This window comes from Homo sapiens, chromosome 9, assembly GCF_000001405.40.
Source record: "Homo sapiens chromosome 9, GRCh38.p14 Primary Assembly".
NCBI lineage: Eukaryota > Metazoa > Chordata > Mammalia > Primates > Hominidae > Homo > Homo sapiens.
This window is the reverse complement of record NC_000009.12, coordinates 36,176,250-36,737,941: the sequence shown is the minus strand read 5'-3', so window position 1 is coordinate 36,737,941 and position 561,692 is coordinate 36,176,250. Positions and strand designations below refer to the sequence as shown.

General features: G+C 43.2%; 4 protein-coding genes, 4 long non-coding RNA genes and 3 pseudogenes across 106 annotated transcripts, besides 24 other annotated features; 5 read left to right on the top strand and 6 right to left on the bottom strand.

Annotated features, from left to right (window-relative positions):
* Positions 11,507-12,008: an enhancer, noted in NCBI's record as "H3K4me1 hESC enhancer chr9:36725931-36726432 (GRCh37/hg19 assembly coordinates)". NCBI's record gives its function as "activates a minimal SCP1, AML or CMV promoter by ChIP-STARR-seq in naive H9 embryonic stem cells {active_cell/tissue: H9 hESC(naive)}" and the evidence as "EXISTENCE:reporter gene assay evidence [ECO:0000049][PMID:30033119]".
* Positions 60,260-165,047, bottom strand: MELK (maternal embryonic leucine zipper kinase). 53 transcript variants are annotated; one of them, XM_047424166.1, is made up of 19 exons: positions 164,935-165,047; positions 157,071-157,869; positions 156,203-156,298; positions 154,230-154,315; positions 148,290-148,406; positions 143,171-143,314; positions 140,652-140,720; positions 138,456-138,548; positions 130,269-130,367; positions 107,575-107,643; positions 104,742-104,840; positions 94,859-94,945; positions 86,065-86,196; positions 80,579-80,701; positions 72,361-72,592; positions 68,536-68,632; positions 66,776-66,944; positions 63,005-63,108; positions 60,260-60,782 (listed from the first exon to the last, which is right to left on the bottom strand). In XM_047424166.1, the coding sequence occupies exons 3-19, from the start codon at positions 156,258-156,260 to the stop codon at positions 60,605-60,607; spliced, it is 1,956 nt and encodes a 651-aa protein (XP_047280122.1). In that variant the 5' UTR covers positions 156,261-156,298; positions 157,071-157,869; positions 164,935-165,047; the 3' UTR covers positions 60,260-60,604. The 53 variants fall into 53 exon arrangements, 52 of the variants coding, with proteins under 52 accessions (XP_047280122.1, XP_011516379.1, XP_011516378.1 ...); XM_011518077.2 differs by having other exon boundaries at positions 157,787-157,869; NR_046337.2 differs by lacking the exons at positions 154,230-154,315; positions 157,071-157,869 and adding an exon at positions 133,830-133,952.
* Positions 71,779-71,878: an enhancer, noted in NCBI's record as "active region_28355". NCBI's record gives its function as "activates an Ori minimal core promoter by ATAC-STARR-seq in GM12878 lymphoblastoid cells {active_cell/tissue: GM12878}" and the evidence as "EXISTENCE:reporter gene assay evidence [ECO:0000049][PMID:35858748]".
* Positions 141,350-141,517: a silencer, noted in NCBI's record as "fragment chr9:36596422-36596589 (GRCh37/hg19 assembly coordinates)". NCBI's record gives its function as "represses an EF-1alpha promoter that drives an FKBP-Casp9 reporter gene in an ReSE screen in K562 erythroleukemia cells {active_cell/tissue: K562}" and the evidence as "EXISTENCE:reporter gene assay evidence [ECO:0000049][PMID:32094911]".
* Positions 152,142-153,118: an enhancer, noted in NCBI's record as "H3K4me1 hESC enhancer chr9:36584821-36585797 (GRCh37/hg19 assembly coordinates)". NCBI's record gives its function as "activates a minimal SCP1, AML or CMV promoter by ChIP-STARR-seq in naive H9 embryonic stem cells {active_cell/tissue: H9 hESC(naive)}" and the evidence as "EXISTENCE:reporter gene assay evidence [ECO:0000049][PMID:30033119]".
* Positions 164,966-165,245: a silencer, noted in NCBI's record as "silent region_19896". NCBI's record gives its function as "represses an Ori minimal core promoter by ATAC-STARR-seq in GM12878 lymphoblastoid cells {active_cell/tissue: GM12878}" and the evidence as "EXISTENCE:reporter gene assay evidence [ECO:0000049][PMID:35858748]".
* Positions 165,829-166,328: an enhancer, noted in NCBI's record as "H3K4me1 hESC enhancer chr9:36571611-36572110 (GRCh37/hg19 assembly coordinates)". NCBI's record gives its function as "activates a minimal SCP1, AML or CMV promoter by ChIP-STARR-seq in naive H9 embryonic stem cells {active_cell/tissue: H9 hESC(naive)}" and the evidence as "EXISTENCE:reporter gene assay evidence [ECO:0000049][PMID:30033119]".
* Positions 179,067-179,677: an enhancer, noted in NCBI's record as "H3K27ac hESC enhancer chr9:36558262-36558872 (GRCh37/hg19 assembly coordinates)". NCBI's record gives its function as "activates a minimal SCP1, AML or CMV promoter by ChIP-STARR-seq in naive H9 embryonic stem cells {active_cell/tissue: H9 hESC(naive)}" and the evidence as "EXISTENCE:reporter gene assay evidence [ECO:0000049][PMID:30033119]".
* Positions 185,798-185,937: an enhancer, noted in NCBI's record as "active region_28354". NCBI's record gives its function as "activates an Ori minimal core promoter by ATAC-STARR-seq in GM12878 lymphoblastoid cells {active_cell/tissue: GM12878}" and the evidence as "EXISTENCE:reporter gene assay evidence [ECO:0000049][PMID:35858748]".
* Positions 187,041-187,320: an enhancer, noted in NCBI's record as "active region_28353". NCBI's record gives its function as "activates an Ori minimal core promoter by ATAC-STARR-seq in GM12878 lymphoblastoid cells {active_cell/tissue: GM12878}" and the evidence as "EXISTENCE:reporter gene assay evidence [ECO:0000049][PMID:35858748]".
* Positions 249,857-250,436: a silencer, noted in NCBI's record as "silent region_19895". NCBI's record gives its function as "represses an Ori minimal core promoter by ATAC-STARR-seq in GM12878 lymphoblastoid cells {active_cell/tissue: GM12878}" and the evidence as "EXISTENCE:reporter gene assay evidence [ECO:0000049][PMID:35858748]".
* Positions 250,273-401,542, top strand: RNF38 (ring finger protein 38). 26 transcript variants are annotated; one of them, XM_047422795.1, is made up of 13 exons: positions 250,273-250,634; positions 313,259-313,329; positions 347,326-347,373; positions 361,815-362,008; positions 368,010-368,223; positions 380,000-380,167; positions 381,469-381,639; positions 384,611-384,772; positions 385,094-385,200; positions 386,743-386,827; positions 392,989-393,110; positions 395,518-395,617; positions 398,128-401,542. In XM_047422795.1, the coding sequence occupies exons 1-13, from the start codon at positions 250,382-250,384 to the stop codon at positions 398,188-398,190; spliced, it is 1,758 nt and encodes a 585-aa protein (XP_047278751.1). In that variant the 5' UTR covers positions 250,273-250,381; the 3' UTR covers positions 398,191-401,542. The 26 variants fall into 26 exon arrangements, with proteins under 26 accessions (XP_047278751.1, XP_047278750.1, XP_047278752.1 ...); XM_047422794.1 differs by having other exon boundaries at positions 347,326-347,475; XM_011517712.3 differs by lacking the exon at positions 250,273-250,634 and adding an exon at positions 250,721-250,831 and having other exon boundaries at positions 347,326-347,475.
* Positions 250,547-251,176: a silencer, noted in NCBI's record as "silent region_19894". NCBI's record gives its function as "represses an Ori minimal core promoter by ATAC-STARR-seq in GM12878 lymphoblastoid cells {active_cell/tissue: GM12878}" and the evidence as "EXISTENCE:reporter gene assay evidence [ECO:0000049][PMID:35858748]".
* Positions 255,195-255,374: a silencer, noted in NCBI's record as "fragment chr9:36482565-36482744 (GRCh37/hg19 assembly coordinates)". NCBI's record gives its function as "represses an EF-1alpha promoter that drives an FKBP-Casp9 reporter gene in an ReSE screen in K562 erythroleukemia cells {active_cell/tissue: K562}" and the evidence as "EXISTENCE:reporter gene assay evidence [ECO:0000049][PMID:32094911]".
* Positions 279,050-279,139: an enhancer, noted in NCBI's record as "active region_28352". NCBI's record gives its function as "activates an Ori minimal core promoter by ATAC-STARR-seq in GM12878 lymphoblastoid cells {active_cell/tissue: GM12878}" and the evidence as "EXISTENCE:reporter gene assay evidence [ECO:0000049][PMID:35858748]".
* Positions 279,270-279,339: an enhancer, noted in NCBI's record as "active region_28351". NCBI's record gives its function as "activates an Ori minimal core promoter by ATAC-STARR-seq in GM12878 lymphoblastoid cells {active_cell/tissue: GM12878}" and the evidence as "EXISTENCE:reporter gene assay evidence [ECO:0000049][PMID:35858748]".
* Positions 321,632-322,254: an enhancer, noted in NCBI's record as "NANOG-H3K27ac hESC enhancer chr9:36415685-36416307 (GRCh37/hg19 assembly coordinates)". NCBI's record gives its function as "activates a minimal SCP1, AML or CMV promoter by ChIP-STARR-seq in primed H9 embryonic stem cells {active_cell/tissue: H9 hESC(primed)}" and the evidence as "EXISTENCE:reporter gene assay evidence [ECO:0000049][PMID:30033119]".
* Positions 323,552-336,477, top strand: LOC124902152 (uncharacterized). Its single transcript, XR_007061475.1, has 2 exons — positions 323,552-336,048; positions 336,357-336,477. It is a non-coding gene; the product is annotated as an uncharacterized LOC124902152 (long non-coding RNA).
* MRPS21P4 (mitochondrial ribosomal protein S21 pseudogene 4) lies at positions 327,308-327,452 on the bottom strand (annotated as a pseudogene).
* Positions 336,614-337,073: a silencer, noted in NCBI's record as "silent region_19893". NCBI's record gives its function as "represses an Ori minimal core promoter by ATAC-STARR-seq in GM12878 lymphoblastoid cells {active_cell/tissue: GM12878}" and the evidence as "EXISTENCE:reporter gene assay evidence [ECO:0000049][PMID:35858748]".
* Positions 337,104-337,433: a silencer, noted in NCBI's record as "silent region_19892". NCBI's record gives its function as "represses an Ori minimal core promoter by ATAC-STARR-seq in GM12878 lymphoblastoid cells {active_cell/tissue: GM12878}" and the evidence as "EXISTENCE:reporter gene assay evidence [ECO:0000049][PMID:35858748]".
* Positions 337,644-337,713: an enhancer, noted in NCBI's record as "active region_28350". NCBI's record gives its function as "activates an Ori minimal core promoter by ATAC-STARR-seq in GM12878 lymphoblastoid cells {active_cell/tissue: GM12878}" and the evidence as "EXISTENCE:reporter gene assay evidence [ECO:0000049][PMID:35858748]".
* Positions 345,678-346,178: an enhancer, noted in NCBI's record as "H3K4me1 hESC enhancer chr9:36391761-36392261 (GRCh37/hg19 assembly coordinates)". NCBI's record gives its function as "activates a minimal SCP1, AML or CMV promoter by ChIP-STARR-seq in naive H9 embryonic stem cells {active_cell/tissue: H9 hESC(naive)}" and the evidence as "EXISTENCE:reporter gene assay evidence [ECO:0000049][PMID:30033119]".
* Positions 401,543-419,476: 17,934 nt separating the features above from the next.
* On the bottom strand, positions 419,477-449,928 carry LOC102724322 (uncharacterized). Of its 2 annotated transcripts, XR_001746660.2 has the most exons (5): positions 449,649-449,928; positions 443,383-445,514; positions 439,039-439,203; positions 421,150-421,225; positions 419,477-420,145 (listed from the first exon to the last, which is right to left on the bottom strand). It is a non-coding gene; the product is annotated as an uncharacterized LOC102724322 (long non-coding RNA). The 2 variants fall into 2 exon arrangements; XR_001746655.2 differs by lacking the exons at positions 419,477-420,145; positions 421,150-421,225 and having other exon boundaries at positions 438,404-439,203.
* HMGB3P24 (high mobility group box 3 pseudogene 24) lies at positions 432,972-435,260 on the top strand (annotated as a pseudogene).
* Positions 449,929-452,802: 2,874 nt separating the features above from the next.
* Positions 452,803-479,332, bottom strand: LOC124902150 (uncharacterized). Its single transcript, XR_007061473.1, has 3 exons — positions 479,191-479,332; positions 472,368-472,521; positions 452,803-453,234 (listed from the first exon to the last, which is right to left on the bottom strand). It is a non-coding gene; the product is annotated as an uncharacterized LOC124902150 (long non-coding RNA).
* On the top strand, positions 460,964-523,501 carry GNE (glucosamine (UDP-N-acetyl)-2-epimerase/N-acetylmannosamine kinase). Of its 9 annotated transcripts, none has more exons than NM_001128227.3 (12): positions 460,964-461,048; positions 488,545-488,750; positions 491,460-491,911; positions 500,958-501,110; positions 503,810-504,022; positions 508,834-508,921; positions 510,484-510,694; positions 514,440-514,569; positions 514,944-515,165; positions 517,922-518,104; positions 519,643-519,759; positions 520,342-523,501. In NM_001128227.3, the coding sequence occupies exons 1-12, from the start codon at positions 460,998-461,000 to the stop codon at positions 520,575-520,577; spliced, it is 2,262 nt and encodes a 753-aa protein (NP_001121699.1). In that variant the 5' UTR covers positions 460,964-460,997; the 3' UTR covers positions 520,578-523,501. The 9 variants fall into 9 exon arrangements, with proteins under 9 accessions (NP_001121699.1, NP_001177317.2, XP_005251391.1 ...); NM_005476.7 differs by lacking the exon at positions 460,964-461,048 and adding an exon at positions 479,494-479,621; XM_017014167.1 differs by lacking the exon at positions 460,964-461,048 and adding an exon at positions 481,023-481,046.
* On the bottom strand, positions 470,020-470,159 carry RNU4-53P (RNA, U4 small nuclear 53, pseudogene; annotated as a pseudogene).
* Positions 479,064-479,293: an enhancer, noted in NCBI's record as "active region_28349". NCBI's record gives its function as "activates an Ori minimal core promoter by ATAC-STARR-seq in GM12878 lymphoblastoid cells {active_cell/tissue: GM12878}" and the evidence as "EXISTENCE:reporter gene assay evidence [ECO:0000049][PMID:35858748]".
* Positions 479,594-479,753: a silencer, noted in NCBI's record as "silent region_19891". NCBI's record gives its function as "represses an Ori minimal core promoter by ATAC-STARR-seq in GM12878 lymphoblastoid cells {active_cell/tissue: GM12878}" and the evidence as "EXISTENCE:reporter gene assay evidence [ECO:0000049][PMID:35858748]".
* Positions 492,636-492,806: a silencer, noted in NCBI's record as "fragment chr9:36245133-36245303 (GRCh37/hg19 assembly coordinates)". NCBI's record gives its function as "represses an EF-1alpha promoter that drives an FKBP-Casp9 reporter gene in an ReSE screen in K562 erythroleukemia cells {active_cell/tissue: K562}" and the evidence as "EXISTENCE:reporter gene assay evidence [ECO:0000049][PMID:32094911]".
* On the top strand, positions 523,931-533,221 carry LOC124902151 (uncharacterized). The gene is made up of 2 exons (XR_007061474.1): positions 523,931-524,656; positions 529,388-533,221. It is a non-coding gene; the product is annotated as an uncharacterized LOC124902151 (long non-coding RNA).
* Positions 525,883-547,068, bottom strand: CLTA (clathrin light chain A). Of its 13 annotated transcripts, none has more exons than XM_017014257.2 (7): positions 547,031-547,068; positions 540,354-540,391; positions 538,846-538,963; positions 533,763-533,874; positions 528,622-528,675; positions 527,282-527,317; positions 525,883-526,339 (listed from the first exon to the last, which is right to left on the bottom strand). In XM_017014257.2, the coding sequence occupies exons 2-7, from the start codon at positions 540,372-540,374 to the stop codon at positions 526,168-526,170; spliced, it is 513 nt and encodes a 170-aa protein (XP_016869746.1). In that variant the 5' UTR covers positions 540,375-540,391; positions 547,031-547,068; the 3' UTR covers positions 525,883-526,167. The 13 variants fall into 13 exon arrangements, 12 of the variants coding, with proteins under 12 accessions (XP_016869746.1, NP_009027.1, XP_016869747.1 ...); NM_007096.4 differs by lacking the exon at positions 547,031-547,068 and adding an exon at positions 546,669-547,021; XM_017014258.2 differs by lacking the exon at positions 528,622-528,675.
* Positions 546,761-547,386: an enhancer, noted in NCBI's record as "H3K27ac hESC enhancer chr9:36190553-36191178 (GRCh37/hg19 assembly coordinates)". NCBI's record gives its function as "activates a minimal SCP1, AML or CMV promoter by ChIP-STARR-seq in primed H9 embryonic stem cells {active_cell/tissue: H9 hESC(primed)}" and the evidence as "EXISTENCE:reporter gene assay evidence [ECO:0000049][PMID:30033119]".
* Positions 546,826-547,045: an enhancer, noted in NCBI's record as "active region_28348". NCBI's record gives its function as "activates an Ori minimal core promoter by ATAC-STARR-seq in GM12878 lymphoblastoid cells {active_cell/tissue: GM12878}" and the evidence as "EXISTENCE:reporter gene assay evidence [ECO:0000049][PMID:35858748]".

Below are 561,692 nucleotides of genomic sequence, written 5' to 3'. Positions count from 1 at the left end.
GGAGGATTGCCTGAGCTGTGTTTGCACCACCGCACTCCAGCCTGGGCAACAGAGTGAGACTCTGTCTCAAGAAAAAAAAAGAAGAAGAAAGAAGGCTGGGTGCGGTGGCTCACACCTATAATCCCAGCACTTTGGGAGGCCAAGGTGGGCAGATCACTTGGGCTCAGGACTTCAAGACCAACTTGGGCAACATGACGAAACTCCACCTCTAAAATTATATATATGTATATATAAAAAAGAAAGAAATACCTAAATTTCCAATAATAGGGGGTGGTTGCTCCATTTCAGCACCTACTAGAATACCATATGGCTGTTGGAAATAATGTTGCAGAAGTATATTTAGTAGAAAAATAGTTTAGAATTATATTAAATGAAAAATAATGTGTACAGTCTGATCCCTTTTCTTTAAAAATGAAAAAGACATATACAGAGATAATGATGGACCCCAAGATGTTGAAAAGGGTTTTCCCTTGATATTAGGATTGCACATGAGTTTTATTTTCTTCTTTTTGTTTATCTTCATTTTCTGGCTCTTATAACAAATATACACTACTTGTATAATAATAAATATAAGCAATAAAAGTTTTTTTTAAATAATAAAGTGTGGGGCTCCAAGTTGACTGTGCGATGCTGACCAAAGCTGACGAGAGGAGACTGCAGCCCCCACCTGGCCTCCACGGCTCTGTGGCTGGCTGCAGTCATGCCATATGTCTTACCCATGTCCCAGGATGCCGGGACAGGGGTAACAGAGAGGGGTGGCACCGAGTAGTCCTCTTGGGCCAGGTCATCTGGGCAACTGCCAACCCCTCCTGAGCTCCCTGGCTGCCCAGGGTCTGGCCTCAGAGTAGAAGCAAGAGGGGTAGAAAGCACATGGACAAGGATGGTTTTCACTTGAAGAAAAGCAGGATTTCTCGCATCTGAACGTGGCTCCAGAGAAAGGCAGAGTGTAACCCAAGGGTTAGTCATAGATCCACCATGGATTCACCAAGCCTCCAGTCCTCCGTCTTAATGGGGCCAGGTAATATCTGGGCCATACACTGAGGTGTTTTCCTCCATATTTCCTTATAACTTTTGCTCTTGCCTCACTCAAATTGCACAATAGGCAATCAAGTTGTTTCAGCAGAATCAGAGAGAGATTTAAAAGAACAACAAAAAAAGGTATCAGACGAAAGGACTGGGAACAATGCATCATTTGTCAGAGTCAGGTTTTTTTGCTTGTTTGTTTGTTTGTTTTTTCAGCTAAAAGAAATTTAAAACCTGCTGGGCTGGGAGAGAGAACCATGTCAGAGGCGGGATGCTGGAGACGCCCTGAACCCTGCCCTTCCCTAGGCCGAGGCCAGGGTTACAGAGATTACAAAAATCTCAGGTGGATTTGGAGAATCTTAAAGTAGAAGGGTCCTGGGCCTTTTCCCCAGGGGAGCCCACAGAGGATCAAGCCTGGCAGAGTTCCCAAGTGCCAAGTGTAGTGTGGGAGGGACAGAGTAGAAACGGCTGTGTGTGGTGTACCTGAGCAAAGAGGGCCTTGGGAGCCCTGTGGCTTCCTGTCGTGGAAGAGAGAAGCTGGATTCTCCCATGCCCCTTAGCAGCCTCTAAAGTGGGTGAGATTGCTCTCACCTCTGGAGAGGTATGCTTTGAGAATGAGGGATGGTGGAGCAGCAGTCTGGGTCTCAAGGGCTGACAGCAGAGATGAGTGTCTTCCAAAACACAGGCAGCCCCCAGCTCTCTTTTGCCAAGGCACCAAGTGAACCCCCACCCAAAATTTAGACACAATCTGGCAGATGAAGAGGGGGATGAAGAGAGAACCCAAAGTAACCGAGACCACTTGGAATTCTCTGAGATGGCCTTCCTGCCGTGCAGCTGAATGACTCAGAAGAAAAAAATAAGTCCAGGGCTGGACGCAGTGGCTCACGCCTGTAATCCCAACACTTTGGGAAGCTGAGGTGGGCAGATCACTTAAAGTCAGGAGCTCGAGACGAGCATGGCCAACATGGTGAAACCCTGTTTCTACTAAAAACACAAAAATTAGCTGTGCATGGTGGCACATGTCTATAATCCCAGCTACTTTGGAGACTGAGGCACGAAAATTGCTTGAATCGGGAGGCGGAGGTTGCAATGAGCTGAGATCGCGCCACTACACTCCAGCCTGGGTGACAGAGCGAGATTCTGTCTCAAAAAAAAAATATTAAAAATAAGGCCAGGTGTGGTGGCTCACGCCTGTAATCCCAGCACTTTGGGAGGCCAAGGCAGGCGGATCACGAGGTCAGGGTATCAAGACCATCCTGGCTAACATGGTGAAACCCCATCTCTACAAAGAATACAAACAATTAGTCAGGCATGCTGGCACATGCTTGTAATCCCAGCTAATCAGGAGGCTGAGGCAGGAGAATTGCTTGAACCCAGGAGGCAGAAGTTGCAGTGAGCTGAGATTGCGCCACTGCACTCCAGCCTAGGCGACAGAGCAAGACTCCATCTCAAAAAATAAATAAATAAATAAAATTAAATATAAGTCCAGATAGAGAAAGACAAAATCGTCTTCCTTGCAAACCTTGCAAAAGTTTGTGGCCTGAGAATGGGTGAAAAGATGGTAAGGTCCCACCAAACAGCACATTCTGTGGGTGTCTGCTCAGGTGTTCAGGCAGCCAAGAGGCAAGAACGGCCAGGGTGGACAGATGGGGAAGGCAGGCAGACTTGGACTCGGAAGAACCCTTAGAGACTATTGTGTCCAACCTTTTGGCTAAACAGGTGGGGAAACTGAGGCAGAGGGGAACAGGGAGGTGCTTATGGACAAATGTAAACTCATGTAGCACCAGATGCAGGATCCAGCTCTTTCTACCCTCCCAGCACTGCAAGTGGCCATGAGACCAACAGAGTCGGGTGGATGGATGGGCACTGCAGAGCCATCCCTGGGGTTGGGCTGGGCTGGCGAACAGTCCTCCAGTCCAGGCTGCTCTCAGAGTCCGGCCCCTGGGTTGGGGGTCCAGGTGCTCACGTGCACACAGAGCCAGCTCATCCCCTGCCACAGTGTCCTGTTAATAATCGCACTAACTGTCTCCACACCCGTCAGCAGTAATCTTCCACGCAGCCTGCCAGGGCCTGATTTATCAGCATGGAGGGCACGCTCTTAAAGGGTCACAGCCCACCGCGGATCTCCAGCTCCTTTAGCAATAAGTGGCAGAACATATTTTCTCTGCTAACACTACTGTATGTTACAGGATAGATTATTTTAAGAATCCAGACTAAATTGAAACAAGGCAGGCTTGATTTTTTTCCCCCAGAACCATAGGAGAGGGTCATCTATCAGTGTGACGCAGTGGACAAAGTACTAGAGAGTGACTCCAAAGCCCAGGGCTGAGATCTCCATCTAGTACTTATTGGCCCAAGCGACCTTGGGCAAGTCATTTACCCTCATCAAACCTCAGCCTCCTCAGCAATAAAGTGGGAGGGGGGCATCGTCCTCCATCCTAGTGCATCAGAGTCCTACAAATCTATCAGGGAAACACAAACCCACCGATGGGAGAATGGAGAAATATACACATACGTATGGCCTTAAACATAGAAAAAACTGTTCAAAATCCCCAATAATCTTAGAAATACAGATTAAACCTGTTAGAAACCATTTTTTGATAATCAAATTGACAAAGATTAAAAGGTAATAATAAGCCAGCATTGGTGAATGTGGGGAGATATTGGCACTCTCAAACCCTGAAAATATAAATCAGGACAACTTTTGTGCAGGGCAGATTTGGCCTTTAAAACGAGCTTGGCCTTTGACACTGCAACTCCAAACATAGGTACTTGTTTAGAGGATTTCCTGTAATGCCAGCACTTTGGTAGGCTGAGGCAGGAGGATTGCTTGAACCCAGGAGTTCAAGATCAACCTGGGCAACAAAGCGGGACCTCATCTTTGTCTCTACTAAAAATCCAAAAAAATCAATCGGGTGTGGTAGTGCACTCCTGTGATTCCAGCTACTCGGGAGCTGAGACGGGGGGATCATTTGCCCCCAGGAGGTGAGGCTGCAGTGGGCCATGATCATGTCACTGCACTCCAGCCTGGGTGACAAAGACCTTGTCTCAAATATATATATTTGAGACAGGGTCTCACTCTGTCACCCAGGCTGGAGTACAGTGGCTCGATCTCGGCTCACTGCAACCTCCACCTCCTGGGTTCAAGTGATTCTCATGCCTCAGCTTTCCGAGTAGCTGGGACTACAGGCGAGTGCCATGGCACCAAGCTAATTTTTTATTTTTTGCATTTTTAGTAGAGATGGGGTTTCATCATGTTGGCCAGGTTGGTCTTGAACTCCTAGCCTCAGCCTCCCAAAGAGCTATGATTACAGGCATCAGCCACCTTGCCCCGACAAAACCCTGTCTCAAATTTTATATATATATATATGGAATTTGTCTGGAGGAAATAATTAAAGATGTAAAAATTTCAGGAATTTTATTCCAGATTCTGCTTACAATAGTGAAAAAAAAAGGAAACAAACCAAATATCTGATCATTAGGGGCTGGTTAAAGTATGATACAACCATTTGATGGAATATTGTATATCCAGTTAAACACATAGGTTCACAAAACCATTAGTAACACAAAATTATTTGTTGTTAGGTTTTCTAAAAAGAAGGCTACAAAATAGTGTGCAGAGTAAAATCTGTGGAAAAAAATTAGTTGAAAGAAATACTCCAAAGTATTGACAATGGAGTAATGAGATTGATAACTGAGCAATGGGATTGTAAATGCCTTTTATCTTCTTTTTGCTTATATGCATCTTCTACATGCTCTGTGGTAGCCATTACATTTTTAATTTTAAAGCAATAAGTTATTTATGGCAATAATAACTATTCTTTCTCTGTCCCCAGGATGAGAGTGATGAACAAATCAGAGGAGCTGAAGAAACCGGACCACATAGTGGATCATAATGTCACTGCCCACCCACGGGCCCTGCCTCTGTTCTGTGTCCCATGTACTTATTTATGACTCCGCCGGGCCTGATCCTGCACTGTTTTCTCTTACAACTATGTACATGCCCATCTCTCTTGAAGAGGTCACTGAAAGTGGAGACCACCACGTCTTGTCATCATCACCCAGTCAGAGCTTGTCCCAGAATGGCTACCCAGTGAATGAATGTCTGTTGAATTACCCTGAATGGCCGTCCCCTAGAGCTAGACTGCTTTGGAGGCACCTCCCTGCCTGCCAGGTACCTTTGGAGGGGTCTGTTAACCTTGTCGGGGCCAGACCCACAACCCCTGTTCTCAGCACCGTTCCTCCTGGAAGACCACCCACAGCTTGCTGGTCCAGGAAAACCTGAACTACAATCAACCCCTCCTCTGTGGGCAGTGGGTGTACAAAGGCTTTCCTGAATATGTGTTCCCTGGAACTTCTTAACCCAGGGCTTAGGTCAAGGATTCTCAGCCCGCTCTACAGACAAGGAAACAGAGGCTCTGAGAACTGGAATAACCTGCCCACAGTAGAACCACTGAGAAGGGAAGGATCTACTCCTAGACCCGAGTCCAGTGCTCTGACCCCATGCTCACAGCATGCTGCTTAGCTCAGAGCAGCAGAAACCCAGATCCAAACAGATTCTGAAACCTGCAGGCAGTGCTGGCTTTGGTCTCCAGCACCACCATTCACTAGCTATTGTTAAAGCAAACTAAATATGGCCTGAGAAGAATTCCGTCCTTCTTTTTTTTTTTTTTTTTTTTTTTTTGACATGGAGTCTCACTCTATCACCCAGGCTGGAGGGCAGTGGCACAATCTCAGCTCACTGCAACCTCCGCCTCCCGGGTTCAAGCGATTCTCCTGCCTCAGCCTCCTGAGTAGCTGGGATTACAGGCACGCACCATCACGCCTGGCTAATTTTTTACATTTTTGGAAGCAACAGGATTTCACCATATTAGCCAGGCTGGTCTCGAACTCCTGACCTCAAGTGGTCTACCCACCTCAGCCTCCCAAAGTGCTGGGATTGCAGATGTGAGCCACCGCACCCAGCCAGAACTCCATACTTCTATATCTGAGTCCTTGTGGACAAACTGTAACCTAGCTTAACAGGCTGACAAGATTGAAAACCTAACTTAGGAGTATGTGCCTGTAACAACAGCTGAGTTTTGTCCAATCCCAGCGGCATACTTCAACCACTCATAGACCACTAAGTGTTTAAACTGTGTTCAAATAAGGCAAACGCCAAACTGTGAGCAATCAACTGTTTCTGTACCTCACTTTCGATTTCTGTACGTCACTTCCCTTTTGTTGTCTATAAATTTGTTCTGACCAGGAGGCATCCCTGGAGTCTCTCCAAATCTGCTGTGATTCTGGGAGCTGCACGATTCTCGAATCGTTCATTGCTCAATTAAATTCCTTTACATTTAATTCAGCTGAAGTTTTTCTTTTAACACTATGTAGCTTGGAAAGTCACTTTCCTTCCCAGAGCCTGTTTTCTCATCTGTAAAGTGGTCCTAATAACCTCTGTCTCAGAGGGTTCTTGAGAGGATTACATGGCATGGGGAAGCTCCTTGCACAAGATCTAACTCTGAGTATGCAATTTCTCTCCCTGGTCAGATGAACTTTTGACAAAGGGCTGCCTCCAGACATGGCTGCCAGGTTGGGCCTTGTTCTATTTCTCCATGGGAATGGCTCTGCCTTCCTGTGTCCTCAGCTCAGCAGGAGCTGCCCAGGAGGTTGGCCGGCAAACAATGCCACAGCCTCCTCCCTCCCCGCCTCCGCCCCTTACCCAAAAAAGGGTTCCAAATGCCTTCTATAGCTTCTTTCCTGGGCAGAGAGGGAGGGTGGGAGTAATGAGAATAAGAGAGGAGACTGACAGAGTTGGTCTCTGCCATGGGCTTCATCATGGATATATCACCTTCTACAGTGCACTGAATGATGGCCCCAGTATCAGGGTCTAATTCCCAGATTAGACTGTGCACTTACCTTATACAGCAAAATAGACTCTGCAGATGTGGATAAATTGAAAATGAGATAGATGATCCTCGATTATCTGGGGGCAGGGGATAAATACAGTCACAAGTGTCCTCATAAGACAGAGGTAGGGGGAGATGTAACACAGGCAGAGGAAATGGTAGTGTGGCCACAGAAGCAGAGATTGGAGAGATGTGGCCCCAAGCCAGGAACACAGGCAGTCGCCAGGTTCTGGAAGCCACGAGGAAAGGAATCTCCCTTAGAGCCTGTGGAGAGAGCATGGCTCCACCAGCACCTCCGTTTCCACCCGGTGAGACTGATTTGAGGCTTCTGGCCTCCAGAACTACAAGAGAATAAATTTCGGTTGTTTGAAGCCACCAGCTCTGTGGCCATTTGTTACAGCAGCCACAGGAAACTGATACACTCACCCTTCCTGAGTCCACATAAAAGCTCTGTGATCCCAAACTCATAAACCCCAAGGACTAAATAAACCTTCCTGTTAAATCATGAAGAAAGGGACTCACTCTGGGATTACCCACAGTTATTTGACATCATATGTCACCTTCTGAATGCCAGAGGGGCCAGTACAGGATCCAGCACAACCTTGGTGTTCTTGGAGAAGGGTCAGGAAATCCCAAAAGTACTTCACCAGCCCCAGAACCCTGTGCCTGGCACAGCTTAGCTGTGCTCATTTATATGCGGGGCAATATGTTTACTTTTGTTTGAGAAAAAAAAAGGGTCCAGATTCTTTAAAAAAGGACAAAAAAAGGTTTTGTCATGGTCCCAAAGAATGCAGTTTTCGGAAATGAAACAGCAGCAGAATGAATTGCAAAGGCTACTGGGCTAGTCTAATGTCTTCCTATATAGGCCAAGAAACCAATGCCCAGAGAGGGGAAGGAAGGGACTTACCCAAGGACACACAGCCAGTCAGCCAAGATGAAGCTGTAACTTGAAACTTCCAGCTCCTCCCACCCTGACACACACACACACACACACACACACTCACTCACTTGGATTCCGAGTACTCCTCAGTTTGCTAACTTTCATCCTCAAGAAGTTTGTTGCATTAGTTTCCAAGGGCTGCTGCAACAAATTACCACAAACTGGGTGGCTTAGAACAACATCAATGTATTGTCCCGTATCTCTGGAGGCCCAAAGTCCAAAATTAAGGTGTCAGCTAGCCATGGTCTCTCCAGGGGAGAAATCCTTCCTTGCCTCTTCTAATTGCTGGTGGTTCCTGGCAATCCCCGCCATTCTGGGACTTATGAGTGCCTTCACATGGCCTTCCCCTCTGCATGTCTCTCTGGGTCTCTGTCTCCTCGTCTTATAAGGACACCCATCATTGGATTAGGGCCCACTAGCATGACCTCATCTTTACTTGATTACATCTGCAAAGACCCTGTATTGCATTCACAGGTTCTGGGTGGACAAGTGTTAGGGAGGGATGCTATTCAACCCAGTATACATCTATTTATGCTCTTTATCTAGACAGATGAGGATCAGGGGTTTGAAAGCCCAGCAATAGCCTAATAATTAAACATCTGAAGGCTTTTCTCTGTGCCCCTCTCTGTCCTCTGTATGGTAGTAACCTATGGCCAGTTCTTTGGCCCTATCTAGCCTGTGCATTTTTTGCAGGCAAACACTGTGTCTCCAGCCCCCTAACATAGCCCAGACACAAAGGAGGAACTTGGAAGCATTTGCTGAACAAATGAATGAAATGAGACATTTGGAAGCACAGCCCAAAGAATGTAATTTCCAGAAGTGAAACAGCAGCTAAATGAATTGTAGCAATGTTGGCGCTCACTTCTCATACTCTTGTAGCCTCCTGCTTTCACAGTGGGCAACTGACTTGCTGGGAGTCCAGCAAATTTCCGGGGAATCTCCCTGTGGGAGTCAGGAACAAAGCTGGCATTTGGCAACTGGCCAGCAGGGGGCAGGATGGTCTCAGGGACAGAGCCCCAGAGGCTGGAGCTTGGCTCCACTTACCCAGCAAGCAAACCCTCCCAGAATCAGAGCGTTTCTGATTGCAAGGACTCTGCAACCTACTCTGACTCCTCTTTGTTCTTCTTTTATTTTCCCTTTTTTTTCTCATTAGGTCAGTACCAATGAGTCTTCTTTGAACAGATAAAGAAAGTGAGGCCCAGACAGGGGAAGGGACTCTCCCAAGCTCAGAGAGAGTTGGGATCCATAACTCCAGACCCCATTCCCTGGGCCAATTCTAGTACTGCCTGCAGGCTTCGGTCTCCCTGGGACCAACTCTAAACAAACAAAAAATAAAAGAGCTTATCAATGAAACTTGGGTCTTTTTAAAGGGGCTGCCCCCTGACTCAACTAAATATACACAATGTATATGCTCCGACCTGAGGATGCCACTTCCAGAAATGTAGCTTACATGCACACAAGGATGTTCATTGTGGCGGTGTTGATAGTAGAGAAAAACTGGAAGCAACATAAAAATTGGAAACAACCACTACAGGACTGCTTTAATAAATGATGACACAGCCAGGCCCAGTGGCTCATGCCTGCAATCTCAACACTTTGGGAGGCCAAGGCAGGTGGATCACTTGAGGTTAGGAGTTCAAGACTAGCCTGGCCAACCTGGTGAAACCTCATCTCTACTAAAAATACAAAAATTAGCCGGGCGTGGTGGCGGCGACCTGTAATCCCAGCTACTCAGGAGTCTAAGGCTGGAGAATCGCTTGAACCCAGGAGGCAGAGGTTGCAGTGAGCCAAGGTCACACCATTGCACTTCAGCCAGGGCAACAGAGTGAGACTCTGTCTCAATAAATAAATAAATAATGACATATCTGTTTTGTGGAATACTGTATAATCATTAAAAATAAATTTTTAGAAGAATATGTATAAAGAAAAAAATTATGCTAGAAAACTGAGGAAATAATACATATTGTACATTCCTAATATTTTAAAATTCCTTGTGCATATAAAATATAATTTGTGGTTCCAGAGGTACTCACTATTTAGTACTAATTTTCTATATATGTATTTTTTAAAATTAGACCTTACAATATTAAAATAAATATATTAATTTTAAATTAAATATATACATAGTTTTATATACACACACACGCACACACATGCACATGCACGCACACACGCACACACACACGCTTAGACCTTAGACCTGGGTAAGTGTGGTCCATGCCTTAGATCCCACAATTCAAAGTGTTCGGCATTTCATAAACACACATAGGCAAATAGTTATTATGAAGACAGTCACTTCTGTTACTTGCGACCTGGTGTTCAGTGCTGCATAGCGTAACCCTAAACATTAACTTGGGACTAACATCATCAAGACCCAGGAGATGTGTCTCCAGGTCTTGTCCTCTGTCTTTGAGACAAAAGGGACTGAATCCCAATGCCACAACACCACGTGGGCTGTGCTGTGGCTGACATCAGAGATGGACGACGCTTCAGAGTACAGGGAAAATTTGAGCAGTGGACGTGCTTAAGCATGTAAGAGAATAGACAAATTAATTTGTCAAACACTTCCTCTCAGGTAGCGTGGAATGCAACATTTTCTTACATAACAAAGTATAGTCTCCCAGCAGTGCCAAGTGTCCATTTCCTTGCTTTTCTTCATGTTCTAATTCATGGTTCCAGAGGAACCTAACAGCTGAAGACTATTCTGCAATAGCAAACGATTCATTGCACTCTTAAATTTCCCTGCGTGTAGGTCCAGACATAATATGTATGAAGTATATCAGTTCTTTACATTGACAACTATAGACCCTGGATCCTGGCCATTCAAATAGCATAGAGTTTTGCTATTTTTAATACCTAATGGAATGTAATCAAACGTTTTTAAAAAATTTTAATGTCTGCTTTACAGAAATAATTTTCATCTAAATTTTTAAGATTTACTCATTGTAATTTGAGTTTTGCCTTTTGGTCTTGACAGATAATTTTGAATGTTTCAGAAGAAAATCTTTCTTAGAAAAAATGATTTAAATATTAAATATTTAAACATATGGTATGTGGAACTCCAATTGTACCCTTGCCCTGGGCCCTTCAAATGTAAGATCTAGGCCTGTGTTTAGAACACAGATTCTAATAGAAAATACACCAGAATGTCAAAGGAAGTTGACTCTAGATTATTGGATTGCTGTGATTTTTATTTTATTCTTTTGGATTTTTGTCTATGTTTCTAGATTTTCTAGTATTTATCTAGTCATAAAAAAATGATAAATATATATTTTCAAGTGTCGCATCAGCCCCCAGCCTCCTCCCGACGTGAAATGACTTTCTACCCTCAACCAGGGTCCTGGGACAGGTATCTAATTCTGCCCTCATCCCCATGACCACTCCAGACTTTCAGCAGGAGGGACCCCAGGGGTAGCTCCTCCCTTGGCCCACACTGAGCACTTCCCCCCTTAGCTGGCACCACAAGGCTTCAAGGCTTCACATAATGAGGTACAGAAAGCGGGCCCTCGATGCTCTGTGGATCACGCTCTAAACAAACAGTATTCTCAGCCTTGGGTTTCCCACCCTCCTGCCCCACCCCCGCGAGCATTTAACTTAGTGCTGCTTTCAGGACTAGGTAGAAACTGGCCGCCCTCCCTGGAGTCTGTGCTGACCTCACATCGTCCACAACAGGGTAGAAATGCCCCACCAGCTGACCTTTCAGAAGCCTCCTCTGGAGGCTAATCGGGCACACTGGGTGGGGGAAGGTGCCGTCATGGTTCCACGGACTGGTTCTGAGGCCTAGCAAATGGAATTTTCCCACATAGGGAACCCACAATGAAGGGGAAAACTGCATGTGTCCCTTTGTGAAAAACTAGTAGGAACAAAGATGGAGAAGGCAGGACGTTCTCCCTGGCTCCCATTCAGGCCCAGCAGTGCTCTGCAAGGAGTGTAACCTGACACCTGGAGCTTCCCCTGCCTATCCCACCCCAAGCACCACTCCCACCCATCCCAGTCTGGCAGTGAGTGGCACTCACCAAGGGAGAGTTGCATTCCCTTGGCAGACCATATATCCAGAAGGAAGCCCTTCCTGCAATTGGGAGAGGGGGACTTGGCCACCATGGGGGACCCAACAGAGTCCCTGAAGGTTGAAGCCAGGAAGGCCTCAGAGCTAGAATCAATCCCCCTGTTCACACCAGAGACACAGAAAGCACAACTGACTGGCCCCAGGTCCCAGAGCAATCATGTGACCATGTAAACCAAGAATTTTCTCTTCTGGCACCCCATACAGCCTGGAACTCTCCCTCACATCTGACATTTTAAATTGAACATAGGATACCTGCCACAGTCTTCAAGGAGACATACTTAGACCTCAGGAGTTTTTGGAAAAGTGTCTCCACCCAGAAGCCTGCACTGAGCTGCAAATTGAGCAGTGGCAGAGGCTTTAATGGCCTTATTCACCACCATAGCCCAGAGGTTCCCAACGTGGTACCTGGTTCATCGATTCTAAGGTGGGTATTTTTTTTCACATGTTAGTATCTCTGAAATTGAGATATAACTTGCAATCCATCATAAGTCAAAGTGTAATGGGCAGCATTCTTTCCTTCATAGTAGGCCAATCATTGTTCAGTATACAATTAATTGATGGCATCTTACATTCAATGAAATATGAGAAAATAGGGTCATAGTGGCCAAAACATATTTGTCAAATAAATAAACATACCAAGCCCTATGCTAAGGTTCTACATGCATTATCCTTTTTACCCCTCCCCCAAATCCTCCTATGAAGGAAATATTATTCCCATTTTATATATCAGAAACTAAAACCAAGAGCAATTAAAACCCTTGCCCCAGATCACACAGTAACGGTAGAGCCAGAATCAACATCCAGCTCTAGGGGTCATAGTTTCTGCTGTAACCACTGAGAAATCGAGCCTTCCAATAGAATGCAATTCCCTTGTTGCCAAGTAAAGTATGGTGACCAACCATCTCGGTTTGCCCTGGTCTGAGGGGTTCCTGGGATATGGGACTTTCAGTGCTAAAACTAGGATAAACCAGGGTAATTGATCACCTGATCACCAAGATCAAGAGTCCCTCACTCCTCCTGCCCATCTCTGCCTGCTCCCTCCGCATGGCCTCCACCTCTTCCAGGACCTGCACCTGTGAACAGGCCTCCACCCCAGCTCTTGGGCCCCTAGGCCTGGCAGGAATTCCCAGGGCTTGGGTCCCTCTCTGAATGAACGGCCCCTCCACTCTTCTGTGCCAAGGAAGCTGCCAATGTCCCTCTTTCTCCAAATGTCTCTCACCAGTGGGTGCCAGATCTAGATGTTCATTGGACCTGCTAGGCTCTTCCCACAGCTGATGGAACATCTGGCCAGGTTTTCCCACATCTTCATTGAAATGATGGACCAAGCTATGGCTCCTTAATTCCCATTTCACACTGCTACATGGATTTCAAAGTTGCTCAATGTTCTCAGGTTCAGGAAGGCTGCTAATATTAGCACTTTTGGACCCAGATAGCAAGAATCCTTTCCTGAAAGAAACTTCTCAGCTCCTCCATCTGAGACTGCAGGAATCCAGACAAGGCCCAGGTTTGTTCAGAAGGCCAAGTTGCTGTTGGGCAGTGCTTCTCAGTGGAGTCCCCAACCCAGGGCTCTTATTACAATGCAGATTCCTGGGCCCTGGCCCAACTTGATAAACCAATCTCCAGGGATGGAGCTCAGATGTCTGCAGCTGCAGGTGGTTCTGATACATGCCGAAAGTTATGAACCACAACTGAGGATAGTTTCAGACCATCGCATGGCCCCTGTCTCATGCTTCACCTCACTCCAGACCCTCCTGCAGCTGGACCCATTCAGGGACATCCAGAATCCTAGTGCCCCCACCACTGGGACCCTCGACCTCAGCCCCTTCCTCTAGAGCCTGTCACTGCTGACCCACAGTTGGTCAGGAGGTATCCAATAGCTCCATTCCTATTCAGGGGGATGGCTATGGCCCCTAGGAAGAGCCTGCAGTCCTGCTAAAGTACTCACAGGGGCAATTCCTGGAGCAGAGCCATACTTAACTCCATGCAGGCAGCTTACACACCCCTCCCGAATTCCCCACCTCTCTACCACGCCTCACCTGCCTTGCCTACTGTACTCTCCCCTCTCCTCACCTGAAACACTCCCAGGGCTCCCTGAATTCAGGTCTTTGGGGACTCCCTAGCAGTACCTGTCCATTTTACATGAGCAGTTAATAGATGGATATATGCCACTCCACCCTGACCACAACTCCGGAAATACAGAGGTGGGGGCTGGATTTTGCCCTCGGCTATATCCCCAGTGCTTAGTACAGAGCTTGGCACATCGTAGGAAGCTGAAAAATAATTGTGTAAATGCACATATAAATAAATCCCCACATGATCCTACAAAGCAAGAACTATTGTTATCCCAATTTTTACAGCTGAGGAACCGAGGCATAGGTTAAGGAGTTTACTCACACTGCGTAGCTGCTAATCGGTGGGACACAACTGGAACCCACCTGGGGTCCCAGACCTGCAAACTCTTATCCACCACACCAGTGCACCCCTGGGAGAGTCCAGGAGCAGGCAGACCTGGGTCTAGTTTGGTAGCTTGTTTGCCTTCTGTCCTGAGTCTGGGCAACATCACCACTTATAAAATCTCACTTCTGTTCTTGCTTCCATTTCCAGGCTTCCATTTCCGCTTCTCTTTCTTTCTTCTCTCCCCTCTCTCCTTTCTCAGATGTCCCCTGCCCACTGGGTCCACAACCTGATAGAGTCACAAAGGCCCAGTGAGCCCTTCATAGGGAACTTTTCAGAATCAAGATAGAGTCATGCTGGAAACAGAAAAATCCCAGCATCCCACCCAGCTGAGTCAGAGAAACAGAGGCCAATAAATATCTAAAAGAATGGGTGCTTTTAAAGAAAAGTCTGCCTTCACTATGAAAGAAAAATAAACAGAGGAAAAAGCAGCTCCTGAGGATGAAGAAAATGAATATTTGAAAAACTTGGAGAAATAGATATAATAATGATCATTGGAAGCTGGCTTCCACCCTTTACAGCAAATCCTGATGAGATGCATCCTGAAGTGTAAACAGATTTGAACAATAAACTTATTGAACCATATACAATTATTTCTGGAGAGAAATGGATGAGCGGTTGGTTAGACAAATGGAAGAGGTGTGAATGATTCTTAACACTCTGATCTGGCAAAATGGTCCTTGGAAATTAATGGAACAAAAAATTATACCGGGGAAGAGAAGCATCATCAGGAGAAAGCACTAAACATAGGAAGCATGAAATGAAAATGCATTCTTATGAATAAGAGAATTAATGAAATGAATTTAAGAAAAGGTCAAGTTGGGGAGAATATCAGATGGGCTGCAGCTCCACAAATCTTCTAAATTTACTGTGGCATTTGAAGCACAGGACTTTGGAAGTATAAAGTCCCTGAGAAATCATCCCTTCCATGCCCTTTTTCTATAGATGAGAAACCTCAGGTCCAGGGAGGGTGAGTGACTTGCCCAAGACCACACAGCTAAGTGGGTACGGGTCCTTATGCTGCATGAATGCCACATGTGGATCAAGGGAAGTTGTGTTTCCATTTTCTCTGGGCTGTTTTTAGCGACAGTTGCCATACTTTAGACTCTAAAGTATAGTTTATTGCCCAATAAACTATTAAGCTTCAAGCTCTGAATAGACATGACCTAGGACTTGCCCAATCAGCAGAGGTCTAGACAGGCTCAGGCAGTGCATGCCCCTGCTAAGAACACATGGTCACAGTTCTTTAGATCCTTCAGATTAAACTGCCTGTTTTGACTAAATCAACTAAACAGCGACCTCCTAGTTCAGATTCTGGCATGCTCATGGCTCCTTCTCCATTCTCTCATCAGGATCCATACCTCCTTCCTCTAACGTCCATGGCTCCATGTTGACCAGTGTCTTTCTGGAATATTACATGTGCCTGTATGTCAAGTGGCAGCAACTGAGGTCAGGGGCCGCCTTTTCTTCATCCCCAATGCCTTTCGCAGCACCTAGCTGAGTACCTGGCAGATGGCCAGGGCCCAGAGCATTCTTGAAATGAAATAGTTGTGTGAAATATGGCGCCGGGCCAAATGGACTGAAAGGCCAAATTTTCCAGCAGTAGCTTTATTGCCTTTATATGCCTATTCTTCCTAAGGAAACCCAGGATAGCATCTACCAAAGGACTTGTAGTAAAGGGTACTGGACTGTGCTCAGTCATGGGCTTGGAGTTCCTGGAGGGCTGGAGGGGAGAGAGGCTTCTCTTTGGTGATGGATGGACCCAGGGTCAAACTCCAGTTCTACTCCTTACCACCCTGGGCTTCATTTTCCTCATCTGTAACAAGAAGATCATAGGATTTACCTTCCAGAATTGTAGTGGGATTTATTTATTTATTTATTTACTTATTTATTGAGATGGAGCCTTGCTCTATTGCCCAGGCTGGAATGCAGCAGTGCCATCTCAGCTCACTGCAACCTCCCCCTCCCAGGTTCAAGTGATTCTCCTGCCGCGGCCTCCCAAGTAGCTAGGATTACAGGCACACGCCACCACGCCTGGCTAATTTTTTTTTTTTTTTTTTTTTTGAGACAGAGTCTTGCTTTGCCACCCAGGTTGGAGTGCAGTGGGATGATCTCGGCTCACTGCAGCCTCCACCTCCCGGGTTCAAGCAATTCTCCTGCCTCAGCCTCCCGAGTAGCTGGGACTACAGGCATGCGCCACCATGCCCAGCTAATTTTTGTACTTTTAGTAGAGACAAGGTTTCACCATGTTGGCCAGGCTGGTTTCAAACTCCTGACCTCAGGTAATCCACCTGCCTCGGCCTCCCAAAGTGCTGCGATTACAGGCATAAGCCACCACGCCAGGCCTAATTTTGTATTTTTTTGTAGAGACGATTTTTCGCCATGTTGGCCAGGCTGGTCTTGAACTCCCGACCTCAGGGGATCTGCCTGCCTTAGCCTCCCAAAGTGCTGGGATTACAGGCATAAGCCACCATGCCCAGCCTTGAGTGGGATTTAAATTTGACGATGTGCAAAGTACCTGGCTCGTAGTAGGCCCATAAATACAGTAGCTTCATTCTCAATCCTGTTTTGTTTGTTTCATTTTGTTTTGTTTCGAGACAGAGTCTCACTATGTCACCAGGCTGGAGTGCAGTGGTGTGATCTAGATTCACTGCAACCTCCGCCTCCCAGGTTCAAGCGATTCTCCTGCCTCAGCCTCCTGAGTAGTTACGACTATAGGCATGCACCACCACGCCCAGCTAATTTTTGTATTTTTAGTAGAGATGAGGTTTCACCATGTTGGCCAGGATGGTCTCGATCTCTTGACCTCGTGATCTGCCAGCCTTGGCCTCCCAAAGTGCTGGGATTACAGGCGTGAGCCACCGCGCCCCGCCTCTCCATCCTGTTTTAAAGGGACGTGGTGAGATAGAAAGTGGCTCAAGCTTCAGAGCTAAGCTGACCCAGGCTTGGTTTGGAAGCCTCCTTCTCCACATACACTTGTTTGACTTTGGGCAAGTTATTTAATATCTGCTGGCCTCTGTTTCGTCATCTGCAGAATGGTTATAATAGTACCTATCTTATGTTTTTCAGGGAGGATTAAATGAGTTTAGTAAAATGCTGAGACTATTGCTTGGCAATTACTTCTAAACAAGAGGGCACTAGTATTATGCTCTTCCTTAGTCTGGGGTGTGGTATCTACCAGGCCCTCAATTAGGGTCGGGCTTTGTGGTGGGCTCTGTGGATTTGGGGTCTCGGCTGAGAGAGCCCGCCAAGACCAAGGGGCAGAGGCTCTGGCTAATTAATGGTGGGAAGCCTTCGGTCCAGTCAGCACCGCGGAAAGCTCAACCATCGCTGTCACCTGGATGTGGAGTGGTTCCAGAGGTTCACGGTCCTATACTTTCCAAGGGATTCCTAGCACAGATAACTTTAAAGGAATTAATTTCCTAGTTCTCAACCTCCATATCAACTCTTTCCTAAAACTGATCTGCCTGTGGTAGAAACATCATGCCAGTTTTCTACTCCCACCTCCCCATCCGTAATCACCTTCTTTTATGGTACAAAGAGACTCCTCTTTGTACTTTATGTCTTTTTCACACTGAATCTTATTACTGTGCATTGTCCTGTTGAGTCAAAACTTTTGGGGTCAAATAAAGGGACGATTCCACAAATGTTGTTCTCAATGTCACCTTTAATCATTATAACCACGACTCCCCAAATCCAGGGCCTCCACAAACAGCAGTGCAGGTTGTCCACTGCAATACTCCAGGGGTTGCTATTTACATCATAGCCGATGTGAATGACTTTCTGGAGTTTTGTAGTGCACAGCCTTCCTGGCTGTATGACAAGATTCTGATCCCATCCATATTATTAAGAGAAACATTCTCAACAAAATTTAACTGTTTAATAATTATTCATTAAAATTTGCAGTACATCCATCTTATTTTAATCAAGTTTGTATTACTAATAGTTGAAATGATAACTCAATCCAAAAGAATTTTTAATACTTAGAGGCTTGCATTCATAGGAAATAAAAAGTTCAATTTATATACATCTTTTTGTTGTGGAGAAGTATGATAGGAAAATCAATAAAAGACTTTCAAGCATAAAAATACATTACATTAGGATAAAATTCTGTGGGGGAAGTGGATTGGAAATACAATTTCCTACTGTTAAATAAGATCTCATTCGTGTATTTTTTAAAAGGATGACTGTGGGTATCAAATTGTTATGATCTCTGTATTTTATTGGACACATTTAAAACAGAAATGCAAGAGTTTTATCTCACAATGTCTATATTTATTATATGCCAGACATTACTTCCTTTATAATTATTTTAAATTGTTATAAAATATTCTAAACATCAATTTAAATGTTCAAGAAGGGACATAGATTTTCAAAATTGTTTTAGGCTGCATTGAGCAAAAATGGTTAGCCCCACTTGATGTTGTCAACTCCATTTTCAACACTAGCCTACCCCAGCAACTGGAGGCATCCTCTGCACAGAAAAAAAAAACATATTCTCTTTTGGATGTGTTTGTTCTTTGCTTCTCTTTAGACCCTGCTCAGGCTCAGAGGTAGAGACATTGCTATCTGAGAAAGATGGTCTTTGGCTACCAGACCAGATATGCCTGGAAGTTTGCTGTCATTCTTTTCCTTGCTGAAGAACTTGGGTTTTCTTCTGTGTAACCTTGGGCAAGTGCTTACCTCCCTTTAGGCCCCAGCAATCTCCCTGTCAGGCAAACGAAGGGGTTCAATCAGGCCTCTTCCCACACAAGCCCCAGGAGACCCAGGTGGTGGTTTGAGCTGGTTTCCCCTTCACCCAGGCTCCCTCACTGTGCAGCTAGTACCACACCTGGTACATAGTAGGCCTACAGTAAACATGCCTAACCATGTGACAACCCCAAGCATAGAGAGATCTGCCTTTTCCCAATGGAAAGGTCCAGAACAAAGCTTTTGATCAACTTGCATGTATAAACTTTTAAAAATATAGATGAGATAATCAAAGTTCTACTTAAAATATTTAATTAATTTAAAATTTCAGTTATACATACATTTAAATTCACTCACATGAAATACGTTAACACACCAATGTAGTCATAAATTAATGTGTTAAACAGAAGTTAAAATACGAATATAAACTCTTTGGCTAATCACAAGTATATTTAGAAACATTGCTTTTTTTCCATGTTCACATTTAATTCATGAACCAATTGTATTCACTCCTCATGTACATCTTTGACATTAGTATCCTTGTCATCACTAAAAGCCACTTCTCGAATCATCTAGCACAGCTTTCCGGAGCACATCATCTTCACTTCCATCTAAGTCATTTAAGATACAGGACGTTTTGCATCGTGGATGATGCTGTCACTGGAAATGATACTCCTAGCCCCAAGTACCCATTCGCTATTCACGAGCTCTGCAAACGAACCACTTAGTGTATTGTTTTTTAAAGGGATCGTTAAAAGGCTTGTTTACAACATCCAACACTTGCAATCATAAGGAAAAATGACTAAATCTATGCTTCGTGTTTTCATCTCCATTTTTGCTCCGGTAAGTGACCTTTATAAGCATTTGAAACATAGGATCGATTGAAGTTACTTTGGACTAATACACTGTTCCCAAATAGTGCTTTGTGGGTCAAAATTAAGTGATTGAGAGTAAGGTCTGTAACAGGAGGGATTTGGTAAGGACGTGAATGGAAGGTAAATCCCTCTTTTTTGGGACATAATGGGTGAGTGGATGAAGTTGAAAGTTGAAGTCTTTGGCTAAATTCAAGAGCCCCTCTCCCAGGTTGAGGTTTATGGAGGGCTGCCCTTGAGGGTCCTCAGTGTCCTTCATTGGAATCTCTCCTGACTGACCTATCCATGTACTGGATTCCAGTTTGGGCAGAGAGAGAGCCCAGTGGTAAGGGCTGTAATCCCTACCCAGTCCCCAGCCAGGGAAAGGAAGCCACGTTGACCTGGTGCAACGTCTGTACAAACAGTGCACCAAGGCTTCTCTGCTGCCACCCTGCTAAGTCTCCCAGCCAGGCCGTGAGGTGGGTGTTTATGTGCATTTAGCCATGAGGAGATTAAAGCTCTAGATATTTTTCAACAGCATTTATAGAGACATGAAAACCCAGCCAATAATTAGTCTCCCTGGTGGTTACAAACTTTTGCCCAGTGACTCAGAGCTAGCTTTGGAGTTAGACATCCCAGTTTAAATCTTTGTTCTTCTACTTAGAAGACACATGATCAGTAGCAAGTCATTTAATCCTTCTGGGCTTCACTTTTGTGCCTATAAAATTGGGATGATAATGCCTGCCTCATAGGGTGTCATGTGGATTAAAATAATAGTTCTTAGCCCAGAAACCAGTATATCTTACACACTGCCAGTAAGAACCTGGAGCCAGGTGACCCATATGCTGAGGGTAGAGAACTGATATGGTTTGGCTCTGTGTCCCCACCCAAATCTCATCTTGAATTGTAATCTGAATTGTAATCCCGAGGAGTTGAGGGAGGGACCTGAGAGGAGGTGAAGGGATCATGGGGGCAGTTTCCCCCACGCTGTTCTCATAATAGTGAGTGAGTTCTCATGCGATCTGATGGTTTTATAAGTGTTTAACAGTTCTTCCTTCACATTCTCTCTCTCTCTCTCACCTGCCACCATGTAAGATATGCCTTCTTCCCCTTCCGTCATGATTGCAAGTTTCCTGAGGCCTCCCCAGCCATACAGAACTGTGAGTCAGTTAAACCTCTTTTGTTTATAAATTACCCAGTCTCAGGTATTTCTTTATAGCAGTGTGAAAACAGACTAATACAAGAATGTAATATACAAAGAGAACCAATCTCTCCTTGGGAGGACACAGCTTTCCCTGGACAGCAAGTGACCACACTGTTTATCTTTGCACATGCAAAATTGCAAGAAAGAAGATAAGCTTTAGTTCTAAACTAGCCACCCACCGAGACACAGCGCCAGTGACTATAGCAAGGGTGTCAGCATGGGACAAGCATCTTAAAAATTATGTCCATGGCTTGTTTCTCTTATTATAAACAAGATACAGTTCATTTTACAGAGGAGCAAAAACCACTACAATCAACTCTAATTCCCAGAGATGACTTCAGTTATTTTTTTGGTATAAATTCTTCTAATTCTTTCTGTGTTGTTGGCTGGTGTTTCATTTGTTCACTCTTTTGGTTACAATCATACGTTCATATTTTCCATATTATTTTGCAACTTGCTTTTCTGACCTAACACTCCATGAACATCTTTCTATGGCATTAACTATTATTTCACATCATTTTAATGATTACATAATGTTCAGTAGAATTGGTTGTGCCATGCTTTTTAAAAACCACTCCCTTTGTTGGAGGCTTTTGAGTTTTCATTTTTCCCATTACAAATACAAAGTCCACTTTGAATTTTATGGTGATTAAAGCACTTGTTCCCATCGCTTTGGATTTCTTATTAACTTAAAGGGAAAACAATGTAATAATCACTCTCCTCATTTGACAGATGAGAAAACTGAGGCTCACAAAGAAAAAGTGGGTTGCCCAAGGTCACCTGGTAGCTGGTAGAGCAGCATCCAATCCAAGTCTTCTGGGCTTCCAAACCAACCAGATTCCTGACTTTCCTTTTTTTTATCATGGAGAAATGAATACTCCAAAGGATGCTTATGTCTTTTCCTCCCCAGGAGCATCTGGGTTTAAATGGACCACGTAACACAATTCAGAAACTTTGACTTCTCAATGCACTGTAGCCCCTTGTCTTCTCTCAATCCTGTCAGCCAGTTTTGTTTTGATCATTGTAGTCACTGTGTCATTATTTTCTTGTTTGTTCAGTTGTATTTTGGCTGTTACAGTGATTGGGAGGGAGAGGGCGACTGGGATACTAGACATCCTGCAAGGCATGGATTGTGTTCAATTTACACTGACTTTTCCAGGAATGTAACCAACATTTAGTTTTTTAGTTTCGTTCTGTTTTGTTTTCTAGAGACGGGTCTTGCTATGCTGTCCATGCTGATCTTAAACTCCTAGCCTCTAGTGATCCTCCTGTTTCAACCTCCTGAGTAGTGGATCTACAGGTGCATGCCACCCTGCCTGGCTCAGTTTTTCTTTTTCTTTTTTTTTTTTTTTTAAGATTATTTTACTTCCTTCAACTCAGAGTTTTGTCATTTCAGAAAATGAAGAAATACCATGGTATTTGAGTCACTGATTCTCTCCCTCTATCGGTCTGCATCTGTGTCTGTCACATTGAAGGCAATTCTAAGTATATTTACCAATGTACTTTTTTTAGCCCTTATTTCAAAATGTCAAAGATAAAGAGAAAATGTCATCAACATTCCGTAGGATATTATCTTTCTTCTTACATTCAAACACTCAATATAAATAAGTGTAAATGCCTGAGTTCTTCACCGTGCTTTCTCATGTAGTTACGACCAAACATTTGCATATTGAAATCCATATTTTTAAAAATTTCTTTCCTTTTATTTCTCCACAGGGTCCAACTGTGTTGAGAACCACTGGCTTGGTCTGCCTCCCCCACTAGAACACCAGGTCCATGAAGGCAGGGCCTTGTCTGCCCAATTCACTGCCCCAGCCCTTAGCATTCAGAAGAGCATGTGATGAAAATCAGTTGAACAAAGGAATGATGGAGGCATTAAAAGATTTTGAGTGAGGAAGATATTTCCAGGCAGAGTTCAGCCTTAGACGAGTTGATTAGGTGAAGTTTCTGAAATTCCTTTTCTCCAAGTACAAATTGGGGTGGAAACCCCAATCTGCCTGGATATTGAGAGGATTCCAGGAGATCCCGGGTCTGGAGGTGGCTGGCCCGGTGCCTGGTGGAGGGGAGGGCTGAGTAAATAAGGGTTGTTGTTGTCATGATTAGATTTCTCAAGCAGTAAACCTTAACTCTCTATTTTCAGCTACCCCTCCTTCTCTGCTCAGAATCTGGGAGTTGTTACTAATACATTTTCCTAAGTACCTCCTATTCCCATTTATTTCCTGCCACTTCCCCCACCCTGAGCCTGGGCCACCTTCAATAATCTCACTCTAATTGGAAATTGGGGCTGTCAGGATGACCTTCCTCTCCCCTCCCCGGTTCTCACCTTCGTCCCCTTCTCTGACAGATGCGCACGTCCCCACAGCTCTAAGCAGAAGCCACCAACCAGGGGGGTGCCGTGAGGGAAGACTCCCATGGGCGCCGTGGCGGGCAGACCTGGTGCCCCAGACTTCAGCTGCCACGCAGGGAGTGAACCTGGCCCCTCTGCCAATTCTCCGTTATGAAATGCCGCCGCCCCCGGGGAGCCGTCTCCGGCCTTCCGCAGTGGCTCGGCAGCAGGTTTATCACACTCGCTGAGAGAAGACATAATCAATTCCCCAGCTGGCACTTTGCGCTGAATACCCACTTTTTCAGCTTGATAGCAGGACTAAATTAGTTATTTAGCAACTAGGCCCTAATTTAGAGCGAGCGAGAGCCTTGACAAGGATCATTGTTCAAGGCCATCCCCCCTTTGCCTTCAGATGGGAGGCCCACAAATCCCCAGAAGGTGATAAATAGACAATTAGAAAATAGATATATTTGGTTAGATCTACAAGGCTTCCCGGCGCTGTCAGGCTCACAATGAAGGGGGCCGGGGTAAATTGGTGGCCAATGAACACCAGCTGCACGGCCATCCGTCCTGCAGACACGCAGCCATATGTGGCCATTTACAGGCCATCCTGAAGAATAGATCGGACCAATAAGACCAGAGGGAACTAAAAATACTTGACAAAGTTGGCTGCTCTTCATTTAACAAGAATAAAATATCTAATGGGGTGTAATGGAAGCCATCAATCACCTGCTGCCAGAGCCAGCTATAACACCACACTTTAAACTATTAATGCAACTTCTTTTCTCTAATAAGTGGGACAGGCGCATCCGCTTTGTACACAGGGTGGCTGTTTGGGGAGTGTAGATGAATGGGAGATTCTGGAGAGCTGTGGCAGAGGATGAATTCTGGCCTAAAAATAGGAAAGGGATGGTGGGAATGTGAAATGGTGTCGCTGCTATGGAAAACAGTATGGCACTTCCCTAAGAAGTTCAGAAGACTTACCGTATGATCCAGCAATTCCACTCCTAGGTGTTTACCCAAAAGAATTGAAAGCAGGACTCAAACAGATACTTGTATGCCAGTGTTTATAGCAGCATTCTTCACAATATCCAAAAGGCGGACACAACCCAAGTGTGTACAAATGGACAAATGGATGAACAAAATGTAGTATATACGTACACTGGAATACTATACAGCCTTAAAAAGGAAGGAAATTCTGATATATGCTACCACATGGGTGAACCTTGAAAACATTATTCTAAGTAAAATAAGTCAGACACAAAAGAACAAATACTGCATGATTCCACTTACATGAGGCATCTAGAGTTGTCAAAGTCATAGAGACAGAAGGTGGGGTGGTGGTTACCAGGAGCTGGGAGGAGGGGAGAATGGGAAGTCATCATTTGATGAATATAGAGTTTCTGTAGGAAAAGATTTTAAAGTTCTGGAAACAGACAAAGATAATGGTTGTACAACTTTGTGAATGTACTTAATGCCATTAAATTGTATATTTAAAAATGGTTAAAACCACAAATTCTATGTTATATACTTTTTACCACAGTAAAAAAAAATTAATAGGAAAAGGAGAGCAGGCAAGACATTTGGAATCATCTGCTCAAATGGCAAACATTGCATTCAGCAGCTCAGGCTATTTGGTTATTTTCTACAGGATGAGGTATGTCAGTCCACCTGCTTCTTTCAATTCCAAGAAGCAGTCACTGAGCCCTCCTCTGCAAAGAACAAGGTCCTAGGCTGTAGGATGTGTGGGGAATCTGGCCATGCCTGCCCTCAAGGAGTTTTCATTCTACTACAGGAAACAGACACATGCAGAAAGAGCACAAAGAACCACAAGAGCCTGCAGAACTGCCCAAGTGGCGTAGGAGAGGGAAGAGGCAGAGATGGGGAAGGAGAGATGGAGCGTGGTAGGAAGGCTCTGGCACTGTTCATGAAAAGCAGGCCCCTTCGCTGGGGTGAGAACAGGCAAGATTGGGCCAGAAAGAGACAGAGGAAAGGCTCTCCAAGCAGAGGAAAGAATGTAGACAAAGATAAAGACCCTAGTGAGCAGGACACACATAACCCATTTGGCAGGAGTGGAGGACATGTGAAGGGGAGGAATAGAAGAGGAGGTGGGCTGGGTACAGTGCCTCACGCCTGTAATCCCAGCACTTTGGGAGGCTGAGGCGGGCAGATCACTTGAGGCCAGGAGTTCAAGACAGCCTGGCCAACATGGTGAAACCCCATCTCTACTAAAAACACAAAAAATTAGCTAGGCGTGGTGGTGGCACATGCCTGTAATCCCAGCTACTCCAGTGGCTGAGGCAGGAGAATCGCTCGAATCCAGGAGGTGGAGGTTGCAGTGAGCTGAGATCACACCATTGCACTCCAGCCTGGGGCGGCAGAGCGAGACCTTGTCTCAAAAAATAAAATAATAAAATAAAAAATGAAAAAATAAAGATGAGGTGGAAGATGGGGTTGAAAGCAGTCAAGGAAAGCCTTCATTTATTCATTTGTTCATTCATTTTACAAATATTTGTTAACTATGACATGCCAGATATTGGGATTTGTAGAAGAGAGATATACAGGTATAGAAGATAAGGTTTTAAATTGGTCAATTAAGTTCTATGTGTTTGGCCTTATAATATCAGATTTAAGAATCATCTTACAGGACACCACTCTCTGTCCCACGACTTCATCAGGAGAGAAGGGCCCAGATCCTCTTTACCTAGAATGACAACGTCTGCTTTTCACTCCGAGCGAAAGCCCTGCCCCTAACTCATCTCCTAGTCCTGCAATGTTGCCATGAAAGCAATTCTGGCCAGCGGGGAGGAGGAGGAAAGAGAAAGCTGGCACCTGCATCAGTTAAGATGTGTTCAGCTGTAATGAACGGGAACAGCAGCCCAAGCTGGCCTCTGCAATGAGGACATTGATTGGATCCCATAACTGGAAGTCAGAAGTACAGCAGACTCCTGGGTAGATGGATTTGGAGGGTCAGCCTTGCCATCAAATATTCAAGAGCTTTCTCTGTCTGTTGGAAATAGGATACTCACTAACCGATTTCCTCTTTTTCCAGAGCACACACCTTCCAGAGCACCAGCCTCCCTTGCAGGTAGATGTGGCCATGTGACTCAGTTCTAACTAATAGAATGTTGGTACAAGGGCATCACCTCCAAGCCTGGTGTGCAGAGACCACCCACACGCACGTCTCCATTGTGCCTTCCCTCATCTGCCAACCAGATCCAGAGGACCCCAAGGTCCAAGGGGATTGCAGAACCACCCATCTGGAGGAAGGTAATGCCCTAAATTACCACGTGTTCGGTTGCCAGGGCTGCCATAACAAAATACCACAGACTGTGTGGTTTAAATAACACATTTCTTCCCTAGTGGCCTGGAGGGTAGAAGCCCAAAGATCAAAACGTCTGCAGTTTGGTTTTGCCTTGTCTTGCACATGGCTACCTTCTCGCTTTGTCCTCAGAGTCTTTTCCTCTGTGTGTGTATGTCCCTGGTGTCTCTTTGTGTGTCATAATTTCCTCTTCTTAGAAGGACACCAGTCAGACTGGATCAGGGCCTACCCTAATGGCCTCATACTAACTTAATCACCCCTTTAAAGACCGTATCTCCAATACCTCACTTTCTGAAGCTCTGGGGATTAGAACTTGAGCATATTAGTCTTGGGGGAACACCATTCACTAGAACCTCGTGCAAGTTTTTTTCCAGACTCCTAGTTGGGGTTTACAAGATCAAGTAATAAACCCTGTTGTAAGGCATTGAGATTTGGGGTTTGTTTGTTAAGCAGCCAATGGGAATCATCCTGACTGATGGGCTATCATTCTGCACTGCAGTCAACAGTGAGCTGCATCAGAAAGCTGGTTGCAAGATGGCTGCCAAGAGAATCAGGGCTGTCGGCTTCCCTGTTTACATCCATTGATAGAGAGAGTGTCACTTCCAGAAGCTCTCCAGAACAGCGAGGACCCTCCTTTCCCAGAAGCCCCTAACAAACCTTCCCTCAATTTTCTTTGGCCAGAAATGTGTCACATGCCCATGATCAAGCACCACGACTGGGAAAATGGAATTATTCTGATTGGCTTATATAATAAAGGCACGTCCATTTCCTCCCAAGCACATGACTGCATGGGAGAGGAAGGGATATCAGCACAAAACTGGAATTTTATTAGGTGGGGGGAAGAGAGAACAGATGTTGAGAATACAACCAACAACATCAGCTCCGACACTTTTATCAAGGTTCTCTTTGTTCTAGAGCCTTTAGGGACCAGAGCTCTGCAAAGCCCAGCCCTGTATGGGCAACTTTTAAAAGATCATATAGAATGTAAGGATTTGCAGAGATTTTTTTGAGATCATCTATTCTAAACCAGTCTCTTTATTGTATGAATGGAGAAAGTGAGGCCCCAGGAGTTGGTGGTGATGCCAAGACCGGATGCAGGCAGCCTGACCCCCACACCAGGCCTTCCTTCAATCCAACAGTGGTTTCCACATCTTACAACTCCTCAGGAACCCCTGGGGAAATTTCTAGGAATACAGATTCCCAGACCTTGCCCCGGGTTAAATCAGAATCTATAGAAATGGATTCCAGCATTTTGTCTTTTTTAAAATCTTTCTAGTTTATTTTGGTTCAGACAGGTTTGGAAATTAGAATATCACACTTTCTCTCTCTTTTTTTTTTTTTTTAGACAGAGTCTTGCTCTGTCACCCAGGCTGGAGTGCAGTGACATGATCTTGGCTCACTGCAACCTCCACCTCCCGGGTTCAAGTGATTCTCTAACCTCAGTCTCCCAAGTAGCTGGAATTACAAGCGCCTGCCACCATGCCTGGCTAATTTTTGTATTTTTAGTAGAGATGGGGTTTCGCCATGTTGGCCAAGCTGGTCTCGAACTCTTGACCTCAGGTGATCCACCCGCCTCGGCCTCCCAAAGTACTGGGATTACAGGTGTGAGCCACTGCGCCTGGCCAAGAATACCAAACTTTTTCTAGAGAAATAATTCTTAAATTCCAACTTGCCTTAAGAACAGAACATCTTGTGAATTCAGTTAATCTAGGAGTATTATTTTTAAGTCAACCCAGAAGATTAATCTTCTCATGGGCAAGTCATATGTTCTTAGGGTCTCAGTTTCCCTGTCAACAGATGATAGATAACAACCATGATCCCTGTATCACCAGAGCTATAGTGAGGCCCCTATGAGATTAACGGGACATGAGCATCCTGTGAAACTGTTAAGCACGATTGTCTAATTTGTCAATCCAAACTGCCTTCCAGCCCAGCTAAGAAACATTTAAGAAAACATACTAAAGGTACTTCTTCCATATGGACTGAGCCATCAATCTGAAAGATCCCACGGCTGGAAAGCCAGGTCCCCACAGATGGAGGCCAGACCCTGTCCTCAACCCACCACCCACTTGGGGAGGCTCCCACCCGGCCACTGCTGAGTTCATGCATTATTCAATCATAAGAGTCACCCTACAGTGGCCTGCTGGTGTCCTTCACACAGCCTGAGTGTCTTCAGGTAGGGCAAACAAGAAACAAGAAGCTGAATGACTTTGAACACACCTGCAGAATGCAGATGGGCCAGGTGCTTTGGCAGCGTGGGGCTGAGTGCTCTTCGTGGGGAAGGCAGAAGAGGTCTGGGCATTCGAGGGGACGATGACAGCTACAGAATGTTGGCCATCAGGTTCTTGGTAATGCCTGTGGTTTGGGATTTTAGTAGTCTTTTTTCCTCCAAGAATGTCTATTTGGGTTTATTGTAAAAATTTTTTGTATTTCAGTTTTTAAGCACATGCATGCTTCTTAACCCATTTGACCCCCAAAACCACCGTGTACATAAATAGATTGAATGTTTCCTCTTCTTGAATTTGGCTTGCTCTGCTTGAGTCCTGGTTCACCAAGTTTGAATTCAACGCAGTCCCTCTGCTCACTGCTTTATACACAATGGTGAATGCAAGGACCCTACGTTCTCTTTCTTTTCCCATCTGACTTATGCCAAATAATTAATTCATTTAGCAAATTGTGTTACTTAGGATTCACAGGTAGCAGGAAACCAACTCGAATGAGCTTGAATGAGATAGATGGAGTTTTGTTTTGTTTTGTTTTGTTTTGAGACGGAGTTTCACTCTTGCTGTCCTGGCTGGAGTGCAATGGTGCAATCTCGGCTCACTGCAACCTCCGCCTCCCGGGTTCAAGCAATTATCCTTTCTCAGCCTCCTGAGTAGCTGGGATTACAGGCATGCACCACCATGCCCAGCTAATTTTGTATTTTTAGTAGAGATGGGGGTTCCATCATGTTGGTCAGGCTAGTCTCAAACTCCTGACCTCAAGTGATCTACCCCGCCTCAGCCTCCCAAAGTGCTGTGATTACAGGTGTGAGCTACCGTACCTGGCGGAAGACAGAGTTATTATAAGGATAAAAGAGAAGCTCGTGGAACCCATGAACAGGAATATGGCAGGGTCCCAGTGCAAAACCCAGGGGTACAGACTTTGCCAGGACACTCTCTTCATTTCCCTTTTCTGGCTGGATATTTATATCCTCTCTCTCTCTCACTCTCTCTCTCTGCCTTCTCTAGTTCTCTGGTTCAAAGATAAAGAAATATGGTGACCAATGGTGCCTGAGCTTTGCCTCTTAATGTTTCTATTCACTGAGAAGAAAGAAATCTAAGCTTCCTTCTATCCCAAATTTTAAAAGCCCTAGGAGACAGCTTACTGTCCCAAATAACCACTCCTGGACCAATTACTAGTGGGAAACACCCCACCATATAGATAAAATAGGGGATTAGCGGGTAATCCTAGAAGAAGATGGTTTGGTGCTAGGGAACAAAACAAAATGTGTCCATTACACAAATATTTCTATAGTCCATCACGTGTGAGACATTCATTCAAAAATATGTATTGAGCACCTACTATATGCTAGCCACTGTGGTAGACACTGGAGACAAAGCAGTGAACCAGACATTACCCTTGCCGTCAGGGAGTTTACAGTCTATCTGGCAAGATAGATGACATATAGTTATAGTTATACTCAATAATTTATTGCAGTTATGGTGTTATGAAAAAAGAGGACAGGATAGAAAGGATACACGTGGACAGGATACAGACCAAACCAAGGTCAGGACAGGATATTGACCCTGTTTGGATGGAGGAGAGGTCTTCCCAGAGGAAGAGAGATTGAACCTATGATTGAAGGAGTAGCAGTTAGTTGGAAACTCTACTGAGACTCCTGAAAACTTAAAGATGGAGCTGCCATCTTCAAGAAATTTCAATCTAACACAGCTGTGTTTCTGGAAGAACTCCATAGAACATTGGGTCCACAGCATATTAACAAGTTTCCAATTTTTTAAAAAAAAAAGGTTGTGTAGTCAAATACATTTTGGAAACACTGCACTTAACACAGTTAAACTGTTCTTTTTACTGCAAAACTTGTTAGAGATTTTTATATGCCATGGTGCCCTGAGAATCTCCAAAGATATTCTCTTTCTCAATCAAGTCAAGCATTTAAAAGTGATATCTTCAAATGCAGGCAAAAGTGCTCTGTTGGAAAACCCTATCAACTTATGGAAGGTAAGATACCTAGCCAAGAACACATAGCTCATAAATGATAGAGCATGGACTCTGTAGACCTTTCCACTGGCCTATCTTCTCCTCCATCTTCCTTGCATGATGATAGAGGTTATAGATGCACAGTAACTACTTTCCAGCCTTCTTTATAGCTGTGGATGGCCATGAAACCCATTTCTGCTAGGGACATGTCAGAATTTTGCTTGAAGGCTTGTGAGAAAGACAAACCTTGCTCCCGATATAAGGAGAGGCTTATAGGATGAGTTCTGATACTGTTTGGCTGTGTCCCCACCCAAATCTCATCTTGAATTGTAGCTCCCATAATTCCCCCATGTTGTGGGAGGGACTCGGTGAGAGATAATTGAAGCATGGGGGCAGTTTCTCCCATACTGTTCTCATTGTAGTGAATAAGTCTCATGAGACCTGATGGGTTTGTTTTTGTTTTTGAGACGGAGTTTCACTTGGCTGGAGTGCAATGGTACGATGTAGGCTCAGTGCAACCTCCACCTCCCAGGTTCAGGTAATTCTCCTGCCTCAGCCTCCCGAGTAGCTGGGATTACAGGTGCCCGCCACCATGCCCGGCTATTTTTTTGTATTTTTAGTAGAGACAGGGTTTCGCCATGTTGGCTAGGCTGGTCTTGAACTCCTAACCTCATGTGATCCACCCACCTCGGCTTCCCAAAGTGCTGGGATTACAGGTGTGAGCCACTGCACCCAGCCAATCTGATGGTTTTATAAGGGGAAACCCCTTTCATTTGGCTCTCATTCTCTCTTGTCTGCCACTATGTAAGACATGCCTTTTGCCTTCTGCCATAATTGTGAGGCCTTCCCAGCCATGTGGAACTGTGAGTCCATGAAATCTCTTTATCTCTATGAATTACCCAGTCTCAAGTAAGTCTTTATCAGCAGCATGAAAACAGAAAAATACAAACTCCCTCCCTTTCTGCTTTTGGACTCTGTTGACAGCAGATGTGGTGCTCTGAGCTACTGCAGCCATCCTGTGACCATGAGCGGAGACATCACCAACGCCACGAATGTGGTAAAACATAAAGCAGGTGGGAATGGCATTAGCCTTTGGTTGTATTGTTAGGCTGCTGGACTTAACAGCAGCTCTGGATTGATTTCTGGCTATGAATACCCACTTTAACGAGAATGTTCTATTACTGCAGCCCGAAGAACATCCTTACTAATTCAACTCTCAACCATGGTCATGCATCTTGAAGTTTTAAAATACAGAATGTCTTTCTGTGTAACATTTTCTTGGTAGAATGCATCTTAGTTTAAATTTCATAGAATGTATGTACCTTTCAATATATTATTTCAGCAAATATTCAAAAAGGGGAAATTTATATTTATGACTTCAAAAACTCACTGTAGATTTCTCAAAGAGCTAAAAATAGAGTTACCGTTTGACGCAGCAGTCCCATTTACTGGGTTCATGCCCAAAGGAAAATAAATGCTTCTACCAAAAAGACACTTGCACTCATATGTTTATTGTAGCATTATCCACACAATAGCAGAGACATGGAATCAATCCAGGTGCCTATCAGCAGTGGATTGGATAAAGAAACTGTGGTGCATATACACTATGGAACACTATGCAGCCATAGAAAGAACAAAATCATGTCCTTTGCAGTAACATGGATGCAGCTGGAGGCCATTATCCTAAGCAAATTAATGCAGAAACAGAAAACCAAATATCACATGTTCTCACTTATGGGTGGGAGCTAAACATTGGATGCACATGGACATAAAGATGGGAACAATAAATACAAGGGATTTCAAAAGCAGGGAGGTAAGGAGGAAGGCAAAGTTTGAAAAACTACCTATCAGGTACTACGTTCACTACTTAGGTGACAAGATCATTAGAAGCCCAAACCTCAGTGTTATACAATACCTCCATGTAACTAACCTGCATGTGTACACCCTGAATCTACAAAAAAACCACATATCGGCCGGGTGTGGTGGCTCACGCCTGTAATCCCAGCAGTTTGGGAGGCTGAGGCAGGTGGATCATGAGGTCAGGAGTTCAAGACCAGCCTGGCCAAGATGGTGAAACCCTGTCTCTACTAAAAATACAAAAATTAGCCGGGCACGGTGGCAGGCGCCTGTAATCCAAGCTACTCGGGAGGCTGAGGCAGGAGAATCGCTTGAACCTGGTAGGTGGAAGTTGCAGTCAGCCAAGATCGTGCCATTGCACTCCAGCCTGTGCGACAAAGTGAGAATCCATCTTAAAAAAAAAAACCACCACACCTCACTGTGACATTATGAACAAAACAATGACTGAAAAAATTCTCCTTATATTCCAACTCCGATTAGTAGACTGTCAGAATCGACATGCACAATTTTGAACGTCACATCTCAGATGGGGCTGGCACTAAAAGAGACATTGTCACTGCACACAAAAATCTGTTGACAACCCAACTGATCATTTAATGCTAGAAGGGATGTTGTAATTTTTCCATTGTAATGTGATAGTTTATAACATATATAAAGGCATTTGATTATGCTGTAATTATATTTTTAGGAAAATTTGGTTAAAGGTTTTGGGTTGACATATGACATTGTATTTTATTCCCATCTGAAATAATGGAAAATAGGCTCCAGTCAGCATTTTTATAGAAAATGTCTGATTTTCAGGAATGGATTGCTGAAAGTACAGATGCCTGTAATTTCCTGTGGCAGGAAACCTGAATTTGAATTGTTTTAGAAATACCTCCACTGAAATACAAATCAATACTCTTCTTGTATTAAGAATCAATATGATAATTGGCTATATTAAGAGTTTCTGCATCTTCTGCAGAACAGCAATTACTAATTCGTTGTCCATAAAACCACTGAGCCACAGGCCTGGCTGTGCCTCACACCCACCTGAGGAGTCTTTCAAATACATAAATGTACATGCCCCACCCTAGACAAATTAAACAATTTCTGGGGATGGGGCTCATGCATCCGAATTTTTTAAACTTCCCAGATCATTCTAAAGTTTGAGAACCATTGCTCTAAACAACAAATTTCTCCAAGAGCTTAGAAGTAGGCAAATATTGACATGACAACAAGAATTATGAAACCCACTTATTTCCTTTTTTATTTTGGCTCCCAGGAAACTCTGTCAAGCTTAGTTATAATAACTCTCTTGTTCCTGGTTCTTCAATTAACTCTTTCCTTTCTCCAGATGTCCAGATGCTTTTACCTGGATGTCTCGATGCTTTCATCTTAATTCACTTGTATTACAATAAAATTCCAAATTTTCTGTGTCCCATCATCAGAACTTCCACCTACCCTTACCAACCATTCTAGCATACATGACCACACACACACACACACACACACACACACGCACACACCCCTACACACACACCAGTGTTTATCCTACTATTCTATTCCTGGAAGTCACACCTCCTGCTTTTGACTTTTTTTTTTTTCTCCTCCTGAAGTGTGATTGCCTTAAACGTGTTCTACAGTGGTTAAAACCTTGACTAATCCAATTTTCTATGAATCAAGGATATCAAATATTAACATCAACCTACTCTCTGTAGCTAAAAAATATTTTACTTTGGGAACAAAATATATGGCCTCATTTATGCCTGAATTCGTCAACCAGCTAAACTTTTTTGTGTTGCTCTTTTCATAACCTCCGACAAAGTGATATGGAATTAGACACCCTGTGAACTGTTTTTTGGCTCTAATGTGTGGGCTGCGCTTCACTAGAGGGAATAAAATAATCCACTGTCATTTCTGTTTTTATCATATTCACTTTTGGCAGAGAATTTATCCACTCTTCAATATAGAGTTATTTATGTGCTACAGTCTTGCATTTTTGCATTCCCCAGAGAACGCACCATTAAAACTCTTAATGTGACACCTCATATTTTTAGTAGACTAGAAAATAGTTACAATTTTAATTTAAATTGAAATGACTGTGTAATAGCTGGACAAATCAGTTTGAGATCCCCAGAGCTCTTAATTGTAATTCTCCATTGTTTTCTATGCATAAATTTCTTTTCCAAAGTGCTCATTTTGAAATATTCACTCATTTTTTCAGCTGTTCCACGCTCATTCCAAACTCACTTATTTAATAATTTTCTATGGTTAACAACTTCATGATTAAACTTTAATGTTAAATATAAATGGTTGAAATAATAAGCTTATTAGAGTGTTTAGAAAAGAAAGAGGATTAGACATTTAAGAAATGATGAATTTAAGTATCAAGAGTAAGGAAAGGAGAGATATTCGTTCTGGCCAAGAACAAAGCAGAAGCACAGATGTAATAGTATATATATATATGTGGAGAGAGAGAGATTAGAGATATATATGGTACAGGTTTAGTATCCCTTACTCAAACTGCTTGGGACAAGAAGTGTTTCAAATTTTTTCAGATTTGGAAATATTTGCATCATACCGGTTGAGCATCCCTAATCCAAAAATCTGAAATCTGAAATGTTCCGATGAGGACTTCCCTTGAGCATTATTTTGGAGCTCAAAAAGTTTCAGATTTGGGAGCATTTGGGGTTTGGGGATTAGGGGTTCTCAACCTGTGGATATGATGTCTAAGTCTTCTCCAAGCAATGGGGAGAGGAACTTAATATGACAGAATTGTGGGCTGGAAGCAGCTGGGAAGTGTATGGTCTAACCTACTCATTTTATGAACTCAGAATACAAGGTTCAGAAAAGGGAAAGATATTTTTCAAAATCAAATTATTTATTAGCCAAGACCAGCCTAAGAGAAGAATCGGAAACGAACTAAAAGAAGGCAGGGAGAATTCTACTAAAGCAGTCAAATAGCCTCCTTGTGTCCACCAACACAAATGTCAGGACTGAACAATAAATTATATCATAGCCTCCCACTTACCTGCCACGCTGAGGATGTTTCATGGCGTCTGACTTTTAGTTTAAAAACAACAGCAACATCAGAAAAAAACAATACCTGAGAAACTGTGAGATCAGATTTTGTTTTAATCCTTCTGGCAATGCTAAGAAGATAAAAATATCTCCAAGAGAAAACTGATGGAGGCCAGGCATGGTGGCTAACACCTGTAATCCCAGCATTTTGTGAGGCCAACATGGGCAGATCTCTTGAGCTCAGGAGTTTGAGACCAGTCTGGGCAACATAGCAAGACCTCGTCTCTAAAAATAATAATAATAATAATACAAAAATTAGTGGGGTGTGGTGGCACGTGCCTGTAGTCCCAGCTACTTGGGAGGCTAAGGTGGGAGGATCACTTGAGCTCAGGAAGTCAAGGCTGCAGTGAGCTGTGTTCGCGCCACTGCACTCTAGCCTGGGTGATAAAGTGAGACCTTGATTCAGAAAAAAAAAAAAAAAAAAGAAAATGGTGGAATGTCTCTTATATAAGCCTTGAAAGGTTTGCTCAGCTCCTTTGAACATTGTTGGAAGAAAGGACATCTATTCTTCCCCTCTGTGGCACACACAAAACCCCCAGGAGACACACACACACACACACACACACATGCACGCACACACGCACATACACACAAGGGCCTAATAAGAACTGACTGCTGAGCTGTCCCTGTACTTAATGAAGAAGACTTAAACCACCTACACAAGAGCCATGGAGAGGTTACTGGAGACCTGGGGTCTAATACTGACTCTGGCATTGACCTGGGTCAAGTTCATTTTCCACCCTAGGCCTCAATTTCCTCATCTGCAGGATGAGAAGTTAGGCCACAGGACCACCCTTCCCTCTAATTTTCCATGGCTTCTCATTCCATCAGTTAACTCCATCTTCTTGCCCTTTATTCAGCATCTACTGAGCATCTTCTTAGGCAAGACTATGCTTGGCACGGGGAACATCAGAGTGAACAAGACACTGCCCCTCCCCTCCAGGGGCTCAGAGCCTACAGGAATGAGACAAACAGTATAGAATGTGGGAGGGAAGCAAGAGGGCGTTTAGGATAAACATGAAGTTTCCGGCATGAGCTTTGAATGGGTGGTCATGCCATTGTCCAAAATGGATGGAGTGACCGTACAATGTATCATACAAACCAGGACACTTTTGGAGTAAAAGAGAGAATTATTAATAATTATGCTGGGAACAACAGGCTTCAACTGAGACCATCCCAGGAAACCTGGGATGTATATCACCCTGAAAATGGAGACTATGCAGAAAGTAGATTTGGGGGGATAGTAGTTTGACTCTAGAAATGTTGCCTTTTAGGTGACTATGGAACATCCAAATGGAATTGTGCACACAGGGACTTGGGACTCAGGAGAGAGGTCTGGGCCAGAGATACAGATTTGGGACCCAACAGAAGCCATTGAGATGCCGGGATCATCCAGAGAAATGTGAAGAGTATGAAGAGAAGGGGGTCAAAGTAAGAGCCTGGAATCAAGGGGAAGGCAGAGGAAAAAGCTGAAGAGCAGACTGAGAGATGTGGTAGGAATGGTGGGAAAATCTGAAGAGGGTAAAATCAAAGGCAGGCAGCCATGCAGATGGAAGAGGCGGTCAGCAGAGTCAGGCTGTGAAGAGAAACAGTGATCACGGAGTCAGCAAGTAAGTCAAAGGTGCCCTTGGAGATTCCACCTCTGAGCATTTCCTGCACAGCCACACTCTAAGATCACCCTAAAACCTAGAGATTTCTCACCTTACCTTTAAAACAAGTCCCATCTGAAACAGATGCCTGTCTGTGCATCTGATACCCAAAGGCTGCAGGGTACTATCTGATATGGTTTCACTCTGTGTCCCCACCCAAATCTCATCCCAAATTTTAATCCCCATGTGTCAAGGGAGGGATCTGGTGGGAAGTGATTGAATCATGGGGGGCAAATTTCCCCTATGCTGTTCTCATGATAGTAAGGGAGTTCTCACAAGATCTGATACTTTAAAAGTGTGGCACTTGCCCCCACCTTCCTCCTGCCACCACATAAGACGTTCCTTGCTTCCCTTCACGTTCTGCCATGATTGTAAGTTTCCTGAGGTCTCACCAGCCATGCAGAACTGTGAGTCAATTGAACCTCTTTTCTTTATAAATTACTCAGTCTCAGGTAGTTCTTTATAGCAGTGTGAAAACGGACTCATACAGAAAATTGGTACCAGAAGTAGGGCACTGCTATAACAATACTTGAAAATATGGAATTGACTTTGGAACTGGGTACCAGGCAGAGGTTGGAAGAGTTTGGAAGGCTCAGAAGAAGACAGGAAGATGGGGGAAAGTTTGGAACTTCCTAGAGACTTGTTGAATGGTTTTGGCCAACATGCTGATAGTGATATGGACAATAAAGTCCAGGCTGAGGCGGTCTCAGATGGAGATGAGTAACTTATTGGGAACTGGAGCAAAAGTCACACCTATGCTTTAGCAAAGACAGTAATGGCATTTTGCCCCTGCCCTAGAGACCTGTGGAACTTTGAACTTGAGAGAGATGATTTAGGGTATCTGGCAGAAGAAACTTCTAAGCAGCAAAGCATTCAAGATGTGACCTGGCTTTTTCTGAAAATGTACAGTCGTATGCATTCACAAAGAGATGGTCTGAAGTTGGAACTTATGTTTAAAAGGGAAGTAGAGGGTAAAAGTTTTGAAAATTTGCAGCCTAACCATGTGGTAGAAAAGAAAAACCCATTTTCTAGGGAAGAAAGTCAAGCCTGCTGCAGAAATTTGCATGAGTAACAAGGAGCCAAATGTTAATAACCAAGACAATGGGGAAAACATCTCCAGGGCATTTTCTCCAGGGAAACTTCTCCTGTGATGGGAGGGGCTGCTCAGATCTTCATGGCAGCCCCTTTTATCACAGGCCTGGAGGCCTAGGAGGGAAAAATGGTTTCCTGTGCTGGGCCAGGGCCCCGCTGCTCTGTGCAGCCTCAGAACATGGTGCCCTGTGTTCGAGCCACTCCAGTTCCAGCCATGGCTAAAAGGGGCCAAAGTACAGCTTAGGCAGCTGCTTCACAGGGTCCAAGCCCCAAGCCTTGGCAGCTTCCACGTGGTGTTAGGCCTGTGGGTGTGCAGAAGATAATAGTTAAGGTTTGGGAACCTCTGCCTAGATTTCAGAGGATGTATGGAAATGCCTGGATGTCTAGGCAGAAGTCTGCTGCAGCAGTGGAGCCCTCATGGGGAACCTCTACTAGGGCAATGCAGAGGGGAAATATGGGTTGGAGCCCCCACACAGAGTCCCCACGGGGGTACTACCTAGTGGAGCTGTGAGAAGAGGACCACCATCCTCCAGACCCTAGAATGGTAGATCCACTGAAAGCTTGCACCATGCAACTGGAAAAGCCTCAGGCACTCAATGCCAGCATGTGAAATCAGCCGCAGGGGCTGTACCCTGCAGAGCCACAGGGGTGGATCTGCCCAAGGCCTTGGGAGCCCACCTCTTGCATCAGTGTGTCCTGGATGTGAGACATGGAGTCAAAGGAGAGAATTTTGGATATTTAAGATTTAATGACTGCCCTGTTGGGTTTTGGACTTGCATGGGGCCTGTAGCCCCTTTGTTTTGGCCAATTTCTCCCATTTGGAATGCGAGCATTTACCCAATGTTTGCACTCCCATTGTATCTCAGAAGCAACTAACTTGCTTTTGATTTTACAGGCTTATAGGCAGAAGAGACTTCCCTTGTCTCAGATGAGACTTTGGACTTGAACTTTTGGGTTAATGCTGAAATTAGTTAAGAGTTTGGGGGACTGTTGGGAAGGTATCATTGTGTTTTGAAATGTAAGAAAGACGTGAGATTTTGGAGGGGCAAAGGGCAGAATGATATGGTTTGGCTCTGTGTCCTCACCCAAATCTCATCTCAAATTGTAATTCCCACATGTTGAGGGAGGGACCTGGTGGGAGGTAATTGGATCATGGGGGCGATTTCCCCCATGCTGTTCTCATGATAGTGAGTGAGTTCTCATGAGATCTGATGTTTTAAAAGTGTGGCACTCCCACTCTCTTTCTCTCCTGCCACCATGGAAGATGTGCTTTGCTTCCCCTTCATCTTCTGCCATGATTGTAACTTTCCTGAGGCCTCCCCAGCCATGCAGATCTGTGAGTCAATTAAGCCCCCTCTTTATAAATTACCCAGTCTCAGGTAGTTCTGTATAGCAGTGTGAAAATGGACTAATGCACTATCTAAAAGAACAAACTGCATCATGGACCTGGAAAGAACTTTACAACTGTAAATACTGTACTGAAGTCCTCTCTCCTCTACCTAACATACTTTCTGTCTACAATGTGAAGCAATTTCTCCTCACCTTCATCCTCATTCCCTTCTGCCTTTGATATTCATAGGTCTTACTGGTCTAGCCTCTACCCTATTATTCTTGCAGCCAAATTCATGAGCATGTGGTCTGAGCTTCTTGTCTCCACATCCCCACCATTCTCTTGTCTTCCTGAGGCCAAGCTTCTGCCCCTACCACATTCTAGAAACTGCCCCTGGCTCCTCCTTGACATATCCAAGGCCCTCTTCTCATTCCCTAGACTCTTTGTCCTCTGCAGCATCCAGTACTTCCAATTATCCCTCCTTCAAAGGTCTCCACTCTTGGCTTTGATGACTTACTGTTTCTTTTCTCATTTCTCTTCAACTTCTTCACCTACTTTTTAGGGCCATGGTTTACAAAGGCTGGGTCTAGCTGCAGTTTGCCTAAGGCTTAGACCTAGTCATATATTGGAATAGGGCCACGGGAGATGCTGAGCCATTGGTCAGGGCTTAATTTCTCCTTCCTAAAGCCTGATCCTACGCTTGAACTTTCTATCAAGAAACTCCTTCCACTCTACAACCTAAAATCCAGGTCCTAGATTCTCAAGTCAAGGACCTCATAGAATTATTGCCTCTCAGGGTTTGAAGGTGACCCCAAGTAATTTAGTTCCAACACCACCTAATCCTTATAACCCCTCCTCAGCAGTCCCAGTGGAGGGACTCTGATGCTTCTGCGTGAGCACTCCAGGGACGGAGAACTTGCCACTTCCAGGGCAAGCATCTTTCCTTCCCAGACAGCTAAAAAGAAAGTCTGCCTTCTATCGAGCCAAACTAGACTTATTATACCCATGCATTTGGTCTTTTTAATACTATATGGGTCTACCCAGAAGAGGCCAAATTCCTCTTGCACACATCTTCCTATTTTTGAAGACGCCTGTCCCATCTCCTCCTCAGTCTCTCCCTGCAAAGCCTGGCCACCTCCACTATTTTCACCACTCCTCACAACACAGCTTCAAATCCCCTCACAACCCTGACCCACTTATCTGACTGTAACCATTTCCAATAGTGGTGTGTGTGTGTGTGTGTGTGTGTGTGTGTGTGTACAAAGGGAATTTCTGTAAGTAGTTCATTTTCGCAAACATCAGGGAACAATTTCCAAGAGGCAGCATGACATATGATGACATAGGAACAAGGTTATACAGAGCCCAGCACATCAGACAGTCTGGAAAACCCTTAAGTGAAGAATGCTTGTCTTCATGAAACCTTGATAATTTAGAAGGGACAATGACTATCAGAAGCAGTCAAGGTCTCCGTTAAATCCGGCAAAGCAAGGCGACTAGAAGGGGGGGCTTCTCATGCAAGGGGACCCTTTGGTCTTTAGCGACATCATTATCTGTGGGTTATTATCATTACTACAAATACTAATACACTTTTATTAAGCACTGGCAATGACCCAGGGCAAGTGAGTTTAAGTTCATATTATATCCATTTTCATTATCAAGAGAAAAGAGGAGAATGAACAAAGGACTATAATGTGAAATTCTAAAGTAGGAAAAATGAAAAAAGGTTAATTAAAAAAAACTCACAGAGTAAAGAGAAAGGCTCCAACTGTTTGTAGTTAGGAGCTGTGATGGATGGTGGATCTTGTCACCCTGGACTTGTCCCCTGTGATTTCTTTTCATCTCTCTCTCTCTAAAAAAAGATCCTCCTCTTAGTTAAGGACATGGCAGGGACAGGAGAAGGGGTGAGGAGAAGGGAAGTAGACTTTGATCTAAAGGGCCCCTTGGGCTCTGAAATTCTGCAAATCAATGCTTTCTAATTCTATTATCTAGCCCAAAACAAAATCAAATTTAACATTAAGCATACATTAAAATGCAAAAATTAAATAAAAATATTAAATGCTGAGAGATGGCCCCTTCCCCAAAGCTCTTTTTAGCACCTCTAACACTGAAATACTGAAGTACACCACTCTCACCTTTGGCCTCTGGTTTATGTCATTCAGGACAAATGTGAGAAGTTTCCTGTTAGCCATCAAACTTTTTCTTTTCTTTTTTGAGACAGGATCTCCTCTGTCACCCAGGCTGGAGTGCAGTGGCACAATCACGGCTCACTGCAGCCTTGACCTCATCAGGCTGAGGTGATCCTCCCACCTCAGGCTCCTGAGTAGCAGGGATTACAGGGACACGCCACCATGTCCGGCTAATTCTTGTATTTTTTTATAGAGATGGGATTTCGCCACGTTGGTCACTGTGGTCTCGAACTCCTGGGCTCAAGTGATCTGCCTGCCTTGGCCTCCCAAAGGGCTGGGATTACAGGTGTGAGCTAGCATGCCTGGCCCACCAAACTTCTTTGAAAGTCTCCTATGAAATTACATCTTTCTTTTTTTTTTTTTTTTTTGAGATGGAGTTTCACTCTTGTCACCCAGGCTGGAGTGCAATGGCGCCATCTTGGCTCACTGCAACCTCTGCCCCCTGGGTTCAAGCTATTCTCCTGCCTCAGCCTCCCGAGTGGATGGGATTATAAGCACCTGCCATCACGCCTGGCTAATTTTTGTGTTTTTAGTAGGTTTCGCCATTTTGGTCAGGCTGGTCTCGAACTCCTGACCTCAGGTGATCCACCGGCCTCAGCCTCCCAAAGTGCTGGCATTATAGGCGTAAGCCACCACACCCAGCCTAAAATTACATCTTTTGCTATACACTGTATGTTTGACCATTTGGATTATGCTTCTATGAAGTTCTTCTTCTCCATCAAGGGAATGACTGAAGTTTTCCAGAGAGATTGTCCAAATGAGGGTGAGAATTTAGGACACCAAGCAGGTGAGCAGAATGGACACCTCAATGTAGAAGAGATGTGCTGTTCAGGCCAGAGCATCTTGGGAAGGAATGTGTATTTTGAGTATTTTTACATCACACAGGGAACTATTTGTAGCTACCCCGCTGGAGCTATTTACCTTGCTGAAACTTTTTTTTAACTTTTATTTTAGGGTCAGGGGTACCTGTGCAGGTTTGTTACATAGGTAAACTCTCCACCTTTCCAAATTACACATCAAGCCCTGATGTCATTTGTGATGTCAGCTATCAGGAACCCTAAATTAGGTGTGTGTGTGTTTGCACGTGTACAGAAACAAACCTGCAAATAAGCAGTGCCTTACCCAAGGTGTTCCAGGTCTGGAGTCCAAGTGCCTGAGTTCCAAAATCTAGTGCTTTTCCCACTAATGTGCACAGCCTCATAGGCAGTGATTCAACACCACAGCTGGTCTTCGAGAATTCTACTGTGCCTCACAGTAGGAATAAGAGGTCATATGCCAGACCTTTCTCTCATATGCTATGAGAAACAGGTGGCTTACAGAGAAAATTGTGTAGAAAGGACCCACCAAAAAATCTTATGTGTAAACTTGTATGCATCTTGGTGGCACCCGGTGTGCTTTTCACTAAGGCCCTAAGCAACTTGATGGCAGGATAATACATATTTACTTTTCCATATACCACCTAGCAACAAGTATGAAGTTCAAATTTAATGAATGTTGACTGGATAAATGAGCTAAATGAAGTTAGAAGTGAGCCAAGAATGAATAAGCTGGGTGCCGTGACATGCACCTGTAGTCCCAGCTATTTGAAAGGCTGAGGCAAGAGGATCACTTGAGCCCAGGAGTGCAAGATCTGCCTTGGCAATATAGCAAGACCCTATCTCAGAGGAGGAGGAGGAGGAGGAGGAGGAAGAAATTAAATTAATATTCAATAAATGGTATTGGGTCAAATAGCTAATCATGGGGCAACATAGCAAGACCCCATCTCAAAGGAGGAGGAGGAGGAGAAGGAGGAGAAAGGAGGAGGAGGAGGAGAAGGAGAAGGATAAGAAAAGGAGGAGGAGGAGGAAGGAGAGGGGTAGGAGAAGGACGGAGAGCGGGAGGAGGAGGAGGAGGAGAAGAAGGAAAAGGAGAAGGAGGCCAGGTGGAGTGGCTCATGCCCATAATCCCAGCAGTTTGGGAGGCAAAGGCAGGTGAATCACCTGAGGTCAGGAGTTCCAGACCAGCTTTGCCAACACGGTGAAAGAATTCACCTTGCAAGTATTCACCATCCAATTGTGAACAATTGTCATGCATCCACCATTATAGTATCATAGGAAATAGTTTTACCATCTAAAAATCCTCTATGCTTCACCTATCACCTATTCAACACCCTCCCCCTGCCCCCCTACTACCATTGGCAACAACAAATCTTTTTTTTTTTTTTTTTTTTTTTTTTTTTGAGACAGAGTCTCAGTCTGTTACTCAGGCTGGAGTGCAATGGTACAATCTAGGCTCACTGTAACCTCCGCTTCATGGGTTCAAGCAATTCTCCTGCCTCAGCCTCCTGAGTAGCTGCAATTACAGGTGTCTGCCACCAAGCCCAGCTAAGTTTTGTATTTTTAGTAGAGACGGAGTTTCACCATGTTGGCCAGGCTGGTCTCAAACTCCTGACCTCAAATGATCCACCTGCCTCAGCCTCCCTAAATGCTGGGATTACAGGCATGAGCCACTGCACTGGGCCAACCACGAATCTTTTTAATGTCTTTATATAGTTTTGCCTTTTTCATAATGTCAAATAATTGGAATCATTCAGTAGGTAGTATTTTCAGACTGATTTCTTTCACTTAGAAATATACATTTAAGTTTACTCTGTGTCTTTTTATGGCTTGATAGCCCATTTCTTTTTACTGCTGAATAATTTTCCTTTGTATAAATGTACAATTTGTTTATCCATTCACCTATTGAAGGACATTTGGTTGCTTCCAATTTTTAGCAATTATAAATTGCCACTCTAAGCATTCATATGCAGGTTTTTGAGTGGACTTAAATTTTCAAACCAATTGAGTAAAGACCTAGGAGCTTAATTACTGGGTTATATGGTAAGATTATGTTTAATTTTGTAAGAAACTGTCAAACTGTCTTCCAAAGTGGATATAACAGTTGGTGTTTCTGCTAGCAGTGAAAGAGAGTTCCTGCTTCTCCACATTCTTGTCAGCATTTGGTATTTGTTTGGTGTGTGTGTGTGTGTGTGTGTATGTATTTTAGCCATTCTAATCGGTGTGTAGTGGTATCTCTTCATTTAAAATTCTCTAATGACAAATGATGTTTCATCTTGTCATATGTTTATTTGCCATCTGTATATCTTCTTTGGTGAGGCATCTGTTCAGACCTTTTGCCCATTTTTAAATTGGGTTTTCTTATTGTTGAGTTTTAAGAATTCTTTTATATTTTGGATACAAGTCTTTTTGCAAATGGATACGAGTTCTCGCAAATATTTTCTCCCATTCTGTAGGTTGTCTTTTCACTTTCTTGATGGTGTCCTTTGAAGCAAAAAGTCTTTTTAATTTTGGTGAAGTCCAATATGTAACTTTTTTCTTTTGTTGCTTGTGCTTTTGGTAGCATATCTAAGGAACTATTGCCTAACCCAAGGTCACATTTACTCCTACATTTTCTTCTAAGAATTTTTATCATTTTAGTTCTTACATTTAGGTCCCTGATCCATTTTGAGTTTTTATATGTGGTATGAGGTAGGGAATCCAACTTCATTTTTTTTACATGTGTATATCTAGTCGTTCTAGCACCATTTATTGAAAAGACTATTCTTTCCCTATTGACTTGTCGTGGCATCTTTGTCAAAACGCAACTGGCCATTGTAATAATCAGAACAATGTGACCCCCTACACACACACAACATCCTAATTCGTGGAATCTACAGATGTAATATGTTACATGTCAAAGGAGAATTAAAGTTGCAGATGGAATCAAGGTTGCCATTTAGCCCACCTTAATATAGGAAAATAATCCTGCAGTATCTGGATGAGCCCAATGTAATCATAAGCATCACTAAAAGTGAAACAGAGAGACAGAAGAATTCAGAGTCAGAGGGAATGTGACTACAGAAAAAGTCAGAGTGATGTGATGTGAGAACAACTTGACTTGCCTCTCTTAACTTTGAAAATAGAGGAAGGGAACAATGAGTCAAAGAATGTAGGCTGCTTCTAGAAGTTGAAAAAGGCAAGAAAATGTATTCTACCCAGAGTCTACAGAAAGGAATGCAGCCCTGTCAGTGCCTTAATTTTGGCCTGGTGGGACTTGTGATAGACCTCTGACCTACAGAACTGTAAGATAATAAATCTGTGTCTCCAGCCACTAAATTTCTGGTTATTATGAGAGAACTAGAAAAATAATACAATTATAATGTGTTTATTTTTGGACTCTCAATTTTATTCTCTTGATCTTATATGTATATCCTCATGCCAGTACCACACCATCTTGATTATTGTAGCTTTGTAGTAAATTTTGAAATTGAGAAGTGTAAGGCCTCCAACTTTGTTCCTTTTCAAGATTGTTTTGGTTATTGTGGGTCTTTGCATTTTCATATTAATTTTAGAATCAGCTTGTCAATTTCTGTAAAAACAACTACAACACACAGCTGAAATTGTGATAGGGATTGCATTGAATCTGTTGGATCAGGTTGGATAGCACTGCCATCTTAACAACATTATGTTTTCCAATCCATGAACATGGGATGTCTTTCCATTTAGGTCTTATTTCTTTCAATGATGTTTTGTAGTTTTCACTGTACGTGTGTTACACTTTTTTCCTAAGTATTTTTCTTTCTTAATTGTTGTTTTTTAAATTTCATTTTCAGATTCTTCAGTGTTAGTGTATAGAAACAAAATTCATTTTTATATATTGACCTTATATCCCACAGCTTTGTTGAACTTATTAGTTCTAATAGTTTGTTTTTGTATGTGTGTATTCCTTAGTGTTTTATATATACAAGATCATGTCATCTGCAAATAGAGATAGTTTCACTTCTTCTTTCCAATATGGATGACTTTCATTTCTTTTTCTAGCTTAATTGCCCTGGCTAGATCTTCTAGTACAATGTTGAAGAGAAGTGGCAGGAGCAGACATCCTTGCATTGTACTTGATCATAGAGTGAAAGCATCCAATCTTTCACCGTGAAGTATGGTCCTAACTTTGGGTTTTCAGGCTGAGGAAGTTCCCTCCTATTCTTAGTTTGTTAATTATTTTTATTACAGAAGGGTGTTGGACTCTGTCAATTCTTTTCCACATCTATTGAAATGATCATGTAGGGTTTTTTGTCTCTTATTCTCTTAAAGTGGTGCATTACATTAACTTATTTTTAGATGTTAAGCCAACTCCCAGGGCATTTTTAAAAACATCCATTTTGTGCAAAGTTCTATGACTCATATACATTAATTCAGGTCATTTACAGGACATTTCTAGACATTCTAATTTCTTCTTTACAAAACTACTGTCTCACAGGCATTAGTTTCATATAGATGAAACTAAAGCAATTAGAGGGATAAAGCAACTTCCTCTGGGTCATGTGTCTGATAAGTGAGAAACCAGCATTACACCCAATTTTGACATTTTGTTCTCCTCACCCTGCCACTCTGTGTCTCCATACTCCTCAAACATCAGTCCCGGGGCAGACAGCTCCCAAGGCACAAAAAGTACAGGACTAAGGGAAAGATTCACCGACAGTCAAGTGATCCTCCTGTTACTTTAACGCTTTCAGGTAATAGCTGATCATCCAAGGGTTGAGGACGGCATCCAAGTAACTGTTGAATTCTTTCACCCCTCAACATGCTCCTCTCCTCCCTCCAGACCCTTATAATCAAACTCATTTCTAGAGATGACAGTTTTGAGGTATGGACCCCACCTTTAGCAAGCACCAGGTTAAAGCCCAGACCAGACCTTCCAGATACCTCAAACCATTCACCCGTCAGGGGCATGAACTCTTCCCCTAGGCCCTCCTGCATAGGGGTAAGGCTTCTCGCTGTAGTTTATCTGAAGATCCAAGACTGATAAAGAAGCACTCTGAACAGTTGATGGTGCTGGATCCTCTGTTTGAATACGAGATACTCTGCCTTTTGACTTCTGGTTGAACCAGATGTCTGTGTAGCCACCACCTGGCCACAAGGTTTTCCTAGAGCAGGCTTGTGCTCTTTCTTCCAGGTCCTTATTCTGAGGCCCTTCCAATCTCCACTATCCTAGATTCTCTGTGTTCCAGTCTCATTTTCCTGTCTAATCCATTTTATTCGCAGTTTCCTTAGCTTCTTACCATTTTTCCAACAACATCATCAAGTCGCCTGGGTTCTGAGGATCTGTATCTCCACTGATGCCAGAATAGACAGACCTTCTCAGGGTTCAGCAGTTCACACTTGCATGTTAACCGTCGCCATCACCTCACCCTCCTGCTTATAGTATGTGCTCCAGATGCCGCATTACAAAGTCAAACATCAAAGGCACTGAATCACATCATTTTAATACATTAACCTTCAGGCTCTTGCTTACTCTTTGATTACTCCAAATACTGTTAGACGTGGCAGTGGGGGCAGGAGATTTTGCCATGGTAATGAACAGGAATTCTGTGAAAGATAGTTCTTACAATAAACTTACTGTCCAAAGAAAGGTGCCTCACAACACCTTACAGTTCAAAACAATACCCAACACTCTGGGAATACCAATGAACATAGGACTTAATATCATAGTACCTTCATTTTTTCAATCCCTTTTCCAGAGTCTCCCATACCTTTCCCACAGCTTCTTTCAGTTCCTTTAACTCAGAAACAAGCTAAATCTCTGCCAAGGTTCACCCCAAATCCTGATGTAGAGCCTGCTGGATGAGTATTGGGCTAGCCAGAAAAAGCCCCAGCTAGAGTCCATCTACCTAGGAAAAGAGCAGTGAAGTCGCATCTGTATCTGTACCACAGTCTAGAGAGGCACACTCCACATTTATTGCAGTTGGCTCTGCCCCCACACTTGGCAACAGGCACCCCAGATCTGTTGTGTAACACAAATAAACTCACAACAACAAAACTATTAATACCACCACCTGATATCCAGATGTCTTGATCATTTTTATCTTCGTGGTTTCTAAAAGATCATTGTACCTACTATCTTATTTGACAGGATAAATATTATTATTATTTCATTATGAAGATGAGAAAATAGATGGTTAAGAAAGAGGTAAGCTCTACTAAAGAGATTGTAGATATCTGAGATTTTATAGATAGTAAGTGGGAGTCAGAACTAGAAGCTAAGTCTTCAGACTCCTTGTGCGGTGCTTTCTGCTATTCTCTGCTAAATCTGCTCTTCAGTGCGGCTTCACTATTTGTTTGAAGAAGGGTCCCAGGATATATCTTTATTCAAATGTATGTATACATATCTCAAAGTCAATGATAATTATTAATAAATCATCAGGGATGGACTCAGTAGCTCACACCTGTAATCCTCTTTGGAGAAGATGGAAAGAATTGGAAAAATATTTTTTTTTTCAGGAAGCTTATGGGACAACCTAAATAAATTAATTCAGATAAACAAATTACATCATTTTTTAAGACTATCACAAAATCTCACTAGTTTGTAAAGAGATTAGTCTCACAATTATTAATAAATATTTGCATTATAAATCATTGCAAAGAATAGGATTTTTTAAAATTATATAATGCTGTAGGCCCTATATTACAAAACAACAGAAAGTTCTTCAAAATGCATGAAATTACAGAGGAACCTAGAAGCTGAAAGTCTTTTGATTATTTTCTTAGTAGACTCTATTCTTATTCAGAGGAAAACACTCTGAACTTGTTACTTTAACAAATAAGAATCACATAACTCTCAACTGTAGTAAATACACAGTAATCTGGTCTGAACTGGTGAAGTTTTCCTATACTTCAACAGTTTGTGTAAGATTGCTGCTATAAAAAGGCAATGTCTTAATAAATATCATATATAATCATGCTTTCATATATGGTACAATTTCAGGAGAGAGGTAGACCTTCTATTTCTAGTATAAGAAAGAACATGGACTTTGGAGCCTGCCACACCTGGTTCCAATCCAAACCACTTATAAGTTATTTGACCTTGAGAGTTATTACTTTGCCTCCCTGAGCTTGAGCTTCCTCTTCTGTAAAAAGGGACACCATCTACCTTACAGAGTTAACGTAAAGATTAATGAGTTAATATGTATAATATGCAGAGTTGTTATATTTACCTAAATCAGGGGTCAGCAAACTTTTTCTGTAAAGGTTCAAATAGTAAAATACTTTATACTGATGACAGAGTCATCAGTCTCTGTCAAAACTACTCAATTCTGCCACTGTAGCACCAAAGCAGCCACAGACAATGTGAGTAAGACTATGTTCCAATAAAACATCACAAAAAGAAGCCACAGGCTGGCCCACAGGCCAAGTTTGCCAATCCTTGATATAAATTTTTCAGCATAGTGTCTGGCACATAGTGGGTGCTCAATATATGATCGCTGCTGTGATCATTATTTTATTGCTCCCTATTACGGCCAACAAACACCCAAATAATTGATCCATTATCTTCCATATTGTTACTGGATCACAGATGCTAAGGTTAAAGGAAGCTTTTAAGACAATGGGATTTAGTTCAATACTTAAATCCCTTCTATGACAACATCCCATGAATGGTTGTCCAATGTCTGAACAACTCCAACAACAAGGAAACCACTGTATAAGCAGCCCTGTCTCTTGTCAGGTAGTTTTGAGTGTCTCTGAAAGCTTTTTAGTGTTAGCTCAAGTTCAATGTGATTCAACTTTATGAGCATCTGCTGAGCCTCTGATGTGTTCCAGACTCTACTACATGCTGGAAACACAAAGATGAGTAAGATGCAACCTCTACCTCCAACTTCTCACTGGACTTACTTAGCCTGTGTGATGGTTAATACTGACTGTCAGCTTGATTGGATTGACAGACACAAAGTATTGATCCTGGGTGTGTCTGTGAGGGTGTTGCCAAAGGATATTAACATTTGAGACAGTGGGTTAGGAAAGGCAGACCCACACTTAATCTGGGTGGGCACCATCTAATCAGCTGCCAGGGTGGCTGGAATATAAAGCAGGCAGAAAAACATGAAAAGACTACACTGGCCTAGCCTCCCAGCGTACCTCTTTCTCCCGTGCTGGATGCTTCCTGCCCTTGAACATCAGACTCCCAAGTTCTTCAGTTTGGGGACTCAGACTGACTGTCCTTGCTCCTCAGCCTGCAGACAGCCTATTGTAGGACCTTGTGATTGTGTGAGTTAATGCTTAATAAACTCAATACTTAATTGAGTTAATTAAGTTAATAATTAAAAGTTAATACTTAATAAACTTAAATACTTAATAAATAATAAACTTAATACTTAATAAATAGGAGATATATATATCTCTCTCGTACTAGTTCTGTCCCTCTAGAGAACCCCAATACAGCCTGCTAAAACAAGTCTCATAATCTCCCACACGTGACAGTCATTTAGATGTTTGAGGGTAATGCCCTGAGTTTTCTCAGGTTCCAAACACTTAATTTCTTCAACCATAAGTTCCCTTATCATCTCTTCATACTGCCTTCCTCTGGATGTAAGATTCCTAAATGCCCTACAAAGAAGCCTAGGTGTGGCTGGCCAGTGGATGATGAGGCCGACTTACCACTCTGCAGATTTAGTTTAGTGCCAGCAACCTGATCATATTTGCCTCTCGGGAACTAGTCCGGCCTCATTTGCCTAACTCATGTCTACATTCCTTTAATTTTCCTAGTGGTTCTATAGAATTAGAACTAAATGGTAGCTTTTAGATGATATGGCAACCACTGATGTTTTATTTTCCTTAAAGAAAAGATTTAGGCCGGGTGTGGTGGCTCACACCTATAATCCCAGCACTTTGGGAGGCCGAGGCAGGGGGATCACCTGAGGTCAGTTCGAGACCAGCCTGGCCAACATGGTGAAACCCCATCTCTACTAAAAAAAAAAAAATACAAAAATTAGCCAGACATGGTGGTGTGCACCTGTAATCCCAGCTACTCTGGAGGCTGAGGCATGAGAATTGCTTGAATCCGGGAGGTGGAGGTTGCAGTGAGCCGAGATCGCACCACTGCACTCCAGCCTGGGTGACAGAGACTCTGTCTAAGAAAAAGAAAAAAAAAAAAAAAAAGAAAGAAAGAAAGAAAATGTTTAGCCTAACTAGCAGAGTACCTGTTTTTACTTGATCCAGCCTGATGGGTAGTAAAATAGCATTTGTCAGCTGAATTGATGTGATTAACTAAAAAATGTACAAAATTGGTGTGAAAACTTCTACCTATCTACTAATGAGCAACAAAGTCACAGCTCCAGCTCCCATCTCTCTCTTGGGTTCCAAATAAGTGATTCTTTCTGCATATCAGAAATTTCCACTTGGATGTCATATAGGTATCTCAAACTCAATGTGTACAAAAGTAAACTTAATCTCAATTCTCTAAAATAGATCTTTCTCCTGTTTTATCACTCCATCTTGGTAAATGGCTTGCCTATCCACCTGGATGTCTGAGTCAGAAAAATCAGCGCATTCTTCATTCCACCATCTCCTTCCCCTTTGACAACTAAACACTTCCTAAAATCTGATAATTCTACCCATCTCCTGGATTTGTCTCACACATTTATCCTTTATGCATTTCATAAACTGCAGGTTGCAACTAGTCAATGTGTCATGAAATAAACTGAGTAAGCTTTAATCTGCATATTTAAGAATAAAATAGACTTCTCCCTCAAAGTAGAATAGAATAGTTTGTGGCAGATTAACACTCCTGCAAAGACCTAGAAAAAAAAGGATTAAAATATGTTTGTTCAAACTACTATGGAAAACAGTATGGACATTCATTGAAGAACTAAAAGTGGAACTACCATTTGATTCGGCAATCCCACCGGGCATCTACCTAAAGGAAAAGAAGTCATATGAAAAAGACACATGCACACACGTTTATAGTAGCACAATTTGCAATTGCAAAGATACGGAACCAACATAAGTGCCCATCAACCAACCAGTGGATAAAGAAAATGTGGTATATATACACCACGGAATACTACTCAGCCACAAAAAGGAATGAAATGTCTTTTGCAGCAACCTGGATGGAGCTGGAGACCATTATTCTAAATAAAGTAACTCAGGAATGGAAAACCAAATACATGTTCTCACTTGTAAGTGGGAGCTAAGATATGAAGATGCAAAAGCACCAGAATGATATAATGAACTTTGGGGACTCAGGGGGCAGGGTGGGAGGTAGGTGAGGGATAAGAGACTACACATTTGGTGCAGTATACACTGTTTGGGTAACAGGTGCACCAAAATCTCAGAAATCACCACTAGAGAACATATCCATGTAACCAAAAACCACCTGTACCCCAAAAACTACTGAAATAAAAATTATTAAAGAAATAAAAAATTAAAAAGTGTTCAAAAGCATCAGGGAGCTGCTGAAGCAATGAGGATGAATAACCAAAATCTGGAGAGGAGAGACCTGCAGAGAGGTGACCCCAGGCTTTATCCAGACAGAGGGGCACTGCCAAGGATCAGAGAAACAGCAGAGCTTTGTATGTTTGTACAGGGCTACAGTAACAAAACTGGAGACTTGGGGAGCCTCAAACACATAGTCAGTCTCCCCAAGACATTCTGAAGCTGTGCAAAGCTGGAAGTAAAAGATTAAACCAAAAACTAACCAAAGCAGTTTTCCACAATCTTGTAGTGTTGAGGACGCAAAACTTAGATATCTTTCAGGACCTGTTGGGAGCATGGATCTTGGTAAATACAGCAGGCTCTCAGTTGAAAGCCCTGGTTCAACTGAAAACATCAGTTCAGTACTGATGGAATTAATTTGATCACCCTTGACCCTCTCTGCATGACAGAGAAACACTGAATTCTCCTTGAGGAAGATATCATCTGAAGCTTTAACAGTTTTTAATACACAGTATCTAGCATTCAATAAAAATTACTAGACATTCTAAGAAACGTGTTGAAAAACAAAGGGAAAAAATATACAATAAAAATTTACCCACAGGTGATTCTGAAACTAGAGTTTTATTAGACAAGGACATTTTAAAAATTGCTGAGATTTATGTCCAAGAAAACAAGACAAAATGAAGAGACGAAAAGAAGAAAAATTGCACTGGAGAATTATGTTTTAATCAAATAAAAATTTTAAAGTTAAAAACACAATAGCTACACTGACGAATCAATATAAGCCAGGTGCAGTGGTGCACACCTGCAATCCCAGCTACTTAAGAGGCTGAAGCAGGAGGATCACTTGAGCCCTGCAGCCAAAAATGGTTAGCTGGATTTAACTCATTGAGCCCAGGATTAAAGACCAGCCTGGGCAACATAGTGAAAATCCATCTCTTAAAAACATTTCAAAAATCAAAATGTTTACAATTTTAAAAAAGAAATAATCTTTTTCAGTGTCTAGAAAGACTCCATTAAAAAAATAAAAACAATCAATACATAAGTATGACTGCAGATTACACACAACAAGAAGACAAAGTTAATGAGCTAGAAGACATGTTAGTAAGTAAACTGAAGCACACAAAGAGTGGAAAACATACAAAAGGGAATAAAAGTATGTGAGACACAAGGAAAAGGTTTAACTTACATGTAAGTGGAGCCTCAGAAGGAAAGACTAGAGCAGAAGCAGTATTTGAAGAGATAACAGTAGAGAATTTTTCAAAACTGGTAAGACATCTACATAAAGATTCAAGTCTCTCAACTAACTCCAACCGGCATAAATTCCAGAAAACAAAACAAACAAAAAAATGTACATCAAAGTCAAAGTCAAAATCAAAAACAAATAAAAATAATTTTTTAAGCAGCCAGAGGAAAAGAAACATTACCTTCAAAGAAGCAACAATGAAACTGACAGCTGATTTCTCAAAAGAAATGATTGAAACCAGAAGACAATGCAATGACATCTTTAAAATGCTGAAAGAACAGGCAGGAAAGCAAACTTGCCCATCTGGAATTCTATTCCTAGGGGGAAAATCTTTTTAACATGAAAGTAAAATAAAAATGTCTTCAAACAAAATGAGAATTTACCACCAGCAGACCTGCACTAAAACGCATATAAAAGGGGGTTCTTTATGCCAAGTTTAGCAAAAAAAAGACCCAAGATAAAAACATAGAAATGCAGGAAGAAATCAAGGGCAATGAAGTGGGTAAATCTAAATGAATACTAATTGTAAAACACAGTAACTGCAATGTCTTTTGAAATTTAAAATGCAGACAACAATAATGCAAATTGCAGAAAGGAGTAATGTATTTAAACTATTGGAAAATGTTTGCTTTGTTTGGAAAATGCTATGGTAGACTATAATAAACTAACATGCATATTAAAATCTAGTATGGCCACTAACAAGGGAGCAAACAAATGTATAACATGTTAATAGATGGTGAATAATAAAATAATATAAAGTATTTGAACTAAAGGAAGGCAAGGAGAGAAAGATGAGTATAAAATGGGTGGATTAAAAGAAAAACAAATAGTAAAATGGTAGCTGTAAATTCAACTATATAATTATATTAAAAATAAATTGGTTGTAATTCACTATATAAACAAATTTAAGAGAAAACCCATGTAATCGTCTTGATACAGAAAAAGGATATGACAAAATTCAGCATTCATTCATGAACAAAAATCTAAACAAACTAGGAAAAGAAGGGCTCTTCATTGAACTGATGGCAAACATCTATGAAAAACCCAGTTAACATCATACCTAATGGTAAAAGAATTATTCTTTCCCCATAAAATCATGAACAAGGCAGGAATGTTTTCTCTCACCACTTTTATTCAATATCATACTGGAGGTCTTTGCCAATGTGATATGGTAAGAATAAGAAATAAAAGGCACAAAATTTGAAAAGGAAAAAAAAATGGCTTTATTCACAAATGACATGACTATTTACACAGAAAATCCTTAAGAATCTACCAAAAAAAGCTACTAGAATTACTAGTGAGTTTAGGAAAGTTGCAAAATACAATGCCAATATATAAAACCCAATTGTGTTTCTATAATGAACAATTAGAAATTGAAATTTTAAAAATACCAGTTCAAAGGCATCAAAAACACATGGAGGCACTGATGAGACAAATTAAAGACGACCAAAAACCATGTTCACGAATCAAAAGAATCAATATCTTTCCTGACATGACCTAAAAAAAGAAATCAGGCTGGGCGCGGTGGCTCCATTCCTGTAATGCCAGCACTTTGGGAGGCCAAAGTGGGCAGATTACTTGAGATCAGGAGTTTGAGACCAGCCTGGCCAACATGATGAAACCCTGCCTCTACTAAAAATGCAAAAATTAGCTGGGTGTGGTGGCACGTGCCTGTAGTCCCAGCTACTTGGGATGCTGAGGGAGGAGAATCACTTGAACCCAGGAGGCGAAGGTTGCAGTGAGCCCAGATCGCGCCACTGAACTGCAGCCTGGGCAACAGAGGGAGAATCCGTCTCAAAAAGAAAACAAAACAAACAAAAAAACCTCTCATATGTGCTAATAACTGTTGGTAGTTCCTTCTACAAACACACTGACCACAGGATCCATTAATTCCATTCCTGGATAGTTACCTAAGTGAAATGAAAACACATGGCCGGGCGCAGTGGCTCACGCCTGTAATCCCAGCACTTTGGGAGGCCGAGGCGGGTGGATCACGAGGTCAGGAGATCGAGACCATCCTGGCTAACACAGTGAAACCCCGTCTCTACTAAAAATAAAAAAAAATTAGCTGGGCGTGGTGGCAGGCGCCTGTAGTCCCAGCTACTCGGGAGGCTGAGGCAGGAGAATGGCGTGAACCCAGGAGGCGGAGCTTGCAGTGAGCCGAGATTGCGCCACTGCACTCCAGTATGGGTGACAGAGCAAGACTCCGTCTCAAAAAAAAAAAAAAAAAAAGAAAACACATGCATACATCAAAACCTGCACACGGATGATTACAGCAGCATAAAAGCCCAAAAGTAAAAACTCAAAAGTCCTTCAACTGGTGAATAAACACATTTTGGTATATCCAATTGACTACTGTCAACAATATTATTCAAACTATTATTCAACAATAAAAAATGAGCTACTAATATAGACAACCACATGGATAAGTCTCAAAATCATCATGCTAAATGAAAAGAAGTTATACCCAACTCCCATGTAGTAAACGATTCCACCTATATAATACTCTGGAAAAAAAACAAAACTATAGAGATGGAAGTCCTATCAGTGATTGCAAGGGCCTGGGAGAAGAAAGGATTGCCTATAATATAAAAGAGCAAGATGAAACTTTTTAGGGTGATGGAAACATTCTAATCTCAACTATGGTGGTAGTTACACAACTACATATATTCATCAAAACTCATCAAAGTGTACATCTAAAAAGGGTAAATTCCACCATATGTAAATTATATCTCAATAAACCTGATCCCCCAAAAGGATTTTAAAGTAAATGTGCTAAAGAACTCTAATTTAAAGATTACAATTGTCAGACTAGATGTTTATAAGAGAAAATAGAATATGTTGTCACTTACAGTAAGGCTAAGCAGTGCTTCATATATGTTTATATGTGATGGATCCCAAAGTCATTAGGGAAACGTAAATTAAAAGCAAATGAGATAGATACTACTAACACACTACAAGTGCTTCCATCATGTGTACTTGTTTCTTGCTGTGGCTAGGGTCAAAAACTTTTGAGAATCATTGTTTCAAACCACGCCACTTCCCATAGGGATAGAAGATTAATCATACCTCTATATTTTATAAAAATAGGTAAATTGGACTTCAGAAAATTGAAAACTTTTGTTCTTCAAAATACACTATCAAGAAAGTTAAAAAGCCCACATAATGGAAAAAACATTTGCATATCATATATTATATATATTATCATATAGCTGGTAACAGACATACCTAGAATATATAAAGAACTCTTACAATTCAACAATAAAAACATAACCCAATTTAAAATGTGCAAAGGATCTGAACAGACATTTCTCCAAGAAAGATATACAAATGGCCAAAAGCATATTAAAAACTGCTCTACATCATTAATCATCACGGAAAAGACAATCAAAACCACAATGCCATACCACTTTACACCCACTAGGATGACTAAAATTAAAAAAACAGATAACAAGTGTTTGACAGAATGTGGAAAAGTTAGAACCCTCGTACATCACTGGCAGGATCATAAAATGGTGCAGTGGCTTTGGAAAAACAGTTTGATAGTTCCTCAAAATGTTAAATGACCCAGCAATTCTGCTCCTAGGTATATATACAAGAGAAATGAAAACATGTCCACACAAAACTTGTATATAAGCATTCACAGCAGCATTCATAATAGCCAAGTGGAAACAATCCAAACGTCTATCAAGTGATAAATAAAATGTCACATATCCATACAGTGGAATATTATTCAGTTATCAAATGAAGTACTGATATATGCTACATTATAAATCTTGAAAATGTTATGCTACGTAAAAATAACTAAACCCCAAAGGTCTTACATTGCATGATTCCATTTATATGACATACACCAGTCAAATTCATAGAAACAGAAAGTAGGTAAGTGGTGGCCAGGGGCTGGGGGGTGGGGTATGGGGAGTGACCGGTAACAGGTATGGGGCTTCTTTTTGACATGATAAAAATGTTCTAAAATTACATTGTGGTGATGGTTGCACAACTATGAATATACTTTTATTTTATTTATTTTTTTGAGATGGAGTTTCACTCTGTCACCCAGGCTGGAGTGCAGTGGCACAATCTCGGCTCACTGCAACTTCCACCTCTCAGATTCAAGTGATTCTCCTGTCTCTGCCTCCCAAGTAGGTGGGATTACAGCCACATGCCACCATACCTAGCTACTTTTTTGTGTTCTTAGTAGAGACGGGGTTTCACCATGTTGGCCAGGCTGGTCTCAAACTCCTGACCTCAGGTGATCCACCCACCTCGGCCTCTCAAAGTGCTGAGATTACAGGGATAAGCCATGGCGCCCGACCTGAATACACTCTTAAACCCCCACTGAATTGTACACACTTTAAAGGGGTAAATCTTATGATATATGAATTACATCGTAACAAAGCTGTTGTTAAAATATTAAAAACCCTTTGACAGCTCTCCTTTGCCAAAACACTTATTTTAATGGGGCATTCAAGTACTTTCATGACTTATTTCCATCTAAACTTTCAATCCTCATCTACTGTCATTTCCCGCTTCCACTACCTTCTGCTTCTACCCCAAACACATAATGACATTTTATAATTCCCTGTCTTTGCACATATTGTTCTCTCAAAAATGTCATGTCCCAAGCTGGGGTGGTGGCTCATGCCTGTAATCCCAGCACTCTGGAGGGCTGAAGTGGGAGGACTGCTTGAGATCAAGAGTTTTGAGATCAGCCTGGGCAGCATAGTGAGACCCTGTCTGTACAAAAAGTAAAAAAATTTGCTGGGTGTGGTGGCGCACGCTTGTAGTACCAGCTACTTGGGAGGCTGAACCGGGAAGACTGCTTGAGCCCAGGAGGTCGAGGCTGCAGTGAGCTGAGATCACGCTACTGCACTCCAGCCTGGGTGACAGAGTGAGACTGCGTCTCAAAAAAAAAAGAAAGAAAGAAAGAAAAAAAGTCATACTCCTCACTCTTCTCTTTCTGCTGAACTCCTATATATCCTTCAATGACAAATGCTGTTTCTTCCAAGAATTCATTTCTAATTCCATGCAAAGTGGGTGGGTCCCGCTATGCTACAAATACAGTTAGTAAATCCTTGGGTTTACTAGACAGTAGCAGCTTCAGCCTGAGGACCTAATGCTTGTAAGCACTTAGTAAACATTTATTGAATAAATGAATGACAAAACATTCCCTTCACTACTGACCAGAAGGAGTGCTATTTTTTCTCCAACTAGTTTAATTGGTGAAATCCATACCAATATAACTTGAGTTCTAGCCTTTGGAGACCAATAAAATGAAATAAAAATACAAATTTGGGGCCAACATTGAGACTTAGGGAAATTACCATAAAGTAACATTTCAGGGGGGGTTCATAGTTCGGATACTTATCATTTGTTGACCAAACATACTTAAAGTCAATACTCTTTTATTCAACATATTAAATGTGTTGTTTAACTCTGGTAACCACAGCTGTGACAGTTAACGATCTCAATAAATCCTACTTAAATCAGACAGGAAAAAATTATGCAAATGAATTCTTATCTGTTTTTCTGCCCAAGGCATATTTGATAACAGATAAAACATACTCCAAATAGTCTCTACTTAATAGTCAGGAAGCCATTTGAGGTTTTATTTGGATCAAAATCAAATACAAAAAAGAGAAGCCTGCTATATTCACAAATGGTTTTATTTCAGAAAGAAATTACACATTACAAAGAGACATAGTTAAGAGCTTACATTCACATATGGAAGTGAATCTAAGAAAGTCAACAATTATTAATATACAAAACCACATGATTAAAAAAGACAGTAACATAATGACAGATGGGCTTGATTTAGATTCATACACAAAATAATATCTTTTGTTTAAAAACAAAGAGATATTGGTCTTAAGATAGCTCTTTAGAAACAAGTTGGTAGTTCCAATGAACTTTAAAATCAAAGCGATCATAACAGTCTTTATGTAGGCTGTATCACACCCACACTCATCCGGCAGGATGGAAGAATCCATCAATTATACCTTGCAGCTAGATAGGATGTCTTCCACTAATCTTTTGTAAACCCAGGCATCGCCCTTAAGCCGCTGCCTCCTGATACCCACCACATCGGGTTTTTGAAGCTGGCACACTTCTAATTCAAATTGCATTGTCACTTTCCCAAAATCTGACTGTGTTTGACACTTCAGTGTATAACTGTGAAAAACAAGATAAGAAGCTAGTTAGTAGGAGAACCATATTCTGTATAAGAGTTTTCTAAGCCTCTAGGAGGCCAGTGGAGGAAATGAACCATTATTTCATATTAAGCAATGTATTACTGTTTACAGTTTCCAAATGACCTAGCTATGCTTTAGTAATAGAGTATGACTGGTGTTTTCCCAGAAACTGAACTAGGATCCTAAGAATAAGCATGAAAAGGCTTTATTACAAGTCTCCCTTGCTCCAAAGAAAAGCCCCTGTTTCATAGCTATACATGCCATTCATGCTCAAGAAATCTGGCATTCTTTATGCAATCCTTTCAACGTGTAATCCGCAAACATTGGGCATTTCCACAACATTCACAACAAAGGAAAGCGCAAGAAAGATAATATTTCATGTGTGTGAGCCTTGTCAGAAACTTGTCTTTCATATAAATAAAGCTGAAGCCAGTAACCTGTCAGAAAGGCACGTGTGTTTTTGAGGTTTTTCTAATTAGTAATGAGAGATAACCTCTTATGACGATCATCACATCACTTTATGGCAGAAAGAAAAGCAGAAGAAAAAGCCCAAGGAAATGGTATATTCCCATAACTGAAACGTACGGCATTTATAGATAGAACTGCCGCATTATCTACTCTGAGAATGGAAAGGCCCAGTCAAAATGAAGCCTGAAACACATCTTAAGACATACGTATGATCCTGCAAAGCTGTATAAATTTAATTCATGTAATAATATTTAATTAGTTTACATTCTATTTTAGAGTTTTGTTTGTCTTACCAATCTTCAATAAATAGGACTGATTTTAAGTTTCAATTCCCTAAATACTTAAGGGTTCCTGATTAAGTGCTGTTCCACAGATGTGTGGAGAAGTTACATTGTTTCAGTTATGTACTTTTTTCTGTTTCATACTGTTATGTACCAAAATATTCTTTTTCTTACTAACTTAGTCATGTGTTTTGGGAAAGAGGCTTGATCTCTCAAAAATAAGCAGTCAACATCAAAAATGCCAAAAGGAGCACCCTGAAGTTAAGATTCTTGACAAGAAGATGAGGCATAGAACAATTTAGTCACATGTTAGATAATAGATCATTGAGAGACCTGTGACAGAGGTATGCCCAGAGGCTCATAGCCCCAAGCATGAAGAAGAGATCAGAGTGGGAGAGATGTGTTCTAATGAAGCCTGAGAGGAATGCCAGGGTTCACAGAAGGAATGCTTGCCAACATTTACAGATAACTAAAAACTAAAAATTATATCTGCACAAGATTGTTTCTTCAAATCTTACTCTATATTGACTATTCTATTTACATGTTTAAATCCATGCATGTCTCTTCTGGTTGCTTTAATAAAGAAATTTTAAAGGGAAATAATTGAATGGAAATGCTTAGAAATACGGCCATCTTGGGTGACCAGAAGAGGCCTGGCTATTGAGACCAGGAGATCATAACCAAGGAGGCTTTGATGGCAGTTCCTTCAACAGCGGGAGAGAGGTAAGGTGAAAAAACTTCCTAAAGCACTGAAAACCCAGCCCTGTAAAACAGCCAGTCATGAAGAGAAGGATTCTGTATAAATCCCTGATTCATTTGAAATGTCTCACAAATTTAGATTATAATTTATAAATATTATTGTAAAGCAGACAATCAAAGGAAAATAGAGGATCTACAAGAAAGCCAGAAGAATTTTGAATTTTCCTATTTTGAAATAAAGTGGGACAATATCTGTGCTTCTAAAACTTTTATAGCTTGAACCAAACAAAAGAGAATAAATTATAAGCAATAACACTACCTCAAAAGCTTTTGGGAATGAGGTGGGAGAAATACATTTTTTCTAAAGCACAGGGGTGAGGAGATCAACTTCTATTTTCTCTTTTTTTTGAGACAGAGTCTCGCTCTGTTACCTATGCTGGAGTGCAGTGGTGTGATCTCAGCTCATTGCAGCCTCCACCCAGGTTCAAGTGATTCTCATGCCTCAGCCTCCCACGTAGCTGGAACTACAGGCATGTGCCACCATGCCCAGCTAATTGTTTGTATTTTCAGTAGAGACAGGGCTTCTCCATGTTGGCCAGGCTGAACTTGAACTCTTGGCCTCAAGTGATCTGCCCACCTCAGCCTCCCAAAGTGCTGGGATTACAGGCGTGAGCCACCGCGCCCAACCAACTCCTATTTTCTCAAAGTCCAAAAGATACTAATAAATGCAACAGCTTGTAAATGTGCTTCTTACCCCTTTTGTACAAAGTCAACATGCTTCTTTGGAAGAATAGACATTATTTCATTCAACAGTTGATCTGGATTCACTAATCTAGTTGTAGTCACGTTATAGTGAAGCTAAGAAAAGAAAAAGAAGAGATGAGAAGTAAATTTTTACATCAACACAAAGACCATCACACCAGATCAAGAGTTCCAAAACTCCTCAATATAGTACTGTTTCAAATGGAACTATTTCCTAAAAAATATCAAAGGAATTTACAGTCAACTCTTAGTGAGTTAATGGCCCACTGGGAGAGCTTGGAGAAGTTATGGTTATTAGTAAACACACCCATAGCTTCCTTTTCATACTTTCATCTTCCTCTCCTACCAATCCTTTTAAAGAAATAAATATTAAAGAGCACCCATCTAACTGTTTGAGCTTTGCCTATTTTCCCCTTCCCACACTATTTTAAGAGACATTAACAGTCCTGAAATGTATACCACGGAAAGATAAACAAACACCATACAAAGTTTGCTTTGTACCTAGTTGGATATGTTTCCTTAACTCTTTCTGGATTATTTAAAGAATATTATAGAGTTCCAGGAGCTGATTTTATGACAGTTCTATGAGGAAATAAATGTAACAGGTATTCCTTTAAAAAAGTGATGTCATATTATTTTTTCTCATTGACTGAGAGCCTAATTCTCAGAGATAATTTCATTCCTAATTGATATTTATCCTTCATTCATTCAACAACTACTTTTGAATGTTTACTATGTGGTAGGCACTGTTTTAGTGGGTCCTGGACACACAAAAATCCCTCCCTTCCTGGTAAGTACCTTCACTGTCAAACAAAACCATAGTTTCTATATCTTTCAGGTTTGAGTTCATTGTATAAATAACAAAATGCCTAGGAAGAAAAGTATCCAACTATCTTACTTTTCAAAATAAGAACCTATGGCCCAAAGAAGAGATACAAATTTCTTAAGGTAGTGCTTCTCATAGTGTGATACAAGATAGACAAGGTAATTCTGGGTGGCACATGGATAAATATTTTTAAATATGTATTTGTTCCCAACTGATTTCGAAAACATAATTAACAACAACAACAAAAAAACCCTAATGATATAAAGGTTTCCTTTTAAATAAATTTGAGTTTTAAAAAATTATCTTGATTGTGGCAATGGTTTCACAGATGTTATATATAATGCCAAAGCATATTAATTGTACTTTAAAATATGCACAGTTGGCCGGGTGTAGTGGCTCATGACTGTAATCCCAGCACTTTGGGAAGCCAAGGCAGGAGGATTACTTGGGCTCAGGAGTTCAAGACCAGCCTGGGTAACATAGTGAGACCCTGTCTCTGCAAAAAAAATTAAGAATTAGCCAAGTGTGGTAGCACGCATCCCAGCTACTCAGGAAGCTGAGGCAGGAGGATGACTTGAGCCCAGAAGGTTGAGGCTGCAGTGAGCTATGATCATGCCATTGCACCACAGCCTGGGCAGCAGAGCAAGACTCTGCCTCAAAAAATTAACAACAAATAAAATAAAATAAAATATGTGCAAGTTTATTATATGTCAGTTATATCTCTATAAATCCATTTGTTAAAGGAGAGTCAACATAATGAAAATACCAGATAAATAATAGTGCACCCAATACACCCATAGAGCAAATGTCGTGAAACTGAGTGTTAACGAAGGGACCCTCTCTTTCTTGGTTCCTGATCCAGCACTCTTTTCACCAAACTAAATTGGCTCTGTTAAGATGATATTAATAATAAACTGAACACCTTCAAATCACAATATATTACTGCTTTGGTAAAATAAAGAATGAATCCTAATTTATCTACTTAAATTTTGGATTTTTTATAGACTGCTTCCTAAAAGAGGACATAACTACATATGATTTGCTATCTTAAAAAACTAAGGTATTATTTCTACTATCCTTGCAACTCTTCCGGTAAGTGTATAGTTTTTAGTACAGTATTTGAAGTAGGTGAAAAAAAATAAGGTTAATTTCCCAAAGAAAGTCCTTCAGTTTTGCAAAAACTTAAAAGCATTAAAAAGTGTTAATGATCTAAAGTTAAAGTTTTCAATCTTAGGACTGTGCTAATTAGGACCATGGGTCTATACATGGGTGGTAAAATGCTCAACACTGATAGTAATCCTTGACATTGGAAACATGTCACCTTATACTCATAAAGCATTTAATATGCCATGTAGCATCCCATATGTAGAGTCTTGTTTCTACATCTCAGCCGTGTGAGGTTGCCAGGGTAGGCATTATTTCCAGATTTTACAAATGAAGACACTGAGGAGATCAGGAATAAAATGATTTATCAAAGCTATACAGCACAAAGCTGGAGCCAGAACCCAGGTCTTCTCATTCCCAATCCTGTGGTTTTTCTCCTACATTCTGGAAGTACTGGAGAACTACCTAGAAAGCCAACTAACACCACAGTAGTTTCTATTGAAAAATGCATTCAGGTTCCAAAATATTTACATAACTGACCATTTTTAGAACATTATCCGTTAGTATTTGGTAACTGCTTAGCTTCTCAATAATGTGTATATATGTGGTTGAACTAGTTTCCTTAATTTTATTTAACATTTTTCAGTGCAATGGTACTATGGTTTTTTTAAATCTCAGTGTCGGTGCTTGAAATACTTAACTATCTCCAACCAGAGAAATTTCAGAACAAAAGGATAAAATATGCCTAATACACAGCCATATGTAACGTCTCAGCACACTACAAAAGTTCAAGGTAATGACTGCTAGTGGATAACTCCTATCTTCTTCCACTTTAAGACAGAACAGAAATGAGATCACAGAACATTCTCCTCTAAAACACCCTTCTGCCCAAAAGCTCAGCATTTTCCTTCCCTCAAACCGCCCAGATTTGCTCATTACGAGAGTCTCAGTGCAAAAACTAAACATAGACCCAGTCCCCAAATGATGGGCACACTACCATCTTCTCCCCTGCTTGGGCCCACACCTCTTGGAATGTGTTTTTACTATAGCACTGAGCCCAGTGTTTCAGAACAACATCCCAGCCTGTTTTCACAGCCAGCCTAAGAGTTCCTCAAGGAATGGGCTGTCTCATTCGTCCCTTTACCTCTTAATTACTCCCCTTCCACCAAACAAACATGTATTCATCAGATGTTTGAATGAATGCTCAGAGAGAATCCAAGAGAATAAAAAGTACTTTATATCAACTAACAGCTTATTTTTCCTTTCCTTCCTTGACTAAATATATTGTCCACACCAGTGACACATTAACCCTTTTAAAGCATACTGGGTCTATTAAATAAGATCCACACCTTCTTAGCCAGGCCTTGAGGCCCTTCCGGCCTACCTTCCCCGCTTGTCACTCACTATTTTCCTGACACACACCACACTCAAAGTTCCAATTATCTTCCCATGCATTCAAATATTTCATGAGGGCCTACAAAGTATCCATGAATCAGGGACACAACTGAGCTCAAGTCCCCCTCCTTAAGGCAGCTCTCAGCTCTCCATCTGTGCCCCCTGCTTCCTCACCTCCATGTTGCCCCTGTGACTAATCCCTCCACCTGTTCTTGAATATTTGAATGATAGCTGTTTGCTCCTTGAAGGGAGTGACTGTATCTATTTACTGACTGCACAGTAACATGCAGATTTTAGTTGCTCAAAAAACATATATTAACTAAGTGAATAAATACTCAAATAAAAAACACTAATCAATTCATTCAGCACCTTAAAAAAAAAAGGCAGTCCATTAGCAGTCAGCTTCTGCTCCATATGAAAGAATTCCAGCCTGCTTACCTTTAGTCTTCTGGGCCCGTCTCTGGCAGAACCCTTCCTTTTGCTCCTGGTGAGCACAGTGATAACCTTATCCAACCCCCTTTCAAGGCTCCCAAACACTTTGGCTCCCTTTCTTTTTGGAGTCTCCTCCATATGTGCTTGGTTGAGATCCAATTCCACTGAGCGGCACCTGAAACAAAACATAAAACAAGGCACAAGTAGAGCTGGGCCTCCGGCCTGTGGGGTCCACAAGGGTGAACTTTTGTCCCTTCATACACATTAGGATGCCTCACTCAGGTATGCCAGGGCCAGATCACCTCTCTCTTCCTCAGGAAGCACCAAAGCCATCTCCCCCTGGACAGGAGCTGTCACACTTCTACCAGGCAACTGCCACTCAGCAAAACTATTTATCCCCTTCCTTTTTAAAAAAGGATATATATATCCTTTTTTCATATATATAGAAAAGTTCAAAGAAGAGTACAATGAACACCGGTATATCCTCCTAGATTCAACAATTGTTCATATTTTGCCACATTTGCTTTCTATTTGGATATAGATAATATATTAATGTACATATGTATATAGATATACACTGATATATATACATCAATGTATATATCTATATATACACATAAATTTAATGTATGTAGATAATACATTAAATTTACTTATTTGCTAAGCCATCTGAAAGTAACTCATCTGAACATATCATGACACTTTACTCTGAAACACTTCAGTATACATCTCCAATGAATAAGGATGTTGTCTTCCATAAAGACAACACCATAAAGTGTGCTGAGAAGTTTACGTTACATATGGCTGTTTATTAGGCATATTTTATCCTTTTGTTCTGAAATTTTTCTGGTTGGAGATAGTTAAGTATTTCAAGCACTGACACTGAGATTTAAAAAAACCATAGTACCATTGCACTGAAAAATGTTAAATAAAATTAAGGAAACTAGTTCAACCACATATATACACATTATTGAGAAGCTAAGCAGTTACCAAATACTAACGGATAATGTTCTAAAAATGGTCAGTTATGTAAATATTTTGGAACCTGAATGCATTTTTCAATAGAAACTACTGTGGTGTTAGTTGGCTTTCTAGGTAGTTCTCCAGCACTTCCAGACTGTGGGAGAAAAACCATAAGATTAGGAATGAGAAGACCTGGGTTCTGGCTCCAGCTTTGTACTATATAGCTTTGATAAATCATTTTATTCCTGATCTCCTCAGTTTCTTCATCAATAAATTAATAATAATTCCATAATATCATCTAATACCCTGTCCACATTCTAATTCTCCAATTGTCTTGAAAATAGACAATGCCTTTAAGAAATTGCTATAAAAGAATAGCAACTTGAAGAGTTACCTATGCTGCAGAACTTTTCATACAGAGGATTTTCTTTGAAACAACAGTATCTTTACGATTTGGGAGGACTACAATCTGTTAGAGGATATCTGTATTTTACTGGCAGAAGAGAAGGGTAAGATGGGCCTCAGAGAGGTAACTAGTTGGCTGGGGTGAGGACCACTGTCTTCCCAGCCTGTTGTACTTAAGGTGCCGTCCTACTGCTGATCAGTTTCATGATTCTACCCCATGAGGAAGGCAGTGGCTACAGGTCCAGGAATGGCCACAGGTCATCCACACATAAACAGATATTCCTACTCTCCAACAGAATCTATGTGATGATTTACCTTAATCAGGTCTATTAATACATGAAAAAGGAAATCTGGTTACATATACTAAAGATTAGAGTCTAAAAAAACCAAACACTTACCGCCTCTCAGGGCTAATGACACCTGTCATTAACTTGTCTGTTCCTGTTGAATTTACTGGTATTTTAATTGGAGTTTCTTTCAGGCACTGGTTTCTAGCTATTAGAAACAGAACAAACACAATCCATATGCAGCACATACTATGGTTCTGAAATTTCTATTATTAATAATAATGCAGGTATCACATTATTCATTGACTCAGAAACAGTATAATCACTTGACCTGTGATGTCGAAGGCTCTAATTCTTTCAAGAAATGTTTCCATGTGATTTATAATAAAAACAAAATCATTTTGCTTTGTATGTGTGGCTCTTCTTTTTTTTCTTCACTGCAAATTTAGGCCATGCTTTTAATTTTATTATAAACATCATATGATAAATCTAAACAGATCATATAAATACAAATCTCATAATTACTGATTCTTTTTCTAAAAATAAAAGTCAATCTGTATTTATACAAGGGCCCAATTTATGCTTTTAATTGATCTAGTATTAAAAGGTGTTAATTGAATTCATAGCCCGATTCAACTCATGTTAGGCAAAAAGAACAGACCCCTGTGAAAGCTTGACATAAGTTATTAAAGAGATGTAAGCTTTGGCCAGGCACAGTGGCTCATGCCTGTAATCCCAGCACCTTGGGAGGCCGAGGAGGGCGGATCATGAGGTCAGGAGTTCGAGACCAGCCTGGCCAACATGGTCAAATGCCATCTCTACTAAAGATACAAAAAAATTAGCTGGGCGTGGTGGCGCACGCCTGTAATCCCAGCCACTTGGGAGGCTGAGGCAGAAGAATCCCTTGAACCCAGTAGGCAGATGTTGCAGTGAGCCGAGATCGCGCCATTGCACTCCAGCCTGGGAGACAGAGCAAGACTTCATCTCGGAAAAAAAAAGAGATGTAAGCTTTGATTATTTTTTATATTCCCTGTTCCAGAATTTTGTGTTTTATTCTAAGTAGGGTATTTGCATTCCAGATAGTTTATGACAAATTTGTACTAACGAATCTGGTTATACTGATTAGCTCATGATCTAAAAGTTTTATACCCTTTAGAGATAATATTCACACTATAAAAACAAAGATATAATATCAAAATTTTAAAAGAGATTAGGGGCTTGGTTTTGTTTATGACTATTTGGCTACATTCTCACTTTCCACAAGAACAAGAAAATAAGAGCAATCAGAAATATTTATAAAAACAGTTTTCATCTTTGTATACAGACAGTATCTATCACCATACAGAACTGCCCTTCAACAAACTGCCAATGCCTGCATTGTGTAGGAGTGACGAAAATGAAATTTATGTTTATGTCAAAAATAACTCACAATGAAAGTAAAATGCAGGTCTGGGCATGGTGGGCTCACCCCCGTAATCCCAGCACTTTGGGAGGCCGAGGCAGGTGGATCACCTGAGGTCAAGAGTTTCGAGAGCAGCCTGCCCAACATGTTGAAACCCCATCTCTACTAAAAATACAAAAAATTAACCGGGCATGGTGGTGCGCACCTGTAATCCCAGCTACTCAGGAGGCTGAGGCAGGAGAATCTCTTGAACCTGGGAGGCGAAGGTTGCAGTGAGGCAAGATCATGCCACTGCACTCCAGCCTGGGCAACAAGAGTGAAACTCTGTCTCAAAAAAAAGAAGAAAAGAGAAGAGAAGAGGAGAGAAGAGAAAAAAGAAAAGAAAGAAAAATGCAAAGTGCCAGTGGAAGCTAACAATCATGGCTTCAGCCACTTGCTTCCTTAAGTGGCTCGTGTTTAAAAAGAAACAACCAATAATAGCTTTGACCAACACAATCTTTCTCGTCATGACAACATATGTCAACTGATAATATTTCAAGATTATAAAATAAATTCCAAACTACCCATATTGCAAAACCTTCAGAGTTACACAAAAAGTAAAAAATGTCAATAATGGAAGGGATTATGGCATTAAAATTTTTTTTAAATAAAAAAGCCCTGGGCCGGGCACAATGGCCCACGCCTATAATCCCAGAAATTTGGGAGGCTGAAGAGGGCAGATCACCTGAGGTCAGGAGTTTGAGACCAGCCTGACCAATATGGTGAAGCCCTGTCTTCACTAAAAATACGAAAATTAGCTGAGCGTGGTAGCAGGCGCCTGTAATCCCAGCTACTAGGGAGGCTGAGGCAGGAGAATCGCTTGAACCCAGGAGGCAGAGGTTGCAGTGAGCCGAGATCGCACCACTGCACTCCAGCCTGGGCAACAGAGCAAGACTCCAACTCAAAGAAATTAAAAAAAAAAGAAAAAAAGGGGAAAAAAAAGATCGTTGAATGAGCTAAGGTGAGCTGAGGTCCGTTTTATCTCCCTGCCCAATCTCATGAGTCACAAAGGGTACTGTATTTACAGTAAGAGAAACAACAGAACAGAAAGAGACCCTTTCATTGGGAAAGAATGCAATAGCAGCTACCATTGCAGGGTAGAGGCTATCTCACTGAATTCTCATAACAACCACAGGCAGCGCCACCGCACCCCCCCACACACACACCATCACACACACACACACACACACACACACACACACACACACACACACACACACACAAACACAGACATCATCAGGACACCAAACTGGCCTCACATTTTGGCGGAAAGTGTTATTTGAGTTGATGAAATGGAAAATGACGTTAACATAAAAATGGGACTTCTAGCAAATATTCTGGCAAAGTCTTCCGTAATATCTTTATAGACAAGAAGTTAACCCCTCAAACTGGCTATGAGCTCCATTAGTACACTAGAAGCACAATGGCAGGATGTGGTTTCCCAGCAGTTCACATGGCAATGCTCCAGAGTTTAGGTTTGTTAGAATCTTGAAACTTGAGAAGGTCACAATTGGTGGGGGGAAAAAGGCTAATAAAGTTTAGGTAACATTTTTTAAAGTGACATAAACAGGATCACTGTAAATAAAATTCCTTTGGGCTCTAATTTATTAATTCATTACATAAATATGGCCCCTATTATGTACTAGGCATCAGGTCTAGTACTGTGTACTATGTACCAGACAGGTATGGCCCCTACTACAGACCATGCCATGCTGCAATAAACAAGGCAGAGAGTCTCTACTGTCATGACACTTACCACTCTACCCTAGTGAGACCTAGTCTAGAAAACTCAGTTTAGTTCTAGGCACTGTATTCTAAGAGGCAGTCTGATCAAATAGAATGTGTCCAGATGAGGCCAGCAACCAAAACAGTGAAGTATCATAAAGGAAATGGTTTAAATAACTGCTCATGACTAAATTGAAGAGGAAACCAAGGGAAATGAGGAAGTTGTGATAACTGGACAAAGACAGATATCTGGAAGGGCATCATGGATTCACCCTGCCTGCTGAGGACAGGCAGTAATACCATAGGGCAGAACAGGACCAGACACCACAACTGGAGATCCAGATAAGTAAAGGCTCAGCGGAGGCGTCAGCTTGAGTCATAAGTCGGGGTAAATGGGCATGAAAGGTCTAAACCTGGGTATATGACCTTGGGCAAATCACTTCACTCCTTCTGAGTCTCAGGTTTCTTAGCTGTGAAAAAGGGAGTTGGATTAAATGAGCTCTAACTTGCCTTTCAGCTTTGATATCCTAGGATGCTATGATTCAATTTTATAAACGTGAAAAAGAGGAAAAACTTGGTATCATTTGAGAATAAATTGAAATTGACAAATATGCTTTCATTTTAACTAATGCAAATGACATGATAAAAAACAGCTTCACTTCTCCTAGAAATTCCTGAAAGCAATGCTAGTCATTTCTGACCTGCTATATGTTTACTTAACATGGTAAGAAAAATGAAACTTCTTACTGCTTAATTCACTTAGCAAATACCTTTTGAGGGTGTAGTGTAACGATTTGGCGTAGTGAGTATTTCTCTCTTATGCTGGTTCTTATTAACTGGAGTCTTTGGCTCAGGAAACATAAAGTACTCTTCATTCTTTACAGCAGACTTAGGAGTATATACATTTTCTTTGTTCTTTAATTTATTTGCAGGTGTTCTGCATAAGGCTGGAGTTAATGATTTAGATTCCACCCCATTTGATTCTGTCCAGTACTTGGTAAACTGGAAAAAAAAAGTTACTAGATAAAGCACACTGAAGAAGAAAAGTCAATTTCTTTACAACATTCCTTGATCATTTGCAAACTACCTTGTACTATTTTTATTAAAATGAATTATCAAAAGGATATTATTGACATTAGGAAATTTGAAAATATATAGTTTTCTTTAATACATGTAGATCACTTTAGTCTGTTCTATTGACAGTAATTTTCAACATGATACAGGCTGAGTGTATACACATACTCAGATCCTAGGCAATATTGTGAATGGCCACAAATCAATCACTAAGAAATGCTTTCCATACCTAGATAGTCACGGCTTGCCTCTGACATGTACCAAAAAAAAAGTTTAGTCAGCAATTAGGGCAGAAAAAACATGTTAAACTACTCTAACAGAAATATTGGATAAAAAATACTTTTTAATCCTTTTAAATTTATGGTTGAGCTTGCAAGAGAGTAAGTAAAATCCTGAGAGGCCAAACTAAAAACATGAGAATGAATCCAAAGGAGTAACCAAGGCTGAAACTCTCTGCTGCCCTAAGGGCAGCTATCTTCTGCCTCTGATAACCTATAGCATGTGTTTCTACAGCCACAGAAGCCTTGGGCCTCTGCAAGGTGGTGAGTTAGAACCAAAGCTCCCATGTAAAGCCAGGAAGGGCTATAGCTAAAATTAAAGGCTGAGTTAAATATAAATCTGCTCTTCAAAGGGAATAGGCAAGAAAAAGGGTGTCTTGGTCTTGGTTCTGAGGGAGGAGAAAAATGAAGTTTCTTTTAATAATTTGTAAGTAAACACAGGCCAGTCTTCAGATAAATAAAGGTCCAAATTAATACAACCTGCATGGTCCCAGAAACCTCAAGCCTAAATTTAACTTAAAGTAGTCCTATGCTAAGTTGTGCCCCAGGAACCTGGTAGAAGCACGCACAACTCCTACCTGAAAGAAAAGCTTCACTCCAACCCAACTCAAGCCCTTAACCCAAGCCTCAGATAATTCCCATAGAGTTCAAAGAAAAATAAACCTACATAAAAAATTCCAAAAGACACAAGCACTATGAGCATAAAGATTTCAGATATTAAAATTATCAAATACAGAACATAAATAAGTATGTTTGCATGTTTAAAATAGTGAAACAAAAACATGAGTAAAGAACAAAAGACTACCAAAACTGTTCAAATAGATTTGAAAAAGAATAAAAACTTCTAGAAATAAAAACATGATAAAAATGAAAAGTGCAATGCACATGTCAAATAACAGAATAAAAGAAATAGAGATATTTTAATAGAAATATAAATCCGAAATAACTCTGAATGTAGCCAAGACAGAAAAAGACATACGATACGTGAAAGATGGTTGAAGGAAACAGAAAATGAAATAAAATGTCTAACATAAGGCTATTCTAAGTTCCAGATATACATAGTATGGACAATGCAAAAGCAGCAATTCCCTCTACTTCTTTTCCCAAAGGAAAAGAAATCAATACATCAAAAACATACCTGCACTTGTATATTTATCTCAGTACTTATTCACAATAGCAAAGATACAAAATCAACCCAAGTGTCCATCAACAGATGACTGCATAAAGGAAATGTGAGATAGATAGACAGACAGACACACAGATAGAATACTATTCAACCATAAAAAAGAATGAAATCCTATCTTTTGCAACAAGGTGGATGGAAGTGGAGGTTACCTTAAGTGAAACAAGCCAGACACAGAATGACAAATATTGCATGTTCTCACTCATAAGTGGGTGCTAAAAAAGGGTGTACACGTGGATGTAGAGAGTGGAATGATAGAAAATGTAGACTTGGAAGGGTGAGGAGATGGAAGGGGGTTGGTGATGAGAAATTACTTAAGGGGTGCGATGTACATTATTCAGCTGACACCTTAAAACCTCTCACTTGACCACTATGCATCTAAGAAAATTGTACTTGTACTCTATAAATTTATATAAATATTGTTTTAAAGAAAAGCAGGCTGGGTGCGCTGGCTCACACCTGTAATCCCAGCACTTTGGGAGGCCAAGTCATGTGATCACCTGAGGTCAGGAGTACAAGACCAGCCTGGCCAACATGGTGAAACTCTGTCTCTACTAATAATACAAAAATTAGCTGGGCATGGGGACAGGCACCTGTAATCCCAGCTACTCGGGAGGCTGAGGTAGGAAAATCGCTTGAACCTGGGAAGCAGAGGTTGCAGTAAGCTGAGATCGTGCCATTGCACTCCAGCCTGGGCAAGAAGAGAGAAACTCTGTCTCAAAAAGAAAAAAAAAAAGAAACAAGGAAAAGGAGAAAAAGAAAAAGCAGTATATTATTCAAGAAATTTTCAAAAATTGATTAAAAATACAAATCCCCATACATAGAAAGCATGATGAATCATGAACTGGATACATAAAAGAAATCCACATCTCTATTTACCAGATTATACAACTCCAGAGGACACTATCCACAGAGACACCACACAGATGGTGTGTTCCCTGGAGGTGTGCAACGCAGTAGCCCTAACAGTGAAACTGCAGAACACCAAAAGCAAAGAGAAGGTCCTAAAAGGAGCCAGAGAGAAAAGACAGACTAAAAAGGCACTAGACTGAGGTTGGTTTTTCAATAGCAACAATAGAAGCAAGAAGAAAGTGGAATAATATCTTCAATAACATCCTGTGAATCCATAAATATTTCAAAATAAAAAGTTAAAAACATTCAAGAGCTAATACACTGGACACATCAATAGCATGGAATCCAGGAGGGGTAATCAGAGATTAAGTGTTCTAAGGCCTTCATATTGTTTAGAAGGAAATTAAACATACAGATTCACAGCAGGGTGCAGGGGCTCACGCCTGTAATTCTAGCACTTTGGGAGGCCGAGGCAGGTGGATCACCTGAGGTCAGGAGTTCGAGACCAGCCTGGCCAACATGGTGAAACCCTGTCTCTACTAAAAATACAAAAATTAGCCAGACATGGTGGCGGGTGCCTGTAAACCCGGCTACTTGGGAGGCTGAGGCAGGAGAATCACTTGAACCCAGGAGGAAGAGGTTGCAGTGAGCCTGAGATCACGCCATTGCACTCAAGCCTGGGCAACAGAGCAAGATTCCATCTTAAAAAAAAAAAAAAAAAGATACAGATTCACTTTATATTTCGTTAAATTAAATGTTAAAAATTTAGAGTAAATATTAAAAGAATAGAAATCAAATAGAAACCAATAAAATGTGGGGGGAAATTAACATAAAAAATCAAGAAATAAGGGGGAAATACAGAAAAAGACACATAGGAAACATAAAAAAAGAAAGATATATAATAACTAAATCCATAATAAAAATAAGTTGGGTAAGCGCTCAATTCAAAAGACAAGATTTTCAGTTTGCATACCAAATCTAGCTATGTTTTTTTCTTTGTTTGTTTTGTTTTTTTTTTTTTTTTTTTTGAGACGGAGTCTCGCTCTGTCACCTAGGCTGGAGTGCAGTGGTGCAATCTCGGCTCACTGCAAGCTCCGCCTCCCGGGTTCATGCCATTCTCCTGCCTCAGCCTCCCAAGTAACTGGGACTAGAGGTGCCCGCCACCATGCCCAGCTAATTTTTTGTATTTTTTAGTAGAGATGGAGTTTCATTGTGTTAGCCAGGATGGTCTCAATCTCCTGACCTCATGATCCACCCACCTTGGCCTCCCAAAGTGCTGGGATTACAGGCGTGAGCCACCGCGCCCGGCCTAGCTATGTTATTTTTAAAGAGACATACCTAAATATAAGGTATGAAAGGTTTCATTGTTTTATTTGTTTCATTGTTTTATTTATTAAGGAAATCTTACTTTCTTTAATTTTATAATAGTTCTTTTATCAGGTTGACCAGTTTCCTCCCATCTTCTTATTCTTTAGGAATGATTTAGTTATTCTTGCCCCTTTGTATTTCCACATACATTTTAGAATCATTTTGACTTATTTTACATCCACTGAAAAGTTGAGATTACATTAAATTTAAAATTCATTTTGGGAAAAACTGAAATCTATACCTTCAAATCTCCCTATCCATAAACAAAGTATACCTCTTTTGTTTCAGAACTCTGTGTATTAGCCAAAGATCGCAGCATTTATTCATAGAAAACAGCTAAGTAGAAACAGTGAGTTTGAGGTGTTTGAATTTGCCCTACCTATCCCCATTCTTCTCTCTCCAGCTCTATGATAGTCTTAGAAACCCACAGCCCACAATCACGATGAAGACCAGCAACCTAGGAGCCGCTGGAGGGGGCAGAACAGGTTGGAGCTCCTTCAAAGCTTCATGCTCAGAAAACTGTCATTATTTAGCCTGGCCAGTAGTTCCCTAGAAGACCCTACTATGAAAGCTGTCTTTTTTTATTCTTTGTTTGTTTTTTATTTGAGACGGAGTTTTGCTCTTGTTGCCCAGGCTGGAGTGTAATGGCGTGAACTCAGCTCACTGCAAACTCCACCTCCCGGGTTCAAGCAATTCTCCTGCCTCAGCCTTCCGAGTAGCTGGGATTACAGGCATGTGCCACCACAGGCAGCTAATTTTGTATTTTTAGTAGAGACGGGGTTTCTCCATGTTGGTCAGGTAGGTCTTGAACTCCCGACCTCAGGTGATCCACCCGCCTCAGCCCCCCAAAGTGCTGGGATTACAGGCGTGAGCCACTGCACCCAGCCTGAAAGCTGTCTTTATTTGACCTTACTCAGAGCCTGCCCAGTATGAACAGCCTTTTCCCCAGCAGCATCTGTTAAAAAGATTTAGAGGTGCCAGGCGCAGTGGCTCACGCCTGTAATCCCAGCACTTTGGGAGGCCAACGCGGGTGGATCTCTTGAGTCCAGGAGTTTGAGACCAGCCTGGGCAAAATATTGAGACCCTGTCTCTACAAAATAATTTTGTAAAAATTAGCTGGGCATGGTGGTGCATGCCTATAGTCCCCGATACTCGGGAGGCTGAGGCAAGAAAATTGCTTAAGCCCAGGAGGTCGAGGCTGCAGTGAGCCATGATCACACCACTGGACTCCAGCCTGGTTGACGGAATGAGATCCTATCTCAAAAACAAAAAAAAATTTACAGGCAATTGTTGCACATTGTGGCTGCCGAAGCAGTAAGTAATAGCTGGTGACCACAATAAACTAACAAAAATGCTGAAAAAAAAGTTAGAGAATAAGATGTCCACAGTGAATTGGAAAAGCTCCAAAATATACCAGGGTATCTACAAGCCCAATGTACATGTATAGGATGTGCTCATACCCAGGGCTGTGCATTTGCTCAGGAAAGACTTTAGAAGGGGCTGGGCATGGTGGCTCACGCCTGTAATCCCAGCACTTTGGGAGGCTGAGGCAGGTGGATCACTTGAGGTCAGCAGTTCGAGACCAGCCTGACCAACATGGTGAAACCTCGTCTCTACTAAAAATACAAAATTAGCCAGGTGTGGTGGCGCATGCCTGTAATCCCAGCTCCATGGGAGGCTGAGGCAGGAGAATTGCTTGAACCCAGGAGGCGAAAATCGCAGTGAACTGAGATCGTGCCATTGCACTCCAGCCTGGGCAACAAGAGCAAAACTCCATCTCAAAAAAATAAAAATAAAAAACAAAAAACACTTTAGAAGGATCTAAGATCTCACCTCAAGCTGACCTTGAGGTTTTATACAAATAGGAAATGAAATCTAATGCAGAGTTGTCAGCTGCCTGGCTGAAAGTTGCAGGCATACCCCAGATGTACACAGAGCCGGCACAAAGACTGAGAGACGAATTGATTCCAGGCATCTAAGGAAACCTCGCCAAGCATTAGCTGATCACTATGCTAATTGAGCAGAGAAAAGGTATAGTAAAAATATGATATTATAATCTCATGGACCACCATCATAAATGCAGCCCAACACTGACCTAAATGACTTAACGACTTTACAGAATTAGTTCAGAAAAGTCACTAACCAACAACAACAAACAGCAATAATATCAAATCCTGAGGAGGGGATAAATCTGATTACCAGAGCTGCCACATTATATTATTTAAAATGTCTAGTTTTCAACAATTACAAGACATATACATGCAAAGAAATAAAAAAGTATGGCCGGGCACGGTGGCTCATGCCTGTAATCCCAGCACTTTGGGAGGCTAAGGCAGGCAGATCACCTGAGGTCAGGAGTTTAACACCAGCCTGGCCAATATGGTGAAACCCCATCTTTACAAAAACACAAAAAAAAGGCCAGGTGCAGTGGCTCAAGCCTGTAATCCCAGCACTTTGGGAGGCCGAGGCGGGCGGATCACAAGGTCAGGAGATCGAGACCATCCTAGCTAACATGGTGAAACCCCATCTCTACTAAAAATACAAAAAATTAGCCAGGCGTGGTGGCGGGCACCTGTAGTCCCAGCTATTCGGGAAGCTGAGGCAGGAGAATGGCATGAACCCAGGAGGCGGAGCTTGCAGTGAGCCAAGATAGCGCCACTGCAGTCCAGCCTGGGTGACAGAGCGAGACTCTGTCTCAAAAAAAAAAAAAAAATAGAAAAAAAAAAAATTAGCCAGGCATGATGGCGGGTGCCTGTAATCCCAGCTACTCAGGAGGCTGAGGCAGGAGAATTGCTTGAACCCGGGAGGCAGAGGTTGCAGTGAGCAGAGATCCCAACAATGCGCTCCAGCCTGGGCGATACAGCGGAGCCTCTGTCTCAAACAAAAAACAAACAAACAAACAAAAAGGATGGCCCATATACACGAGAAAAACAAAAACAGTCAATGGAAATTGTCCTTGAAGAAGTCCAGACGTAGGCCTTACCAAGCAAAGACTGAAAATCAGTTTTTAAATATGTTCAAAGAACAAAAGGAAACATCTGAAGAACCAAGGGAAAGTGTAAGAGCAATGTCACAATAAATAGAGAGTATAAATAAAGATAAAATTATTTAAAAGAACAAAACAAATTCTGGAGTTCAAGAGTACAATAACCATAACAAAAAATTCACTAGAGGGATTAAACAGAACTTTCAGTAAGCAGAAGAAAGAATCTGAAACTTTGAAACAGGTTAACTGAAATTAGTCTGAGAAACAGAATGAAAATAGATAAAGAAAAATGAACAGGGCCTCAGTGTACTGTAGGGCACCATCAAGTGTGCCAATATACATGGAAGGGGAGTACCAGAAGATAAAATAAAGAGAGTGGGGCAAATAAAATATTGAAAACTTCCCAAATTTGATAAAAAACATTAATCTATACTTAATCTTCATTAATCTAAAAAGCTCAACAAACTTAAAGTCACAATAAAAAGATTATCAAAAGGAAAGAAAAACAGATCAATTGCCACCGAGAGTTGGGAGGGGAAGTTAGCCACAAGGGGAATGAGGGAATTTTGAGGAGTAACGGAACTGTTTTATATCTTAATTTTGGTGGTGGTTATACAACTGTATGCATTTGTCAAAACACATAGAATTGCACACTAAAAAAGGTGACTTTACCTATTTAACTACATGTAAAGTATACCTCATTATACCTCATTTTAAACAAAAAAGAAGGCCGGGCACAGTGGCTCACGCCTGTAATCCCAGCACTTTGGAAGGCTGAGGTGGGTGGATCACCTGAGGTCAGGAGTTCGAGACCAGCTGCCAACATGGTGAAACCCTGTCTCTACTAAAAATACAAAAATTAGCCAGGAGAGGCAGCAGGCACCTGTAATCCCAGCTACTCAGGAGGCATGAGAATCACTTGAACCTGGGAGGCAGAGGTTGCAGTGAGCCGAGATCGTGCCACTGCACTCCAGCCTGGCCAACAGAGCAAGACTCAGTCTCAAAAAATAATAATAATAAACAGGAAATAAAGGAGCAGTAAAGAGCTCTAAAATAGAATCTTGGCTTTCTTCAACTTGGATATAATTGACTTCCCTTTCATTCGTATTCCAGTTATCGCTCATAAACATTTTCAGTGGCTTAAGCATTCATTAAATTTGCAAGCACACCTTGGTTTCACATTAGTCTGGTTGTTTTTATAATTGAAACAATAGATTCTGCCTTAAATAGTAATAAGAATGACGAACCTGTGATGTTCGGGGAGTAGCAGCACCTGTTGATAAATCATCTTCACACCAATCATAGTCTATTAATCCCGCCACATAATTTTTATCACTTGCGGTCACATCTTCCAGACTCCAATTATTTGACTACTCAATGAAAGACAGAAGAACTTAAAGATGACAGTACTATGATTCAATATTTAAAATACAGTCACGCGTCACTTAACGACAGAGACACATTCTGAGAAATGTATTAGGCAATTTTATCACTGTGTGAACATCATAAAATGTACTTACACAAACTGAGACGTCAGAGCCTACTACACACCTAGGCCACACCTAGGCTGTACGTTATAGCCTGTTGCTCCTACACTACAAACCTGTGTAGCACGTTACTGTACTGAATACAGTAGGTGGCTCTAACACAACAATAAGTATTTATGTATCTAAACAAATCTAAACAGAAAAAGGCCGTCCCCATGGTGGCTCATGCCTGTAATCCCAGCACTTTGGAAGGCTGACACAGGTGGATCACTTAAGCTCAGGCGTTGGAGCCAGTCTGGGCAACACGGTGAAACCCCATCTCTACAAAAAATAGAAATTAGCCAGGCATGTGCCTGTAGGCCCAGGTACTTGGGAGGCTTAGGTGGGAGGATCACTTGAGTCCACCAGGTGGAGGTTACAACAAGCAGAAATTGTGCCACTGCACTCCAGCCTGGGTAATACAGCGAGACTCTGTCTAAAAAAAAAAGAAAGAAAAAAAAAGAAAAGGTAGAGTAAAAACATGGTATTATAATTTTATGGGACCACCATCATAAATGCAGTCCAACGTTGTCTTTATGCAGCACAAAACTGTATTCCAGGCATAGGGCAAGGCCCTGGAAACAAAAATGAATAGGAGACACTATATTGAAGGAGCTGACCATCCAGTACAGAAAAAGGAAGTCAGAAAATTTCAGTTCAAATTATCAGAAAGGAAAACCTCCGACTCTCAAATAATATGTCTTGCAACATTCTTATGTTATATAGCATACTACTTTTCATTATCACATAATCACTATAATACCAGACAACTCTACTGCAAATTTACAAATAAAAAGATCTGACAAAGTAGAAGATGGAGGGGAAACAACTTCGAAATATAGGTTTCTTCTTTGTAAGAATATACAGGGTAGTGAATAATTTCTACCAGGAAGAAAATTAGCCTTATGAAGGATCTCCTAGGGATAGGACATTTGGGGTCTTGCGCTAACAACGCCACCAAAATAACTTCTGTTCTTTCATTCTTCCTCCTCTATAAACTAAGGGTATACTAATTATACCCTGAATTCAAGACTGTGGGTGTACTTGGAGTTTTTATTTCTCCTTCCTTCCTTTTCCCTCGATATATTGTTAATCTAGCCAAGCAATTTTACTTGAATTTCTTATATCTCATCCTTTTTTTCCCAAAGTCTCACTGCCACTATCCTAGATCAAGGACAAATCTTCTCATACCTAGACTATTCAAACAGACAATATTGTCTCTACCACTAATCTTTCCACTGTCTCAACCAAGGATGACAGAGTTCTCCAGGATTACCAATTACTGTCATTTGGAACTGGATGCATGGAGAGCTAGGCTGAGAAAAATCCTAAAGCTAAGTCTAGGCTTGGTGGGGAGAAGTACAGTGCTGTACGAATGACGGCTGTCATGGGTACTCCAGTAGGGACTAATAGCACACATATCACCCCTGACTAAACAATCGTATACACCACTGGATTAATTTTTCAAAATCATGTTCATTTCTCTCTCTCTTGCTCACAAATCAATGGCTCCTCATTAACTATTGAACAAAGTCTAAAATTCTGATGTGCATTTTCAGGTTCTCTACTATCTGGCTCTTGTCCACCCTTCCAGCTCACTTGCGTTCTCTCTCTCTCTCTCTCTCTCTCTCCCCCTACTTGAACTCTTCTTTTTTAACACAAGTCCAGCCACTGTCAACAGAATACATCAAGCAAAATTAGGTGCCCCTGCTTTTGCTGATTCCATTTATCTTGCCCTGAATGTTGTGCCACTTCTTTTCCATCTTTCTAACCTTGACTGTTGGTCCAGTTTGGATCCCATGGTGATCATTCCTGTCCTCTAAAGCTCCCCAGGACACCTCTGGCCACTTCTCTGGCCCCCATCATCTACTATGATGCAGTATTATCTATGTATATATATGTCTTGACTCTTAGAGAACAAGTATTATACTTTACACAGATATGTTTCCCAGCAGCCCAGCATGGGGCCTGAAAATGCTAATGACACTGATGATGATGACGTGGTTATTTGTGATTCTTGGATCAGTCTGTACTGCTGTTTCACTGAAAGGGCCACCTATTGATTGATTGATCGATCATGATTACTTACTTTCTTATAAACAACACCCCAGAGAAAAGGGATAATTCTATCAAGGGGAAGAACAGTACAACCAGACTATGTGACTTGCTTCGTGTCTCAATAATTTGCATAAAGATTAGAAGCGAACCCAAAATTTGATTTCTATTTCACTTCTTGTTACTAAAATGTCTCTTGATCTGCCATAAAATTGATTCAATAATATGACTTTGCAAATAATTAAATTATTAGTTAAATGTTCATTAGGGAGTAGATGGAAGATAAGAGTAAATATATTTCCAGGTCTTTTCCACTTACAACTCATATAAGCAGATCAATTGAGACCAGGCCAATTCAGATATAAGAAAATCCAGGCCGGGTGTGGTGGTTCACGCTTGTGTTCCCAGCACTTTGGGAGGCTGAGGCAGGTGGATCATCTGAGGTCTGGAGTTCGAGACCAGCCTGACCAACATGGTGAAATCCCATCTCTACTAAAAATACAAAAATTAGATAGGTGTGGTGGCACACACCTGTAATCCCAGCTACTCGGGACAATGAGGCAGGAGAATCACTTGAACCCAGGAGGCGGAGGTTGCAGCGAGCCAAGACCACACTACTGCACTCCAGCCTGGGCAACAAAGCAAGACTCTGTCTCAAAAAAAAAAAAAAAAAAAAAAAAGACAATCCAATGTCTCAGGAAAATGTCTCAGGCCCCTTAACTGAGGTGTCGTAAATTTTAAAATTTAGTGAAAGTGATTTTTCTAAGCATAGAGGTATACGTATCTAATAGCTTTCTCCAATTACCTTGAGCAGATGCAAAATTCAGGGTTTTGCATTTTCCTGGACCCAGATGTGTTACTTGCACCTGAAAGTTTAAAGGGTTTGGCAGTGTGGGTGGGATGAGGGATTGGCTGATTCAAGGAGCCCATGTGCAAAAGAGCTGCCTAGGCACAGAATATTTACCAGCCATTAAAACTCTCCAACAACAGACTAGAAAACCATGCAGGATATCTCCCTTCAGAGATTTCTTTACACAACAGCCAGTGCACTGACCAACTAGGGAGGGAAAAAGAGGGGCAGGTTAGTTCTGGCAGTGACATAAGACCCACTATACCTGTAGCACATGACTGATGAGTACCAAAAGGAGATCTAAATGAGATAGATATTAAAGGAATTTGAGGGAGGGGGAATTCAACAAAAGATCATAAAAGAGGTGGCATTTTAACATTTTTTGTTTTTTTTTTACAGTTTTGAGGCCTATAAAGGGGAAAAAAACCAAACTTTCATCCACACAGTCAATTGTGTTATCTTGGATTTCATAAACAGGGCCAACCAACTACCTTTCTCTGAGGATGAGGTACAATTTCCTAGTGCTAAGATTATTTACATTGCAACCTGAATTAATCTGAGGGAAGATGACATTACAAAGTTCCATACCCATCTGGCAAAGTATTTGGATAGCTGAATTTTAAGCCATGGGAAATACAAAGAATCACACAAAACAAGGACTAACACAAGCATTTAGGAATGACATGGTGCCTCTATGTATGTAAGCTTCTTCACCATTTTAAATGTCCATGACAGGCCAGGTGCAGTCACTCATGCCAATAATCCCAGCACTTTGGGAGGCAAAGGAGGGAGGACTGCTTGAGCCCAGGTGTTCAAGACCAGCCTGGGCAACATAGCTGGACTCCATTTCTATAGAAAATTAAAAATTAGCCAGGTGTGGTGGCACACACCTGTAATCCCAGCTACTAGGGAGGCTGAGGCAGGAGGATTGCTTGAGCCTGGAAGGTTAAGGCTGCAGTGAGCCATGATCACACCACTGTACTCCAGCCAGGACAACAAAGCAAGACTTTGTTTCAAAAAATAAAACAAAAAAATTTTTTAAAGTCCATGACAAAACTGAGACAAAGACAGTGAAGTAGAGAAAAATAATTTGGTTATAACAAACACTAATCAACATGCTCCATTTCAGTATGAAAATTTTAAAAGAAACAAAAACCTAAACCCTTAACATAAATATGAAAATATTTATCAAAATGTTTCATGTCATATAAAGTATTATATATTCCATATCACAGATCTTACTCCCAACAATTTTTTTGTTCTCTGCAATTCAATAATGTGTCCTTTAAAAGTACTTGAATGCGTGTAAAAGTATGCTTTAAAAAAAAGACTGGAAAGACACAATAAATATTAACTACATCCTCCACAGGTAGTTGGTTTATAGGTAAATTCTATTTTCCTTTTAGCTCATCTGTGGCTTAAGCATTTTCTTTTTTTTTTTTTTTTTTTTGAGACAGAGTCTTGCTCTGTCGCCCAGGCTGGAGTGCAATGGCGCAATCTCAGCTCACTGTAACCTCCGCCTCTCGGGTTCAAGCGATTCTCCTGCCTCATCCTCCCAAGTAGCTGGGACTACAGGCACTCATCACCACGCCTGGCTAATTTTTGTATTTTTAGTACAGACGGGGTTTCACCATATTGGCCAGGCTGGTGTCAAACTCCTGACCTTGTGATCCACCTGCCTTGGCCTCCCAAAGTGCTGGGATTACAGGTGTGAGCCACCACACCCGGCCTGGCTTAAACATTTTCTATAGCCATCAGGAATTGCTATTATGAAAAAAAAGGAGTCAGGGGAGGAGGTTTGTAAAATGCCATGTTAACATTCAGAATTTTAGAGGCCGGGCACGGTGGCTCATGCCTATAATCCCAGCACTTTGGGAGGCCGAGGCAGGCTGATCACTTGAGGTCAGGAGTTTGAGACCAGCCTGGCCAACATGGCAAAACCCCGTCTCTACTAAAGATACAAAAATTGGCCAGGCGTGGTGATGCACACCTGCAATTCCAGCTACTCGGGAGGCTGAGGCACAAGAATCGCTTGAATCCCGGAGGCAGAGGTTGCAGTGAGCTGAGGTCATGCCACTGCACTCCAGCCTAGATGACAGAGTGAGACTCTATCTCAAAAAAAAAAAAAAAAAAAAAATTAGAGTTCAACTTCAGAACTTCCCATTTTTCTCATCAAAAATATTGAAATCATAAAACATCTTGCCTCTGACTCCTTGACACCGGAAAGTTTACCTTCCCAGTGGTATACACACTCAGGAACAGGGAGGGCACGTGGCAAGACACAACAGGCAGTAACACTTACCTTGATGTCTGTGAATGGGGTAGCACTGGCTTGTCCACAGGAGAAAGAAGAAAGCCTTAAACGAACTGGTTTTCCCCGAGCCTTCTTGGCTAGAAGCAGAAGATAGGTAGCCGTGAGGTGATCATACTGCCACTAAAGGAAAAGAAAATCAAGTTGGTTAGAAGATTACTTGTTTGTGGAAATGATGTTCTATCTTTAATTAATTTTTTTCTTCAGTGTAACATTCAGAACTTTAAAAGCCAATAGGTTTACACAGCATATGATGAAAAACAGCAACCAGTGCACCACACCTCCACACACATACAATTTCCACTCCCCCTAAGGAACAACTTTCAAACACTTTTAGCTATTTCTTCTGCTATTAATTCTGTATTTCCAAACTAAATGCTTACATAGCTTAAAATTTTTTTCAGCTTCAGATAATATGTATAAATTTCCTAGTATGAGAAATATGAATTTAACTCTACTGCAACTCCCTCCCTTTCCCACACATCTCCTCCCTGTATCCTCCTACTATAATTTTATCACAATGTTTAGCTAAGTTAATATTTGCATTATTATGATTATGTAAATAGCATTCACAACTAAGTAGGGATAATGTTCAAAATAGTTAATTGTTACCCTGACATCAACCATCAAAATAGAGGCCAAGAGGTCAGTAGGGTCCTGGGAGACGCCTGCCTTTCCAATTATTAATCTTTTAATTGTGAGAAGAGGGGAGGGAGTAGTGTCCAGGGAAGTAACAGGGCAACATGGAGGGCACTGAAGATAGTGGTTATTTACCAGTCAGTATATAAATACACTAATATTTTAACAACCAATGTGGTCATGCTGGCCGAATATCAGCTCTGCAGCTAAACCACACAGGGTGCTATTCTTGCATTTCCATTTTTTTATACCTTTGTTTTTCCTGAAGATAAAAATAAAAGTCAGTTATTCCTTACAAATTGAACTCCACCCTTTCCAACACTTTACCTCCTCTCAACATGTTCACACACATCTGCTAACTGCTTCCCCACTTAGAGAGATTCCACCTGATGTCTGCATCCTCTGCTCCACTCTGGACCGGCTTCTCAGCCAGCTACTCAATTGTCAGTCTAGGGATTCCTTTCACCTCTATCTTACAATGTAGCCCCAGTTTCCTAGATCCTAAGTATTCTTCTTTCTTGGTTTAATCTCTCATTTTTGTGGAACACATCCTCCAGTGACTTCCTGAGGGCGCATGCATGGGAAGTAAATTTTTTGAGATCTTGCATGTCTGATAAGTGACTACATTCTATCTTCACAATTGATTCTGATTTGGTTAAGCAGAGAATTCTGGGTTGATAATAATCTTCGCAGTTTTGATGGTAGTATACTCTTCTTGATTCTAGTACAGCTACTGAAAAACCTATAGTCATTTAGGTTTTGATTCTCCAGCCTTTTTGTATGAACTTTCATTTTTATCTTTGAAAACTTCCTGAATCTTATTATGAAATTCCACTAGAACAGGCCTTGGTGTGAATCTGTTTTCATCTACTGTTTCATCCCAGGTTAGGCCTCTTCATTCTTGAAAACTCATATTCTTCAGTTCTGGAATATTTCTCTTTTTTGTTTTTAATCTTAAATTTTTTTTTTAATTTTTAATAAAATAGAGGCCGGGTGCGGTGGCTCACCCCTGTAATCCCAGCACTTTGGGAGGCCGAGGCGGGTGGATCACGAGGTCAGGAGATCGAGACCATCCTGGCTAACATGGTGAAAACCCATCTCTACTAAAAATACAAAAAATTAGCCGGGCGTGGTAGTGGGCGCCTGTAGTCCCAGCTACTCAGGAAGCTGAGGCAGGAGAATGACGTGAATCTGGGAGACAGAGCTTGCAGTGAGCAGAGATCGTGCCACTGCACTCCAGCCTGGGCGACAGAGCGAGATTCTGTCTCAAAAATAAATAAATTAATTAATTTAATTAAATTAAATTAAATAGAGATAGGATCTCACTATGTTGCCCAGGCTGATCTTGAACTCCTGGCCTCAACCAATCCTCCCATCTTGGCCTCTCAGTTTTAGAATTACAGGCGTGAGCCATAGTGCCCGGCCTGGAATATTTCTTCTTGCATTATTTTCCCTTTTTTTGAGATAGAGTCTCGCTCTATCGCCCAGGCTGGAGTGCAATGGTGCAATCACGGCTCACTACAACCTCTGCCTCCTGGGTTCAAGCAATCCTCTCGCCTCAGGGTCCCGAGTACCCGGGATTACAGGCACATGCCACCACGCCTGGCTAATTTTTGTATTTTTAGTAGAGATGAGGTTTCACCATGTTGTCCAGGCTGGTCTCGAACTCCTGGTCTCAAATGATCCACCTGCCGCCTCAGCCTCCCAAAGTGCTGGGTTTACAGGCGTAAGCCACCGTGCCTAGCTGTTCTACTTTGCTCTGTCGCCCAGGCTGGAGTGCAGTGGCGCGATCTTGGGTCACTGCAAGCTCTGCCTCCCAGGTTCACGCCCTTCTCCTGCCTCAGACTCCCGAGTAGCTGGGACTACAGGCGCCCGCCACCACACCCGGCTATTTTTTTTGTATTTTTAGTAGAGACAGGGTTTCACCGTGCTAGCCAGGATGGTCTCGATCTCCTGACCTCATGATCTGCCCGCGCTGGCCTCCCAAAGTGCTGGGATTACAGGTGTGAGCCGCCGCACCTAGCCCACCAGGTTCTACTTTTAAAAGATTTCAAATGAATTTCATTTTCAAACACTTTTACTGAGCTTTTAATTTCTGTGGTCACATTTTAGATTTTCAAGAGCTATCTCTTGGAATGTTCATTTTTATTCATCTTATTCCTATGTCAAGAATGAAAATCACTTCTCTTATCTGAGAATATTAATTAGCAGTTTTTAGCCATTTTCTCCCGCTCCCTGCATATCTGGGGTTTTTTTTTCTCAGTATCTACTTTTTCTTCTTTCCTCTCCCCACCTTACTCCATTTGTTTTGATCTCCGACTTTCATGTTAGAAGTTTTCCTCAAATTTCTAGTGATTTTTGGTTGTCTGTTTCTACTTAAAAGTGAAGAATTACGTTACACAGCTGATGAGAGGTTCTATGTGTATGATGGGGCTGCTCAATACCTTGAAGGCTCCTCTCTAAGATGAACGGACAGGAACTTGAACTCCCAACCACTAATATAGTAGGATATTTATCTTAGCTTTTCCCTGGAGATAAATCTTCCAATATTTTCCCCACCATCACTGCAAATAGGATACAAATCCTGGTTTCAGCGTTCTCAAAGTTGAATAGGGAAGGGAATTTGAGATGGTGGTGCACTGTTCAATATGAAGACTTTGCGCATCCATTTCAGAATTGTTCATCATCCGCATCTGAGCTGTATTTGGTACAAGAATGCCTTGTGACCTCCAGTCTTCTGCCAGGATGCGGAAGAGGAGGCTGTTATGCAGCACAGGTAGAGAAAGGAATCTAGGGTTCTAACCCATCTTCCTGTTTTTCCTCTTCACTTCCCTGACTTCAGAGGCTCCTGGTACCTCTGATTCCTGAGCCTTTCTGGAGCTCTCATCAGTTTGCTTGATGCCTTTCTCACTGCAAGCACTTAGCTTTCAGCTTTCTCCAAAATGCTCTGACAACTACCACTTATACCACTAACCTATATCTTCCAAACTTCTAATGACATCCCTTTGTCTCCCCTTTTATTCTGCTTGTAAATATTTTGCCTTTTTATCCCTTTTTGTTAAGGTTTTAGGAAGTGTTCGACGTAAACTTAGCTGTTCAATCCACTATGTTTAATGAAAGTTTCTAAATAATGTACTGAGAAAACTATGGGGCTATCTGCCCTACAAAAGTGTTAACTTTTAACAGTACGGAATAGTCTTTCATGCTATGTAGCCCCCTCACAAAGTACATGACTCAAAAGTCAACTACCAACTCTGTTTTTAGTAATGAATTTTATTAGTTAATAACTTAGATGGCCACGATCATAGTATATGCTTTGAAATTTGCATAAATGGCCCAATCAATCTAGTAGGGGAAGCATAAAATAGTGTCATAAATTATGAAATGTTGCCTTTAATCCAAACAGGGTGAGGCAAAGAAAGGACAGTAAGGCTTCATGGCCGGGCACAGTGGCTCATACATGTTTTAATCCTAGCACTTTGGGAGGCTGAGGCGGGTGGGTCACTTGAAGTTAGGAGATCGAGACCAGCCCAGCCAACATGGTAAAACCCTGTCTCTACAAAAAATACAAAAATTAGCTGGGTGTGGTGGCAGGCGCCTGTAATCCCAGCTATATGGGAGGCTGAGGCAGGAGAATTGCTTGAACTCGGGAGGCGGAGGTTGCAGGGAGCAGAGATTCTGCCGCTGCACTGCAGCCTGGCGACAGAGGGAGACTCCATCTCAAAAAAAAAAAAAGAAAGAAAGAAAGAAAAGAAAAGAAGAGGCTTCATGGAGAAGGTGGCTGGGAAACTATGGTGGGGTGGAAAATATATACTTATAATCACTCTCCACTTTCCAAAAACTACATTAAAGACTTTTTCCCACCCCACATCTATGATAGCCCCATGTACGATAGCCACCTTTTTGAAAGAGATGTCATAAACTGACTAGAGACAATGGCTAAGAAACAAGTTGCCACTTTCTTATCAATGATGGCATGGCATAACCCAGGCATTGTAAACAATTCCTGGATAGTGCTAAGAGTTTTAGATGGAGTTTCCTAAACATGCCTAGGATTTCTACAACCATCCTCTAAACCCTCCTTTTCCCTAGGCAAAAAAAGCATCTTTTTCATAACTTTCTGGCCAGTGTCACTGTATACTTCTCATTATAAGATGCACAGGAGAGTTCTGTGTTCAATAACAGATAAATCAACACATTAGTTATGCTTTCAGGTGATGTCAATCCACAAGTCTAAGACAAAGGTTTCCCTTATCTTTTAGGCAATTCCCTCTTTTGAAAGTCAAATGTCTGAAAGTAAAGTGATAGGGTTACCTGTGAGAAAGTTCCATTTCTAGAAAACTAAAAACATTCTTAAATCCCCAGTTAAATGTTAAAGAGGTGTCCTGGCACCTGGGTTGAGGAGAGGCAGCTACTAGTGCAGAGGGGCACAGACACGGAGGAGTGGCCCCTACCCTTCCTCTGACCCTCCTCCTGAGGCCTTCAGTCTTTACACACATGGGTGTTTACATCACAGGGGTGGGGAAAATGGATCTGTCCTGGACTGAATAGGTTCTCGAACACACATGTGACCCTTAGTGAAGGTCCCCTAGCAGAGGACTGGCTGCTGCCACAATCCAGAGCCACTCAGGGCTGGAGGAACAGGAAGACAGTAAGGAAAGCACTGTTGGGAATCTCAAAAGGAATACAATGAGATCACTCAAAATCATGAGACATAGGAGGCTCACCGCTGCATAGAGAAAGCAGTTTCAGAGTGCTCCTGTATATAATATAAAAGTGGGAGTTCTTATAAGTTGAATGTTTGAGAGTAATATTGTTTCTCTCTCTCTCTGCACAAAGATCAGCAGCACCATACCAGCATATGGATCACACAGAACTAATCTCTCTCTGTCCTGTCTAATCAGCCCCAAAAGTGAAGGCAGAGCTCTCAGGATGTCACAGAAAAACATAACAGACCCTGGCTAGTCTCAAACCTGGTTTTCCTGAGGCTCTTCAAATTGGAAAGTATGTAGAGCCAGTATGAATTCTCTGAGCTACCCAGACAAGGGTTTCTCAACCTTGGCACTATTGACATCTGACCTGGATAACTGTTTGTTGTGAGGGGCTCTTCTGTGCATTGAAGGATGTTTGGCAGCATCCCTGGCCTCCACCCGCTAGATGGCATTAGTACACATACACAAACCCCAGTTACGACAACCAAAAATGTCTCTAGTCACTGCCAAATGCCCCCTGAGTGCCAAAATCACTCCTGGTTGAGAACTGAGCTAGACCAATGCTTCTGAAGCTTTACTAACCATATGAACCACTTGGAGATTTGACACAGATTCTGATTCAGTAGGTCTGAGGTGAGGCCTGAGAGTCTTCGCGGCTAAAAAGCACCTGGATGCTGCTGCTGCTGGTCCTAGGCCACACTTTGAACAGCAAGGATCTAGAGCACTGCTTCTCGACTCTGGCTGCGTACCACAGTCAGCTGGGAAGATTTCTAAAAATTCTCATGCCTCGGCTATACCCTAGACCAACTGAATCATCATCTGTGGGGTTGAGACCTAAACATCAGAATTAAAGTTCCCAAGAAATGCCACTATACAGCCAAGGTGAGAATCTCTGATCTAGAGTGAGTAGCCTATAACCTACTCATCCCTGGGACTCAACGAAGTATGAACAGGGATTTAAGAATGAGAAAAGAGTACAAAGGAAGAAAAACTATTACTTTCCTCACTACATTCTTGATGTTGGTCATGCTTAACTTTCAGAATAACTGAGAAGATCTTTAGAGAACTGTAACACCAGGAAACAACTTCTACTATGCTTTGTTATGTTTTATGCACCAGAAGGAAAGCAAATAATTTGTATTTCCATTTCACTTTTAAGTCTGAAAATTATAGGTAGAGACGTCATAAAAGATACCATTTTAAAGACTTTTTCAATGATTATTGAAACTCTAAATATGTTACTTTTTTTTTTTTTTTTTTTGAGACGGAGTCTCACTCTGTCACCAGGCTGGAGTGCAGTGGCGTGATCTTGGCTCACTGCAACCTCTGCCTCCCAGGTTCAAGCCATTCTCCTGCCTCAGCTTCCCGAGTAGCTGGGATTACAGGCACGTGCCACCACGCCCGGCTAATTTTTGTATTTTTAGTAGAAACGCGGTTTCACCATGTTGGCCTCAATCTCCTGACCTCATGATCCGCCCGCCTCGGACTCCCAAAGTGCTGACATTACAGGCATGAGCCACCGCGCCCGGCTTAAGTATGTTACTTTTAAGATTCAGATTTTTAAAGTTTGTAGATCTCATACCAATTTGTCCTGGATAAACTGACATGCTATCTGGGATTTACGTGGAAATATCCCAGCTGGAAAGGGAAGAAGGGAGAAAGTGGTAGGATATAGATTAAATTGGCAAAATGTTATTAACTATTGGAACTGAATGATGAGAACATGGAAACTCAGTGTTGTTATACTATTCTCTCTACTTTGGTGGGTAAATTTTTCTATAATAACATTTTTTAAAATTTCAGTATCTAAAGTATAGTCTTCCATTAAAGATTATCCCAAAGAAAATGTCCTACAATTTATTTTTTCAGGTTGCTTAAATGGAAACTTCAAATTTTCACTAATGAAAGACTGAGGACCACACAAATCTTACAGCAATTCCCAAGTCTTACTATTTCCCTAAAGGCATTATCCATGAAAAAGTAAATTATACTACCATTTCCAGATACATTCTGTGTGTCTTTACTTATTATGTCATTCAGAAGAATTCCTTTATATTTTCTCCTTACTGAAAAGAATTGTGCCTTAGCAAAGCTTTGTTTAATTTTTTAAAAAAATTGCTTAAGGACTCCACCTTGCAAGTTAAAGAACAGATAAAGCAAACATAAATCACAGGTGATAGAAGACATAGTACTGGGCCAGGAACAAAGTGAGGTACAAGTCACCCTTCACATTAGAGACAGCTGTGACTGCCTTGATCTCTTAAAACACACACACACACACACACACACACACACACACACACACACAAAACACAGGTATGATCTAGAGACTGAGCATCTGAAAGAGCCAAAATAATCCAACACCAGAAATCATGATAATGCTTTCATGGTATTTGGTTTGTCCACTTAGGGGTGACGTGACGCTGCTGTTGCTTTCAGGTGAAAAGAAAATTGCTTTGTGTTTACCTCATTTCCACAGCAGAAACCCAGTTGCATGTTAGAGAACTTTAAAGTAGTCAAAATTAGAACTCTGTCCATTCTTTGTGCACTAGTTTGTTGTTTCTTTTCTTTTTTTTTTTTTTTTGAGATGGAGTCTCACTCTGTCGCCCAGGCTGGAGTGCAGTGGCGTGATCTTGGCTCACTGCAAACTCCGCCTCCCAGGTTCACACCATTCTCCTGCCTCAGCCTCCCAAGTAGCTGAGACTACAGGCATCTGCTACAACGCCCGGCTAATTTTTTGTATTTTTAGTAGAGACGGGGTTTCACTGTGTTAGCCAGGATGGTCTCGATCTCCTGACCTCGTGATCCGCCCACCTCAGCCTCCGAAAGTGCTGGGATTACAGGCGTGAGCCACCGTGCCCGGCCAGTTGTTTCTTAATTATTTTTTCACTGTAATTCTTCTTCATCAATGTTTTAAGTATGGAGTGTTCATTTTTAAAGAAGATATCTAGCACACATCAGGACTGTGTGGAAATCATATGTAAATATTTTTTAAATGCAATATTTGTACCCATAATAAAATCACAGGTCTGAAAATGCTATACTATTTTTCATGTACTGATAAAATAAAGAACAATGAAACAAAAGATACTACTCTCAAATTGGTGCTGTATTTTTTTTCTTTTTCTTTTTTTGAGATGGAGTTTAGCTCTTGTTGCCCAGGCTGGAGTGCAGTGGTGTGATCTCAGCTCACTGCAACCTCTGCCTCCCGGGTTCAAGTGATTCTCGTGCCTCAGCCTCCCAAGTAGCTGGGATTACAGGCACGTGCCACCACACCTGGCTAATTTTTGTATTTTCAGTAGAGATGGGGTTTCACCACATTGGCCAGGCTGGTCTCGAACTCCTGACCTCAAGTGATCCTCCCACCTCGGCCTCCCAAAGTGTTTGGATTACAGGCGTGAGCCACTGCGCCCAGCCCATGCTGTATTTCTTACCAGTGAAATTAAATCCTCCATTGTTTGCCTGTTGTTTCTGTGATGTACAGAAAGTTCTGTTACGCAATCATCATCGAGGTGAATAAACTACAAAAAAAAATTATGCACTTTATTAACAAAAAATTACAAATATATTCAATGTTTTCACATTTTAAAATCAGCATAATTACTTTATACAATCAAATATCATTATGTAAAACATGAATCTGTCAATTTCTTGGGGAAGAATCAATATTCTCTATAATCTTTTAAGAAGTAAGCATATTCCAGCAAGCATTTCAAGAAGATGTGCTCTTTCCCAACTCTTTATCCCCATCATCATCTGAGCAACTGTTGTTAAAGTTCGGTTGTACAATGCCGGGCACAATAGTTCACACCTGTAATTCTAGCATTTTGGGAGGCTGGGGCGGGCAGATCACCTGAGGTCAGGAGTTTGAGACTGGCCTGGCCAGCATGGTGAAACCCCATCTCTACTAAAAATACAAAAATTAGCCAGGCATGGTGGCGAGCATCTGTAATCCCAGCCACTTGGGAGGCTGTGGCACAAGAATCACTTGAACCCAGGAGGCGGAGGCTGCAGTGAGCTGACACTGTGCCACTGCACTCCAGCCTGGGCAACAGAGCGAGACTCTGTCTCAAAAAAAAAAAAAAAAAAAAAAAAAAAAGTTCTGTTGTACAGCCCAGGGACTGTATACTCCCCTTCCCTACCACAAGACCTGCATTGGTATTTTCATCAAAGAGCAGCCACCTAGGCATCTAAAATCAGTGGCTATACAACAGACTGGTAAAAGAGTGATTCAAACTTGTAGAGCACAGGGTACCTCAGGTTATGTTTATGTTTAGCACAATTCAAGGAGCCTTTACGATGGTGCCATAGATGCCACACGATCGTTATTTTGCTGGACCACAACTTTAAAAAAGAATATAAGTAAGAGCCTCTATACAAAATTCATTTTGCTTAAGGACAGAAATTATCCAAATAATCCCTACATGATGGTACCTCACTAAAGGTAGGGCTGGAAATGGGTTCTCAGAACCAAGCAAGGATCACTGAGAACAAAAAGGCAGGAATCAGGAATAGCCTGGCCTGGACCTGGAAGGGAGCTCAGAAGATTACACAGGAAGAGAAGCAGAGGAATACAACTTTAAAGTTCATCTTTCCAACATAACTCTCTTAGGCCAGGTGCGGTGGCTCACGCCTGTAATCCCAGCACTTTGGGAGGCCGAGGTGGGTGGATCATCTTAGGTTGGGAGTTGGAGACCAGCCTGACCAACATGGAGAAACCCCGTCTCTACTAAAAATACAAAATTAGCCAGGCGTGGTGGTGCATGCCTGTAATCCCAGCTACTCAGGAGGCTGAGGCAGGAGAATCGCTTGAACACAGGAGGCGGAGGTTGTGGGGAGCTGAGATCAAGCCATTGCACTCCAGGCTGGGCAACAACAGTGAAACTCCATCTCCAAAAAAAAAAAAAAAAAAAAATCTCTCTTTATGGCAGCCCGAGTGAGGGATGCTTTATGTTCTGCTTAAAGGCCTCCTCTCCAGGGTACACAGAACAGCTGGAATGGTTAGCATCTCCCTCCTGCTGCCTGAGGTCTGTCTCCCTGTGATCTCTGTCCACTGGGAATTGGTACAAACTGATGGCTAACAGGCTTGGGAATTAGACAGACCTTAGTTTTAATTGCAACAGGACTTAATAACCATGCGGCCTTGAACATGACCACACCTCTGAGTCTCAGTTTCATCATCTGCTAGAGAGAGATGGTATGTGCCCTGCAATATATGCAACATAGAGCAAGCGCCTAGTACAACATCTCAACAGAGTAGGCCCTCAAAAACTGGTTATTTTCACCAACAGTCATAATTCTATTTCCTCTGTGCTAAAAGAGCCTTTCAGAAATTTGCGTATTCCTATTATAAGCAACCTTTCCTCTGCAAGTCTTCCGTTTTCTAGTTCCGCCAACCTCCACTTTAATGATTAACTCCCCTTACTATTCTGGCCCTTTCTTTAGATCACACTCCAGGTTGATACTACACATCAAAGTGAAGTATTCAGAACCAAACATAACAAGAAAGAGAGGTCTGCCCAGCACAAGGCAGGGCAATATCATGAGCTTCCCTTGTTTTGAACATCACACTTGTAACAACAAGCTCAAGAGAAAGGCTGCCATCATGAAAAGAAACAGTAAAGACAAATTTTTCCCCTCAATTCATACGCTGAAACCTAATCACTAGTGTAATAGTATTAGGAGGTTGGGTCTTTGGGAGGTGAGTAGGTCACAAGTGGGCTCTGCCCTCATAAATGGGGTTATTACACTTATAAAAGAGGCCCCAGGCCAAAGTACAATGGCTCATGCCTGTAATCCCAGGGCTTTGGGAAGCTAAGGTGGGAGGATCACTTGAAGCCAGGAGTTGGAGACTGGCCTGGGCAATACAGCAAGACTCCATTACTACAAAAAAATATTCAAAAATTAGCCAGGTGCGATGGCTCACATGCGTAGTCCTAGCTACTCAGGAGGCTGAGGTGGGAGGATCACTTGAGCCCAAGAGTTCAAGGTTACAGTGAGGTATGATCAAGCCACTGCACTCCAGCCCAGGTAAAAGAATGAGACCCTATCTCTTTAAAAAAGAAAAAGAAACAGAAAAGAAAAGAAAGAAAAGAGGCTCCAGAGGCCTTTCCCCTTTCTCCCGTTCCACCACGTGAGGACACAGCAAGAAAGAGCCATTCTATGAACCAGAAAGTGGGCCCTCATCAAACACCAAATCTGCTGGTGCCTTGATCTTTTTTTTCTTTATTTTTACTCTCCAGAACTCTAGCTCTATGATGCCTTGATCTTGAACTTCCCAACCTCCAGAACTGCAAGAAATAAATTTCTGTTCTCTCTAAGCCACTCAATTTATGGTATTTTGTCACAGCAGCTCAAACAGACTGAGAGAGCCTTGCATTATTGACTGGTATAAGCACAACCTCATGGGTTACAAAGTAGAGACCACAAAGGTTTATACTAGTGGTACTGTTAAAGTCCAAAGTGCTAAGAATAAGTTTTCATTGTGCTGCTTTGACTATGACCGCTCCTAGAACTGTAGATTTCCCCTCAAGATGGTCTCAACCTCAGAAGCCTAGACACCTTAATACCTGGTATCCTCTTGTTGATGTCAACACTGCTCAAGCAAGAAAATAAATTTTTGAGGTTCCCTCCATCATCTTAAGTGTAAAAAAAAAATATTTTTTTAACTGTAAAAGAACCCCTCTCTCCCGCAGCCTCCTGCCTGTACCTTTACCACAAGGCATATGTGTGAGAAAGGCAGGAGATGGAAGAAGGAGGTTCTACTATCTCTGCTGGGCTCCTGAACTGGAAACAATGAAATGAGTGTGGTAGAAAAGATACCAAGGGTCTAAAAAACATGATTAATCTCAAGCTGTGTCTTCCAAAGAGGATCAATACTTAAAGCGCTCTGAATCCTCAGCCACACATACTCAAATTAAGTACAAAACTGCATACCAAAAGCTAGCCAATTATTTTGGATTATCTGTGCCTACTACATTTCCTGTTCGCCAGGGCAGAAAATGAAACTGACTATAATTTCTATTTGATGCAATACTTGGGTACCAGAACTATGTATGAAAATGGTAGGAGGCGATCATGCGTAGAGTTACAGAACAGACAGCATCTATACCTTAAATATTCAAGGAAATCTGAATTTTTTTTAATAGTTCACTCTTGATGAAACACAACACTGAAAGAGAAAAGCAAATCCTTTAAAAAGCAACAACAATTCATTATGCCTCTCCTGTATATAATTCATTTGATCCTGTAACAGCTCTGCAAGGCAGGCAAAAGAGATTAATGATACAACATGTAAAGTTACTCTATAAATGGCAAAACATGACCCAAACATACACAGATTGACATTAGAATACCCATATTAGAGGTGATAAAATGAAGACTCAGAAAAGTTACTGTGATCTGCCTAAGACTGGCATTTTTCATTCCTAGCCCCAGGTTTTCCTACCATAACACAATGCCACCTCTCCATCACTCTGCTCCAGTAGCTACTTCAACAGACACCAGATAAGCAATGCTCGCCACAAAGGCTGCAAATACACAGGACGTGGGCCCTGAGCTTGAATCAGCTAGCCTATCAGATCCATTCCATTCCAGAACCCTTCGGTGTGCGTTTAAATCCTGGTTCTACACTTACTCGTTGTTTGACCATGGGCAAGTTACTTAATGATTCTGTGTCTCAGTTGCCTCATCTGCAAAAAGGGGCAATAATAGTACCTTCTTCGGAGGATTGGCGTACAGATTAAATGGATTAAAGGAGTTAACACAACATAAAGCCCATAGGATAGTGCCTGACTCTTAAAGGTACTATCCTAACAGTTCTACCTATATTTTACCACAGTATAATATACAGAGAGCCCTTACTAAAATAGTACACTATTCTACTCTACGTGCTCAGTAAATAGTAGCAATTATTAAATTAAGATGTAAGGGAGGCTGGGCATGGTGGCTCACATCTGTAACACCAGAACTTTGGGAGGCTGAGGTCGGCCGATCACCTGAGGTCGGGAGTTAAAGACCAGCCTGACCAACATGGATAAACCCCGTCTCTACTAAAAATACAAAATTAGCTGGGCGTGGTGGCGCATGCCTGTAATCCCAGCTACTCGGAAGGCTAAGGCAGGAAAATCGCTTGAACCCAGGAGGAAGAGGCTGCGGTGAGCCGAGATCACACCACTGCACTCCAGCCTGGGCAACAAGAACGAAACTCCATTTCAAAAAAACAAACAAAAAAAAGATGTAAGGGAAACTGTATACTCTTTTGGAACACTCATAACTTTATATATTTTACTTTATACTGTGTCCCAAATAAAAAAAAACTCTTGGGGTTGTAGAAAGCAGAGACTTTCTTCATTTTGGCATCTAACACAAACAGTAATGTATTCTATCCTATTAGGATCATGGCTGAGAAGATGTGCAAAGCCCTCCGCACATGGAGAAATGATGACCCCCAATGGCTGAACACAGGCATTTGCACCACCCACTCTCTCCACCTCACAAGGGGCACATCACAGCTTCCCTGGTTCTGCTGCTACACTGCTCAGACACTTGCACATTCTGCTTTTCTTAGGATCTTGGTGTGGTTGCTGTTAGAATTATGTTATATTTGCTCAATAGATATTAAAGATGTCATGTAGGGCTGGGGGAATTTAGATAACAGAAGTTTTAGGAGTTGACAGTCATAGGAGAATCAGGAGTGATTTCAGCTCAGGCCACATGGCCCATTAATAGTGGGCAGAACAGTGAGAAAGGGCTTGGAGCAAGTATAGTCTATCTTTCCAAGACGAGCTGGCTACTGGGAAGGATATTTACATTGGTGTGATTATTCCAGAAAGCAAATACCCCACAGCTCTACCAATTCTATGCTGTGGCATATCTGAGACACACCTCTAAGCTGTTGTGTTGATTCATGCACATGTCCTAGTCCACTGCAAAAGTTTTGGTGACATATCAGAGAATATCCCCAATTATCTGGAAACACTATTAAAATACTTCTATTTTTTCTAATTACATATCTGTGTGAGGCTGTATTTTCTTCATTTGTTTCAATCAAAACGATGTTATCAAAACAGGCTGAATGCAGAAGCACATGAGTTGTCTTCTAATAAGACAGACTTCAAAGAAATTGGCAAAGATGTAAAGCAATGCCACTCTTCTCACTACATTTATATCTTAAATAGTTGCTTTTCATTTTTCCGTTCCCTTATCTATAAATAGGGAATAAGAATTGTACAACCTTGAAAGATACACCTTCCATAGTGGCTCTGGGCTTTGTCACATGGCTTGCTTTGGCCAGTGGAACATTAGTAAGTACAATGCAAGCAGAAGCTTGAAAAATGCTAGAGCACTAGGGCTTATCCTCTTTCTTCTTTTGAAATCTAGTTGCTGGCCGGGTGCAGTGGCTCATGCCTGTAATCCCAGCACTTTGGGAGGCCGAGGCAGGCGGATAACAAGGTCAGGAGATCGAGACCATCCTGGCTACCATGGTGAAACCCCGTCTCTACCAAAAACACAAAAAATTAGCCGGGTGGTGGCAGGCACCTGTAGTCCCAGCTACTCGGGAGGCCGAGGGAGGGGAATGGCATGAACCCGGGAGGCAGAGCTTGCAGTGAGCAGAGATCGTGCCACTGCTCCAGCCTGGGTGACAGAGTGAGACTCGGTAAGAAAGACAAGAAAGACAAGAAAGACAAGAAAGACAGAAAGAAAGAAAGACAGAAAGAAAGAAAGACAGACAGAAAGAAAGAAAGAAAGAAAGAAAGAAAGAAAGAAAGAAAGAAAGAAAGAAAGAAATCCAGTTGCTACATAAAAAAGTCCAGGTTAGCCTGATGGACACATGTGGCCCAGGAAACAGCCAGTCTTTCTAGTGAGGCTTGGACCATTCAGCCCAGTTACAAGATGACTGTAGCCACGACCCCAGGTAAGGCCTACATAAGAACAGCCCAGCTGAACCCAGCCCAAATATCTGGTCCACAGAACTGTAAATTATTACTGTTTTTTTTTAATTAATTTATTTTTTGAGGCGGAGTTTCGCTCATGTTGCCCAGGCTGGAGTGCAATGGCGCAATCTTGGCTCACTGCAACCTCCGCCTCCCAGGTTCAAGTGATTCTCCTGCCTCAGCCTCCCGAGTAGTTGGGATTACAGGCATGCACCACCACGCCCAGCTGATTTTGTATTTTTACTAGAAACGGGTTTCTCCATGTTGGTCAGGCTGGTCTCAAACTCCCAACCTCAGGTGATCCACCTGCCTCGGCCTCCCAAAGTGCTAGGATTACAGGCGTGAGCCACCGTGCCCAGCCAAATTATTGTTTTAAGCCACTAAATTTCAGGGTAGTTTTTAATGCAGCAATAACTAATACACAAAATATCCAAGTCCTATAGTAATATCCACATTTTTACCAAGTGGCCATTTGTTTGAAAAAAAGCATTTTTAAGGCCAGGCACAGTGGCTCACGCCTGTAATCCCAGCACTTTGAGAGGCCAGGGCAGGCAGGTCAGGAGTTCAAGACCAGCCTGGCCAACACAGTGAAACCCCGTCTCTACTAAAAATATAAAAATTAGCCAGGCATGGTGGCACATGCCTGTAGTCCCAGCTACTCGGGAGTCTGAGGCAAGAGAATCACTTGAACCCAGGAGGCGGAGGTTGTGGTGAGCTGAGACTGCGCCATTGCACTCCAGCCTGGGCATCAGAGCGAGACTCCATCTCAAAAAAAAAAAAAAAAGCATTTTTTAAAAACAATGTAGAAATAGTATTTTTTAAATTGTTTAAACTTAAATAACACTTGGTGTTGTTTATGTTTTTTTACATATACGCATATTAGACCAGTTCTCAAAGCACGGTCTGCAGATGCCTGAGAGTCTCCAAGGTCAAACTATTTTTATAATAATATTATTTTTCATTTTTCAAAGTGTTGACATTTGTATGGATGGTACAAATGCAGTGATAAAATTGCTGGCAGCTAGGTGCAGTGGCTCATGCCTGTAATCTCAGCATTTTGGGAGGCCAAGGCAGGCGGACCACCTGAGGTCAGGAGTTCAAGACCAGCCTGGCCAACATGGTGAAATCCCATCTCTACTAAAAATACAAAAATTAGCCAAACGTTGTAGCAGGCGGCTGTAATCCCAACTAATCGGGTGGCTGAGGCAGGAGAATTGCTTGAAACTGGGAGGCGGAGGTTGTAGTCAGCCAAGATCGTGCCATTGCACTCCCGTCTGGGCGATAATAGCGAGATTCCCACTCAAAAAAAAAAAAATTAAAATTAAATAAATAAATTGCTGGCACCTTAGTATGAATCAATGCAGTGGCACCAAACTGTACTAAAATATTGTATTCTTTGTCATATACCCATAGTTCGAAAAGAAGCCAGTTTCAATTAAGAATTTCCTTGATAAACCAGTAAAATATATTAATTTTATTACATTTCTGAGTACGTTTTTAATACTCTGTGTGACTAAATAGGAAGTAGCATAATGTACTTCTACAATACCAAAGTTTGATAGCTGTCTCGAGGAAAAGCACCTGTATGACTGAATTATGAGCTCAATTAGCCATTTTTTTCTTTTTCTTTTTCTTTTGAGATGGAGTCTCACTCTCCTCCCGGGTTCAAGCTATTCTCCTGCCTCAGCCTCCTGAGTAGCTGGGATTACAGGTGTGTGCCACCACGCCCAGCTAATTTTTGTATTTTTAGTAGAGACAGAGTTTCACCATATTGGTCAGGCTGGTCTCGAACTCCTGACCTCATAATCTACCCGCCTGGGATCCCAAAGTGCTGGGATTACAGATGTGAGCCACTGCACCCAGCCTCTTTTCTTTTTGAAACAGAGTCTCGCTCTGTCACCCAAGGCTGGAGTGCGGTGGCGCTCTTAGCTCACTGCAACCTCTGCCTCCCGAGTTCAAGCAATTCTTCTGCCTCAGCCTCCTGAGAACCTGGGATTATAGGCACTACCATGCCAGCTAATTTTTTGCATTTTTAGTAAAGATGGGGTTTTACCATGTTGGCCAGGCTGGTCTGGAACTCCTGACCTCAAGTAATACGCCTGCCTCAGCCTCCCAAAGTGCTGGGATTACAGGTGTGAGCCACCGTGCCTGGCCTAATTAGCCATTTTTTTCAAAGAACACCATTTTGATGAGAAAGAACACGGACTAACTATAGTTATTTAGACTTAAATGTTCAGCAGACATTTTCTCAAAAATGAACCAAGGGAATTTGTCAGTTCAAGGAGAATGACATATTTGTTGTCAATGATAGAATTTTAGCTTTTAAGCAAAAATTAGAATTTAGAAAACTTTTATTTGCCACCATGATCTTGAGTGCTTTCCAATAGTTAAAGACTTTTCTACTGAGATCAGTAGTGATTTTAAGGAATGTGATTTAATGTTGTATAACGAAATGTGTTAACGTTTGGAAGATTTGCATAACTCAGCAAACCAGTGTTTTCCAAATAACCAATGCATCATGTTATGTGAGGAAAAGATCCAATGGACAGAACAATGGATTTTATGGAATACAGTACAAAATTTCATTGATATGGCTTCAGATTCCACATGCAATTACCCTTTAAGAAACTACCATTTGTCAAGTTTTAATGGGCTATCAGAAACTGTCTGAATGGCTATTAGAATTTTTCTTCCTTTTCCTATTGCATATCTGTGTGAGGCTGCATTTTATTCCTTGGCTTCAATCAAAACAACCTATCAAAACAGACTGAACACAGAAGCAGGTGGCTATACAGGTGTCTTCTATTAAGCCAGACTTTAAAGAAATTTGCAAAGTTGTAAAACAATGTCATTCTTTTTGCTAAATTTATTTTGTAAATGGTTATTCTTCATAAAAATATTTGTGTTAATATGCAATAGTTTTATCATATTAGTTTTTAATGAATAAATAAATATTAAGAGTATAAAGGGATCCTCAAACTAAAAAGTTTGAGAACTACTGTACCCTCATAACTTCTCTGGGAAGTAGAACTGGTTTAACCTACTTTTTACAGATGAATAAATAGGTTCTGCAAAGTTAAGTAACTTGTCCAAGATTCCCAGAGCACTGTGACTGACTGCACATGAGAAACACCTGGGAGCTTTTAAAAACTCCCATTAAGTGTTCTGGGATGGGGAGCAGGCATTTCTTTTTAAGGTCCCAGGTAATTCTCATTTGCAGATGGGGTTAAGGAACCACTGTCCATTAGGTTACAAGTCTCCCAAACACCAATCTGATTAATATATTTTCTTGTATATTTAGACCACATCATTGTAGGTTCTGAATTCACCCAAAGACCACACAAAGTCAAAAAAAAATTCTACTGGATTTCATTTTACTTACAGGATTCTTGCTTTGCCACTCAACAGGATAGTTGTAATCTTGCATGATCCAGGGATGGTTCAATAGATTTTTCATAGAAATCCGTTTCTTTGGGTCCACCTAGTGGCCATTAAAAAGTAGCTAGAGATTAACATTTCAAATAGAGAACATAGAACACCTTTCCTCCTGAAAACTAAAAATGCATCAGAACAGATGTAAACTTTATCATCACAAAAATGCTGTCAAAGACTTTAAAATGGCCTTGGAAGAAATTCTTTTAAAAAGGCAACAGAGGCAAGAAAACTATAGCAACCAACACAGGCTTAGAAGATAAATGTTTAACAAACATGAACTTCATTGGTATGGACATTATTCGTGAAGTTCAATCTATTGTATGATGTAATAGTCTTTTGCTGGAAAACCTATTCACGGGAAATATTCACCAATTAAACATTCAAGCAGCCACAATGCAGGGCATTCATACTGAATATGCAATCTCTACCTCCAATGAGCTTACAATCACACAGAACAAGTTGAAAAGCACACCTTTCCATTTGTAATTTTCAAATGTAAGGAGAGAAAAATTAATCAACAAAGATTAACGTTATTTTGGAGTCTAGAAGAAAGAGTAAGGCATTTTCAATCTCATTACGGAGATTTGGTGGTCTGGCCCTACTTAATCAAGGTGAGTGAGCCTGAGGTAAATTTTGAATAAAAGATGGAGATGACTTAATAGATGAAAAAACCAGAAGATATTCTGAATACATAATGAAAAAAAAATTGCACTAAGAAGATACTCATATTTTCAAAGTGTTTCCTATCAATCTCATTTTGTCCTTATAACACTACATAGCAGTGAGGCCAGGCTCAGAACCCCCATTTTATAGATCAGATTAGGTGATACATTGATTAATTGGTAGAGTGCTTACCTAGGCTTCAGCACTCCTATCTTTCACCCTCAGAGGCTCATTCCAATAAATCTGTGGTTCTCAAAGTGTGGCCCCAAGACCTGCAGCATCAGCATCTTCTGGGAGCTTGTTAGAAATGCAAAATTTCAGTCCTGCCTCAGATCTATTGAATTACACACTCTGGGGCTGGAGGCCAGCAATCTGTATTTTAACAAGCCCGGGGTAATTTTGATATCTGCTGAAGTTTGAGAACCACTGCACTAGGTAACAGGGCCCATTCAATAGTACATCAACTCATTCAAGTATTTATTCAGTATCTACTAACATACTTAATGAGCAAGAGTTGGGAAAAGGCGGGATGCCGTGGCTCATACCTGTAATCCCAGCACTTTGGGAGATCAAGACAGGCAGAACGCTTGAGCTCAGGAGTTCGAAACCAGCCTGGGCAACGTAGCGAAACCCCATCTCTACAAAAAATACAGTTTGCTGAAAGTAATTATAAGGAATGAAGTGATAAATAAAATTTAAAAACAACCAAAAAAAAAAGAAAACTAAAGAAAGAACACAAAAAATTAGTCAGGTGTGGTGGTGTATACCAGTGGTCCCAGTTACTTGGGAGGCTGAAGTAGAACTAACACTTGAGCCTGGGGGTCAAGGCTGTAGTGGGCCAAGATCATATGACTGCACTCCAGCCTGGGCGACAGAGTAAAACCCTGTCTATAAAATTTTTTTTTAAAAAAAGAGGCCAGGCTGGGTGCGGTGGCTCACACCTGTAATCCCAGTACTTTGGGAGGCCAAGGCGGGTGGATCACCTGAGGTCAGAAGTTCAAGACCAGCCTGGACAACATGGTGAAACCCCATCTCTACTAAAAGTACAAAAATTGGCCAGGAATGGTGGCACATGCCTGTAATCCCAGCTACTTGGGAGGCTGAGGCACGAGAACCACTTGAACCTGGGAACCCAGGAAGCGGAGGTTGTGGTGAGCCAAGATCGCACCGTTGCACTCCAGCCTGAGCAACAAAGCAAAACTCTGTCTCAAAAAAACAAAAGCCAGTGGCTCACACCTGTAATCCCAGCACTTTGGATTTTGAGAGGTCGAGGCAGGCAGAAAACGTGAGGTCAGGAGTTCGAGACCAGCCTGGCTAACATAGTGAAACCTCGTCTCTACTAAAAATACAAAAACTAGCCAGGCATAGTGGCACACGCCTGTAGTACTAGCTACTCAGGAGGCTGAGGCAGGAGAATTACTTGAACCTGGGAGGCAAAGGTTGCAGTGAGCCAAGATCACGCCACTGCACTCCAGCCTGGGCAACAGAGGGAGACTCCATCTAAATAAAAAAAAAAAAAAAAAAGAGCTGGGGCCAGGTGTAGAGGCTCACGCCTATAATCCCAGCACTTTGGAAGGCTGAGGCAGGCAGATACCTTGAGGTCAGGAGTTCGAGACCAGCCTGGCCAACATGGGAAAACTCTGTCTCTACTAAAAATACAAAAATTAGCCAGGCATGGTGGTTCACACCTGTAATCCCACCTACTCGGAAGGCAGAAGCAGAAAAAGCACTTGAACCCAGAAGGCGAAGGTTGCAGTGAGCCAAGATCACGCCACTGCACTCCAACCTGAGGGTCTTCTAAGGAGTGAGACTCTATCTCCATCAATCAATCAATCAATCAATAATTTTGGAATAAAAGAGAGTGGAACAAGAACTAGTTAGAGAAAACAGAAAATTCGCAAAGTAAGAAAAACCATACCAGCTATAACATATGGTAGGTGTCTAAAATAAACTAGGTTTACAACATAATTAAGAAAGGATCTAATAGAGGATATTTTCAAGGTAGATATGAGTGGGATTTTTTTCAAGCTAATAGGAAATGATGTAGCACCACAGATATCTTAAAAGTTGAACCAAACAATTACAATAGACTTCTATTATTTAAAAATAAAGTTTACCTGCAGCATTTGTTGAAGAAGCAGAATGCTACTGGGAGAGAGCCACTTGGGAACATCATATTTTCCTCTCTACAAAAACAAAGCATTTAAGAGATTCAGGTTCAATCAGCCTTGACACAAATTCCTTAGGTAATAACATGCTGGAGGTTTACTTTTAAGCTTGAAGACTTCACCCAACTACAATACTTGGTAAACATTATTAACTAAAAAAAATCAATTTCTTGGCTGGGCGTGGTGGCTCACACCTGAAGTCCCAGCACTTTGGGAGGTCAAAGCGGGCAGATCACCTGAGATCAGGAGTTCAAGACCAGCCTGGCCAACGTGGTGAAACACTGTCTCTACTAAAAATACAAAAATTAGTCAGTCGTGGTGGCAGGCACCTGTAATCCCAGCTACTCAGGAGGCTGAGGCAGGAGAATCACTTGAACCCAGGAGACGGAGGTTGCAGTGAGCCGAGATCGTGCCACTGCACTCCAACCTGGGTGACAGAGCGAGACTCCATCACAAAAAAAAAAAAAAAAAAACAATTTCTTGCCTTAAAGAAAAAATCGGGCATATTAAATACTATCATTGCCTCTAAATTATCCACATATCAGAGAAGGGCTAGAGCACAAAGAACATAACAGTAGAAAACAAAAATGTCATACAGCTTTGGAATCTGTAGTATTAAATGGACAGTAAGTATACACTGTAGTCTATTTTTATACTGCTGAAACAATTATTAGTTTATAATTTCAGAGCAATTATCAGTTGACAAAATGAAGCAGCAGAAAAGCATATTTGGTGACAGTACATAGGCTATGGTTAAAAACAGGTCATCCACAAAACAGAATTCACAATCTTTGAGGAAAACTAGTGAAAGCCACTTTCTAAGGTAAATACCTCTTTTAGGACTAAAAGAGACTAAGAAGGCAAATGTATACAACCTAGTATACTCAGAAATTATGGCCACCAAGTCATCAAAGAAAAGATCAGGGACTTGGCTAAATGCTAATACATGATAGAATATCTCTTTACACACTTACCACACACATCCTCTTTCCCAATTCAGAGGAAGCAATACAACAGTTTCTCACAGCAGAAATCACATTGTTTAATGATGCTAAGATAACAGGTTAATTATTTGAGAGAAATTGATTGAACTGTAATTCATAGAACATACCAAAATTAATTCCACCCAGATTAAATGAAAATACAAAACCAGGCTGGGCGTGGTGGCTCACACCTGTAATCCCAGCACTTTGGGAGGCCAAGGCAGGTGGATCACGAGGTCAGGAGTTCAAGACCATCCTGGCTGACACAGGGAAACCTTGTTTCTACTAAAAATACAAAAATTAGCTGGGCATGGTGGCGGGCACCTGTAGTCCCACCTACTAGGGAGGCTGAGGCAGGAGAACTGCTTGAACTCAGGAGGCGGAGGTTGCGGTGAGCCCAGATCGTGTCACTGCAGCACTCTAGCCTGGGCGACAGAACGAGACTCCGTCTCAAAAAAAAAAAAAAAAAAGAAAATACAAAACCATAAGAGTACTTAAAGAAAGTATGAGTGATTATTTTTAGAATCTTTCTAGACATGACAGCAAAGCCAACAACTATAAAGAGTAATATATGACAAAATTAACGTTTGATATTTCTGTATAACAAAACATCATTGGCCGGATGTGGTGGCTCACGCCTGTAATCCCAGCACTTTGGGAGGCTGAGGCAGGTGGATCACGAGGTCAAGAGATCAAGACCATCCTGGCCAACATGGTGAAACCCCGTCTCTACTAAAAATACAAAAATTAGCCGGGCGTGGTGGCACGCACCTGTAGTCCCAGCTACTCGGGAGGCTGAGGCAGGAGAATTGCTTGAATCCGGGAGGTGGAGGTCGCAGTGAGCTGAGATTACGCCACTGCACTCCAGCCTGCCAATACAGCAAGATTCCGTCTCAAAAAAAAAAAATTCATTAACAAAGTTAACAACAAATTGAGAAAAAGCCTTTTCCAAAGGTCACAGGCAACTGTCACTGACTACTGCTGACTCCCAGAGAGCTGGCTAGAGTATCTAAAACCCCTCCTTCCCAGGGATAGGCATGGAGCCCAGGCAGCAGTGAGCCTTCAGGTTGGGGTCCAGTTGGCCATACATGAGGCTTGGTAGGGAGAAATAAATTCAAGGCTTCATTGCTACAATTCAAAAACAAACTCTGAGCCAGGCACAGTGGCTCATGCCTGTAATCCCAGCACTTTGGAAGGCCGAGGTCAGGAGTTTGAGACCAGCCTGACCAACATGGTGAAACCCCGTCTCTACTAAATACAAAATATTAGCCAGGCGTGGTGGCGCATGTCTGTAATCCCACCTACTCAGGAGGCTGAGGCAGAAAAATCACTTGAACCCGGGAGGTGGAGGTTGCAGTGAGCCAAGATTGTGCCATAGTACTCCAGCCTGGGCAACAAGAGTGAAACTCCGTCTCAAAAACAAAACAAACAAAAAAGACTTTGTCAGTTTCTGTCTCTGGCAAGTGTTAAGGTGCCCTGGCAAGGGATAAATAAGAATGGGCTCTCAGGCTGGGCACAGTGGCTCACGCCTGTAATCCCAGCACTTTGGGAGGCTGAGATGGGCGGATCACCTGAGGTCGGAAGTTTGAGACCAGCCTGACCAATGTGGAGAAACCCCGTCTCTACTAAAAATACAAAATTAGCCAGGTGTGGTGGCGGGCACTTATAATTCCCAGCTACTCAGGAGGCTGAGGCAGGAGAATCACTGGAACCAGAGAGGCAGAGGTTGCAGTGAGCCGAGATCGCGCCATTGCACTCCAGCCTGGGCAACAAGAGCAAAACTCTTGTCTCCAAAAAAAAAAAAAAAAAGAGAGAGAGAGAGAATGGGTTCTCTGGGTAATACTGAGTGCTTTCGATAAAGGGAATAAAAATGTAATAATATTAAAAGTCATTTGTAAAATGAAAGCTACTGTTCTTCCTAGGAAACACTTGTAGGTCAGTCCATCTACTCTCATCAGAGAGGCTGATTTTTGACCCTTTCTTTTTAGATTCATTGTTTGACAATGCTTCTCTGGGACTTTCATTACTTCTTTAACATAATTGAAAGCCAGCCTGCCATAACATCTTAGGACTCTGAGTGATCCATACCTGTCTGTTTTCCACTTCACCTTTAAGGTGGACTGATTCTGTAAGAATTATATCCTAGACAGTTCATAAGAACAGAGAACCCCAATGCTGGTACAAGTCAATGGCTTCCTCACCTATCTGCCTCCATCCTTCTAGCCGCATTCATTTACAGTTGGCGTGTGTGTGTGTGTGTGTGTGTGTGTGTGTGTGTGTTTGCGCTTGTGCTTGTCCTTGTCTTCTTTGTGTTCCCAGACTAAACTGAGGGTCAGGCTGCTACTTCTTTTCTTTTTTTTTTTTTTTTTCTTCTTGAGATGGAGTTTCACTCTTGTTGCCCAGGCTGGAATGCAATGAGTGATCTTGGCTCACTGCAGCCTCTGCCTCCCGGGTTCAAGCAATTCTCCTGCCTCAGCCTGCAGAGTAGCTGGGATTACGGGTGCCTGCCACCACCCCCAGCTAATTTTTTGTATTTTTAGTAGAGATAGGGTTTCACCATGTTGGTCAGGCTGATCTCGAACTACTGACCTCAGGTGATCCGCCCGCCTCAGCCTCCCAAAGTGCTGGGATTACAGCCGTGAGCCACCATGCCCGGCCTCTTGGGCTGCTATTTCTTGAGGCCCAATAACAAGATATAGATGAACTGGGGAGGAAGAGTTTTTATTTCTGTAACCAGCCACAGGGAAAAGGCCTGGAAATTATCACCAGACCAACTCAAAATTACAAAGTTCTCCAGAGCCTATACACCTTCTAAGCTATATGTCTACGTGTAAGTGTGCATTTATCTAAAAACGTAAGTGACTAACTTCTTTTAAGCTATAACTAAGGTCTGAGTCCCGAAGACCTTCTGGAGCCTCAGTAAGTTTACTTAATCTAAATGGGTCTAGGTGCTAGGGTGATTACCCTTATCTTGTATCCTGCTAAATCATAAAGGTTTGGGGAGTTCCTTTAGACTCCAAAGAAATTGTTTGTGCTTTCTTCAGACCCCCAAAAAATTTGTTTCATCCTAAAAGGGTCCTGAGAAGAATTCCTTCGTTATCTTGTCATGCTTCAAGGCCCTGGAAAAGCCTAGGCAAAACTCTTGGTGGGCTCTTTGTTACATTCCAGCCTTGGTATAAGGGCACTGGCTCAATCAGCTTTTAGTGTATAACCTAGCCACTCAGTCAGTGCTGGGACAGTTGTAATGGAGGCCTGCATTAGTGAGACCTGGCCTGCCACACTTGCACTTATATTTCTAACCTAGAACCCTTATTCAGTGCATTTTGTCTTTCATTCATTTTGGAGGCCCTCTGGAGTTTGTCATAGACCAATTCCTAATTATATCATAAACAATTCTGCGATGAATGTAACCCTTCATAATTTTTTCTTTTTTTTTTTGAGATGAAGTCTCACGGCACAATCTTCGCTCACTGCAACCTCTGCCTCCAGGGTTCAAGCCATTCTTCTGCCTCAGCCTACTGAGTAGCTGGGATTACAGACATGCACCACCATGACTGGCTAATTTTTGCATTTTTAGTAGAGACAGGGTCTCATCATGTTGGCCAGGCTGGTCTTGAACTCCTGGCCTCAGGTGATCCACCCGCCTCAGCCTCCCAAAGTGCTGGAATTACAGGCATGAGCCACCTAGCTGGCTCAAAGTTTGTTTTTGAACTACAGCAATGAAGCCTTGAATTTATTTCTCCCCTACCACGCTTCATCTACAGCCAACTGGACCCCAATCTGAAGGCTCACTGCTGCCTGGGCTCCATGCCTATCCCTGGGAAGGAGGGGTTTTAGATGCTCTAGCCAACTCTCTGGGACTCAGCAGTAGTGAGTCACAGTTGCTGCATGACTGGCCCTGACCTACTTGGCCCCACTCTCGTATCTGAGCTTTACTTTATTCCTGAGACCCAGGCTTTTCGTGATCCCAGTCCTGAGGACTTGCCTTGTTCTCTTTCTTGGCAAACTGCTTATTTGCCCGGTCTCAAATATTTCAGCTTGCTCTTGCCAGGGTCCCATAGAGAGTGGAGATCAGCTTGGAACAAAGAGCTTCCTATGTGCTGATCAAAAGGCCGTGAGCTGCCTGAGTCTCTGATCACAGCCTGCTCCTAGAGTGTCCTCTATCAGCTTCATTCCCTGTACTCTGGGTGGTCTTCCCTCTGCTGTTTGCAAAGCCGTTTGCTGCTTACTCTCTGGACACTATCTGTACTGGGTTGAACAGTATCCCTCCAACTGCACAAGAATGGATTTCTGTTGTTTTAACCCATCACTCTCCAGTATTTTGTTACAACAACCCTAGGAAACTCATACACTATCTATGAGGGTTTAGCTGCTTCACATCACCTCCCCCATACCAGCATCTGTCCACCTCAAGGACAAGTCTGATTCCAGGTTTCAGCCCTTTCTGGTCTGCTCCAACACACAAATAACAGGCCCATAACCAGATCTATCATAATAAAAAAGACATTATGCCTTTAAATTCTGAAACTATCATAATAGGAGACATTATGCCTTTCAATTCTGAAAAGTACTCTTAACTAAAAGTAGGAGTACTCCACAGAAACCAAATGTAAAAATAAATACTCAGACCAAAGTACTAAATAAAGAGAGCTCTACCATACTGATTCCAAATTCCTCTTTGCCTTTTTATCACCCCTTTTTATCAACCTATTTTGAATTCTTAAAGTATCTTTTAATAGATTCCCCTGTGCTTTGCTATAAGCTGGCACCATGGAAGCAATCCTATCCAGAAAGAAGCAGAGAAAACAAGTGAATGAGAAGTGTGGTGTTTGGCACATTGGAACAGGAATGGATTGGAGTCATATATTATATTTGAATCCCAGTTCCGCCTCTTACTGGCTCCATGGGCTTGTAAGAGTTATTCAATCTCTCTGGCCCTGTTTCCTAAGAAAGGCTCTGAAAACAAATTGGCTAGGTTCAAATCCAGGATCTACCTCTTACTAGCTGTATGACCTTATACAAGCTATTTAGCCTTGCTGTGCTTTACTTTCTTCATCTAAAAAAAGAAGTATAACAACAAAAATTAGCTGGGTGTGGTGGCACGTGCCTGTAGTCTCAGCTACTTGGGAGGCTAAGGCAGAAGAATCACTTGAACCCGGAAGGTGGAGGTTACAGTGAGCCGAGATCACGCCACTGCACTCCAGCCTGGGCGACAGAGCGAGACTCCATCTCAAAAAAAAAAAAAAAAAAGAAGTATAATAACGATACCTACTGCATAGAAATTTTGCTAGGGTTCAATGATTTAGTATACATAAAGCATTTAGCACAGTACCATGGACACAGTAAGAGCTTGATAAATGTTAGCTTCGACTGCTGCTGCTGATACTATTACTACCATTATTATTATCTGCGATACAACTAATGCCACTTACAGGATTATAAACCAACAGAATATATGTGAAAGCACTCGGCATACTGCCTTGCATGTAAGAGACAATAAATATGTATTGAATCTGAAATAAACAGGAGATAGGAATATTCAAAAAGTAGTATTCCTTTTTTGAGGGCCAGAGATGGACACATTGGCCAAAAGCCTTGTATCCAAAAGTGCTAAATACTCAGTGCAGCAAGAAAGGCTAAAGGCATTCTGAGGAATGTCATAGGCCTTCCCAATGGAGCACTGCCCCACTGCAGCTATCTCAGAATCTCAGGATTGTCTGGTAAGGTACACATCGTCTAGGCAAGCCCTGTTCACATCACCTCCTGCAATGTCCCCATCCAATTCCCCTATTTGGGCAGAACACCTCTGTAGAGTATCATCCACAAGTGGGTCATAAGGCCTGTGACTCATTACCATGTCCTGACATTCTCAACTTCATTCTCTGTGCTGAAATACTGGCCAAAATAGAGTCCAAAAATGAGCTCTGCTGCCAGGCTTAACCAAATCTCTTATTTGTACACCGTGCTTTAAAATGCGCAAAACACTTGTACATATATTTTACCCTCTGTAGTAGGCAGGGACTATTAACCACATTATACAAATGGAGAAACCAACTGTCAGCCAGGGAGATTAAGTACTTGTTCAATATTGTAGGGCACTGGTGCTCAACTGGGGATGATTTGTCCTACAAGGGGACATCTGGTAGTGTATGGAAACATTCTGAATTGTCACTACTTGGAGATTACCCCTAGCAATTAGTGGGTAAAGGTAATGGATGCTGCTAAACATCCTACAATGCATGACAGTCCCCTACAACAAAGAATTATGTGGTCCAAATGCCAATAGTGTTAATGTTGAGAAACACTGTTACAGAGCAAAAAATGGTCAGAGATAGGACCCTTGTTTCTGCTATTCTTTAAAGAATTTGTGTTTGTTTATTTAAGGGACAATTAACTTGCAAAGGAGAGCAAGAAACAGATAACAGTGGGAGAATCCAAGTGAAGAGAGGGAGAAAAGATCTATGGACTAAGCAAAATAATCCTGGGAATTCCAGTGGCTTGAAATTGTTTTTCACACTGTTCTAAGAGAGGCAGGCCATCTCACCAATACATAATCATAATGCTGTAGTAAACTCCGTAATTGTAAAAATATAATTTCATAAAGAGACAACTTGCTCATTTTCCTTAAAATTATAAATTGTAATTGTTAGGCAGCAATTTTATTTTCAAACTACTCAATTTTCAATTGCTAAATTATTTATACTTCCCTAATATTTGTATACCACAGCTGGAGTACACTCGTGCTTGTCTTTGAATGCAGTGATGACAAATGAATATAGGTAACATTAATAAGATTAATACTCAAGCCATTAGTAATCATGCTAGAAAGTGCAGTTGAGCATTTTGGTTAAAATAGTCAACAAATGCAAAAGATAAACGAAGTCTGCCTTTTAAACAAGAGTTACATACGGTGCGTCAAATATTGCTGGGTTTTTCAATCAAACCAAGAACTGAGGAAAGTGTTATTCCCAAGTGAGGAATTTTAGAACATTCTAGGCAAAGATACATACTGCATGCAAGTGATACGACACCTTAATTAGATTCAACCAGCAGACTGTATTACACTGCGACTCGGAACAATAGTTCTGAGCCAAGATTACAATAAATTTCAAAATCTATAATGTGTGAAATTAAATTCCACAATAATGCATAAAAGTCCTAATTTGAATCAATTTTCAACTTGCAAATACATGAAAAACTAAAAAATGAAATTCAGAGTAGGAGAAACAAAGAATATACAAGTATTAGTAAATACTATTAATTAGGAAGGCCAAATCTCCACTGAACAAGAATTAGACATTTTCTACCATATTCATTCCACTGCAAAGATATTTGATTTTTCAAAAATATCAGAACTTGAATCTCACATATACTATTAGGATATACTTTTTTATTATTTTAAGGTAAGCTCTCTCCCTCAAAGGATTAATCTAGGATCTACTAGTGCATTCAAATAAATAAAAGTAGAAAACACTGAAGTTTGTATGTTGGTACATTCACCTTTTATTGATGAAACAATATACTGATAATAGTATGAATTCCATGGCTGCCATATGAATGTGAACTTGCAGTAACAACAAATGAAGACAAATAAACAGCATAGAGGATTAAGGTCCAGACAGGTAAAAATATAGCAAAGGTTAGAGTTAAGTCAATAAATTAGGATCACCATGAATAGTTCCATTTCAGTAAGGTATTAACAGGGTAAGGTATTCAGTCTCTCTGGCCCTGTTTCCTAAGAAAGGCTCTGAAAACAAATTGGCTAGGTTCAAATCCAGGATCTACCTCTTACTAGCTGTGTGACCTTATACAAGCTATTTAACCTTGCTGTGCTTTAGTTTCTTGGTCTAAAAGAAGTATAATAACGAAAATTAGCTGGGTGTGGTAGGTAAGTAAAATAACAGTTACTTATCTTTGTGGGTAAGTCTACAAAATCTTAGTTAAGCATAGCTGAAACAGAATAAAACTAAAAACCAATACTCGGAACACTTAGGGAGTGGTTCTGTTCTACTCAAGTTTTTTTTTTTTTTTTTTTTTTTTTTTTTTTTTTTTTTTTTTCCCTGAGACAGAGTCTCACTCTGTCATTCAGACTGGAGGGCAGAGGCGTGATCTCACCTCATGGCAACCTCCGCCTCCCAGGTTCAAGCAATTCTCCTGCTTCAGCCTCCTGAGTACCTAGGATTACAGGCATGCACCACTATGCCCGGCTAAATTTTTTTGTATTTTTAGTAGAGATGGGGTTTCACCGTGTTGGCCAGGCTGATTTCGAGCTCCTGACCTCGTGATTCGCCCACCTCAGTCTCCCAAAGTGCTGGGATTGCAGGCGTGAGCCACTGCGCCCAGCCTCTATTCAGTTTTTTAATGAACAACTTAGTTTAGGGATATTTAAGAAATGTGCAAATGTTGGCAGGTGCAATGCTGGCAGGGACAGCTGTTACTACATGAGTGCAGAATCAAGATTCAAAATCTCAAAAGAAGGGAATGCAGCTGGGTGCGGTGGCTCATGGCTGTAATCCCAGCACTTTAGGAGGCCAAGGCAGGCGGATCACAAGGTCAGGAGTTCGAGACCAGCCTGGCCAATATGGTGAAACCCCGTCTCTACTAAAAATACAAAAATTAGCTGGGTGTGGTGGTGAGCACCTGTAGTCCCAGCTACTCTGGAGGCTGAGGCAGGAGAATCGCTTGAACCCAGGAGGCAGAGGTTGCAGTGAGCCAATAATCACGCCACTGCACTCCAGCCTGGGAGACAGAGCGAGACTCCATCTCAAAAAAAAAAAAAAAAAAAGGAAGAGAATGCTAGGCTGAAACAAGAAAAATTGAATGTGAAGAAACAGAAGTCAAAGAACTTATAGCTACTCAGAGCTGGAATGGATCTTGAAAATAACTGATTACTGCAATGCTCTAATGCTGCTGATGAAGGAAACAAGGACCAGTAAGTATCCTTGCGGGGTGACACCTAAAATGCGTGGGAAAGCCTATGCACAGTAATACCTAAATGAATTGGGAGAACTAACTTGTAGCCTTAGTAAATCAGAAAAGATGGGATGTCTGGGAAATTTCCCAAATTAATAAGCATAAAAAGATGCTTGGGAGGGGATCCTTCTTCCTCTAGGCATCTGTGATTCTTAGGTGACTAGCAACTACAGAGCTGAGAAACAATATTTCATTGTGGTTATAAGAATGGGCTGCCAGCTTGACTGCTAGGGTTCAAATCCCAGCTCTGCTACTCACTAGCTATAAGACCCTGAATAAGTTATTTAAGGTCTCTGTCCCTTCATTTCTTCATCTGTAAGAGGAAGACAATAATAGCAACCACCTCATTTAGAGCACAGCCTGGTAAGTAACAAAACTCATGCATGTTAAGTATTACTTTTGTGACAAAAGGATGAGAATATGCACGCCAGCAAACATTTTATTTTTTCTGATCAACCATGTGCAATAGCCACAAAGATATGCAACACACACACTTCAGAAAGCTCTATCCATTTGGAGGGGGGAAACAAGGAAGTAGAGAAAAAAGCAGAAAGAATTAAACCACCAAAAGACTGCTGCAGATGCTCTAGACAGAAGAGATTTCATTCAGCACAACTCAAACACAGAACTCCATTTCTGGACACCTACAGACACTTAGACCTGGCCTGCAGAAGGCATCTCCCCCACTCTCTACATATTTTTGGGGGGTTCAAAACTCACTGAAAACTTTATCATTCCATTTTTTTTTAAATCTACATAATACCTCATTTTGTTTTACACATCATACATCTTTATTGAGACTTTTTATGGTCAAGGTGAATATGCAAAATTTTAGCTGGATAAAATGACTCTAGTTATCCTTTATGGCATAGTATCTCATAACCAAGAAGTAAGTATGGTTAGAAGGCTCAATGTTTACAGAAGAATGCCAATCCTAGCCCCAGTTATACTCATGGCCCCTCTTGTTCTTATTCAGCATCACAGAATACCCATAACTTCAAGTAATTTCCAGGTAGAATAATCCCTAATTGACTGACACTCAATAACCTGGCTGAGAGGTATTATACTTATCAAGGGACTGCCTAAAGAATACGTAGAGTTAGGCCAGCACAGTGGCTCATGCCTGTAATCTCAGCACTTTTGAGAGGCTGAGGCAGGTGAATCATTTGAGGTCAGGAGTTCAAGACCAGCCTGACCAACATGGTGAAACACTGTCTCTACTAAAAATACAAAAATTAGCCAGGTGTAGTGGTACACGCCTGTAATCCCAGCTACTTGGGAGGCTGAGGCAGGAGAATTGCTTGAACCTGGGAGGCGGAGGTTGCAGTGAGCTGAGATCGTGCCACTGCACTCCAGCCTGGACAACAGAGCAAGACTCCGTCTCAAAAAAAAAAAAAAAAATACTTAGAGTTGACCATTCACTCATTCTTGACTGGCGGTCTTCAAAGATTTATATTAATTTTCTATCTATCTAATAAATAAGAAATTGAGCTTTGTTAATATTTAGTACATGGATCGGCACTAGTACGCTCACTAGTCCCTATATAACCTACACTATGAGACACTCTTAAGAAAGAATGGTATTGCAAAGCAGTGCTTTACAGGAGCACAGTTACATGGATTTACAGATTATAGTATACGGTTTAATGAAGCTAAATCCTCATTGAATAGACAAGTGGCTCAAAACTCTTGCAAAGAAACCACAGATTGAAGACTATGAATACAAGCAAACAGTAATGGAGCTGACACTTCTACTTTTAGGATATCAACCAAAACACAAAGTTAAAAAAATACCTAATTAGATTTAACAAGTTGTCTGCAAAACTTGAAATTAGCAAGACTATTTTAAATAAGGACTTATATACACTATTGTTAAAAATGAACCTCAAATCTTAAGTATATATGGCTACGTTGACATCATGATTCAATTTTCTTTTTCTTTTTTTTTTTTTTTTGAGGAGCCTCTGTCTGTCACCCAGGCTGGAGTGCAGTGGCGCAATCTCAGCTCACTGCAACCTCTGCCTCCCAGGTTCAAATGATTCTCATGCCTCAGCCTCCAAAGTAGCTGGGATTACAGGCATGCACCACCACGACCAGAAAATTCTTGTATTTTTAGTAGAGATGGGGTTTCACCATGTTGGCCAGGCTACTCCTGGCCTCAAGTGATCTGCCCACCTCAGCTTCCCAAAGTGCTGGGATTACAGAAGTGAGCCACTGGGCCCTTTTTTTTTTTTTAAAGACATGGAGTCTATGGCCTGGGCTGGAATGCAATGGTGCAATCATAGCTCACTGCAGCGTTGAACTCCTAGGCTCAAGCAATCCTCCCACCTCAGTCTCCTGAGTAGCTAGGACTAAAGACAAATGCCACCATGCCCAGCTAATTTTTTTTTTATTTTTTGTAGAGACGGAGTCTCACGATGTTGCCCAGGCTGGTCTCAAACTTCTGGCCTCAAGCCATGTCCCTAACTCAGCCCCCCAAAGTGCTGGGACTACAGGCACGAGCCACCACACCTGGTCTACAATTAGATCTTTAAAATCCAGAATCCAGAATGTGAAAGCAAATCTCTACAGTTTTTTTTATGATGTTTAAAGTCAAGAAAACATACTAAAGCAAATTCTAGATGAATCAAACATTTAAACATTTTTAAAAAGTGAAACCATAAAAACACTAGAAGAAAACACAGATATTTTAAAAAATAAAGTCAAAAAGCCCTTCCAAATATGACAATAAAAAATTGACAGGCTGGGCACAGTGGCTCATGCCTATAATCCCAACATTTTGAGAGGCCAAGGTGGGAGGATCACTTGAGGCCAGAGACAAGCCTCAGCAATATAGCAAGACCTTATCTCTACAAAAAATATTAGCCAAGTGTGGTAGCGCACGCCTGTAGTTCCAGCTACTCAGGAGGCTGAGGCTGGAGGATCACTTGAGCCCAGGAAATTGAGGTTGCAATGAACTATGACTGCACCACTGCACTCCAGCCTGGGTGACAGAGCAAGACCCTGTCTCTAAAAAAAAAAAGAAAGAAAAAAAGAAAAAGATTGATGAATTTCACTAAATAAAAACTAAAAATTCCTGCACAGCAAAAATAAGTCTTAAACATAACAATCAAAAACAGTGATACACTGTATTGGTGGGGGGGTATGGAGAAACTGGCATTATTATGCTACTGTTGGTAGTTGCATAAACCAATAGGACTTTACTGGGAAGCAATTTGGCAATATCTATCAAAATTACTAATTCACATATCTTTGACCCACCAACTGTTCTAGAAATTTTCTTACAGATTTATTATATTCACAATGTACAAATGACTACTTGGAAATTACTTAAATGTCCATTAACCTAGGACTGGTTAAATAAATTATGGTACATGCATACAATGCAATTCTATGCAGTCATAAAAAGAATGAAGAGGCTCTGAGGTGGGTATGAAGTGCTATGATTTCCAAGACACACTGCTAAGGGAGGAAAACAAAGTGCAGAACAGTGTTTATGGTATGCTACCATCTGTGTAAAAAAAAAAAAAAAAAAAACTGGGAAGGGGGTAGCAGAAAGAGAAAATATATAAATATAAAATTCCTTACATATGCAGGCTAATGTCTGAAAAAAATACGTAAAAATCTGATAAACGTGATAGCAATGATTGCCTCTAAGAAAACAGGTTTTATGGCCAGGCGCGGTGGCTCACGCCTGTAATCCCAACACTTGGGAGGCTGAGGCAGGCTGATCACCTAAGGTCAGGAGTTCGAGACAAGCCTGTCCAACATGGTGAAACCCCATCTCTGCTAAAACTACAAAAATTAGCTAGGCGCGGTGGTGGGAGCCTGTAATCCCAGCTATTCAGGAGGCTGAGGCAGAAGAATCGCTTGAACCTGGGAGGTAGAGGTTGCAGTGAGCCGAGATCACACTACTGCACTCCAGCCTGGGTGACAAAGTAAGGCTCTGCCTTAAAAAAAAAAAAAAAAAAAAGAGTTTGACATGCTAGATACCTTTAATAATTTTCCAACTTTCTAGCTACTCGGGTTACTCCCCTCATCCAATCCATGCACAAATCATGTTAGCTATGCCTTCAAAAGACATCCAGACTGTTCTACATTCTGACTGTGGCAATGGTTATATGAATCTATATATGTGTTAGAATTCATAGACCTGTATATACAAAGGGTCAATTTTACTGTATATACAAAGGGTCAATTTTACTTTACCCTTTGTATATACAGGTCTACTTTTACTTTTAATTTTGTTAATACAAAAATAATTTTTTTCTTTGCCACCGCGCCGGCGAGCGCCGCCCGGGAAGCAGCGGCTGGAGGAGCGGACGGGCCCCGCGGGGCCCGAGGGCAAGGAGCAGCCGCCTGCCTTGGCCTCCCAAAGTGCCGAGATTGCAGCCTCTGCCTGGCCGCCACCCCGTCTGGGAAGTGAGGAGTGTCTCTGCCTGGCTGCCCATCGTCTGGGATGTGAGGAGCCCCTCTGCCTGGCTGCCCAGTCTGGAAAGTGAGGAGCGTCTCCGCCCGGCCGCCATCCCATCTAGGAAGTGAGGAGCGCCTCTTCCCAGCCGCCATCACATCTAGGAAGTGAGGAGCGTCTCTGCCCAGCCGCCCATCGTCTGAGATGTGGGGAGCGCCTCTGCCCCGCCGCCCCATCTGGGATGTGAGGAGCGCCTCTGCCCGGCCGAGACCCCGTCTGGGAGGTGAGGAGCGTCTCTGCCCGGCCGCCCCGTCTGAGAAGTGAGGAGACCCTCTGCCTGGCAACCACCCCGTCTGAGAAGTGAGGAGCCTCTCCGCCCAGCAGCCACCCCATCTGGGAAGTGAGGAGCGTCTCCGCCCGGCAGCCACCCCGTCCGGGAGGGAGGTGGGGGGGGGTCAGCCCCCGCCAGGCCAGCCGCCCCATCCGGGAGGGAGGTGGGGGGGTCAGCCCCCCGCCTGGCCAGCCGTGCCGTCCGGGAGGGAGGTGGGGGGGTCAGCCCCCCGCCCGGCCAGCCGTGCCGACCGGGAGGGAGGTGGGGGGGTCAGCCCCCCGCCCGGCCAGCCGCCCCATCCGGGAGGGAGGTGGGGGGATCAGCCCCCCGCCTGGCCAGCCGTGCCGTCTGGGAGGGAGGTGGGGGGGTCAGCCCCCCGCCTGGCCAGCCGTGCCGTCTGGGAGGGAGGTGGGGGGGTCAGCCCCCCGCCCGGCCAGCCGCCCCGTCCGGGAGGTGAGGGGCGCCTCTGCCCGGCCGCCCCTACTGGGAAGTGAGGAGCCCCTCTGCCCGGCCAGCCGCCCCGTCCGGGAGGGAGGTGGGGGGGGGGTCAGCCCCCCCGCCCGGCCAGCTGCCCCGTCCGGGAGGTGAGGGGCGCCTCTGCCCGGCCGCCCCTACTGGGAAGTGAGGAGCCCCTCTGCCCGGCCACCACCCCGTCTGGGAGGTGTGCCCAACAGCTCATTGAGAACGGGCCAGGATGACAATGGGGGCTTTGTGGAATAGAAAGGCGGGAAAGGTGGGGAAAAGATTGAGAAATCGGATGGTTGCTGTGTCTGTGTAGAAAGTAGAAGACATGGGAGACTTTTCATTTTGTTCTGCACTAAGAAAAATTCCTCTGCCTTGGGATCCTGTTGATCTGTGACCTTACCCCCAACCCTGTGCTCTCTGAAACATGTGCTGTGTCCACTCAGGGTTAAATGGATTAAGGGCGGTGCAAGATGTGCTTTGTTAAACAGATGCTTGAAGGCAGCATGCTCGTTAAGAGTCATCACCAATCCCTAATCTCAAGTAATCAGGGACACAAACACTGCGGAAGGCCGCAGGGTCCTCTGCCTAGGAAAACCAGAGACCTTTGTTCACTTGTTTATCTGCTGACCTTCCCTCCACTATTGTCCCATGACCCTGCCAAATCCCCCTCTGTGAGAAACACCCAAGAATTATCAATAAAAAAATAAATTAAAAAAAAAAAAAAAAAACCCAAAAATAATTTTTTAAAAAAGACATCCAGGCCAGAAGCAGTGGCTCACACCTGTAATCCCAGCACCTTGGGAGGCCGAGGCAGGTGAATCACCTGAGTCAGGAGTTCAAGACCAACATGGCCAACATGGCGAAACCCCATCTCTACTAAAACTACAAAACTTAGCCACGCATGGTGGCAAGGACCTATAATCCTAGCTACTCAGGAGGGTGAGGCAGGAGAATCACTTGAACCCAGGAGGCGGAGGTTGCAGTGAGCCAAGACGCACCACTGCACTCCAGCCTGGACGACAGGGCGAGACTCTGTCTCAAAAAAAAAAAAAAAGACATCTAGTATCTACCCACTTTTTACCACCTCCACTGCCACCATCTCTTATCTGAATCATTACAATATCCTCCTGACCAGATGCCCTGGTTCTCTTCACTTCCTACAGTCATCTCCACATAGCAGCCAGTGTGATCCTGTTAAAAACTAAACCAAATCATGTCCTCAAAAGCCTCCAATGGCTCCCCATTTCACGTAGAAAAAATGCCAAAGTCCTTATGAGAGCCTACCCAGCCCAAAGCAGCTTGACTCCTGTTCCCAAGGTTTCCTTTCCTACTGCCCTCCTCACTTGCTAAACTCAGGCTGCACTGGCCCTCTCACCCTCCCTTGACAACACCAGGCATGTTCCTACCTCCCAGTCTTTGCTCTAGCTGTTCCCTCTGCCGGAAATATTTTTCTCCTAGATATCCACTTGACACTCTCACATCCCTCAAGTCTCCTTACATCTCGCCTCCATGAAGTTTATCCTGACCACCTTATTTAATCATGCAACCTACTGGCCCTTTCCTCCACAACTCCCCCATCTGTACTCCTGATTCCTCTTCATCCTACTCAATTTTTTTCTCTTTTCCAAAGTACATATCATCTTTTAGTAAAATTTACTTGTTATGCTTATTGTCTTTCTCTACATCCCCACTACTAGAAGATAAACTCCACGAGGACAGGGATCTTTCATCTGTTTTATTCACAGATATACCCCACACATCTAGAAAAGTGCCTGGCACATATTAGGTGTTTGGTAACTATTTTACTCCTCCCTAAGGTGAAATGACATCGAATAAATGAGTAAATGAACAAACAAATGAACACATAAACAAGTGGTTGTCTTTCTGATTAGAGAACATTTGAACAGAGACCTGAAAGAAGGGAGGGAACAAAGCATCTCTCCGGGAGAAAACCATTTCAGGTGAAAGGGTAAGTACAAATGCCCTGAGGCAGGCACACCTTAGCGTGTTCCAGGAAAAGGGGAAAAAAGAAACAACAAGGAGGACAATGTGGGTGGCACAAGTGAGGCAGGGAGTAGACCATGAGGGCAGTGAGGTGATGGGAGGCCACATTACACGGGGGAAAACCCACAGCACACAGGGCAAACACTGGCTTGTACTCGAGATGAGAAAGAGGCCACTAGAGAGCTTCAAATGAAATGTTATGATCTATGTTAGTTAAATGTTATATGTTAGTTAAAAATCTTTCCATAAAGAAGGCACAGGTGGAGTTGAACTTCCAAGCACATTCTACAAAACATCCACAAAAAAATTGTCAAGCTCTCCCCAAGAAAAGTAAAAGAAAGAATACTCCCCAATGTAACTTTATGGGGCTAATACAAATCATGAAACCAAAACCAAACATACAAAGATAGTTCCCAAAAAAGTACACATTAATTTTTGAGCCAATTTTAAGTCCTGGACAAAATACTGGCAAATCTCATTTAGAAATGCATGTAATCCCAGCCTCTTTGGGAGGCCAAGGCAGGAGGATCACTTGAGGTCAGTTCGAGACCAGCCTGGCCAACATGGTGAAACCTCATCTCTACTAAACATACAAAATTAGCTGAGCTTGGTGGCACTCGCCTGTAATCCCAGCTACTTGGGAGGCTGAGGCAGGAGAATTGCTTGAACCCAGGAGGCAGAGCTTGCAGTGAGCCAAGATGGCGCCACTGCACTCCAGCCTGGGCAACAGAGCAAGGCTTTGTCTCAAAAATAATTGCCAGATGTGGTGGCTCATGCCTGTAATCCCAGCATTTTGGAAGGCCAAGGTGGTGGATCACTTGAGGTCAGGAGTTCGAGACCAGCTTGGCCAACATGGCAAAACCCCTTCCCTACTAAAACTACAAAAATTAGCCAGGCACGGTGGCGCATGATTGTAATCCCAGCTACTCAGGAGGCTGAGGCAAGAGAATCGCTTGAACTGAGGAGGCGGAGGTTGCAATGAGCTAAGATCGCGCCATTGCACTCCAGCCTGGGTGACAGAGCGAGACTCTGTCACAGAAAAAAACAAAACAAACAAACAAAAATAAAACAATAATAGCAGCCAGGCACAGTGGCTCACACCTATAATCCCAGCACTTTGGGAGGCAGAGGAGCGCAGATCACGAGGTGAGGAGTTCAAGACCAGCCTGACCAATATGGTGAAACCCCGTCTCTACTAAAAGTACAAAAATTAGCCAGGCATAGTGGTGCCCACCTGTAGTCCCAGCTACTTGGAAGGCTGAGGCAGAAGAATTGCTTGAACCTGGGAGGTGGAGGGTGCAGTGAGCCGAATCTAACCACTGCACTCTAGCCTGGGCAACAGCACGAGACGCCATCTCAAAATAATAATAATAATAATAATAATAATAATAATAATAGCTACATTTATTGAGCACCACTCTAAATGCTTTTCATGGATTAACTCATTTAATCTTCACAACAACCCTATGCCGTGTTATTTCATCCATTTTTACAGACAAAGAAACTAAGACACAGAGAGGCTAAATAATTTACCAAAGTCCACAGATAGAAAGTAGAGATTCTGAAGCTTCTGAATTTCAAAAACCTCAATGATATTCTGATTTAATTGCTCTGGGGGTGGAACCAATACTCTTTAAAGCACCCCAAGCAATTCTAATGTGCAACTATGGTTAGGAAGAATTAAATCCATTAGCTAACTTTCCCCACCCTGAGAGAGAGTACATGGACATAGCCAAGGCAGGAGACATTTTAGTGAGGATTAAATATAAAACAAGCAACAAGGGTCAGAAAACATGATTTCCCAGGTGCTTTCCAACAGTGAAATTCTACCATTATCTGTTTCCACAGTCTTTCTAGAAGTCTAGGAGGTGTAATATTCCGTGTTACACCAGCTAGCAGATTCAATTCTAGTTCACTTTGGAGAAATCTGTCAGCTTATTTCTTTGGGATGGAGTTCCCAAAACAAGAATAGGGTAAAATATCCTAGCAGCTTATAATACAAGCCGAGTATCCCTTACCCAAATGCTTGGGAACAGAAGTGTTTCAGATTTCAGGCTTTGGAATATGTGCATTATACGCTTACTGACTGAATATGCCAAATCCGAAAATCCAAAACCTGAAATGCTCCAGTAAGCATTTCCTTTGAGCATCAACTCAGCACTCAAAAAGTGTCAAATTTTGGAGCATTTCAAATTTTGGATTTTCAGATTAGGGATACTCAACCTATACTAGAATACAATTATTTCAGAATAAAAAACACAGCCCTACTTTACAGAAAAAAGTAGCAAAAAGAGGGAAGAATTCAAGAGGCCAACCTAATATTTTGTAAAAGTATAACTGGATAAATGTTACTGAGCTGCCCAAAGACCACTTCTGTTGACTGGAGCTAAAGCCACAAAAAGATCCTAACCCTACTCTCCCCTGTATCCTGATGTGGATGCAGTCAGGTATGGCTCTATGGAGTCAGGAACTGCTGCCACAGTCAGCATGCAGAAGCCAAAGCAACGAGTGCTACCCAGCAAAGTTCAAGAAAGCTCAAGAAGTGACAGGAGGAAAACAAGCTGTCTTGGCTACAGCAGCAGGCTCTAGGAGGCCGGCCTCCAGCCCACTGCCTCATTTATCTCCCCTTCACAAGGAGAAGCCTGGACACACATGGGTCCCCAAAGCGGTGTTAATAGCTACCGCTCACACTGCTTCTTTTTGATCCTGCAGAATCAGAGCTCCTCAGTCTTCAAGGAGTTGGAACTATTGCAATTCCATCTCTTTCCAAAGCTATTCTCTGAAGCTTGGGAATCAACTTTAAAGAATCTTCCAAGGTGGGATATAGGAAAAACTATAAGTCAAATAAAAGTTGAAGATTGAACTCAGTGTCCTTAGACTTGGTGTTCTATGGAGTGGGCAACAAGCCAACTGGGTCTACCACTTTCAACACTGTATGCTACTTCCTAGAAGTGAGAGTTGCTTTAGGTAGTCTCCTCATCTAATTGTTAGAGATCCAATGGTCCAGCTACAAAAAACTGCCCATTCCTCCCCACGTCTCTCCCACTTCTATGCCTTTGCTCATGCTACCTGTACTATCAGGAATGCTCTTGCCCACATCCCTTTCTGAAACACTTCCACCCTTCTTTTAAAGACCTGCTCAAACCTCACTTCCTCTAAGATGCCCTCCCAGAGCCACCCCAACTCCTGTATTAATTTCATTTACACTCTGTTATAATATGGCATTCCTCACCCTTTGCCGTTTTTAGATAGCTTATACCTGTCTCCAACAAGAGATCAGGCCCTGGTGGACAATAATAAAGTTTCATAGATCTTTTCTATGCCTTTCAGCATCTTATATAAAGCAGAAATTCAGGAAATATTTGTTAAACAGAATTGGATTCAAGAAGCATTCAGAAGGCCAGGCACAGTAGCTCACACCTGTAATCTCAGCACTTTGCAAGGCTGAGGTGGGAGGATCACTTGAGCACAGGAGTTTGAGACCAGCCTGGGTAACATAGGGAAGATCCTATCTCTACAAAAAAATTTTTTTAATTAGCCGGATGTAGTGGTGCAGTGCCTGTGGTCCCAGCTAGTGGGGAGGTTGAGGTGGGAGGACCACTTGAGCCCAGAGGGTCAAGGCTACAGTGAGCCATGATCGCACTCCTGCACTTCAGCCTGGGTGACACAGCAAGACCTTATCTCAAAAAAAAAAAAAAAAAAGAAGAAGAAAGAGAGTGAAGCATTCAGAGATGCTGCTCTGCTAGTCTGACCTCAGTTTGCTATGGAACACAAGATGTTCTTTCTTCCTCTTTACATGTCTTCTTTTGTTAGTTTGCTTTGAAATAATTTTCCTATTTTCCTTCCTGTGATTTTTTTGATTTTTTAACTGAACATAATTCACATACCATAATATTTACCCTTTTAAAGTGTAGATTTTAGTATATTCACAAAGTTGTGTAATCATCACCTCTTTCTAATTCCAGAATGTTTTCATCATCCCAAAAAGAAAACCCATACTCACAGGCAGTCACTCTCCACCCCTAACCCCAAGCAACAACTTATCTACTCTCTGTCTCTGATATATAGGATTTTAACAAAGCTTACAGTAGGTGATCTCAATTGTGGTTTTATTATAACCTGAAGCCAAAATTTTATCTTCCAAAAAAAGAAAAGAGGAGGTTCTTATTTTATAAGTCAAAAGGAAAATGTGATTTGACACAGCATTCTGTTTTTATTTTGTTAAGCTTTTCATTGAAGAAGTATATGTATAGAAGTTTATATATTGGGCCGGGTGCGGTGGCTCATGCCTGTAATCCCAGCACTTTGGGAGGCCGAGGCAGGCAAATCACCTGAGGTCGGGAGTTCGAGACCAGCCTGACCAACATGGAGAAACCCCGACTCTACTAAAAATACAAAAAATTAGCCGGGCGTGGTGGCACATGCCTGTAATCCCAGCTACTAGGGAGGCTGAGACAGGAGAATCGCTTGAACCTGGGAAGCAGAGGTTGCGGTGAGCCAAGATCGCACCATTGCACTCTAGCCTGGGCAACAAGAGCAAAACTCCATCTCCAAAAAAAAAAAAGAAGTTTGTATAACGTAAGAGTACACCTCAATGAGTTTTCAAAAACTGAATGCTGTAGTCCCCCTTATCAGCAGGTAATACTTTCCAAGACACCCATGGATGCCGGAAACCACGGATAGCAATGAACCCTATATGTGCTATGTTTCTTTCCATATATATATATATATACACAAGTTTGATAAAGTTTAATTTATACATTAGGCAGAATAAGAGATTAACAATAACATAATAAAATAGAATAATTATAACAATATACTGTTAAAAATGTTATGTGAATGTGCCTTTTTTTTTTTTTTTTTTTTTTTTTTGAGACAGAGTCTTGCTCTGTCGCCCAGGCTGGAGTGCAGTGGCGTAATCTCGGCTCTGCAAGCTCCACCTCCTGGGTTCACCCCATTCTCCTGCCTCAGCCTCCCGAGTAGCTGGGACTACAGGCACCCGCCACCATGCCCGGCTAATTTTTTGTATTTTTAGTAGAGACGGGGTTTCACCACGTTAGCCAGGATGGTCTCGATCTCCTGACCTCGTGATCTGCCAGTCTCAGCCTCCCAAAGTGCTGGGATTACAGGCGTGAGCCACCGCGCCCGGCCTGAATGTGCCTCTTTCTCTCAAAATATCTTACTGTATTACACAAACTCACCAATTTTCAGACCGCAGTTGACCATGGGCAACTAAGACCGCAGAAAGCAAAACTGCTGACAAGGGGAAACTACTGTATACAAGTGTAGCCAACTCCCAGATTAAGAAACAGAACAGAAGCCCACTCCTTAACCACTCCCAAAGAATAACTAAGATTTTGACTTCTAACAGCAGAGAATAACTTTTATGCCTGTTTTTGTACATTTATGAATGAAAGCATATACTATTCGGTATAGAAAAGTTCTACATTGAAATTCTATGCCTTGTAATACTCACCATAATCTTCTTGTATAAAGCCATTACATTATCATCATCAAATGGTAGAAATCCACACATAAGAACATATAACAGTATGCCCATGCTCCAAACATCTGCCTGAGAGAAAGAGGGAAAAAGAAAAATTACTGAAACAAAAATTCAAACATATTTCAGAATGGTAGGACTCTTGATCCAATCACAGAATTGTCGCAAAGCTAAAAAAGAACTCAGATATCAACCATTTCAACCTGCTTATTCTATAGTCAGAGAACCTGAAGCTAAGGAGGCTTGCCTAAAGTCACCCAGTCAATTGGAGGCCACCCAGGAAGACCTCCTGACTTCCAATTTAATGCACTCTCCTCCAGCTGGACTCTAACACTTAACAGAAAATAATTTCCAGTAGGCTGGGCTGGATTGGACATGATAAGAAGATGAGACAATTCTACAGTGCTACTGAAGGTTTAGGTTACATATGAAGATTATGTAAACAGGCATGAGGATGTCTTAAAATTTATTGATAATCAGCAAGTATGACTAAGTTGTACTATAAAATTCTATGTAGAGAACTTTAATAAAGTTCAATGATTGACTTTTCAAATGTAGAGGTGGCCGGGCCTGGTGGCTCATGCCTGTAATCCCAGCACTTTGGGAGGCCAAGACGGGTGGATCACCTGAGGTCAGGAGTTTGAGACTAGCCTGGCCAACATGGTGAAACCCCGTCTCTCCTAAAACTACAAAAATTAGCCGGGCATGGTGGCGCATGCCCACAGTCCCAGCTACTCGGAAGGCTGAGGCAGGAGAATCGCTTGAATCCAAGAGTCGGAGGTTGCAGTGAGCCGAGATCACGCCACTGTACTCCAGCCTGGGCGACACAGTGAAACTCCATCTAAAAATATATATCATTTATTTATATATATTATATAGATTATTTATTATATATATTATATATGTATATATGTACATATATATGCATGCATGTCCATATATACATATATGCATACATGTATACATATATATGTCCATATATACATATACATATGTGTCCATATATACATATATGTCCATATATACACCTATACATATGTATATATTATATACACACCTATACATATGTATATATTATATATTATATACACACCTATACATATGTATATATTATATATTATATACACACCTATACATATGTATTTATTATATACACACCTATACATATGTATATATATACACACCTATACATATGTATATATTATATACACACCTATACATATGTATATATATACACACACCTATACATATGTATATATTATATACACACCTATACATATGTATATATTATATACACACCTATACATATGTATATATTATATACACACCTATACATATGTATATATTATATACACACCTATACATATGTATATATTATATATACATATAGACTAGAAATTAGCCTACCAGCACAAATAGTCCTACAAACCTCAAATATATATGTATATATACATAGAGAGAGAGAGAGACACTAGAAATTAGCCTACCAGCACAAATAGTCCTACAAATCTCAAAATCCCAGAAAAGAGCTTAACCTTTATATGTGATATCCATGTGTCCCATGAGTCCTAAGCAGTAACTATTTGTTCAAGCAGTATTTGGCCTTAGTCAGTAATGATGCCACCATTAGCTGAGGAGAAGTCACAGCTCTTACTCTCATTTGAGCCTTAGGAAATTTTTTTTTTTTTTTTTTAGAGACAGGGTCTCACTCTGTTGCCTAGGCTGGGGTGCAGTGGCACAATCTCAGCTCACTGCAACATTTGCCTCCCAGGCTTAGGCAAGTTTTAAGAGCAAAAAAAGAAAAAGAGGAAAGAAGGAAAGGAAGGAAGAAAACAAAGAAAGAAAAGAAAGAGAAAACAGTTAAAATAACTTGAGCAGCATCACATATCTGGGTAGTACTTATACTAGATAAGCCAAATCTAACCCCTAGTCCTGTCTACCAAATCATATCAAATTATTAGGACTCTACTATGACGTCTCAAGTGAACAATTTGCTTTGAAGCAAACACTTGATTACTCTTCCAAGTTGCAGGAGGTCAGAAATTGACCATTTACGCCTCCGAGATGTCAAATATTTAATCTATAAATTGAGACATGATGGTATGACACTCATTCATGGTATTAAATTCAAAGCAGATCAGGTGCAGTGGCTCACACCTATAATCCCAGCACTTTGGGAGGCCAAAACCAGCCACCTCCCACCTGAGGTCAGGAGTTCAAGACCAGCCTGGTCAACATGGTAAAACTCCATCTCTACTAAAAATACAAAATTTGGCCGGGTGTGGTAGTGGACACCTGTGATACCAGCTACATGGGAGGCTGAGGCAGGAGAATTGCTTGAACCCGGGAGGTAGAGGTTGAAGTGAGCTGAGATCACACCATGGCACTCCAGCCTGGGCAACAGAGCGAGACTCCATCTCAAAAAAAATTCAAAGCAAAGAGGTTGCACAGGAAAGAGTGAACTACATGGTGGTTCATGCCTGTAATCCACACTTTGGGAAGCAAGGTAGGCAGATCACCTGAAGTAGGGAGTTCAAGACCAGCAGGGCCAACATGGTGAAACCCTGTCTCTACTAAAAAGATAAAAAAATTAGCCAGGTGTGGTGGTGCATGTCTGTAATTCCAGCTACTCAGGAGGCCATTGCACTCCAGCCTGGGGGACAAGAGCAAGACTTCGTCTCAAAAAAATAAATAAATAAATAATGGCTGGGCGCAGTGGCTCACACCCATAATCCTAACACTTTAGGAAGCCAAGGCGGGCAGATCACCTGAGGTTGGGAGTTCAAGACCAGCCTGACCAACATGGAGAAACCCCGTCTCTACTAAAAATACAAAATTTGCCAGGCGGCGTGGTACATGCCTATAATTCCAGCAATTCGGGAGGCTGAGGCAGGAGAATCGCTTGAACTCGGGAGGTGGAGGTTGCAGTGAGCCAAGATCACGCCATTGCACTCCAGCCTGAGTGACAGAGTGAGACCCTGTCTCAAAAAAAAGGGTCAGGCATGGTGGCTCACGCCTGTAATCCCAGCACTTTGGGAGGCCAAGGTGGGCGGATCAGCTGAGGTCAGGAGTTCGAGACCAGCCTGGCCAATATGGTCCTGTTGGACTCAAGCAGTCCTTCCACTCCCACTCAATCCCACCAGGGTTGAGTCAAACCCTGTCTCTACTAAAAATATAAAAATTAGCAGGGCATGGTGGCATGTGCCTGTAATCCAAGCTACTTGGAAGGCTGAGGAATGAGAATCGCCTGAACCCAATGAGAATCGCCTGAACCCGGGAGGCAGAGGTTGCAGTGAGCCGAGATTGCACCATCGCACTCCAGCCTGGGGGACAAGAGCGAGACTTTGTCTCAAAAAAAAAAAAAAAAAAAAAAAAAAAGCCCGGGCGCGGTGGCTTACACCCATAATCCTAACACTTTGGGAAGCCGAGGTGGGCAGATCACCTGAGGTTGGGAGTTCAAGACCAGCCTGACCAACATGGAGAAACCCCGTCTCTACTAAAAATACAAAATTTGCCAGGCAGGGTGGTACATGCCTGTAATTCCAGCAATTCGGGAGGCTGAGGCAGGAGAATCGCTTGAACTCGGGAGGCAGAGGTTGCAGTGAGCCAAGATCACACCATTGCACTCCAGCCTGGGCAACAAGAGCGAAACTCCGTCTCAAAAAACAAACAAACAAACAAAAAAACACACAAGAAGTCAACAGAAAGATTATGTCTAGGGTTAAACTTAAAGAGGAATAAAATGATAATAACATCCCCATAGTGCTACCAACACTTATTAGAAAAAAGAAAGCAGAAAAAGCATTTTTCAGTTAACTGAAAGTACCTTTACTTCGCTGTTTTGAATTGAATATGAGAATAAATTAACTAAAATCATAAAAAAACCAAAGCAAATGCAAGTAAATCCATAAACTACCAGTTGACATGAAAAAATAACTGGCTCCCAGCACTTTGGGAGGCCAAGGCGGGAGGATCACTTAGGCCCAGGAGTTCAAGACCAGCCCCAGAAACATAGCAAGACCCTATCTCTACAAAGAAATTTTAAAAATTAGCCAGGTGTGGTAGTGCACACCTGTAGTCCCAGCTACTTGGGAGGCTGAGGTGGGAGGACTGCTTGAGTCTAGGAGGTAAAGGCTACCGTGAGCCATAGTCATGCCACTGCACTTCAGCCTGGGAGACAGAGTGACACCCTGTCTCAAAAAAAAAAAAGATAAAATAATTGGGAGGAAGAGAGAACTGAAACCATTTCCCATGAAAAATTACTGAAGAAATTAGAGATATTTACAATGGAACATGTCCTTAAAGCATGATCAGGACTGTGAACATCAGAATCAACTATTTTATTAGTATTTTAAATGAAGATTCTTAAAGCCCCATCTCAGAAAACGAAACCAAAATCTCTGAGGGAGTTACCACCCTGAGCTCTGCATCATTTAGTAAGTATCTCAAATGACTCCTCAGTCCACTATCCTTTAGACACTCTGAGAAGGACAGGAAGTTGAACTAACACGGACAAGAAAACAATTTAAAATTACATAGGAAAAACCCAGATACACTCAAATCAGCAGATTCTCATCACCTCTAGGAATCTTGTGAGATCAGGCATACGATTATCACTCCTTCTGGGAAACTAAATGGAATAGTGGAAACAGTACCTCACTCCACTCAAATCTCACTCAGTCACCAGCTGTGTGACCCTGCAAAGGCACCAAATTTCTGAGCCTCAGTTTCTTCATCTTCTTTATCTTATGGGATAGGGTAACAGTATTCACTAAAAAGGATGTCTGTGGCCAGGCGTGGTGGCTCATGCCTGTAATCCCAACACTTTGGTAGGCCAAGGCAGACGGATCACCTGGGGTCGGGAGTTAGAGACCAGCCTGACCAACATGGAGAAATCCTGTCTCTACTAAAAATACAAAATTAGCCAAGCATGGTGGCACATGCCTGTAATCCCAGCTACTCTGGAGGCTGAGGCAGGAGAATCGCTTGAACCCAGGAGGCTGAGGTTGCGGTGAGCCAAGATCATGCCATTGCACTCCAGCCTGGTCAACAAGAGCAAAACTCCATCTCAAAAAAAAAAAAAAAAAGTCTGTAGAGCTTAATTGAAAATTATTAAAGGTATCCAGCATGTGAAACTCTTTTTTTTTTTTTTTTTTTTTGAGACAGTCTTGCTCTGTCACCCAGGCTGGAGTGCAATGATACAATCTCGGCTCACTACAACCTCTGCCTCCCAGGTTCAAGCGATTCTCCTGCCTCAACCCCCAAGTAGCTGGGATTACAGGTGCGCATCACCATGCCTAGCTAATTTTTATATTTTTAATAGAGACAGGGATTCATCATGTTGGCCAGGCTGGTCTCAAACTCCTAACCTCATGATCCGCCCACCTCAGTCTCCCAAAGTGCTGGGATTACAGGCATGAGCCACCGCGCCCAGCCCATGTGAAACTCCTGTACACTGTTGGTGAAAATGTAAGATGGTGCACTCACTATGGAAAACAGTATGGAGATTCCACAAAATATTAAAAATAGAATTACAATATGATCCAGCAACTCCGCTTCTGAATATATACCCAAAAGAATTGAAAGCAGGATCTGAAAGAGATACTTGTACACTCATATTCCTATCAACATTATTCACAGGTGCCAAAAGGTGGAAGCAATTTAAGTATCTACCAATGGATGAATGAATAAACAAAATGTGGTATATACATACAATGGAATATTATTCAGCCTTATAAAGAAAGGAAATTCTGATACATGCTACAACATGCATGAACCTTGAGGACATTATGCTAAGTGAAATAACCAGTCACAAAAAGACAAATATTGTATGATTCCATTTACATGAAGTTCCTAGATTAGTCAAATTCATAGAGACAGAAGGCAGAAGGGTAGTTGCCAGGGGAATAGGGTAGGCAGAAATGAAGAATTGTTTAACAGGTATAAAGTTTCAGTTTTGCAAAATTAAAAGAGCCCTGGAGGTCGGTTGCACAACAATGTGATTGTATTTCAGTACTACTAAACTATACATTTTAAAACAGTTAAGATGGTAAATTTTATGTTATGTGTATTTTACCACAATTAAAAATAAAAAGTATCCAGCATGATTCCAGGACTATGATAAACGTTCAGAAAACATTTGGTCCCTTTCCTATAATGCACTAAGAAGGCTACAACATCATTTTTGTGGTATTTCTGCCAAAAATACATAACCTGAATCTAATCATAAAGAAACATTAAATAAATTCAAATTGATGTACATTCTACTAAATAACTGGCTTCTTCAAAAATGCTGAGATCAAAAAAAATAAAGAAAGCCTAAGGAAGTCTTCCAGATTAAAAGGGACTAAAGAGACACAATAACTAAATGCAATAACTAAATGCATCCTGCACCATATCCTAGACTGGGGGGAAAATAAAACTATAAAGGACATTATTGGTACAATTAATACCATTTGAATATGAATTATGAATTAAATAAATTGTATCAATGTTAAATTTTGATACTAAAGTGTGGTTATAAAAGAAAAGGTCTTTGCTTTTAGGAAAAATATATATAGAAATATTGAGTAATAAAAGGATATGATATTTCTAGCTAACTCTCAAATGATTCAAAAAAAAACATGCATATATATAAACATAGAGAATGATAAAGCAAATAAGGAAAAATGTAAATAACTGTGAATTTGAGTAAAAGATATACCAAAGTTCCTCATTCTATTCTTGCACTATCTTGTAAGTTAGAGATTATATCAAAATAAAAAGTCACCGGAAACAGTTCCCATCTTCTCATTTTATGAAGTAACCTGGTATTCCCAAAGTTCCTTATGCTAGTTCCAAAAGATGCTCTCCATCAAAAGTGGATCCCATAGGCAAATAAAATCAGAACCAGCTGTTATCTGTGATGTTCCTTTCCTGAAGGATCACACTGTACAAGAGCACATTAAAGATTTGGAGGCCAGAGCCGGGCACGGTGGCTCACTCCTGTAATCCCAGCACTTTGGGAGGCCGAGGCAGGCGGATCACGAGGTCAGCAGATCGAGACCATCCTGGCTAACATGGTGAAACCCCATCTCTACTAAAAATACAAAAAAAAGTAGCCAGGCGTGGTGGCGGACGCGTGTAGTCCCAGCTACTCGGGAGGCTGAGGCAGGAGAATGGCGTGAACCCAGGAGGCAGAGCTTGTAGTGAGCGGAGATTGTGCCACTGCACTCCAGCCTGGGCAACAGAGTGAGACTCCATCTCCAAAAGAAAAGAAAGATTTGGAGGCTGGGCGCAGTGGCTCATGCCTATAATTGGGAGGCTGAGGTGGGTGAATCATTTGAGGTCAGGAGTTTGAAACCAGCCTGGCCAACATGGTGAAACCCGTCTCTACTAAAAACACAAAAATTAGCCAAACGTGATGGCAGTTGCCTGTAATCCCAGCTACTTGGGAGGCTGAAGGAGAATCGCTTGAACCCAGGAGGTGGAGGTTGCAGTGAGCCAAGATCGCGCCACTGCACTCCAGCCTGGGTGACAGAGTGAGACTCCGTCTCAAAAAAAAAAAACAAAACAAAACAAAAAAAGATTTGGACATGTCCTGAAATAGGAAACCTGTTTGAGCACTTCCTGAGCTTTTCACAACTAAAGTGTTTTTTTAATCTTATGACACTCACATCAGCAAAACTAGTACTCCAGAGAATGAGAGGAGCTAATTTGATAATTTGAGATACAGCAAATATAAATCAGGCAAATCCCACTCCTTCTCAGCCTGGACTCCTACACAGGGCTGCTGGCCTTGGAGAGTCAGCTCTGGATGGACGAAGCACAGGTTTTCTCTGTGCTAACCAGCATCTCTGAAACTGAGCCTGGAACCTTCGTCTTTTGTTCTATCCAGCTAGACTAACCAGTCCAAACTATGGCACTATTTAATACAAAAGCAGCCACAACAAGGACACCAGAAATATCCCTGCTTCATAAGTATATGTTACTATATTTATTGCAAGTTATTAATTTCATTTATAAGTAATCATGTCTCACTCTCCAAATAGACTGAACTCTGATTAACAAGATTATTTCTTACTTCATCATTATACCCCCAACGCACAGTGCCTGACTCACTACAGGTGACCAATATAAATGTCTGCTGATTATATAATGAATTAATCAATGAATAATTACCTCTGATCCAAGATATGATTTGCCTTGTATTAACTCAGGTGCTGCATAAGCCAGACTCCCACAGCATGTCTGTAGATGGTAATCCTTGTTACCCTGCCAATAAGATAAAAATGAAACTTATTAATTACAACGCTTAAGAGAATTAAACCTTGATAAACATTCTTTTTTTTTTTTTTTTTTTTTTTTGAGACGGAGTCTCACTCTGTCACCCAGGCTGGAGTGCAATGGCGCAATCTCGGCTCACTGCAACCTCTGCCTCCTGGGTTCAAGTGATTCTCCTGCCTCAGCCTCCAGAGTAGCTGGGATTACAGGCACGCAGCGTGCCACCATGCCCAACTAATTTTTGTATTTTTGGTATAGACGGGGTTTTGCCATGTTGGCTGGGCTAGTCTTGAACTCCAGACTTCAGGTGATCCACCCGCCTCGGCCTCCCAAAGTGCCGGGATTACAGGCAATGAGCCACCACGCCTGGCCGATAAAAATTATTTGAGCACAAGCAAAGAGAAGCTAGATGAAAAACCACCCCACATAATAAAGGATTTCTGCAGCCAACACAATACTCTGTATACATGTGTGCATGCACGTGTGGTCTCTGCTTCTCTGGATTCCCAACACCACTACAACCTGGCATGAACAAATCCTTTCCCCTTAGCTCAGTCAAATCAGGTTCATACTTCCCTAAATACCCACATACATAAATAAGCCCAGCATATATCCAAGCATCCACGTCTTTCCATCCCCAAGTATCCCGGGGGGAAAAATTTATTTACTGGACCTTATCTCCAGTATGAAATCTTCACAAATACAGAAGAGCTCTATTTTCTTAGAGGGAAAAAAGCAATATGTTACATAGAACAGTGCCTTGAAAGTCTGTTTTCTAGATGCAGTTATAAATCACTCCCTTAGCTTCCAGTTCTGTTAAAATGAGTAATCTGCTCATCCTCCTCTGCCCTCCCACAGAAATACCAAGACATAATGAAAATAAAGCTACAGTCCAACAGCTGTATAGAGTTCTTACAGCTGGCAAAGGATTTGTGAATTGTGAGATGTCATTTACAACTGAAACAACATGCCCAGGAGTGTGCTCCTTGGAAGAAGGCTGAGGCAATCCTCTCCCAGGCAACCCCACTTTCCTTAGATGGTGTCTATGTGTGTAATCCGTGGCAGCCATAAATGAAGGCTCACAGGGTCTGTCACAAACCTTCTCCACTGCCTCCCATGGAGAACAACTTAAACCAGTTTATCTGTTCAAAGTATGTTTTTTCTTTATATGTTTGTCAATCAAAAAAAAAAAAAAAAACCTGCCTTCTAGCATTTGGTTCCCAGAAAAAAGGTTCCACTTATAGTTTCTAAAGAGCCAAGGGAAGGAGAGAAGAATCAGAAAGAATCAGACTTTCTGCCAAAGGGGCAAAATCTGCTTCCCTTTGCACCTAGCTAATTCTGATCAGGGCAGGAAACAGTTATGGGATTACCAAAGCCCGAGACAAGTCTGCAATTTCAACATTCTTAATGAGTGTAGACAGCTCATTTTAGAGATTGTGAGTACCATGATTAGAGAACTCCAGAGGAAGCTTCCAACAGGCAGCCACACAGGAGATCTGCTGCAGACAGCAGAGCCAGAAAGTTCAAAGTCACCTCAAAGAGAAGTTATGCTGGAGAACACCAATACATAACCATGGAATGCAAATTAAGGAAATATATAACAGTTATAAATTTAGAAGTGCATATGGGCTTTTTCCTTCTTTTAAAAGGAAAGCGGATTGTTTCTCAAAATGTAACTAATTGTTAGTTATAGAACCATTTGGATAACAGATTTGCACTAAATTCTCAACTTTTATCTAAACAAACAAAGGCATCATCTAGTGGCAATATACTCAAACTGCAAGCACTGGTCAAGTCAGCATTCTTGCTGTAATAGCCTCAAGTCACCTCTGCACTGCAAATTCTCACAGCATACCCATGGAGTCTTCAGCAGGACCAATCCTAGAACTAGGGCAGTGACTCTCAATCTTGATTGCATGTTATGATCATCTAGAGAACTTACAAAAACTACCCATACCTGGGATGAAATTTAACATTCTTCTCAATGGATGCAACCAAGCTCAATAAAGAATAAGTGGAAGTCAGGACAAAATCACACACTAAGAAATAAATGCATTTACAAAGAACATAGATGCATCTTATTTCTGCACTTACCTTGGGTTTTGCACAGAGACCAAAGTCAATCAGCTTTAATTTATGATATTCATCAAACAGCAAATTTTCCTGGGAAAACAAAGATATTTTGATAACTGTATACTGACTTCCTTATATCACATCCCACCTCTAGCCATTTCTAAAAATGACTTAAGGCCAGGTGTGGCAGCTCATGCCTGTAATCCCAGCACTCTGAAGGCAGATGAGAGAGGATTATTTGAGCCCAGGTGTTCAAGACCAGCCTGGGCAACACAGAAAGACCTGGTCTCACTTTTTAAAAATAAATAAATTAATTAAAATGAGTAAAAATGATTTAAGGTTGTTTCTGTTAAAAAGTCCGGGTACAACAAACTGAAAATGACTAGAAACTAACGAAATGACAAGAAGTATATAAGGGAAAAGAAGGGCTGGGCACAATGGCTCACGCCTGTAATCCCAGCACTTTGGGAGGCTGAGGCAGGCACATCACCTGAGGTCAGGAGTTCGAGACCAGCCTGACCAACATGGAGAAACCCCGTCTCTACTAAAAATACAAAATTAGCTGAGCATGGTGGCGCATACCTGTAATCCCAGCTACTTGGGAGGTTGAGGCAAAAGAACTGCTTGAGCCCGGGAGGCGGGGGTTGGGGTGAGCCGAGACAGTGCCATTGCACTCCAGCCTGGGCAACAAGAGCGAAACTCCATCTCAAAAAAAAAAAAACAAAAAAAACAAAAAAAACAAAAAAAACAAAAAGGGCCGGGCGCAGTGGCTCACGCCTGTAATCCCAGCACTTTGGGAGGCCTAGGCGGGTGGATCACGAGGTCAGGAGATCAAGACCATCCTGGCTAACACGGTGAAACCCCGTCTCTACTAAAAATACAAAAAAAATTAGCCGGGCGTGGTGGCAGGCGCCTGTAGTCCCAGCTACTCAGGAGGCTGAGGCAGGAGAATGGCGTGAACACGGGAGGCAGAACTTGCAGTGAGCGGAGATCGCACCACTGCACTCCAGCCTGGGCGATCACTCTATCACTTCCCCATAAGACTCACTAGCATAAACCATTTTCTCCTATTTTCTCCTTGGTGTTCTGAGAGTCAACTACAAGCAAACACAATTTGTGCCAAAAGCAAATTTAAACCAAAAGAGTGAGTTGAAATCGACGAGTTCAGTATAAACAGATGGAAAAAGATAGTTTCCGGCCAGGTACCCTGGCTCACGCCTGTAATCCCAGCACTTTGGAAGGCCAAGGCAGGCGCATCACTTGAAGTCAGGAGTTTGAAACCAGCCTGGCCAACATGGCAAAACCCCAGGCCTACTAAAAATACAAAAATTAGCCGAGAGTGGTGGCAGGCACCTGTAATTCCAGCTACTCAGGAGGCTAAGGCAAGAGGATCACCTTAACCTGAGAGGCAGAGGTTGCAGTGAGCCAAGATTGCGCCACTGCACTTCAGCCTGGATAACAGAGCAAGGCTCAGTCTCAAAAATAAAAATAAAAATAAATAAATACATACATACATATATAAAATAAAAATACAGAAAATTAGCCAGGCATGGTGGCATACGCCTGTAGTCCCAGCTACTTGGGAGGCTGAGGTGGGAAAATCACTTGAGCCTAGGAGGTTGAGGCTACAGTGAGCCCTGATCATGCCACTGCACTCCAGCCTGGGTGACAGAGTGAGATCTTGCTTAAAAAAAAAAAAAAAAAAACAAGACATTTATAAAGTCACACACAATTGACAGATACACAGAATGCTCATAAATGCATCCAAAAAGCCTACCAAGGCCAGGAGCGGTGGCTCATACCTGTAATCCCAGCACTTTGGGAGGCCAGGGCGAAAGAATAGCTTGAGGTCAGGAGTTCAAGACCAGACTGGCCTGGCCGGGCGCGGTGGATCACACCTGTAATCCCAGCAATTTGGGAGGCCGAGGTGGGCAGATCACAAGGTCAGGAGATTGAGACCATCCTGGCTAACACAGTGAAACCCTGTTTCTACTAAAAAATACAAAAAATTAGCCGGGTGTTGTGGCAGGCGCCTGTAGTCCCAGCCACTCGGGAGGCTGAGGCAGGAGAATGGCGTGAACCCAGGAGGCGGAGCTTGCAGTGAGCCGAGATCGCGCCACTGCACTCCAGCCTGGGCGACGGAGTGAGACTCCGTCTCCAAAAAAATGACCAGACTGACCAACATGGTGAAACCCCATCTCTACTAAAAATAAAAAAATTAGCCGGACATGGTGCCCTGTGCCTGTAATCTCAGCTACTCAGAAGGCTGAGGCAGGGGAACTGCTTGAATCCGGGAGGCGGAGGTCGCAGTGAGCCGAGATCACACCACTGCACTATAGCCTGGGTGACAGAGTGAGACACCACCTCCAAAAAAAAAAAAAAAAAAAGTAAGAGGAAAAAAGAAATCTGATAGGTATGACTGGAGCAACAACAACAAAAAGCAAACCAAAGATAGATTCCTAATCAGATCATTTGTAAACCTAAAAATAACAGGTAAATGACGCTGAAGGTGAGCATCTAACTGTGATGCAGTCACTTACTGGCTTGAGGTCCCTGTGAGCATAGCCCTGGCTGTGCACATAAGCAACAGCAGATACTATCTGACGGAAGACAACCCGGGTCTCCTCTTCTGACAGGCGATCCTGGGAAATTATATAGTCAAACAGCTCTCCTCCAGGGCAGTACTTCAACAGCAATGGAATCACAGATATTGTTACAACTTAAAAAATCACTTCACAGAAATTTAAAATAAAAAAGTACACTTAACTCAGAGATATTATTAATTCGACTTTATAGGGAATGGAACCGAGTAAGGTATATTCAAAAGTACACTCTCAGGATCAAACAAGTCAATAATGACTCCAGGAATGAGAACAATAACTCTTTCTTCGAACAGTTTTATTACCAGTAAGTAGAAGTAAAACCAACTACCACTGTGATTTTAAAAAGCTCACCCAGGGTTTTATATTTTTATAGCAAAGTATTAAAAGCCATTCTCATCTTAATGTACTCTCATTCAGTGTAATTACCTGAAATTTAAAAAGCCAGCAGTAATTATTGTTTCTCTATCCCAAAGACCAGTGGTTTTCAATCTGTACCAGAAGGAGCCCAGGTCTACAGAGGTATCTCAGAGGCTGCAGAACAGGTACCAGAGCACAAAGCTCAAGGCTTTCCATCCCTTTCCCAGGGCACAGAAAACTTTCTCCACTTTTCTGTGAGCTGGGTTTCCATTTTAGCAATATCAATTAAAATTACAAATGCATATAGACTTGACCTCACAGTTCCACATTTAGTTACTGCTCTTATAGATGTACTCACTCATATCAAAAAACAGTACTTTGGCCAGGCGCCGTGGCTCAGGCCTGTAATCCCAGCACTTTGGGAGGCCGAGGTGGGTGGATCAGGAGTTCGAGACCAGCCTGGCCAACCCGTCTCTACTAAAAATACAAAAAATTAGCCAGGCGTGGTGGCGGGCGCCTGTAATCCCAGCTACTCAGGAGACTGAGGCAGGAGAATCGCTTGAACCCGGGAGGCAGAGGTTGCAGTGAGCCAAGATTGCACCACTGCACTCCAGCCTGGGTGACAAAGTGAGACTTCGTCTCAAAAAACAAACAACAACAGCAACAACAACAACAACAACAAAAAACGTACCTTAAAGATCATTTACTGCAGCAGCAGTGTTTGTAAAAGCAAAAGACTAGAAACAACTGTCTTAGTCCATTTGGGCTGCTATAACAAAATACCTTACGCTGGGTAATTTATAAACAACAGAAATGTATTGCTCACATTTCTGGAGGCCGGGAAGTCTAACATCAAGGTGCCACTAGATTCAGTGTCTAGTGAGGTTCTGTTGCTCACAGTTGGCATGTGCTATGTATTCTCATATGGTGGAAGGGAGCAAACAGGCTCCCTAAAGCCTCCTGTATAAAGGCACTAATCCCATTCATAAGGGCTCTGCCCTCATAACCTAATCACCTCCTTAAAGGGCCCCACCTCTTAATACTATCACACTGGGGATTAAGTTTCAACATACGAATTTGTGGGGAATAACAGCATTCAGACCTAAATGCTGATACTATATAAACTATGACACGGAATGGAATTCTAGGCAATAATTAAAAAAAAAAAAAAAAAAGAGGAAGCTCTTTACAAACTGATATGAAACAATGTCCAGTACTAAGTTATTAAGACTATAGATTGATATAGTGGCTTACAAAAGTATTATGCTGAGCAAAAGAAGCCTAACAAAAGAATAAGCAAAAGAATACTGTATGAGTCATTTACATCATAGTCTAGAATAGATTAAACTGATCTGCTGTGATAGAAATCAGATGAGCAGTTGCTGGTAAGGGCAGGGTGGCTATGGTTACAGGGAAAACTTCAAAAGGGCTGGAGAAAACTTTCTGAGGTGATAGAGATGTTTTATACTTTGGGGTGGGAGGTACATGGGTATATACATTTGTCAAACTGCATACCTAATGTGTACATTTTATTATATGTAAATTTATACCTCAATAGGAAATGTTTTAATGTTATACAGTAAGTTTTACAAAAAGAAAACAGCCTACTTCATATTTTCAAATAAAGAAATACAAAATAAAGAGAAATAAAAATGTCTAAAATATCTGAATGTGCTCAGATGGTCTCTAAGATCAATTGTTACCTGGGAAAAAAACAAGGTGCAAAGTAATAATTTGTGACCATTTGTGTCACACCATGTGTGTGTAAGCTACACACACACACATATAAAATACACATACGTATAAAATATATGTAGGTATCTACAAGAGACACAAGAAAAGTACATGAATGGCTCAGAGAAAAGAAAATTTGAGGGCCGGGCGCGGTGGCTCACTCCTGTAATCCCGAGCACTTTGGGAGGCTGAAGTGGGCAAATTGCCTGAGGTCAGAAGTTTGAGACCAGCCTGGCCAACATGGTAAAACTCCGTCTCTACTAAAAAATACAAAAATTAACCGGGGGTGATGGCACGTGCCTACAATCCCAGCTACTCAGGAGGCTGGGGCAGGAAAATCACTTGAACCCGGGAGGCGGAGGTTGTAGTGAGCCAAGGTTACGCCATTGCACTCCAGCACTCAAGACAGTGTGAGACTCCGTCTCAAAAAAAAAAAAAAAAAAAAGAAAAGAAATGTGATGACTAGGGTGGGGCATAGTTGCTCACGCCTGTAATCCCAACATTTTGGGAGGCCAAGGAGGGAAGATCGCTTAAGGCCAGGAGTCCAAGACCAGCTTGGGCAACAGGCCAAGACCCCCATTTCTATTAACAATATAATAAAATTTAAAAATTAAAGAATATTGGATGACTGGGATGTAGGGGAAAGAGAGGATTTTGTTTTTTAATATATACTCCCTGTACCTTTTTTTTTTGAGACAGGGTCTCACTCTGTTGCCAAGGCTGGAGTGCAGTGGTGCAATCATAGCTCACTGTAGCCTATATCTCCCAGGCTCCTCACCTGAGCCTCCCAAGTAGCTGGGACTACAGGTGTGCACCACCATACCCAGCCTTTTTTTCTTTTTTTATTTAAGTAAAAACAAGGTCTCACTATGTTGCTCAAGCTAGTCCCGAACTCCTTAGCTCAAGTGATCTTCCCACCTTGGCCTCCCAAAGTGCTGGGATTACAGGCACGAGACACTGCACCCGGCCACTCTCTTGTACCTTTTAAATTTTCTCCTAGGTTCATGGATGCTTGGGAGATTTTAACAATTCTTTTTCTTTTTTGAGACAGAGTCTCGCTCTGTCACCCAGGCTGGAGTGCAGTGGCATGATCTCAGCTCACTGCAAGCTCTGCCTCCCAGGCTCAAGTGATCCTCCTACCTCAGCCTCCCAGGTAGCTGGGACTATAGGCATGCACCACCACAACTGGCTAAGTTTTTGTATTTTTTGTAGAAATGCGGTTTTCCCATGTTGCCCAGGCTAGTCTTGAACTCCTGGCCTCAAATAATCCACCAGCCTTGGCCTCCCAAAGTGCTGCAGTTACAAGCGTGACCCCCTGCGCCTGGCCCTAAGAATTTTATTTGAACAAAGGGATCACCTAAAAATATAAAGAGGTTTTAAAATTACCAAAGAGGTTTTAAAATCAAAGAGGTTTTAAAATGTGGACCATGTAGGTAGATCTACAGTGTAGTAATACAATGTACTACTATACAATAGCTCTAGATCCAAAACATTCAACGTTATAATTTTTTTGTTTTTATTTTTTAGAGACAGGGGTTTGTTCTGTCACCCAGGCTGGAGTACAGTGCCATTAACGTGGCTCACTGCAGCTTCAAACTCCTGGACTCAAGCAATTCTCCCGCCTCAGCCTCCTGAGGAGCTGGAATGACAGGTGCGCACCACGCGCCATCACACCCGGCTTTTTTTTTTCTTTTTTCTTTTGTATGTAGAGACAGGGTCTTGCTATGTTACTGAGGCTGGTTTTAAACCACTGGTTTCAAATGATCCTCCCGCCTCAGCCTCCCAAAGTGCTGGGATTATAGGCATGAGAGGACCCGGCCAAAATTATGATTTTTAAAATATGCTTTTAAAACAGTGCTATCCTGTGAAAATCATGTGCAAATTACATATTATTTGGCTGAGACTAACGAAAACTAAAGAAGTTGAATAATACAAGTTCTAAAGACATCTTTCAAGACAAAAATGGCAAGTTAAAACTTGAAATTGCTTGGTTTACATAAAAGACACTGGAAGCTACCCAGTGCTGGGGGTTGAACTGTCACTGGATCAGGGTAAGCCTAAACCTTGGGTCCTTTTAAGAAGAGAGACATTTGGACAGAGACACAGCTACACAGAGAGGAAAACACCATTTGAAGACGGAGGCCAAGATGGGAGTGGTGCATCTATAAACCAAGGAGTGCCAAGGACTGCCAGCAACTACCAACAACTAGCAAAGAGGCAGGAAACAGATTCCCTCTCAGAACCTCCAGAAGGAACCAGCCTTGCCAACATTTTGATTTCAGACTTCAAACCTCCAGAACTGTCAGACAATGAGTTTCTGTTGCTTTAAGCCACCAAGTCTGTAGTAATTTGTTCCAACAGCCCTAGGAAATTAATATACCATATAAAACTAGAATGAGGCTGGGCACGGTGGCTCACGTCTGTAATCCCAGCACTCTGGGAGGCCGAGGAGGGCAGATCACAAGGTCAGGAGATTGAGACCATCCTGGCTAACACGTGAAACCCCGTCTCTACTAAAAATATAAAAAATTAGCCGGGCATGGTGGTGGGCGCCTGTAGTCCCAGCTACTCAGGAGGCTGAGGCAGGAGAATGGCGTGAACTCGGGAGGTGGAGGGTGCAGTGAGCAGAGATGGCATCACTGCACTTCAGCCTGAGCGACAGAGCGAAATTCCGTCTCAAAAAAAAAAAAAAAAAAACTAGAATGAGTCCTTCCCTCTAGGAGAAAATTCTAACATATTCTATCTAGTAAACCATACTACCCCATTAGGGGTGTATTAGAAAAATGACATTTACATTGAATCTCCAACTTATTATATACATCTATTTAATCTAAATTGTTACAAATGGAACAAAACAGGTAAGTCGCTTAACATCTCTTCTAATCTTTCAGGTGAAATGTACTTTTCTCTTTTACTATTGATAAAGTGATCAAATGTTTTCAGGTATCTGGAACATACTACTAACCTCAAGAACCATGAATATTTTGTTGGCTGTCTCTAGCACATGGTAGAGTTGACATATATGCTGATGTCTCAGGTTCTTCAAGGCCTCAATCTCCGTTTTGATCCGGGGCAAATCACTCTGTGACAAAACATCATATGGAATGAGCAATAAACTTATTCAGGTGGTGTTCCAAGCTCCAATACTAACAGCTTTAATACTAAGTAGCTGGCCGGGCACGGTGGCTCACACCTGTAATCCCGCACTTTGGGAGGCCGAGGCGGGCGGATCATGAGGTCAGGAAATCGAGACCATCCTGGCTAACACGATGAAACCCTGTCTCACTAAAACTACAAAAAAATTAGCCGGGCGTGGTGGCAGGAGCCTGTAGTCCCAGCTACTCAGCAGGCTGAGGCAGGAGAATGGCGTGAATCCGGGAGGCGGAGCTTGGAGTGAGCCGAGATTGCGCCACTGCACTCCCGCCTGGGCAACAGAGCAAGACTCTGTTTCAAAAAAAAAAAATACTAAGTAGCAAAAGCTATCAAAAAGCCCCCCAAAAACTGTTCAACACTACAGAAAAATATAGCAAAATTTATTTGCATGTGCATAAAAAGGGCATTGGAGATTTTATGAAAGACAGGTTCAATGTGGGTCAACAGTACAACATCCAGAAAACAATCTCAGACTCCTTAGAAGGTTAGCATTCCAAACAAGGAAAATGACAGAAACACTACTCAGTCATCATGCCTGAGCTACCACTTTCAGCCTCAGCAACACCGTTTAAGAAGCATGCTGAGCAAAAAACCAGTGAACTTAGGTGAAAGGTATATGGGTATTCACTGTCTCAGTCTCCAATCTTTTCTGAGGTCTTGAAACTTTCAAAATAAAAAGTTGGGTGGGGAGAGGAAGATAAGCCAAGCTGAAAAAACTTTAAAGGACAGAAGCCTAGAGATATCATCAAGTAACAAGTAAAACTTCATTATAAAAAGGGACCCTGAGGCAGGGCGCAGTGGATCACGCGTATAATCCCAGCACTTTGGGAGGCTAAGGTGGGCGGACTACCTGAGGTTGGGACTTTGAGACCAGCCTGACCAACATGGAGAAACCCCATCTCTACTAAAAATATAAAATTAGCCAGGCATGGTGCCGCATGGCTGTAATCCCAGCTACTCGGGAGGCTGAGGCAGGAGAATTGCTTGAACCCAGGAGGTGGAGGTTGCGGTGAGCCGAGATCATGCCACTGCACTCCAGCCTGGGCAACAAGAGCGAAACTCCGTCTCAAAAAAAAAAAAAAGGGAGGGACTCTGGGCCAGGCGCGGTGGCTCATGCCTGTAATCCCAGCACTTTGGGAGGCCAAGGTGGGCAGATCAACTGAGGTCAGGAGTTCAGGACCATCCTGGCCAACATGGAGAAAGCCCGTCTCTACTAAAAACACAAAATTAAAAATACAAAATTAGCCGGGCATGGTGGCGCATGTCTGTAATCCCAGCTACTCTGGAGGCTGAGGCAGGAGAATTGCTTGAACCCTGGAGGTGGAAGTTGCGGTGAGCCGAGATCGATCCAGCCTGGGAAACAAGAGCAAAACTCCATCTCAAAAAAAAAAGGACTCTGATTGGGTGTGGTGGCTCACACCTGTAATTGCAGCACTTTTGAGAGGCTGAGGCGGGCAGATCGCGAGGTCAGGAGTTCAAGATCAGCCTGGCCAACATGGTGAAAACCCATCTCTAATAAAAACACACACGAAAAAATTAGCCAGGCATGGTGGCGGGTGCCTGTAATCCCAGCTACTTGAAAGGCTGAAGCAAGGAGAATCACTTGAACCTGGGAGTGGCCGAGATCGTGCCACTGCACTCCAGCCTGGGGACACAGCGAGACTCTGTATCGAAAAAATTAAAAAAAAAAAAAATACAAAATTAGCTGGGCGTGGTGGCACATGCCTGTAATCCCAGCTACTCAGGAGGCTGAGGCAGGAGAATCGCTTGAACCCAGGAGGCGGAGGTTGCCATTGCACTCCAGCCTGGGCAACAAGAGCGAAACTCCGTATCAGAAAAAAAAAGGCGGGGGGGCTCTACAGTGGCTCATGCCTGTAATCCCAGCACTTTGGGAGGCCGAGGCAGGCGGATCACGAGGTCAGGAGTTCAAGACAAGCCTGGCCAAAATGGTAAAATCCCGTCTCTACTAAAAATACAAAAATTAGCCAGGCATGGTGGCAGGCACCTGTAATCCCAACTACATGGGAGGCTGAGGCAGGAGAATTGCTCGAACCCAGGAGGCAGAGGTTGCAGTGAGCTGAGATCACACCCCTGCACTCCAGCCTGGGTGACAAAGCAAGACTCCATCTTGAAAAACAAATAAAATAAAAAGGGACTCCGTCTTAATGGCCAGTGTCTCAGGACCCAGTTATCCAGGACTATGCAACTAGATATCATGTCTTGACAAAGAATCAACTGTAACTTTCACTATCTTGGTATGATAATCTTCTTTCTTTGTGGGGAGGAAGCCTGATGACTAAAACCATGGAAGTAATCGGCCAGGCGTGGTGGCTCACACCTGTAATCCCAGCACTTTGAGAGGCTGAGGCAGACGGACCAAGAGGTCAGGAGATCGAGACCATCCTGGCTAACACGGTGAAAACCCGTCTCTACTAAAAATACAAAAAAATTAGCTGGGCGTGGTGGTCCCAGCTACTCTGGAGGCTGAGGCAGGAGAATGGCGTGAACCTGGGAGGCAGAGCTTGCAGTGAGCCGAGATCGTGCCACTGCACTCCAGCCTGGGTGACAGAGCAAGACTCCATCTCAAAAATAAATAAATAAATAAATAAAACCATGGAAGTAATCAAAATATTATTAAAATCCTAGAAAATAACTAAAATGAGCATAATAACAACAGAAAATATAAAAACAAGTTTAGAAATCATGAATTAATGTCATATTACGCTTTAGAATAAGTTTTGAGCATCAGTGTGATAACACATTTTGTAATAACATTTTGTTTGCTATTTAAGTATTTGAAGTGTTAAAGTAAGTCATACTAAAGTTATAACTGAAATTTAAACTGCTTAAGGGAATTAATCTAATTGATACTCATGTTTAAATGCTCAAGAAAAATGGTTTTAATGCTTTTTTCTTAGATTAATAAATAGAAAACAAAAAATTGAATAAAACAAAAAAACTGGAGGAAAGCCTGAATTGTCCACTGACAGATAATTAAAAATAATTTCTTATACTGGTCATTGTATGATTTTAGCATATATTTAGGAAGAAATTCAAATGATTTAATGACATTGCTGTAACAAAACTACTTACATACTCTTTGACTTTTTTTTTTTTTTTCTGGAGACAGGGTCTTGTTCTGTCATCCAGTCTGGAGTGCAGCGGCACCATCTCGGCTCACTGCAGCCCAACCTCCCAGACTCAAGTGATCTTCCCACCTCAGCCCCGCAAGTAGCTGGGACTACAGGTGTGTACCACCATGTCCAGCGAAATTTTTTGTATTTTTCGTAGAGAAGGGCTTTCACCTTGTTGCCCAGGCTGGTCTCAAACTCCTGAGCTCAGGCAATCCACCCACCTTGTTCTCCCAAAGTTCTGGGATTACAGGTGTGAGCCACAGTGCCTGGCTCCCTTTGACTTATTTATGTGTTAATCAGAACTTATATCTTTAACAATTAAAAAAGTAGGTAACAATTAATATTAAGCCCTATCTCATTCCAACAATAAAAACATCAAAAAAAAACTTTTTTTAGACAAGATCTTGCTCTGTTGCCCAGGCTAGAGTGCAGTGGTGCAATCACAGCTCACTGTAGCCTCAACCTCCTAGGCTCAAGGGACCCTCCCACCACCACCTCCCAAGTAGCTGGGACTACAGGCATGCACAACCACACCTGGCTAAATTTTTTTTATTTTTTGTAGGGACAAGACTTGCCATATTGCCCAGGCTAGTCTCGAACTCCTGGCCTCAAGCAATCCTCTGGCCTCAGCTTCCCAAAGTGCTGGAATTACAGGGATGAGCCACCACACCCAACCAAAAATTATTTTTTATGTTTGATAATTAAGGACAATTACAAAATGTTAGGCTGGGAGTGGTAGCTCACACCTGTAATCCCAGCACTTTAGGAGGCCGAGGTGGGTGCATCACTTGAGGTCAGGAGTTCGAGACCAGCCTGACCAACATGATGAAATCCTGTCTCTACTGAAAATACAAAAATTAGCTGGACATGGTGGCACACGCCTGTAGTACCAGCTACTCAGGTGGCTGAGGCAGGAGAATCATTTGAACCCAGGAGGCAGAGGTCGCAGTGAGCCGAGATCGCACCACTGCATTCCAGCCTGGTGACAGAGCAAGACTCCATCTCAAAAAAAAAAAAAAAAAAAAAAACAAAGAATGGTAGAAGGAATTAGAAAAAAAAGATGACTCAAGGTGACTTCAAACACTGGAATGGGTACAGAAGCCCCAGAAAAACCACCAAAAGAGACAGGCTTTATCTCAACATAAAAATAACTTTTTATACATTGTAGCCAAGACCACAAACTGAATGGGCTGCTTTAGGAGATAACAAGCTGTTCCCCCTGGAAGAATTCACATAGAGGAAAAAGAGGCTGATTTGGAAAAGGATTTAATTAGATAACTTCTAAAGCCATTTTGAATAAAATGCTGGGACAGGCCAAGTACAGTGGCTCACCCCTACATACCCTGTACTTTGGGAAGCTGAGATGGGAAGACTGCTTGAGGCCAGGAGTTTGAGACCACCCTGGGCAACAGAGTAAGACCTTGTTTCTAGAAAAATGTTTAAAAATTAGGCAAGCATAGTGGCATGTGCCTCTGGTCACACCCACTCAGGAGGCTGAGGTGGGAGGATCACTTAAGCCCAGCAGGTACAGGCTGCAGTGAGCTGTGATTGTGCAACTGCACTCCAGCCTGGGCAACAAAGTGAGACTGTCTCAAAAAAAAAAAAAAAAAAGCTAGGACATAATATTTATCTATTTGCCTATCTATAGTACCAAAATGATTTATATTTAGTAAGAGTATCATAAGAAAATAAAGATGGGGCCGGGCGCGGTGCCTCACGCCTGTAATCCCAGCACTTTGGGAGGTCGAGGCACGCGGTTCACGAGGTCTGGAGATCGAGACCATCCTGGCTAACATAGTGAAATCCCATCCCTACTAAAAAAAAAAAAAAAAAAAATACAAAAAAATTAGCCAGGCATGGTGGCGGGCACCTGTAGTCCCAGCTACTCAGGAGGCTGAGGCAGGAGAATGGCGTGAACCTGGGAGGCGGAGGTCGCCGTGAGCCAAGATCGCGCCACTGCACTCCAGCCTGTGCGACAGAGCAAAACTCCGTCTCAAAAAAAAAAAAAAGTAAAGAAAAGAAAAGAGGCCGGGCGCGGTGGCTCACGACTGTAATCCCAGCACTTTGGGAGGCCGAGGCGGGCAGATCACGGGGTCAGGAGATTGAGACCATCCTGGCTAACACGATGAAACCCCGTCTCTACTAAAAATACAAAAAATTAGCCGGGCGTAGTGGCGGGCGCCTGTAGTCCCAGCAACTCGGGAGGCTGAGGCAGGAGAATGGCGTGAACCCGGGAGGCGGAGCTTGCAGTGAGCCGAGATCGCGCCACTGTACTCCAGCCTGGGCGACAGAGCGAGACTCCGTCTCAAAAAAAAATAAAAAATAATAAAGAAAAGAAAAGAAAGATGGGACACATTAATATCCAGAAACACCTACAGACTACAGACTGCAGATGGATGCTACAGACTTCAAATATGTCCCACTGCACTGCGTTAAAATCTGAAGAACAAAGTAATCCCTTCCCCCAGATTACTTTTTAAAACCACAGATCTATACGTTTTTTAAAAGGTATAAAAATATTATTCTAAGAGCAGTAACTAGAACATTAGAACAATTCAGGTTTTAATTCACGAAACTGATCTATAAGTGGACTATTTTTTAAATAAATCTAAACTTACCCCTAGTGTGTTTTTATCCATGATTTTTATAGCTACCATCTCTCCAGTAAGGATATGGCAGGCAAGTTTGACCTTTGCAAAGCCACCTAAGTAGGAAAATGTATTATGAAAGCATAAGCAAGGACTCAGGCACAAACACCTTTTTATATATAATAATTTTAAAAGACTCTATCAAGCCAAATTTTCCTAGAAGTTTGTGGCTTTTTTTTCCTGTTGCTGCTTGTTATCCAATGTCTAGCTGAAGGTTTTTTTTTTTTTAACCATGATAGTGTATCTCAAACTTTGTAATAAAAAAAAAACAGAACTCACTTTAGAAATCTGCTTTATGAATAATCCTGCAATTAAATTTCCTTTATAATTAACACTGCTAGAACACAATATAAAGTTGCTGAGGCCAAAGACAAATTATATGAAACTTCCACTCAGTTTTAAATATTTGAGGCCGGGCGCGGTGGCTCACGCCTGTAATCCCAGCACTTTGGGAGACCGAGGCGGGCGGATCACAAGGTCAGGAGATCGAGACCATCCTGGCTAACACAGTGAAACTCCGTCTCTACTAAAAATGCAAAAAATTAGCCTGGCATGGTGGCGGGCACCTGTAGTCCCAGCTACTCGGGAGGCTGAGGCAGGAGAATGGCATGAACCCAGGAGGTGGAGCTTGCAGTGACCCGAGATCGCACCACTGCACTCCAGCCTGGGCGACAGAGCAAGACTCCATCTCCAAAAAAAAAAAAAAACTTTGAAGATAAGCAATTATTTTTCAAAACTGAACCAAAAGCTGGACAAATGTCTCCACTCAGGCAGCTAAAAGAAATCCCCAAATTAACATTTCCAAAAAGAACTTCCTAGTAGTCTCTCCCATGGTCTTCTTCCTTTCAACAAAGGGCAACTCCATTTTCCCTGGTGCTCAGGCCAAAAACCCTGGAACCATCCTTAGCCCTTCTCTTTCTCTAGCACTCCAACCCATCAATAAATCCCATTAGCTCTGTCCTCAAAATATATCAATGGCTACCTTGGGGGAAAGCAGGCAGATACTCCCTGGAAACGGTCTATGTCTTGATCCGCACAGGGAATATATGGGTATGTGTATACATATATATGTGTAAAACTCCACTGAGATTATTGCACTTTGCATATTTTACTATATGTTATACCTTAATAAAAACATACACACATAGGTGTGTACATATGTGTGTGTAAAATGTCCCACCCCTTTCACTGCTTTTACATCACCCTCATCCACACCACCATCATCTCTAGCATCAACACCTGAATTATCGCAATAGTCTGCTAACATCTCCCTGCCTCTGCTCTTGCCCTCCTTCATCCAACCTTTTATCTACCAAGCAGCCACAGCAACTCTGTAAAAACAAAGGTCAAATTACCCCTTAACTCAAAACTCTCCAATGACTTTAATTTAGAATAAAAGTCAAGAAATAAAAGAAGCCTGGGCGCGGTGGCTCATGCCTGTAATCCCAGCACTTTGGGAGGCCGAGGCGGGTGGATCACGAGGTCAGGAGATCGAGACCATCCTGATTAACACGGTGAAACCCCGTCTCTACTAAAAATACAAAAAATTAGCCAGGCATGGCGAGCGCCTGTAGTCCCAGCTACTTGGGAGGCTGAGGCAGGAGAATGGCGTGAACCCGGGAGGCAGAGCTTGCAGTGAGCCAAGATCGCGCCACTGCACTCCATCCAGCCTGGGCGACAGAGTGAGACTCCGTCTCAAAAAAAAAAAGAAATAAAAGAAATATTTAGAATAAATTATTTAGAATAAAAGTCAAAGTCCTTGCAATAACCTACAGGGCTTCTCCTACTATTCTCCTCTCTGCTTGCTCCACTTTTTCTTACTGAAGTAGGTAGAAGAATTTTAAAACTGTGTGGGTTAGACGAAAAAGCTCACACCTACCCAAATAATCTATACTCTCAAATAGTTGATCTATCCACTGCCTCCAAAAAAAAATAACAATTACCTGTCCCAATAGTTTCATGTAATTCATAATATTTGAGAAGTTCATCATAATCTTTCATAGTCCTCTTGCAAGTTTATTTGGAATTAGAAAAAGAACCTAGAAGACAGAGAGTACATAATCAATAAAGGAAATAATACCGGATCATCTCCTCCATTCTTGTAACTGCAAATCTAAATAAGTCTTATGCATTTACATGATACTGAAAAAACTGATTATTGGCCATATGAAAAAAAGGATTCTTATCTCACACCATACATAAAAATGAATTCCAGATAGACTTAAAAAGTATGAAACATAAACCTTTAAAACTTTTTAAAGAATATTGTCATTATTTCAGGATAGGAGAGGATCACTTAAATAAAGTACTAATAATAATAATGAAAAAAATTAATATATTAAACAACATTAAAATTAAGAACTTCAGCTGGGCACAGTGGTGCGTGTGTTGTCAGCCACTTGGGAGGACAGCTTGAGCCCAGGAGTTCGAGGCCAGCCTGGGCAACATAGCAAGACCACATCTATAAAAAAAATAAAAATAAAACTAAGCACTTCTATACAACCAAAGACACCATCAAAAAAAGAAAACCATAAATGTGAGAAGATACTTGCAACAAATATAATAGTGGATGTACACAGGAAACACATAAACTCTGACAAAACAATAAGAAAAACTCAACAGCAAAATAAGCAAATGATACAAAAAACTTTTCTCAGCCGGGCATGGTGGCTTACGCCTGTAATCCCAGCACTTTGGGAGGCCAAGGCAGGCAGATCACGAGATCATGAGTTCGAGACCAGCCTGGCCAACATGGTGAAACCCCATCTCTACTAAAGATACAAAACATTAGCCAAGCGGGGTGGCATTCACCTGTAATCCCAGCTACTTGGGAGGCTGATGCAGGAGAATCGCTTGAACCCGGGAGGTGGAGGTTGCAGTGAGCCGACATCGTGCCATTGCACTCTAGCCTGGGCGAAACAGCCAGACTTTGTCTCAAAAAAAAAAAAAAAAATTTCTCAAAGAAACACAAATGGCCAACAAAAACATGGAAAAGGGTGTCTCTGAGCCTACTCTGGCTCGGGAGGCTACCTGAAGAAAAAATAATTTAAAAAAAAAAGACACGAAGCTGGGCAAGGTGGCTCACACCTGTAATCCCAGCACTTTGGGAGGCTGAGGAGGGTAGATCACCTGAGGTCAGGGTTCGAGACCAGCCTGACCAACATGACGAAACCCGTCTCTACTAAAAATACACAAATTAGCCAGGCATGGTGGCAGGAGCCTGTAATCCCAGCTACTTGGGAGGGTGAGACAGGAGAATCACTTGAACCTGGGAGGCGGAGGTTGCAGTAAGCTGAGATTGTGCCATTGCACTCCAGCCCGGGCAACAAGAGTGAAACTCCGTCTCAAAAAAAAAGGCCGGGTGCGGTGGCTCACGCCTGTAACCCCCACACTTTGGGAGGCCGAGGCGGGTGGATCACAAGGTCAGGAAATGGAGACCATTGTGGCTAACATCATAAAACCCTGTCTCTGCTAAAGCTATAAAAAATTAGCCAGGGGTGGTGGCACGCGCCTGTAGTTCCACCTACTTGGGAGGCTGAGGCAGGAGGCAGAGGTTGCAGTGAGCCGAGATCACGCCACTGCACTCCAGCCTGGGCAACGGAGCGAGATTCTGTCTCAAAATAAAAAAAAAAAAAAAAAAAAAAGAAGACATGAAAAAATTATCAGTAGTCATCAGGAAAACCCAAACTAAGACCCCAGTCATACACAATTTTATTATGTATATGATATGTATTTTATTATTATGCTTCACAACTTATGTGGGTTACATATACTGTTAATTATACATCAAATAATAAATAAAAATTAGTTGTAAAAAAAATTAGGTAGATCTTATTGATTTTGTCTCCCTGAGTTTTAAAATTAAGTAGTTTATTTTTTAAAAACCATAGAGCTAAGTAGGGCCCTGTTATGCACATTAATATACAAAGTCACACTCATACCATCTCCATCTTACTTGTGGAAAATAACCTCGTGGTTGACTTTTAGAGATCAGCAGTGTGTCTGGAAAAACTGCTAATGCAGTTCTAGAAAACTCTTGAATTTGCTCTTATTCATTTATTCATACAGATATTTACTGAGCACCTATGATATGCCAAACCTGCCCTTGGCACTAGGGCTATAATGGAGAAGAAATATGATTCTGCCCTCATGGAGTGTATATTCTAGTGGAGAAGACAAAAGGCAAATAAGTAGACAACAAATTAATACTTATAATTTATAGGCCGGGTGCAGAGGCTCACGCCTATAATCCCAGCACTTTGGGAGGCCAGGGTGGGCGGATCACGAGGTCAGGAGTTCGGGACCAGCCTGGCCAACATAGTAAAACCCGGTCTCTACTAAAAAATATAAAAATTAGGCTGGGCGCGGTGGCTCATGCCTGTAATCCCAGCACTTTGGGAGGCCAAGACGGGCAGATCACCTGAGGTCGGGAGTTCGAGACCAGCCTGACCAACATGGTGAAACCCCGTCTCTACTAAAAATACAAAATTAGCCAGGTGTGGTGCCACATGCCTCTAATCCCAGCTACTCGGGAGGCTGAGGCAGGAGAACTGCTTGAACCCAGGAGACGGAGGTTGCAGTGAGCCGAGATCGTGCCACTGCACTCCAGCCTGGGCAACAAGAGCGAAATTCCATCTCACAAAAATAAATAAATAAATAAATATATAAATAAATTAGCCAGGCCTTGTGGTGTGCGCCTGCAATCCCAGCTACTCGGGAGGCTGAGGCAGGAGAATTGCTTGAACCCAGGAGGCAGAGGTTGCAGTGAGCCAAGATCGTGCCACTGCACTCCAGCCTGGGAGACAAAGCAAGATTCTGTCTCAAAAAATAATAATTACTATTATTATTATCTATACTAAATACTGAAATAAAAATAAGCAACAGTGGTTTCTGAGAAGGTAACATTTAAGCCAAGCTCTAATTCAAAGGATGAGAATTGAGAAAATCAGCCCTGCCAGTAATCAGACTGTGATATTCCTATCAAAACTTGAACAATGGTTTCAATAGAATCTGAACATAACCATATAAACAATGTTTCCATACAAGGCTGTTAAAATAAAGATCCTTTATTTGACTGACTTCATTGTCTTCAATGACATCCTCAGGCCCACCTCATTCTTCCCTCATTCTGCCCCTTTCAACTCACTCTGAGACTACCCAAAATTCTCAAGAGTATGGTTTCTCTTGCGCAGCAAACTAAATACATCTAATGATTTTTACTACAGATGTGGTCTTTGGTCTGTAGGCCTTAACAGTCATAGCCCACAAAGAAATAGACGGAGAATATTCCAGAAAGAGGGAATTTAGGTGCAAAGATCCTAGAGGAAGTAAAAGTTGACAGGTACTGAACTGAGGCTGCTTTTAGAGGTAACAGGTGATGGAAATGCAGCTCTGGAGCTGGGACAATTGATTAGCCATGAGGTGAAGGAAAAAAAAAAACACATTGGATCTCTATCTCACACCATACAAAATCAGTAACAGTTGTAAAGACTTAAAAGCAAAAGACAAATATTTGAAATGTTGAAAACATAGATAGCTAAGGTCTTCCCCATACCAAACCTACAGCTAGGAGTGGCAAAAGGAAGAAGCGTAAAGATAGCTGGGCATGGTGGCTCATGTCTGTAATCCCAGCAATTTGGGAGGTCAAGGCAGGAGGATTGCTTGAGGCCTGGAGTTCAAGACAAGCCAGGACAATATAGCAAGACCTTGTCTCTACTAAAAATAAAAAACAGCCAGGCGCAGTGGCTCACACTTGTAATCCCGGCACTTTGGGAGGCTGAGGCAGGCGGATCACCTGAGGTCGGGAGTTCAAGACCAGCCTGACCAACATGGAGAAACCCCGTCTCTACTAAAAATATAAAAAATTAGCCAGGCGTGGTGGCCCATGCCTGTAATCCCAGCTACTAGGGAGGCTGAGGCAGGAGAATCACTTGAACCCGGGAAGCAGAGGTTGCGGTGAGCCGAGATCATGCCACTGCACTCCAGCCTGGGTAACAAGCGAAGCTGTGTCTCAAAAAAATAAATAAAAATTAAAAATTAAAATCTAGTCGAGGCCAGGTGCAGTGGCTCACGCCTGTAATCCCAGCACTTTGGCAGGCTGAGGTGGGTGGATCACTTGAGGCCAGGAGTCACATGCCACCACTCCTGGCTAGTTTGTTTGTTTGTTTGAGATGGAGTCTTGCTCTGGTGCCCAGGCTGCAGTGCAGTAGTGCGATCTCAGCTCACTGCAACCTGCGCCTCCCAGGTTCAAGCTATTTTCCTGCCTCAGCCTCCCAAGTAGCTGGGACTACAGGCGAACAACAACACCATACCCGGCTAATTTTTGTATTTTTAGTAGGGATGGGGTTTCGCCATGTTGGCCAGGCTGGTCTCAGACTCCTGACCTCAGGTGATCCACCCTCCTTGGCCTCCCAAAGTGCTGGGATTACAGGCGTGAGCCATCGCCCTGGCCAAGCAAGCCTGTTTAAGCCTCAAACTGATGAGTGGCAGGTGCCACGTAAACTACCTTCAAATTCTCTGTTCTTCACCCTGCCCTTATCCAGAACTGAGTGACTAGCATGTTACTAAGCCTTAATAATGGCCATGAATTTGGAAGACCTAGAGTGTGAGTTCAACCTCAGAAGTGTGGTGAGCTTATAAAGGAAGACAGAGCTTAATAAGAGAAGGCCCTTCATACAATGATGAGTAGTCTTCTTAAAATTGAGGTGGAAAAAATTCTGAATGAACTTATCAAAACCCCAAAAGCCACAAAGGACATTTTAAAAATATCATTTTTCTATGCCTGAAACACTGATTCCATGAATCATTTTACTTGGAGAGAAAAAGAAAATTATTATCAGCAAGTAAAAAACGGCTGGGCACAATGGCTCCCGCCTGTAATCCTAGCACTTTGGTAGGCCAAGGCAGGTGGATCACCTGAGGTCAGGAGTTCGAGACCAGCCTGACCAACATGCAGAAACCCCGTCTCTACTAAAAATACAAAAATTAGCCGGGCGTGGTGATGCACACCTGTAATCCCAGCTGCTAGGGAGGCTGAGGAAGGAGAATCGCTTGAACCCAGGAGGTGGAGGTTGCAGTGACCCGCGATCACGCCACTGCACTCTGGCCTGCACGACAGGAGTGAGACTCCAGCTCAAAAACAAACAAAAAAAATTTGGTCAATGAATAGAAAACTAGAGCAGAAGCTTTAGAAGGAAAAATATCGACACTCAAGAAAAAAATTAAATCAGCTTTAAAAAACAAGGTTCAGTCTTCAACATCAAAGCAGAAATAGCACACAAAAAGATAACATGCAAAACGACATTCTGATAAAATAAACAATATTAAGCCATTTCCTAGGAAGAGATCACACTGGACCCAACTTAATAAGTAGGTTGAACATTTAACCTAACGAAATCTGCATGAACACAGTAGGCAAACATTAGAAGAAGCAAGGTCAGGTCCCAGTACTGAGGGAAAACTGTTGATAGAAAATGAAACATTCTGCTTCCACTGGAGTAGAAAAAGTTACTCAAGGCAAGGAGATATCACAGAGGACAAATTTATTCTCACTGGGCACCTGAAGGCACAGGATTAAATACTTTAAACAGCAACACTAATTCAGAAATATTTTAAAGGGCATTTGTCAGTGGGGCAAATGTGGGGATAAACTGGAACCTCATCCTAAAAACAAACAGGAACCATAGGACTAAGAAATTCCAAAAGGCAATAAAAACAGTAAAAGTATAGAGGTCAACCTAAGGCTCAGAAATCTTTGGAATCCTGATACAGAAGAAAAAAGAGAGCAGGAGAATGGAAATGGAGGAACACTGGACTATAAATCTGAATGCACATGTTTACATTCCATGCAAAGGACTGGGCTATTTCAAATTGTCACTCAGAAAGAGAAAGCAATTTGTAAGATGCTGGAATTCACTTCCCAGATTAGGGATTTAAGAGTGTCATAATTAACTTAATAGACTTCTCCCAAAAGAGTTATAAACATCCCAGTCATGGCCTCTGGAAAACTAGCAGAGATGGGCAAGTTGTTTATTTAACAACTAAGGTAAGACTGAAGCCATGCACTTTTTTTTTTCTTTCTTTCTTCCATTTTCTCTATCTACCCGCTTCTCTCAAATTACATCATGTCTTTGGATGAGTAATACCAATGTGGGCCTAGATTATAGCTACTGAATCAAGGGAATATCGTTGTTGCTGCAATGTGAGAAAACTGGTGCTTACATTACAAACTCCTACACTAATAGCAGATTATACTTGATTTGTAAATCTTTGTGAATGTGGAGCTGGTTCTAAATATTCTCATGTGCCCTGTTTATCCTCTAGAGTTTGTTAATATAGAATACAGAAAAGCCTTGAGAACAGAGTAACCCAACTTTGTAGCTGCTGAAGGAGGTATATTATCAGTCAACGCGGAAGACAGCCTCTCAACTGTGAATAATGAAGAAGGAAATTAGACCCCAATCAGACACCTGAGTGCCCTTCTGGGCTTGACTAAATAAATAGAAGAATTGGGGGTATATATAATTGGGTTTTGTTTTTGTTTTTGTTTTTGAGACGGAGTCTTGCTCTCTTGCCCAGGCTGGAGTGCAGTGGCGTAATCTCGGCTCACTGCAACCTCCGCCCTCTGAGTTCAAGCAATTCTGCCTCAGCCTCCCAAGTAGCTGGGATTACAGGTGTGCGCCACCACGCCCGGCTAATTTTTTGTATTTTTAGTAAAGATGGGGTTTCACCATCTTGGCCAGGCTGGTCTTGAACTCCTGACCTCACAATCCATCTGCCTCGGCCTCCCAAAGTGCTGGGATTACAGGCGTGAGCCACCGCGCCCGGCCTATAATTGGGGTCTTTAACTTCTCAGAAGAGCAAGGAATTGGGATAATGAGAAGACGTTTATGGTTAAATTTTAAAGGATAGCAACAAATTGGGGGCATTTTTTAACAATATTATTTGGGCTATTCTATTACTTGCCGCATAAATACATTTACCTTATCTACAGAGCTTGGAAAGACACTGATGCTGAGGATAATTTCAAACAGGAAGTAGAATACAGAATGGTTTTTTGGGTTTTGTCTGTTTATTTGCTTGAGACAGGGTCTCGTTCTGTCACCTAGGCTGGAGTGCAGTAGCTAGATCTCGGCTCACCGCAACCTCCGCCTCCTGGGTTCCAGAGATGCTCGTGCCTCAGCCTCCCCAGTTGCTGGGATTACAGGCATGCGCCACCATGCCCGGTTAATTTTTTTTTTTTTTTTTTTTTTTGTATTTTTAGTAGAGACGGGGTTTCGCCATGTTGGCCAGGCTGGTCTAGAACTCCTGGCCTCAAGTGATCCGCCCACCTCGGCCTCCCCAAGTGCTGGGATTACAAGCGTGAGCCACCACGCCGGGCTCAGAATGGTTTATAATGTGGCCTGTAACACATTTAATTAGCATCCTGCCCTGCTCCCTTGCAAAGGCTTCTGGGAGCACCAACAATGAGGCACTCATTGGGATTGATCTGCCCATCTAGTTGGTCCACAGTAGTTACACAGAAAGGACAGACCCTTGGGAGAAACAAGCCCACGAAGGCCCAGTAAGGGCTTTTCTGATTTTTCTGATTTTCTAGCCAGACTCCATGGGAAACAGAAACCAAAATTTAAACCAAAGTTAGGAACACTGGCCTCTAAACAACAATCCAGGCTCCTGATACTCACCTCATTCCACTAACAAAGGAGAAATACCAAAGGTAATTACCCGTCCTAAGTGCTAGGGACCTGATTCCTCTCTTGGGCAGCCTTCCCTGAGTCTACCCTTTCCAGCTCCCACAACCCTACACCAGGTTTCTTGGTGGGAGCAATCCTGCTGCTCCTATTACTGATACAGCATTCGGTGAAAATTCCCCTTTTAGGCCGGGCGTGGTGGCTCACGCCTGTAATCCCAGCACTCTGGGAGGCCAAGGCGGGCGGATCACCTGAGGACACGAGCTGGAGACCAGCCTGGCCAACGTGGTGAAACCCCGTCTCTACTAAAAATACAAAAAATGAGCCGGGCGTGGTGGCGGATGTCTGTAAGCTCAGCTACTCGGGAGGCTGAGGCAGAAGAATCGCTTGAACTTGGGAGGCGGAGGTTGCGGTGAGCCGAGATCGCGCCATTGCACTCCAGCCTGGGCAACAAGAGCGAAACTCCGTCTTGAAGAAAAAGAAAAAAAATTCCCCTTTTAGTGTGAGCCTCTGAAGCCACTACTCTGGGGAGATGATAGGAGAGGATGGATTTGGACTCTGAAAAGGTAGTGATAACACATCTCCTTTTTTATTGCACTGCCCCAGTAAACTGAGTTGTACAAACAGAAAAAACTCGAAACCCTTCTGTCAACTTTTTTCGCGGGGAAGAGTCACGGAAACTGGAAACGGGAAATGGGAATTCACGTCTATCGCAGCCTCCTAGGTGGCAAACGCTTAGCCTGAACACCTCTTCAATAACCCTGTTAAGTAGACACGGTCATTATCCCCACTTACGGAGAAGAAAACCGCGGGTCGGAAAGGTCAAATATCTTATCCAGGGAACAGGGCTGGTAAAGCGCGGGGCTCCGATGAAATCCTCCAGTCTCCCGAGAGCCAGGAGCAAACTGGGTTTGGGCCGCTGCGCCCCGCACAGCCCAGACCCCAGCCATCAACTGCGACTGCGGCGGGCAGGCGGGAGAACTGACCTGAGGGGCGGAGGGCACGGCTGAGCGGCGCCCGACAGAAGGACAGGGGCCTGCTGTCCTGAGAGACGCGGCTGGTACGGCGTTCCTAAGAATCTTTTCGATCGCCGGGTTGTGGCCGCTTCCGCCCGCCAAGGGAATCAAATCTCCCGGGCCGGAAGGGGCGGGGACGCGGCGGGGGCGCGCGCGGCGCCGGATCCCAGGGAAGCGGACGCGCACGGCAGGCGGGGGCGCGCACAGTGCCGGGGGGTTCTCACCGGGGCAACGGCTCGCGGTCGCTGTGGAGCCGTGAAAGGGATGGCCGGGAGGTCCACTGGGCTGCGAGGGGTGACTTGAGGCCTTGGTCTTGCCCCGGAGGGCACGTGATGATTTTCCAGGTGGCGTGGATATGCCAAGTCTCCACAGAACCCAACTTTCTTACGTTCTCTTCCTAAAATTGACGTGCCCTCTGGCAGTCACAGTTCTCATTTTCGTCCTCCCTTGCCCACTGGCCGTTCTCCCACCCAGCAAAGACAGGAATACCTCCCCCTCTCCAAAATGTGTTGCCACGAGGAATAAGAACCCCAGTAGCTGAGACTACAGGCACGCGCCACCACGCCTGGCTAAATTATTTGTGGGTAGAGACGGGATCTCGCTATGTTGGCCAGGCTGGTCTCGAACTCCTGGGCTCAAGCGATCCTCCCGCCTCAGCCTCCCAAAGTGCTGGGATTACAGGCGTGAGCCACTGTATCCGGCCCAGAAAATCTTTAGACAAATTAAACTTTACAGAGTTGAATTGACCAAAGAATGAGTCCAAAATCCAGTAATCCCTGGAACCAAAATAGGTTCAGAGTGATTCGGGCTGCCATATGTTCAAATAACATTTATGGACAGAAAAAGGAAAATGACTTACAGAAATTGCAGTCAAGTATGGAAACAGCTGGATTGGTTGCAACTCAACCTCTGACTATTTTGAGCACTGTTTAAACAGTTGGCCACCTGTGATTGGCCAAAACTCCGCTGCTGTGATTGACTGAGACTCGCTACTTGTTACAAGGTTACAGTCTCTTTACACATTTACAATTGTAGTTGTCTACAATTCACTATGTATGGAGAAACTGTTAGGCCAGGTGCAAAGGCTCACATCTATAATCCCAGCACTTTGGTGGGGGGGCGGGGGCAGATCATTTGGGGTCAGGAGTTCGAGACCAGCCTGACCAACATGATGAAACCCTGTCTCTACTAAAAATACAAAAAATTAGCCGGGCTTGGTGGCGCGAGCCTATAATCCCAGCTACTCAGGAGGTAGAGGCAGGAGAATCTCTTGATTCTCTCTGCTGGGAGGCAGAGGTTGCAGTGAGTAGAGATCGTGCCACTGCACTCCAGGCTGGGCAACAGAGCAAGACTCCGTCTCAAAAAAAGAGAAAGAGAGAAAGAGAGAGAGAAAAGAAAGAAAGGAAGAGAAGGGGAAGGGAAGGGGAAGGGAGGGGAAGGGAGGGGAAGGGAAGGGAAGGGAAAGGAAAGGAAGGGAGAGAAAGGGAGAGAGAGAAAGAAATAAATTGTTAGTCTGAACTTAAAATGCATAAGGAGGCAGCTTTATGCTAAACTTAATTTAACATGGTCATCTGAATCTTCAGCAAATCATAATCTTTTTGCTGGTGGAGGGTCTTGCCTCCATGCTGCTGATTGATCAGGGTGGTGGTTGCTAAACGTTGGGATGGCTGTGGCAATTTCCTAAAATAAAACAACAATGCTGCATCGATGGACACTTCCTTTCATGAAAGATTTCTCTGTAGCATGTGATGCTGTGTGATACCATTTCATCCACAGCAGGACTTCCTTCAAAGTTAGTTCTCTGAAATCTTGCCACTGCCTTATCAACAAAGTTTATGGAATATTCTAAATCTTTTGTTGTTATTTCAGCAATGATCACAGCATCTTCACCAAGAGGAGCTTCCATCTCAAGAAAGCACTCTCTCTTTGCTCATCCGTAAGAAGAAACTCCCCATCTATTCAAGTTGGATCATGAGATTGCAGCAGTTCAGTCACATATTCAGGCTTCACTTCCAATTCTAGTTCTCTTGCTGTTTCCACCAAATCTGCAGTTACTTCCACGAGTGAAGTCTTGAACCCCTCAAAGTCATCCATGAGGGTTGGAATTAATTTCTTCCCAACTCCTGTTAATGTTGATATGGTGACCTCTTCCCATTAATCATAAATGTTCTTTTTTTTTTTTTTGGAGATGGAGTCTCACTCTGTCACCCAGGCTGGAGTGCAGTGGCGTGGTCTCGGCTCACTGCAAGCTCCGCCTCCTGGGTTCACGCCATTCTCCTGCCTCAGCCTCCTGAGTAGCTGGGACTACAGGCGCCCACCACCATGCCCGGCTAATTTTTTTGTATTTTTAGTAGAGATGGGGTTTCACCATGTTAGCCAGGATGGTCTTGATCTCCTGACCTCATGATCCGCCTGCCTTGGCCTCCCAAAGTGCTGGGATTACAGGCGTGAGCCACCGTGCCCGGCCATAAATGTTCTTAATGACATCTAGAAGAGTTAATTCTTTCCAGAAGGCTTCCATTTTACTTTGCCCAGATCCAGCATAAAATCACTATCTATGGCATCTGTAACCTCACAAAATGTATTTTGTAAATAAAATGACTTGACAGTCAAAATCATTCCTTGATCTATGGCCTACAGAATGGATGTTATGTTAGCAGACATCCAAACAACATTCATTTCCTTGTACATCTCCATCAGAGCTCGTGGGTGACTAGGGGCATTATCAATGAGCATTAATATTTTGAAAGGAATCTTTTTTTCTTAGAAGTAGGTCTCAAAAGTGGGCTTAAGGTATGCAGTAAACCTTAGCCAGCTGTGGCGGCATATGCTGGTAATACCAGCTCTTCAGGAGACTGAGGCAGGAGGATCACTGGAGCCCAAGAGTTCGAGGTTACTGTAAGCTATAATTACGTCACCGCATTCCAGCATGGGTGGCAGAGTGAGACCCTGCCTCAAAAAAACAAACAAACAAACAAAAAAGATATTCAGTAAACCCTAGTATAAACAGTTATACTGTCATCTAGGCTTTGTTGTTCCATTTATAGAGCATAGGCAGAGTAGATTCAGCATAATTCATAAGGGCTCCGGGATTTTCAGACTGGCAAATGCACACTGGCTTCAACTCCAAGTCACCAGCTGCGTTAGCTCCTAACAAGAGAGTCAACCTGTCCTTTGAAGATTTGAAGCTAGGCATTGACTTCTTCTCTTTAGCTAAGAAAGTTCTAGATGGCTCCTCTTCCAACCTAGAACTATTTCCTCTACATTGAAAATTTGTTATTCAGTGGAGCCACCTGCATCAATGATCTTAGCCAAATCTTCTGTATAACTTGCTGCAGCTTCTACATCCGCACTTGCTGCTTCACTGCGCACGTTTATATTACAGAGACAACTTTTTTTCTTTTTTTGAGACGGAGTTTCGCTCTTGTTGCCCAGGCTGGAGTGCAATGGCGCCATCTCGGCTCGCCGCAAACTCGCCGCAAACTCGCCCTCCCAGGTTCAAGTGATTCTCCTGCCTCAGCCTCCCAAGTAGCTGGGATTACAGGCATGCACCACCACGCCCAGCTAATTTTGTATTTTTAGTAGAGACGATGTTTCTCCATGTTGGTTGGGCTGGTCTCAAACTCCTGACCTCAGTTGATCTGCCCGCCTCGGCCTCCCAAAGTGCTGGGAGTACAGGCGTGAGCCACTGCACCCAGCCTACAGCTTCTTACCTTAAATCTCATGAACCGACCTCTGCTAGCTTCCAAATTTTCTTCTGCAGTTTCCTCACCTCTCCTAGCCTTCACAGAATTGAGGAGAATTGTGGCCTTGCTTTGGATTAGGCTTTGGCTCAAGGAATTTTGTGTCTGGTTTGATCTTCTATCCAGACTACTATCTATCAGCAGTAAGGCTGTTTCGCATTCTTATCACTCATGTGTTCAGTGGAGTAGCACTTTTAATTTTCTTCAAGAACTTTTCCTTTGCATTCACAATTTGGCTAATTATTTGGCACAAGAGGCCTCCCTTTCAGCCTATCAGCTTTGGACATGCCTTCCTCACTAAGCTTAATCATTTCTAGATTTTTATTTCAAGTGACAGATGTGTGACTCTTCCTTTCACTTGAACACTTAGAGGCCATTGTAGGGTTATTAATTGGCTTAATTTCAACATTGTTGTGTCTCAGGGAATAGGAACGCCTGAGGAGAGGGAAAGAGACGGGGAACAATCAGCCAGTGAAGCAGTCAGAACACACACAATATTTATCAATTAAGTTTGCAGTCTAATTACGGGTATAGTTCATGGTACCCTAAAACAGTTACAAGAAGAGCATCAAGATCTCTGGTCCGCTGTGCAGGCTCACGCCTGTAATCCCAGCACTTTGGGAGACAGAGGTGGGCGGATCACGAGGTTAGGCGTCAAGACCAGCCTGACCAACACGGTGAAACCCCATCTCTACTAAAAATACAAAATTAGCCAGGCATGGTGGCGCATGCCTGTAATCCTAGCTACTTGGGAAGCTGAGGCAGGAGAATCACTTGAACCCAGGAGGCAGAAGTTGCGGTGACCCAAGATCGCGCCATTGCACTCCAGCCTGGACAAAAAGAGCAAAACTCCATCTCAAAAGAAAAAAAAAAATGGCCTGACTGGGTAGGTCAGGCCATTTGGGATGTAACATCCTTTTTTTTTTTTTTTTCCTTTTTTCGAGATGGAGTCTTGCTCTGTCACCCAGGCTGGAGTGCTGTGGGCTCACTGCAACGTCCGCCTCCCCAGTTCAAGTGATTCTTCTGCCTCAGCCTCCCAAGTAGGTGGGACTAAAGGCGTGCGCCACCATGCGGCTAATTTTTGTATTTTTAGTAGGGATAGGGTTTCACCATATTGGCCAGGCTGGTCTAGAACTTCTGACCTCGTGATCTGCCCATCTCAGCCTCCCAAAGTGCTGGGATTACAGGCATGAGCCACCATGCCTGGCCGGGATGTAACTTCTTAACATCTCTTTGTTTTTTTTGTTTTGTTTTGTTTTGTTTTTGAGATGGAGTCTCACTGTGTCACCCAGGCTGGAGTGCAGTGGCACAATGTTGGCTCACTGCAACCTCCACCACCTGGGTTTAAGCGATTTACCTGCCTCAGCCTCCCAAGTAGCTGGGACTACAGGCACGCACCACCACGCCCGGCTAATTTTTTGTATTCTTAGTAGAGATGAGGTTTCACCATGTTAGCGAGGCTTGTTTTGAACTCCTGACCTCAGGTGATCCACCCACCTCGGCCTCCCAAAGTGCTGGGATTACAGTGTGCCACAGCACCTGGCCGAATGTAACATCTCTACCAAGAATAACACCATTAGCAGCAATAATAAAACCCACAACAGTCTTTTAAATGATTTATGTGCTACATCCATGCATCATCTCTATACTCAAAAGCCTGCCCCTCTCTCACAGGGTAATTTGTGCTATTCATTCTTTCATCAGTCACCCATGTCTACCCTGTGCCAGGCCCTGTTCAGGGCAATACCAGAGAAATGAAGAAATGAGACATGGTTTCTGCCCAAGGGAGCTCACAGACAGAGGAACCAGACCCATAGACAGGCCCATACTACAGTTGGCTAACACTAATGAAGGACCCCATAGAAGTGCTAAATACAAGTGCAGGTAGCTATCTTGTTTCCAGCTCAGAGGGAAGTGATTGAAATATTTTCTACTGGAGCCAGGCCTTGAAAATAATAGAAAAATCCAACGGGGGAAGAAGAGCATTCCCCAGGCAGGGGAAAATATGTGTGCAGAAGCAGGGGGCGAGAAAACACAAGTCACCGTGGAGAAAGGCCAGTTGGGTGGAGCACAGGATGGAAAAAGGCAGGAGAGGAAGAGCTGGTAAGCAGGGGACCCAGTGAGAGAGCCTTGTGTGCCAGGCTAGAGCTGGGAGGTGTGCTGACCAGGAAAAGAATGGATTTACATTTCAGAGAAAGCCAGAGCAGACGCTGGGCCACCATAGGAGTGTGCCAGGCCTGCCAAAGCAGGGTGAGAGCTGTGCTTCTCTGTTGGCAGAGTGAATGCCACGAGTCTCAGTGCCATGTGTGGCTGAGTCATCAGTGGAACGGGAGAAAAAGGCTGGCGTCCAGTCTCTGAAGGCGCCTCTCAGTGCAAAGCCCTTTGCCTTCTGTGGGCCTGCAGGTTAGCCAGCCTCGGGCAACAAGCCATGCACAGATTTTACATCCAATCCAAGGGCAAGTGGGAAGCCATAGAAAATTAGGGTTTTGGTCACAGTCCTGCTAGAAAAGGAAATAGTTTTAAAAAGCTATTACAAATACTTTAGGGATTTGAATTCAGAAACTACTTCAGGAATTTGTTAAATTTTGTAATTATGATAACTGAACTGTTGTTAGGTGGTTATATAAGAGAAAGTCCGGGCTGGGAGTGGTGGCTCACGCCTGTTAATCTCAACACTTTGGGAGGCCGAGGTGGGTGGATCACCAGAGGTCAGGAGTTCATGACCACCTTGACCAACATAGTGAAACCCCATCTCTACTAAAAATACAAAAATTAGCTGGATGTGGCGGCACACGCCTGTAGTCCCAGCTACTCGGGAGGCTGAGACACGAGAATTGCTTGAACCCAGGAGGCGGAGGTTTCAGTGAGCCGAGATCGTGTCACTGCACTCTAGCCTGGTGACAGAGCAAAACTCTGTCTCAAAAAAAGAAAAAAAAAAAATCAAGACTGGGCGAGATGGTTCACGCCTGTAATCCCCTGTAATCCCAGCACTTTGGGAGGCCGAGATGGGCTGATCACGAGGTCAGGAGATCAAGACCATCCTGGCTAACACGGTGAAACCCCGTCTCTACTAAAAATACAAAAAATTAGCCGGGCGTGGTAGTGGGTGCCTGTAGTCCTAGCTACTCAGGAAGCTGAGGCAGGAGAATGTCATGAACCTGGGAGGCAGAGCTTGCAGTGAGCTGAGACCGCGCCACTGTACTCCAGCCTGGGCAACAGAGCGAGACTCCATCTCAAAAAAAAAAAAAAACTTAGCCGGGCGTGGTGGCATGTGTGACTGTAATCCCAACTACTGGGGAGGCAGAGGCGGGAGAATTGCTTGAACTGGGGAGGCGGAGAGCCACTGCATTCCAGCCTGGGCAACAGAGCAAGACTCCACCTCAAAAAAAAAAAATTATATGAAAATAAAAAGTAAGCAAGGTATAGTGTAGTCCCAGCTACTTGGGAGGCTGAGGTAGGGGAATCGCTTGAGCCTGGGAGGCAGAGGTTACAGTAAGCTGAAATGGCACCAGTGCACTCCAGCCTGAGCAACAGAGCAAGATACTGTCTCAGAAAAAAAAAAAAAAAGTAACAAAACATTTCAGGAATCTTAACTCTGTTTATCCCTTAGTACCCACCACAGAATCTTAACATTACTATAATAAACAATGATTTATTTCTTAAGTTTCCTTCTCTGCTAGACACTAGATTACAGGGTTGTAAATACATTATTTCTAATCCTGTAAAATAATTATTTCTATTCCCATTTTACAGATGAGGAAACTAAGGCCGAAGGACATGAGGTATTAGCCAGATATGGTGGTGTACACCTGTGGTCCCAGCTATTCAGGAGACTGAGGTGGAAGCATTACTTGAGCCCAGGAGTTCAAGGCTGCAGTGAGCTAAGATCATGCCACTGCACCATAGCCCAGGTGACAGACAGAGCAAGACCCCACCTCTAATTTTTTTTTTTTTCTTTTTTGAGATGGAGTTTCACTCTTGTTGCCCAGGCTGGAGTGCAATGGCATGATCTCAGCTCACTGTAACCTCTGCCTACCAGGTTCAAGAGATTCTCCTGCCTCAGCCTCCCTAGTAGCTGGGATTACAGGCATGTGCCACCACGCCTGGCTAATTTTGTATTTTTAGTAGAGACGGGGTTTCTCCATGTTGGTCAGGCTGGTCTCGAACTCCCATCCTCAGGTGATCCTCCCACCTCGGCCTCCCAAAGTGCTGGGATCGCAGGCATGAGCCACTGTGCCCAGCCCCCCATCTCTAAATTAAAGTAAAAAATAAATAAAAATAAAAGATGGTTAGGTATCTAGTAAGAAGCAGAGCCAGGGATCCAAAGCCAAGGCTTTTTCCACTGCAGTTCTTAGTGTTCGCTGAATTAAATATAGGAGTTAGAATAATTAAAGTTTAAGGTACCGGCCAGGTGTGGTGGCTCACGCCTGTAATCCTAGCACTTTGGGAGGCGAAGGCGGGTGGACTGCCTGAGCTCAGGAGTTCAAGACCAGCCTGGGCAATATGGTGAAACACTTTCTCTACTAAAATACAAAAAATTAGCCAGGCATGGTGGCACACGCTTGTCATCCCAGCTACTCAGGAGGCTGAGGCATGAGAATTGCTTGAACCCAGGAGGTTGGAGGTTGCAGTGAGCCGAGATGGCACCTCCACACTCTAGCCTGGGCAACAGAGGAAGACCACAAAAAAAAAAAAGTTTTAGGACAGGCTTGGTGGCTCATGTCTATAATCCCAGCACTTTGGGAGGCTGAGGTGGGTGGATCACCTGAGGTCAGGAGTTCGAGACCAGCCTGGCCAACATGGTAAAACCCCCAATCTCTACTAAAAAAAAAAAACAAAACTAGCCAGGCCTCGTGGTGGGCACCAGTAATCCCAGCTACTCGGGAGGCTGAGGCAGGAGAGTTGCTTGAACTCGGGAGGCAGAGGTTGCAATGAGCCGAGATTGTGCCACTGCACTCCAGCCCAGTGACAGAGCAAGACTCCGTCTCGCCCAGTGGCTCATGCCTGTAGTCCCAGCACTTTGGGAGGCTGAGGTGGGCAGATCATGAGGTCAGGAGTTAAAGACCAGCCTGGCCAACATGGTGAAACCCTGTCTCTACTAAAAATATAAAAATTAGCCAGGCATGGTGGTGCACGCCTGTAATCCTAGCTACTCAGGAGGCCGAGGGAGAACTGCTTGAACCCGGGAGGCAGAGGTTGCCATGAGCTGTGATCGCACCACTGCACTCCAGCTGGGGTGACAGAGTGAGACTCCATCTCAAAAAAGAAAAAAAAGAAATATAAGAGACTCTCTGTATTAATGAGAATGACGATGAACACTGTGATGTAAAGAGCACCCTCATTATTAGGCAAAGGCAAAATGTTATACAGAGGAATATTATGCAATTATTTATCAAAAGAATTAAGTAAGCCTACTCCCATTAGTATTACTAAATAAAATAGCAACATATTAGGGACATACCTATGCTAAAAGATCAGCCATTTCAAATTTAAATAGGCATGCTGTATTTTTATTTGCTGTATCTGGCAACCCTAAATGCTATGGAAAGATGTCTGGTTTTTTTTTATGTGAATGAAATAAGCTACTGAGATACATAAATAGCACAGCCCCACTTTTGTTTAGAAAAATGTGGAAGTATAGAAAGAAGTCTGGAAAAATATATATTATAGTGTTAACATTCTCTCTAGGGAATGAAATTCTCTAGAGTAGGCACAGAGAGAGAAGACTGTTAGTATTTACTTTCTAAACTACTGTATTGCCTGCATTTTTAATTGAAAATTTTATTGAGATAATTGCAGATTCATATGCAGTAGTAAAAAATAACACAGGCTGGGTGTGGTGGCTCACGCCTGTAATCCCAGCACTTTGAGGGGCCGAAGCAGGCAGATTGCTTGAGCCCAGGAGTTTGAGACCAGCCTGGGCAGCATGGTGAAATCCCATCTCTACAAAAAATATAAAAATCAGTCCAGTGTGGTGGCTCACACCTGTAGTCCCAACTACTCAAGAGGCTGAGGTGGGAGAATCACCCAAGCCCAGGAGGTTAAGGCCGCAGTGAGCTGTGATGGCACCATTGCACTCCAGCCTGGGTGACAGAGCAAGTCTCTGCCTCAAAATAATAACAATAATAATAATAATAATAATAATAATACAAAGAAATTCCTTGTATGCTTTACTCAGTTTCAACCAAGGTAACATTTTGCAAAACTATAGAACAATATCGGCCGGGCGCGGTGGCTCGTGCCTGTAATCTCACCACTTTGGGAGGCCGAGGCAGGCGGATCACGAGGTCAGGAAAATAGCTTGAACCCGGGAGGCGGAAGATGCAGTGAGCCAAGATCCTGTCACTGCACTCCAGCCTGGGTGACAGGGTGAGACTCCATCTCAAAAAAAAAAAAAAATACCAAAGAGATATAAATATAAGAGTGAGGATTAATAAGGAGAATTGGCTCTGGTAATTATGGGAGACACAAGAGGGCATCTGCAATCTGGAGATCTTAGTATGCCAGTATTGTGGTTCAGTCCAAGTTCAAAAGCCTCAGAACCAGTGGAGCTGATGGTACAGTTCTCACTCTGAGGCTGCAGGCTTGATAACCCTGCAGGAGGGTGATTGTAAGCCCTGGAGTCCCAAGTCTGGAAAGCCTGGAATTCTGATGTCCAAGAGCAAGAGGAGGAGAATATCCCAGCTCTGGGGATGAGGGGAGTGAGGAAGGAGGAAGAGGAAATCCTTTCCTCTCTTTTTTTGTTCTACTGGGCCCCTAGACAATTGGATGGTGCCCATTCACACTGAGAGTGAATCTTCCCTTCTCAGTCCACTGACTGTGAGGAAACATCCTCACAGACACATCCAGAAACAATGCTTTACTAGTTCTCTAGGTATTCCTCAATCCAGTAGAGGCAACACCTAAAATTAACCATCACAATTATATAAAAATATTAAAACATCAACATGATCAAAACACAAATAAATTCAAAAGCAAATAAAAAATGTGGGAAATATTTATCACTTATGTACGGACAAGGGGCCAGCTTATTTAATACATAATTTCTCCAAATCAATAAGGAAAACTAAATCAATAAAAAAACTAAGGCGGGCATGGTGGCTCACGCCTATAACCCCAGCACTTTGGGAGGCCGAGGCGGGTGGATCACGAGGTCAGGAGATCGAGACCATCCTAGCTAACACAGTGAAACCCTGTCTCTACTAAAAATAAAAAAAATTAGCCGGGCATGGTGGCGGGCACCTGTAGTCCCAGCTACTCGGGAGACTGAGGCAGGAGAATGGTGTGAACCCGGGAGGCAGAGGTTGCAGTGAGCAGAGATCTCGCCACTGCACTCCAGCCTGGGCGACAGAGTGAGACTCTGCCTCAAAAAAAACAAACAAAAAGGCCTGGCGTGGTGGCTCACGCCTGTAATCCCAGCACTTTGAGAGGCTGAGGTGGGCGGATCACAAGGTCAGGAGATCAAGACCATCCTGGCTAACACGGTGAAACCCCGTCTCTACTAAAAATACAAAAAATTAGCCAGGCATGGTGGCGGGCGCCTGTAGTCCCAGCTACTTGGGAGGCTGAGGCAGGAGAATGGTGTGAACCCGGGAGGCGGAGCTTGCAGTGAGCCGAGATGGCTGGTGCCACTGCACTCCAGCCTGGGTGAGAGTGCGAGACTCCATCTCAAAACAAAACAAAACAAAACAAAATGCTAACAACCAGAACAACCAGAATAACAATAGGGAAAAGATATGAACAGACAGTAAAAACAAATGACTCTTAAACATATGAAAAGATGTTCATGGCCAGGCACGGTGGCTCACCCCTGTAATCCCAGCAATTTGGGAGGCCAAGGCAGGTGGATCACAAGGTCAGGTGTTCGAGACCAGCCTGACCAACATGGTGAAACCTCATCTCTACTAAAAATACAAAAATTAGCCGGGTATGGTGGTGCACACCTGTAATCCCAGCTACTCAGGAGGCTGAGGCAGGAGAATCGCTTGAACCTGCGAGGCAGAGGTTGCAGTGAGCCAAGATCACACCATGGCACTCCATCCTGGGCAAGAGGAGCGAAACTCCGTCTCAAAAAAAAAAAAAAAAAGGAAAAAAATTTTAAGAATGTTGATGATGAAATGAAGGCACTTCCTTTGAGACAGGAGTTTGGCAGGACTGGTTTCACAAGACACAGCTCACAAAGACCCAGTTGATAAAACATACAGTAAAAGAAGCCGGTCAAAACCCACCCAAACCAAGATGGCCATGAAAGCGACCCCTGGTCATCCTAACTGCTTATCATATGCTAATTATAATACATTAGCATGCTAAAGGAAGCTCCCACAAGTGCAATGACAGTTTACAAACACCCTGGCAATGTCTGGAAGTTACCCTATATGCTCTGAAAGAAAGAGGAACCCTAGGTTCCAGGAATTCCCTGCCACTTTCCTGGAAAACTCATGAAGAATCCACTCCTTGTTTAGCATATAATAAAGAAATAACCATAATAACCATAAAAAGAGCCACCCACCAGCCCTCAGGGCTGCTCTGCCTATGGAGGCTACTTTTTATTTATTTATTTATTATTTTTTTGAGACGGAGTTTCGCCCTTGTTGCCCAAGCTAGAGTGCAATGGCGCGATCTCAGCTCACTGCAACCTTTGCCTCCTGGGTTCAAGCAATTCTCCTGCCTCAACCTCCCAAGTAGCTGGAATTACAGGCACGCACCACCCCGCCCGGCTAATTTTTTGTATTTTCAGTAAAAACCAGGTTTCACCATGCTGGTCAGGCTGGTCTCGAACTCCTGATCTCGTGATCCACCCCCCCTCAGCCTCCCAAAGTGTTGGGATTACAGGAGTGAGCCACCACTCCCAGCTACTTATTTATTTTTTTAAGACAGTCTCACTCTGTCGCCCAGGCTGGAGTGTAGTGGTGCGATCTCAGCTCATTGTAACCCCTGCCTCCGGGGTTCAAGTGATTCTTGTGCCTCAGCCTCCTGAGTAGCTGGGATTACAGGCATGTGCCACCACACCCACCTAATATATGTATTTGTGTAGAGATGGCATTTCACCATGTTAACCAGGCTGTGAATTCCTTCCTGTGAAGCCAGGAACCCAAGGGGTCTCCCAGGCTGAACCCCAATTCTGGAGTTCACCCTGTGACACCTTCAAACCTTAACCAAAGCTGGGCACAGTGGCTCATGCCTGTAATCCCAGCACTTTGAGAGGCTGAGACGGCCAGATCACATGAGGCCAGGAGTTCGAGACCAGCCTGGCAAACATGGTGAAACCCTGTCTCTACTAAAAATGCAAAAATTAGCCAGGCTTGGTGGTGGGTGCCTGTAATCCCAGCTTATCGGGAGGCTGAGGCAGGAGAATAGCTTGAACCCCAGAGGTGGAGTTTGCAGTGACCCAACATCACGCCACTGCACTTCAGCCTGGGCAAGAGAGAGAGAACCTGTCTCAAAAACAAGCGAACAAACCTTAACCAAGAGAACAGAAAGCACATAACTAAGAGGGTATAATTGTCAGAGGCATTTGAACTACAGCAACTCCGTCTTGAATAAAGCTGGGTAAAATGAGGCTGAAACCTACTAGGCTGCATTCCCAGAAGGTTAAGGCATTCTAAGTCACAGGATGAGATAGGAGGTCAGCACAAGATACAGGTCATACAGACCTTGCTGATAAAACATGTTGCAGTAAAGGAGCCAGTTAAAACCCACGAAAACCAAGATGGCGACGAGAGTGACCTCTGGGTGTCCTGACTGCTACGTTCCCACCAGCACCATGACAGTTTACAAATGCCATGGCAACGTCAGGAAGTCACCCAATATGGTCTAAAAAGGGGAGGCATGAATAATTTACCCCTTGTTTAGCATATCATCAAGAAATAACCATAAAAATGGGCAACCAGCATCCCTCAGGGCTGCTCTGTCTGTAAAGTAGGCATTCCTTTCTTCCTTTACTTTCCTAATAAACTTGCTTTCACTTACTCTAGTGACTCACCCTGAATTCTTTCTTGTGTGAGATCCAAGAACCCTCTCTTAGGATGTGCATCAGGAGCCCTTTCTGGTAACATAGTTATCAGAGAAATGATAATCAAGGAAACCGTAAATTGCTGGGAACAAAAGTGGAGAAGGAAAGGGACCTGCATGGAGCCCAGAGGGAAAAAGGATAAACTTTTTTTTTTTTTTTGAGACGGAGTTTCACTCTTGTCTCCCAGGCCAGAGGGCAATGGCGCAATCTCGGCTCACTGCAACCTCTACCTCCTGGGTTCAAGTGATTCTCCTGCCTCAGCCTCCCAAGTAGCTGGAATTACAAGCATGTAACACCACGCCTGGCTAATTTTTTGTATTTTTAGTAGAGACGGGGTTTCTCCATGTTGGTCCTGCTGGTCTCGAACTTCCGACTTCAGGTCGTCCGAGTTTGGGAGTAGCCTGGTCAACATGGTGAAACCCCGTCTCTACTAAAAATACAAAAAAAAAAATTAGCTGGGCATGGTGGTGGGCACCTGTAATCCCAGCTACTTGGGAGGCTGAGGCAGGAGAATCCATTGAATCCAGGAGGCAGAGGTTGCAGTGAGCCGAGATCGTGCCATTGCACTCCAACCTGGGCAACAAGAGCATGACTCTGTTTCAAAAACAAGACAAAACAAAACAAAACAAAACAGAAACAAAAAATTAGCTGGCCATGGTGGCGTGTGCCCGTAGTCCCAGCTACTAGGGAGGCTGAGACAGGAGAATTGACTGAACCGGAAGGCAGAGGCAGTGAGCCGAGATTGCGCCACTGCACTCCAGCCTGGGCGACGAAGGGAGACTCTGTCACAAAAAAAAATAAATAAACAAAAAAATACAAAAACTAGCCAGGCGTGGTGTTGGACGCCTGTAATCCCAGCTACTCGGGAGGCTGAGGTGAGAGAATCGCTTGAACCTAATAGGCGGTGGTTGCAGTAACCTGAGATCGTGCCATTGCACTCCAGCCTGGGCAACAGAGCACAAACTCCATCTCAAAAAAAAAAAAAAGAAAGAAAGAAAGGAAAAGTAAGACCAGGTGTGGTGGCTCATGCCTGTAATCCTAGCACTTTGGGAGGCCAAGGCAGGTGGATCACTTGAGGTCAGGAGTTTGAGACCAGCCTGGCCAACATGGTGAAACCCCGTCTCTACTAAAAATACAAAAATTTGCCAGGTGTGGTGGGGTGCTCTTTTAATCCCAGCTACTCGGGAGGCTGAGGCAGGACAATTGCTTGAACCTGGGAGGTGGCGGTCGCAGTGAGCTGAGATTGTGCCACTGCACTCCAGCCTGGGCGACAGAGCGAGACTCTGTCTTTAAAAAAAAAAAAAAAAAACTAAAGAGAAAGTTCAGTCTCCCAGGGGGAATGGATGGCAATGGAGGACAGTGGGACAAACAGAAAAAATAACAGCACCACTGTAAGGGGATGTCGGGTGGAGACAGGAAGGACAAGTGACTCCAATATAGACCAAAACAGAAGATTGGCACAGAAATGGTTGAGAACAAGTCTTGACAGCAAACTCCAGCATCACCACTGTTTTACAAAACATGAACACCATGGTTTAATATTCCTGGGTGTTGTGAGAATTAAATGAGATATGGATATAAGGTTCTTGGGCTTAATAAATTGTAACTATTATTTCATGCTATTAGACAGCATTAGACTATTTTATTTTTTTAGAGACAGGGTTTTGCTGTGTTACCCAGGCTGGAGTACAGTGGCTGATCATAGTTCACTGCAGCCTTGAAATCCTAGGCTCAGGCAATCCTCATGCCTCCACCTCTCAAAGTGCTGGGATTATAGGCGTCAGCCCACTGCACCCAGCAGCATTGTTTAATTTAATTTAACTAATTTATTTATGTATTTATTTTGAGACAGTCTTGCTCTGTTGTCGAGGCTGGAGTGCAGTGGCCTGATCTCGGCTCACTGCAACCTCCACCTCCCAGGTTCAAGTGATTCTCCTGCCTCAGTCTCCAGAGTAGCTGGGACTACAAGCATGCACCACCATGCCTGGCTAATTTTCTTTTTTTTTTTTTTTTTGAGACAGAGCTCCGCTCTTGTTGCCCAGGCCGGGGTGCAATGGCACAGTCTCGGCTCACTGCAACTTCCTTCTCCCAGGTTTAAGTGATTCTCCTGCCTCAGCCTCAGAGACAGGGTTTCTCCCTGTTTGTCAGGCTGGTCTCGAATTCCCAACCTCAGGTGTTCCGCCAACCTCGGCCTGAACAGCTGGGATTACAGGCACACGCCACCACGACGGCTAATTTTGTCTTTTTAGTAGAGACAGGGTTTCTCTCTCTTGGTCAGGCTGGTCCCGACCTCAGGTGTTCCGCCCACCTCGGCCTCCCAAAGTGCTGGGATTACAGGAGTGAGCCACTGCACCTGGACACCTGGCTAACTTTTGTATTTTTAGTAGAGATGAGGTTTCACCATGTAGGCCAGGCTGGCCTTGAACTCCTGACCTCAAGCAATCCTCCTGCCTCAGTTCAGGATTACAGGCATGAGCCACAGTGCCCAGCCTCATTTTAAAAGTAGCTTTGCTCCTGGGCAACTTAGTGAGACCACATCTCTACCAAAAGAAAAAAGCAAAAAAAAAAAGACTAGCCAGGCGTGGTGGTGTGTGCCTGTGGTCCCCGCTACTCAAGAGGCTGAGATGGGAGAATAGCTTGAGCCCGAGAGATTGAGGCTGCAGTGAGCAATGATTGTGCCACTGCACTCCAGCCTGGGTGACTGTCTCTAAAAAATAATAATAATAGGCCAGGTGTGGTGACTCACGCCTGTAATCACAGCACTTTGGGAGGCCAAGGCGAGTGGATCTCCTGAGCTTAGGAGTTCGAGACCACCCAGGGCAACATGGTGAAACCTGGTCTCTACTAAAAATACAAAAAAAAAAAATTAACTGGGCATGGTGGTGGGTGCCTCTAGTCCCATCTCCTCGAGAGGCTGAGGCAGGAGAATCGCTTGAGTCCCAGAGGCGAAGGTTGCAGTGAGCCGAGATCACGCCACTGCACTCCAGCTTGGGCTACAGAGTGAGACTCCGTCTCAAAAACAATAATAACAAAAATAATAATAATAATAAAATAAAAGTAGCTTTGAAGTATCGTGTTTGAGAATCATGATGATTTATTGTAGGTTCAATGAAGAGGACAAGTCCTGCCGTCTGGGATCTCACAGCAGTGTTTTTTCCCTTTTACTACTCCTTGAACCTGCGGCTATGGCATGCTGCTACCACCCGGTGGCAGCAGACCCCAATCACGGGTTCCATTGTTAGGCGAGATGACTCCTTTACAAAGATTATGGACAGAAAGACAAGAAGACATGAGGCACCTCCTGATGGAATGCACAGCACTGTGTATTAGGTAGCCTTGTCAAAAAAATCAAACCTGAATCCAATTAAGGCTCTGGATCCATACCAATTTATAGGAAATACAAGAGAGAAAGGAACATGCTCAACAACATCAGGAGGATGTTGGCAGCAAAATCCACACTGGAAAACTCTACAGAACAAATACCTAGTTTCTTAAAAATAAATAAATAAATAAAAGTAAGGAAAAGAAAAAGCTGAAAGGAGAATCTTCAGGTTAAAAATGACTGAAGAGGCCGGGCATGGTGGCTCACGCCTGTAATCCCAGCACTTTGGGAGGCTGAGGCGAGCAGATCACGAGGTCAGGAGTTCGAGACCAGCCTAACCAACAAGGTGAAACCCTGTCTCTACTAAAAATAGCTGGGCATGGTGGTGCGAGCCTGTAATCCCAGCTACTCAGGAGGCTGAGGCAGGAGAATCACTTGAACCTGGGAGGCAAAGGTTTCAGTGAGCTGAGATGACACCACTGCACTGTAGCCTGGGTGACAGAGCAAGACTCCATCTCAAAAATATATAAATAAATAAAATAAAAAATGACTGAAGAGACATATTAACAAATCACAATAAAAAAGCATTCATGGGACAATCAGGGAAATGTGAATTGACTGGATACTGGATGATACTCAGAAATCACTGTTAGGGCAGGCGCGGTGGCTCCTGCCTGTAGTCCTAGCACTTTGGGAGACCAAGGCGGGCAGATCACAAGGTCAGGAGATCGAGACCATCCTGGCTAACACGGTAAAACCCCGTCTCTACTTAAAATACAAAAAATTAGCCAGGCGTGATGGCTGGCGCCTATAGTCCCAGCTACTCGGGAGGCTGAGGCAGGAGAACGGCGTGAACCCGTGAGGTGGAGGTTGCAGTGAGCCGAGATTGTGCCACTGCACTCCAGCCTGGGCGACAGAGCGAGACTCTGTCTCAAAAAATAAAAAAATAAATAAAAAATAAAAATAATAAAAAAAGAAGTCATTGTTAAACTTTTGAGGCGCTCCTGATGCTATTATGATTATATTTTTCAAAGGAAGCATTCTGAAGTTTTCAATGAGATATGTAATTAAATACACGTAAATCATAGAATGTCCAAGATTTACTTCAAAATCATCTGGGGCAGAGAATGGATAAGAAGATGGAAACAAAGCTGACCAGTAGTTAACAGTTATTAAAGCTGAGTTATGGTATTTGAAAATTATATCTTTGCTACTCAAAATGTCAGCAGACAACCAGCACGGATGTCACCTAAGAGCTTGTTAGAAATGCAGGGCCTGGCAGGGCACAGTGGCTCACGCCTATAATCCCAACACTTTCAGAGGCTGAGGCAGGAGGGTCACTTGAGCCCAGAAGTTCGAGACCAGCCTGGGCAACACGGCGAAACCCTGTCTCTACAAAAAATACAAAAATTAGGCCGGGTGCGGTGGCTCACACCTGTAATCCCAGCACTTTGGGAGGCTGAGGTGGGCGGATCATGAGGTGAGCAGTTTGAGACAAGCCTGGCCAACATAGTGAAACCCCGTCTCTATTTAAAAAAATACAACAATTAGCTGGGTGTGGTGGGCGCCTGTAGTCCCAGCTACTTGGGAGGCTGAGGAAGAGAATCGCTCGAACCCGGGAGGCAGGGGTTGCAGTGAGCTGAGACCACATCATTGCACTCCAGCCTGGGCGACAGAGCAAGACTCCATCTCAAAAAAAAAAAAAAAAAATTAGCCGGGTGTGGTGGCATGCAGTCCCAGCTACTTGGGAGGCTGAGATGGGAGGACTGCTTGAGCCCAGGAAGGCAAGACTGCAGTGAGCAGTGATCGCACCACTGCACTCCACCCTGGGTGACATAGCTAGACTCTGTCTCGAAATAACAACAAAAGAAATGCAGAGCCTCAGGCCCTGCCAAAGACCTGCTGAATCATATCTGAAATTTAAAGAGATCCCTTGGTGATTCGCAGGCACACTAAACTTAAGAAGCCCCAAATTATATTATTCTGGGCCAGGCATGGTGGCTCATGCTTGTAATCCCAGCATATCGGGACGCGGAGGCGGGAGGATCACTTGAGCTCAGGAGTTCAAGACCAGCCTGGGCAATATAATGAGACCTCGTTTCTGTAAATAAATAAATAAATAAATAAAATTGTATTGTTCTGTGGGTTTTTTTTTTTTTGGTGTGTGTGTGTGTGTGTGTTTGTTTTTGTTTGTTTGTTTTTTGAGACGGAGTCTTGCTCTGTCACCCAGGCTAGAGTGCTGGAGTGCAGTGGCGCGATCTCGGCTCACTGCAAGCTCCGCCTCCCGGGTTCACGCCATTCTCCTGCCTCAGCCTCCTGAGTAGCTGGGACTACAGGCACGGCGCCCACCACTATGCCCGGCTAACTTTTTGTATTTTTTAGTAGAGATGGGGTTTCACTGTGTTAGCCAAGATGGTCTCGATCTCCTGACCTTGTGATCCGCCCGTCTCGGCCTCCCAGAGTGCTGGGATTACAGGCGTGAGCCACCGCGCCCGGCTGTGTATGTGTTTTTGAGACAGAGTTATGCTCTTGCCGTCCAGGCTGAAGTACAATGGCACGATCTCAGCAACCTCTGCCTGCCGTGTTCAAGCAATTCTCCTGCCGCAACCACTCGAGTAGCTGGGGATTACAGGCACCCACCACCACGTCCAGCCAATGTTTGTATTTTAGTAGAGACGGGGTTTCACCATGTTGGCCAGGCTAGTCTCAAACTCCTGACCTCAGGTGGTCTGCCCACCTCGGCCTCTGAAAGTGCTGGGATTACAGGTGTGAGCCACCACACCAGGCCTTTTTTTTTTGTGGGGGAGGGGGACGGAGTCTTGTTCTGTTGCCCAGGCTGGAGTGCAATGGTGTGATCTCAGCTCACTGCAACCTCTGTCTCCTGGGTTCAAGCAATTCTCCTGCCTCGGCCTCCTGAGTAGCTGGGATTACAGGCACCGCCCCCATACCCGGCTAATTTTTGGAATTTTAGTAGAGACGGAGTTTCACCATGTTGGCCAGGATGGTCTCAAATTCCTGACCTCAAGTGATCCACCTGCCACGCCTCCCACAGTGCTGGGATTACAGGCATGAGCCACTGTGCCTGGCCATGACAATACATATTAAATATTACATAAAATGTGGTCATCAGATATTGGTTGGAGTGAGTTGGATGAGGTCTGGATAACAAATATTTCTAATTTTCCTATCCGTAATAATTGTATCATAATTGCAGCATGTTTTTGTTAAAAATACAGCACATATTGGCACTTTAAGCTTTGCCAAAAACCTCTGAGGTTTTCATCATTGCAGATCTCAGGGATAGAAAACTGAAGTTTAGAGGGGTCAAATGACTCATCCAAGATCCCACAGCTCTTACATGGAAAAACCAGAACTCAAAACCAGGACTTCTAAGTCTTTGTTTTGGTTTTTTTTGAGATGGAGTCTTGCTGTGTCGCCTAGGCCGAAGTGCAACGGCATAATCTCGGCTCACTGCAAACTCCTTCTCCTTGGTTCAAGCCATTCTCCTGCCTCAGCCTCCCGAGTAGCTGGGATTACAGGCGTGCACCACTACGCCCAGCTACTTTTTGTATTTTTAGTAAAGACAGAGTTTTGCCATGTTGGCTAGGTTGGTCTCGAACTCCTGACCTCAAGTGATCCACCCTCCTCAGCCTCTCAAAGTGCTGGGATTACAGGTGTGAGCCACCGTGCCCAGTGATTGGCCAGAACTTCTAATTCGAAAGCCCGTCTTTTGGTACCACTACATCATATGTCTAGGAATTGAAATGAGTCCTAGGCATTTGTGGTTTGTTTTTATGTAATTTGGACTTAGTTTTAGTCTTATATATCTATTTTAAGAAGTTTCTTCTTCTAACCCAGCATGTTAGGCCACAGTTACTTTTGCTTCCCCTTTGAGCTCTACTGACATTCTGCTGGGAAAATAATGCTGCACTAGCTGTAAATCTTATTCTGGAGAAATGATCTCGACCCTTGATTCCCCTCCCCGCCCCCCAGACATTGTCTTGCTCTGTCGCCCAGGCTGGAGTGCAGTGGCATGATCTTGGCTCATGGCAACCTCCGCCTCCTGGGTTCAAGCAATTCTCCTCCCTCAGCCTCCTGAGTAGCTGGGATTATAGGCACATGCCACCACATCCAGCTAATTTTTGTATTTTTAGTAGAGACGGGGTTTCATTACATTGCCAGGCTGGTCTCAAACTCCTGACCTCATGATCCGCCCATCTCGGCCTCTCAAAGTGTTGGGATTACAGACACGAGCCACTGCGCCTGGCCTCAACCCTTGATTTATCTCATCCATAGGATTTTGAAACTTTAGGACTAAAATGACTGAGACGTGGGAATAGTATCAGTGATTCATGAATTTGTTTGTACATTGAAATACCTGGGGAACTTTTACAATTCTTGATGGCCAGGTCACATCCCAGACCAATTAAACTAGAATCTGTGAAGCAGGGACCCAGCCACAGGTATGTTTATAAAGTGCTCTAGACAATCTGAATGCACAGCCTAGTTTGAGAGCCAGTCATCTAATGATTCTCAGTAGACACAATGCTACCATCTGGGTAATATTTTAGAAATTTGTGGGCAAATTTTGATTGTCAAAGTACTAAGAATGGCTGAAATAAAAAATAGTGATGATGCCAAGAGCTGGTGAGGATGCAGAGACTCTGAGTCACTCATACTTTGCTGGATGGGACGTAAAATGGTACAGCCGCTCTGAAAAATACTTGGGCTGTTTCTTCTTCCTTTTCTTTTTTCTTTTTTTTGAGACGGAGTGTCACTCTGTTGCCCAGGCTGGAGTGCAGTGGTGCGATCTCAGCTCACTGCAACCTCCGCCTCCCGGGTTCAAGCAATTCTCCTGCCTCAGCCTCCTGAGTAGCTGGGATTACAGGCGCGCGGCACCATGCCTGGCTAATTTTTGTATTTTTAGTAGAGATGGAGTTTCACCATGTTGGTCAGGCTGGCCTCGAACTCCTGACCTCGTGACCTGCCTGCCTCAGCCTCCCAAAGTGCTGAAATTACAGGCATGAGCCACCCTGCCCGGCCAGGGCTGCTTTTTTTTTACCACCCAAAATGGACTTAACATATGACTCAGCAATTTCACTCTTGGTCATTTTTCTCACATAAAATTTTTTTTCACACACAAGCTCGTAATAGTGTTCACAGCAGCTTTATTCATAATAGCCAAACACTGTAAATTATCTAAAGGTGTTTTTTTTTTTTGAGACAGAGTGTCACTCTCACTCAAGCTGGAGTGCACTGGCATGATTTCAGCTCACTGCAACCTCCGCACCCCCAAGCTCAGGTGATCCTCTCACCTTAATCTTCTGAGTAGGTGAGACTACAGGTGTGAACCACCAAGCCTGGCTAATTTTCATTTTTCTGTAGAGACGGGGGTTTGCCATGTTGCCCAGGCTTGTCTTAAACTTCTGGGCTCAAGTGATCCTGCCTGCCTTGGCCTCCCGAAGTGTTGGGATTACAGGCATGAGCAACCACGCCCAGCCTCTAAATGTCTTTCAGTAAATAAATGGCTGAACTGCGGAACATTCAAACCATGGACTACTACGCAGCAATCAAAGTGAATGAGCTATTAACACATACAACTTGGATGAACCTCAAGTGAATCATACTAAGTAAAAATAGCCAATTGGAGGTTGCGATGAGCCCAGATCGCACCATTGCACTCCAGCCTGGGCAACAAGAGCGAAACTCCATCTCAAAAAACAAACAAACAAACAATAATAATAATAATAAAAATGCCAATCTAGGTAGGGCTGGGCGAGGTGGCTCATGCCTGTAATCCCAGCACTTTGGGAGGCCGTGGCGGGCGGATCACCTGAGGTCGGGAGTTCAAGACCAGCCTGACCAATGTGGAGAAACCCTGTCTCCTCCATAAATACAAAATTAGCTGGGCATGGTGGCACATGCCTGTAATTCCAGCTACTCAGGAGGCTGAGGCAGAAGAATCGCTTGAACCTGGGAGGCAGAGGTTGTGGTGAGCCGAGATTGCGCCATTGCACTCCAGCCTGGGCAACAAGAGCGAAACTCCATCTCAAAAAAAAAACATTCTTTCCTTCATGTTAACTTTAGATAACCTGACAACAATGTGCCTTGGAGATGATCCTTTTTTTTTTTTTTTTTTTTAAAGACAGAGTCTTACTCTGTTACCCAGGCTAGAGTGCAGTGGCACGATCTCAGCTCATTGCAACCTCCACCTCCTAGGTTCAAGCGATTTTCCTGCCTCAGCCTCCTGAGTAGCTGGGACTACAGTCATGCACCACGACACTGGCTAATTTTTGTATTTTTAGTAGAGATGGGGTTTCTCCATATTGGTCAGGCTGGTCTCGAACTCCCAACCTCAGGTGATCTGCCTGCCTCAGCCTCCCAAAGTGCTGGGATTACAGGCATGAGCCACCGCGCCTGGCCATTTTTTTTTTTTTTTTTTTTTTTTTGGTGATGATCTTTTTGCGATGAATTTCCCAGGTGTTCTTTGAGCTTCTTGTATTTGGATGTCTAGGTTTCTAGCAAGGCTGGGGAAGTTTTCCTTGATTATTCCCCCAAATATGTTTTCCAAATTTTTAGATTTCTCTTCTTCCTCAGGAACGCCGATTATTCTTAGGTTTGGTCGTTTAACATAATCCTAGACATCTTGGAGGCTTTGTTCATATTTTCTTATTCTTTTTTCTTTGTCTTTGTTGAATTGGGTTAATTTGAAAACCTTGTCTTCGAGCCCTGAATTCTTTCTTCTGCTTGTTCGATTCTATTGCTGAGACTTTCCAGAGCATTTGCATTTCTATAAGTGCATCCATTGTTTCCTGAAGTTTTGATTGTTTTTTATTTATGCTATCTTTTTCACTGAAGATTTCTTCCTTCATTTCTTATATCTTTTTTTGATTTCCTTAAATTGAGCTTTGCCTTTTTCTGGTGCCTCCTTGATTAGCTTAGTAACTGACCTTCTGAATTCTTTTTCAGGTAAATCAAGGATTTCTTCTTGGTTGGATCCATCGCTTCTGAGCTGGTGTGATTTTTGCAGAGTGTTGAAGAACTTGTTTTGTCATATTACCAGAGTTGGTTTTCTGGTTCCTTCTCATTGGTGTAGGCTTTGTCAGAGGGAAGGTCTAGGGATCAAGGCTGTTGTTCGGGTTCTTTTGTCCCATGGGGTGTTCCCTTGATGTGGTACTCTCCCCATTTTCCTAGGGATGTGGTTTCCTGATAGTAGAACTGTAGTGATTGTTATCTCTCTTCTGGATCTAGCCACCCAACAGGTCTACCAGGCTCCTGGCTAATACTGGGGGTTGTCTGCACAGAGTCATGTGATGTGACCATCTGTAGGTCTCTCAGCCATGGATACCAACACAGTATTTAGGGTGTCTCCCAGGTCCTGCAGGAGCAATCTGCTTCCTTCCTAGGGTCTGTGGGTTCTCTCAGCTTTCCTGATCTATTCCTGCAGTACTTCTGGAGCAAAAGTTCACGATGCGAGAGGCTGCACACTGCTCTGTCCGTCCAAGTGGGAGCTGCAATCTAGTCCTGCCTCCCCACTGCCATGATCCCTCCCTACTCGACAGTTGTGTATCTTGATTATAATGGTAATTATACAAAGCTAGGCATGTGGTAATGTTATATAAAGCAAGACACATACACACACACTAATGACTGCAAGTATAATGGGTGAAGTCTGAACAAGTGATGAGGATTATACCAATGTTGGTTTCCTATCTGAATAGGCTCTGTGCATTGTACCAATGTTGATTTCCTGGTTTTGATATTGCACTGTAGCCATGGAAGATATTAACATTGAGGGAGAATGGAGTGAAGGGTGCAGTGGAACTTCCTGGACATTTCTTTGGAAGTTCCTGTGAATCTATAATTATTCCCCCCAAAAAATGTTTACAAAATATTGAGACGCTATAAGCACGTAATGGGGGAGGGCAGGGATGCCACACTCTCTTCATAGCAAATAATTGCTTTGTGTCTTTTAGGATTTTCCACTGTATCACCAGAGATTCCTGTAAGATAAAAATCTGTTTATAATGATCTGAGCTGATTCTGTTTTACATACACGCCCCCACTCCACATACACACAAAGAGAAGTATTTTTGCATGGTTTTAACATTCACCGAATTTTCCAGGAACCAAACTGCTGTGTAAATGTAAGAAAAATGTACTTTGTTTGGTTGGGAACCTTACCAAGTGTTGTTGACCATTTTGGGAAATCAAATTGTTTTTGGCCATGCATCTACTAGAATGTGAGTGTCAGTACAACCTTCCTGGGTCACTACATTTGTAATTGCAAATGCACATGCAGGCCAGCGTGGTGGCTCACGCCTGTCATCCCAGCACTTTGGGAGGCTGAGGCAGGCAGATCACTTGAAGTCAGGAACTCAAGACCAGCCTGGCCAACATGGTGAAACCCCGTCTCTAGTAAAAATACAAAAATGAGCCGGACATGGTGGCACATGCCTATAATCCCAGGTACTCAGGAGGCTGAGGCAGAATTGCTTGAACCTGGGAGGTGGAGGTTGCAGTAAGCCAAGATCGTGCCACTGCACTCCAGCCTGGGAGCAGAGTGAGACTCCATCTCAAACAAACAACAAAAAACAAATGCACATGCAAGTAGGTAACAGAGAAGATTCAAAACTCCTTTTAACAGACTTAGAACCAAATACCAATTATTAAATTGGCAGAGTAATGACATGGAAATACCATTAAATTTCGTTAGTAAGGGTTATTTTATGAAAAGCTAATGTTTTTGCCACGTTATAATTTTGACACAATGCTAAAAAATATTATTGAAATGTACTTATTAAACCATTTAGTTAAGTTTTCCATGTATTTCAACTTTGATACATTTCCCATGGGTCTTCATCACAATTTCTCTCTAGCAGTGCTATCCCATAGGAATATAATGCAAGCCATATTATAATTTTAAATTTTCTTTCTTTCTTTTTTTTTTTTTTGAGATGGAGTCTCCCTCTGTCGCCCAAGCTGGCATGCAGTGGCACGATCTTGGCTCACTGCAACCTCCGCCTCCTGGGTTCAAACTTTAAATTTTCTAGTAGCCATATTAAAAAGTTTTCTTTAAAAGGTGAATTAATTTTGATATTTTATTTAACCCAATAGATACATAATATGATTTCAACACGTAATCACTTAGAAAAAAAAAATTGTTTTTGAGATAAAATCTCACTTTGTCGTCCAGGTTGGCGTACAGTGGTACAAATACAGCTCACTGCAGTCTCAAACTCCTGGGCTCAGGTGATCCTCCCCACTCAGCATACTGATTAGCTGGGACCAGAGGTATGTGCCACCATGCCCAGCTGATTTAAAAAAATATATTTGTAGATATGAGCCCAGGTTGGTCTCAAACTTCTGAGCTCAAGCAATCCTCCTGCCTCAGGTTCCCAAAGTGCGGGGATTACAGGTGTGAGCCACCGTGTCTGGCAGAAAAAATTATTAATGAAGTATTCTATATTTTTTTATTTTTATTTTATTAATTTTTTTTTGGAAAGGGAGTTTTGCTCTTGTTGCCCAGGCTGGAGTACAATGGCGGGATCTCAGCTCACCACAACCTCAGCCTCCCTGGTTCAAGTGATTCTCCTGCCTCAGCCTCCTGAGTAGCTGGGATTACAAGCATATGCCACCATGCCTGGCTAATTTTGTATTTTTAGTAGAGACGGGATTGCTCCATGTTGGTCAGGCTGGTCTCAAACTCCCGACCTCAAGTGATCTGCCCTCCTCAGCCTCCCAAAGTGCTGGGATTACAGGCGTGAGCCACCATGCCTGGCCTATACTTTTCTTTTCTTCCTTCCTTTCTTTTTTTTTTTTGAGATGGAGTCTCGCTCTGTCGCCCAGGCTGGAGTGCTGTGGCGCAATCTCGGCTCACTGCAGCAAGCTCCACCTCCCGGGTTCACGCCATTCTGCCTCAGCCTCCCTAGTAGCTGGGACTACAGGCGCCCGCCACCACACCCGGCTAATTTTTTGTATTTTTAGTAGACATGGGGTTTCACCATGTTAGCCAGGATGTTCTTGATCTCCTGACTGGTGATCCACCAGCCTCGGCCTCCCAAAGTGCTGAGATTACAGGCGTGAGCCACCGCACCCGGCCGCCTATTCTTTTTTATATTAAGTGTTTGAAATTGGAGCCGGGTGCGGTGGCTCACGCCTGTAATCCCAGCACTTTGGGAGGCTGAGGCGAGCGGGTCACCTGAGGTCAGGAGTTCGAGACCAGCCTGACCAACATGGAGAAACCTCATCTCTACTAAAAATACAAAATTACCCGGGCGTGGTGGAACTTGCCTGTAATCCCAGTTACTAGGGAGGCTGAGGCAGGACAATCGCTTGAACCTGGGAGGTGGAAGTTGTGGTGAGGTGAGATCATGCCATTGCAGTCCAGCCTGGGCAACAAGAGCAAAACTCCGCCTCAAAAAAAAAAAAAAGGAAAAAAAAAAAAGAAATTGGATATGTGCTTTACACTTATAACACAACTCAATTTAGACTAGCTTTGCTCAATAGCCATATATGGCCAGTAGTTACTATATTAGACAGCATAGTTCCATAGCTTTATATATTTATCCATCTTCTCCTTTGACCTATCAAGAGATACAGTCTCTTAAATCTATTTTTTTTTTTTTTGAGATGGTCTCTCACTCTGTCACCAGGTTGGAGTGCAGTGGTGCTATCTCGGCTCACTGCAACCTCTGCCTCCCGGGTTCAAGCGATTCTCCTGCCTCAGCCTCCCGAGTAGCTGGGACCACAGGCATGCACCACCATGCCTGGCTAATTTTTGTATTTTTAGTAGAGATGAGGTTTTACTGTGTTGGTCAGGCTGGTCTCAATCTCTTGACCTCGTGATCCACCCACCTCGGCCTCCCAAATTGCTGGGATTACAGGCGTGAGCCACCGCGCCCAGCTTAAAACTTTTTAATTAATAGATACTCAATATATGCCTCTACATAAGGTAGAATTTTAAAATAGGAGACTTGGGTGTTATATTATCCTTATGTTTGTGAAAACAAATGGAAATATCATACTTTCTCATTTTTTTCAATTTGACATCTAAAATTTGCTTTGGTACGTGCTACCCCTCCTTCAATTAAATGTTTTTTTCCTTAGCTGGGTGCCTGTAGTCCCAGCTACATGGGAGGCTGAGGCAAGAGGATCGCTTGAGCCCAGGAGTTGCAGGCTGCAGTGAGCTATGACTGCACCACTGCACCCCAGCCTGAGCAACAGAGCGAGATCCTGTCTCTAAAAATAATAAAATAGGCCGGGCGTGGTGGCTCACACCTGTAATCCCAGCACTTTGGGAGGCCGAGGTGAGTGGATCACGAGGTCAGGAGTTCAAGACCATCCTGAGCAACATGGTGAAACCCCGTCTCTACTAAAAATACAAAAATTAGCCACGCATGGTGGTGCACACCTGTAATCCCAGCTACTCAGGAGGCTGCGGCAGAAGAATCTCTTGAGCCTGGGCGGCAGAGGCTGCAGTGAGCCAAGATCATGCCACTGCACTCCAGCCTGGACTACAGAGCAAGATTCCGTCTCAAAAAATAAATAAATAAAAATAAAAATAATAAAATGTAGATTTAAAAAAATACCCCGGATGCGTTTGTGCCACTGCATGCCAGCATGGTGACAGAGCGAGACTCAGTCTCAAAAAAAAAAAAGAACCGCAGGCCTCAGCAGGCCTCGAGGCTAAGACTGGACTCCATGCCAACACATCCATTGCAGCTGGGAAACTGGCCTACAAAAGGAATTCTGGAGAAAGACCTGCCAAGCCCATTTGTTCAGCCTTATGAAATTCTTCTGACCACTCCCATGGTTGTACTTTGTGCAGACCACCCACATGGATACACATATCTCATTGCAGGCCTGCCTGGAGACAAGCCACAGCCACATGAAAACCACCAAAACAAGGCACTCGTGAATCCTTGGCAAGTCGCAGGTACCAGTTAGGAACACAATAGCCTGGAAGGGAACTCCTAAGTTTTCACTGTTCTGTGGTGACATTAGCTTGGAAAAAGAAGTAACATTCATAACTAAGAGATGCCACAGTAAAGTATTCTTGGAGAACTGTGTGATAGAGGATGAATAACCCTAGGACTAACCCCCTGAATTGGGAAAATGCTGAGCAAACCTTGACTGTAGGATTCCCTGTAACAGTGGCTTGCTGCTGCCTACCAGCAAGGTCTTGCTTGCCCCCACTCACCTTCTCCATCATATAGTGATGATGAACAGCAATAATCCATAGCAAGGCATATTCATGCCATATGAATGCATAAGTACCAACAGGTGGATTTGTTCACCCATAGAGGAAGAATACAGTGAGGAAAGCAGCCCATCTGGAATAAATCAGTGCTGCATAGCTGCCCGCCTTGGCCTCCCAAAGTGCTGGGATTACAGGCGTGAGCCAACGTGCCCGGCCTATTTTATTATTATTATTATTATTATTATTGAGACAAAATCTCGATTCATCGCCCAGGCTAGAATGCAGTGGCGTGATCTTGGCTAACTGCAACCTCTGCCTCCCGGGTTCAAGTGATTCTTGTGTCTCACCCTCCCAAGTAGCTGGGATTACAGGCACTCGCCACCACATCAGCCAATTTTCTTTTTTTTTTTTTGAGACGGAGTCTTGCCCTGTCGTGCAGGCTGGAGTGCAATGGCATGATCTTGGCTCACTGCAACCTCTGCCTTACAGGTTCAAGTGATTCTCCTGTTCCAGCTTCCTGAGGAGCTAGGATTACAGGCACCCGTCATCATGCCGGCTAATTTTTGTTTTTGTTTTTGTTTTTTTGAGACGGAGTCTCGTTCTGTCGCCCAGGCTGGAGTGCAGTGGCGCGATCTCGGCTCACTGCAAGCTCCGCCTCCCGGGTTCACGCCATTCTCCTGCCTCAGCCTCCGAGTAGCTGGGTTTACAGGCGCCCGCCACCACGCCCTGCTAATTTTTTTTGTATTTTTTTAGTAGAGACGGGGTTTCACCGTGTTAGCCAGGATGGTCTCGATCTCCTGAACACGTGATCCACCCGCCTTGGCCTCCCAAAGTGCTGGGATTACAGGCTTGAGCCACTGCGCCCGGCTAATTTTTGTGTTTTTGTAGAGACAGGGTTTCACCATGTTGGCCAGGCTGGTCTCGGACTCCTGACCTCAGGTGATCTGCCTGCCTCGGCCTCCCAATGTGCTGGCATTACAGGCGTGAGCCACCACGCCTGGCCACAAATTTCTTCTTCAAGAAATGAGACTTTATTTCAGGCTGGGCGCTATGCACAGTCACAGGAAATTCAGGCTGCTATCGAAGGTTCTACCTGCTGAGCTTCTCAAGCTCCTCTGTGCATTAGCACCACTAGGAGGGCCTGTTGCAATGCTGACTGTTGGGCTCCACTCCCAAAGTTCCTGATTCCGTGAGTCTGGGACAAAGCTAGAGAATTTACACTTCAAACAAGCTTCCAGGTGATGGTGATGCTGCAAGTCTGGGAACAAGACTTTGGGAACCAGGAGCCTAGATTTATCTATCACACAGCCATTTATTACTTGCGGCTTTAACCAGGAAGGGGGTCAGCCCTCTACATTCAGATTACCCAAACAAATTAAAAGTTCTGTTATTTACTACTATTTAGTCTTTATCTCCCAGGGAAAGTGGGTAGACAGGGTTCATTCTTAGTGAAAGACTCATAATATCTATGCATCCCTCAATTCCCCAATTCTTCTCCTTCCCCATTCAGAGAATTTTTTTTTATATATATACTTTAAGTTCTAGGGTACAAGTGCACAATGTGCAGGTTTGTTACATATGTATACATGTGCCCTGTTGGTGTGCTGCACCCGTTAACTCGTCATTTACATTAGGTATATCTCCTAATGCTATCCCTCCCTGCTCCCCCCACCCCATGACAGGCCCCGGTGTGTGATGTTCCCCACCCTGTGTCCAAGTGTTCTCATTGTTCAATTCCCACCTATGAGTGAGAGCATGCAGTGTTTGGTTTTCTGTCCTTGCGATAGTTTGCTCAGAATGATGGTTTCCAGCTTCATCCAAGTCCCTACAAAGGACATGAACTCATCCTTTTCTATGGCTGCATAGTATTTCATGGTGTATATGTGCCACATTTTCTTAATCCAGTCTATCACTGATGGACATTTGGGTTGGTTTCAAGTCTTTGCTATTGTGAATAGTGCCGCAATAAACATATGTGTGCATGTGTCTTTATAGCAGCATGATTCATAATCCTTTGGGTATATACCCAGTAATGGGTTGGCTGGGTCAAATGGTATTTCTAGTTCTAGATCCTTTTTTTGTTTTGTTTTGAGACGGAGTCTCGCTCTGTCCCCCAGGCTGGAGTGCAGTGGCATGATCTCAGCTCACTGCAAGCTCCATCTCCCGGGTTCACGCCATTCTCCTGCCTCAGCCTCCCAAGTAGCTGGGACTACAGGCACCTGCCACCACGTCTGGCTAATTTTTTGTATTTTCAGTAGAGACGGGGGTTTCACCATGTTAGCCAGGATGGTCTCGATCTCCTGACCTCGTGATCCACCCGCCTCGGCCTCCAAAAGTGCTGGGATTATAGGTGTGAGCCACCGCGCCCGGCCTCTAGTTCTAGATCCTTAAGGAATCGCCACACTATCTTTCACAATCATTGAACTAGTTTACAGTCCCACCAACAGTGTAAAAGTGTTCCTATTTCTCCACATCCTCTCCAGCACCTGTTGTTTCCTGACTCAGAGAATCTTTATCTAAACCACAGGGCAGCAAATCTATTCCATAAAGATCCAAATAGGGTTGGGTGCGGTGGCTCATGCTTGTAATCCCAGCAGTTTGAGAGGCTGAGGTGAGCAGATCACCTGAGGTCGGGAGTTTGAGACCAGCCTGACCAACATGGAGGAACCCCGTCTCTTCTAAAAATACAAAATTAGCCGGGCGTGGTGGTACGTATGCCTGTAATCACAGCTACTCGGGAGGCTGAGGCAGGAGAATCGCTTGAACCAGGAGGCAGAGGTTGTGGTGAGCCGAGATCAAGGCATTGTGCTCCAGTCTGGGCAACAAAAGCAAAACTCTGACTCAAAAAAAAAAAAAAATACTTGGGGCTCTAACCAGGAAGCGGGTCAGCCCTCTGCATTCAGATTACCCAAACAAATTAGAAGTTCTGTTATTTACTACTATTTAGTCTTTATCTCCCAGGGCTTGGCTTAGTGGGAAAGTGGGTAGACGGGGCTCATTCTTAGTGAAAGACTCGATCTATGCATTCCTCAATTCCCCAATTCTTCTCTTCTCCCATTCAGAGAATCTTTATCTAAATCACAGGGCAGCAAATCTATTCCATAAAGATCCAAATAGGGTTGGGTGAGGTGGCTCATGCCTGTAATCTCAGCATTTGGGAGGTCAAAGTGGGAGGATCTCTGGAGCCCAGGAGTTGAGACCAGCCTGGGCAATATAGTGAAACCCCAAAAAAATCTGAATAGTGGATATTTCAGGTTTTGTGGGCCATGAAGTTTCTGTTATAATTACTCAATTCTGCATTTGTATGCAAAAGCAATGATAAAGAATAAGTAAATGAACAAGCATGGCTGTCTTCAAATAAAAAATGTATTTATGGACACTGAAATTTGATTTTCATGTAATTATTATTACTCTCATTTTGATTTTCTTCATTAATTTAAATATATTAGAACCATTCTTAGCTCTCAGGCTTTACAAAAAACAGGCAATAGACTGGATCTGGCCCACAGGAAGGATGTGGCCTACTAGTCATAGTTTGCTGACCCCTGGCCCTACATCATAATCTCTGTACAACCTTTTTCAAATTTGAAATCTGGCTTTTTGGGGATAGAACTTGGAAGCAAATTACAAGTACATGAGATGTCTCCATATCAGCTTAAGACAATAAATAAAGAGGACTCTTACATCTCATTTTAACTGCTGGGTAAATGTGTCTAGAACTATGATAGCTAAATTCTTATTTCAAACATGATTATTATAGATGAGATGGGGCCTTGAGAAAATTATAGAGACTGGATAGTGATCATCAGGGTCTACATTCTAAAGTTTTTGTTGTTGTTGTTGTTTGTTTTTTGAGATGGAGTCTTGCTCTTGTCACCCAGGCTGGAGTGCAATGGCATGATCTCGGCTCACTGCAACCTCTGCCTCCCAGGTTCAAGCAATTTTCCTGCCTCAGCCCCTCCCGAGTATCTGGGATTACAGGCACCTGCCACCATGCCTGGCTAATTTTTGTATTTTTAGTAGAGATGGGGTTTCGGCATGTTGGCCAGGCTGGTCTCAAACTCCTGAACTTGTGATCCGCCCACCTTGGCCTCTCAGAGTGCTGGGATTACAGGCGTGAGCCACTGCGCCTGGCCACATTCTATAGTTTGATACTTGATGTTGATAAAGAGCTAAAAATCTTCAGCTCCCCCAGTTTATCTATGTGGGAAAAAAAACACCTAATTTAAAGTTTGGTTTAAATTAACTTGATAGTTTCACAAAATAGCATAGCATATGCTTAATAATCAGTGAATGTCCTTCCAGAACAGTGATTTTCAACTTTCACTGCATATTACAATCACCTGGAAAGCTTTTACAATTCCAAATGCCCAGACTGAACGTCCACCAATTAAACCAGAATTTGGGACCAAGAATTCCCCAGGTGGTTCTTATTAGCATCCAGGGTTATAAATCACTACTGTAGTGTAAGATTCAGGAGTTCTGCTCTTTGCCCAGGTGCGCTGTGTTGTGCCCAACACCAAAAGACCCGATTTGCAACACTTGTATAGTCCTGTGTAGCCTAACTCCTAAGTAGGTGCAGATCCTTCGAATTATAGACACCTGGCCTTTCTTCCTGCCTTGAACCTGTATGCCAGGGCATGTGAATTCAAGATGGGCTTCTGGGTTCTGTATACGTCACCTTGGCAACAAAGTAGGCTCCAAGTACAAATCAATGAGAAAGACAGTAAAGGACGTGAACAGACACTTCACAAAAGAAGATATATAAATAAGCACATAGAGGCCGGGCGCAGTGGCTCACGCCTGTAATCCCAGCACTTTGGGAGGCCGAGGCAGGCGGATCATGAGGTCAGGAGATCGAGACCATCCTGGCTAACACGGTGAAACCCCGTCTCTATTAAAAATACAAAAAATTAGCCAGGCGTGGCGGCAGGCGCCTGTAGTCCCAGCTACTTGGGAGGCTGAGGCAGGAGAATGGCATGAACCCGGGAGGTGGAGCTTGCAGTGAGCCAAGATCACGCCACTGCCCGCTAGCCTGGGCGACAGAACGAGACTCCACTCTGTCTAAAAAAAAAGAAAAGAAAGGAGCAGGGGAATGACAGAATTTTTGGAGTGACAGAAATGTATCAGGTCCTGGAAGACCATAATTTTGTACAATGTGGCTCACTTATAAATTTTTTTTTTTTTTGAGACAAGGTCTCTCTTTGTCACCCAGGCTGGGGTGCAGTGGCCTGATCACAGCTCACTGCAGCCTCGACAATCAAGGCCTCAAGTGATCCTCCCACCTCAGCCTCCCGAGTAGCTGGGACTATAGGCACAGGCCACCACACCCGGGTAATTTTTGTATATTTTGTACAGACAGGATCTCACTATGTTGCCCAGGCTGATCTTGAACTCCTGAAATCAAGCGATCCTCCCACCTTAGCCTCCCAAAGTGCTGGAAATATAGAGGCATGAGCCACTGAGCCTGGCCTGGTTTCCTTATAACTTAGATGAGGGAAAAAAAAAGAAAAGCTTCCCGGCAGGGGCCCTGCCTGTGTGGAATTTGCACACTCTCCCATGTCTGTGTGGGTTTCCTTCAGGTACTGTGGTTTCCTCCCACATCCCAAAGCAAATGCTGTTGATTAATCAGCGTGGGTTCATTGCATGTCTAAATTGTCTTGGTCTGAGTGAGTGTGGGTGTGTGTGCAGGTGTGTGTGAGAGTGTGCTCTACAACAGGATAGTGTCCAGTCCAGGGCAGGTTCCAGCCCTGTGCTATGACCTGCCGAGCTAGGCTCTGGCTACCCGCAACCTTGAACTGGAATAAGTGGGTTAGAAAATGAATAAATGGGCCAGGAGCAGTGGCTCACACCTGTAATCCCAGCACTTTGGGAGGCCAAGGCAGGCGGATCACGAGGTCAGGAGATCGAGACCACAGTGAAACCCCATCTCTACTAAAAATACAATAAATTAGCAGGGCAGGGTGGCAGGTGCCTGTAGTACCAGCTACTCGGGAGGCTGAGGCAAGAGAATGGCGTGAACCCAGGAGGTGGAGCTTGCAGTGAGCCAAGATCGCGCCACTGCACTCCAGCCTGGGTGACAGAGCGAGACTTCGTCTCAAAAAAAAAAAAAAAAGAAAAGAAAATGAATAAATGAATGCAAATTTTTGTACAATAAAAAATTCATAAAGTATACAACAATCACACAGATGTGTGACAATAAATGATATAGTATGAAAGTATTCAGCGAGGCCGGGCGTGGTGGCTTACGCCTATAATCCCAGCACTTTTGGAGGCCGAGGCGGGTGAATCACGAGGTCAGGAGTTTGAGACCAGCCTGGCCAATATGGTGAAACCCCGTCTCTACTAAAAATACAGAAAATTAGCTGAGTGTAGTGGCAGGCACCTGTAATCCAGTGACTCAAGTGGCTGAGGCAGGAGAATCACTTGAAACCGGGATGCAAAGTTTGCAGTGAGCTGAGATCGCGACTGTACACCAGGCGACAGAGTGAGACTCCGTCTCCAAAAAAAAAAAAAAAAGAAGAAACTACTTAGCAAGCCGACCATATTTGTGATTGTTTTTGAACTGCATGATTGTAGGAAGCACTCCTTACAATTTTCCCTTTCTAAGCATTTATTCCATGACTTAACCCACCACCACTACAACTGCCATCACTCAGATATACCAAAACTTGGGTAAATAATTATCTTTCTTGTTTATATTGATCTTTTCCGAGCTCACATTTATTTCCATTTCTACTATTGGAAGTGATTTGGGATTTGGGGCTGGGCACAGTGGCTCACGCCTGTAATCTCAGCATTTTGGAAGGCCAAGGCAGGTGGATCACATGAGGTCAGGAGTTCGAGACCAGCCTGGCCAACGTGGTGAAACCCTGTCTCTACTAAAAATACAAAAATTAGCCAGGCATGGTGGCACACACCTGAAATCCCAGCTACTCAGGAGGCTGAGGTGGGAGAATCACTTGAACCCCAGAGGTGGAGGTTGCTGTGAACTGAGATTGTGCCATTGCACTCCAGCCTGGGTGACAGAGACTCCCTCTCAGAAAAAAAAAAAAAAAAAAAGAAGTGATTTGGGTCTTTCAAGGTAGCTCACACCATGGGTGGCTCACCCAAAGTACTCCCAGCACTTTGGGAGGCCGAGGCAGGTGGATCACCTGAGGTCAGAAGTTTGAGACCAGCCTGACCAACATGGCGAAACCCTGTCTCTACTAAAAATACAAAAATTAGCTGGGTGTGGTGGTGTGCACCTGTAGTCCCAGCTACTCAGGAGGCTGAGGCAGGAGAATTGCTTGAATTGGGGATGCAGAGGTTGCAGTGAGCTGAGATTGTGCCACTGCACTCCCGCCTGGACGACAAAGTGAGACCCCATCTCAAAAAAAAAAAAAAAAAAAAAAACCAGCGTGGGAAAGACTTGCCCCCATGACTCAATTACTTCCCACTGGGTCCTTCCCACAACACATGGGAATCCAAGAAGAGATTTGGGTGGGGACACAGCCAAACATATCATTCCACACCTGGCCCCTCCCAAATCTCATGTCTTCACATTTCAAAACCCATCATGCCTTCTCAACAGTCCGCCAAAGTCTTAACTCATTTCAGCATTAACTTAAAAGTTCATGGTCCAAAGTCTCGTCTGAGGTGGACCTTCCTGCCTCGTCTGAGGCAAGTCCCTTCCACCTATGAGCCTGTAAAATTAAAAAGCAGGTTAGTTACTTCCTAGATACAATGGGGGTACAGGCATTGGGTAAATACAGCCATTCCAAATGGGAGAAATTGGCCAAAACAAAGGGGCTACAGGCCCCATGCAAGTCAGAAATCCAGCAGGGCAGTCAAATCTTAAAGCTCCAAATTGATCTCCTTTGACTCCATGTCTTACATCCAGGTCATGTTGATGCAAGAGGTGGGTTCCTATGGTCTTGGGAAGCTCTGCTTCTGTGGCTTTGCAGGGTATAGCTTCCCTTCCGGCTGCTTTCACCAACTGGCTTTGAGTGTCTGTGGCTTTTCCAGGTGCACAGTGCAAGCTGTTTGTGGATCTACCATTCTGGGGTCTAGAGGATGGTGGCCCTCTTCTCAAAGCTCCACTAGGCAATGCTCCAGTAGGGACTCTGTGTGGGGGCTCTGACCCCACATTTCCCTTCCTCGCTGCCCTAGCAGAGGTTCTCCATGAGGGCCCGTCCGTGCAGCAAATTTCTGCCTAGACATCCAGGTGTTTCCATACATCTTCTGAAATCTAGGTGGAGGTTCCCAAACCTCAATTCTTGACTTCTGTGTACCCGCAGACTTGACACCACATGGAAGCTGCCAAGCCTTGGGGTGTCCACCCTCTGAAGCCTTTTTCCTCCTAGGCTCTTGGGCCTGTGATGGGTGGGGCTTCCCTGAAGACCTCTGTCATGCCCTGGAGATGTTTTCCCCATTGTCCTGGAGATTAACATTCTGCTCCTTGTTACTTATGCAAATTTCTGCAGCTAGCTTGAATTTCTCCTCAGAAAATGGTATTTTCTTTACTATTGGATTGTCAGACTGCAAATTTTATGAATTTTAATGCTCTGCTTCCCTTATAAAACTCAGTGCAGGCTGGGTGCAGTGGCTCACGCCTGTAATCCCAACACTTTGGGGGACCGAGGGGGTTGGATCACCTGAAGTCAGGAGTTTGAGGCCAGCCTGGCCACCATAGTGAAACCCCATCTCTACTAAAAATAAAAATCAGCTGGATGTGGTGGTGGGCGCCTGTAATCCCAGCTACTTGGTAGGTTGAGGCAGGAGAATCGCTTCAACCCAGGAGGTGGAGGTTGTAGTGAGCTGAGATCACACCATGGCACTCCAGCCTGGCAACAGAGCAAGACTCCATTTCAAAAAAAAAAAAAAAAACACTGAATGCTTTTGGGCTGGGTGCAGTGGCTCACACGTGTAATCGCAGCACTCAGGGAGGCCAAGGTGGGTGGGTTACCTGAGGTTAGGAGTTTCAGACCAGCCTGACCAATATGGTGAAACCCTGTCTCTACTAAAAAAACAAAAATTGCCAGGTGTGGTGGCACACCCCTGTAGTCCCAGCTACTCAGGAGGCTGAGACAGGAGAATTGCTTGAATCCGAGAGGCAGAAGTTTCAGTGAGCTGAAGTCACATCATTGCACTCCAGCCTGGGCGACAGAGTGAGATTTTGTCTCCAGAAAAAAAAAAAAAAGAAAAGAAAAGAAAAAAAACTGAATATACTAGCAGCCCCCAAATCACCTCTTGAATGCTTTGCTGCTTAGAAATTTCTTCCACCAGACACCCTAAATCATCTCTCTCAAGTTCAAAGTTCCACAAATCTCTAGGGCAGGGGCAAAATGCTGCCCGTCTCTTTGCTAAAACATAACAAGAGTCACCTTTGCTCCAGTTCCCAATAAGTTCCTCATCTCTATCTGACACCACCTCAGCCTGGACCTTATTGTTCATATCACTATTAGCATTTTTGTCAAAGCTGTACAACAAGTCTCTAGGGAGTTCCAAACTTTCCCACATTTTTCAGTTTTCTTCTCAGCCCTCCAAAGTGTTCCAACCTCTGCCTGCTACCCAGTTCCAAAGTCACTTCCACATTTTCAAGTATCTTTTCAGAAACGCCCCACTCTACTGGTACCAATTTACTGTACTAGTCTATTTTCATACTGCTGATAAAGGCATACCAGAGACTGGGCAATTTACAAAAGAAAGAGGTTAATTGGAGTTACAGTTCTGCATGGGTGGGGAAACCTCATGATCACGGTGGAAGGCAAGGAAGAGCAAGTCACATCTTACATGGATGGCAGCAGGCAAAGAAAGAGAGCTTGTGCAGGGGAATTCCTCTTTTAAAACCATCAGATCGGCTGGGCACAGTGGCTCACGCCTGTAATCACAGCATTTTGGGAGGCTGAGGCAGGCGGATCATGAGGTCAGGAGATCGAGACCATCCTGGCTAACACAGTGGAACCCCATCTCTACTAAAAATACAAAAAAAATTAGCCAGGCGTGGCGGCAGGCACCTGTAGTCCCAGTTCCTCGGGAGGCTGAGGGGCTGAGGCAGGAGAATGGCATGAACCCGGGAGGTGGGGCTTGCAGTGAGCCGAGATTGTGCCACCGCACTCCAGCCTGGCGACAGAACAAGACTCCATCTAAAAAAAAAAAAAACCGTCAGATCTTGTGAGACTTATTCAGTATCACAAGAACAGCTCAGGAAAGACTTGCCCCCCCAGGGGCCAGGTGCGGTGGCTCATGCCTGTAATCCCAGCACTTTGGGAGGCCGAGGTAGGCAGATCACGAGGTCAAGAGATCGAGACCATCCTGGCCAACATGGTGAAACTCCATCTCTATTAAAAATACAAAAATTAGCTGGGCATGGTGGCATGCGCCTGTAGTCCCAGCTACTTTGGAGGCTGAGGCAGGAGGATGCCTTGAACCTGGGAGGCAGAGGTTGCAGCGAGCCGAGATCGCACCACTGCACTCCAGCCTGGGAGACAGAGCAAGACTCCGTCTTGGGAAAAAAAAAAAAAAGACTTGTTCCCATGATACAATTACCTCCCACTAGGTCTCTCCCACAACCTGTGGGAATTCAAGATGAGATTTGGGTGGGCACACAGCCAAACCATATCATCCCAAGTGAATACAACTGTTAAAACTCACAGGACAGTATACTTGAGATCTATGCATTTTACTGTATATAAATTATACTTCAATTTACTGTCTGGGCACAGCAGCTCACATCTGTAATCCCAGTACTTTGAGAGGCTGAGGTGAGCAGATCACTTGAGGTCAGAAGTTCAAGACCAGCCTGGCCAACATGGTAAAAACCCATCTCTACTAAAAATACAAAAATTAGCCGAGCATGGGGGCACAAGCCTGTAGTCCCAGCTACTCAGGAGGCTGAGGCAGGAGAATCGCTTGAACCCGGGAAGTGGAGATTGCAGTGAGCCAAGATTCCGCCATTGCACTCCAGCCTAGGTAACAGAGTGAGACTCTGTCTCAAAAAGAAAAAAAAAAAACTTGAATTTAAAAATCATAAAAGAAAAAGGCTGTGGGCCCTACAACTCATCATTGATCATCATTGATCCTTCACTACAGAAGGTCTCTGTACTTTGGCTGAGATGAGAATGGGCACAGGCACTGAGGAGCACTCTGACCACAGCTGGTGCTCCAGAGTTTCTTCCCCACGAGGGCAAACACCTAGAGGTGGCACAGGGAAGGAGAGTTGGGAGAATATCACGTAGTGCAGTCAGCAAGCATCACAGTTTTGCTGGACCCTGGGGGATGTAAAGGGGAGCATTGGGAAACAGATGTGGCAAGGAGACCCTCGAATGCCAGGCTGAAGGGCTTTATCTGTATCAGAGGCAATGAAGTCTGCTGGAGTTTTTGAGCAGAGAATGCTTCTGAAATAAATGCTTTCCTGAGGGTTTTATTGATTCACCTTTGATTCCTTCTTAATGCCTTTTGGAATTCTGAGAAATTCACAAAGCCAGTTAGTAAAGACCCTCCTCCAGAATTATATCAAACTCATAACCTTTAGTCCTCTGATGATCCCCAGAAGCCTGAATAGTGACTGTCAGCTTTGGTTTAAGACTTATTGTATCCTTTTCTAAGACCAGGGAGAGGCCTTCATGGAACTTGTTCAGAGTCCAGAGTATCTACCTTTCTAATTCCATTTTTCTCACCTCCTGCTCGCTTCTTATACGCTGCAATCTTATTTCCCATTCCACTATTCTTCTTCTTTGTCTTCGTCTTCTTTTTTTTTTCTTTTTTTTATTTTTTAGATGGCATCTCGCTCTGTCACCCAGGCTAGAGAGTGCAGTGGCATGATCTTCACTCACTGCAGTGTCCGCCTCCCGGGTTGAAGCCATTCTGCTGCCTCAGCCTCCCGAGTGGCTGGGATTACAGGTGCATGCCACCACACCAGGCTAATTTTTTGTATTTTTAGTAGAGATGGGTTTCACCACATTGGCCGGGCTGGTCTCGAAGTCCTGACCTCAGGTGATCCGCCTGCCTCAGCCTCCCACAGTGCTGGGATTACAGGCATGAGTTGTGATGCCCAGCCTCTACTATTCTTCTTAAACCACTCTCACGCAGAATACCAATTCTATCAATTAGGACTCCGTGTTAGTATATCTATTGCTACATAATAAACTACCCCAAAATTTAGTTGCATTAAAACAATGATAATCTGGGCACGTGCTCTCAGACCAGCCTGGCTAACATAGCGAGACCCCATCTCTACTAAAAATACAAAAAATTTAGCTAGGCATGGTGGCACATACCTGTAATCCCAGCTACTCAGGAGGCTGAGGCAGGAGAATTGCTTGAACCCAGGAGGCGGAGGTTGGATTGAACACAGCCAGAATGGCATGTCTCTGCTCCAGGATGGCCAGGGTCTCATTTGGAATATTTGAATGCTGGGGGCTAGAATCACCTGAAGGCTCATTCACTCACATCTGGTGATAGATTCTGGCTGTCCTGAGACCTAAGATTGTTGGCTAGAACACCTACATGTGACCTCTCCAAGTGGCTTAGGTTTCCTTAAAATATAGAGGCCAGGTTACAAAGGTAAGCACTGAGAGAGAGAGAAAGAGACAATCTGTACCTTGTAAGTCAATAGCATCATGGTGCCATACTCCTTGGTTACGGCAACCACAAGCCCCACCCAGGGGTGGGAAAACAAACCCCACCCAATAGTGGGAAGAGTACCAGTTATTGCAAGAAGAGCATGTGGAATGGGATAAATATACTGATGGAACCATCTTTGGAAAAATACAATCTCCTGAAGATTCTTTGCTTTCATGTAAGAGAAAACCCAAACCTAAATGGCTTTCAAAAGGGGCAATTTATTGGCTCACGTATGTGAAAACTCCAGGGGTTGGGCTGACTCCAAATAAGGCTTGACTGAGTCTAGAGCTATGTCACCAGAACCCACTTTCTCTTTTTCATCTCTGGGTTCAGTTTTTCCTGTGCTGGCTCGAGCCTCAGGCAGATTCTCCCCCTCAAGATGCTGCTGCGGCTCAATCCACATATCTTCTCTTAATCAATTACTGCAGGAAAAGAAAAGTCTGCTTCTCTGACAGTTTATAAAAATATCCTGGAAAGTGAGTTTCTTTGGCCCCAATTGTCCTGACTTGGCTCTTATGCCTGTCCCTGAACAATTCACTGTCATCAAGGAAATGTTCTATGTGAATTGGCTAAGGCTTAAGTCAACATAGCCACCTGTGGCCCTAGGGACAAAATCAGCATCATTATAAGTCACAAGTCTTCTGTAACAGACATTAATTCAAGTACAAGGACAGACTTTACATCAGGAGTTGACATCAGGGGTGTATTTTTCTCACATCATAAAAAGTCTGAAGTCAGGCCAGGCGCTGTAGCTCACACCTGTATTCCCAGCACTTTGGGAGGCCAAGGCGGGTGGATCATTTAAGGTCAGGAATTTGAGACCAGCCTGGCCAACATGGTGAAAACCCTGTCTCTACTAAAAATACAAAAATTAGCCAGGCATAGTGGTGCACGCCTGTAATCCCTGCTACTTGGGAGGCTGAGGCAGGAGAATCACTTGAACCTGGAAGGCAGAGGTTGCAGTGAGCCGAGATTGACTGCACCACTGCACCCCAGTCTGGGCAAGAAAATGAGACTCTGTGTCAAAAACACACACACACAAAAGTCTGAAGTCATATAGTAACATGTCGACCCAGTGGCTCAAGGACTTGGGGTTGGTAGAGCTGGGATTCTCTTGATTTTTTACTGTTTCTCACAAGATGGGTGTCCCAATTCCAGTTATGTATCTTTTGTTTGTTTGTTTGCTTGTTTGTTTTTTGAGACAGAGTCTCGCTCTGTCACCCAGACTGGAGTGCAGTGGCACGATCTCTGCTCACTGCATCCTCCGCCTCCCAGAGGCGATTCTCCTGCCTCAGCCTCCCAAGTAGCTGGGATTACTGGGGCGCGCCACCATGCCCAGCTAATTTTTGTATTTTTAGTAGAGACGGGGTTTCAACATGTTGGCCAGGATGGTCTTGATCTCTTGACCTCATGATCCACCCACCTCGGCCTCCCAAAGTGCTGGGATTACAGGCGTGAGCCACCCCATCTGGCCATGTCTTTTATTTTTATTTCTATTATTTTTTTGAGATGGAGTCTCACTCTGTCACCCAGGCTGGAGTGCAGTGGCACCTCTTGGCTCACTGCAATCTCCTGCTCCCGGGTTCAAGTGATTCTCCTGCCTCAGCCTCCCCAGTAGCTGTGATTACAGGTGCATGCCACAAAGCTTGGCTAATTTTTGTATTTTTTTTTAGATGGAGTCTCCTTTCGCCCAGGCTGGAGTGCAGTGGCATAATCTCGGTTCACTGTAACCTCCACTTTCTGGGTTCAAGCGATTCTGCATCAGCCTCCCAAGTAGCTGAGATTACAGGCGCCTGCTTCCACATCCGTCTGATTTTTGTATTATTTTATTTTTTTTTTTATTTTTTTTTTTGAGATGGAGTCTTGCTCTGTTGCCCAGGCTGGACTGCAATGGCGCGATCTCGGCTCACTGCAACCCCTGCCTCCCAGGTTCAAGTGATTCTCCTGTCTCAGCTTCCCAAGTAGCTGGGATTACAGGCGCATGCTGCCACGCCCGGCTAATTTTTGTATTTTTAGTAGAGACAGGGTTTCACCATGTTGGCCAGGCTGGTCTCAAACTCCTGACCTCAGGTGATCCGCCTGTCTCAACCACCCAAAGTGCTGGGATTATAGGCATGAGCCACTGTGCCAGGCCTAATTTTTGTATTTTTAGTAGAGACAGGATTTCACCATGTTGGCCAGGCTGATCTGAAACTCCTGACCTCAAGAGATCTGCCTGCCTCGGCCTCCCAAAGTGCTGGGATTACAGGTGTGAGCCACTGTGCCCGGCCCAGTTCTAGTCATTTATATCTACCTGGATATCATGTCTGTTTTGGGATACATACCATCTGGCCACTGCTTGCTATAAGGTTGTTGGGAAAGTGAGTACAAGTGAGGCAGGCAAGGGAAAACAGGGTTGGGAATGAGAATGGGGTTATTCAACCCACAGTCTGCCATATCACACCCTGGACATAGAAATGCATCAGCTGGTACTTGGGAGGCAGGCGGATCACTAGAGTTCAGGAGTTCGAGACCAGCCTGGCCAATGTGTTGAAACCCTGTCTCTATTAAAAATACACACACACACACACACAAAAATAGCTGGGCATGGTGGTGTGTGCCTGTAGTCCCAGCTATCTGAGAGGCTGAGGCAGGAGAATCACTTGAACTTGGGAGGCAGATGTTGTGATAAGCCGAGATTGTACCACTGCACTCCAGCCTTGGCGACAGAGCAAGACTGTCTCAAAAAAAAAAAAAAAAAAAGGATGTCTCTTCCCCGGAAAAATTGGAGTACACGTAGCGTAAGAGGTCTAAGGAGACTTTGGATGGCAAACATGAGAAATGACCACAATTCTAGTGTCCTTCCCTTTAATTCTGCCAAAGTATTTTCTTTCTATGGAAAGCTCAGAATAAATCCTGCTGATCTCTTACTGGTAATTGCCAAGCTCTGTAGAAATTTAAGACATTTTCTTATCGGATCTCATTTTTTGTTTGACCCTGTTGATTACTCCCTCCCTTCTGCAGCTCCTCACTTATTCATTAAAACTCCATTTCCTGGCCTGGATGGGTGGCTCACGCCTATAATCCTAGCAATTTGGGAGGACGAGGTGGGTAGATTGCTTGAGCTCAGAAGTTCAAGACCAGCCTGGGCAACATGACAAAACCCTGTCTCAACCAAAAATACAAACATTAGCCAGGTGTGGTGGCTTGCACCTGTAGTCCCAGCTACTTGGGGGGTTGAGGTAGGAGGATCCCTGAGCCCAGGAGCCGGAGGTTGCAGTGAGCTGAGATCATGCCACTGCACTCCAGCCTGGGTACGAGTGAGACCCTGTCTCAAAAACAAAAACAGGCCGGGCTCGGTGGCTCACGCCTGTAATCCCAGCACTTTGGGAGGCCGAGGCGGGCAGATCACCTGAGGTTGGGAGTTCGAGACCAGCCTGGCCAACATGGAGAAACCCTGTCTCTGCTAAAAATACAAAATTAGCTGGGCATGGTGGCACATGCCTGTAATCCCAGCTACTCGGGAGGCTGAGGCAGGAGAATCACTTGAACCCGGGAGGCGGAGGTTGCGGTGAGCTGAGATTGCGCCATTGCACTCCAGCCTGGACAACAAGAGTGAAACTCTGTTTCAAAAAAAACAAAAACAAAAACAAAAAAACCTCCATTTCCCATGGCCTGGCATGGTGGCTCACACCTGTAATCCCAGCACCATCACTTTGGGAGGCTGAGGTAGGAGGATCGCTTGAGGCCAAGAGTTCAAGACCAGTGTGGGCAACATAGCAAGACACTGTCTGAAACAAAAACACCAAAAAACTCTGTTCCCCTTGGTTCTGTGAAACTGAGCTCCCTTGGTTGTACTTGCACCTCTCTGATCATGTTATTTGTGCATTTGAGAGGCCCTTTTTCCTTTCCCTGTCCCACACCTATGAAATGGACTGTGGCCAAATTCTCATTCAGTCTGCTCTCTTCTTTTTGTCATTTTTCTTGAACTGACTGCTCAGTTCAGGTATTTTCATTCTTAGTTCTACAATAAAGAAATTTAAGGTTGTTAATCTTCTTGTAAGTGGAGATTTGGCCCGTTCCCATAAGCTCTGTTACGTAGTGCTCTCCTTTTAGTAAATATCTAAATAGATTTTGCTTTCCTTGAATTTATTTTGTGATATGAATAATGCATAGTCCGCTTTCTTTTTGTTTGCACTTGCCTGTTGTCTTTTCCTAAAGGTTACGTTTAATGTTTCTGCTCATTCATATGTTGCATACACTTGACTTAAATACATACACTTGACTTCCATCTACTACGCATACTAACCCTCTTGACTTGCCATTAGTTTAAATGCCAGTGGCTGCACACCCAGGGATTTCTGAATTTGTGGCCCACTACTAAAAGCACTTTGAATGTCCTTGATATTCTTCATGTAAGAGATACTCCTGGCCAGGCACGGTGGCTCACGCCTGTAATCCTAGCACTTTGGGAGGCCAAGGAGGGTGGATCACCTGCGGTCAGGAGTTCAAGACCAGCCTGGCCAACATAGTGAAACCCCGTCTCTACTAAAAAAAATATAAAAAATTAGCTGGGCATGGTGGCGGTTGCCTGTAATCCCAGCTACTAGGGAGGCTGAGGCAGGAGAATCGCTTGAACCTAAGAGGCGGAGGTTGCAGTGAGCCGAGATCATGCCATTGCACTCCAGCCTGGGCAACAAGAGTGAAACTCCGTCTCAAAAAAAAAGAGATACTCCCTTAACAGGGGATGTATCTCCTGTAAGGGGATGAACTGTGCCAACTGAATCAGGTAGGGTTCTTTGGTTGCAAGCAACAGAAAGCGGTCATGTTTAACTTAAGAAAAAATGATATGAGCTAACTCACAGAAGAAAGGGAATGGCTGAAGAACCAAATCCCCTATCACTTACAGGGGAACATGCAAATTTATTAAACATAGTGTAAAATGTCTTTCATTCCTTTCCCTTAGCCAGACACTGTTCCAAGCGCTAGGAAACCAGTGGAGAACATGATAAAAACAACCTCTGTTTTGAAGACAAATATAGCTAGCACTGATCTGGATCCATGCCTATGGCCCAACAGGCTCTTTTCCTACCACATTTCAATACATACCCTGAATACAACAGCCAGGCACTTCCCTGGTGCACCAGACTCTTTAATGTTTCCATAACTTTGATCACGAAATTTTCTCTGTACTCATTATCCTTTCCTGCAAAGTCCTCTCTCACATCTTTGCTTGGTGACCTTATTCTACTCAGTCTTCAAAAATCAAACAAAAGGTCACCACTATTAGGAGATCAACAACCTCCGCCCCCCTTTTCCTTTTCAATTCAAAACTATTTTAGTTGTAGTCAAAGATGCTGGCTGATTAAGATTAAAATGTCATTTTCATTATTAATAAAGTCTAGGTTGGAGAACATGGCTTATGTTTGAGGCCAAATGACGTTATTAATATTTGGTTTTATGCTGGGCACGGTGGCTCATGCCTGTAGTTCTAGCACTTTGGGAGGCTGATCTAGGAGGATCTCTGGAGCCCAGGAGTTCAAGACCAGCCTGGGCAACATAGGGTAACCCTGTCTCTACCAAAAAAAAACAAAAACAAAAACACTACCTGGGCTTGGTGGCATATGCCTGAGTAGTTGGGAAGCTACTCAGGAGACTGAAGTGGGAGGATCACTTGAACCCAGGAGCTTAAGACCAGGCTGGGCAACATAAGGAGACCATATATCTACAAATAATTTTTTTTTAATTAGCTGAGAATGATGGTGTGCATCTGTGGTCCCAGCTACTCGGGAGGATGAGCCTGGGAGGTCGAGGCTGCAATAAGCCATGATTTCACCACTGAATTCCAGCCTGGGCAAAGGGAACCAGACTCTATAAAAAAGAAAAAGATGGGCCGGGCGCAGTGGCTTATGCCTGTAATCCCAGCACTTTGGGAGGTCGAGGCAGGCGGATCACGAGCTCAAGAGATCAAGACCATCCTGGCCAACATGGTGAAATCCTGTTTCCACTAAAAATACAAAAATTAGCTGGGCGTGGTGGCGGGCACCTGTAGTCCCAGCTACATGGGAGGCAGGGGAATTGCTTGAACCCGGAGGCGGAGGTTGCAGTGAGCCGAGATCAGCCACTGCACTCCAGCCTGGGCAACAGAGCCAGAATCTGTCTCAAAAATAAATAAATAAATAAATAAATAAATAAATAAATAAATAAATAAATAAAATAAGGCCAGGCACGGTGACTCATACCTGTAATCCCAGCACTTTGGGAGGCCAAGGCAGGCAGATCACCTGAGGTTGGGAGTTTGAGACCAGCCTGACCAACATGGAGAAAGCCTGTCTCTACTAAAAATACACACACACAAAAATTAGCCAGGCGTGGTGGCGCATGCCTGTAATCCCAGCTACTCCAGAGGCTGAGGCAGGAGAATCACTTGAACCCAGGAGACAGATGTTGAGGTGAGCCGAGATTGCACCATTGCACTCCAGCCTGGGCAACAAGAGCAAAACTCCATCTCCAAAAAATAAATAAATAAATAAATAAAATAAATTAAAAAAATAAAAAGATTTGGACACAGAATTTAAAAAAATTAAATTTTATTGTAGCTAATAAATTATTATTTTAAAAACATTTCAAATTATTTTTATCTTATTTTATCTATTAGCTATAGAAAAATATTTTTGTGACCAGTGATATTTAATGAGTACAATGTGATCGAATGTATTTCTTTATTCTAAGAATATTTTAAAATAATTTGTGATATAGAAATTTAAAGGTCTGTTTTTTTATTTTTTCTTGAGATAGAGTCTTGCTCTGTCATCCAGGTTGGAGTGCGGTGGTGCAATTTCAGCTCACTGCAACCTCCACCTCCTGGGTTCAAGCAATTGTCATGCCTCAGCCTCCCAAGTAGCTAAGACTACAGGCACCTGCCACCACGCCCGGATAATTTTTGTATTTTTATTAGCCATTGCACCCAGCCCACGTCTGTTCTAATTTCAGCTTTTGTGGATGCTTTGTTTGGAGACTGTCATACTAAAAAAGATGTTTCACAGTGACATGTAGATCCACAACTATACTAAAACTTGATATCCTCTTTCAATTATAAATACTATGCACAGCATTTTGTTGAAATCCAACTAGTAAATTTTCATCTTCCTTTAATCAATTTTCCTTACAAACTATTTGGAAGATGTGGCACTCCAATAGTTTTAAGAAATGGGTTAGGGCCAGGCATGGTGGCTCATGCCTGTAATCCCAGCACTTTGGGAGGCCGCGGCAGGCAGATCACTTGAGGCCAGGAGTTCGAGACCAGCCTGGCCAACACGGTGAAACCCCTTCTCTACTAAAAATACAAAAATTGAGGCCGAGCCTGGTGGCTCACGCCTGTAATCCCAACACTGTAGGAGGTCAAGGCGGGTGGATCACCTGAGGTCAGGAGTTCGAGACCAGCCTGGCTGACATGGTGAAACCCTGTCTCTACAAAAATACAAAAAGAATTAGCTGGGCGTGGTGGCGGGCACTTGTAATCCCAGCTACTCGGGAGGCTGAGGCAGGAAAATTGCTTGAACCCGGGAGGCAGAGGTTGCAGTGAGCCGAGATCGCACCATTGCACTCCAGCCTGGGCAACAAGAGCGAAACTCCGTCTCAAAAAACAAAAAGATACAAAAATTAGTCAGGTGTCATGGCACGCACCTGCAGTCTCAGCTACTCGGGAGGCTGAGGCAGAAGAATGGCTTGAACTTGGGAGACGGAGGCTGCAGTGAACCAAGACCACACCACTACACTCCAGCCTGGGCGACAGAGTGAGACTCTGTCTCAAAAAAAAAAAAAAAAACAAAAACAAAGAGGCCAGGCGCGGTGGCTCACGCCTGTAATCCCAGCACTTTGGGAGGCCGAGGTGGGCGGATCACGAGGTCAGGAGATCAAGACCATTCTGGCTAACACGGTAAAACCCCGTCTCTACTAAAAATACAAAAAATTAGCTGGGTGTGGTGGCGGGCACCTGTAGTCCCAGATACTCAGAAGGCTGAGGCAGGAGAATGGCATGAACCCAGGAGATGGAGACTGCAGTGAGCCGAGATCACGCCACTGCACTCCAGCCTGGGCGACAGAGCAAGACTCTGCCCCCTCCCCCAAAAAAAAGAAAAAAGAAAGAAGTGAGTTAAAAACAACTCACTGACCCTCTTTATCTGAAAGATTTTTAAATGATTAACTTTTTTTCCATTTTCCATGTGTGTATACACAAATTGTATAGGTGACTCTCATTGGTTTTACAGTCAAATCATGTTATTATAGAAAATGCTTTTTCACCATTATAAAATGACTTTTTACACTTCTCTCTCCATTTACTTACATGGCTTTTTCCCAGCTTTATTGAGATATAATTGACAATTAGCTGCACTCGTTTAGAGTGTAAATTTTTTATTTTTTTGAGACAGGGTCTTGCTTGTATCACAAAGGCTGGAGGGCAGTGGCACGATCATGTCACACTGCAGTCCTGGACTCCTGGACTTAAGCAATCCTCCTCCCTCAGCCTCCTGAGTAGCTGGGACCACAGGCATGTGACATTACACCTGGCTTTTTTTTTTTTTAAGGCTCCACCCGTGCTGGAGTGCAGTGGCATGATCTCAGCTCACTGCAACCTCCACCTCCAGGGTTCAAGCAATTCTTCTGCCTCAGTCTCCCGAGTAGCTGGGACTATAGGCGCATGCTGCCACGCCTGGCTAATTTTTTTTTTTTTCCTTTTTTTTGAGACAGAGTCTCGTTCTGTTGCCAGGCTAGAGTGCAGTGGCTCGATCTTGGCTCACTGCAACCTCTGCTTCCTGGGTTCAAGCGATTCTCCTGTCTCAGCCTCCCAAGTAGCTGGGACTACAAGCGCGTGCCACCACATCCACCTAATTTTTGGATTTTTAGTAGACACCGGGTTTCACCATGTTGGCCAGGATGGTCTCAATCTCTTGATCTCGTGATCTGCCCACCTTGGCCTCCCAAAGTGCTGAGATTACAGGCATGAGCCACTGTGCCCGGCCTGTTTTTTGTATTTTAGTAGAGATGGGGTTTCACCGTGTTGCCCAGGCTGTTCTTGAACTCTTGACCTCAGGCAATCTGCCTGCCTCGACCCCCCAAAGTACTAGGATTACAGGCATGAGCCACCGTGCCCAGCCGCACCTGGCTAATTTTTATATTTCTTTTGTAAAGACAGTGTTTCACCTTGTTGCCCAAGCTGGTCTCAAACCTCTGGGCTTAAGTGATCCTCCCACCTCAGCCTCCCAAAGTGCTGGGATTACAGGCATGAGCCACCGCGCCCAGCCGTAGTGTACAATTTGATGAGTTCTAACATGTCTCCATACCTGTGAAACCATCAACACAATCAGGATAATGAACACATCCATTGCCCCCCAAAATATCTCATACTCTTTTGTAATACATTTCCTGACCTTCTTTCACTCAGGTCCAGGCAATCATTGATCTCCTATATACTTTATATTTGACGTATGAAGGAACAGGTCACGATATGTACCAGGTTCATGTAAGGTTGTGCCAAATAAAAACAGAAAGGTAAATGCTAAGCCCTGTATATGCTGTTGTCCCTTCTTCCAAACTAACCAATTATATAAGCCACTACTTCCCTAAAGGAGGTTCTTCCATGTGAATACATGAAACCTGGAATAAAGAGGTTTCTTCCAGTGATGCTGTGCCCTCATCCTGATAGAGTCAGTGACTCCTCTGGGCTCCCACGTTATAAACAACTCTGTAACAAAATGAAGAAAACATTACTCAGCAAAAGTCCTGGAGGACTGGAAAAAGATAGGTTGAGACTGCTTTCCATCAGAGAAGTCACCGACTCCGTTTTCTTGGATATGTCACTGATGCAAGATTGTCCTCAAAGTAAGAAGATGCATCTCAGTTAAGTAATAATAATTTTAATACTAGTCATAGCAATTACTTTCTGTTGAGTGCCTGTGATACGCCAGGTCCAGACACTTTTGTAAAGCAATCTCATCAACTGCATTTGACATTTTACTAATTGACTGCAAATAATTCTGCGTGTTTGTTGATCCATAGGCTCATTCTAATCTTGGAGTCATACACTCATTTGTCTATAGGGGTTGGCCTCTAGCGAAGTGGGCTGGGTTTAACAGTGTATTGGAATTGATATTGACCTTGGTGGGGGTCAGGTGATAACAGGAAGGGACAGAGACTGAAGACCAACTGGAGAGTGTCTGCGATACTAGGGCAGCTGCTACTGAATCCCAGGTGATTTTTGACTGGGTTTTAATCTCACCGAATCTTGTCATTTTTCCCAGAAATGTCAGAAATGCCTTTTCATATATTCCTAATTTTTACATTTTGTATTCTCTTTAAAACATTTTAACTGGGCCAGCATGGTGGCTCACGCCTATAATCCCAGCACTTTGGGAGGTCGAGACAGGTGGATCACCTGAGGTCAGGAGTTCAAGACCAGCCTGGCCAACATAGTGAAACCCCGTCTCTACCAAAAATACAAAAATTAGCTGGGCATGATGGCGGGCGCCTGTAATCCCAGCTACTCAGGAGGCTGGGGCGGGAGAATCATCAGAACCCAGGAGGTGGAGGTTGCAGCAAGCTGAGATCACACCACTGCACTCCAGCCTGGGCAACTGAGTGAGACTCCATCGCAAAAAAAAAAAGAAAAAAAAATTAGCCAGGCATGGTGGTATGAGCCTGTAATCCCAGCTAATAGGGAGGCTGAGGCAGGAGACTTGAACCCGGGAGGCGGAGGTTGCAGGGAGCCGAGATCATGCCACTGCACTCAGCCTGGGTGACAGAGTAAGACTCTGTCTCAAAAATAAATACATAAATAAACAAACAAATAAAACATTTAAAGAAGAAAAGATGGCTGGCTGCAGAGCTCATGCCTGTAATCCCAGCACTTTGGGAGCCTGAGGCTGGCAGATCACCTGAGGTCACAAGAGCAGCCCCTCCAACATGGAGAAACCGTCTCTACTAAAAACACAAAAAATTAGCCAGGTGTGGTGGTGCATACCTATAGTCCTAGCTACTCAGGAGGCTAAGGCATGAGAATCATTTGAACCCAGGAGGCGGGGGTTGCAGTGAGCAAAGATCCTGCCACTGTACTCTGGCCTGGGGAACAGAGCAAGACCCTGTCTCAAAAGAAGAAGAAAGAAGAAGAGGGGGAGAGGGAGAGAGAGGGGGAGGGGGAGGGGAAGAGGGATGGGGAGAGGATAAAAGATAAAATTAATGTTATTTGGTCAGAAAAGCTTAAGCCACTTGGTCCTTGAGGGAAAAAAAGGATAACAGAAATAAGGACGGGGTGGACTACATAGGTTTTGTGTGTGTGTGTGTGTGTGTGTGTGTGTGTGTGTGTGTTTTGAGATGGAGTTTTGCTCTGTTGCACCAGCTGGAGTGCAATGGAGTGATCTCAGCTCACAGCAACCTCTGCTTCCCAGGCTCAAGTGATCTCCTGCCTCAGCCTCCCGAGTAGCTGGTACTACAGGCATACACCAAGCCCGGCTAATATTTTTGTATTTTTAGTAGAGATGGGGTTTCACCATATTGGCCAGGCTGGTCTCGAGCTCCTGACCTCAAGTGATCCTCCTGCCTCAGCCTCCCAAAGTGCTGGGATTACAGGCATGAGCCACCAAGCCCGGCCGGGTTGCACAGTTTTTGTGGAACGTGATTTCTTTTTTCTTTTTTTTTTTTTGAGACAGAGTCTCACTCTGTTGCCCAGGCTGGAGTGCAGTGGCACGATCTCAGCTCACCGCAACCTTCGCCTCCCGGGTTCAAGCGATTCTCCTGCCTCAGCCTCTCAAGTATCTGGGACTACAGGTACATGCCACCAGCGCCACCATGCCCAGCTAATTTTTTTTTTTTTTTTAGTAGAGACAGGGCTTCACCATGTTGGCCAGGATGGTCTCGATCTCTTGACCTCGTGATCCAGCCGCCTCGGCCTCCCAAAGTGCTGGCATTACAGGCGTGAGCCACCTCACACGGCCGGAACATGATTTCTTTGTTATCCAGTTTGCACACTTTTAAGTCTATCATTCTGTAACTCAACTGCTGGATTTCCCTAAAGGAAATTGGGTACTAGATGAGGATGACAACGTGAAATTATAAAGAAAAGTGCTCAAATGAAAACATAGGCTGAAGGCCAAGTGCGGTGGCTCACACCTGTAATCCCAACCCTTTGGGAGGCTGAGGTGGGTGGATCACTTGAGGTCAGGAGTTCGAGACCAGCCTGAAACCCCGTCTCTACTAAAAAGATGAAAATTAGCCTGGTGAGCTGGGCGTGGTGGCTCATGCCTGTAATCCCAGCACTTTGGGAGGCCAAGGTGGGCAGATCACGAGGTTAGGAGTTCAAGCCAGCCTGGCCAACATGGTGAAATCCCATCTCTACTAAAAATACAAAAATTAGCTGGGTGTGGTGGCGTGTGCCTGTAGTCCCAGCTATTCTGGAGGCTGAGGCAGAAGAATCGCTTGAACCCGGGAGGCAGAGGTTGCAGTGCCGAGATTGCGTCACTGCACTGCAGCCTGGGCAACAGAGCAAGACTCCATCAAAAACAAACAAAACAAAACAAAAAACAAAGCAAAACAAAAAACCACCTGAGGTTAGGAGTTCAGGAGTTCCAGACCCAGTGTGGCCAACATAGTGAAACCCCATCTCTAATAAAATTACCAAAAAAAAAAAAAGAGCTGGGTATGGTGGTGTGCGCGTGTAATCCCAGCTACTTCGGAGACTGAGGCAGGGGAATTGCTTGAACCAGGGTGGTGGAGGTTGCAATGAGCCGAGATTGCGCCACTTCCAGCCTGGAAGACAGAGCAAGACTCCTCAAAAAAAAAAAAAAAAAAGAAAAGAAAATTAGCCGGGTGTGGTGGATCACACCTGTAGTCCCACTGTAGTCCCAGCTACATAACAGGCTGAGGCAGGAGAATCACTTGAACCCAGGAGGTGGAGGCTGCAGTGAGCCGAGATCATTCCACTGCACTCCAGCTTGGGCGACAGAGCGAGACTCCTTTTTTTAAAAAAAGAAAGGAAAAAGAAAAGGCCGGGTGCGGTGGCTCATGCCTGTAATCGCAGCACTTTGGGAGGCTGAGGCGGGCGGATCACCTGAGGTCAGGAGTTCGAGACCAGCCTGACCAACATGGAGAAACCCCGTCACTACTAATAAAAACACAAAATTAGCCAGGCATGGTGGCGCATGCCTGTAATCCCAGCTACTCAGGAGGATGAGGCAGGAGAATCGCTTGAACCCAGGAGGCAGAGGTTGCAGTGAGCTGAGATCACGCCATTGCACTCCAGCCTGGGCAACAAGAGCGAAACTCCGTCTCAAAAAAAAAAAAAAAAAAATAGAAAAAGAATAGATAGGCTGAGCTCCAGCTAAGTAAGGCAATCCGATCTGCTCTGGGCTTCCCTAGATGTTCCCAGCTATAGCCATTTCTGGGACCAGGTCCTAGCATGGGGCCAGAGGAGAAATGTATTTGTTGCAATCCTTCCACCTGCATGGTGCACTCTCAATGGAGTTTTGCATTCTAAGGCCAGAGAGAGAGAGAAGCTAGGAATGGAGGAGGGCAATGGGAACAGGGGAAAGAGAAGGAGGCTTAGATTCTCAGGCTCAAAAAATGTCAGAGCAAAAAGGGACATTAGACAGCAGTTTAGTTCAATTTTTAAAAATCTTTTCTTTCTTTACAAAATTAACATACACTTGTGGAAATGGACTGCTAAAAATAGAAATAGACATTCCTCCCTCTCCTGTCTTCATTACAGATAGAAAAACAAGCTCTCAGAAGGAAGTGACTATGCAATGTCATCTAGTTAATGAATGTAAGGGAAGTCTTCATGGAGGCAGACAATGGGATTGAACAGGGTTGTTTCCTACAGAAAGAGAAGTTGCAATGTTGAGAAGTTTTATTCAATTATCCATGTTTATAGCTAGGAAGAGACTGAAAGGAAAATAAAAACACTAGGGCAGCCTGGCATGGTGGCTCACACCTGTAATCCCAGCACTTTGGGAGGCCGAGGCAGGCGGATCACCTGAGGTTGGGAGTTCAAGACCAGCCTGACCAACGTGAAGAAACCCTGTCTCTATGAAAAATACAAAAAATTAGCCGGGCGTGGTGGCAGGCGCCTGTAGTCCCAGCTACTCGGGAGGCTGAGGCAAGAGAATAGCTTGAACCCGGGAGGCAGAGGTTGCGGTGAGCGGAGATCGCGCCATTGCACTCCAGCCTGGGCAACAAGAGCGAAATTCTGCCTCCAAAAAAGCAAACAAACAAACAAAAAAACACTAGGGCTGTCTTCTTAAAAGAAATTAAATGTTTGTTATGATACTGTGCTAAGAGCTTTATGTGCTTTTTTGTGGGGGGCAGTGTGGGACAGGGTCCTACTCAGTTGACCAGGCTGGAGTGCAGTGGTGCATTAATAGCTCACTGCAGCCTCGAAGTCCTGGGCTTAAGGAATTCTCCCATCTCAGCCTCCTGAGTAGCTGGGACCACAGGCAAATGGCACAACACCTGGCTAATTGAAAAAAAAAAAAAGTCTGGACCGGGTGCGGTGGGTCACGCCTGTAATCCCAGCACTTTGGGGGGCCGACGTGGGCGGATCACTTGAGGTCAGGAGTTCGAGACCAGCCTGGCCAACGTGGTGAAACCCTGTCTTTACTAAAAATGCAAAAATTACCCAGGCGTGGTGGTGGGCGCCTGTAATCCCAGCTACTCAGAAGACTGAGGCAGGAGAATTGCTTGAATCCAGGAGGTGGAGGTTGCAGTGAGCTGAGATCACACCACTGCACTCCAATCTGGGCGACAGAGCAAGACCCCAGCTCCAAAAAAAAAAAATTCTGGCCAGGTGTGGTGGCTCACACCTGTAATTCCATCCCTTTGGGAAGCCAAGGCAGGTGGATCACTTGAGGCTGGGAGTTCAAGACCAGTCTGGGCAACATGGAGAAACTTAAAATACAAAAAATTAGCTGGGTCTGGTGGCGTGGGCCTGTGGTGCCAGCTATTTGGGAGGCTGAGGTGGGAGGATCACTTGAGCCTGGAAGGCAGAGGTTGCAGTGAGCCAAGATTGTGCCACTGCACTCCAGCCTGGGTGATAGAGGAAGACCCCATCTCTACAAAAAGAATTTTTTTTGTTTGTTTTGAGTCGGGGTCTCTCTTTTTTTTTTTTTTTTTTTGAGACGGAGTCTCGCTCTGTCGCCCAGGCTGCAGTGCAGTGGCGCGATTTCAGCTCACTGCAACCTCCGCCTCTCGGGTTCACGCCATTCTCCTGCCTCAGCCTCCCGAGTAGCTGGGACTACAGGTGCCCGCCCCCACGCCCGGCTAATTTTTGGTATTTTTAGTAGAGTCAGGGTTTCACCGTGTTAGCCAGGATGGTCTCGATCTCCTGACCTCGTGATCCGCCCGCTGCAGCCTCCCAAAGTGCTGGGATTACAGGCGTGAGCCACCGCGCCTGGCCACCTTGAGTCGGGGTCTCTCTAAGTTGCCCAGGCTGGTCTTGAATTCTTGGGCTCAAGCAGTCCTACCACCTTGGTCCCCCAAAGTGCTGAGATTACAAGGCATGAGCCACCACACCCAGCCTGCTTTATTATTTAAGCCTTATCTCACCCCGGGAGGGAGATATAGTTATTGGCATATTTGAAAAAAGGAAACTGAGGCTCAGAGGGCTAATTAATTTGCTCAAAGTCACACTGCTAGAAAAGTTGAGTAGTTAGAACTCAAGTCTTTCTGACTCCTAATCCCATAGGGCACTTGTGTGTAAATTTAAAACAGGTGACCCTACTTCTGGGCACTTGAAGCCCTGCACCAGAGTTTATGAACACAGTAAACATGGGCAGTACATTCCAGTCCAAGCCCATGGCTCCTTTTTTTTTTTTTTTTTTTTTGACAGAGTCTTGCTCTGTTGCCCAGGCTGCGATCTGGACTCACTGCAACCTCCACCTCCCAGGTTCAAATGATCCTCCCATCTCAGACTCCCGAGTAGTTGGGACTTTGGGCATGTGCCATCACGCCCGGCTAATTTTTGTAGTTTTTTGGTAGAGATGGGGTTTTGCCATGTTAGCCAGGTTGATTTTCTTAGTTCTAGCTGTGCCATTAAGGACGACAGAGCACATTTTAAAAATACACTTCCCCAAGACAGTTCTTCAACTATTGGAAAACAGTAAGTATGTCTCCCCAGACACACTCCAGGCCAAATGTCTTCCTGACCTCCATTTATCCCTCAAAGATCATCACTGCAAGTTCCTAGAAACAGGCTCATTCATTCAACAGATGTTTATCAAGCATATCATATGGACCAGGTCCTGTGAGAAGGACTGGGAATACGTAAGATAAATAAGACAGTCCCAGCAGTTAAGGGGATTATTATCTAATGGGAATGACAAACAGAGATGCTCCTAAGCCATTGCACTGGCCCTAGTAGAAGGTGTGTAAATATAGCAGGGGTCTAAGGAGGAGACAGTCAGCTCCACCCAGGAACCCAGTGGGGCTTCATAGAGGAGGTGGGACTTCTGCCCCACTAGGTCCATGCATAGATCCCTTTATCTTCCTTTTCATTCAAGGACTTTACCTCCTTCTGCCTTCTTTTCTTGGCATTTCTCTAACACATCCTGTTGGAGTGTTATGTTTCAGGAAAAATTTTAAAAATATATTCATCTGCCACCTTAGAAATGTTTTCATAAGAAGAAAATCTAGCAGCTTGTGACAAGAATGACTATTTCAGCACATAAAGTCTGAAATAATTTTACCAGCTCCCATTCTTCTTATAGTCCTTCCAACCTGGCTTCCTCTCTTTTGTCATTTTTTTTTTTCTTTTTCTTCATCTTTCTTTCAGTCTTTTTCTCACTCTCCCTTTCGAGGCATTTTGACATTCTCATAGTTGCTCCTGACAACGTAACTTTTTCACAAACTCAGAGTGGTTAAGTGACTTGGCAGAGGGCACAAGCTGGGAAGTGGCAGAAGCAGGATTTGAACCCAATTCTGATAAAATATTCACTCACATTCAGTTATAGGAAAACAGGTTGCAGGGTTTCTATTTGACCCTTTGTTAATCCAGGAAGGCATACTTGAAAATACAATCATTGCCGGGCGCAGTGGCTCACGCCTGTAATCCCAGTACTTTGGGAGGCTGAGGTGGGCGGATCACCTGAGGTCAGGAGTTCGAGACCAGCCTGACCAACGTGGAGAAACCCCGTCTCTACTACAAATACAAAAAAAAAATTAGCCAGGCGTGGTGGTGCATGCCTGTAATCCCAGCTACTCGGGAGGCTGAGGCGGGAGAATTGCTTGAACCTAGGAGGCGGAGGTTGTGGTGAGCCGAGATCGCGCCATTGCACTCCAGCCTGGGCAACAAAGCAAAACTCCATCTCAAAAAAAAAAAAAAAAGAAAACACAATCATTTCTATCAAATGTCAAAACTCAGGCCAAACTCCCCCATCTAGTTGCCTTCTATTCTTCCTGAATAAAATACCTACTCTTAACTGTGCCTAACCCATTTTTGCTAAACGTGCACATATCCAACTATTCAATCATCACCTTTACATTAAAAAATTGTCTTCTCAGAATGTTCTGAGCCGGTACATTTGTCAAAGTCCTTTACATTTTCTTATTTTTTAAATTTTAATTTTTTTTTTTTTAGAGACAGGGTCTTGTTTGTTGTCCAAGCTGGACTGCAGTGGTTATTCACAGGTACAATCATAACACACTGTAGCCTCGAACTCCTGGACTCAAGTGATCCTCCCGCCTCAGCCTCTTGAGTAACTGGGACTACAGGCATGCGCCACTGCGCCCAGCTTCAAAGTCCTTTATCTTATCTTGGAGAGATGCAGTGTGATATAGTAAACATGATGTTTTCTAAACTTCAGTAATTTGCATACCCCTTTCGTAATTTTTTTACTCCATTATTGTACTGACTACTCCCACCTCTTTTTTTTTTCCAGACAGGGGTCTCACTCTGTCACCCAGGCTGGAGTGCAGTGGCATGATCACAGCTCACTGCAAACTTGACCATCCGGGCTCAGGTGATCCTCCCACCTCAGCCTCCTAAGTAGCTGGGACTACAGTCGCATGCCACCACACCTGTCTAATTTTCTGTATTTTTTGTAAAGATGGGGTTTTACCATGTTGCCCTGACTGGCCTCGAACTCCTGGGCTCAAGCAATCCACCTGGTTTGGGCTCCCAAAGTGCTAGGATTATAGGTGTGAGCTACTGTACCTGGCCTCTACTTTAAAAAAATATGTATGTATATACTTTATATATATATAAAATACATGTATAATATATATTATATATATTATTTATATATATATTTTATATATTTATATATTTTTATTATATATAATATTATTTATATATAATATTATTTATATATATTATACATGTATAATGTATAATATATACATATATATTATTTATATAATATATTACATATTATATATTATATATATTACAATTATATATTATGTATATTATATGTATATAATATATACATATATAATATATATGATACATGTATTATATGATACATGTATTATATATTATACATGTATTATATATATTATACATATGTATAACATATATACATATATATTTTATACATATATATACATATATATTTTATACATATATATATATATATATACACATATATATATATATATTTTATTTTTTTTTTTTTAAGGGGGATGGAGTTTCACTCTTGTTGCCCAGGCTGGAGTGCAATGGCGTGATCTTGGCTCACCACAACCTCCACCTACTGGGTTCAAGCTATTCTCCTGCCTCAGCCTCCTGAGTAGCTGGGATTATAGGCATGTGCCATCATGCCCGGCTAATTTTGTATTTTTAGTAGAGACGGGGTTTCTCCATGTTGATCAGGCTGGTCTTGAACTCCCGACCTCAGGTGATCCGCCCACCTCGGCCTCCCAAAGTGCTGGGATTACAGGCGTAAGCCACCACACCCGGCCTAAAAAATACTTTTATTTTAATTCATTCATTTTTTTTTTAAGACTGTCTTGCTCTGTCCCCCAGGCTGGAGTGCAGTGGCACACTCTCGGTTTACTGTAACCTCCGCCTCCTGGGGTCAAGCGAGCACATCTGGCTAATTTTTGTATTTTTAGTAGAGATGGAGTTTCACCATGTTGGCCAGGCTGGTCTCGAGCTCCTGACCTCAAGTGATCCACCTGCCTCAGCCTCCCAAAGTGCTGGGATTACAGGTGTGAGCCACCATGCCCAGCCCATTCATCTTTTTATTTTAAAATTTAAAGAAAACTTTTGACCACTATATAATATCCTTATCTATAAAATCAGAGCTTGATGTGCTTTTTATATATTTCCTAAACTAAAATAAATGCATATTCCACTTATACTCATTAAATTTATACAAGTTAAAAATAGAAATGCAGGCTGGGCATGGTGGCTCACACCTGTAATCCCAGCACTTCGGGAGGCAGAGGCGGGTGAATCACGAGGTCAAGAGATCAAGACCATCCTGGCCAACATGGTGAAACCCCATCTCCACTAAAAATACAAAAATTAGCCCGGCATGGTGGCGTGTGCCTGTAATCCCGGCTACTCGGGAGGCTGAGGCAGGAGAATTGCTTGAACCTGGGAGACAGAGATTGCAGTGGGCTGAGATCGTGCCACTGCACTCCAGCCTGGCGACAGAGCCAGACTCTGTCTCAAAAAGAAAAAAAAAAAGAGAAATGCACAATTATTTGTATATGTAAAAGTTTGTCATGCACTACTTAAAATAATCTCAGGATTATTGCATTGCCACTGATTTGCTATGTGACCACAGGCAGGTCACCACCTTCCAACTCTGGTTCTCAGCTTCCAGATCTGGAAAATGAGGTAGCTGGATTGAAAGTTCTCTAAGTCCCCTTCCAGTTGTTATAATTCTTCTGAGTAGCTCCAGTCATTTTTAATATTGTTTTGAGGCTTTCCCTAGCTTTTGCTCCCAGAGGAAAGCCCAGTTGCTATTGCAGTTCAGTCAGATGCAGTTCAGTCAGATACACTAAGTATTTACAGAATGAGGAGAAGAATTTTCTTTGTGCCTGTGCTCAGGGAAAAAAGATCAGGCAAGTCTTCCAAGATGGGATTCGTGGTGCGCCCGAGGGCGGCTCGGGCAAAACTGTGGGCTTGATGCTATTGTAGAAAGTCAGATGTTGTCACCGTGGTTATAGATATTGCCATTTCTTAACCTTTTTTCCTCTGGACTATAAGCTCTTTGAAGGCAAGGGCTGAAATCCTCACAGTGTGTTAAGGCAATAGTGTCTTAGTAAATGTTTGAAAATGGGAACAGAAAAGAAAGGAGAAAAGGGAGAAGAGAGAAAAGGGAGGGAAAGGAGAGACGAGAAGGAGTGGGGCTGAAGGGCTTACCCTTTTATCCCTCAGAATAAATTATTTTGGTTTATTACAGGAGTGATACCTAGTTATAAAGGGATTCTGTCGCTATTTCTGCTATCTTATTTTTCAAGAATGCATAATTTCATATGGTAGAAACTGCAGGTAGGATCGTTTTCTAGTCTTTTCACCACAGTTGAGACTATTTTGAGGCCAGGTGCAGTGGCTCACGCCGGTAATACCAACACTTTGGGAGGCCGAGGACGGCGGATCACTTGAGGTCAGGAGTTGGAGACCAGCTGGCCAATATGGCGAAACCCCATTTCTAATAAAAATACAAAAATTGGCCGGGCTCGTGGCGGGTGCCTATAATCCCAGCTACTCAAGAGGCTGAGGCAGGAGAATCACCTGAACCTGGGAGCCAGAGGGTGCAGTGGGCTGATATTGCGCCACTGCTCTCCAGCCTGGGTGATAGAGTGAGACTCTGTCCCAAAAAAAAAACAACTATTTTGAGATTTCCCTCAAGTATCTTTGATCTATTATATATAAATGCACCCTATTTAAATGATTCAAATGCAATATTAATTATTATACCTTTCCATTAATCTATTTATTTATTGGAAAAATAATTTTGAGCCCCTACTATGCGTCAGGAATCGTGCTAGGTATTGTTGAGAATATAATGATGAATAAGATATGGTTCATAAGTTCAAAATTGGCCGGGCGCGGTGGCTCACACCTATAAATCCCAGCACTTTGGGAGGCCAAGGCAGGCAGATCACTTAGGAGTTCGAGACCAGCCTGACTAACATGGTGAAACCCCCTCTCTACCAAAAATACAAAAATTAGCTGGGCGTGGTTGCTCATGCTTGTAATCCCACCTACTGGGGAGGCTGAGACAGGAGAACTGCTTGAACCTGGTAGGCAGAGGTTGCAGTGAGCAGAGATTGCACCACTGCACTCGAGCCTGGACGACAGAGTGAGACTCCATCTCAAAAAACAAATCAAACAAAAAAAAAGTTCAAGTCTTCATAGTCTATTTTGGGAGACAGACAGGTAAATTAGAATAGACCCTTGACATTTGTGAATTACTATTCATTGTTTCAGCTACTCACAAACAGCCTCAAAGATCCAAGACATGAATTTAATTGTAATGAGAATAATTATACTGATATTGTGGGCTGTTGAGAGGATTAACTGAGATTATGCATTTTTAAACACCTAGTATGAATTTGAATCAAGAGCAATGTAAGAATTTCATGCAGGAGGGAATCACTTGGCTAGTCAAGCCAAACACAGGGTGAGCAACTGGAATGGGTTGCAGGGAGGAGGGAAGAAAATCCTGTTCTCCAAATCTGGAGAAGGGAAAATATTTCTTGCAACCAATAAAAATATGGTAGATTATTTTAAAAACCTGAAAAAAAATGAAAAAGGAAGAGCAGGAGCATGCTGGTGTAATTCCAGTGAAGATCACTCATCCTGCCATCTCTACATGGGTGATATTATCATTCCCTGTCTACACAAATATAGTTGTTCATATCAATACTTGCACAGCTTTGAATCACTTAGAACACAAATTTATGACTTTAGCTGTCTATCTTTGTTAACGCCGATGATATTATTTGAATATGTCAGAAGAAAAGTGTTTTTCTTTCTTTCTTTCTTTCTTTTTTTGAGACAGAGTCACTCTTTCACCCAGGCTGGAGTGCAGTGGCTCGATCTAGGCTTACTCCAACCTCCACCTCCTGGGTTCAAGCAACTCTGGTGCCCCCAAGAATTCCAAGAATTTCCACATAGAATTTCCTTGTTCCCCTCTGCACTCATCTTGAGCAAATCTGCCTTTTTCTCACATGGCAAACCTTCAGATATATGGAAACACTTCCCATGTCCTGTCGCTTTCCCTGAGATCCTTCCTCCACCAAGACAGTGGCCTCCATCCTTTCAGCCAGTTGTCATGAAGCATGACTCCTGGATTTTCTCTTTCAATTTGGTCTTACACCAGAAGTTTCATCCCAGCTTGAAGCTAGGAATAAATTAATCCACTTTAACAAAGGCAGGACCTAATTTCAGGTGCTGTCTGGGCTCCAGTCTGACTAAAATAAAGCCTCGTACATTACTTTATTTAATTCTCCTGCAATTAAAAGTCTTAAAAATAGATGGGGGAAGAAAGAGACACATAAAAAGTAAAATACCATCTCCAAAACTGTCACTTGATATCCACAAAATGTTACCTCCCCTGGGTTTTTATATTCATAGCTCCTTGCATAGTGGAGTTTTCCTTTTGGTTGCAGCTGCAGGCTGCTTTCCCGCTTCCCTTGGGAGTTGAACATCTAGGTCCCATTCTCCTATTTCTCCTTTCTCAAAGTCTTGGGTCCCTCTGATAGAATTACTATTCAGTACCTTTCCACGGGGCTCACACTTTCCACCTTGCAGGGTCAGTGGGAGTTTTTACAGAAGATTCAGCCTCCAGCTCAGGCCTCAAATCTCTAGTTAAGCCCCCCACCCACCTTTGGATTCAGCCTATCTTTCTGCTTCTAGATTCCCTGCCTTCACATATTTTATGAATATATACACCCACCCATGTAACCACCACACAGATCACGATACAGGATATTTATAGCTCCCCAGAAGGCTCCCTTCTGCCTCCAGTCAATACCTACCCCCTCAATAATAGCCACTATTCTGGTTAGTTTGGGCTGCATCTGAACTTCTGATAAGTGGAATTACCCAGTTTGCACTCTTTTGTGGCTGGCTCCTTTCTTTCACCATCATGCCCAAGAGATTCATCCATGTTGTGTGTAGCAGTGCTTTCTTTTTTTATTGCTGTGTTCATTGTGGCAAGGGATTCAATATCATTTCAATGTGAGTCCAACGTGTGGCCAAGATTGAGAACCATGGCTAGAGTCAGACAAAATAGGGTTGGAATTATATCTTCAAAACTACTGGATCTGGATTTGCCCCTGAAATGTCCATTATTAGGTGGTCTTTGAGTTCAACCAGACATTTACCCTCAATACCATAGGCTTTACTTTGCATCAGATTCACTCAGAAGGATTCAAGACATGACACACTGTGCCAGCAGAACAACATCTGGCACTTCTCTTCAGCAGAGTTATTGTAGTTATCCAGTGATTAGTCTTCTTTGGCCCCCCAGGTGACAGCTTAGGTGCAAGGAGACAGGATCATATTCACAGGTGCAGCGACAACCTTAGTTTAGATATGCCCTGTCCCGCTGGGCGCGGTGGCTCATGCCTGTAATCCCAGCACTTTGGGAGGCCAAGGAGGGCAGATCACCTGAGGTCAGGAGTTCAAGAACAGCCTGGCCAACATGGCAAAATCCCGTCTCTACTAAAAATACAAAAAAATTACCCGGGCCTGGTGGCATGCGCCTGTAGTCCCAGCTGCTCAGAAGGCTGAGGCACCAGAATCGCTTGAACCTGGGAGGCGGAGCTTGCAGTGAGTGGAGATCGCGCCACTGCACTCTAGCCTGGGCAACAGAACGAGACTCCGTCTCGGAAAAAAAAAAAAAAAAAAGAAGAAGAAGAAGAAGAAGAAATGCCCTGGCCGGGCGCAGTGGCTCACGCCTGTAATCCCAGCACTTTTGGAGGCAGAGGTGAGCGATCACGAGGTCAGGAGATCGAGACATCCTGGCTAACACTGTGAAACCCCGTCTCTACTAAAAATACAAAAAATTAGCCGGGCATGGTGGCGGGCGCCTGTCCCAGCTATTCGGGAGGCTGAGGCAGGAGAACAGCGTGAACCCGGGAGGCAGAGCTTGCAGTGAGCCGAGATCGCGCCACTGCGCTCCAGCCTGGGCGACAGAGCAAGACTCCGTCTCAAAAAAAAAAAAAAAGAAAGAAAAGAAAAGAAAAGAAATGCCCTGTCCCAAATAGGAATCATATCTAGTGTCTCGGGAGCATAGCTATCAGGTTCTCCATAGACGATGAACTGGTTACAAGTGTCACTGCAATTAGGGTGGCCCAAAGCTGTGTTCTCATCAGGTACTTATGTATCCTGGCCCAGAAGAAGTTTACCAATCAGGAGTTATTTTTACCATAAGCGATGCTGTTGAATACCACAGCTGACATTGCCCCTTTATTAGACTTCCAGGGGGACAGAGATGGAAAGTTAACCCATATTTGTCTTAAGAGAAGAAGAAAGGGGCTGGACACGATGGCTCACACCTGTAATCCCAGCACTTTGGGAGGCTAAGGTGGATGGAACACGAGGTCAGGAGATCCAGACCATCCTGGCTAACACAGTGAAACCCTGTCTCTACTAAAAATACAAAAAATTAGCTTGGCGTGGTGGCACACACCTGTAGTCCCAGCTACTCAGGAGCCTGAGGCGGGAGAATCACTTGAACCTGGGAGGTGGAGGTTGCAGTAAGCTGAGATCACACCACTGCACTCTAGTCTGGGCGACAGAGCTAGACTCCATTAAGAGAAGAAGAAGAAGGAGAAGGAGAAGAAGAAGACCCTTAATCATACTTTTCTTTTCTTTTTTTGAGACGGAGTCTTGCTTTGTCACCCAGACTGGAGTACAGTGGCATGATCTTGGCTCACTGCAACCTCCGCCTCCTAGGTTCAAGCGATTCTCCTGCCTCAGCCTCCCACGTAGTTGGGATTACAGGTCCTGCCACCATGTCCGGCTAATTTTTTTTTATTTTTAGTAGAGACGGGGTTTCACCATGTTGGCCAGGCTGGTCTCGAACTCCTGACCTCAGGTGATCTGCCCGCCTTGGCCTCCCAAAGTGCTGGGATTACAGGCGTGAGCCACGCACCCAGCAATTATACTTTTTTTTTAACTGACACATTGACCTGTGTAGACCATTAACCAACAAGATTATTCCTGAAAACGTCCGTGTTCCTTGAGCCAAAAAACAGTATTTGGCACATGAAGATGCTGAATTAATGTTTGTCAATTAGTGAATTAATGACAAATAACAACATTAGCAGGTTACATTCAACTTAAACAAAACCAAACCAATCAAAACTATTTGATTACTCTGTTACCTTCAGCAAGTCTTAATTTCTCGAAATCCCTGCTACTTTTATAAAATGGGACTTATTATGCTTCTCATGAGGATTAAATGAAATAATGTATGTAAATACACTACAAAGAGCTGCACTTAAACCTTACTCTTATTGATGGAGAAGGGAGGCCTAGAGAGAGGGTGGGACTTGTAGTGGCACGACATAGGATGGCATGACTGTCCAGGTCTCCTGACTCTCCGTCCAGAGCCTTTTCCACAATGCCACGCGGCCTCATCATCCAAGTTGTCTTGCCCAGTTAAGGTTTAGAAATCTCAAACGAATCAGGATTTTTGTCCAGTAGAGAGAACGTGTATGAAGATCCACTTTGCACTGTGGACCTGGCATTAAGGGTGTTCCTGGTACTAAGGGTAAAATCAAGATTTTTCTCATGGGCATAAGAAAAAGTGAAAATTGGCTGGGCGCAGTGGCTCACGCCTAAAATCCCAGCACTGTGGGAGGCCGAGGTGGGCGGATTGCCTGAGCTCAGAAGTTCCAGACCAGCCTGGGCAACACGGTGAAACCCTGTCTCTACTAAAATACAAAAAAAAAAAAAAATTAGCCAGGTGTAGTGGCATGCGCCGGTAGTCCCAGCTACTCGGGAGGCTGAGGCAGGAGAATTGCTTGAACCCGGGAGGCAGAGGTTGCAGTGAGCCGAGATCGCGCCACTGCACTCCAGCCTGGGTGACAGAGTGAGACTCTGTCTTAAAAAAAAAGAAAAAAAGAAAAAGTGAAAATTATGTTCCCAGCTTGCTGCTGATTAGCAGACATAGGGCAAATAGAACCTCTAAGCAGGCCAGGTGTGGAAGCTCACGCCTGTGATCCCAGCACTTTGGGAGGCCGAGGTGGGCAGATAGCCTGAGGTCGGGAGTTCGAGACCAGTCTGACCAACATGGAGAAACCTCGTCTCTACTAAAAATACAAAATTAACCGGGCATGGTGGCGCATGCCTATAATCCCAACTACTCGGGAGGCTGAGCAAAGAGAATTGCTTGAACCTGGGAGGCGGAGGTTGCGGTGAGCCGAGATCATGCCATTGCACTCCAGCCTGGGCAACAAGAGCGAAACTCCGTCTCAAAAAAAAAAAAAAAAAAAAATAGAACCTCTAAGCATTCATTCTTCAAGGCTGTTTCCTTTTTCCTTCCCAACAGCCTCTGCAGGGAGGGGGATGTGAAAAGCAATATGATCAGAATGTAATGAAGGAACAAATCTCACTGGGAGTCAAATACCATTGTTAAAAAAAAAAAAAAAAAGGCATCATGGGCAGAAGCCCAAAAATCAGAGGCTTCCCCCAGTGTTCTTTGAATCCATTTTTTAAGCTGTTAAAAACACCCTTAAAATAAACCTGCCATCTTGTGAGGACAGGAAGAAGGTTACCCGTCTTCCCGCCACCATCTGCAGACTGGCTCAGCTTTAGGCTTCTTTGAGCCACACTCCCCCGCCCCCAGCCTGTTCTTTATAACATGTCAGGGTGGGGTTGATTGTAGTTTCTTTCCCCAACTTAGCAAAATTCAGTCACAATTAAAATTTGACGTGAACCAAGGAGAGGCTACAGAAATAGTAGTTTACAATGCATTTTATTCTTGCAATTTGACATCTTCTAATAATTTCTGACACTGTGCTTGGCCCACTTGTGTTTATCAGTCTGAATTTGGATCAGATCAGTTTAAACCTCTATCTAGGATGAAAGCTCAATCTGTTGCTGGGGTAATGGCTCAGGGTATGGTTGGGATCAGGGTTCACCCTGTAGTTGTGATTAGGGCTCAGTGTGTGGGGCTAAGAGCTAGTCTGTGATTAGAGTAGAGACCAGTCTGTGATTAGCATTAGAGCTTAGTCTGGGCTGGAGTCAGGTCTCAGCCTGTGGCAGAGATCAGAATTGTGTGTGGTGAGCTCTAGGATTCAATCAGGTAATAACACTATACGGCTCTATTCCAGGAAAGAAAGGGCAGGAAGTGTTGGTCAGGAGTTCAAAGTCCATTGAGGGTCTATCAGACCGGAAGACTGAGCAGATGGAAAATCAAGGAACCAAGAGGGGTTTAAAATAGTGACCCCCCACCAAAATGGCAGAAGTTAAAAGGACTGACAATAGCAAGAGTCTGTGAGGATGTGCAGCAACTGGAACATTTTTGTGTGTAGAGACAAAGTCTCACTCTGTTGCCCAGGCTGGAGTGCAGTGGCACGATCATAGCTCACTGCAGCCTCGAACACTTGAGTTCAAGTGATCCTCATGCCTCAGCCTTCCAAAGTGCTGGAACTACAAGCATAAGCCACTATACCCGGCCCAACAACTGAAATTTTTTTTACATTGCTAGTGGGAGTATAATTTGTACAACTACATTGGACAACTGCTTGGCAGTATATGTAAAGTTAAATATACATATCTATGCCCTGTGACTCAGCACTTTCAATCCTGGAATGAACAAACAACTACTACATACAACAACATGGATAAATCTCACAAAATAGTGTCAAGCAAAAGAAACCAGACACGAACAAGTAGTCACCATATAATTCCATTTATACAAAATTTAAAAACAGGCAAAATTAATTCATGATGATAGGAATCAGAAGAGTAGTTACATTTAGGGGGTATGGACTTGAGGGGGCCTGAGGGAGCCTTCCGGAGAGATGGTATGATCTATATCTTTTTTTTTTTTTTTTTTTTTTTGAGATGGAGTTTGAGTTTCACTCTTGTTGCCCAGGCTGGAGTGCAATGGTGCAATCTCTGCTCACTGCAACCTCTGCATCCTGGGTTCAAGCAATTCTCCTGCCTCAGCCTCCCGAGTAGCTGGGATTACAGGCATGCGCCACCATGCCTGGCTAATTTTTTTTGTATTTTTAGTAGAGACGGGGTTTCTCCATGTTGGTCAGGCTAGTCTCGAACTCCTGACCTCAGGTGATCCACCCGCCTCCTCAGCTTTCCAAAGCGCTGGGATTACAGGTGTGAGCCACTGTGCCTGACCAGTATGGTCTATATGTTTTGATCCAGATCATGGTTACACAGGTGAACATATATAAAAATTCACTGAGCTGAATATTTAATGTTTGTTGAGGAGTTAATTCCACAGTCATGACTTTTCTGCTATGGCAATTGTGATGTTACTGTCATGGCTTGTTGAGTCGGGGGGTGGTCCTGGAGGTACTGGGCTTGCAAGGGTGCAGTCCTTGAGGCAACTATGCTGGGCAATGATGTAGTATTAAAAGCCGTGGATGGCTGGATGCTGTGACTCATGCCTGTAATCCCAGCACTTTGGGAGGCCGAGGTGGGTGGACCACATGAGGTCAGGAGTTTGAGACCAACCTGGCCAACATGGCGAAACCCAGTCTGTACTTAAAAAACAGAAAAATTGCCGGGCACGGTGGCTCACACCTGTAATCCCAGCACTTTGGGAGGCCGAGGCGGGCGGATCATGAGGTCAGGAGATCGAGACCATCCTGGCTAACACGGTGAAACCCCATCTCTACTAAAAATACAAAAAATTAGCCAGGCGTGGTGGTGGGGCCTGTAGTCCCACCTACTCGCGAGGCTGAGGCAGGAGAATGGCGTGAACCCCAGAGGCGGAGCTTGTAGTGAGCCGAGGTCCAGCCACTGCTCTCTAGCCTGGGCAACAGGGCGAAACTCTGTCTCAAAAAAAAAAAAAAAAAATTAGCCGGGTGTGGTGGTGCACATCTATAGACCCAGCTACTAAGGAGGCTGAGGCACAAGAATTGCTTGAACCTGGGAGGCAAGTTTGCAGTGAGGTAAGATTGTGCCACTGCCCTCCAGCCTGGGCGACAGAAAGAGACTCTGTCCCCCTCACCTCCCCCCGCAAAAAAAACCTCTGGACTTGGAGTCCTGAGTTTGACTGTCAGCACTCTGCTTAGGATCAACTCCAGTCAGAAGCACTGGTGTGTTGTGATCAGTCATGAGGTGAGTTACACATTATTCATTGGTAATTATAAATTATTGTAGCTTTTAAAAATTTTCTTTTAATTTATTTGAATTCATAATACATGCATTTGGTTAAAAACAAATTAAATCTTGTAAAAGAAAATATAGCATAAAGGTCATTTTCTTCCCATCCCTGACTCCAAACACCAGTCCCCCAATCTCCCTCTTGAGAGGCAACCGCTGTCATCAGCTTCTTGAAGATACTTCCAGAAATAGTCTATGCATATTCATGAATGATTTCCTTGAAGAAAATCAGAGCAGATTCAAGATATGCCTATAATAATGTTGCTTGCATACAAAATGCTTTATTTTAATAATTTTCTAAATGGAATTAAGTTTTCATTATTAAAATACTATGTGCTTATTTTAAAATTGTATAAAGTAAAAGTGAAAGCTTTCTCTTCCTATTCCTTTTTTTTTTTTTTTTTTTTTTTTGAGACAGAGTCTCACTCTGTCGCCCAGGCTGGAGTGCAGTGGTGTGATCTCGGCTTACTGCAACCTCTGCCACCCGGGTTCAAGCATGTCTCCTGCCTCAGCCTCCTGGGTAGCTGGGACTACAGGTGCGTACCACCACACCCAGCTAATTTTTGTATTTTTAGTGGAGACAGGGTTTCACCATGTTGGCCAGGCTGGTCTTGGACTCCTGACCTCAAGTGATCCACCCCCCTTGGCCTCACAAAGTGCTGGGATTACAGGCATGTGCCACTGTGCTCAGCCAGGGTCTAAAGTCTTAATAACCAGCACTAATAATAATGACTTCTACTTTACTCCTTAGCCAAATTAACTACTCATCTTTGCATAATAATTGTGAACATTTGCTGAGTTCTTACTTTGTCAGGCTTTCTTCTGAGACAGGTAGCTAGACATATATATGTATGTATATCATATATGTAATATGTTATATATATATTATATAAGTTCATACATACTCATTTAATCCCTGTAACAACTCTTTGAGATTGGTACTTTTATAATCCTCGTTTGACTGAGGAGGCAACTAAGGCTGACACAGCTGGCAAGTGGCAGTCTTACTTCGGAACCACACCAAACTCTGTGCTATTCATTTCGAAGGTTTTTGTCATGCTACAACTGGCTGTGTAGGGCTGTTACTTAAAGAGGCAGCTGGGAGTATGCGTTGGAGAAAAGAGTGGTTCATTTCACTGGCACTAAAACATAAAAAGCAACCAATGACAAAAACCCTGAGTCTTATAGATTGCCACACTGCTGTCTTCTCTGAGACCCTTCATGGCTCCCCTCTACTAAACAAAGCCAAGATCCTCAGCCTGGTGTTCCAGAGCTTCCTTAGTCTTGTCAATTAGCCCTAGAAAGGGCTTTCTCTTATACTATGGGAACTTCTAAAACCATCTCTCCCATCATTTCATACCCATCTGGGAGGCTGTTATGGGATGAATTGTGTCCCCTAAAAAAGATATGTTGAAGTCCAAATCCCCATGCCAGAGCGTGAGCTTGTTAGGAAATAGGGTCAGTGCAGAAGTAATTAGTTAAGATGAAGTCATACTGGAGCAAGGGTGGGCTCTAAATCTAATATGACTAGTGTCCTTATATGAAGAAGGCCACATGAAAACAGAGGCAAACAGGGAGAACGCTATGTGACTATGGAAGCAGAGATTGGAGTTATGTGTGGCTGTAAGTCAAGGATTGTCAAAGATTGCCAGCAAACCACTAGGAGCAGGAAGAGGCAAGGAAGTTCTCTGGCAGGTTGCAGAGGGAGCATGGCCCTGCTGACACCTTGATTTTGGACCTCTAGCCTCCAGAATTGTGAGAAGATACATTTCTGTTGTTTTGAGCCATCCAGTTTGTAGTACTTTGTTACAGCAGCCCTAGGAAACTAAAACAGAGCCTTGGCCAGTTAACTCCATCACTGCAGATTTGAGTCCAAGATGTATGGGAGGGCCTTCTTTCTCTTGTTCCATTTCTTTGCTCTCAGCGGGCAGTGGCATCCTTGGCTGTTTGCTTACATAACACACAGACAACACACCCATGACATTCCCCCTATCTCTTAATGCAGACAGCACACCAGTAGTCTGTTTATTTCCCGACATGCCCTGTGCAGGGCTGGTACAGGTCCCCTGCCCCCTGCCTCTTCCTGGCTCAGGGCCAGCCCAACCCCTCTGGGGAGACAGTAGATTGAAGCCCCTTTCTGGGTTGCCTAGGCGACAGTGCCGTCTGAGTGCCCTGGAGCCAGGCAGCTGTGGCTGCAGGGAAGCGAGGGACCAAGGGAAGCTGGGGGTCAGAAAGGAGGATTAGGGGAAAGACCCAAAGAGAGTCCTTTAAAGTGGCTCTAGAACAAACACAAAAGGTAAAATTAAAACTGCAGCATCACCATAACCAGTGTTATAGAGCAATATGCCGGACTTGAGATGGAAAGGAAAAGGCTTCCCTCAGGGAATTCTATACGGAGCTTAGCTCTATGGGTCTCGGAGTCCAAGCCCCATTCAAACTTATGCTTTGAGGCCTTCTGGCAGCACAAGAGATCAAAAGATGACAAAACCCAGGCAAATAGGGACTGGCATTTTGCACAGCAAGGGCAAGTCTTCTATAAACAGCAGTAAGATACACAGTGAATGAAGAAAGATGCTTGCAGTTTTTTGGTTCACAATTAAGTGATGTCTGCTGTGTGTAGGGAAACATGCTGGGTGCTATGTATGAAGAGTGAGGATACAGACAGAAACACAATGCCATTCTTGCCCTCAAGAAGCCCATAGTCCTTCCTTAACCCAATCATTACTTCAAGAATGGACTTCTGCTGGGCGCAGTGGCTCACGCCTGTAATCCCAGCACTTTGGGAGGCTGAGGTGGGCAGATCACCTGAGGTCAGGAGTTCAAGACCGGCCTGGCCAACATGGTGAAACCCCATCTCTACTGAAAATACAAAAAAATTAGCCAGGAGTGGTGATGCATGCCTATAGTCTCAGCTACTCGGGAGGCTGGGGCAGGAGAATCGCTTGAACCCGGGAGGTGGAGGTGCATTGAGCTGAGATCAAGCCACTACACTCCAGCCTGGGCAACAGAGCAAGACTCTGTCTCAAACAAACAAAAAAAGAATTTCTAAGGCTGGGCACAGTGGCTCACGCCTGTAATCCCAGCACTTTGGAGGCCGAGGCGGGTGGATTGCTTGAGGTCAGGAGTTCGAGACCAGCCTGGCCAAGATGGTGAAACCCCGTCCCTGCTAAAAATACAAAAAAAAAAGAGCCAGGCAAGGTGGTGGGTGCCTGTAATCCCAGCTACTCGGGAGCTAAGGCAGGAGAATCGCTTGAACCTGGGAGGCAGAGGTTGCAGTGAGCCGAGATCGCACCACTGCACTCTAGCCTGGGTGACAGAGCAAGACTCCGTCTCAAAAAAAAAAAAAAATCAACTTATATAATAGCAAGCTGGAATGCTCCAAGGCAATTCTTCTCAGTCCAGGGGTTAGAAAGGGCTTCAGAGAGGCATGGGACTCAATCCTAAGTCACTCAGGTCATCACATCTCCCTGGTCACAGATCAGTATAAGGTAAGCAAGCATATACCCAATCTTAGCTGATACAAAGTAGTGAGACTTTTTGTTAGGATTGCTGAGAGGGTTACGTGTTTTCTCTTCTGTGCCAGGAGCTGCCATCACTGTCTCATCACTGCATGGAGTCTAGTATGAAACCAACATGGTGGTAAGCACAGCTGAGAGACAGAGGAAGATTGGGAGCTGACACATCATTCAAGTCCCTGAATCAAGTCATGCCAGATCCACCCCAGGCTTTGGATTATGAAAGCCAATACAGCCTGTTTCTTTTTTTCTTTTTTTTTTTTTGAGACCGAGTCTCGCTCTGTTGCCCAGCCTGGAGTGCAGTGGTGCCATCTTGGCTCATTGCAACCTCTGTCTCCTGGGTTCAAGTGAGTCTCGTGCCTCAGCTTCCCAAGTAGCTGGAATTACAAGCATATGCCACCACGCCCTCATAATTTTTGTATTTTTACTAGAAACGGGGTTTTACCATGTTGGCCATGCTGGTCTCAAATTCCTGGCCTCAAGTGATTCGCCTGCCTCGGCCTCCCAAATTGCTAGGACTACAGGTGTGAGACACTGCACCCAGCCGAGTCTATGTTTCTTAAAGTGGTTTATGTACTTCCAATTCAAAAGGTTCAAAAAAGATACATTAGAAACTCTTTTAACCGATTAATTGTATTAACCAATGCCCTCTATTCCGTCTGTAAAATATACTAATTTACACCCATGTGCACTGAATGCTCATAGCTGGTAAACTAGTTTCTGGGACTTACTGAGCCTACCAATTGAGAAGTTTCTCCACAAATCTGTTTGTGTTAGTTTTATTTATTACAGAAATTACATTACATAATTAAATATTAAGTAAACTGTGGAAACACAAGTGCAAGTGTAAAGATTGTTCCTGCTTCTATGAAAATTCAGCTAAATGTTTTGAAAGACTTGATAAAGGTATTTCTTTTTTTTGAGATGGAGTTTCACTCTTGTTGCCCAGGCTGGAGGGCAATGGCATGATCTCGGCTCACCGGGTTCAAGTGATTCTCCTGCCTCAGCCTCTGGAGTAGCTGGGATTACAGGCATGCGCCACCACGCCCGGCTAATTTTGTATTTTTAGTAGAGATGGGGTTTCTTCATGTCGGTCAGGCTGTTCTCAAACTTCTGACCTCAGGTGATCTGCCCGCCTCTGCCTCCCAAGGTGCTAGGATTACAGGCGAGAGCCACTGCACCCGGCCGATAAAGGTATTTCAAAATTGCTTTGGGGGCCAGGTGTGGTGGTATACGCCTGTAATCCCAGCACTTTGAGAGGCTGACGGGGGAGAATCACTCGAGGCCAGGAGTTTGAGACCAGCATGGGCAGCACAGTGAGACCCCATCTCTACAAAAACTTCTTTTAAAAATTGCTTTGGGGTTAGATATGGATAGACACATCATTAGAAATGAAATAATAGGCTGCGCGTGGTGGCTCATGCCTGTAATCCCAGCACTTGGGGAGGCCGAGGCCGGCAGATCACAAGGTCAGAAGATCGAGACCATCCTGGCTAACACGGTAAAATCCCGTCTCTACTAAAAAATATATATATAAAAAATTAGGCTGGGCACAGTGGCTCATGCCTGTAATCCCAGCACTTTGGGAGGCCGAGGCGGGCGGATCACCTGAGGTTGGGAGTTTGAGACCAGCCTGACCAACATGGAGAAACCCCATCTCTACTAAAAATACAAAATTAGCCGGGCATGGTGGCACATACCTGTAATCCCAGATACTAGAGAGGCTGAGGCAGGAGAATCGCTTGAACCTGGGAGGTGGAGGTTGTGGTGAGCTGAGATCACGCCATTGCACTCCAGCTCGGGCAACAAGAGCGAAACTCTGTCTCAAAAAAAAAAAAAATTAGCTGGGCATAGTGGCAGGTGCCTGTAGTCCCAGCTACTGGGGAGGGTGAGTCTGGAGAATGGTGTGAACCCGGGAGGCGGACCTTGCAGTGAGCCGAGATCGCGCCACTGCACTCCAGCCTGGGTGACAGACACTCAAAAAAAAAAAAAAAATAGAAATGAAACAATAAAAACATAGATGGATTTTACACTCAGCTTTGGAAAAGTCTTTCAGTTCTTTTTCCCCCTCTAAAGAAACCAATGCTGAAAATAGTAGATGATGCATATTGGGTGAGAAAGAGCATGAATTGTCTCTTAAGAAGCCTTGCAGTTTCCACCTGGGAACACTTGCTCTGGGGAAAGCCAGGCACTATGTAAGAAGTCTTATCTATTGTCGATGAAAAGAGTCAAACTCTGTAAAATATTTTGAGATTTATTCTGGGCCAAATATGAGTGACCGTGGCCTGTGACACAGCCCTCAGGAGATCCTGAGACCTGATGTTTCCTGTCTTCCAAAAATGTATAAAAGTCTGAGGTGGTTAGGGCACAGCCTGGTTTTATACATTTTTGGGAGACAGGAAACATCAATGAAATACATTTAAGATGTACATTGGTTTTTGGCGGAGGGGGGGCCTTCCAGGCTATAGGTAGATTTAAATATTTTCCAGTTGATAATTGGTTGAGTTTATCTGAAGACCTGGGATCAACAGAAAGGAAATGTTTAGGTTAGGATTGTGGAGACAAGTTTTATTGTGCAGAGGAAGCTCTCAGATAGCAGACTTCAGAAAGAACAGGTTGTAAAATGTTTCTTATCCGATGTAAAAGGGTGCCTGGCTCTTAGTTGATTATCTCCTGGATCTGGAAATGAAGGAAGGAAAAAAACGGGAAAGGGGTTTCTCTATGGAATGTGGATTTTTCCCACAAGAGACAACTTTTCAGGGCAATGTCAAGATATGGCAAGGAATTATATTTAGGGTTAAAATATTTTGATTTCTTCCCTTATTTGTTATGTGATGTTATGCCAGAGTCAGGTTAGAAAACAGACCACACTATACAGAGTTAAAATGAAAACCCCTCTGATGAGACTTTATGGTTTGTAGGGCATGAGTCCCCAGGGCCCTTAGGTAGGAATTTGGACAAACTAAAAAATCAGAGTTTAATCTTCACTATATTGAGTCTACCATGCTGTTAGGGAGCCCAAGCCAGTCACATGGAGACAGAGAGTTGCCCTATTAACCTCCAGCTGTTCCAGCCATCCTTTCGAGATGCCAGACAAGTGAGTGAAGAAGCCTTCCTGGATGTCTAGCCCAGTCAAGCTTTCAGATGAGTCCAGCCCTAGACACCATTTACTGAAACATCAGAGATCCCAAGTGAGAACCACCCAACTGAGCCTAGTCTACCCACAGAACCATGAAAAATAACAATAAATTTTTAAAAGCCTCTAAATATATTAGAGTGGTTTGTTATACAGCAATGGATAGCCAGTCTTTTGTAGATGAAAGGAGAGAGTTACAAGAAAGAGGAGGTGGCTGCTATTGTCAAATACCATGAAGAGATCATGGAGGATGAGAACTGAGAAAAGACCATTGTATTTGGCAATTGAGAAGCCAGCATTGTCTTTCAAGCATGTAGTTAATAGAATGGTAGGAGCAGAAGTCAAATTGGAAGTGTTTGTAGAGCAAGTGAATGGTGGGAAATAGATACAATGGTAGATTGGTCTTTTTTCTTTCTTTTTAAATAGTTTAACATTCACTGATGATCCTTGCTTGAATCAATTATCTCATTGGAGATTGCAAAATGGTAAGTTTTTAATTCTATCAATCCTTCTACATTTATTAGATGACATTCTTCTGTAAAGAAGAATTTCCTCTCATCAATTGGGGATGAACCTCATTTCTTCCTAAAATGGCAGGTTAAATGCTTCATTCTTTCTCTTTAATTACCAATTTCCTGACAAAGGAGTTGGTGTCATAGTATTTCCAATAGTGGCAAATGAATTTTTTCCTCCTTTCTCTTTTCTTGCTCTTTGAGCATCATTATGGACTCATGCATTACATTTATTCAATGTATTACAATCAATTACAGACTCAATTAGTCTTTAAAGAAGCCATAGAGGATAGGGCTAAGGATGTGATCAGAAAATTCCTAGAATACTGTGGTTGAAGAAACACACACACACACACACACACACACACCACACACACACATTTATCCTTACCAATAATAAAAATATGAAAGCAAAAACTATATAACAGAGAAAAAAATATAAAATTCCAATTCTGATACTATATATACAACCCTCCTAAAATTCTCACACAGGTTCTATAAGGGGTATGTATAAAGACAGTTATGGCAGTGATGTTTTTGGTTGTAGGCAATTTGGGTGTCCCTAATGAAGAAGACCTTAGGCAAAATGTGATGGGTGGAGTAATATGCAGTAGATAGAAGCAATGGGCCAGATCTTAAAAACATGCTGCAGCAAAAAAGAAAAATAAGAAAAAAAAATGTGTCTTACAATGTTATTTACAAAAGAAAAAAATACACACATCTAAGAAAATAGTACATATTTTATCCTACTACTATTTTTTTTTTTTTGAAAAATCTCTTTGTTGGGAGGTTTTGGTTTTGGTTTTGTTTTGAAAGAGTGTCATTACGTCACCCAGGCTGGAGTGCAATGGTGCAATCTCAGCTCACTGCAACCTCCACCTGCCGGGTTCAAGGGATTTTGGTGTCTCAGCCTCCTGGGTAGCTGGAATTACAGGCGTGCACCACCACGCCCAGCTAATTTTTGTATTTTTAGCAGAGACGGGGTTTCACCATGTTAGCCAGGCTGGTCTCAAAGTCTTGACCTCAAGTGATCTGCCTGCCTTGGCCTCCCAAAGTGCTGGGATTACAGGCGTCAGCCACCATGTCCAGCCCAATACTACATATTTTAAATAAACACAAACAAAAGGATATACATGAAACACATCGGAATAATTGCCTGTGGTGAGAAAGGGGAATGAGATTAGTGAATGTGAATAAAAGAGAATAAATAAATATAACAAATGAGAGTGGCCTTACAAGTGAGAAATATGACCAATTCAATCCCTTATATTTAAATAAAAATAAATGATTAAACAAATAAATTGCTATGATCTCTCTGGAAATTAGAACTTTTCAAAACATTGAATTAGCAATTCCACCTTTAGGAATGTGGCCTAAGGAAATAGAAACTAATGTTTATTAATGTGATAATAGTGAGGAAAAATGCTCAGCATGTTTTCTTTCGCTCTGGCTCTCACCCTGCAATTTACATCCCCAAGCATTTCAGGGAAACCATATAGTTGTCTCACATGTGCTTGTGATGTGTTTGTGAAGGAAAGTAGTCATGTGGTATTGGTGGTTCATTTCATCTCCTGCCTCAGCCCCTTCCACTTGGCATTGCTATTTTCACTTCCTTTGCTGAGCATGGTTACAAATTCCATTGGGTCTACCTTATCTGGATTCCTTCAGTTGCTAAGGCTGCAAAGTATTACTCTGTAATACTCTGAAATACCATCTTGCTCCTCTTCTGGTTTTATATGCTATTAGGTCTATCATTGTCTTATCGTTTTTCATGAAATAGCCCCTTCAGTATTTTCTTTTCTTTTCTTTTCTTTTCGAGACCGGAGTCTTGCTCTGTCGCCCAGGTTGTGGTGCAGTGGCACGATCTCGGCTCACTGCAAGCTCCGCCTCCCGGGTTCACGCCATTCTCCTGCCTCAGCCTCCTGAGTAGCTGGGACTACAGGCGACCACCACCACCACGCCCGGCTAATTTTTTGTATTTTTAGTAGAGACGGGGTTTCACCGTGTTAGCCAGGATGGTCTCGATCTCCTGACCTCGTGATCCGCCCACCTCGGCTTCCCAAAGTGCTGGGATTACAGGCTTGAGCCACCGCACCCGGCGCCCCTTCAGTATTTTCTTACAATTTCTCTCCTCCACTCCCTCATTAACCCCCAAATAAAATAATGATTTACAAGCCAGGCTGGGGCAAATACAAGTAAACAGACATTGTGCTAAGCTTGAAAGTGAAATAGGGAGTGCGAATCAGAACTACAATGAGATACCACTTCACATCCATTAGGAAGGCTATTATGAAGAAAAAGGTAGGGGTGGGGGTGGAATAACAAGTGTTGGCAAGACTGTGGATAAATTAGAACCCTTATGCATTGCTGGTGGGAATGCAAAAATGGTGCAGCCCCTATAGAAAACAGTCTGGTGCTCAAAAAGTTAAGCACAGAGTTACCATTATGATGCGGTAATTCTTCTCCTAGGTATATACTCAAAAGAACTAAAAGCAGTAAGGCCAGGCTTGGTGGCTCACGCCTGTAATCCTAGCACTCTGGGAGGCCGAGGCAGGCGGATTACCTGAGGTTGGGAGTTCAAGACCAGCCTGACCAACATGGAGAAACCCTGTTTCTACAAAAAGTACAAAAAATTAACCAGGTGTGGTGGCGTATGCCTGTAATCCCAGCTACTCAGGAGGCTGAGGTAGGAGACTCATTTGAACCTGGTAGGTGGAGCTTGCGGTAAGCTGAGATTGCGCCATTGCATCCCAGCCTTGGCAAAAACAGCAATACTCTTGTTGCCAAAATAAATAAAAATAAAATAATTAAAACAAAAATAAATAAAAATAAAACAAAAAGGAAGGAAATTCTAATACATACTGTCACATGAATAAACCTTGTAAACATTATGCGAGTGAAATAAGCCAGAAAGACACAAAAAGACAAATATTGTATGGTTCCACTTGCATTAGGTATCTAGAATAATCAAATCTGTAGAGACAGAAAGTAGAATAGACATACCAGGGGCTGAGGGGAGGAGGGAACTGAAAGTTATTTAATGGGTTTCTGTCTGGGATGGTGATGAAGATGTTCTGGAAACGGATAGTGGTGATGGTTTTACAACATTGTGAATACAGTTTTCTTTCTTTCTTTCTTTCTTTTTTTTTTTTGAGACAGAGTCTCGCTCTGTCGCCTGACTCTGGCTGGAGTGCAGTGGTGCGATCTCAGCTCACTGCAACCTCCACCTTCTGGGTTCAAGCAATTCAATTATCTGCCTCAGATTCCTGAGGAGCTGGGATTACAGGTGCCCACCACCAAGCCCAGCTAATTCATTGTGAATATAGTTAATGCCACTTGAAATTACAATTATACACTTGAAAATGGTTAAAATAATAAATTTTACATAATATATTTTACCACAATTTATTTATTTTTTATTTATTTATTTTTTTTGAGATGGAGTTTCGCTTTTGTTGCCCAGGCTGGAGTGTAATGGCGCGATCTTGGCTCACCGCAACCTCCGCCTCCCGGTTTCAAGAGATTCTCCTACCTCAGCCTGCTGAGTAGCTGGGATTACAGGCACGCGCCACCGCGCCCAGCTAATTTTGTATTTTTAGTAGAGACGGGGTTTCTCCATGTTGGTCAGGCTGGTCTCGAACTCCCGACCTCAGGTGATCTGCCCACCTCAGCCTCCCAAAGTGCTGGGATTACAGGTGTGAGCCACTGCACCTGGCCCACAATTTTTTTTAATGGAAAAAAAGGAATGGGCAATCCTTCTATTGTGCCTCTCCTTTGCATATCTTTGGATCCCCATCTCAGAGGACATTAGTAATTGTATAGTGGTGACTCTAGTCCAATTGCTTCAGCCCTTCTGCTTTATGTGGAGAGTCACAGAAATAATCTGATTTAACCGGGGTCATAGTTCTCTGCTCTTCATAGTTCTCTGTATTATCTGTTAATATTTTCAGGAATGGCACCACCGTCACTCAGTTGTCCAAGTGAAAAATCTTTGTTATCCTTGAATCAATCTCATCTTCCTCAAGCCTTGTTGATTCTACCACCTTAAAATCTCTCTATTCCTGCTATCTCTGCTTTAGTTCAGGTCACTTTCACCCCATGCCTAAAACTTTTTAGCCAGTTTTCTTCTCTTTTGGTTCTCCTCTATCTTAGGCTGTTTTCTGTTGCTTATTTATATATAACACAATAACTGAAACTAGGCAATATATAAAGAAAAGGAATGTATTTCTTACAGTTGCAAAGTCTGAGAAGTCTGAGGTTGATAGGCTACATTTCGTGAGGGTTTTCTTGCTGCTAGGGACTCTGCACAGTCCTGAGGTGGCACAGGGCATCACGTGGTGAAAGGGCTTAACATCCTTGCTCAGGTCTCTTTTCTTCTTATAAAGGCCAGTCCCATTCCCATGATAGCCCATTAATCCATGTATGGATCAATACATTCATGAGGGCTCTACCAATCACCTCTTAAACGCTCCGTCTCTCAATACTACCATATTGGCGATTAAATTTTTTATTTTTATTATTTATTTATTTATTTATTTGAGACAGAATCTCGCTTTGTCAGCCAGGCTGGAGTGCAGTGGCACGATCTCGGCTCACTGCAACCTCTGCCTCCCAGGCTCAAGCAACTCTCCTGCCTCAGCCTTCCGAGTAGCTGGGATCACAGGGGTGTGCCACCACGCCCGGCTAATTTTTGTATTTTTAGTAGAGATGGGGTTTCACCATGTTGGCCAGGCTGGTCTTGAACTCCTGACCTCAGGTGATCCCCCCGCCTCGGCCTCCCAAAATGCTGGGATTACAGGCGTGAGCCACTGTGCCCGGCCTGGGGATTAAATTTCAACATGAGTTTTGCAAGGGACAAATATTCAAACCATAGCACCCTCCAATCCATTTTCTACACAGCAGCCAGAGTTTTTCCGAAATACGATCTAATCACATCATTTCCTCATTATGTGCTCAATGGCTCACTTTTGTTATTCAGGTTAAGTTCAAATTCCTCAATGTGGCACTCAAGACTCTTCATGATTTGGTCTTGTCTTAACTAAATTCCAGTCTGTTCTTTTCTTATCACTCATCACCCGGGCTGTACTCCAGTCCTATTAAACCTGTCGTTGCCTAAACCCCAATGCTCATCTCTCTTCCTGATCATCATTGGGGGACGCAAAGTTAAGAGCTAAAGATCGCAACCAACATGAATGTGGTCCATTCTTTATTTTGTTTCCCTAAACTGGCAAGGTGAGGTGGCCCAAGGCTTTGCCTGGTCCTCTCCCTTTATTTCTTCCTGTTTCTTCCTGGCCTCAAGGCATCCTTGGATGGGCTCCTTTGGTTACTGGATTAAACTGCTCATCTGTCCGTTCTCTTCTAGGGCTGGTGGTCAAGGCATTTGCTCAAATTGGGGTTTTAAGAGCTGAAACTGGGGTTTGGACTTTGGCACAGAAATAGATCCAATGTTGCTCAAGGCTGCTGAGACCTATCGGAGGAAAGAAGGTGCCTCCGTGCAGTAGTTGACAGGTGTTCTACAGTGGGCACTGGGACCCAAGCTCCAGCAAGTAATATACTACCTGCTTCCTCTGTGACCAAAAAGTCAAGGATGGGATTCAGAAAATCTTACGTCCCCTGGCCAAATACAATCTTAATGTTTTCCCAGTCCACTTTCCCCCAACCTGCCCCCCTTGGTGAACTCCTGCTCATCCGTAAGTTTTTAACTTCTAAAAATATCTCACTGTCCTCCAATGAGATTGTAAACTCTTTGAAGGCCTCGACTGTATCTTTTTTATTCTTGTATTCCCAGTGTCTAGCATTGCTGATGACAGAAAGACCAGCACGAATGAAAGATCAGGCACCTATTAAGTGTCAGCATGGAATTTGAAATGTCTGTTGTCAAAGATTCAAATAGAGCTCTTTCTCTCTCTGCTCAGTGGAGAATGGCTGAGGATAAGGTTTTATTGAAATGATCCACTCAGCAGTTTAGCTGCACCCTGGCCCACCCACGTGCCTGCACTTTAGAGGTACCCCTAACACATGGTTGTTTATTTTGCTCCTCTACGGCTTTGAAATGAGAGCCAGACAAACATGAGGAGGAAACGGTTTCAGTGACCAACATCACATCCAAGTGGAGGAGGGCCCAAAGGGGGTCACCAACTCGCAGAATTCTTCCCCTCACAGGAAAGCCGTTGGGACAGGTCAAAAGCCTTTCCTTACCTCACACCCTCCCCATCTTTTGAGACTAGGCCCAGCTGGGCTGGATGTTTCTATCTAAGTCTTCTAACAACAAGGGCATGTAAAGTGAGAAAGTCAGAGAAAGGGGCGAGGGGCCAGGGCTGAGCCTGGCTGGTTCCTGCTCAGCATTCAAGATGGTCTCGGGGACTCAGGGACTGCAGCTCGTTTCCATCTCTTTCGTTTCTGCCTCTGCTGTTCTCTCTGGGTCCGCGGGGACTAATTTATCACTGAAACGCAGCCTAAGAACAGAAGGGAGAGTTTCTTTCCTAAGTGTCTGAAAGGGAAAAACTTTGAGGAAACAGCCAAGAGAGGCAGAGGAGGGGAGAGGAGGCTGCGTCTCCAGTGCGGGGAAGCGGAGGAGGGAGTCTGGCAGGCGGGCTGCGAGCAGTAGCTATCTGGGCCGAGTTCCGGCCCCCTCGCGGGCGCGAACCCCTGCGCAGCGGAGCCCAAGCGCAGCCCCAGCCTGGGTCGCGCGAGGCCTGGCCCCAGAGGCCCGCGGCCGCGCCTCAGGGGCGGGCCTGGGGCGGGGCAGCCCCTGCAGCAGGGCTCTCCCGGCGGGTGGCCCGCGCTCTGCCTCCCCTTCTCAGGGAGCGGCGGAGACTGAGGATACCCCTCGGCGCCGCCCTCCCGCCCCCGGAGCCGCGGCTGAGGAGCCCCGCGCCCATTGGCGGCCGCGGCTCGGCGTCCCCGCCCCCTCCACGTCCCCGCCCCCTCCGCCGCCGCCGCCGCTTCCCGGCTCCGCCTCCTCCCCCTTCGGGAGCCGCCTCCGTCGCCGCCACCGCTGCTGCCGGCCGGGGCCCAGCCAGCGCCTGCCGCGCCGGAGTCGAGTCGCAGCCGGAGCCGCTGCTCGCGGCCCCGCCATGAGCGGAAGCGCGGCCGCCGCGGTCGCTGCCGCCGCCGCCTCAGCAGCCGCCGCCGCCGCGCACTTTCAGCCTCAGTCGTCGTCTCCCAGGCCGGGCCCCGCCGAGCTTGGGCCCCCGCGCCGCCCGCGCCCCCCACCGCCGCCGCCCCGGCCGGAGCCCGCCGCCACGGACCGCCTCAGCCCTCCGGGCCACGGGCCTCTCCGGGCGGGAGCCCAGGGTGGCGGCGCCTGCGGCCGAGCGCCGGGAGCAGGTACGGGGTCCCGGAGCGGGCCAGGCAGGGAGGGGCGTGGGTCGGTCCCGCGGGTGGGGGCCGGAGGCGTGTGGTCCAGGCGCCCGGCCCCGCCGACGGGGAGGAGCGTTGTCCGGGTCAGCTTTGTCCGGCCCCGGAGCCCCTGCGAGCCCTGCGCCTCAGCCGCGCCGAGCGCTCACAAAGCGTTTTCCCACCCGGTGGGTAGCCCCCTCCCCCAGGGTGTGCAGGGCAGGACCTCTCTAGGTCTCTGCTCGGCGGAGGAGGAAACCGAGGCTTAGAGGGGGAAGTGACTTGCCCAAGGTCACATAGCCAATGAGAGCCGTAGCTTGGCTGGGACCCAGGGCCACCCTGGGCCGGCGCGGGCCCCGAGCAGAGGGGGCTGGGAAGAGGTCGATCCCCCGGCCCCCAGGAGCCGAGGGAGACAGATCTCGGGGGAGGGGGTCAGGCCCTGGACCCTGGCACACCCACCCAGCCCTTTTTGGGCTGGTTTGGGAGTAATGATCTCTTACGGGGTGGGACGGAAGAGCAGGGGGCCGACTTGGGAGCTTGGTGGTGCCCTGGGGAGCCGCAGCGGGAAAGACTTCTGTGCGGGGTGTGCTCTCGGGGAGAGGGCTTTCTTGAGTGAGTGGGGCAGAGCTTCGGAAACTTCTTATCGTGGGGACCGTTTGGTCTCTGCCAGGCCACCTTCCCCACCACTGCACTGACTAAACCAATTCAGCTGGAATTACTGGGAGGGAGGCCTGCCCGCTTTTGTGGAGGCGCCCGTAAGGTGTCTTTTTTCAGTAAATGGCCCGAATTTCGTTCATGCCGAAACCAGAAATGCATACATGGCCTTGGTAAAGACGTTTACGGCACAGAAGGCCATGTGAGTTTTTTCCAGGTGGTTTGGACCTACCACACTTGGAGAACTCCCCGAGAAAGAACAGCTATCCCAGGCTTGAAGGGGGAAGGAAGCTGGGAGGATTGGGACCGAGTCACCCGCCTGCCTGGCATGTAATACATGGGATTTCCGTTTTTATTTGGGGTGGATGATGAGGTGGGTTGTTTTGACTGCGGATGTCCCTTGGAAGGGGAAAGGACTTGCAGTTCTAGAGGGAAGGGAGAGAGCAACGTGTTACAGGCAGGGACGAGGGTCCCGTGGAGCTAGAAAATAGAATGGGGAAAAAGGAGAGGGTATTCAGTCATTGTGGGGGAAGGGAGATGAAAGGGTTGCTGAAGGGCGGGGGACGGTGTCTAGTCTGGAGAAAAAGATTGGGATGTTTCAAAGAAGGTGCCAAACGTGATGAGTTTGAAAGGAGTCTGTTGGAGGTGGATGGTAGCTTACAAGGTTGAGTGTGAATTGGTCTGCAGTCACTTATTTTCTTTTAGTAAGGACAGCTATACTTTTATAGAAACGTTCTAGCTTGAGCACCCCCTCCCCCTCATTCTCGCTCTTGTTCTAAGGATGCAGACCCACAGGGCCTGGAGTATTGTCTTGGAAGTAAGGCTTGACAAAAGAGGGAAGGGAAAGACTAATTAACAAATGCATTAATTAAGGCCCTTTGTCCAAGATGATTCCTTGTTTAAGTCAGCTGTTTTCTTGCTGCCCTCTTGCACCTTAGCTTTCCTGCTGTGGTGGCTGTTGGCAGGGTGCTTTGGGAAGGACTGCCCCAATTCAGACAAGATGGGTTAGATTTTCCTAAAAAACTCTAAGACACACATATTTGGCAAATGTATACTTAAAAGCAAGAAAATGTACTTGTGAGAGACTTACAATCAGGGAAATGCAAATTGAAACAACACTGAGATGACATTTCACACCGATCAGGTTGGCAAAAATGTAGTGCTGTGATAAACCGAGGATTATTAAGGTTGTGGATAGATAAGCTTGTATATAGTGTAGTGGAAATGTAAATGGATCCAACCACCTTAGAGAGTAGTGGTATTTGGTGTTTAGTGTGAAGGTGGGCAGACATATTCATTTACCTAAAATGTCCATTTCTGGGTGTGTGTGTGTATATATACCCTAAGAGATCCTTGTACACTTGTTCAAGAAAATAAGTATGAAAAAAATACAAGAATGCTCATTCCAGCTTAAATGTCCACCAACAGAAGACTACATATATTTTTATTTATTATTTATTTGTTTGTTCGTTTGTTTTGAGACGGAGTCTCTCTGTCACCCAGGCTGGAGTGCAGTGGCGTGATCTCGCCTCACTGCAAGCTCCGCCTCCCTGGTTCACACCATTCTCCTGCCTCAGCCTCCCGAGTAGCTGGGACCACAGGCGCCCGCCACCATGCCCGGCTAATTTTTTTTTGTATTTTTAGTAGAGACGGGGTTTCATCGTGTTAGCCAGGATGGTCTCGATCTCCTGACCTCGTGATCTGCCCGCCTCTGCCTCCCAAAGTGCTGGGATTACAGGCGTGAGCCACCGCGCCCGGCCAATACATACATTTTTAGATAGACCCATACAGTTGAATATTACAGCTGTGAAAAATAAACTAGCCTCACTCATTAAAATAGGTGAATCTCAAAAACCATATGGAACAGGGAAGCAAGTCAGAAGAATTCTTACAGAATCGTTTCACGTGTGTAAAATCTGAAAACATGAAAAATAATATTGTTTGTGGCTATGCCCATATGTGGTGATAGTATTAAATTATGCATATTAAGTGTAATGATTGTCTTTGGGAAGAGAAGATGAGGAATGGGATTACACAAGGGTACCCAAAAGGGCTTTATTTATACCTTTAATGTCCTATTACTTAAAAAAAATCTGAATCAGGTAATCGTAAATTAAGATTTGGTAATGTTGGGTGTAGGGTATAGAGATATTTAGTATACTCTAAATATTTTTCAGATGTTTGAAATATTTCTCACACAAAAATTTTGTTTATAGAACACAGTTTTTGTTTCATAATAATGGACCTCTCCTACAGGCTCCAGCCTAGCGCAGCCTGTTAGACATGCAGGCTGGTGATCCTTTTTCGCCCCTTTCTGACCTGCTAAACCTAGTTTTGCAGTGGATGACTTTTATTTTGGAACTGCTGATAGTTGCGGTAGATTTCTCATTATTTCTAAACTTTCTATTGGACCTGTGTCAGCAGTTTGAGCTTTGTTGAAATAGATGTGCTCCAGGACATTCTGATATATCAGGTGTAGGGAGGGACCCAGACATCTGATTCTGAGAAAACTCCCCAGTAGATTGGGATGCCCACTAAAGTTTGAGAACCACTATCTTGGGTTTGCCCCAGCCTAGTCCTCATCTTTTCCTTAGGCTGCCCCTCTGTTCCCACTCCTGGATGACTGGGATGGAATTTTGACCCACGTGATACTTTACCTCTTTTGTGGAGCATAAAAGAATGATAGGGTTGGATGCCATACCCCTCTTAATCTAGGTTGTCCATTCCTCTGATTTTCATGGAGTTAGCTAAGGGGCCCACTACCTACCAGGGTTGTTTATCAGGTTTTACAGATTTTAACACATGTGTCAACTGTATGTGGTTTCAAAGTAAGGGCAAAAAGGGTCTAGCAGAGAAGGAAAATTTGGAGAAAGTAAAACCCCCAAAGGTAAACATGTCATTATGTCTTAAGAGAAAGATGATCCATCCCTCTGCAGATGCTAGTGATTGTTTTAGCTTGTGACCAACATTTGAGGTTCAGCCGTCTGAACCTATGGTCAGAGATTAAGGTCTTTAGGAGACAACTGATTATCCCTCAAGATGGAAGAGTGTCCTTTCTCCAAAATTTGCTAGTTTTCCTTCTCTACTAGACCTTTCTTCCTTAGTCCTGATGTGTTTATGAATGAATTTATGTTAACAAATCTGAGGCTTTCTGATAGTGAAATTTGTGAAGTGCCTGTTTGTCTTTGTTAAGGTTCCTCTATCTGGAAACCCACTTTGGAGGTGCAGCATTGCCCAGGTACGCTTTTCTTTTTTTTTGAGACAGAGTTTCGCTCTTGTTGCCCAGGCTGGAGTGCAGTGGCGCAATCTCGGCTCACTGCAGCCTCCACCTCCCAGGTTCAAGCGATTCTCCTGCCTCAGCCTCTCGAGTAGCTGGGATTACAGGTGCCTGCCACCATGCCCGGATAATTTTCATATTTTTAGTAGAGACGGGGTTTCACCATGTTGGCCAGGCTGGTCTCAAACTCCTGACCTCTGTGATCAGCCTGCCTCGGCCTTCCAAAGTGTTGGGATTACACGCGTGAACAGCCGTGCCTGGCCGGTACACTTCTTAACGGTGCTGCTGTGTAGGACCATAGAGATTGCACCCAGCAAAAGGATACCTGTTTCAGGTGGCAAGTGAGGGTGGAAATCTATTCTGTACTCCACTTACCAAGATGAGTACCTGGTGTGGAACTGTGTGCACTCAGAGAAGGGGCACCTTTTCTAATCCACGCAAAGGTGATCTGTGATCTAGCACTGCTCTGCAGCTTTGGAACTGTCAGTCCAGCTGTAACTAACAGTTTCATCCATATGCATTGTGGGCTTTACCATGAGGTCTGGGTTAGTGCTTGCCCTAGGGGCTTCAAGAGTTCTCCATGTGAACTTTTCATGGGAAGGGGCTTTTCATCACCATGCTCAGCTGAACCAAAGAGCACAGCTTAAAATAGTAAACTTTGTTATGAGGCTGGAGAAATATGTACAGAATAAGCTATTTAGAAAATACCACTGTCAGCCTGGCGCAGTGGCTCACGCTTATAATCCCAGCACTTTGGGAGGCCGAGGTGGGTGGATCACCTGAGGTCAGGAGTTCAAGACCAGCCTGGCCAACATGGTGAAACCCCGTCTCTACTAACAATAGAAAAATTAGCTGGGCATGGTGGCGCATGCCTGTAATCCCAGCTACTTTGGAGGCTGAGGCAGGAGAATCGCTTGAACCCGGGAGGTGGAGGTTGCAGTGAGCTGAGATCACGCCACTGCACTCCAGCCTGGGCAACAGAGTGAGACTCTGTCTCAAAAAAAAAAAAAAAAAGGTCTGGGCACAGTGGCTCACACCTGTAATCCCAGCACTTTGGGAGGCCGAGGTGGGCGGATCACCTGAGGTCAGGAGTTCGAGACCAGCCTGGCCAACGTGGAGAAAGCCTGTTTCTACTAAAAATACAAAATTAGCCAGGCGTGGTGGCACATGCCTATAATCCCAGCTACTTGGGAGGCTGAGGCAGGAGAATCGCTTGAACCCAGGAGGCAGAGGTTGCTGTAAGCTGAGATTGCACCATTGCACTCCAGCCTGGGCAACAAGAGCGAAACTTCGTCTCAAAAAAAAAAAAAAAAAAAAAAGACAAAAGTATCTGGTAAATGGAGGAGAGAAAGTATAGTACCTATGTGCCACATTTGCGCTTGTCTTCTTACAGTGCTCACTTGAAGGGGTAAATGCAGTTATTTTTCTCTTCCTATTTCCCCCTGCACTAGCATTCCTGAAGACCTGAGGCTTTTTAGCTAATTTTGAAAATATTTACCCATTTGTATTTTCCATTAAGTGGTTGTTTACGCTTCCTGCTGTTTCATTTTTTCTTGGAGAGAGAGGAGGGGGGAGTACAAACCAAGGACAAGACCGGACTTCCTACTGCTTTTGGAAATAATGGCAGAGTTTTTCAGGACAGTTGTCGTGGATGAATGCTGTTCTGGGGGCTCAAGGGAAAGATACATTTGAAGTGGTTTCTGTTGTCTTTTTTATTATTATTTTTAAACATGATTGAGGGTGGTGGGATAGGAAGTTTCAATTTGCTTATGCTGCTGTCTTGGAGTAATTTTTTGAAAGAAATTATATGTTAAAAAACTAAAGATGTTTAACAAAAGTGGTCTTTTGCCCACAGAAGGGAAATAAACAATTCTTACCTGCAGGCCTTACCCAGACTGGTTTCAGTTTTTTTCCTGTTCTACTTAAATGGATATTAGCGCTGTTCTTGGGACTGCTGAGAACAGTTAACTGCAGTGATGTTGGACAGGTGGAAGAGTAGAATGATGGGAGTATATTGGGGTTTATCAATAGTTACGCTATCAAAAGCTATCACTAGCTGGTGTGGTGGCTCATGCCTGTAATCCCAGCACTTTGGGAGGTCGAGGCGGGTGGATCACCTGAGCTCAGGAGTTTGAGACCAGCCTGACCAACATGGTGAAACCCTGCCTCTACTAAAAATACAAAAATTAGCTGGGCGTGGTGGCACGCACGTGTAATCTCAGCTACTTGAGAGGCTGAAGCAGGAGAATCGCTTGAACCCAGGAGGCGGAGGTTGCAATGAGCCGAGATTGCACCATTGCACTCCAGCCTGGGTGACAGAGCAAGACTCTGTCTCAAAAAAAAAAAAAAAAGAAAGAGAAGAAAAAAAGCTATCACTGCATTTTCTGCTTTTGTGGTAAAATATGTATAGAAATAAGAGAGTGAGATATTGTGAGTTTTGGTGTATATACTGATCCTTTGACTTTGTTGAGAAATGTAGGGAAGTAGTAGTAAGAGGACCAAATATATACATGGAAGGGGCCGGGCGTGGCGGCTCACCCCTGTAATCCCAGCACTTTGGGAGGCCAAGGCGGGTGGATAACTTGAGCTCGAGTTTGAGACCAGCCTGGGCAACATGGTGAAACCCTGTCTTTACTAAAAATACAAAAATTAGCTGGGTGTGGTGGCACTTGCCTGTAATTTCAGCTGCTTGAGAGGCTGAGGCACGAGAATCGCTTGAGCCTGGGAGGCGGAGATTGCAGTGAGTTGAGATGGTGCCACTGCCCTCCAGCCTGGGGAACAGAGTGAGACCCTGTCTCAAAAAAAAAAAAAAAAAAAAAGAAAAAGAAAAAAACTGTATACATAGAATAGCAAGCAGTTAGGTAGTAGGACAATTTGTAGTGCTTTTGGGATGTTCTTGGAGTTGAAAAGTTGGCTGTCCATTCTGCTTCTGCACCTTGGATTTTAGTGGCTGCAGATGCTGCATGCTGACCTTCTGTTGAAATTTGTTTTATTGTCAGAGAACTAAAAAGTGAGCAGTTTCTCAGACTAAACAGAAGTAGAGTAGGCAGAAAGTAAAACAGGTATTCATTTAATAATCACATTTACAGGGCCAGTCGCAGTGGCTCACGTCTGTAATCTCAGCACTTTGGGAGGCTGAGGTAGGTGGATCACTTGAGCTCAAGAGTTTGAGACCAGCCTGAGCAACATGGTGAAACTCTGTCTCTACTAAAAATACAAAACTTAGCTGGGTGTGGTGGTGTGAACCTGTAGGCCCAGCTACTCGGGAGGCTGAGACAGGAGAATCACTTGAACCTGGGAGGTGTAGCTTGCAGTAAGCCGAAATCACGCCACTGCACTCCAGCCTGGGCGACAGAGTGAGACTCCATCTCAAAAAAATAAAAAAATAAAAATTCACATTTACAGATAGAGAAAAGTTGGAACTCATACTTAAAGAGACAGGGTCTTGCTATGTTGCCCATGGTGGTCTTGAACTCCTGAGCTCAAGTAATCCTCCTGCCTTGACTTCCCTAAGTGCTAGGATTACTACAGGAATGAGCCACTATGCCCGGCTGGGACTCATAATTAATAAAAAGTATTTTTCATTTGGCTTTTGTGCTATCTTATTAAAACTTTTTTTTTTATAGATTTGTCTTCCTATGTAGATTTTTATTGCCACCTCAATACATCTTTGAGCATCTACTGAGTGCCAGTAATGCCAATACCAACCACTGGTTAATTAGGATGATAGCTTTTGTTGTCAAAACTTCCTCACTTAAGGTCTTGAGAATCGCATAGAGGGGTGCAATTCAAGACAGTTATTGCTTGCTTTTCTCCCAAATTTCTTGCTTCCTTCTGCTCCCTGGTCTTCTGGGCATGGTGATTGTGCCCATCTGCCAAGATAAGCCCTGCTTCTCTCCACCCCCACATGGGAGGAGATGCAGAAGCTCAACAGAACCCTGGCTGGTCATTACAAGTAAATTCCCACAAACGATATTGAACTAGAACTGAGGGCCACCATAGTGGCTCCAGTTCCTCTTCCTCTGTTGCTACCACCCACTCTTTTCTGTGGAGCCTGGAGGGCACCCTCCCTCCACCATTATACAAAGAAGCTTTGTGCTCTGAGGATGTTCTAAAGGCGGGATTGCTGTAATTATAATTCCCTAGGCACAACCAAGTAGTGGGGGCAGGCGGGGTAAAGATGGTATCCAAGTACTTGTTGGTAGGGAGAAGTCAGGCAGGGATTAAAAATCATCTGGAGACAGTACCAAAAGTGGATAATGGAGCGTTGTTGTTAATAGTGACAGGAACGTGTTTAAGTGAATACATTTCAGAGTTTTAAATTATAATACTTGCAGCTTTAAAAAAGGACAAGACTGAGCTTGGAACCTTTCTCTTTAAGTCTGAAATTGTAACTTAAAAGTACTTTAGAGGAAAATATATAGAAATCTGGGTCTACTTTGCCTTATGTTTGTGTTACCAGAATGATTGATTGCCCACAAAAGCCGAATACATAACTTGCTTACTCTCCCAGGGATGCGCCCACTAATCTTTTTTTTTTTTTTTTTTTTGAGACAGCGTTTCACTCTTGTTGCCCAGGCTGGAGTGCAGTGGCGCCATCTCGGCTCACCGCAACCTCCGCCTTCTGGGTTCAAGCCATTCTCCTGCCTTAGCCTCCCGAGTAGCTGGAATTACAGGCATGAGCCACCACGCCTGGCTAATTTTGTATTTTTAGTAGCGACGGGGTTTCTTCATGTTGGTCAGGCTGGTCTCGAACTCCTGACCTCAGATGATCTACCCTCCTCGGCCTCCCAGAGTGCTGGGATTACAAGTATGAGCCACCGTGCCCGGCCAATCTTTTTTTTTTTTTTTTTAAATACTTACATTTTTGCGAAGTGATTTCTCCCTATTGCTACCAGAAAAAAAATCAGTTTATCTGGGGATGTATGCTTAATAAACGCTCTCTTTTTTTTTTTTTTTTTTTTGAGACGGAGTCTCGCTCTCTCCCCCAGGCTGGAGTGCAGTGGCGTGATCTCGGCTCACTGCAAGCTCCGCCTCCCAGGTTCACGCCATTCTCCTGCCTCAGCCTCCCGAGTAGCTGGGACTACAGATGCCCGCTACCACGCCCGGGTAATTTTTTGTATTTTTAGTAGAGATGGGGTTTCACCATGTTAGCCAGAATGGTCTCAGCCTCCCAAAGTGCTGGGATTACAGGCGTGAGCTACCACGCCTGGTAATAAACACTTATATCAACCATTCTACGTCATGATGTGCTTCTAAGAAGTCTTGTTGGCAATCTTTTAGTGAAAATTTTCTTCTTAATATGTTAATTATTACTGTATTACTTGGTATCTCAAACTGCTGTTTTCTGTTTGTTTGTTTTTTGTTTTTTGAGACAAGGTCTTGCTTTGTTGCCCACTCTGGAGTGCAGTGGCAGTGGTAATCATAGCTCACTGCAGCTTCCATCTCCCAGGCTCAAGCAGTCCTTCCACCTCAGCCTCCTGAGTAGCTGGGACAATGAGTGTGACAACTACGCTATCCTTTTTTCTTTCTTTTTTTTTTTTTTTGAGACAGAGTCTCCCTCTGTCGCCCAGGCTGGAGTGCGGTGGTGCGATCTCAGCTCACTGCAAGCTCCACCTCCCAGGTTCACGCCATTCTCCTGCCTCAGCCTCCCTGTAGCTGGGACTACAGGCGCCCCCCACCACGCCCGGCTAATTTTTTGTATTTTTTAGTAGGGATGGGGGTTTCACCATGTTAGCCAGGTTGGTCTCGATCTCCTGACCTCGTGATCCGCCTGCCTCAGCCTCCCAAAGTGTTGGGATTACAGGTGTGAGCCACAGTACCCGGCCAACTACACTAACCTTTTAAACTTTTTTGTGACATGGAGGTTTCACAATGTTGCCTAGGCTGGTCTCGAACTCCTGGGCTCAAGTGATCCTCCCACCTTGGCCTCCTAAAGTGCTGGGATTATAGGCATGAGTGACCATGCCCAGCCTGTTTTGTTGTTGTATTTTGTAAGAAATGCACCAAAGAGTTGATTGCAAGGTAATCTTTTTTTTTTTTTTTCCAGACGAGTCTTGCTCTGTCACCCAGGCTGGAGTGCAGTGGTGTGATCTTGGCTCACTGCAACCTCTGCCTCCCAGGTTCAAGCAGTTCTCTGCCTCAGCCTCCCGAGTGGCTGGAATTACAGGCGCCCACCACCACGCCCGGCTAATTTTTTTGTATTTTTAGTAGAGATGGGGTTTCACCATCTTGACCAGGCTGGTCTTGAACTCCTGACCTTGTGATCCACCTGCCTCAGCCCCCCAAAGTGCTGGGATTACAGGCGTGATCCATCGCGCCTGGCCAATAATCTTTAGACTTTAAGACTGTAAACTTCAGGAGTCCATTCTCAGGATAAGGGTGGCCCTTTTTGTTGCTGTAATTAGCATTTACGTCTATGGTGTACAGGTAGATAGTGTGTACTCCATGGAAACCTATGGCTACTGTAAGCTGTCCTTTCCTCTAATTACTTGGAGTCAAGTTAGGAGTTAGACCTTTATTCTTACCCGCCAGCATAATTTTGTCCTGGATTAGGAAACAGCTATAATCCCAGGACTTTGGGAGGCCAGAGTGGGTGGATCACCTGAGGTCAGGAGTTCGAGACCAGCCTGGCCAACATGGTGAAATCCGGTTTCTACTAAAAATACAAAAAAAAGTTAGCCGGGCATGGTGGTGGGCGCCTGTAATCCCAGCTACTTGGGAGGCTGAGGCAGGAGAATCACTGGAACCCAGGAGGCGGAGGTTGCAGTGAGCCAAGACCATGCCATCGCGCTCCAGCCTGGGCAACAAGAGCTAAACTCCATCTCAAAAAAAAAAAAAAAAAAAAAGATTGCCCGATAGTCCATTAAAAAGATATTGCCCAAATAATCCTTTGAAAAGGCTGTACCAATTTGACAGCTACATTTTATGAGACTTTAATAAAATACACAAGGTTTGGCTGGGTGGGGTGGCTCATGCCTATAATCCTAGCACTTTGGGAGGCTGAGGCGGGCGGATCACCTGAGGTCAGTTCAAGACCAGCTTGGCCAAGGGGAAACCCCGTCTCTACTAAAATACAAAAATTAGCCAGGCATGATGGCGGGTGCCTGTAATCCTAGTTATGGGGGAGACGGGAGACTCATTTGAACCCGGGAGACCATGGTTGCAGTGAGTCGAGATCACGCCACTGCACTCTAGCCTGGGTGGCTGAGCGAGACTCAGTCTCAAAAACAAAACAAAAACCTGTTTTAGTTAAGTATGTTGATTAGCAATGACTTATTTTAGCTTAATTGTAAACTATTATCTAGGTTATTTGCCTCATTTATAATTTATATTTCTTTCTTTTTTTTTTTTTTTTTGGAAACAGAGTCCCGCTCTGTCACCCAGGCTGGAGTACAGTGGCATTATCTCGGCCTACTGCAACTTCCACCTCCTGGGTTCAAGCAATTGTCCTGCTTCAGCCTCCAGAGTAGCTGGGACTACAGCCACCATGCCTAGCTAATTTTTGTATTTTTAGTAGAGATGGGCTTTCCCCATATTGGCCAGGTTGGTCTCGAACTCCTGACCGTGTGATCCGCCTGCCTCGGCCTCCCAAAGTGCTGGGATTACAGGCGTGAGCCACCGCACCCGGCTAGTTTATATTTCTTTAGGGAATTAACCCCTGTCTCTATTTTACTGCTCTCTGTTGGCCACTAAAAAATAATGATTTGAGGCCGGTCATGGTGGCTCACGCCTGTAATCCCGGCACTTTGGGAGGCCAAGGTGGCGGATCATCTGAGGTCAGGAGTTCGAGACCAGCCTGGCCAACATGGTGAAAACCTGCCTCTACTAAAAATACAAAAACTTAGCCAGGTGTGGTGGTGGGCGCCTGTAATCCCAGCTCCTTGGGAGGCTGAGGCAGGAGAATTGCTTGAACCCAGGAGATGGAGGTTGCAGGAGCTGAGATGATGCCACTCCACTCCAGCCTGGGTGACAGAGGGAGACTCTGTCTTACACACACACAAAAAGATAATGATTAATAATTACTAATATTAATAATAATTTGGTAAACATTTGTTGAATGCTTACTATGTACTAGACACAGTGAGGATTTCAGAGATAATTCAGATATGCATCAGTTCAATGATAGATCATGACAGTGTTAGCAGAACAAATGCATTTTTGGGATTGCAAAAACATCACAATTGCATTAATAGTAATAAGATTTTTTTTTTTTTTTTTTTGAGGCAGAGTCTCACTCTATTGCCCAGGCTGGAGTGAAATGGTGCTCTCTCTGCTCACTGCAACCTCCACCTCCTGGGTTCAAGCAATTCTCCTGCCTTAGCCTCCTGAGTGGGTAGCTCGGACGACAAGTGCACACAACCATGCCCAGCTAATTTTTTTATTTTTAGTAGACATGGGGTTTCACCATGTTGGCCAGGCTGGTTTTGAACTCCCGACCTCAGGTGATCCGCCTGCCTCGGCCTCCCAAAGTGCTGGGATTACAGGCGTGAGGCACCGCGCCCGGCCCTGTGTGTGATTTTTCTACCTCTGTTCCTTTGATTGTTACTTCAGCCTATAATGCCTCTTTTCCCTTCAGTTCCTTTTCTAAATTCTACCTATTTTTAAATATCTAGATAATAGTGGTCACTTATTGTGTGCTTATTATTTAAGGTTCTATTCTAAGTATTTTATGTGGATTAATTCATTTAATCCTCACTGCAGTCCCCTAAGGGACTCATATTATACTTATTGTACAGATGAAACTGGAGCACACAGGTTAAACAACTCGCTGGAGATGATACAGCTATTAGGAGTGTTACCTGGGATATGAACCCAGGTAGTCTAATTCCAGAATCTGTATTTTTAGCCGTCATGCTTTACTGCATCTTACTTTACAGATAGCCTCCGAAAACACAGCAAGTAGTTTTGATAACAAAAGACTGAATATAAGCAAAGTTGATCACTATTTTAGCTGATGAAGAGAATTTGCAGTCTTTTGTTTTGCCTTTGTCTCTCCTGAGAAATAACTTTGTTTTTTAAGTTCTGAATTACTATGCTAGGGTTTCTTTTTTTTGAGACGGAGTCTTGCTCTGTCGCCCAGGCTGGAGTGCAGTGGCGTGATCTTGGCTCACTGCAAGCTCCGCCTCCCAGGTTCTCGCCATTCTCCTGCCTTAGCCTCCCGAGTAGCTGGGACTACAGGCGCCCGCCACCACGCCCGGCTAATTTTTTGTATTTGTAGTAGAGATGGGGTTTCACCGTGTTAGCCAGGATGGTCTCAATCTCCTGACCTCGTGATCCGCCCGCCTTGGCCTCCCAAAGTGCTGGGATTAGAGGTGTGAGCCACCGCGCCCGGTCTGTGCTAGGGTTTTAAAAATTGAGGGTTTTTTTTTTTTTTTTTCCCGAGATGGAGTCTTGCTCTATTGCCCAGGCTGGAGTGCAGTGGCATGATCTCAGCTCGCTGCAACGTCCGCCTCCCAGGTTCAAGCAATTCTCTGCCTCAGCCTCCTGAGTAGCTGGGATTACAGGTGCCTGCCACCACGCCCGGCTAATTTTTTTGTATTTTTAGTAGAGACGGGGTTTCACCATCTTGGCCAGGCTGGTCTTGAACTCCTGACCTTGTGATCCACCTGCCTCAGCCTCCCAAAGTGCTGGGATTATAGGTGTGAGCCACCGCGCCTGGACAAAAATTGAGTTTTTAAATCATTCATTACTTGGTCACATCAGGAGTAGGAGTACCTGCATCAGAGTGGTACATCAGAGTGGTACACTTATTTATTTATTTATTTAATATCTTTTTTGAGACGGAGTTTCGCTCTTGTTGCCCGAGCTGGTGTGCAGTGGTGCAATCTTGGCTCACTGCAACCTCCACCTCTCAGGTTCAAGCAATTCTCCTGCCTCAGCCTCCCAAGTAGCTGGGATTACAGGTGCGCACCACCATGCCTGGCTAATTTTTTGTATTTTAGTAGAAACGAGATTTTACCATGTTAGCCAGGCTGGTCTTGAACTCCTGACCTCAGGTGATCCGCCTGCCTTGGCCTCCCAAAGTGTTGGGATTATAGGCATGAGCTGCCACGCCCAGCTATTTATTTTTACAAATGGGGTCTCACTATGTTGTCCAGGCTGGACTTGAACTCCTGGGTTCAAGTGATCCTCCTGCCTCAGCCTCCTGAGTAGCTGGAACTATAGGCACCCCCAACTGTGCCCAGCACTGGATTCTCTTTATTTTTTTATTTATTGTGTTTATTTATTTTTTGGAGATGGAGTTTCGCGCTTGTCACCCAGGCTGGAGTGCAATGGCGTGATCTTGGCTCACTGCAGCTTCCGCCTCCTGGGTTCAAGTGATTCTCCTGCCTCAGCCTCCCGAGTAGCTGGGATTAAAGGCATGTGCCACTACGCCTGGCTAATTTTTGTATTATTAGTAGAGACAGAGTTTTAGCATCTTGGCCAGGCTGGTCCTGAACTCCTGACCTCAGGTGATCCACCCACCTCCTGACCTCAGGTGATCCACCCACCTCGGTCTCTCAGAGTGCTGGGATTACAGATATGAGCCACCGTACCCAGCCCTGGATTCTCTATAAATCAGGCATATTTAAGTTACTTCTTAGAAAAGATCCCATGCTCTGTGATTCTCAACATTAGATCTTAACTGAGTGCTTGTTTGGGCACTTAAACAGATGAAGAAAAACTTCTTGGCTGGGCTTGGTAGTTCAGTATCTCATCTGTATTGTGGGCTTAATAGGTATTGGTGGGCCATCCTGGGAACGTACCATTTAGAAAATGATCTATGGCAAAATGGGCTTCTAAGGTCAAAGCCAGATTATATGAACTTTTGGAATAAGGCCTGTTTTTTCTTTGAGTGCTGCTAACTGCTGGCCAGGGATGTCCAATCTTTTGTCTTCTCTGGGCCATGTTGAAAGAATTGTCTTGGACCACACATGAAATACACTTGAAGAAATTTATGAATTTGTGTTGGGCTGCATTGAAAGCCATCCTGGGCTATGGGTTAGAGAAGCTTGGTTTATGGATACCTAGGAAGGAAAAATGAATTCTCTGCCTTTCATAATTACTAAACTGTGGAATTCATAGGAGGAAGACATTGATTCTATACAGGCAGGATAAAAGCTGATTAATCCAGATAATTGAAGAGTTTCTACACACTCACTGTTCTTAGTTTTTAAAATAACCTTAGGTTTAGACCATATCTAGAGATTGATATGTTTGGTGGCTCTTAAGACATTGTTGACTGTCTTTGCTAATGGCAGGAATGTAAGTCAAGAACTCTTGTAATCGAATTATCTAATATTTTTATTAAAACTGCATATATAGTTGAAAACAAATTGTTATTTTAAAATTGTTTTTTTAAAATTGATATTTTAAAGCTTCAAGTAAAAGCTACCATTATTTGCTAAAAAAAAGAAACATTCCTCTTCCCCAAACAAATCCAAGAAGCAAAGCAAGAAGTGAAAAGATTTGACTTTTTAAAGTGAATTTGTAAATTGGATGCGGTGGCTCACCTGTAATCCCAGCTACTTGGGAGGCTGAGGTGGGAGGATGACTTGAGGCCAGATGTTTGAGACCATCCCAGGCAACATAGCAAGACTCCATTTCTAAAAAGAAGTAAAGTAAATTTATGTGCAACTCATAAATTCTGTGTTGAGATAAAAACTGAAGTTACAATTTGACTCTGGAATGTTTAGTTAGTACTATACATCTTTTGAGTCTAATTGACAGGGTGAGTTTTGTTTTGTTATTTTGAGATAAGAGTCACTATTTTGCCCAGGCTGGCCTGGAACTCCTGGGCTCAGGCGATCACTTCAGTCTCTGGAGTAGCTGGGATTACCGCTTCAGAAGTGATTTTGACAAGTTATTCTGGAACTGTGTTGGAGAAGTTTAAAAAAGGTTGGGGTGGGAGTCGAAATCAAACTAGTTTTACCATACCAGGATCTTTTTGTAGCACATTTGAGATGTAAACATGTTTCCTTTTGAAATTTGGTAGAATAGTTATATTATTTTTCCCAATGCTATGTGATTAAAAACACAAGGCTCAAATTTATTTTTAAGGCTTGATTAAAACCTCTTGTTTCTATGGAAGAAAAGTTATTAAATTGAAAGGGGGCTTTAGAAATTTTAATTCCAAGATTGCTTTAAGAAGAGAGAGGCAAGTCAAATTGGATATGGGCCTCACAGAATTGACCTTGCTACTTCCTGGGTCTGGGAAACTGAGGGGGCTATGTTGCATTGGGGCGGGGCGGAAGCCTGGTAGGAGCTAGAAGTGAAACTGGAAGTGCCTTAAAAAAGCACATCGTTGTGTTAGGCTGAGTCAAGCTGGAATGAGCAGTGAGACAGTACAATTCTTAGGCATAAATATGTACGTAGTTCACCTGTAGATTTGCTGGAAGAGCCGACATGTTTGCAGTACCACAGACCAGAGAAGTCTCAGTGGAGGAAAATGAGAGAGAAGCAAAGGGAGAGATGGAGTTAGGGGCCTTCGGGTTCAGATTTTGAAATAAAATCTATGAGTCTTTGAGGGAGGCAGCAGGAAGTTAAAGGTGGAATACTGGAAATAGTTTTCCTTCCTCCATGCTGTATGGAGATGGGGGCTGCTGCATGGAAGTGGGGGCTAGATGTTGGTGAAGGTGTCCTTGTTCGAGCAGAGAAGGTAAGGTATATCCCCTTGGTTGGTTTGTTTTAAGGTGACAGATTCCTGCTACAATATTAGCAATACAAACAAAGGTTAGACAATCTTGTTAATTTTATTATGCCTGGGGTTAAAATTGAAATTCCCTTATTTTAAAAGAAAAATAGCTTATAACATAACAGTGACATCTAAGCGGAATAAATTTCCATGGCAGTTTAATGGTAGTTGTGTGCTTTCTGTCACACACACAACATACTCTTGTCTAACTAGGGCATGCAGTGCTGTTTTTCCCACAGGATTGGTAAGTGATAGATTCATATTCAAAGAGAGAAAAACCACTGCTCTTTCAGTGGGCCTCCCCTACTTCCCATTCCCAGAAACCACTCAGACACTGTGTGGATGGGTGCGAAGCATTATGGATTGGGGCTTATGGTTTGTGGCCCTGAGGTAGACCAGGGGGATCTTGTTAAAATGCCGATTTCTGGCAAGGCATCAGGTGATGGTGAAGAAAGTTTTGAGTACCAGGAGGTAGAGTAGTGGTTCTTAGACTTTAAAAGCTGGACACCCCCACCAGTGCTTTTGATTCACCTCACTGGGTGGGGCCTGCAGATTTCATTTTAAACAGGTTCCTAGGTGATGCTAATGCACATGAAGGGCAGGGTGTGTTCTGAGAGCCACTGTGGTGGAGTAGAAACAACCGAGGAGAATCAAGCCCATCCATCTCATCCTGGCTTCTTGAGCATTATTTCCTTTTTCTTTGTTTTTGTTTTGAGACAGGGTTTCACTCTGTCACTCAGGCTAGAGTGCAGTGGCATGATCCTGGCTCACTGCAGTCTCGATCTCCCCAGGCTCCAGTGACCCTCCCTCCACAGCCTCCCAAGTAGCTGGGACTACAGGTGGGTGCCACTACTCCCGGCTAATTTTTTGTATTTTGTAGTAGAGACGGGTTTTCGCCATGTTGGCCAGGCTGGTCTCAAACTCCTGGGCTCAAGTGATCCACCTGCCTTGGCCTCCCAAAGTGCTGAGATTACAGGTGTGAGCCACCGCACCAGGCTTTGAACATTATATATATTTTTTATTTTTTATTGAGATGGAGTTTTGCTCTTGTTGCCCAGGCTGGAGTGCAATGGCGCCATCTTGGCTCACCACAACCTCCACCTCCCGGGTTCAAGCAATTCTCCTGCCTCAGCCTCCCGAGTAGCTGGGATTGCAGGCATATGCCACCACGCCTGGCTAATTTTTTGTATTTTTAGTAGAGATGGGGTTTCTCCATGTTGGTCAGGCTGGTCTCAAACTCCCGACCTCAGGTGATTCGCCCACCTCAGCCTCCCAAAGTGCTGGGATTATAGGTGTGAGCCACTGTGCCTGGCCCTTGAACATTATTTTCTAACTGAACTGAAAATAGTGGGGGAAAAAAAAGATTGAACAAAGTAGTAGAGTAATACCATTCATGTTAAATGAATAGCACTCCATAAAACACTTCTCTGTATTTTACTGTGATATGTCTCTCTCTCTATATAGAAAGGGCCAACAGTAAACCCCACCTAACTGATAACAAAGATGATTACTTCTGGAGAGAAGGATCCAGGATTATGGAGGGTGGGACTTCAGGTTTCTGTGTAAGGTTTTACTTTTTTGAGATGGACTCTTGCTCTGTCGCCCAGGCCAGAGTCCAGTGGTGCGATCTCAGCTCACTGCAAGCTCCGCCTCCTGGGTTCAAGCAATTCTTCTGCCTCAGCCTCCTGAGTAGCTGGGACTACAGGCACCTGCCACCATGCCCAGCTAATTTTTGTATTTTTAATAGAGACAGGGTTTCACCGTATTGGTCAGGCTGGTCTTGAACTCCTGACCTTGTGATCCACCCGCCTCAGCCTCCCAAAGTGTTGGGATTACAGGTGTGAACCACTGTGCCTGGCCTAATTTTTTTTTATTTTTTGAGACAGAGTTTTGCTCTTGTTGCTCAGGCTGGAGTGCAGTGGCATGATCTCGGCTCACTGCAACCTCTGCCTCCCAGGTTCAAGCAATTCTCATGCCTCGGCCTCCCGAGTAGCTGGGATTACAGGCACCCGCCACCACACCTGGCTAATTTTTGTATTTTTAATAGAGACGGGGTTTCCCTATGTTGGTCAGGCTGGTGTCAAACTCCTAACCTCAAGTGATCCACCTGCCTCGGCCTCCCAAAGTGCTGAGATTATAGGCGTGAGCCACCACGCCAGGCTCATGTATTTAATTTTATAAAAAGTTAAAAGAAATCTGGGCTGGATATCTTTTCTTTACCTCTCCAGATCCATCCTCTACTCTTTTCTACCTGGCTCTTTGCCCCAGATAAAGAACTCTTAGGCCCTCTGGATTGAAGGGCCAGAGAAGGAGGTCAGAATATTTATCCCTTCACCTCTCAGGGTAGCATGTATTATATACCTGGATTCTGCGTTCTGGTAATCTCTGTCTCCTATCTTCTTTGGCACTTCTAGAAGCAATACTTGTTCTGCCTTTTTTTTTTTTTTTTTAAGACAGAACATTGCTCTGCCCAGCAGGCTGGAGTACAGTGGTGCGATCATGGCCCACTGCAGCCTTGAGCTTCTGGGCCCAAGCAGTCTTCCCACCTCAGCCTCTTGAGTAGGGACAACAGGCGTGCGCCACCACAACTGGCTAGTTTCTAAACATTTTTTGTAGAGGTGGAATCTTGCTGTGTTTCCTAGACTAGTCTTGAACTCCTGAGCTCACTCAGTCTTCCCACCTTGGCATCCCAAAGTGCTGGGATTACAGGTGTGAGCCACTGTTGCTCAGCCTTGTTCTGCCTTTACTAGTCCTGATTTCTGTTCCATCCCCATGGTTTCTGTAGCCTCTATTCCCCTACTTTGTAATTATTTCTTTTATAAACAAACCCTTCTCAGATTATTCTGATTTGTATTTGCCATCTCTTTACTTTTGGGACCTGACTGATGGACCCTCCATTCTTATTCCTCTCCCCACTATAATCCCAGAGGTGGTAACAGGTACCATTTTGGTGTGTGTCCACAAATTACCTGTGTGAGAGGCGCAGGCATTTGTGTATAGAGATGATGCATGGAAGTGTACATTAATTGTTGAAAAAGCTATAGTGGGTTTTATTATTGCTGCTAATGGTGTTATTATTGGTAGTGATGTTATATCCCAAATGGCCTGACCCACCCAGTTAGTGACTCTTGAAGCAGAGAGCAGCAGAATCATAATCTGACCTCCTTATTGTCATATTGAGGAAACAGGCCCACAGAGGGCTAGGCTCTTCTCTCAGGCCCCATAGCTCAGAGCTGCAGCCTCCTTGCACTGGGCTGTTTTCTCTTGCTGCATAATTACTCTCCTTAATTAGTGATATTCAAAGTATTTTGAATATATACTCTGAAAATCTTGAAAAATTTTAAGTAGACATCTAATTTTTTTCATAATTTTAAATAGTTGGAAAAGATAATTTCACTATTACTGTTACCCATATATGTATGTGTGTGTATATGTGTGTGTGTGTGTATATATATATATTATATATATATATATGTAATAGCAATCAGATTAGTTGCAGTTGTTTTTTTTTTTGAGACGGAGTCTCGCTGTGTCGCCCAGGCTGCAGTGCAATTGTGTGATCTCGGCTCACTGCAACCTCCACCTCCTGGGTTCAAATGATTCTCCTGCCTCAGCCTCCTGAGTAGCAGGGATTACAGGCGCGTGCCACCACGCCTGGCTAATTTTTGTATTTTTAGTAGAGACGGGGTTTCGCCATGTTGACCAGGCTGGTCTCAAACTCCTAACCTTAGGTGAAACTGCCTGCCTCAGCCTCCCAAAGTGCTGTGATTACAGGTGTGAGCCACCGCAACTGGCTGTCTTTATGCCTTTTCAAATTTTTTTATAAGTAGACATTATTGTCTTCTGATTACAAAAATATACATGGCAAAATTTAAAATGTTATAGAAATGTATATTAGAGAAAATAAAAGTTCCTTTATTTGAATCCTGCAGAGGTCAGTGAGGATTGGATATGTGTATATTCATGTAGTGTTGTGTATAAATTTACAAAAAGTGGGACCATAGTATATATATTGTTCTGAAACTTGCTTTTTTCCCACTTTATAATAATGTTGGGTCTCTTTCCAAGTCAGTATTTATAAATTTATTTTTTGAAACATTTGTTTGACATACGAAATACGTATAGAAACATTCATATCTTGTAAGTTTGCAGCTCAATGAATCATCATAGTGTGAACCCACGTGTGTAACTACCAAGCAGGTCAAGAAATAAAATACTAAAACTACGCTTTATGAGCCTCCCATTGTGCCTGCTACCTCATTCTTAACAGCTTTATCGAAATATAAATTTACATATACAATTTACCCAAATAAAGTATACAATTAAGTGGGTTTTGGTGTATTCACAGTTGTGTAACCAGTACCACTATCTAATACCAGAGCATTTTCATCTCCCTGAAAAGAAATCCTCCACTCATTGGCAGTCACTCTCCATTTCCTCCCATCTCAGTCCTAGGCAACAGCTATCTACTTTCTGTCTCTGTAGATTAGCCTGTTCTGGACCTTTTATATAAATGGAATCATACAATTTGCACTTTTATGAACAGTACTGGCTTCTTCCACTTAGAATAGATAGTATTTTCAGGTTCATCTATGTTGTGACATGTATCAGCACTTTGTTACTTTTTTTTACTTTTTCACGAGACAGAGTCTCGCACTGTTGCCCAGGCTCAAGTGCAGTGGCCCGATCTCGGCTCACTGCAAGCTCCGCCTCCTGGGTTCACACCATTCTCCTGCCTCAGCCTCCTGAGTAGCTGGGACTACAGGTGCCTGCCACCATGCCCGGCTAATTTTTTTTGTATTTTTAGTAGAGACGGGGTTTCACCGTGTTAGCCAGGATGGTCCCGATCTCCTGACCTCGTGATCCACCCGCCTCGGCCTCCCAAAGTGCTGGGATTACAGGCGTGAGCCACCGCGCCCGGCCAGCACTTTGTTACTTTTTGTAGGTAAATATTAGTTGTATAGGTGTATCATACTTTACCCATTCATCAGTTAATGCACATATGGATTGCATCCTATTTTGGATGATTATGAATAATGCTGCTATGGGCCGGGTATAGTGGCTGATGCCTGTAATCTCAGCACTTTGGGACGCCAAGGCAGGCGGATCACCTGAGGTCAGGAGTTCGAGACCAGCCTGACCAACATGGAGAAACCCTGTCTCTATAAAAATATAAAATCAGCCAGGCGTGGTGGCGTATGCCTGTAATCCCAGTTAGTCGGGAGGCTAAGGCAGGAGAATCGCTTGAACCTGGGTAGTGGAAGTTGCAGTGAGCCGAGATTGTGCCATTGCACTCCAGCCTGGGCAACAAGAGCGAAACTCCATCTTGAAAGAAAAAAAAGAAAAAAAGAATGCTGCTATGAACACTTGTGTACAAGTTTTTACATGGACATATATTTTTATTTCTCTTGTGTAAACACGAACCCACCCCTATGTAGGAGTAGAATTACTGGGTCAAATGGAACTCTAAGCTTAACCTTTTGAGGAACTGCCGTGCTGTTTTTTAAGGTTGTTACACCATTTTATATTCCCACCAGCAGTGTACGAGGGTTCTAATTTCTCCACATTGTTGCCAACACTTGTTCTCTGTTATCTGTCTTTTTGATTATAGCCCTCCTAGTGGGTGGGAAGTGGTATCTCCTTCTAGTTTTGATTTGCATTCCCCCCATGGCTAATGATGTTAAGTATCTTTTTGTGTTATTGGTCCATGCAGATTTTAAGAAGGCTTTTAAAATTCTCTGTCAGAGGCAGAGCACTAAATAGTATCTTTTTGAGTCCTCATAATTGTAAAACAAGCATTTTAGTACATTTGCTTTCTTTACTTTTTTCTTTGCAAATCTGGAATTTTATGTTATCTTTATATATTACATATTTTTGGAAATGATTTTTAAAAATGTTCCACACAATTATGTAGCCAGATTGATCACAGTTATTTAGATTTATCTGTATTTTAACTTGTTTTGCCATTTCCTTCCATTCTTAGCTATACAGTGTATGTATATTAATTTATTGGGTGAATATTGCAGTTTCCAGGATTTGTGTTTTCACAGTTTGTTTAGGGTTACATGAGTAGATATATATGACTGATAATCTGATACAAATATGATTTTTTTTTTTTTTTGAGACGGAGTCTCACTCTGTCACCCAGGCTGGAGTACAGTGGCGCGATCTCAGCTTACCACAACCTCCGCCTCCCAGGTTCAAGCAATTCTCCTGCCTCAGCCTCCTGAGTAGCTGGGATTACAGGTGTGCGCCACCACACCTGGCTAATTTTTTTTTGTATTTTTAGTAGTGACAGAGTTTCACCATATTGGCCAGGCTGGTCTCGAACTCCTGACCTTGTGATCCGCCTGCCTTGGCCTCCTAAAGTGCTGGGATTACAGGCGTGAGCCACTGCGCCCGGCCTAAATATGATTTCAAATTATAATTAAGGCTTGCATTTCATCTACATAATGCAGAGCTTTGATCTTGTCAGAAATTAGAAGATAATTTTTTTTGTGTGGTTTTTTGTTTGTTTGTTTGTTTTTTGAGACAGAGTCTTGCTCTGTCGCCCAGGCTGGAGTGCAGTGTCGTGATCTAGGCTCACTGCAATCTCCACCTCCCGGGTTCACGCCATTCTCCTGCCTCAACCTGAGTACCTGGGAGTACAGGTGCCTGCCACCACGCCCGGCTAATTTTTTGTATTTTTAGTAGAGACAGGGTTTCACCATGTTAGCCAGGATGGTCTCTATCTCCTGACCTCGTGATCCGCCCGCCTCGGCCTCCCAAAGTGCTGGGATTACAGGCGTGAGCCACCGCACCTGGCCTAAGATAATAGTTTTTGGTCACTTATTTTTCTGAGGACAAAAGAGTAAGTGTGAGCTAGGGAGTTTGCAGAGAAAAATAGCTTAGTCTCTTCTTGGTGATTAGAGAGATGATTAGGGAAATTAAATAGACAGACTGGAAAGCATGGTTCAATTATTTGGAAGAATTACCTAATCCCAGTGCACCATACATACTTGCCTTTGTTCAAATGTAATATGTACATATCTTTGTATTTGTGTGATTCATCAGTACCATTGCCCCCTTCGTGACCACGTCTTTGCATTATTACAAATGATTTTTTTTTTCTAGTGTACCTTGCTTTACCCAAAAGGTAAACAGTTCATATTGAAAATTGAATGGAAATGCTCTTGAATTTACAAGGAGACACCCAGCAGAATGGCATAATTGTGAGTTTTTCAAGGCCTACGTTTAGATCATTGAAGAACTAGTATTCTATTTCATGGATCCAGAAATGAGACTTTCCTGCATTCCTGTGAGTGATCAGACTCATATTATCTAAATAACAGAAGGCTTGTATCAAACTGAAAGTGCCAGTTTATTACTTCATAATGTGCGGGGCCTTTCTCCTGACTTACATGCAAGAAACAAATGAGTGTCTACTGTGTACCAGGCCTACATACTGGCTACACAGTAGTGAACAAAAGCAGGTAAAACCTCTACTCTTATGAAGCTTACATCCTCATGATGTGAGACAGACAGTAAGCATAAATATGCCATAAGGATGATAAGTGGTAAGAAGAAAAACAGATCAGGGTAGGCCAAGATAAGCAAAGAATGAAAGCAGGTGCTATTTAAATCACTTGACCAGGCTGCTCTGCCTATGGAGTAGCCATTCTTTATTCCTTCACTTGCTTAATAAGCTTGTTTTCACTTAAAAAAAAAAAAAGTAAATCAGGGCGGGGTACAGTGGCTCACACCTGTAATCCCAGCAGGGGAGACTGAGGCAGGCAGATCACCTGAGGTCAGGAGTTGGAGACCAGCCTGGCCAACATGGTGAAACTCCGTGTCTACTAAAAATACAAATATTAGCCAGGTGTGGTGGTGCCCGCCTGTAGTCCTAGCTACTCGGGAGGCTGAGGCACGACAATCACTTAAACCTGGGAGGCGGAAGTTGTGGTGAGCTGAGATCATGCCACTGATCTCCAGCCTGGGCGACAGAGCAGGACTCTGTCTCAAAAAAAAAAAAAAATCAATCAGTTGGTCAGAGAAAGCATCATTGGTGCAGTGACATTTGAGCAGAAATTCGAAGGAAGTTAGGCATCAAGCTGTTTTAAGTGCAGAAGCCCTGACGCAAAAGTGTGCTTGCTGTATTCCATGAACAGGAGTGTTCAGAGGTAAGATGGTGACCTTCTAGACTATTAGGGATACTTTGTTTTTGACCTTTGTTCTGAATGAGATGAGATCACTGAGCAGAGGAGTGGTGATATATGGTATGACTTCCCTTCTAGGATCTTTCTGGCCGCTGTGCTGAGAATGGGTTGTAGGAGGGTAAGGATTGAAGCAGGAAAAGCAGTTGGAGGCTGTTACGGTAGAGCAGGAGAGAGATGAGGTGATTTACCTGCATCTTGGTGATAGTTGGGAAGTTTGCTAAGTTGCATACAGGCTGGTTGGTGTATAGTCAGTCACCCTTCAGCCCTCTTTGACTTAATCCTTTATTCCAGTTCCCTGAAACTGCTCTGCCAAGGTCATCCATAATGGTGGGTTGCCAAACCAGTGGATATTCAGACCACATCTTACTGCATCTCTTACCAGAGTTATCCACGTAATTTATCCTCTTTCTTGGATCCCAGCCTGTTGGCTTCTGTAATCTCATAATCCTTGTTTTCCTCTTACCTTTGCATATACTTTTTGCCAACCTCTTTTCCCGGTCACTGCATGTTTGAGTTCCTCAGGGCTTGGGCCTGTTTCTTCATCTCTCTTCTGTGTTTTCTGGATGATAGCATTTGTTCCCAAGGATTTAAATATCATTTATGTGCTGAGAATCCCCAAATTTGTATTTTATAGGGAGTTCATACTTCACATGTCCAAACTGAAATTATTATCTGCAAAACTATTTCTCCCCTTAGTTTTTTCCATCGGAAATGCTTAAACCAGGAATCTAGGAGTCATTTTTGGCACCTTTGTTTTTCTTACACACCACTCCCCACCACATTCTTGTCCTTTCCAGCACATCTCCAGAATGTATTTTGTATTGTTTCACCTCTTTTCACTGAAGCTATCCCATCTCTCCCCCTGAACTGCCACAGTAGCCTTTCAGCTGGTCTTCACACTTGTCTGGTCTCCAATTTTTTTCTCTGCATAGCAGCCAGAGAAAGCTTTTGAAAGAATGGGTCACATGGTTACTTAAACTATTCAGTGGCATCCCATTGCACTTGAATTTACAGTTTTTCCTGTCTCTTCCAGGCTGTTTTCTCTGCATAGAACACTCTTGTTCTACCCTTTGAGTACTCAGCTCCTTCTCATCCCTGAGCTCTCAGCTTTCTTCTGAGGCCTTCCTTGACTACTCAGTCTAAAGAAGGTTTTACCTCTCTGCTCTGTCATTGTATTCTGGTTTTCTTTTTCCTTTATAGCATACAGCTTACCACTACTCATTCATGGCTTTAACATCCCTGACCCAGAGTTTTTGTTTGTTTGTTTGTTTGTTTTGAGATGGAGTTTTGCTCTTGTTGCCCAGGCTGGAGTGCAGTGCAGTGGTGCAGCCTTGGCTCACCGCAATCTCCGCCTCCCAGGTTCAAGCAATTCTCCTGCCTCAGCCTCCCAAGTAGCTGGGATTACAGGTGTGCACCACCACACCCAGCTAATTATTGTATTTTTTAGTAGATACGGGGTTTCCCCCATGTTGGCCAGGCTGGTCTTGAACTTCTAATCTCAGGTGATCCACCTGCTTTGGCCTCCCAAAGTGTTGGAATTACAGTTGTGAGCCATCGCGACCAGCCTCCTTTTTTTTCTTTCTTTCTTTCTTTTTTTTTTTTTTTTTTTTTGAGAGAGTTTCCCTCTTGTTGCCCAGGCTGGAGTGCAATGGTGCAATCTCGGCTCGCTGCAACCTTCACCTCCTGGGTTCAAGCGATTCTTCTGCCTCAGCCTCCTGAGTAGCTGGGATTACAGGCATGTGCCACCACGCCTGGCTAATTTTGTATTTTTAGTAGAGATGGGGTTTCTCCACGTTGGTCAGGCTGGTCTTGAACTCCGAACCTCAGCTGATCTGCCTGCCTTGGCCTCCCAAAGTGCTGGGATTATGGGAGTGAGCCACCGCGCCTGGCTCCTTTTTTTCTTTATATGTGTGAATGTCACTGATTAAGCTAGTTGCTGCTTCCAGTCCATTAAGTGTTCTGGGACTAGGAAAAGTCTGTTTCCCACCACTGTGCATTGATTTACCTTACTTTCTGGATCAACCCTGTTCTTGGTGATGGGGTCGGGGCAGGCACTTGCACACACACACTTAATGTTACCTCCATTTACTCCAGTATGTATATGTATGATAGTTTGGCTAAACCACTATAGATAAAAGCTTTTTATTCCTGCTTTTGAATTTCCTGTTTGTTGTGTAAAGTTTAAATTAGTCTATGCCTTCCTGTGGTCACTTATGCGAGAGAAGTAAACCATCAGTTGTGCCAATAAATTAGATAATTGGAATTTCTAGTATATTTATTGCTCTTTACTGTTTTTAATCCTCAACGTCTTGTAGGCAACATTCTTAGTATCTTCTAGGCAGTTGATCATAAGCTTAAGAAACCACAAGAAAAATGTTTTTAAAGTTACATTTGTGATCTCTAATTGGGAGCACTGATTTTGGCCCTAAGTAGGGTTTTTAGATATTAAGAAGCATAGTTTTGGTGAATGGATTTAATTTTCTGTCGTTTAAGTTAGAAAAACATTCGTTTGCATTAAGTTAAAAAATTTTCTCTTATAGTATTGGATAGCAATAGCCTAAAAATGCATAGGTGTAAAATACAACAATGTTACTAATCGCCACAGAGTATCTTGTATGCACAGATTTCTTGACTCAATAATCCTTTCTCAATTTTCTTTTGGGAAAACACTAAAATCAGTTAAAACTGATTTTCAGTATTGTACATGACAGTAGAAGATGGAAATGAAAATAAACTTTCCTAAAATCCGCAAGTCTCTGAAGTGAAAATAGTATTTAGTGGTGGTAGAAGGAAAGCAGGATTTCTTTGTAAGCACTATACAATAATTAGAGTTAATATTTTATGTAGCCTGTGATGGAGTATGTACACACATACACATACTCTTCTCTTGCACACTCACATATCCAGGGTGTTAAATACAAAGTAATTCTTCAGTGTCAGAAAACACTAAGGGGATTTGTGTTCACAGCTTATAAAATTGTGATAATGGATTTATTCTCTAAATACAAAATACTCAGTGTACCAAAATGAAGGCAATGCCCTATCCCTAATGTTTGACAGAGAGATTTTTGTTTTGGACAAATAAAAGGAGTAAATGCCTTAACACAGGTTACTGAATTAAGTATACCCAGGAAGTGTTAGTACTAGTTGAGATAAAGTAATTTCAGGGAGTGTTTTTGCTGAAAGGCCCTTTACCCTAGAGATTCCCCCAGAACATTTCTGTCCCTTTCCCAGTCTTTTCAGTGTGTAGCTGTGGAGGGCAATCTTTATCTTTCTTTTTTTTTTTTTTTGAGACAGAGTCTCGCTCTGTCACCAGGCTAGAGTGCAGTGGTGTGATCTCGGCTCACTGCAACCTCCACCTCCTGGGTTCAAGTGATTCTCCTGCCTCAGCCTCCTGAGTAGCTGGGATTGCAGGCCTGCACTACCACGCCCACCTAATTTTTGTATTTTTAGTAGAGACAGGGTTTCACCATGTTGGCCAGGATGGTCTCAATCTCTTGACCTCGTGATCTGCCCACCCTGGCCTCCCAAAGTGCTGGGATTACAGGTGATCCACCGCGTCCAGCCAGAGGGCAATCTTTCTGTCTTACAGAATGTCTTGATGGTCTGTGGTTAAGACACCAAATGTGGCGATATGTTGGTCAGGATATATAGTGGACTTGTCTCTCTGTCTTGTGACTGGTGAACTTATGGTTTCTCAATATTACTGTGTCTGGAATTTATTCCTTCCGGTGTGTTCTTGATTTCAAGAATGAAGCCGCGGACCCTCGCGGTGAGTGTTACAACTCTTAAAGATGGTGTGTCCAGAGTTTGTTCCTCCAGATGTTCAGATGTGTCCGGAACTTCCTTCCGGTGGGTTCGTGGTCTCACTGACTTCAGGAGTGAAGCCGCAGATCTTCGCAGTGAGTGTTACAGCTCTTAAAGGTGGCACGTCAGGAGTTGTTTGTTCCTCCCGGTGGGTTTGTGGTCTCGCTGACTTCAGGAATGAAGCCGCGGACGCTTGTGGTGTGTGTTACAGCTCATAAAGGTAGTGCAGACCCAAAGAGTGAGCAGCAGCAAGATCTACTGTGAAGAGCAAAAGAACAAAGCTTTCACAGCGTGGAAGGGGACCCAGGCGGGTTGCTGCTGCTGGCTCGGGTGGCCAGCTTTTATTCTCTTATTTGGCCCTGCCCACATCCTGCTGGTTGGTCCATCTTACAGAGCACTGACTGGTCCATTTTACAGAGTGCTGATTGGTGTGCTTACAATCCTTTAAACACAGAGCGCTGATTGGTGCATTTACAATCCTTTAGCTAGACAGAAAAGTTCTCCAAGTCCCCACCCGACCCAGAAGTCCAGCTGGCTTCACCTCTCATTACTACTATATTGAGGCTCTGCATTCCAAAAGCGTTGGTGTATGTGAGGAGAGGCAACCTTTGTTGTGTGTTCTGCAACCATCAATGGACTGCCTTACCTCCACAGCTTGAAAGCTTTGTTTACTTAAAGCAGGATTCTGAACCTTTTTGGCATGATGGTTCTCTTTTGAGGATCTGATAAAAGCTAGGGCTCTTCTCAACCTAACACATGCACAAATGCACATACATTCTGAATTTTGTGTACAGTTTTAGGGAGTTTGTAGACCTCCTGAAGTCCCCTGATAATTTTTTTTTTTTTGGAGACGGAGTCTCCCTCTGTCACCCAGGCTGGAGTGCAGTGACGTGATCTCAGCTCACAGGTGCCCACCACCATGCCTGGTTAATTTTTGTTTATTTAGTAGAGACGGGGTTTCACCATGTTAGCCAGGCTGGTCTTGAGCTCCCGACCTCAAGTGATCCACCTGCCTCAGTCTCCAAAAGTGCTGGGATTACAGACGTGAGCCACCATGCCCAGTCCCCTGATAAACTTAAGCCTGTGGATCTCAGTTTGAGAACCTATGCCTTAAAGATTATCTTCAACCGTAAAGTTTGTACATAAGGGCTTTAAAGTTATTTCCAACAAAGGCTTTTTAACTATTTAAGTAAATATTAATGTCTGTGCCCATCGCAGACTTTCAGAATCTAATGGTGTAAGCAGAACTCAGTTGGAGGGATAGATGCATGTTTTTCTGTTATAGCTCAGTGGAAAAGAGTTACAATTAATAGATTAATTGCCAATTAAATGGTTTAAATTCAGTTAGAGGAAGTCTGTTTAAAGCATGCCTTACTCCAAAGTGTTACCTGTATGCAGTATGGGTTTCTGAAGATAGTTGTTTCTTATGTTTGGTTTAAATGTGATTGATTCCTATTAATTCAGTGCCTTCGTGTTTGGTAAGAAAGCAGGTACCTGTGATAAAGCTAGTTCTACTTTAATATAAATTCATCTAGCAGAAATCAGATTTTAAGGTTTTGTTTTATTTCTGGAAGGACCAGCATCCATGAATTTAAAGAATTAGGGCAAAATTTAGCTCCTTAATTAGTTTATACTTTATTGCATGATAATCTTGTAGGATGTGGGTGTTGATGAAGTAGTGCAAAAAGCAGCTGGACTAGAAACCAGCAGTTCTTTTCTGCTACAAAAAAACCCAGTGACCTTGGATGAGTCACTTAATCTTCTGGGCTTTTTGCTTATCTATAAAGCAGGGAGGTTGAACTCCTACACTTGTATTATTAAAGTTCTCATATCTTATAATTCTAAAACATATCTACCATTAAGTAAGTTAGCACAGTGATCAACATGGCCCAATCTGTTGGTCTTCATGCTTGGCACAATGCAGAATATAACAGTTCTGGATTCAGGGAGATAACGGGTATTTGTGCTAGCTAGCCTGGAATGGAAAAACAATGAGTATTCATTAGATTTAGTGTCCAGTAGGTTGAGAGGTGAATTGCAGGAAGAGGCCCAGAGAAACCCTCAGCCCAGCAGGAGAGACAGCCTTCACTGGCAAGGCAGAGTCTAGGATAGATCCTTGAAGAGAAAAACCAAGACCCTGAGATACATGAAAGCAGATGTCTAGTTTTCCAGATTCTATAGCATCAAAAAGTTTGATAATTGATGTTAGCGATGTTTATGTGTCATGAAAAGTTTAAAATTACTTTGCATTTTAGTGACTTATAACACACAGAAATGCATATTATATTTTGGAATAATTTCTGTTAAATATGGTTGAAATAAAAATTGTTTGAGACCAGCTACTGTGGCTCACGCCTGTAATCCCAGCATTTTGGGAGGCCGAGGTGGGCAGATCACCTGAGGCCAGAAGTTCGAGACCAGCCTGGCCAACATGGTGAAACCCGTTTCTACTAAAAATACAAAATTAGCCAGATGTGGTGGTGTACACCTGTAATCTCAGCTACTAGGAAGGCTGAGGAAGGAGAATTGCTGAGGCAGGAGGTGGAGGTTGCAGTGAGCTGAGATCACGCCACTGCCTGGATGGCAGACGAGACTCTGTCTCAAAAAAAAAATTATTTATTGGATTGTTATCAAGAAAATTCATCCAGGTGGAACTTCTTACTCCCTCTGATGCTAGAAAGAAATGGGAAGGCTACCTTTTCTGTGATTTGGTTAAATGGCAGTTTGTGAAAGAAAAAATGAATTAAGTTAAATTAGTGCACTTTTTTTTTTTTTTTTTGAGGTGGAGTCTTGCTCTGTCACCCAGGGTGAAGTGCAGTGGTGTGGTCTCGGCTCACTGCAACCTCCGCCCCCCAGATTCAAGCGATTCTCCTGCTTCAGCCTCCTGAGTAGCTGGGATTATAGACGTGCTGTAATTTTTGTACTTTTAGTAGAGACGGGGTTTCACCATCTTGGCCAGGCTGGTCTTGTCTCGGCTCACTGCAACCTCTGCCCCCCAGATTCAAGCGATTCTCCTGCCTCAGCCTCCCAACTAGCTGAGATTATAGATGTGCTGTAATTTTTGTACTTTTAGTAGAGACGGGGTTTCACCATCTTGGCCAGGCTGGTCTTGAACTCCTGACCTCATGATCCACCCGCCTCGGCCTCCCAAAGTGCTGGGATTATAGGCGTGAGCCACCGCGTCCAGCTAAATGAGTGCACTTTTAAACTATTTGCTCCTTAGCTTCCTTCTGGAGATAATTGAGAGTTGACTCCTTTTAGTGTTGTGCTTACTATTAAAGAAACAAAACTTTCTCAACTGAGATAAAGTACAATATTTCATTTACAAGGCTGGACACAGTGGCTAATGCCTGTAATCCCAGCACTTTGGGAGGCCGAGGCAGGTGGATCACTGGAGGCCTGGAGTTTGAGACCAGCCTAGCCAACACAGTGAAATGCCCGTCTCTACTAAAAACAGGAAAAATTAGCTGGACATGGTGGTCCGTGCCTGTGATCCCAGCTACTCAGGAGGCTGAGGCATGAGAATCACTTGAGCCTGGGAGGCGGGGGTTGCAGTGAGCCAAGATCGCACCACCGCACTCTGCACATGGCGACAGAATGAGACTGTGTCTCAGAAAAAAAAAAAAGAGATTGCATTTGCAGTTTATGTTCTTAAGAATTTGTTTCTTTATACGCATGGGAGTTGAATACTGATGAGTTTGATTTTTCACATTTGTAGCAAATGAAGTTTAGTTGGATACAACACAGTTTTTGTTAACTAGCATAAATATATAACCTTGAAAATCTGTTTACAGGATTTAAAATTAGGTCGGGTGCAGTGGCTCACGCCTTTAACCCCAGCACTTTGAGAGACCGAGGCGGGTGGATCATTTAAGGTCAGGAGTTCAAGACCAGCCTGGCCAACATGGTGAAACCCTGTCTGTACTAAAAATATAGAAAATTAGCCAGTCCTGGTAGTGAACACCTGTAATCCCAGCTACTAAGCAGGCTGAAGCAGGAGAATCACTTGAACCTGGGAGGCGGAGGTTGCAGTGAGCCGAGATTGTGCCACTGCACTGCAGCCGGGGCGACAGAGTAAGACTCCGTCTCAAAAAAAAAAAAAAAAAAAAGTAAATTAATGTATAATTGATATTTTTATTAGGCATAATTTTTTTCTCAGGTTTTCAGAAACACCTAACATAATATTTGTGCAATGTTGAGATGTGAAATAATGTAATAGGTATGATATTTTGTTTTCTAGGGTATAAAAATGTATGATAGAGGCTGGGCGTGGTGGTTCATGCCTGTAACCCCAGCACTTTGGGAGGCCGAGGTGGGCGGATTACTTGAGGTCAGTAGTTCTAGACCAGCCTGGCCAACATTGGCAAAACCACGTCTCTACTAAAAATACAAAACAAAATTAGCCAGGCATGGTGGCGGATGCCTGTAATCCCAGTTACAACAGAGGCTGAGGCAGGAGAATCATTTGAACCTGGCAGGTGGAGGTTGCAGTGAGCCGAGATTGCGCCACTGCACTTCAGCCTGGGTGACAGAGTGAGACTCTGTCTCAAAAAAAAAAAAAGTATGAAAGAATTTTATGTATTTGTGGTATTGTAGGTACATTTTAATATTTGTTATGGAAAAATCTTAAACATAGCTTTAGAGAGACTAGTATAACAAACCCATGCGTACCCATTACTAAGGTTCAATAATTATTAGAGTGGCAATTTTATGCATCTCCACTTCTACCTTCTCCCCTCATCCCTACTTTGTGTTATTTTGAATGATTCTAAACAACATATCATTTATCTATAAATATTTCAGTATGAATCTCTAATCGTGTACATGACTACTATGTCATTATCACACTTAAAAACTAATTATTCTCTGGCTGTGTGCAATGACTCACATCAGTTATTTTGTGTATAACTGAGGCGGGAGGATTGCTTGAAAGTAGGAGTTCGAGACCAGCCTGTGCAACATGGCAAGACCTCATCTTTACAAAAAATTTTTTAAAACTTAGCTCAGTGGCGGGCGCAGTGGCTCATGCCTATAATCCCAGCACTTTGGGAGGCCAAGGCAGTGGATCACTTGGGGTCAAGAGTTCAAGACCAGCTTGGCCAACATGGTGAAACCCCGTCTCTACTAAAAATATAGAAAATTAGCCAGTCGTGGCAGCGTGCGCCTGTAATCCCAGCTACTTGGGAGGCTGAGGCAGGAGAATTGCTTGAACCCAGGAGGTGGAGGTTGCATTGATCTGAGATCGCACCATTGCACTCCAGCCTGGGTAACAGAGTGAGACTCCGTCTCAAAAAAAAAAAAAAAAAAATTACCTGAACATGGTGGCATGCACCTGTGGTCCCAGCTACTGGAGAAGCTGAGGCAGCAAGATTGCTTGAGTTCTGGGACTTTGAGGCTGCAGTGAGCTGTGTTTGTGCCAGTGCACTCCAGCCAGGGCAACAGAGCAAGACTCTGTCTCAAAATAATAATAATAATAATATTTCCACTTCACACTTGTTAAGATGGCTATAATAATAGAAGACAGACAACAACACGTTGTCAAGGATGTGGAGAAATTGGAACATTCAGACTGGTGGTGGGAATGTAAAATGGTGCAGCCACTTTAGAAAACAGTTTGGCCGTTCCTCAAAAAGTTTAATATAGAATTACTGTGTGACCCAGCAGTTCCACTCCTAGATACCCAACGTAATTGAAAACGTAAGTCTACACAGAAGCTGTATACAAATGTTCACAGGATTGATCATTATTCATTATAGCTGAAAAACAGAAACAATTCAAATGCCCTTCCGCTGATGAATAAACAAAAATTAGTATGCCCATACAATGGCATATTATTCATAAAAATAAACAAGGTTTTGGCCGGGTGCAGTGGCTCATGCCTGTAATCTCATCACTTCAGAAGGCCAGGGCAGGCGGATCACTTGAGGCCAGGACTTTGAGACCAGCCTGGCCAACATGGCAAAACCCCATCTCTACCAAAAATACAAAAATTAGCTGGGCATGGTGGCGCACACCTATAGTCCCAGCTACTTGGGAGGCTGAGGCAGGAGAGTCGCTTGAACCAGGAGGTGGAGGTTGCAGCGAGCTGAGATTGTGCCACTGCACTGCAGCCTGGGCAACAGAGTGAGACTCCATCTCAAGAAAAAAAAAAAAAAGCAAGATTTTGCTAACATGCCACAACATGGATGAACATTCAAAACATGCTAAGTGAAAGAAACCAGACACAAAAGAGCACATGTAGTATGCGTCTATTTATGTAAAAATGTCTAGAATAGGCAAATTCATTGGGAAAGTAAATTAATGATTATCTAGGGCTGGAGGAGGGGAGAATGGGGGAGAGCTGACTGCTAATGGATACAGGGTTTCTTTTTGGGATGATGAAAATGTTCTAGAATTAGTGGTGACTGATGAACAACCCAGTGAATATACTAAAACCACTTTAAGAACATTTTAAAGTTTTTTTAAAGACATCAGCTCAGTCTGTTACCTAGGCTGGAGTGCAGTGGTGTGATCACGGCTCAATGCACTCTTCAACTCCTTGGGTGCTCAAGTGGTTCTCCCACTTCAGCCTCCTGAGTAGCTAGAACTGTAGGCACACGGCATCGTGTGTGTCTATTTTTTTTAAAAAAATTTTTAGTAGAGATGGGATCTCACTATGTGGCCCAGGCTATTCTTGAACTCCTGAGCTCAAGTGATCCATCCTCCCTGGCCTCCCAAAGTATTGGGATTACAGGGGTGAGCCACCGCGCCTGGCCTTAAAAAGTTTTTTTTTTAAAAAAGTTTGCTCGAATTAGGATCCACATCAACTAATACTTTGTAAGTGATTCACAGTGCTTCTCAAATCTTTACTATATATTGCCTTTCCCTTTTATCATTAAAAAAATACTGCAAGCCGGGTGCAGTGGCTAATGCCTGTAATCCCAGCACTTTGGGAGGCCGAGGTGGGCGGATCACCTGAGGTCAGGAGTTGAAGACCAGCCTGACTAACATGGAGAAACCCAGTCTCTACTAAAAATACAAAATTAGCTGGGCATGGTGGCACATGCCTGTAATCCCAGCTATTAGGGAGGCTGAGGCAGGAGAATCGCTTGAACCTGGGAGGCGGAGGTTGCTGTGAACCGAGATTGCACCATTGCACTCCAGCCTGAGCAACAAAAGCGAAACTCCGTCTCAAAAAAAAAAAAAAAAAAAAAAAAAACTACTACAATTTTTTTTTCTTCTTTAAGATGGAGTTTCACTCTTGTTGCACAGGCAGGAGTGCAGTGGTGCCATCTCGGCTCACTGCGACCTCCAGCCTCCCGGCTTCAAGCGATTCTCCTGTCTCAGCCTCCTGAGTAGCTGGGATTATAGATGCGTGCCACCACACCTGGCTAATCTTTTCTATTTTTAGTAGAGATGGGATTTCACCATGTTGGCCAGGCTGGTCTCAAACTCCTGACCTCAAGTGATCCTCCTGCCTCGGCCTCCCAAAGTGCTGGGATTACAGACATGAGCCACTGCGCCCGGCCAAAATACTGCAGTTTATTTGTTGAAGAAAGCCGCTTGTTTGTTCCATAACTTTTTAGTTTGAACTTTGCTGATTGCATTCCCAAGGTGCGTATTAACACAGTCCTCTGTGTTTTCTCTTTGCACTGCATTGGTTGCTAGAATTAGAGGTTCAGTCGTATTTAAGTATACTTTATTTGGAATTGGGGAATGCAAGACTACATCATAAGGGAGTTCTGTTCTGTCATTAGGAGACTCATATTGTCTGGTTATCTCACTTTTGTGATGATTGATTTTTGCCTCAACCTGTGGGGCTTGGCTGGAGTGCAATGGCACGATCTCGGCTTACCGCAACCTCCACCTCCTGGGTTCAAGTGATTCTCCTGCCTCAGCCTCCCAAGTAGCTGGGATTACAGGCATGAACCACCACGCCAGGCCATTTTTGTATTTTTAGTAGAGACGGGGTTTTAACATGTTGGCCAGGCTGTTCTCAAACTCCTGACCTCAGGTGATTCGCCCACCTCAGCCTCCCAAAGTGCTAGGATTACAGGCATGAGCCACTGCGCCTGGCTCTAGGTTAATTTTGAGAATTGAATAGGTATAGTGATGATTAAGTTAGGAAATACTCACCAAGTTCTATATTTTGAGCTTTTATTTGGTTTTAAAATTGTTCCCTGAAATTCTTTGTTTGCAGTTTGCATGAGTTTAGTTATTATAGATTTTAGAGGGAAATTAAAACATGTAGAAATTTATAGTTATGTACCTAGGTGGTTTTGGTGAGTGAAATTTTAACTTTTCTAATTCTTGGGAGAAAGTACTAGTGGTTCCCTGCCTTTCCTCCCAATTTAGGGCAGCCATGTTGCTCTCTTGCCACCTGGTGGCAGCATATTACAGTTTAAAAGTTATTAAGCCTTTTGAGAATATAATTATATAAAAAAAAAGTCAAGTGGGAGTGGGAAGTTACTGCTTACTGGGTACAGGGTTTTTGTTGGGGGCAACAAAAAAGTTTTGGAAATAGAGTGATGATGGTTGCACAACTAAGCTTTATAATTGGGTTTCGAAGAGTTAGGTTCATGCCACTGAATTTATGCTTAAAAATGGTTAAAATGGTGAAGTTTATGTATATTCTACCACAATAAAAAATACAAAAGAAAGGGATAGCCTTATGATAGTATATGATCGCATATAAATACATGAGGGAATTCAATAGTGCAGTTCCTGTGAACAGAGCGAATATGTTTGTCAATACTATGTATTTTATGGGGAGAAAGACCTAGACCAGCCTTTAAATCAGTGAGCTTCCAAAATTATATCAAATAGCAGAACTATGAAAAATAAAACATGATATTGGAACTCCTGAGTGAGAAGTCCACAAAGCTTCTTCCATCCAGTTGAGCAACTTCCCCTGCTTCTGCTTAATTGTAGGACCTGCAAATGTTTTTGTGTTTGTTGTTTACGAGATAAGGTCTAGGCTGGGAGCGGTGGCTCATGCCTGTAATCCCAGCACTTTGGGAGGCCGAGGTGGGCGGATCACAAGATTCGGAGATCGAGACCATCCTGGCTAACACGGTGAAACCCCGTCTCTATTAAAAATACAAAAAATTAGCCGGGCGTGTTGGCACGCGCCTGTAGTCCTATCTACTTGGGAGGCTGAGGCAGGAGAATTGCCTGAACCCAGGAGTCGGAGGTTGCAGTGAACCGAGATCGCGCCACTGCACTCCAGCCTGGGCGACAGAGTGATGCTCCATCTCAAAAAAAAAGGAAAAAAAAGAGAGAGATAGGGTCTCACTCTGTCACCCAGGCTGGAGTGCACTGGCACAATCACTGCTCATTTCAACCTCAGACTCCTGGGCTCAAGTGATCCTCCTGCCTCAGCCTCCCAAATATCTAGGATTATAGGTGTGTGCTACCATACCTGGCTGTTTATTTTATTTTTTGTAGAAATGAGGTCCTGCTGTGTTACTCAGGCTGGTCTCAAACACTTTGCCTTGATATCCTCCTGCCTAAGCCTCCCAAATGTTTTAAACCATGGCAAGTCTCTGAGTAGTTCTTGTGTAAATGGTGATACAGAAAAAATAATTCTACCAAAAAGCCATTATTAATAAGAGTTACAAGTATTTGTAGAGGAGATCTAGGTATCAGTTGTATGTTTTAACTGGTTTATAGTTTGGGTCTATTTCTTTCTTTCTTTCTTTCTTTTTTAATTTTTTTGAGACGGAGTCTCGCTTTGTCGCCCAGGCTGGAGTGCAGTGGCACAATCTTGGCTCACTGCAACCTCCACCTCGCTGGTTCAAGCAATTCCCTTGCCTCAGCCTCCCGAGTAGCTGGGATTGCAGGCGCCCAGCTAATTTTTTTGTATTTTTAATAGAGACAGGGTTTCACCATGTTGGCCAGACTGGTCTCAAACTCCTGACCTCAGGCAGTCCGCCCGCCTCTGTCTCCCAAAGTGCTGAGATTACAGGCTGAGCCACCGCGCCCGGCCCATTTGGGTCTGTTTCAACCTGAGATAATATATTTAGAACTTATCTGGGGGTGGGGCAGGCAATTTCTGAAGAACTTTGAATTTCAGAGCTGGAAGGCACTTTACATTATCTAGTTCTGCCTCTTCATTTTAAAGGTGTAAATACTGAGTTGCGGAGAGATTGACTTGAATAATATCACACAACTAGTCAGTTATTGATAGGGCTGGACTATTTGTACTATACCACCACTACTTTATAGCACAGATTTACCAAAAAGAAAACAGCTCTCTGCATGTGTCTAAGGACAGGACTAGTATTTGTTGTTTGTTGTTTCCCTTGTTTTCTTTTTCCTGATGATAATTGTGAGGTTCGTTTTTCAATATCAATCTCTGGTAACCAGAAGATTAAGTCAGCTAGAACATACAGCTCTGAGAAGTCTGGTTAAGAAGATTCTGCTATATTTGATCATTTATGTTTACATTTGTGCTTGCCTAATACTTAGATATAGTTTATCACAATGAATACAAACATAGTGGCTGCAGGGATATGGTTGGTTTGGGGTGGTAGATTGCTGGCCCAGGCCTTAAGAAGACCAGTTCTGTCCTCACTCTGCCCTCACCCTGTCATTAAGTTTCTGTGTGCCTTTGGGTAAGTCACCTCCCCTTTTGTGCTTGGTGTAAAATTGTAGATGTGATGAGCTTTAAAGGCTCTTTTCAGCACTGCAGAGCTGCATGTAGGCTTCAATATTACAGTGATGAATTGCCCTCTGTTATACTTCTAGTTCAGAAGAACTTAGGGGGTAGAAGCCGCTGCTCTTGGTTGCCTATGAGAGTAGTTAATGCACACAGTGAAAACAAAACCCAATTATGAAGTTCAGTTGAATGCATTTTCATTTAGTCCTATTAATACAGTTAGTAATTCTTCCCAGTGTTAAAATCTCAAGCTTCCTCTTGGTCTGGACCCTAAGGTCATTGAGTTTGAGAGAAAGCAAATGGTAGTTGGCCATTCTTCCTATGTTTACATTTCTGTAGGTACTCAGTTGTTATTTTGAATACTGTACCAAGTATCCTAAGACAGCTGAAGAGTTCAGATTATATTAAAATGCATATTTTCATTAGGCTTCTTCGGTGGCTTATTCCTTTCCTTAGTACCTGTTTTAGCAGGTTGGTTGTTACTGACCACTTACTAGTATTATATATTATCAGATGCCTACACATTTAGGGCTTGAGGTGTGCAGCTATTTACTGCTGATTTGGAATCCTTTAGAGATAGCAGAATTTTAGTTAGAAATTCGTCTCCTGAATTTACGGTAAATGAATTCGTATCATGGCTTTCCATTCAGGACTGTTTAATACCTACTGTGTGCCCAGCACTGTCCTAGGCTTTTAATCAATTCATGTAAGTCATGGCTTCTGCTCTCAAGCAACTTTTGGTCTAGAAGGAGAAGCAAAACAGTGTGATGTATTGTGATAGGTGTATGCAGAGGTCTGTGTAAATACAGGAGGAGTCATCTAAAATTGGGCTATTAGGTCACAGTGATGAGACTCCTTACTCAAAATTTTTGGCCACACTTAATCACAAGCACTTAATCAGATTTAAATTTTTTTTTTTTTTTTTGGAGACAGTCTTGCCCTGTTGCCCAGGCTGGAGTGCAGTGACACGATCTCAACTCACTGCAACCTCCATCTCCTGTGTTCAAGCAATTCTCCTGCCTCAGCCTCCCAAGTAGCTAGGAATACAGGCATCCGCCACCACACCCAGCTATGTTTTTTTTTTTTGTATTTTTGGTAGAGACGGTTTCACCACATTGGCCAGATTGGTCTCGAACTCCTGACCTCAAGTGATCCGCCCACCTCAGCCTCCCAAAGTGCTGGGATTACAAGCATGAGCCACCATGCCTGACTTTTTTTTTTTTTTTTTTTTTTTTTTTTTCTTGAGGCGGAGTCTCACTCTGTCGCCCAGGCTGAAGTGCAGTGGTGCAATCTCGGCTCACTGCAACCTCTGCCTCCTGGGTTCAAGTGATTCTTCTGCCTCAGCGTCCCGTGTAGCTGGGATTACAGGCGGGGGCCATCATGCCTGGCTAACTTTCTGTGTTTTTAGTAGAGACGGGGTTTCACCATGTTGCCCAGGCTGGTCTCAAACTCCTGACCTCAAGTGATCCTTCTGCCTCAGCTTCCCAAAGTGTTGGGATTACAGGCGTGAGCCACTGCGCCTGGGCCGATGTGTATTTCAACTTAATAAAGTGTTTTCAGATTTAATTTGTACTTTAATAAAAGAAAGAAAGAAACAGTTGTTTCCAAACCATTCCCTTGTCCCAAATTTTCTTGTGCAGGAAACACAGGGGAGAAAAAAGCATTTCATGTAAACTGTTGTACTGAATTTCTGTTGTCCTCAACTCTTACAGATTGTTGGGAGAAGCCTTGCTGTTTATATGAGTGCTTCATATTAACTGGTTTCCTTCAAACTCCAGGAACAGAAACTAACCCTTTTTGTGATACAAATCAGTGTAACATTCCCAGAGTTTGTACTTGAGGGGCCAGAATTCTTAGCAGAGGCTGCTGGCATAGTTAACGCTTGGGCAGGGCTAAGTCACTGGGAAACTGCCTGACATGATCAGAGGTTCAGGTGTGCTCATGGACCACACAGAACAGCCTGAGAGTTTGTAGCACATCACAAAGCTTGGTGGACTTCCCTGTGTAAGAGCCAAAACTTTGTTTAAGAGGCGGGAAAGATGGAAGACAAGGACTGGATTCAAGCAGAATGCACGTGGGAGAATAAAACAACTCAGGGACTAAGTGCTACACTGTGTGGCAACGGCTCTGAAGTTCCACATCAGGGGGAATCGTTTGAGCCTGATAGTTGAAAGGGAGAAGAATCTGAATACATTTTTCCCTAGGCTGTCATTTCAGGTGACATGTTAAAGCTGTGGTGTTTTGTGACACCTTACGGTGTCTTGTGACACTCCTTGATATCAGCTGGCAATCTGAAGTAGTAGATTGAAAAACTGGAGTAAGGAGTTGTCGGCTGGCTTTTCAGAGAGCTGCATGCCTCCTTACTTTAGAGGAGTCTTTTACCAGCTAGTTCTCTCTACCCTTCACCATCCTCCAGTGGTTCTGGCTTGTGGTTTGATTCCCCTGTCTTAGCATGGACTGTTTCACTCTCTCTCATCCCAACTCCAATTTATTCATAAGCATCTCTATACCCGTATGGGTTCCATTGCTTTCATACATATGGTGACCAGTTATCCAAACTCAAATTGTGTAGAAGGTCTGATGAAGGAATTTAGTTGTAAAATTATTAATATGAAAAAGAATGCAACAAATAAGTAATTATGCAGTTAAATAACCATTATTGAAAAGAAAAACATGAAATCATATGTCTCAAAATTGGGGGCACCTGGCCACAAAATCTACTTTGTATGACTCTTGTCTTTATCCTTACCATGTTCAACTTCTCTGCTACGTTCAAATTTTCCCAGAAAGCATTTCATGATCAACTTCATTCTACCTGGATTTTTTTCTGTTCTTTGGTTCCAGTACTTGCTATTTATTGCTGATAGGTTGTCTGTAAGTGCGTACCTTCTCTGTCATTCTAGAATGGAAGCATCATGTCACAACAGACTGTCCCATCGCAAAAGACGGTGAAGTGTCACCCTTGTGGATGCTGAACCCCAGTGGGGCTCCAGGTGTTCTGGGTCCCCTAGCATAGTCCAGGAGATTTGAACCTTTGTAGTTTATGCAGGATTTGTTTGGGTCTGAGGGATAGTGGATTAACCAGAAATCTCTGGCGATCACTGATAGGTCTCAAAAAAAAAAAAAAAAAAGAGAATGGCTCTTAAAGCTGCAGTATGAAACTATTTTAAATTTTCAGGTTACTAAAGAGCACTAATGGCATTTTATTTGAGGGGTGTGGTATTCCCTTATTTATTCAAATCTTTTTTTGAGACAGGGTTTTCACTCCTATCTCCCAGGTTGGAGTGCAGTGGTGCGATCTCAGCTCACTGCAACCTCTGCCTGCTGGATTCAAGTGATTTTCCCACCTCAGCCTCCCAAGTAGCTGGGACTATAGGTGTGCACCACCACTTCTGGCTAATTTTTGTATTTTTGGTAGAGATGGGATTTCAGTATGTTGGTCAGGCTGGTCTCAAACTCCTGACCTCAAATGATCTGCCTGTTTCAACCTCCCAAAGTGCTGGGATTACAGGCATGTGCCATCATGCCTGGCCTTTTTCTTGATTTTTAATTGAACTTCCTGTTAATCACTCTTATTTTTCTTCAGCTTTTAAGTTCCAGGGTACAAGTGCAGGAAATGCAGGTTTGTTACATAGGTAAACGTGTGACATGGTGGTTTGCAGCACAGATTAACCTATCACCTTGGTATTAAGCCCAGCATCCATTAGCTATTCTTCCTGATGCTCTCCCTTCCCCCCAACCTGCAACCCTCATTTTTTTTTCTTGAAACCCTTTGCCTTTGGTTTCAGTGAACTGTTCTATCCTGATCTTTCACCGTCCTTTTTTAAAATTACTTCTTTTCAGGTGCTTTTGTGGCTTTTTCTTTGTCCATGTCCTAAATCAAGAATGGCTAGCTGACTGTCAAATCTTGTTTGCAGATGTTTTATTGGCCCTCAGAGTGTTTTGAAAACATTATTGTAGTTGCTAACAATAAAAATATTTAAAATCTGAATGTGTGGCTTTTTTGGGGAAAAGATGACCTGGCTTCACTTCGGTGTCCATTTTCCTGTGGCAGTGATCATTAGAGCTGCTCTTCTGGGAGGGGAACATGCTGGCTCCAGCCTGCTTGGTTCTGTCGAGTGACTTCACTCATTCATTAGCCAAAAGTTGACTGTAGTTAATTTTGTCTCTGTACATTTCAATTTGCAACACCTATCTTCTGTGTATATTCACCATGTTCTTATCCGTAACCTCCTGTTTTCTCTCCACTCGCTCTCCCTGAGCACCTCTGTTCCCATTAGTCATGGAAACCAGATGGATGAGTCTGTTTACCATCCTATTTTTTTTCAGTTCAGTGGTTATGCCTGCCTTTCAGCGTTTAAGTTCATTTCTTTTTTGCATTTTAATTACATTCTTTTTGTTGCTTTCTGGTCTATATGGTTTGATGGCTTGAAATAATTTTCCAGCATTGAATGTTAGTTAAGTCTTTATCTATTTGTAGTGATTCCTAATTGTCATTTTGTCATTTGAGTCTTCTGTGTCCCAACAACTGAGTGGTTGTTGTATTGTGCATATAAATAATATAAAGATAGAATTGCTTTGTTTTTCCTTTTTAATGTAAATATATAGCATTGATATTTTTCTCACTCTTGCAACTTTCAGCCATTGCTTTAATATCTTCGTGTGAAAATCGGTCTTTGAGGTTTATGCTATTTTTCCCTATAACCCCTTTTTGCTGTCTTCTATTAAAGCTCTAGGCACAGACATTTCTCTCATCCTGCACCCCTCAATTCATCAGAGATTTTATTATCTGGCTCACAGTGTTGCTGTCCCCACTCCAGGTCTTGCCATCACTATGCCTGCGGACAATCCATTTAATATTTCACTCTCTAGGAGCTTAATCTATGTGGAGATAACAAACATATTAAAAACAGTATGATACTTAAAAATAACGTTTTAAGGCATCCATAGAAGTGGCATAAGCCTGTGTTTGAAACAAAGCCGTAATTGGGGGATGGACACCTCTTTTCTTCTAGGTTCACATTTCCATGTGGAGGGACATCACTGTGTAATTCCCTTGGCTTCTCTTTGCGCCCAGAGGAGGACTTACTAATCTCATTGAAGAATTTGGGTGAGCAACTAGGCAGGGCTTAGGAGCCAGCCACTTGTAGCCTATTCTTGGAAGCTGCAAATTTTCCAGAAACAGATCTCTATGTGGGTAGGCCTATAGTTTTCCAACTGCTACTGTTATTGGGTGAGCGAATTGCTCAATTCCAGCAGACACTTATTTTTTTGAGACTGAGCCTCTCTCTGTTGCCAGGCTAGAGTGCAATAGCACGATCTCGGCTCGCTGCAACCTCTGCTTTCCAGGTTCAAGTGATTCTCCTTCCTCAGCCTCCCGAGTAGCTGGGACTATAGGGCGTGCCACCACACCCGGCTAATTTTTGTATTTTTAATAGAGATGGGGTTTCACCATGTTAACCTGGATGGTCTCGATCTCCTGACCTCATGATCCGCCCGCCTCGGCCTCCCAAAGTGCTGGGATTACAGGCGTGAGCCACTGCGCCTGGCAGGTGTCTTTAATTTTTAATGTATTTTTAAAATATGAGCTTTATAATTAAGCTGACAGTTTGGTCACTATCTGACTTTTTTGGTCATATTTCTCCCTTTTTCCAGAAATGAGTGGGTAGGTGGATGGAGGGAAGGGATTTTATTTAATGAACCCCCAAGCTCCAATAGTAGTCATTGCTAAAAGTTCATAGGGGAGATGATACCATCTAGCTTTTTTGAGGCTTGAGTTGGATATTGAGGGATGGCAGAATTGAGGTAGAGTTTTAAAGATGGGTCTAACAGTATGAGAACATTCAGTCAGATTACGGTGAGTTCAAAGAACAGGAAGTTGACAGCCGGTTTGAGCTAAGGCTTTGGCAAGAGTTGGTAGTGATGAGATTAGGAAGATTGGAATGCCTGATGGACAGATTTGACTCTCCCCCTCCCCCCCTTATAAGTAGGAGGAAGCTATTGATGGTTCCTATGTAGGGGAATGACAAGGTTAAACTGATGTATTCAGAAAGAATTATCATTAGTGTCTAAGAGTAGGCTAATATTCAGTGATAATAAATAGGTTTATAATCTGATGTTCACTGTAAATCAGTTTGGAAGTACAAATGCCTTAATATACTAGAAAATAATCTTTCTTAGAAGTTGTCATTCCTTAAATAGCTGTGATTTCTTTGAACAGAAGGTCAATTCCCAGGCTAATTTAGATGGACTTGAGGTGTCATAGAGCAATAGTGTTAACTTCCCAAAGCAAGCCTTTTTGAAAGAGGTGCACAAGTTGTTGTTTTTAATTGAGGAGTATGTATATGAACGCATCTTAGACCTTTGTGGTGTTTGGTGAAATCCATCCTAGGTGATATTATATTATAATCAGTATTTTAAAAGATTTGGGGCCAGGCGCGGTGGCTCACGCCTGTAATCCCAGCACTTGGGAGGCCGAGCTGGGTGGATCACGAGGTCAGGAGTTCAAGACCAGCCCAGCCAGTGTGGTGAAACCCCGCTCTACTAAAAATAGAAAAATTAGCCGGCATGGTGGCGCGTGCCTGTAATCCCAGCTCCTCAGGAGGCTGAGGCAGGAGAATCGTGTGAACCCAGGAGGCGGAGGTTGCAGTGAGCTGAGATCATGCCATTGCACTCTAGCCTGGGTGACAGAGTGAGACTCCATCAAAAAAAAAAAAAAAATTGGTAATTTAGTAACCCAGAACAGATGAAAAGCCTGCAAAATGAAATTATGTAAATTTTATCTTTCACTTAGCTGACATTCTTGGAGAGTTTTTGTTGCATATAAATAGCTAAGGTCACAATAAGTGTCTGCTGGGATGGACAAAGGCCTTTTTGTAACCTTAGTACATTACAAAATAGAAAAAGGTATGTTCTTTTCCATTGAGCTTTTTCTTTCTCATCTTTTCTTCTAACACCCTCTTTCCTCCCAGGACCCGACTCTCCCACTCCATAGTCACTATTGGGGTTAAAGGAGCCATGCTCAACTTAGCCTTGAGTGTATTAGATTGGCAGGCAGGTGGAGTAAAAATGTGTCTGCCCATGGAGTTTTCAAGACTGTCAGACCATGAGGCATTTGGGGGGAATAAAAGTGTTGCATAGGAAGGTTAAAGCTGACCTCGTGATCCACCCAGCTCAGCCTCCCAAAGTATCTGAGATTATGTAAGTGCCTTGTGTGAATAATTTTCATTTTACTAGTGGTTTTTTCCTTTTGTTATTGGTTTTTAATTAAGCAAATAGTGCTTAATATTGTAGAAGATGCAAACAATACAAAATAGATCAATGTGTCCTCAGTTCCATTGTCCTTTTCAAGGATAATTACTGTGAGCAGTTTGTATGTATTTCTAGTCTCTATGTTTAGATAACAGGGCCTTATTTATTTATTCTGCAACTTGCTTTTTTTTTCCACTTAACAGTATATTTTGGTAACTTTTCCATGTCAGTAACTTTTTCTTTTCTTTTTTTTCTTTCTTTTTTTTTTGAGATGGAGTTTCGCTCTTGTTGCCCAGGCTGGAGTGCAATGGCACAATCTTGGTTCACTGCAACCTTTGCCTCCCAGGTTCAAGTGATTATCCTGCCTCAGCCTCCCTAGTAGCTGGGAATACAGGCACCTGCCACCACACGCGGTTAATTTTGTATTTTTAGTAGAGACTGGGTTTTGACATTTGGTCAGGCTCCTGACCTCAGGTGATCCGCCCATCTCCCAAAGTGCTGGGATTACAGGTTACAGGCGTGAGCCACTGCGCCCTGCCACTTTTTCTTTTTTTGAGGCAGAGTCTTGCTGTGTTGCCCAGGCTGTAGTGTAGTGGCATGATCTCAGCTCACTGCAACCTCTACCTCCCAGATTCAGGTGATTCTCCTGCTTCAGCCTCCCAAGTACCTGGGATTATGGGCACGAGCCACCACACCTGGCTGATTTTTGTATTTTTAGTAGAGACAGGGTTTCACCATGTTGGCCAGGCTGGCCTCGAACTCCTGACCTCAAGTGATCTGCCCACCTTAGCTTCCCAAACTGCTGGGATTACAGGCATGAGCCACAGTGCCTGGCCCATGTCAGTAACTTTAAGGCAGGCTGTATAATAAATAGTATATAGATATCAATGGATACCAATAAAATGTTCTCAGTTACAAATTATGCCAGACAAATTTGTGGTGATTTGGAGAAAGGAGATTGGTACTGTTAGCATTTTCTATTGATAAGTTTTTTTTTTTTTTTTTTTTTGAGACAGAGTCTCACTGTGCTGCCCAGGCTGGAGTACAGTGATATAATCTCGGCTCACTACAACCTCCACCTCCCAGGTTCAAGCGATTTCTCTAGTAGCTGGGACTAAAGGTGTGTGCCACCATGCCCGGCTAATTTTTGTGTTTTTAGTAGAGACGGGGTTTTGCCATGTTGGTCAGGCTAGTCTTTAACTCCTGACCTCTAGTGATCCTCCCACCTCAGCCTCCCGAAGTGCTGGGATTACAGACTTGAGCTACCATGCCTGGCTATTTTCGATTGATATAGGAATAACCACTTATTAACCATTTTCTGTGCCACAGTGCTGTGTTCTTTACATACGTCATATAAGCTTCGCAACAACCTTGTATCATAGGTGTCACACCTCTTTGAAGGTAAGGAAAAAAAAATGAGGGTCACTTGTTCAAGATCTAAGGTTTCACAGCTAACGAATAGAAGGACAAGGATTAAAACTCAAGCCTGTCTTACTGCAAAATCTTTTTCTTTTTCACATCTCACATCTAGGTCTACATATACTATTAGCAAGTAAAGTGTTTTTCCTGCCAGTGATGTTAGAATTAGCTTGAATATAATTTTTGTATTTTAAAAATCACTTCTTGTGATGTTAGAATTAGCTAGAATATAATTTTTGTGTTCTATTTCAATAAATCACTTCTTGTTTATTTGAATTCAATAGTCCCCTCCCACCCCGCCCTCATTGCTTTTCATGCATAGCTCTATTCTGCATAGATTTGAAGTATGATAATATGAGGTGGCCCCTGTGGCTTATTTTAACCTCTTCTTCTAGTTTGTGAGAGTAGAGAGCACTTAATATAAATGTGTGTTTAGCAGTACTCAAGGCTGAGAGAAATCTCTGATAATAGTTCCTAAGCTCTCATGTCCATGTTGTAAAATATTTTGCCCCATGTATTGTTTGCCCTTCTCTAGGCCCCTAGCTCTCTAAGGTAGTGAGAGGAGGAGAGAGGACATCTCTTCCCGAGCAGGGGAAGATGTCAAGTCTCTCACCTATTCAGCTGGGTAAGAGGAGATTCTTTCTTTCAGGTAGAAATACCATTGTCATCCCACTCCCTTTTTAGCTTTGTATAAGTAAATGCCTGAGTGTGCTAACCTATCTAGGTCTTTTGTTCAGCACCGTGAAGCTTTGCTATTGTAGACAAAAACACTGAATGTACTGAAACTCTTCTGCTTGTAAGTGTGTATTGGGATAAGGTGTGGAGGGAGGAATCTTGAATATTTTAGAACAGGGTTGTCCAATCTTTTGGCTTCCCTGGGCCACATTGGAAGAAGAAGAATTGTCTTGGGGCACACATAAAATACACTAACACTAACGATTGCTGATGAGCTTAAAAAAAATCACAAAAAAAGTCTCTTAATGTTTTAAGAAAGTTTATGAATTTGTGTTGGGCTGCATTCAAAGCCTTCCTGGGCTGCATGCAGCCCATGGGTCACGGGTTGGACAAGCTTATTTAGAGTATCGGATCTACCTTTTGAGAATCTTGGACTACTTTGAAGGTCTGATAAAAAGCAACACCCTTGGCTGGACATGGTGGCTCACTCCTGTAATCCCAGCACTTCGGGAAACTGAGATGGGAGGATCTCTTGAGCCCAGAAGTTGGGAGACCAGCCTGGGCAACATAGACCCTGTCTCTGCAAAAAATAAAAAATTAGCTGAGCCTGGTAGCACACACTTGTAGTCCCAGCTACTCGAGAGGCTGAGGCTGGAAGACTGAGCCCAGGAGGTTGAGGCTGCAGTGAGCTGTGATTGCGCCACTGCACTGCATCGTGGGGCTACAGAGTGAGACTCAGTGTCAAAGAACCCAAAACAACCAACATCCTCTACAGAAAAATGGTACATTTATGCCTACAAACCTTTTTGTAAAATTTCTTAGGCTTCACAGACTCCTGCCTAAGAATTAGCATTGGCTGCTATATCATTCTTCTTCCTCCTCTTTTAAGACCTACCTCTTAAGACTTTTCCTGTGTCTTTAATAGACTCACTGAATTGCCTTTGCACTTACAGTCTGAAGTAAACCATCTTGACAAGTTACTTTAGGGTTATTAGCTGACATGTAGGTTTTGTTTCCCTTCCTAAGTTGAAAACTGCTTAAAGGTAAGGACCATATTTTGTTGATTTTTGTCCTCCTTGCCAGCACCTAGCTCAGCCTGTCAGCTAGTAGTATTGATTTGTCTGCGCCTCTTCTTTTTTTTTTTTTTTTTCAACCTTGCTCCTTCTATAAATTTGTCTGATCTGACTTTTCTTCTTCGGTTTTTAGAATGTTGTCCTTAGAAAGCTTTGAGCTCAGGTGAAAATGATTTGTTTCCTAGATGGAGGGTAACATTTTACAACCAATGATGTGGGACTAATTTTAGGTGAGATACCCAGTAACTATAACTGACCAAGCTATGTAGATTTTTCCTCTTGAGTTGATTTACTTATATTTAGGCTCACTTGCATCATCTTCATAAAGAACCAAGAGTTAATGAGAAGATATTTTAATTGTAAGATATGTTGAGACAAAACCAAATACATTGTATGACTGGTCTGATGTTGGTTGGGGAGGGGCATCTTTGATAGTAAGATTGACACATGAATTCTCTCCCTGGTCCTGCCTTGCTCAGCTGCAGTGCCAGGAGCAAGCGTGAAGGAAAGGGCTGGAAAGGGCTGGCCGCCTGCCACTGCAGCCCAAGTGGCCTTGTTAAGCAGCCACTCATCATATCCTATTTGCCTCCTCAAATGTTTATCTGCATAGGAATAGCTAAGAGGGAAAAAGGAAGAGTCTGACCTTTGGCTTCTCTGGTGGTAGAAAACTGCCTTCTCTGTTTTAGAACTAGGAAGTCAGAAAACAGCTTTCAAAGATTACCAACCCTGGTTGCCATGGCAAAACTAAAGGATGGATGATTATCCATTTTATATTATACTTATGTTCCCATTCTTTTTTTTTTTTTTTTTTTTTGAGGAGTCTCGCTCTGTCGCCCGTGCTGGAGTGCAGTGGTGCTATCTGGGCTCACGCAAGCTCCACCTCCCGGGTCCACGCCATTCTCCTCCCTCAGCCTCCCAAGTAGCTGGGACTACAGGCGCCTGCCACCACGCCCGGCTAATGTTTTGTATTTTTAGTAGAGAAGGGGTTTCACCTTGTTAGCCAGGATGGTCTCAATCTCCTGACCTCATGATCCGCCTGCCTTGGCCTCCCAAAGTGCTGGGATTACAGGTGTGAGCCACTGCGCCCAGCTACGATTTTAAGTGTTTCTTACTATTGCGTCTGTAAGTTATATATTTTCCACAAATAATAGAAGGAAAATTGGTATAAATGAATCTAATATGATAATCTAGACTATGCTATATGAGTCTGTCATTACTATTTTAATAATAGGCAGTTATCTTTCAGAAAAGGAGCTGAATGGCTAAGCTCTTTCTAAACTGAATTGAGGTCTCTTCTTGTTTGGATTATCACTGTTTAATGTCAGCTTTCCCATTGAGATCATTTGACTTCCCTAGATATTTTTTAATGTACTTTCTCAGTATTTTACTTTTCTACCCACTCTTTACATTCTTGGCATCTCCCTTACCAAAACATCCTTTTACAACTTAATTTTGATAAAAGCCTAATTTGAATGAAAGATTTATCTATAAACTTGTTTACACAACTGTGAATATACACGCAGAGTCTATCCTTAATATTAAGTGCCTGTAGCCTCATATAGGAAGCTTAACATTTAAATGAATTGTTTTGCCATTTTGAAACAAGTGCTTTTTTAGGAAGTAAAAATCTATAGGTTCTCATGGATACAAAAAGAGTTGCAAAGAACTGGATTAGGTTTGTGGTGTATAAAAACTCCATTCAGAGTCCGGGCGCGGTGGCTCACGCCTGTAATCCCAGCACTTTGGGAGGCTGAGGCGGGCGGATCACGAGGTCAGGATATCGAGACCATCCTGGCTAACACCGTGAAACCCTGTCTCTATGAAAAATACGAAAAATTAGCCGGGCGTCGTGGCAGGCACCAGTGGTCCCAGCTACTCGGGAGGCTGAGGCAGGAGAATGACGTGAACCCGGGAGGCGGAGCTTGCAGGGAGCCGAGATCGCGCCACTGCACTCCAGCCACTCCAGCCTGGGCGACAGAGCGAGACTCCATCTCAAAAAAAAAAAAAAACCTCCATTCACTAAGGCCAAGGCACGTTCAGTGTCTTTGAACATTTAAGAACCAGTACTGATCATTAACTATTGTTTTTTCAAATTCAGTTTCTCCCTCTAAATGATGCCTGTTATTCAAACAACTATATTGACTTCACAGAATAATATAAATTATTAGAGTAAATTTCTACTTAATTTTTACTTTTTGTTTTGGAATACAAATAATTCTTAGGTATAGGTCACATCTCATTTAAAAATTACTACTCTCGTGTTTGCCTTGCATTTCAACTTGGCAACCTCAAGTATCTTTAACAATCTGCTTCATATTATAACCACTGTAATTTAGAGTAAGACCACTCTTTTCTAAAGTTTATTTTTTAAATAGGTAATATATTCGCATGGTTCAAAAATTTAAAAATAGGAAAAAGCATACAGTGAAAAGGCTTTCTTTGATGCCTGTCCTGCTTCGTTGTTCTCCCTAGACTTATAGAGACAGTGTGATCAGTTTCTATACATCTGTACCTCCGCCAGTCCCCACTTTTTTCCACAGTGGTGGCCCACTGTGCTGTTCCACACATTGCTTTGTTTCTGTGACAGTATATAGTGGAGCTTTTTCTTTATCAGTACATAAAGAGCTTCCTCTTCCCACCCACCCTCCACTTATAGTTGCAGAGTATTCTCTTATTGGTGGGCATTTAAGCCTTTAAAATAATTGATTTTACTCATTCTGTTGAGCAAATATTGATCACCTGCTATGTGCCAGGCACTATTCTTTCCACTTGGGATATAATGTATAAGGCAAGGGAATTTCCTGCCCTCATGGAGCCAGTTCTAATCTTGAGAGGCATGCAATAAACCGTGATGCATAATTTGTACACACATCAGTTTGAGGGCCAAGTATGTTTGTGAGATGTACTTTTAGGATTGGAATATCTGGTTTAAAAGTTACATGTAGGCTGGGCACGGTGGCTCATGCCTGTAATCCCAGCACTTTGGGAGGCTGAGATGGGCAGATCACCTGAGGTCAGGAGTTCGAGACCAGCCTGACCAACATGGAAAAACCCCATCTTTACTAAAAATACAAAATTAGCCAGGCATGCCTGGTGGCGCATGCGTGTAATCCCAGCTACCTGGGAGGTTAAGGCAGGAGAAATCGCTTGAACCCGGGAGGCGGAGGTTGTGGTGAGCCAAGATGGTGCCACTGCACTCCAGCCTGGGCAACAAGAGCAAAACTCCATCTCAAAAAATAAAAGTCCTTCCCCTCCTCCTCCCGTGCCCTCCCCATCCTCCTCCCCTGCCCTCCCCCTCCTCCTTCCCCCATCCCCCTCCCCCTCCTGCTCCTCTCCCCTCCCCTTCTCCCCTATCCCTTCCCCCCCTCCCCTCTCCCCTCCCCTCCCTTCCCCTTTCTCAGGCAGAGTCTCGCTCTGTCGGCAAGCTGGAGTGCAGTGGCACGATCTCAGCTCACTGTAATCTCCGCCTCCCAGGTTCAAGCCATTCTCCTGCCTCAGTCTCCCAAGTAGCTGGGATTATGGGCGCGTGCCACCACACCCAGCTAATTTTTGTATTTTTAGTAGAGATGGGGTTTCACCATGTTGGCTAGGATGGTCTCCATCTCCTTACCTTGTGATCCACCTGCCTTGGCCTCCCTAAGTCTGGAATTACAGGCATGAGCCACCGCGCCTGGCCTAAAAGTTATAAGTATTTTTCACTGAGTCAGTTAACTGCCAAATTACTCGTTTTAGAAGATGTACTACTTTATATATCTACTACTAGCAATGTTTGAGAGCCTGTTTTTTTATACCTTCTCCAATATAGTGTGTTATCAAACTTCTTGCTTTTTATTGATTTGGTGGGTGACAAGGTGTCATTTTTACTTTAATTTTTCTTTTGAGAAAAGTTTAACATTTGTATATGTCCAAAGTCATTTATATTTTCTTTCTTTTTTTTTTTTTTTTTGAGGCGAAGTCTCACTCTGTTTCCCAAGCTGGAGTGTAGTGGCACAGTCTCAGCTTACTACAACTTCCGCCTCCCAGGTTCAACCAGTTCTCCCGCCTCAGCCTCTGGAGTAGCTAGGATTACAGGTGTCCACCACGATGCCTGATCTCGAACTCCTGACCTCAAGTGATCTGCCCGTCTTGGCTTCCCAAAGTGCTGGGATTATAGGCATGAGCACTGTGCCTGGCCCTATGTTTTCTTTTTTAAAAATTTTTAAATTTTAATTTTTGTGGGTACCTAGTAGGTGTATATATTTATGGGGGTACATGAGATATTTTGATACAGGCATACAATGCCTAATAATCACATTAGGGTAAGGGGGGGGTATCCATCACCTCAAGCATTTATCCTTTGTGTTACAATCCAGTTATACTGTTTTTAGTTATTTTAGAATGTATAATTAAACTTATGTTGACTATAGTCACCCTGTTGTGCTGTCAGATACTAGATCTTACTCTTTTTTTTTTTGTACCCATTAACCATCCTTACTTCCCCCACCCAGCCCCTCCTCTACCCTCCCCAGCCTCTGGTAGCTATCATTCTTCTCTCTTATCTCCACTGTGAATATCAATCTTTTCTCTATACTAGAAATCACAGCAGCAATTTACCTTCTCATCTTATTTAATAGTTAGGGAAGATACTAGAGATTTCAGGTTTCTTAGCCTAGAGATTTGAATTCCTATAGGTACTAAATTGTAAAATAAGTGTGTTATGTTTAGTTATCATAAATGGTAATAGTGAAAATAATAGTTATAATAAATAGTAATTAATAGTGATGACTCATGCTTACCATATATGTAACTGGCATTTTCTCCTGAATGGCTGAAATAGTATTTCTTTGTTTTTTTGTTTTGTTTTTGTTGTTGTTTGTTTTTTGAGTCTCACTGTGTCACCAGGCTGGATCTCGGCTCACTGCAGCCTCCGCCTCCTGGGTTCAAGTGATTCTCCTGCCTCAGCCTCCCGAGTAGGTGGGACTGCAGGTGCCCACCACCACGCCCAGCTAATTTTTGTATTTTTAGTAGAGACGGGGTTTCACCATGTTGGCCAGGATGGTCTCAATCTCTTGACCTTGTGATCCGCCCGCCCGCCTCTGCCTCCCAAAGCGCTGGGATTACAGGCATGAGCCACTGCGCCTGGCCAATAGTATTTCTTTGAATTTTACCATTGACCCTTGTAAAATGGGAAGTTATGAGTGGATAAGAAAGTTAATATTTAGCTAGGCGCGGTGGCTTAACGCCTGTAATCCCAGCACTTTGGGATGCCAAAGGAGGTGGATCACGAGGTCTGGTGTTCCAGACCAGCCTGGCCAACACAGTGAAACCCCGTTTCCACTAAAAATACAAAAATTAGCCAGGCATAATGGCACACCCCTGTAATCCCAGCTACTTGGGAGGCTGAGGCAGGAGATTTACTTGAACCTGGGAGGCAGAGGTTGCAGTAAGACGAGATCGTGCCATTGCACTCCAGCCTGTGCAATAGAGTGAGACTCTGTCTCAAAAAAAAAACAAAAAAAACTTAATACCCAGATTAATATTAAGCCATGGGAGAATACGAAGGGAATTAGATTATTTATCTCACAACTCAAGGAGTGGACCACTGTGATAATGTGATATAATAAAAAATACATATTTGTTCTTCATCCCTAATTCCTGGCACAGAGGTCCTAAAACCCTAGGAATTTCCTGAGTGATTGGGGTGAGAGAAGCGTCTTAATTTGTAATTAGCTCCTTTCAGCTATACCTGAGTTTCTGCTAACGAAGTGAGTCTTGGTGGGCCCCTTGATAGCTTCTAGATGAGGGCTGGTGGTTGCCAAAGGAACCAGTCATGCAATTTGAGTGTTGGAACTTTCAACCCAGCATCCCTCCAGAGAGAGGAGAGGGGCTGAAGATTGAGTTCAGTTACCAATGGCCAATGATTTTTATCAGTCATGCCTACCTAAGGGAATCTCCATAGGAACCCTAAATAATAGAGTTTGGAGAGCTTCTGGGTTGGTGAAGACATTGAGGTGCTGGGAGGATGGTGTGCCTAAAAAGGGCATGGAAGCTCTGCCCATTCCCCTTTCCTCCATATCTTAACCCCATGTGCCTCTTTCATTAGCTGTTCATCTTTAACCTTTATAGTAAACCAGTAAACAAAAGTGCAGTCTTGTGCCACATAATGTGTTTTTGTCAAAGAGGGACTATGTATATGACTGGTCCCCTGAGATTATAATACTATATTTTTACTGTACCTTTTCTATGTTTAGATGTGTTTTGATACGCAAATACCATTGTGTTACAGTTGCCTACAGTATTCAGTACAGTAACGTGCTATACAGGTTTGTGCTCTAGGGGCAGTAGGTTATGCCCTGTTGTCTAAGTATACCATATAGCCTGACTCTCTGGTATGATGTTCGCACAACGATTCAGTTACCTAACCATGCATTTCTCAGAATGTATTCTCATCATTAAGCAATGCATGATTATAGATGTTTCCTTGAGTTTTATGAGCCATTGTAGCAAATTATTGAATCAGAAGAAGGGGTGTTGGGAACCTCTGATTTGTAGCCAAACTGACAAAAGTTGTGGTTAGCCTGAGGACCCACTACTTGCAATTGGCATCTGAAGTGGGAGGCAGTCTTGTGGGACTGAGCCCTTTACCTTTGGGGTCTACATTAACTATGGGTAGTTAGTGTTAGAATTATAGGATGTTCAAGTGATGTCCGTGGAGAACTGAAGGATTGCTTGGTGTGGACAACTCATAAATTGTGTGCCAGAAATGTTGTGAGAGTATAGAAAAGCCATGTTGATTTTTTTTTTTTTAATCCTCATTAGGGCCAGATTTTTGTTTGGATTCGGAATGTCTGAATTCTCTTTATCTCTCCTCAAGAAGAATAAGGAGATGCTCTGGAAATTGGAAACCGCACCCCCGCCGCCCGAAGTCCTCATATTTCCATTCAAATGGAAAAATACAAAGTAGAACCAGTCCTTTCACTACTAGCCTCTCATTAACACACAAGAAAATCAATCAAATCAGACATTTCCTTCTTGGTCCTCTTATATCTCCACACATATTCTTTCTTTCCTCTGGCTCTTTCTCTTCTTTTATCTCCTTCATTAACTACCTCTTTCCTCCAATACATTTCAGTATTTAAAAAATATTAAGGCCAGGCACAGTAGCTCTTGCCTGTAATCCCAGCACTTTGGGAGGCTGAGGTGGGTGCATCACCTGAGGTCAGGAGTTCAAGACCAGCCTGACGAACATGGCAAAACCCGTCTCTACTAAATACAAAAAATTAGCCAGGCGTGGTGGCGCATGCCTGTAATTCCAGCTACTCCGGAGTCTGAGGCAGGAGAATCGCTTGAACCCGGGAGGAGGAGGTTGTAGTGAGCTGAGATCGCGCCATTGCACTCCAGCCTGGGCAACAAGAGCGAAACTCTGTCTCAAAATTAATAATAATAATAATAATTCTTGGCCTTCTGCTTTTCTCTGATTACACCTTCTCTTTAGGAGGTCTTATCTATTTCTGGAATTTCAGTGACCATCCTCTTGATAAAAACACAAAATACTACATAATTATGTTGGAGGACTGGGTGAGAGTAGGGTAGGAGGGGTGGAATAGTTTAGTTATCTGATGATAGTATGCTAGAAATTCAATAAACAATTTATAAAATTAATAACCAAGAAATAGTCATATAAAGTATATTATAGTTGGCCCTCTATATCTGTAGGTTCCACATCCTTGGGTTTAGCCAACTGCATGGAAAATATCAGGAAAAATAAACAATAAAAACAACAATACTACAGTTAAAAAAATGAGTAAAACTGTAGTACAATTACTGTTTGTTAATTAATTAATTAATTTATTTTTTCTTGAGACGGAATCTTGCTCTGTTGCCCAGGCTGGAGTGCAGTGGCGTGATCTCAGCTCACTACAACCTCTGACTCCTGGGTACAAACAATTCTCCTGCCTCAGCCTCCCGAGTAGCTGGGATTACAGGTGCCCGCCACCATGCGTGGCTAATTTTTGTATTTTTAATAAAGGCAGGGTTTCATCTTGTTGGCCAGGCTGGTCTCAAACTGGCTGGTCTCAAACTCCTGACTTCATGATCCTCCCACCTCAGCCTCCCAAAGTGCTGGGATTACAGGCGTGAGCCACTGTGTCTTATATAGCATTACATTGTATTAGGTATTACAAGTAGTCTAGAGATGATTTAAAGTATATGAGAGGATTTACATAGGTTTTATGCAAATACTAAGCCATTTTATATAAAGGGCTTGAGCATCTGCAGAGTTTGGTATCCACTGGGGGTCCTGGGACCAAGCTCCCACAGATACGAGAGGACCATTGTCTTCAATACTGGAGGGAATGCCTGTAAGATTTGGGGAATATTTGCCTCTGGGAAGGGAGACTAGGGATAGAGAAGAAGGCAATGGGATTCTTTTTTCATCATAATCCATTTCATTCTTTTTTTACTTTTTAAGCTTATGTACACATGTTACTATTAAAATTTATTTAAAAGTTAGAGCATACGGGTATTTCACAGAATTATTGGCAAAGAAATGCATCTTTATAGAATTGGTTAAAGTAAAATTCATGAAGAGCAGGGACCTTGTGTTATTTATTCCTATGTTCCCAGTGTCTAGGGTAGACTTGACATGTAGCGAGGGCTTGATAAGTACTTACTTAATGAATTAAGCAATTGCAGAAATGAAATTTCTGGAGTGGGAGTGAGATTAGAGTCTTTAGGATGGCAGGCAAATGCTCTCTACTGGGCTGTAAGCTCCATGGAGCTAGGGGCCTTGCTTGCTTTTTGCTTTGTCTTGTGTACATATGTCTGGTACATACTGAGTAGATACTCAGTAAATGCTCAGGGCTGTCTTTAGAATGGACCTTTCAAGAAATATAGCCCTGAATGTAAGAAGAGAGGTCACTTCCCCCAGCTTTGTCTTGTTACATTTATTCAGTTGTCATATGCCCCTTGCTTCACTTGGTTGGTTTCTTTGTTAGGCCTAAGGTCAGAATAATGCTGTTACTCAAAGTCTTTATGTATTAAGTAAACTTTTTAAGTATGGCCTTCTTTGAACAAAACTTGATGTATGTTACGGAGATCATAAAGATGACCAAGGCTCAGTCTCTGACTCTAAAAACATGTGGTCGTGGTCCAGCAGGGGAAATTGAATTTATACGTGTATATATATATATATATATATGTAAACAATAGTTGTACTACAGTTTTATCCTTTTTTTTTTTTGAGACAGGGTCTTGCTCTGTTGCCCAGGCTGGAGTGCAGTGGCGTGATCTCATCCCACTGCAACCTCCACCTCCCGGGTTCAAGTAGTTCTGCCTCAGCATCCTGAGTAGCTGGGATTACAGGTGCGTGCCACCATGCCCAGCTAATTTTTTGTATTTTTAGTAGAGACAGGCTTTCACCGTGTTAGCCAGGATGGTCTCCATCTCCTGACCTTGTGATCCGCCTGCCTCCGCCTCCCAAAGTGCTGGGATTACAGGCATGAGCCACCGCGCCTGGCCTCATTTTTTTATTGTAGTATAAGGCCTGCCTTAGTCTCTTCAGGCTGCTGTAACAAATACCATAGTCTAGGTGGCTTATAAACAACAGAAATTTATTTCTCACAGTTTTAGGAGCTGAGAAATTTGTCTGGGTGCAGTGGCTAACGCCTGTAATCTCAGTACTTTGGGAGGCCAATGTGAGCGGATCACCTGAGGTCGGGAGTTTGAGACCAGCCTGACCAACATGGAGATACCCTGTCTCTACTAAAAATACAAAATTAGCCAGGCATGGTGGTACATACTTGTAATCCCAGCTACTCGGGAGGCTGAGACAGGATAATCGCTTGAACCCGGGAGGTGGAGGTTGCAGTGAGCCAAGATCGCACCACTACCCTCCAGTGTGGGCAACAAGAGTGAAACTCATCTCAAATAAATTAATAGATAGGTAGGTAGATAGATAGATAGATAGATAGATAGATAGATAGATAGATAGATAGAGGCTGGGAAATTCAAGATCAAGGAACCCAGATTCATTATGGCGAGGGCCTGCTTCCTGGTACATAGAGAGTGCCTTTTTGCTGTGTCCTCACAAGGCAAAAGGGTGAGGGATTCTTTGGGATTGAATTTATAAGGATACTGATCCTATTCATGAGCTCTCTGCCTTCATAACCCAATCACCTTCCAAACACCCCACCTCCGAATACCCTTACATTTGGGGTTAGGTTTCAACATAGGAATTTTGATAACAAGGGCTAAGCAGCTTGTACAGGAGAAAGGAGGAAGAGGTCATTAAATCTCATTGGGGTCTGTAGGTGGAGGGACTGATGGAAGTGTAGACTAGGAAAGGGAGGGAGAAATCAGGAAGGCTTCATTTCCTTTCTTCCCCTTTTCCTTTTTATCTTTTAAAAACTCTTTCTTTTATTTCTTTTCTCTCATGCTTTGCTTTTGCAATTACTTAGTACTTGCCATGAGTCAGGAAATGTGCTGCATGCTGGAAGATGAAAAGATAAATTAGGGAGCCTATTATGTGGCTGGAGAGACAGACATGTTATCTCTTCCCCTTCCTCCTCAAAAAATGAGGGCAATGAAACAGCTCTAGCAAAAAAAATTGAGGACTTAGGCAGTGTCTCACAGGTAAATCACAGCCTTGATGTGAATAGAAGTGTTAATTGTAGTACCATTTCTTGAATTGCTGTGTGCCAGGCACTGTGCTATGAGCTTTTTCATACATCTAACTTTAATATCTCTCAGAACAGCTCTGTAGATTACCTACATATAAGTAGATAATAATATTCTAATTTTACAGATGAGGGAGGCATATGATTTGTTAAGTGACTTACCTAAGTTCACATAGTCTGTAAATTCCTGAATTGTATTGAAGTCTGACTCCAAAGTCATTCTACTCAAAAAATGCCAGAGGAACTGTAATATATTGCTGGTGGAATTATAAACGATGCCGTCAGTTTGGAAAACAGTTTGGCAGTTCCTCAAAAGGTTGAATAGAGAGATCAAGTGACCCAACAAGAGAAATGAAAATAAACGTTCACACAAAAACTTATAAATGGATGTCAAAACAGCATTAGTCTTAATATTTCCAGAGTGAAACAAAATGTGGTATATCCATATACTGGAATATTATTTAGCCATAGAAAGGAATGGATTGGTACGCGGTTCAGTGTGGATGAACCTTGCAAACATTATGGTAGGTGAATGAACCTGATTACAAAGACCACATGTTTTATGATTCTGTTTATATGAAATGTCCAGAATTGGCAAATACACAGAAGTTGGAGTGGTGGTTGTCAGTGGCTCAGGGAAGAGATAAATGGGCTTGAGGTTTCTTTTTAGGGTGGTGAAAATGTCCTAAAATTGTGATGATGGTTGTACAACTTTGTGAATATACTAAAAAAAAAAAATTGAATTGTATACTTTAAATAATAGATAATTGTGTAGTATGTGAATTGTGTCTAATTTTGTTTAAAACAAGACAAAACAAAACAAATCCGATTCTGAAAGAGAATTTTCTGCTCTACATATCTGGAAGTATCAGTAAGCTCTTACTGTAATAGTAAATAAGCAGGTGATCCTCACTTACAGTCTTCAGCCTCATGTTACTTAACATCTTCCCAACATTAATAATATCTTAAAATGTACTGTCTGAGGCCAGGTGGGTGGCTCACGCCTGCAATCCTAGCACTTTGGGAGGCAGAGGCAGGCAGATCATGAGGTCAGGAGTTCAAGACCAGCCTGACCAACATGGCGAAACCCCGTCTCTACTAAAAATACAAAAATTAACTGGGCGTGGTGGCGTGTGCCTGTGATCCCAGCTACTCAGGAGGGGTTTTGTTAGCCTTTGGTCCACAGTCGTGTGCTTTTTATTTATGACTTAATGTTTAATATCTTCTTTCAGAAGGTTTTTCTTATTCCAAGATTATTTTCATTTTCATTTTCATTTTTTTTTGAAACAGGGTCTCACTCATGCAGGCTGGAGTGCAGTGGCATGATCTTGGTTGGCTCACTGCAACCTCTTGTTTCCCGGGTTTAAGTGATTCTCCTTCCTCAGCCTCCCTATTAGCTGGGATTACAGGGGTGCGCCACCACGCGTGGCTAATTTTTGTATTTTTAGTAGAGACAGGGTTTCACCATGTTGGCCAGCTTGGTCTCAAATTCCTAACCTCGGGTGATCCACCCGCCCTGGCCTCCCAAAGTGCTGGGATTACAGGCCTAAGCCACTGCACCTGGCCTCTAAGATTATTTTAAAAATGTAACATTTTTGTCTAAAACTGGCCTCATTTTTTACATTACATAGATCTTTGACTCACCATTTTGTTTATGGTATGAAGTACAAACCAAAACTTTTTTTAAAAAAAATGGGTAATCTGTTGTTCCAATCACTTGTTGAATAGTTTGTGTTTTTATTGGCTAGAAATGTAACTATTATTAAAGAGCAGTTGTTATTGGAAGGTAGTTTTTAAAATTTACAAATGGGTATATTTGGTATACATTTAAAATAATAAAAACATTTAAAGTGTTATGTGATTGTAGATTAGATTGTTTCTTATATGTTTAGAATTTATAGGACCAGTTTTTTCTCAAAGCATGTGTAGTCTGAAAAGGAATGTAATATTTTTCCTCATAAATAAGAGTTTGCCTTATTGAAGGCTTGTGTTTCTGCAGGTAATCTTACTTTGAAAGCAGACTACTCGGTCTAGTAGAAAGAGGGGGAATTAGCAGTTTGAATAATGGAGTTGTAGTTTTAGACCTGCCACTCCCTAACTGGTCCTTTGTGTGGGTCAGCCTCTCTGTGTTTTGTTTTCCTCTGTTAAAATGCATGAATAATAATCCCCACAGTGTCTACTTATATGAGTATTTTATTAGATGGGATCATGGATGTAAAAGCACTTTTAATTGGTAAAGCAGTTTAAATGTAAGGAATTACTGCATCTTAACCTTTCCTCCCTTTTTCTTGTAGGTAGTGTTGGTGCTTCTTTTCAGTGCCAGTCCATCCATCACGACCACATTTGTCATGATGACAGTGACAAGGTGAGGTTCGTGTTGATGTCTGCCATGGGGAAAATGCATGCCAACCTTACGTTGCTGGATTCTCTTGCGTAACTCTGGGCCTAGGGCAAGAAGAGTGTGATTTGTGGGGACACATTGTTGAGATGCTGAGGGCCTTGCTGGTTTGTGTGTCAAATTATTGACTGCTCCAGAAAACCTAGGGCAAATTCCTCAACCCGAGGTGGGTTGGACTTTTGATCAACACTCCACTTTCCTACCTATGCCTCTGTCCCCATCGTGGTGCTTCCTCTTCTGCAAAGCCTGAATGGATTATCTTAATATACGAACATGTGTTTCAGAGGTTGATAGCTATCTCAGCAACTCATGTTGGAAATATCCTGGACATTACATTTTGGTTCACTTTTGGCATTAATTGCATTGAATTATGTTTTCTTCTTATACTTTACCTTCAAAAAATTTTTTTGGCTCTGTTTACAAAGGCCAGTTTAAATATTGGGGATTGTCAGTTGAATCGATCTGGTTCATACACAAGAAGTCTACTTTGGGCCTGATATGTATATATTTTAAATTATGTCCAAACTATTGGTGGTGGTTTCATTGTGTTTTTTGCTTTTGTTCTTTTTATCTCTAAAGAAACCTGGTCTCTAGGGGGGGCTTTTCTTTTTTTTTTTTTTTTTTTTTTTTTGAGACGGAGTCTCGCTCTGTCGCCCAGGCTGGAGTGCAGTGGCGCAATCTCGGCTCACTGCAAGCTCCGTCTCCCGGGTTCACGCCATTCTCCTGCCTCAGCCTCCCGAGTAGCTGGGACTACAGGCGCCCGCCACCACGCCCGGCTAATTTTTTGTATTTTTAGTAGAGACGGGGTTTCACCGTGTTAGCCAGGATGGTCTCGATTTCCTGACCTCGTGATCCGCCCGCCTCGGCCTCCCAAAGTGCTGGGATTACAGGCGTGAGCCACCGCGCCCGGCCGGGGCTTTTCAATACTCATCAGTACGCTTGACGGCCCAGCCCTTGCAGTAAATATTTCTGTGAGCTGGGCGTTTGGAACATCTGGCTGCCGATCTGGATGGACTTAAATTTAGTCTTTTTCACCATCAATTTCTAGTGGCTTCCCTCCCATTTTCTGCGTGTTATATGCAGGAATCTATCACTCCCTTGGTAGTTTCCAGTGCAGACCAATCTAAGCAGTCTTTTTCTCTGCTGTTTTGATCAAGATCCTCCTCTCTCATTGTGTTGGAGCTGGATCAAGAAGTTGGTTGATAATTGGGATTTTCCAAATGGTTTCTTTGTTCTGTTTGTTGGTCTCTGTCTTTGTGAGCTTTGTTCAGACTGATTTCACTCTCTTTACAGAGAGTGGTAGCTTATAGCATTCCAGAGTCTCCTTTATTATTGTACCAATCAAGAGACATGAGTTTCATTTTTAACTTCTTTCAAAGGCAAGCCACTGAAAGAGACTTCTAGAATATATAGTTGGCTACAGAAAATTTTGTATACTACAGATTTTAGAAATGAGCATTTGAAATTAAGAGTGATGATAGAGGGAGAAGGCAAAATCATTTTAGGTTACTAATGTTACAAGTGATTGTGCTTCATAATTATGAAGGTGCTTTTGGGTTAAATTTTTTTTCTTCTGCTAAGTGTGTTATGCTAGTATCCATTTGTTCATTTATGGTATAGAAGCCAGACTGCCCTCCGGGTTGTCTCCAGACCTTAGATTCTGAAGATAAGCTTTTTGTCTACCTTTGCCAGGTACTTCCTGTCACCCCTTAAAATGTTTTTGTTTTCTAATTTATTAATCTTTTCTATAGCTGATTTTGTGCTTTTGAGACAGGAGATTTTTCTGGAAATATGGGGGAAAAAAGGGAAGAGAAGTTTAAGGAATATTATTAAGGAACAGGAGATCAGCAGGGTAAAGAACTGTCTGAAACGACTCTCCTTTCTTCCTGCCTACCATGTATATATTGATTGTTTCCTAAATGGAAATGGAGAAAATGGATTAGGGTCTCTTGACTATGTATTTAGAATTTATTCAATTCATTCAGTCAGCAAGTAGTACTTATCGATAGGTAGCTATGTGTCTAGGCATTTAGGGAATACAGCCAGATAGAAAACAGATAGATTCTAGTATAGCATTTTACAATAAGTGAAGTGGATAAAAGAAAAGTTACAGATTACAGCCTTTCTTTCTCTCCTGTTTTTTTTTTTTTGTTTTTTGGTGGGTAGACTGAGTCTCCCTTCGTTGCTCAGGCTGGAGTGCAGTGGTACAGTCTTGGCTCACTGCAACCTCTGCCTCCCAGGTTCAAAAGATTCTCAGCCTCCTGAGTAGCTGGGATTACAGGCGTGTGCCACCACGGCCAGCTAATTTTTTGCATTTTTATGTTTGTTTGTTTGTTTGTTTATTATTTTGAGATAGAGTCTCCCTCTGTTGCCCAGGCTGGAGTGCAGTGGCAAGATCTAAGCTCACTGTAGTGTCTGCCTCCTGGTTCAAGTGATTGTTGTGCCTCAGCCTCCCAAGTAGCTGGGACTGCAGGTGTTCATCACCGTGCCTGGCTAATTTTTGTATTTTTAGTAGAAATGGGACTTCACCATGTTGACCAGGCTAGTCTCGAACTCCTGGCCTCAAGTGATCCACCCAACTCAGCCTCCCAAAGTGTTTGGATTACAGGTGTGAGCCACCATGCCTGGCCAGATTATAGCTTTCAACAGGATCATCAGGTGTTATTCTGGGGAGGAGAGTGGGTGGATATCATATTTAAAAATCAGATCGCTACATATACAACAGCCCCCTGACGTCTTTCTATGACACGTGGGTATTGGTTTTGCAAAAACTAAAATGAACCTGTTGCCCTCTGCACACTCACTCTCTCTCCCTTCCCCACTTCTTCATAGTCTAACTCAGAATTAAAGGGATCATAGAGCACGTTTACGCCAACCTGCTTTTTATTTTTATTTTATTTATTTATTTTTATTTTTCAGACAGAGTTTCGCTCTTACTGCCCAGGCTGGAGTGCAATGGTGTGATCTTGGCTCACTGCAACCTCCGCCTCCCGGGTTCAAGTGATTCTCCTGCCTCAGCCTCCCGAGTAGCTGGGATTACAGGCATCCGCTACCACGCCCGGCTAATTTTGTATTTTTAGTAGAGACGAGGTTTCTCCATGTTGGTCAGGCTGGTCTCAAACTCCTGACCTCAAGTGATCCTCCCACCTCAGCCTCCCAAAGTGCTGGTATTACAGGCGTGAGCCACCATGCCTGGCCCCAACCTGCTTTAAAAAAAAATAAACTTGGGAGCTGTGACCACCATGGGAGAAATTACTTGTTCAGGGGTAACCCACAGTGCTAGGGGTAGACCAGATCTTCTGTATCGAATGCAAGTTATATAAAATATTTGCTTAGGTATTCTGAGCACATTGTCAAAACGTGTTGATTCTTTGCTTGTTGTCTTTGCCTATCTTTCAGGCATGGTGTATTTCTCAGATTGGGGAAGAAAAGATGATTTTTCTTACATGATTTTTCTTATAAGTTTTCTCACTTTTAACTAATCCATGTGTGACTGGGGATGGAACCACAGTTCAGGCAAGGAGTATGAGGGCCAATTTATTTGTTGGACATCCTCTCTACAGCCTTGGAGGTGGTGTCCAATCCCCAATTTTTTGGCTTGATCTGTTGTTCTCCAGCTTAAAGTTTCTCTCCTGATATGTATCTGTTTATAGTTTATAGTGCTGGAAGAAACTGATTCCAGCTCTGATGTTAATTATTAAATCCTGTGAGTTACAAATTCTCATTAATTTATATTGGGCACAGCAATTTGCACAAGCCCTCCAGCATTATTTTTACATTCGTTCACAGGGCCATATTCCATAATTTCTAGGTGGCAAACGTTTATATTTGAGTAGCTACTACATACAGAGCAATGTTCTAGATACTGGGGATACTGCATTGAAGAAAACAGAAGTCTTTGCTCTTATGCAGCTTGCTTTCTGTGAGTGGGGAAAGGCAAGACAATAAAGATATTGTTAACTGATTATTTGTGTTGTGAAGAATAAGAAAGCAGGGAAGGGGGCATAGAAGTACTGGGAGAAGGTTGTCCTCTTTTTTTTTTTTTTTGGAGACAGAGTCTTGCTCTGTTGCCCAGGCTGGAGTGCAGTGGCGCGATCTCAGTTCACTGCAAGCTCTGCCTCCTGGGTTCACTCCATTCTCCTGCCTCAGCCTCCCTAGTAGCTGGGACTACAGGTGCCTGTCACCACGCCTGGCTAATTTTTTGTATTTGTAGTAGAGAGGGGGTTTCACTGTGTTAGCCAGGATGGTCTCGATCTCCTGACCTCGTGACCCACCCGCCTCGGCCTCCCAAAGTGCTAGGATTACAGGCGTGAGCCACCGTGCCCGGCCGAAGGTTGTCCTTTTAACCAGGTAGTCACAACACCCTTTGAAGTAGGGACTGCTTTATTCCAGTTTTATCAGTGAGGAATCTGAGGCACAGATTAAATATTTACCCAAGATCACACAGCAGTACACTGGGATTCCATCCCAAGCTGCCTTGCTCAAGTCTGTACTCTGCTGTTTGAAGAAACCTATTCCTATTTTAACTTCACCCATTCAACTGTGACATGCTTGGAGAAACATATCTGCAAGTGGAGAAGGCCTCAGAGAGTCACAGTGGAACTGAACCATTGGCACCAGTCCTTCTCGGTAGTTTTTTTTCTTGCCCCCAGGCCTTTATTCTGATTCATGACTATTTGTTATTCCAGGCTCCTTGCCAAGTCATCCCTACCCTGTGTCAGGTTCAGAATTCTGTGCGAGTTTTTTGTTTGTTTGTTTGTGACAGGGTCGCACTTTGTTACCCAGGCTGGGGTGCAGTGGCGCAATTTCTGCTCACTGCGACCTCTGCCCCCACCTTCAAGGGATTCTCCCACCTCAGCCTTCCCAAGTAGCTGGGAATACAGATGCCGTGCCACCTGTAGTCATGTTTCACTTAGATACTGAAATTAACTCAGCTAATGTCAGTTTGAAAATAGTCACATTTTCACAGTGACAACAAGCTTGAGCTGGGGAACTAGGTCTGACCTGAGAATGAGATAAAATATTGAAGAATTTGATAAGACTATTCTCTCAGTTGAGGTGAATTAACTTGTAGCCTCAATTATATATTTTTTCAGAGTTCTTGATACATTGCCAGGAGGATGGCCATTTGAGAAACGAAAATAGAAGAGTTCTTCCTAAACTGCTTATGTGTACTGATTCAGAGCAGGAGTCTTTCTTGACAAGAATTCCTTATAGTAGGCTTCATTCATTTGTCTTGGAAAAAAGCACCCATCCAGCTTGTGGTATAAGTAATCCCATGCATACTGCCTTCAGGGAAGATGGAAAATGTACTTACAGGTTCAATATCGCTTATCTAAAATGCTTGGGACCAGAAGTGTTTGGGATTTTGGATTTTTTTCAGGTTTTGTATATTTGCGTTATATACTGGTTGAGCATCCCAAATCTGAAAATCCAAAATGTTCCATTGAGTACTTCCTTTGAGTGTGAAATCTTTGCTCAGAAAGTTTTGGATTTTGTAGCATTTCAGATTTTGGATTTTTAGATTTTTGCTCGAGATGTACCAGTTTTTCTTCTGTGACTGTATACTTCCTTTTTCTTGATCTTTTTACTTTTTAGTATTTATTTGTTTATTTTTGAAATGGAGTCTTGCTCCATTGCCCAGGCTGGAATGCAGTGGTGTGATCTCGGCTCACTGCAACCTCCACTGCCAGGGTTCAAGCAATTCTCCAGCCTCAGCCTCCCGAGTAGCTGGGATTACAGGCATGCACCACCACCATGCCCAGCTAATTTGTTGTTGTTGTTGTTGTTTTTTGAGACAGAGTCTTGCTCTGTCACCCAGGCTGGAGTGCAGTGGCACCATCTCGCCTCACTGCAACCTCCGCCTCCCAGGTTCAAGCGATTCTCCTGCCTCAGCCTCCTGAGTTGCTGGGATTACAGGCGCGTACCACCACATTTGGCTAATTTTTGTATTTTTAGTAGAGATAGGGTTTCACCATGTTGGCCAAGCTGGTCATGAACTCCTGACCTCAAGTGATCTGCCCGCCTCAGCCTCCCAAAGTGCTGGGATTACAGGCATGAGCCACTGCGCCCAGCCTGTATTTTTTTTTCGTAGAGATGGGGTTTCACCATGCTGGCCAGGCTGGTCTTCAGCTCCTGTCCTCAAGTGATCCACCTGCTTTGGTCTTCCAAAGTGCCGGGATTACAGGCATGAATCATCATGCCTGGCCTCTTTTTAATTTTTAAAAATTACATATTGATTGTTGGCCAGGCGCAGTGGCTCATGCCTGTAATCCCAGCACTTTGGGAGGCCGAAATGAGTGGATCACTCAACCTCAAGAGTTTGAGACCAGCTGACCAGCCTGGACAACATGGCAAAACCCTGTGTATACAAAAAATACAAAATTAGCTGGGCCTAGTGGTACACACCTGTGGTCCTAGCTACTCAGGAGGCTGAGGCGGGAAGATTACTTGAGGTTGCATGGAGATCAAGCCACTGCATTCCAGCCTGGGTGATGGAGTGAGACCCTGTCTCCAAAAAAAAAAAAAAAATCACATATTGATTGTAAAAACAAACACAGCACTCTATTCAGTTTCTCTCCTGAGAAATAACAATTGGAATTTCAGTATTAACAGATTGTTTTTTCTTACCATATTTGTATGAAATGTTTTTCATCCTTGTAAAATCAAGTTCCTTGATTGTACCTTGGTAGAGAAAGATTCTCTAGCTTAAGATAGGAACTAGATTTGTAAAAGTTAAGCAGTGTTTCATTTAAAAAGTGGTGGAAGTGGCTGGGTTTGGTGGCTCATGCTTGTAATCCCAGCAGATTGGGAGGCCAAGGCAGGCAGGTCACTTGGGGCCAGGAGTTCGAGACCAGCCTGGCCAACATGGTGAAACCCTGTCTCTACTAAAAATACAAAAATTAGCTGAGCGTAGTGGTGCACGCCTGTAATCCCAGCTACTCGGAAGGTTGAGGCAGGAGAATCTCTTGAACCCAGAAGTGGAGTTTGTATTGAACCGAGATTGCACCACTGCACTCCCGCCTGGGTGACAGAGTGAGATTCTGTCTCCAAAACCAAAAAAAGTGATGGAAGTATTGTTAATTTATAGAATTATTATTGGTACTTTTAGGTAAATAGTTCAAATATCAAAAATAAAAGTTAACCTACTGTTAGAATTCAAGTAAGATGTATAATTTTAAATCAAAAGCGGGCAGGATTAACTTGCAGCTTCTACTCGGATGGACAAAACAGTGTGTGGAGACTCACATCGTGAACTTTTGCTTCAAGAACTACCGCAGGAACATAACAGTAAAACCGAAATTATTCACAGACCCTTTGAAATAAGCGGCTTGTCGCTGCAAATTCCATGAGACAGCCAAAAGCTGTGAGTGCCCAAAGTGAAGAGGGGGAAAGTCTGCCTCTGAACACACATCCTCACTGGGGAACCTGAAAATCCAGATCATGGGAGAAGGATTTAACCTTACCTGGAGCTGATACGAATTTAGAGAGCCAAATGAAATATAAAAGTTGATGCAAGGCCAGGCGCGGTGGCTCCCAGCCAAAAAGTGCTGTAATCCCAGCACTTTGGGAGGCCAAGGTGGGTGGATCATCTGCAGTCAGGAGTTCGAGACCAGCCTGGCTAACGTGGCGAAATCCTATCTCTACTAAAAATACAGAAATTAGCTGGGCATGTGGCACATGCCTGTAATCCCAGCTACTTAGGCAGCTGAGGCAGGAGAATCGCTTTAACCAAGGAGGCGGAGGCTGCAGTGAGCTGAGATGGTGCCGCTGCACTCCAGCCTGGGCCACAGAATGTGACTCTGTCTCAAAAAAAAAAAAAAAAAAAAAAAAAAAATATCGAGGCAGCAGCAAGAAGGAGCCCTGTAGACACTTCTAGTCCCCAGGGAAGCCATTTCTGACTTTTATCTTACCAGGGGTTCTTGGGAAAGGCTGCCATTAGAAATGGGGAAGGACCACAGGGAGAAGAAAACTTACAGCCTAACTTTGTAATAATTTTGACTGAGTGCAAATTTTCCTGGGCAATATTTGGGAGTGGGCAAACCGAAAGTGCAGATACTGGCACAGAAGTTAGGGCAGGCAGGGAGGGGCAAGACCTGAAATCCTTGCCTGCTTTCTCAGCAGGGGCTTTTGTAGCCTGGGGCAAAATCTCAGCCTTGCTCTAAGGCTGCCTGGATATAACGGTGTTGTCAGGGCATGGTGGGACTGAGACCGGCCTTGCTGGTTGTGGAGGAATTCGGTGAGGCCTGTCACTGCCAGCTTGCCCCCAACTCCCTGGTGATCTGTTTGAAGCAGCAGAGGCAACCATAATCCCCCAGGGAATACAATTTTATTGGCCTGAGAATCACACCCCCATCCCCCATCCTCCCATCTCCCACCCCCTCCCCCTCCCTCCGCCCTGTGGCCACAGCAAGCCCCGCCCAAGGAGAGTCTCAGATATGCCTAACCTGGCCCTTACTTGATGGTCTTTTTCCGCCCTGGTAGCGTAAAACAAAACACATAATATCTTGAGAGCTCTATGGTGCCACCCATCACCTGATAAATCAGAATACTTATCCAAGTGACCTTAGGGCAAACTTGTATCCCCCGCCCCGTACTACTGCAGTCGATGTTGTATTGAAAGCGCCACCTTCTGACTGGAGGCCAACCAACTGAAGCCATTACAGCAACTCATAAAAGAACAACTCTGCACCAAGAAAGGAGAAAATAATAGCAAATTCCACTGCCTGTAACATCCTAGCTAACCAGAGGTTCTGAGTCTGTCCATGTTACAACTTCACTGCCAGCACAACCAGCATTTGAGAAAACCAGTGCACTAAACAAAACTACCAAGGACCCTCACAGGGTCCACTTCATTCCCCTGCTACCTCCATCGGAGCAGATGCCACAGCTGAGAGACCGGGATACTGATCACATTACAGGACTCTTTGCAGACACTCCCCAGTACCAGCCCGGACCCCAGTAGCTCTACTAGGTGGCTAGATGCAGAAGAGCAGCAACAATCACTGTAGTCCAGCTCTCAGGAACCTCATCCCTAGGGGAAGGGGGAGAGCACCATGTCAGGGGATCACCCCATGGGACAAAAGAATCTGAACAACAGCTATTGAGCCCCAGATCTTTCCTCTGACATTAGAAAAAAACAAAAAAACAAAAAAAACAAGATACGGACAAAAAAATCTCCAGAGAAATAAAATCAATAAAACAACAATCACAACTTCAGGAAATGAAAGACACACTTAAATACAAAATACACTGGAAAATTTCAATAGAATTGAACAAGAAAGAAGTTGAGGGCTCAAAGATAAGGCTTTTTAATTAACCCAGTGTGACAAAAAAGAAAAAAACTGAATAAAGCCTCCAATAAGTTTGAGATTATGTTAAACGATCAAGCCTAAGAATAATTGGTGTTGTTGAGGAAGAAGGGAAATCTAAAAATTTGGAAAACTTATTTGAGGGAATGATTGAGGAAAATTTCCCTGGCCTTGCTAGAGATCTATACATCCAAATACGAGAAACTCAAATAACTCCTGGGAAATGCATTGCAAAAAGATTATCACCTAGGCACACAGTCATCAGGCTAACTAAAATAAAGATGAAGAAAAGAACCTTAAGAACTGTTAGGGAAAAGCATAAAGGAAAACCTGTCAGATTAACAGCACGTTTTTCAGCAGAAACCCTGCAAGCTAGAAGGGATTGGAGTCCTATGTTTAGCCTCCTTAAACAAAACAATTACCAGCCACGAATTTTGTATCCAGTGAAACTAAGCTTCATAAATAAAGGAAAGATAAAAGTCTTATTCAGACAAACAAATGCTGAGAGAATTCGACACCACCAAGCCAGCACTACAGGAACTGCTAAAAGGAGTTCTAAATCTTTTTTTTTTTTTTTTTTTGGAGACAGAGTTTCGCTCTCGTTGCCCAGGCTGGAGTGCAATGGTGCGATCCCGGCTCACCACAACCTCCACCTCCTGGGTTCTAGTGATTCTCCTGCCTCAGCCTCCCGAGTAGCTGGGATTACAGGCATGTGCCACCACGCCCGGCTAATTTTTTGTATTTTTAGTAGAGACAGGGTTTCTCCATGTAGGTCAGGCTGGTCTCGAACTCCCAACCTCAGGTGATCTGCCCCCCTCAGCCTCCCAAAGTGCTGGGATGAACAGGCGTGAGCCCAGTTCTAAATCTTGAAACAAAACAAAACTTCAAAGTACACCAAAATAGAACCTCCTTAAAGCATAAATCTCACGGGGCCTATAAAACAATAACACAAGGAAAAAATACCAAGATATTCAGGCAGCAGCGAGAACGATGAATAGAATAGTAGCTAACATCTCAATACTAACGTTGAATGTAAATGGCCTAAATGCTCCACAAAGAATACAGAGTGGCAGAATGGGTAAGAATTCACCAACCAAGTATCTGCTGTCTTCAAGAGACTCACCTAACACATAAGGACTCACATAAACATAAGGTAAAGGAGTGAAAAAAGATATTCCATGCAAATGGACATGAAAAGCAAACAGGAGTCGCTATCCGGAGTCGCTATCCTTATATCAGACGAAACAGACTTTAAAGCAGTAACAGTTAACAAAGACAAGGAGGGACATTATGTAATGATAAAAGGACTGGTCCAACAGGAAAATATCATAATCCTAAATATATTTGCATTTAACACTGGAGCTCCCAAATTTACAAAACAATTGCTACTAGAAAACAGCAGCACAATAATAGTGGAGGACTTCAATACTCCACTGACAGCACTAGACAAGTCATCAAGATGGAAAGTTAACAAAGAAACAATGGGCTTGAACTATACAACAAAAGTGACCAAATGAGAATCAAATCAAGAACTCAACTGCTTTTACAATAGCTGCAAAAACAAACAAACAAAACTAGGAATAGACCTAAGAGCTGAAAGACCTCTACAAGGAAAACTACAAAATACTGCTGAAAGAAACCATAGGTGACACAAACAAACAGAAACATATCCCATGCTTCTCATTATTTCTTGCCCCCTGCTCCCAGCAACCACTGATATTTCTGTATATGAATTTGCCTATTCTGTACATTTCATAAAATGGGATCTCAAAATGTAGCCTTTTGTGTCTGGCTTCTCTCATTGAGCATGATTATGTTAGTCTGTTCTTGTGTTGCTATAAAGAAATACCTGAGGCTGGGAAATTTATAAAGAAAAGTTTCATTGGCTTGCAGTTCTGCAGACTTTATACAAAGCATGGTGCCGCATCGGTTTCTGGTGAGGCCTCAGGAAGCTTAGGGAAAGGAGGCGATATCACATGGTGATAGAGGGAAAGAGAGAGTTGTGGGGAGATGCCATGCTTTTTTTTTTTTTTTAAATTGAGATGGAGTCTTGCTCTGTTGCCCAGGCTGGAGTGCAATGGCGCATTCTTGGCTCACTGCAACTTCTGCCCCCCCAGGTTCAAATGAGTCTCCTGCCTCTGCCTCCCTAGTAGCTGGGATTACAGACACCTGCCACCACGCCCAGCTTTTTTTTTTGAGATGGACTCTCGCTCTTGTTGTCCAGGCTAGAGTGCAATGGCTTGATCTCAGCTCACTGCAACCTCTGCCTCTTGGGTTCAAGCGATTCTCCTGCTTCAGCCTCCTGAGTAGCTGGGACTATAGGCATGTGCCACCACACCCGGCTAATTTTGTATTTTTAGTAGAGATAGGGTTTCACCATGTTGGTCAGGCTGGTCTTGAACTCCCGACCTCAGGTGATCCACCCGCCTTGGCCTCCCAAAGTGCTGAGATTACAGGTGTGAACCACCGCGCCTGACCCTAATTTTTGTATTTTTAGCAGAGATGGGATTTCACCATGTTGGTCAGGCTGGTCTTGAATTCCTGACCTCAGGTGATCCACCTCGGCATCCCAAAGTGCTGGGATTACAGGCGTGAGCCACTGCACCCAGCCAGTGCCATGTTCTTTTAAACAACCAGATCTTTCGTGGACTACCAAAGCGAGATCTCATCTCGCTCTTCACCAAGTGGATGGCGCTAAGCCATTCATAAGGGATCCACCCGCAAAATCCAGATACCTCCCACGAAGTCCCATCTGCAACACTGGGGATTACAGTACATGAGATTTGTAGGGGACAAATATCCAAACCATATCACATGGTCATTTCAAGATTCATGTTGTGCAAGTAATTGGGTAGTTAGCTGCTCTCTATTAGGTGTTGAAGATGGCCTTCAACCTGACACTTTGGCAAAGATCTGAATAATAAGTAACAATTCAGGTGAAAATCAGGGTCATGGAAAGAACATTTAAGGGAAATAATACAGCTAGTGCAAAATCCCTAAAGCCGGAAAGATGAGGGAAACAAAAGGCTGATATTTGTAAGCATGGTGGATGCGGATTGGGAATGGTATGAGATGAGCTTGGAGAGGTGGGCATGGGCCAGCCCATGTAGTTCTTTGTAAGCCAGGGAAAGTAGTCTAGATTTTATTCTGCTTTTTCGAGAAGCCATTGGAGGGTTTTATGCAAAGGAGTGGCATAATACAACATGTTTATAAAAGACCACCCTTCTACTTTCTGTCTCTCTGAATTTGGCTGCTGTATGTACCTCATACAAGTAGAATCATACACTGTTTTTCTTTTTGTAACTGGCTTATTTCAGTTAGCAGGTCCTCAAGGTTTATCCATGTTGTAGCATATATCACAATTTCCTTTCTTTATAAGGCGAATAATACTCTTTTGTAAGGCTGAGCGTGGTGGTTCATGCCTATATTCCCAGCACCTTGGAGGGCTGAGGTGGTGGTTCACTTGAAGTCAGGAGTTTGAAACCAGCCTGGCCAACATGGTGAAACCTTGTCTCTGCTAAAAAAAAAAAAATACAAAAGTTAGTCCAGTGTGGTGGCAGGTACCTGTAGTCCCAGCTACTTAGGAGGCTGAGGCAGGAGGATCACTTGAACCTGGGAGGCGGAGGTTGTAGTGACCCAAGATTGCACCACTGCACTCCAGCCTGGGTGATTGCGCAAGACTCTGTCTCAAGGAAAAAAAATGTCATTGTAATATACATCACATTTTGTTTATTCATCATTGATAAATACTTGGGGTTGCTTCCACCTTTTGGCTATTGTGAATAATGTTGCTATGAACACGGGTGGACAAGTATCTCTTCAACCCTGCTTTCAGTTCTTTTTGGTATATACCCAGAAGTGGAATTGCTAGATCATATGGTAATTCAGTTTTTTATTTTGTGAGGAACTGCCATACTGTTTTTCATAGTGGCTGTACCATTTTATATTCCCACCAACAGTGCAGAGAGATTCCAGTTTCTCCAAATCCTCGCCAACACTTGTTATTTTCTTTTTAATTTTTTTATAGTAACTATCCTAATGAGTGTGAGATGGTGGTTTTCATTTACACTTCCTTTTGCCATTTTTTAATCAGGTTTTTTTTTTTTTTTTTGCTGTTCAGTTTTAGGAGTTATATATTCTGGATATTAACCCCTTACTAGACATGATTTACATGTATTTTCACTTATTACATAAGTTACATTTTTTACTGTAATAAAATACACATAACATAAAATGTACCATCTTAACCATTTAAATGTACAGTTCAGTAGCATTAAGTACATACAGTACATTCACCTTTTTGTGCAGCCACCACCACTCTCCATCTCCAGAACTTTTTCATCTTCCTAAACTGAAATTCTACCCATTAAACAATAACTCCTCATTGCCTCCTCCAGCCCCTGGGAAACAACATTCTACTCCTAGACTACTTTCAGACTCCATTTCTTCCTTCACTTAATAAAAGAGAGGGTCCACTGCTGACTAATAGGATTGTTTTTATATGTGGAGGCCTTCTTGGAAACGTGATTGATTTATTTTAGAGAATAGTAATAGAAAATAGGGTTGTTGAAAGAAAAGAGATAGAGACAAAAACTGGTTGGGTGTTTTCATACTGGATGTCTTATCCGCAGGCCTCAGCATTCCTGCCTCGGTTCTGCCTGATTCTTTTACATCAAGAAGTTGATCTTGCTAGCCATTTCCATGTTGTAGATCTGCCAGCAGGTTTCATAGATTTCCCTTTGTTCCTGGTGGCATGGCTTCTCACAGTACAAAAATTAGCCAGGCATGGTGGTGGACGCCTGTAATCCCAGCTGCACGGGAGGCTGAGGCAGGAGAATCGCTTGAACCCAGGAGGCAGAGGTTGCAGTGAGCCGAGATCATGCCATTGCACTCCAGCCTGGGCGACAGAGCAAGACTCCATTTCAAAAATAAAAATAAATAAATAATTTGAGGAACAAATCTATTGTGATATGTTCTTTTGTAGTGTTTCATTGCCTTTAGGTTTAGGAAATCTGTCTCCATTCAGATATTTACCCGTATTTTCTAAAAGTTTTAATAATTTTACATTATCCTTTCTTATCTACCTGGAATTTATTTAGTATATGATTATGTGACCCACTGTGTTTTCAGTAGATTCTCACTTTGCTTTGTTGTAAAATATCTGATTAGAGATTCCATGTAATGATAGGTATTTTGAGATTGTTGTTATTGGAGATTATTTTGTTGGTCTTTAAAATGTCATTATCTCCTAAGTTTATTTTGTTTTATTTACAAGACACTATTGCAACAGGAACAAGCAAGCCAGGGGAAGATAAATAAGCTTCCTATGGAAGCTTAAATTTTATATTTACTCTACAAAGAGTTGTACTGCCTTAAGAGATTTACTTAATATTATGATTTGTTTTGTAGTACAAATTAGAAATCTGCCCACATATTTCCTTCTTTTCCTTAAAGTCTGGAGGGCCTGTAGAATGTGGCACGGGCAGGAGGATACAGGGTTTGTGGAGATGCACCGTGTATCACATATGTCTGTGCAAAACCATTCGTGTTAGGATCCTAAAACTATCATCAGTGGAAACACTGGCAGTTTTAGTGAGCTGGTCACATTTCATGAATGCAAGATGTTAGACTTCTATAGCAGGGTGTGTGTCATCTAGAGCAAGTTATTGACTGTACAGGTATTTGAGCTCCACCAGAATTCCCTAGAGGAAAGAAAGTGTGTTCCTCATTGAACATAATGGAAATAGTAAGACGTTCAGGCAGTCTGGTCTGCAGCATTCGAATGTTTCTTGCATCTCAAACTTCTTAAGACTGTGATTCCCATGTCTGTTTTCAGCGACTTCTCTTCGTGGTCTTTCCCAAAAGTAAAGTAGCTAATTGGCTGTGCTTCTGTTGCCCGCCCGCCTGCCTTCTTTCTTTTTTTCTTTCTTTCTTTCTTTCTTTTTCTTTCTTTCTTTCTTTTTCTTTCTCTCTCTTTCTTTTCTTTCTTTCTTTCCTTCTTTCCTTCCTTCCTTCCTTCCTTCTTTCCTTCCATCCTTCCTTCCCTCCTTCCCTCCCTCCCTTTCTCTCTCTCTTTCTTTCTTGGAGACAGTCTCACTCTGTCACCCAGGCTATAGTGCAGTGGTGTGATCTTGGCTCACTACAACCTCTGCTTCTCAGGTTCAAGTGATTCCCCTGCTTCAGCCTCCCAAGTAGCTGGGATTACCAGCATTCACCACCACACTCGGCTAATTTTTGTATTTTTAGTAGAGAGAGGGTTTTACCATGTTGGCCAGGCTGGCCTCGAACTCCTGACTTCAAGTGATCCGCTCCCTTCTGCCTCCCAAAGTGCTGGTATTACAGAGGTGAACCACCACACCCGGCCATGTGCATAACATCATTTATTTTCTTGAAGCACTTATGTAAGTATAACCCATTTAAGTCCTTATTTCACTGGCTTTTGGGATCACATTTTCCATTAATGCCCAATTCTTAATGATTTGAGCGCTTGCTTTTCTTAAATTCAGTTGAACAGTTTGTCTGGCTTTCCTCTCCAGGTATTTCTGGGACTTCCTGGGTAAACTGCTTGTCCTTCCAGCCAGTCCTTTGACCCATGGCCCATTGGTCACCAGCTTCCCTAAGGTGTTCTCACTGGTGTCACTTTGGCTCAAGTTTAGGCCCAGCTCCTAGATTATAGTTTGGGCCTAGTTCCTAGGCTATTAATATTTAATAAAGGATTTAACAGAAGGGCATCAGAACAAAGAGAACTTAAAGCTGCATATGAAATATGGCTTCACTAAAAGTATACTGGTCCAAGTTCTGCTCAGGGCTTCTCTCTTCCTGATGCTTGGCGTACTGCTGTCCATAGGGCTAGCCTATCTTTCCTCAGGGAGTACCCTGAAAACTACTGATTCCCCTCCAGGGTCAACTCCAAACTGTGATCAGTTAGCTTTGCTTTGAATAAAAATTGCCAGCCTTGGCAACATGGTGAAACCTAGTCTCTACAAAAAAAAAAAAAAAAAATTAAGTCTGTTGTGGTGGTGTATGCCTGTAGTCCCAGCTACTCAGCACTGAGGCGGGAGGATCACTTGAGCCCCCAGGAATTCAAGGGGGCAGTGAGCTGTGATCATGACACTGCACCTCAACCTGGGTGACAGGTTTCAAAAAATTAAAAAAATTGATGCTGCCTTTTAGGAGGCAGTGTAGCAATATATCTTGAAATTTTAAGAAAATTCACATACTGTTTGAACCAGCAATTCTACTTCTAGAAATGTACTTTTATGGATATATTTTCAAATGCTTGCCAAACTATATGTATGTACAAGAATATTAATAATAGCTTTGTAATAGCAAAACACTGAGAACAACCTAAATGTAATACAGGATTTAAAAAAAATACAGAGATGGTTCCTCCCTAACAAAGAAAGAATTGGCTTTGTTGAAAAGAATAACCTAGATCTGTATGTGGCTAACTTTTTTTTGTGCTCTGGGTCTCCATTGGATTTGGTAAAAACTGTAGTGCCAGAATATGATTGCCCCTGAGATGAAGCTGCTGGAGCATACAGTTGAGCTCAAGGTGCTGTCTGTTCTCCGGAACAGAACAAGCAAGAGTGTGGCTTCAAAGAGTATAGGTTACAGCAGGCCATCTAGTGGAGGCCTGTTGCCTCAGGGTCAGCTCCTGCCTGGTTACCCTGTTCTAGAGGTTGAATATGCTGTGATGTGCAGTGTATGCTTTATTTGTGCCCTTGGGTCTCCACTTCTGATTGGTATAGGTCTCTGTTTTTCTGCTTCTGACTTGGCTGTCCTAGGCACTTAGGTTTCTTCATTTGAACTCCTTCCTGGCCGATGCCTTTTCACTGTCCACCTGCTTTAGCCCCTTCACACCTTCACTACCATGAGCTTGCCCTCTGTCATTCCAGCTACCATGGTTCAGTCCAAGTCATCTCTCACCTGCACTGTGGAAACAGCCACCTGACTAACTCTTCACCTCAAAGCTGGATAAGTGGCTATATAATATGGGAGGCTTTCAGTGGACTTCGATTTGGGTGAGCCTTTGCTGCCCTCTTCTGGTCTCTAGCTGCTATAGCCGGCAGCTGCTACTAATTAACTTTTTCTACTTTGATTTGTGTTAACATTTCTGGGTGAAACTGCTTATGCTGATTGTTTTGCAGTAGTAGATCAAGTTGTAGCATGCTTGTAGATACTGCGTAGGCTAAATGCTGTTCAGCCAATATGCCTTTTCCCTCAGTGCAGCTTTATCTTTTGTTTTTTGGGTTTTTTTTGTATTTTTGGTGGAGATGGGGTTTCATCATGCTGTCCAGGCTAATCTCAAACTCCTGAGCTCAAATGATCTGCCCGCCTTGGCCTCTCAAAGTGCTGGGATTACAGGCGTGAGCCACCGCGCCCGGCCCAGTGCAGCTTTATGTTATTCAGTCCTTTTAGCTGGTTTTGGAGGAAGAAAGGAAACTTAGGGATGACAGCAAAGCTAGCTTCAGGGAAGATTTTGAAATTTATTTTTTCTGCATCCCTTTTCCTCTCTTTTCACTGCCCGCTTTCTGTTGTTCCTGTGCTTCATTTCTCCTTGGGAATTTACCAAGCGAGAAACGTAGAATCAGCCACTGCTGTGAAATATTTACATATCATTAACAGAACTATTTATTAAGCACATGGTATGTGCTAACCCCTTGCCAGATTTGGTAAGACTTAGTCCTTGGCTTCAAGAAGTTTACTATTTATTGGGCAGAAGTGTCAAGTAAATACAAAGTTGGAAGGCAGAATGATTAATGCTATTTTAGAACACACAGGAGAGGCCACTAACTCGGCAATAGAGATTGAGGTTGTTGGAGTGAGATTATAGTAGGGATACTTGGATGTGGATGTGATGGCAGAACAGTACTGACAGTGTTAACCAATGAGGAACTGCCTTCTCATTAGTAGAGGTCCAGAACTTCCAGCAGGTAAGCCATTCTTTACCCCAGCACCTCCTTTGACATTTCCTTCCATGTGAATGGTTCTTCAGCATTTGGACAAGTGGTTCTTTACCTGTAGCTGTTGAATCATGCCTTTCAATGCCTTAAAATAGGAGATGGTCCTCTTTCCATTTTTGTGCATTTTCCGTCATCCATTCTTCCCCCCAACATCGGTGTCAGTGATATACAAACAAAGCAGAACTGAGACTTGAGGAGCTTACAGTTTAACAGGAGGAAACAGATATTTGATAAACGCTGTAAGGTGTTATGATACAAGTGTGTAGAGGGATAAGGAGGACAGCCTGTAACCTCATAGTCAACTTTTTTGTAAAAAGATCCTTCAGATAACCATTATTTTAGATATTCCTTGATGTCTAGAAATGCAAAACTGGTCACAAAAATAAACTGTATATTTACCATTTGACAGACTATTAACTAGCACTTATTTAAATTTGTTTATGATTATTGTTTAGTGTGTTTTAAAATGTATTTGTAGCAACGGTACCCTTCAAATTCACAAGATTGGGAAATGGTTTTCTAGAAGCAGATAGTGAATTTCAGAATGAGATCTTTCTTATATATATATCCTAAGATTACAGTTGTTTTGCCTTAGTTAGAAATAAAGAAAAAACAGGACATCTAAGGAAATTTAACTCCAAGTCCAGTTAGCCAACCAGCAAATTTTCCCAAACATTTAAAGAAGGCGTTAACACCAGTCTTAAAGAAACACTTCTAGAGAATAGAAAGCAAGCCAGTACTCCCTGATTCATTTTCTGAAGCTAGCATAAGTCTTTGTAACAAAACTTGATAGGGACATTATAAACATGGAAAATTACAGGTAAACTCACTCAACACAGAAGCAAAAATTCTAAACAAACCAAATCAACCATTTAGAGCAATACAGTAAGCCTAAAATGGGCTGATTAGAAATGTGAATTCCTAACACCCCCAAACCAATCAAATTCACATATTAACAGAAAAGTCATATGATTAACTTGTAGATACAGAAGTTTTTCATAAAATCAAACATCCATTTATGAATTTTTTTTTTTAAGAGACAGAGTCTCTCTCTGTTGCCCAGGCTGCAGTGCAAAGGCACGATTTCAGCTCACTGCAACCTCCGCCTCCTGGGTTCAAGTGATTCTCCTGCCTCAGCATCCCAAGTAGCTAGGAGTACAGCCACGTGCCACCATGCCTGGCTAATTTTTTGTAGTTTTTAGTAGAGATGGCGTTTCACCATGTTGGCCAGGCTGGTCTCCTGACCTCAGGTGATCTGCCTACCTCGACCTCCTAAAGTGCTGGGATTGCAGGTGTGAGCCACTGCACCTGGCCCATGTATAAATTTTTAATATATTAGAAATGGCAGAGAACTCCTTTAATTTTCTAAAGGGGTCTTAAAAAAAAACAAAACTACAAACACCGTACTTAAATGTCGACAGTTTTTCAGTTGAGGTTTGGAATAAAACAAAGCTGTCTGGTTAGCACTGTACTAGAGGTCGTTGCCAGTGCACTAAGACAAGAAAATGAGTATATGTTGGAAAGAAAGAAATGGAACAGCCAGTATTTTCTGCCAAGTAGACAAGGATATAAACAGAATTGTTTGTATAGAAAACTCAAAAGAACTGAGATAAACTATTAGAATTAATAATTGAATTATATTAACAAACCTAGAATAAACCTAAGAACTAAAATATGCAAGACCTTGATAGAAAACTATAAAGCATTATTGAAAGAATTAAAGACTCAAGTAAATAGCTTATAGATTGCTATCTTTACAATATTTAATCTTCCTATATTCCTTAACTCATTTCTAGATCTAATGCAGCCCAAGAAAATCCCAGCAATTTCACCTTTTTCCTTGTCTTTTTTTCTTTCCTTCTTTTGAAATAATTTGATTCTAAAATTCCTATGGAAATTTAAAAGGCCAGAGATAATGTAGACACTCTGAAGGATAACCTGCTGTAACAGATGAAAGGAAGTCTTATAAAGCTGCAGTAATGACGATGGTGTGGATCAGCACAGGGATAAAGAGAACAGTGCAACAGACTACTGAACCCAGAAACAAACTCATGCATATGTGGCCACAGTTTTTTAAACAAAGGAGCAGTTGGCAAGTCTTTTTCAGTATATGATGCTGTGTCAAGTAGATGTCCGTATGGGGAAGAGGGCACTTGATTCCCTCCTCACCAACACCAAAAATCAATTGCAGGTGATGTGTAGATCCAAATGGAAAAGAGAAAATAATAAAAATTCTAAGGAAATAATATAGGTGAATGTCTTTATGACCCATGTGAAGGGAAATATTTCTTAAACAGGATAATGACAGCAACTAGAAACACAAACCTGAAACCATTAACTATAAAGATTTAAAGATGGGAGAAATTAATGGTGTGTTTTTGTGTTCTGTTAGGAATAATCCAATAAAGAGAAAAACATGATGGTATAAAAGAGAATTTGTAGAGTCACATTCTTTAAAAGGTGAAAAGTGGGTGAGATTTAGCATTGAAGAATAGGCTGAATTTGTTCACTAGGTGATCAGTTCTAAAATCCTATGCAGTTTTTGTATAGTGGCTGCTGTTATTCCCATGTATTAGAATGGCAGAACACCAGAGTAAACAATCTCATTGAATAACTACCAGAACCATCTGAAGGAACTTCAGCATTTTCCTGTTCAGTAAGCAATGTTTTGATATATTTTTATTTTAAAATTGAAGGGACTCAAATGACTTGGGTAGCTCTGGAATAACAGTAGTCATTCACAATTTTCACTTGTCAAGAAAACCAGTTTTTTAAAGGGAGCCTCAGAGTCAGAATTCTCAAAAAGCTCTTGCCAAAAGCACCTTTTCTTACAAATGCTGTACTGTCCCGTAGCCCTGTGTGGCTTTAAAAACTGATCCTGGACAATTCATTAATTGGACTAGCCACATTTCAAGTGCTCAGTAGCTACATGTCACTAGCTAGTGGCAGCCTTTTCGATGGGGCAGATGTAGAATATTTTTGTCATTGCAGAAAGTTCTATTAGTTCTGCAGTGGGACTTTCCACCTTTGTGGACAGACACCAAATAAAATTTTAGCTTGACTGTAGTTAAGTGACTGCTCTGGTATAACTTTAGCCCCTGCCACATTAGGTGTCAAAGGTGGCCCACCACTTTAAAAGCCTGCCTGCTCTTTGGGTGTTTACTTGCATGGCTTAAGATTTTCTGGTTAAGAAATAAATTAGAGGCTGTGCATGGTAGTTCACACCTGTAATCCCAGCATTCTGGGAGGCCAATATGGGAGGACTGCTTGAGCCCAGGAGTTAGAGACCAGCCTGGGCAACATAGTGAGACCTGCCTCTACAGAAAATTAAAAATTTAGCCTGGATTGCCTGAGCCCAGGAGTTTGAGACTGCAGTGAGATGTGATCCAGCCATTGCACTCCAGCCTGGGCGACAGAGCACCGTGTCTCAAAATACAAAAAAAATAAAAAAAGAAGAAGAAATTTAAAACTATCCAACCTGGGGTTGTGACAGCATTGTTGAAGATCGTAACCATTTGAGAGGTTTCAGGAAGCTTGCCTCACAAAAGGTTGGCTGAAGCTCAGAGGGATTTGCTGAAGCTTAGAGGTGAGGAATGCTGGAGGACTGTAATAGATTTTTGCTGCTGAGTTCAGCACTTGAGGAATCTGCCTCTCTTACAGTTAGATAGCTCCCAAATGTAACTTCCCTTTCCTTTCCTGATGTTCTTCTCCCCTTTCCCCTCTCTTCACATAGTCCTATCCAAGCTTGGAGGAAAAGCTACTTCAGGGTGGTCTGCGTTCTGTAGGGAGGATTTTTTTTTTTTTTTTTAAGCTTAGATTCTGGTGGAAGATCTGTAATTGGAAGGCGAATCCACAGTAGATTGCGATTTGTGAGGGATACAGAGGATAGAAAATAGGATACATTGGATAAACTTAAAGGTATGGTTGGCACTTTACCTTGAAGTGAAACAAACAAACAAAAAAAACAAGTTTAGATGTGATCATCTCCAAACTGGCTGCTTTGGGAGAGAGCCAGCCAGCTGGTTAACTGGGTTACATAATTCGAGTATGGGTTTGGGGTGGATATGTTCATAGGGACCTAATACCTCTTTCCAGCTTCTCTTTGTTTGTCCTGGAATTCCAAAACCTATGATGTTATTGCTGGAACTTTGATTCAGCAGTTGCTAAACACCTTCTCTTGTGTTTCTGGCACTAGACTTGGGCCTTGGGTTTAGTTTACACAGTCCCAACAGAGTCTGGGTGCTCAGTCTGATATGGGAGACAAGTGTACATAAATAATTACCATATAGTGTTGTTCATAAAGAGAATGTCCAAGGTCCAGAAGGTCCTGAAACAACATTTACTCTGATTTCCCCCATTTTCTACTGGTTGCAGCTGAGGCCCAGAGAGGGAAAGAGAGACTGGTTTAAGTAATGCCAAAAGAACTAGAACTTGAAAACCCGAGTTTTCTGTTGACTGGTCCTTAATAATTTTACTCTACCACCCTAAAATATGATCACCATCCTTGCGGGAAACATCTAATTTCTGCTTTAAAAAGTCCACCCCTTCCATGATGTCCTCTTGACTGCCCTCTCTCCTTAAGTCTGATACCACTTTACTATTTTTTCCTTGTATGGATTGTGCTTTTGTGGAAATTTTTATTTTCTCTCTTGTATCGTGATTATCAGGACAGGAGCCAAGCCGGCTTCAATCTTTGTTCTTATTTCCCCTCCCCAAGCGACATCTGAGCAACTGTCACACTTAAGGAAGCCTCGGACAAGTTGGGTTCGAACCTGTTGGCTTGCTGCATTGAGAGACACCTTTGTGTACTGCAATAAAAATTCTTACTTTTCGGGCCACGTGAATGCATTTATGCTGTAAGAACTACGTGAGGTCAGTTACTGTTTGATTGCGGAGTTTTGTAGGTAGGAGGCACGGAACAGTAGCAACAATTTACTAAGAGAAAATCTATAGGAATTGGAACAGGGCCCTGCGGTCCGCAGGGCAGCGGGGGGCGGGCTGGGGCGGGGCTGCGCAGTGGTGCTGCGCGCGGAGCTCTGTTGCCGGAACTGGTCCGAGTCGTGCGCCGGGCCGCGCGCAGCCCCGCCCCGCCCCGCCCCGCCCCCTTCCCCCTCGGGGTGGAAACAAAGGGGGTTCGGCGCGCGGTGCGGAGCCTGGGGGAAAAGGGAGGAGCGCTCCGGTGGTCTGGCGCGCTGGGCTCGCTAGGTTTGTGCTGGCGAGGGGACGGGGTGGGACGGGCGACCCGGACCCAAGAAGTGGGAGGACCGCGCGTGTCGCGGCCTAGCGGCGAGGGGAGTCGCCTGCGCGCGCAGCGGAGGCCAGTGCGCCGGCGCATAGGGAGCCCGGGTCTGTGATCGCCGAGGCGGGGTGAGGCGGGGTGCGGCGGGGCGCGGCGGGGCGGGGAGGGGCGTGGCCGGGCCGGGCCCCTAGTGCGGTGTTGCGGGACGGGGCCGAGGCCCGGTCGGTTGGGGCGTGGGGGCGGAGAGGATGGAGCCTCCGAGGCGTTAGGCGACTCTGTCATCTCTGGGCGTGCAGCCGTCGTTTCCTGGCGCGGCCCGTGTGATGGTGCCGGGAGGAAGGAAGCGCAGTGACAGTGCCTAAGTTGGAGCCGGGGTTCCGGGGGTGAGGAGGCCCGCGGACGGCGGATCTGGCGAGCTGGCCGCGGGCTGGGCGAGCAGTCACAATAGGAGGCGGCGGCCCAGCGAGGATCCGCGGGAGCTGCCCGGCAGGGCGGAGCCTCCCCTCGCAGGTACTGGCCGCCGCGGCCGTTGGCTGCAGCGCGAGGGCGGGACGGGCTGCGGGCCGTTGAGAGCCTGCGGGGCCGCGCCCGAGTCTTGGGCTAAGGTTTGCCTCGGCCGCCCGGCGCTCTTTGTTCCCGCGGTGGCGAGGAGGCGCGGTCTCAGCTCGCGGAGCCGCCGGCCCGCTGCCCGGCAGATGGCCTCGCTCTCTCGCTCCCTCCCTTTTTGCCGAGACGCAGGTGAAATGATGTCACCCAGGAGAACGCGGAACCCGGTCGAAAGGGTCCTCTCTGGCGTCCTTCTGCTTCCGTGGGTTTCTGGATAGGCTGCGTTTTGTTCTCAGGGGATGCAAGTTCTTCCTTTCAGGGTTGAAGCGTGAGAGAGGTTGGTTTTTGAAACGGGAGTGTTTCAGGTTATTGAGGTCCAAAAAGAAATAAAGTTTTTGTTTACGTCTGTATGGCTTGTAAGGTAAAGTATTTTTCTTTGTGTTGCAAAAATGATATATGCTATTATTCAGTAAAAGTTGGGTATGCTAATTCTACCGTAAGTAGAAACACACACATGTAATTATTGCCACCATTATATGAATTGCCATTTCTTTTTTCTTAAGCGGTGGACTTAACGTATGAAAACTTAAATGTATACAAAGCTCATAATACAGTTGTTACCTTAGAGTTGCAAGTCTGCTGTATTCTGTTTGGCCTTGATTGCGAGTGTTGTTATACTTGAAAATTTACCGTAAATTTTTTTCAATAGCAAACAAACCTTGTATGTAGGCTTTAAAAAAAATTCCCTTTTATAGGGACAGTTGGAATCGAAGTAAAATTGTTCCTATCTTCAGGGAACACCGTCTAATGGAAGAAATAGAACTTTTGTAGAGATAATACGAAACCACATACATATAGATGTCAGATCAGGTGTGGGAAGCTGGGACACACTTGGAATAAAAAGATGAAATTTCTGACTGGAAGTTTACCTGGGAATTGTGTCACTTCAGATACTCCTTTCTCTGGGGTTTATAAATATATATTTATAATATATTTATTTATAATATGGTATTATATAATATATTATATATATTTATAATATGGTATATTTCACCTTTTGCAAACCTGCTAATCATACATTGTTCATTCAATTTTAAGTTGATTTTTATGATATTTCTGTAAGACTTATTTCTAAGAGATTTGAAGGCCTTAGCGCCTATAGTTGAATAAGTTCTGCCACAGACTCGTCATGTGGGCCTCAGGCTCTCATCTGTAAAATATAAAAAAAGTTGGACTTAAATAATCTGTGGGTTTTCCACCTCTGACTTCGTCTGTGATTCTAGAAGGTAGTTCGTATTTCCATACTTGTTGGGCTTTATATGCCCATCTTGTTTTTATAGTTAAATTGTCAAGTATTACTCTGGGTGAATATTGAGGAGAATTTTCTCTACTAAAATAACCTAATTTTTGATGAAGAGTAAACAAGATGGCATAGTCAGACATAACTGACTGTTAGCATCATAATGTAGAGTGTAGATCTGTTGTCTCTCTGCCAACAGCATTGGATGAGGCTTTTAATTCATGTTACATTCCTAGGCTGTTTCTGTTTGTGCTCACTTTCTTTTTTTGAGGCTGTGAGTGGAAAGTGTGGGTGAGAAATTCTTATGATAAAAGTTTCTGAAATGATTAGGTACTTGCTCAGTATGGAAAGATTATTGGTCAAGATTATGTCTTCTAGTTTATTCCACCTATTTCTCTGTACTACCTCTAGTTTGGTTTAGGCCACCACCATTTTGTAATTCATCTTGCTGGAAAGGTAGTTCTTAATTAGTCTTGATTGTTGCGTTGTGTTTGTTTTGGTTTTCCTGCTAAGAAAACATGTCAGACAGTTTTCACTTCCATTTTACTCTACTTAACTCACAGCCTTTTCTCTGGAAAGAGCGAACAGATTGTAAACATGGATTTGAACAGTATAGTTCTTGTCTAGTTCATCAGCAAACGTTAATTAATACGACGTTATCTAGAGGAGATAAAGCATTAATACTTGAACTCTATATAGTAAATTAATGAGAGAAATTTAGAATAAACAGATGAAGAAGAGGGGTCATGTACACAGTCTCTTCCCAACTCTTACATCTTTCATTAAAAAAATTTTTTTTTAATTTTAGTTTTTCCAGAAACGGGTTTTGCTATGTTGTCCCTTCTGGACTCGAACTTCTGGGCCCAGGTGATCCTCCTTTCTTGGCCTCCTGAGTAACTAGGACTACAGGTGTTTGCCATGGAGCCTGCCTGCCTTAGATCTTTCCCTTTGTTAAGGATCTGAACTTTTCACCTCTTCTATCTAGGTTATGGAGCCCTATTATCTTCTTGTAGTTCCTGTTATTAATTGTCCCTCACTAGACTGAGTTGCTTTAAGGGTAAGGACTGTTTCTTTTTCCCATTTTGTAGTCACAGCATCCAGCATATGGCAGGCAAGCAATAATTATTTGAATTATGATTGTTATTTAATAAAATTATAACTCAATCATACCTCTTTTTTCCAACTATTGTAAAACCCACAATTATTGTGTAAGTAATTATATGTGTGTGCGCCGTGTGTGTGTTTGGAGAGAGGGAGAGGGAGAGAGTGTATAAAATTTTTTATTGGTTTGGACTTTTGTGGTCTAGATATTTTTTCACATCTGTGTAATTCTTTGTGGTAACCAACCTAAGTAAAACGATTTTAGACATACTTCTTTGAGGGGAGAAAAATCTTTGTGTAGGCAAATTTAGATTTTGGAAGGGAAGGAAAGAAAAGTTTATTTAAAATATGTAACTCTTATTTTTCCTACCCTTTATTTCTGCATTCTCTGTGTAATGGATAGAGGATTTCTTTCGTTGCATCTGTTTTCTTTTCCCTTTTCCTTCTTTTTCATCACCTTATGGGATTGTGGACTGGGGAAAGGAAGTAGGGGAGCCTTAGGCTGTTTTCACACACCCTATTTCTGCTGTGCTCTCAGAAAGAGATGGGTCCTGTTTGTTTGCCTAACTCAAGAGTGGGAACCATAATTTCTGTTTAGAAATGATTGTCCGGTGCTGGGCAGTAATGAACATCCTCACCCACATAGTACCAGTCCTTGAATGGTTTCTCCTAATACTGCCTATTAGCTTTTCAAAATTATTTTTAAATTATTTTTTAGCTCACGCCTGTAATCCCAGCACTTTGGGAGGCCGAGGTTGGTGGATCACCTGAGGTCAGGAGTTTGAAACCAGCCTGAATAATATGATGAAATCCTGTCTCTACTAAAAATAAAAAAATTAGTCGGGTGTGGTGACCAGCACCTGTAATCCGCTACTCTGGAGGCTGAAGCAGGAGAATTGCTTGAACCCAGGAGGTGAAGACTGCAGTGAGTCAGGATTGTGCGAGTCAGGATTGCGCCACTGCACTCCACCCTGGGCAACAAGAGCAAAGCTCTGTCTCAAAAAAAAAAAAACAAAACATATATATATATATATACACACACACATATATATACGTATATATACATGTGTATATACGTATATACGTATATACACACACACACACATATATAAAGCAAATTGTGACCGTTGTGTAGTGAGAGAATGATTTTTTTTTTATTCCTTTCAGTCTTTTTCATGTGTCATTTGTGTATGAGAACTGTTGAAGCTTAGAGATGAATGACTTAGAAATTTTGTCTTGGATCTCAAAGGGTAGTAACATCTCAGAGGGTCAGTTCTACCCAGTGTTTGGACCTCAGTTTTCCAGAACCAGGCTCTCGATTTTTTTTTTTAAAGAAGCTTTATTAAGTTATGTTTTATATACCATAAAATTCACTCCATTCAATTAGATTTTTTTGGTTACATTTTGAACATTTCTGTCATCCCCCAAAGATCCCTGTGCCCATCCAGGCCTGCCTTTTGCATAACTCTAAGCGTGCACAGTCCCATTCCTGTTTGCAGTGTTCTCTCCTGGACCAGCTTTGAAGAATGCCATCCGGGACTTTGAGTACCCCTGCTCCACACTGTCAAAATCCTTTCAGAGAACTCTGCTCCCAGAAAACAAAAGCCAAGGAAACAGATTTGTTTTAGGCCCAGTGATAGAACTCTTCTCAAAGGAAAGGTGACATTTAGGTCTAGTTTATTCTCAGAACAGGGAAAAAAAAAAATCCTAGCAAGGAGCACAGCATGCATCAGTAGCTCAATGATTTATTCTGCCTCAGTAGGATGGGGTGGACTTACTGGGCAACCACTGACTTCATTTAATGGTAACCTGCAGGTGAGTGCATCAGATCTCTTCCTTGATCAAAGCTTTTAGCTTGTCTCATTGCCAACCAGATTTCTAAGAAACTTGTTACACAAATCAGAAAGGCAGGCTGTTACATCATTTGCTTACAGTTTGGAAGATTATTCTTTTAATAAATAGTTGAATGCCTGCTATGTGCCATGTACTCTTCTAGGTGTTAGTGACATTGTGCTGAACAGGACATGGAGCTTATACATGTTCTCCTGAGTGTATGCTCAAGTCACCTCATTGATTTGGCTGCTCTATTTAATCTTTATAGGGAGTTCTCTGTTTTTCTTCCTAATATTCCAAGATAACTTTTTTCTTGAATTTATGAAGTCCTGTTCATATATAACCCTACCTTATGATCATAGCATTTAAATAATTTTCTCCTCCCCCAAGTAGTAGTGTTTCTGGTTGCTACTTTTTAATGGCTGCATAGTTCAAGCAAGTGTACCGTAATTTTACTTAGCAAGTATTTGTTAAACATTTAGGTTGCTTCTAGTTACCTTTTAAATTGTCGCTATTATTGTGCTGTGGTGACCATATTCATGCATATGGCTTTTCTCGTATTTTGGTATATAACCTGATAATTTGTCAGTTTAAATATTAGAGATTCAAACATGTTTTTTAAATTATTAATCTACCTAATTACTTCCAAGAGATTAACAGTTGCTATCATGGAAGTGGTGAGAATATTTGGAGTTTTGGATTTGACTTTATTTTACAGATAACCAGACTTGTAGCTAGAGGTGACACTAAGCACCTGACTCCTCATCTAATGTTTTGTTTTCGTCTTTTATATTAGGCTGTGATTTTAGTGCTTTTGACCGACCAGTTGGTATGCTGAAGAATGCTTTGTGGGCCTTCGTGAACACCTTATTTTGTAGAAGTACGTTATGTCATACTGGCTTAGAAGTCATGTACCTGTATCCTCTCTCTCACTTTTACTGGAGAAAAAAAAAAAAGGAAATGAACGAAGAAGGATGCTGTTGTCAGAAGCAATTTTAAATGTTTTGGGACAGTGTCTTGTCCTAAGTGCTAATTTTAGTGCGATAATTACTAATAATACCTGCAAGTCTCCAAGAAAAGTTAAATTGTTGGTTATGTTACCAAAACACAGAATGGCCAGATTAAACAAAGGATGTCCTAAAATAGTAGTGTTGATGCTTAAAAGGTTAAACTGTTTTCTGTAAACTTTAGTTTTGTGAAATAGGGTTTTCTTAGTTATGCTTAATGAATTAGTCATATGATTATATGGAAATAGACATTAAACATGATAAGTTTTGGGAGTTGCAGACTTAATGTGGTCTCAGGATGTTTCCTTGGCAGGACTTTTTAAATACAGGTTGCATTCTGGGAGAAAGCCAGAGTTAGCAAATCTGTAATGCTGAAAAGTTGCCAGCCTAGAGAAAAATTATATCAGTTTTCAGGAAACAAGTTTATTTTTAAGTACTAAAAATGGTTTTAAATAGGCCTGGTGGAATAGTTGATACTTACTAATCAAACTAGATTATAAAAAAGAATGTTACTTTAAAGTAGAAGGTGGTTTTGTGGGTTGAGTATGAACCTTAGAATTCGATAGACTTGAGTTCAGATTATGGTTTTGATATTTCTGAGGTATGTGACTTTAAGCAAGTCTGTTAAACCTGATGTTCAGTGTATAAAGATGGGAGAGCCCAGTTCAGTTTCTGGCATGAAGCTAGCTGTTACCAGATTGAGGCTTTAAAACCTGCTATACTGCTTAAATAAAAATGTGTTAATTTTTATATCTTTTGTAATCAAATCAGTGTAGCCAAAATTCTGGAGAAGAAACTTTTTCACTGTGGTACAATAATTTTTATTCAAGTTATATACATACACATTGTGTTTTCTGTAACAAATTACTACAAATTTATTTGTTTAAAACACAAATATTTCCTTACAATTTCCATGAATCAGGAGTCCTGGTATGGGGTTAGCTGCTGGGCCCCCAGGGTCTTACCTTGCAGGAGCTGTGATTTCTTTCTTTTCTTTTTTTTTTTGAGACAGTCTTGCTCTGTCGCCAGGCTGGAGTGCAGTGGCACGATCTTGGCTCACTGCAACCTCCACCTCCCGGATTCAAGTGATTCTCCTGCCTCAGCCTCCCAAGTAGCTGGGACTACAGGTGTGCGCCACCACGCCCAGCTAATTTTTGTATTTTTAGTAGAGATGGGGTTTCATCATGTTGGCCAGGTTGGTCTCTATCTCTTGACCTTGTGATCTGCCCGCCTCGGCCTCCCAAAGTGCTGGGATTACAGGCGTGAGCCACTGTACCCGGCCCAGAGCTGTGATTTCATCCGTGTCTCCTTCCAAGTTCACTGGTAGAATGTGGTTCTTGTGATTATAGGACTGAGGTCCCCCATTTCTTGCTGGTCGTCAACTGGTGACTGCTTTCAGCTCCTAGAAGCTGCCCTCAAGCCCCTGCCACATGGTACCTTTCGCATGCCTTCTCACAACATCTTAGTCTGAAGAATTGGCAAGAGAATCTCTTGGGAAGGACTCAGTTCTGCTTTCTCTGATTAAGTCATGCCCAGGCTCACCCAGGATAATCTGTCTTTAGCTTGAATTCACCTTACTTGGAATCTTCATTACATCTGAACGTCTTTCCTCCTTTGTCATATGATTTAACCTAATAATGGGAATGAAATACATCACATTCACAGCCCTGCCTGCGCACATGGGGAAGGGGGTTGTACAGGAGATGGACACCAGAGGTAATCTTGGGCAACCTATGTATGGGACTGCCTGCCCCACACACACACACACACACACACACACACACACACACACACACACAATGTGTGTGTGTGATTTTATTTTACCTAGTAGTAAAAATTGTACCTCATTTTAATCAAGCCCATCTATGGTTTTGTCCCAGACTTATTTTGAATATAGCTTTTCTCCATTATATTGGTCCATCCTTTTTAAGACAAATGGAGCCTCTGATCAAAGGAAACTGTTGTGAGTAGGAGAGGATATGCTTGAAAATTATGGCCACAGGGACCAGGTTGGCCAGTTTTTCATTTGTCTATGACCAAGATCTTAAGATTTCAAAGGAACAAGGAATGAAGGAGAAGAAACATAACCTTGATTTGTCTTTTCCCAGCCAGCTACTTGTACTAGCAATTTTGTAAGACTGCTTTGGGCATGATAGTTGAAGGCAGGATGGCCTTAGGATAACACGCTACAAAGGATACATAATGAGCAAATGAAAAGCTTAAGAGGATGCAAAAAGATTCCTACATAAAGAAGCAAACCATTTTGAGAGAGTGGCAAAAGCCCTCCTTAGATTGAGTCAGGAATGTGAAATACTCCTTTTTCTATGAAATCTTAACTCTTACCTTCACATTAATTCAGAACTCTTACTCCTAATTTTTCCCTGTTTTATGGCCTTTAAATATTATGTTACAGTTGGCTGCTTGCATCTGGGTTTCAAAAATTGTTAGAATAAGCTTCTTGAGGTTAGGGCCCATGTTTTTATATCTTATTAGATTAACAAATACTTATTTTTAGAAATTGTCTCACCATGTTGACCAGGCTGGAGTATAGTATTGCAGTCATAGCTCACTGTAACCTCAAACTACTGGGCTCGAGTGAAGCTCCTGCCTTAGCCTCCTGAGTAGCTAAGACTACAGGAGTGTGCCACCATGCCACACTAATTTAATTTTTTTAATTTTTATTTATTTACTTATTTTTTTGAGTAGAGATGGGGTTTTCTCTATGTTGTCCAGGCTAGTCTTGAGCTCCTGTACTCAAGCTCTTCTCTCACCAGGGCCTCCCAAAGGGTTGAGATTACAAGTGTGAGCCACTGCATTTGGCCTGTCTCTATATTCCTAATGTAATTCTTGGCTTGTAGGAGTCAGTCAGTAAATACGCCTTGATTCAGCAATGCATACTTCTGCGTAATGGTAAAGGATAGCACATTCATGTTTGTAGTATAGAGATCAGAACATTCTGTACAGAAAACTAATGAATTCTAAAGTTTCTGCTTTCAAGTGCTTTGTTTTTTACTTCTAGGTGAGTCTTTGGAAGTATTTTTACTCTTACCAGTGGGCACAGTTATCTGTTTACCAGGTCCATAGCAAAGCAGAAACAAAATACTATAAAAAGGCTAAGGAAGGTAAGGGTATTAATATATTAACAGCAGGGATATTAATAGCATTTCATTTTATGATCGGTTTCTGGCTGCTTCCTTACTATCTAGCCATACTAAACGTTTTGCAGTTTCCTGACTACACTGCTGTCTCTTGGCAGCTACTTCTCCATAGCACCTAGTGCCTAGCGTTACCATAATACTTACATCCTGCAGTGATTTACTTTTGTTTCTTTCTTATAGCATATACTTTTTGAAAGTAGGAAACGGGCCGGGCGCAGTGGCTCACGCCTGTAATCCCAGCACTTCGGGAGGCCGAGGCGGACGGATCACGAGGTCAGGAGATCGAGACCATCCTGGCTAACACAGTGAAACCCCGTCTCTACTAAAAATACAAAAAATTAGCCAGGCGGGGTGGCGGGCGCCTGTAGTCCCAGCTACTCTGCAGGCTGAGGCAGGAGAATGGCGTGAACCCCAGTGGGTGGAGCCTGCAGTGAGCCGAGATGGCACCACTGCACTCCAGCCTGGGCGACAGCGAGACTCCATCTCAAAAAAAAAAAAAAAAAAAAGTAGGAAACGATGCCTTTGTTTTTGGTTTAATGCCTGTCACCAAATAGATGCTTAAATGTAGGATTGAGTGAATGAATGAGGCAATGAAACTCTAAAAAGAAGACCATGTTAAAGTATGTAACTTTTAGTGTAGGTACAAGAAGGGACCACGAGCCTTAACCCCCCAAGAAGAATTCACTGTCACAGCACAGTGGAACACATTATGTTCATGATTTTTTTTTTAATGTTACAGAGTAAGTATATTTACATATGAATTTAAGAGGATTAACCCATAATCAAGTCAAACATTTATTTTTGTTTTTTAATTTTTGTAGATAACTGGGGCGATCCTCCCACCTTGGCATACCAAAGTGCTGGGATTACAGGTGTGACCACTGCATTGGCCAAATCAAGCATTGGAAATGTGGCAGTCATTTACTTTTGTGCTTATGATTGTGTCCTTTATTCCTTAGGAAGGTCTTTAGGTTTGTGTTGAATAGAGCTGAGATTTCTGCAGTCAAACATATGTTTGCTATAGAAAATTTGCCACAAATATTGTTAAATCTGTCATTTTCCTTTGCATGATTATTTGGAAGGTTAACTAAAAAACAGAATGAGAAAAAGTATTAATCTTGGTCCAGGCAAACACTTAACCTTTCTGTACTTAAGATATGTAATTTTACCTTGGGTTTTCTTAGCATGAAGTCTGTCCTTTAGGATTTCGGAATTAACACCAGCAGAAAAAGTTACCAATAGGTATTTGGGAAACAGGAAGGACGTGGTGTTCTTGGGCTGTGCTGTTTTGCCTCCAACAGTTTTTGTAAGAGAGATCCATTGCCAGAGGCAACCTTTGCCATCTTTATGTTTTGATGTTTAAAATTAATTTTTAATTTCTTTCCTGTCTTCGCTAGCAGAATCATCAAATACCTAGAAAATCCAGACTATCCTTCATAGGCGTGATTCTCCACATTGGTGCAGCTAGCCATGAACTATCCTTTTCTTCCTCTTTTTCCCAGATATCTCCCGGGGCCAATTCAGCATCTCTACCTGGCCATCCTAACAAGGTGATTTGTGAAAGGGTGAGACTTCAGAGCCTGTTCCCTCTCCTCCCAAGTGATCAGAACACTACCGTTCAAGAGGATGCTCACTTCAAAGCTTTCTTCCAGGTTCTTATATATTTACCCTTTCCCTACATAGGGCTGAAAGTCACATTCTACAGTGTTTCTAGGAAGGCTTGAAACAAAATGCCCAATATCGTCTCCTTGTTTTCTGTTGTATGTGGAAATAAGTATTCTTCTTAGAGGACTTTAATATTTTTTCAGCCAGCTTTTCTGACTAATGTTTGTCTTCTTGAGCTACTCAGCTACTGTTAATTATTTGACTACTTAATATTCTTGTGTTTTGATCTTTTGGTCTTAAATCACTTGTCCTAATAGGTCAAGTTCTGTAGGAAAGTAGAAGATAGTGTAGAATATATGAAGTTGTGTAGGAAAGGAAAAATGAAAGCATGTAAGATGTTCACTAGTTACTTGCTTGGCACCCAGAGTTCGATAGTAACATACATTTCTGAGAGAAAACATGGTTACTTGTCTTCTTTTACCTGTGGGTAAACGTGAGTTAAAAATTTTTTTTTAAATATAAAATGAAAACTCGAAAGTAAGGTGTGTAAATGGATTGAAACTCATTAGGTTATTAACAAGATTACTGGAATCTGCCCATAGAAATCATTGGCTACCAAACTTTCAATCCATATTCCTAGAGAAGCATGTTTTAGTAGTGGAAGTCAGTATCGCTGTTACCACAAAAGTTAGGTTACACAATTGCCTCTGAGTGGTAGGATTGCAGGCCAATGTGTATAAACCTGAGGTAGTGAAATAATTGATCATCAAGGCTGGGACTTTTGAATAAGAGCCAGCTCATTTTCTGTTTGTATGAAAGTGAAATGCTTGTGACACATAAAGTTGGAGATAAAAAATTTGGAGGGATAGGTGATCTAGGGCTCTTCAGTCTGGTATTCCTTCTTGGAATTTGTGCCAGGTTCTCTGCTTTGCATGTATTAACTCTTTTTGTTTTTAGCCCTCACAATAAACTAGTCATTGATAGTTTTTAAGATGTGGAAACAGGCTAAGAAAAGCTCAGTGAGGTGTCTAATCACATATGTAGTTATTTGGCAGAGAAGGGGCTCCAATCTAACTTTAGCTGTATCTTGTCTACTATGTATTTGTGGAAGAAATGGACTTAATACCCTTAATACTGCCACCAATAAAAAGGGTTTTTTTTTTTTTTTTGGATACTTTTCTCCATACTCCCTTTGTGTTTTCAAACAGTAACTCAATATAAACTTTAATTTCAGAGAGTAGCTGCCAAATGCAGTAGATTTAAATTCATGTTTTGAAAACAAAACAAAGAGCCAATTGCATTTGAGTGTTGCAGAAAGATGCAATGTATTGTTGTTAAATTTTTATTTAAATAGTTTTAATTTAACTTAAGCCTTATTTTCCTTGAACCTTAGAACAAAGCCCTCAATGAACTTTGGGGCGGGGGTGGAGGGGGATCTAGAAGGTTTTTTTTGCCCAGAAACTGCCCTACCACTGTTCGACATGAAGCAAAGTAGATCTTTCTCACAACCCCTTTGAGATACTGATACCTTCAGCTAGTTGATATCTTTTAAAAAAGGGTGTAATTTGTTAGTTCCAGTTATGCTTCTTATCCTTAAAAACTTAGTTACCACATGCAAAGAAAAACCTACCCAGCCATCTAGTGTCACAAAATTATTCCCTTAATGTGTTATGCTTTCTTATTGGCTTTCTCCTCAAGTACCTTCTCTCCCAATTCTTTCTACTTTTCCTTCTTTTTAGAATAATCTGTTTTAAACAGATTTGCCTGTGTTTTCATTTTTTTCTAAGGCACCCTCTCTGCTTCCTTTAAACTCCTGTCTTTTCTGAGGACATCAACCTTCTCTAGGAGTAAAGAAGTTAATTGATTGATTTCCACCACCCCCCACACCAAGCATGAGGAGTTGGGTGTGTGGCTAGTCAAGTGGCCATATGGGAGAAAAAATGTGTTGCTACACTTCCTGGATTCTTACTGTTGTTTCTACCACCAGTCTTTTTGAACAAAAAAAGTTATCCTGTTTTTGAGCTTTTTTTTTGTCAGTCATATCTATTATTTATCAGTTCTGTCATTGTCCTTGTTTATTACAAACTTCTACATTTTGCTTCTCATATTTGCTTGTTTTGTATTGCTCCTAGTCAAGACTTCTTTTTAATTGCCCAAAATTCAGGGTTTTCGTTTAAATTTTACATGCTTTGTGAAATAATATTTGTGAAATATTTCATATATGCAATTTAGAAAATGTAAAGCAGACATCTATATAATAATAAGACCATCTAGTATAAGAAACCAGCCATTACCAACACTTTTGAAGCCCCCATATGACCCTCCATGTTATATCCCATACTTGTGCCTCACGTACATCTCTCTTCAGTATCCTTTTGTTTTTCTGTATGGTTTTACCATATAAAATATCCCTTGATATTATACTGTTTAATTTTGCTTGTTTCTGAAGTTAGTATAAATGATGTCACACTTTGTATACTTTTTAAAAAATTCATCCCTACTAGTGTATCTGCCTGTATATACTTGATTTATTTTATTGTTTTTAGTTTTCTATTATATGACTATACTGCAGCTTGTCTCCTTTCTTTTTGCTTGACATTTGGGTAGTTTCCTGTTTTTTTTGTTTTGTTTTGTTTTTGTTTTTTAATGCTATTACAGGCAGTGCTTCCAGTAATATTTTGTATGTGCTTCCCGGTGCACATTTGGTTGGTATTTTAATGTTTCTGTGAAAATGATGGCTTTGTGTACTCATTGCCCACAGAAGAGGTGTAAGTGTAGGCTCATTTGCATCTCTATAAAAACCCATATTTAAAATTAGAATCTTAAAGTGCTTCATACAATATTTTAAACATTTTTAAATTAAGGTATACTTAACATAAAATTTACTTTTTTAGCATATAGGTTTGTGAGTTTGACAAATGCATACAGATGTGGAGTCACCACCACAATGAATAATAAAACACCCCCCAAAATTCCCTGATGTTTCTTTGCTGTCAACCCCTGTCTTAAAGTTTTAAAATTAGGCATGTCTTTACTATCAGTGGATTCAATGGTTGTGATTGAAGATAGTAAGTTTTCAAAAGGTAATTAAGTACATGGTGAAATAATTTTATATCTGGCACAACCATTAATTTTAGGGGTGTTTGTGGTATCTTAATGACTGCTATGTTATAGCTTTTATTTTGTAAATTTGTTAACAGAAAGGGGTCCTGATCCAGACCCCAGGAGAGGGTTCTTAGATCTTGTGCTAGAAAGAATTTGAGGTGAATCCATAAAGTGAAAGCAAGTTTATTAAGAAAGTAAAGGAGAGCAGCCCTAAGGCCTGCTGGTTGCCCATTTTTATGGTTATTTCTTGATTATGTGTTAAACACGGGGTGGATTATTCATGCCTCATTTATAGACAAGGTAGGGGCTCCCACACGGTGGCTCGCACCTGTAATCCCAGCAATTTGGGAGGCCGAAGCAGGTGGATCACTTGAGGTCAGGAGTTCGAGATCAGCCTGGCCAACATGGGGAAACCCCGTCTCTACTAAAAATACAAAAATTAACCAGGCGTGGTGGTGCGCACCTGTGGTCCCAGCTACTCAAGAGGCTGAGACACAAGAATCGCTTGAATCCGGGAGGCAGAGGTTGCAGTGAGCTGAGATTGTGCCACTGCACTCCAGCCTGGGCAACAGAGCAAGACTACCTCTCAAAAAATAAAAATAGACCATATTGGGTAACTTCCTGACATTGCCATGACATTTGTAAACTGTCATGGTGCTGGTGGGAGTGTAGCAGTGAGGATGACCAGAGGTCATTGTCATCACCATCTTGGTTTTAGTGGGTTTTAGCCGGCTTCTTTACTGCAACCTGTTAATATCAGGAAGGTCTTGTATCTTGTGCTGACCTCCTATCTCATCCTGTGACTCAGAATGCCTAACGTGATGGGAATGCAGCCCAGCAGGTCTCAGTCTTATTTTACCAAGCCACTGTTTAGTATGGAGGCACTCTGGTTCAAACGCCTCTAACAAATTTACTAAAGTTAAATTAGGTGAATGAAAATTTGAAAAGCTATACACATAGAGAAATATGCCAGGTTTCTGAAAGAGAAAATTATTGTGAAAATATCTATATTCTAGCAAATTTGTAGACTTAATGAAATTTCTAGCCAAAATATCAGCAGAATTTTGTTTTTAGAGCTTTCAGAATTGTTTTTAAATTCATATGGAAGATTATTGAAGAAAAGGGGGAAAAACTTTTCCAAAAATTGTCATAAGGGGAGAAATATGCCATAAGAGATAGCAAATCCTATTAGAAAGAAATAGCTCTGTCAGAGACCTCTGTGTTGGTATTAGGTTGGTGCAAAAGTAATTCTGGTTTCAGACCGTGAATTTTAAATCATCGTAGTTAGGCCCAAACACATCTTTATTACTCAAAATGGGAACCATTACAATCAACACATTTTTACCAACGATAAATAAGTTTGTTTATTCTGGTAGCATAAAAATCACTGCTTCGGGATTGGACGTACTCTTGGAAAGTATTTTCTGCATCCTGCTGGTTGTAGAAGGCTTTTCCCAGCAAAAAAGTTGGTTGTCGAGATGCTTGAAGAAGTGGTAGTCGGTCAGCGAGAGGTCAGGTAAATATGGCAGATGAGGCAAAACTTTGTAACCCAATTTGTTCAATTTTTGAAGCGTTGGTTGTGCGACGTGCCAAGAATTCAACGAGAAGAACTGGGCCCTTTCTGTTGACCAGTGCTGGCTGCAGGCATTGTAGTTTTCGGTGCACCTCATCAATTTGCTGAGCATACTTCTCAGATGTAATGGTTTTGCAGGGATTCAGAAAGCTGTAGTGGCTGGGCACGGTGGCTCATGCCTGTAATCCCAGCACTTTGGGAGGCTGAGGCGGGTGGATCACCTGAGGTCAGGAGTTCAAGACTAGCCTGGCCAACATGGTGAAACCCCATCTCTACTAAAAATACAAAAATTATCCGGATGTGGTGGCACATGCCTGTAATCCCTGCTACTCGGGAGGCTGAGGCAGGAGAATCACTTGAATCCGGGAGGCGGAGGTTACTGTGAGCCGAGATCGCGCCATTGCACTCCAGCCTGGATGACAAGAGCGAAACTGTCTCCAAAAAAAAAAAAAAAAGCTGTAGTGGATCAGACCAGCAGCAGACCACCAAACAGTGACTGTGACCTCTTTTTGGTGCAAGTTTGGCTTTGGGAAGTGCTTTGGAGCTACTTCTTGGTCCACCCACTGAGCTGGTTATCGGTTGTTGTATAAAATCCACTTTTCCTCTCATAACAAAATCTGATCAAGAAATGGTTCCTTGTTCTTGTGTAGAATAAGAGAAGATGATACTTCAAAACGATTTTTTTTTTTTAAATTTTCGGTTAGCTCATGAGGCACCCACTTAACCGAGCTTTTTCACTTTTCCAATTTGCTTCAAATGCCAACCTACCATAGCATAGAACAATTCATGTTGAGTTCTTCGGCAACTTCGCATGTAGTTGTAAGAGGATCAGCTCGATGATTGCTCTCAATTGGTCATTGTCAACTTCTGATGGCCAGCCATGCTCCTCATCTTCAAGGCTCTCGCCTCCCTTGCAGAACTTCTTGAACCACCACTGCACTGTATATTCGTTAGCAGTTCCTGGGCCAAATGCATTGTTGATGTTGCAAGTTGTCTCTGCTGCTTTATGACCCACCTTGAACTAAAATAAGAAAATTGCTTGAATTTGCTTTTTGTCTAACATCATTTCCTTAGCCTAAAATAAACATAAATAGCAAGTAATAAGTCATTAACAAAGAACATAAAGTGAGAAATTCCCATTAAAATGATATATAACATAACCACATTTATTTAAGAACGTATTCCAATACCAAACGGCAAATTCCAACACTGCATAAACTGCAGTTATTTTTGCACTCACCTAATACATCTGGTGGATATTTTTCAGCCCTTCATCCTGCATCCTTGAAACCTCCTTCGCCTGGCTTCCATCACACTCCACCCTCCTGCTAATCAAGTACCCAGCATTAAATGTTGGTGTTTCTTAGGTTTCCGTATTGGGCCTTGTTTTCATTACATAAACTTTTGAGGGGCAATTTTGTCTATGTCTGCAGCTTCATGAATGATGATCTGTATATCAACACTCCTAAATTTATATTCCTACCCTCTGAGCTTCAGCTGTTTACAGAACACCTCCAGGCGGGGTATCTCTCAAAGGATCTCTTGATTTCAGGTTGTTTTAGTATCTTTCCTATTTTCACTGGTTTCATGTTTATACTTTAGATTTTTTGTTTTAGTCTCTTATCTATAATTATAGCTTAAAATTATTATAGTTACAGATACATGAGTAGAATCTAGTATTCTGGTAGAAATATAGTGATACTTACAATTGTAGCATCAAGCTAAATTAGTTTTTGTGAACCAGTGATGTTTTGTGTAATTAGGAACTGTGAAAAATATAGTATATAACATCACTAGTCTGTTACTCAAATACTAGCCATGCAGGCCTCCTTAGACTTAGGAAACCACTTTATTTATAGTTCCTGTGTTTTGGTGGACTAGCAGTTATAGCCAATGATAGGAAAATACCGTATTTTACTATTCATCATGGTGTGATTGCAATACGTTATACTACTAGAGTGCCTTTCTGAGCAGCCACTGCATATCAAACTGTTATTTTCTTTGGGCTTCGGTTTAAAAAAAAAAAAACTTGGCACGTATCAAAGAGCAAAATTTTTTTGTTTCTGCATGTTTATGGTAACTTTTGAAAACAACATGGTAACTTTTGAAAACAACATTCAGAGCCTCTTCTATATCTGCAAGTAAAATAACATTTCAGGAGAATATATTAGTTGTCTGGTTGAGAGACAGAATTTCATTGCAAAATTGTGATCTGAGGAGTATAAGAATTATACATCAAATGAAAGTCCTATGTGAAATGAGACTGTGTACATTATGTAGTTCAAGGGCAGCATGTTCACTGAACTGCCTTAAAAAGTTTCAGTTTCACTAATAGAAACACATTTAGGCCGGCCGTGGTGGCTCATGCTTATAATCCCAGCACTTTGGGAGGCTGAAGTGGGCGGATCATGAGGTCAAGAAATAAAGACTGTCTTGGCCAACATGGTGAAATACATCTCTACTAAAAATACAAAAATTGGCTGGTGCGCGCCTGTAGTCCCAGCTACTTGGTAGACTGAGGCAGGAGAATCGCCTAAACCCAGGAGGCGGAGGTTGCAGTGAGCTGAGATCGCGCCACTGCACTCCAGCCTGGCAGCAGAGCGAGACTCTGTCTCAGCAACCAAAAAACCACATTTTACGTATTATCTGGACATAGTTTAAAAATGAAAACCTCAGCTTGTGGAGAATAAAATGAGGTAATGTTAGAAGTCATTTTGTAAACTATTGTGTGATCCAAATATAAAATTCTTAATTTTCTGCTTTCCCCAGCTTATATCCATCTTCTGCAAAACAAAAAAGGATCTTGTCTTATTTTTTAGTAACAAGTTGCTTATATAGAGTGTTGATTTCTAAGTGTTTTCACATTTATTTAAAATGAATAAAATTTAGTGAGAGTTTGCTCTTCCTGGGCCCTTTGCATTTAACTGTTTTTCCTTAATTGTGGAATAAGAAACTTCATTTTTGTTAAAGGTAATTAAGGCAAGTAGAGAAAGTCTGGGAGTTTAAAGGAGAATTGAAGATTCTTAACTCATGCTGTGCTTATTTGTAAATCTAAGGTGAAGAGTAGTCCTGACTGATTAGAAAGAGGACCAGGTTCTTGAGAAATTCCATTTCCCCACACAAGTTGCCTCTTTGCTGCTTTGGGAAGGAAGTCCTTAGGGCTCACTAGTGGTTGCCATTAGAGGCATGTTGTAGTCACTGAGTAGAACTTGAAACCTGTTTCTGTTTTGGGAAAAGTTTGTCTGGCTCAGCATCTCCTATTATCTCTAAGACTTGCTGATATATATATAAACCCAAGATATATATTACATATAAAATTGTTTTTCTTTAGCCTTTAATGACTTCTGACTTGTTCATCTGGAATTATGGAATGCATTCTTATGCCTGCCTCAGGTTCATTTCACTTCTGTTGATGTTTTGGTAATAAAAATGGTTTGGTGTTAATAGAGGTGTACTCCTAGACTCATTTTTATCAGATTTAATGCTAAGCATAAAACCTGCCTTTCCTTCCTTCCTCCCATTATGACCTCTTTGACCTCCCTTGATCCCTAAATCTGTAGCAGTGTTCTATACTGTAATGTCTGTACAACGTTCTATATTATTAAATAATAGAGACAGTACTTGTACCAGATTTGAATCAACATCTTATGAATTTTAAATTGTCAACACTTGGTACTTTGAAAAGTTGGTCCACTGGCCTAGAATCAACAAGGAGAGGAGGGAAAGAACTTCTCTGCCTGATAATTCAAAATCTAAATTATCCAAGCATCATCACCTGGGATAATAGTAGAGATGACAGTTCATGGACCTCTGGTCCAGACTTTCTGAATTAGAGACGGGGGAGTGAGGCCAGCAAGCAATCTGGTGTTTCTGAAGCATGAAGGTTTGAGAACTACTGGCATAGGTATTAATGGAAAGACCCAACTCTGTGAAAACATTTTAAAGAGGTTTATTCTGAGACAATATGAGTGACCATGGTCTGGGAAACAGTCTCAGGAGGTCCCAAGGAAATGTACCCACTACAGTCGAATTACAGTTTTAGGGAGGCAGGAGTTACAAAGTCATAAATCAATACATGGAAAGTATACATTGTTTCAAACCGAAAAGACACAGAATATCTTGAAGTGAGGACTTAAAGATTTTAGGTGGATTCAGAGATGAGATTCTGTAATTTGCAGTTGGTTTATAGAGTAAAGCTTTGTCTAAAAATTTGGATTCAGCAGAAGGGAATCTTATAAGAAAGTCTGTTAACCAATACACTGGGTTAGAGTGACCTGTAGGGGTGTGTGAGTTAACCCTTGTCTGGCTTGGCCTTAGGTCCTGTTTATAATTTGGTATCTTATTGTCACAAAAAGTCCATTCTGTTAGGTCCTATAATTTCTATTTTAACATTAATGCTGGTCAGTTTTGCCTAAACTCCAGAAGCAGGGGATGGAGAGATAAAATGAGGTGTATCTAGTCTTCCTTCCTGTCCAGGCCAAGAACTCAATTTTTCTAGTTTCTCTGGGGTCTCTGTAGTCAAGAGAGAGTCAGTTCAGTCATTTGGGGGGGATTTTATTTTTAGTTTACAAAAGCAGTGGGAATATCCTTCCAGATTCAGTTTTGTATTTACTCATGTAAAGAGACCTTGTAGTAGCGTAGTTCTGGATGAGTTTTTATGTTTTTATGTTTAGAGGTTCACAGACAGCATGGATCGTGAAAATCTGAACCCCAAATAGGGTGTGAGGAGTGAACCTAAGTTTGAATTCTCACGGGAGAAACCCACTTCCACTCGAAGTCAACACAGAGCAGACATTTCCTTATTGACGTTTCCTTCTCTTTTCCACTGGAATGACTTTTTCTTGTCTTCCTTTTTAAGTGTACTACTTTGGAAATTTTGACTACTTCATGTAGGGGTCTCAGTCATAAGGCCTTATCTTCTATTCCTCTTGAGAGCATCAAAAATACAAATTTGGTCTTCAGTTTTCCTCAGTTTCTGAGTCCTTGATGATTTCCCTTTTTTCCCCTGCATTTAGCACTGCATTTTAAAAGCATGTTTGTTAGCCAGGCGTAATGACTCAACACCTGTAATCCCAGCACTGTGGGAGGCCGAGGTGGAAGGATTGCTTGAGCCCAGGAGTTTGAGACCAAACTGGGCAATATAGTGAGACCTTGTATCTCCAAAATTTTTTTTTAATTAGCTGGTCATGGTGGTGTGCACCTGTAGTCCCAGCTACTTGGGAGACTTAGGTGAGAGCATCTCTTTAGCCCGGGATGTGGAGGTTGCAGTGAGCTGAGATCGTGCCACTGCACTCCAGCCTCAATGACAGAGTGAGACTGTCTTTAAAAAAAAAACAGGCCGGGCGCAGTGGCTCACGCCTGTAATCCCAGCACTTTGGGAGGCCAAGGCGGGCAGATCACCTGAGGTCAGGAGTTCGAGACCAGCCTGACCAACGTGGAGAAACCCCATCTCTACTTAAAAATACAAAATTAGCAGGGTGTGGTGGCGCATGCCTGTAATCCCAGCTACTCGGGAGGCTGAAGCAGGAGAATCGCTTGAACCCAGGAGGCGGAGGTTGCAGTGAGCCGAGATCCTGCCATTGCACTCTACCTGGGCAACAAAAGCAAAGCTCCATCTCAAAAAACAAGCAAAAAAGTATGTTATATTTAAGCCATTATTTTTAGATTTTTGTATTTTGATTTTCACTAAATGTCCGTGATTTTATCATAAACATTTAGAGTTTACATTAATAGAGTTTATACTTCCATTCTGTTCTGTAACTACAGTAGTGATCTTTCATGCCTTGTCCTAGGTTGATTTTAACTATCAGAAACTAGTAAACACTTTGCATCATGTTAGGAACATCCATATATTTAGTCATTGCAGAACCAAGAGCATGTGTGGCCCATGGAAAAGTGAATGTAATCTTCTGACTACCCATTCCACTCAAAGAATGCTTTAGATGACAAGGTCAGATGAATTTGCATTCCTCATTGACTTTCCTGGACTGATTGTCTTTTATATAATGACAGAGCTGTCTGCTTAAATTTTATTAATAACTTCCAAGTTCTCAGTCATATATTTTGATTCTATTTAGGGCATTTTTCTCGGAGCCCTCTGACTTCTTGTTCTAATGTGGAATGATGAATTTCCACACTTCCTATACTACCATTCCTGGAATTTCATTTCATTGTACTCTCTGGGTTACTTCTGTCATTTATTGGATATTGTGTAATAGCTTCAAATCAGAGAGATAGGGAAGGTTGTGAGCACACATCAAGTGATTTTCTGCTATGTAAGGAGCACCTTTGGGTCTTGATATATCTGACAAAGGTCATTTTTTTTATGCTTCCACACTAGATTAATAGTGTGATTGGAGTACAAAATTTGGGTTCAATATTCATTTCCCTCAGAGAACTTTTAGCATCTGTTTCTGCTATAGGAAGTCTGATGTTAATATAATTCTTATTTCTTTGTAGGTTACTACCCCTTCCCTTTTCTGGAAACTGTGAGAATTTCTTTGAAGTTCCTTAGAGTACTAAAATTGATAAGGGAAGTGATGAAATCATATTGCATGTAGCAAACTACTTTTTAATGTTTGCCTGTATTTAGTCATTGTAGTTTCCTGTGACTTTGAGTTAGAAAGTAAACTTATTGGCCCAGCGCAGTGGCTCACGCCTGTAATCCCAACACTTTGGGAGGCCAAGGCGGTCGGATCACCTGAGGTCGAGAGTTCGAGACCATCCTGACCAACACAGAGAAACCCCATCTCTACTAAAAATATGAAATTAGCCAGGCATGGTGGTGCATGCCTGTAATCCCAGCTACTCGGGAGACTGAGGCAGGAGAATCACTTGAACCCAGGAGGCAGAGGTTGCGGTGAGCCGAGATGAGGCCACTGCACTCCAGCCTGGGCAACAAGAGTGAAACTCCGTCTCAAAAAAAAAAAAAGGAAAAAGAAAAGTAGTAAGTACTCTAATGAATAGCTCCCTTCACTTCCCATTCTTTGTCTCTTCTTTGTCACCATCATAGCACAAAGAGAAGTGATGGTAACTTTACTTTTCGCAGCCACTTTCCTTACCTCTACTTTTAAAAGCTTTGCATGTCTTGTAAAGTAAGAACATTTTTAGCCCACAATTTGAACATCACTGAAAATATATAAAGGTTTATAAACTAAGGGCTTTCTCTGGTCATTTGACCTTTATCGTGAGTATCTGTAGCATTCGCCTCCATTTTAGGTAGTGAATTTTTAGAATTCAAAGTTCTGTGTCTTAGCTTACATTAGGCTTATTCAGAGTAGGATATACAATGTGGGGTATGTATGAAAAGCTAATGATCATGATTCGTTACTAGCATTTTGTTTTTAAAAAGTCAGTGTTAAGCTGGGCATGGTAACTCACACCTGTAAACCCAGCAGTTTGGGAGGCCGAGATGGGCAGATCATGAGGTCAGGAGATCAAGACCATCCTAGCTAACAAGGTGAAACCCCGTCTCTACTAAAAATACAAAAAATTAGCTGGGCATGGTGGCATATGCCTGTGGTCCCACCTACTCGGGTGGCTGAGGGAGGAGAACCACTTGAACCCAGGAGGCGGAGGTTGCGGTGAGCCAAGATGGCGTCACTGAACTCCAGCCTGGGCAACAGAGCAAGACTCCGTCTCACAAAAAAAAAAAAAAAAAAAAAAAGTCAGTGTTAATCAAATCTGTTTCACCAGTTGTGCAGCCAGCCTGTTTCTGGTGCTCATGTAGTTCATGTGCAAGTTTGTCAGGTCTTGATTGTTCTACCTTTTAAAAAAAATCAGAATATTTAAATTTCAGTGGTTATTTACCTTTTTTTTTAAGTTTTAGGATTATCAGAACATAACTAACTTTCTCACTAAAATTAAAGGATGAAAATAACTGTACTTTTACTAGATTAGTTGGTGGTTCCTTACCCAAAGATTGAACCAACCACGGATGGGAAATAGTCAGAAAAAATGAAATAAAAGTAACAATACAACAATACAGAATAATACAAATTTTAAAATACAGTATAACAGCTATTTATAAAACATTTATATTGTATTGTGTTGATATTATTAAGTAATCTAGAGATTTAAAGTATATGGGAGGATGTGTGTACGTTATATGCAAATACGACACCATTTTATATCAGGAACCTGAGCGTCTTAAGATTTTGGTATGGGGGAGTGGTCTCTGGAACCAACTCCCTAGAATACTGAGGGACGACTGTACAGTTAAATCTAGGGAGAAAATAAGGTTAGTATGGTGGTAGGAAAGTTAGAACAAAATGCTTTTGTGTTTTGTATTTTAATTATAATGATAATAAAATTGATTATAATATCTCCTAAATATAGAAGGGAAATGACATGGTTTTTGGAATACTGCTAAGTAATTTGGAAAGATCAAATGTAGCCATTTACCAATTTGCTTCATTCCTTTCAGCTTAAATAATCAGTTCTGATTTATATGCTTATTTAAAATCTAACACTAATTTATAATCCTGTATATTTTTGCAGTGGTATAAGATGATTTTTATGGTAGCTGCAGGTACTAATTATTTTGCAACCAAAAGTACTGTAATGCCCAACTAATTAGAACTTGCAGTAATAGATTGGAGATAGACGTTCTATTAGAAAACACACAGCCTTATCAAATTTTCAGTCAATTTGTAACTTTGATATTTTTGGGTAGACTGATTTGGGAAATTGAGTCAGGTGGAGAACCCTGGAGTGTTATTAATGCAATTAAGTGATCCATATCAGTTTTGTAGCTAGTAAGTCCATGTGGGACCCTTGAAAACTTTAAAAGTACTTCCAAACTGCTGTGATATTCTAGTTAAGAACTGATCATGTAAATCTGCTATTTCTTTATCTGTCTAACATAAATCTTATTTTATCCATGTAACTTTTTTTTTTTTTTTTTTTTTGAGACAGAGTCTCACTCTTGTCGCCGAGGCTGGGGTGCCATGGCGTGATCTCAGCTCACAACAACCTCCGCCTCTTGGGTTCAAGCGATTCTCCTGCCTCAACCTCCCAAGTAGCTGGGATTACAGGCATGTGCCACCACGCCCAGCTAATTTTTGTGTTTTTAGTAGAGACGGGATTTCACCATGTTGGCCAGGCCGGTCTCGAACTCCTGACCTCCAGTGATCCACCCGCCTCTGCCTCCCAAAGTGCTGGGATTACAGGTGTGAGCCACTGTGCCCGGCCCCATGTAACTCTCTTTAAAAAAAATAAATATAGTGGCCTAAACAGATAGAAGGAGGGAGAGGAGTGTGATTTAGAATCAAATTGAGGGCCTACTCAAATTATATCTCCTACTAAGCTGAACTCACAGCTGAGAATTGATGTCTTATTGATGGGAGATTGTAGTGTAGTGTAATTTTTCAGGTGGTTTGGGAATTTAAAGAGAAGGTCGAGTACTACACGAAAGTTTTATTATGCTGTTTTATACCCTATATGTCGTTACCTCATTTGCCTTAGAATGAGTTTTTAAAAACAAAGCTTATTTTTCACTTCGTATCATTTACTGTGCATCTCCCTCCCCTGTTCTACCCCATCCCAGCATTTTTTAAAGGTTTTAAATTTGAATTGATAGCATATATTTTTTTCCCCGCTTTACATTTTTAGATTTTAGGTTAAGTACATCCTAACACCTGTGCATATGCAGTAATGTGAAATCTTTAAAAGATCTTACTCAGTTGATCCATTTTGTTGCATTGGCAGAGTGAAGATAGTCCAAGTCCTAAGAGACAGCGCCTCTCTCATTCAGTCTTTGATTATACATCAGCATCACCAGCTCCCTCACCACCAATGCGACCATGGGAGATGACATCAAATAGGCAGCCCCCTTCAGTTCGACCAAGCCAACATCACTTCTCAGGGGAACGATGCAACACACCTGCACGCAACAGAAGAAGGTTAGTTGATTACAATTTATTTCTTAAGTTTTCTTCCATTGGTAGATTTGTGAGTATATTTAACATCAGAAAACATTTTTTCTGTAGGCATTTCATAAACACATCACCACATATACACGTACATTCACTCACGAAAAAGAAAGTTGCCTAGATTTCCAGTAGGTTAGAAGAGTTTATTTAGCTTATCATTGACAGATGAAGAAATGGAAAGAGGCTAAAATCAGTCGATGCCATTATATATGAAATTAGCTACTTAAGGTACAGATTGTTGTGGACTAGCCTGCGATCTTGACTATTAGAAGATGCATTTTGTAGTTCATAACTGTAAGGATATATGGAAGTCTTAGAAATGAGCTACTCCTTTTCTACTCCATTCCTTTTCCTTCTGTATCCTCAAAGGCAATTAGGAGCTTAATTATGTTTCTTATAAACCCATGGAGACTTGGCACAGTAGTAGCTCATGCCTATAATCGCAACATTTTGGGAAGCCAAAGTGGGAGGATCACTTGAGGCCAGGAGTTCGAGACCAGCCTGGGCAACATAGCAAGACCCTGTCTCTCTCAAAAAAACAAAAAATTAGCTGAGGATGTTGGCGCACATCTGTAGTCCAAGATGAAACTGAGACAGGAGGATTGCTTGAGCCCAAGAGTGTAAGGCTGCAATGAACCTTAGCTATGATTGTTCCACTGCACTCTAGCGTTGGTGACAGAATGAGACACTGTATTTAAAAAACAAAACAAAAAACAACTGTGGAGCCCGTGGTATGAAAAGATGACAAGTTTAGTTCAACTTTTAGGCAATGGGATTTGGCCCTTGTCTTTTCATCCTAGAGGAGTGCATTTCTTCCTGAGTTTCTTCCTCATTATTTGTTGCCAGAGGTCATGTATTTCATATCCCAGGGAAATAGTGAGTGCATTGTGAGGTGCATATCCAGGATGTTGAAGGAATATCAATGATCTTGAGTTAGGAAGGTGTTGCAGACCAAATGTTTGTAACCCCTCCTCCCCAATTAATGTGTTGAAGCTGTAACCTTCCTGTAACCCTCAGTGTGGTTGTATTTGGAGATGTGACCTCTAAGGAAGTGTAATTAACGTTAAATGAGGTCATAAGGTTAGGACCCTTACCCAGCAGGATTAATGTCCTTTAAGAAGCAATGCGCCGGGGTGGCTCACGCCTGTTATCCCAGTACTTTGGGAGGCCAAGGTTGGCGGATCACGAGGTCAGGAGACCATCCTGGCCAACATGGTGAAGCCTCGTCTCTACTAAGATGCAAAAAATTAGCCAGCTGTGGTGGTGCGCACCTGTAGTCCCAGCTACTCGGGAGGCTGAGACGGGCGAATCTGAGGCAGGGGAATTGCTTGAACCCAGGAGGCGGAGGTTGCAGTGAGCCAAGACCGCACCACTGCACTCCAGCCTGGAGACAGAGCAAGACTCTGTCTCAAAAAGAGATGTCGGGGAACTCATCCTCCACCATATGAGGAGACAGTGAGATGTAGTTGTCTGCAAGAGCCAGGGAAAAGATCCCTCTCCAAAAACCGACTATGTTGGTACCTTGATTTCAAACTTCTAGGCTTTAAAACTTTGAGAAATTAAGTATCTGTTTAAGCCACCCAGTCTGCAATGTTTTGTTATGGCAGCCTGAGCGGGCTAATGCAGAAGGGATCTTAAAACCAGCATTCTGTGTTCCAGCTGAAAGAACATAAACCTGTCTCTGAGCTCTATTCTGTTGAGACATTAAGACTTTTACATTACCCAGTACCTTATTAACCAATTACATGGGAATGTTTTTAGGTAAGATAGTATATGGCTAGCAGATAAAGTATTTTATAGCTATTAAATATAATAAGCATGAGAAAGTATAGTTATTGCAAAGTTAAGGCCTGAGTACCTGCTGTAGTCTTCCTATTTTATGATGAATAAAACAAATGTACAGTTAAAAGGCAGGCCGGGCGCAGTGGCTCGCACCTGTAATCCCAGCACTTTGGGAGGCCGAGGTGGATGGATCACCTGAGATCAGGAGTTCGAGACCAGCCTGACCAACATGGTGAAACCCTGTCTCTACCAAAAATACAAAATTAGCCGGGTGTGCATTGCACTCCAGCCTAGGCAACAAAAGCGAAACTCCATCTTAAAACAAAAAACAAAAAAAGGCTAGCAAGGCCGGGTGCGGTGGCTGACAACGTGTAATCCCAGCGCTTTGGGAGGCCGAGGCAGGCGGATCACCTGAAGTCAAGAGTTCGAGACCAGCCTGGGCAAAATGGCAAAACCTGAGATCGCGCCACTGCACTCCAGCCTGGGGGACAGGGTGAGACTCTGTCTCAAATTAAAAAAAAAAAAAAAAAAAGGGCTAACAAATACATACACCCACCACCTAGGTGAAAATTAGTGTTATTGATCCCTCAAAGGCCTCAGGTGCTACCGTTCCCCTTCATTTTTCTTAGAGGGTAACCTTGTTCTGGAATTTGACATTATTCCCTGTTCAGTCATAGTTTTTAATACTTAGGAATGTACTGTTAAGATAATGTGATTTTGGTTTTTGCCTGTTCTCCTTTAAATGTATTTTTCTTTGACTGTTTATTAAGCATTCTGTTTTTAATGTTGATAGCAGTAGCAATAGTTCTATTACTGTGATATAATGTTCCATTATATTAATGTACCACACAATTTATGTATCCGCCTGCTGTTGTTGGCTAGTAGCTATGCCCAGTTTCTTAACTTTTTTATTGGAAATGTAGTTTCAGTCTTGTTGCCCAGGCTGGAGTGCAATGGTGCGATCTCGGCTCACTGCAACCTCCACCTCCCACATTCAAGTGATTCTCCTGCTTCAGCCTCACAAGTAGCTGGGATTACAGGTGCCTGCCACAACACCCAGCTAATGTTTTGTATTTTTAATAGAGATGGGGTTTCACCATGTTGGCCAGGCTGGTCTCAAACTCCTGACCTCAGGTGATCCATCCACCTCGGCCTCCCAAAGTGCTGGGATTACAGGCATGAGCCACTGCACCCGGCTCTTAGTATTATAAACAATACTGTTAGGAACCTTTGTGTGTGCATTTCTCTGTGTACATGTGCAAAAGTTTCATTAGGATGTAAGTCTAGGAGTAGAATTGCTAGTCACAGGAAATGCCTTGGACCAGGAAGGGAGTGTCAGAAATGTCTGTTTACAGATGATGATAATAGTAATTAGCTTTGAGTTCTTTGAAAAGCATCATGGTCCTCGTTCATAGCAAGACAAAAGAGTAGTAGAGAGTATTTACCACCCTGAAAACTGGCTCTCCTAGTGTTTTTTTCAGCAGTGTGTCTTACTCTGTATTCTGTTCTTGTTTACTACTTAATATAGGTTACCTATAAGCATATTGCCAGATTTTCTCCCAGAAACAGGCTGTGCCAAGCAGATGCAGTTTTTAACAATAATCTAGCAGGATTTCAGTTACAGAGGTGAGCACAAAGCTAGGTATTTGAAAAAAACGAATGAAGTGAAAGAGGGATACTATTAATAAATGCAATAAAACAAAGAACTGTGAATAAACAGGGCCATTAAACTCAATTAACAATAAACTTCAAGAAACAATAGAACAAGCAAGATCGAATTTTAGAGTACATGTGAGATGTAAGAGGGAGAGGGATGAGGGATATTGTACTCATGAAAATCAACTAGAAATGTTAGCTGGTAAAACTTAATAAATAGAAAAAGTGAGTTCATTCAGCTGGGCGCGGTGGCTCACGCCTGTAATCCCAGCACTTTGGGAGGCTGAGGTGGGCGGATCACAAGGTCGGGAGTTCAAGACCAGCCTGGCCAATATGGTGAAACCCTGTTTCTACTAAAAATACAAAAATCAGCCAGGCAAGGTGGCAGACGCCTGTAGTCCCAGCTACTCGGGAGGCTGAGGCAGGAGAATCGCTTGAACCCAGGAGGCAGAGGTTGTAGTGAGCCGAGATCGGGCCACTGCACTCCAGCCTGGCAGACAGGGCGAGACTCTGTCTCAAAAAAAAAAAAAAGAAAAGAAAAAGTGAGTTCATTCTGGAAGATCAAGTGGAGGAAATTTCCCAGAATGTAGTGTAACGGGGCAAAATAAAAAATGTGGAAAAGTAAATTTAAGTATGAACACAGAGTCATAAGTTCTAAATGTCTAATATTTCCAGAAGAAGGCAATACGAGAAAAATTTAAAAGAAATAATGTAGGCCAGGTGCAGTGGCTCCCACCTATAATCCCAGTACTCTGGGAGGCTGAGGCAGGCAGATCACCTGAGGTCAGGAGTTCGAGACCAGCTTGGCCAACATGGTGAAACTCTGTTTTTACTAAAAATACAAAAAAAAAATTAACTGGGCTTGGTGGTGGACATCTGTAATCCCAGCTACTTGGGAGGTTGAGGCAGGAGAATCGTTTGAACCTGGGAGGCAGAGGTCGCAGTGAGCCGAGAGATCGTGCCATTGCACTCCAGCCTGGGTGACAAGAGTGAAACACCGTCTCAAAAAAAAAAAAAAAAAAGCTTTTAGTCCTAAGGTGGAGGGCGTCTTGAATTCAATATAATACAGTAAGTAGAGTTTGAAGCAAAAATGCAAAAAGGATTGTATTAAAAATAAAGTTAGAAGAAACAATTAATGGAGCAAGAAGCTGGAGGGACAATATCAAGAGCACCTTTGCGAGTTGATCTCATAAAGGAATGTCCCTTGTTCTCTTAAGATTGGAGAATTAGGAGTAAGAAGAAACAGATTTAGAGGAACAGAGTGGGAAGATTAAGGAAAAAGTGACCATAAAGAAAGTTGCTAAAATGACACTTGGAGTTCTTCCTAGAAGGGAGATGTTTGACCTCCTTTGCCCAATGTAGAGTACAGTTTTAATGAGGCAGAGTACTTTTTCAAGTTGCTTTTGTGCTGAGCCATTGTAAAAAGCAGTTTCAGAGAAGAACAAAATGAAAGTTTAGTCACAATAAAATTTTTATTAAACTATGTCGATGACTAGTACATGGAGAGTAAATGTGGGTTGCTTCAATAAGCAAATTCTCTCCCTCTCTTTTTTTTTTAAGACATGGTCTCACTCTGTCGCCCAGGCTGGAGTGCAGTGGCGTGATCTCAGCTCACTACAGCCTCGGCCTTCCAGGCTTTAGGTGATTCTCCCACTTCAGCCTCCCAGGTAGCTGGGACTATAGGTGCACACCACCACGCCCGGCTAATTTTTTGTATTTTGGGGTAGAAACAGGGTTTCACCATGTTTCCCAGTCTGGTCTCGAACTCCTGGGCTCAAGGGATCCACCTGCCTCAGCTTCCCAAAGTGCTAGGATTACAGGCATGAGCCACTGCACCTGGCCCAACAAGCAAATTCTAATTTAAAATTCTATGTAAGTATATATACCTTGTGTGCACCCATAAAAATTAAAAGTTAAAAATTTTATATATTCTTGGAATATTTATGTTGATACTATCATATTCTCAATCATATTCATCGCGTGTTTACCCAGTTTCTATTTGCGGTTGTCAGCAAATTATATGTTCTTTGGTTATTTCATGTTTTCTCATTTTTTAAAAGTGTCATTTTGGCCACATAGGAACTATGTCTTATGTATGTGTTAGCTAAATAGACAAAAAGGTGCCTATTAGGTATATGAGGAACACTGACAAGGTATCTACAGATTAAAGTTCGTTTTATTATAATATTTAAAAAGGGAGAAAATGGTAGGTTAAATTATATGAAATTGTTGCTATTAGACTATTTTTCACTTATAAAAAGGGCAATTTCATATGATTCAAGAAAAAATTGTAGCTGTTGATTTCTAAATACTTTCAGAGATGAATACCAATACTGTTTGCTTTCATTATTGTATAAAACATATACCTTGTATTTAAATTTGTAAGTTTTTAGAGCTGATGGGGAATTTTAGCAGTTATTTAATAATGAAGCTTACCTTAGCATATACTATTGATAGATATCAAAGAAAGACAATACAGAATCCTGATGGATCACAATAAGCATAATGACTTTCTTTTTGATATTTATCACAGTCCTCCTGTCAGGCGCCAGAGAGGAAGAAGGGATCGTCTGTCTCGACATAATTCCATTAGTCAAGATGAAAACTATCACCATCTCCCTTACGCACAGCAGCAAGCAATAGAGGAGCCTCGAGCCTTCCACCCTCCGAATGTATCTCCCCGTCTGCTACATCCTGCTGCTCATCCACCCCAGCAGAATGCAGTCATGGTTGACATACATGATCAGGTACAATAACAGAATGTCTTGGAAATACAGAAGCTGAAATTTTGTGGCAGTTTGAGATTTTTTTTTTTTGGCTTTTTGTTGCAAATTTCTTTTAGTTTTTACCTAAAATGAAGTTATTTAAGTTCCTCATTCCTTTTAAGAATTGAGATTTAAATTCTACACAGCTTCCATAGAAGAAAGTTGAACTTAAAAAATTAGTATCGGCCCAGCACGGTGGCTCATGCCTGTAATCCCAGCACTTTGGGAGGCTGAGGCAGGCACATCACTTGAGCTTAGGCATTCGAGACAAGCCTAACACAGTGAAACCCCGTCTCTACTAAAAGTACGAAAATTAGCTGGATGTGGTGGTACATGTTTATGATCCCAGTTGATGCAGAAGAATCACTTGAACTCAGGAGGTGGAGGTTGCAGTGAGTCAAGATCGCACCACTGCACTGGGTGGCAGAACGAGACTTCGTCTCAAAAAATTAAAAAAAAGGATCAAGGTTATGAAAGCTTAGAATGAATTCATGTATGCTTGATTTGAAATTATTGATTTAAGATTAGTAGGAAATAGCAGACAACTGATGGTTTGAGTACATATTCCTGTTTCCTAGTTTCTTCTGGAATAATTCAATAAGCAAGACAGTTGGGTACATCTTTGCTTATAGGTTTTCATAGGCCTCCAAGGAGATGACAGGTACAAGCCTACAATGTTTCATTTCCCTTTTCTTTCTGCCAAGAACTGAGGGACCAGCTGAGGAGAGAGGTTGCCTATCTTCAGAGCCTGAGGATGAAGACCACAATTTTATGGTGGTCTTTTCTGTGGAGTTTCTGAGGTCAAAAAAAAAAAGACATGTGTCTAAGCATGTCCTTATAAAAATTGCTGGATTTTAAGGATAAGGGGGAAATCTTGTGAGTTTATAAACCAAAAAAAATTACCAGAGAATGCTAATGAGAATAGGATCTCAATTTTCATCTACTGCACTAGATAATAAACAATAACACATAGTGACAATTGAGAAAATATCTTACCTAGATACTCTTCTTATGCCAGACATTTTTATTATGTTCATGAAACACTTAAAAATTGATCATGTAGGAAAGCTTACCTTATTTGTGGCCGTAACCTGATAAAAGTATGGATATAAAATACTGAAAAACACAATTTTTGTACCTTCTCCCCATCCCCTTGAGCAAGAAAAGCAAAATGGAGGAAAGTGTTTACAAAGTCCCATTTTGTAAAGCATAATTAATATGTATATGAGTGTATGTATATAGGACTATGTGAACACAGAGAAAAATACAGAGAAATACATACTAGGCTTGTAGGGTAAGTGCTAAAGTGAAGGAGGGGTGGTGGTTAGTGATGGAGCCAAAGAAAGAAAAGACTGCATTTCAGAAAAGGCAAGGTCTCATTTATGTAGTAGTGTTACGTGTTGAGTCTGTATATTGGAATATGAAAACATTACATATGTAAATAACCAGAACAACACAAGAATTAGAAATCCTGAGCAGACCGGTAGCCATGGCAGAAATTATAAAAGCATAACAAAATCCGTCTTTAAAATTAAAATTACACCTGAGGCCAGGTGCAGTGGCCCACGTCTGTAATCCCAGCACTTTGGGAGTCTGAAGCAGGCGGATCACCTGAGGCCCAGGAGTTTGAGACCAGCCTGGCCAACATGGTGAAACCCCGTCTCTACTAAAAATACAAAAAATTGGCCGCACGTGATGGCAGGCACCTGTAATCCCAGCTACTAGGGAGGCTGAAGCAGGAGAAGCGCTTGAACCTGTGAGGTGGAGGTTGCAGTGAGCCAAGCTCGTGCCATTGCACTCCAGCCTGGGCAACAGAGCGAGACTCCATCTCAAAAAAATAAAAACATCTGACTTCTTGTCTAACCTTTAAAGAACTGGTAATTCGAATTTAAACTATTCTAGATCATAGAAAAAGATAGCTTCCAAATATATTTTATGAAACTAACACAACCTTAACAATGAAACTTCATAGATGAATACAACAAAAGAAAGCTGTTGACTAGTTTCCCTCATGAATACAGATGAAAAAGTTTTAAATAATAAACCATAGCTAGTGGTGTATTAAAAGAATAAGCTGTTTTCAGCAAGAAGGTATGAGAACAATTTTTTAATTAAAAAAAAGAAAAAAGAATAACCTGTTGGAATAACCTATTTTAATATACCTAGTGATGTATTAAAAGAATAACATAATATTGAACCCGTCCTGCATGGGTTCAGTATTAGGAAATCTTTCAAGATAATTGGTTTTATCAACAATATAAAGGAAAAATATTAATAGGCGCAAGAAATATAAAATCTAGCCATCATTTCTTATTAGAAGGTCTTAAAGTGTAAAAAGGAAGGACTTTAATTTTCAATACGTGGTAGGAAGGCTTATTGATAGCATTCCTTTTGCTTGAGGACAACCGAGCGTGCTAGATAAAATAAGTATCCTGAAAGCATCAAAAGAGCTAATAGAAGAAATCAAAACTAAGGGAAAGTGGGGTGCTAGTTCTGTCCTTAAGGCATTTGTTCATTTGAGCAAACCTGGACTTCAATTTTGAGTCTGTCAGGAGGCAAAGGGGACAAAAATCAAGGACTATTTAAGGAGTCACTTTCTATATAGGAGACCCTTCCTGCGTAAAATACCAAACACTTTAAGTCGCTGTATACCCAGAATACAGGGATATCTGGTCACTAGGATAAGACTGAGCAGAAGTAAATTTGCAGCCCAAATTCACATCACTCTGTGAAGTTAGTGAAAATTCATTTAAAGTAATGGGTACCTCAGGGGCCTAGAAAGCAGGGGCAATTTCTCCCTGAAAGAAGGAACCTTCATTTTGGTTCTCAGTTCCCCCAATAATTTTTCAAGAACAGCGAGCAATAAACAAAGTTAACTCGGTACATGACTTAAAAAGGGCTATAATTGAAAACCAATAGAAACAGACCTACAGTGAATTCACCTACTTCAAACATGCTTAAAGGTGAAACTTTGAACACTTTCCTGCTACCTGGAATAAACCAGGATGCTGACTATTACCACATCTATTCAGTAGGCCAAGCCAGCAGAAAAGACAAGAAGAAAAAAGTTTAAGAATAGGAAAAGAACAGGTAACACCATCAATATTTGCAGTCAAACTGATTATACTGATAGAAAATCCCGAAGCATCTTAGGTAATTGTTAGAACTAAGAATTGAACAGATTGAAATGTTACAAAAAATGAATATACAATAATCAGTATTTTTTTTAATACCAGAATCAAACAGAACATGAACAACTTTTTAAAAGATACATTAACACTGAACAACCCAGACATACTAATCAGTTGCAATATGTAAAGCTTTTTTTTGATTCTGTTTGAGAGGAAAGGGAAAAAAGTCTAATAAAATCATTTATTTTTATTTGATGACATAATTGGAATTTTGAACGTGACTGCATGTTTGATTTTAAATAACTTTCCTTTAAAAATATAATAATGCTGTTGTGGCTAATTAAGTGTTCTTATTTTTTAGAAATGCATACTAAAAATTTTTTTTAAATGATAGGGTCCTGGGATTTGCTTCAACAAAACACATGAAACAAAGCAGTATATTCAGGTGGATTGGCTATGGTTTAATGGTTTGAGGGCTGGGCGGTGGATATGGGGGTTTATGCTACTGTTTTTGAACATATTTGAAATTCTCTGTAATAAAAATTCAAAGAAAAAATACCACTGAAAAAATCATAGTAATACTAAAGAAGTTAACTATCAGTCTTGGCCAGGCACAGTGGCTCGTGCCTGTAATCCCAGCACTTTGGGAGGCCGAAGGCGGGTGGATCACAAGGTCAGGAGTTTGAGACCAGCCTGGCCAATATGGTGAAACCCCGTCTCTACTAAAAATACAAAAATTAGCTGGGCATGGTGGCGCGCACCTGTAGTCCCAGCTGTTCGAGAGGCTGAGGCAGGAGAATTGCTTGAACCCGGGAGGCGGAGGTTGCAGTGAGCCAAGATTGCACCACTGCACTCCAGTCTGGGCCACAGAGCAAGGCTCCGTCTCAAAAAAAAAAAAAAAAAAAAACTATCAGTCTTAACAAAAGTGGTTTAAAACCACTGTGTAGAATACCAAAGCATTATTGAGAGAGTTTAAAGAAAACTTATTTATTTTTTGAGACAGAGTTTCGCTCTTCTTGCCCAGGATGGAGTGCAGTGCAATGGTGAGATCTTGGCTCACTGCAGCTTCCACCTTTCCATTTCAAGCGATTCTCCTGCCTCAGCCTCCTGAGTAGCTGGGATTACAGGCACCTGCCACCATGCCTGGCTGATTTTTTGTATTTTTAGTAGAGGTGGGGTTTCACCATGTTGGCCAGGCTAGTCTCAAACTCCTGGCCAAGGGTGTTCTGCCTGCCTCAGCCTCCCAAAGTGCTGGGATTACAGGTGTGAGCCACTGTGCCTGACCACAGGAAAACTTATTTAAATGAGAGATTTGACTCGAAAGATCCCGTTTTTTTTAAGGCTCTTAGTTCTTAAAAGCGGCACATAATAGAATTAGTATAATCCCAAATAAATTTTCAGTAGATTTTTGGTGTAACTTGAGAAGATGATTCTGTCATTTTTAGTGACAATTTAAAAGACCTGAAATTGTCTACAGCCATAGAAAGTGAACTACTGATAGTTGTTTCTGTAAAGTTTTATTGGAACACAACCACACCTATTTGTTCATCTGTATTGTCTTTGGTTACTTTGTGCAGAGACCATGGCCCACAAACCTAAAACATTCACTTTCTAGCTCTTTAAGAAATAATTGGCCCACTGACACCCTGGTCTTAAGGTCTAGACCAATTATTTCTCAAGAGTATTAGCTGAATCAGCTGAGCAGCAGCAGCATCACCTAGATATTTGTTAGAACTGCAGATTCGCAGACTGTACACTAGACTTACTGAATCAGGATCTGTGGGTGTGGGACTCAGCAATCTAGTTTACCATGCCCTCCAGGTGATTCTAATGCACATTGTAATTAGAGAACCACTGTTCTAGTCATGAAAGAACAGGTGGGCAAAGTAGCTTCTCCAGTTACTAGGAATTATTATAAAACTATGGTAATAAAGACATTTATGCCAGCATAGCCAAATAAGCTAATGAAATAGAATATAAAATCTAGAAGCCAACACATTTTCTGTGAATATGGTCATATGCTACATAATAACGTTTGACCAACAGACCACATATACAACAGTGGTCTCGTAAGTTTATAATACCATATTTTTACTATATCTTTTTTGTGTTTAGATACACAAATACAGGGGTTAGAGGTACCAACCCTCTACACTGTTGAAAATACACATATAATGGTTGACTCCCTCAAAAACTAATAGACTAATGTTGACCAATAACATAGTTAATACATATTTAGTATATTATATACTGTATTCTTATAATGTAAGCTAGAGAAAGTGTGATTAAAAAAATCATAAAATACATTAAGTTGATCATAAAGGTCTTCATCCCTGTGGTTTTCATGTGGGGTAGGCTGAGGAAGAGGAGGAGGAGTTGGTTTTGCTGTCTCTGGTGGAGGAGAGGCAGGCACACTTTATGCAACTTTTATTGAAATGTGGGCAGGGCACGGTGGCTCATGCCTGTAATCCTAGCACTTTGGGAGGCTGAAGTGGGCAGATCCCTTGAGGTCAAGAGTTCGAGCCAGCCTGGCCAACATGGTGACACCCCATCTCTACTAAAAACACGAAAGTTAGCCAGACGTGGTGGTGGGTGCCTATCCCAGGTACTCGGGAGTCTGAGGCAGGAGAAATGCTTGAACCCAGGAGGTGGTGGCAGTGAGCGAGATTGCACCTCCAAAAAAAAAAAAAAAAAAATCTGCATATAAGTAGACCCATGCAGTTCAAACTCATGTTGTTCAAGGGCTAACTGTACTTCCCTTGTGTTATAATTACCTACAGGGTTTCGTATAGCAACAGCAACATGCTATACAGGTTTGTAGCCTAGGGGCAATAGGCTATAACATATAAGCCTAGGTGTGTAGTAGGCTCTCTGCCATCTTGGTTTGTATAAGTACACTCTATGATGTTAGTACAACAATGAAATCACCTAATGACACATTTCTCAGAATGTATCTCCATCGTTAAGCCACGCATGAGTATATATACATGGCATATGACTTGATGAATGTAGGTGAGTTGGAACAAGACAGAATTGCTAATAAGTGGTTCTGGGACAGTTGGGTGACCAAATGAAAACATGACATTTTGAGGGCCAAAATTAAAAAGACTGACAATTCTATTGCTAGTGGAAGTAAAAAGTAGCATGATCTTTTGGAAACCTGTTGGTCAGTTTCTAATCATGTCAAACATACACCTACCCAGTAATCCAGCAATTCCATTCTTAGTGTAATCAAGAGAATTGAGTGCATATGTCCACACAAAAAAATTTCTACAGGATTGTTTATAGTGGCTTTCTATGTCTGTTTTTTGGAAATGTTTGTATTCATCAAAAGTTCTCACTGTGGTGCTCCACTGTAGTCCCATCTACTTAGGAGGCGGAGGCTGGAGGATCCCTCGAGCCCAAGTGATTGTGCCATTGTACTTCAGCCTGGGTGACAGAGTGAGACCCCCATCTCATAGATAGATACATAGGTAGATAAGGATGGATGGATGGATGGATGGATGATAGAGCAAGACCCCTGTCTCATAGACTGAAACAATTAATCACCGTGAAGACAGCGAAAAGGTATTTAACCAACAAAAGACTAGGTTGGGGTTCAAGCTTCAGTGGTTCAACCATAAAGAAAAACAGATTAGGGCCGGGTGTGGTGCCTCACGCTTGTAATCCCAGCACTTTGGGAGGCCGAGGCGGACAGATCACGAGGTCAGGAGATCGAGACCATCCTGGCCAACATGGTGAAACCCCATCTGTACTAAAAATACAAAAATTAGCTGGGTGTGGTGATGCACGCCTATAGTCCCAGCTACTCGGAAGGCTGAGGCCGGAGAATGGCTTGAACCCAGGATGTGGAGGTTGCAGTGAGCCAAGATTGCCTGGTGACAGAGCAAGACTCTGTCTCAAAAGAAAAAAAAAATGGTTACCAGAAAAATCAGGATAGTGATTCCTTTGATAACTGGGATCAAAGAGTGGCTGTGAGATCATTTTGACCAGGAAAGGGTCCTTGGAGGGGGTCGTTGGGGGATTTTGGCCATGTTCTGTTTATTGACCTACGTGATGGTTACATGAGTGTTCATCTGATGATTTTTTTTTTTTTTTTGTAGTCTTGATGTTCGTGCTTTATGTACTTTGGTACTTTGATTGTATTTTACAAAGTATTTTACAATGAAGTTTCTGAAAAGAAATATGAAACTCCTTCTCCCCCCTCCCCCGAGACGGAGTTTTGCTCTTGTTGCCTAGGCTGGAGTGCAATGGCTCGATCTTGGCTCACTGCAACCTCCGCCTCCTGGATTCAAGCCATTCTCCTGCCTCAGCCTCCCGAGTAGCTGGGATTATAGGTGCCCACCACCACGCCCAGCTAATTGTTTGTATTTTTAGTAGAGACGGGGTTTCACTGTGTTGACCAGGCTGGTCTCAAACTCCTGACCTCAGGCGATCCACCCACCTCAGCCTCCCAAAGTGATGGGATTACAAGCGTGAGCCACTGTGCCCGGCCCTATTCATTGATTTTAAAATGTACTATTTCCATATTTTAACATCTCTGAATTTGGGATGGATGCTTCTCGCAATTGATGGCATCTTAATCTTGGTGTCAGCCAAGCAGTAGTTGTAACACAGTCTTCATTGCTTGTGCTGTGCATCATATGTCTTGCAGTTAACCCATAGGGATTAAGTGGTAGTGTTTAGGGGGTGTGGCAGGAGGTGAGTTTAACATAAACCTCCAAGCAGGAGTCAAAAGTAGACAAGCTCTATATAATTACACCCCTGACTTAAGAATCTAGCATCAAGTAGCTTTTGTTTCTTTTATGGATAGTTTTAAGAAACGCTGCATCACCAACTCCCTTGATGGCACTGAACCTTTTGTGGGAAAACCAGACAATGACACTGAAATTAAAAGTGATTCACCAGAGTCAGACTCTGAAAGTGAAGAACTATCAGAACTAACTACTTTATTTCACTTATATTTTCCTTTTTTGAATGCTCAAGTGTTGTATGATCTCATTTAAAGTGCTTCTAATAAATATATAAAATTTATAAGTGACCAAGCGTTATGTTAGTTAAACAGAAGTATTTTTCTTAGTATGGGGAAAAAATGGCTATACAATCTGGCCAGACGTGGTGGCTCACGTCTATAATCCCAGCACTTTGGGAGGCCGAGGCGGGCGGATCACGAGGTCAGGAGATCGAGACCATCCTGGCTAACACGGTGAAACCCTGTCTCTACTAAAAAATACAAAAAATACAGAAAAAATTAGCTGGGCATGGTGGCAGGCACCTGTAGTCCCAGGTACTCGGGAGGCTGAGGTAGGAGAGTGGTGTGATCCCAGGAGGCAGAGGTTGCAGTGAGCCGAGATCACGCCACTGCACTCCAGTAAAACAGAAGTATTTTTCTTAGTATGGGGAAAAAATGACTATACAATCTGATGTCTTGGATTCAGCAAAATATGGTACTTGGCCAAGCGCGGTGGTTCATGCCTGTAATCCCTGCACTTTGGGAGGCTGAAGTGGGCAGATCACATGAGCTCAAAAGTTGGAGAACAGCCTGGACAACACAGTGAAACCCTGTCTCTACAAAAATAATAATACAAAAATTAACTGGGTGTGGTCGCATGCACTTGTAGTCCCAGCTACTTGGGAGGCTGTGGTGGGAGGATCACCTGAGCCCCAGGAGATTGAGGCTATGGTGAGCCGTGATGGCACCACTGCACTCCATTGTTGGCAATATATCAAGACTCTGTCTCAAAAAAAATGTGTGTGCAGTTGGTCGGGGTAGGGGGGTGGTATTTGTGACAAAGGCTGTTTATTAGAAATCAATAGTTTTATTGGTAAAATTCATCATACTTTTCCATTAAAATCAGATATAGGATATAGGTACTTATACACATTATTTTTGAAGGTTCTAGTTTGCTAACACAAAAAGATGATAGTTGGGTTGAACCTTATTCAGGTTGGACACCCCTAATTTGAGTATCTGAAATGCTCTAAAATCTAACTTTTTGAGCACCGACTCAACACTCAAAGGAAATGTTTATTTTAAGCATTTTGGATTTCAGATTTTGGGATTAGAGATGCCAAATTGGTAAGTATAATGCAGATTTTCTAAAATTCCAAAAAATCCAAAATGCTTCTGGTCCCATGCATTTCAGATAAGGGATGCTCATCCTGTAGTTGTATACCTAGGAAAGGAGATTCTAAGTTTTTTAAAAATACCAGAATTTAAAAGTTGGTAAGGTTGATATATTCAAGATAATATAGATAAAAATTATCTTCGTACTAACACTAACCGCTTTGACATGCAAATAGAGTAAAATAACCTCTTGTCATTATAACAGAACCACAGTTTGAGGAACAAATTTAATAATAAACTTTGAGAAATAAATTTAATAATCTTTTTGAAGAAAACTAATTTTTTTTTTCAATCCTGTCTTATGGGGTTGAAGGAAGACTTAATTTCTTCTTGAAAGACAGAACCGTGATATTCAACGTAATGGCATAATGTTTCTGGGTATAAAAAGTCTTAATATAGGTCAGGCACGGTGGCTCACGCCTATAATCCTAACACTTTGGGAGGCTGAGGCAGGCAGATCATCTGAGTTCAGGAGTTCAAGACCAGACTGGCCAAAATGGTGAAACCCTGTCTCTAATTTAAAAAAAAAAGCCAGGTGTAGTGGCACACGCCTGTAGTCCCAGCTACTCGGGGCGGGGCTAAGGTAGGAGAATTGCTTGAAACCAGGAGGTGGTGGTTGCAGTGAGCCAAGATTGTGCCATTGCACTCCAGCCTGGGCGACAAGGCTGGAGCCTGGGCGAAACTCCATCTCAAAAAAAAAAAAAATCTTAATATAAAATTCAGTCCTTTGTAAAATAACATATTTAGTACAATCTTAATACTAATGGGTTTTGGAAGTGAATAAAATTGATTTTATACGTAAGAATAACTGTGTGACAATGCCAAAAAATGAAAAGATGTATGGTGAGAAGAATTTCTTACCAGATGCTAACTCTTCCAGTAAGATACTGTAGTTAAAGCAGCATGAAATCCAGGAATGTGTGCGTACTTAATGAATTTTTAAAAAGATGGTATTTCACTGTAGAGGCAAGAAGATGGTTTAATAAATGGAGCAAGTATAATTGTCCATGTGCAAGCAAAATTAGAGCCCTACTTTATAAACAAAAATAAGTCTTTTGGAATACGAAAAACTAAAGAATTAGGAAATACAGGAATATATGTTTATAACCTCATCAGTAAAGGAAACCCCAAAGCTACACTCTGGCTACATTTAAAAAAAAAAATCACAAAAGACAAAAATATGCCATTAAATAAAGGATCTCATCAAAAGATAAAACATAGACTAGGAAAATATTTTCATTACACACAACAAGCAATAGATTCATATACCTCTTAAATAAAAAAATTACAAATGATTATGACAACCTAGAGGATCGATGGGGCCAGGTGCAGCGGCTCACACCTGTAATCCCAGCACTTTGGGAGGCCAAAGCTTCCGCCTTGGCCTCAGATGAAATTAAGTCTTCCTTCAGCCCCATAAGACAGGATTGAAAAAAAAATTAGTTTTCTTGTCGCCCAGGCTGGAGTGCAATGGCGCGATCTCAGCTCACTGCAACTTCCACCTCCCAGGTTCAAGTGATTCTCCTGCCTCAGCCTCCCAAGTAGCTGGGATTACAGGCACCCGCCACCACTCCCAGCTAATTTTTTGTATTTTTAGTAGAGACGGGTTTTCACCATGTTGGCCAGGCTGGCCTCATCCTCCTGACCTCCAGCGATCTGCCCACCTCGGCCTCCCAAAGTGTTGGAATTACAGGCATGAGCCACCGTGCCTGGCCAAACTAATATCATATTTTTTCAGTTGTGTTTATATTGGCAAAAGAGTTGAAAACAATTTGAACATGTGTTGATACACCATATGATAGGACTGTGTTAAGCAAGTGTTTCTTAAAATATCTGGCTAGTACCAAAGAGAACAAGTTACTTTTAACTCCCTTGCATACATACCTGCAATGTAGTATTAAATGGAAAAACAAAGTTGCAGGGTAGTATGATCTCATTTCTGTTAAGAAAACAAAAATAAATGTGACATTTTATATGTAATTGTGCTTTCATATGTTCATGGAGAAAGAGAAGAAGGATATGTTATCAGCATCGTTTGCCTCTGGGTGGCAGGTAGGATGGGAATAAGATTGGCTAGGCGGGAAATGAGATTTCATTTTTTTAAAAATATACTTTACATTGTTTCACTAGTTGTAATTAAAATTTGTTTTGAATGTGACCAAATAATGGAAGATACAAGCTTTAATGATTCCAGTTCTTTTTATTCTGCCTTTATAGGACAGGCTAGAAGAGTTAATATAGTAATCCATTATTTCCCTGGGCTTTTCAAGTCATTTGAGGGAGGAGTTTAGCCCCAATTTTGTGGAAATAGTATATACTCTTGAAATAGTCAACTCTCCCCTACAAAGACAATGAATATTCTGGTCGAAACTATTGGAGAGTACATTGTGAAAATCCGTGTAGCTGAGAGAGGAGCCAATAAATGACCAAATGTTGATTTTGAATAGTTAACATTTTATCTAAACAGCTAAAGTTTGTTCATTTGTTTTTTCCTTTAAAGCTCCATCAAGGAACAGTCCCTGTTTCTTACACAGTAACAACAGTGGCACCACATGGGATTCCACTCTGCACAGGCCAGCACATCCCTGCTTGTAGTACACAGCAGGTCCCAGGATGCTCTGTGGTTTTCAGTGGACAGCACCTCCCTGTCTGTAGTGTGCCTCCTCCAGTAAGTCTCTATCTTTGTTCTCATTAGATATTACTATTAAGCACACCAGCCTGAATTTGGTTTTGTAACTTCCCGACTCTTACCCTCTTTAGAGGGGCTAACTGCATTATATAAGCAAACAAAATTTAAGAGACTGTCTTTGTAGTTTCACTTTCAAGTAAAAAGGCCAATTTTATTGCAATAAAAATCTCAATAATATCCTTATAGTAACCATTTAAGAAAATTAGCTTTATAACCGGATATATTTTTACATTAATTAACTTATACATATATTTGGATATCCTGAGGGTCAAACCATGTTTTCTCATATGTCAACACCGTTTATAATTAAAGCCAATGAAGGTCAGCCTAAGTCTCAGAGACCTTATTGTTCAACACTTAAGAGTCTCAGCACTTACTGAGTTTTAATGGGCACTTTGAGTGCTTTGTCTTATTCCTTACTATAGGAAACCTATGATGAAAGTAGCATCATCCCCCATTTTCTAGTGTCTGAATCTGAAAAGTTAAATATGACTTGCTCAGTGCCGTAGAGACAGCTAGTATAGGAGAGTAGAGATTCACACTAACTTTTTTTTTCTTGCCTCTGAAGCTTATGCTTTGTCCTTTAATCTTTAATCTCAGTTCAGCCTCCTTTCAGAAATGAGGGCGCTGTATTTAAATGATGTATCTAAGGTCAACAATGTCTTCAAAGGAAATCACAGCAAAATTTAAATGTAACTCTTAATACGTTGCTCTGAATGTGAGATTAAAGCAAGTGCACACTTATACCAATACTAACTTAACAGATTAATTTACTCAGGCTTAGTTTCTCAGTAATAGAAACATTGTACCAAATTTGGGAACTAAAATACTGAGAGATTATAAGGCAATTAGTTGAGAGTTGTGCTCTTATGAAAATCCTAGGAAGAAAAAGATTTCTACAGGATTGAAAAGGGGAGTTTCTTGAAATACCGGTAGTGTTTGCTACATCTTAAACCAACTAGAGAGAGTTTCCTCTTCTTTGCAGCACTTCCCCCCCGCCCCCCCCACACCCGCCCCAACCCTTTTTCATAGATGGTTAAAAGGCTCAAGGATTTCAACCAATTTATAAAAATTATATAAAATACAGAATAGTTATTAGTACCATTACTTTACTAGTAGATTAAAAAATACACTGGTATTTCATTGTTAATATAAGCTATTAAAAACATTTTCATGATTTTGGGAGAGGTGTGACAATGACAGATTTTAATCTCACTATCCTTTTAAATTAATCATATATTCTGATATTTTTAACCAAACTGTAATGGTTTCTCTTACAGATGCTTCAGGCATGTTCAGTTCAGCACTTACCAGTACCATATGCTGCATTCCCACCCCTTATTTCTAGTGATCCATTTCTTATACATCCTCCTCACCTTTCTCCCCATCATCCTCCTCATTTGCCACCACCAGGCCAGTTTGTCCCTTTCCAAACACAGCAATCACGATCGGTAGGTATCTCTACTATTATGTCAGAATGTTTAGTTTTTAACTAATTTTTAATTTTTTCAGAATGTTTAGGCCAGGTATATAACCTTAGTGGATTTAAGAACCAGACGAATGCCTAAGTTACTATGTTTAAATGGCATGCTTAAACATAGTAACTTGGCCAGGTGCAGTGACTCACTCCTGTAATCCCAGCACCCTGGGAGGTCGAGGCAGGCAGATCACCTAGGGTCTGGAGTTCAAGACCAGCCTGGCCAACATGGTGAAACCCTGTCTCTACTAAAAGTACAAAAATTAGCCGGGCATTGTGGCACGTGCCTGTAATTCCAGCTACTCAGGAGGATGAGACATGAGAATCGCTTGAATCCAGGAGGCAGAGGTTGCAGCGAGCCAAGATCATGCCACTGCACTCCAGCCTGGGCGACAGAGTGAGACTCTGTCTCCAAAATAAACAAACAAACAAACGTAATAACTTAGGCATTCTTCTGGTTCTTGAATTAAAGGAATCCAAACATATACAAATTAGTATAAACGTTTACCTTAAATTTCTGGTTTCTTAAATTTTTCTAGTTATTTTAATGTCACTTGTCTAAATTTGTGTTCTATTACATCTGCAGTCCTTCAGGAAGTAAATCTGAAGAAAAGTTTTTAGTTGTATTGTTTTTTTCTTTTTATGTGGTTCTAAATTGGAAAATGAAAATATTATAAAATTATTAATACTTGTTAGAATAATATTTGTATTCATTTAGGCAAGGAAATTAACCTTTCTGAACTTGAGTTACTTTTTCTGAAGGCCTGGTTTTTCACTATGTTGTGATGAAAAGCAGATGAGGTAGTCTGTTAACATAGTTAATTCTGTCTTGGGACTGGGATATAGTTGAGAGGCCTATTATTTTGGGACACTGGGAGATATAAGTACTATATAAGTACAAAGAAGGGCACAGGAAAAAAGGTCCAGTTGTTTTGATAGGCCAGGTTCAGCATCAAGACCATCAGACATTAAGGAGAAACAGGAGAGATAACCTATAGAAGTGGCTAAAGTGGAAGATTTCAGCTCTGTGGAAAGAACTTGACAGTTTATTGTAGCAGTCTTACCATTGTTTACTAAGGATTTCTATACCATGCTGGGTACCAAAGAGGCTGCTGTCCTGAAAACTGTAGAAGCAATTATGACGCAAGTTTGGCTCATCAGAAGAGGTAGAATTGCTTCTGCAAGACAATCTTTTCTTGGAAATAGGATAGGATTTGTGCCAGGATGTTCTCCTTCTCAGCTTCCAGTATCTGGGAATTCAAGGCTAAAGCAAAATTTAGCTATCACTTGTATCTAAATTTGGAATTCTTTTAAAGGTCCAGTCACATAGCCATATCAAGACTTTGTTTTCACTAGTGTTGTCATAGTGTAAGCAATTGTGATTTCTCTCAAGCATGCATAGGCTTCCAAATTAAAGCTTAGTATTTACTTATATTTGAATAACATGTTGCTATTCTGTAACTAAGGGAAGAAGTCAGACTAGCATTTAAAAATAAATGTGCCTAAGAGAATTCAGTTGAAAACATCAGCATGAAAATGTGTACACAAATGTAGTAATAGCACTATTCCTAATAGTCAAAGAGTGGACAATCCAAATGTCTGTCAACTGATAAATGGGTGACGAAAGAGTGGTATATCCATGCAATGTAATACTCACTCATAAAAAGGAGTGAAGCATTGATAAAGTCTGCGAAACAGATGAGCCTTGAAAGCATTATGTTAAGCAGAGAAGGTAGACATAGCTTCTTGCTTATTTAAATGAACTGGTTCCATTTACATGAAACGTGTAGAATAAGTAAATACATAAAAATGGAAAGCTGGGCCGTGCGCGGTGGATTACAAAGTCAGGAGATCGAGACCATCCTGGCTAACACGGTGAAACCCTGTCTCTACTAAAGTCTACTAAAAATACAAAAAAGTAGCCAGGTGTGGTGGCGGGCGCCCTAGCCCCAGCTACTCAGGAGGCTGAGGCAGGAGAATTGCTTGAACCCAGGAGGCAGAGGTTGCAGTGAGCCAAGATGGCGCCACTGCACTCCAGCCTGGGCAAGAAGAGCAAGACTCTGTCTCAAAAAATAAATAAATAAATAATGGAAAGCTGATGGCTTGGGGAAATGGGGATTGACTGATAATGGGTATACAGTTTCTTTTTGGGCTGATGAAAATGTTCTGGAACTAGATAGTGGTGATGGTTACATAACTGTTAATATACCAAAAATCCATTCAGTTGAATTCCTTTTATCATATGTCAGTTATATCTCAATGAACTGTTCTTTGTTTTCTTGTGGCTTTTGTTTTTGTTTTTGTTTGAGACAGAGCCTCCCTCTTGTTTCCCAGTGTTAACTACACACTTTTGAAGTAGGCTCTGAGCATGCCGGTTTTATAGATGACAATACTGAGGTTCAGATTAAGTAATTTATCTGAAAGTTAACATGGCTGATTGGTGACAGTACCAAGATTCTAATGTCCAGAAGCCCATAATCTTTCTGCACAGCATAATGCCTCTGTACCATATCTCATTTAGCCCTGTTTCTGATTTATAAATGCACATCCTGTTTTGTTTCATCTGTGAAAGGTTAAATGTCTGAAAATCCTTTAGGTCAGGGTGCTATGACTGAAAAAGTAATTTTAATTTTGCTATAATTGGCTTATTCGATGACTTTTTGCCTTCTCATTTTAAGAGAAGGTTCAAATAGTAAAATAAATAGAGGGTAATGGAAATGTTTGATAACATGTTTTAAACCTTGTTGAAATCAAAGTTAGGAAGATTTTACTGTAGCCTATATGTTTACTTGTATGAATTTTAGATTCATGTGAATATCAAGAGATGCATGGCCTTAAAGACATTTTGGGATTTTAAATTTGTGATTATTATAAAGCATAATCTATCTAAACACAGGAAGTATATATATATATACATATATGTGTTTTTTTTTCCCCCTCCTCAGCCTCTGCAAAGGATAGAAAATGAAGTGGAACTCTTAGGAGAACATCTTCCAGTAGGAGGTTTTACTTACCCTCCATCAGCCCACCCCCCAACATTACCTCCATCAGCTCCCTTGCAGTTCTTAACACATGATCCTTTGCATCAGGAGGTGTCCTTTGGAGTAGTAAGTTTTCACAGAGTACTATGTTAATTACTTGCTTTGGCAACTTACTTGTTCTGAGTTATGTTTTAGTATAATTCACCATATTTAGAATTATATGTATTCTCGACAGCATTCAGTTGGAAAGTTATATTTAGAAATACACCTGAGTGTATGGTTTAAAATGGTTGCTGCATCCATTAATAAGTTAGTATTTAAGGAATATTAAAACTTTGAACAATAAAGAACTTTACTGTTTAAGTCTTTTTTTAATTAGATACTTTATTTGACAGGCTATTTGTAAACGTAGAGTGATTCTAAATCTTAACATTTTTCCCCTTGCAGCCTTATCCTCCATTTATGCCTCGGAGGCTTACAGGACGTAGTAGATACCGATCCCAGCAGCCAATACCACCTCCCCCTTATCATCCCAGCTTACTGCCATATGTGTTGTAAGTTCTTTCTTATCTTAATGATTTCTGAATTTTGAAACTCTTGAGATTCTCTTTCCTTTGTGAATGTCTTTGTGTCTATAGCTTTTGGTGTGTTAGTTATTTGTCTTTACTTAATGTTAAAGGGTGGGGTGGGAGGAGCCAGTTAAGGCTGAAAGAAAGAACAGTAACATAGGAGAAATGGGGAAGGAAGAAATCTGTGAGCCAAAAAATAGGTTTAACAGATCAAGAAGCAGAAAAGGTTAAGATTTTCTGCCTCTTTTACAACTGATAACACTTACCACCAGTCTTGATTATTCAGCTTTTAGTGCTGTTTTTCTTAGGGAGAAAGGAGAAAAATTTATTTATTTCTATGTCTTAGAACTACTCTATTTGGATTAAGTTGGTCTGTAACAGAAATTCCCATGGGTAGGTTTGTTGTTTTTTTTTTTTAATTTGAGATGGAGTCTCGCTCTTAAGTCTGTGCTGGAGTGCAGTGGCACCACCTCGGCTCGGCTCACTGCAAGCTCTGCCTCCCAGGTTCCAGCGATTTTCCTGCCTCGGCCTCCCAAGTAGCTGGGATTACAGGCATGGACCACCATGCCCAGCTAATTTTTGTACTTTTAGTAGAAACAGGGTTTCGCCATGTTGGCCAGGCTGCTCACGAACTCCTGACCTCAGGTGATCCGCCCATCTTACCCTCCCAAAGTGCTGGGATTACAGGTGTGAGCCACTGCGCCCTGCCAGTAATTATTTATTTCTGTCTCACATAATAAAGTCTAGAAGTAGGCAGCTCAACGATGATTTCGTTAGCCCTGTGACTATGAACAATGTTAATGGCTTCCTGTATAAGATCTAAGGTGGCCTCTCAGGCTCTAGTCATATGACATTCCACCTAGCAAAAATAAAAATAGATTCCTCTGCCTACCTGCTCCTCTCAAGGATATGTCCCAGAAGTGGCACGTATAACCCCTGCCTCTGTATCACATTGGCCAGAACTTAGTCACATGTCTATAATTACTTTCTGGGAATGCTAGGAAATACAGTTTTTATACCAGAAGGCCACGTGCTTACGTTACCACACTGTGGTCATAGTTTTTCCTTCCTTCCTTCCTCTCTCTCCCCGTTTTCTCTATTTATCTTTCTATCTTAATGTCAGATATAGTATGTCTCCCAATTTGGTCTTAAAATGTTTCAGTTTAAGGTCTTTTGCATTTCCTTATAAATTTTTAAATCAGCATGTGAGTTTTTACTTAAGTGCTTGCTGCAATCTTGGTAGGTATTGCATGGAATTTATAGATTATTTTAAGGAGAAAGTGACATCTGAATGATATTGAGTCTTCTAATCTTCTTATGTGGTATATTTCTGTTTATTCACCTTTAAGTTATCCTAGCAATCTATTTGCAGTTTTTATTGTACAGTTCTTGCATATGTTTTGTTAAATTTGTCAGATTAACACTAACCATTCTTCATCCTTATAGCACTGGCCTCTGTCCTCCCTGTCCTGTTCATTGATTTAATGTACTAACATATCAATGCTAGTGTGATTGTTTTCACTGCAGATCAATGCTTCCAGTGCCACCTGCAGTGGGCCCAACTTTCAGCTTTGAATTAGATGTAGAAGATGGAGAAGTAGAAAATTACGAGGTTAGTAGATGAATTGTGAATTAATTTGGGGAATATTGTGTGCATGAAAGTATTATTCTACTTAACTCTTTAAACCACAGGTGTCCAATCTTTTGGCTTCCTGGGCCACATTGGAAGAAGAATTACTGTGTTGGGCCACACATAAGATACACTAATACTAATAGTAGCCAATAACCTTTTAAAAATTTGCAAAAAATACATCTCATTTTGTGAAAGTTTATGAATTTGTGTTGGGCCACATTCAGAGCCATCCTGGGTCACATGCAAGCCATGTGTTCAACAAGCTTGATCTAAACATGTATTAGGTAAACACTTTGTGGATTTCAAGATACAAACATGTCATAAAAATGTTTTAACATGTTTAAGGATATTTGAATATGTAATACCACATAGCTATGATAACAGGTAGGTAGATTGGTGCTCTATTAGAATTACGTACAATTCCAATGAGAATGCAAATGAGAAAACAGTGAATTTTGATTAGGCATGCTGAAAAGATTTTGTGGAAGCCAAAATGTTTGAGCTAGATCTTAAATAATGTATAAGCTTTTCATCTTTAAGATTTAGGCAGAGAAGGGCTAGACATTCTTGAGAATCAACAGATGGTCTGTGGTTAACATAAAAGGGAGAAAATCGGCAGTTGATTGAAAAGCTCAATTGGTTGTCCTTCAGTGCTTGCTACAGAGTGGACATGATTTTGAATATTGTGGAGGAGGAAGGAGCCACTAAATGTTTTTGGTGCTTTATGGCATCAGTACTTGTGAAGAGTCCAAACTCTGCCACTACTGTGAAGTAATCGATGGGAGTGGTTAGAAAATGGTGACAAGGAAACCCATTTAGATGTTGTAATAGGTAAGGCAATAAATTATAAGACCATGCATGTTCTGAACCTTAGGAACTGCGAATAGAAAGGAACACAACAGTCAACCAGTTTTTGACAAGGCACCCAAGAAAACACAATGGGGGAAGGATAGCCTCTTTAAGAAATGGTGTTGGGAGGCTGAGCGCAGTGGCTCACCCTGTAATCCCAGCATTTTGGGAGGCCAAGGCGGGTAAATCACCTGAGGTCAGGAGTTCGAGGCCAGCCTGGCCAACATGGTGAAACCCCGTTTCTATAAAAATACTAAAATTAGCGAGGCGTGGTGGCGGGTGCCTGTAATCCCAGCTACTCGGGAGGGGGAGGCTGCAGTGAGCCAAGATCACACCATTGTACTCCGGGCTGAGTGACAGAGCAAGACTGTCTGAAAAAGAAAAAAGAAATGTTGGGAAAACTGGATACCCACCTGCAAAAGAATGAAACTGGACCTTTACACCATACGTGAAAGTTAACTCAAAATAGATTAAAGACCTAAACTTACTACCTGAAATGATAAAAGTGCTGAAAGAAAACAGGGGAAAAGCTCCTCGATATTGGCCATGGCATTGGTTTTTTGGCCATCACACCACAAGCATAGGCAACAAAAGCTAAAATAAATAACTAGGACTACATTGAACTAAAAGGCTTCTGTACCGCAAAAGAAAGAAACAGCAGAATGAAAGGCAGACTACAGGTTGGGAGAAAATATGAAAAACATCTGATAAGGGGTTAATATTTAAAATATTCAAGGAACTTACACAACTCAGTAGCAAAAAAAATGAATAACCCAATTTAAAAAAAATGGGTGGAGGACCTGAATAGACATTTCTCAAAGAAGACACAAAATGTCCAACCAGGTATATGAAAAGGTGCTCAACATTGCAATCAGGGAAATGTAAATCAAAACCACAATAAAATATCACTTCATACCTGTTAGGATGGCTGTTTTCAAAAAGTCAGTAAGTATTGGCAAGAATCTAGAGAAAAGAGAATCCTTTATTCCATGGGCTGCAGAGTGAATGTTGTGTTAGCAGGCAGGAAAACCAGATTCATCTCTTTGTACATCTTCATCAGAGCACTTGAGCAGTAATATTTTGAAAGGAATCTTTTTCTCTTGAACAAGTCTCAAGTTGTCTTAAAATGTTCCATAAACCATACTGTAAACAGACGTTTTGTCATCCAGGCTTTATTATTGGGCAGTGTAGATTTAGCATAATTTCTTAAGGGCCCACAGAATGGCAGATGATTATTGGCTTCAGCCTACAGTCACCAGCTGTGTTATCCCCCCAAAAAGAGTCAGCCTGTTCTTTGAAGCCAGGCACTGCCGCCTTTTCTTTCTAGCTATGAAAATCTTAGATGGCATCCTCTTCCAATATAGGGCTGTTCCGTCTACATTGAAAATCCATTGTTTAGTGTATTCACTTTCATCAATGATCTTAGATAGAGCTTCTGGGTAACTTGCTACAGCTTCTGTATCAGCATTTCCAGCATCACCTTGCACTTCGTTGTTATAAAGATGGCTTCTTTCCTTATACTTGATGAACCAGCCTTTGCTAGCTTCCAACTTTTCTTCTGCAGCTTCCTCACCTCTCTCAACATTGATAGAATTAAAGGACCTTGTTCTGGATTAGGTTTTGGCTAAAGAGAATGTTGTGGCTGGTTGGATTTTCTATCTGTATCACTCAGACTTTCTCCATATCAGCAATATGGCTGCTTTGCTTTCTTATTCGTGCGTTCACTGGAGTGACTTTTCTGTTTTCTTTTTGTTTGTTTGTTTGTTTTGTTTGAGACAGGGTCTTACTCTGTCACCCAGGCTGGAGTGTATTGCCACGAACTCCGCTCAGTACAGCCTCAACCTCCCAGGCTCAAGCGATTCTCCCACCTCAGCCTCCTAAGTAGCTGGGACAGTAGATACATGCCACCACACTTGGCTAATTTTTGTGGATTTTTTTTTTTTTCTTTCAGAGATAAGGTTTTGCCATCCAAGGCTAGTCCAAGTGTTGGGATTACAGTCATGAGCCACTGTGCCCAATGAGAATGGCACTTTTTCTATTCGAACTTTGCCTTTGCCTTTAGAACATGGTTACTGGTTTGGTGCAAGAGGCCTACATTTTGGCCTGTCTCCGCTTTGACATGCCTTTCTTACTAAGCTTAATCATTTCTAGTTTTTGTTTTGTTTTTTTGAGACGGAATCTCACTCTGTTGCCCAGGCTGGAGTGCCGTGGCGCAATCTCGGCTCACTGCAAGCTCCGCCTCCTGGGTTCACGTCATTCTCCCGCCTCAGCCTCCCGAGTAGGTAGGACTACAGGCGCCCGCCACCATGACCGGCTCATTTTTTGTATTTTTAGTAGAGACGGGGTTTCACCGTGTTAGCCAGGATGGTCTCGATCTCCTGATCTCATGATCCACCCGCTCAGCCTCCCAAAGTGCTGGGATTACAGGCATGAGCCACTGTGCCCGGCCTAATCATTTCTAGTTTTTAAAGTGAGACACATGTGACTCTTCCTTTCACTTGAACAATTAGAGGCCATTGTGGGGTTATTAATTGGCATAACTTCAATATTGTTGTGTCTCAGAGACTAGGAATACCGCAGGAGACGGAGAGAGATGGGCGAATAGCCAGTCGTTCAGTGGAGTAGTCAGAATACCCAACATTTATCAATTAAGTTTTCTGTCTTATACAAGTACAGTTTGTGGTACCACAAAACAAGTGCAATAGTAACGTCAAAGATCAGAGATCATTATAGCAGATATGAAAAAGTTTGAAATGCTGTGAGAATTACCAAAATGTGACACCAGGATATGAAATGACTACATGACTGTTGGAAAAATTGAATTAATAGATTTGCTCAATATGGGGTGGCCACACACCTTCAATTTTTTGTTTTTGTTTTAAAAAGGTCGTATCTGTGGCATGCAGTAAAGCAAAGCGCAGTAAAGTGAAATATGCCTGTGTAGTCTTTATACTGTAAGAACTTAACATATTCTGTCACAAATTGTATTTGTTGACCTTTGTGTACTAAGAGATATAAAAGATCATTATCAATGATATCATAAATTTTATCTAAATTTTATATATTGTAATCACCATCAATTTGGCAATTTACTTCCCCCCCCCCCCCCCCCCCCCCCCCCCCCGAGATGGAGTCTCCCTTTGTCGCCCAGGCTTGGAGTGCAATGGTGCAGTCTCGGCTCACTGCAACCTCTGCCTCCCGGGTTCTAGTGATTCTCCTCCCTTAGTCTTCCAAGTAGCTGAGATTACAGGTGCACGCCACCATGCCTGTCTAATTTTTTTGTAATTTTAGTAGAGACGGGGTTTCACCGTGTTGACCAGGTGGGTCTCAAATGCCTGACCTCAAGTGATCTGCCTGCCTTAGCCTCCCAAAGTGCTGGGATTACAGGCTTGAGCCACCATGTGTGGCCTGGCAATTTACTTTCTATTCCAGCATTTAGAAGGGCTGGGGAGCTAGTGAAAGGGGAACAAATTATTTAGATGACGCAATTATCTAAATAATGTTGACACAGAAGCAAAGTTGTAGTATCATAATAAAACACACAGTTATTACATTAACTGTTGACATTTGGGGAATTTATTTCTGTTTCTCTCATCTGTCATTATTTGTTACCCATTCTGTTAACCCTGGGCAACCTGAAAAAATGGAGAAAAGCAGTCCACAAAAGGCAGACTAATTGCGAGATAAACCAAATGAGTTATTAGAGTCATTAAGGAAAGGAGGTACTGGTGTAAAATCAATAAGCATAATAATTGGCTGGGCATAGTGGCTCACTCCTGTAGTCCCAGCACTTTGGGAGGCCAAGGCAGGTGGATCACTTGATGTCAGGAGTTTAAGCCCAGCCTGGTCAACGTGGCAAAACCCTGTCTCTACTAAAAAATAAAAAATACAAAAAATTAGCTGGGCAGCTACTCAGGAGGAGGAGGCAAGAGAATCGCCTGAACCTGGGAGGCAGAGGTTGCAGTTAACCAAGATCATGCCATTGCACTTCAGCCTGGAGGATGAAGCAAGACTCTGACTCAAAAAAAAGGGCATAATAATTACAGTATTGAAACACATCAAATATGTTAAAGTTCATGAGTTGATGGTGGATACTTCATAAAAGAAATTAGGTGGTCTCATTTATCCTATTCTACCTAAATTATTCTGAGTATTGTTTAATATGAGGTATTCTAATAAATGAAGAATGATAAAATAAGAATATTACTGTTTTGCCATTTTTAATGAATTAATGGATCTTGACAGTATTCCATCATTGGCTGCTAACATAACCAGTGGACACGATGGGTCTTATGGTATAAGTATTCACATCTCCCTATTTATAGGACAAGGGGGCAAGGGATTTGTTAAACCCAGTGGGTCAGGGATGGGAGGTTCATTTAGCAGATTTCAAACTGGGAATTTCTACAGCTCATTAACCTGGTTTCTTCAAATTTAAGAGTGAAAAAGAGTCTTGAGACATATTAGGCCATGGTAAGTTACGGATTTGTTTGGATCCTTATTTGAACAAACTACTTTTTAAAGTTTTGAATTGAAAACAAAGACATTTGAACGTTAATTGGTCATTTGATGTTAAAGAATTAGTGTTAATATTTTAGGTGTGATGATGTCATTGTGGTTATATTCTAAAAAGTCTATCTTTTTAGAGCAGCGATTCTCAACCTGGGGACAGTTTGTCCCCTAGGGGATATTTGGGAATGTGTGGAAACATTTTTGGTTGTTACAGCTAGGGGGTGTTAACTGGCACTGAGAGTAGAGGGAGGCCAGGAATGCTGCAAAACATCCTGTAGTCCCCAGGCCAGCCCCGACAACAAAGAATTATCCAGCTCACAGGGTCAAAGTTACTAACTTTGTTTTACAGATGCACTTGATACAAATGAAATGATACCATCTTTCAGTTTTGTTTTAAAATAAGGTGAGGTTTAGGATAGATTGTAATAGGTAAAAGATTAGCCATGGACTATTGACCTGCGTAATGGATAGATCAAGGTTCATTAATGTTACTTTTCTCCTTTTGTATGTGTTTAGATTTTTTCATAAGAAACATTTAAAAAATTATTTTAATAGGGCTGCAGTGGTACGCAATTGTAGCTCCAGATACTCAGAAGGCTGAGGCAAGAGTATTGCATGAGGTCAGGAGTTCGAGGCCACAGTGCACAATGATCATGCCTGTGAACAGCCGCTATACTCTAGCCTGGGCAACATAGCAGGACTCCATCTCTTAAAAAAAAAAAGTATTGGAATGCAAAATGTAAAGATAGATGAAAATATGTCGTCTTTTACCGCTGCAGGCCCTGTTAAACCTGGCAGAGCGACTGGGAGAGGCAAAGCCTCGTGGACTGACTAAAGCAGATATTGAACAACTTCCTTCTTATCGGTTCAATCCTAACAACCACCAGTCAGAACAGACTTTGTAAGTAAATTTTTCTGACATCACTGCTAAATTTCCTTTTCTACCTTTATGAAATAAAAGCTTAAGAGTCATTAAGGTAAAAGTTGGGAGAGGAAATAAAAAATTGAAAGAAAATGCTTAGGAGTCAGAGATAACTTTGATAAAGATAAGTTATCTTTATTTCATAGTCTAAACCAGTGCTTGTCCAGTAAGTCAATGTAGAGCTAATTAAATTAAAAATTAAATGTCTTAGTCGTACTAGCTAATAGCTGCTGTGTTGGGTGGTATGGATGTAGAACATTTCTGTCATCTTAGAAAGTTCTGTTAGGGCTGTTCTGGATTTTTATGTTGCTTAGCAATTTTGTTTCTAATTCACATTCTAGAATGTTTGTTTTCACACAAGATTGAAAATTCATGCACATAAAGTTTTGAGGTTCTTACCTAAAATTTCTGCTTAATATGGGATCTTTTAAAAATAGCTTTATTGATATATAATTTACATACCATAAAATTCCACTCATTTAAAATGTACAATTCAGGCCGGGCGCAGTGGCTCACACATGTAATCCCAGCACTCTGGGAGGCTGAGGCGAGTGGATCACCTATGGTCAGGAGCTTGAGACCAGCCTGGCCAACATGGCAAAACCCTGTCTCTACTAAAAATACAAAAATTAGCTGGACATGGTGGCAGGCACCTGTAATCCCAGCTACTCGAAAGGCTGAGGCAGGGAGAATTGCTTGAGCCCAGGAGGTGGAGGTTGCAGTGAGCCGAGATCACACCACTGCACTCCAGCCTGGGTGACAGAGCAAGACTCCATCTCAAAAATAATAATAATTTAAAAAGTACAATTCAGTGGTTTTTTGTATATTCATAGAGCTGTGTAACTATCACCACAATCAAATTTAGACCCATTGCATCACCCTAAAACAAAACCCCTCACCCACTGGCAACACTCGTCATATTTCTACCTCACCTTGGTGCCTCCTCCCCATCCCCAGTCTACACTGTGTCTATATAGATTACACATAAATGGGGTCATACAATATAGGGTCTTTTTGTGTCTAGCATCTTTCACTTAGCATAACTTTTTCTATATTGTAGCTTTTACTGGTAAGTCATTTCTTTTTATGGCCAAATAATATTCCATTGTATAGATCATATTTTTTTTTCGTCGATGGATGGACATTTGGGTTTCCACTTTGGGATTGAATAATGCCAAAGCTAAATAATGGCTTTGAATCACTCTATATTGTCTATTTTTTTTTATTATAGCCAGTCTAGTGATTGTGAAGTGGTATTTCCTGCAGATTTGATTTGCATTTCCCTGATGGCTAATGATCTTGAGTGTGTTTTCATGTGCTACTAGCCATTTGTGTACCTTCTTTCCAGAAATGTCTATTCTGATCCTTGCTTCATTTTCCATAAATTGGTTTGTCTTTGTATTATTGAGTTGTAGAGGTTTTATACATATTATAGATCTCACCAGATAAATTATCTTCAAAAATGTCTTCTCTCAGAACAGGGATCTCTGAGGAATAGAATAATAAAAAGTGTAAAAAAAATGTTTTGCCATTCTGTGGATTGTTGAGTTTTTCAGTGATGTCCTTTGAAGCACAAAATGTTTAAATTTTGATTTTGGTTTATTTCAGCCTACACTAAGCCCTCTGTATTCAACCAACCAAAGATTGAAAATATTCAGGAAAAAATAAAAATAGAAAATAACAATAGAGCAATACATAGTACAAATAAAGAACAATACAGTATAACAACTATTTACATAGCACTTACATTGTATTAAGTATTATAGTGATGATTTTAAAGCATATGGGAGGGTGTGCATAGGTCACAAATACTATACCATTGTATATAAAGGATTTGAACATCTGCAGATTTTAGTATCCATTGCAGGTCCTAGAAATCAATCCCCCTCAAATACTGAAGAACAACTGCATTTCTTTTTTTCTTGTTAATTCTTGTGCTTTTAATGTCATCTCCAAGAAACCATTGTCTAATCCAAGGTCATGAAAATTTACTGTGTTTTCTTCTAAGAGGTTAATAGATCAGCTCTTAACACTTAAGCTTTTGATCCATTTGAGTCAGTTTTTATATATGGTATGAGGTAGGGGTCCACCTTTATTCTTTTGTATGTGGACATCCAGTTCTAATACCATTTTTTTTTAAATAGTATAGAATCTTTGGTATTAAGATTGACTTGATGTTAACTAGAAATTTTCTTGCTAATCTGTCAGCAAAGCAAAACTCTTACTGCCTTAACATCACAATTTTTTCAGGGTATTGGTTGATAATTTTGTTTAAAAATTTAAGTGACGTTTTGATAACAGAATAAATTATCTTGTAGGTTTCAGTAGTCATAACAATAGAAAACCATCTGGTTTTGTGGTTAAATGATCTTTTTGCTTTTTTTAGGTGTGTAGTATGCATGTGTGATTTTGAGTCAAGGCAGCTACTTAGAGTCTTACCCTGTAACCACGAGTTCCATGCCAAGTGTGTTGACAAATGGCTTAAGGTAAAGTGATGACATCTTTAAAGGAAATGACATTGAATTTTCTATTTTATTGACCATGGATTAGAGTAAGTTCATAGCTCAGTGGACAGGAAGGAAGACAAAATGGAAACACAGCTTTCAGTATGATCTCTGCAAATGAGAAAAGGCCAGTAAAAATTAACTGCAGTCAACAACATAGGAGTGACTATACAAAATCCAAAATGGATGACCTCTTGACAATCAGTATGTCCTTTTTCATGGTATATAGGGACAAGGCCCGAACTTGCTAGGCCACAGTTTGAGAGTTTAGAAGGCTACCTAATTATAGCTCTATTTTCAGAGGTTAGCATGGAGAAAAATACATCTAGTGTTTTTATTTAATTCTGACCATTTTCTCCTTTGTATATATGAACAAAAGCACAAAGGACACAAATCCTAAGAGTGGCTATGCCAGAGTGAAATTATTGCAGGGGCTTCTTTATATATATATATATATATATATATATATATATATATATATATATATATATATATATATATATATATATATATTTTGAAACAGGGTCTCAGTGTGTCACCCAGTCTGGAGTGCAGCGGTACAGTCATGGCTCAATGTAGCCTTGACATCCCAGGCTCAAGCGAGACTGGGTGTCACTATGTTGCCCAGACTGGTCTGGAACTCTTGGGCCCAAGCAATCCTCCCACCTCAGCCTCCCAAAGTGTTGGGATTATATACTGCACCTGGCTATTTAATGTTTAAAAAAAAAAGTTTACAAAAGCTGCTTTTTTACTCTTCATAGTTTCATAGTCTCAAATTGTGATACAGTAAAATGTGATACAGTAAAAGAATTTTAATAGGCTGGGTGCAGTGGCTCCATGACTATATAAAAAAAATATAGTCAAATTTATGTTATTTTTTAAATTAAGTGTTCCGGTTTGGATAAAACTAGATAACCTTACTATTTGGTGAGGAAGATAAAGTCAGTTCTGAGGGAGCACAGTTCCAGAGATCTAGTTTAGCCCAAACTCAATCCTGAAGACAAAGAGTCTTAAATTATTTTAAAAGGAAAGCATTATATGTGTAAATCCCTGACACGTGCGGACAGAGAATCAGAAAACCACAAGTTCCGTGTGGCTGATAGTTGGAATGTGAGGAAGAGTGGGAAAAGAAAAGGTGTTCAGAGATAAAATCAATGAGCGGCTTGTTGTGAAGCCACTCTGAAGCGTAAAGGAGTTTAGTGTGATCCTGAAAGCATTTGGGAAGTATATAACAGACTGTTTTATAGAAGGATTTCTGGCCACTGTTCTAATAAAAGAGGTAATTTCTGAGAGACAGGGAGATAGAATAAAGACATGGTGGGCCAGAGAATGGATAGTAGCAACTAGATGAAAAGAGGGACTGATTTGAGAATTACTGTAATGCAGAAATAAGATTATGTGCTGAATAATGGGGTTGTAGGAAGTAGGAGAGCAGGTGATGCTTATGTGTCTGGCATTAGCAACTCCACAAATTATGGTCCCATTTGTTGAAATGGAGAAAGCAAATTTAGGAGCCAGGGAACAGGTGAGTAAGTAGAGCTATCAGTATAGAGTCAGTCACCTATTTTACAATCAAGCTTTCCTCGGTACCACTAAATGTTTTCTGTGACTTCATTCCATTAAGAATAGCCAAGGGGCCAGGAATGGTGACTCAGGCATGTAATCCCAACATTTTGGGAGGCAAAGGCAGGAGGATCATTTGAGGCCTGGAGTTTGAGACCAGCCTGGGCAACTTAGTGAAACCCGTCTTTTAAATTGGTTGGGTGTGGTGGCACACACCTGTTAATCCTAGGTTTTCAGGAAGCTGAAGCAGGAGGATCACTTAGGCCCAGGAGTTCAAGTCTGTAGTGAGCTGTAGTCATGCCACTGTGCTCCTGTGGGCAACAGGGTTTAACCCTGTCTCAAAAAACGGGGGAAAAAAAGACTAACCAAGCTTTTACTTTAATGTCAGTTGTTAACTTGGTCCAAACTGGTCAATGGTAATCTTGTTTATATATTTTAACAGACCTACTAAAAATCATTCATGGCGGCCAGGCGCAGTGGCTCACGCCTGTAATCCCAGCACCTTGGGAGGCCATGGTGGGTGGATCACCCGAGGTCAGGAGTTTGAGACCAGCCTGACCAACATGGTGAAACCCCGTCTCTACTAAAATACAAAAATTAGCCAGGCATGGTGGTGGGCACCTGTAATCTCAGCTGCTCGGGAGGCTGAGACGGGAGAATCGCTTGAACCCAGGAGGCAGTGGTTGCAGTGAGTTGAGATCGTGCCATTGCACTCCAGCCTGGGCAACAAGAGCGAAACTCCATCTCAAAAAAAAAATTCCTGGGCTAATTCGGAGGTTTATGGGTTAAAAAAAGGCAAAAATTGCTTTGTACCTCTTCAGAGGAAGAAAGAATGTAAAAACTGTGGGAAGTAAAAGTAGTTCCATTGCTTTGAATGTGTTTCATTGTATGTGTCACAATTTAAACAAGTTTTCCTTTTTGTTTTGTAGGCAAATCGTACTTGCCCAATTTGCCGAGCTGATGCTTCAGAAGTGCATCGGGATTCAGAATGACCAACCTAAGAAGCACAAATTTAGTTTGGGTGTTCCTCATCACATGTATATACGGACTATCCATTGAACTTAATCTGTGTGGCTTCCAGCCCTCCCTTTACCAAAAGGGTCAATGGACCTTTCTTTGCACTGTGTGACTTAATCAACTATAAAAGCTTACAATTAGTCTTCACAGTTATGGGATTGTTATACTAACCGTGTGATTGGAACTCCAAAGACTTTTTCTTTAGCTTAATTTTGTGTGTGCACTAACATTCCCTGGTTTTTGTGTGATCATTCCGAGTGTTGCTGCAAGATTACAGTGGACGTGATCTTTTAGCATGTGCTTTTATAAAAAGTGGTAGCTACAGATGATATAGCAATCTACCTTATATAGAGCCTTCAGAAACTGTGAGTGGAAATGAATGCGCAGCGTATGACTGTTGGTGATAAGTGTATCTGTGTGAGTGTGTGCAACTACTTGTGTGAGGGCATGGTAGCTAACGTGTGTATGAGATCCTATATACCAGCATGTACCAAGAATGTGTGTGTAGTTTTAATTATGCTGCAATGTATAATCTGGTGTGTTATTTAAACAGCACTAGTACTGTACACTGGTTTTTTTCCCTTGTGTTTGCTGTTGCACACTGATTGCTGAGGGTGCATCAATTACAAGCATTGAATACTCCATCCCCTTCCCTCCCAGTGAATGGAATGAGAAAAGCCTTCTTCCTTTGCTTCAGGCAGCTGTCACCTTCTCTTTATTGGTGGTCCTAAGTGGGTCACTTAAGAAAAAAAAGTGTAACAAATTCTCGCTCCATGAACCTGGTTTTTTTTTATTCTGTTGTGGAAATTTTTAAATCTCCAACTTGCTGTTTCCAAAAAGAAGGTGCAATATCATATATCATCAGTTAGCAATATTAGCATTTCAATCAGTGATTTGAATGTTGATACTTTTTTTTCCTTTACATTTCCAGTAAGTTTCTTACAGAAAGTACCTGTGATTTTTTTTAATGTTTAGATTTGTAGTCTAGTCTATTCTGAAGATATTTGATTAATATATTTCTAAGAAGACCACTAGTCCCATGAAGTCTCACCTTGTTGACTTCCACCAGAACAAAACCTGTTAATTCAGCTTGACTTCTCATATGTGTTCTGTGTTCAAGCTCCTGTGGGCAACTCAATTGTTTTAAGAAAACTCTATTTCTGTTCATATTAATTCACTTGCCAGACTCCAATTCTGAAAGTTGTCTAGTTCTTCCTTCATCACACGTGCTTCTCATCGAAACCCTGGTTTCAGGATGGATCAAGTGCTGTTACAGCTCATGTTCCTTAGACCTGATTTGTTTTGATATTTTACTGCCTTTCCTTTTAATTTTTGTTTGAATGAGAAAAGTTTAATACAACAGGTGTCCAGAATACTTGCAGTATAAATGAAGATTTGGTTTTTGTATAAAAAAATAATGCTGTTAAACAGGAGTTGACCTTCATTTAGTTGATGTAATACATAGCTGTATGGGGTTTTTTTTAGTAAGTTCTTTGAGCATAATTCACTTTAAAGTCATTTTTCCAGCAATGTTTAAATTACTTTCTCATTCTTTTAGTGTATTCAACATTGTCTGCCTCTTCCTGCAGTTGATGTAATTGCTTTGTTTGCAATAGCACAAGCTGCATTATTCCAGTCAGGACTGTGATAACTTGCTGCCAGCCCCACTCAACTTTCAGTTGGCTCTGTGTCAGTTTTCCATTCAGTGTTAACTACTTGTTACTGCCATGCTGCTTGCCCTCCCTTGAAGTGTCTATAAGCTCATCACAGCCTAGAGTTAAGTAAAGTCAATTCACAGAAGCACAATTTTGCCCTTTGCGAGACATTGTTGCCTCTATCTAGTCCTACAAGTAGGGTTTTGCATACTGTGTTTGCCCCTAGGGTTGTCAGTGCATCAGAAATACTTCTAAATAGTGGTAAAAATGCACATGGTTAATGCACATGTTACTTTTAAATCATTAGGATATCCCTCACCTGTTCCTGATGAATAAAAAGTGTGTTAAAGACCAAAATTCTTGGCATAATAATCAGCTACATACAAATCACATATAGTTTAATCTTTTTTAATGAAAAAAAATCATGTTTAAAATGGCAAAAGCCCATCTTATACACTTTTATATAGCTGCAAAAAATTTATATCTGTACAGATCTAACACTACGACACTCAGTATTCATTTTATTGAAGCATGCAAGTAAAGCACTTTTTCTAATTTATATAGAGGTATCTAATTAACACAGCACATTGTACTAATGACTAGGAGTAGCAGCTTTTTCTTCTCTCCCTCTATGAATTCTTATAATGTCCCTTTTTCTGTAAGTTTTTGAGAGGCAATTGGCAATTTAGGAGGCAGCAGGGTCTGTTTTGGTCAAATCTTGAATTTCGTTGTTGCACTCTAGTGACTGATCTTTGGGAATGTCTTGTCTTTGCATGGGGCTCATAGAGATGTGTGCAGACTTGCTTATTGTGGTTAGTGTGTATCAGGAACACACACACAGGTGTTCTGACCAGCTCAGGCTTGCCACAGTGAGCAACTCTGTGGCTAGCAAAAGAGAAGTTTATTTGTGCCCAGCCATTGGTCACCTTGGGTGATGCACCAGATAGCAGGCAGATGTTGGTTCATTGGCCTTCGTCCTCTTTCCTCCTAAAATAATATTGGCTTTACCATCTTAACTCAGCTGTGGGTTTTTTGTGGGTTCTTGTTTGTTTTTTGGCATGAATTGTCATCTTTGGTGTTTTTTTAACCCCCAGCCCCTCAAAAAAATAAGGCCTCCAGGTATCAAGATCTCATATTAGGATTTTCTGTCCTTAATTTTTTGAGCAAAATCTGGAAAATGTGAAAGCATATTTAGATTTTATATACTATCTGAAATGTGATTTGTTAAGATTCTTAAATTTGGGCCTCTTAGAATAATTTTGAATGAGATCTACCGACTCACTTGTGAGAATATTTTTCACAGATTATCTTTGGGCCTTTTCATTAGAAAGCTGTTTGTTTGTCCCCCTGTTGGTACATTTGGTTACCTCATTTTGCCGTTTCAGATTGTGAAAGCTCACAGGGGTGTTTTTTGGAATCATTTGCTGAGTCATTTTCTCAAATCATATTCCATTGTATCAGTTAACATATAGTTTTAAATGTATGTATTATAAATATCTGTAACCAAATCATTTGAAGGCTTGATAAATTTTTAACAAAGTTTGTACATTTTTTATGAAAGTTACTAGTAATGCTTTACTAAGTAGTGCAATGAATTTTTATTTTTAATCCCTGTGCCCAATTTTGGAGTTGAGAGGGTTGTTGGTAATAAATGTATGATGTACACTTAAAACATCTGTTGTGTTTCATGTCACTGTGTTAGGGATGGGGAAGGGTTGTATATGCATGGGGATGGAGAGATAGATAGCAGCAGGAAGATAGAGCTGGGTTGAATTACTGGCTGCCAGATTCTGTATTTCTGCATTTGTGTAAACAACTTAGAAATGCAAAAGTAACTAGCGTTGTAACATATGGTACATATTTATATATTTTATATATATATATATATATATATTTTTTTTTTTTTTTTTTTTTGAGACAGAATCTCACTCTGTCACCCATGCTGGGGTGCTCAATCTCAGCTCACTGTAACCTCTGCAGCCCTGGTTCAAGCGATTCTCCTGCCTCAGTCTCCCAAGTAGCTGGGATCCCGCCACTGTGCCTGGCTAATTTTTGTATTTTTAGTAGAGACAGGGTTTCACCATTTTGGCCAGGCTGGTCTTGAACTCCTGACCTCGTGATCCACCCACCTCAGCCTCCCAAAGTGCTGGGATTATAGGCGTGAGCCACCGCGCCCGGCCATATTTATATTTTTATAAAGGCCAAGAACATAGCAGAAAGAGTATAGCCAAACATGGTATATGCATATTGAACAGTAGAGATACATAAGTAGAGCCTGGCAACATAGTGAGACCCCCATCTCTACAAAAATGTTTTAAAAATTAGCTGGGCCTGGTGGCGCACACCTATAGTCCTAGCTACTTAGAAGTCTGAGGTTGGAGGATCACTTGAGCCCAGGAATTTGAGGTTACAGTGAGCTATATTTGTGCCACTGCACTCCAGCCTGGGCAATAGCAAGAAGACCCTGTCTCTTCAGGAAAAATAAAAAATAAAAGGCTGGGTGTGGTGGCTCACACCTGTAGTCCTGGCACTTTGGGAGGCTGAGTTGGGCGGATCATGAGGTCAGGAGTTCAAGACCAGCCTGGCCAACCTGGTGAAACCCTGTCTCACTAAAAATACAAAAATTAGCCAGGCATGGTGGCACATGTCTGTAATCCCAGCTACTTGGGAGGCTGAGGCGGGAGAATCACTTGAACCAGGGAGGCGTAGGTTGCGGTGAGCCAAGATCGTGCCACTGCACTCCAGCCTGGGTGACAGCAAGACTCCATCTTGGGAAGGCGGTAAAAAAAAAAAAAAGATAACGTAGGTAACTAGAATTCAACTAGAGTTCTTTCTACAAGACTGCAATAGACAACTATTTAGATTTGTCCACATTAGCTACAGTTTATATACAACTTACTGTCAACATAATATGGAAGGAGGAGCCTCTGCTTGTCATTTTCCATATATGTTTGTATAATAGTTTTCCTTTGACTAAAAAAGGAAGGAAATATAAACAATCTACATAGGCTTTGTTAATTAAGATTTTACCCTCTTGACTGGCTCCAGTACTCCTCTGACAGAAGTGACCACATCCTGATTTTATTCCCTCCTTTTTCCAACATACGTAGAAGAGTACTTGTGTTTAACTTTGAATGTTTCAAGAAACCCAAAACTTAACACCATGTCTTATGACAGAGGCATTTACTGCTAAGTACCCATGCACTATCCCAAGTCACCCTACTTACATAAGTCATGGAGGGGCATGGTTCTGGCCAAGGGCCTGTAAGCATAGGCTATGTGGCCTTTCCATGCAGAAGCATATATAAAAGCCAGCTCTCTTCGTCTGCTTGGGTAGTGGCGGCCTGAGTCACTCCCTAGAAAAGAGTTGTGTTTTTTGTTTTGTTTTGTTTTTTTCCCCTGCTCTGTCCCCCAGGCTGGAGTGCAGTGACGTGATCTCGGCTCACGGCAACCTCTGTCTCCTGGGTTCAAGTGATTCTCCTGCTTCAGCCTCCCGAGTAGCTGGGATTCAAAGTATGTGCCACAACACCCATCTAATTTTTGTATTTTTAGTAAAGACGGGGTTTTGCCATGTTGGCCAGGCTGGTCTCAAACTCCTGACCTCAGGTGATTCACCCGCCTCAGCCTCCCAAAGTGCTGGGGTTACAGGCATGAGCCACTGCGCCTGGCCGGGAGGATGAGATTCTTATGAATGGGATCACATCACACAGCCAATGTTTCAGCTCTCTTGTACACTTTAATGAACTGGATGAACAAGGCCGTTCAATAAAGTGTAATTAGCCACATGATTTTAAATTTTGTGAGCCACATTAAAAACAGTTGAAATTATTTTTAATATTCAGTCCAATATGCCAAAATATTTCTACTGTAATATTAAGATACTTTATATTTTCTCATACCAAGTCTTTGAAATCCAGTGTGTATGTTACATTGATGATGCATCTCAGTTTGGACCAGCCACATTTCAAATGCTCAGTAGCCACACGTGCATAGTGGCCAAGTTAGATGGCACAGGTCTAGACCAGAACTATGCAGAGTTAACCTGGTTTCTAAAGAGTTGAACGTTACTCGTGAGATCCCAAGATGACTTTCTATTATTGTATGCCTTAACAAACTACAGTATGATTTTAAAACATTTTATTCTATATATAGTTGAATGTAACTTTTGTTGCTACAATACATTAGAAAATACTCATTTTTAAAGCAGTCTTAATTTCTCTGAAGCTGCCATAGATTCAAGAACAAAGCTCCTTGTTTGTCAGTAAATCTTCAGATATATTTGCTTGAATTCACAGCTATTTAAAATAATTGGGCCAGGCACAGTGGCTCCCGTCTGTAATCCCAGTACTTTGGAGGCCAAGGTGGGTGGATCACTTGAGGCCAGGAGTTCAAGACCAGCCTAGCCAACATGGTGAAACCCCATCTCTACTAAACATACAAAAAAAAAAAAAAAGGGCTGGGCATGGTGGCTCACGCCTGTAATCCCAACACTTTGGGAGGCCAAGGCAGGCGGATCATGCGGTCAAGAGATCGAGACCATCCTGGCAAACATGGTGAAACCCTGTCTCTACTAAAAATATAAAAATTTGCTGGGTGTGGTGGCGCATGTCTGTAGTCCCAGCTACTTGGGAGGCTGAGGCAGGAGAATCATTTGAACCCAGGAGGTAGAGGTTGCAGTGAGCTGAGATCGCACCACTGCACTCCAGCCTGGTGACCCAGCGAGACTCCATCTCAAAAAAAAGAAAAAGCCGGGCGAGGTAGCAGATGCCTACTGTAATCCCAGCTACTCGGGAGGCTGAGGCAGGAGAATCACTTGAACCCAGGAGGCAGAGGTTGCAGTGAGCCAAGATCATGTCACTGCACTCCAGTCTGGGCAACAGAGTGAGACTCCGTCTCAAAAAAAAAAATAATTTGATCCTCATAAAATTCAGCATTCCAAAGAATTGGGGGTAGGAAACTTGAGCCCCACTTTGAGATGGGGTGGATTCCTCTTGAGATACTCTACAGCACACATACTCTTGACCTTTTCATGTATCTCTGTCTCCTAATTTGGCAGGAAATATAGGAAAAGGAACAAGGGAAAAACATAGTGACAGCCAGGAATATTGAATGTCACCTTATAATCTGAAAATATGTGGTAGAATTAGTTTGGATGTTTTCCCACTATATAGAAGAAGTGACTTGTTCAGGAAGAAGAAATCCACATCCCCTTCAAATGTCTAGTTCTTGGTCTACACATGGGAACAATACATGGTGACTGGTTAATAACCAATGGTCCACACCTAGGAGTCTGCCAGGACCCACTAGTCTGGCTAAATAAGGTGGTTATTGTATATCTTCTGGTGAAGAGTTCTCCAGTTGGGTGTGGTGGCTCACACCTGTAATCTCAGCACTTTGAGAGGCTGAGTCTGGCTGATGGCTTGAGCTCAGGAGTTTGAGACCAGGCTGGTCAACATGGCGAAACCTCATCTCTACAAAAAATACCAAAAAAAAAAAAAAAGCCGGACGTGATGGTGCACATCTGTAGTCCAGGCTACTAGGGAGGCTGAGGCAGGAGAATTGCCTGAGCCCAGGAGGTGGAGGCTGCAGTGAGCTCTGATCATGCCACTGCACTCCAGCCTGGATGACAGAGTGAGGCCCTGTCTTTAAAAAAAAAAAAATTCTCCAAATGTGTGCTGAGGCAGATTTCTGATAGTTCAAACTTAACCCTAGTATGATAGACATTTCTGTAGTCAGTGTAAGCAGTATGGTATCCAGACATCCTAATTGGCTCTTTTTCTCCTTTTCTGCTTTTGGACATCAGTACTAAACTTAAGCTGAATCAGAGGAAAATAACAACTCATCTACCAAAATAAGGCCGGTCCCCTTGCCAATAAAAAATGTGTCACTATCCATGGTGATTCACACTCAGAATGCCCCAGCCTTGATGCCATTAAAGAGGAAAATAGGTCACATTTACTCTAATTCCAGAAGATCTACAGGAAACTGGGACCATCTCTCTGATCCAAGCTACTAAATTTTAGTTAGGGAAACAAATCAGGAAAAAGAGCTCACGTTCAGTTATTCTTGTTCAACACACACAAAGAGAGGTCCAGGTCCTTGCTAAGGAATATTCACAACCTAACTCAGCTCCGCGAGCTTTTATTGAGCACCAGCTTATGCCAGGCAGCTTTGAAATCAGGTCTTTAGTGTATTCATTTCTTAGTGCTGCCATAACAAGTTACCACAAATGTGATGGCTTAAAGCAAAGTTATTCTCTCATAGTTGAGGCCACAAGTTAAAAGTCAAGATGTTGGCAGAGTTGGTTTTCTGTGATGGCTCTGGGGGAGAATTCATTCCATGCCTTTCCTAGTTTCTGATGGCTGCTAGCAACCCTTGGCTTATCTTGGCTTGTAGACATAACTCCAATCTCTGCTTCTGTCTTCACATGGCCACCTCCCACGTGTGTATCTTCTTCAGCTGGGTGGAAGTTCCCATGCCTCTACATAGATGTCAGCAATAAGATCGGCTGTAGGGATACTTGAAAGAAAAGCCCAATTCAGGCCGGGTACGGTGGCTCATCCCTGAAATCCCAGCATTTTGGGAGGCCGAGGCAAGCAGATCACCTGAGGTTGGGAGTTTGAGACCAGCCTGACCAACATGGAGAAATCCCATCTCTACTAAAAATACAAAATTAGTCAGGCATCGTGGCACATGCCTGTAATCCCAGCTACTCGGGAGGCTGAGGTAGGAGAATCACTTGAGCCCGGGAGGTGGAGGTTGTGATGACCAAGATTGTGCCATTGCACTCCAGCCTGGGCAACAAGAGCGAAAACCCCTCTCAAAAAATAGCCAGATTTGTTTCAACTCAATAAATCATTTGGATCTGTTCCAACAAATGAACTTGAGACTTCAGAATGTCTCATCATAAAGGATGGCCAAAATAATTTGGCCTAGAAAATGTTAACAAAGCTCACTCATTCCTGCAGTCAAAGATAAACCTCAGTCATGCTCTCACAGATTGATTTAGAGTAGCACTGCTTCCTGGTAGGTCCATGAAGATAAATTCACTATGAAATGTATCATCAGATAGATGAGCTTAAAGGGAATAGGAAGCCTACAACCTGTGTCCCACATGGAGAATCAAAATCTAGTGAACCTTGAAGACATGCTAAGTGAAAGCAGCCAGACACAAAAGGCCACTTATTGTATGATTCTGTTTATTTTTATTTTATTATTTTTTGAGACAGAGTCTCGCTCTGTCGCCCAGGCTGGAGTGCAGTGGCGCGATCTCTGCTCACTGCAAGCTCCGCCTCCCGGGTTCACGCCACTCTCCTGCCTCAGCCTCCCTAGTAGCTGGGATTACAGGCGTCGCCACCACACCCAGCTAATTTTTTGTATTTTTAGTAGAGACAGGGTTTCACCGTGTTAGCCAGGATGGTCTCGATCTCCTGACCTTGTGATCTGCTAGCCTCGGCCTCCCAAAGTGCTGGGATTACAGGCGTGAGCCACCGTGCCTGGCCTGTATGATTCTGTTTATATGAAATGTTAAGAATTGGCAACTCTACAGAGAAAGTATTAATAGATCAGTGGTAGACTAGAGCTGAGGGGATGGTGGAGTTGAGGGTGATAATGAAAGGCTATAAAGTTTATTTGGGGGGTAATGAAAATGTTCTAAAATTGATTATGGTGATGGATGACAACTCCAAGTATACTGGAAGCCACTGAATTGTACACAGTAAGTGGATCAATTGTATGGTGCAATTATCTATAATTGAACTGTGTCTTAATAAAGCTGCTTTTAAAAAGTACGATGACATATACCCACCAGAAAATATCTATAATTAGAAAGATTAACAATACCATATGTTGGTGAGGATGTGAAGCAAACTGAAATTCTCATCTGCTGTTGATGGTAATATAAATTGGAACAACCAATTTAGACAACTGGTTGGCATTGTCTACTAAAGTTCATGCGCTATAACCCAGTCATTCTTCTTCTAGGTATATTCCTAATAAAATGCATGCATATGGGCACCAAAAGGCATGTACAATAATGTTCATAGCAGGCTATAAAAGCCCAACCCTGGAAACAATCCAAATGTTTATCGACCATAGGACTGATGATAAATTATGGTTGAGCTTTACAATGGTTTTTATACAGCAAAGAGAAAACCAACTACACCAAGCAACATGGGTAAATGTTGCTAATGTATTGAATAAGATCCAAAAGAACACACTCTTGTGTCTTATTCAATATACTTGTGAGAATATTCTTACAAATTGTTCCAGTCATAGAAATATCAACAAGCAGAATTGATCTGTGATGTGAGAAGACGTGACCGTGATTACCCTAGCCAGGCAGTCGTGACCTACAGGAGTTCAGGGCATGAGGAGGCATCTGGGCTGTCAGTCATTTTTTATTTGTTGATCTACGTGCTTGGTTACACAAATGGTTCAATTTGAGAAATTCATTGTTCAATCTTCTGTATCATTTTATAAACTTTTTTTTTTGAGTTTTGCTCTTGTTGCCCAGGCTGAAGTGCAGTGGCGCGATCTCGACTCACTGCAGTGTCCGCCTTCCAGGTTCAAGTGATTCTCCTGCCTCAGCCTCCCAAGTAGCTGGAACTACAGGCATGCGCCACCATGCCCGGCTAATTTTTTTTTGTATTTTTAGTAGAGACAGGGTTTCTCCATGTTGGTTGGTCAGGCTGGTTTCGAATTCCTCAGGTGATCTGCCCGCCTCGGACTCCCAAAGTGCTGAGATTACAGGCATGAGCCACCGCACCCGGCTATAAATTTCATTAAAAAAATAAGTGGTAGACCCCACTCTGTGACACTTTATAGAAGTACAGCTGTACAATGCAAGGGCAGATGAATTTTTATCATCTTAAATGACAGCTTTATCAATATCCCTAATGCTGTACTACATAAAACCTAAACAAGTCCTCCATATCACTTTCCTCATCCCAAAACATGTTTTTAACTTGCTTTTTAAGTAAAAAAGTATCAGAGCAGCAATATTTCTATTAGAATATTGCCACTATGCTAGTAAAGTATTTATGCATGACATTTACACCAGGAGGCGCTGTTGTTCAAAACCAAGTTCCAAATACAGTACAAGCTTCTTAATGCACAGGTCAGGACTGACACGGTTATAAACAGTTAATGTGCTTTCATATTGCTTTTATTCGTGGAAAGCATACATTAGAAATCTGCCTGCCAGAATAGTCCAGGATCGCTACAGCTTACAACCTCATTCCTTCTTGAGCAATGTTGTGTTTATTCCCTGCAGAGTGGGGCTTCTAAAAGTTTATGTGGTTTTTGAATATTTAATAACGGATTTTTTTTTTCTGGTTGTATTCTTTTTTTTTCTTTTGAGACAGAGTCTCATTCTGTCGCCCAGGCTGGAGTGCAGTGGTATGATCTCAGCTCACTGCAAACTCCACCTCCCGGGTTCAAGTGATTCTCCTGCCTCAGCCTCCCGAGTAGCTGGGATTACAGGCACCCACTATGACACCCGGCTAATTTTTGTATTTTTAGTAGAGACAGGGTTTCACCATGTTGGACAGGCTGGTCTCGAACTCCTGACCTCAAGTGATCCGCCCGCCTCAGCCTCCCAAAGTGCTGGGATTACAGGCGTGAGGCACCGTGCCTAGCTTTGGTTGCATTCCAAAATGCAAATTTGTTTAGCTTTAAAATCAAGCCTCCTCTGTGCTGAACAAGACTGATTGCTGCATATGAATTCCACTCCCATGCTCCTTCCACAGTGCCATAGGTACGGTTGAGACTGGAGCTACCATGTCGGCCGAGGCCTGCCTCTCCCAACCACAGGTTTGCCAGTGGCTTCCTAAATGTCAGGTCTAATAAACACGTTCCAGTCTTTGTGCTGCTGGACTGCTCTGTGGTGTGAGACTCTCTGCATATCGAGGTGTGGAGGCCTGGCAGGGACAGGCCAGAGGAAGGCTGCTGCGGCTCCCATGACTCGCCCTTTGGCTGTCATGTGATACTCCTCTCACTAAATCCTCAGTGTTGCTCTCTGAGTTCTTTCTCCTGAGTTTCTTTTTCTCTGGCCCACCCGTTCCCATCAGGGCTCACCAGGATATGACCCTCACCATTTTCCCATTCTGCGCACTCTTCCTGGAGCTAGTGCATCCTCTCCTACTTGCATCAGCAACCTTTTTACAGTTCCCCTAACACAGAGATTCCTATCTCCAGTCCCACTTCTCCTTGTGTTTCCTGCTAAACATCTCCTCCTGAAGTTATCCTCCTGAATATCCTGTAGGCCAAGTTGTCCAACCCATGGCCCGCGGGCCCACATGCAGCCCGGGACAGCTTTGAATGTGGCCCAACACAAATTCCTTATCTTTCTTAAAACATGAGATTTTTTGGCAATTTTTTTTCAGCTCATCAGCTATCATTAGTGATAGAGTTTTATGTGCGGCCCAGAAAAGCCAAAAGATTGGACACCCCAGCTGTAGGCACTCAAACTCAACATATCCAAATATGGACTCTTCAAACTTCCCCGCAAACACATTTCTTCTCCTGTACTGCCTGGCTCCATTGCTGGCCTACCATTCACCGGATACCCTAGCCAGAAACAGGAGGGTCATCCTTGACTCTTTCATCTTCTGCCTCCCCAACGCCTAGTGAACGGTCCTTTCCTCTCCCTTTCCTCCACAGCCCTAGTTCAGGCCCCATCATCTCCTGCCTTTCCACGATCTCGCTTCCTGCTTTGTACCCCTCACTTTCATATTCAGACCTCTGCACAGCCTCCAGAGGGAATCACTCAAATACAACCTGATCGTGGCCCCTTTACCCCCGACTCCCACCCATAGCTCCAAACCCTTAAATGGCTCTCCCCTGCCACAGGACAAAGTCCAATCTTATTAGATGCTCCCCTTCGCAACAAGAGCCTTCTTAACCTGCTCCTGATGATGGCTCCAGCCTTGGCTGCCAGGACTCCCTTGCCCGGCATACTACACTCTGGCAGCGTCAGCCTGTTCCCAGTTCCCCGAGACACACTGGGCCCCACATTCCCCTCTGCCTGGAAGTCCTCTTCCTCCCTCCTCTGTCTTCTCCCCTGACTCAATTCTGGTATCCCCTCCTCCAGGAAACCTTTCCTGAATCTTATAAGCCAGGGAGCAAGACGCTCTACACCCTCCTCCTGTTGTGAGCTTGCCAAGTTCTCATTTTTTCCCTTCCCTGGGTGGAAAGGTGTGCTTTCCACTAACCTGCAAGCATCTTGTGCTGGCACTGACTCATGCCTTTACCTCTAGAGCCCAGCACAGGGCCTGGCACATAGCAGGGGTTGAATAAATGCGTGTGTGTGTGTGTGTGTGTGTGTGTGTGTGTGTGTGTGTGTATGTGACAGAGTCTCGCTGTGTCACCCAGGCTGAAGTTCAGTGGCGCAATCTCGGCTCACTGTAACCTCTGCCTCCCAGGCTCAAGCGATTCTCCTGCCTCAGCCTCCCAAGTAGCTGGAATTACAGGTGCACACCACCACCGCCTGGCTAATTTTTGTATTTTTAGTAGAGATGGGTTTCACCATGTTGGCCAGGCTGGTCTCAAACTCCTGACCTCAAGCGATCTGCCTGCCTCGGCCTCCCAAAGTGCTGGGATTACAGGCTTGAGCCACTGCAGGCCAAATAAATGTTTCTTGAATGAAGGAGTGGAGAATAACACTTGGGCTCGAACTGGTTAGGGGGCTGGTGGGAACAGTCCCGTAAGGAGTGAATATTAGAGGAGCAGGTTTTGAGAAGAGTAAGGAAGGAGAGCAGAGTACCCATGAGTGAGGAGGACTGGACTTCACGTGCTGGGAGGTGCCCAGGGCACACGCAAGGGCAGATGTCCAACAGACAAGCTGGATGACCAGACTTAGAGCTCTAGAGAGAAGCCTGGGCAACTGGGTGTTAGCGTGTAATTGTGGCAGCTAAGACAAGGCTGACTTCAGGAGGCCTCAGAAGGAAGCCTCCTTTTTTAAGAGAGGACTACCCCTTTTACTACTAGAGGAAGATTCCTCCCTTCCAGATTAGATCCAGGGTGAAGGCCTTCTTGGGAAAGGCCTCAGGGGCTGTCGAGGGCCTCCAGACAGGTGAGGAGCCACCTGTGCCATCCCAGGGCTGCCTGGGGGCCTTGGGCCAACAACACCTTCTTCAGGACCCTGGGCCTGCTGAGCTGGGCAGGGCTCCTCTCAGCTCTGAGTGATGCACTGCGGAGGCCTGGCAGAGACAGGCCAGAGGAAGGCTGCCGCGGCTCCCATGACTTGCCCAATTCTGGGTGAACCACCTTCCTGGTCTTGTGTATCTAATGAATTAGGTTCAAGTCAGTCATTATTAATCCAGACAGAGTTGACAGCCACCCCGACATACCGCACGCACACAGAAACTGCAACCAGCAACAAGCCCTGGCCCGTGCACAGAACTCAGATGACATCAGCTCCTCGACCGTCCAGGGTCCATGGGGCCCATTGTCCAGAGAGGGCATCGCCTGTCCCACAGGGACTGGCTCATCGAGACTCTTCCTAGGAATCTACCACCCAAACCTGACTTGGAACCAAAGGCCATGCTGGAGGGAAATGCCCCAGAGTCTCATCTCACAAAGATGTGGACGGAAGCTCAGGCCCAGGCAGCCCCAGAGTCTCATCTCACAAAGATGTGGACGGAAACCCAGGCCCAGGCAGCTATTTCTTGAAGCTCCTCAGTGCACTCGGTGAATTGCACAATAAGTAGCCGTAGGGGCTGCTTGGACAAAATGGCTGTGATGAGAGAAAAAGCAGGAAGCTGGCAGAAGTTGTAGGCACAAAGCTGCTGTCACAGCAATCCACCCGTAGGAAGTCCCTGGCCGACCTCACAGGGGCTCGCTCCCTGCTGCTGATCTGCAACGCTAGTTCCGCTTCCGGGCTATCGGCGCAGCTCATAATGACTCTATCCGCTGAGGCCCTCGGGAGTGGGGCCAGGTCAGCGTCCATTTTGTATGACATGACGTGCCCCCTGTGCCCATGGGTGTGCCTTCTCTAGGATTTTGGAACTGAGGGAGGAAGAAAAGAACAGTGATGGCCAGGCGTGGTGGCTCAGGCCTGTAATCGCAGCACTTTGGGAGGCTGAGGCCAGGAGATCGAGATCAGCCTGGCCAACATGGCGAAACCCCGTCTCTACTAAAAATAACAAAAATTAGCTGGGCGTGGTGGCAGGCACCTGTAGTCCCAGCTACTCGGGAGGCTGAGGCAGGAGAATCGCTTGAACCTGGGTGGCAGAGGTTGCAGTGAGCTGAGATCGCACCACTGCACTCCAGCCTGGGTGACAGAGCGAGACTCTATCTCAAAAAAAAAAAAAACCAGGAAAAAAACAAAACAAAAAAAACCAGTAACCGTAGTGGCCACCTTTTCCTGCCGCAAGGCCTAGAGGAGCAGAGAGAGCCTGACTGCAGGAAAAGAGAAGAACAGAGCAGAGACGGAGAGGAGCAGAGAGGGAAGCAGAGCACCCCGATGGAGCATGACCAATGGTCCCTGGTCGTGTCCTACCTGGACCTCAGCTCTCAAGCTCCATGAGACACCCGTGGATCCTTAGGACGAATTCCCCAAGTTTTGGTTTTTATTTTTGAGACAGGGTCTTGCTCCTAGGCTCAAGTCATTGTCCCACTTCAGCCTCCCAAGTAGCTGGAACCACAGGTTTGTGCCACCACTCCCGGCTAATTTTTTAAATTTTTTGTAGAGACAAGAGGTCTCATTATGTTGCTCAGGTTGGCCTCAAACTCCTGAGCTCTAGCAATCTGCCCGCCTCATCCTCCCAAAGTGCTAGGATTACAGGGGTGAGCCACCGCGCCCAGCCAGTTCCCCATGTTTTGACTTGGTAACATAACTCCAATTCGTTGAGAATCCTTATTAACACCAGAGACGTGCCACTAATTAGCAGCGTGTCCATGGGTCATTTGTGTAACCTCTTCAGGCATCATTTCCTCATCTAGCATGTGGGGATACGAAGATACTTCGCAGGATCAAAGGGACGCAAATAACTGAGTGAGAATGAAAGTGCCAACTACGGTATACCCACATGGCAGGCTCATTAACCAACAGCTTTCCTGTGTGAAGACACCTCCAAAGGTCTGGAGAGAAGGTCCTGGAATCATTCACGTATTAATGATACGTGGTTGAAACTCAGCACTGAATGAAAAATCGATTATTTTGCCCTCTAGAGCATTCAGTTTCTTCTAAATCAAAAGAAGCAATATTGTCTTCCGGACTAAGTTCTTGGGTTTACAAATCTAGACATTTTGTCTAATGAACATTTTTCATTGCCTACCAGTAACCATCCCCATTCCTCAAGGCAAATTATCCAATAAAGATAGAGAGCACAAGTCTTTTTTTTTTTTTTTTTTTTTTTTGAGACCAAGTTTCATTCTTGTCACCCAGGCTGGAGTGCACTGGCATGATCTCAGCTCACTGCAACCTCTGCCTCCCTGGTTCAAGCAATTCTCCTGCCTCAGCCTCCTGAGTAGCTGGGATTACAAGTGTGCACCATCATGCCCGGCTAATTTTTGTATTTTTAGTAGAGACAGGGTTTCACCACATTGGCCAGGCTGGTCTTGAACTCCTGACCTCAAGTCATCCACCTGCCTCGGCCTCCCAAAGTGCTGGGATTACAGGTGTGAGCCACCATACCCAGCCAGAGAAACCTTTTTTTTTTTTTTTTTGAGACAGGGTCTTCGCTCTGTCACCCAGGCTGGAGTGCAGTGGTGCAATCTCAACTCACTGCAACCTCCGCCTCCTGGGTTCAAGTGATTCTCCTGCCTCAGCCTCCTGAGTAGCTGGGATCACAGGCACCTGCCAGCATGCCCAGCTAATTTTTGTATGTTTAGTAGAGACGGGGTTTCACCATGTGGGCCAGGCTGGTCTTGAACTCCTGACCTCAGGTGATCCACCTGCCTTGGCCTCCCAAAGTGCTGGGATTACAGGCGTGAGCCACCGCGCCCAGTGGAGTCTTTTTTTTTTTTTTTTTTTTTAAGATGAGGCTCTATGTTATCCAGGCTGGTCTCAAACTCCTGGGCTAAGGGATCTTCCCACCTCATCCTCCTAGGTAGCTAGGATTACAGGCACACGCCATGGCACTCAGCTTTGAAGCCTTTTATAACCTATAGTAACCTTATAACCTAATTGTGGAAGTGACTTGCCATCCCTTTGCTATATTCTTTGGTCGCACAGGCCAATCCTGGTGCACTGTGGGAAGGGACTGCCTAAGGGTGTGGATATCAAGAGGCTGGGATCCCTGGGGCCATCTTGGATGCTGCCTACTACAGAGAATACGTTTCAAGATTTCCTATCAAAATATCCCTGAGGGCAGAGGGGAATGACTGTGAATGGACTCTGCAGGGCCTGCAGGTTTGGCACCAACAGCAAATAGCTCACTACAATGGAGAAATGCCCAGCCAATTTATCCTCTCTTAAGTACATAATAATTACATTACATCCCCGTTACACCAGAAGGTTTAAGTAAATGTGATGCTTTCGGAGCCCTGTGACATACATTGGGTAGGCCCAGTGCTCAACTTCTAGTTTGAAGAGCAGGGCAGGGGAACTTGTTTGGAGACTGGTTAGAGGTCTAGGAAGGCCAAAGTGACAATTGCTTATGAGAATTGGCAACTACAATGCCTGAGGCATTTTTGTTTTTTAACTTATTTTAAGTTCAGGGGTACACGTGCAGGTTTGTTATATAGGTAAACTTGTGTCATGGGGGTTTGTTGTACAGATTATTTTGTCACCCAGACATTAAGTCTTGTATCTATTAGTTATTTTTCCTGACCCTCTCCCTCCTCCCACCCTTCACATCCTGACAGGCCCCAGTGTGTGTTGTTCCCCTCTATGTGTCCTCATCATTTAGCTCCCACTTATAAGTGAGAACATGAGGTATTTGATTTTCTGTTCCTGCATTAGTGTGCTAAAGATAATGGCCTTCAGTTCCATCCATGTTCCTGCAAAGGATATAATCTCATTCTTTTTGATGGCTGCATAGTATTCCATGGTGTATAGGTACCACATTTTCTCTATCCATCTACCACTGATGGGCATTTGGGTTGATTCCGTGTCTTTCCGATTGTGAATAGTGCTGCAATGAACGTATGTGTGCATGTGTCTTTATAATAGAACAATTTGTATTCCTTTGAGTATATACCCAGTAATAGGATTGCTGGGTCGAATTGTATTTCTGTTTTTAGGTCTTTGAAGACTCACCACACTGTCTTCCACAATGGTTGAACTAATTTACACTCCCACCAACAGTGTAAAAGCATTCACTTTTCTCTTCAACCTTGCCAGCTTCTGTTCTTTTTTGGCTTTTTAACAGCCATTCTGACTGGTGTGAGATGGTGTCTTATCATGTTTTTTATTTCAGTTTCTTTAATGATCAGTGATGTTGATTTTTTTTCATATGATTCTTGGCCACATGTATGTCTTCTTTTGAAAAGTGTCTGTTCATATCCTTTGCCCACTTTTTAATGGGGTTGTCTTTTTCTTATAAATTTAAGTTCCTTATAGATGCTGGATATTAGACCTTTGTCAGATGCCTAGTTTGTAAAATTTTTCTCACATTCTGTAGGTTGCATGTTTACTCTGTTGATAGTTTCTTTTCCTGGGCAGAAGCTCTTTAGATTCCATTTGTCAATTTTTGCTTTTGTTGCAATTGCTTTTGGCTTCTTCGTCATGAAATATTTGCCAGTTTCTATGTCTGGAATGGTATTGCCTAGGTTGTGTTCCAGGGTTTTTATAGTTTTGGGTTTTATGTTTAAGTTTTTAATCCATCTTGAGTTAATTTTTGTATATGATATAAGGAAGGGGTCTGGTTTCAATCTTGTGCATATGGCTAGCCAGTTATCCCAGCACCACTTTGAACAGGGAGTCCTTTCCCCATTGCTTGTTTTTGTCAGGTTTGTCAAAGATCAGATGGTTGTAGGTGCGTGGCCTTATTTCTAGGCTATCCTGTGCCATTGGTCTATGTGTCAGTTTTTGTACCAGTACCATGCTGTTTTGGTTACTGCTGCTCTATAGTATAGTTTGAAGTCAGGTGGCATGATGAGAGGCATTGTTTATAATATTAATACTAGCACAGGAGCTCACACATGGGTGTGATGTGTATTGCATGCACACTCACACAACAACCTAATGTCCATCAGTGAAAGCCAGTTAAATAAGTGATGATATAGTTATGTGACTGGACATTAAGATGGGATTATTTCTGTCTCCAATTCAGCTGAGACCTCAAAGTCTGAGAATACATAAAAGATGCATAGTTCCCCTGCATCCCAAGGGAGGGGCTGGATCACACATGCAGAACACACTAAGATATTATGAAACCAGGTCTGCTGGCATTAGCGTTCACCCCATCCTACCCATCAAAGGACAGAAGGGTTGATGAGTCAGTGGAGTGCTGAGGCCTCCCCAGCCCTCCCCACCACACCCCTGGGGAGGTGGGAGGACCTGCCTGGGAGGTGGAGTGGCAGGAGGGAGCAGGCTGGGGGGCACTGCCCAGAAGCTGCCCTCCCACTGCCCAGTGCTTAGTGCCAGTGCTCCCGGACCACACCGAGGGACGAGCTGCTTATTCTCGTGGCCCCATATCAAGATGCAGATAAACTGGGAAAGAAGAGAATTTCTATTTCTGTAACCAGGTGCAGGGAGAAGGCCTGGAAATTATCGCCAGACCAACTCAAAATTTCAAAGTATTCCAGAGCTTATATACCTTCTAAGCTCTATGTGTACGTGTAAGTGTGCATTTATCTAAAGACATAAGTGATTAACTTCTAATCTATAACTAAGGTCTGAGTCCTGAAGACCTTCCTCTGGAGCCTCAGTAAATTGACTTAATCTAAATGGGTCCAGGTGCTGCAGTGATTACCCTTATCTTGTCTCCTACTAAATCACAGAGGTTTGGGGAGTTCCTTCCAACCTCCAATAAACTTGTTCGTGGAGGCCTGGGGAGTTTCTTCAGACCCCCCAATAAAACTTGTTTGTTTAATCCTAAACAGGTTTTGTTAAGAATGCCTTCGTTATTTTGTCATGCTTTAAGGCCCAGGAAAGGCCTAGGCGAAACTCTGGGTGGGGTTTTGTTACATTCCAGCTTTTGTGTAAGGACACTGGCTCTACCAGCTTTTAATATTTAACTTCACCAGTCAGTACTGAAATAGTTGTTACGGAGGCCCGCGTTCCTGAGGCCTGGCCTGCCATACCAGGAGGTTGAAAGGAGTGGAAGAGGAACTCTGATATTTGGATTCAAATACTTCTATATTGTCCAACATAAACATGTTCATATGTTACCAAAAAAAAAGGAAAATAAAGGAGTAAAAAAGCATGTACAATGAGCACCTAATAATTAATAGTTTGTTCTAGGGAGCAGCCCTGGGAAAGCATTTCCAGCAATTTCAGATTTTTGTTATGTTTGAATTTTTTTACAATATGCATGTTTTATTTGTAGAAGCAGAAAATAATATCCAAATATAGCATTTTAGAAATAATTATAAAAAGCTACCAGAAGGCCCAGCTCTTCACCCCTCTCCTCCTCCTCCCTCCATTAAACACAGAACTCAGCCCAGCAGGGTAGGGCTGCAGCCCATGGCAGCACTGGGAGAACGCTTCCTTTCTCTGGCTGCCCACACCCAGGATGGGACTTCCAAGCAGGACAGGGAACAGGTCCCTGTTCAGGTCCAGGGATCAGCTGGGACGCCAGCGCCTTGAACCTGACTTCCCCAGGCCAGGACTCAGCCCCCTCCTTGGAACCCCATTGCTCCCCGGACTCTCCCCATCTCAGCCTCTCCCACACTCCACCCGTCTGCCGGCCTGCACCCCAGCTCTGTCCCCTCCTCTCCATCCCCAGTCCACTCACCTTCAGCTGGTAGTGAGCTTTCCCATGAGGAAACTGAGGCACGCTGGGAAAAGGGAGCTACTCCAGGTCAAGCAGCAGCTTAGCAACAGGGCTGGGACCCAGGCTTCCCAGTAGCCGCTATGGTGTGCTTTAAGTAACACCACACACCTGCACAGCTGAGGTGCGCCGCACCTCCCCCTCACTATACTCCTTCATTCCAGATTGAAATGTGCACCATGCTCAGGCAAAAACAAACAAACAAACAAACAAACCAGGCTTTTCTCACAAAATCAAATCAGAAGGTAAGATGTGTGTGGCAGAAACAAGTTTCTTAACTTCCCGAAACCTTATTTTCCTCATGTGGAAAGTGAGTTGAAGAGCTCCTGCCTCATGGCATCGCGGGGGATCTAATGAAACGATGTGGTGCAGCTGGTGCCTCATAACTGGCAGCTGTGGTTTGTTTCTCCCAAAACCCGCCACTCTGGCCCCCAGCCATTCAGGAGCTGTTTTAGGTGGCATTCATTTGGGTGGTGGGGAGCAATGGAACTTTTTCTTTTTTCTGAGACGGGGTCTTGCTGTCGCCCAGGCTGGAGTGCAGTGACGCAATCTCATCTCACTGTAACCTCCTGCTCCCTGTAACCTCTGCCTCCCAGGCTCAAACGATCCTCCCACCTCAGCCTCTCAAGTAGCTGGGACTAGGTGCACACCACCACGCCCAGCTAATATTTGTATTTTTTGGAGGGACGGGGTTTCGCCATCTTGCCCAGTCTGGACTCGAACTTTTGGGCTCAAGCAATCCTCCTGTCTCAGCCTCCCACAGTGCTGGGATTACAGGTGTGAACCACCACGCCCCGTCCCAACGGAACTTTTTCTTCCTCATCCAACAACGTATATATTTGCTCTTCAGTGAGTAAACAGTTGTCCTTTTTTTTTTTTTTTTTAGCAGCACTGGATTCTAGGAAAAATGAAAAATGAAGTGCATGCTTCACTTACTATGCCCCTGTGTAATAAACATCAGCTTTACCGAAGAAGAAACCTGAGGCTGTGTCCACACTGCAGTTATCTTCCTACACTCTCCATTTCTCCTTATTCTACAGATTGGCTGGGGGAAACTGAAGGATATATTCCTGGTGCAGTAAACCTGATGGTCAAACCTTCCCGGAGCTCCAGGGCAGCCAGCTGCTAGGAAGCCTCTCCCCTCTGGCCCACACCCTTCCTGTTGGCTCCTGGCCACACCAACCCATCACCTGGGAGGATGCTGGAGAAACGGGGTTGCCCCAAGAGTCCACGTGTCCTTGACGCATGGCCAGACTCAACAATGGGCTTCTTAATGAAACTGGGAAACTGCAGAGTTCAAGTGGGGGTTGGGTGCTGAACCGTGGCTCATTCCCTCAGGGATCAAATATCAGCAGAGTCATCAGGTAAAGGCCACCAAGTTCACCTTCACCTTCCTGAGGAAAAGACGTTTGGGGTCTCAGCTTTCTTCAGCAGGCAGGGCAGCTCTCCAGCACATGATAGAAGCAGGCTGCGAGTTAGATGGCAGACAGAGGCCGGACACGGTGGCTCACGCCTGTCATCCTAGCACTTTGGGATTATAGGCCAAAGGATCGCTTGAGGCCAGGAGTTTGAGACCAGCCTAGGCAACACAGTGAGATCCCAGCCTCTGTAAAAAATTAGCTCTGCGAGGCCAGGCGCAGTAGCTCACGCCTGTAATCCCAGCACTTTGGGAGGCCCAGGTGGGTGGATCACCTGAGGTCAGGAGTTCGAGACCAGCCTGACCAACATGGAGAAACCCCATCTCTACTAAAAATACAAAATAAGCTGGCCATGGTGGCACATGCGTGTAATCCCAGCTACTCAGGCTGAGGCAGGAGAATTGCTTGAACCCGGAAAGCAGAGGTTGCAGTTAGCCGAGATGGCACCATTGCACCCCAGCCTGGGCAACAAGAGGGAAACTCCATCTCAAAAAAAAAAAAACAAAAAACCGGAGCTCTGCGTGGTGGTGCATGCCTGTAGTCCCAGCTACTCAGGAGGCTGAGGTGGGAGGATCACTTGCAAAGCCGAGTTCCAGGCTGCATTGAGCTGTGATTGCACCACTGCACTCCAGCCTGGGCAACAGAGAGAGACACCGTCTCTTCAAAAAAGCTGACATCTGCTGAGTCTGTCAGGGGCTCGCAGATGTGGGTGGAGGGGGCTCAGATTCCCTGTGCCTGGGTGCTGGGGCCGGAGTGGGAGTATTAGCCATGGCCTTTTGTTCTCAATATCTCCATGGCATTCTACCCATTCCTCTCCACAGCTCCATCCTGTTCTCTAAGTTGGCCCTTGATCAACTTTAGACAGCAACAGACATGAGCAACAAAGGGCTGTGTGTCTTCTGAAGCGGATATTGAACCGGACCTTCACACAGCTGTGCTTTCAGAGCCTGCCCCTGCCAGCTGCCCTCCTCAGTTCTCACCCTTGTGTGCCGTGCTCCCGTCTTCGGCAGCCTGGGGAGGTGGATGGACGGATTCTTGGAGTCATGTTCTTCATGCCTAAAACAAGCACAAAGGACTCCAGACAGAACCTGCTGTATTGAAATACAGTTATCAAAATGTAAACAAACTCAGGCAAGATAAAGGCTACTTTATTAATGCATTGCATGATAAGATCTGGCAGTCGCTCTAATAACAACGATGATTTTGAAGAAGTGATGAATATAAGAAATTTCAAGGTATCTGCAACAAACGCAGTGGGAAGTGAAAATATTTCAGATTCAAATTGCGCCAGACTTGCAGGTGCCTCTGATACACCCTACTTTGTTGCATACATTAACTGAAGGAATAGCTAAAGTTTAGTTAGGGGTTAATGAAAATAAGTGTGTAATTTTTTCTTTACTGAATGTACAGCCCTCTCTGTTCTGTCTGTGGGCCCCTGACTTCCAGTGTCCAGGTCAGCTCAGCTACTGCCTGCAGTACAATGTTCTCTTTGCCTGGAAGCCATCATTTACTGGCTGGTAGGGCTGCTCTGGGCCCTGCAGCTGGGGTCCCATTTTATTCCCTCACCTCTCTACCTTTCTCCCTCTGTCTCTCTCCCTCCCCCTCTCCCTCTCCCCTTCCCCTCTTCCCCCTCCTTCTCCTCCCTCTCTCCTCCCTCTGTCTCTCTCCCTCCTTCCCACCCCTCCTTTGGCTCCTCCTGGGGGCTACTCACTTAGGGCTGAGATTTAAACATTTTCAGATTTAGAGTAAGTTGGGAAGAAGCAGGAATTAGATATGACTCTCCCAGCCGGTAGACAGGTAGGTGGTCAGACTTCAAACCTACGTCTGTCTGTTTCCAAAAATCCTGTCTTCCCAGCAGGTCTGGGACTTCCCTGCTCATCAATGTGTATTTCTCCCAGAAAGCCAGGGATTTTCCTTGCCTCCAGAAAGCCAATGACTGTCCTTGCCTCAGTCTGGCTCTAGAGAGGGCTCACCTAAACAAAGGACAGCCTTCGGCCTAGGGAAGGGGGACTTCCAAACGCTGCCAGGTACACAGATGCCTTGGCCATGCCTGTCTGTTCTTCATAGGACTCTGCCCTTGTGCCCTCCACCGGGAAGGGGTTTCAGAACATCATTTGGCAAAGACTGAATAATGCCTGCCCCCATCACAGACCCTGTTAAAACTGGAAAAAAAGACCCAAACCAAAACTTCACCTTGCCCAGGCCAGGCACTTGTTTATATTTGTTGTCTCTGTGTCCTACAAACATTAACCAGAAAGCCTCTTTGACCAGACGCAGGGGAAATGGAGGTTGTGCTATCTCCTGCACATGGAGCTCTGAGGCCGAACAAGGGCTTACCCACAAAAGTCAGATGTCTGCTGCTGCTTTCTTAGCAACAGATTTAGAAACCTATTCATCAGACAGACTTCTCCTGAGTGGCTCATCCACATCCCCCCCTCCCCTCACACTTCTGACCCCCCACTCTGCCCACACCCTTGTCACCCTGCTTCAGTTCATTGAGGGAATCAGGATGGCCTCAGGCATTTCATTCATTCATTGATTCACCTATTCATCAAAGCCTTGTTGAGTATCTCGGTATGTGCATGACCCAGCATTATGTGGGCTTTACCAACTTCAGCTCACAACCATTGGATTAAATTCTCTTTTAAAATGGTCTTAAAGCTGTGTTCTTACATGCTTTTTATTTTTTCTAAAAACACTTTTAAAAAGAAAGTAGCTTATATCAGAAAGCAATTTATAGATTAGGCACAGTGGCTCACACTTGTAATCCCAGCACTTTGGGAGGCTGAGGTGGGAGGATCACACAAGCTCAGGAGTTTGAGGCCAGCCTAGGCAACACAGTGAGATCCCATCTCTACAAAAAATCAAATATTAGCCAGTAATGATGGCATGTGCCTGTGGCCACAGCTGTGTGGGAGACTGAGGTGGAAGGATCGCTTGAGCCCAGCAGGTCAAGGCTGCAATGAGCTATGATTTCACCCGTGCACTCCAGCCTGGGTGACAGAGCTAGACCCTGTCTCAAAAAAAAAAAAAAAAAAAAAAAAAGCCTATGGATTATGGCTGGTTGTTATAGAAGAGATAGAGTTTTAGTTCTGATCTTAAGGACTAAAGATAGAACTCTTTCTTCCCTCCTGTGGTAGCCAGGGGCCACTGGACAGCCACAGTTTGGAAACTCCCAATCTATTTTCTTGGGCCTGTCCTGCGTAAACCCTTGGTTCCAGGAGTTCTAGTAACAGGAAGCTGTCCCTGCTTCAGCCTTGAAAATCTTTGCTATTCTTTGAGGCCCACTGGATGCCAGATGTCTTCTGGGAGGCCTTGCTTGCTCACAGTGAATTCTCTCTCCTCTATTTGGATATGCCATTGTCTATGCTTTTTATCTGGTGATGGCCACATAAGTTTTGTGACATCTCTTGCATTCTTGCCTTGTATGCATTTAATGTTTAAAAAACTTTTTTTAAAGCTTTTTATTTTGAGAGACAAGACCTCACTATATTGTCCAGGCTTGACTCGAACTCCTCAGCTCATTCCTCCCACCTCAGCCTCCCAAGTAGCTGGGACCTCAGGTGGGCGCCACTGCGCCCAGCAATGTTGCTATGTTACTTATACCGCAGCCATGCCTAGCTCTTCTCTCCAAGTCCTCAAAGCGCTTCTTCATATTGTCTCTTTCATCTGAAACTTTTCTTCCCCCAGTTAATCCAATCCATAGAATATAACCCTTTCTTCATACAAGTGTATGAAAATATAACCATTTATTCAGTGCGAGTGCATACTTGATGTCAGGTCTTGTTCTTGACGTGAGGGTCAGGGAGACATTTGTGTTTTTTTTTTTTTTTTTTTTTTTTTGAGACAAAGTTTCACTCTGTTGCCCAGGCTGGAGTGCAGTGGCGTGATCTCGGCTCACTACAACCTCCGCCTCCCCGGTTCAAATGATGCTCCTGCCTCAGCCTCCCGAGTACCAGGGATTACAGGCACCCACCACCACGCCCAGCTAATTTTTGTATTTTTAGTAGAGACGGGGTTTCACCCTGTTGGTCAGGCTGGTCTTGAACTCCTGAGCTCAAGTGATCCACCCACCTCAGCCTCCCAAAGTGCTGGGATTACAGGCGTGAGCCACTGCGCCCAGCCGACACTTCTGTCTTGAAAGCGGTCATCCTGCTTGGAGTTCCCCACTCCACTTGTCCTGTTCATGCAGTGCCATTTTAATCCTCTCCAAAAATGTTTCTGTTCCAAAACTTTCGTTTTAAAAATTGAGAAATAATTCACATACCATAACATTCACCCGTTTAAAGTATACAATTCAGTGTTTTTTATTTATTGGCAAAGTTGTGTAACCATTACCACTATCTAATTCCAGATCACTTTCATCACCCCCAAAAGAAACCCCATACCCATTATCAGTCCCTCCCTTTTCCACCTCCCTCCAGCCCCTGGCAAACACCAATCCACCCTCTGTCTCTATAGATTTGCCTGTCCTGGACATTCCATATAAACAGAATCATACAATATGTGACTTTTGCGTTCGCTCCTCTCACTTAGCATGTTAATGTCAAGGTTCATCCACATTGGGGCATGTGTCAGGACTTCATTCCTTTTTATTGCTGAGTAATATTCCATGATAAGAATATACTGTGCCACATTTTGTTTATTCTACAGCTGATGGACTTTTAGGTTTATTATTCTTTTGACTATTATGAATGATGCTCCTATAAATAGTCATATCCTAGTTTTTGTGTGGATGTCAGTCTTCATTTCTCTTGGATCTCTACCTAGGTATAGAATTCCTGGGTCATAGGATAACTATGTTTAACCTTTTGAGGAAGTGCCTGTTTTCACAGCTGCTGCCCCATATTGCACCCCACTAGCAATGTATGGGGGTTTCAGTTTCTCCACATTCTTTCCAAAACTTGTCATTTTTCCACATTTTTGATCAGAGCCATTTTAGGGGGTGTGCAGTGGTATCTCATTGTAGGTTTTTTTTTTGTTGTTATTTTTGTTTGTTTGTCTTTTGAGATGAAATCTCACTCTGTTGCCCAAGCTGGAGTGCGGTAGCATGATCTCAGCTCACGGCAACCTCCACCTCCCGGGTTCAAGCGATTATCCTGCCTCAGCCTCCTGAGTAGCTGGGATCACAGGCATGCGCCACAACACCTGGCTAATTTTTGTATTTTTAGTAGAGGCAGGGTTTCACCATGCTGGCCAGGCTGGTCTCGAACTCCTGACTTCAGGTGATCCACCCACCTCAGCCTCCCAAAGTGCTGGGATTACAGATGTGAGCCACTGCGCCTGACCACTCATGGGCTATGTTTTTACTTTTTTAAAGTAACGGCTTCCTTGAGATATAATTCACATACCATACAATTCGTCCATTTAAAATGCACAAATTAGAGTCTGTAGTTGAAGCTCTTGAGGAGGCTAAGGCAGGAGGTTTGCTTGGGCCCAGGAGTTTGAGTCCAGCCTGGGCAAAATAGAGAGATCGCATCTCTGTAATTTTTTTAAATTATGTGTACAATTTAATGATGTTTAGTGTATTCATAGATAGTGCAACCATCACCACAGTCAATTTTAGAATATTTTTATCACCTCATTAAGAAATCACCACAGTTGTGGTGGCTCACACCTGTAATCCCAGCACTTTGGGAGGCCGAGGCAGGCGGATCACTTGAGACCAGGAGTTTGAGACCGGCCTGGCCAACATGGTGAAACCCTGTCTCTACTAAAAAATACAAAAATCAGCCAGGCGTGGTGGCTCACGTCTGTAATCCCAGTTACTCAGGAGGCTGAGACAGGAGAATTGTTCAAACCCGGGAGGCGGAGGTTGCCGTGGGCCGAGATTGCACCACTGCGCTCCAGCCTGGATGACAGAGCGAGACTCTGTCTCAAAAATAATACATACATACAAACATAAATACATAAATGAAAGAGGCCGGGTGAGGTGGCTCACACCTGTAATCCCAGCACTTTGGGAGGCTGAGGCTGGCAGATCATGAGGTCAGGAGATCGAGATCATCCTGGCTAACACGGTGAAACCCCGTCTCTACTAAATATACAAAAATTAGCCAGGTGTGGTGGTGGGCACCTGTAGTCCCAGCTACTCAGGAGGCTGAGGCAGGAGAATCGCTTGAACCTGGGAGGTGGAGGTTGCAGTGAGCAGAGATCGCGCCACTGCACTCCAGCCTGGGAGACAAAGCGAGACTCCGTCTCAAAAAAAAAAAAAAGAAAGAAAGAAAGGAAGGAAGGAAGAAAAGAAAGAAAGAGAGAGAGAAAGAAAGAAAGGAAGGAAGAAAAGAAAGAGAGAAAGAAAGAAAGAAAGAAAGAAAAAGAAAGAAAGAAAAGAAAAGAAAGAAAGAAAGAAACTCTGCTTACTTTTAATAGTGGATAGAACAACTAGGCAGAAGATCAACAAGGAAATAGAAGACTTAATACTATAAAGTGGCCAGGTGCAGTGGCTTACGCCTGTAATCCCAGAATCTTGGGAGGCCAAGGCGGGTGGATCACCTGACGTCAGGAGTTCTAGACCATCCTGGCCAACATGGTGAAACCCTGTCTCTACTAAAAGTACAAAAATTAGCTGGTTGTGGTGGCATGTGCCTGTCATCCCAGCTATTCAGAGGGGCCAAGACAGGAGAGTCGCTTGAACCCGGGAGGCAGAAGTTGCAGTGAGCTGAGATCGCCATCGCACTCCAGCCTGGGGGAAAAGAGCGAGACTTCGTCTCAAAAAAAAAGAAAACAAAAAACAAAAAACAAAACCCAAAAAACTATAAAGCAACTAGACCTAACAGACATCTCTAGAATACTCTACCCAGCAATAGCAGAAATAGCAGAATATATATTCTTCTCAAATACACATAGACGATTCTTTAAGATAGACCATATGGTAGGCCATTGAACAAATGTTAATACATTTAAAAGGATAAAAACAATGTAAAGCATGTTTTCTGACCACAATGGAATGAAATGAGAAATCAATAACAAAGAAACTTGGGAAACATACATCTGTGGAAATGTGCATGAAAATCTCCAACTATCATTATTCAATTTCTGTTTCTCCCCTCCATTCTGTTCATTTTTGCTTTATGTATTTGGGTGCAAAATACCATACCATACATATATGTAAAAATTAACTTAAAATGGATCATATACACAAATATAAGAGCTAAAACTATAAAACTTTTAGAAAAAAAGGCATAAATCTTTGTGACTTTGGATTAGGCAATGATTTCTTAGTTATGACATCAAAAGCACATGCAACAACAAAATAGACAAATTATACATTATCAAAAGTTAAAACTTTTATTTTTATTTTTAATTTTTATATTTTTATATATATTTTTTGAGACAGAGTCTCGCTCTGTCACCCAGGCCGGAGTGCAGTATGGCAATCTCGGCTCACTGCAACCTCCGCCTCTCGGGTTCAAGTGATTCTCATACCTCAGCCTCCTGAGTAGCTGGGACTACAGGCGCACATCACCATGCCTGCCTAATTTTTTGTATTTTAGCAGAGACAGGGTTTCACCATGTTGCCCAGGGTGGTCTTGAACTCCTGAGCTCAGGCAATCTGCCCGCCTCAGCCTCCCAAAGTGCTAGGATTACAGGCGTGAGCCACCATGCCCACCTAAAAGTTAAAACTTTTATTTTTCAAAGGAAACCATGAAGAAAGTGAAAAGACAACCCACAAAATGGAAAAACATGTTTGCAAGTCATATATGTGATTTTAAAAAATCTACAACTCAATAAAAAAAAGTTAGCCCGGCTAAACGCAGAGGATTTGAATGGATAACTCTCCAAATAAGATCTACAAATGGCCATCCAGGCGCGGTGGCTCACGCCTGTAATCCCAGCACTTTGGGAGGCCAAGGTGGGAGGAGTGCTTGAACCCAGGAGTTTGAGACCAGCTCTGGGCAACATAGTGAGATCTCATCTCTTACAAAAAATGAACAAAATTAGCTGGGCGTGGTGGCTTGTATCTATAGTCCCAGCTACTTGGGAGGCTGAGGTGGGAGGATTGCTTGAGCCCAGGAGGTCGAGTCTGCAGTGAGCCAAGATCATGCCACTGCACTCTAGCCTGGGCAACAGACCCTGTCTTAACAACAACAACAACAAAAAATACACACACACACACACACACACACACACACGAATGACCAATAAGCACATAAAAAGATGCTTGACGGCCGGGCGCGGTGGCTCACGCCTGTAATCCCAGCACTTTGGGAGGCCGAGGCGGGTGGATCATGAGGTCAGGAGATCGAGACCATCCTGGCTAACAAGGTGAAACCCCGTCTCTACTAAAAATACAAAAAATTAGCCGGGCGCGGTGGCGGGCGCCTGTAGTCCCAGCTACTCGGGAGGCTGAGGCAGGAGAATGGCGTGAACCCGGGAAGCGGAGCTTGCAGTGAGCCGAGATTGCGCCACTGCAGTCCGCAGTCCGGCCTGGGCGACAGAGCGAGACTCCGTCTCAAAAAAAAAAAAAAAAAAAAAAAGATGCTTGACATCATTAACCATCAGGAAAATGCAAATCAAAACCTCAAAGAGATATCACTTCACACCCACTAGGATAATTTAAAAGACAGACAGTAACAAGTATTGGCAAGAACACAGAGAAATAGAATTTTCATACACTGCTGGTAGAACTGTAAAATGGTGCAGCGACTTTAGAAAACAGCCTGGAGGCACCTCAAAGGGTTAAACAGACTTACAATATGACACAGCAATTCCACTTCTAGGTGAATATCCAAGAGAAATAAAAACACACATCTACACAAAAACTTGTATGTGAATATTCATAGCAGCATTTGCTGGGTGCGGGGCTCACACCTTTAATCCCAGCACTTTGGGAGGCCAAGTCGGGTGGATCACCTGACGTCAGGAGTTTCAGACCAGCCTGGGCAACATGGTGAAACCCCATCTCTACTAAAAATACAAAAATTAGCTGAGCTTGGTGGCAGGTGCCTGTAGTCCCAGCTACTTGGGAGGTTGAGGCATGAAAACCACTTAAATCCAGGAGACAGAAGTTGCAGTGAGCCGAGATCATGCCACTGCATTCCAGCCTGGGCAACAGAGCAAGACTACATCTCAAAACAAAAACAAACAACACAAAACAACAAATATTCACAGCAGCATTATTCTAATAGCCAAAATGTGGAAACACTCCAAATATCCCTCCAATGATGAGTGGATAAATAAAATGTGATATAATGAGACTTTATTTGGTAATACAAAGAAACAAAGTACTGATAACAAGCTACAATGTGGAGGAATCTTAAACACCTTATGCTAAATGAAAGAACCCAGACACAAAAGGCCACATATCATGTTTCCATTTATATGACATGTTCGGAACAGACAAATCCATAGAGACAGAAAGTGAATTGCTGGTTGCCTAGGGCTAGGTGGGGAGAGCAGAGTTGGGGTGGAACAGGGAGAGACTGCTGCTTATGGGTTTGCAGTTTCTTTTAAGGGTGATAAAAATGTTCTAAAATTCATTGTGATGACAGCACAACACCTTGAATATATTTTTAAAAACCCATTGAATTGTATACTTTAAGTGGCTTTTCGATATTATATTTCAATAAAGCTGTTACTTAAAAAAATGTTGGTAGTCTTTCCGTGTAAATAAGGGATCTGTAGTTATTTTTAAAATAAAAACTAAAACTAACTTTTTTATTTTTATTTTTTTTGAGACAGAGTCTTGCTCTGTCGCCCAAACTGGAGGGCAATGGCGCAATCTCGGCTCACTACAAGCTCTGCCTTCCAGGTTCACACCATTCTCCTGCCTCAGCCTCCCAAGTAGCTGGGACTACAGGAGCCTGCCACCACGCCCGGCTAATTTTTTGTATTTTTAGTAGAGACAGGGTTTCACCGTGTTAGCCAGGACGGTCTCGATCTCCTAACCTTGTGATCCACCCGCCTCGGCCTCCCAAAGTGCTGGGATTACAGCCGAGAGCCACCGCGCCCGGCCTTTTTATTTTTTGTTTAGACGGAGTCTTGCTGTCACCAGGCTGGAGTGCAGTGGAGCGATCTCGGCCGCTGCAACCTCCGCCTCCCGGGTTTGAGTGAGTCTCCTGACTCAGCCTCCCAAGTAGCTGGGATTACAGGCATGCACCACCATGTCTGGCTAATTTTTGTATTTTTACTAGTGACAGGGTTTCACCATGTTGGCCAGGCTGGTCTCAAACTCCTGGCCTCAAGTGATCCACCCGCCTCGGCCTCGCAAAGTGCTGGGATTACAGGCATGAGCCACTGCACCTGGCCTTTTTTTTTTTTTTTTTCTTGAGATGGAGTCTCGCTGTCTTGCGCAGGCTGGAGTGATTCTTCTGCCTCAGCCTCCAGATTAGCTGGGATTACAGGCACCCGCCATCATGCCCAGCTAATTTTTTTTGTACTTTTGTAGAGACAGGGTTTTATCACGTTGGCTAGGCTGGTCTCAAACTCCTGACCTCAGGTGATCCTCCCACTTTGGCCTCCCAAAGTGCTGGGATTACAGGTGTGAGCCACCGCACCAGGCCTAACTTTTATATAAAACAAACAAACAAACAAACAAACAAACAAACAAACTGTTGGAAGGGCAGAAGACTGCTGTTAGTGTTAAGAAAATCAAGCTGTGTAGGAACTACCAACAAACTCAGCTCCCTGCAGCACTGAGGTGAACACCTTGCAGGAAGACACCCGGAACATGTGGCTGAAACCTTCTTTCCAAAGCCTGCTGAAGTCTGCTCACCTGCCTTCCGCTGCCAGAAGCCATAATCCTCTCTACTCTCACTCTCTTAATCTTGCAGATACACTGTTTATTGGCAGAACCTGCACTGGAGCCCTGAAGAGCAGCTACAGGAACTGTCATCTCCCAGATGCCAGCTCCTGTGATACCGGGGAGAACACAGCAGGAAGTGGGAATGGCTCTAAGCAGCCACACAGAGCAGGAAATGAACTCACCTTCTGTTTGAAATGAGGAAATCGAACCCGATATTGTAGAAGTGACTTGCTCAAGGTCACATAACTTGCTAGTGATAATGTACCTACTCTTCAGCTTAGGGCTTTCGTTGATGGCGGGGGGGACAAAAACCATCTGTGTGAATTTTAGGAGGCACAATAAACTGACTATCAAGTTACTATTTTGATTTAACACCCAGAAAACAAATATACCAAAGATGATTTATGTAGGAAAAATCCTGGTGCTGTAGATTTCAGGCCTGTCCAAACATTACACTTCAAACAGCTGCTTGACCCTGCAAAATAAAAGCTCATTTCATAGGCTTGGTGGTTTGTCAAAAAATCCTTCAACATGATATTTTGGCACACACACAAAAAAATTCCACATATCATGAGCAGAAAGTCTGAGCAGAGTTTTGCTCTTGTTGCCCAGGCTGGAGTGCAATGGCGGGATCTCAGCTCACCGCAACCTCTGCCTCCCAGGTTCAAGCAATTCTCCTGCCTCAGCCTCCCTGGTAGCTGGGATCACAGGCGTGTGCCACCACACCCAGCTAATTTTGTATTTTTAGTAGAGATGGGGTTTTTCCATGTTGGTCAGGCTGGTCTCAAACTCCCGACCTCAGGTGATCCGCCTGCTTTGGCCTCCCAAAGTGCTGGGATTACGGGCATGAGCCACCAAGCCCAGCCTGATTTTTTTTTTTTTTTTTTTTTGAGATGGAGCCTTGCTCTGTTGCCCAGGCTGGAGTGCAGTGGAGTGACCTTGGCTCACCACAACCTCTGCCTCCTGGGTTCAAGTGATTCTCCTGCCTCAGCCTTCTGAGTAGCTGGGACTACAGGCGCATGCCACCATGCCTGGCTAAATTTTTTTGTATTTTTAGTAGAAACAGGGTTTCACTATGTTGGCCAGGCTGGTCTCAAACTCCTGAACTTGTGATCTGCCCGCCTCAGCCTCCCAAAGTGCTGGGATTACAGGCATGAGCCACCGCACCCAGCTAGTCTGATTTTTTATTAAGATTTGTTTACTGAGAACCAAGGCTCCAATTACCCATTCACTCATTCTTAAATTTGTTCATTCATTCGCAAATGTTCCCTAAACATCCCTTAAGGAGCTTACTTCAGTGAAGGAGACAGAAACGTAAAAAGTGAATAAAATATATATGAGACTGATAAACTTAGTGTAAGAGTATAAATATATGTAAACGGATGAACTAATTATTATAAGTATAATAGGGTTGGGCACAGTAGCTCCTGTCTGTAATCCCAGCACTTTGGGAGGCTAAGGCAGGAAGATCGCTTAAGTCCAGGAGTTCGAGACCAGCCTGGAAAACCTAATGAAACCTTGTCTCTACAACAAAAGAAAAAGTAAAAAGTGGCCAGGCACAGTGGCTTATGCCTGTAATCCCAGCTCTTTGGGAGGCCAAGGTGGGCAGATCATTTGAGGTCAGGAGTTTGAGATCAGCCTGGCCAACATGAAGAAACCTCGTCTCTACTGAAAATATAAAAATTAGCCAGACTGGGCACAGTGGCTCATGCCTGTAATCCCAGCACTTTGGGAGGCCGAGGCGGGTGGATCATGAGGTCAAGAGTTCAAGACCAGCCTGATCAACATGGTGAAACCTCGTCTCTACTAAAAATACAAAAATTAGCCAGGCATGGTGGCAGGCACCTGTAATCCCAGCTACTCAGCAGGCTGAGGCAGGAGAATCGCTTGAACCTGGGAGGAGGAGGTTGCAGTGAGCCAAGATCGTGCTACTGCACTCCAGCCTGGGTGACACAGCAAGACTCCGTCTCAAAAAAAAAAAAAAAAAAAAATTAGCCAGGCATGGAGGTGGCTCTCATGGAGGCAGCTAGCATGAGGCTAGGGAGCGCCGAGCCACGCGTCATGCCCTGCGCTACCCAGACTAGTGAACAATACAGTCAGGATGGCTAAAGGTGACCCCAAGAAACCACAGGGCAAGATGTCTGCTTATGCCTTCTCTGTGCAGACATGCTGCAGTGGGATAATTAAGGAATCAGAAAGACTGAGGGGTTGAGGAGGAATTATTTAATTATTTAGGTGCACCGACCCAGTCGGATTAACATCCAAAGGACTGAGCCATGAACAAAGAGTCAAGCTACCTTTTAAGCATTTTGTGGGGCGGTGGGAGATCTGTGCAGGGGGAAGCATATTACAGAAGCAAGAAACAAAGACAGTTATTTAATTAAGACATGCATTACATCATTTCTTACTTTCCAAGGAACAACATGTTTTACGACTTGAGATTATCTGCCTAGTGACCTTGCAGCTACACAGCTAGAGAAACAGAGTCTTCACAATGCCTGGGAAAGGGAGAGATAAGGCTCACTAGCCACAGAAAAACAGGCAGTCAATTTTTAAAGGACTTCAGCTTTTTTTCTTTCTCAGGGAGAATTGGGTTTTCTTACATACAACTGAGTTTTTGCTTACACATTCTTTAATTTCTTTTTTTTTTCTTTTGAGACGGAGTTTCGCTCTTGTTGCCCAGGCTAGAGTGCAAAGGTGCGATCTCGGCTCACAGCAACCTCCGCCTCCCAGGTTCAAGCCATTCTCCTGCCTCAGCCTCTGGAGTAGCTGGGATTACAGGCATGCACCACCACACCTGGCTAATTTTTTGTATTTTTAGTAGAGACAGGGTTTCTCTATGTTGGTCAGGCTGGTCTTGAACTCTGGACCTCAGGTGATCCGCCTGCCTTGGCCTCCCAAATTACTGGGATTACAGGCGTGAGCCACTGCGCCCGGCCTCTTTAATTTCTTTTAATTCCTGTTCCAATGCAGAGAAGAACATAAGAAGAAAAACCCAGAAGTCCCTGTCAATTTTGCAGAATTTTCCAAGAAATGCTCTGGGAGGTGGAAGACAATGTCCAGTAAAGAGAAATTTAAATTTGGTGAAATGGCAAAGGCGGATGAAGTGTGCTATGATCGGGAAATGAAGGATTATGGACCAGCTAAGGGAGGCAAGAAGAAGGATCCTAATGCCCCCAAAAGGCCACCATCTGGATTCTTCCTGTTCTGTTCAGAATTCCGCCCCAAGATCAAATCCACAAACCCCGGCATCTCTATTGGAGACGTGGCAAAAAAGTTGGGTGAGATGTGGAATAACTTAAATGACAGTGAAAAGCAGCCTTACGTCACTAAGGCGGCAAAGCTGAAGGAGAAGTATGAGAAGGATGTTGTTGACTGTAAGTTGAAAGGAAAGTTTTATGGCGCAAAGCGTCCTGCTAAAGTTGCCCGGAAAAAGGTGGAAGAGGAAGATGAAGAAGACGAGGAGGAAGAAGAGAAGGAGAAGGACGAGGAGGATGAACAAAGAAACTGTTTATCTGTCTCCTTGTGAATACATAGAGTAGGGGAGCGCCGTAACTGACACATCTCTTATTTAATGTCTGTTGCCCTCATTAGGTTTAATTACAAAATTTGATCACGATCGTATTGTAGTCTCTCAAAGTGCTCTAGAAATTGTCAGTGGTTTACATGAAGTGGCCATGGGTGTCTGGAGCACCCTGAAACTGCACCAAAGTTGTACATATTTCCAAACATTTTTAAAATGAAAAGGCACTCTCGTGTTCTCCTCACTCTGTGCACTTTGCCGTTGGTGTGACAAGGCATTTAAAGATGTTTCTGGCGTTTTCTTTTTATTTGTAAGGTGGTGTTAACTATATGGTTATTGGCTAGAAATCCTGAGTTATCAACTGTATATCTCTATAGTTTGTAAAAAGAACAAAACAACCGAGACAAACTCTTGATGCTCCTTGCTCGGCGTTGAGGCTGTGGGGAAGATGCCTTTTGGAGGGGCTGTAGCTCAGGGCGTGCACTGTGAGGCTAGACCTGTTGACTATGCAGTGGGCATCCATTTAGCTTTAGGTCGTCTTGTTTCTGTATATAGTGACATAGCATTCTGCTGCCTTCTTAGTTGTGGACAAAGCGGGGTCAGCTGGCATGAGAAGTTTTTTTTTTTTTTTTTTTTGAGTAAAGTGGGGTAGTTTTTAAACAAGCTGTAGAACTCTTCATTGTCAGCAAAGTGAAGAGCCACTGCATCAATGAAAGTTCAAGAACCTCCTGTACTTAAACACGATTTGCAACATTTTTTTTTGTATGTTTAGAATGCTGAAATGTTTTTGAAGTTAAATAAACAGTATTACATTTAAAAAAAAAATAGCCAGGCATGGTGGTGGGTGTCTATAATCCCAGCTACTCGGGAGGCTGAGGTGGGAGGATTGCTTGAGCCCAGGAAATCGAGGCTGTAGTGAGCCAAGATCATGCCACTGTACTGCAGCCTGGGTGATAGAATGAGACTCTGTCTCAAAAACAAGCAAGCAAACAAACAAAAACTCTGAAAGAAGCACTAGCAAAGAATTATGAGAGCATCTGAAAGGAATAATAATAACTCTTTTTTTTTTTTTTTGAGACAGAGTTTCGCTGTTGTTGCCCAGGCTGGAGTTGCAATGGCGCGATCTTGGCTCGCCACAACCTCCGCCTCCCGGGTTCAAGCGATTCTCCTGCCTCAGCCTCCCGAGTAGCTGGGATTACAGGCATGTGCCACCACTCCTGGTCAATTTTTTGTATTTTTAGTAGAGACAGGGTTTCTCCATGTTGGCCAGGCTGGTCTTGAACTCCCAACCTCAGGTAATCCACCCGCCTAGGCCTCCCAAAGTTCTGGGATTACAGGCGTGAGCCACCATGCCTGGCCACAATAATAACTAACTTTTATTGGGCACTCACTATGTTTTAGGCATCTTCTAAATGCTTTACATGTATTAATTTATTTAATCGTCACAAAAACCCTATGATGTGAGTGGGTAGCACTCTTTTTAGAAAACTCAGGCACAGAGTGGTTTAATATTGAAGAGGGGGAAAAATAACTTTTTTTTCTGCCCTTCATAGTTCTTAGACAGGATGGACCTCTGTAACACAGGACACATAACAAGAGAAAAACAGGCCGGGCACAGTGGCTCACACCTGTAATCCCAGTACTTTGGGAGGCCTAGGCGGGAGGATTGCTTGAGCTCAGAAGTTTGAGACCAGCCTTGGCAACATGGCTGAGATGCTGCTGTCTCTACAAAAAATACAAAATAAAATTAACTGGGCAGTGGCAGGTGACTTAGTCTTAGCTACTTGGGAGGCTGAGGTAACAGGATCACCTGAGCCCAGGAGGTTGAGGCTGCAGTGAGCTGAGATTGTGACACTACACTCCAGCCTGGGCAACAGAGCAAGATCCTGTCTCGAAACAAAACAAAACTCCAGAAGTTTAACAACATGTATACCTCCTATGTATCCATAGGAGATAAACAGAGAAAGAAGTAAACCTCAAAGAGGTGGCTTTGAATTCAGGGTTCAATACTATCATTTGCTGGACAGAGAAAGAAGGCTGTGGAGAAGGCTGATAATGAGGGAGCCGCCAGGAAAAGCAGAGTAAACAAGACTGAGGTTTGCTGCACAGATTTAAGCCAGAGCCATCTCTACTGATGAGTTCCTAGTGATTTAGAATCATCCTGCTTTTCCTGGTACAGAAAGGAAGACAACCCTTACAAATGGAGACTTCCGATCAAGCGTGGTGGCTCATGCCTGTAATCCCAGCAATTTGGGAGGCCAAGGCGGGTGGATCACCTGAGGTCACTAGTTCGAGACCAGCCTGGTCAACATGGTAAAACCCCATTTCTGCTAAAAACACATAAATTAGCTGGGTGTGGTGTCACGCACCTATAGTCCCAGCTACTTGGGAGGCCGAGGCAGGAGATTGCTTGAACCCGGGAGGCGGAGATTGCCATGAGCTGAGATCACGCCACTGCACTCCAGCCTGGTGACAGAGAAAGACTCTGTCTCAAAAAAAAAACAAAACAAAAAAACAAAAACAAATGGAGACTTCCTTTATGGATTAAATTTCCCTTACAAAAGGGTAATTTCTACTGTTTTCAGAGCTTCTCCTGTATCTGTAGCTTCTCAAAATCATCAGCTCAAAATAGTCCTTACGCTAAGGAGGCATATTTTGTGCTGGCATATGCTGGTCTCCTACAATAACTTGCCAAAGATCACAAAACTAATAAGCGAATTCGGGCTCCATGCCTGTGTCCTGCGTCATCTCACTGCAGATCTTTACAGGACAAGGCAAGTCACTTGGTAACTTCTAATTAGAGGGATCAAGGAAGACTTCATGGAAGAGGCAGCATTTGAATGAAGCCCTGAAAGTAAAGTAAAAGAGCATTCCAAGTTGGGAGCGTAGATACAGAGATGCAAAAAGAAATGTTTGGGGGTAAGCATTTGGCCTGGCACAAGAAGGTGGAAGATATTGAGGGGGAGCTTGGACTCTCTGCTAAGTGTCTACACACTATTGTGAAGGTATTGAGAAGTCAAAGATTTTTTCTGAGCCGTTTTTTCTAGCCCTTTAATACAAAATAGCTAACACCTACGCCAGGCATGGTGGCTCAAGCCTGTAACCCCAGCACTTTCAGAGACCAAGGCTGGAGGATTGTTTGAAGCCAGGAGTTCAAGACCACCCTTGCCAACATAATGAGACCCCCATCTGTATATATATAAAAAAATCAGGGCCGGGTGTGGTGCTCGCACCTGTAATCCCAGCACTTTGGGAGGCCAAGGAGGGCGAATCACAAGGTCAGGAGTTCGAGACCAGCCTGCCTAATATGGCGATACCCCGTCTCTACTAAAAATACAAAAATTAGCCGGGCGTGGTGGCAGGCGCCTGTAGTCCCAGCTACTCGGGAGGCCGAGGCAGGAGAATCGCTTGAACCCGGGAGGCAGAGGTTGTAGTGAGCCAAGATCGCACCACTGCACTCCAGCCTGGTGACAGAGCGAGACTCCGTCTAAAAAAAAAAAAAAAAAAAAACTAACGTCTAATATGGGGTGGTGGTAGAGGAGAAAAATTTCTGATATCTATTCTAGAAGTGCAACTTCATTGAAAACACAAGACATAAGAACACTCAAAAAAATGATAGACAAGGTTAAAAATGTGATACAAGAGATGTTTCAAGGTTGTGCATGGCCAGGCGCGGTGGCTCACACCTGTAATCCCAGCACTTTGGGAGGCCGAGGCAGGTGGATCACGAGGTCAGGGGTTTGAGACCAGCCTGACCAACATGGTGAAACCCCGTCTCTACTAAAAATACAAAAATTAGCTGGGCATGGTGGCGGGTGCCTATAATCCCAGCTACTCAGGAGGCTGAGGCAGGAGAATTGCTTGAACCCAGGAGGCGGAGGTTGCAGTGAGCCGAGATTGTGCCACTGTACTCCAGCCTGGGCGACAGAGCGAGACTCTGTCTCAAAAAAAAAAAAAAAAAAAAAAAGGTTGTATGTGATTGTTTAACAAACCACATGGTTTTGTAAATTTAAGGTTATATTAATTGTTTCTTTGGTTTGAATAGAGGGTTTGCAAGTAGAAGAAGAGTCTGGAAAAGGCTTTGGGCAGTTGAGACAGGTTTTGGAAGGAAGCTGCTATGGTTTGAGAATGTGTTCTCCAAAACTCATGTGTTGGAAACTTAATCCCCAATGCAACAGTGTTAGGAGGTGGGGCCTAATAAGGTGATTAGGTCATAAGCGTTCTGCTCTCCTGATGGATTAATGTCATTTTTGAGGGAGTGGGTTAGTTATCTCTAGAGTGGGCTGTTTTAAAAGTGAGTTTGGCCTCCTTTTGCTCACTTGCCCTCGCTCTCTCTTGCTCTTTTGGCTTCTGCCATGGGATGTCTCAGCAAGAAGGCCCTTGTCAGATGCTGGCACTTTGATATTGAACTTCCAGACTCCAGAACTGTGAGAAATAAATTGATTTTCTTCATAAATTTCCCAGTCTGTGGTATCGTGTTATAGCAACACAGAACAGATTAAGACAGAGGCCATAAATAATGGACGGCAAGCCCTATTGCCAAATGTGGGAATAAAACGGTTAATGCTGAAACTGACTGCCCAAGAACCCTCTCCTTACCTTCATAACGCCCCAGGGAGAGGAGAATCCCAGTAATGAGTGACTGGAAATAATAAACTGGCTCTGACAGGAGCCTAGGTGTCCAGATGTAGGCAGCTCCAGGCTGACTTTGTGGTTCCACAATCCAGAGTGAGAAAATTCCAAGGCTTCCTCCTAGACCACATCCTAAATGCGTAAGAATTGCCAGAGAAAATTATCCAAGATATGGAAATGGGCAAAGGAGATTACCAGGTTTCCTTTCAATGGAATTGTTATTACTGCCTATTGGAATTTCTGGAATTTTTGGATTTTATAGGGTTGTGCAATTTAACTGATTTCTTATTGACTAGGTTATTTTATAATTTTGTAGGAAATGAAGTAAAATTGTAAAAAAAATCTGATGGTAAGGCAAATTCTTTTTTTTTTTTTTTTTTTTTGAGACAGAGTCTCGCTCTGTCACCTAGGCTGGAGTGCAGTGGCATGATCTCTGCTCACTGCAAGCTCCGCCTCCCGGGTTCACGCCATTCTCCTGCCTCAGCCTCCCGAGTAGCTGGGACTACAGGCGCCTGCCAGCACGCCTGGCTAATTTTTTTTTTGTATTTTTAGTAGAGACAGGGTTTCACCGTGTTAGCCAGGATGGTCTCGATCTCCTGACCTCGTGATCTGCTGGCCTCAGCCTCCCAAAATGCTGGGGTTACAGGCGTGAGCCACCGCGCCTGGCTTGGTAAAGCAAATTCTTATCCATAGCAATGCAAATAAATTTTGTCTGATAAAGATACAATTGATTTCTCCTCTGCAGAAGAGAGAACATCAAACATTACATTTTATTGCACTGTAGGATATTAACCAGTTTTGCATCTATTTGCAAAACCATTTTATCTTTTCTCTTTGCCTCTCTGTTCCTCAAATTCCCTTTGAAATAATCTTAACATCTTACCAGTGCCCTCATTAATTGAATTGAATAAAATATTTGACCTGTGTTCATTGTATATTTGCACAAAACTATGTTTTCGATTTTTTTTTTTTTTTTTTTTTTGAGACAGCGTCTTACTCTGTCACCCAGGCTGGAATGCAGTGGCACAATCTTGGCTCACTGCAGCCTCAACTTCCCAGGCTTAAGCAATCCTCCCACCTCAGCCTCCCTGGTACCTGGGACCACAGGCTCATGCCACCACATCTGGCTAATTTCTTGTATGTTTTGTAGAGATGAGATTTCACTATGTTGCTCAGGCTGGTCTTGAACTCCTGGCCTTAAGAGATCAGCCTGCCTCAGCCTCCCAAAGTGCTGGGATTAAAGGTGTGAGCCGTGGTGGCTCACGCCTGTAATCCCAGCACTTTGGGAGGCTGAGTCGGGCAGATCACAAGGTCAGGAGATTGAGACCATCCTGGCTAACATGGTGAAACCCTGTCTCTACTAAAAACAGAAAAATTAGCTGGGCGTGATGGCAGGCTCCTGTAGTCCCAGCTACTCAGGAGGCTGAGGCAGGAGAATGGCGTGAACCCGGGAGGTGGAGCTTGCAGTGAGCCGAGATCATTCCACTGCACTCCAGCCTGGGTGACAGAGCCAGATTCCATATCAAAAAACAAACAAACAAACAAAAAAGGTGTGAGCCACTGCGACTGGCCCTTGTTTTTACATCTTAAAATATTATACTTTACATTGTTAATTCCTGCAGGTTTTCCAGTATCTAGGCTAATCAGAAGAAAGTAAATGCCACAATTTTCACAAATGGACCAAAAGTAGTTTCCACTATCTGCAGTGCTTGTTGGCAACTCTGATAATTGTAATGGAGTTTTAAACAGACATTTTATGAGAATTAGAAAAGAGGGGAAAAGCATTTACTAGGAACTGTATATTGCCAATTACTGTGCTAAATACACAGACGTTATCTCACTTATTCCTCAGAAAATCTTTGAGATCTTTGTCCTAATTTTGCAGGAATAAACAGGAAATATTTGAGTAAGTATGGTAACACCCAACTGCAGATCAAGTCACATAAGTGGAAAATTACAATAATGGTTCATGAACCCTGGTGGTTAAAAGGGCGTATCATAAAAAGGGTGGACAATTCAGTAAACATGTGAATGAAAGGACAACCAGCAAGATTAAAGTCATAAACAAGAAAAACTGGTGCCAGTGCTTGGGCACAGCTTAATTACATAGGCACAGCTTGAAGGCGTCTTTGTTTCTTTAGACCTCAGTTAGCAACAGATCTTCCCTCACACACCCACCTTCCACCCTCTGCTTCCCTTCCTGAGCAAGAGAGGGAATTTAGCATTCACTTCAGTGCCTGCCTTCCTACATCAAGACCTATGTACATACCAGGCAAAATGAACTCTTTAAGAATAAAAGAAAAAAAAACCTATGTACTGTGATTCTCAAAAGGATTTGTACTCCATGGCCAGAAGGCAGCAAGAGTGACTAGAAGCTGATAGAACTGAGGTAGCCTCTTAGAAACAGAAAGAGAGTACGTCCCTCCACTGTATCTGTGATACTATCTAAAACACAAGATCTAGCCAGGAGTGGTGGCTCACACCTGTAATACCAGCACTTTGGGAGGCCAAGGCAGGCAGATCACTTGAGGTCAGGAGTTCGAGACCACACTGGCCAACATGGTGAAGCCTTGTCTCTATTAAAAATACAAAAATTAGCCAGGCATGGTGTCACACACCTGTAATCCCAGCTACTCGGGAGGCTGAGACAGGAGCATCACTTGAACCTGGGAGGTAGAGATTACAGTGAGCTGAGATTGCACCACTGCACTCCAGCCTGGGCAAGAGAGTGAGACTCTGTCTTAAAAAATAATAATAAATAAATAAGATCTGATGCAAAATGGAATAATGCTAACTTTTTTATTTTTTGAGACGGATCTGGCTCTGTTGTTCAGACTGGAGTGTGGTAGTGTGATCACAGCTCACTGAAGCCTCAACCTCCTGGACTAAAGCAATTCTCCCACCTCAGCCTCCTGAATAGCTGGGACCACAGGTATGTGCCACCACACCTGGCTAATTTTTTATTTTTTGTAGAGATGGGGGTCTCACTATGTTGCTCAGGCTGGTCTTGAACTCCTGGCCTCAAGTGATTCTCCTGCCTTGGCCTCCTAAAGTGCTGAGATTAAAGGTGTGAGATGCCATGCTCAGCCAGCATAATGCTAATATTTAAAATATTGGTTGTTATATTTTTCTCTATTTTTGCCTCTATACTTGATATATTTTATGAAAAATAAGTTTATTGTCAAGAAAAAGAAAATCTGGAGGAAAAAATATTTAAATTATTTAATTATTTGTCTTGATTTTGAACCCCCACCCCATAACAGAAGAGAGATGGGAAGGTAGCTAGGTGCCGGCTGCTTTTTTTTTTCTTTTTCTTTTTTTGAGACAGGGTCTCACTTTGTCACTCAGGCTGGAGTGCAGGGGCACAATCTCGGCTTACTGCAGCCTTGGCCTCCTGGGTTCAAGGGATCCTCCTGCCTCACCCCACCAAGTAGCTGAGACCTGGGGCACCACCACACCCGGCTAATTTCTGTTTGTTTTTGTAGAGAAGGGATTTCACCCAAGCTGGTTTCAAACTCCTGGACTCAAGCGATTCTCCTGCCCTGGCCTCCTAAAGTGCTGGGATTATAGGTATGAGCCACCACACCCAGCCTCCAGCTGCTTTTCTTTTCTTTTCTTTGTATTTTTTGTTTTGTTTTGTTTTTGAGATGGAATCTTGCTCTGTTGCCCCAGACTGGAGTGCAGTGGTGCAATCTTGGCTCACTGCAACCTCTGCCTCTGGAGTTTAAGTGATTCTCCTGCCTTGGCCTCCCAAGTTTAGCTGGGATTACAGGTATGTGCCACCATGCCCGACTAATTTTTTTGTATTTTTAGTAGAGACGTGGTTTCACCATGTTGGCCAGGCTGGTTTCAAGCTCCTGACCTCAAGTGACCCACCCTCCTCGGCCTCCCAAAGTGCTGGGATTACAGGCATGAACCACCATGCCCAGCCTCCAGCTGCTCTTTTTTTGTTTGTTTGAGACAGAGTCTCGCTCTTGTCACCCAGGCTAGAGTGCAATGGTACGATCTCGGCTCACTGCAACCTCTGCCTCCTGGGTTCAAGCAATTCTCCTGCCTCAGCCTCCCAAGTAGCTGGGATTACAGGTACCCACCACCACACCCAGCTAATTTTTGTATTTTTAGTAGAGATGGGGTTTTGCCATGTTGGCCAGACTGGTCTCGAACTCCTGACCTCAAGTGATACACCTGCCTCGGCCTCCCAAAGTGCTGGGATTACAAGCATGAGCCACTATGCCCGGTCACCAGCTGCTCTTAACCACCCCTCAGGGACCTTGTGCTGCTCTTGCTTCTCCAGTCATGGGCTCTACCTACCAGCATCCGGCCTCCCTGGTCAGCATCCCTTTTTGTCTTCTACTTGACGGATGTCTCCTTCTCTTGGAAATTTTAGGACAGTTCATGGAGATCCTATATATACAAGATTTGCTGGCTTCAGCCACAAAGTTTCTTCAGGCCTGATTTCCTCCTCCAGCTCCCCAGTCCTGACTTCAGTTCTCACTCTACCCCTGCCACCTGTATCTTCTACTTCTCCTGTGTTTGCACGTTTTATTTTATATTCTCATAAACAGATTCCCCATCCATACACATACTGCCCAGACCAGTGCCTAATGGTTCTACAATTTATCAAAGAATATCTGCGGTTACCAAATCAGACCCTGGGGATGCCCGCATGGTTTCCCCAAGCAGCCAACTTGTTTCTGTTGTCACACTGCATTCCGGCAGGGCTGCCCAGGTCATTTGAAGGAATCTGGGCCTCCAGCAGCACTTGAGGGTGGCTCTGGGAAAGCATCCTTCACTCTGCAGGGCGCCTGCTTGCTGAACAGGAAAGCCGGGGGCTTTCTGAGGCTGCAGTCAGAACCTGCTGGTGTGTTTTTGGTTTGTTTGTTGTTTTTTGAAATGGGGTCTTGCTTTGGTGCAGTGGTGCAATCATAGCTTACTGCAGCCTCAACCTCTCAGGCTCAAACAATACTCCCACCTCAGCCTCCCAAGGAGCTGGGACTACAGGCATGCACCATCAAGCCTGGCTGATTTTTGTATTTTTTGTAGAGAAGGGGTTTCGAACTCCTGGCCTCAAGTGATCCTCCTGCATTGCCCTCCCAAAGTGCTGGGATTACAGGCATGAGCCACTGCGCCCGGCCCTGCTGATGTTGAACAGGTTTTGCCACTGCCTGGTACCATACTCGTGATGAGGGTGGCTGTTTTAGGGGAGCCCTGAATCAGCAGAGGGGACCAGTGCCTGCGCACAGAAGTCTTAGGGCACGTCCCAGCCCTTTCTTTTCCCTCAACATCTCCTGAGGAGCCTGTAGTCACTCTGACACTGTCACAGTGCCTCTGGAGCCCCTCCTTTCCCTAAGTCCCATCCACAACTCCTTGGGACAAATGGTTTTGCATCATTCTCACCTGGCCCAGGTCTCCTTCTTGTCCATAGGGCTGTTATGACAGCCTTTGACGGACACCTCTCTGAGACCAGGTGCCATGCTTGACCTTTTCCTGAGCAGCTGATTTGCTTCCTGTCAATGGAAAGCAACGCAGCTGGTCTGGTATGTCTCATTCTTGATAAATCTCTTCGTTCTTTTGAACCCGCTGGCTCCAGGGATCATACTTCTTTCTGAAAACCTGAGTTGTTCCCATTGAACTTGCCAGCGGCCTTGTCAGGAGGTTTCTCTGTTTCAATTTTTAGTTCTCGGCTCCGTGAGGGATGAGACTGGAACACGATGCTGCAGCCCTGCTCTCTCCTCAGTGAAGGCTGAAGGTGTGTGACATGGAAGGTGAGAAGGTGGCACAGACGGGGTCGCTCCATGAGAGGAGGAGTGCAAGGAGAGAGGAGAGGCGGCCAGAGGGCTCAGACCTCCAGGACCCTCAGGGGAGGGGGCACGAAGATGAGCCAGGAAAAACCGTGAGAAGGAACAGCGCAAGGCCGGCTGGGGCCAGAGCCAAAGAGAGGGTCATCGGCCGCAGAGGTGGGTGACGGTCCTGAGCGCTCACTGCTGACTGTTAGGCGCCACTGAGGGTATTGCACTCTCACCATTCAATGCCATGAAAGGGAGGGAGGAGGCAGCGCTGACCTGCAGAGGGCAGGAGGGCAGAAAGAACTGGTTTGGGCTGGTTGTTTTTGTTTTTGCCATGGAGGAACATGTTGGTCCACAGAGGGGAAGCCTCGGGAAGAAAGGAAAACACTGAACATGCAAAAGGTGAAGGAAATAATTGACCGAGCCAAGTCCCCCTTGAAGGAGGAGGATGCGAAGGTGGGAAGTCATTGTGTTAATTGAAGCAGAGGGTGATACCCCAGGGTGCACAGTCTGATCAAGTCTGATAAAGGTGGACAGAAGCTCCCAGCTCAGCCTAAAGGTGGCATCTCCTCAACTCCCATCCCCCAGTCTGAATCTTGGGATCTTAGCAGTGCATGGGCCTGGAGACCAAAGCAATGTTAGGAGAAGGATGAAGGCCTGTAGGGAAAAAAAAAAGTGTGAGCGCGGCTGGCTTGCCCTGAGCCAATTTACTCATGGGGGTGCCTGGAAAGAGGACATGAAGGAAGAGAAAGAAAGAGAATACACACACACACATACACACACACACATACACGCTAGCCAAACCCACAGGGCAGGCTTTAGTCTATTTTTCCTGCAGTCACCTATAAGGGAGAATGAGATGAGAAAGCGAACACAAGAAGCCAGGCCCTAACATAGGTCCCTCCATGCCTTCTGACTTCCCTCCTGCCCACTGCACGGAGGCAAATGAAGAGTAGAAGAAAGCTTCCAGCGCCAGGCCTGGGATTGAGTGCACCCGACTTGGGTCCTCGGTAAATACACCCCAGAACTTCCTAAGTCATCGCTCTTCTCAGTCATGGGAGCAACTGGGGTCTGGGATCAGCACAAGTGCTCAAGAGCTTAGAACTGTGCCAGGCTGTTCTAACATAAAAAGGCACCCTCCGTAGCTGCTGAATGCATGACTACTTGAATGTATTCATTATAATGTATATTTGTTATATATTTTTGAGACAGAATGTCTTCCTGTCACCCAGGCTAGAGTGCAGTGACATGATCTTGGCTCACTCCAACCTCCACCTCCCGGGTTCAAACGATTCTCCTGCCTCAGCCTCCTGAGTAGCTGGGATTACAGGCACCTGCCACCATGCATGGCTGATTTTTGTATTTTTAGTAGAGACAGGGTTTCACCATGTTGGCCAGGCTGGCCTTGAACTCCTGACCTCAGGTGATCCACCCGCCTCAGCCTCCCGAAGTGCTGGGATTACAGGTGCGAGCCACTGCACCCAGCCCTAAATATCTCTTGAATGAATGACTAAATGTATTTACCGTGCATTGGAAAAAAAAATATATGATTGGCATGTTAAACCCATGATTTCACAAATAATATTGGTTAGAAAAGGCTAAGTTTAAAAAAATGAATTGACTTAAAGTTGATTTCAAGAAAGCTATAAATAGAACCTGGGAGGTTAAGTCTGCAGTGAGCCAGGCTCACACCGCTGCACTCCAGCCTGGGTGATAGAGTAAGACCCTGTCTCGAAAGGAAAAAGAAAGAAGAAAGAAAGAAAAAAGAAAAGAAAGAAAGAGAGAGGGAGACAGAAAGAGAGAGAAAAAAGAGAGAGAAAGAGAGAGAGAAAGAGAGAGAGGGAGATAAAGAAAGGGGGGAAATAAAAAGAAGAAAGAGAGAGAAAGAAGAAGAAAGGAGAAAGAGAAAAAAGAGAGGGAGAGAGAAAGAGAGAAAAAGAAGGAAGAGAAAGAAAGAGAGAAAGGGGGAGAAAGAAGAAAGAGAAAGAAAAGAAAGAAAGAGAGAAAGAAGGAAAGAAAGAAGGAAGGAAGAAATAAGTAAAATAATATTACAAGCTGTGCTTGGTACAGCATTGAGCCCGAGGTGCACTGTCTCCCCTCCTGCCTGCGTCACCCACAAGGGCCTACATCACCTTCTGCCTGGCTGGCAGAGAGGAAGGAAACTCATTAAGTGTCAGATGGTGGATGTGCACTTTGCCTAGGTATCTCCTTCACCTGCTCCCAGCCCTCTGAAATTTATTCCTCCGGAAGTACTATCAACCTTAGAGAAGTTAACTTGTCCAAGATCAATCAACTGTAAATGGCAGAGACAGAATTCAAACTAAGCTCTGCTGACTTCAAATCTTGCTCCTTTCACTGTCTTCCAGCCGAGTAGAAGAGAGCGGTCAGTGTATACAGCATTGTTCAGCTTGGGAGGGGAAGGACGAGGGAGTTTGCCTAGGAGTTTCCCTGTCTTTATGAAGTCAGTGGCTAGATCTTCTGCTGAGCTACTGTGGGGGAATTTGATAAGAAATCACCCTGATTGAAGCTTTTATCCTGTTCTGATAGAAAATTCAAAGAAATAAAAGCACTGGAAAGGGGAGACCCTTGGGGAGTAAATGTACCACCATCCATGACATTTTATGTTGGGACCAATCGATTTATCCATTGGGTATGTACTTTTACACTTATCCTCATATTTGAGGAAGGGCCAAATTTTTATGACTTTCCCTTACTATAGAGATCTCTAACTCCTTGTTACTCAAAGTATGGTTTGTGGACCAGCAGTAGGGTGACCAACCATCCCGATTTGCCTGGAGCTCTGAGATTTTCTGGGACAAGGGACTTTCAGTGCTAAAACTGAGGTAGTCCTGGGATGAGTTGGTCACTCTAACCAGCAGCACCAGCATCCCCTGGGAGCTTGTTAGAAATGGAGAATTCCAGGCTTACTGTATCAGAATCTGCACTTGAACAAGACCATACACACATTCAGGTCAGAAAAGCATTTCTCTAGGTTAAATATTGGTAGAGTGGGTTGAATGGTGGGTGGGCTTTATCTAATCAGTTGAAGGCCTCAATAGAACAACCCCCTATATTAGTCAGGGTTTTCTATAGAAACAGAATCTATAAACTTAGTTTAAGGAATTGGGTCACACAATTGTGGGAGCTCGATGAATTCAAAATCTGATGGGGGAGACCCAGGAAGCAGCTGCGGTTCAAGTCCAAAGGCAGTTAGGCTGGAAACCCAGATGAGGTCCAAAACCATATGCTGGCAGAATTCCCTTTTGCTTGGGGGAGGTCAGCCTTTTGTTTGATTCAGGCCTTCAACTGATTAGATAGAGCCCACTCACATTATGGAGGGCAATTCACTTTGCTCAAAGTCCATCAATCTAAAGGGAAATCTCACCCCAAAACACCCTCACAGAAACATCCAGAACAATGTTTGACCAAATATCTGGGTATCATGGCCCAGGTAATCTGACATAAAAAATTAACCATCACAGAAATCCCTGGAACCTGTGTTATCTTATCTGAAAAAAGAGTCTTTGAAGATGTTAGAAAGGATCTTGAAATGAGGAGATTATCCTGGATTCTCCAAGAAAGCCCCCAACTTAATGACAAGTGTCCTTATAAAAGACACACAGGGCCGGGTGTGGTGGTTCACACCTGTAATCCCAGCACTTTGGGAGGCCGAGGCGGGTGGATCACCTGAGGTCAGGAGTTTGAGACCAGCCTGGCCAACACGGTGAAACCCCGTCTCTACTAAAAAAATACAAAAATTAGCTGGGCGTGGTGATGGGAGCCTGTAATCCCAGCTACTCAGGAGGCTGAGGCAGGAGAATTGCTCGAGCCTGGGAGGCGGAGGTTGCAGTGAGCTGAGATCGGGCCTCTGCACTCCAGCTTGGGTGACAAGAGTGAAATTCCATCTCAAAAAAAAAAAAAAAAAGACACACAGGCTGCCATGGTGGCTCACACTGGATCGCTGGAGGCTAGGAGTTCAAGGCCAGCCTGGGTAACATAACAAGACCCCCATCTCTATTTTATAAAAAGAGAGAGAGAGAGAAAGAAAGGAGAGACATATCAAAGAGATGAAGGCTGTGTGAAGGTGGAGAAGAGATTGGGGTAATGTGGCCACAAACCAAGGAAGCCAAGGAATGCCTCCAGCCACCAGAAACTGGAAGAGGCAAAGAAGAATCCTCCCCAAGAGCCTCCAGAGGGAGCATGGCCTGCCAACACCTTGATTTTGGACTTCTGGCCTCCAGAACTGTGAGAGAATGAATGTCTACTGTTTCAAGACACCGGTTCGTGGCAACTGGCTATGGGAGCCACAGGAAGCTAATACGACTGGGAAATGGCAAGAAGCTTGTCTACCTGACTTCTCTGCAGGGCAGTGGGTCCACACCACGCACTTGCACACATACTAGGAGGGAGGCCAGAGGCAGTCCTCGCTTCCTCAGGGACCCCTTCCTGCTGGTCTCCTCCCACCTCCTGCCCGGGTTCTGCTCTGCCACAGTAGCTCAGCTCTGTGTCCCCACCGCTAGCCGGCATCTCCTCCCTGCTCTGCACCACAGTCCTGTGTGCTTCACTCTGCAGACCCCAGGCTCCAAATATGTCATCTTTATTCTCTCTCTCAGATCTAGGAGGCCTTCATCCCTCACCTCAGCCCTGGGCCCACCTGCTGCCACTATCTCTCAAGTCACAAGCATTTATTGTGCATCTGCTAGGAGTTGGGCACTTGAAGTGCTGGGGGCCCCTAGAAGTTTCTGCCCTTCAGAAGTTCACTGTCTGCTCAGTAATTTTCCATCGTCTCACCTCTCTGAAAACATCGCCTCTGGCCATTGATTTCCAGGAATCTGCTTAGTGCCTGCACCTCCTCCCCCTCACAGGATGCAAGGATACCTGTGTGTGGGATATTAGAGCTGAAATGTAACTGCAGAGTCTCTTTCAAAGGTGCACAGTTTCATTTGTTGGTCATCACTGTGGAAAAAACCATATGCCAAATGAAAGTAAAGCAAGGGTCTGGGCGTGGTGGCTCATGTCTGTAATCCCAGCACTTTGGGGGGCCGAGGTGGGTTGATCACTTGAGGTCAGGAGTTTGAGATCAGCCTGGCCAACATGGTGAAACCCCATCTCTACTAAAAACACAAAAATTAGCCGGGCATGGTGGTGTGCCCCTGTAGTCCCAGCTGCTGAGGAGGCTGAGGCAGGAGAATTGCTTGAACCCAGGAGGTGGAGGTTGCAGTGATCCAAGATTGAGCTACTGCACTCCAACCTGGGCAACAGAGTGAGACTCTGTCTCAGAAAAAAAAAAAAAAAAAAGAAAAGAAAAGAAAGTAAAGCAGGGGCTGAATTTGACATAAATAATGACAAATTATTATTTCATTAAAGCCACAGACCTAAGGCCTAGTCTTATTTGTATAAGAAAAGATAAGGAACAATGATGTTACATTTTCTAATCTAGAGTAGCTAAAAGTTTACACAAATGTTAACCCAGTACTAGAAAATGTGAGGATAGGTCTGATTCCATATCTTGCATCTTAAAAAAGTCATACTGTAAAATCTACTTCAATAATCAAGATGTTTAATCAGTATAGATTTGTGCGTATTTATCCCCGTGTTATGCTCTGTGAGTCCAAGAATAACTCATTCTATTGTGCTTTGCTTTATCACACCTTGCAGATACTGCACGTTTTACAAATGGAAGGTTTATGGCAACCCTGCCTGGAGCAAGGCTATCGGTGCCATTTTTCCAACAGCATGTGCTCACTTCACGTCTGTGTCACATTTTCATCATTCTTACAGCATTTCAAACTTTTTCATTATTATAATTATGACTGTGATTATTATTTCGAGACAGGGTCTCACTCTGTTGCCCAGGCTGGAGTGCCGTGGTGCGACCACTGTAGCCTCAACCTCCTGGGCTCAAACAATCCGCCCACCTCAGCCCCTTGAGTAGCTGGGACTACAGACGCATGCCACTAGTTTTTTTAATTTTTTTGTAGAGACAGGGTCTCATTATGTTGTCCAGGCTGGTCTTGAGTTCCTGGACTCAAGTGATCCTCCAACCTCAGCCTCCCGAAGTGCTAGGTTTACAGGCATGATCAGTGACCTTTGATGTTACTATTGTAATTGTTTTGAGGTGCCACAAATCGCACCCATATAAGACAGCAAACTTAATCAATAAGTGTGCATGTTCCGATTGCTCAACTGACCAACCGGCTATTTCCCCATCTCTCTCCCCTCTTCCGTGGGCCTCCCTACTCCCTGAGACACAATAACATTGAAGTTAAGCCAACTAATAATCCTACAATAGCCTCTAAGTGTTCAAGTGAAAGGAAGAGTCGCACGACTCTCACTTTAAATCAAAAGCTACAAATGATTAAGCTTAGTGAGGAACGCATGTCGAAAGCTGAGATCGGCCAAAAGCTATGCCTCTTGTGCCAGTTAGTCAAGTTGTGAATGCAGGGGAAAAGCTGTTGAAGGATGTTGAAAGTGTCACTCCAGGGAACATACAAATGATAAGAAAGCAAAACATCCTTATTGCTGATACGGGGAAAGTTTGAGTAGTCTGGATAGAAGATCAAACCAGCCACAACATTCCCTTTAGCCAAAGCCTAATCCAGACCAAGGCCATAACTCTTCAATTCTGTGGAGGCTGAGAGAGGTGAGGTTATCTATAGAAGAAAACTTGGAAGCTAACAGAGGCTGGTTCATCAGATTGAAGGAAAGAAGCCAGCTCTATAACATAAAAGTGCAAGGTGAAGCAGCAAGTGCTGATGTAGAAGCTGCAGCAAGTTATCCAGAAGATCTGGCTAAGATCACTGACGAAGGCGGCTGCGCTAAACAACAGATTTTCAATGTAGATAAAACAAACAGCTTTCTCTTGGATGAAGAGGCCATGTAGGACCCTCATAGCTAGAGAGGAGAAGTCAGTGCCTGGCTTCAAACTTTAAAGAACAGGCTGGCTCTCTTATTAGGAGCTAATGCAGCTGGTGGCTTTAAGTTGAAGTCAGTGCTCATTTGCCATTCTGAAAATTCTAGGACCTTTAAGAGTTATGCTAAAGCTGGCCAGGCGTGGTGGCTCACGCCTGTAATCCCAGCATTTTGGGAGGCCGAAGGGGGTGGATCACCTGAGGTCAGGAGTTTGAGACCAGCCCGGCCAACATGGCAAAACCCCATCTTTACTAAAAATACAAAAATTAGCCAGGTGTGGTGGTGCATGCCTGTGATCCCAGCTACTCAGGAGGCTGAGACAGGAGTATCACTTGAACCCAGGAGGCACCCGGGAGGCAGAGGTTGCCGTAAGCTGGGATCACACCACTGCACTCCAGCCTAGGCAACACAGCGAGACTCTGTCTCAAAAAAAAAAAAAACAAAAAAAAAACATGCTAAAGCTACTCTTCTTGTGCTCTATAAATGGAATAGCAAAGCCTGGATGACAGCATATCCGGTAATTAGCATGGTTTACTGAATATTTTAAGCCCACTATTGAGATTTACTGCCCAGAAAAAGAAGAAAAGATTCCTTTCAGAAAATTACCACTCACTGACAGTTCACCTGGTCACCCAAGGGCTCTGATGAAGATGTGCAAGGAGATGAATGTTGTTTTCATGCCTGCTAACACAACATCCAGTCCATAGCCCATGGATCAAAGAGTAATTTTGACTTTCAAGTCCTATTACTTAAGAAATACATTGGCCGGGCATGGGGGCTCACGCCTGCAATCCCAGCACTTTGGGAGGCTGAGGCGGGCGGATCATGAGGTCAAGAGATCGAGACCATCCTGGCTAACATGGTGAAACACTGTCTCTACTAAAAATACAAAAATTAGCTGGGCTGGGTGGCACACGCCTGTAGTCCCAGATACTTGGGAGGCTGAGGCAGGAGAATTGCTTGAACCTGGGAGGTGGAGGTTGCAGTGAGCCAAGATTGCGCTACTGTACTCCAGCCTGGGTGACAGAGCAAGACTCCATCTCAAAAAAAAAAAAAAAAAAAAAGAAAGAAATACATTTTGTTGGGCCATAGCTGCCATTGATCTTGATTCCTCTAATGGATCTGGGCAAAGTAAATTGAAAGACTTTGGAAAGAATTAATCATTCTAGATGCCATTAAGAACATTCATGATTCATAGGAGAAGGTCAAAATAGCCACATTAACAGGATTTGGGAGAAGTTGATTCCAACGCTCATAGTTGACTTTAGGGGGCTCAAGACTTCTGTGGAGGAAGTAACTGCAGATGTGGTAGACACAGCAAGAGAAGTACAGTTAGAAGTGGAGCCTGAAGATGTGACTGAATTGCTGCCATCTCACAATCAAACTTGAATGAAGGAGGTGTTGTTTCTTCTGAATGAGCCAAGAACATCTTTTCTTGATGTGGATTCTACTCCTGATGAAGACGCTGTGGACATTGTTGAAATGACAACAGAGGATTTAGAATATTACATAACGCAGTTCATAAAGCAGTGGCATGGTTTGATAGGATTGATTCCAGTATTGAAGGAAGTTCTACTGTGGGTAAATGCTATCAAATAGTATCTCATGCTACAGAGAAATCTTTGGTGAAAGAGTCAATCGATGTAGCAAACTTCATCATTGTTTTATTTCAGGAAATTGCCACAGGCATCCTGATCTTCAGCAGCCACCACCCTGATCAGTCACCAGCCACAACACTGAGGCAAGACCCTCCAGCAGCAAAAAGATGACTCACTGAAGGCTCAGGTGATCATTAGCATTTTTCAGTAATAAAGTATTTTACAAGACCAGTGCTCTAACCCATTAGCTATGGAGCCGTAATAAAGTATTTTAAAATTCCAGCGGGCATGGTGGCTCACGCCTATAATCCCAGCACTTTGGGAGGCTGAGGAGGGTGGATCACCTGAGGTCAACAGTTCGAGACCAGCCTGGCCAACATGGAGAAACCCCGTCTCTACTAAAAATACAAAAATTAGCCGGGAGTGGTAGCGGGGGCCTGTAATCCCAGCTATTCAGGAGGCTGGGGCAGGAGAATCGCTTGAACTCATGAGACAGAGGTTGCAGTGAGCTGAGATCACGCTACTGTACTCCAGCCTGGGTGACACGGTGAAACTCTGTCTCAAAATAAATAAATAAATAAATAAATAAATAAATAAATAAGGTATATATGTTGTGCTGGGTGCAATGGTGGATGCCTGTAATCCTAGCACTTTGGGAGGTCAAGGCAGGTGGACTGTTTGAGCCCAGGAGTTTGAGACCAGCCTGAGCAACATAGTGAGACCCCATCTCTAAAAAAATACAAAAAATTAGCTGGGTGTGGTGACTCATGCCTGTACTCCCAGCTACTCAGGAGGCTGAGGTGGGAGGTTCGCTTGAGCCCTGAAGGCAGAGGTTGCAGTGAGCCGAGATTGTGCCACTGCACTCCAGCCTCGGCAACAGAGTGAGCCCTGTCATTAAGAAAAAAAAAAAAAAAAAAAAAACGGCCGGGCGCAGTGGCTCATGCCTGTAATCCCAGCACTTTGGGAGGCCGAGATGGGCGGATCACGAGATCAGGAGATCGAGACCATCCTGATGAACACGGTGAAACCCCATCTCTACTAAAAATACAAAAAATTAGCCGGGCGTGGCAAGCGCCTGTAGTCCCAGCTACTCGGGAGGCTGAGGCAGGAGAATGGCGTGAACCCAGGAGGCGGAGCTTGCAGTGAGCCGAGATCGCGCCACTGCACTCCAGCCTGGGAGACAAAGCGAGACTCCGTCTCAAAAACAACAACGACAACAACAACATCAAGGCTGAACTGACCTTTAGCACCAAAGAGACCACTCTGTCTCTCCTCTCTCAGGTTTAACTTTCTCATAAAAATCTTACCCCCAGCCCATTTTAACTTAACTCACAATATATGCCTGGCACTATGCAAGACTCTGGAAATGTGAAGAGGAACAAAATAGCTATGGCTGACCCCTAGTTGGCCACAGTTTATAGTCTACCAGAAATAGTTATCAAAGTGTGGTCTGGGGACCTCGGAGGAGGGAGGGAGAGTCTTGGAGCCCTTTTGGGGCTGTGTGTGAAGGCCAAACTACATTCCTGTATTCATAATAATATAGCCAGTTCTCTTTCTTCATGGTAGTTATGTTCTATAAAGTTGCTGTGAATGCTGAATAAGTGAATACTGAATTATTACTCTTAAGGGAAATACAGGGTTAGGTTCCTAAAGCCTCTGGTCATTTTTGTCAACCAACCAATACGTAACTTTGTTTTCTGTGTATTTCTATTTAAAGATACCTTAACATGAGAGGATGGTGGCATGTATGCCATCTCCCATTCATGTTCCTACTTCCCTGGAAGGCTGAGATGATTTCTTATGCCTTCCAGGTTCTGATGAGATTAGGGCTTTATGCTGTGGCCCCCTCAGAATAGAGCTGCAGAATACTAAAGCCCTTAGCTGCAGCTAAGAATGAGCTTCTCGAAAGGGCGTCCCATGGCTTGCCTTGCAGTTATCTGACCCCTCTTGTTTTGGTGTTGTCCTTTTGGTGAGTGGGACAAAGACCATAGGAGCTGGCACCTTGAGCCACTCTTCCTTTTGCTGTTTACGTAAGTGCCAAACAGTCTGATCTAAAAGTAGCCTGTTGTACCTTTCCGGTTCAACCAGGCAGGCCTTGTCCTTGCCCTCGTGTGTGCTCAACAAATAGGAAAGACCAAGAGGCAGGTATTAGATCAGCGTATTGCCTAGGCATTCTGCTCATTACTAGCCCATCTGACCCCTACATCTGCAGCCTGAAACCCAGTGATGAGAAAATTCTCCACGTTACAACCCTCATAAATGGCATTAACCTCTTCTAGAAGAAGATGGATTGCAAATGATTTTTAGATGTTCTTGTGGATAATACTTGCAGTATCTACACATTTAACGTTTGTTCATATTACCATCATTGCAGAACACAGGGGTAAAAAAGCTGCAAGTTGGAGAAGGAGTCTTTGCTTCTCCAAAGGAGACTTCTCTCCTCTTTTGCTCTCTCAGGAAAGAGGGGACTCTAAAGTAGTTCACTTAGGGGTGGACCATGCAACATGGCTAAAAATGAGGCCTGCCCAGAGACCAAGGCTTTTCACAACTTCCTCTGTCATTCTGTGAAACTTAGTCTTAAACAGATCAGGGTTTTGCCTGGCTAAAAACTGTATTCTCTACTTTATCTGAAGTGAAATGTATTTCTCCTGTTCCAGCCAGTGACCAATCCAACCATCTTATCCTGGAAAAAAAAAATAAATTGTAAGCATCCTCAAGATGCATTCACTTTCGAAGTTTTATTATTTACTGGCTCACAAAGTAATAATGTACACTGTAAAAAAGTGTGCAAGGCCGGGCTTGTGGTGGCTCACGCCTGTAATCCCAGCTCTTTGGGAGGCCAAGGTGGGTGGATCACGAGGTCAGGAGATCGAGACCATCCTGGCTAACATGGTGAAACCCTGACTCTACTAAAAATACAAAAATTAACAGGGCATGGTGGTGCGCACCTGTAGTCCCAGCTACTCAGGAGGCTGAGGCAGGAGAATCACTTGAACCTGAGAAGCAGAGGTTACAGTGAGCCAAGACTGCGCCACTGCACTCCAGCCTGGCAACAGAGCGAGACTCCGTCTCAGAAAAACAAAACAAAAAAAAGTGCAAAATACAAAAAGTAGAAATAAGCACACAGAAAAATCAGTCTCGCATCTACAAGGAGGCAACAACTGTTAATATTCTAAGATACTTCCCTTAAGTCCTTTATGTATTTTTTTCCTTTACACAAGCACAACTCTATATGCGATCTTGTGCTTAGCCTTTTGATTCACATCATTTCATATTTCTCCATGATTTCACATTGTAAATATCATGTTGACTAACTGCATAGCGATTTGTGGATGCATCAAAATTTACCTAACTCTTCCTCAAACATGTGGCACGTAGGTTAAGAAGCTTGTCACTCTTGACACAAGCTATCTGAATGAGTGACAGACGGTATGGTGTGGTTAAAATAGCAGTGACTTTGCAGTCACATTTTTTGACCCATGTTTGAGATCTGGGTCAGCCACTTGTAACTTGTTTGTGTGACTTTAGGCAAACCACTTAATTTCTCTGAGCCTCAATTCCTTTCCTGGTCTATAAAATAGGACAGGTAACTTCCACTTCACTGAGTTGTTCTAAGTCAGGAGTGGACAGACTATAGCTCAGCGGCCAATTCCAGGCCACTATCTGTTTTTGTAAAAAAAAGTCTCAAAGGCACACAGCCATCTCCATTCCTTTATACATCGTGTATGGCTGCTTTTGTACCACAAGGGCAGAGCAGAGAAGTTGTGACAGAGACATGGCCTGCAAAAATATCTGGCCCTCTATAGAAAAGATTTGATGACCCCTATTCTAAATAATGGACATGAAAGTAATTCTGTAGACAGAAAAAAGCCTAACCAAATGTGAAAGATTATTCATGGCAGAGCCTACAGTAGGTGCTCATTAAACATTTGTTCTAAGGATGTGTAGCTCAATGGAGAATTGTATTCACCAGAATCCCTGCAGAATGAGTCTCTGTTTAGGAGAAGCATGAAGGAGGAGGTGATTCAGAAGAGCATCAGGATGGGGTGAGAACCCTGTGCAAAGGGACAGAAAAGGAGATTTTTAACACCTGGGAAACTACAGGGACAAGGAGAACTGTGTGAAGATGTTTAGAAGCTTTCTGGATGATGCTCTGAATAAAACTCCTGTGCAGCCCAATTAAAGTAAACATCTACAGTAAACATCAACATGGTTCTTTAAGACTCAGAGCAAGACCAGTGTTTATTTAACTTCAACTCAATGTAGGGATTGGATCACAAGGAGTATAGCTTTCAAATAGATTATCAAATGGACAGAATAAAAATAACAGCTCAGGCTGGGCATGGCAGCTCACGCCTGTAATCCCAGCTCTTTGGGAGGTCAGGGCAGGAGGATCACTTGAGCCCAGGAGTTTGAGACCAACCTGGGCAACACAGTGAGACTTCATCTTTGTATTTTAAAATAAGCTAATTAATTAAATAAAAATAAAAATGTCTCTGGGCATGGTGGCTCACGCCTCTAATCCCAGCACTTTGGGAGGTTGAGGCAGGCGCATCACTTGAGGTCAGGAGTTTAAGACCAGCCTGGCCAACATGGTGAAACTCCATCTCTACTAAAAATACAAAAATTAGCTGGGCACGGTGGCATGTGCCTGTAGTCCCAGCTACTCAGGAGGCTGAGGCAGGAGAATCACTTGAACCCAGGAGGTGGAGGTTGCGATGAACCAAGATAACGCGTCACTGCCCTCCAGCCTGGGCGACAGAGTAAGACCTCCGTTTAAAAAAAAAAAAATCAGCCCTAATATTGAATTTACAATACAAAATTTTAATTATATGTGCTCCCATAAAGCACAATGAAGAACATCTTATTTATTAAAAAGAGGATAATATTTCACTGAGCAGGCTGGGCACAGTGGCTCATGCCTGTAATCTCAGCCCTTTGGGAGGCCAAGGAGGGCAGATTGCTTGAGCCCAGGAGCCTGAGCAACATGGCAAAACCTCATCTCTACAAAAAATACAAAAATTAACCAGGCGTGATGGTGGGCTCCTTTAATCCCGGTTACTCAGGAGGCTGAAGCACGAGAATTACTTGAAACCGGGAGGTGGAGGTTGCTGAGCCGAGATCGTGCCATTGCGCTCCAGCCTGGGCGACAGAGCAAGACTCTGTCTTAAAAAAACAAAAAACAGGCTGAGCAAGGTGGCTCATGCCTGTAATCCCAGCACTTTGGGAGGCTGAAGTGGGAGGATCACCTGAGGTCAGGAGTTCGAGACCAGCCTGGCCAACATGGCGAAACCCTGTCTCTACTAAAAATACGAAAATTAGCTGGGGTGGTGGTGCATGCCTGTGATCCCAGCTACTTGGGAGGCTGAGGCTGGAGAATCACTTGAACCTGGGAGGCGGGGGTTGCAGTGAGCTGAGATCGTGCCACTCTACTCCAGCCTGGGTGACAGAGTGATACTCTGTCTCAAAAAAATAAACAAAAATAAATAAATAAAAACAAAAAACAATTTTAAAAAATGGTAGTAAGGTCAGACTTTTGATCATATATTTTTTTGAGTTCCCTAGTGCTATTCTGCCAATTTTTTCTATTGGACAGCTTTTTCTCTCCCATTGCTGATTTGTAAGCTCTCAAGTGAGGTCCTATAGGCAGTCTATGGACAGTATATTAAATACTGGATATTTTTGTTTATTTATTTCTTGAGACAGTGTCTTGCCGTGTGGCCCAGGCTGCAGAGCAGTGGCAAGATCACAGTTCATTGCAGCCTCAAACTCCTGGACTCAAAGCAGTCCTCCCAGTTCAGCCTCCTGAGCAGCTGGGACTATAAGCATGTGCCACCAAGACCAGCTAATTAAAAAAAAATTCTTTTTGTAGAGATGGGTATCTAAATATGTTGCCCAGGCTGGTCTTGAATTCCTGGCCTCAAGTGATCCACCTGCCTTGGCCTTCCAAAGTGCTGGGACTATAGGTGTGAGCCACCATGCCTGGATATTTTTATTGGGAGGAGGGGATGTCTGTCAAGATTAACCAAGAGGAAGTGAAAAAGCATAACAATCATCCATGAAAACTGGCCAAGTGGTGCACACTTTTAGTTCCAGCTACTTGGGAGGCTGAGGCAGGAGGATCACTTGAGTCCAGGTCTAGCCTGGACAATACAGCAAGACCCCACCTCTAAAAAATACTATCCATGGATCCACTCCTTTATCTGCCTGAAAAAAGAAGGTCCTGCCCTGGCACACTTAGAAGTGTTCTCTCCTGCCTCTCTATAAAGACGGAGGAAGCGGAGAAGACAACTTTTTTTTTTTTTTTTAACAGAGTTTTTAGTTAAGAGAGAAAAAAGAGCAGACTGGATGTGAGGAAACAGATGGGAAGAAAGAGCAAAGAGCAGAGATTTAACAAAAAATGTTGTTGAGGGTTATGTATACCTTTAACATATTTGAAAAATATAAGGGCCAGGAGTGGTGGCTCATGCCTGTAATCCCAGCACTCTGGGAGGCCAAGGCGGGTGGATCACCTGAGGTCAACAGTTCAAGACCAGCCTGGCCAACATGGCAAAACCCTGTCTCTACTAAAAAATACAAAAACTAGCTGGGCGTGGTGGCACACACCTGTAATCCCAGCTACTCGGGAGGCTGAGGCTGGAGAATTGCTTGAACCCTGGAGGCAAAGGTTGTAGTGAGCTGAGATTGTGCCACTGCACTCCAGCCTGGGCGACAAGAGCAAGACACTGTCTCAAGAAGAAAAAAAAATAAAGAAAAATATAAGAAAAAAATGAGTTATTTTAGCATGGTGGCTCACACCTGTATTCCCAGCACTTTGGGAGGCCGAGGTGATAGGATTGCTTGAACCCAGGAGTTCGAGATGGGCCTGAGCAACATAGTGAGACCCAGTCTCTTTCAAATAAAATAAAATAGACTTCAGACCATGGTTGACTTCAAAATCTATAAACATACAATGGTTAACTAAGAATTTCTGTGCCTGTGGGGGATACCTTTTAGTATAGTTTCTCTTGAGTGGAATGTGAAGTTGTGTGGTAGATAAGGCTAGGCTGTTCCAGTGGTCAAATGAGCATTTACCAGTGAAATGGAGAGTTGTTTGATAAGTAGATCATTGGTCAGTATCCCTTGCTACCAATCTGGCTGTGAGAGTCCCTAAGCACCAAAAGCAAGACACGAGCAAGACTCCATCTCAAAAAAAAAAAAAAAAAAAAAAAAAAAAAAAAGAAAAGAATAGAAAAAAAAAGTTTAGAATTAGAATTACGTATGTGTGAAAACAATGTGAAAAAAGACTTTTGTAGATTTTTGAACTACAAAAAAGACTTTTGTAGATTTTAAGAAACTCAGAAGAAAACTTTTTCTAGTGGAAAGTAAAATTATTGGATGGAATGGGAAATCCAAAACAGGGAAGTAACACTCAGACGCTGACTGACCACCTACTTTCGAGCTACTGTCCAGGAATATGAGAAGAATTCAGAGCCACATTTTTTTTCTTCCTTTTCAGAGAGGTGGGGCTTACGATTTAGTCTGGAATTCAGATGCCTATTGGTGACTGCTCCGTGGCAGCTAAACCAAGAAAACAGCTGCTCTGCTCATTATTTCAAACCACACTAGGGTACAGAGCTCGTGCTTCGGGATGGAAACCTATGGTTATCTGCAGAGGGAGTCATGCTTTCAAGGACCTCATGTAAGTAATTCGGAATTCAATAGAGCTTTATTATTGAAATTGCAATCAGAAAAAAAGGGGGGAAAAAGGAAAATTACAAAGAGGAAGAGGAAAGCTTTGGTTTTAAATCTATCAAATCCATCATTTTTAAAGACTTTTTTACTGCTAACTCAGTTTAGTCATTCTGTGGCTGCTACTTGCTTCTCAGTTACTGTGCCAAAATTCAGGGTCTTTCTGCATCTCCAAACTGAAAGTTGAAATTGAACTCTTTTCTCCAGATTCCTGGCACTTTCATCAGATAAAGTGGGGTTCCTTTTACTTTTTGAGATCTCTGTTTCATAAATACAGTTTATTTCCAAAACATGCAAAGTTTAACTATTTTGTTTCCTTCCCTTTTGAAACATGGCATGTAGAGCTGCCTGATTTGTACTTCTTTTCCCTCAGTTATTTAACTATTGACTGATCACATGATTGGGGTGGGTGCATTTACTCCAAGTTAATTAGTATCTAAGTCAAATAAAAAGGAAATTATCATGTTTATCAATATATAAATGCGACATATAGTGTGCTATACTATAGTGTAGTTTATTAAACCTAATTTTTCATTGAGGCATATGGAAATCCAAATGTTTTAGGAAATCATCATCACAGTTCAATTAGGTGATTAAAATATATATTCAATTTAAAGATCATCTATAGTTAAGGAATGGCTTATACAAACGTGTGTGTGTGTGTGTGTTTAAAGACAGGATCTTGCTCTGTCACCCAGGCTGGATTGTAGTGGCATAATCATAGCTCACTGCAGCTTTCAACTCCTGGGCTCAAGGGATCCTCCTGCCTCAGCCTCCCAAGTAGTCAGGACTACAGACACAGACTACCATACCCGGCAAACTTTTAAATTTTTTGTAGAGACAAGGTCTTGCTGCGCTGCCCAGGCTGATCTCGAACTCCTGGGCTCAAGTGATGTTCCTGGCTTGGCCTTTCAAAGTGCTGAGATTACAGGCGTTGAGCCCCTGTACCTGGCCTTATAAAAACTTTTCAATCAGATGATATTATTCCTGCAATTATTGCCAACACAGTTTACTCCTAGCTGTATCACCAATGCATACTTTCTATCTGCCTTCTTCAATGAGAATTTATTATTTTTATTTTTTATTAGCACACTTAAATTGAAATTCAAGGTCAGACTTTCTGAGCTTCTAGCTGGAACTTGTAAGTTTTTTTCCTCGTGTCATCAATAAAATCTGCTTAGAAATGGTTGTTTCTAGTTATGAAAGTAATAGTTGTTCTACTCATCTCTCCATCCATTTTTTTTGTATAACTGACTTTAAAAATATGGCCTGAAATAATCATTTCATTCATTTGCCTAATGTTTGGTGGTTTCTATGGCCACACAAGCTCTGAAATACTCTATATGGCCTTTAAGTTATCTTCCAAGTTACTCTGCCACTTAATAATTCAATTATCTTTTCCAATATTCCTCAGTAAAACCTTTCTCCTGTCAGGCTGGTCTCCCCTGTATGCTATTCTCATGCCCATTTTATTGTCTTCAATCACATCATGTTCTCTCTTCCAGGAAATACTCTTTTAAAATGTAAAACTGATAGGGTTTTGTGGCACACTGAATGTGAGACAGAAAGGAGGTGCAGAGGTCAAGAATGCCTCCTAAGATCCTAGTAGGTGATAATACGATTCACTGAGAATTAGGACGGAAGAGAAAGCCCAGGTTTATAAGGAAGAAGAAAGCTCAATTTTGGACAAGCGGATTTGAAGTGCTTGTAGAACACATCCAAATAAAGATGTCCTATAAGTAGCTGAATATTTGGGTTTGGACTGAGAAGACTGGGATAGAAATTCACATCTAGGAATCATTTTAAATGATTGTGAAACCGGCCGGGTGCGGTGGCTCGCGCCTGTAATCTCAGCACTTTGGGAGGCCGAGTCCGGCGGATCACGAGGTCAGGAGATCAAGACCATCCTGGCTAACACAGTGAAACCCCGTCTCTACTAAAAATACAAAAAAAATTAGCCGGGCATGATGGCGGGTGCCTGTAGTCCCAGCTACGCGGGAGGCTGAGGCAGGAGAATGGCGTGAACCCGGGAGGCGGAGCTTGCAGTGAACAGAGATCGCGCCACGGCACTCCAGCCTGGGCGACAGAGCGAGACTCCGTCTCAAGAGAAAAAAAAAAAAAAAGAATGTGAAACCATGCAAGTGGTTGAAGTCATGCTGGAGATACACTAAAATGAGATATAAGGAAGACTACAGAATTCTAGAAAATACTTTTATTTAGGAGTTTGAGAAAGTATGAGTCAGAGAAGTTGGAAGTAGGCAGGAAATCAGGTGTCTTGCAAGCCCAGGATGTAAAATATCTCAAGAATAAGGCAGTGACCAACAGTGTGAAAAAGAAGGGGTTAAGAGAAGAGAAGCCAGAGGGCAGAGAAGACTAGGTACATGGGCAGTTGGAAAAAGAGGGTACGTGGCCAGGAAAGCACCGCTAAATATTTAACAAAGGTGTAAGAGCCTGACACAATGGCTCACATCTCTAACCCCAGCACTTCAGTAGGTTGAGGCAGGAGGATTGCTTGAGGCCAGGAGTTCAAGATCAGCCTGGGCAACATAGCGAGACCCTAGTTCTAAAAAAATTACAAATATTAGCCGGACATGGTGGCACATGCCTGTAGTCCTAGCTACTCAGGTGGCTGAGGGGAGAGGATAGCTTGAACCTAGGAAGTTGAGGCTGCAGTGAGCCATGATCCTGCCACTGCACTCCAGCCTGGGTGATAGAGTAAGACCCTGTCACACACACACACACACACACACACACACACACACACACACACACACAGTACCATAGACCGAAGCACCTGGGTTTCCGCAGAATTTTATGCCCCATTAAATTTAGTGATGTCTAACAGTCATTCAGTTGTCTAAGATTTAGACAGCTATTATGTGAAAAATACCATTAAAGAGTTCCAAATTGGCCGGACGCGATGGCTCACACCTGTAATCCCAGCACTTTGGGGGGCCGAGGCGGGTGGATCGACGTCAGGAGTTCAAGACCAGCCTGGCCAAGATGGTGAGACGCTGTCTCTACCAAAACTACAAAAGTTAGCCAGGTGCGGTGGCAGGTGCCTGTAATTCCAGCTACTCGGGAGGCTGAGGCAGGAGAATCACCTGAACCTAAGCCGAAATCACACCATTGCACTCCAGCCTGGGCAACAGAGTGAGACTCTGTCTCAAAAAAAAAAAAAAAGAGTTCCAAATTGGCCAAGAGTGACAGTAGAACAGAGTCAGGGGCAGAAAAATCTGGTGAAACAGGTAGGGTAAGAAATGTCATTGGGTGCTTTGGGCTAAGAGTAAACAGTGTATTTCAAAACACGTAAAGTTTATGGAGTGTGGCCAGGCGCAGTGGCTCATGCCTGTAATCCTAGCACTTTGGGAGGCTGAGGTGGGTGGATCATCTGAGATCAGGAGTTCGAGACCAGCCTGGCCAACATGTCGAAACCCCGTCTCTACTAAAAATACAAAAATTAGCTGGGTGTGGTGGCGGGTGCCTGTAGTCCCAGCTATTTGGGAGGCTGAGGCAGAAGAATTGCTTGAACCCAGGAGGCGGAGGTTGCAGTGAGCCGAGATCGCACCACTGCACTCTGCCTGAGCCACAGAGTGAGACATTGTCTCAAAAAAAAAAAAAATTTATGGAGTGCATAATGTCTAGCACAAATTTGTGTCTCCAATGTATATCTTCCTCCAGATCCTCAATCTCATGGAAATGTTCTGTAGGTGCTACAAATTCAACATATCCAAAATTAAAGCTCATTATCTTCTCACCTACTCCAGCCCATCTCCAAACCTGCTTCTCTAAGTGCAGTGGTGCAATCTTGGCTCACTGCAACCTCCACCTCCTGCACTCAAGCAATTCTCCTGCCTCAGCCTCCTGAGTAGCTGGGACTACAGGCGCACGCCACCATGCCCAGCTTTTTTTTTTTTTTTTTTTTTGTATTTTTACTAGATGAGGTTTCACCACCACGTTGGCCAGGCTGGTCTTGAACTCCTGACCTCAGGTGATCTACCCGCCTTGGCCTCCCAAAGTGCTGGGCTTACAGATGTGAGCCACTGGGCCCGGCCCCTTCTCCACATTCTTATGATTCCAATCCTCTCATTCTCTATTTCCATTATTACCACTTTAGTTGAGGTCCTGAAATATTATTCCTAACTGGTTTCCCTTCTTCCAGTCCTTCCTCCTCTTCCCAATCCATCTTCTGTAGTTCTTTTTTTTTTTTTTTTTTTTTTTTTGAGGCGGAGTCTCGCTCTGTCGCCCAGGCTGGAGTGCAATGGCGCGATCTTGGCTCACTGCAAGCTCCGCCTCCCGGGTTCACACCATTCTCCTGCCTCAGCCTCCCTAGTAGCTGGGACTACAGGGGCCCGCCACCACGCCCAGATAATTTTTTGTATTTTTAGTAGAGACAGGGTTTCACTGTGTTAGCCAGGATGGTCTCGATCTCCTGAACTTGTGATCCACCTGCCTCGGCCTCCCAAAGTGCTGGGATTACAGGCTTGAGCCACCACACCCAGCCATCTTCTGTAGCTCTAATTAAGCAAATCTGATCATGCCATTTCCCTAATTAAAAACTCTCCCGATTATAGTGAGGGAAAGTCTAACCTCCTTAGCATAACATCATGCAAGGCCCTTGCTGAACTGACCTTGCTCACATCTTGTCTGCATCTCCCAGTTACTTTCTGCCTCCACACATCTATCTCATAAGACCGCCAAATTTCCCACCTTGTTTTTAAATTCACCATGCTGTTTTATGCTTGACTTATTATAAAGATTGAGCAAGAGTGTTGTGTTACTACGATCGTGAGCCTAGATGGTGGAGGATGACCGGTGCAGGCAGTTGAGTAGAAGCAATTTGGCCTAGCCAGAGAGAAAAGAACAAGGATGGCTAGGAATCTTTGGTAGAAGATGTGATCCTCCTTTGACTGAATGTTTATTGACTGTGTTTCTCACCTAAGGTATGATTCAAGGAACTATGAGGGAGACAAGCATACCAAACAGGGCTAACTTCAAGGAATTTATGATCTGATTTTAAAAACGTAGGTCATATATAGTGAGGTGACTAATATGACTGATTTTTCTCGGGTTCCTTATAATACATCAGATGTCTAATATTACAGTCACAAACATATACATTCAAAGATACCAGGTAATTCATCATAAGTATAACTAATAATAAGTTTGAGGTCAGGCATGGTGGCTCACGCCTGTAATCCCAGCACTTTGGGAGGCCGAGGCAGGCAGATCACCTGAGGTCAGGAGTTCGAGACTAGCCTAGACAACATGGTGAAACCCCGTCTCTAGTAAAAATACAGAAATTAGCCAGGTGTGATGGCAGGCGCCTGTAGTCCCAGCTACTTGGGAGGCTGAGGCAGGAGAATCGCTTGAACCCGGGAGGTGGAGGTTTCAGTGAGCTGAGATCGTGCCACTGCACTCCAGCCTGGGCAACAGAGCGAGACTCGGTCTCAAAACAAAATGAAACAAAAAGTTTGAGATGAGTAAAGACAAGTGCTCCGGGAATTCAGAGAAGGAACAGATTATTTTGGGATAGGGTGTTCATATTAGGTTTCACAATAGAGATGGCGTTTGAAACCTGATTGGGTGTAAGCAGCAGACAAGGAAGAGCCTTCTAACTTTGAGGAATGATACAAAGGTAGAGAAAGAACTCTTTGGGGCAGAAGGATCCGGGAGGGGAATAATGTTGGTAAGATCAGCAAAAGGTCAGGACCCTTAAATTGTGGAGGACCTTAAATGACAAACTTGTTCCCCTAGGCATACTTTATCTAGCAGGGAATGGGGGACCACTGAAGTTTTTCTTAAAGTCTTAACGAGATGAAAGCAGCCTTTTAAGAAGATTTAATCAGGCAATAATGTGCAAGATAGATGAAAGGAGCGAGGGAATGCAGGCAGGAAGGACAAGAAGAAATAGAGTAATCCAGGTCTTTGTTAATTCCACTTATTTATTTTATTATTAAGAGATGGGGCCTTACAATGTTGCCCAGGCTGGACTCAAACTCCTGGGCTCAAGAAATCCTCCTGTCAGGCCGGGCGTGGTGGCTCACGCCTGTAATCCCAGCACTTTGGGAGGCTGAGGTGGGCGGATCACGAGGTCAGGAGATCGAGACCATCCTGGCTAACATGGTGAAACCCCGTCTCTACTAAAAATACAAAACATTAGCCGGGCGCGGTGGCGGGCGCCTGCAGTCCCAGCTACTCGGGAGGCTGAGGTAGGAGAATGGTGTGAACCCAGGAGGCGGAGCTTGCAGTGAGCCGAGATCGTGCCACTGCAGTACGGCCTGGGCGAAAGAGCGAGACTCCGTCTCAAAAAAAAAAAAAAAAAAAGAAAGAAATCCTCCTGTCTCAGCCTCCCAAGTAGCTGGGATTACAGGCGTGCATGCACTACTGCACCCAGGTTAATAGTGGGCTTTGATGCCCGATTTTCTTGATTCTAAAACACTATTGATATAATAGTTTGTATAATAAAAAACTCTACATTAAATATTTACATTGATTATAAATATTGATTTTAGGTATATAAAATCATTTAAAAAAAGCATCTCAGAATTAAGGAAATAAGATGATAAGATCTGAACTAAGGCCAGGTGCAGTGGCTTATGTCTGTAATACCAACACTTTGGAAGGCAGAGGCAGGAGGATCACTTGAGGCCAGGAGTTCGATACCAGCCTGGGCAACAAAGCAAAACCCTGTCTCTACAAAAGTTTTGATAAATTAGCTAGGCATGGTGGCATGTGCTTTAAGTCCCAGCTACTTGGGATGCTGGGGTCACAGGATCGCTTGAGCCCAGGATTTTGAGGCTGCAGTGAGCCACAACCATACCACTGCACTACAAGCTGGGCTAGAGAGCAAGACCCTGTCTCTAAGAAAACCCAACAACCGGCCGGGCGCGGTGGCTCACGCCTGTAATCCCAACACTTTGGGAGGCCAAGATGGGCGGATCACCTGAGGTCAGGAGTTCAAGACCAGCCTGGCCAATATGGTGAAACCCCGTCTCTACTAAAAATACAAAAATTAGCTGGGTGTGGTGGTGGGCGCCTGTAATCCCAGATACTCAGGAAGCTGAGGCAGGAGAATCGCTTGAACCTGGGAAGCAGAGGTTGCAGTGAGCTAAGATCACACCACTGCACTCCAGCCTGGGCGACAGAGCGAGACTCCGTCTCAAAAAAAAAAAAAAAGAAAGAAGAAAGAAAACCCAACAACATAAACTGAGATAACATTTTGAATTATTTGAAAGATTGAATGTTAAAGTCAGAGAGAGCGAAGATTAAAATATGACTCCATGATTTTGAGTCTGAATGAAAGTGTCAAGTTAGTACCATTAAAAGAAATAGCAAAGTCAACAGGATAAAATGAACTTTCATATATTGAGTTTGAAGTGAGGAACTATCTAGTAGGCAATTGAACATAGGGGCCTCAAGCTGGGAAGAAAGGCCAGGCTGGAGTATGTATCCTAGGAATTACCTACATGGAAGTGATAATGGAAGGCTTGAGAGTGAGCCAATTTCTGAAAGAATGAGTACGCAGAGGGGCAGGGGCAGGAGCTAATCATAAGAGAGTGTTCATGTTAAGGGGCAAGAGGAGGAGTAGGGACAAAAAACAAATAATTTGAAAGGTAGAATTATATTCATTCCAGAGTAGGGGCATGAAAAACATGAGGAGAGAGAGAGGTTGAGGCCTTATGTTCATGCTTAGGCTTTTTTTTTTTTTTTTGAGACGGAGTCTCGCTCTGTTGCCCAGGCTGGAGTGCAGTGGCAAGAACTTGGCTCACTGCAACCTCCGACTTCCAGGTTCAAGCGATTCTCCTGTCTCAGCCTCCCAAGTAGCTGGGATTACAGGCACACAGCACCACACCCAGCTAATTTTTATATTTTTAGTAGAGATAGGGTTTCGCCATGTTGGCCAGGCTGGTCTTGAACTCCTGACCTCAGGTAATCCACCCACTTTGGCCTCCCAAAGTGCTGGGATAATAGGTATGAGCCACCACGCCCGGCCTGTGGGCTATTCTTCAGTTCCAGGAGTTCTGGACCAGTACCTTGGCTGTTTCCTTAGCTTACGTTGGGAAATAATAAAATTTCCCCAGAAGCGTGTTACTGATATTCAGTGCTGTTGATCTTAGCTAGTTCCTTTAAAGTCCAGAAGAACATACTTCCCACATACCTTTGTTTGTTTTTGAGATGGGGGTCTCACTCTGTCCCCCAGGCTGAGATGCAGTGGCATGATCATGGCTCACTGCAGCCTCAGCCTCCCAGGCTCAGGTGATCCTCCCACCTCAGCCTCCCGAGTAGCTAGTTACTCCAGGTGCATGCCACGATACCCAGCTAATTTTCTGTATTTTTTGTAGACATTGGGTTTCACCATATTGCCCATGCTGGTCTTGAACTCCTGGGCTAAAGCAATCCACCCGACTCAGCCTCCTAAAGTGCTAGGATTATAGGTATGAACCACCACACCCAGCTTCCCACATAACTTTTAATGAGAAGTTTAGAGCATAATTGTGTTGATCCAACATTTTATAAGAGAGTCAAAGTTAAAGGCAAACTAGTTTTTAACACATTTCCAGTTCTTCTGGAATGGCTGTGCCAATTTAACTTTCTGAATTTCTATTAGTCAGGGATGACTGAGCATTCTCTGACTCACTTCATTTCCCAAGCAGCCAGATAAGAAATAATTTATTGGTTTACAATATGATACTTTTTTTTTTGAGATGGGGTCTCACTCTGTTGCCCAGGCTGGAGTGCAGTGGTGTGATCATGACTCACTGCGGCCTGGACCTCCCAGGCTCAGGCGATCCTCCCGCTTCAGCTTCCTGGGTAGCTGGGACTACAGGCAAGCACCACCATGCCCAGCTAAATTTTTTAAATATTTTTTGTAGAGACAGGGTCTTGCCATGTTGCCTAGGCTGGTCTCGAACTCCTAGACTCAAATGATCACAAAAGTGTTGGGAAGACAGGCATGAGCCACTGCACTCAGCCTGGTTTACAGTATGATACTTTCAATTAGCAATAATCGCACCTTGGATAAACCTCATTGGCTACGATACTGCCACTGCACAAAGCTACAGTATGATACTTTCATAGCCCATAAAGAAAAATATATATATGTAATGTTCATATATATATATATTTTGTTTGTTTGTTTGTTTGTTTGAGACAGTCTCACTCTGTCACCCAGGCTGGAGTGCAGTGGTGTGATCTCAGCTCACTGCAACCTCTGCCTCCTGCATTCAAGCGATTCTCATGCATAAGCTTCCCGAGTAGCTAGGATTACAGGCACCTGCCACCACGCCTGACTAATTTTCGTATTTTAGTAGAGATGGGGTTTCACCATGTTGGCCAGGCTGGTCTCAAACTCCTGACCTCAGGTGATCCACCTGCCTCGGCCTCCCAAAGTGTTGGGATTACAGGCATGAGCCACCGCACTCAGCCAAAAAATATATTTTAAAATCCTGAGAAAAGGCAATATTTCACAAAAACAAAGTCATTATGTTAATTTGTACCTTTCTTCTATGATTGGCAAAGGAGCATAGGGATGGCTCACCACCACAGGTGCTCTAAAAAGCTGACTGGTCGGCATGATAAACTGATTCGTAATTGGGGCTACAAATAGTGATTAAATGGTCCTGAAATATAAATTTCAAAAAGATTATCTTCCAGTTATAAGTATCTTAATCAGTACATTTGTAAGTATCTTTCAATGTTATGCTCTTGCAAAGCTTAAGCTGATACAGTTTAGGATATTGCTGAATTATTTTCAGCCAATATAATCTCTTTTTTTGAGACTGAGTCTCACTCTGTTGCCCAGGCTGCAATGCAGTGGCACGATCTCGGCTCAGTGTAACCTTCGCCTCCCAGGTTCAAGCAATTATCCTGCCTCAGCCTCCCGAGTAGCTGAGATTACAGGCGGGGGCCACCACCCGGTTAATTTTTGTATTTTTTTTTTTTGAGACGGAGTCTTACTTTGTCACCCAGGCTGGCGCCATCTCGGCTCACTGCAAGCTCCGCCTCCCGGGTTCACCCCATTCTCCTGCCTCAGCCTCCCGAGTAGCTGGGACTACAGGCGCCCGCCACCACGCCCGGCTAATTTTTTGTACTTTTAGTAGAGACGGGGTTTCACTGTGTTAGCCAGGATGGTCTCGATCTCCTGACCTTGTGATCCGCCTGCCTCGGCCTCCCAAAGTGCTGGGATTACAGGCGTGAGCCACCGCACCCAGCCTAATTTTTGTATTTTTAGTAGAGACGGGATTTCACCGTGTTGACCAGGCTGGTCTCAAAGTCCTGACCTCAGGTGATCCACCTGCCTCGGCCTCCCAAACTGCTGGGATTACAGGCATGAGCCACTACTCCTGGCCTCAGCCAATATAATCTTAATCCTTACATGCTTTTCCTGGGAGAAAAGAATTGCTTTCCCCATGTAGTGTAGCCTCATAAGGCTATTCTGCAACAGGAGCAATTTTCTTTTCTGGGGAGGCTATAAACAATCTGGCGTATGCAGTGATATCTGGTTTGTAAGGTGTGTTTTACCTCTGTATACTCTAGAGTAGGGGGTCCCCAACCCCTGGGCCATGGACTGGTACTGGCCAGTGTCTTGTTAAGAACTGGGCCGCAGGCCAGGTCGGGCGCGGTGGCTTATGCCTGTAATCGCAACACTTTGGGAGGCTGAGGTGGGTGGATCACTTGAGGTCAGGAGTTCTCGACCAGCCTGGCCAACATGATGAAACCCCGTCTCTACTAAAAATACAAAAATTAGCCAGACCGCATGCCTGTAATCCCAGCTACTCGGGAGGCTGAGGCAGGAGAATCACTTGAACTCGGGAGGTGGAGCTTACAGTGAGCCAAGAAGCCAAGATTGCGCCACTGCACTCCAGCCTGGGTGACAGAGTGAGACTCCGTCTCAAAAAAATAAAATAAAATAAAAAAATAACTGGGCCGCATAATAGGAGATAAATGGCAGGCAAGCAAGCATTACCGTCTACATTCCTCCTCCTGTCAGAACAGTGGTGGCATCAGATTCTCATAGAAGCACAAATCCTATTGTGAACGGCGCATGCTAGGGACCTAGGTTGAACGCTCCTTATGAGAATTTAATGCCTGATGATCTCAGGTAGAACAGTTTCATCCTGAAACCATCCCCACCCCCACTTCCCATGGAAAAACTGTCTTCCAGGAAACCAGTCCCTGGTGCCAAAAAGACTGGGGACCGCTGCCCTAGAGACTCTGGTAATTAAAAGTGTTGTGGCTGAGATACAGTATGGGGTGAGATACTTACCAGCTAGGGAAAGATATTTACTAAACAGGAATATCCAGCTTAATATGGTGATGAATTGCTCAGTTTATTCCACCTCTTGTTGATTTCTTCATGATATTGGCTTAGGGCAGAGATGGCACATACATGGCAACATCCTTGACTCCCTTCCATCTCCCTAGAAAACAACATGGCAGACATCACAATGTTACCGGGGGTCCTTGCTCCCAGAGCTCCCAACATGGTGGCGGGTTGCTTCCAAGATGGCAGCAAGCCTCTCGTTCTCTGACCTGGGGTTCTTGGCCCCACGGATTCCAAGGAATGGAATCTTGGGCCATGCGGTGAATGTTATAGCTCTATTGGAAGACGTGGGTCATGGAAGAGAACCGTAGAACCCAGCGACTAGTGTTCATCTCAATTAGGACGAACCCAGGCACTTGCCGTGCAGGAACAACGGCAAGCCTTCAGCCCGATCGGGAGCAGCAGTGGGCGCCTCGCTGGATCAGGAGCACAGCAGACACCCTGCCAGATCCGGAGGGGTGGAAGTCAGCGGCGGGTCTGCGACTGCGGCAAACAGCAGTGGTGGACAACGAGCGAAAGCTTAGCTTGAGCGGTAACAAACACGGTACAAACACGGACCAGAAGAGTATGCAGTTACAAGATTTAATAGAGTGAAAACACAGCTCCCATACAAAGGGAGGGGAGCCAAAGAGGGTAGCCGTTGCCGGCTGGAATGCCTGGCTTTATATCCTGATCATTGTCCCTCCCACTGTGCTCTCAGGCAATAGATGATTGGTTAGTTCTTTACCTCCTGTTTTTGTCTGATTGGCATTTTAGTGAGCTCTCTTTACTACCTGATTGGTCGGGTGTGAGCTAAGTTGCAAGCCCCATGTTTAAAGGTGGATGCGGTCACCTTCCTAACTAGGCCTAGGGATTCTTAGTCGGCCTAGGAAATCCAGCTAGTCCTGTCTCTCAACAGTACATACTCTTTTCCAGTAAACTCTAGCCCCAGAGTCATTTTTGACACAGTTCTCCAGGCAGCCACCATCAATCGGTTGGAAGTGGGGATCGAAATAAGGTTGGGGATTCTCCCTGGCTCACAGTTTTACTGTTAGTATCTTCTGAATGCAAGGAACAGGGCATCTTTTTTAAAAAGAGGATTTAGGCCAGGCACGGTGGCTCATGCCTGTAATCCTAGCATTTTGGTAGGCCAAGGCAGGCGGATTGCCTGAGCTCAGGAGTTGGAGACCATCCTGGCAACATGACGAAACCCCATCTCTATAAAAAATACAAAAAAACTTAGCCGGGCATCGTGGTGCCTGCCTGTAGTCCCAATTACTTGGGAAGCTGAGGCACAAAAATTACTTGAACCTGGGAGGTGGAGGTTGCAGTGAGCCAAGATAGCACCACTGCACTCAAGCCTGGGTGACAGAGTGAGACTCTGTCTCCAAAAAAAACATAATAAAATAAATAAATAAATAAAAAGATGATTTAAGGATACATGTAGATTAAAATCAGAAAGTTGTTCAGGATTCAAGTCAAGTCAGGGCCTGGATTCTCTCCCTATGGCCTCCCTGTGCTACCTCTCACAGCTATCTGTGACTATGTTTTTAAGGTGCCCCATTTTCCTTTCATTTCCAACTGGCCAGTCCTCTCCGTATTCCCCAGTCCAGATGTTTCAGAGAGCTACTTTAACATGCACATTAGCTAATTACCATTGTCACTATTAGCTAGCCACAGGCTTGGTGCCAGGTTTTTTCATGGGTCATGAATAGGCAGCTCTTGAGGAGGCAGCCTATGGGCACAGGTGATATTTTCTCTCTTTCATTTAGTGACGGTTTTTACTTTATGAAAATTTGAAATTCAACTGTGCTGCTTAGGTATTTATTAACACTTCAATAAAAACTTTAGGAAAAATTTGTGCCAAATAATGTCCTTTTCTTTTTTGAAAGCCTCACTAAACTAATACATCAGGAGAATGCCATAGAGATTAGACCTTGATTTTAAAGAAGATGTCTTTTAAAATCTCTTAAGACCTTGATGTGAGCCATTCAGAGAGATGTGGGCTGGATAATAGAAGAGTTATGTGAACTCTTAACTAATGGAACAACTTAACCAAAAAATGATGACTGTAGGTCGGGCGCGGTGGCTCATACCTGTAATCCGGGCCCTGGCCGAGGCGGGCAGATCATTTGAGGTCAGAATTTTGAGACCAGCCTGGCCAACATGGTGAAACCCCATCTCTACTAAAAATACAAAAATTAGCCGGGCGCGGTGACACATGTCTGTAATCCCAGCTCCTCGGGAGGCTGAGGCAGGAGAATTGCTTGAACCCGGGAGGCAGAGGTTGCAGTGAGCCGAGATGACGCCATTGCACTCCAGCCTGGGCAAGAGTGAAACCCTGTCTCAAAAAAAAAAAAAAGTGATGGCTGAGATGAACCTTGAGATAGGTTTCTGTTATAAAGTGCAATGCTCTAGTTAGTATAGAGAGGAAACACTGGGTGGTAGTAGCTAAGCAAGTGGGATCAAGGGCTGGGCTCTTCTGTTTAACAGCTGTGCAACCTCAGGCAACTTCGCCTTCTGTATTTTGGTCTTTTTGTCTGTAAAGTAGGGGGTATATACAGAATTTACATCTTAATGTTGTTATGAGTACTGATGAATATAGATACAATGTTTAGAATAGTTTAGGCTATTTTAGTTTAGAAATGTTTAGGCTACGAAATACACGGGTAGAATTTACAGAGAGGCAGAGTACTTTAAAATAATTAAATCACCAAATAAAATAAGACAAGTCTGTTACAAGAAATGTTCCCAAAGTGGCCAGATAAGCATCTGTCAGGGGTGCTGTAGGAAGGTCTCCCACTCTGATGAGAAGGTTAGATTAGAGGATCTCTTAAAGCCTAGGAGTCATTGATAGCCTAGTTATGCCCTGAATGCTTGAAGTTATATTTATGCTTATGGAGTAATCTCTAGAAAAATCTGATTTTATTATACTACAAAGCCATAAGTAATTTTTTTGCAACTTGTAGAGTTCTCAGACTAAAGTCAAATGAAACCAAATCATACAAACCAAACTTAACTAGTGACGATTTTTGGTATGTCAATTCACAATGTTAAACAGTAAAGTAACAGAAATCCAGAAATGTAATATTATTTACCCATAGGAAAGTGATCTCAAAAAGCCAAGAGAAAATGCCTCCTAAGGGTCCTTGCTGCAATTTGATCTCAAGAAAGCAGAGAAGAAAATTCTAAAAAGATTATTTCATTTAAGGTTAAATGATTATGGAAATATAAAATTCTCAGTGTTGGTCAAACACAAAACTTGCAGGTGGCTTAGAAAGTGCATACAATTCTCAAAATGTATTCCCTACCGTTAAAGGTATTTATATTTATAGTTATATTTTTCTAGCTATATTAAGCATTATTTTTAAAACACATTACAGTAAAATACACATAAAAGGTACATATATATTACGTATATAATTTGAGTTTTTACAAACTAAACACACCTATGTAATCAGCACCCAGATTTTAAATTGTTTTTGAAGTTAATTTTTCTTACCTTTCAGGAAGAAAAATTTAACGTTCTATTCTGCATATTTGGAGGTACACTATGTAACTTTAAAAGCAACATACCCATCTTGACTTCAAGTGACTTTCTTTTTTTTTTTTTTTTGAGATTGAGTCTCGCTCTGTTGCCCAGGCTGGAGTGCAGTGGCGCGATCTCCGCTCACTGCAAGCTCCGCCTCCCGGGTTCACGCCATTCTCCTGCCTCAGCCTCCCGCGTAGCTGGGACTACAGGCGCCTGCCACCACACTCGGCTAATTTTTTTTGTATTTTTAGTAGAGACGGGTTTTCACAAGTGTTCGCCAGGATGGTCTTGATCTCCTGACCTCGTGATCCACCCGCCTCGGCCTCCCAAAGTGCTGGGATTACAAGCTTGAGCCACCACGCCTGACCTGACTTCAAGTGACTTTCAATACCTCTTGTGGTAGGCAGAATAAATAGCTCCCCAAAGATATCCACATCTTTTTTTTTTTTTTTTTGAGACGGAGTCTCACTCTGTCGCCCAGGCTGGAGTGCAGTGGCACGATCTCGGCTCACTGCAACCTCTGCCTCCTGGGTTCCATTTATTCTCCTGCCTCGGCCTCCCAAGTAGCCGGGACTACAGGCGTGCGCCACCATCCCCGGCTAATTTTGCTTTAGTAGAGACGGGGTGTCACCATGTTGGCCAGGCTGGTCTCGATCTCCTGACGTCGTGATCCGCCCACCTCAGCCTCCCAAAGTGCTGGGATTACAGGAGTGAGCCACCGTGCCTGGCCTAGATATCCACATCTTAATCCCTGAACCTGTGACCATGTTTCCTTACTTGGCAAGAGGGACTTTGCAGATGTGACCAGGACTTTGAGAGGGAAAATTATCTTGGACTATTGAGTGGACCCAATGTAATCACCGGGGTCTTTTTAAGTGAGAGAGGAAGGCAGTAGAGTCACAAAAGATGTGGCAAGGGAGGCAGAAGTCAGAGGTGCCATGTGCCAAGGAATGTGGGCAGCCTCTAGAATCTGGAAGGGGGAAGAAAATGAATTCTCCCTGGCAGCCTCCAGTAGGAAGGCAACCCAACTGACACCTTGATTTTGGTCCCTTGAAACCCATTTTGGATCCTTAACGTCCAAAACTGTAGGATAATACATTTGTGGGTTTTTTTTTTTTTTTTTTTTTTTTTTTTTTTTGAGATAGAGTCTCGCTCTGTTGCCCAGGCTGGAGTGCAGTGGTGCGATCTCGGCTCACTGCAAGCTCCGCCTCCCAGGTTCACGCCATTCTCCTGCCTCAGCCTCCCGAGTAGCTGGGACTACAGGCGCCCGCCACCACGCCCGGCTAATGTTTTGTATTTTTAGTAGAGATGGGGTTTCACCATGTTAGCCAGGATGGTCTCGATCTCCTCACCTTGTGATCCGCCCGCCTCGGCCTCCCAAAGTGCTAGGATTACAGGCGTGAGCCACCGCGCCTGGCCAATTTGTGTTGTTTTAAAGACCCTAATTTTGTGGTAATTTGTTACAGCATATGTGAAACTAATACACCATTTATAGTCTGGTGAGTCTGTCTTCAGATTCATATATCTCACTGCACATTTAATAGCTTCATGTGGCTCACAGGCATCTCAATCATAACATGCCCTAAATTAAAACTTTACTTTTTTCTTCCCAAACCAGGTCACTCTCCCAGCCTTTCTCATCTTAGCACACAACCAACCACCCAATTCCTAATGGCAGAAACCTGGAAGTCATTTCTTTCTTTCTTTCTTTTTTTTTTTTTTTTTAAGAGATGAGGTCTCGATCCAGCACCCAGGCTGGAGTGCAGTGGTTTGATCGAGCTCACTGTTGCCTGGAACTCCTGAGCACAAGCGATCCTCCCACCTCTGCCTTCCAAAGTGCTGGGACTGCAGGTGTGAGCCACCACACCTGGCCCGGAGGTCATTCTTGAGTCTTTTTCCCTGTCATCCCCTTATATCTAACCTATAATTAAGTCTCATCAATTTTACTTCCAAAATAAACATCATATCCATCCACTTCAGTTGAGTTTCACTGCTACCAATCCATTCTCCACAGAGCAGCCAGTGTGATTTAAAAAAGAAATCTGGGCCTGGTGTGGTGGCTCATGTCTGTAATCCTAGCACTTTGGGAGGCCAAAGTGGGCGGATCACCTAAGGTCGGGAGTTTGAGACCAGTCTGGCCAACATGGTGAAACCCCCGTCTCTACTAAAAATACAAAAATTAGCCGGGCATGGTGGTGTGTGCCTGTAATCCCAGCTACTCGGGAGGCTAAGGCAGGAGAATTGCTTGAACCTGGGAGGTGGAGGTTTCAGTGAGCTGAGATCGTACCACTGTACTCCAGCCTGGGCGATAGAGTGGGACCCTGTCTCAAAAACAAACAAACAAACAAAAAAGAAATCTGATAGCACTTCCTTGCAAAAATCCCTTAATGTCTTTTCTTTTGTGGCTAATGTGACCTTTTCGTGGCTCCAAGCTAGCCACAGGAGAACTAAGAGTTCATAAGTATTTTACAAATTAGAGCTTCATTATTAATTGAAATGCATCACAAACTGCAGTTTGATGAGATTTGAAATTTGCTGTACAGCAAGAAATCTCAATGAACTGTTAGACTTAGTTTCACCTGTGGTAAATTTTTAATGGTTGTAAAAAAAAAAAGATGTTAATATTTTGTATCATCAACTTCATTCAAAGTTTCTTGTCAATGGTGACTCAGGAATCTGTTGCCCAGGTTGGTCTCGAACTCCTGGCCTCAAGCTAGCCTTCTCACTTGGCTTCCTAAAATGCTGGGAGTGACTCAGAAATTTGAAAGGGTCATTAAAAAGTCTTAAAGCCTGATTCGGTGGCATGGTCCTGTAGTCCCAGCTACTCAGAAGGCTGAAGCCAGAAAAGATGGCTTGAGGCCAGGAGCTCGAGTGCTGCCTGGACAACATAGTGAGACCCTTGTCTCAAAAACAACAGCAACCCAAAGTCTTATTTATCTTCAGGAGCTGCGCAAGCCCTTTACCACCGCCACGTTTCTCCCTGGATGTCCCTAGGCCTCGGGACTGGCTGGGAGTTCCCTGTAGTGGAGGCCGCCGCTGAACTGATTATAAAGATGAGAGAGGCTCTGCCATGCCTTGGTCATCAATTCACACTCCACCAGTGTCTTCTAGCAGTCACGGCAAGGGTTAACGTCAGGGACCGCTGTGGGGTGGCCGCGCTACACGACAGTATAGTTGCGGTCCTGGTTTATGAAATAACTGAGGGAACAAGAGGCGCAAGAAATCCCTCCTTGGGTGCAAGACCAAAACAACTACCCAGCGGGAAGACTCGGGCTTCAGTGCGTGTGTCGCCAGTGGAGGAGGACGCTTCGGGGCGGGAGCACAAGCTGGCAGGACAGCCCCGCAGCAGCTCCAGCGCGGCAGAGGCCATGGAAGATGGTCCGCTGGTCAGCACCCTGCCTGCGCCTCAAAATACCGCCGGGAAGGTGGGGGACGGGGACGGGAGCAGCCAATCACGCGAGCTCTCTCGGGTGGCGTCAGGGCGCGATCGCGGATTCGGCACTCCGGGTGGGCGTGGCTGGGCGAGCGAGGAGTGGGGACAAGGTCGAGCGACGAGTCGTCTACCCGCGCGCCCGAGCGCGGAAACCGAGGGGCAGGCTCGCGCTCTGCCTGCTTCGTGGCGCTTGGTTCGTCCCTCGCCCGAGGAGCGCGGTGGCGGCGTGGGAGGGAGCCTCTGACGGCGTCTGGTGAGAGCCGCGCGGCGGCGTGGGACTCCGGGAGAGCATCCTGCCCACCCCCAGGGCCGCCTCCCCCGGCCTCCTGCCCCAGGCCTCCCCTCCCCGGCCGCTTTCCACCCCACCGCGCCCCGAGGCCCACACTGGACCCGGCTCTCGCCCAATGTCCTGCAGGCCTCACCATAGGGCACCTCTTTGGCCCAATTCAGGGCTCCGCCGTGTGGCTCGGGGTGGGCCCTGATGAGCAGGGGAGGGGATGTAGAGGGAGGCCCAGGTTGACTTGTCCCCTGGAACAGTGCTGTCCAATCAGGGGGGATGCTGACTGTCCCGTTAGGAGCGGGGCGGGGCGAGAGAGGGTGGAGAACTGCCTGGCAGGCGAGCTGTCCTGGCGTGAAAAGGCTGGGCTAAAAGGTCCCCTCCCTGCTCTGAGTCTACATTCTGAGTCTGGGCTTCCTTGTATATTTGAGAAACGTTAATTCCCCGCCCTCACCCCAATTTTTTTTTTTTTTTTTTTTTTTTTTTTTTTTTTTGAGACTGAGTCTCGCTCTGTCGCCCAGGCTGGAGTGCAGTGGCGCGATCTCGGCTCACTGCAAGCTCCGCCTCCCAGGTTCACGCCATTCTCCTGCCTCAGCCTCCCGAGTAGCTGGGACTACAGGCGCCCACCACCACGCCCGGCTAATTTTTTGTATTTTTAGTAGAGACGGGGTTTCACCATGTTAGCCAGGATGGTCTCGATCTCCTGACCTCGTGATCCGCCCACCTCGGCCTCCCAAAGTGCTGGGATTACAGGCGTGAGCCACCGCGCCCGGCCCCTCCCCCCAGTTTTACGCTTGTAAAATTGTTAGAACACAAGAACGTATTTTTTACTACTCTGGTAGGAGGGGTGGGGTACAGTTTCGCAGTATAGGTAACTCGTTAACCCAACTGTAGGAGCGCCGCAGTTGAAGCCAAACCGAATTATAGCGTCGGAATGGGGCCCTGACTTTCAGACAGCTTTATATAGCTCTTTCCTTCTTATTCCTTTGAGTCCCATCCTCATTGCACTGATGAAAGGGCGATTTATCATGTTTTCGAGGAAGATTTGTACTCATGGATGTTTATGGAATGAACAGACACAAGGCAAACACTGGGTGTGGGACAGTGTTCTGAGCGCTGAAGTCATTCAGACAAGGGTTTGATTTTCGGTTCTCTCAATGATGAACTTGGGTTCAAGTAATTCTCCTGCCTCAGCCTCCCAAGTAGCTGGGATTACAGGCGCCTGCCACCATGCTCGGTTAATTTTTGTATTTTTAGTAGAGACGGGGTTTCACCATGTTGGTCAGGCTGGACTTGAACAGACATCAAGTGATCCGCCCATCTCGGCTTCCCAAAGTGCTGGGGTTACAGGCGTCAGCCACCGCGCCTGGCCAATGATGAACTATTAAACAGTGATTTGGGGCAAGTAAATTATTTTCTCTGTGCTTCCTGTCTGTAAAACGCGGCTAATACGAGGGCTGTGAGGATGAAATGAGTTAATACATGTGAAGAAACCTATTAGCACAATGTTTGGCACTTCAGAAGCGCTCAGCAAATGTTTACTGTTGTTTCCTCTGTTCAGTGACTGCTTGACCCAAGTGTTCATTATTTTTATTTGATAGCCTTAAAAATATTCTCTTCACAAAGAACTCTTTCCACGGTTGAGTGGGGCATTATTTTTCTGGAAAGGGTTAATCACCTTTTGTCAGCATTTATAATGGACGGTCTTGAGTTGAGAGAATGCAGAAAGTAGTCTTTAAGAATTTGGGTTTCTGCCGGGCGTGGTGGCTCACGCTTGTAATCCCAGCACTTTGGGAGGCCAATGCAGGCGGATCACCTGAGGTCAGGAGTTCAAGACCAGCCTGGCCAACATGATGAAACCTCATCTCTACTAAAAATACAAAAATTAGCTCGATGTGGTGGCAGGCGCCTGTGATCCCAGCTACTCAGGAGGCTGAGATAGGAGTATCGCTTGAACCCAGGAAGCGGAGGTTGCAGTGAGCCGAGATTGCACCACTGCACTCCAGCCTGGGCGACAGGCTGTCTGTCTCAAAAAAAAAAAAAAAAAAAAAAAAAAAGAATTGGGTTTCTCTGGCTGGGTATGGTGGCTCATGCCTGTAATCCAAGCACTTTGGGAGGCCAGGCGGCGGATCACCTGAGGTCAGGAGATCGAGACCAGCCTGGCCAACATGGTGAAACCCCACCTCTACTAAAAATACAAAAAAATTAGCTGGGCATGGTGTCACATGCCTGTAATCCCAGCTACTTGGGAGGCTGAGGCAGGAGAATCGCTTCAACCTGGGAGGTGGAGGTTGCAGTGAGCTGAGATCATGTCACTGCACTCCAGCCTGGGCAACAGAGTGAGACCCTGTCTCAAAAACAAAAACAAACAAGAATTGGGTTTTTCAGCGATTGCCAGTGAGTTCAAGATGAAGGCAAACTTGTCCGAAAACTATCATCTATCTGTCTAACATCTATCATCCATCCATCTGTCACCTATTATTTGTTTTTCTGTCTTTCTTTTGGTGGCTCAGGTACAATTATAGAATTGAAGAGTGAAATGGATGCAAGTATTCAGTCCCACCTTCTGACTTTCTGAGCTCTGTGCTGGACAATGCACCTACTTCATAATGTTCATTTAAAAGATTGCTTGTTTTTATTTTTTTATTTAAATTTTAATTTTTTAAAGATAGGGTCTCACTCTGTCACCCAGGCTGGAGTGCAGTGGTCCTTTTCCAATTCGTACTATAGTTTCTTTCAGGGAAAAGAATTATATAGCTGGGGAACACATATGAGAAGACTTTTTGCTATTTAGCCTCTTGTGGCTTTTAATTTACATTTTTAATTTTTGTGAGGCAAGGCCAAGGCAGATGACTTGAGGTCAAGAGTTCGAGAACAGCCTGGTTTAGTTGAAACCGCGTCTCAACTAAAAAAATACAAAAATTAGCCAGGCATGGTGGCGTGCGCCTGTAATCCCAGCTACTTGGGAGGCTGAGGCAGGAGAATTGATTGAACCCGGGAGGTGGAGGTTACAGTGAGCTGAGGTCGCACCACTGCACTCCAGCCTGGGCAACAGAGTGACACTCCGTCTCAAGAAAAAAGAAAAATACTGTGAGGCAAAACAAATCATTCATGGTTTGTCAATTTATATTTATTTTACAAAGAACAGTAAATGTTCCATCTGGCAGTACTAAAATGCCTCGTACTTACCAGTTACTCAAAGGTTATTCTACCTAAACTGAGAGCAAGCTGGCCATATGAGTAAACTGAAAAATAGAACAATGTTACCTAAGGCCAGGTTTATAGACAAGCTTGCCTTCATCTTGAACTCACTGGCAATCTGAGAAACCCAATTATTTTTTTTTGAGATGGAATCTCACTCTTGTTGCCCAGGCTGGAGTGCAGTGGCAGGATCTCGGCTCACTGCAACCTCCGCCTCCCGGGTTCAAGTGATTCTCCTGCCTCAGCCTCCCCAGTAGCTGGGATTACAGGCGCCTGCCACCATGCCTGGCTAATTTTTGTATTTTTAGTAGAGATGGGGTTTTGCCATGTTAGCCAGGCAGGTCTTGAACTCCTGGCCTCAGGTGATCCGCCCGCCTCGTCCTCCCAAAGTGCTGGGATTACAGGCGTGAGCCACTGCGCCCGGCCGAAACTCAATTCTTGAAAGCAGCTTTTTGCATTCTCTCAACTCAAGACTGTCCATTGTAAGTACTGATGAAAAGTGATTGCCTCCTTACAAAAGGAAATTTACTTGCCCCAGGCTGGATTTAAATTTTAATTTTTTTAAAGATAGGGTCTTGCTCAGTCTTTCAGGCTGGAGTGCGGTGGCATGATCATAACTCACTACAGCCTCAAACTCCTGGGCTAAAGTGATCTTCCTGCCTCAGCCTCCCAAATAGCTAGGACCGCAGGTGTGCACAACCACACTCAGCTAATTAAAAAAAATTTGTTTGTAGAGACAGGAGTCTTGCTATGTTGCCCAGGCTGGTCTTGAACTCCTGACTTCAAGGAGTCCTTCTTGCCTCAGCCTCCCAAAGTGCTGGGATTACAGGCATGAGCCACCATGTCCAGCCAGATTTCTTGTTTTTATTTATTTATTTATTTATTTATTTTGAGACAAAGTCTCACTCTTTTGCCCAGGCTGGAGTGCAGTGGTGCGATCTCAGCTCACTGCAACCTCTGCCTCCTGGGTTCAAGCGATTCTTGTGCCTCAGCCTCCCAAGCAGCTGGGATTACAGGCACGCGCTACCATGCCTGGCTAATTTTTCTTTTTCTTTTTTTGAAATGGAGTCTCGATCAGTCTCCCAGGCTGGAATGCAATGGTGTAATCTCGGCTCACTGCAACCTCCGCCTCCCAGGTTCAAGCAACTCTCCTGCCACAGCCTCCTCAGTGCTGGGATTGCAGGTGCACGCCACCACACCCTGCTAAGTTTTGTATTTTTAGTAGAGATGGGGTTTCACCATGTTGGCCAGGCTGGTCTCCAACTCGTGACCTCAGGTGATCCGCCCACCTCAGCCTCCCAAAGTGCTGGGATTACAGGCATGAGCCACTGTGCCCAGCCAAAGTTGAATGTTTTTGCTAAATTTTAGGGCTCTTATAACTCTTTGTATATTTGAAAAGCTGATGGCCAGCAATTTCCAAAATTTTGCACTTTTAGATTTGATATTTCCAATATCTTTAAATGTTCTCATTCTACCATTTGAGTCATAATTAAAAGCATTTTAAAAAGTAAGATTTGTGGCTGGGCGCGGTGGCTCATGCCTGTAATCCTAGCACGTTGGGAGGCCGAGGTGGGTGGATCATGTGAGGTCAGGAGTTTGAGACTGGCCTGGACAACATGGTGAAACCCCGTCTCTGCTAAAAATACAAAAAAATTTGGTGGGTGTGGTGGCGGGCACCTGTAATCCCAGCTACTCAGGAGGCTGAGGCACAAGAATCTCTTGAACTGGGGAGGTGGAAGTTGCAGTGAGCCAAGGTCATGTCACTGCACTCTAGCCTGGGCAACAGAGGGAGACTGTATTTTAAAAAAAAAAAAAAGTAAGCTTTGCCCCAACAGTTTATAGAATATGTTACCAATTTTGTAATATACGTTGTGTATGTGTGTATGTATACACATACATACATCATATATATACACATCATATATATATATATTTAGATAGAGACTTATTCTGTTGCCCAGGTTGGAGTGCAGTGGCACCATCTTGGCTCACCGCAAGCTCCGCCTCATGTGTTCAAGTGATTCTCCTGCCTCAGCCTCCCAAGTAGCTGGGACTATAGGTGTGTGCCACAACACCTGGCTAATTTTTTTTGTATGTTTAGTAGAGATGGGGTTTCACCATGTTGGCCAGGCTGTTCTTGAATTCCTGACCTCTCGTGATCCACCCAGCTCGGCCTCCCAAAGTGTTGGGATTACAGGCGTGAGCCATATATTTATTTATATTATCATAGTTTATCCATGGAAGGACAGATAGGAAACCAGTAACTGCTTCCAGGGAAAAGAACTAGCTAGCTGGGGAACACAGATGAAAAGACTTATTGCTACTTAACCTCTTGTGACTTTTCAATTTTAAACCATGTGAATATACTACCTGATCAAAAATTTAGTTAATTAAAATTATTTTTTAAAACCTCCCCTTAAAAAGGCATTTTACCTTAATTTTATTTTTAAGATTTAACTTCTTTCCTTGAAAAAGCTTTGACTTTTTAAGGTTTTTTAGGTTTCTAGGTAACATTGTTGTATTTTTCACCATTTATTTATATGGCCAGCTTGCTCTCAGTTTAGGTAGAATAACCTTTGAGTAACCTGGTAAATAAGCATTTTAGTACTGCCAGATGGAACATTTACTGTTCTTTGTAAAATAAATACAAATTGACAAACCATGAATGATTTGTTTTGCCTCAGCAAATTAAATATTACCAACAATTTTTTCAGCTCAAATTTGATCACTGGAAGAAGGATTATATACAAGAACACTTACGACAACCATTTTTGGAAGAATATTTTTGTCTCTTTAAAGATTAGATAGTGCGGCCACGTGCGGTGGCTCATGCCTGTAATCCCAGCACTTTGGGAGGCCGAGGCGGGTGGATCATGAGGTCAGGAGTTCGAGACCAGTCTGGCTAGCATGGTGAAACCCCATGTCTACTAAAAATAGAAAAAATTAGCCCAGCATGGTGGCACATGCATGTAATCCCAGCTACTCGGGAGGCTGAGGCAGGAGAATTGCTTGAACCCAGGAGGCGGAGGTCGCAGTGAGCCGAGATTGCACCACTGCACTCCAGCCTGGGTGGCAGAGCAAGACTCTGTCTCAAAAAAAAAAAAAAAAAGATCAGATAGTGCTTGGGTCTTCTGAATATAACTCTCTTGGTGGAATGCCCGTTTCGTTATATTGTAAGTGTTTGCCATTGGGTGAAATTAGCTTTTACTGGGGATTATAAATTCAGAGTGGACCTAATGATGGGACCGTTTGCATGGTCACAGAATTTTAGCCTAAGAGAGTGTTGAGGTACCAACAGCAGAGGGCTACTGATGGAATTTCCAGTGAATTTCAGAGTTTACCCTCATCTAAAGGATGGCACCCCTAGAATTGGAATCCTTACTGAAGTGTCTCTGGATTCCTGATTACAAGTTCTAAATATTGATACACTTACTGAAACATGAACATTGAGATCAGAGTCCATGAGGTGAAATTTTATGTTGATTTAGAGAAGTTTAACATGTTCCAAGTCTGGCTCAGTGGTGTATGCCTGTAGTTCCAGCTACTTAGGAGGCTGAGGTGGGGGGGTTGCTTGAGCCCAGGAGTTCCAGGCTGCAATGAGCTATGATCGTGCTTGTGAATAGCTACTGCACTCTAGCTTGGGCAACATAGCAAGATCCCATCTCCAAAAATGTAAAAACTTTTTAAAAAATTCCATAAAACAAATCTCTTATTCCTTGCCCCTGATTTTACTTTTTGAATGGAGGGTATAGCATGGCAGGGAGGGATGAGCGAGCAGTGGAGCTGAGCAACAGTATATCTGTGAATGGGAGGGCCATAACGCTCAGAGCGAGGCAGCAACTGAGAAACGTGGGGGAGGAGGACCTGAGGTTTGTGTGAAGCCTTTCCAGAAAGGATGACACTTAGATGGAGTTTTGAAGGATGAGTAGAAGACCAGCAAGGAGGAAAGGAAGTTTTAGGAAAAAGTAGGTGGCATCTATAAAGGTATAGATATACGGAGATTCACTAGTTGAACTGGAGGCAGTTTGGTATGGCTGGCACTTTGGCACAGAGAAGGGTAATTTTAGGCAGGGAAGAGATGGTGGAAAGGAAGATCACTTTGAAAGTTTGTAGGAGGCCGGGCGCAATGGCTCTTGCCTGTAATCCCAGCACTTTGGGAGGCCGAGGTGGGTGGATCACTTGAGGCCAGGAGTTCAAGACCAGCCTGGCCAACATGGCAAAACCCCATCTCTACTAAAAATACAAAAATTAGCTGGGCATGGTGGTGGGCACCTATAATCCCAGCTACTCGGGAGGCTGAGGCAGGAGAATTGCTTGAATCTGGGAGGCGGAGGTAGTAGTGAGCCAAGCTCGTGCCACTGCACTCCAACCTGGGCGACAGAGTGAGACTTTGTCTCTAAATAAATAAGTAAGAAAGTTTATAGGAGACAGGCAAACCACTTGACAGCTGTTAAGATCGTCCAGACCTAAAATGAGGGACTGGACTAGGGGAAGTCCTTGTATGGATGAAGAGGAGGAGATAGATTTGAAAGATATTTAGGGGGTGGAATTGACAGCATTTTGGAGATATGGGGTGAAGAACAGAAAAGACAAGGATTTGAAGGCATTTGGATGAATGAAATTGCATAACTCAGAGAACAATTGAGGAGGAACAGCTTCCGAAAAGAAAATGAGTTCAGTTTGGGACACTGACTTTAAGGTGTTTATAGGACATACAGCAGGAGATATCTGATAGGCATTTGGAGTTGTCAGTTTTGTTGGCACTGGTGTGTAGGTACTAATGAGGGCTTGAAGGTCAGGTTTTTATCTTACTCATCTTTCTCCTGCCCAGCATTAATCACAATACCTTGTATTTAGGAAGTGTATAGTGTGAGAGTGAATAGCCTGTGTTCCTTATGAGACATGATCTGGAATGTTGGGGCAGTAATTTTCCCTCTCAAGACCTGTGTTTCCCTTTCTATAAAGTGATGGAGTTGAACTAGATCAGTGGTTCTCAACAACTGATTTTGCAACAACCTACTATGTTGGGCTCATCTGTGAGTTATGGCAAGTAATTTTTAATAATAAAGAGCTGATATTTCCTCACCTTTTAAACAAGAGCTGATTTATATCACTCCTTCTTAATGGCATTCCAGTGTGTTTTCTTGAGTGTGAGAGGATGGGGTGGTGTTACAGTTAGTTTGCTGGAGTTTCTTCTTCTTTTTTTTTTTTTGAGATGGAGTCTCGCTCTGTCACCCAGGCTGGAGTGTGGTGGTGCGATCTCAGCTCACTGCAAGCTCCGCCTCCTGGGTTCACGCCATTCTTCTGCCTCAACCTCCCGAGTAGCTGGGACTACAGGTACCCGCCACCACGCCCAGCTAATTTTTTTTTTTGTATTTTTTAGTAGAGACGGGGTTTCACCACGTTAGCCAGGATGGTCTTGATCTCCTGACCTCGTGATCTGCCCACCTCGGCCTCCCAAAGTGCTGGGATTACAGGCGTAAGCCACCACTCCCAGCCTTGGAGTTTCTTAACTCTGGATATACCAATGGGAGAGTCACACATAAGTGGAGGTGCAAAAAAAGATTAAGAATCACTGTACTAAATAGTGGTTAAGGACTTGAAACTGAAAATTTCTATTTCTGATTTAGAGAAGTTTAAAGTTTAGTTATATCTAGGAGTTATTCTGATTATAAAGTTTTTATTTTGGCAATTTCAGGAACTCTATTTTAAGAACCTCTCAAAACGAAACAAGCAAATCATGGAGAAGAATGGAAATAACCGAAAGCTGCGGGTTTGTGTTGCTACTTGTAACCGTGCAGATTATTCTAAACTTGCCCCGATCATGTTTGGCATTAAAACCGAACCTGAGTTCTTTGAACTTGATGTTGTGGTACTTGGCTCTCACCTGATAGATGACTATGGGTAAGATGAAAGCATTTTCTTATTCTTCATTGCAACAGTGTGCTAGAAGGAGCTTGGGTTTTGTAGCCATATGGGCCCAGCTTCAAATTCCTGTTCTGCTGCTTAGTTTTTATGTGGCCTTAGAGTAGTCACTTAGCATCTCTGAGCCTCAGTTTCCTCATTATATAATGTAGTGAAAACTTATATTGTAAATTATTGTGAGGAATGGAGATCATGATATAGAGCATCCATCACAATGATGCCGCTTAGTAGATGATTGATAAATGGTAGCTATAAATAATATTACTGTTTGTTATTAGTTGTTACATTCAAACAAATGCCACTTATAAATACATATTGTATGAGTATAATAATGTGATTCCATGTAAACTGTTTTGTGAGCTGTAATGGCAATCTTTAAAACTGGTTTATAGGCCAACAGCATATAAAGTAGTAGATATGGAACAAGATTTTAAAAATCTAATCTGCAAGGTAAAGTAGAGAGTTACATTACTGTCACCATTGACATTTATTTTGCTGACATTAGGTTTGTTATTAATCACAGGCTACATTTAAAAAGTGAAAGTTGGGCCGGGCACGGTGGCACATGCCTATAATCCCAGCACTCTGGGGGGCTGAGGTGGGTGGATCACCTGAGGTCAGGAATTTGAGACCAGCCTGGCCAACATGGTGAAACCCTATCTCTACGAAAAATACAAAAAAAAAAAAAATTAGCCAGTTGTGGTGGCGCATGCCCGTAGTCCTAGCTACTCGGGAGGCTGAGGCAGGAGAATCACTTGAACCCGGGAGGCGGAGGTTGCAATGAGCTGAGATCACACCACTGCACTCCAGCCTGGGCAACAAGAGTGAGACTCCGTCTCAAAAAAAAAAAAAGCAAAGGTTGAATAATCTGAGAGAACAAGGCGTATTACATACATCTTGATGTATGTAATAAAAAGTCATTTAGTGCACCCTTGTGGCATGAATATATTAATGCAGTCTCCAAAGAGGATCACAAATACAATACTGTATCTGAAAGAACCTTGCGTTAAAATAAAATTGTCCTTTTCAGACTATTCTTTAAAAACAAGGTGGGAATTCGCTACTAGGAAATACTTAAAGAGTAGAGAAGAAACTTAATGGATAGCTCAGGGATCCACAGATTTTTTTTTTTTTTTTTTTTTTTGAGACGGAGTTTTGCTCTTGTTGCCCAGGCTGGAGTGCAGTGGCGTGATCTCGGCTCACTGCAACTTCCACCTCCCGGGTTCAAGTGATTCTCCTGCCTTAGCCTTCCGAGTAGCTGGGATTACAGGCATGCGCCACCATGCCCGGCTAATTTTGTATTTTTAGTAGAGACGGGGTTTCTCCATGTTGGTCAGGCTGGTCTCAAACTCCCAACCTCAGGTGATCCACCTGCCTCCGCCTCCCAAAGTGCTGGGATTACAGGTGTGAGCCACTGCGTCCGTCCAGATTTTTTTTTAATATAAAATGAATTCTGGCTATTTAGGAGCATCCTCTCAGTAGAACAGAAATTTTAGCTAGAGCCTGAGATGAAAGTTTGAGTGGGTTCTTTTACTGCTCTGAGAAAGCTTTGACAGGAAGACTAGTGGAAGAGAGGCTCTCAGGGAAATGGTAGTAGGTTTTTTATCTGCCTACCACAGTTACCAAGGGTGGAAGAATAGTGTTTATCTGATGAGACCGTTAAATAGGAAATTTGACTAGTACTTAATGAAAATGCATGTTTAAGGTACATTCTAACACAAGAAATTGGTTGCTTCTTGGGAGAAGAATTGGATGACTGGGAGACAAAAGTGAGAGACTTTTCACCATGAAATGTTTTCTTAAAGAAAAAAGGTTTGGCCAGGCACGGTGGCTCACACCTGTAATCCCAGCACTTTGGGAGGACGAGGCGGGCGGATCACGAGGTCAAGAGATTGAGACCATCCTGGCCAACATGGTGAAACCCTGTCTCTACTAAAAATACAAAAATTAGCTGGGCGTGATGGCACACGCCTGTAGTCCCAGCTACTCGGGAGGCTGAGGCAGGAGAATCGCTTGAACCTGGGAGGTGGAGGTTGCAGTGAGTCAAGATCGCACCACTGCACCCCAGCCTGGGCGACAGAGCGAGACTCTGTCTCAAAAAAATAAAAAAAAGGGTAAAAAACATTTTCCCCTAAGTGTATATAAAAAGTGCTGACCACTGTTAAAAGTTTAGTCTCTTTCTTCCTAATAAAAAAATTCTCTGGCCGGGTGCAGTCGCTCACGCGTGTAATCCCAGCACTTTGGTAGGTCAAGGTGGGTGGATCACCTGAGGTCAGGAGTTCAAGACCAGCCTGGCCAACATGGCAAAACCCCATCTGTACTAAAAATAGAAAAATTAGCTGGGTGTGGTGGTACATGCCTGTAATCCCAGCTACGCAGGAGGCTGAGGCAGGAGAATCGCTTGAACCCGGGAGGCAGAAGTTGCAGTGAGCCTAGATCGCGCTACTGCACTCCAGCCTGGGCAACAGAGCAAGACTTCATCTCAAAAAAAAAAAAAAAAAAAAAAAAAAGAATCTTAATCAGGCTGTTTACACTTATGGTCTATGCTTTTTATGTTTGTAAGTTATACTTCAATTTATTTATTTTAATGTTTCTCACTTCAGAGTTGGTGTTAGATTGCTTTTCTTGCATGTTACGGCTCTGTGTTTAAGAACATGTTCTTATATCTTTATTTCTCCCCGGCTTTAGAAATACATATCGAATGATTGAACAAGATGACTTTGACATTAACACCAGGCTACACACAATTGTGAGGGGAGAAGATGAGGCAGCCATGGTGGAGTCAGTAGGCCTGGCCCTAGTGAAGCTGCCAGATGTCCTTAATCGCCTGAAGCCTGATATCATGATTGTTCATGGAGACAGGTTTGATGCCCTGGCTCTGGCCACATCTGCTGCCTTGATGAACATCCGAATCCTTCACATTGAAGGTGGGGAAGTCAGTGGGACCATTGATGACTCTATCAGACATGCCATAACAAAACTGGCTCATTATCATGTGTGCTGCACCCGCAGTGCAGAGCAGCACCTGATATCCATGTGTGAGGACCATGATCGCATCCTTTTGGCAGGCTGCCCTTCCTATGACAAACTTCTCTCAGCCAAGAACAAAGACTACATGAGCATCATTCGCATGTGGCTAGGTACGTATCTCAGACTTTAGTCAGTCTAATGGCTGTTTTTGTCAGAAAATGTTCCGTCTATTTCAATCCTTTTGGAAACTATTATGGATAGAATACTCTGTTAGCAATGAGAAGGCCAAGGTTTTAGTTCATAGACCTTGCCCTGTGGTATGACTTTACCTCTCTGAGGTTTACCTTTTCTGTAAAATAGGCTTAGTGGATTGAGTTTTAAAAATCTCTGCTATATTTATAGAATGGAATGCTTTTAATCCATTAAATATATTAGTTATAAGAACGATCCTAATATGTCAAAAGGGGGAGCTATAAAATTATAAGTGTAATATGCCATTTCATTTTATTTTATTTATTTTATTTTTTGAGATGGAGTCTTGCTCTGTTGCCTAGGCTGGAGTGCAGTGGTGTGATCTTGGCTCACTGCATCCTCTGCCTCCCAGGTTCAAGTGATGCTCCTGCCTCAGCCTCCCAAGTATGTGGGATTGCAAGCGTGGACCACCATGACCGGCTAATTTTTCTATTTTTAATTTCACCACGTTGGCCAGGCTGGTCTCGAACTCCTGACCTCAAGTGATCCGCCCACCTTGGGCTCCCAAAGTGCTGGGATTACAGGTGTGAGCCACTGCACCCAGCTGTAATCTGCCATTTTACTAAAAACTGTAATAATGGAATGGTTAGGAAGTATGTACACCAAGTCATTTATTATATTTATTTCTGGTGTGGGATTATGGGTGTTTTTATGTTTGATTTTCTGAATTTTTTTTTTGTTTTTTGAGACAGAGTCTTGCTCTGTCATCCAGGTTGGAGTGCAGTGGCACAATCTCGGCTCACTGCAACCTCCACCTCCCAGGTTCAAGCGATTCTCCTGCCTCAACCTCCCGAGTGGCTGGGATTACTATGCCTGGCTAATTTCATATTTTTAGTAAAGACAGGGTTTTTCCATGTTGGCCAGGCTGGTCTCGAACTCCTGACCTCAGGTGATCCGCCCACCTCAGCCTCCCAAAGTGCTGGGATTACAAGCGTGAGCCACCGTGCCTGGCCTGATTTTCTGAAATTTTTTACTACATTGGCAAAATGGTCATTTTTTTTTTTTTTTTGAGATGGAGTCTTACTCTGTTGCCTAGCCTGTAGTGCAGTGGCTCAGTCTCGGCTCACTGCAACCTCCACTTCCCGGGTTCAAGCGATTCTCCTGCCTCAGCCTCCTGAGTAGCTGGGGTTACAGGCGCACACCACCACACCTGGCTAATTTTTTTTTGTATTTTTAGTAGAGACGGGGTTTCACTATGTTGGTCAGGCTGGTCTCAAACTCCTGACCTCATAATCCGCCCACCTCGGCCTCCCAAAGTGCTGAGATTACAGGCATGAGCCACCGCGCCTGGCTCATTTTTATTTTTAATGCTTTTCTTATAGAATTGTTGGAATACTCAGATTATGAATGTTGGAAGCAGTAAGCCATAAGTACTTATTAATATAAGGGATTATGATGATTATTAAAAAGCAAAAGTCATAGTTGTAGCCTTAGAGTATATCTTTGTAAATAAGCCCTATGTTCCAAAATTTTTATTGTTCAGTGCTCTAGCTTCCTAGAAATTATCTTTTGCTAATCAGAGGTAAAAAAATCCAAGTTTACAAACAGAATGTCAGTTGGTTAATTTATAGTAAGAGTACTACCTAGGGGACAAATTAGGACTAATAATCTATTTAGGACCTTTCATTTCTAAGAGGCAGATCTATTGAATTATAAAATTAATGAACAGAAAATTGATTTGGTTGGGTCAGGTATGGTGGCTCACCCTGTAATCCCAGCACTTTGGGAGGCTGAAGTGGGAGTATTGCTTGAGCCTAGGAGTTACAAGGCCAGCCTGGGCAACATAGCAAGACGCTGTCTCTACAAAAAATAAGAAAATTAGCTGGGCGTGGTGCTGTGTGCATGTAGTCCTAGTTACCTGGGAGGCTGGGATGGGAGGGTCACTTGAGCCTGAGTAGTTGAGGCTACAGTGATCTGTGATTACACTGCTGCACTCTAGCCTGGGTGACAGAGTAAGACCCTGTCTCAAACAAAACAAAACAAAAAAAAACAAAAAACAATAACAAAAAAAAAACACAGAAAGAAAAAGAAAATTGAATAAGCAAAGAGATTTTGTATATTTTTAATCTAGATTACATTACATCAGGAAAGGAATTGGGCTTTCCTGCTATATAACGTACTCCATTCTACATATTTCTGTTGTTCAGTCTGGAGTGCAGTGGTGCAGTCTTGTCCTCCTGGGCTCAAGTGATCCTACCACCTCAGCCTCCTGAGTAGCTGGGACTACAGGCATGTACCACCATGCCCAGCTAATTTTTAAAATTTTTTTGTAGAGATGGGGTCTCACTATTTTGCCCAGGCTAGTCATGAATTCCTAGGCTCAAGCAATCCTCCTGCCTCGGCCTCCCAAACTGCTGGGTTTATAGGCATGAGCCACCGCACCTGGCCCATTCTAAATATTTCTTATGCTTGGACAGATTTGTAATTATCAAGGGATCGTCTAGATAATGCTGGTGGAACAACCTTCTGTCTCTTCAGTCTCTCCTTTTAGTATGCTTCCGATGAAACACTCTTGGATTCTGTTCTAATTATACCATTAGCTCTCTAGGTATTCTGGAAAACTTGTATCACTGAAAAACTTGTAATGAATAGAAAATAATAATGTGCCAGATGTGGTGGCACATGCCTGTAATCTCTGTACTTTGAGAGGCCAAAGTGGGCAGATCACTTGAGCCTAGGGGTTTGAGAACAGCCTGGGCAACGTGGTGAAACTCTGTCTTTACAAAAAATACAAAAATCAGCCGGGTGTGATGGTGTGTGCCTGTAGTCCCAGCTACTCCGGAGGCTGAAGTGGGAGGATTGCTTGAGTCTGGGAGTTCAAGACTGAAGTGAGCCATGATTGTGCCACTGCACTCCAGCCTCGGTGACAGAATAAGACCCTGTCTCAAAAAAACAAAACACTAGTTTTGGCCAGGTGCCAGTGGCTCATGCCTGTGACCCTAGCACTTTGGGAGGCCCAGGCAGGTGGATCACTTGAGGTCAGGAGTTGGAGACCAGCCTGGCCAACATGGTGAAACCCCATTTCTAGTAAAAATACAAAAATTAGCCAGGTGTGCTGGCACATGCCTGTACTCCCAGCTACTCAGGAGGCTGAGGCAGGAGAATTGCTTGAACCCAGGGAGGTTGCTGTGAGCCGAGATTGCACCACTGCACTCCACACTCCAGCCTGGGTGAAGAAGCGAGACTCCATCTCAAAAAAAAAAAAAAAAAAAAAAACAAGCATAAAACCCAGGCCAGATGCGGTGGCTCACACCTGTAATCCCAGCACTTTGGGAGGCCACGGCGGGCAGATCATGAGGTCAAGAGATTGAGACCATCCTGGCCAACATGGTGAAACCCCATCTCTACTAAAAATACAAAAATTAGCTGAGCATGGTGGCGCACACCTGTAGTCCCAGGTACTTGGGAGGCTGAGGCAGAAGAATTGCATGAAACCCAGGAGGCGGAGGCTGCAGTGAGCCGAGATCGCGCCACTGCACTCCAATCTGGCAACAGAGCGAGACTCCGTCTCAAAACAAAAAACAGCAAATAACCATTAGAAAGCAGAATGTAGCAAAATTGAATTGTACTTGTAGGGCTTAAAGTCCTATTTGGGACAATTTAAGCAGTTCTTTATGGAAAGAAGGACAACAGAACAGCTAAAATTGCTTTTTTTTTTTTTGGTCTTTAAACCAGTGAAAAAGAAAACTCAAGACAATGAGGCAGAGCCATCCACCACTGGGCAGTAATACATTTTATATAAAACCTGTTCCTGCTTCTTGATATGCAACTTCTTTTTTTTTTTCTTTTTTTTGAGACAGAGTCTTGCTCTGTTGCCAAGGCTGGAGTTCTGTCACCTAGGCTGGAGTGCATTAGCGCAGTCTCGACTCACTGCAACCTCTGCCTCCCAGGTTTAAGCAATACTCCTGCCTCAGCCTCCTGAGTAGCTGGGACTACAGGCGCACACCACCACACCTGGCTAATTTTTGTATTTTTAGTAGAGATGGGGCTTCATCATGTTCGCCAAGTTCGTCTCGAACTCCTGACCTCAGGTGATCCGCCCTCCTCAGCCCTCCAAACTGCTGGGATTATAGGCATGAGCTACCGCACCTGGCCTTAATATGGAACTTCTCATGCTATCACTCTGCTTACAGGAAGATAGGGTTGGGTAGGCCATATATAACATTGCAGCTTTGTAACCAGAGTGTTAATATATAACAATCTTAATTTTAAAATTAGCAATGTTAAAAAGGCATGTTAAATTCCTAATAATGAAAGGCATATCACAGTAAATATAGGACTTTACAACAGAAAACAAAATGCCTTTATGGAAAGGATTTATGAAAGGGCTGAGGCTGCTGAATTATGGATAGATACAAAGACTGGTAATAATATCAGAAGTGCCAGGTGGAGAAGCAGGTGCAAACTTTGTATGAAATGTATTCTTGCCAGGGATGAGTTGCTCTGGCTCATTGTCTTGCGTTTTACTTTTCCCTGGTCTAAAAAGACTTCTAGTTTTTGCTACTTTGCCATCCTTCTTTCATAAAGAAACTGTTGCTGGGCACAGTGGCTCGCGCCTGTAATCCCAGCACTTTGGGAGGCCGAGGCGGGCAGATCACAAGGTCAGGAGATAGAGACCATCCTGGCCAACATGGTGAAACCCCATCTCTACTAAAAAATACAAAGATTAGCTAGGCGTAGTGGCATAGGCCTGTAGTCCCAGCTACTCAGGAGGCTGAGGCAGGAGAATTGCTTGAACCCACAAGGTGGAGGTTGTAGTGAGCCAAGATCGTGCCACTGCACTCCAACCTGGGCGACAGAGTGAGACTCTGTCTTAAAAAAAAAAAAAAGTAAATGAAACAAAAAGCTGGTTCTTTGAAAAGATAAATAAAACTGTTAGACCATTGGCAAGATTAACCAAGAAAAGAAGGGAGAAAATCCAAATAACCTCACTAAGAAATGAAACAGGAGATATTACAACTGACACTACTGAAATACAAAAGATCATTCAAGGCTACTATGAACACCTTGACACACATAAACTAGAAAACCTAGAAGAGATGGACAAATTCCTGGAAAAATACAACCCTACTAGCTTAAATCAGGAAGAATTACATACCCTGAACAGGTCAATAACAAGCAGCAAGATGGAAATGGTAATTTAAAAATTACCAACAAAAAAAATTCCATGACCAGATGGATTCACAGCAGAATTCTACCAGACATTCAAAGAAGAATTGGTACCAATCCTTTTGACACTATTCTACAAGATAGAGGAAGAAGGAACCCTCCCTAATTTATTCTGTGAAGCCCCCATGACCCTAATACCAAAACCAGGAAAGGACATAACAAAAAAAACAACAGGCCAATATCCTTGATGAACATAGATGCTAAAATCCTTAACAAAATACTAGCTAATCAAATCCAACAACATATCAAAAAGATAATCCTCCATGATCAAGTGGGTTTCATACCAGGGATGCAGGGATGGTTTAATGTATACAAGTCAGTAAATGTGATGGACCACATAAACAGAATTAAAAATCACATGATCATTTCAGTAGATGCAGAAAAAGCATTAAACAAAATCCAGCATCCCTTTATGATTAAAACTCTCAGCAAAATCAGCATACAAGGGACATACCTTAATGTAATAAAAGCCATCTATGACAAACCCACAGCTAATGTAATACTGAATGGGGAAAAGTTGAAAGCATTCCCTCTGAGAATTGGAACAAGACAAGGATGCCCACTCTCACCACTCCTCTTCAACATGGTACTGGAAGTCTTAGCCAGAGCAATCAGACAAGAGAAGAAAAGGGCATCCAAATCAGTAAAGAGGAAGTCAAACCGTCACTCTTTGCTGACAATATGATTATTTACCTTGAAAATCCTAAGGACACCTCCAGAAAGCTCCTAGAACTTATAAAAGAATTCAGCAAAGTTTCTGGATACAAGATTAATGTACACAAATCAGTAGCTCTTCTATACACCAACAGCGACCAAGCGGAGAATCAAACCAAGAACTCAACCCCTATTACAACAGCTGCAAAATTAAATTAAAATAAAATAAAATAAGTAAAATAAAATAATAAAATGAAATATAAAATAAAATAAAATACTTAGGAATATACCTAACCAAGGAGTCAAAAGACCTCTACAAGGGATATTACAAAACACTGCTGAAAGAAATCATAGGCTGGGTGCAGTGGCTCACACCTGTAATCCCAGCAATTTGGGAGGCCAAGGCGGGCAGATCATTTGAGTTCAGGAGTTTGAGACTAGCCTGGCCAACATGGTGAAACCCTGACTCTACTAAAAATACAAAAATTAGCTGGGCATGGTGATGTGCACCTGTAGTCCCAGATACTTGGGAGGCCGAGGCAGGAGAATCGCTTGAACCTGGGAGGCGGAAGTTGCAGTGAGCCGAGATCGCACCATTGCACTGCAGCCTGAGCAACAAGAGTGAGACTACATCAAAAAGAAAAAAAAAAGAGAGAAAAAGAAAGAAAGATAGAAAGAAAGAAATCATAGACAACATGAACAAATGGAAACACATCCCATGCTCATGGATGGGTAGAGCTGATACTGCGAAACACATCCCATACTCATGGATGGGTAGAGTTGATATTGCGAGAATGACCATACTGCCAAAAGCAATCTACAGATTCAATGCAATCCCCATCAAAATACCACCATTATTCTTCACAGAATTAAAAAAATAATTCTAAAATTCATGTGGAACCAAAAAAGAGCCCATATAGCCAAAGCAAGAGTAAGCAAAAAGAACAAATCTGGAGGCATCACACTACCTGATTTCAAACTATACTATAAGGCCATAGTCACCAAAACAGCATGTTACTGGTACAAAAATAGGCATATAGACCAATGGAACAGAATAGAGAACCCAGAAATAAACCCAAATACTTACAGCCAACTGATCTTCGACAAATCAAACAAAAATATAAAGTGGGGAATGGACACCTTTTTCAACAAATGGTGCTGGGATAATTCGCTGGCCACATGTAGGAGAATGAAACTGGATCCTCATCTCTCACCTTATACAAAAATCAACTCAAGATGGATTAAGGACTTTAAGATCTGAAACTATAAAAATTCTAGAAGATTACATGGGAAAACCCCTTCTAGACATTGGCTTAGGCAAGGATTTCATGACCAAGAACCCAAAAGCAAATACGATAAAACAAAGATAAATAGCCTGGACCTAATTAAACTAAAGAGCTTTTGCACAGCAAAAGGAATAGCAGAGTAAACAGACAACCACAGAGTGGGAGAAAATCTTCACAATCTATACATCTGACAAAAGACTAATATCCAGAATCTACAATGAACTCAAACAAATCAGTAAGAAAAAGTCCCATAAAAAAGTGGGCTAAGGACATGAATAGACAATTCTCAAAAGAAAATATACAAATGGCCAACAAACATATGAAAAAATGCTGAACATCACTAATGATCAGGGAAATGCAAATCAAAACCATAATGCGATGCCGCCTTACTCCTGTAAGAATGGCCATAATCAAAAAATCAAAAAACAGTAGATGCTGGCGTGGATGTGGTGATCAGGAACACTTCTACACTGCTGGTGTGAATGTAAACTAGTACAGCCGCTATGGAAAACTACCATTTGATCCAGCAATTCCACTACTGGGTATCTACCCAGAGGAAAAGAAGTCATTATTTGAAAAAGATACTTGCACACGCATGTTTATAGCAGCACAATTCACAATTGCAAAGTCATGGAACCAACCAAATGCCCATTAATCAATGATTGGATAAAGAAACGGTGGTGTGTATATATATGTGTGTGTGTGTGTGTGTGTGTATCTATATATATCTATTTATATCTACATCTATATATCTATGTGTGTGTGTGTATCTATATATATCTACATCTATATATCTACATCTATATCTGTATCTATGATGGAATACTATGCAGCCATAAAAAGGAATGAATTAACAGCATTTGCAGTGACCTAGATGAGACTGGACACTATTATTCTAAGTGAAGTAACTCAGGAATGGAAAACCAAACATTGTATGCTCTCACTGATATGTGGAAGCTAAGCTATGAGGATGCAAAGGCCTAAGAATGATACAGTGGACTTTGGGGACTTGGGGGGAAGAGTAGGAGGGGGCGAGGGATAGAAGACTACAAATATGGTACAGAGTATACTGCTCAGGTGATGGGTGCACCAAAATCTCACAAATCACCACCAAAGAACTAACTCATGTAACCAAATACCACCTAATACCCCAATAACTTATGGAAAAATAAATAAACTTAATTAAAAAAAAAAGTAAGTGGAGCTCACTTTCAGTTTTATGGGATAATATAGGCCCTATTGGTAAATACCTTGCGTTGTTTGACATAGCACTGTCAATCTAAACTTTTTACCTTTTAAATTTTTGCTGAGGAACCGTCCTTGGGATCCCAGCCTAGGGATGAGCGAAACTCTCCTAGTCCTTTAACAGAGTTAGAAACACTTGCCACTTGTTGAATCTGGTAGGTGATAGTACAGGAAAGCTCCTGTGCATTCTAGGAAATATGTTTAATGCTTGTTCAGCCTCAAAATGCCCTGATATGCAACATATTATTATTCATTGATATTGCTGAATATTCACTAAAAACATTAGTTAGAAATTGGGAAGAGTCACATTTTTTGAGTGCTTTGGAATAGTTTGGGTTTTAAAACAGTGAATTTCTAGTGCCTGCTATTTAAAGTTATGTTTGTGGCAGCATGTCTTTGTAAAATGTTAAGTTTGCTGAATACTTGGATTTGTTGCTGTAAATTCTTATCATTTGACTCTAATTTGGATGCCCTGTTCACAATTTGACAAACTGTTTCTATCGTAGAATTTTTAAAAGCACAGACTTAGAGTCTTGCTTTCAGAATTTGCTTCTTTCTCTTTTAAGATTCTTAACTAATGAAGCAATGTGGTTTGATTTTCTTTAAACAGGTGATGATGTAAAATCTAAAGATTACATTGTTGCACTACAGCACCCTGTGACCACTGACATTAAGCATTCCATAAAAATGTTTGAATTAACATTGGATGCACTTATCTCATTTAACAAGCGGACCCTAGTCCTGTTTCCAAATATTGACGCAGGTAATTGAACTTGAAAATGAAATTATGCCACCTACTTTTCCCAATTTTATGTTTCTATTACTTCTTTTAACTGCCTTCCTATCTTGCTCATCTTATCATTGAAGGGCACTCTATTCTGAAATGCATTCCAATTTTCAAAGGATTACCAATTTTGCTATAACTCAAAAAGTTTGTAATGTTTTTGCCAAGTCCAGTAGAAACTTAATAATAAAAAGTCTGTCTACTGTCTACTTTAGTCTCATGTTTAGTACTAATATTTTCCCTCCAGTTTCCACCAGTTAAGAAACTGCAGAAGCCAAGAGACATAAATCTTAGAAGTTGAAGTGAAAGATGGTCGGGCACGGTGGCTCATGCCTGTAATCCCAGCACTTTGGGAGGCCGAGGCAGGCAGAACACTTGAGGTCAGGAGTTCGAGACCAGCCTGGCCAAGATGGTGAAACCCTGTCTCTGCTAAAATACAATAATTAGCCAGCCACAGTGGTGGGCACCTGTAGTCCCAGCTATTCAGGAGGCTGAGGCAGGAGAATCACTTGAACCTGGAAGGTGGAGGTTGCAGTGAGCCGAGATCATGCCACTGCACACTAGTCTCAGTGACAGAGTGAGACTCCATCTCAAAAAAAAAAAAGTTGAAGTGAAAGAATCTCTAGAAAAGTAGTGATTCCACTATCCACAGTAAAATAGCCACTAATATTTTTTCTTGCTTTCTTTCATATTTATGTTAGCTATACCTTAAAGTAATCTTGAGCTGAAGCAGTTTAAATCTGGAGTCCCCAGCCAGTCCCAACCGGTTCATCCTCAAGCCTGCCCTGGCTGATCACTTGCTTACCAGTGGATGGTACTATAGATTTTGGTACTGCTGAGACCTTAGGCGAGTTAATGGGGGTGTGAGATATTAATGAGAAATGTCAGAACATAGCCTAACACTGAAGAATTTCCAAACACTGGTTATCTTTAGCTGACACCACTCATTGTTGAGTTCTTAGGCTTTTTTTTGGTAAAGGAGGCAGAACCCATTCTCTGCAATGTCAAGATATCACCAACTTACTCTGAAAGAACCCCTGTCTTAGTATTCCCTTGAAGAATCTTTTCTGTTAGGGAGAACAAAGTAGGATATTAGTTGGAAAAAAATTTAAGAATACCCAACCCAGATTTTTTCCAGGTAATGTATCAATATTTCAAAAATGTTAATATTTATTCTTTTCTGACCTTTAAATTTTTTATAAATATGTGTAATGTAACTATGTATCATTCTCGTTCAGCATTCATTGTCAATGATATATTCTGTTTATAATACACTTTCCTGGCTGTATATACTTTAGAATTAGAGGTATTTTTTTTCTATGAAAGTAAAGGGTCCCAGGTATATCTAAGTCATGGCTGCCACTTGCCTCTACCCTCCACAGGGTTTTTGATAAGCTATACACAGGGAACAATAGGAAAATAAGAATCAAGGCATCACTTTATCATTATCTGGCTTAGTGCCCTGTTCCCCAGTACAGGACTCCCTCCGGAAAATGGATTATCGAAGCCTTAAGCCAAAGAGGGGCTTTCAACTGAATCGAAACCTGAATCTTGGAATAGTAGTGGTGCCTTCTGGTGTGCCATGTACTACAGTTTGAGTATCCCTAATCAAAAAATCTGGAATCTGAAATGCTCCAAAATCTCAAACTTTTTGAGCACCAATATGACGCTCAAAGGAAGCGTTTATTGGAGCAGTTGGATTTTGGATGTTCAGATTGGGGATGCTGATCTGGTAAGTATTACAGAATAACAAATATTTCAAAATCCAAAAAAACTTGAAACCCAAAATATTTCTGGTCCCAACCATGTCGAATAAGGGATGCTCAACCTGTACAATAATTACAGATGATGCTCTGGCAAGACTGTATATAGAGAGAAGTGGCCAGGCCTTCTCCAGGGAATTAGACCCTGAGTCCATTTACCTACCTTGCAACACAATAAAAGTTAAAAAAATTGAGAACCATGCATGCACAGCTTTGGTTAAATGAGTGGCACCTGCCCAGTGGTAAGCATGGTGTGGTCAGACCTCTGCCTTCTAACCAGTCAGGTTAGCAATTTTCCTCCCTAGGTATGGGGTAGTTAGGAGGGGGTCAGTTGAGAGGCAAGCAGAGGGACATTAAATATTGCCTCCCCTTCATGTATCTTTAAATTTTTATTAAGTCATGCAGTTAAAATAGAAGCCACAGTTATCAGAATCTATGTGTATTTTCTTGGAGTTTAGTTCATATAAATGGGAGTGCTATCCCACCGAGTTCTTGTTAGTGTAAAGGTGAGTGTAGCTGGGCAGAGGCTCTCTCATCAGCTTGGTGTGTGGAGCCTGAGAGGGTTCCATTTGGGAACTCTCAGGTTAAGAGATACAGGCTGTTGGCCTGTCTTTAGCCTCTTAATTGTTGTTTAAGGTAAAGGCTTTTACTAGGGCATTGATAAAAGTTATTTGCTTTGCCTAGTTCTGTTTGAAAAGTCCCAACTGCTGCTTTTTGAGTTCCTAGATGAGTGAAGCAGAGGACATTTTAGATATCCATCATTCATGAAAAAGCCAGTAGTTAAAATTACTATTTCCCTAATAACTGATGTGAGGTTTTTTTAGGGAGATTTCTTTACGTGGGCTATACTTGCCAATGAAAATGGTTTCTTTATCTCACAAACCATTTACCAATTGGTTCTTTTCATTTTCATAGGGAGCAAAGAGATGGTTCGAGTGATGCGGAAGAAGGGCATTGAGCATCATCCCAACTTTCGTGCAGTTAAACACGTCCCATTTGACCAGTTTATACAGTTGGTTGCCCATGCTGGCTGTATGATTGGGAACAGCAGCTGTGGGGTTCGAGAAGTTGGAGCTTTTGGAACACCTGTGATCAACCTGGGAACACGTCAGATTGGAAGAGAAACAGGTATTTACCTTTGCTCATACTTCAACTGACTAGGCTTTATACATACGTGAGTTGTTATAAGGTATGCATATATCAGTACTGAGCATATATTTTGTGAACAAGTGAGTGAATGAGGTTAATAACCAGTTGAAGCCTAAAATCTATAGTCGATAAATAGCACACAGTGATTACCAAATATTTTAGATCTCTACTTACATTTTATTGTCTTTGTAATATCAATTAGCACTAAGTGGTTCTTTCTTTTTTTTTTTTTGAGATGGAGTCTCGCTCTGTCGCCCAGGCTGGGGTGCAGTAGCGTGATCTCGGCTCACTGCAAGCTCCGCCTCCCAGGTTCACGCCATTCTCCTGCCTCAGGCTCCCAAGTAGCTGGGACTACAGGCGTCAGCCACCAAGCCCGGCTAATTTTTTGTATTTTTTAGTAGAGACGGGGTTTCACTTTGTTAGCCAGGATGGTCTCAATCTCCTGACCTCGTGATCCGCCCACCTCGGCCTCCCAAAGTGCTGGGATTACAGGCGTGAGCCACCGCGCCCAGCCTAAGTGGTTTTTAATTATGGTCTTTCATGGCTGTGTTTAAGAGAGAATGTGGTTGAATGTTTCATGAATATATGAATGCTAGTCTTTTATTTTCTGGGCCTAATGTAGAATCCCTTCAGTCAGTACTTTAGAGTATGGTAGTTCTAAGTAAAGTGCCCCTTAAGTATAAGTAGGATTATTATTAATGAATTTGCTAACTGAGCTAGGTCCTGTTATTAACATTAGTTCAAGTTCTAATCCTGTTTACATGCAGTGGAATTTAATGGAAGCTGTAATGGAAAAGTGTGTATCATTAAAGGAAAAAGAACTGGACTAGAACCAAGGAGATGAGTTCTAGCTCTGCTCTTTCTCCAGTTCTTCATAATTGCCACCTTTCTGTTATATTTAGATCTTCTTCCCTTCTCATTCCCAGCATATTACTTTACTCCCCACTTCATAGAGAAAATGGAAGCCATGAGATGGAAATTCTTTCAAATTCCTCAATTCATTTATTTAGAAAATATTTAGTAAACACCTACCATGTACTAGGCACTGGGATTTGGCAATAAACTAGACCAAGAAGAGCTGGGCTCTCGTGTAACTTACATTCTAGTGGGAGAGGAGATAGATGATAGACATACACAAAAGAAATAAGAAAAATATCAGGAATTCTATATGCTGTGCCTGCTGTAACACAAGGTATATGATGGACTCCATTAGATTGGTTAAAGGAAGGCCTCTTTAAGGAGATGACACCTAAGCTGAAATCTGAATGACAAGGAGTCAGCTATGTGAGGATCAGGGAGAGGCAGTGGCAACAGCCAGTGTGAGGGCCGGGAGGTGAACTTGGTGTATTTGAGAAATGGAAGCGCTATTGTGGCTGTAGAGTAGTGAGCAAGAGGCAGAGTGATACAGGTGATGTTAGAGAAGGAAACAGATGCATGTAAGCCAGGGTAAGTCATTTGGAATTTTTTCTAAGTGTAATGGGAAGGAATGACATGACAAGAGTTGCATTTTGGAAAGATCACTCCGGTTGCTAATATACAGAATGGAATGTCGGGAGGGGGGGCGGGGGGGCAAGAATAAAAGCAGGGAGACCAGTAAGGGGGCTGATTCAGTTGCTCAGATGAGAGATGATAGTGGCTTTGATGAAGTATTAGAGATGGAAAAAAGTTAGATTTGGGTCTTGTTATAGTACTTGCTGATGCTTGGATGCGGAGGTGAAAGGAATCAACAAGGAAGCCTAGATTTCTGATTGGGCAGTGATATGCTGGGAATGAGAAGGGAAGAAGATGTAAATATAACAGAAAGGTGGCAATTATGAAGAATTGGAGAAAGAGCAGAGCTAGAACTAATCTCCTTGGTTCTAGTCCAGTTCTTTTTCCTTTAATGATACACACTTTTCCATTACAGCCTAGATTTCTGATTGGGCAGCGATATGGGGACACTGAGGGAGGAACAGATTTGGGGAGGGATTGAATTAAGAGTTCTCTTATAGCTATGTGAAGTTTGAGATGCCTATTAGATATCAAAGCAGACATGGCTAGTAAACAGCTAGATAGTTCCAGGAAGAGTTAGAGTTGGAGATAGAAATTTGAGAGTCATTGGTATAGAGATGATGCATAATTGGTTGTCAGTTTGGCTGCTATAACAGAGACCCTAAATAATAGTGGCTGAAATAAGTTAAATGTTCTTTCTTTCTCAGTGGATGGCAGCTCCACAATCATCAGACTTAGCCCCCATCTATTTTCTTAGTGGTTGCTCTAGCTATTGCTTGCAAGTCTCTGTTTTAGCCTTTGGAAGAAGGAAAAGAGAAGATGCCTTTCACTTTAAAGGCAAGACCTGAAAGTTGCAAATCTTTCTTCTCACATCCATCAGAACTTAGTCACATGGCCACATCTGGCTGCAAGGCAAGCTGAAGAATATAGTCTTTTTTGTTTGTTTGTTTGTTTTGTTTTTGTCTGAAATGATACTGTTCTGTTGCTCAGGCTGGAGTGCAGTGGTGTATTCATAGCTCATCGTAACCTTGAATTCCTGGGCTCAAGTTATCCTCTCACTTTAGCCTCCTCAGCCATGCCTGGCTAATGTTTTTACAAAATGTTTTGTAGAGACAGGGTCTTGCTTTGTTGTCCAGGCTTGTCTTAAACTCCTGGTCTCAAGTGATCCTTCCTACCTTGGCCTCACAAAGTCCTGGAATTATGGATGTGAGCCATTGTGCCCAGTCTGTGTTTTGTTTGTTTTCTTTCCTTCTTTCTTTTCCTTCCTTCCTTCCTTCTTTCATTGTCTTTCTTTCTTTCTCTTTCTCTCTCTCTCTTTCTTTCTTTTTTTTTTTTTTTTTTAGTGAAGCAGTGCTGGGGGAGGAGGAACTGGTTGTGATCAATTAGTTGTAAACACCAGCCAGAATATAATCTTTGGCTGGGGATCAGATGCCTGGCTAAAAATTCTGTTTCTAGTATGAAGAAAAGATATTGAAGATAATGGCACCAGCCATAGATAGTATTTAAAACCCAGGCCAGGTGTGGTGGCTCAACACCTATAATCCCAGTGCTTTGGGAGGCCAAGGTGGGATGATTGCTTGAGGCTGGGAGTTCGACCCTAGCTTGGGTCAAGATAGTGATATTTTATCTCTGCAAAAAAATTTTAGCGTGAACCCAGGAGGCGGAACTTGCAGTGAGCCAAGATCGCGCCACTGCACTCCAGCCTGGGCAACAGAGCGAGACTCCGTCTCAAAAAAAAAAAAAAAAAGATAGTGATATTTTCTCTCTACAAAAAAATTTTAAAATTAGGTGGACCTGGTAGCATGCGCCTGTGGTCCTAGTTACTCAGGAGGCTGAGGCGGGAGGATCACTTGAGCCCAGGAGTTTGTTACAGTGAGCTATGATCGTGCCACTACACTCCAGCCAGGGTGACAGAGCAAGACTCCGTCTCAAAAAAAAAAAGACTTGTAAATAGGGCAGAGAATGGAGCCCAGGACCAACCTCTGGAGCCCTTCAATCTTTAGAGTTCTGGTGAAGAGGGAAGGGCCAGCAAGGAAGACTGAAGAGGAACACCAGTGAGGTTGGAGGGAAACAAGGAGAGTGTGCTATCTATAAAGCCCCCAAAATAAAATGTTTTAAGGATGGGGTGGTGGATACTGCTGAGTTCATTTAAGATGTGAAAGGACAGCCATGCACAGTGGCTCACGCCTGTAATCCTAGCACTTTGGGAGGCCAAGGCAGGTGGATCACTTGAGGTCAGGAGTTCAAGCCAGCCTGGCTAACATGGTGAAACGCCATCTCTAAAAATACAAAAATTAGCCAAGCGTGGTGGTACACGCCTGCAATCCCAGCTACTCAGGAGGCTGAGGCAGGAGAATCGTTTGAACCTGGGAGGTAGAGGTTGCAGTGAGCTGAGATTGTGCCACTGCACTTCAGCCTGGGCAACAGAGCAAGACTTTGTCTCAAAAAAAAAAAAGTGAAAGGAGAATTGAACCATATGCCAACATGGTCTCTGTACTTTTTGCCACTACACTTAAATAAACGTATATAAATGTGCATGCCCATCCATCCTTTCCTTCTTACCTTTTTTATAGCAGGGTGTGGGCATGGGTGTGGGTGTGGGTGTCTCTCCTGCCTGTCTACTGCCCATCCTTCTACCTGTGTTTTCAATCCCAACCACTCCTGCCTTCTCAGGGACCTATCCATGAGTGATCTTTTCTCATCCTTCTTTATTTAACCTCCTCATCATTTAAACATGCCTAAGCCTCTCACATCTTAAAAACAAACAACACAAAACAACTCCTTTCTTGACCCCACACCTCTCTCCAGATGTTACTCGTCCACTCTTCTCTTCTTAGCCAAACCCATTGAACAGTGTGGCCATTTTCGCTAGATTTACTCCCTCATATTGGTCAGGAAATGTCTGGAGGGAAAGTGACTGCCTGACCAGCCAAGTGAACCACTGGCTGAGTAGATGGAAGGCAGGGCAGGTTGAAAGAGAGTGAATCTCATAGATGACTAGGCAAATGGTAAGTGGATGCCAGGTTGGTCTACCTTATTTATTTTAATAAACAAAAACTTGATTTGTTCTCCTTGGGAATAAAGGACCCTAGGGCCCTTAAGTGTTTGATGTACTGAAATCTTGCCAAGAGTACTTTAAAAGGTATAAAGTAGAAAAGTTGAATTTTCCCTAACAAAAGACTTAACCTGAAGTCAGCTGGATTTCAGGTCTAATTATGAGCATAGTACACTGATAATTTCTTTATTCTTTGGATATTCCCACTTCCAAATCCTTGTAATGTGTCACTGGTTTTACCTAGGGGAGAATGTTCTTCATGTCCGGGATGCTGACACCCAAGACAAAATATTGCAAGCACTGCACCTTCAGTTTGGTAAACAGTACCCTTGGTGAGTATAAAACATTCTTTGTTGAGTGATTTAAAAGGGGAGCTACCTTCAGTACCATTTTAAAGCTACAATCACTGTTTAATCATCCTAACAGAGCTTTCCTTCTTATGCCTACGGGCCCCTAGTTGCTGGGGAGACAGGGATTGCTAATATCATACCCATTATTACTGTTCCAAAGGTTCCAATGTAGAATACATATTTTATTTCTTTTTTTTTTTTTTTTTTTTGAGATGGACTCTTGATCTGTTGCCCAGGATAGAGTGCAGTGGCGCCATCTCAGCTCACTGCAACCTCCGCCTCCTGGGTTCAAGCAATTCTCCTGTCTCAGCCTCCCAAGTAGCTGGGATTACAGGTGCGCACCACCACGCCTGGCTAATTTTTGTATTTTTAGTAGAGATGGGGTTTCACCATGTTGGGCAAGCTGGTCTCAAAACTCCTGACCTCAGGTGATCCGCCTGCCTCAGCCTCCCAAAGCGCTGGGATTACAGGTGTGAGTCACTGCGCCCAGCCTTATTTTATTTGTTTCTCTTAATTAATACAACACTTTTGCTACACTTATTTAACCTTCTTTGGCTTTCTATAAATATTAGAAAATAATGTAACTGATTTTTTTTAAAAAGTCTAGTTCAGCTTTTTAATTAATTTTGACCACCCTCCTTTCTGTTTCAAATCGATGAGATTTCCCTGTATTTGAATATTTCTTTCTGAAAATAATTTTGTTTTCTCAGAAATATAAAGATAAAAACTAAAAAAAGCAAAAAAATACAGGCACTTAGTTACAATGTTGCTGAAGAGATCTAGATATTATTTTATATAAAATTTTTTTAGTTCTGTATAATTATGATTTATAGTTTTTAACTTTTAATTGACAGATAAAATTGTATGTATTTATTGTGTACAACATGATGTTCTGAAGTATGTATATCTTGTGGAGATGTTATTTTATTTCTTTTTTGTTATTGTTGGTTGTTTTTTTTTTTTTTTTTTTGAGACGGAGTCTTGCTCTGTCATCCAGGCTGGAGTGCAGTGGTGCGATCTCGACTCACTGCAACCTCCGCTTCCCGGGTTCAAGCAGTTCTCCTGCCTCAACCTCCTGAGTAGCTGGGATTACAGGCACCCACAACGCCTGGCTAATTTTTGTGTTTTTAGTAGAGATGGGGTTTCACCGTGTTGGCCAGGCTGATCTTGAACTCCTGACTTCAGGTGATCCGCCAGCCTCGACCTCCCAAAGTGCTAGGATTACAGGTATGAGCCACTGCACCCAGCCTATTTATTTCTTTAAACATGATTTTTAAAATTACTTTTTGTAGAGATAGAGTTGCTATGTCTGTGTTGCCCAGGCTGGTCTCAAACTCTTGGGCTCAAGCAATCTTCCTGCCTCAGCCCCCCAAAGTGCTGGGATTACAGGTGTGAGCCACTGTGCACGGCAGGAAGATGTCACTTTAGGAAGAAGCATGAATTATTTTTACCTGAAGTCTCAGTTTCCATTACATTATACCCTCACTACCACTTAACATGTATGGCAGAAGCATATAATTTAATTGACTTTTTGTATATTGCAGTTCAAAGATATATGGGGATGGAAATGCTGTTCCAAGGATTTTGAAGTTTCTCAAATCTATCGATCTTCAAGAGCCACTGCAAAAGAAATTCTGCTTTCCTCCTGTGAAGGAGAATATCTCTCAAGATATTGACCATATTCTTGAAACTCTAAGTGCCTTGGCCGTTGATCTTGGCGGGACGAACCTCCGAGTTGCAATAGTCAGCATGAAGGTAAAATAACTCCTAAACTCCTAACTTTATATCCCATATGAGCGATTGATTTTTTTTTTAAGTATATATAGTTGGAAGGTAAGACTAGAAACATACACAAGAGCTTGTAATCATTTGCTGATAGTATTGACTTGTGGATCCTTTACAATGTTTGTCTCACTATTTTACTGATCATTAACATTTCAAAGAAGTAAATTCTTTGGGAATCCAAGACGGTAGACTTGACAGTGGGAAGACCCCTTTAGGCATCAGATCGGGCTTTTGCCACCCAAAAGACCTGAAATTCTATACTTGGTAACAGCTTGGAGTGTGGAGTATGCTGATTACTATCACTGCCCAGGTGAGGGGTATCAGCAAATGGTGAAGGGAGCTGCCTCTTCTCTAGAATGTGATCAGTTGTGTGGATTTTCCATTTTGCATTTTTACAGTTCTGCTCTTTATTGAGTACAGCATACCTTCAATCTGTTAACCAAACCATCACCCAGTGTTGACAGGTGAGAGAACATTCATAAAAATAACAAACTGTTCATGTTAAAGTGATCTCTAATGACTTAGAATAAACCTACTAGAAAAATCTTGGTTTGAAATAGTGTGAGTGTATAAAGCTTCCAGAGACGATGAGAAATAGCAAAGATTTTAAATGTAAAGTTGTAGGAAATTTATTAATACCATTAGGTCAAATAAGGAAAGCAAAACAAAACATAATTTTCTCAAGAAAAGCCAAGAGGCCTCCCTTATAAATACTCTTTTAAAAACTAATAGAAGGCTGGATGCAGTGGCTTACGCCTGTAATCCCAGCACTTTGGGAAGTCCAGGTGGGCAGATCACTTAAGGTCAGGAGTTTCAGACCAGCTTGGACAACATGGTGAAACCCTGTTTCTACTAAAAATACAAAAAAAAAAAAAAAATTAGCTGGGCATGGTGGCAGGCACCTGTAATCCCAGCTACTTGGGAGGCTGAGGCAGGAGAATCGCTTGAACCCAGGAGGTGGAGATTACAGTGAGCCAAGATCGCACCACTGCACTCCAGCCTGGGCAACAGAGTGAGACTCCATCTCAAAAAACAAAACAAAAACTAATAGAAGAATAGTTTCTTAACAGAAAGATGATTTATTCCATATGAAAGGCCAACATCTTTTTCAATGGTGAAATTCTAGAGGCATTCCCATTGAAATCAAGAAGAAAAGAAAGATGTTTTGTGCAGCATTATCTCACATAATTTTGGAAGTTATGAGGGAATAAAGGAAGGAATAGCAAAAATGGAGATTATTGATAGGGTAAAACAAAAAACATTATTAATAGACAAAAAAATGCTTGGCTCCCACCCTGGACTGGTTAAATTAGAGTCTCTGGGGATGGGGGCCAGGCATCGCTCTTCGTTAAAAGCTGTCCAGGTGATTCTGATGCACAGCGAAGATTGAGAAGCACTACTCTAGATTTTTTATTCTCTTAATTTAAAAAAATTTTTTTTTAGAGACAAGGTCTTCCTATGTTTCCCAGACTGGACTCAAGGTCCTGGGCTTAAATGGTCCTCTGCCTCAGCCTCCCAAGTATAATAGCTAGGACCACAGGCACATGCCACTGTGCCCAGCTCTAGATGTATTTTTGTTTTTTGAGACTGAGTCTTGCTCTGTCGCCCAGGCTGGAGTGCAGTGGCGTGATCTCGGCTCACTGCAACCTCTGCCTCCCGGGCTCAAGTGATTTTTGTGCTTCAGCCTCCTGAGTAGATGGGACTACAGGCTTATGCCAGCATGCCTGGCTAATTTTTGTATTTTTTGTAGAGACAGTGGTTCACCATGTTGCCCAGGCTGGTCTTGAACTCCTGGGCTCAAGGGATCTGCCAGCCTCGACCTCCCAAAGTGCTGGGATTACAGGTGTGAGCGACCGTGCCTGACCTAGATTTATTTTTAATGACAATCCTAGTGACAGCTCTAACCCTATATTTGAGATATAAAAATCCACTAATAACAAAATAATATAAATGGAAAGAGAGATCTTATTCAGAACAACAACAAAAACTCCTAAGAATAACTGAAACCAGGAACGATGTAATCTATATAAAGAAAATTCTAAAACTTTACTGTAAGACATAAAGTCTTGAAAAAAATGCCCTGGATGGAAGTGCTGATTATTTTTAAGATGTCAGTGTTTTCCCAATTTGATTTATAAGATCAACATAATCTAGTAAATATTTCAATGGTATTTGTTTTACATTTAGTAAAATTATTGTAAATCACAGTGGAATTTCTCAAAGTTTAACATTAAAAGTACAAAAGTCAGTTGTGCAAAGAAAAAAGATAAAGACAAGTAATCAGGAGGGACTATCCCTGTTTGGTATTAAAACATATCAAAAAGCACAGTAATGTGTTTTATTTTTTTGAGACAGGGTTTCACTCTGTCGCCCAGACTGGAGTGCAGTGGTATGATCTCGGCTTACTGCAACCTCTGCTTCCTGGGTTCAAGCGATTCTCCAGCCTCAGCCTCTCAAGTAGCTGAGACTACAGGCGTGTGCCACCACGCCCAGCTAATTTTTGTATTTTTTATAGAGATGGGATTTCCTCTTATTGCGCAGGCTGGTCTTGAACTCCTGAGGTCAAAGTGATCTACCTGCCTCGGCCTCTCAAAGTGCTGGGATTACAGGCGTGAGCCACCACGGCCGGCCATATAATAATTTAAACAATGTGGTATTTCTGCCAGCCAGGATGGAAATTTACCCTAAGGAAATAGAGTATCCAGACCATCACTGAATTCAGTTACAGGAGATGATTAAAGCTCAGCTACTTAGTTGCCTCAGTGTTTTTTTGTTTTTGTTTTTGAGAAAGGGTCTCACTCTGTTGCCCAGGCTGGAGTGCAGTGGCGTGATCTCAGCTCACCGCAGCCTGAACTTCCCAGGCTCAAGAAATCCTCCCAGCTTAGCCTCCCAAGTAGTTGGGACTACAGGCATGTGCCAACATGCCTGGCTAATTTTTTGTAGAGAGGAGGTCTCACTGTACCTCCCAGGCTGGTTTTAAACTCCTGGGCCCAAGCGATTCTCCCGCCTTGGCCTCCCAAAGTGCCGGGATTACAGGCGTGAGCCACTATGCCCGGTCACCTCAGTAAGCAAGAAAGTTTTGTCAACCTGAAAGAGTAAACTATGGTCTTTTAATGAACTAGGCTCAAATTAGCGAACATTGAACTTAAGCTTAAGAAAGGGGCCCGGCCGGGGGCAGTGGCTCACGCCTGTAATCCCAGCACTTTGGGAGGCCGAGGCAGGCGGATTGCTTGAGGTCAGGAGTTTGAGACCAGCCTGGGCAGCATGGTGAAACCCCATCTCTACTAAAAATACAAAAATTAGCCGGGCGTGGTGGCAGGCACCTGTAATCCCAGCTACCTGGGAAGCTGAGGAAGGAGAATCGCCTGAACCTGGGAGGTGGAGGTTGCAGTGAGCTGAGATCGCGCCATAGCGCTCCAGCCTGGGCAACAGAGCGAGAGGCCATCTCAAAAAAAAAAAAAAGAGAGGGGCCCATCTTGCTGCCTGTGGAGTTGTCATTGCTTCAACAGCCCCATATTAGGACAGATTACAGGAACTACTTGAGCTTACCCCAGGGCTGGCCCAGACCAGGCAGTGGGTCCTTCCCCAAGCAGTCATCTAAGACTGCGGGGCCATCCTATAGCAGTGTCTAATTTGTCATGAAAAAGATCACAACACTCACAATATGCTGCTTAGCTAAGACCAGTAAGACGGAACTTGTTGTTTTCTCTTTTAGGGTGAAATAGTTAAGAAGTATACTCAGTTCAATCCTAAAACCTATGAAGAGAGGATTAATTTAATCCTACAGATGTGTGTGGAAGCTGCAGCAGAAGCTGTAAAACTGAACTGCAGAATTTTGGGAGTAGGTAAGATTGTAAATTATAAATCCAAGAAATGCTCATTTTAATGTACAAAATTTACTAACTTGTGATGCATGCCTGAGCATCAAGTCAGTGTCTGCCCTGTGCATAGATGGCTCTAGGTGCTGTCTGTGGGCCCCAAGCATGGGGACTTCCTGGGACACCAACAAGCATTAGGAGAGAAGCACTGACAGTTCTAGAAATCTTTAAGGTGCTATGGCTTTAATTCACAACTGTCTAATATTTCCTTGCAGTCCTTGGTAACGTTTGTCTTAGGAGATCTGGGGTGAATGAATCTGTGTTCTTAAGACAAGAAAGTCAGCATACTTTCCTGAGATTGCTCATCAGCATTATTTCCTTGTGTTTGTGGTGGAGCGCAGGCATTTCCACAGGTGGCCGTGTAAATCCTCGGGAAGGAATTGTGCTGCATTCAACCAAACTGATCCAAGAGTGGAACTCTGTGGACCTTAGGACCCCCCTTTCTGACACTTTGCATCTCCCTGTGTGGGTAGACAATGATGGCAACTGTGCTGCCCTGGCGGAAAGGAAATTTGGCCAAGGAAAGGGACTGGAAAACTTTGTTACACTTATCACAGGCACAGGTAAGAGGGGTAGGGGGAGGTTGGTTCAGGAGCTAGAATGTATATTGGAGCATGTCTTCAACATGGTCAGGTGGTTACAACTCTGCCTTAGCCTTCACTTCCTGCATGACTAGAGCCTGAAGGTGAGCCACATGTGGCCTTTTCTGAGCATGTGCCCAGCCTTAGACATGCCTGTGGCCTTCTAAATTCCAGGAACTTGTCAGAGCTATTCAAAGCTCTTATTTCCCAGAGCTTCTCATTTCCCAGCTTTTCCTCCCAGTCTTTTTGGTTAGTGTGTTGGATGCCCCAGCTGTTATCCTTTGCCCTAGACAGCACAGACTAATACATTTTACCTTGAAATGTTTTTTTTTTTTTTTTTGAGACGGAGTCTCGCTCTGTCGCCCAGGCTGGAGTGCAGTGGCGGGATCTCGGCTCACTGCAAGCTCCGCCTCCTGGGTTCACGCCATTCTCCTGCCTCAGCCTCCCAAGTAGCTGGGACTACAGGCGCCCGCCACTACGCCCGGCTAATTTTTTGTATTTTTTAGTAGAGACGGGGTTTCACCGTTTTAGCCGGGATGGTCTCGATCTCCTGACCTCGTGATCCGCCCGCCTCGGCCTCCCAAAGTGCTGGGATTACAGGCGTGAGCCACCGCGCCCGGCCGAAATGTTTTTGATAAACATCCTTCATGTAACCCCCTCAGCACTAGGATAGTTCCTAGTTAGTTAAGATGAAAGCAGGCCCTTTGAGGTGGTCCTCCAGGGAGGTGACAGGCAGGTCAAAACAAACAACCACAATTTTTTGAAAATAAGTTCGTCCTGCCCCGTCAGGTACTGGTATCCAGTACTGTTTCTGTACACCAGTACTGGGAGTGTGGACTGTTGTTCAAGGTCACCACCAAGCTGGAGAGTGGGTGATGGGACCAGGGTAGGTTACAACACCAGAAAGTTCTCTTATCAAGATTCAGCTGGTTTTGTTTTGTTTTTAGACAGGGTCTCACCATGTTGCCCAGGCTGGTCTTAAACTGCTGGGCTCGAGGGATCCTCCTGCCTTGGTCTCCCAAAGTGCTGGGATTACAGGCATGACCCACTGCACCTGGCCCTGGTTTTTGTTTTTCTTTTTTAAATTAAGCATTCCTCTGTTTGTTGCAAACTTTGGTTAGTTTCCAGAGTTCCAAAAAGGTTGATTCTGACATTTTTACCAGTTTTTTCCTCACTTTAGTGGCAGAATGGACCTTTGGAGTTCCCTGCTCTGTCATTTTTTTATGACATCCCAATTTGTTACTTTTGTTTTTTTACTCTATTTTATTTTTGTTGTATATATTTTAAGTGTATAACTTGATTTTTAAATGAGGAAACAGACTTAGCTAATAAGCGGTTAAGCCAGCATCTGATACAGATATGTCTAACTTCAAAACTTGTATGTGCTTAAACTCTACATTACACCACTATCCCTTTAAGCTCATGTACTTATTTATTTATTTATTTAAAGAGTGAGTCTCACTCTGTCACCCAGGCTGGAGTGCAGTCGCACAATCTCAGCTCACTGCCTCCCAGATTCAAGTGATTCCCCTGCCTCAGCCTCCCAAATGGCTGAGATTACAGGAATGTGCCACCACACCCGGCTAATTTCTGTATTTTTAGTAGAGACAAGGTTTCACCACGTTGGTCAGGCTGGTCTTGAACTTCTGGCTTCAGGTGATCTGCCCGCCTCAGCCTCCCAAAGTGCTGGGATTACAGGGGTGAGCCACCACACCCAGCCTAAGCTCATGTACTTTAGCTCATGCTCATCCTCTTTTAGTTCCAGACACAGTTTTAGCAAACTTGGATACCATTTCCTGGCTCAGAGCAGTGACTAAGCTGTAAATCAGAGGGCTAGGGGTTGAGGAATAAGTGCCCAAGAAGTGACAGATGGCAAGACAACCCTTAAAAGCAGAGCCTTCTCAGGCACAATACCCTTTACTCCTTTGTAACTGCTAAACGCCATAACAAAAGACAGTCACTGATATTTATAATTATTGAATCACAGATTTTTAGACATGGCAGCATCAAAAAAGGCAAAATCATTATTTCATATTTTCTGCTTCAGGAAGCAGGTAGTGTGTGATACATTTTAAAAGACTTATCTTGGGTATTCCTCAGAGCAGAGCCTGAGACAAGGATTTAGGTACAGGTATGGTTTTTTGGAGGTGACCACAAGAAGCAGGAGGGTGAGTGGGAAGAATGAAACAGAGCAGGAAGAAAGCCATTAAGGATATATTAACATTATTGAAGTTGACTTGAGGGCAAAGGGGGCTGAACTCCACTAGCACCTCCTAAGAAGCCTGCAGAACAGCATCCAGAATTGTCCTGTGGATCTGCCGGCTCCTGCCTTGCCTCGGTTGCAGGTTGCCCCTGGGTGCTGTGCCTGCGTGGCTGAGTAGGCTCTTGCTTCAGTGTTAGAGAAAGCCTTGGTGCAGAAAGATGGACAGTGTGTGCTGGGCCAGGGGGTCTGCTACCCACAAGGTGGGCATGCATTTTTGCTGCACTGTCCCCACAGCTGTGTTTGAAATCACAGTGACCCAAGCAGATGGGTCACAGGGCATCAGAGGATCTGCTAAAAACATTTCCATCCAAAATGCTGCCAGAGAATGCTTTGATGCCTAGTGGGCTTCAGCTGTCTAAAGAAGTATCTATAGACCCTCACATGCCAAAGCTCTGCTAAATAGATGAGGCGTTGTGATATCATAGTTTTCTGTTTCAGGTAAAGCACCCTCAGTGATTTCTATCCCTCGCTGTAGGAATCGGTGGTGGAATTATCCATCAGCATGAATTGATCCACGGAAGCTCCTTCTGTGCTGCAGAACTGGGCCACCTTGTTGTGTCTCTGGATGGGCCTGATTGTTCCTGTGGAAGCCATGGGTGCATTGAAGCATACGCCTCTGGAATGGCCTTGCAGAGGGAGGCAAAAAAGCTCCATGATGGTTGGTGTCCCTCTCTCGAGGAATTAAGTAACCAAATAGTAGACAAGTACTTCAAAGTGGAAATTCCAAAGACAGCTGAACACTGAAGCCAGAAGTTTCCCCCTTTTCACTTCTTAGGGAAAGAGCAGGGCTCCCTCGCACTAAAACTGCACAGTCTTCTTGGCTGACCCATATTGCCACTCTTCCTCCCCAGGGGTGGTGGTGGACAGAGGTCTAGAGTTCCAAGACAGCAGGGAAGATTTCCTTCAGTTTTGTTTTCTCAGCCAGTATCACAGGGAGGGTACTTAATACACATTTTAATGAAGAAATAAATGGACAAAACATGTTATGTATATATCACACATACATGCACTGTATGTGTAGTATATCTGTGCTTCATACATAAAAACAGTGTAGATTTTTGGCCCCCAAAACCAATTTGTGAGCATATGCTGAAGGAAAAGAGATGGGGAGTGGAGGCCGAGAGTGCAGGAGAGAAGTGTATAGAGCCCTACAGTAGGGTTCTGAAGAGGTGGGAAGAGATGAGCTGCAAAGCCAGGCAGAGGGTCCACGAGAGGGCATGGCGAGCCGAGATGATGGGTGTATGGGACAGGAAGCAAAAAGGTAGGGGATCACTGCCTGGTGGTGCCCCCTATGAGAGAGGTAAGAAGTATGCTCGTCTGTTGGCAGTGGGGGTAGAAGGACTGGGAAGGTGGTGAAGGTATAGAAAAGCGCAGTCAGAGAGAATGGGTGAGAGCTGTGAGGGCCCAGGGGAGACAGGAGACCACCAGTTGATGTCTAGGTTGCAGTTTGCACAGCTGGGGATTTTTCTCCTTCAGGGTCCAGATATTCTAGCAGATTAGTAGGAGGCAGATTGATCTGAGTTGGTGACGGGCAGAAGACAAGGACTACAGATAACCACAGAAATACCTGCTGCTTACTGAGCATTTACTGTGGCCAGCACTTAACTAAATACTTTATGTCCATGATCTCATTCCGTTCCTCAAATAACCCTGCCAGGGGAGGCACTACTGGTCTCATCTTCTAGGAAGGAGGAATGTGTACAGGTGAGGTGACAGGCATGGGGTCATGCAGCTGGGAGTGGCAGAGCTGGCACTGACCCCAGGCCTGTGTCTGTTCCTCAGCCACTGTGCCTCGCTGCCATAGAACGCGTGGCGCTGGCAGATGGCACAGCATTGTGTCTGGGATGAGTAAGGAAGGAGTGAATGTGGGAGGAGGGTGATAATTTGGAGAAAAGAACACTTCAAAGACTGTCTGCTACTGGAAGTGAGAAGTGAGGGAGCCAGAGGGGTAGGAGGCTGTCGTCAGACTTGAGGTTTTTCCAGGAAGATAGGTTCTGGGTTATGTACAACCAATTAGCAAGAGGGTAGCAAAGGCTTTAGGGGCAGTGTATAGAGATGTTTGTGAACGATAAGCTTTGCAATTGTGAAAAGAAAACACCGTCTTCCCATGTAGGGGCTTGCTTTCCACAGGCCCAGTGGTGAGCTTGGCCTCCCCACAGCTCATTAGTGACTGCTTTTCCTTCTCACTCTGTTCAGAGGACCTGCTCTTGGTGGAAGGGATGTCAGTGCCAAAAGATGAGGCTGTGGGTGCGCTCCATCTCATCCAAGCTGCGAAACTTGGCAATGCGAAGGCCCAGAGCATCCTAAGAACAGGTGAGCATGTGGCTGCAGGTGGCTGTGCTGCAGGGGGTGGCCTCAGATATCATATGGCCCAGCCCGGCCCCAGAAGAGACCCTGCTTCCCTAGGGACAGGTGCTTTGCAGTGTCTGTTCAGAGGTTTCTTTCCTAATTACTCAGAGGTAAAAAGGGAATTGGATTCAAGGTATTTGGCAGCATTGCCTTTTTCAGCAGGTGGTTGGTTTGGTTTGACAACTATAAAAATGCTCCTTTCATTTTACAGGAAATTTAGAGAAATATAGGACAGTTGTAAGAAAAAATATCACTTAGTTTTCCCATTTGGAGGTATCAACTATTAACATTTCCTTCGAGTCTTTCTATTCATTTTTTTGCCTAGTGGAGATCATGTGGTACACCCGGCTTTTTCCACTTGAGGCTGTCACATGATCATTTTCTCATATTAAGAATCAACCGTGAACTGCTTTTAAAACACTGCCTCCCACTGCATGCCGTGGATGTTCTTTAACATTTCTGCTGCTGGCTCTTTTCTGCCTTCCTCTTTGGTATTTTGATTTTGGCTTCTCTCAGAAACTCATTTTAATTTTTGTCTCCCTATAGCTGGAACAGCTTTGGGTCTTGGGGTTGTGAACATCCTCCATACCATGAATCCCTCCCTTGTGATCCTCTCCGGAGTCCTGGCCAGTCACTATATCCACATTGTCAAAGACGTCATTCGCCAGCAGGCCTTGTCCTCCGTGCAGGACGTGGATGTGGTGGTTTCGGATTTGGTTGACCCCGCCCTGCTGGGTGCTGCCAGCATGGTTCTGGACTACACAACACGCAGGATCTACTAGACCTCCAGGAACAGACATGGACCTTCTCTCCAGAGCTCCTGAGTGGAATCAAGTTCTTGTCTTTAGGATGACCGTTTCTTAACAATCAAATCTGGTATTGAACTGCAGGTGACTTTGGCAGAGAAATGTTTTCACTTTTGGTCTCCTCTTCCAGAGTCACCTTTCCCCACTCCTATTTTTGTAGATGCTATTCTTTCTGATGTCTTCTTACTAGGGGTCATTTTAGCTCAAACCCTGTAAGTTACAGTCACAATTTTCTGTGCCAAAGCAGCTACAATAATAGAGAGGAAGCCTTCTTAGAACTCTGCTTACTAATGTATTAATACCACTGAGACCTTCAGGCCTTGCCTGGGATATCACTTCATCCTGAAGTTTGCATTAATAATCCTTCCAGGCCGGGCACAGTGGCTCACGCCTGTAATCCCAGCACTTTGGGAGGCCGAGGCGGGCGGATCACGAGGTCAGGAGATCGAGACCGCCCTGGCTAACATGGTGAAACATGGTGAAACCCCGTCTCTACTAAAAATACAAAAAATTAGCTGGGTGTGGTGGCGGGTCCCAGCTACTCGGGAGGCTGAGGCAGGAGAATGGCATGAACCAGGGAGGCGGAGCTGGCAGTGAACTGAGACCGCACCACTGCACTCCAGCCTGGGTGACAGAGCAAGACTCCATCTCAAAAATAATAATAATAAATAATAATAATAATAATAATAATAATAATAATCCTTCCAGCTGGGCGCAGTGGCTCACGCCTGTAATCCCAACATTTTGGGAGGCCGAGATGGGCGGATCACCTGAGGTCAGGAGTTCAAGACCAGCCTGGCCAACATGGTGAAACCCCATCTCTACTAAAATACAAAAATTAGCCGGGCGTGGTGGCATGTGCCTGTAGTCCCAGCTACTCGGGAGGCTGAGGCAGGAGAATTGCTTGAACCCGGGAGGCGGAGGTTGCAGTGAGCCGAGATCATGCCACTGCACTCCACCCTGGGTGACAGAGCGAGACTCCGTCTACACACACACACACACACACACACACATCCTTCCTCCTCTAACCCCAAACTAAGATCACAGAAGGTGATCCAGTCAGAGAACAGAGGGAAATCTTACCAGGAAGGGCTTAAGTACACTTTTTTTTAAAACAGCTTTATTGTTTTTAAAGCCTACAATTTGATAAGCCTTGACATATGTATACCTGTGAAAGCATCACCACAATCAAGACACTGGACATATCTATCACTCCCCCATCTCAGATATCCCCCCTAATCCTGGATACCATTTGTTGAAAGATGTTATTACTCTAGCTGAACTTACAAGAGACTTTAGACCAGGGATCTAAATTACAGTGGCCTTAGTGACCTTGTCCTTATCTTCTTAGGACAGCTGAGAAGCCACTGGGACTTAGAGCCTTTAAAAGGAGATTAACTGTCCCAAAAGGATCTTTGCTACTGACCAGCAGACACTTCTTCCTTCAGTAGCCTTTCATACTGTGTTGAGTAACACCCTAGGGTGTCCATTAAAGTTTTGAGTTTTACCTAGAGCCCAGAGCCATGAATCAGGATTCTGTCTACATGATTCGTGTTTTCATTGGTGTCAAAATACAAAAGCCAAAGTTCTGGCTATGAATTGTTAACTTGGAAGAAATACTAACTGCCACCACTTATTAAGTGCCTACTGTGTGCCAGGCTCTGAACTAGGTGCTTCATATACATTATCCTAAATTATCTCAACATATGAGGTAGGTGTTTTAATTTTTATTTTATAGAACTTGGTGTGTTTGACTGTTAAGCTATGGGGCTAGAGAGAGGGTTTGATCCCAGGTCCCTCTGTGCTTTTGCTGCTGAGCCACACAACCTCTCATTTCAAAAACACTTTCAAAATGCTAACATATTCTAATTCACTCTAGGCCACCAAAAACTTTAATACTAATATCTGATTTGTAAATGACTTAATGTATCCTTGACCCTATCAGCTGAATTTAATGAAATATTCCTCTCTGCTGTGAAATTTTACCAGTATAGTATTTGGTCTAGTGACAGGTGTTCTATTTTTTTGAGACGGGTCTCACTCTGTCACCCAGGCTGGAGTGCAGTGGCTCAATGCAACCTCTGCCCCCCAAGTTCAAGTGATTCTCCTGCCTCAGCCTCTTGAGTAGCTGGGATTACAGGCACATGCACCACGCCCGGCTGATTTTTTTTTGTATTTTTAGTAGACAGGGTTTCACCATGTTGGCCAGGCTGGTCTTGAACTCCTGACCTCAGGTGATCCGCCCGCCTCTGCCTCCCAAAGTGCTGGGATTACAGGTGTAAGCCATCACACCTGGCCCTAGTGACAGGTTTTTATGGGTACTTTTAGATGATCTAAGAAATCATGTGCATATATCTTTCAGATTTCTATTTTGGGAAAATGAAGGTTTCTACAACATATTGTTTCAGTGTTCAAATAAACTGAAGGACTCAACATTACATTTGAACTATATCCTTCCTAGTGGGTTAGTGTGAAAAAGAGTTTGGCTGATTCCTAAAACTCTGCCAGCCCTGCAGTAATCTCCAGGGCCTGGTTATTGTTCAGACATTCCATGGTGATTCCTGGGAAGGAAGCTTGGCTGCTCAGTTTCTGAGTCTGGGGTGAGATAATGTTCTGGGAAGGGACATCTGTTCTTTGGTGTAATCTCTCATGGTGAAATCTGCTCTGTACATCAGACAATTGCATTGCTACCAAGTTTCATACCAAATATTTGAAAGGATGGTATTGAATCTAAAACCAAATATTAGTTTTTATTAAACTCATGGGAAGGCTAATATATTCCAACGTAAATTATTACATATGGTTAAGTAATTGCATGTTAATTTATTTTAATGTAAATATTTTTGTTACTGTTCTGAGCCAAATTCTAAAGAAAAAATAAATACATTTCCTTGTTGAAATCCTGTTGTATTTTGTTTTGTTCGTAACTCATTAGCCAAAAGCATTTTCCTTCCCAGAAGAGATTTAATTGTTGCACTGCTTACGTTTTGAAGGTTATATAACTTCCTTAAGGCCTCTAATATCATTGCTTTCTTAACCAAAAAAAGTCTATTAATAGAAAGCATGGCTGGGCATGGTGCCTCATGCCTGTAATCCCAGCACTTTGGGAGGCTGAGGCAGAAAGATTGCTTGAACCCTAGAGTTCGAGACCAGCCTGGGCAACATGCCAAAACCCCATCTCTACAAAACAATACAAAAAAAATTAGCCAGGCATGGTGCAGTCTCAGCTACTCAGGAGGCTGAGGTGGGAGGATCACCTGAGCCCGGGAAGTGGAGGCTGCAGTAAGTTAGTTATGATCATGCCATTGCACTCTAGCCTGGGCGACACAGTGAGACCCTGTCTCAAAAACAACAAAAACAAAACATTGCTATATATAACATTGAAAATTTGGCATAAAAAAGCAAAGTAGCCCCCAAGAAAGAGGTTTGAAACTAAGTGTTAAGCATTTACTGAGTCCCTAGACCCACTCCCTCTTTTTATGAGGCCCTATGTGGGTCTCATACAGGCATTAGAAACAATCCCAAATTACTATTGCTGTGTAACCTCAAAACTGAAGAGCTTAAAACAACAGTAATTGTTTCACGTCGTGGTTTCTGTGGGTCAGGATTTGGGAAAGGCTCAAACTTGACAGTTGTAGCTCAAGAGTATCCTGCACTTGTAGTTGTCAGCTGGAATAGCACGAGGCTGGCTGGCCAGGCATCTCCCAATGTGTGTGGTTACAGGGTCTCTCAGGTGGCCTCTCTGTGGGCTAGTTTGGGCTTCCTCACCACATGGGTAGCTTCAAAGGTAGAATTTTTTATGAGGCGGCTCAGGGCCACCAGCTAGTTGCTCCAACAAATCAACCATCAGCAGCACTGCCTTTTATGACCTAGCCTTGGAAGTCATCCCAGCATCACTTTTGTCACATTATTCAGTCACCTCTCCATCTAGAGAATGTCACAGATTTTGTTGACATTTAAAATTGCCACCTCCCACCTCAAGAAGCCCAGCTGGTGTGGGAGGCAAGACTGGTCCAGACGATGGCACCAAGACTACCAAAAATAAGCTGCCCCAGGTAGATGGCCATGGGAGTTCAGGGGAAGGGGGGTGGCCTTTGAACTAGTTCTTAAATTGGATTTTGACATTTGGAATGGGATTAGCAGGTCCCGTAGGAACAAAAGTCTGGGAACAATGATTGCTTGATTGTAATAAGATTTGACTAAAGGGGGAGGAATAAGCAGAGGCCAGAAATGTGGGCCAGGTCAAGGAAAGCCCAACTAAGCTTGGAAACGGGGAGGTAGCAGGAAAAGTAATGAAAGCTCCTTCCAGCCAAAAATAATTAACATTGAAGAGATAGTGGCCTTTCCTTCTTGGCAATGGCAACACCTAACCCCCATCCTGAGCATAGTATTACAGTTTACCTCAATCTCCAGTTTGGAAGTACCAGGTAGTTATAAGCAGATTACTGAAATATAGCTTTAATAATTGCTTGGAACATCACCTAAAACGAGCCAGGTACTATGCCAGGTTCTGAAGACAGATAATGAACTTACTGGTGTCTGAACAAAGCACGGGCTCCTGGAAACACCTGTGGTAGATCAGCATGGTCCAGTGCAGCTTTCTGCGACCATGGACATGTTCTATAACCTGTGCTATCCGAGTGCCACCTAACCACATATGGCTACTGAGCACATGAATTGTGACTAGGACTAGAAATGTATTTTAAATTCATTTAAATAGCCACATGGGCCTGGTGAATACTGCACTGGACAGCACAGGTCTAGATGAAGGATTTTACAAGAGAAATATGAACCAAGTGCTTGGGATGGCACAGAACCCAACATGTGCTACAGGACTCAACAGTAATGGGGCTAGCCACACATGAATGCCGTCCTGACTCAGGCTTACTGGCCGGATCCAAAGGAGTCAAGGTCTTACTAGAGTCTACGTGCCCCACAGACTCCTGCCGAAATATACTATCCAAGACCCTAAACTGAGGGACACTGGCAAGCAAGAGCCCATCTGGGAGAAAACGACTAGGTTGGTGAGAGGATTCACAGCTGTGTCTTAGGTAGATAATGAGGGGGTTAACCTTCAGCCACTAAACTCCCTTCTCAAATGAAAATGTCCACAGGATCCCACTCTAGATCCCGGTGCTATCTTAGTTCAAGGCAGGGCTGTGTGCCCAGTGGCTGTGCCTCCTCAGCCCTAGAAATTTCAAGGAAATTCCTCCTGGAAATTCCTTCCAACCTCACTCCAAACTACAACACATCTTGAGGTCAATAAAGAAGCTTCACATAATACAGTTTGAAACAGAAATTTATTCTCAGAATAATGCACAGAAGCACAGGTTGAGGCTACTCTTGGGAAGCTTCCCTCCCCTTCCTCTTCCTCCTCTCCCTCCTCTCTGAATGCCAGGGAGAACACAGTTGAAGGAAGGAAACATGCAATCACAAACAATGAACAACTCTAAAGACAAAAAGGTTTGGTCCAAAAGAACTCAACATAATTAATCCAATGACTGTGAAGAGCTTCACTGAGTAGGATTAAGATATTGCAGATGTAGTGTTTCCACAGGGTGGCTCTTCAGTGCACCAGCGGGGCCTGCTTGAGGGAGATGAGGACTGAGCGCATGCGGGAGACATCTTTGGCCTGCTTGCTAGACTTGGGGTTAAAGTCACACAGCCGGGCCACCCGTTCCCACTCAGTGCCTGGGGACGACTCGTCAATGTCATTTACAAAGGCTTCTTCTGCTGCCCTGGAAGCAACAACAAAATATGTTGGTTTATGCAGAACCCCCTTTGAGCAACCTGGTGGCTGCCTTGCTACACAAGCAACTGCCTATTTGTCCCTTTCTTAATGACATTCTGGCTTTCCCAAGATAACAGCCCCTGGCCCAGGTCAGACTCAGGTAGACACGTAGCTGGCTCTCCTAGGCACAGGGTGCCCAGACCGCTGTGTAAAATGTTGGAATACAGGTGTTTGGTTCAAGGCTCACTATGTCTCTCTGTCTGTCTCTGCTCCTGTGGAGCATTAATAAAACAAGTCCTTAGCCAGCTACACACTGCTTTTATTAATAAGAACAAAGCAGCAGGCTGATCAAGAACTTGAGTAGTTTATGCTGGGCTGTACTGAATTTCAAGGAAATTTAGAGACTTCTAAAAAGCCCACAGATCATTGCACAATAGCCTCTAGATTTATTCCTAAGGCTGGAGAGAAACGGGGCAGATCAAAAGGAATTCAAGACAAAGCTCCCATGCTAGCAAGCACTAGAGACTAAAGCCATTCTGGAAGGGGGTTTGTTAGGACATTCTCCAGTTCAGCCAAAAGTTTGCCATTTTCCCTCCAGCCAGGTGCCTTGGGGCCACTCAGGGCACACTGGCAGGAGAGCCAACGTGAGTTGCTTTTTGGCAGGATGCTGCTCCAACATTCTTTCACATCAAGGTCAGCCCACCCCCAGTTCGGAATTAACTGGTGGGAGCTACAGCCGGAAAGGACAGCGCTAAGACACACTATATTCATCTACTCCAACAAGCATCACGGGCAAAGCAAAAGCAATGGAGATGACTGGTCTGTGGGGACGGAGGGGTGGCACTATCACAGGGATGGCCGTGGCAAACACCGCTGAAGCCCAGAGCCACTACAACACTGCGACTTCATGGCACACACAGTTAGGGGCAGTGAGAAAGGTTTACTTAACTGTTCTAGGCTGTAGCAAGGATGGTTTATGTTTGTGCTTAAAGGTGAAGAGAAGAAAAGAAACGAGAGAAACTTTAAGTCAGATATAGAAAATGAGAATGAGCTCAATGCAGATGGTCAGTAAGCTGGACATGCCCTTGCCACTCTATCTGTGCTTGGGGACGTGCAGCTGGCTTTGCTGGCCACCCAGCTGCCCAGCAAAACCAGACTCGACCTTTCCAGTCTCCATTTCTACTCCAGAGAGAATGTGCAGAAATCAAATCAAACACCACCTGTAAGTCCAGCATTTCACAAGTCTCACTGCAAATGCATCTGGGGGCCCAGGAAACCCAGTTCTATCTTCTAAGGGGATGAACATCTCAAGGTCATAGGCCCTGAGAGGCTCTACAGACCTGAGCTCATCGCCCACCTTCCACAGGTTCCTCTCCTCTTCCATTCCACCCTTACTTCTCATGTAAAGCCAGCCCTAATTTTTAAGGAGGAGACAATGAGAACTGTTTCCAACTCTTCAGCAATACTGCTTTGATAAAAGAAATCCTTAAAAAAAAGAAAAAAGAAAAAAAGAAAAAAAAAAGAATAAGAAAAACACCTTCTCCAGAGAAGATGCAGGTTTCTTTTGGGGGGGTCAGGGGGAGAAGCCCAAGTGGCCCGTATCAAGACACTTTGACTATCCTGATCTCAAAGCTGGGGGCTTCCCTGTGCTAGGAGACAGGACATCAGAAGCTGACCACTAAATAGCAATTTCTGACATGCAAGACCACAGAGGAACAATTATAGACACCCACTGGAGACAACCCCCTCTGCTCTGGACTCTTCTGCCTGAGGGAGAGGCAAACGACCCCACATTGTTTGAATGAACCAAGTATGGAAAATGCTGCCCCACAGCTCTGATTTTGGCAATGCAAGGTGCTGCTGCTCACTGGCTCCTAACCTCCTGGGACTGCCACCTGCTCCCAGGTGGGGAAACCTCCTTCCCACCTGAGGCAGGCAGGCAACAGGGCATGGCAGCAGTGATGGCAGCCAAGAGCAAGAGAGCAGAGTTCCCCCGAGCCTCAAACCGTTCCCAGATAAGATCGCAAATGACACATTTTGAAAGCGAGTTAGCTTTCTTCCCTCCAAAACCCCAAATATGAAAAATGGCCATCAGAGGATGCAGGGAGTCACAAATCTGGAAGATTCATCAACAGATCATACCCCGCTTATCAATTCTTAGGCAGCCCCCAAAGTGCCAATTTGAAATAATTTAAAAAGCAAAGCAACTTGTGACATAAAAGGAGCATTAACTCTAAACAAAAGTAGAAAGAATCAGATGTAGAAAAAGGAATTAGTTTTGCAACATACACATAACCAATCACGTCAGCGAAGGGTTGTTTGTAGAAAGCTTCATCTGCCACCCTAGACAGCAAGAGGTCCAAAAGGCAGGCAAGCAGGCAGGAAAAAAGAGAGAACATTGAGAAGCAGAAACATCTAAAATCCACAATTGAGGTACAACTGTGCTCTGAGGAGCTGCTCCCAAGGCTCCTTCCTAACCCCCGTGAGGCTTCCAGCGCTGGAGACTTCAGCAGGCCTGGTTTCCCGCTGGCCTTCCCACGTGGGGACTGCTCCACGACAGAGCAAGCACTGCCAACTTCATCCCTTTGGCTCACCCCAGCAACACGGGCATTTATTAAGCACCCAATCATGGACTAAGCCCTTTCACATACATTATGTTGATTCAATCCTTAACTGTTAACAACCTATGACCCTGACTGTTCTCACCCCCACTGTACAGATGAGGTAACTGAGGCTTAGAGATGAACAACTTGCTCAGCTACACCACAGTGGCAGCATTCAGGACTCACAACCAAGGCAGCCTGGCCCTAAGTCCAGGGCTCTTTCTACTGTATAGTCATGCTTCTTCCCTGCTGTATGTGCCCAGAAAGCCACGCCACCTTCCTGTTTCAGTTAATGCACTGGGCAGGAATGCTGCCAGACACCAGATGCGCTAGGACCCAAAGCCAGTTTTATCTTGGATTATCTAACTACTGCTTCCCCACACTGTCTGGGTGGGATACACTTCCAGAATCCTGGGAACACATATCGTCATTTTAAAATCTCAACCTTACAGGAAAAAACGGCTGGAGGTGAGTGGTCTGGTGGGAAGAACACTGGACTAGGATCCTGGCCCTGGCTTCTGTTGTTCCTGAATATGGCTCTCTCTCTACTCAAGAAGCGGGTACAGTTTCTGAATATTTTTACACCAGACTCAATTGGCTTTGATAAGGTGCAGCCCAGAATCCAGAACTTCATCCCTTCTTAACTCTCAACATGGCAGGGCTCTCAGACAGGAAGGAGGGGGCAGACTGGGTGGATAAATTTTGACAGCAGGGGCCAGGCTGGCTTTGACTCTGTTGTCCTGGACTGACTCCCTGGGCTCTGCCAGCCCACTCTTCTCCACTGTGGCTGGACATGGAACCTCCCTCATGGAGTCTTACCCTGTCCTTTGTCAAGTCGATTTGGGGTGGGCAAGGGGAAAGACATTTTTCAAGGATAATCATGCCTGGTCATTAAGCTAACCTCACATACTTATTTGAAGGCAAATTCTAGTAATTTTAAGTTAATTTTTAAGCTCACACATGCCCTTCCTTCTTTCCCATTTTGTTTTATACACAGGAGGTGTTTTGTGGAAATTTAAAGAAAGCAAAAAGAGCAGGCTGATTATAACTTAAAGTGACTCAGCAGGAAAACAGAGTTGTTTGTGGGCAGAATGAGTGGGAGGAAAAGGCAAGGCAGGCTGGCTTATAAACCCATAACCCTTTTAGTTTACACAAAGGACTAAACCTGATCGATTTCAACTTGGGTTTCCCTCCACAAGAAGAGTAGAGGTTTCATGACTCCTGTCAAATCATCACTAAGACAACAAAAGTTTGAATGTCAGGCTCTTGCTCCTTTGCAGCTAGCCCAAGACCAAAGAGCTCCTCAGTGACAAGCACATCCCCTGTCAAGGTTGCAGGCCCAGAACAAACAGAAAATCAGACACACACACAGGTGGCCCTCCCCTTATTTGTCCTTCACTTGAAAGTAGCAATCCTCAGCCAAGGCAGGAAGGGGCTCAGGGAGGCTTAGGAGAGGGGAGGGAAGAGGAATACCTGACCTAGGACAAGCTCTGGAGGCACGAATACAATGCAGAACTTCATTCCATAAACAGCCTCAAAGTGGGCACAGAAAAAAATGTTTGCCATCTCTGAGAACTGTGGGTTCCCCAAACCTTCTCAAGCCTTGAAAGAGCTGACAAGCACAAGTGCTACCTGTAATAGGGGAAATGTTCTGGGGTTGTTCTTGATGAGCAAACTCATCCAGCTGCAGGAGTCAGTCACTGCTCTGGCTGGCTGGCTATGAAAAGGAAATTCTTTTCCATGGCTGTCACTGAATAATTCACAGCTCTTGTACTGTGACACTTAGGCCTCAACTTGGGATAAAAGAAGGGAGATGCAGTCTGGGGACTGACAATAGAGTACAGCACACCCACCCCCAGTGCAGTGCCAGGCGCGACGTGCTCCTAGTGCTTTGGTGACCCAGTGGTGAGGCAGCTGGAAGGCAGGAGGCCTGAGGATGCTCTCACAATTAACTGGATGCCCTTCCTGTCTCCGACTTTCCTCTTTCAAACTTCTCATCTTTCTGCCTTATCTCTCGGGTCCCCTTAACATCTAGCTACTGCAGAAGTCACCCAGAGAGAATCATACTTGCTTGAAATGAGCACCCCGTTTTCTTTTTTCTTTTCTTTTTTTCAGACTGAGTCTCGCTCTGTTGCCCAGGCTGGAGTGCAGTGGCGCAATCTCAGCTCACTGCAACCTCTGCCTCCCGGGTTCTAGTGATTCTCCTGCCTCAGACTCCCGAGTTGCTGGGATTACAGGCACACACCACCACACCCAGTTAATTTTCGCATTTTTAGTAGAGATGGGGTTTCACCATGTTGGGCAGGCTGGTCTCAAACTCCTGACCTCAAGTGATCTGCCCGCCTCAGCCTCCCAATGTGCTGGAATTACAGATGTTGAGTCACGGTGTCCGGCCCCCATTTTCTTTTCTAAAAATATTCACTCTTTACCCATAGACAGATAACAAGGATGAATTACTTTATACATCTAAATGGGACCTATTCCTTTGAACTCTAAAGTTTAGAGTCAAACATGGATGGAGAGGGGGAGTAGTCAGCAATATAAAAATCTCCAGGGGAGGGTGTAGACCCTTGGAAGAAGTCCCCCAAAGTGACTCTCAAATGGATCCCACCTCCAACCAGTGAAGAATCACTGGAATAAACTGTAAAAACCATCTCTTCTGTCCTAGAGCCCTGGTGACAATGGCTAGTGTGCCACTAGCGTTATGCTCTCAAGAGTCAGCCCTGTGCTGCAAGGTTCCCACAAGGCAAGTGACCTGCTTCCTAAGCAGCTCTACATTCTCAGTGAGCAGTGGGGAAGTTCCTTCTCTCTGGAACTTAAGAGGTTCATCTGTGAGACCAGCTTACCCAGCATTCTACAGTTCCAAGTACAGAAAGGTACCAAGGCCCAAATTCAATGCCTGGAGGGACTAAACTTTTAAGACTGAGCTCCTAAAAACAGGTGTCATGGCCAGGCGCGGTGGCTCACGCCTGTAATCCCAGCACTTTGGGAGGCCAAGGAAGGCAGATCACGAGGTCAGGAGATCGAGACCATCCTGGCTAACACAGTGAAACCTTGTTTCTACTAAAAACAGAAAAAAATTAGCTGGGCATGGTGGCGGGCACCTGTAGTCCCAGCTACTCGGGAGGCTGAGGCAGGAGAATGGCGTGAATCCAGGAGGTGGAGCTTGCAGTGAGCCGAGATCGCACCACCGCACTCCAGCCTGGGCAACAGAGCAAGACTCCATCTCAAAAAAAAAAAAAAAAAAAAAACAGGTGTCATTACTCCCTCTGAGAACAACGGATTCTGTATACAGAGAATATCCCTTTCTTGACAGTTCAGCAAAACTTCCTTGAAAAAAATTTCTGCAACAGAAAGGCTGTTACCAACATATTCATTATCTAAGTTTGAAAACTTGTGTTAAGTTATTGACGCATCACAGACCCAGAGCGGGGAGGGTCGGCACAGCTACAGTACTTCAGACTAAACTTAAATGCTGGGGTCGCAGGCTGGGGGAGTTCTCAGGGCTCGCAGGGTGCTTGCACACAGTCCCCACTCGGCTTTACCGATCTGAACTTCCACCTGGGAGAAAATCATCTTGAGGGAGCAGAGGACACAGGAGCCTGGACCTGTCAGCACCACCTACTGACCACAGGCTCAACAACAGCCCCACGTAGCTGATGGAAGCCATCACCACTGGCAACCCAGCCTGCACACCAGAGAGCAGTCCTGTGGGACTGGGACTGTGGAGTCCTGTGGACTCCACATGGAACCTGACAGGCACTCCTTGAGCACACCGCCCCCAGAGGAAAGTGACCAGGACACAGGCTCAAGCCGGAATCCAATGAGCTGAAGGGCTGCTAGCATATAAAAGAGAGTCCAACTGCTCTGTCATACTGGACCCACAATAGCACTGGCTGGCTGGCAAAGCCGTTAGCTCTCTCTCCTGCCACATCTCTGTCTAACAGAGCTGCCAGAGACAAGGGCACTTAACCCAACCTGCTTCCTGCCTCTGCATACGAGAACCCAAGGCTCTACCCTGAAAATTAAAAATATCCCCAGGCTCGGTCTGGCCCGTTTATACACTGAAGTGAATGGATTGACTATTCAGTGAAAGTTGGGCTCTGAACCTGCCTGCCCTGAGGGAAGCAACACCACATATCCTCTCTTTGCTGCTTCCAAGAAGGGCTCTAAGTGTAGGGCATTAAAGCCCAGCTGCTGGTGAGTAGTGATATGAGAATGAAAGCGTTTTTCTCCTCACAACTCCTTAACCATCAGTAACTAAATAAAATCTATTTCAAACAGAACATTTTTAAGAAGTCAATTCAAGACTTTTTAAGGCACAAATAAGTACCCACAGAACCCTCAATTCTAAAATAATCATGTTGGAACATCCTTGGCTGCCTAATTACAAAGCACATATTCCTGCCAACGGACCCCTTCATGAAGTGGCTTTCAGGGGGCAGGGCTATATTGAGGAGACTCAACATGACCAAGTCTATAATCATATCCAAAGTAACTAGATCTGGGTGTATTCATGACACCCAGCTTTCGTTTCAGGGTTCCATGGAAAGTAACTTTTCCCTTGGCTGAATCACACCATTACAGGTTATGCATATTAACCAAACTCTCAGAGAGCTAAGCTCACTACAATTGGGATGGCTAAACAATAGGGTGAATTATGCTCACAAGACCCGAGAGACTTGCAACCTGTTTCAAGCACTTTCTTTAAAAACTGCAGACATTTCACACTAAAGGAGGCAGAAGCCAAAAACCGAGACTGGATGCTGAGAATGGATTTGATTCAATTTTGGAAAACAAAGTGTGCTACAACCACCACGGACTGACCTGTTGTTTGCTTTTGTTTTCTGTAGCTGCTCGTCCTGTCTTGCATACCATTCTTCTAGCTCCTTTATTGCCTTTTCTTTCCACTCTGCTTCTTGCTTCCGAGAATTGGCATCTTTGAAGGGAGAGAAGAGAAAGACAATACAATTGAGGCAAAGTGCAAACTGAAGTTCATCAGTTTATTTTGGTCTTGCTGAACTTGTGGTGGGTGCAGGTCCATGTCTGTGTGCCTGTTGGGGGAGAAGAGTAGAGAGGGGAAGATAAACTTCTGTTTTCTCTGTTTGCACAACCAACTCTGATTTCAGTGCTTCTATTCCTGCCTGGTCTTTCCCACAGTCCTATTCCTGGTCTTATCCCAGTCCACTGACATCTTAGTGGGTCATTAGTTTTGTTTTGTCTTGTTTTGGGCAGAGCAAAAGAGAAGGGTGTATGTGGAAATACTGACTTCTATTATTAATAGGAAAAAAGCCTTCTGGGCACCAATTGGGGGAGAAACAATTATAGATGATTCTTTACCAATGCTGCCAATATTAGTTCATAGTAGGGTATTCATCTTAATCTTTTACCTCTTCTCCCAAACTAGTCCATATTCCAGGTTTGACAATGGTTTTGTGGAACACAAGGTGGCACTCTCATAACTAAATATGGTAGAAGCACTTCTGTGAGGCAGGGTGCTATTAGGACAATTACCAAAGGTAGAGATGATTCAGGAACCAGAGAATGATAGAACACAGAATATTAGCACTAGAGAGGACCACAAAGCATCTACTCCTACTTGGTCTGCAGTGTGTTTGTGGCAGAGCCAGGGCAGAGCTACAAAAGAAACTCCACTGGAGAGAAGTGCAGGGGGTAGAGGTATGGGATCATTGCTAACAGTTAACCTAAAGGTTCTAGAAATGACAGCAAGAAAATGCATACCTAGCAGGTTTGCTAGATTGGATTCTCAAACATGAAACATGAAGTTTCTGAGGACTAAATATGGTTTTCTCTAAGACACTAAGCTGAAGAGACATACATCAGTAGATAGTGAGAGATAAAGAAATACATGCCGGCTGCTTGTGGTGGCTCACGCCTGTAATCCCAACACTTTGGGAGGCCGAGGCAGGTGGATCATCTGAGGTTAGGAGTTCGAGACCAGCCTGGCCAACATGGTAAAATCCCGTCTCTACTAAAAATACAAAAAATTAGCTGGATGTGGTGGTGCATGCCTATAATCCCAGCTACTGGGGATTACTGGGGAGGCTGAGGCAGGAGAATCGCTTGAATCTGGGAGGCAGAGGTTGCAGTGAGCTGAGATCGCACCACTGCACTCCAGCCTAGGCAACAAAGTGAGACTCTGTCTCAAAAAAGAAAAAAAAAAAAAAGAAATACATGTCATAGCTACTGAGGCAGCTGACACTTGAAGTTAACCTGATACTTCACTTTAAACAAGTTCTTCTGTCTGGCAGGTGTTTTATAGACATCTAACTCAATCTTTACAACAATCCCAAGAAGGTAAACTCTGATCACATTTTCAGCAGTGAGAAAAACTAAAGCTCAGAAAGTTTGAGTGAATTTCCTAAAGGTTATAGTAAGTGACAGAGCCAAGATTCAAACCCAGATCTGGCTGTAAAGCTTACACTTTGCTTACCTCATTATGCTTCCTCCAAAGGGAGGGACAGAAAGGGAGGCAAGCCTAGAAATAATCACAAAACGTGACCACCAGTGATCTGGACAGAGTTTTGAAAGTGCAGACCAAGAGCCCAAACTGTAATTAGTGTCTTTGAGAAGGAGAGTAGATAGCAGTAGCGGTGTCAAGTAACTACTAGAAGGGATGAAAAATGAAGTATTCTTGGGCATTTTTAGGGCCTTTGCAAGAAAGGTCTTATAGTAACAACCTGCAAAAGGCTGTGTGTAACTATAAGAAAAAGCCTAATAGCAGCTAGAAACTCCCCCAAGTTTCAGGTTAGTAGGAACGTTCATCTCGGTATCTAATTTGTCGGAAGGTGATCTGTCGTTCAGAAGAATCATTTTCTCAGATTTTTCACTGATGACTCTAAAGTATATACAGTAAACTTTTTTTTGTTTTATTTGAGATAGGGTCTCGCTCTGTAGCCCAGGCTGTACTGCAGTAGTTCTATCACAGCTCACTGCAGCCTCAATCTCCCAGGCTCAAGTGATCCTCCCACCTCAATCTCCTAAGCAGCTGGGACCACAAGCGTGCACCACAACCCCCAGCTAATTTTTTTTTTTTAGTAGAGATAGGGTCTCACTATGGTGCCCAGGCTGGTCTTGAACTCCTGAGCTCAAGTGATCCTCCCACCTCAGCCTCCTAAAGTGCTGGGATTACAGACCTGAGCCACACCACCTAGCCTCTACAGTAAACATCTAATATGTGTCTATCCATGGCATGAAGTACAGATGTGGAATGCAAGATTTAGCTATGCTGCAATGAGAAGCTGTGGGCTGGAAGTGCCATGTGACAATACCTAATTCAAAATGTAAGGCCCCCTTTTCAATCATGGTGAAATTACTTCCAAATAATTACCTTTTTGATTGGACAGTATTTTCTTTCAATGTATTTTGATGTTAACATTTACTATACATTAGGACTAAAATATAAAATTTATCTCTGAAAAATGAAATTAAATAAAAATGGTGACCTCCTGAACAGACTGTGGTTACTGCATAAAATAGTACATTTAAATTGGTCTTCTGGCTTTTGCAGCTTTAGTGCCACTGCAATACTAATTTAGAATTCTTCCCCTCAGAGGATGAAGAGGAAGAGTCCCCTTAGAGAGCAAAGCACATTCACAGGTGCCTTCCCTTCTGGCCACCCTCGTTACTGGTCAGAGAAAAGAAAATTACTTGAGAATGTAGCCAGCAGCTAGGCTGAAAACCACTGGCACCGGTTCTCTATTTTTAGCATCGCGTGCTTTCTCACAGTTTTTGCAAGGAAAAAAGGTGAAATTGAAGGAACACCTTGTTCATGAACCAAGTGAATTCAATTCAGTTGGAATGCAAGGCCAAATGTTGTACTTCTCTCAAAAAAAGCACTTTGAATTAAGAAAACAGCTCATAAGAGTATTCCCCAAGTACCCAATTTCATAATTGAAAAATTAAATCTTTCCAGACACCAAAGTAGACTCTCTCCATGGAGAAGAAAAACTGCTAGAGCTTGGTAAAACAGAAAAGATAAATTTGGGTTCTGTAACATGAAAAATACTACAGCAGTACTAAGACCAGCTAAATCTTGCCTCTAAGCATACTCAAGAGACACAAAGAACAAGCAAGGACCAAAGCTGTTAGGACCTATTTTCATCTTCCTACAGCTCCACTGTCCAATATGGTAGCTACTAGCTACATGTGGCTACTTCAATGTAAATTTATTAAAATTAAAGAAAATTTAAAATTCAGTTTCTCAGTCACACTTGAATTGTGAAGCCACACTTCAAGTACTTAACAGTTACATGTGGTTAGTGGCTACCATACGAGACAGCACAGATACAGAATATTTCCACCAAAGAAATCACTAATGAATGGTGCTATAAAGGTTCAAATACTAAGTGCATTCTTTGTTCTGAAAGCCACCTAAATTGGACTAGAGAGATAAATGATTTGGCACTAATTGGCTGTGTCATCTGGGTCATGTCCCTTCCTATTTCTGGGTGTCAGTTATCCCATCTGAAAAATAAGGACTCATGTTTTCACTAGTTCAACAGTTCCCAAGAGGGAATAATACTGCTGACGTTGTGGTTACATAGGAGAATGTCATTATTTCTAGGAGGTGTACATTGAAATATTTAGACACAAAGTATATGATGTCTTTATCTTAAAGTAGGTCAGCCAAAACAATTTGTGTGTGTGTATGTCTAAAACATATCATTTATATAAAGATAATCCATTAATTACTGAATCTGGGGGTGCACATGTTTATTTTCCTCCTTTCAATTGTTCTGTAAAGTTGAGAAAAGATGAATCTTAAAGTCAGCTGATTAAAAAAAGAAAAAGAAAAAACAAAGAAAAGGCCACAATGTGGATTATATCCTCACACTCTGCATACTTCTCCAATCCACCATGTACAGACACAAGTCTCCCCTGATCATGAACCAACAGGTGACACTCCACGTACACATCTCTTTATCAAAGGCCAGGCTGTGTGGCTAGATGGCCACGCACATTAAATGTTTAGAAAGCAATGTGGCTGATGGGGATGGGTAGTGACTTTGAAGCAAGGCAGACTTCAGCTGAAATTGTGACTCTTACCATTCCTTAGCTGAGTATTCCAAATACTTATTCTACCTCTCCTCCACTTTTCTTACCTGTAAAATTGTAAAACTTACCTTACAGAGATATTAAGGTAGGAAAAACAAATTGTACATTTTTTCCTAACATACCTCATTTTCCTCGTGTTACTTTAAATTCATTTAGCCTTCAAATAAAAAATGGAGGCCGGGCGCGGTGGCTCACGCCTGTAATCCCAGCATTTTAGGAGGCCAAGGTGTGTGGATCACAAGGTCAGGAGATCGAGACCAACCTGGCTAACACGGTGAAACCCTGTCTCTACTAAAAATACAAAAAAAAAATGAGCGGGACGTAGTGGCGGGCGCCTGTAGACCCAGCTACTCAGGAGGCTGAGGGCAGGAGAATGGTGTGAACCCGGGAGGCAGAGCTTGCAATGAGCCGAGATCGCACCACTGCACTCCACCCTGGGTAACAGAGTGAGACTTCATCTCAAAAAAAAAAAAAGAAAAAAGAAAAAAGAAAAATGGACTGTTAAAGTCCACGGACATAGGAAACTTGAATCCTTCAAGTTTATAAAGCACTCTATAAACACCACCTGAGGCTACTCTTGAGGTCAGGAGCAGCATCACTATGCTCTTCCTGTGAGAGGATCTTGGGGATCTCCGGCTACCCTACTCCTCACACAATGGCCTGTGATTAGGCATCTCTGTGCAGGTAGCCTTGTAACCTTCAGGCTGAGAAGATATCTTCCCAAAGACCAGACAATGACACTGGTTAATGTGAGCTAAAAAGGAATAAAAGTAGAGTCCAGCTCAACTACTCCACTGAAAACAGACACCAAAACACAGAAGGGATTCCTTACCAAGGGCTTCCAAGCGTTCCATTTGTTCTTCTCTCCATTTACGGATACTTTCAGGCTCTGACTGCAATCGATCCACTTGTGAAATAGCTGCATAACTGTCTGTTGGACCATTACTTTCCTTAACACAAAACACAATTGTGCTATATTAATACCAAAAATTCCTTCCTAAAATGCACTTCACCTGAGTTAGAACCCCTGGTTCTGTTTTTTTTTTTTTTTTTTGAGACAGAGTTTTCACTCTTGTCGCCAAGGCTGGAGTGCAGTGGCACGATCTCGGCTCACTGCAACCTCCACCTCCCGGGTTCAAGCAATTCTCCTGCCTCAGCCTCCCGAGTAGCTGAGATTACAGGTGCCTGCGCCTGGCCTATGTGGTTGCTTTTTTTTTTTTTTTTTTCTGGGGTGGGGGAAGGGGGGACGGGACAGGGTCTTACTCTGTCACCCAGACTGGAGTGCAGTGGCGCAATCTTGGCCAACTGCAACCTCTACTCCCCGGGTTCAAGCAAATTCTCCTCTTGCCTCAGCCTCCCCAGTAGCTGGGATTACAGGCACATGCCACTACCGCCTGGTTAATTTTTGTATTTTTAGCAGAGACGGGTTTCACTGTGTTGGCCAGGCTGGTCTCGAACTCTTGACCTCAAATGATCCACCCACCCCAGCCTCCCAAAGTGCTGGAATTACAGGCGTGAGCCACCGTGCCCGGCCTGTGTTGTTGCTTTTAAGGTAATCCTTTAACATTTTACAAAAGCCGCCATTGTTGTTAGAAACGGGTTCTGCAGTGAGCCAAGGTTGCGGTGGCTCTGGCGGGGTGCGGTGGCTCACGCCTGTAATCCCAGCACTTTGGGAGGCCAAGGCGGGATGGTCACTTGAGCCCAGGAGTTCAAGACCTGCCTGGCCAACATGGCGAAACCCCATCTCTACTAAAAATACAAAAAATTAGCCGGGCGTGGTGGCATGCGCCTGTAATTCCAGCTACTCAGGAGGCTGAAGTGGATGAATCGCTTGAACCCAGAAGGTGGAGGTTGCAATGAGACAAGATCGTGCCACTGCACTCTAGCCTGGGCGACAGTGAGACTGTCTCAAAAAAAAAAAAAAAAAAAAAGACTCAAATAAATGTTAATCTTTACAAAATTATTCCATATGCCACTCACTGAACTAAGGAATATTAATATTACCAGGTTAACCTAATCAGACTATAAACAAAGATGGAAGGAGAATTATTTAAAGTATTAGTATTAACTTACTGCACTCAACACAGTATCATTTGAATGGTGATTTCTTTAGAATAAAGGTGATAACACTAGGGGCAGGTAAATAACATTTTTAAACAGTTCTCTTTTTATCAATGCTACCTCTCTTTAAATCTTTCCACTTTGGTAGATAACACACCAGCCAGTAATACATTCAGGAAAGTCAAAGGACTGGGGTTTCTTTCTAGGTCAGTCAATTAAAATCACAGGAAAGGAAGATTCTCAATCACTATCAATGAACAGAATCAGAGTACTCTGTACCTGGTAGTATTCACCATTCATTACTCCATCAACAGCATCTGCAAGACATAAGATTTTGGTCTATCAATAAGGACTGGTCAAACACTGGGCCAAAGGGTTGTACAGTAGAATACAGCATCATATGCTGTATGAACCTTGAGCTACTAAATGCTATCCCTGTGGTAGGTGCTATATACAACAAATAAAACCAAGATGTGCTTATATACAAATTTCACCAAAATGTGTACACATCTGTCCTTAAGCTCCCAAGTCCAAAAGCTTTTGATTTTATTTTCTGTTTTCTATTTTACAGTGGTAACAAATGGAAGACTAGCAGAAAGAGAACAGTGTTTCTCTATGAAAATTCTGCATGAGGGAAAAAAAAAAGTGTGGCCTGGAATCACCCATAGTGAGCAGAGACCTGCAGCTTCATCTTTGAGACAGTCTTGCTCTGTCGCCCAGGCTGGAGCAAAGTGGCCCAATCATGGCTTACTGTAGCCTCGACCTTTTGGGCTCAAGCGAACCTCCCACCTCAGTCCCCACAGGAGCTGGGATTGCAGGCATGCGCCACCACGCCTGGATAATTTTTCTATTTTTTTGTAGGAAGGGGGTTTCGCCATGCTGCCCAGGCTGCTATCGATTTCCTGGACTCAAGCGATCCACCCGCCTCGGTCTCCCAAAGTATTGGATTACAGGCATGAGCCACCATGCCTGGCCTCTCATATTTTTCTTAATTTTCCTAGTTGACTTTTACTCCTATATGTCAGTACAAAAATGAGTTTCTTATAGTTTGTCAGTGGCCTTTTACCACTTTAAGGCATGTGCCACCTACCTATGTAGTTTTTTAAGCACTCTATAAAGTTTTGGAAATATGAAGTTTATCAAACTAGTGAAAGCATGGGGGAAGCATATTCAATTTCGCCTCTGTAATAAATTTCTTGGTGTAGAATTGCTGGGTTACAGCTGGGCGCGGTGGCTCACACCTATAATCCCAGCACTTTGAGAGGCCAAGGTGGGAGGATCACTCGAGGTCAGGAGTTCAAGACCTGCCTGGCCAACATGGTGAAACCCACCTCCATATACTAAAAATACAAAAATTAGCCAGGGTGGTGGCATGAGCCTGTAATCCCAGCTACTCAGGAGGCTGAAAGAGGAGAATTGCTTGAACTCGGGAGGCAGAGGTTGCAGTGAGCCAAGATCGCGCCACTGCACTCCAGCCTGGGTGACGGAGCGAGACTCCATCTCAAAAAATAAAAAAAAAAAAAAAGAAAAAAGAAAGAAAAAAAAGGAATTGCTGGATCACAGGATATGTATTTTATTTTTTTTTGAGAGAGAGTCTTGCTCTGTTGCCCAGGCTAGAGTACAGTGGTGCAATCTTGGCTCACTGCAACCTCCACCTCCTGGGTTGTTCAAGTGATTCTCTTGCCTCAGCCTCCTGAGTAGCTGGGACTACAGGCGTGAGCTATCATGCCCACCTAATTTTTTTTGTAGTTTTAGTAGAGACGGGGGTTTCACCACGTTGGCCAGGATGGTCTCGAACTCCTGACCTCAGACGATCCACCCACCTCAGCCTCCCAAAGTGCTGGGATTACAGGCATGAGCCACTGCGCCCAGCCAGGATATGTATTTTTTTATTTTTTTTGAGACGGAGTCTCACGCTGTTGGCCAGGCTAGAGTACACTGGCGCGATCTCGGCTTGCTGCAACCTCCGCCTCCCAGGTTCAAGTGATTCTCCTGCCTCAGCCTCCCGAATAGCTGGGATTACAGGCACGTGCCACCATGCCCGGCTAATTTTTGTATTTTTTAGTAGAGACGAGGTTTCACTATGTTGGTCAGGCTGGTCTCAAACTCCTGACCTCAGGTGATCCGCCCACTTCAGCCTCCGAAAGTGCTGGGATTTCAGGCGTGAGCCACCGCACCTGGCCCAGGATATGTATTTCAAAGACTTCTAAAATTCTACCCACTTGTTCCTATTAGTCTACCAGTTTATATTACTACTAGCAGCACAAGTGCCCCATTTCTTAGACCTTCCCTGATACTAGGGACTGTGCTTGATCATGTTTTAAAATTTTTGCTAATTTGATAATGGAAAAAAAAAACAAACTCATGGTGGCTTTGTTGTGCCAATCTTATTTCCAGTGAGGTAATCACATACCCGACACCTGATTTTCTTCTTTACTGAATTTTCTGAGTTTGCCTATTTTCCTGCTATTTTTTGATCTCTAAGTATTTGCTCTCTAATAGTCAAATATTTTCCCTAGTTTCTCTTTTGATTTGGTTTATGGTATTTAACACTTGGAACAACTTAATTTGTGTATGTAGACATGATCGACTTTTTCTTCATGATTTCTGTATCTGCTTTTATGCTGAAGGCCTTTCCTATTATGAGATAGACAAATACTCACTTTTCTTCTTTTACTTTTTAAATGTCTCTCTTTAATCCACCTGGAATTTATTTTTGTGTAAGACAGAAGAGTGAGATAGTTTTAAATCCTAGATCCTACAGTGGCTAGTCTGGCCAGGCCTACATTATGGTTAATATAGTACAATTGACATACCAACTATCCACTAATATAGTCCAGCCCTGGGCTGGAATATGAGAGACTTTGATCACTACTCCATATACAAAACAAGAAGCAATCCTCATCCCACATCTCCTTAAAAATCACATGCTGTCTGAAGGCTCCTCCAGACCCACTGGCATCTGCTTTCCTCTTTATTAGTTACTGTATTACTGCACTAACATTCTTACAAGAATCAACTGGCTCAAGCCAAGGGATCGTCTGTTGCTGTGGAAACATGCAGAAAGGACATGTAGGGCCTTGACTTACTACAACAACTAAACTAAGCAACACGATGCTTCAGAAGGAAACTTTCTAGGGCCTTTCAGGAACTCCAGACAGAAAAAGGGCCAGTTTTCAAAAGTGAAAGACTGTCCCAAACCCACTTTCAACTTTCCACATTCCAGAAACATTTGAAGTCAAGCAGACCTACGTTTGAAGCTGCACTTGAGCCATTTATTACCTTGCTACCTTAGTGACACTGCTCAACTTCCACACCGATCCATTCTCATCTGAAATATGACACTACCACTTAACCTGTGGAGCTACTGCTGGGATCTGAAAGTGTACCTGGTATACAGCAAATGTGCAGTACAATTAACTATCATGCATGAGATTTCCCTAAACTTCCCTCCACCACTGCTACCAATAAAATTACTTCTCCAGAAAGCTTCCCTTTAATTCACCCATGTCTCTTTCTTCTCCTACAAGAAATAACTTGTCACCGGGTGCGGTGGTTCACACCTGTAATTCCAGCACTTTGGGAGGCCAAGGCGGGTGGCTCACCTGAGGTCAGGAGTTTCAGACCAGTCTGGCCAACATGGTGAAACCCCGTCTCTACTAAAAATACAAAAAGTTAGCTGGGCACGGTGGTGGGCGCCTGTAATCCCAGCTACTCGGGAGGCTGAGGCAGGATAACTGCTTGAACCCAGGAGGCGGAGGTTGCAGTGAACCGAGATCGCACCACTGCACTCCAGCCTGGGTGACAGAGCGACTGTCTCAAAAACAACAAAACACCATAATAGTGCCTTACTGCTGTACTCTCTCTGTGGCTTGTCTCTCCTGTTCTCTTCCCCGACTCAGCCCTCATGATTGAGAGCTTTTCAACAGCTCCACTTGTGCTGCCTCCTTCATGACCACCTGTTCTTCCTCAATATCCCCCACAGCTGGTTACCTCAATATCACTTCACCCAGCTGGTTTCTTCCTGCCTCTAAACCTACGTCTCTTTTCTGGATCTCTTAACAACCAAAGGAGTCATCCAAGGCTTAGCCCTAACCCCTCTGGTTTTTGCCTGTGCCCATCCTCCATAGACGCTTTCCGCAAGGCTGGGGCCAGTTTATTTTCCTCTCATCAATCTGTCATAGCTGACTGCCTATATATCTCTGTATAATACATCAGAAAGAGAGCTCCCGCCTAAAACCTCAATTTACTCAGTACACTTCAAAGCCTAAAGGCCTTGTAACTCCTTTCTCCCACTAATAGTAGCTGGAATTCACTAGATACTTAATATAACTGTAAGCACTTTATAGACACTCTTTAATGTAATCCTAAAGATGCCACATAGCATTATAAATTATATTATGCAACTTTTACAAAGGAGAAAACTGAGGCCGGGCAGTGGTGGTAGTTATATACATTGTCTGAGATCACAAAGCTAAACTCACACTCAAGCAGTTTAGGATAGCATAGAATCTTAACCACTAGAGCATATCTTTAAAAAAAAAAAAAAAGAAGGAAAAAGAAAACTAAGAGAGAAAAAGTGTCCAATCAGTTCTCTAAACTCCAAAGGAAATGCTGACCACTGCATATTACCAACTTCAATTACACTGTCAGGAATCTGGCTTTAAGTCACCAAATGCTTAGTTCACTAAGAAAGTCCCTCCTAGGAACTAAGTCAGCAACCATTTCTTTCCTTCCCTTTGCCGAAGGCTTGATGCACAAAGGACCGAGCATCCAACTCTATTCTCTCCCTTTTACCTTCCCTAACTGCCCGTCACCAAGATCTGTCAGTTCTACATAGGACCCTTGGATCTGACATTTTTGCCCATTTCTTTGTCAAACGTGAGCATCTACTACATGTCAGACACACTGCTAGGCAGTGGAGATAAAACAGTAAGGGTAACACTGTCCTTGAATCAGGACAATCTTCCAACTACAGATCTTGGGTTCTGCTTCTCCCAAATCTGTTCCACCTGGGACAGCCACAGCTGCCTGTCTGTTATCGCACTACACCCCTGCTAAAACAACTAAACACTGCAACAGAATGTGGTATATTCTAAGAGTGGGTAGACTTGGGGCTCAGCTATTAACTCGTGCTTTTTTAAGCAAGTCGTTTCTCTCTAGGATTGCTTCTCTTCTATTAAATGAGGAAGGTTAAACTAAGGGTCTAAGAAGTCAATTTTAAAATTCTCAGACAAATGTTAGAGACCACCCAATGAAAATATCCCCTAATCACTTAAGGCCAACTTCATCTCACAATCACAGCCTAGTTTAGTCCAACCTACCCGCTATAAAGTTGCATATTCGGGCATATTACATGTTCCCACTAAGTTCTTATTGGGGGACTGATTTGTTTAGGAAGCAACATGGTGCAGTCAAAAACTCAAGAGGCTGCAAACTAGCAGCACACCCACCAACCCATCCATCAAAAGGTTCCGCCTGGCTGGCACAGTAACTTGAGACTGCTGGATCTGAATGCCTTTACACAGAGCACTACTATAGTGCAGCAAAGCCTCAGTCTCCAACACTTCTACTGTCTCATGTCAAGCCAGCTTCTCTCGTATATGTTACCTACCTGGCTCCTTAAGGTTTGAATTTAGGGTAGACACTACTCCTATATGCCCCAGTAGTGCCCTATTCTCCCTTAGTTGGAATTTTTTAAGTGAATGAAAAGCCGTATTTCATTTCTTCTAGCTAAATTTCCTACTTCTTTGTATTATTAAGTAGGTCTTTTCCACTCATGATCCTAAGCATCACACACAGGTTAAGGCATCCAAAGGTCAAACTGCCATCCTACCTGCCCCATTTTTACTTGAGTTTGGCTGAGAACATTCTCTATTCACCTCTTCATCCCTCCCTGATTGGTTTAGGCTAATCTTGGGTTCTGCTTAGGCAATATTGCCTACCAAAGCTGTTCCCAGAGGAAGAGCTCCAGAAGTCCTAGCTGTAAATCAATCGCTCAACGATAGCAAACTCCTACCGCGCTTGGCAGTTCTTTCTCCAGACCTAGATCATCTTTCGAGTTCCCTACTCCCTCCTTCCTCCTCGTAATCCAACACTCTGTACACCTTAAGTGCTTAAATGCTGAACTGCATTGCTACTTTTGTTTGTATCTCTCAAAAACGATATTTCCATTCTTATTTTTTTCCGCCCTCCTTTTCTAATAACGAGTTCTGTGCTCGGCTCAGACTTATAAGCTTATAAGTCTGGAAAAACTGCGCCAATGCGGTTGCTTCAGAGACCGGACTAAAGGCACAGCAAATGCTTAATGAAAAGTTGCTGAATTGAACGGGCTTCTTCCGGCTCCGGAGCCTGCCACCCTACACTTGCTTTCTCGCTCCGCCCGCGCCCAGAAGCACTCAAACATGCTGAGAACCGAACAGGCTTCTCGAGCCTAGGTTTCTGAAAGACCGGGCCAGGGTCTCGTTTCCTGTTTGCACTGCTCCCTAACCTCCTAATTCAGCAAGGAGCACGAGTCACACAGAAGCTCTCGGACCCACTGTGGACCGAGTTTCCAGACAAGTCCTCTCGCCCCAAACGCGCCCGCACTCTCACCCGGACCCCCCGGCGGCTCGCCGTGCGGCTGGGGCCCGGGGGCGCCGCCGTCCAGGATGGCGAAGGCCTCGTCGTTCTCGATGCCCGCAATCTCGCTCTCTTGCTGCGCCAAGAAGGCCGCAGCCGGGTCTTCTTCGCCGGCGCCGGCCACTCCGTTCCCCAGCGCGGGACCGCCAGGGGCGCCGGCAGGGGCGCCGAACGGATCCAGCTCAGCCATGGCGGGCAACTGAACGGCACGGACACCAACGGTGAGACAAAAACCAACCGACCCACCGACACCACGCCCGGCAGCCACCGCTGTGGTGCCGACTGGGAGAGGAGGACAAGCGCCAGGAGGGAGACGGGTAAAGCGGAAGCCCTACCCGTGTATCCGGTCGGTCTAGGCGGTGTTGCAGAGCCGAAAAGGGAACAACCAATCAGAGGACAACAATGGTTCAGGAGCTACCCAATCAGCAAGTGGAGGGGCGGTCCCCCTAAAACAACTCGTGACTGGGGTAGGGCGGGAGGTGAGGGAGGTGAGCTGCGCGGGCCCCGGGAGGCGGAAGTGCTGCCTGATAGGGAGCGTCCTACCCACCCCGTCTGCTGGAGCTGGACTGACCAGGGACGGCCACCCCTGAGGGGACTCTAGTGCTGCACTGGGAGGTGAGGTGAAGTTAGGGCAGCGACGATTGGCCGATTACTGAAGAGGCATGCCACTTAGGCTTTCTGAACCTCAGTTTCCTCATTCGTAAAATAGAAACAAGAATCCTGCTCTTGCGCCCCCTCCCGGGATTATTAGAAGATTGAATCCTAAAAAAAAAGAAGAAGAAGATTGAATCCTTTTATGGATTTGAGGGTCCCTGGCTTTATAAATTTAAAATATTTAATTCTTTCAGCCAGCCTGGATTATTTGCTCCCTTAGAGCCCATAGATTTACTGTAATTGATTCAGTCCACTCCGATTTTTCTCGCCCATAAGTATTTTTATTTAAAAATGAATATATCTTATCTTCTTCAACGAAGCACTTTTGCAGCCATTACGTCTTTTCGGAGCTAGACAGAAGTTACTAAACCTGGAAAATTCCTTAAGGATCACTTGCTTCAAAGGGAGACACGGTGGCCCTGCTGTTCAAGGAGCGTCAGTGACCCAGAGAGTCAGTGACCAAGAGGAAACGCCTGTCTCCTGGGGACTTCCAAGATACTAGCTACAGTCTCTTATATTTACACCTTTCCTCCCTAAGGACAGCAGGAAAAAGAAAGTTCCGTGTTTCTTTTTAAATCAGGGAGATGTTAATAGCTACATGGCTCATTTTGTCTACACCACAGAAATAACAGTGGTTCCAGTTAATCATGCTCATGTTGAGGGGGAGTGCTTATGCAGGGGCCACCAGAAGACCCCTCTCCTTCACTACCACCACCACCACCCTAAGAAATGAAAAGCCAAAAAAAGAAACCAAAAAACCAGAGGTCAACAAGAAGCTTCCAGAGGTAGTCAGCAGGGGACAAGAAAGTGTTTTTATAAAAAACGCACATATCTTTGATGACAAAAAAAAAGGGATAGCTATGAAGGAAAAATGAAGCAAATAAAAATTATTTAAAGCATATATTTACTTAAAGCATAATTTTAAAGTCATTTAAAGTATGAACCATAGGAAAGTGTTGAAGAAAAACATTTAAGAAAGTTAAAATGTTAGGGTCTGCAATTGATTCTGTTTCCCCTTGTCTGTTGTTTTATGCTCATCCCTAACATACATTGGCAACAGTGCATGAAGTATTTTCACATTAGCCTTGACATAGTCTCATGAGGAAAAGAGGGGCAGGGACTACTATGAGAGAGCCCAAGGAAGACAACTTTTAGTTGCTCACAACAGTAGTAGCTCCGGAACAGACAGCATTCTTTTTGGGGAAATGCATGACTTTGGGAGAAACTCTCCTGTGATTCCCTTGCTAGAGGAGGCATTACATATTATGCAAAAGCAACAAACAAGTATACACTCAAAATTGGAGGAATAGCTGATGTGTTTACGGATGATTTCACAGAGGTGGCTTGGAGCTCAGTTTTGAAATATGGGGAACGTTTAGAAGAGTCAATAATGAGGGTCTAATGTTAGTGTCATGTAAAAGTTCAGAGGTGGGAAAATGTTTGGCATGTTTTGGGGACAGTGAGTAAATTAGTTGGAGTCTGAAGAGCTCAGCAAGATGAATAATTGAAGGAAAATCTGGGGACAGATTCTGGAGCCCTGAAAGCATTCCATGTTAAGGAATCTTAATGGCAATAAGGAACCATAGAAGGTTTCAGATAAAGGAATGTTTTGATCAACTGCTGCTTAGGAGGTTAATCGGGTCCCTGGTTGCAGGATGGATGGGGCAGAGGCTGTGGGCAGAGATGTCAGGAGTGACATGATGAAGGTCTGGGCAGGGCAGAGGTATGGAGCTGAGTGGGGAGCGTTGATGGGAAAGCGGGTCCCAGTAGGGAAGTGACTAACTTGGTGACCGACCAGAGGTACGGGCTGGGAAAAAGGCAAGGGGAAAGGATGGGGTCATAAATCATGAATCTGTGAAATTGCCAGAACCATTAGTTTGAGGGCTTTGGGGGAGCCCAGGTGATTGCTGGGAGACAGAAGATTTAGAAGATGTCCAGGAACTAGAAGTGTGTAGCCTGCCATGATCCCTGGTGGACTGAACAAAGGTGGGTGGGCAATGGGAATAAAAGACAAGACAAAAGAGTATATTTGGAAGAAGGGGTCAGGGGGCACTTTGCCTCTAGTGGACAAGGGCCCTGAGTTTTACACATCCCTCCGTATTTCGTAGGCAAAAGAGAGCGAGAAAGGGGGGGTGATTGTCGGTAATTGTCAGTTAGAGGTTTGGTTCACAGCAGGCTTGTGAGACTGCATCTTTTGAACAATAGGTGCTAGATTTCTTAGATAACTTCAAGGAGCCCTGCACCAAGGAGTGATGTCCATCAGCAAACCTTTTGGTGGCAGGTGCAGTGTGTTTGCTCACATCCTACATTCATGATAAACAGTTTGCTGTTTGATCATATAGCCTCCAGTGGAATGCTGAGTTGGTCACGATCCCTTTGGCCTTTTCGGCTCCCAACAGAAGTGTGTATAGGAGAGAGTGGGACCACAGATGGAGACTAGAGAGGGAAGGACTGAGGCCTAAATCTTGGAGGATGGCTATATGTGAAGGAGGTAGAGGGGTGGGTCAGAGAGATTGGAGAGGGTTCAGTTAGAGCTGGGTGATGGAAGTCAAGCAGAGTTTGCAGAAGGAAGGAGTGACTAGCAGAAAGGTGAAGAATGAGAGCTGAGCAGATGCTCTTGGCCATCAAGTTCCCTGGTCACCTTGGTGAGAGAGATGTCAGTGGATGCCAGGAGTGGAAATCAGTTTGCACTAGGTTGAGGGATGGAAGCATAGTGGACATCTGTTGGTTCTGCCTGCCTACATCCAATTCCCTTTGTTCTGATACCAGCACTCCAATATTCCTTTGGGGAACCATTCTTCCTCATTTTCAGTTTTGTGGTTTGGATTGAGTGGACCACCCCCATGTGACCCAGGCCTGGCCAATTAGAACATCCCATTCCCTGCCCAAATGATTGGGAATGGACAAGTGAGTCAAACCAGGCTCATGAGGCTCAATTCCAGGACTGTTACTAGAATCTTAGGGAAAGAGCTAACTCTTTCTGCTGGAGCTGACAAGCAGGCAAAGTGTAAGCTTAGAGCTTCTTGTGGTCATCTTGTCATCAAGAGGAGAGATTGAGAGTGAGAATGAGGTCAACATGGAGGAATGCAGAGAGTGAGAAAGACAACTTCCTGTTGGTATCATTGAGGACCTGGATTCAGCCATGCTTGAAGTGAAAGATCTACTTCTGTACTTTTTGGCTCTGTGAACAAATAAATTCTATTTTTTTTCCCCTTAAGACAATTTTGAGTTGTGTTTCTGTCATAAAGAATTCTGCCTAATCCAGGCCAGGCACAGTGGCTCACGCCTATAATCCCAGCACTTTGGGAGGCCAAGATGGGTGGACCATTTGAGGTCAGGAGTTCGAGACCAGCTTGGACAACATTGTGAGACCCCGTCTCCACTAAAAATACAAAAATTAGCCAGGCATGGTAGTGTGCACCTGTAATTCCAGCTACTCAGGAGGCTGAGGTAGGAGAATCGCTTGAACCCAGGAGGCGGAGGTTGCAGTGAGCCGAGATCACGCTGCTGCACTCCAGCCTGGGCAACAGTGTGAGACTCTGTCTCAAAAAAAAAAAAAAAAAAAAAAGAATTTTGCCTAATATAGAATGAGAAGTGAGGGCAAATTTAAATGTAGAAGACATTAGAAAACTTTGCAGCCGGGCACCGTGGCTCACACCTGTAATCCCAACACTTTGGGAGGCCGAGGAGGGTGGATCATCTGAGGTCAGGGGTTCGAGACCAGCCTGACCAACATAAAGAAACCCCGTCTCTACTAAAAATACAAAATTAGCTGGGTGTGGTGGCACATGCCTGTAATCCCAGCTAACTCGGGAGGCTGAGGCAGGAGAATCACTTGAACCCAGGAGGCGGAGGTTTGCGGTGAGCCGAGATCACGCCATTGCACTCCAGTCTGGGCAACAAGAGTGAAACTCCGTCTCAAAAAAAAAAAAAAAAAAAAAAAAAAGGTTTGCAATGAGGGCCGGGCATGGTGGCTCATGCCTATAATCCCAGCACTTTGGGAGGCTGAGGCGGGCAGATCACTTGAGGCCAGGAGTTTAAGATCAGCCTGGCCAACATGGCAAAAACTCACCTCTACTAAAAATATAAAAATTAGCCGGACATGGTGGCATGTGCCTGTAGTCCCGGCTATTGGAGAGGCTGAGGCATGAGAATTGCTTGAACCTGGGAGGTGGAGGTTGCAGTGAGCTGAGATCATCCCACTGCACTCCTGCCTGGGTACAGAGTGAGACTCCATCTCAAAAAAAAAAAAGGAAAGGGGAAAGGAGGAAAGGAGGGAGAGCTGTGGCTAGAGAGGGCTCTAAGGTTGGGGTGATGTTTAGGTAAGAGAGACTTGAATGCTTGAATACATTTGTATGCCGAAGATAGAGGTTGAAGTCATAGAAGAAGGAGAGGTGGTGGGAAGGATGGGCTAAGGAGGGAGGATTTTAGAGGCAGAGACAAGGCTGAGGACAACTCTGAGGGACTCAATTGCTCCAGTAAAGTGAGAACCAGTAGAAAAGAGAGGAGAGGTTTAGAACCACCAAGGGGAAACTCAATAGATGATGGCCAAGAAAGACCTAGAAGGACTGTATTGTTCTAGTCAGGGTTCTCCAGAGAAACAGAATCAATAGAAGATGCATAATATGTATACATGTATATATATCCATATGCTGGGGAACAAAACACCATGGATTGGGTGGCTTAAACAGCAGAAATTAATTTTCTCACTGTACTAGAGGTTAGAAGTTCAAGATTAAGGTTCCAGCTGATTTGGTTCTAGTGAGGGCTCTCTTCTTGGTTTGCAGATGGCCACCTTCACTCTGTCCTCACATGGCCTTTTCTCTTATGTCTCTTATAAGGGCACTAATCATATTGGATCTAGGCTCTACCCCATATTACCTTATTTAACTTAATTAGTTCCTTAGAGGCCTCTACTCCAAATATAGCCACACTTGGGGTTAGGGCTTCAACATGAAGTTCTGAGGGGACACAAATACATAGTCCATAGTAATGTGTATATCTCTGTGAATGTGTATATATACATGTATAATACATATATACATGTATGTATATGCATATACATGCATGCACAAATATATACATATATGTATACATGTGCATATGCACATACATGCATACATACATGCATATATGTGCATGCATGTATATACATATGTATATGTGCATACACATATATATACACATGCATGTGCATGTATGCATACATGCATATACATAGGCACATACATACGTGTATGGATACGTGCATACATACGTGTATGCATGCATACATACATATATACACATGTATACATACATGCATATACACATACACACATATGTGTATATATATACATGCACATACACATATGTATATATACATACACATGCATACACGTATGTATATACATACACATATGTACACATATGTATCTATACATACACATAGGTACATATATGTATATATACATACATAGAGACTGAGAGTGAGACAGATAAAGAGGGGCACAGACACAGAGATTTGTTTCAAGGAATTGACTCACGTGATTGTGGAGCCTGGCAAGTCCAGAATCTGCAGGGTAGGCCAGCAGGCTGAAGTCCCACGAAAGAGTCGATGTTGCAGTTCAAGTCTGAAAGCAGTCGTCTGGCAGAATTCATTCTTTTACAGGGAAGTCAGTCTTTTTTTTTTTTTTCTTTCTTTTTTTAAATTAAAGTCTTTGGCTGGGTGTGGTGGCTGACGCCTGTAATCCCAGCACTTTGGGAGGCCGAGGTGGGTGGATCACCTGAGGTCAGGAGTTTGAGGCCAGCCTGGGAAACATGGGGAAACCATGTCTCTACTAAAAATACAAAAATTAGCCAAGCATGATGGTGGGCACCTGTGATCCCAGCGACTTGAGAGGCTGAGGCTCAAGAATCGCTTGAACCCAGGAGGCGGAGTTTCAGTGAGCCGAGATCACACTATTGTGACAGAGTGAGACTCCGTCTCAAAAGAAAAAAAAATTAAAGCCTTTGACTGATTGGATGAGTCCTGCTTACATTACAGAGGAAGAACTGCTTTACTCAGAGTTTACTGATTTAAATGTTAATCTGAAAAAAAACTTCAGCCAGACGTGGTGGTTCACGCCTGTAATCCCAGCACTTTGGGAGGCTGAGGCGGGCAGATCACTTGAGGTCAGGCGTTCGAGACCAGCCTGACCAATATGGTGAAATCCTGTCTCTACTAAAAATACAAAAGTTAGTTGGGCGTGGTGGTGGGCCCCTATAATCCCAGCTGCTTGGGAGGCTGAGGCAGGAGAATCGCTTGAACCTGGGAAGCAGAGGTTGCAGTGAGCCGAGACCATGCCATTGCACTCCAGCTTGGGCAACAAGAACCAAACTCTGTCTCAAAAAAAAATTAGCCAGGCGTGGTGGTGAATGCCTGTAATCCCAGCTACTCAGGAGGCTGAGGCAGGGAGAAATGCTTGAACCCGGGAGGTGGAGGTTGCAGTGACCCGAGATCATGCCACTGCACTCCAGCCTGGGCAACAGAGCGAGAGTCCGTCTCAAAAATAAATAAATAAATAAATAAATAAATAAAACAAACTTCATAGGAACATCTAGAATAATGTTTAAAATTTTTAAATTTTTGGCCAGCTGCGGTGGCCCATGCCTGTAATCCCAGCACTTTGGGAGGCCGAGGCAGGTGGATCACATGACGTCAGGAGTTCGAGACCAGCCTAACCAATATGGTGAAACCCCGTCTTTACTAAAAACACAAAAATTAGCTGGGCATGGTGGTGTGCACCTGTAGTCCCAGCTACTTAGGAGGCTAAGGCAGGAGAATCGCTTGAACCTGGGAGGCGGGGGTTGAAGTGAGCTGAGATCACACCACTACACTCCAGCCTGAGCAATAGAGCGAGATTCTGTCTCAAAAGTAAAAATAAATAAGTAAAATTTCTAAATTTTTTGTTTTAATTTATTTGTGTTTATTTATCTATTTATTTTTATTATTATTATATTTTTTTGAGACAGAGTCTCGCTTTGTCACCCAGGCTGGAGTGCAGTGGTGCGATCTGGGCTTACTGCCAGCTCTGCCTCCTGTGTTCAGCCATTCTCCCACCTCAGCCTCCGGAGTAGCTGGGATTACAGGCGCCTGCCACCACGCCCGGCTAATTTTGTTTTTGTATTTTTAGTAGAGACGGGGTTTCACTGTGTTAGCCAGGATGGTCTCGATCTCCTGACCTCGTGATCCACCCGCCTCGGCCTCCCAAAGTGCTGGGATTACAGGCGTGAGCCACCGCGCCTGGCCTGTATTTATTTTTAATTTTTGTGAGTACATACTAGATGTGCTTATTTATGGGTACGTGAGATGTTTTGATACAGGCATGCAATACATACTAATCACATCAGGGTAAATGGGGTATCCATCCCCACAAGCATTTATCCTTTGTGTTATAAACAATCCAGTTATACTGTTATTATTTTTTTTTTTTGAGACGGAGTCTCGCTCTGTCGCCCAGGCTGGAGTGCAGTGGCGCAATCTCGGCTCACTGCAAGCTCCGCCTCCCGGGTTCACGCCATTCTCCTGCCTCAGCCTCTCCGAGTAGCTGGGACTACAGGCGCCTGCCATCACGCCCAGCTAATTTTTTGTATTTTTAGTAGAGACGGGGTTTCACCATGGTCTCGATCTCCTGACCTCGTGATCCGCCCGCCTCGGCCTCCCAAAGTGCTGGGATTACAAGTGTGAGCCACCGCGCCCAGCACTTTTGGTTATTTTTAAATGTACTATGAAATTATTTTTGACTGTAGTCACACTGTTGTGCTAGCAAATACTAGGTCTTATTCATTCTTTTTTTATTTAATTAAAAATAGAGATGGGGTCTCCCTATGTTGCCCAGGCTGGTCTCAAACTCCTGGGCTCAAGCCATCCTCTCCCCTTGGCCTCCCAGAGTGCTGGGATTACAGATGTGAGTCACCACACCTGGCCTACTCATTCTACCTTTTCGGTACCCATTAACCATTCACACTTCCTCCCTTCCTCCTCCCCCTATTCCCAGTCTCTGGTAATCATCCTTCTCCTGTCTATCTCCATGATTTTTAGCTCCCACAAATAAGAAACAACATGCTGTTTGTATTTCATTTCTTTTCTTTTTTTTTTTTTTTTTTTGAGACAGAGTCTTACTCTGTCGCCCAGGCTGGAGTACAGTGTCTCAATCTTGGCTCACTGCAAACTCCGCCTCCTGGGTTCGAGCAATTTCCCTGCCTCAGCCTCTTGAGTAGCTGGGATTACAGGCATGCACCGCCATACCTGGGTAATTTTTGTATTTTTAGTATAGACGGGGTTTCATCATTTTGGCCAGGCTGGTCTTGAACTCCTGACCTCAGGTGATCCACCTGCCTCAGTCTCCCAAAGTGCTAGAATTACAGGCGTGAGCCACCGCACCCAGCCCAAAGTTTGTATTTCTGTGCCTGCCTTATTTCACTTAACATAATGACCTCCAGCTCCATCTACGTTGTTGTAAATGACAGGATCAATTTCTTTTTTTTATGGTGAATAGTATTCCATTGTGCATACGTACCACATTCCCTTTATCCATTTGTCAGTTGATGGACACTTAGGTTGCTTCCAAATCTTGGCTATTGTGAATAACGCTGCCATAAACAGGAGTGCAGATATTTTTTTATCTACTGATTTCCTTTCTTTTGGGTATATATCTAGGAGTGGAACTGCTGGATCATATGGTAGCTCTTTTTTTGTTTTTTTGAGGAACCTCCCAAGTGTTGTCTATAGAGATTGTACTAATTTACATTCCCACCAACAGTGTATGAGGGTTCCCTTTTTCTCCACATCCTCACCAGCGTTTGTTTTTGCCTGTCTTTTGGATAAAAGCCATTTTAATTAGGAATGAGATGATATCTCACTGTGGTTTTGATTTGTATTTCTCTGGTGATCAACGATGTTAAGCACCTTTTCATATACCTGTTTCCCATTTACATGTCTTCTTCTTTTTTTTTTTTTTTCTGAGACAGAGTCTTACACTGTTGCCCAGGCTGGGGTGAAGTGGTGTGATCTCCGCTCACTACAACCTCCACTTCCCAGGTTCAAGCAATTCTCCTGCCTCAGCGTCCTGAGCAGCTGGGATTACAGGTACCCGCCACCATGCCCGGCTAATTTTTTGTATTTTTAGTAGAACGGTGTTTCACTATGTTGACCAGGCTGGTCTTGAACTCCTGACCTCGTGATCCACCTGCCTCAGCCTCCCAAAGTGCTGGGATTATAGGCGTGACCCACCGCGCCCAGCCTGCATGTCTTCTTTTGAGAAATGTCTATTCGGATCTTTTGCCCATTTTTAATTGATTAGATTTTTTTTTCCTACAGAGTTGTTTGAGTTTCTTATATATTCTCCTTAGTCCCTTGTCAGATGGGTAGTTCTGCAAATATTTTATCCCATTCTGTGAGTTGTCTTTTCACTTTGCTTTGTTGTTTCCTTTGCTGTGCAGAAGCTTTTTAATTTGATGTGTCCATTCTTGCTTTGGTTGCTTGTGCTTGTGGGCTTTTACTCAAGAAATCTTTGCCCAGTCCAGTGTCCTGTAGAGTTTCCCCAGTGTTTTCTTGTATTAATTTCATAGTTTGAGGTCTCAGATTTAAGTCTTTCATCCATTTTGATTTGATTTTTATATATGATGAGAGATGGGGATCTAGTTTCATTCTTCTGCATATGGATGTCCAGTTTTCCTAGCAGTATTTATTGAAGAGACCATACTTTCTCCAATGTATGTTCTTGGCACTTTTGTCAAAAATGAGTTTACTGCAGATGTATGAATTTATTTCTGGGTTCTCTATTCTGTTCCACTGGTCTATGTGTCTGTTTTAATGCCAGTACCATCCATTTTGGTCACATTTGGTTATAGTGTATGCTGAGACCAGCTCGGTCGGGGAGACCCTAACCCAGCGGTGCTACAGGAATTAAAGACACACACACACAAATATAGAGGTGTGAAGTGGGAAATCAGGGGTCTCACAGCCTTCAGAGCTGAGAGCCCTGAACAGAGATTTACCCACATATTTATTAACAGCAAAAGAGTCATTAGCATTGTTTCTATAGATATTAAATTAACTAAAGTATCCCTTATGGGAAACGAAGGGATGGACCAAATTAAAGGAATAGGTTGGGCTAGTTGACTGCAGCAGGAGCATGTCCTTAAGGCACAGATCGCTCATGCTGTTGTTTGTGGCTTAAGAATGCCTTTAAGCAGTTTTCCACCCGGGGCAGACCAGGTGTTCCTTGCCCTCATTCCCGTAAACCCACAACCTTCCAGTGTGGGCGTTAGGGCCGTTATGAACATGTTACAGTGCTGCAGAGATTTTGTTTATGGCCAGTTTTGGGGCCAGTTTATGGCCAGATTTTGGGCGGCCTGCTCCCAACAAGTGTAGATGAAGTCCAATGTTTGTTGATTGGCTTTCTGTCTGGAAGATCAGTCTGGTGCTAAAAGTGGGGTGTTGAAGTCACCAGCTCTTATTATATTGGGGTCTATCACTCTCTTTAACACTAGTAAATTGGTTTGTATTAATTTTGTCTGGGTCCTCCTGTGTTAGGTGCATACATATTTGCAATTGTTATATCCTCTTACTGAATTGACCCATTTATCATTATATAATGGCCTTCTTTGTCTCTTCTTATAGTTTTTGTCTTGAAATCTATTTTGTCTAAGTATAGCTACTCCTGCTCTTTTCTGGGTTTCCATTGGCATGGAATATCTTTTTCCATCCCTTTATTTTCAGTCTATGTGTGTCTTTTTTTTTTTTTTAGATGGATTCTCACTCTGTTGCCCAGGCTGGAATGTGCAGTGGCATGATCTTGGCTCACTGCAACCTCTGCCTCCCAGGCTCAACCAATTCTCATGCCTCAGCCTCCCGAGTACCTAGGATTACAGGCATGCGCCACCGTGCCTGGCTAATTTTTTATGTTTTTAGTAGAGATGGGGTTTCACCATGTTGGCCAGGTCTCAAACTCCTGACCTCAAGCAGTCTGCCTGCCTCGGCCTCTCAAAGTGCTGGAATTACAGGCGTGAGCCACCGCACCTGGCCCACTCTAAGTCTTTTGATTGGTGATAGGGTTTGGCTCTGCGTCCCCACCCAAATCTCATGTTGAATTGTGATCCCCACATGTTGGAGGAGAGGCCCGGTGTGGGGTGATTGGATCAAGGGGTGAACTTCCCCCTTGCTGTTCTCATGATAGTGAATGAGTTCTTATTAGATGGTTGCTTTAAAAGTGTGCAGCACCTCCCACTTTGTTCTTTCTCTTCCTCCTGCTCCACCGTGGTAAGAAGTGCTTGTTTCCCTTTCACCTTCTGCCATAATTCTAAGTTTCCTGAGGCTTCCCAGACATGCTTCCTGTACAGCCTGAGGAACTGTGAGTCAATTAAACCTATTCTCTTCATAAACTATCCAGTTTCAGGTAGATCTTTATAGCAGTATGAGGACAGACTAACAAAATTGGTGAGTTTGGTCCCTTAACATTCAATGTTATACCAGGCACAGTGGCTCACGCCTGTAATCCCAGCACTTTGGGAGGCTGAGGTGGGTGGATCTTGAGGTCAGGAGATCAAGACCATCCTGGCTAACACGGTGAAACCCCGTCTCTACTAAAAATACAAAAAATTGCCAGGCGTGGTGGCAGGGGCCTGAAGTCCCAGCTACTCAGGAGACTGAGGCAGGAGAACCATTTGAACCTGGGAGGCGGAGGTTGCAGTGAGCTGACATCACGCCATTGCACTCCAGCCTGGGCAACAGAACCAGACTCTGTCTCAAAAAAAAAAAAAAATCAATGTTATTATTGACAAGTAAGGACTTACTCCCGCCAGTTTGTTATTTGTTTTCTGGTTGTTTTGTGGTCTTCTCTTCCTTCTTTTCTTCCTTCCTGTCTTCCTTTTAGTGAAGGTAATTTTCTCTGTGGTATGATTTAATTTCTTGCTTTTTATTTTTTGTGTATCTGTTGCATGTTTTCTGATTTCATATTATCCTGAGGCTTGCAAATACTTTTAACCCATTATTTTAAGCTGATAACAACTCAACACTGTTTGCATAAACAAATAAACTTACAAGCAAAAAGAAAACTAATAACTCTAACTTTGTCCCTCTGCTTTTTTTTTTTTTTTTTTGAGACAGAGTCTCAGTCTATCGCCCAGGCTGGAGTGCCAGTGGCACAATCTTAGCTCACTGCAACCTCTGTCTCCCGGGTTCAAGTGATTCTTCTGCCTCAGCCTCCCGAGTAGCTGAGATTACAGGCGTGTGCCACCACACCCAGCTAATTTTTGCATTTTTGGTAGAGATGGGGTTTTCACCGTATTGTCCAGGTTGGTCTCGAACTCCTGACCTCAGGCGATCTGCCCGCCTTAGCCTCCCAAAGTGCTGGGATTACAGGCATGAGCCACCACGCCCGGCCTGTCCCTCTGCTTTTTAACTTTTTTTTTTTTTTGAGACAGGGTCTTGCTTTGTCCACTCAAGCTGGAGTGCAGTGGCAGCTGGGACTACAGGTGTGCACCACAACGCCCAACTAAGTTTTGCATTTTTAGTAGAGATGGGGTTTCACCATGTTGGCCAAGCTGGTCTCAAACTCCTGACCTCAAGTGATCTGCCTGCCTTGGCCTCCCAAAGTGCTGGGATTACAGGTGTGAGCCTCTGCGCCCGGCCAATAGTCTGTCTTTTTCTGTATACTTACTATTACCAGTGAGTTTTGCATCTTCAGGTGATTTCTTTTTGCTCATTAACATCCTTTTCTTTCTGACTGAAGTATTCCCTTTAGCATTTCTTGTAGGAAAGATCTGGTGTTGATGAAATCTCTCAGCTGTTGTTTGTTTTGGAAAGTATTTCTTTTCCTTTTCTTCTTCTTTTTTTTTTTTTTTTTTTTGAGACAGAGTCTCATTCTGTCGCCCGGACTGGAGTGTATTGATGTGATCTCTGCTCACTGCAACCTCTGCCCTCCAGGTTCAAATGATTCTCCTGCCTCAGCCTCCTGAGTAGCTAGGACTCACAGGCATGAACCACTGCACCCAGCCTGTTTGGGAAAGTATTTCTCCTTCATGTTTGAAGGCTATTTTCTCCAGACATACTATTCTAGGGTAATTTTTGTTTTCCCCTTCAGCACTTTAAATATGTCATGCCACTCTTTCCTGGCCTATAATGTTTCCACTGAAAAATCTGCTGCCAGAAGTATTGGAGCTCCCTTGTATGTTATTTGTTTGTTTTCTCTTGATGCTTTTAGTATCCTTTCTTTGTCCTTGACCTTTGAGAGTTGGATTATTAAGTGCCTTGAGGTAGTTTTCTTCGGGTTAAATCTGCTTGGTATTCTATAACCTTCTTATAGTTGCATATTGATATTCTCTAGGTTTGGGAAATTCTCTGTTATTATCCCTTTGAATAAACTTTCTACTTCTATCTCTTTCTCTACCTCCTCTTTAAGGCCAATGACTGTTAGATTTGCCCTTTTGAGGCAATTTTCTAGATTTGTAGGTGTGCTTCATTTTTTTGTTGTTGTTGTTTGTTTGAGATGGAGTTTCACTCTGCCACCTAGTCTGGAGTGCAGTGGCGCCATCTTGACTCACTGCAATCTCCACCTCCCAGGTTCAAGTGATTCTCCTGCCTCGGCCTGGTGAGTAGCTGGGATTATAGGCATGCACTACCACACCTGGCTAAGTTTTGTATTTTTAGTAGTGACAAGATTTCACCATGTTGGCCAGGCTGGTCTCGAACTCCTGACCTTAGGTGATCTGCCCACCTCAGCTTCCCAAAATGTTGGGATTACACGCGTCAGCCACTGTGCCCAGCTGTGCTTCATTTTTATTCCTTTTTTTGCCTTCTCTGACTGTATATTTTCTTTTCTTTTTTTTTGAGACAGTCTCTTTCTCGCCCAGGCTGGAATGCAGTGGTGCAATCGCGGCTCATTGCAAACTGCCTCCCTGGTTGAAGTGATTCTCATGCCTTAGCCTCCTGAGTAGCTGGGACTACAGACGTGCACCACCATGCCCGGCTAATTTTTCTGTATTTTTAGTAGAGATGGGGTTTTGCCGTGTTGGCCAGGCTGGTCTCAAACTCCTGGCCTCAAGTGATCCACCTGCCTCGGCCTCCCAAAGTGCTGGGATTACAGGCATGAGCCACCGTGCCCAGCCAAGTTTTAATTATTCTTATAATTTATTTATAATATTTATTTTAATTATTCTTACTTTATAATTTCTTATTATAAAAGCAGAAATTCTGAAGTTGAAAAATGCAACTGACAACATAAGGATGCATCAGAGTCTATTAATATCAGAATTGATCAAGCAGAATTAGTGAGCTTCAAGACAAGTTATTTGAAAATACAGAGGCTGGGTGCAGTGGCC

Coding starts and splice junctions, on each gene's coding strand:
- RNF38 (XM_047422794.1), top strand. CDS start 250,382: ATGAGCGGAAGCGCGGCCGCCGCGGTCGCTGCCGCCGCCGCCTCAGCA. Junction 250,635..313,258: donor CGGCCGAGCGCCGGGAGCAG/GTACGGGGTCCC, acceptor TTTTTCTTGTAG/GTAGTGTTGGTGCTTCTTTT. Junction 368,224..379,999: donor TGGTTGACATACATGATCAG/GTACAATAACAG, acceptor TTTCCTTTAAAG/CTCCATCAAGGAACAGTCCC.
- MELK (XM_011518076.3), bottom strand. CDS start 156,260: ATGAAAGATTATGATGAACTTCTCAAATATTATGAATTACATGAAACT. Junction 107,644..130,268: donor CTTTATACAAGAAGATTATG/GTGAGTATTACA, acceptor TTGTTTTTGTAG/AGAGGAAAATATGATGTTCC. Junction 94,946..104,741: donor AGTGGCAAAGCAAGAATCCT/GTAAGTAAAATG, acceptor TTTTTTTTGTAG/TTTATTCACCTCGATGATGA.
- GNE (NM_001128227.3), top strand. CDS start 460,998: ATGGAAACCTATGGTTATCTGCAGAGGGAGTCATGCTTTCAAGGACCT. Junction 488,751..491,459: donor CACCTGATAGATGACTATGG/GTAAGATGAAAG, acceptor CCCCGGCTTTAG/AAATACATATCGAATGATTG. Junction 515,166..517,921: donor TACACTTATCACAGGCACAG/GTAAGAGGGGTA, acceptor CCCTCGCTGTAG/GAATCGGTGGTGGAATTATC.
- CLTA (NM_007096.4), bottom strand. CDS start 546,885: ATGGCTGAGCTGGATCCGTTCGGCGCCCCTGCCGGCGCCCCTGGCGGT. Junction 538,964..540,353: donor TGAATGGTGAATACTACCAG/GTACAGAGTACT, acceptor TTTTGTGTTAAG/GAAAGTAATGGTCCAACAGA. Junction 527,318..528,621: donor GCTGACGTGATTGGTTATGT/GTATGTTGCAAA, acceptor TTCACCTTTAAG/CACAAACATAAACCATCCTT.